The sequence below is a fragment of the Diorhabda carinulata genome, chromosome X (genome assembly GCF_026250575.1).
Source record: "Diorhabda carinulata isolate Delta chromosome X, icDioCari1.1, whole genome shotgun sequence".
NCBI lineage: Eukaryota > Metazoa > Arthropoda > Insecta > Coleoptera > Chrysomelidae > Diorhabda > Diorhabda carinulata.
The window spans coordinates 25,487,866-25,998,278 of record NC_079472.1 but is presented as its reverse complement, the minus strand read 5'-3'; the positions used below and the strand labels follow the sequence as shown (position 1 = coordinate 25,998,278).

At 31.1% G+C, this 510,413-nt stretch overlaps 5 protein-coding genes and 1 non-coding gene across 17 annotated transcripts; 3 read left to right on the top strand and 3 right to left on the bottom strand.

Annotated features, from left to right (window-relative positions):
- Positions 1-3,702: 3,702 nt before the first annotated feature.
- On the bottom strand, positions 3,703-166,894 carry LOC130901933 (class A basic helix-loop-helix protein 15-like). 5 transcript variants are annotated; one of them, XM_057813637.1, is made up of 7 exons: positions 153,986-154,176; positions 122,847-122,910; positions 67,788-67,811; positions 24,595-24,767; positions 23,906-24,051; positions 16,462-16,598; positions 3,703-15,434 (listed from the first exon to the last, which is right to left on the bottom strand). In XM_057813637.1, exons 4-7 carry the CDS (start codon positions 24,749-24,751, stop codon positions 15,287-15,289), a joined length of 588 nt encoding a protein of 195 aa, XP_057669620.1. In that variant the 5' UTR covers positions 24,752-24,767; positions 67,788-67,811; positions 122,847-122,910; positions 153,986-154,176; the 3' UTR covers positions 3,703-15,286. The 5 variants fall into 5 exon arrangements, with proteins under 5 accessions (XP_057669620.1, XP_057669619.1, XP_057669618.1 ...); XM_057813636.1 differs by lacking the exons at positions 67,788-67,811; positions 153,986-154,176 and adding an exon at positions 166,604-166,894; XM_057813635.1 differs by lacking the exon at positions 67,788-67,811 and having other exon boundaries at positions 153,986-154,197.
- On the bottom strand, positions 134,528-134,833 carry LOC130902410 (cytochrome c-like). Its single transcript, XM_057814545.1, has one exon. It carries the CDS (start codon positions 134,831-134,833, stop codon positions 134,528-134,530), a length of 306 nt encoding a protein of 101 aa, XP_057670528.1.
- LOC130902820 (U5 spliceosomal RNA) lies at positions 144,189-144,309 on the bottom strand. Its single transcript, XR_009060476.1, has one exon. It is a non-coding gene; the product is annotated as a U5 spliceosomal RNA (small nuclear RNA).
- On the top strand, positions 160,449-162,980 carry LOC130901929 (mucin-2-like). The gene is made up of 2 exons (XM_057813629.1): positions 160,449-161,284; positions 161,904-162,980. Exons 1-2 carry the CDS (start codon positions 160,493-160,495, stop codon positions 162,069-162,071), a joined length of 960 nt encoding a protein of 319 aa, XP_057669612.1. The 5' UTR covers positions 160,449-160,492; the 3' UTR covers positions 162,072-162,980.
- Positions 166,895-193,129: 26,235 nt separating the features above from the next.
- On the top strand, positions 193,130-479,462 carry LOC130901476 (potassium voltage-gated channel subfamily H member 6). Of its 7 annotated transcripts, none has more exons than XM_057812899.1 (25): positions 193,130-193,455; positions 200,648-200,848; positions 228,443-228,673; positions 283,275-283,424; positions 285,912-286,053; positions 286,738-286,986; positions 288,282-288,382; positions 293,261-293,400; positions 309,161-309,241; positions 402,660-402,903; positions 408,406-408,587; positions 421,794-421,814; positions 437,076-437,230; positions 440,854-441,095; positions 443,168-443,477; positions 446,176-446,318; positions 450,449-450,642; positions 450,736-450,898; positions 451,991-452,101; positions 457,458-457,526; positions 464,176-464,405; positions 465,609-465,857; positions 467,195-467,310; positions 469,381-469,528; positions 472,329-479,462. In XM_057812899.1, the coding sequence occupies exons 2-25, from the start codon at positions 200,773-200,775 to the stop codon at positions 472,365-472,367; spliced, it is 3,786 nt and encodes a 1,261-aa protein (XP_057668882.1). In that variant the 5' UTR covers positions 193,130-193,455; positions 200,648-200,772; the 3' UTR covers positions 472,368-479,462. The 7 variants fall into 7 exon arrangements, with proteins under 7 accessions (XP_057668882.1, XP_057668881.1, XP_057668886.1 ...); XM_057812898.1 differs by having other exon boundaries at positions 200,621-200,848; XM_057812903.1 differs by lacking the exon at positions 421,794-421,814.
- A 4,545-nt stretch (positions 479,463-484,007) lies between these two features.
- LOC130900504 (protein son of sevenless) lies at positions 484,008-508,101 on the top strand. 2 transcript variants are annotated; one of them, XM_057811190.1, is made up of 21 exons: positions 484,063-484,564; positions 486,748-486,867; positions 486,969-487,112; positions 487,435-487,599; positions 492,883-492,894; positions 494,935-495,098; positions 495,247-495,407; positions 495,498-495,806; positions 496,145-496,403; positions 497,421-497,636; positions 498,789-498,948; positions 499,007-499,269; positions 500,982-501,138; positions 501,599-501,859; positions 502,767-502,949; positions 503,038-503,319; positions 504,012-504,311; positions 504,405-504,568; positions 504,927-505,125; positions 505,234-505,517; positions 505,927-508,101. In XM_057811190.1, exons 1-21 carry the CDS (start codon positions 484,469-484,471, stop codon positions 506,084-506,086), a joined length of 4,059 nt encoding a protein of 1,352 aa, XP_057667173.1. In that variant the 5' UTR covers positions 484,063-484,468; the 3' UTR covers positions 506,087-508,101. The 2 variants fall into 2 exon arrangements, with proteins under 2 accessions (XP_057667174.1, XP_057667173.1); XM_057811191.1 differs by lacking the exon at positions 492,883-492,894 and having other exon boundaries at positions 484,008-484,564.
- Positions 508,102-510,413: the final 2,312 nt, after the last annotated feature.

The following is a 510,413-nucleotide window of genomic DNA, read 5'->3' as shown; positions in this document are numbered from 1 at the left end:
TGTATCTACATTACGTTAAAAAGCTAATACGAGGTCTAGCTATTAAATAACGGGACTGCGCGCCTAGAGGGCGCCCTAGACGGTTAGGGTAAAAAACGAGTAGTGCGTTGGGTATCCAGATATCTTGTCTATGCACATCCCAAAACATGTTTCCGTCACTATTATAGTATTTGTGCATTAGCGGATTTAAAAGAACGTGTTTTTTCTCGTGCCGAAAACTATTTGTGACGAAAAACAGAAGCAACGTATCAATCTCAAATTTCATTACATTGAAAAAAACTCCGACTGACTGCTATAAATTATTGCAATAGGCCTATGGGAACATTCTCTATCTCGTGCGCGTGTTTTTGTGTGGTGTAAGCGCTTTAGTGAAGGCCGAGAGACCACTGAAGATGACCAGCGTCCAGGTCGCCCTGTGACTGTTTCAATTTCGGAAACATTGACCAAAATCAACCAATTATGCATGCAGACCGTTGAATGACAAAAGTCTGTGCGAAGTTGGCCCCCAAAAATCTGACTCCTGACCAATAGCTCTTGCGTCAACGGGTCTGCTCAGATTTTCCAGATCTAACTACATCTTCAAACTATAACAAGTTAATGTATATGAATAAGTGTATACGACGTGTGGCCAAAAATACGGTGATAATTTTATTGAAAATAAGTAAAACAGGTAACGCGAACATTTAATTTCCTACAAACTAGGTTCTGTCCTTATTTAGCAATCGACACATCCTAACGTTGAATACAATATTTTTGCAAGGCTTTCGGAACGATTTTCATCTGTTTCATTTTGCACTTGATTTTCTTGAAAAGCCAGACATCAAATTGTGCTAATTCCCGATCATCCCGATCTTATTTCTTATGTGTGTGGCGAATACACATTTAGAGGAAACGGAAAACCTATATGGGACTATATTGGACCCAGTTGACTTAATATTTTCATTTCTTAAACTTTTTATTTAGACATTCTTGGTTGGTTATCTCAATAAATCGTCTTCATTTTAAATCCCCTACTATTTTATTGTATCTCGCCTATTTTGGCATTCGTTTGTGAAAGAAATCCATTCTTAAACATCCAGTTTAGAATAAGTGCCTCAATATAGAGTCGGTCTCGTGTACGCAACCGCGAACATTTGACTCAAAACCTTCACAAATGAATTAGTGCTGTGGTAGTCAATATGGATAGCGTTCGTCTGGTAAATCATCACTCATCATCATTAACTGCATTATGATATTATGTTTAGCCCCCCAAATGACCGGCTCATTTTCATGAAAACCGAGAAACTATAACCCAATATAATTCGTTTACTCCATTTCAATTGAAAAAACACAAACAGAATGTCTGTACGCTTCTGCTATATCTTTAAAATATTGATAAGTCGCAGTAAAAGCTAATTATTTGTGCATGTCAATAATCAATTTCCTACAAAGTAGGTTGTATCCTTATTTAGCAATCGATTTATCTAATATTTTTGCAAGGCTTTCAGAATGGTTTTCATCTGTTTTATTCTGAAGTTGATTTTCTTGAAAAGCCAGACATCACATTGTGCTAAATCTGGTGAATAAGGTGAATGCTAAGAACCATGAAGAGTTTTTGTGGCTGAAAATAATAATATTATATCATAATGAAGAGCGAGTAGTTGTTCACTTTTTAGATTTCTTTCTAAATATTTTAAGGACGAGGCGAGTCGATGGTTATCACTGAGAGCTCTGAATTTTGATCTCTGAATTAATGTTAAAAGGAATATCAATGTTTTAAACTTATTTTTCTTTTATTTTTTTTATAATTTAAATGTAATTATATGTTTGAAATATTCTCTTCTTCAGTTTGAAGAAATGTATTAGGTATAACATATTAAACATGAGCTTATTGTTTGTTTATTTGCGATTAAAAACAATTTTAACAGTGACGTATTTGTGGCATCTAAGAAATTATCTCAAGATGATGAATGTTTTATTTCTATGAACAGAATGATGACCCAAGCTTTCTCAATAAAGTCCTTACGTGAATATTCAGGTAGTGTGTAATTATATAGACACGGATGCTTTTCAATCTCAGCAATTTTAACATTCCGAATCTAGAGATATTATTTACCAATCGTGACGCTAGTGTAATAAAAATGTGTCTTCACTCTCAATGCCAATATGTCATTCGTCATCAATTTATGAATTCTCGCCATATACAGTCAGATTGTACTTTACATTAAGGAGAATTTGTTTTAGAGCCAGGTAGGAAGCATAGTCCTAGACAACGAATAATCTTAACAGCTAAGTATTCTTTTCTGTAATTTTCCATTGAATATTTCAGGATAGACTTGCAGGCAGGTGATAGAGTGAAGTATAGATGTAAATTTCCCGATAGACACTGATATGATTATCAAGGAGTATCAAGTTCGAGTGTTTATATCATAACATCTGGCAATTTACCTATAGAACCTTCGGAGTTTTCAAGTGAATTTTCAGATTCCATTGTTACATAGTTAATCAGTAGTTTTGACAAAGAAAAATCGAGTTTTTCTACTGGAACCAGCAATTTATTATCTAGGGAAATGCTTATATCAAGTTAATCGGAATACAATAGCCAAAATATCAAAATTGAAAAACAATAACAAGCAACAGTTAAAGACATTGCAGAAGATGTGTGAAATTGGAATATTTGAGTGTATACAAGAAAGTTTAGATAATGTAATGAAATAATTCATTTATTCACAATTGAGAAATATTTGTAGACAAGGTACAGGAAAAAAATAGACTATACAGTATAAATTTGTTGCTCTTTCTATGTACAGATGAAATCCTCGGTTGTATAGGTAGTTATCAAATTATTTTCAGTTGCTTTCAGTTTCAACACTGAAAGGAATGTTGTCAAGGATACCTTTTGAAACTGGTATCAATGGTACTATCATGGAACAATTGAAGTCTCATTTAATGGATGTAATCTGATGGAATTATGTGGGATGAAAATTTTCTGTTGTTTATTATAGAAGGCTGATTTATTTTACAATTTTATTTGTTTATGTCTACAGAGAGAATATTTATTTTTGTTTTTGAAAATTTTTATGTTCATTGTTCTTTAAAAGGCTGTATTATGTGTAGGTAATTGGTTTATTTTCTTGTTTTGATTTATTTTTACTTTGAGACTTTTGTTTGTATAGAATATGTTTTTAAATCCCAAAATTATAGTACTATATAATCGTAATGATATTATTTTACTCATTTATTTCTGGTTATTATTTATTTACTGATTACATTCTTCAATTTTTTTGTTAAAAAATTCTGTATCTTGTTAGTTATTATAAAACTGAAACTTTAATCATTTCTACTGATTTTACTTGTTTTAGTTGAAATATATCTAAACATTATTTTGTAAAAAACGTATCCCGGTTCTAGATAATTTTTATCGAGAATTCAGGGAACTGCGAAATCGGAACTGGATGAAAATGGATAACATAGAATACAGTGAATATTCGTTGTTGTAAATTTAAATTAACCCCGAAAATAGATTAGTTCTGCCTTCTACCATCGAGGGGAATCGTACCAAAAACGATCCTACGGACCAATCCGAATATCTCTATTTGATAATACTTTTTAATGAGGTAGCGACTTTAGTCTCGTAACAACTTTGAAAGCATCACTTCATAGTTCTACTTTCATATTTATTCTTGTGGATAATTCAAACTGGGAAGAAATGAAACACTTGAGTTTAATATGCTTCTTATTTTCTATATATATATTTTGATAGAACTTACAATTTAAATCTTTTCGATAAATTTCTGTTACAAGAATACACAATCGTTTATACATATACGTCATAAAATATATATAAAATATTTTATAAACTAAAAAACTTGTGCAAGTTTACTACTATCACAATTTGCGTTTTGGAACTTATATTTCCCAAAAAACGACTGATATATCTTCATTTAATTTGTGTGGTCGAGTTATATTGATTTATAATGTTACCAAAGATCAGAAAATACTGTACATCTGTATTTATACTTTGATTTTAAATATTTAGAACATTTTTATATAAAAAACCGTATGTGCCACAGTTTATCTGGACTATTATATATGAAATTGACACCTTTTGTAGCCTAAATCAATTATATTCTTGTTTCAGTGTTGAAGATAAACTATGTATACATAAAAAATATCTAATTAATTTTCCTTGTTTCTTTATTCTGTGTTTTAAATATAACATTACAACCATATTTTCAATTATTGGTATCATTTAATTAACTTTTCAATATAGGACATGTTTTTCTACTTATAGATGAATTATACAAAATCAGGATAAGATAATACTGAAAACTTTTGCACTTGTTCATTCATTATCTGAAAGTCATTGGTAATTTTTATGTAACATCTTAATTGGTACAAACAAATTTATATATCCAATAGTTTTTCTAGAAAATTTTTCCGCGGTAATTCTGCAACTGATTTTAAATAAAATACGTGGATGGTAAAATTACCGAAAGATTTACAAGTTAGTTGACTTTAGTTATGATACTAGTCAAAAATAGAGGAATATATCTTCAACGGCCAAAATAATGATTTCCTTTCATTATTATTATTAGGTTAACCCTTAACCCGATGTACTCAATCCCATGCTCTAAACTACTCATTATATTCTTGGAATTGCTTGTGACGATTAGACCCAGTTGACTTAGTATTTTAGTTTCTTAAACTTTTTATTTAGACATTCTTGGTTGGTTATCTCAATAAATCGTCTGCATTTTAAATCCCCTACTATTTTATTGTTTTCGCAACTGAAGTTGGATTATCATTTTTTTACACGTCGTTCCATATAGTATGAAAAAAATTGAACCAAAACAATGTCACCCACAAGTAGCCGCAGCTGTGTAGATCATTCCGAGATGATTTCACATGTGTGTGGCGAATACACATTGACAGAAAACGGAAAAACCTATATGGGTCGAAAAACATGTATTTCGCCTATTTTGGCATCCGTTTGTGAAAGAAATCCATTCTTAAACATCCAGTTCAGAATAAGTGCCTCAATATAGAGTCGGTCTCGTGTACGCAACCGCTCAAAACCTTCACAAATGAATTAGTGGTGGGGTAGTCAATATGGATAGCGTTCGTCTGGTAAATCATCATTCATCATCATTAACTGCAAAAAAAAATTGAGGCCGGTACTGAAGAAGGTATGGAGTGTAAATTGAATAAGATTGATAATTTGGTGATTAACATTATAGGGAAAGATAATTTAATTATGGAAAATCCTCCATTGAACGGAGCCTTAAACTTAAAATGTAATGGGAGATGCATACAAGTAACCTTCATTTAATACCTGGTAATAAATAGAGAGTTTTTTTTATCTAAAACATAAGTTAAACAGTTGACAGCATATGAAAAAATAAGGACGAAGAAGAAGAAGAAAGGAAAAAAGAAGTGATTCACGACCGTCAAGTTGAAATTTACGACATAAAAAGAAACAATAGAGTCAAATGGATAAATACTTATACAGATTCTAAAAGGAACTCTATAGTACATTGGGAGGAAATCATCATTATTTAGCAGTTTTTCTTAGTTTTGAGAAGATACAATAATATCGTTGGATGAAGTTCATATAATTTTATCCCAATCGGTAGTAGGTTTGAAGTAGATTTGATAACTTTCAATTGGAAACAACTGAACGATCTCATATAGTATTACACTGCCAAAATGATTTTTATAATACGCTCAGTTTTCATTTTTGTTTCTGTAAAGTTTATAAAGTCAAAAATACAGTTGACAAGACTAATCAATATACAAAGTATAGTAGGATGATGGTTTGTCTTCTAAGACTTGTCATAAACCACTTCGATCCGACTCCGGTCTGATATAGGCTTCCGAGTTCTTTCTGATTTCCAGCTCGAGCTCGTTACATTTGCTACTCTAGTCTATCTCTACATATCGATTCAATTAAAGTCGCGAAAGGTTCTGGGCGCAAAAAGTTCAAAAATTTCAGTAACTGCGATTCACTCACGATGGCAATATTATTACAGATTTCAACCGACAGGCCTCCTGCAGCAGTTAAACGAATAGACTTCACGATCGGATGCATGATTCGAGTCGTGTGAGAGTGGGATCGGGGAGGTGTGAGCTACGCTGTTCAAATTCTAGTATCATTTCCGAGATACTCGCCCTTCTGTATGATCGTAGCCAGATCGGAAGGATGCATGATAGGTGTGTCCTGGCCTTTACTGAGGCGGCCCGGTTTAGGTGTCCGTGTCCGGACTAGCCAACTACCGACAGTATAATGCAGGCAAAGCTTCTACACATGAACGTTCTGGTCCGACATTAAACTGTCCCTTATATTTATGGTAAATAGAAGTAAAACACAGGTGATATGTCCGATAATGGATATTATACAAGAAGAATAAGGAAAGTCCTTTGAAGCAGGCTTAAAAAAATATTCCAAAAAGGCTTAAGACGATTTTTCAATTTAGTTAACAATCACGAAATGGGGGTGGTAAAAAATTTAGTTGTTTTTTTGTACCAATAAGATGTTTTCTATTTCACATTTTATAATTTGGAGTTTAAACTAAAGAAATATGATGAACAATTTGAGAGAATATATATGAATTATATTTATTTGATAGTAGTAAATGGTTGGTTTTTATATAAAAATGTACCGTAATGAACCACTGAACATGTAAAATAATTAAAAATATAGATTGTAGCGAATCAGCCAGTTCATAGACATATACATTAGGGTATATACAATTTACAGAGTTTCTACATTTTAGTGATGTTATAATACTAATGTAGGTACAGTCTTAATAACGCAACATTTTCTTACCACTTTCAATCATTGTTTGTTTTCTTTACTTTGAGCATACATGAAAAGAGTATCTAATACTCCTCAATACGGTAACTTGTCCACAATAAGTTTACTTAACAATTAGTTTTATATATTAAACTTTATATGAAAACATGTATAATATATAATCTCTTTATAACCGTTTATAACATCTTATCACTTATAAGCTAATATAAAAATAAATTTTAGGAATAGATTATTATTTAATAAATAAATTTTAAGCGAAGAAGATGTACATTGTTTCCATGGTACTAAACTTATCAAAGAACCTCAATTATTATAGTTTGTTTTATACGTACAAATATTTGGGTTTAATATAAACAAATATTATTCGACATGCCTTTTAAGTACGCATTAATTAGGCAGATTCTTTTCCACTGTATTTTCTCAAAAATATCAATAGAAATTAAATAAATAAAAATGTTTAATTCTAAATTACGTTTGGTCAATTGTCATTTATTAAGACGATTTGACAGTTATTTTCAAAAAACATTAACTGATTTTGTTATACATGTACCAATGAATATCGCTTAAAAATTTAGACATGAGGCGGGAAAAATGTATGTTTCAAAATTACTGATTTTTTCATTTTCATTGTTCATTTAAAGAAAAAGAAGATTCTGGAGTTATATTTTTTTGTCATTGGTTTAAAATTAAGTAACTAGAAGAATGGAAGCACGAAGTATAGATGCAAGGGGTTGGAATGGTATTTGATATTTCACATTATTTATATACACTATGGAGGGTAGAGGTGAGAAGAACCATCTCGGTGTATCCAAAAGTGTCCAAAAGTGTGAAAGAAAAATGTCCGAGGTTTCAAAAATTTCCTTTTATTCAATTGCATGTTTCTACAAATATTTATTTTGGAGCTGTCAATAGCAAACGAGTACTCCTTAAAAAGTAGCGCACCCTACCGGCGAAATATCATTTTCCTAAATCGATGCATGCTTGAGAATGCGTAGAATCGAGCTGAAGCCTCAGAGGATAAAGAAATCGTTTTCATTCTGTCTTCCTTTGTCGGAACAGCTTTCACTTATAGAAACTGTCCATACTACTTATATGTCTAATGGTACGTACAAAATATAGTACAAAATAATAAATAAAATTCGTTTTGTGACTATATTATTACAATATTATTTAGTTGTTCTGTAGTTCTAATCCAAATCTACTGTTCTTATTCTATTTCTTATCGGCCACATCATATCGGTGATATTCTATATTATGCTTTGAAATATTCATTCAAATAATACGAATTAGATCAGTAAATTCACAAAGGCAGAATATTAGACGTTCCTTATGTCACCCACGTTTGGTCTTAATAACCACCCACCGTTTGTTCTCCATTTATAGAATATCGAACCCATCATATATTTATAAATATAATCTAAAATGCTTTGATATATTATTTGTATATATTTGGCAAGTGGGAAGAAAAAGATTAAACTATAAGATAGTATCATATACTTAAGAATTTGAAAATAACATGTAAAAAATCATATAATTTTATTCGACTCTTATTTGTTTCAAAGTCATTACTCAAAATTCATATCTTAAAATTGTGTTAATAGTAGTGTTCTTTTAATAACTCCACCCACACAGAGCGCTAGTTGCTGTGACAAGCTCTTCAAATCGTTTCGTTAATTTCACAAGATACCAGTAGTTCCATTTTCTATTAAAGAAATTAAAAGAACTACTACAGTTTGTTCCTATAAACAATAGAATACAAATGTACTCTTGACATGTTGGTGCTTCTACACCTATATTTGCTCGTCAGGTTTGTTTTTTCCAAGGCGTTGTATTGGTTGGAATGGTCCTATTAACTGGGATGGTCCTATTAATTTGAATCCAAGATTTAGATCTTATAACTATAGATCATTTTTTATGCATGTATGATGCGCACTAATTCGAAGTTTTCGAATTACTACAGCCGATATTCAACAAGGCAGAGGTTAGAAGCAGGCGCTCTTTTTGAAGACGCAGAAAATTTTTGAAGGCCAATGGATACATTTTTGATAATTTATTCAAAGAACAACAAATGTTTGTATATGATATTTTGTTTTACCTGAAATAAAATGAAAATTATATGAAAATATATGAATTGATTTACATTATTTATAGTTTGTTGTTTGGTCCATTCTTCTCCAACCACTCCGAATGTTGCCAAGAGGAAAACAAAACAATCAACATATGAATAATATCATGTGCTCAAAGAACACAAAATTTATTTGCTCTTCCTATTTGTTACGATCCCCTGAAGGCATTAGATATAATTGGTTCATGTAGAATGCAAGCTTCAACGGCGGACGCTATAGAAGTGACTTTATGAAAGCTTTGCTATAAGCATTTCAACGATGCTAGTAAAAGGTGATATTATAGTCAAAAGTTCCAGTTTTTAATAAAGTACGTGTGAATATTAAAATAATCATAAATCTATGTACCCATAAAAGGATAAGAGAGTAGAGAAAAGAAATAAAATCAGCATTCAATATGAATAAGTTATGAAAGAATTCGACTCTCAGCTATGAAGTACATATAGTAAAGGATTCTTTTGATTTTCTTTATATAAGAGCTGTAATCATTTAATAAATTTAATAAATCTATGTCGACAGATTTTCTGCTCAGTATTTCATGAAACTATAATTTTGAGTTAATATTTACCCAAATACCTCAACAAACTATCTCGTAAATTCTTTTACTATAACCTCGTTTTCTTAATTGAAATTATAACTTCAAACATTCGTTTTAAGTCGTTGATTGATAGAAGATATAAAAAAAACTCGGCGATAACAGTTAAATCCAGAGATGTATTCGTATGAATGTTTTGGTTTTCTTGTGTGAAACTATAAAGCTTCTCGCACACTGGTCACGTGTTTGTAGAAATAGTCCAATCCTGGGAAAACTTGGGATAAATTAGTTACATTTATTCTTCTTCTAAGGCGTAATCGTCTTCTTAAAAGAGGATTTTTTAACAAAAACAAAAAGTCTTGAGCTGCCACTATGTGTACGGTACTAAATTTTCGTACGTTTAGTTACCTAAATGTGGAATCACTCCCAGATAACCATGTACGGTTACCATATGTATTCGTATGTTTTTGCATAATAGGGCTTTTCATATGAACTTCAGAGGTCTTTTGTTGAATTTGGAAGAGGAATAATCTGATAAAGTGGTTCAAGGTTCTTTAGTATTTTTAGTATCACTTAGTGTACACACATGGAAATTTGAACTACTTATGTACAAAAACTATTTGACACTAACACATGGAAGCATAATAATCACAATTGCTTTAAACGTACCGTAAGAAAGCTTGTGCAGATGTTCGAATCATATTAAAATACAAGATATTCGATTAAGTACATTCTGTAACATGACAGAATTGACATAGTTGTTTCTATTCTATAAATATGCTAAATTGTATATGATTCAATAAAAACTGATTAAATCAAAATTGACGTTTTCCTCTAAGGAATAATTCTATAATTATGTAAAAATAATTAGTAATGAGCAAATAGTTGCATTATTTATATTGGTTTGAGTTAGTTATGAGCAATATTTGTTAACTAATTTCCACGAAGGTATTCGAAATTGATTGTATTAGAATAGATGATAGAAAGTAACAAACACCAAAAGCTTACAACATATACAAATTGATTATTCGAAATAATTCAAAATAATCCAAAAACCACTATGGACAGTGATTAAACAAAAACGGAATGAAATAACTTAACTTTAAGTATAAAAACAAATATTAGAAGAAAAATGAATAGACTATCTAACAGAGATGTTTAAAGAAGGTAATACTAAGAAAACCAAGTCTACTAAGCCTTGACGACCAAAAAAAATTTCCGGGACAGGATGGACTCCATAATGAACTACTTAAGTACCGTTGCCAATATCTCACATATGAACTCACAAATCTTACCCAAAAAATTCTACATTGTAAAATATCAGAGATGGCGAACTACTACAATTATACTCATATCTAAAAAGGAGATAAAGAAGATTCGGTTATCTACAGGGGAATAAATTTGCTAAATACAACATTGAAACTTGTTCCAAAAATTATCACTAACAAAATTGACTCGATCACAACACTAGAAGACGAACAGCAAGGATTCAGATCAGGAAGATTCTGTGTAGATACAGTATTCATCTTACGACAACTGAATTGAGAAATCCGTAGAATATAACAAACTTATGTTTCATTGCCTTCACAAAAGCATTTGATCTCATTAGTGGAATATGTTATTAATCTATTGTACAACAGAAGCCCACCTATCAATATTATCCATTCCATCAAAAACATATACTCAGAAAAGCAAGTTCAGGCTCGCATTAATGGTGAACAAACAAAACCCATACCAGTCAATAGCGGTATCAGAAAAGGAGACTCGATTAGCCTCAAGTTATTAAATATAATGGATAAAATCATAAAAAAGGGGCGGGTAGGCAAATGTTACTTAATGTGTGACAGAGAAAACAAAATCTTGTGCTATGCCGATGACTCGGAAGATTATTAAATATAATTAATCTCACAGGAAAATAGTATAATATGACTACCTCGACTGAAAGAACCATATGCATGAGAGTATTAAAAGAACCCATTAGATGCAAATTAGAGGTAGAAGGTCAAATACTACAAGAGAATGAGACACATGTACCTTGGAATTGACATAACCAGTTATGGGGACGTAAAAGTCGAGGTAAGAGGACAAGTAGCTAGAGCAAATAAGGTCGTGGGATGTTATCAGAACGTGTTCTAAAGCGAATATCGGGAAAAATACTATTAGACCGAGAATTAGACCGTATATAATATTAACGAATGGGTATCACAACGTAGAAAACAATGGAACCAACTTCCAAGTCTAATGAGAGACGATAAACTGGTAAAAATAGCAATAGATAAATCTCCTGTTGGAAGATGGAGTAGAGGTCGACCAGAAAGAGGTGGACTATTAATCTAGAACCAGGATGAGGAAAGAAATCAAAGAAGGCACAGGCGTAGACCTATTATGGAAGAAAAAAAATATTTAATTTATCCAGCACTGATTGTTTAAATACGACGACCACGTTACTTATAAATTATTAAGTTTTTCAAAGATATTAATCTGGACAGATGCAGTATTAAATAATAATTGGAAAGTTTGAGACTTTTCTGTCGACGATTATTCCCTGTTATAATTGTGGTCCTTTAATCGTCTCTAAGGGAAAATAATATTCTAATCTTTTGATAAAATATAGACTCTTCATCTTTATAAAAGACGTTTTTCATATCTGGACTTAAGCGGATTAATGATTCTATGTACACCACGAAAAATATTTAACAAAGAACTTTTTTTTTGTGAATGCTGTGTTCCAGTAAGTATTAGATTCTATATTGTAAAAGCTGATTTGTTAATTACGATCTTATAATAATTTGCTTATAAGAAATATTTAAATCTTGCACTGTCCTCATTGATATTTCACTTTAAGGATTCAATTTCAAGATTTTAATATTGTAGATCTAAATTAATTCAATTGCTGTTCATAAATCTTGATGCAGTAGGATAATTCTTTAATTAATACGCCGAAATCGGTAATTTGAAGTGATTTAAGCTAATTTCTAGGATACCTGTTTTTGTTAATCTTATTTGTAAAGAATTATGCATTCAGTTTACTAAATCAGTAGTATCTGTATTTTAAAATTACTTAGTACCCATTAATAATTAATAAATATATAATAAGATATATAAAGTTTCATTTATGTAAAAATTCAAACTCCTGCTGGGAAAAAACTTCGTCACCAATTCTTATCTTCAGGGTTACGTGAAACCAACAGAGAGAAAAATTTAATTCTTCATTCGCTTTCTTTTATTAGAATATATGATATAGAATAACATTTGGTTTCAAAGCTTTTTGGATGAAAGTTGTATATATTATTTGACATTTCTGTAGTTTTCTGTGATAAGTAGCTATGAAAATATTTTTGCACATTTATTTGCTAATGTATTTGGTTTTTAGATATCTCCATAGTTTGACGCTATTATTTGGCAGTTTTGTAATACGTCATTCGGTAATAATTAAATGCAATTACTATAATCGTTATAGATTAAATATTATTTTTGTTATTTCTGTAAAACTATGAACAAATTACTTTTTTTATGTATGACAATTATCTTTTATAGTTTCTCAGTATTGTGGTAGTAACAGGTTATAAGTGCATACTCGAATATAGGGTAATCTTAAAGTATTATTCGATTCTTGATTGAAAATTTGGGTAGAATTTATGTTTACTGAAAATCTATAATATTTAAGTACATGTATGTTATTGTTGTCCTTGAAATTTTGTTGTTTTTCCGTCAGTTTCGTAATTATATGTGTCGAATATCTATAATGGCAATATAATGGCAAAAATATTGGCGACAGAAATTTTGACGTCCACTTTTTTCCGTCAGATAGCTTTGTGAAAACCACACAAATAATATAGTCGGTGGAAATATTCTTCTCTACAACTAGGTTTAATCAATTTTTAGCAATTTATCCAAGATGTATGTGACCTGGTGTTGCAGTGCTGGAATACAAAGTGCTATTGACCAAATCAGATTGCTTCTTCGAAATTTTCTACTGTAATCTGATAAATCGTTTAAAGTATAGTACTAGATCAACTGTTTGACGAGGTTTCTGAATTTAAAGGTATCCCAGTCCCACTATAAATTGATGTTTGATGCTCAGTACATTAGAGAAGCTCAGATATGCATCTACTTAGACCAGTTACAAACTTTAATCGGCTTTTGCGATGAGAGATCGATCGGAGCAAAGAGAGTTCCCACTAAAATTTCAATATATCCTCTTCTATATTTGTTCTATAGTGAACAAATATCACATCATTTGAATAACAAAACTCTCTTCACAAAAATGTCACCTCAAATGTCATCTTGGAAACGTCCTTGATATAGCATAGAAGTCTTGGGACAGATTTTTGAAATTTTTTAGCTGTGTAAATTTACTTGCCATGTTTACCAATATTAAGTACATCGCTTCTTCATTCTGGCTCCGTTCCTCCCATTAAGACCTTGATAAGTTGCCACTCTTGCCAATTTCGTAATAATGGCAGCTTTCTGAATTTAATTTAACCGAGGAGGCATTAAATACACTTTTACTCAACTAAACTCAATTTAATTATTGAATTATCTCTCACTAACAATGACAGGGATATTGAGTAGTAACCCTGATTTATCTAGTGTATGCTTTTCCAGATAACAGAAGTGTACATCAAGTTGTTTCAAAAGGAAAAGAGGTTCTCAATATATCAACACTAATACCATATTCATTAAAACTCGAGATAATTTTTTTTAGATAACCTATCATATCAAACTCTACAACGGCCTTATTTGAACTATTTCAAAAACTTTCATCAACCTACTATTCGCTTCAAAAATCTTTCAGTAATTGAAGATAAACTTGTAATCACCCCCAATTTTCTTTTTGTATTGTAATTTATATAATAATGATATGTTTATGTTGACAATTGTATATATTTATAAATCTACTTCTTTAAAAATTGACCATAGAGAATGGAAACCACGGACTAAAACTGTTTATATTTTTATTTTACGGATAATAAAATTTGGATAAGTTGTCCTCATGAAATCATTAGATTTTGCCTTATTTCTGTTAAAATTTTTTATTTGTGACGTTGGGATCTATTGCAATGGGAAATAGCTTGGCCAGTTTAGTAACAATTTTTTTGCTTGTCAAATTTCTATCTATAAATACAGGTCAAATAATATCATAACTGATAATAACCACATATCCTTTTAAGGATATTAATTATAAGTCTTTAATATCCAGTGACTAATGATATAGTTTTGCTCTTTTATCTCAACTGTTCATTGTTACTGATTCATAAGAAAAAAGGAGTGCATTTATAGCTACTCCATTTCTGTTTATTCATCATTTTTTTGTAGAATTCTATTCTACAATTTGAATCGTCTTTGCATATAGCGCCGTTTCTTTTAGAGGTTTAAGAGGCCGGTGTTCTTTAAATGATTATGCATGAATATTGGGAGCAGAATTTTAGTGTTAGTCCAGTTTGTAATGCGTTAATAGTCTCACATATATGTTTTTTAATTTGATTTCATGAATCGTATTGTAAATTGAAAATATTATTTACTACTCCTATTATAAGCTACTGAGAAGGAATTAACTATTTGATGACGCCTTAAAATGACGGTTATGTATTGAAATTAATAAACATATAAAATGAAAACGTTTCCAGTAATTTGCAAGGTAGTTCACAAATTCAAACCTTCTGCACATGAATATTCTCTGTGATGAATATTAAGCTTTCTTACTCCTTACTGATTTTGTTAAACCTTAGGTGAACATTGTAGTTTGATTCAAACAAAGCAATAAATTTATCGCACTCAATCAGACAAATCCACAACCGGAATGTTTTTTCGCATTTTTTTTCCTATCATTTAACGATTGTTCAATATATGATTATCTGAAGTGGCCTCTAAATTTTGTTGGTATATGTTGTTGTTATTAGGCTCCGTACTCGACGTGTCATCTAAACCATTATTTAAATCCATTTCACCTCCATCGCTTTCCATATCTTGGACGAATCTGGAAGTAATTAAGATTTAATACACATTGCAACAAGCTCTTTTTATTTTGGGTAATAATAAAATAAATTTTTTATTGAAATCTGGGTTGGATTTATTGAAAAAATTATCATAAATAGAAATTAGATGAAAATCGAAACTTGACATCTATAAATGAGGGATCAGATATGTAAATCCAATACAAACATGACCTTGTTGGCCAAAAAGGATTTTCGCTTTTTTGTTCATTGTTTTGATTGAATTTTTCTTTCTAGTATATATGAGTGTAACCAAGCTCAATGGTTTGTCGATCGTAACATTAGATTACGTTTGAAGGTATCCAATTGCGGCAACAACATTGCGGATTGTAAGTCCAACACAACAGAAATAGTAGATAGAAAAATACAATGTCTTTATTACACACTGTTTGATAACTTGATATCAAATAGCGTGACAGTTTGTACCATTGTATAATTCTGTGATGATATAGTGGTAAGCACTGTATTCAATATTATGAACAAAGTAAAAAGGTAACATGAAATGTCTATAATTTCATGTTTTAGCTCATAAATAGATACTTCAATTTTCTGGTAGGCTTTCATTTGCACAAAATGTTCCACTTTTGCCATATTTTTTATTTTTAAAAAGATACAGAGCTAATATTTTGATAAATCTGGCGAGGAAGGTGAAACCGGATAACTTACAAACTCGCGTATCAGAAGTGAATTGTAGAAGCCTTTCAATATCCCCTGTTTTATCGTTTCGTCCAATACTTACACATTTTTACCCGGTTTTGAAAACATTTGTAAACAGTATATAATGTTACAAAGTATGGGTTATTTCTATTCATCAAGTTAATGAGTTTTCAAGATAATTCAAATATTATAAAAAAAGTATCAAATTTCCTCAAAAATAACTTCTAAACAACAAATCGACTAATAATAATCTTCCATTCATTTATCATAAATTGCTGTAATAATTTTTCTCAAGTTTCAGATATATTTTTAAATAATCCTCTTAATATAAAGAAAATACAAAAAGTAACTTACGTATAATGTTTCTCTTCTCCTCGCATGTCACAAATGACGTTAGTTAACGCCATTATATAATTTTTTGCTAACGTTAAAGTTTCTATTTTTGATAGTTTTCGTTCCATTTTAATGTGTGGAATGACTTCTCTGAGTTGCTGTAAATAATAATAAGATTTGAATCAGTGGTTTTTGTATAGTTTGTATAGTTCCGCAATCTTAGCACCTCATGTGCGAAATGTCGATTGGACAATTATATTAACTAAAAGGTCAGAAATTGCTCATAAAGGTCAGTTGGTTTTAGTTATTGGTCAGCGCTAGAAAATTTTAACGGCCGTTGAAAAATTTTAGCCTCTAATTCGCAAAAAAAAATAAATTCCACCTATGCGCTCTCGAGAAGAATTCGCTGATAATTAGTCAGCTTATATAAAATTTGGTCGGTTAAATTTTATATTGATAGTCTTATCATACTTGTGGTTTGCCAGCGGCTGCGAGACGGAGCGGGCGCGCAACGAAAGCGTCGCGAACACGCTGCAGTTGCGTCGCGAACACGCTGCAGTTGCGTCGCGAGGACGTAGCGGACGCGTCGCAGAAATGCAACGTTTTCGTCTCGTGTTTGTAGCGCAAAATACACTCGTTAACAAAATGGATATAAGTTGGTATGTACCAGGATTTAGATAATTACTTTTCAGAAAAATCGTTGCGCGCCGCTTTCAAGTCGCTCGCAATCCGCTAGGATGATAAGGCCCTAAGAAAATTAAATAAGTTGTCATTGTAGTGACGAGCATGCTTTGAACCGTTTTATGGAGAAAAAATTAGACATATAAATACTATTAAATATAAAGTAGTGGAAGAAACATTTAGTATATATTTTTTAAACTATGGGAATGTCAAAGTGCATGTATAGGATTTTGGGAATGATAGTTGACTAATTTATTTTACAATAATGTTATATAAATATACATATTTTAGATTAGAAATATTTTATTTACGTAAAAAATTACCATGAAAATTAATTTCTAAAATATATTTATCATAAAAGTTCTTCAACTCTAGCTTTCTATTTAAACTGTTGAACTCTAACTCTAACTCTTTTAATAATTCTCAAATAAAAGAGAGAAAATTAAAACAAAATGATGCAGAAGTTTCTCGTATAGTTCAAATATTATGATGAAAACGTTCATTCATATGACAATTGGCGAAATAGCGGAAAGAAAAGAAACAAGGAAACAAAAGCCAATTGTAGAAGAGACTTTGAAGGATGAAATAATAACTCAGCTTCCAAATAAAAAAATAGTCAAATATTGATCTGCAAATTGTCAGTATTCGAAAAGAATATTGAATTTTTGGCTAATAATAATACATTTGAGTATTTGTATTATTCTTTGAATGTAATCAATATAAACCATTTTTAAATATTAAACGAATGAGGTGCTAAAATTTCTTAAAGTCCTTGTGAAACTTTAACCCTAAATAAAAATTTTTCTAACGCTGACCAATTAATAAGATCAACAGACCTTTTATGACCAATTTCTGACCTTTCAGATGTAATTGGCAAATTGAAATTCCCTCCAGTGGGTGCAAAAATTGTGTAGCTTTAGTATAAAGCGGTGGAATGTTTCTTATTTCACAAGGAGATCAGTAAAATATTATATATATAATCGTCAACATTGCGAAATTATGTTGGCATTTATTTACGTTTGTTAATTACAAAAATAAAGGTCATTATAAGTGAGTGGAATTATTATTCATCCAGCTCATGGTGTAAAGCTGAAAATTATTAGGCCCCTATCGTTTTTTGTCATATAGGCAGATATTATGGTGGGTTCATACAGAAAAATATAAGAAAAGATAAGAGAAAATAGACATACGATAACATAAAATAAAAAAAGAGGGCGTTCACCCAATGAAATAACATAACCTTCACTAACCCTAAACCTAAAGTTTTGCACATACGAATGTATATTCCAAAATAATGTGTCACAAGTTATTTGTCAGCTGAGTTTGCAAGCTAGAGTAACTAATCCTGGTATAAATGAAAAATTGGTTTATGTCGTTTAGTTAGGCGTATATAACCATTTGTCCTACTACCCCTTTCATTCATAGAGTGAATTTTGATTCGCCTTTTTTGTTTGACTCCTACTAATCCTAGTCCAGGATTTGTATGGACATATAGCTACTAAAAATTGGTCTAATCCCTGAAAATACCTTCCCCTTAAGCCTACCCACGAAGTAAAATTCAGTAATGGGATTTGTATATACCCTTTCTTTTCCAAAAAAAATGCAAAGAAATGAGCTCATATTTATAAAGCATTTTTTGTTTTAAACTACGCACTAGTGTTGGCTTGAGATGTTGAAAAAAAATCTGTCGGCGTGATAACATAGAGACCATGCGAGGAATGGGTTTTCAGATAACATAAAATAGAATGATAAAAGTTGGTTATCTTCTTCTTATGTTATGATATCTTATTTTTATTCTGGTAAGAACAAAATTTGAATGTTTTAATTCTTTTAACAAACTCGAAGAGAATATAACAATTTTATTTGTATGGCTTATTACGAGAGCGATTGACGGAACAGATATTTTACAATGAAAAAGTTACTTCATTGTGAGAAAAGAAATTCATTTTTCATCATATCCTTTTAAATATACACATTCATTAGATGAAATCTCCTTTGTCAACTGTATCTTTGTTTCTGGGGTAAAACCCAAGTTCAATCTATTGTGGTATGTCGACGAGAAAATTCACTTGGAATACGTTGAAATATATCCAAAAATTGGTTTGAATTTTTAATAACACAGAGCTTCTGATTAGCATTAAGTAATATCAGCAGCAACATTGCAGATTGTAGCTTTTTCATATATAATCTTCATGCAAATCATTATATTATAGTTTGGTTAAACTATTTACATTATAAGCTATTTCATATAAGGACGCGGATTTCATGAAGCATTTCTGGAGTGTAATAGCATCATCCTTGTTCGTATTACCATTTTTAGAAGAACCATTTTCAATTCAATCTACGGAGCATTGTCAAGATAATATTTACTCAAGGAGAAAAAAGAGAAAAGTAGTCTGTTAAGTTAAGCTGATAAGATCATAGTAAGAAATCATGGATGCTCAAGGAAGAGTGCGCTACTTTCTAACTCCATAGGAAGCTCATGAAGAAAAAATAAAAATAAGCACATGAAGAGAAAATCAAAATATGTGCTATGAAGAATAGTTTCGTTTTCGATATACCGCACTTAAATATGGGAGAATATTTTTTTATTTCTAACTCTTTTATTTGAATGTTGTCTATTGGTTCTGATCCTAAGTAGATTTACGTTTATTAATTAAGAATATTAGCTTTATTATGAAAATTATTATCATTGTTGTGAAATATTACGTCATAACAGATATGAGATAACATTATGACTATTTTCCACATTTGATATTCTTCATTCCTTAATTATGGAAACTAATGTTTCGCTCAATCGGTTTATTTGAGCTATTTTGACTACCGTCGTTGTATTTCACACTGATGTGATTTATGTATATGAGGTTTTCACTTGTTTATATAAAATAAATCATTTAATTGCCTTTTTTTGAAAATATAATAAAAAACTTGGTGAATCTTAGGAAGCTACTTCATTGAATTTCCATTTTTATGTACAAATACAGGAGTAATTGAAAAATGAATACATAATAAGCGAAAATAATTTTTTGAACGACCTCGCTGCTTATTGACAAGACAGAATAATTCCAAATATGATGAATAAATAAATGTTATGGTATATTATTATTTACATAATATTTTAGTTGAGTAGCTGATTATATAATAATACACTCGAACGTATATTCAAACATACCAATTTCCATGTTCAAAACCTTCAGCGATAGAAATATAGTTACATGGCTGTTTAGAAATGAACACCTTAGTGACAACACTTTATTAATGCATTTTGGAGTTGATAAGTGAATGAAAGATGTTACTGTATCATATGCATTCAACTATCTCAATATTTTCACTGTAGCTTCCTCAACATAATCGACTTTTGTCCAGGTTCCCGTCTGCCAGTAGTGTGCTGTTTTAAACCAAGTGGTTTTTGGTTGTATTCCCCTGCTCCATTTTAAATATGGTCGTCTATTTTGTCTTTCCACACTTCTTGTACATCTCATTTCATGAATTAATTTCCTTGGTAAATGTCATTTATGCTCTATTAGGTGAAACCTGTTCACTTCAATAATATCTACATACGCTTTTCAGAAGGATAACACAATAGGTCAAAAATATTAAAGTATTCGCTAAGTGGGCGATACTTTATCGACCCCATAGTAATATCAAGCAAAGCAGTTATAATAGTGATACTGTTGTAGGGTCTATGTTGTTGGATGCAAACTGCAGAGATGGAAAGAAACATCTGGTATGAGACAATGAACAGAACACATTGATGGGTCTTCTGCCTCTTCCAATTAACTTCACCACACTTAAGCATGCGTAAAATTCGACTGGGAACTGAGACACAATGCTGAGTAGATGTACTAGACTGCTTCTAGCACAAGTATAGGGAAATCAATGAGTGCGAGAGAAACAGATAGCGATATCACTGAAAGCGAGAGAGAGCTATTTTTTTTTTTAAATAAAAATAATAGTTCAAAAGAGGAATGGAATCTCCGATCTCCGTGGTCAAAATCAACCACTTCGACTAATTGCGCTTTTAATATTTTATATCAACTAAATCGCGACATAGATATATAAGCGGCAAGGACATTATACGAGGGTCAAACTGATCATAGGCGTATAAAGAAAAAAATAGCTTCTTTTAATGTGAAATTAGGATAATTACTATTAATTTAGTTGATTGTTGGATGTTATTTTATCAGAATTTGTTTCGTTTATTTTTTAGAGAAAATTTATGATTTGTATATCATACAGGAAACATAGAGAGATTACAAAAGACGTCACTGTGACGTCACCCTCTCTCTTTCTCGCTCATAGACTTCGCTATCTGTCTGTCTCGAACTCATTGATTTCCTAATAATGATAGTCGTGGTGGCCTATTAGATCTACTATGCTGTAGGCATCATAGACGATTCGTAATGCCGTTGGAGGATATATCAGAATTAAACTGCAGATTACGTCATCGGCGAACGCCCAGAACTCACACGCGAGGTTTAAAGATTTGAACAAGCCTTATAAGTTCCCTAGGAGCGTTGATAGTTTTAACTGGGACACCAAGAGCACATATATAATTACTGAAAATTGATCACTTTTTTTGAAATTCCGTTTTTTGACACAACTGCTCTGTTTTAACGTGTTCAAAGAACTCCATTTTCTCAATTAAGTTTGAATGTATGAGTAAAACTATCTAATAAATGTACTGTTTCGTAATTTGTATTGATAATTTCGTGAGTGTCTTGAGATAGTTAGATCATGTTTACGCGGGATTCGATAATGTTGAAAAGCTGCCAAGATATAAAAAATTATATTATATCATTTTACTAAGAATGTGAAAAATCGATAATTTAATGTATCTATTATCTTTTAAAAGATGAAATTTCTACTTTGAGACATTTATTTTTCGATGATAGAAGACAAAACAGTATTTACAGCGTATATTGGAGTTGATCCCCGAAAGTAGTATTGTCGGCTTATTATTTGTATTTTTTAATATAAAAAATTCAAATCAGGGACAAACTTATACCATTTGCATGGTTTGAAATCGCTTAGACTAGGGATCAAGCTCACAGATTTTCCTATGCCTTCAGAGTGCCACGACATAAGCCTATTAGTGTAACAATTATCTACTCTAATTTGTTTCGTCATCAAAGTGTTTAAAATAGGACTTCAAATTTGTTCAATTATGAAAACTGTTCACTGAAGGCTTTATTGAGTTCAATGACTGAAGTATAGTTTAACAAAATATTTCAATGAAGTATAGTTTTCCAATTTCAAACTACGAAATGAATTTTTATGTTTTTATGTTGCGGTGTTCATCCAATACTCATATTTTTATTTTATTCTTACTAAGTGTACATAAAAAAATTTAAATAAGTAAATTTACATAATTATGAATACCGATTTTGTACAGAGAGTAAAATCACTTAACCTCTTGATAATATCAAAGTATTAATGGCCTCAATCTATTTCTAAATGCGAGTTAACATTTTTCATAAAATCGAACGTTTTATAATCTATAGTTAATAATAAGGAAGTTTGCATTCATCAAACCAATTATTAATCAGAATTGATCCTGGCTATCATTTATAGTTTAAATAAAAACACGCTAAGAGAATGAGGTTAGTTTTATCATGCAATCCTGTAGCAAAAATACACATTTTATTTCAGTAATGAAACGTCGTACAGATATCTTGCATTACTTAGTAATTCTTTCGATTCGTGACAATAAACCTCAGATTAACAGTTAGGTTTAAAATGACTGATTTTCAACTTTTTTGTTGTATTATGAGACGAATTTTGAATATTATTAGTATCTTATAAACGTTATTTCTAAGACAGATAGAAAATAACTGCCCATACCATCTGTAGCAAACTCTAGTTTTGCTTCTATTTTGTAATTTGTATTTCTTTATCATGCTGCTCTATTAGCTGATCGACATCAAAAATCGGATTAGGAATTGCTTCTAGAAAAACTTATATCGTTCATTAATTCCCAAAACCAAGGATTTGATAGTCATGAAGGCTTACAACGCTTTATAAATTTGCATTTGTCGAATTTGCAAACCTCCCTTCATCCTTATCGTGCGCTATTTTTTCTCAAATTTTCGGAGGTTGGGAGGTGTCTAACCAGCATTTTCACTTGGGCTTGATTCCAAACAGCAAGTTCTAGGTATAATTATCGCATTACTGAACAGTACCTTTGCAGATACTATGAAGTGAAGAATTCTCAGTAGTATATTCGCCGGACATATTAGAACCAATCCTTTTCTTTGACTGTCAAAGAAACGTCATTATAACTATTACCTTTGCAGCTATAGTCGCTAATATGACGACAATAGTTCTTTCAAGGACGTTGTCATTACTTAGGTATTTTATACCAGTCGTGACTGTAGCCTTTTCTTGAACAAAGGCGTATTGACATACCTGGAAGAACCTGATCGGTGTGTGAGCAAAACGTCAAAACCTCTAAATCCATCTAAAAAGGTGATACGTGTGATAATCCATACTTTGATTACACCTCTTATCCATACCACGACCATGTCTCTATCCCTATTTGTTCGATTCCAGCTCTTTTTTAATCTTCACTATAAATTTCCTGTTCCTTCTCAAAAACTACACAAATTATCAAACTTTCTATTTAGAATTTCAACATTCTTTATAATTCACATTTGTCAACAATGTTAACTTCCTTTCCCGAAAGGGGAAAGCCAAGTTACAATAAGGAAAGGGGAATAACCTATTTTTTATAATATTTATTATCGAGAATTTGAAGATGATTTAAATTTTCAATGATACTTACTTCAAACGCATCGTTTAGTGAATGCATCCTCATTCTCTCTCTTTCATTACTTTCCAGTCTTCTTAAATTTCTCTCTCTCGCACTGATGCACGTTTTCCGCCGTCGAATTGTGGTTCCACTTGAGGCACTGCCACTAGATGCGCTTCCTGGAAGACAGAAAGGAAATGTTAAACAGAAACCTAAAGTGAGTATCAAAATGCCACAAAGCAGATAATTCGTCAAACAGTAAAACCGTAATTAAAATTTTTATCAACTACCTTCTATTCAATGAAGATATTTCACATGCTAATGCCTCTAGTCTATATAAACTGATATTTTATTTACTAACCCAAGTGACTACCCTATTGGTTCGAAAGAGACGTAATGTGCTGCAGTTAGTTGAATTTTCATCCCTAGAAGTTCGGTTACCGGCGAATTGAACACGTCATTTTCTGGTTGAATGGATACAATGAAAAGTTTGGCCACAGATCTTAAACTATAAATACAAAGTTGTCTGACAATACTATTGGAAAATATTTTCTCAATATCCATTGTGACAGGTGATGAGACATGGATACGCCCGACACGAAAGAACCACAAAATTTGAATTAAAGCTATTCAAAACAAATGATTCCTATAATAACATCTGGATCAATGTTTGTTTATAACTGCTTGCTTTTGAGTGGAAGTAATCTAATACAAAATAATACCTCCATGTTTTCGTCTCTTTTTTTCAGTTGCTTCATCACTGCTTGATTCTGTGAGATCATCTCTTCCGTCATTTGGGTGCTTTCGGAGTTCCATGTCTTCAACTTCTACATCCTCATCTTCTTCATTCCATGACGCAGTCATTTCCAAAGATCGCATGGTCTTCTAGAAATCACTGAAACAAGGAAAAGATAGACTAAACTACGTGGTTTGTATTATTGAAAAGGTGGCAATATCGTAACTCTTTTCAAGGACAGTAATAGATTTGGAAACCTTTAAAATATATCTGTTTAATATATAATACTATTATGATGTCAAAAATACTTCAATAGCTTCTACATCAACTTCTACTACAACTTTTTATTCTCAATATATGGATATTATAAATTCTATAGTCTATTTTTATGTATGAGAGAGTAATAAAGTGATGAAGCGTTAGTAATTTTAGCTATTTCTGTTTTTTGCAAAGCCTGTGGTTATAAGAGACCAAAGAAGCCAAAAAACGTATTAGTCCACGTACATTGATTTAGTTAGATTTGTGAGATATCAATTGATCATGATGGAATACTTGAAAAGGAATTTCCATGGGAAATTAATGGATATGAAAATATTTCGAATGAAATGAGCTTAGAAATAAACCGGGCGTACACGAAGTCGAAAGCTTTTTGATTATGTAGAGTGCAAAGCAGTCCCTAGTCATATTAATCAATTTTAATTTAGCGTATTGTGTTGAGAACCGATAAATTTCCTTTTACATTTTTACTTTATCAAATATTTTGTCAATGTTTGAAAAACTGAAAGTCATATTTGAATGGTGCTAACTAGGATATAGAACATAATATACTATTGCTCAAGGCCAATTAGTTGGATTTCCCAGTGTATGTGATGTAAAGGCCGCGTATTGTATGTAGGTTGCAAAAAACCGTTATTCCCTTGAAATGAAATGCAGCTCGTACAATTTTGACAATTTTTTGCATTAACAGCGTCAATAATACGATAGTGAAAACTATAATAAGAGTAATATTACCTCAAATAGCATCTTTAACTTTTCTTCTCAGTTATTTTGTAGAATTTTGCAAGAGAAAACTTATTTGTTAACTATCTGTATCAGAGGTTCGATTTCATATATGTTACTTAGTATTAAATGATTGAACTTGTTCAAACAGGTCAAAATTTAACATATTGATTGAATTGTATTTAAAAAACTAGAACAAAAATAAATAATGGTATTTCTTTAAAAAGTTTATATTTTTAACTGTAGAATTCCGACAACGATTCATAATATGTTATGCTTTATCTCAGAATACTGATTATTACGTAAAATACTAATATATATTATTGAAACAATTTAATATAATTTGATAAAAAACAACAGCTAATATTTTATGTGACCCATATTGGCACATCACAGCTGCACATCTTTTTTGCTTGTTTTCAATCAAGTTGCCCAATTAATTTTGTCCAATTTCTACCCAACGCAACCGGAACTCGTTGAGGTATATCATTAGCACCTATAAACATGAATTAGCGGAATGAAATTGTAGCAATATGTTGGCCAGCCACCGCTTGATCCCTATTTACCGGTCCTGTGATGTTTTCATTAAATATAATCAACTTATTAGGTCATTAAAATGTTCCTGCCCACACCATAATTTCTTAGATAGGCCGTCTACTGTCTGAAAACAATCAATAGACACATCTGTGAAGATCGAATTCCTCCATTTATTACGCCAATGATGGTGTTCCAATGTCCAAGCTAATCTTTGTTCTAAGCGTAGGTGTTAATGGCATTCTCATTAAAAGTCGCTTAGATCTGAAATTAGCATCAATTTTGAAACTGATATAAGCACTAAAAAGTCTTCTTTCAAGGATTTTGTAGGTATTCATTTTTACGACCCCCTGGTAACGATCATTAATGGCGGGTTATACTCTGAGTCCTCCAATTCTCCTTCTTTGGACAACATATACAGTTGCCTGAAACCCATCAAGCATTCTCGATTTGCAACATCCGCTTCGAGTAATTCAATATTTCGAGAAGTAGCATTTTAGCATTATTAAAATTAACAAAACTCGTCAAAAAACGTATAGAAATGCAAATTGGGAATTTAAATTGCATATCGGAGATTCAAAGATAAAAACAAAAACGAAAAAAAAGGAACAACAGGTATTGTGCGAATCATTTACTTGTTATTTCAATATTATTTTTTATGTTTATGGAATATTTGTTGATCCCAAATATTATAGAATCAAGAACAATTTAAGTGCGTTTGATTAATCATACATAAATTTCTCGATATACGAACTTTAAAAATCATTATGATTTATTATATTAGTTCGTTCGACCTCAATGCATAAGTTAACTTGACATTTTAATGGTACCGAATCAGCTGGATTATTGTAATACCGATTCAACATAACTCTCATGAGAGAGTAGGTAATTATCAAAATTGAATTTATGATAATGATCAAGAACGTTAATGCTTTATGGCTCGCACATTTTAGAGATGTATTCCATTACAATTTCTAATTTTTTTCTACCATGAATTAGCAAGTTTTAATAAACATTCGATCTACTTTTATGTTGCTCAAAAAGTTGGCCATGTTCCAATTTAAAAAATGTTGGTCCAATATAAATTAAATTTTTATTTTGAAGGTAAAAGAATAATAGACGTAGGAATTAACAAAATGGAAGGAAAAAGAATAAAGTATCTATTAGCTGCTAGAACAAACTATATTATCATTCAAAATCGTTTTCAAGAAGAGACTAAAAATAAACATTCCTAATGAAGAAGAATGGATTGAGAAATCCATCTTAGAAGGAAAATAAATCTCAATCTTCACTGATGGCTCGATAATGAAAATTGGATCAGGAATGGTGTGTATTCAAAAAAATTGAACATGCAGAAGTAGTACAGTACTAGATATTGGGAGTCTTAGAAAGAATAGAAAAATGGCGTGAAAAACAACAAAATCAAAGTGGGAATGAGCTGTCGCCAGGCACTCTTCTGGATTTGTGCCACTAAAGTAAGTTTCTGCTGGGTACCTGGACACTATGAAGTGGAAGGAAACTGTGAAGCAAAGAGTGGAACTAGGAGAAGAGATGCTGAAAAACGGTTACAGTGCTAGTACTGATGGAATTGTTAATAAATGCTATTGACATAGGAATCAGTTCCAAGCATATATGGTAAAACAGAAGTGATTGAATGATCTCCAGAGCGAAAATAAAAAAGATAAAAAGTTTCATGAAACACATTGGAGAAATTACTTGATGATAGCTATTTAGATATACTGTTTTCCTTTTCTTTTCTTTTATGAGAGTACAGTTGACCTAAGTACAATTCTGTTGAATAAATATTTTTTCTGATCACTGGTTAACAATATTTTTGTTGTGAATTTTTTACTGGGCTTCAATCGAGATCGAATTATACCAGGAAATTGGTTCTCGAATACGAATATGACCTATAGCGAAATTATAGGTATAGATGTTAAATTATTTATCGTCATTGCATACAATATTTCAATATAAGCAAACAAATAAATAGTGGTAATAATTATTTCCATAATTGTATAGTTATTACAGGAATTGTATGTTGTTATTATCAATATTATTATCTTAATATTTCTGGCTGTCACGATTTTCAAAATCAAACAATCACTTCAATTTTTAAGTACTTTAAGACGTTTTTTTTGCAGAATGGCTTTCAGACGCATTAAGAACATGTAATAAGTATGAGATTATCAGTTTACAAATGTGTATTCCGCTCTTCTACACACACAGATATAAAAATATTTCATTAATAAATACTGTGAAAATACTATTTAAAGCAACGTGTTAAAACCTGAGAAAGTGCCTCGCAGTTGTGTCGTACAAAGTTTTATGTAAAACTTTCAAACACTCGAAATTTAAATAAAAAATTACGATTTCCACTAAAGCAACTAAAACTCTATTAAAATAAAGATAAACTGTTCATATCAGATATGACGTTTCTATAGGGGGAGAACTTATGCAGAGATTCAATCTGTCTTTTTGTCCGCATAATATTCACAGCTTAAGCTGCATAAAAACAAAATAGTAAGATATACAAAATAATTTTTGGTTCGTGACTCTTTCGTTTTCCGATTTCAACTTTTGACAGCTAATTACGGTAAAAACTGGAGACCTCATTCAAAAGGCTACTACATATAATGTCTTACGAAGCCATTAGAATGAAATTTCATTCTGATCTATTGTACATATGTTCAAATATATATAATATGAAAGTTGGAATCAATTTCGATGTTATAATCTTGAATTATTAACTTTCAAGCTTACTTCCATGGATTTTTTGTTATTCTTAATCAACGTTGATAAGTTCATCCAAAACGGTGCAACAAGATTGATATTAAAATTAGGAGAATCATAATTGAAAATTTAGAAAAAAGTGGGGAAAACATTATTTGAAGTATTACTACATAAGCGATCTCTACAATCTGATGATAAATAAGTACATTAAATTTGACTCTCCTTGTTTTCGTGCAGTTGAGTCATTGCAAGAGCATTTATTTCAATTTTTTCTGTTTTTATTTTACCGCCTTAGAGTATGTTCTTTCTCAGTTTTATATTGTTTTATTGTTCATGTGTTGTTGCTGCTTCTATTATACCTTGTTCCAGTTTCTACTTTGCTTATGAACCGCATTTATGCAGCATAGTTTTGATTGGCTACTTTTTAAACACATTCAGTGTATTTAAATTTATGCGACAAAATTCAGGAGTTGATTGTTCGTATAAAATTGAGATGGATCTTGCCTTTACCAAAAATTCCTCAGTCCACCCCTTTCCGAGATATCACCCTTGAAAGGTAGTGACTAAAAGTAGTGAAAAAAATCGTGGTTATTTTTTCGATATTCCTGTAAAATAACACGGGGGTGAAATAAGCAGCCCTTATTTTACTACATATCAAAATTTTTGTTTACGATAAAGCTTTATGAAATGAAATTATAACTTAAAATACTTATGTTATTCAAAAATATTTTTAATTCTTAATTTTTTATCCCAAAACCAATGGCTGCAGAGGCAAAAATTGTATTTCTTATGGTGTCTGTCACACGCTCTTTGAATACAATTCTTCAAATCGTGGATATCAACTATAGGTTTCGAGAAAACTGGTGCAAGAAATTCCATACAATAGCGTCAATACGTTCATTAAAAAACATTTTGAAAATGGTGTTCTATAATATCATGGGGGTTCTCGTCTGCCCATTGGTGATTTCTGTGAAAATTTATGATAGATACTCTTAAAAATATTTTGGATAGAGGTCGTTAGTTCCAGCATTTATTATTGATCGCATTATATTTTACATCTTCACTGTTTTCCACTCAATTTAGTAAAAAAAATTATAAATCATGGTGTTTATTATTTTTCTCTGCTGCTATTGATTTTGGGTAAAATACTTAAGAATAAAAAATATTTTCAAATAAAACGAGGATCTCAAGTTATAATTTTGTATAATAAAACTTCATCTCAAAAAAAGTTTTGATATGAATTAAAGAAATTGATGCTAAATTCTCTCTTCTATAATGTAACAGAAATATTGAAAAAATACTCGTGGTTAGTCCTTTGCGAGTGTATGAGTTTATAAATTTACTGAAATTTTAGAAAAAAAATAAAAATTCAATTTTACTCACAATCTTTTAAGGTTGATATCTCGGAAAGGAGTTGGTTGAGAAAATTTTGTTATAGGAAAGACCCATCTTAGTTTCATAACCTCCTAAATGTTTTCGCTTGAATTAAGAAATACCCTGTATATCGGTTTCATTTACTTTCGGCTTCTTTTCGTTTTGCAGCTGCTCTTTCAGTTAATTTCATGATATTTTCAAAATATTTCAATAAATTAATATTAAAATAAGTAATCTGTTAACAGCTCCCAAAAAGATTCATACTTTTTAATTCCATATCTGCGCCAAATAGAAATTTTATGTATCAAAAATCACTTCAATGTAAATTCAAACTGCCAACAATGTAATCATTGTTCAATAAGCGAAAATACCAAAATTATTTAGAGCTGAAGGTCACGTTTATTATTATTAAATTCAAAGTAAAAACCCACAATAATCAATATCAGGAAGTACCGCAAACCATTATCACTGTTTTTGAATGTGGTGGAGTCAAGGAATCAATATATACGTTTATTGATCTACACTATGTTAACATTTATATACAAAATTTGTATCTATTTTAAATAGATAGATAGTAAGATATAAGTATAGGGAATGTATAAGATAATGTATTCAATGACAATATGAATTTATTTAAATTCATGATCTATTTTTATAAATAACGTGTTTTTGACGTCAGCAACTTTATTCCAGTCTTTACAAAATATCACATGAGATTGATAACTCAAATATATGAATTAATAGATCCCCTAGTATATGAATGTCAAAAGCAATAATCAAGTCAAATCATTCACAGTGACATAAGAAAAGTTCTGAACTTTTTCAAATTGGTTAGGTAATTTTTTATGAATATAAAAATAATTCTATATTTGACTCTGTGTCAAGGTTTCATGAATTCATATAATTAAATGTTATTTTGCTATTTTATTGTTTGTTAATGCGCTGTTATTTTTATAACTCTTAATCTATTCCCTAAACCATAAGATGTCTGTTCTATGTGAACGTTATTACAATTATCACAAGCATTCTCATATTTTGTTTTTTTTTGGATGAAATATTTTGATAATGTATTATGTCCTTCATGAATCATTCATTCATAATCAATTTCATATTCACTGAAATAATTTGATATTAATAGAATAATTATATAAAAATAAGGATAACAAATATTATAAGCAATTATCGAACAAAACTAAATCAAACACCTATCCTTGTGATATCTTAAGGGCTCACACAGTAGCTATCAAAATATTTGCGTGAATATAAAATTAGAACTAGTCATAAAAAACATAATACATTATCAAAATATTTCTGTCGACTAAAATCTAGAACAGAAAACAAAAACAAATGTATATAGGAGGTTTTTTCTAATAATTATGATGCTGTTTAATCTCAATATTGAAAAGAAGTCATCAATAAATGCATGATCAAAGCATGAGCTAGTAAAAGTTCATGAATCATGGAAATAAAATTGAATACAGGCATTATACTTTTTGGAAAATATTTATATATATGAAAATGAGAAATCTAGCAATGATGTAAGAGACATTTTGACTTTGAATGCATTGAATTGCTAATTGCTCCTTTTAGGTGCAATCAAATTTAATTGTACCAATCAAGAACAGAACATTTTTATCCAGAGTGTCATTTTGTATTTTTGAATTCGCTATGAACAAAAGAATGTATTTAAGCAAACATTGAAATATAAAATGAAAAATCACTTTAAAAATAATATTGTTCAAGTGACCGCCCTAATTTCTCGAACCTTTCCCTATCTAATTGCCGTATGTATTTTCAAAACAATACGGGCCAATTATACCGTTTATATGTATTTCATCCCAATAGAAAATGTTATTGACGGTGCCAAAATACTCAAATAATTGATTGACGAAGATTTTATTTCAAATTATAAAATTTCCATCCAATTCTTAAATTAATGACGTATTTTTAAGTCCAACTCAAATATCTAACACAAAGTTGTTTGGAGATCGCCAAAGGATCTGAGCACTTGCGCGTAGATCATCTAAGACCACCGAATATAGATATTTACTTGCACCATGGTCGCTTTGCTTCTGCTCCGTAGACGCTTGGTAACTCTGATTAATGTTGTTATTTATGTTTTGGTGAATTTTTCATAAGTATAGTACCCTTACCCTTTGATATGGATTTTTACTTTTAAGGTACTAATTTATACATAAACTAGATACTCTTTTTTACTAAGAACATTGATGGTAAAATGCTTCGTTTCATAAATTAGCAGATTTCCAATTGTTCCTATTATTATGATGTAAAAGAACCAGTCGAAAAATATATGCAGAATTCAAACAATTTGCAAAACATTAACGAGCTCGAGATCAAGAACCCGTTCTTCATTAGCGAACTCAATATACGAAATATAATTAGTTCTGCTTCTGTACACTTATTTCAAGATACGGAGAATTCCAAATCTTAGAAATCTGACGTTAAAATTGTTTAATTGGTATATTCAGTGAATCGAATCAAGTACTTTGGTAAGTTTGAATAGGAGTGTATATAAAATAAAAATAAGTGGTTTACCTTACAGAGAAATAATGTAAATAATAGGAAATTTCTTGTGGCTAGTTACAAGTGATAAACGTGATGAATGAAGAATTATTGTCCTAGATTACAAACTACTTGGACTCACACAAATTTGTAATCATCATGGGAGGAGACATCGAAAAATTATTTAAATTGCCGAAATTCACATGGATGAAATAAAAATTTCTGTGTAAAAAAATTGTATTCGTATATCAAAAAATGATACATTCAATCATAATGAATTGACACCATCCTATGACTTAACATACTACATATAGGAATGTTATTAAGTGCTATCCGGAATATAAAAGAGTGTAAAATGAATATCCTTTCATTATCCATTCTGATCGATGATGTAGCTTTATAAAAAACTTTTGTAAAAAAGATCTAATCTGAACAAGAACGTAGTAAAAAGTTTTTGCTAGCTGTTAATTATAAATCAACGAACAAGTCATCAGATTTGCTCACGATAGGTAATAAAAATTTATGAGGAATATGTAAAAGTTCAGCGTAAGCTAATTACATAAAAATCGATATGAATAATTGAGTTATGGATCAGGTTTTTGGTATTTCATTTTGATCGTAAGATATTTTTAATAACAATTTCACAGTCCTTTCGATTAAGCAATGAGCAAATATTATCAGGAAGGCCAAAACGTAGATGAAACGTTTAGACTTTGGGGATGATGGGAATTTTGTACTACAGAAGTAGTGAATTGTAAATACGTCGAGTAAAATTTGAGCACTGACCCCCACAAAAGGGTCAAATCAGCGGTTTAAAATTTTAATTGGAATATAGGAATATATTGTTTTCTAGAATATTGGAAAGGACCTCAAAATATCCTTTCATGCCTCTTATTATGTGAGGAAATAAGTAAAATCCACATGAGGCAAAGTCAGAAGAGTAAGGTGCTTGAAACAGCGTAGCCATGCCATTTTTGATTAAACAAGGTTTGTCATCATGTAGCCATTTCTAAATTATGCCTTACCCTAAGTTTTTTCCATAACGTCATCCTTTTAAGCTGTTTTCTACATTGAAATAGTTTCCGTGGGATTTTTAACGAATTTAAAATAAAATTTCACATCTTCACATTGTTCACTCAAATGAAAATCTCAAAAAATTGATCAAGAGCAAAATAGAGCTACCAAAAACATAACTGCAGATGGCAGTGAGCTCGTAGTGGGTTGCGACATCTAACGTCTCGCCCACAACAATACTAATCTAAATATGATTGTATTCCACATTATTTAGTAAATTTGTACCAAATTTCTTCATTATAATTCTGTGTACTTTCTATCGAAAACAATTTTTATGTGAAACCCTCCATGAGTATTGTGGAAAAAAACTTCTGAAACTTCTTCTGCATTTTTTCTAGTATTTAGTGCTGATGCAAATGTCAGTAGATATTGGTCAATGGTGGACTGAGCTAAGAACTGGGTGAAAATTTATTGTTGATCATACAATGTGAAATTTAGAAAAATCTAGGAATCAAGAGATCGGTCACTTTTTTTGTGTCAAACACCTATCAATGCAACATGAATTTTCCGCTAAGAAATCGGCTATTGAACAATATAAAAATTGGACAATATTTTGTCGCTTTCAAATTTTTGCTTCACGATTAACTACTTAGACCTGAAGTTAACTACTACTATACCAATCGAATTATCTTCAAAAAAGTTTGGAAACTATTATATTTATATAATGTTTCCCATCTGATCAACCTGACGGGTGAGATAAAGTCAAAGACAACGTTTCTCTATCAACACACTTCACTAATTGATATTCTAAATACACTATTTACTAATTTATTGATGATTGCATATGGAATATATGGAATAATTATTTATTCTTGGGAAAAGTGTAAGCTATTCAGTCATATCTAGTGGCACTTAGACTAGATTTAGTAGAAACTAATACTGTGCATTTTCAATTCACCATATGTCTTATATAATCGGGGTTGCTATTGTGGACACTGAGAGATTCAACTATCACTTTTATTAATTTAAGTTTTGAGGAAGCAATAACACTTAACAACAAATAAGAAAGCTTTTTCAAAGCAAACTATTTCACGTTATACATTTATATTGAAATTATTTTTTCATTTTTTATTTAATTTTATTATTAATATTCTCTGGTTGGTATCTAACCAGTAGTAATCTGGCAGCATTGCAGAGCTGGCAGTCGACAATTGGCACAAATTAGATCCTGGATCATCTTGGTTGATCCAAGAAATTTTATGAAACCATTTAGAATTTGTAGAAAAAAATATAACAACATGAAAAAAGTTTAATATTCCAATTTGAAAAAAAAAATACTGAAGAAAATGTCTGTAAGGATACATTATAGAATTATTAGTTTTAAACATAAAGGATAACATTGACACATCAAAATACACCAATTCCCGTACTCTAATAAAACGTACATTCGATGTATTTATCTGAAAATATTTTTGATAGAAGTACCTGGAAATTTGAATGAAAGAAACATTCAAATGTTTCTGAGCTCAACAACAAAATCAGCTCCACAATTGTAGAGAGAAGCTAAAATCGTTCCTGACATTCGTACTTAATACTGCTACCAATACATCAAAACTGACAATTATATTGTTTAACGCGCGTTTCAATAATCAAGCTATCATCTTCAGAGACTGATGGATAGTGGATATCAAAAAACAATGAATAATTTGTTAAAGATTCCTTCATTGTTCTTATTAACGATAATTATTAATTGAATAATACTCATTTATAAGTATATATAAGTATATATTCTACAACATAATTACATAATCTTTGTAAAAAATAGTATTATAATTCCGAGATAAAAATGTTGTACACATTGTTTTAGTTTTATTAAACCGAGTGTTACCCAATTAAAATGAATGTGAGACGGTTGCAGACTGAAATGTGCAAAAGATGCTCAAAGAACGCTTACGCATTGCTAAACTTTATTGGTGCAAAATAAGGGGCGCTGGAAAATAAGGAAGATGAAATTGTTAGCTGCGTTCCGGAAAATATGTTGCTTACAAATATACGGCGTCTTCCCCCTTGTAAAGAAAAATCACCTCAGCATCTTTCAGCGCCACTGATTTTGTAGGGAGAAAGTTGCGTTTAGAAATGAGTAAGTATTAATTGAGCATCTTTTGCACATCTCAATCTAGAAAGCCTTTTATGTGCGAAGCTCTCAGGCTATATTCAACACGTCTCTGAGTAGAGAAATAGGTACAGTCGTTTATGTATTCAGATATTTACATTCTCATCTCATCTTTTATGCAGAAAATATTTTCTTTAGAAAAAAATGAATTTCTTATCTGATAATTTCCAATAAATATTCAACAGCTATGGTGGCTTACATAGGAAAATAACAGACAATTCATTTGATTTTTTTCACGATGTCGAAATCAGAATGTCGAACACAATGAGGCAACTTTCTTTATTATTTATAAGTGAATGCTCGGCTTCAGAATCGATATGAAAAAAGTACCTATCTAAACCGTTCGATGATTATTCATAGTACTAAGAGTTATTGCATAACCGGAGAAAAGATTAGTACTTTTATGATATAAAATATAATAGCTATACAATAGTAATCAATGCATTGAATATACAATAATTTTGGGACCAATGTTTATGTGGTTATTCAATCCAGTTTTATATTGTACTAATAAATTTTTGCTCATTCAGTAACTCATCTGATTCTGATTTTTTTCATAATATACTTCAGAGACGGTATAGAAGTAAAACGATCTATCTAAATATTATTTTCTCTGTCGCTAAAAATTGTTTTATATCCAAAATTTGAGAAAAATCCAGTGATTCATTGTGTAGTGGATTGAGATAAGAGATTTCCTCTTGAGATACGTAATGACAAGAACCTCGTACCTTATATGAAAGTGAAGCTAGCGTCCGTGGAAAGTGGAATAAATGAACGTGTATTGTGGATGACTTAGGGACAATCCAACAAATCAACCTGATTGTCATGAAAATTAGCCAACGAAATGAAAATGTGCATTATCTTTATTGAAAAGTGGACTGGACAGCGTCCGAATATACAGAGTATTTTCACCACTTGATATAATACAAATTGGTCATTCTTTTACTTGCCAAAACCGTTTTGACGGGTTGTTGTCTTTATACAGATTACGAAGCCATGTAAGCTATTGTTTTTCAAATATTATAATTACATGCTTTTCTATTGAATGATGAACAAAAAAATAACAAAAAAGAAATAAAAAAAACACAATAAAAAATATAAATACAAAAAATCACAAAGTATCTCCAAACCTGAAAAGAACAGTTTTCTTTCTTCTTTCTTCGGTTGGGTCGTTCATATTCTTTTTTTAGCCTGAAGCAGTAAAATGACAAACAAATCACCACAACCCCAACTCTACGCTATAAATAATTTCCCCATTCCACTTAAAATATCCAACGGATCTCGCTCTTTCTCCAATTATTCTAATGACTTCAAGTCTTCTGTTTGTTTCGTTTCTTTTTCAATCTTTTTTGGTGATAGCTCTTACTCTGCGTAGGTACTTCATTTCTGCTGCTTGACTTTTTCAGTTTTTAAGTACCCAGCTTTCACTACCATTGATGAGATAAGTCGAAATATTCATTTAGACACGAGCATTTTGGCGTTTTTTGTTATTTCATATAAATTTTAGTTATCGTGAAGATGTTTTTATTCACATCTGCTTCTTGATTTTTATCGCTCTGTGTGTCGGGCCTAAATATTTGGAACTCTTCACTTGTTCTAACTGTATTCTATTCCGTTATTAACACAGTTCAGCTTATTTCTTCAGTCAGTCGATCACTTCTGTGCCTAGAAATGAGAGGTAAGACAAACTATGGGCGGTAACTAGCTTCCCATACTTTGCAAATCATTGGTCCGCAAAACCAAAAATAAACTAAAAAAATGACAAAAATAACCCCAAAATTTGTAGAGAACCGTTTTTTGGACTAGAGCTTTCCTTTTTACTTCTTTCTTCAAACTCGGTTGGGTGTTTCAATTTATTTTTTCACCCTGAAGTAGTGCAATCACAAACAAATCATCACAACATCAACCTTGCAGTGGAGCATCTCTTATATTAGGGCCAATTCCGATGAATCCTCTTCAGTATTCAATTTCCTCCTTCCACCCAAAATATATCTAGCGAATCTTGTTCTTCATTCTATCACTTCTTCATCTTTCTATGGCCATAATACATGCCGAAATACAATCTGAATTCATCATTATTGATAATGATTCCGGTTCAAGCTCAGCCGTTTTTTTCACCAAGTCACTCGATCAACTCTGTGATTAGAAATGAGAGAAACTAGCTTCCCATACCTTTCAAACCATTGGTATAAGATGGTGATCTTGAAATGGTGTCGTTCTTCGTGTACGGTCTTTTTGATTTCATACCTTACAACAACTATTCTGCTACTTATCTAAAGGCTAAACCATCCTCGCGTAAATCCACTCTACGCCTGTCAAACTTGCTGAGCTATTGAAATTTTATCATCTTTTCATTTAGGTATGAACAAATTGAAGCAACTATCCACTTTGTATTATAAATACCAATTGAATACGATTATCATGTACTTTTTTTTTTTTAAATGTTAAAACCATTTTATAGATTTGGTTGGAATACTGAGTAGAAGAAATATGTACCAATGCCAAGATTTTTTTTTCATTAATATTGGATGTTGTTTAGGCCTTTCTTTGGAAAAAAATATTAAATTTGTTACTTGATTAAGTATTATTATTTATTTTTCGATAGAATAAACTCAATAAATTATTAACGATTTCGCATTCTGTTTATGAAAATTTGGAATTTCAGTTCTGGTCTATTATCAAAAGAGTTTTTTAAACACCAAGTTCGTTTATTTAGTTTTACGTTTTTACAAAGTTCGTACCTCGAGTTTAATTATTGTTTAACGAGACGTGTCTATATAAGCAGAATGGAACGTGCTGTCCGACTGAAAAAGTAACAGATATTTTCATAATTAGTGAAAGTGGAATCAATTTATATGCAGCAGACTGCATGCAATATGTCTTGACCATTAGTACCGAGGATTTATTCAAGAATTTTATAAATAAAATGAGTTATGACAAGAATAAAAATATAGTTATCTAAAATTAGTGATAAATTTAGTTCAAACTTTATTTTCAAGCCATTCAAAGTATTATTCACAAGATGGTTAGAAATTCTAACATAGAGCATAAGTTTTGTTTCCACGTAACATATTTTTTGAACAATGTATCCGATTTTCATATTATATAGAAAACAAAAAATTATGAGTTTCAAACAAAAATTTACAAACATACTTCAATTCAATTGAAATAATGGAAATTTTGAATTTTGAAAAAAGCTTTGTTTATTAGAAGCTTAAAATGAGCTCTATTGTTATAGTTTTTCCAATATCAATTGCAGAGGACAATATTTCATAAATACGCACGTCACTCCAAATTTATAAATGAAAAATTATGTTTACTCCCCGTATTAAATTTGGTAAACATCTAACAAACCGTCAGTCCACGTGGACTTATCATCTCAACTGTTTATTAATGAAAACATCGAATCGTAAACATAAATGCATTTCTATTGGCCGAAGCTGTACACAATTTATTCGAAATATTCCTGCCAGACATTGGCATTGCTTGGTGAGATTTATTTAATTCATAAATTTCTTTAAATCAATAGAAATATGGCGTTCTTTAGGCCATGGGCGAAAGAAGATAATGAAATTACACAGTGTAGTGAGAGTAAAGACTGGTATGAATTTAATAATAAAGATTTAGATAAACAAATATAGCAAGTCATTTTAAATATAATCGAATGTTTAAAAAAGAAAAGTATTCAGCAATCTGATAATGCAATCATAATAAGAATTGCTGAATTAACTAGAGTAAATAAATTTTCCATTTATCGAGTAGTCATGAAAGAGGTTGCTGAGGATCATTCACAGAATTGAAAAACATGTAAAGAAATCTGAAATCAGTTGACAAAACTACTCAAGATTTTATACTTAGAAATTAAGTATTTGAAAAAAAGAGTTAGTTATATTAGTTTGTCAAAATTGATATTATCCCGTAATATTTTTCACGAAAAAAGTTATTATAAAGCTTTAAACTGAAAGTACAAATAGTAAAGCGTAATTTAAGAACCACTCTGTTTGAATGAAATAAATTACACTGAGTTTAAAAAAGTATTTCCGTGGTTCCAGATAATGTCTAGGTAATAAAAAAGTCAAGGTTGTGTTATTTCTTATAAATATCTACGTGCATTAATATTTAAAAAACATCTTTACTTGTCTATTCTTGCGATTACAATTAACAACATGGCATCATTGGAATCACAATTACGTAACATTATTTGCATTTGGTTCCAATATAATCGTTACCAAGAAAATGAACCGTTAAACTATATCCGTTCCGTATAATGGTAGTTATAGAGTTACATATATCAGATCGTGATATTGTTTTTCAATAAGTAAAAAACCGCAAAAAATCGACGAAACCACAAGCTTTCTCCTTGCTCTCAATCAACCAGCAAAGTAAACAGTGGCAGCCGATTTATTTTATGAAATCAATTTATGGCGAAACTTCGACAGTTTGTATGAGATATTCACTCAAAGTTACATTTTAATTACTAACGATGCATTCGAAAAGAGTTTTAAACAATAAGAAAGAATTAAGCGATAAAGATATCAATGCAATTATTTAGACAAAAATTGATATTTTACTTCTAGATAAACATTTTTCGTTATGTACTGATTATAATTGATAAGTGGAAGGTTAAATAAGATATAACATAATTTATTGCTCGAATTTTCTCTAATTACCATCTAAAATTTTATTACCGCTGAATAATTTTTGTAAAACCGGTATAACATTGAGGTAACATGTAACGCTTCGGTTAATATCTCATCTTTCAAGATTTGTGACTATACAAGGGTTCCTACTAAATTTTTGGGATAGAAAAATAAAAACAAATTGGATATAGCTCTCAACATACTCTACATTAAAATTAATATACTTTGCGTGTGTTTGAATGAATGGTAGAAGCATTTTTTCCATTCCGATTGCGGTACCTCTAAAACATGTGATTTGAATGCATTAAAAGTTTCTTCAGCAGTTGGAAAACGTTGAACTCCCAATTTATTTTTGATCTGCGAGAATAAGTAGGAATCATTGGGTGCCAAATAAGGACTATACGGCGAATTATTCATAAATTCGATGTTTTGACTGTTTAAAAACGTTTTTGTTTGAACTGATGTGTGAGAGCTCCATTGTCATGGTGGAGAATGATTCGTCTTCTGCGATTGATTTTCCTAATTTTCTGGCAAACAAATGCTGGTATACCATTCAAAATTGACCATTCTACTCTGCTCTAATGACCAGATAAAACAGGCGAATATATGATTTGAAGTGCTCTGTGCGCGATTTTTGTTGGATTTGGCTCATCTGGATAGTCTCATACAGTAGATTGTTGTTTAGTTTCGGGTTCATTGCGTCAATCGAGACGATCTTTTTTAAGCGATTGTCAAATTATGCGGTCTCCTACGCGAACAGATATTTTTGACAGCCAAATTCTCATGCACTATTGAACGTATGCGATTGAACTAAGGCCCAAGTATACCTCAATCTCACGCTATGTAACATGACGATCTTGCAGTATAAGTTTACGCACAGAATCGATGTTTTCTCGCACAACAACCGATTTTGGACGTCATCGATTGAAAACCAGCGAAATACGGTGGCTTGAGATGGTGCTTCATGACTAAAAGTCGAAGCGAGTTGATCGGCACACTGCTGTTCATATTTCAAGTATCTGTAAACATGTCAAATTGAACTTTATGACAACTCGTTTTGAGTACGTTTACCATTAAATATGTCTCTATGATGGCAATGTCAGAACATCCGCGTTTCATGGAAGCAATCGACTTTGTCTAAAACACTCAATCTTTTCGAAAACTGAAGCATTCAGTTTGGATCATGACGGTTAATACGTGAAATTCATCTTTATATCATGATAAATGCCGCTACATTTGGCATGTAGCTTGATTGTCTCATGGTACTTGTTACTTGAGTGGAATTACACATTAACAATATTGTCTAGTTTTGAATACAAAATTAATTCAATCAAGATTATTTGTAGATGGTGAACTGTATTCAAAATGACGTTATACTTATGAACTAATACGACATCACTGGGTTGTTACAATTCGATCTTCCAACTTATCGACTCCAGCACGAGATTACCGACGCTTATTTACAATACAAATAAGGAAAGTTATGATTATACTACCCATATAATCTTCATTTTGTTGTGACAATGAAAAAAATTTATCTGCATATTCATATTCATTTCAATTATTATTTTATAATGACAAAAATATTCAATGCACAATGATTGTCCTTAATATTTTGTTCCTTTATCAATTACTGCATCTTAATGTTCTTGATTTTAGGTCTCTTCTGTTTTAAAATTAGTTTTTTTGATAATTTTTGGGAGAGATAAATTTTGATGTTTCGACTTTTCTTTATCAAAATATGATATTGACACTGACAATTTGCTTATTATATAAAAAAGATCTAAATAATTTAAGTGAAATTTATAGCTCTATTTTGTAAATTCTAATAGATTTAATTGATTACCGCTATATATTTGAGATGTGGGAACCAAAGAAAAAATTAATTTTTCTTATTGGTACAAAGTTCTAAGTTGATTTTATCCTTATTTTGATATTCATGGTGAAATTATAAATCAAATAAGCAAATTGTCAGTGTCAATTTCATATTTTGATAAAGACTTAAAGAAAGGTCGAAACGTCAAAATTGATCTTTCTTTTAAAAACTATCAAAAAAACTAAATTTAAAACAAAAGAGACCTAAAATCAAGAACATTTAGATGCATTAATATATCAAAAGGACTAAGAAATAAGAATATGAAGGAATTTATCAATTGCTTAACATTTCTTACATTACTATGTGTAAAAAATTGGAAATTGAAACCAATTATTATTTAATATTTATGAAAGTACGGAACTATTCAAAAGATTTATTTAATATATCTGCGCGGCCACTGCCTAACACAGAGGGAAGTAAGCAAGGCATATTTTGCTGTACAAAATGAAAAGTCGATGTTACGTAAGTCTGTTGCAGCAGGTCCTGGTCTCATATTGTGAAAGTTATACATAATTTTGTTCTAGTTGAATATATCTTTCACTTAGAAAGTAAATACTAACAGTGGAACAAATATCAGACGATAAAATCAGTGGTAACTCGTCTCAGTTCTCAAGAATGGAATTATAATTAACGTTTCTTCTTTTAATCAACATTCAGAATTGTTTATGTGACAATTTTTAGTTAATTACTACTTGAGAACTACTCATCAAATGTTTTTATTTATTAAAATGGAAATTGAAGACACTTATATTGTTGTAAATATATTTAATCATTATCTGATACTTAGGAAGAAAATAATCTTGACTATAATAGTACATCGATTGAAACGAATAGGTTTGTTGCAAAAATTGGTAGAAAAATATTTCCATTGATGTCCTTAGAATAGGTGAGCTAACAAATCTATAGCAATTTTATTATGATTGCTTGATATGTACTAAAAACTGCAATAGAAATCTGGACAAATATCCATGATGATGTATTTCATCACTGTACCTTGATAGTCTTTAAGTATATTTGAAAGATGATCTTGATATAGGTCTCTTCCAATTATTAATAGCTTGTTTGATAGATAATACCCTTGACGCTTCGACCTAACATCAGTACTTGTCAAAATATAGATTGACATTGGAATCTTATCAATCAATAGATTACCTACCACATGAGTATCGGAGGAAAATTTGTTTTTCATAATCAAAGTTTTTTATTCTCAGTTACATTGAAAGTTATAATATAGAATTTAAAGTTTTAATCAAATTGTGTATAAGAATTCTCTTTTTTTGTATTTGACTTTGTTTCAATGTAAACAGCATCACAAAGTTAGCACATAAAATTACTTCTTCCATTATTGGATGTGTATATTTCAGTATCGTTAAGAGTTTATTGAATAATTATGCCGAGAAAAATCATCACTACATACTTAAAAGAGCAAAACTAGTATTTCTGGATGGCTTTAATGTCAATTTGAATTAGAGATTATGAACGAAACGATGTAACATTGTTCTGGAGAGATACAGAGTTTAATGGGTCAACGAATTAAGTCCCTCTCCAAATTGTGAACTCGCAAAATTCCGATTTCGATAAAAGCGCCATGTTATGGAAGATATGATGCAAAGTGACATAAGTTAGAAAAGTGGTTTTTTGTTCTTTGTCGAAGAACGGTCATGCAATCCATCGAAATTATCAAATACAAAAACTAATGAGTTGTTTGACAACATATGACAAAAATTTACTATTGGTTTTTTTAAACAAGATATATGGAACAATTGCAATGCGCAAAATATTAGGCCCATTGAGAACGGCAAAATTTGACATTACAAATCGATGGTTATTGATTAATTGAACATATTATTGTAGAAACTTCTATGAAATTCAGTACTACTATGCAGCAGTAGATGTAACATATAACCTTTCAAGAATTGCAGAATAAAAATTATTCGAAAAGAATATAATTTCGTGATTATTTGAAATATAATTTGTATTAAGATAAATTGACCATGAATTATCACCACATTTGATTCGACTTACTCTGTTAGTTTATTTGGTTTGATGAAATTTTCTCAAACTTTCAATGAACTTATTGACTTGAAATGCTGTGTACTTTCTTATCTTTGGGGTAATACATGATACAGTAAAAATTGGTAGAAAAATCCTATTTCACTTGAAACAGAATATTCTATTTTGTATATCCGTTATTCTATAATAATATTCTTAACTGAATTAGTCTGGTTTCAAATCCTGTGATTTTATTTTGTAAATTATTTTGTAAAATTAATCATTTATCTGAGCCCTCAGACAAGTGAGGTTTCAAATCTAAATTACATTCGATAATTCAATGGTTCGTGAATGCGGCTTACAATTCTATAGTTAGTAGATCTAATCTCATTAGAGACAGAAATAAATTTGATTTCAACATGAACATAGTAACTTATACCATAAAGTATGGGCGTTTGATGTATAAATACAGACAGTTCGGGAATAGTCGGATAAAAGTTGAAACGCTCATACTTTATGGTATAACTAACTATTCATTAACTCTTTAATTTTTAATAATTACAATCAATCTCTTATTATTTTTTCTTACAACCACTTATCGATCATTTCAATTTGATCAATGTTCATATTATACGATTTTTTCAGATAATTATTAGAAAAAAGTATTTCCTCTAAATTTCTGTACATATAACGTATTACTCAATACGCCGTGTGACCATCTGACTGATTTTTTGCCGACACACGTTTTTATTCATCAATCTTCTTCTTTTGTCTCAAAATACACTTCAGTTTCAACAATTGCTTTTTCATTTAAGCTGAATTTCTTACCGGTTAGAATTTTTTTTGAATCAGCGAATAGCCAGTAATCACTGGAGGCCAGGTTTGAACAATACGGTGGATGAGGAAGCAAATTGTTCAATTTAACCACCGTTGCCATCGATTTGTGAATCGGTACATTGTTTTGGTGAAATAGTGTTTTCTTCTTCGACAATTCTATGTAGTATTCGCTATCGATTGTTTCTCTTTGAACTTGGTCCTGGTCAAATAATCATACATAATTGTAAACACACTGCCTTCTTATATTTTTACAGCCTCAGCTATCTCACGCAATTTCAATTTGTGATTAGATATTACCAATTTGTGGACTGTTTTTGATGTTTTCTGGAGTAACCACCTCAATTGTATGACTAGAACGTTCCCCATAATCGATGTATGTACGACCACGTCTAAATTTAGCAAACTGATAACCAATGGATCTTCCCGATAGAGCAGAGTCCGAATAACATTCTTGAAACCATTGCTTAGCTTGTACAGTATCTAAGTATCAGTATAACTTCGTCATTCTCATCGTCTATTATTCAGAATATTTATTAGTTTCGGCGCATTTGAAAGAAATTTTTCAATGTTTTTAGCTAATAAATGATTTCGGTCACATCTTTTGTTAAATACCTGTAATATAATATGTATTATATATAAATGTATTTTATTCAGTTTTTTTAAAAGTGTTTAAATGGGTTTTTATAAAACTTAATTACTGTTAAAACGCTATCTCATATCATATCGTATTTTTTGCTCGTGTTTTAGTAGAATTCGTTATATTAATGTTCATGCGATAATTGCAAATTTCACTTGTCTTAATATATACTATACAGTATAATGAACAAAACTTTTATATGTATTGTTCTCATCATCCTTTTAGCGAGTTTAATTAAGCTTTTATTCATACTATACAATAAATGTATTCAGAAAGGTTGCTGGCCGAAAATAATAATTTCTCCTGATTGAACCCGCTATTTTAATATTAGACAATTTTGTAGTATAATTTATCCTTCATCATATTACTGAGTTTACAATTTTTTATTATCTTGTTGGTTATATAGTGCTCCATGTCTTTCAATTTTCCCTTTCGTCGTATTCCTAAAGGTAGGTTTCCATCCAAACGGACTTGCGACTAGTTTTGATGTTTTGAAAGAAAATAGAAACAAAAACTTGTCTTTTTCCACTCGAAACTTGATTTCAATCAAACAGACTAAAACTAGTTCGAATTGCGTGTTTTTTATTTGATATTATTTTTTAGTTTCCACACGACGAATAGTTTTTGAAATAATAATAAAAAACTTGCCCACTGTCGATAACCCTGATTTATTCTAGGTATAGGGTATAGAATAATCCAAATGGACTACATAGTATAACTTTACTATTTGAGTACTTAGCACTGTAATTGAATACATAAATTCAGGTAGAGCATATAGAAAATCAAAGTAATACTGAATATTCACAGTGTTGCCTCTTTTAAGATGTCGCTTGTTCACTCAAATACAGACAAAACATCGAAACTATTTGATCTTTCCGCCGGCCGGGACATTCCATTGTTGACGAAAGCAGTCGCCGGCGAAAAGAAATCTCCGGAAAGTTTCTTATTTTCAAAACGACATAGTTGCGGTTTTCTCTGTTTGGTGGCTTTCCACCTTAATATTACTGTCTGTAACCTCGTAACATGCGCTATATAAAAATTGCGTTCCAACAATATCATATTTAAGTTATAAATAAAAAGTTTTACGTTCGAATAACAAATTGAACTTGTTCAGTTATAGTTCAAGACAAGCAGAAATATTATTATTAAATTTTGGGATATATATGGATCCGCGCATATCAACACAAATTTTAGATCGTGTATCGTGCTCCATCAGGTTAAAGTATTTAGTCGGTAGTGGAGAAGGACAGTTTACTGTATTAAAGGTGGTGTTCCAGCTACAATCGTTGGGTCCGTGCTTGTAATAGATTATAGTCAAGTATTGTCGTAGTGCACCAAAGTTCGGAATATGATCAGAGCATACTGCTATAAAAAATCAAATCTCTATAGGATGTTGATTTATGTCCAGCAAATCATATAAATATCACAGTATATCACTCAATTAACAAAACTCACCACTTTGGTGAAAGAAATATTGTGATTGTCTAAGTCTTTCACTGCTATTTCAATTGCAACTGACGATTTACTCTTAAAGTATTCAATGAACTCTATTTCACTATATTTTTGTTCAGATAGTCCTAATTTTTATTTTTCCCTTCGTTAAATCTTCGGATTAAGTCTTGAATGAAGAGCTCAGTCCATCGTTGGTAAAAATAATTCTAAACTATTATTTTTTTTCTGTTTCGATATTTAAAAGAGTATAAATATATTAGATATTTTCAACTCACTAGATTCAATGGAAATATTAGTTGTAACTGTAATACCTACATAAAGGAATCAAATCAGTAATAATTATAGATTTACACTAGCTCAAATCCCAAATCACGTTAACTTTCTAATTATTCTATAAATCCTCAAATTTTTCTAACTCAGAAAACGGTCTACAACAACTATATTTTGTTCTGCGAACGCTTGACTACTTATAAGCATTATATGTGTAGAGTTCCGAGCTGATCCGAATGCTATTCAATTAAAAAAACCGATTTTCAATACTATATAATAATCCTTTTAATTATGTTTTAAATGAATGGATTATTTATTTAACTAATTTTATTTCAATCAAGTTCCAAATAAAAAAATATAATTGAACAAATTGATATTTTTTTAAATTTGCTTGGGTTTTTGCGTAAGACCCCTGCAAGAGAGGGGCCCGGACACTTGCTGTGTTCGCCACTCCCTAAGGTCGCGCTGCATTGGACTATTATAAGTAGTCACATTTCTGTCAAGTCCGTACTTCCATTAATCCAAAGTCATAAATTACGTTAAAGTTTCCAGAAACACAGATTTCTGTGAATTCTTCTTTGTCTACTTTTGGGATGTACCGCTACGGTGGTTAGCTTGTGTTTTACGCAAGTTTCATTAGACTTTATCAACTAACCTAACAAATATCAAAACATCACAAAACGAAACCATCTTTTACTTCTTATCTAATTATTTTTCTTATCTTCATCCTGATTTATCTTGATAATATTGATTCACCCTATTGTCCCGATTATCTCAAATATAAAGATCATCCTGAATGAAGTTTTTATCTTAAGTATTATTATTATCTCAATTAATCTTACTATTGTTATACATAACAAATAATTATTTAGGAGCTTGACAAATGGATCATAAAAATAGAATTATAACTTGATTTGAATATCTAATACAGTTATTTTGCTCTTATCGGTAAATAAATAATGCTTTTAATAATCATTCAGTTGATTAAAACCTGCTTCCAAAGTCATATGAACTTTGTATGTATAACCATAGACCATTCGGACGTTAACCTGAAATTTGGAGTGTGATTTGGTTCCGAGGCAACAAATTAAGATGGGAAGAAGATTGTTCAAACAAAGATAAGACATATTAACTAAATTAACTTCCATTGTAGGGTCGGATAATAGTTTTCTTAATTACAACGTTGTTCAAAAGTTATGGAATCTCATATTGAACAAAGCAAAATGAACATTTGATAGTTATTGAGGGAATTTATTTGGGTTTATTTACTTTGAAAAGGGAAGCTGATATAATTTTTTTAATAATTCTATTGAAAAAAATCAGTTTCAAAGATAAATTGTTTGTATCAATTGGACTGAAAATAATAGAATTCAATATTTGATCAATATAAAAGTGAAATTTCTCATCAAAAGGAAAGTAATCCAATTATTTAACATTTTTTATCTCCTAATCAAATTGGATATTTAATACCTATTTGAGTTTGTAATAATAACACGGATCTGATCTTTCGAGTTTTCCTTTCTATAAAATAGACGTTGTCTTCAGCTTGGGTCTCATATATGTTATTTTCATTTTTTATTTGATAAACTTTTTTGTAACAAGAGACAATTCTCCTCATAATTAATATGAGTTGGACATAAATTGTGGATTTAATCTGTGGTAAGTTTATACAAGAACGGAGTTGCTTGCTTGCTGCCAAATCTCGTTATAGTTTCAAAAGAAATGATTCTGTTGATGTTTAAAACATGTCGCTCATGATCAATATTGTATGAATTCGAGTTTATTGAAATTGAATTGAACAATAATTCTGAGATGCGTTTCTATTACTTTTGGTAAACTATTGCCAAACTATTATTTAGGGTAAAGTAGAATATGCAGGAAATGTTTTAATGGGTTTCAGTCAGATTCTTGAAATTGTACAATTATGTATGTTTTTTTACAAGGAGGAGTTTATCTCGAATAAAAAATTATCTAATAAGAAGTTTAATTAGAGTGAAAGTTGGAACCTAAATATTAGAAATTGATTGTCATTCATCTTTGAAATTCTTGTGAAATTAATTTGAGCATATTTTTTGTTGACTGATATTCTCACTACGAATTTAAAAAAAAACTGATACGACGACCTTTTACTTTAACAGTAGCTTTTTAAAAACACGACAAGCTCTTATTAGGTATGACATCAAGGGTACTACCACAATTTAACGGAAAAAATGAGTTAATTTTGGATAAGAATTTCATTCACAATGCCAATTGGCCACTCCTAGTAGATCGAATCAAGTGGAGCAGAAAATTTTAGTGACGAAACCAAAAAAGGTAATAATAACAAGATCACGATTGTAAGTAAAACAAATTAACTGTGAACATATGATTTGCTTGTTTACTCAGAATAATTCCTGTTGGTTTTGATTTGTTTCATTTACAGAATCAACATTTTTATATTAATAATCAATTTTTTTATATTATTTTCTTGATTCTTTAGTCAAGTCGCTTTTTAAATTGAATAATTTCGTTAGCAGTAGAAACAGAACAAGATGAATTGTTCTATCCAAACTATGGTACCCGGTAATAAGTATTCTCGTATTCCATATAAAAATGACCAGTCTGTTTCGTTATTGCTGTTATTGATGCTTGCCGAAGCATCTAGCCAAAGTTCCTCGAACGAATCAGTACCGTTAATAGGCTGTACAAGAGCTCCACGCTTGCTCTAAAAAAATCCAAAATGTTTTGTTTGTTGTTCACTAAAAACTAACTTCAAATTTAATAACGACCCGCGAATATTAAATTTATTGCAGAATTTGTATTTTTAATAGAAATGAGAAAGCTTCTTTGTGTGCTATTATTGTTTATTATGAAGTTATTTTTCTTTTTATTTTTCTGAAGCAGGAGTACAGGATTCTATATATTTTTTTCAAAGCTAAATTGTGTTACGAGATTGTGGATCAATTCACAACGAGGCAAAGTGATTTCCACGGTCAAAGAAAGAAGTTAGTTTGTAAACAAGTAAATTTCATATAAATTTCTGCTAGTGACAAATATGACAAAAGTACCACTCTCATAAAGATAAAATGCGAATCTAGATAAGAAATCATTTCAAAATGTATTGTTATCTTGATATTTTACTAATTTTTGATGATGGTTTTTATAACAAACCCATTGACACTAATAAAAATAATAAATATAAATTAGAAACCTCTATAGTAATGTTTGTTAGAGGTAAATGTTAAACAGTTTGGAAAGGGTTATGTGAATGATTGGAGTATAATATGGAAGTTCACCTAAATTCTTATGAATCTTCTATGAATTAACAGGGGATGTGCAGCCTATCATACTTCAGATATACGAGGTCTGGCTATTAAATAACGAGAATGATTACTAAAAAGAGTTTTTTTATAAAAAAATATTCTGCATTCGAATTCTCCCCTTCAATATACTCCTACTACTCATACTATACTCATACTATTTAAAAGCCAGACCTCGTATTATACATTCACAATCCAACTTATCACTATCTATTAGCTGAACAGCGTGCATTAAGCACATATACTTCATTATTTTTACTAATATTTGTTACTAATACGTATAAACTTGCCTACTTTTGTTAATAATTGCCTTAGATAATGTTACAGAGACATGGTGGTTCACACTTTTAAAAGCGATAACTTTCAAGAATATATCGTTTGTTTTTATAGCGGACTGCATAAGTTTATATGTATTTTTCATAATATTGATGGTGGATTCGAAAATATGCACCTTCTTTCAAAAATCACTAGTAATTAGATCAATTTACTTCATACAGTTATACTGAGCTCTACTGAATGTATCCGAGGAGACAACACTGAATTTTCTAGGGATACGCCGTTTAAAGAAATGAGTACTCTTAGGAATAAAGTGATTTAAGATCTGTCCCTCTCGAAATATCTAAAGTCATAAGCTACTATTCCATTACATTTTGTCAACTTCGAATATCTACTACTGATCATTTCCATACAATATTTCACTACATAGCCTTGTGTAGAGTTCACTTAGTTCATAGGAAAGTAACTCTACAAGGTCCAACAAATTATTAATTTGAAATAAAATACGTCATTAAAGTATTATTTCCAAAGAACTAAATATATTTTCATCAAATTTCGATAAATGAAACAACTTAGATAACTACAGAATATGCTTTTTCAAGAGGCAAGTGACAAAGATAGAGAAAAACATGTGATCGATAAATGTTTAGTTTTTAAATTCGGAGAGACACCTTGTCTTTTCTCATCAAAATCGTTTAATCTGAATTGAATGAAATGAGATTAACCGAGATAGATATGTACGAGTAGTGTATTGAAATTTCTTTTTGAATTATCTGAATATAACGACCTTCATATGTGCTTGAAAATTAAATATAACTCAAAAATATATGCTCCTATAAGAGTGCACAACTTGAATTAACCTATCTAATACGAAGTAGATAAATTATATTGAGTATGGAATAGAATATGCATGCGGTATTCGTTAGGAACGTTAGGAACGCAGAACAACAAAAAGAACATAAATAAACTGTGGTTTATGATAAGAATGATAATTGAAAAGAAAACAGAATTAATCTTTAATAAAAGGAAATTCTAACACCAAAAAATGGTAATACGAGGATTCCCTGCTCAAACGCTGCTCAAACTTCCAATAAGTTATTTCCCGTTGAGTTGTAGTTACATAAATATGGATCTCGGCTAGTGTTAATTGTTAGTTATTATTTATTTCTTGCAGGCAGAAGAGAACAGTGAAGCGGAAACTCATCGGAGAATGTGTCGAGTGTATAGAGACACTTCTATGAGTAATGGCGTTGTTCGTGAATGGTGCCGAAAATTTAAACTATATATGTATGACATGTCTCAAATGTAGCAGGGATTCTAAGAATGGATGCATACAAATTTCTAACGAAAACCACAAAATTCAAACGAATCATAAAGAGTCGCGAGATTATGAAAACTGTTTTTTGGGACCATGGGTTTATTCAGCCTAGAACAACAATTAATGCAGATTCATATTATAATACTTAGCGAGACCTACGGAGAGCTAATGAAAACGAACAAAAATGCGTGCTAAATTCTGGAATTGTTTTGATGTACGAAAATTTCCGTTCCCAAAGCGTTCGTGCAACCCAGCGACTCCTTCAGCAATTTCAATGAGACATTTTCGAATATTCACCATATAGTCCCCGAACTGAAGTAGTGATCAAATAACTTGATCGTTAAAGAGAAATAAACTGTATTTTACCTTACCTTTGGCAATAAAAACTCTTATATATTCACCTGTCTATTTTTTATAGACCATTGGAAGTTGAGGATAAAACAGACCTCGTATATAAGAAAATTTTTGGAAATTTCATTATAAAGCAATTAATACTATTAGAAACAAGAAACAGCATTACATAAGAATAAAAAATGAAATAGATACATTCAAATATTACGATACAAATATTTCTGAAGCCGAAATAAATTAAATTTAAATATGATGTAATGGGACGGAATTCAATATTTCGATTTAGAGCCAGTTAGCCAAAAGCATAAATCAAAACTGATCAGATGATATGACTTTTTAAAGAAGAAGAAAGTTATGAGCATGCTTGTGCTATTTCATAAAATTCTGAAAAAAATTTCGCTCTATATCATCGATAACGCATTGGGTTTTGGTTTAGAGTCAAGAATAGTTTGTTATTTATATAGATCTAAGATTTCGAATACTCTCTGTTCTGGAACTTGTGAATACAGTATATCCTAGTATCGCAGACAAGACTTTCCTGCTAAAACCATATATATCTATTTGAATATTTTGGCATAATACATATTACAATGAAATCGTTACAATGAATATTATCCAACAGAACATTGGTGAATGGAATATTTTTCATGCGTAATATAAATGTTTTTTCATAAAAAATTACCTTTGACGTTTAAGCTCAATTTTGGCAATTATGAAAATATTTTGTAGGTTCAAGTGAATTATGTATAAGTTGATACCATCATTTTTGAGCTTGCGTAAAAGTTCATCTACCAAACAAAACGTTTATGTTGAATGAATGTATCAACAATGAGATAATGAAGTCTTGGTAAATAATAGAAAAGTTCAGTAAACAAGATTTGATTCAGAAATTAGTAAACTGACTTTGTAGTTTAAAACATTAACTTGCTAAGAAATTTTTTAACCTAGAATATATTTACTTCTTCGACGACGAGAAACAGATGCTATTATGGCGTATTTAGATATCTTCGTTAAAAATTATTTTCGAAACAAATTTAGTGTCAAATTTACAAAACACTCTACCTTCCAGCATTGTGTTATTTATTAAAGTTCTAGATGCTTAAAAAGAGTAATGGAAACTTTCTGCTCGCCTTCGAATAATCTTCGAGATAATTTTGAGATGGCATGAATGTTTGATGAACCGAATATCGTAGTAGAGGTAAACGTACAGACGTGGGCGCATGAAACATTATACAGCTTCTGCAAGATTATTCCGAAACGCACTTGGAAGCACACTAGAGATTGGCCAATTGACCAATTGGCATTGAAAACGATGCTGTTATTGCTTACGTAGACATCTTCGTTCAAAATTATCGAAACAAATTTAGTGTCAATTTTACAGAGTACTCATCCCTCCCGCCTTGTCATTGTCTTATGGATGAGAGCTTCAAAAGAGTGATGGAAACTTAATGCTCACCTTCTAATGTACCATCCTTGGCTCAAAACTAGAAGGTAAGAGATGAAAACGTGTAATATAGGATCCTCGAAGTCTCGGAATAAAAAATTGGCAAACGGTAGGTCGAGACAAAATATTGGAATCATATCTTTAAACAGTACATGTACATTCTACATGTAGACTTTATGTTTGAGATGTCCCCGCTTAAACATCAAGAGGCGTTAAGTCAGGGCTACGTGGGGGCCAAGGGATATCACCTCTTTTGGAAATTAGTCTTGCAGGAAACATCTCTCTCACAACCGCCATAGAGTTATTTGATGTGTGACAGGTCGCTCCGTCTTGTTGGAACCAAGTTTTCGTATTCGCTATTCTTGATCTCGCAAGTTCTGTAGTCAAAAATTCCTCTAACATCACAACATAGCGGTCGATGTTAAGAGAGGGGCCAATAATTCTTTTGCTTGAGATTGCTGCCCATAACGTTACTTTCGGTAAATATCTCTTCAGTAAATGCCAACCTTGCTCTAAAGTCGGTATCTTTTAATTCCTTTGATAACTGGAGCTTAAAAGGACGCAATTTAAGATCCAAAATTCGCTGTAAATTTCGTCGAGACAAGCTCAAAGCCACCGATCGCTTCCGAGTATACACATGCGGATTTTCTCGTACTGATTTACTGTGGTCCTAGACGTTCTTGGATGACCTTTTGCTGGTGGTTTAAACGTGGAACCGGTCTCTTCAAAACGCTTAACCCTTAACTTAACCCTAATTAAAGTTCCAATGGAACTTCATTGTCTTAATCCATATTATGAACGGGACAATCGCTTTGTCAAACGTGCGATCGCAAAAAGCGCGACGCTTTACGTGGAAGTGACTCATGGCTACTAAAACTCCATGAGTCACACAGCTGCAGACAAGCCAAAACCTTCATAGCTGAGACAAAAATTAGACAGCGGTGGAAAGAGTGCAGGCTAGTATGGAGGAAGTGAAATTTCTAGTAAGCCTTATTATAGGCTCACATTTTTACAGGCAGATTCTGTGGAATAGAGGTAAAAGGTACAATAACCTCCACCGTAACTGTTAAATTCCTTTTAGCACACGGAATTTGAACGAGAGGAAGGATGTTAAAAATAGTGATGCTCGAAGGATTTTCTGCATCTGTAGATCCTCCCTGATTCCAAGTGGATTACAAAGGGAGTACCCAAGGAAAAGTTTATCCATGCTGTCTAGAGTTCTTATTTTATTCTTACTATATCAATTGTTATTTATTGAAATTATAACTACGAATCGATAAAAACCCATTTTTTCAAAGTTTGGTAAAGTATAGTTCATTTGTCAATTATAAAGTTTATTCTCTATAAGACTTTTCGGAAACTATAACCAAGTTCGGGTAGATCACTTACAGCTGATTGCGGATCCTACTCAGAACGAGATTTAGATCACAGTTTCCGAACGTCGCGTTTCATAGAAATTTCAAATTTAAAATATAATCTACCAAAACTTTTGATTTTTCTCACTCTTTGTGTGTTAATTTTACCATGATATTTATTAAGTTGAATAATAAATTATAGTTATTTGATAATTGTTATTGATTATCAACGATTCCCCACCCTACACGGATTTTGCACCAAAGTTTAATTATAATAAGCTATTTTATGCTGAAACGCAACCATCAATTACGCTTACAAAAAATAATAGTGGAGTGCCATTTAAGGGTAATAAATAATTTTTACAGTTCAAAAAACCATAGACGAATGAAACAACCCGTCAGCCATTATTTATGTTGAGTACGCTTTTTAGCATGGAGTAGACAGTTCATTTCTCCATGTCTTTTTCAAAACAAAATTTATAATAATTAGGTATTTACTTGATTTCAAAATATTCATTAATCAAAATGGTGTGTTAGCTTTCGGTCAATAGGTTTGTATAGAGTTACCTTAATTTGGTTCGTAATTAATTTTAAGTATCTATATTTTTATAATTATTATAGTAAGTAATTAAAATAGTGATTTATCATAACTTAAAATATAATATATAGAAATTGATGTGTGAAATAATTATCCCACAATATTTAATTATTTCAAGTTATTGATTCAACTCAATTGTCAAATATAGCTGACATTTATCTAATCAACAACTTGAAGATTTATTTATAAAAATAAAATAATTCTTTTAATTTTTTACAATTCATACGTATTGTGTAGAAAAAATATCTTTCAATAAAACTTATAGAAATAATATACTATTTTGTATATATGTTTTATGTTTACTGACGTTATTGATCAACAATTTCCATGTATGCCTCTGATTAGATTATATTAATAACTCACCCAACAATTGTGGTCACCATAAAAAAATGTATATATTAACTGAGAGCACTTCTCTGTTGGATAATAACAAAAAAAATTTTTCTCGTTTTCATGTGAACGGAATTACGTGGTTACCTAATTTCAACGGTACTGTCCATCCACTCATCACTGTTTATAAGTTGTCTGTTTCAACAACACTATTATCTACATAGTGTTAGTGTAAATATAAAACCCATTGATGTAATATTACCAAGTAATCACGGTAACCACGAAATTTGTTATTGACGATACACAGCGTATTATTTGCCTGCACTCATGAACTCGTACCATAATAATTTTATCTATATAGGATTAAAAAAAGATCTAGATATTGTAAAATAGAATATTCAATGAAATGTTAATAGGGAGAAATACCATTGTTGCAAGCGGCAGTTTACAATTCGCTGAAATTTGTGAATTATTTTTAAAACGCATAGGTTAATCTCAACAAGCCCATTCAGATAAGATAATTCCAAAAATATTTCGGTTTCAGATAAAATGAATGAATTAAACCGAATTTATCACCTAATTAATATTTTATATTGAAATTTCACTTATATGAATAAAATTGTAAGTCGGTTTTAGATTCTGATTGAACTTTGTAATTTAGCCAATGTACCCTGGCACTATGGGAGGGACAATTTAAAGGTTAAATTATAGATTATAGAAACTACTGTCCTTTCTAGGATATCCTCTCAAATTCTCTGGTAAAAATCACAGTTGAACAATGTGGTTAACTTCTCTCCTATGTACCTTGGACATTAACCATTAAACATTGATCCGATGATCAACTTCAGCTGATTGATTTCGAGTCGGATCAGACTTTCTCTGAGTACTTGGTATGTTACATGTCGGTAGTTTCCAGCCACATATTCATAAATCTGTCTTCAGCTCTCCATTGGACCTTTAAGGAAATTTATCTGATTTTACGTTTTCTTTCATATCAAATGTGTCCACGGATTCATACAAGTTAGGCAAAGTTATTCATTGACTGTTTCTCAAGTGAAAGCTATACACAATTTATGAACGGGGACCTTAAGGTAAACCATATAAACTGAATCAATGTTTATATCCATATATATATATATATATATATATATATATATATATATATATATATATATATATATATATATATTTGAAATAAGAGAGAGTAAGTAGTAGTATAAATTTTTAAGTATTGTGGCATCTGACGGCGTCAATCATAACTTGATTTGTGAAAACTATGATATTTTCCATACTCACTTATTTTCAACGGTATATTTTTTTCTATTTCACATATATTGATTGAGGAATTTGACCTCTTGTTATATAACAAGAAAAACATTGTCAATTCCAATCAACGGATTTGGCAGCATTGTCTCCTAATATTAATTAAAATGTTTTTTTCATAGTTCCTCCCATTACTATTTTCCGCTTCTTTGCACAGAACACATTACGCAACCAGAGTATTGAATTTAACGAGGTTTTTAGATCTTTAACTTCCATTGTCTATTAACTCAGCGTAGTGAGCTAATTACTATTATGTTAGAAAGGAAAAAATATAATATTATAAAGCATATCGAGTAAGTCGAACAGTATTTTATTGATCATTTCCGGGCTATTGTCGGTTAAAAAATTTCCACAACAGCCATAGCAGCCATCTTCAATGTATTAACGCGCATAGTTTTGGCGAGCTTAGGCCTAGTACACGCTGCAATTTTTCACCGCGTGAATTTTATTCTCCTCGCGATTTATATTCCGTCGCCGGAGTGGCTTTTAATACGCACTGCGAATAAAATTTCGTCAGTTCGACATGATTCCCGACTGAGACGGACGTCTAAAATGGATAACAGAAAAATTTTGATTACCCTGATACAACGGCGGCGACGTAACATATGTATCAAAAGATGTCATGAACATTGGATTCATCCATTTACGGCCTTGGGATCAATTTACATAAAAATACAGTAAAAAGTTTTTCAGATATTACAGAATGAGTACTACATCATTCGATAATTTACTACGACTAGCTGGTCCGGCTATTACATATAAAGATTAAAATTGGATAAAGGCAATTTCAGCTAAAGAAAGTCTTTAAATAACTATAAGGTTGTCCATATCGTAGTCAGAGCACGATTACCGAGCAAAACGCGCGAATTATATTACGCTGTGCGGTCAGTCTCACACAACTTTATACTAGAGAAAAAATTCGCGCGGAAATAAATCCGCACCACATCGCGTTCAATTAGTATCAAGTTACAGATTTTTTTCCGCGCGAATTATTTACCGCTAGTGCGGTTACTCCTATAGTATTGAAAGTGTTACAAAATAGAGATAAAAATTCGCCGGGTGAAAAATCGCAGTGCGGACTGGGCCTTACTGATAGAATAAGTCTTGACATAGCTACTAATTCTATATTATGAATTTTTTCTTTTATTTTTTTCGGTGAAACTTTTTGGACATTTTTCAATTCATATGGAATTAGTAAGAGGAACATTATTATTTAGGAGCTAAAATTGGGTAAAAACGGCAATTATTTTGATATCAAGAAGGGTAACTTTATTTCTTCTTTATTGAGGTTTCAATTTTGTAGGGGAAGGGAAGTATTCTCAAAATGTTCAAACTTGGAGGACAGAAAGCTTTTGATATTAAAAACAAAAATTTATTGGAAACATTAGATAATGTTGTTTTTATATTGTACTTAAGTCTATTTATGGAAGAAAAATAGTAAACCAAAACAATGATCAATACGAGATTAGAACATGAACATTTCGGGCAAAGGCATCGCGGCACCACAAATAAAAAGCCGCGTGGGAGGGACGAGCGCCGCATCGTTGCTGAAGCCGTTAGATCAAATGTAGTACAGGGACGGCATCGTATTATCGTAATGCAGTGAGATTGTTTATATTTTTCTGCTACGTAACATATTATGAAATTGTTGACATTACCTATACTTTGCCTAAGAAGAGACATGAAAAGCTTCATTTTAACGCTAGCGAAAACAAATGATTGTAAACATTTATAAAGATGAAATGAAAAGAAGGTGACAAGTCTGTTGATGATGTTATTTCCAAAACGGCAAATTTTTCGGAAATATCTTCATCAAGTGTCCACCGAGTTGTTAGTGAGCTGATAATTCCGACCCAAAAAAGTATCTATGATGAAAAAAAATTAACAATTCAATTGATGATTTCGCCATTAGAAGAATTTCGCCCAATTTTTTCCTGCAGTGGATAAAGTTTTATGAGTAGATAACGAAGATAGAGACTTGCCGAATTTTAAATGATCAACATTTTATAATTTATTGAAAGAAATGGGATTTGAAAACAAAAAAAGAGGAAAGAATAAATTATTATTAGAAAAAGCAGAAATAATTGTGTGAGGGTAAGAATACCTTAGAAAAATTAAGAAAGTTTGTGAAGAAAATTTTACTACCTAGATGAAACATGGGTAAACGGTAGACATACTAAGGATAACGATTGGGTGGACTTGATAACATAATCTCAAGGCAACCATTCTTGGTGTTAGCAATAAGGTGCTATATACAATCATTGGAAAAACTATGACGCTTACATTGTATATTTTTGTAATAATAATTGTGTATAAATATTTATAATTCATATTATTAATGTGCTGTATGGAACCGCAACTATTTCTAAGTGCGAAGTGCGGTCCTGTTACTTGCACGGCTTTGACGTTTTCAACCCTGATATGCGTGAATATATTTTGGTTTCCTATTTTTTTTCCGATAAATAGACTTTGGTACTTTCTAGGATAAGAATATATAACTGACAATAATCAAATGGATACTTCCATATATAAAATTGAAATAGGAACGATCTATTCAATATATTTTGTTTCTTATGACATATTTTATATTTGTAGTTATTAGTACGGAAATATATGATTTAATATCAATACACATAAAAACTGCCTAAAAATTGTTATCTACATTGAACAAGCTTCTACGAAATTATTATATTTATTGTATACAGTTATATCGTACGGTGCTGGCTGACAATACAACAGCAAACACATAACCATAAAGCAATGAAGCGAGAGAATGTTGAACTACTAATTATCTTTTTTTTTTTCAAAATGTATTAATCTGGAATAAGTAACTGTAAATAACGATGGCGACGGAATAAGAAGTATAATTGTGAGAGAATTTTCAAGGTTGCTTTTATATGTAGCTAATTTCAATTTCTTTCTATCTAAAGGTCAGCTTGAGTAAAAATGTGTAGTTTTTAAACCAAACTAAGTAGTATTATCCGATAACCAGAGACGTAACCTTTTAGAATAACTTTCTTCATAATCATGCAAGTTGAAGATATTTCAATTATAACACTTTTATATCATATATTAACGATGCTTACATAGATAATTACAATGTGCTCAGCTGATATACAGTGATTCTTTATAATCTGTATAACAGTTTTCAATTTTTCATTTTTGAAAACAAACTATAATTATACGATCAAAGTTGTATTAGCCCTTGCTTTATTAAGGGTAAAACGCAACGTTGAATACCTATGGTCTACAATTGTAGACAAATAATAATAAAATAGAATTTGGTTCTGATATATCTTCATGTTGATGATTGTAATATACCGGGTGAAATAAATATAACTAAGGTTTTGGAATAATTAAAATAATTTTAAATTCCTTAACAACTACATTTTAAAAATTAAAGTAGAAAAAATTTAATCCAAAAAACTGAATACCAACGGTCTACAATTTAGTCATATAATAATTCGATTGAAGTGAAAAATCATTTCTGTACTAGGTTTTAAAATCCTTAGAGGTTCATTCTAATAATTCTTCATGTTGATGATAGTTAACATATAACTAAGGCTTTGGAATGATTTTAAATTCTGTAAGATCTATATTCAAACAAAATGGATTAGACGGAATTCTAAGAAAATAAATTATGTGAAACGCTCAGAGGAATCTCCATTTGCACTCCATCTAGAAGGCAATAAGTAGGACAGTATATCCAAATTGGAAATTTGCAAATAGTGCACAGCATTCACTCGTAGTATTGCTACGAACTGAACATTAATTGAGAACTGGTAATCTTAAGACGTTTCTTCCGCCATCTCCTATTGGACATCTTGAAGGACGAACATCTAGAATAACAGGAATAATAAGACAAATTGTCATACATTTTTATAGATCGGCGTTGAATTTGCTGGGATGATAATTGCTCGGAGAGTTCAAAAGAAAGTTCTATTTTTTGGGATTTGTTTCGAACTTGTTAGCCAGGATTATTCGACACATATACTCTGTAATAATTCAATGCTACAAGACCCAATATGAAATGAAAAAATTTAGTAGTCCATTTTATTGTTTGTCGGCTTGGTGCGTAAACGATGAGTCATTCGGTCAATAATATCGCTTCCTTAGTACCATGTGAATAAAACATTATTTCGACTTTAAATTTTGATCTGTGATTACCAGATATTGCGTTATAATGATGTTATGTTGATGTTAACAAAAATGGTTATATTCTCTTGGTAATGTAATTCACTAGGATGGTCCTGGAAGTACCTGGCCTTTCGTTATCAACAGTAAAATATTGGTTAGCAAAGTTTAAACGAGGCCGTATAACTTGCGAAGGCCAACATCGCAATGGTCGACCAAAATCAAGAAATCTGCAGACAAAGTTATGGCGTCGGTTTTTTGGGATGCGCGTAGGATAAATTTCATTGATTATCTTGAAAACAGAAAACTATCAATGCCGAGTATTTGGCTAAGAATAAAGTGTTGCTTTAACAAGGCGATGCAACAACTCACACATCCGTTAGTGCAATGGTCAACATTAATGAAAGTTTAACTTGCTACCTTACGCACCCTATTCGCCAGATTCAGCCTTCTCGGATTATTTTCTATTCTGAAAAAACGGCTCGGTGGTCAAAGACGTTTCAATAATGAAGAGGTGATGTCGGCAGTTAATGGATATTTTGAGGAGCTTGACGATTCTTACTCGTATTATAAAAAGAGTATCAAACTCATTGAATATCGCTGCGAAAAGAGAATTAGATTCCGTTATAAAGTAAATATATTTTTTTCAAAAATATTTGTATTTTCTTTGTTGGGCTGGGTACTTCTGGGATCCTCCTCGTACTATTGTTGTATCAGCCGAAAAGAGAAAATGCAATAAATTGATACATATCTTTATTTTTAGTATTTACAAATACCTTCGTGATTCCTTTTCTATTTTTTCTTATAGTATGAATATATGTAATACTTAGTTTTAACATTTCATCTATTAGAGTCTGTTGGGGCTTTTGTAGTATGCATTCAGAAAATCTAAGTCTAAAAAATCTAGGTGTCTAAGAGTAGATACAGATCTTGTCTGAGCTCGTTCACATCTAGCACTTGCTTTCAGGTGTCCAGTAGCCCGGTCGCTAGGGAGAAGCCCCGAATTGATATTTTATTTGACTTTTCTCTGAAGATCAGCCGCTCAATCAAGACACTATCCTTATTTGCTTCATAGTTTAGGTCATATTGCTCAAAATTAGAATGTAACTTCCAACTAAAGAAGGTATTCCAGATACCAAGATTTAAGATGAAAATATGGAATAATTAAATTTGCTTTGTAGTTTTTAATTATAATCCATATGGATACAAAACAATTCTATTTCTGTAAATTGTGAATTATGAAGGGATGTATAAGAATTTTAAGGTACGAATATTATTCTTGGGAACTTTCCTCTTTGAAGCATACTGTGTATATTTCAATTTATAAATCCAATCGTATTGAAATAGAAGAAATTTTGCGCAAAATGTTTGCTGTGAGACATTTTTCTGAAAGCAATAAAACAGTATGTTAAGGTTATATCTACAAACCCAATTAGTCTACAGTCTAGACTTCTTCAGTAAATCAGGTTATTCCATTATACGACTAAAGTTTCCTTTTACGTCGAGATTAAACGACTGCATATAATACAACTGATGAAAAATTCTTTGTTTACTAACGTTGGTTTGGTTGTAGAATTAATGAATAATTTCCAACATAAGTATTAGTTGTAGAAAAAGTTCATTAGAGTTTGAATGAAACGAATGTGAAATCTTTTTACGATGATTGTTAAAGAAGTGGCAACAAATTGTGATTCTAGTGTTCTCAAAGACTAATGAATAGTAAAATCTGATATTGATATCACGAAATTCTACATTTTTAATGTGGAAGAAGTTTCAAAATATATTAATAAGGAAATATTATTAATTAATATTATATAAAAATGTTTTCTACTTCTTGATGAATAGAAAACAATATTATTATGTAACTTTATAGCTTTATTTCATTATCTTGTTTATCAAAGCACAAGTACGTGATAGTAATATAACAAGATTTTAGACTTCTATGTAAATACTAAATGGTAAATGGTAAAAACAAGCATTTGTCTTAAACATTATAATCCTTTCAAGTTTCCAATAACTCTCTTAAAATGAATTCTCAAATTGACAATTTGCTTCATTTTCCTCCTCTGTCGACCATTACACATAAGGCTGTTGTAACTATTTACAGTACAAGATATATGATGGAATCAGGCTTTATACATTCTGACTATGAAAGTGATTGAATCATCGCTTTTGAAGGTTTCTTAGTTTTTCAATTTTTCGACGGTTATTTTACATGATTATATTTATTTCTAGAAACATTGAATTTTTTTTTATAAAATATTTATCCAATGTTATGAAGCGTAACGACCAAATCTGAATTAAAAAAAAAACAATATTTATTTCTTCTCGTCATATAATTTTTTCCAAAATAGAAACTACTTCCGAGCAAAGTGAAATAGTTTTTGCGGGATATAAATTTGCAAAAACACTTGTAGGTACATTCTGTGCAAATCGAAACTACTAAATTATGCCTACTTAAATTCGAGTTTAGGTTGTTTCATATCGAAAAATGTGAAGGTGATTTAATTTGCCTATATATGTGTTGAAGGGATTCACGTTCACATGGAATCATTATAATTTTTTCTCAATAAGTTCCTAAAGAATTGTTAAGACCGTGGTTTCTCAATTTGTATGGATGAATATTCTCTGTCAGATGTTACAGAGAAAAAATTTGATACGAGTTATGATTAACAAATACGGCGAATACATTAAGGCTTTTCGACAACTATGATTCTGGCTGAGGTACATCTATTAGCTGTTTGCGAAACTCAACCTCCAAAACCTTTACCATTCAGTTTCGTTTGTTAATTTATATATTGTTAGTATTTTGTGTTTCAGGACCTTTAGTCATATTTGTACCAGGTTTAAATTGTTTTAATAATTATTATAAAGTTATCAGTGATGTACCACCAAGCATATACTTGCTAACAATTTTCTTATCCCCATGAGCTAATTTACGTAGAAAACCTAACCTCGGGTGAAAACTATGAAGGGTGGAAAGAAGCAGAACAATCTATGTGCTTAAAAATATGTACATAGAGATGTGGTGCCACATTTGCATCAGGGTAAATTTTCATATATTATTTACGCCCTGGATAAGTTTTCACACTTTTGTACAACAAAATTATCAATAATGAACTGCATACTTGCTACTCTTAGACTACGAGTATACCCTCTATCTACACCAGCGCCATTCTGGAAGGTTTTTGAATTGTTATTAACAGTATACAGCTGGACACTTTATAACTTCTCTGCAATATGACATACTCATCCTTCTCTTTGTCCTCTATAGTAAAAACCCTTATTAGTATAGTAAAAACCCTAAACTGTCTTTTCAAAAATGCAAATGGGGTTTGTGAAATTATTTGCTAAGAAAGATTTCTGAAAAATTGGCCAACTGTTTTTCTTTCATCTCATTGAAAAGACTTTGTGAAATGCTTACAGCCATGGATTCAAAGTTGGCATCAGTGTATTTAAGGCAGCTTGACATATTACAATACAACGTGGAATGCAATGCAATACGCAATATTTCATGCAAAATCTCGTATTTGCAACATTATAGATTTGTTGCCATTTTATTAGGTGCGAATTTCAATTCTCTCTTGTTAATTTCACTTAGCTTTGTTATCTTCATCCAGTCATAAAATAGTATATAAAATTTGAAGTTAGGAATTTGTTTAATTTACTTATAGAAGTTTTGTTATTGCCAGCCAGTGGTAAAATACGAGTCAAGATTTTTGATATTGATATTTGAATTAAAATACCAAAAAATTATACAAGCTTTCGGTAAATGCAAATTGTGAATAGTTTATAAAATAAAGACATCTGTAACTATACTTTTAAAAAACCATTAGGTTTTCTCATATTATTAAGATTTGATTATAATTATTCATTAATTTCCTCATTGCTACGATCGTTTTTCAATAGTTAAATTCATTCATTATTGATAAAAACAAGTATGTGGTACATTTTGTTTACTCTTGTATGTTTATTTTCATTTATTGATAAAACGAAAACTTTTCAATGGGATACATCACAGTCATCAGAAAGTATAACAATGATCAGAAAATTCACTATCATTATAGCAATCACAATATGCTTTTTATACAGCATACATATCTCGTCAAATAATTATTCTGAAAACGAACCTTTAAACACACTCATATTTTCTAGAATGGAATGAAACAAAATTTCTATTCACTATCTTTCATTTCTTTTAATACATTTCATTCGTATGTTTGTGCATTACAAAGAAATAGAAAATTTTGTACTGAAAATGAGTGGATGGAAATTTTAATTTCTAATCGTTCATTTCAAAAAAATTCACTACCAAGTTTGACTTATCATTTCTGATAGACTGAATCGATCTGCTCTTGTAGCATAGTTTATTTATTTTCGTGGAACGCTATCATTAGCTCCAGATAAGTGATCGATGAATTGGGTTTTCCAAATATTGACCTGCCTACGTGCTGAATCAGATTATTATCCGGCGCTTTTTCTGTACAATCTTATCTTAGCATATTCGCTTCTTACGAACCTTTTTGTACCTTTCTTATACGCTTTGGTCAAGTATTATCCTCCTTAAAAATAAAACGCGTCCCAAGTTATTTATCGTATATTAAACAGTTGATCTGATTACATTAGGTGGTTATTTACTGTCCATGTCTGTGGTAAATCTAGCTTGAAGACTGTTGAAATATTTTGCTAAAAATTTCTGTTCTTATTTAAATCAAATGCACCTCCACTTCATGTGTTTTAAAGCCGTTATTACGCTTGTTGTCTAGTGAGTCAGGGTACTCTTAAAGGTTTTTTAGATCTTAAAATTGATGTAACAAGTCTTAGTCTTTAAAGAAATGCATATTCCATGAGGTCGTTTTAATTGTACTTTTAAGGCGAGACCAGTTATGTTGCAGTTGCGCTGGCCAAATTTACTACGTAGATATCTTTTTTTGCCTTTGATACTCTTGGACACACACTATCTTCTATTTACAGGAAGCAATTGTATTATTCTAATAACAAATGCTGTGGTTTACCCTGCAAGATTCTGTAATTTAACCAGAAAAGAAAGCAGAAATAACCGGTCCAGGTATCTTTCAGCGACTAAAATGGAATGTGATTTGTTACCAACAGACAGAGGTTGAGCTAATTGCAAACGATAACTCTTCTACAACTTTCCAACATTCCATAAAACTCTTCTCTGTTTTGGTATGGAAAAATAGTAAATTTTTGTTTTACGAGGATGATTCAAGAGTTTTGCCAGCGTGTTTATTAATTATTCTCGCATGTGTGGGGTAACAGTAAACATGTAAACAAATTGACAGGTGAAACAGTTTATCGTATTCATCCAAAGTATACAAAACTTGATTATATCTACCATGGAGCAACGTCTTTGTAAAATGATGGAGAAAGTTCTATATTTGAAGATGAGTGCGGTTTTCAATGCAAATATTCTCACCTGGTTTATTATGATATTAAAGCAGTTTATAAATTGAATAAATCAATTGGATGATATGAACACTTTTCAAAGACAAATAAACTATATTTTAATTCGGATTTGTAACTAAAAATGCTCAAATTTAAACAGTATTAAAGTTATTCCCAGGGTAAACACATTTGGGAATATTAAAGATTATCAGATAAGAGCTTCTACGAACCACAAAATTTGAGATAATTATTTTTTCAATTAGAATTAGAGGACGTTTTGAAATCACTTACTATTTTTGCACAAATTATTCTCACCTGAAACAAAAAAGATAAATATTATGGTGAATTTCATTTGAACATACTGTCATTGACGAAATGATTGAATATTTTCACAATGGCTTCATTATTCAGAACTTTGCATATGTGTTTTTTTATGAAATTAATCAATCTTCCAAAGAATACACACAACTGTTCATATAATTTCCATCATTCTCATCTCTTCATTTGTATATTCATTCTTTTAGTGTTTCTAGTTTATATATGGATTCTACAGCATGCAATATTACATATTACTCCATATTAAATTGAGATAAATTATTATTTTTATCTTGTAATATGAAGTATATGTATATCCTCATATATAAACATTTGAACTTACATAAACAAGTTCTTTAAAGTATGACTTCTGATTTTCTTTAAGAAATTCATTATTCATTTGAAAGCTTAGGTAATAAGTAACACTGGGATACATTGGAATAAGAATTTGAATTTTGGCATTAGTGAAAAATGTTTTTAATATGCCTTGTATTGGGATCACTTCACTTTTATTCGATTTGTATAAAATTGAAAAATGAATGAAGTTTCAAGAACCAATGGACTTTTCAGAAAAAACAGAATTAAGATGAACAATATTTAGTGCTAAATACAGTATTGCCACACATGGTGGTACGGAAGAAACAATGTCCATCATTTTTTTTTTAAAAATTGTAGTGCAATTAATATTGGATACAAATGAGCCTTGTATGTTTAATATTCCTAAATAAATACTAGAAGATCTTTTAATAGAATAGCAAACTGAAAATTTCTCTTCATTTTTTTCTAATCGTTTGATACTACTTTTAACTAATATATATGCAGCGGTGATGTCAAGTCTTTATATTTTTGGTGAAATTAAAAGAAAAATAAATATATAAGGGAGACAATCAACAAACAAAACTGTAATATTTATAACACATTATTCAGTATAGTAATTGAGGATTAGTAAAAGTAAAATAAATAAACTACATGTAAGACTGTATTACAAATTTTCTATAAGATGATTCTTATAAGAATAATTGGAAAATGATGATTTATTCGTCACGAAATCGAATTTAATTACACCCGACACTGCCTTGAACCTGTTATCGAATGGGGTCTTTGCTATATGTTTTTTTTTCACTCCTACAAAATGACAAAACGGAGAAAAAAAATTACCGGTTCTGATCGTAACCTTGCTAAAATACTTTCTCATAAATGTATAAGAATTGCAGTCAATTCAAGTGATTAACTCTGAAGAATACAAAATAAATTTGCTTATTTGCTAAATGAAGAGATTTCTCGATCTTTGGATTGTACTGTTATAAAGCTGGATTTTTAAGTATTGTCATCTTTCTGTTAATAACTGTTTTTATGGAAATAAACAGCATATACAGCAACAATTATGTAACAACATCTGAATCTGAAAAAGTGGATACTTCCAAATCAGGTAAAGATGTTATGAAGGAAAAACATTGGAGTTCTATGTCGTAAATCTTATATGGGTGATTCCGTTCTAACTGTGATTTTTTGTATTCAAAATTTCAAGATTTTAAAATTTAACTTTTCTAACTTTTTTATGCATATTATTCATCTATTTTACTGTAAAAATAAAACTCTAAGAGGAATTTACTACAACTTCAAAGTATCACGAGCAAGACACAAATGTCGGATTTTGAGTTCCACGGTACTGACTCATTTATCCACGGTACTGACATGGTAACTTAAGATATTAAACAACAAGTGCATCAATTTTCCTCAGTTTGATCATAAACATTAGAATTTATAAGGTAATTAGTTTAAATCATTTGTTACGACAAAAAAAATTAATAATTTATCGGTAAATTCTAGGAATGGACATGACACGGTACTGACATGGTAACTTAAGATATTAAACAACAAGTGCATCAATTTTCCTCAGTTTGATCATAAACATTAGAATTTATAAGGTAATTAGTTTAAATCATTTGTTACGACAAAAAAAATTAATAATTTATCGGTAAATTCTAGGAATGGACATGACACGGTACTGACATTCAAGTGATGTAGTATAAGTTTTCTTTAAGTGGCAAGTTATATTGTATAAAAATAATGTTTAAATATCTTAAGAATTATTCAATTAACACAAAATTTTTATTAATTGATTATTAATTAATGACTAGTACAAAAAAACAATACAGGACATTGAATATCACAGTTAGAACGGAATCACCCATATTCCATATTCAAAACAGTGAGTTCCAATGGAACGTTTTTTGCACTAACGAGTTGAAATTAATCAAAAATCAACATGATAGGTGATCTACAGCCTACACTGGTTTCTCGTTATAAATTATTCAAAAACATTCTGTAGTTTTTCAAAAGTAAGCCCAAACAAGTTTTATCAGATCTGTTCGAAGCTTTTATTTCAATATTTAAATAGACAGACTTGGTTGAAATACTAGCATGGGAACATTCGAAAGATCTTCAGGTAATTTGCTGGAGTCGTTTCCTATGATGCCATAAGGGATATAATAGAGTTCGAAAGACCTCATTGCAAGGGGGTGGATTTATCTACATAGGAGACAGCACATGATGACTATGTTTTTATCTTATTTATTTTATTAAAGTAGGGAGAAATAAGAGATGAATTTTAAAAATTGTTGCATAGAAATCACTTGAATATAATTGAAGAAAATTCTGAAATAAATAAAGCGTCATGATATGAATTACGATAGAAATATATCGAATTATTTAATTAAAAACGAAGTAAAAAAAGGTGACAAAATTTGAGCTTCCTCTGAAAAATACTGTTTCTGGCTAGCAACGTTGATAACTTGGCTGGGAGCATTTCTGAAAGTTTTTTTTTGGAATGTCTTTGTCGTGGTTCAATGATAGGAAATGTATCGAAACTGGAGGTGGATGAGGAAAGCCATCGCACTTGTGGTACGACGCGATTTTAAAATAAACGGGACAGCAGTTCGATTATTTTTCAAGTTTCTTTCTTTGCACATCGCTTCGTAATATTCCAATCAAGTCCTGAATTAACTCATTTGAATTTTCAAATAGACCGTGTTTCACTGTAAATAATGCAAGCACAATTTCACTCTAATGACAACCAAAACAGACTCAAACTAATTACGGCTTGTTCAGCAACATAAGCATCAGTAACTCTTCCTATAACAATTTGTGTTAAATGTAATAAGTAATTCGTATTAATCACAATTATAAATTTTTATTTTACCAGCAATCGATTTACTATGCAAGAGAGAAAGAGTTTTCCGGCATTTGGGAAAAAACGAGGAAACATAGTAGAGTATTTTTGCCTCGACCATATGCATAAATTTTCAAATGAAGATATATGAAAAATTTAGTTATCCTTATCAATAGATAGACTTAACGGGAAGTTAGTTTTTGAAGTCTACACTTGATAATCAATGTGATATTATGAGAATAGATATTTAGAGCAGGGTTGCCAGACGTTCCATATTTCAAGGGCCAGTCCCGTATTCCTCCAACTTGTACGGCGTCCTGGGACAAAGTGAAACGGGTGGCTGTTTCTCCCGTATTTTACTTTCACGAGTGTCAAAATTGAAAAAATTAAATGAAATTCATATAAAATATATACCACAATGTAAAGTTATATGACATTATTATTTTGTTATTTTCAATTATAAAGAAAAGAAAATGAGTAAAAGCTATTTTAATACACTTTCATTACTATCCGTTTTCATTATTTCATCTCATTACCGTACTTAAAGCAAATCATTAATTTTTAATAATCAAGTTGATTTAAACCAAACTTTAGTTCATTTATTGTAGTTAAAAAATTAATATAAATTATATTAATACTAAAGTCCAGATAATACGACTTACAAAAAATACTTTTTAAAGGTTATTTTTTTAACCTTATGTTTCTTCATTTCTATGAATATTTTCCCGCTCTTGCTTTTCAGGAGGGGGGATATTGTCCCGTATTCAGCAGCCAAGGTTCTGGTTACCCTGATGTACAGTCCAATGTATGTATACGTTTTCCATTTATTTTTTAAGTAATATAATTGTTTACTTGGCAAAAACTTAATAAAGAAAAATTATATATAAACAAGATTAGTTGAAAAAGCTTTGAGAAACAGTTTGTAGGTAATATCTAAATAAACTCTGCCAAAGATTAATTATAATAATAATAGCAATAGAAAGAGTATTATTGGAAGATAATAACATAAAAAATATGAATGATTTATAAATGTTTTGAGCACTTGGACATTTCCAATAACATTCCATATAATATGAAAGGTTGAAACTCTATAGTCAATCTGATATTGAAAAACGTTTGAATCGCGTATTTCAAACGAGATATACATGTTATTTCATTCAATAAATCTTCTATTGTTTTTTTAATAACGTGGAGTAGATTCCGATTGGATGGAAGTGATCAAATAATTGACTATTTGTTCATCTGAAACAAATATTGCAATATCAATTTTATTTGTAGGATCACTACAATCGAAAAAATCTAAAACAAACTGCTTCCAGTTAACTAGCAGCTTATTAAATTTTATATTCCTTTATAGTCCTCAAATATGAAATCGATAAACGCTTGAAGACGAATGATCAATATTGATAAACAAATTATTTTGTTATCGTCAAAATGACATTCAAATTTAATGATATATATTTAAAAATAACATGGTAACAGTGAACTGCAAAATTACTTCCGGAACCCATTCAGTAGATAAATGTGACAAAAAAATGATTCAAATAGATATGTAGTTTGAAATATTGCAGCAATATATACTGGCGTTAGGAACATCCGCATTCGTATCTACAGAAATTGAATTACGTTGATGATATCTGGAAAACCCCAGTACTTTACCGGATTAAATCATGTTATATTTGTGTTATTCTTTATTAACCAACTTTTGACTTGATTTATCAATAGTTTTGCTGTTATTACTAGTATTAAAGACCTCTTATCAGGCAGACATTTTTTGTTTTCCTAATTGTCAGCAACATGAGTGAAGATAATATCTAGTACTAGATAAATTCTTTCAATCATATTAAAAAGTGGAATCGATTAAATAAAATGTGCCAAAAAAAATTTGGAATAAATTGGAACCGTTGGGATATTCATGCTGAACACACTATTTCCACTACCATTACACCACTTACACTGTTTGTCGCGCATTTCGATAACCAAGTTATTGTCATCGGTCGTATTCAGTATAAATTTCTTATTAGTCATATTATTAACATCGAAAATTGTGATATCGAGAAATTGAGAAAGAAAATAGAATAGAGCTTGCAGTTAGTGCTTCTGTGTATAATTTTCTCCAAGTTTAAAGTTTACTTTTACAAGAATGTGAGAGCTGGATAAGATGATGGATCTAAAGAGGACGGTTGTCACAATTATTGAAGCTGTAGATCATGGCCTTCACATCAACATCAAAAAAACTAAACCCATGATTTTCCCCAACAATCCTCCCATGGGATCATCGAAAATGTCGAGAAATTTAAATATCTGGGGTGTAACAAAAGATATAGACCCAGATACAGGAATAAGATCACGCATCGAGCAAGCAAGAAATGTCTTTCTAAACATGAGACAATTGTTTACATCCCTAGTACTCGACCTTAAAATCCGGTACCGGATGGTGAATTGCTATGTATATAGCTGGATAGCTCATATCAGTAACAAAGAAGTAATGCAAAGAATAGGCACCGACGGGGAATTTATAGAATTTATAAAAACTCGAAAAACCTCGTATCTGGGACGCATATATAGAAATAACAGATACAGACTGTTGCAACTTCTGATCGAACGGAAAATCGAGGGAAAATGTGGTCCTGGCAGACGACAGGCTTCATGGCTGAAGAATATTCGCGAGTAGACCGGTTTAGACTCTCAGACGCTGATAAGAAGGGCCAGAAACAGAAATGACTTTGCTGGGATTATTGCCAACCTTTGTTAGAAGAGGGCACCCAAAGAAGAATAACATTTTGACCGTGAAGGAGGTACCGTTATTTACACAGCCCCCAATCAAAATTTTGATTTAATAAAAGAATAAGTTTGATAGGTCGTCGAAACACTGCTGAGGAATAATTTTTCCGTAAATCGATATTTGTTATTTTAATTTATATAATCGTAATAAAAATGCGGGTTGGTTCAATAATCTAATTTGTGACTATTATGTGTGTGATGGCTGATTTTTATTCACGTACATGAATATCACTTATTTCCTCTGTAGTTTCCAAAATGATCTATAGAATTTTTCAAGCAGCTCCGTAACGAAACGCGATTTCCTCCTCGACGATATATTTCACAAAATGTTTTCCAATAATTTATAATCTATTAACATAATAAATGCAACTCGATTATTTAGAATGAATAAATTTCTTGTATGAACTTAAGATGGGTCTTTCCTATAACAAAATTTCCTCAGTCCACCCCTTCCGTGTTATCACCCTTAAAAGGTGGTAACTAAATTGAGTTTTTCTCTCAAAGAACTATTCAAGGATATCTTCGAATATTCCTGTTATATTATACACTTTTTTCATAGATAAAGTTTTATGAAATAAAATTATAACTCAAAATCCTTGTTTTACTTAGAATATTTTTAATTTTAACGTTTTTCCAAAACCTGCAACTGAGAAAAAAAGATATATACCATTATTTATGATTTGAAGCAGTAAAGTTTAATATGATGTATAATAAATAAATACTGCAAATACCCATTTCTAACCAAAATTGTATATGAGCGTATCCTACGTGTCATGGATTGCCGTACACGTTCAAAAATTCTTCAAATTGTCGAAATCAACTATGAGTGTCGTGTAGACTAATTATTTGAGGCTACTAATTTCACCCTCGAATAATGTAGCAAAAATTCTCATAGTTAGTCCTTTACGATTGTACGAAAATACAGAATTTGAAATTATAAATCCTAGAATTATTTGGATAATATTTCCACACTTTTTCAATAAATATCACTCAACAACAACGAACTCTCTTATGGATTTTTTAAAATAAATTACTTACGTTGTCTTAATTTTTAGTATCATTATCTAAATTCAATCAATTAGGGTCTTCCTAAAGTCTTTACAACATATTTTGACTGAATTTTTAGTGTTTCCTCTTCTGATCTACTATGACGAGATATGCTGATAATAATTAATATATCCTAATCTGGTCCGTTTCAATATTCGATGCGTACCTGAACAACTTATTTTAATTTTACGTAATGCATCGTTTAACTCATTCTCCGGATTACTCAAAATAATGTTCATGCAGTTGTGCAGTTGTAATAGAATAAAATAACGTACAATTCTTAATATTTATCAACATTTGATATCAACATTTGATTATATTAATGTTAGCAAATATGGCATTATGTCCGAGTTTTTCATTTTCTTCTCCTAGAGTTTGTTCCTTTCTCTTATAACGTTTCGAGACCACAAGTTTGTAAATATCTAAAAGATGAACTTACGTTATAAAATTTAAAGATAATGGAACTTTCTATACGGCAATCCAAAAATATGTAATAATTTGTAATGAAAACCAATGACAATAATAAATATTGGTATTGAAATAAAAGTCGTTTTTAGAATAGAAGGCACTTTTCAGTAAATTTGCGTCCAAATTATTGCAAAATGCAGGAAAAGATGTTATAGATTTGATTCCAAATAGCAAATGATTGCACATTTTTTGCATTGTAAAGTATTGAGCCCCTAACTAACTCTAAAGGTGGAGTAGGGAGATAAAGGTCGTGCTCTGCGTTCCTAAGTGGATAGCTGTGCAATGATTTTTTTAAAACTATAAAAGCGTGTCTACTAATTAGTCGAACGGATTCAAAGATTAATAAGAGTCAACATTTTGAATATTCCCCGGCAATGAGCCCTGCTGTTTAGTCTGAGTAAATATCCAACAGCTCTCTTTTCTAGTCTGAAGATTCGCTCAAATTGAGTCGCATATTACCTACGTACCCCAGAAGGGGGTGCAGGTCTTTTATTTTTATTGTACTTCACATATAGTGAAAATCCACAGCTTCTGTATAATGTCTAATAAGTAATTTTATTGAGTGCCACACGTGTGACATATATGCAATTTTTTGATTTATCTCAGTCAACCATTTGATGAGTGTGTCAGGTGGTCCTCAAAGTTTGGAACTCGGTAGAGATTTTTAAAAATAATTCACATAATTTTTGTAATTCTAATTTTATTCTAAAATTGTGAAAAACTTTAGCTCTCAAAATAGTACATATGCATATATATGCGAGATGTTAGGAAAACGAAAAAATATAAAATTATGTTGGATGTCTCATTTGAAAACGTATAAAGGGTAATTAGTATATGAAGTGCCACCCAGTATATAATCATATATAATTTTGAAAAATATAACTCCTGATTCTTATACATTTCATCATAAATTGTTGTAACTGTATGATATTCTTTCCTTGAGCTTTCCAACCATTCCTAGGTCGAGAGAGTGAAATATTCCTTCTCCACGAGCTTCTGTTGTTGACAGCTTGTTATAACCAGATAACAATTTGACGGCGTACCAAAGTTGGGTAAAACGACTTCACCTAGGAACATAACGTCCATACGCCCACGAAAAGATCCATATTTGCACTAAAATAGAAAATGTTTTGTCGTCACAACGTCGCTTGCAGACTTTTAAAATATTAGCTTTGTTGGTAGGACCTATCGTAACAATTGTAGGCTCAGAAATATAAAAGCGCTTCGAAAAGTATGTAATTTCAGAAATTTTTGAAAAATAATGGGATCTTCTGATTTTAAAACCGTAAAATATTCCAAGATCATTGATCATTGATGAGTTATAAATTATGACTGATTTGTAGTGACAAACTAATAATATCTGTAGAAATTGTGCTGAAAGATTGGAAAATATCTCTTAATTAATAATTTGTGCGTAACAGCTGTCTAATATCTATTTGTAAAATAAAGTCATTGAGCAAATACAGAAAAAAACAAATCCTACAAATTTAAATAATCCATTACAAATAGGTAAGAAGTGGTAAGTAAGAAATCAGTACTATGAGTGGCATCAGTTGCACTAATGATTATTTGGTTACGAGTTGTACTGTCATGAGTCTGATATTTTATTGACAAATCACTGAAAGTTCCCTAACATTCATTTCATCAGCTTCTTTAATCACAAATTGATTCAACCTTTCAAAAAACTGATTTCCTTAAATATCTTCATTAAAGTTAACGAACACAATTATTTCGGAAAAGGTGATAGGTTCCATAATTCTGACGCTTATATTAGTCTTTGAAGGAGTATAAGTGTCGATGGGTTTATTCTCTGAAGATTCTAGTTATGATATCCTTTAAATGAGCATAGGAATTCAATAATAATGTACCACAGGTAGTGCTTACTGTTTATTTATTTTTTCTTCGACCACAACTCTCCAATTTTTCTGTCGATGTGAAGGTACAATGTTTAATGTTCAATGTGTATCAGACATCAGGTCATCAACGATATTGTGTTTTGACAAAACCTCAGAAAACCAATTGGAAGTCCACCCTACCAAATTTACACCAACTGAAGCATTGGTATCATTGATAGAGATTGTCATCATCAGTGATCTTTGACTTATTTAAAGCTGTAATTGCTCTCCTAATGTTTTATCATTATTGCAGAGTTATAAGGAAACAGAATAGAGATATTAATAGTGACGAAGGTATTAAAATCTGCATTGAAATTCATTAATTGTACTGATAGATATTCATTTACTGTTCAATTATATATTATTAATATTAGCATAGTCAACTGTGGTTATCAATTTTCATTTAACATATCATGTTTAATGAACATGAGTAATTATTAATTCTTATATTAATAATATTAATCGGCAATTTTTATATTGGAAATAAAACGTATATTAGTGTATGAATGAAAATATTTTGTCTTACGACAGAAATTATAAATTTAATTGTGTCAGCTACTTATGGATAATTTGCCGATAATTTTGTTGCTACACGATTTGTATAAGCATGTTGAATGTTTCATAACGATATAAATAAATGCCTGTACGCAAAATATGTTTTTCTCTTATTTCTAAGATGAAAGAATTAGAAATAGTTCATATACATAATCAAATAAAAAAAAACAATTTTGAATTTAAAAAACGTTTCTCCGGCTGTAGTTGGTACTAATTAAGAAATTGTGAATCTCGATAAAAACGAATGAATAAAACTTAAAGTGGTGGATATCCGAACAAAACGAGGTTTGTTGAATATTTTCTGGACGGCTGCAAAATTGAAATTTGATGTAAACCTACTACGTAATAGGTTGAAGAATATTTTACATGAAATTTATGCGATACGAACATTTGAATCAGTGAAACAGTTGCATACTAGTAAATAGACATGTGAGCTTCACATTGATTCATCCTAGCTTCCGTCAACTATTTTCACATTGATTACTTTTTGACAATGAGAATCACTTATCTTGTTAGGGCTGGACGCAATATATCTTAACCAGGGCATGTGTTAACTCATTCAAATGAAATTTTCATTGCTTGCAAGTTGTAATTCCAAAGAGAAACCTTTTCATTCAACAATCAACAAAGACAGAACAGTTGATTGATTGGGGCACTTTTGTATAACTCACTTTTTGGTTTTCTATAACAAATCTTGTCGTTGATTCGTGATTTTTTCTGCTGGTATTTATTTGTATGTTTTCCAGATCTTTACTCTTTAGTATTACCAAGAGTGGATATATTACCCTACAGAAAGCAAGTTGCGTAGATATTGACAATAAATATTCATTGTATGCAAAATTTTCAGCCTGCCCAAAATTCTATGTGCAGTTGGTGTCTCTCTTATATGAAATAGTGAATCATTCTCAAATTAATAATTGTGAAAATTTGATGGAATCAATATTTTAGCAAACAGATGCTCTCTAATGAGTCAAAGTCCCTCCGGAAAATATGTCACAATAAATGCTAACATCTTAGATCTGTATGATTCTATCATTTTACAAATGTAAATAATTGGGCGTAGAGGGCGTAGAGGTCTAAAATTAAATCTATTATTTTGTCGTACTGCACATTAGGATTAAAAGTTCACTTTTCAAATCTTCTGGTCATTCTATACCAAATCTTTTGTACAATTTTTCGCCAATTTTTCGAAGCTGCGATATAAATGCATTAATCGTACAGCAATACAAATACAAAAGTGTTCAGCAAATTACAAGCATAAATTTCTTGTATTCCGTTCCTGGAAAACCATTCGGTAAATAAATAGGAATATATCTCCCTTTTGAAATTCAGCATTTTCTCGATTGATTCCGTAGAGAATATTTGTTCAAATGATCAAATTCTGAAGCTTCCAGAATATGAGAAGTTTTCCTATCATTTTTCTTGGTAAATAAGGGGCACAAAGAAAAGAATCCACAGTTCTATGAACATTTTTTTGGCCACAAGTACAGCAACGTTTTAATTATTTTTCACCATCAGATTTATGATACTTGTATCGTGGGATTACCTTTCGTATCCTTAGGTTGTAGAACCGCCTGTGGATAGAACCTCAGGGAACAAGCAACACAATATCTGTGAAAAATAGCTGCTCATGGCTTACATGACTTTTTTTCACGCGTCAGCGCACAAGCTCGAAAAATAATTATTGATGAGGGAGGGTCGCCCACTTCACTCTCCATCACGGGTACGTTAAATTTATTAGGAAAATGCCGACATCAGTGATGCACCATCTGCTTTTTCATTATGTTCGGCCCATAGACCTGACAATGAATTTCGGTTGACATATTGACCGAACCTCGCAGGCAGCGGGAGAAGTGAAGCTGACAAAAAAATTAATCTTTAAATTAGATCAAAAAGGTTTAAAGTTTCATGGCATAATAAGGTAACAAAACTAATTTTGTAGTAAGTCAGGAAGTCTTGTTTGTATTCCTATATAGTTACCGGTTATAATAGCATCATTATAATAACATTAAACCGCAGAACTGATCAATATTTTACGTTCTTTTCCACTCATATCAATCTTTTAGCATATTGAATCATTTGTTGTGTAGGGAACAAATCTGGAATATAATCAAATATATTTCTCCGGGATTTGGCTACTTTGTATCTCATTAAGACTTTTTTATACGTTTAAGCTGTGAATACTACTCTGTATTCTTTGGATAATTTTGCTACTTATATTTTTAATTAAGCTACTTTATGCTTAGAGATGAATAATGTTTGGCGAGCAGAGAATTTGAATTTAAAGCCACCCACACTCTGTTGCAGAAAGATTTCGAATTAATTAAAAGTTTTTAGAGCAGGGAGTTAATATTTTCTAATCTCCAGTAAAATTGATAAACCCTGTAGATCACATTGATCTACATGATATAATAGTCTTATTGGTGTGAAACCAACACAGTGTTTACTCTACGTTCGTTTGATACCGAAGAACAGTATACCTAGTAGACAGTAAGTAAACACAACTTTGATTTAAAACATGGTCGTGGAGATATGTCGAGGTGTTTGCAACCTTTGAATTGACAGCTCAAGGCATGGGATCCAGTTTATTTCCCCTTATTTTCGGTATGGATTTATCTTGATGAACTCATTTCTGAAAAAATTGAGTGTGTACGTTCAAGAATAGCAACTAGAAAGCTTGTTATTACTGAGTACATTTTATTTTAACATATTTTCCGAATTAATTTTTGTTTGTAACTACATGATAATCGGTGTTTGTTGTGATTGCAATATTAGGATTTTGTAACAAAATTCAACATTCGTTGATAAATAATTGCAACCGTTCGTGAAATTCCTAAAAAATATCACGCTAATTTCAAAAATGATACAATTACTATAATTAATATAATAATTTGGTTGGCTAAGGGTGATAAAAGGTTATCAATAATAATCAGAAGTTATCTCTATATCGGATCAAGACGAATTCGAATATTGACTAACTTTAAACCATTATAAATAATATATTTATAAAAAATTTAAACTCACTAAAACTATAGTGAATTAGCAATTCTGTTTAGTTCAATTAGGATTCGTTCACCCGTCGTTCAACCATCACTGATACGTACTTGATTCACATAGGCACTCACGGAGACAGAGTACTATACATTTTAAAAAAGCTGAATAGATAATCGGAAAATAGAATTTACAGAAGCCTAGACCTCTATAAGGACAATTTGAATAAAAAAAAGTTTGTATAAGAAATTGAGCTGGACATGGAAGGAAAACACGGTCTACCAAAAGCCACTACAATTAATACCCTTGGAATTTGAAATTGTGAATTGATTGAATTGATAGCGGTAGATCGTGTGTGAAAATTGGAGCATTCCTGAGCTGTAGATCCAATTTGTTATCTGATCATTCTTATGCATTTCTTATTTTTGCATTCCTCTTTTCAGTTTGACTATGAATAAATGTTTCTCCAGCTCATAAGAATCAAGTTTCGTTACAATTTACCATTAACTCTTCACAAGATACACACTTGAACGGCTCTTCTGTCTTTGCTGAGTTGTTTCAATGCATTACTTCCAGGAAAAGCCTATTTAGGTAAGCAATAAAGCATATAGTTTTAAAAGACTTCAATTGAATATCTCCTACTTTAAATATATCGGAAATTTTATTTTAGACATAATGGATCGTTGTCACTTCTTCATTGGAACTGTAGACTCACCTTTTCATGGGTTGATCACAATTTCATAGAATCTAACAAACACTTAGATTTTAATGATATGAAAAAACACGAAAAACGTACACCCCTTATAGTTATAGGATAGTGGGCGGTCAAGGACCGATAAGGACATACGCCTCATGTACCACCCTCGAAGTTATCAAAGGCCAATGTCTTTGGAAAAGTCTATCAGGTGCTTTGGTTTGAGCGATTTGATGTCACTAGGTAAGCTGTAAAGCTTGCTCAAGTGACTGTTGGGCACTCATAGATGATGTGGTCTTCAGTTTTTTCCTCCTTAATGCCCCAGCGGGTCATAGTATGGAGATTAATTCTGAGATAATCGTGTCCGTTTTTTTGTGTTTATTTAAGAGAATTTCATATACTCCTCCAAATTATCTCACCATGAATCTATGTCTGAATCTAACTCTATTATATTGATGACCAATCATATCGGTGATATGGAATATCTTAAGTTTCTTCGACAGAATGTATCAATCAGTGAAAGGAGATCTCCTAGGCGATTCTATCAATTGTATTTTTCCCCCGGCTTAAAATATCAAAAAACTGATCTGAGGAGACACAAAGATGATTTCTTTTTCAAGATACGAGTAATAATATGGTTAATCCCTTTTTATTTTATACATTTGTCATTTTGTTATTATCACTTTCACTATGAAGTATCCACTTTTACCATATTAATACTTATTGATTAGATATTGAATGAGAATTCTGAGCAGTGCTTTAACATTTCGATCAACTTGTGCTATTGTGCCTAATTATGTTTATAGTTGCTATTGAAAACAAATTCACAAAACTTTGAACTAGCTAATAAAGAAAGAATAGAAGTAAACTGATGTATTTATTTATTCCATTTATTCGAAATAGCTTTTGTTTTATACAAACGTTAAAATATTTGAGGACAAACTTGTTGAAATATTGACCCAGATATTATCCTTGGACTTGAATATACATAAATCATATCGAAAACGTTTGAGTAATCCAAAGAATGTTGATTATAAATATAATGGGCAACACCTAAACAAAGTGAATTAGTAAACAAAATAAAAAACAATCATCAATTAAAGGACAACGTTCGTGAGGCTACTAGAATTCTACGTGCAAACCAACTGTAAATAATTGTTTCTCAAAGGCTATACGACATGAACATAGAAAATGGTACGTTTTGTTGAGAAGTCTCAACATTTAGTAATAAACACAACGTTTCAGCAATGATTGTTTTTCGTTATTTAATCATGTTCTCTAAGGTTAACGTATTCAAGTCATATTACGTGAATATAGGCAGTAAAAGCTTTTCATTGTAGACTACATACAGAGGAAAATTAATCAGAATAAACTTAATCTAATAAACAAAGAATGTTGCATCAAAATTCAATATTTGGTTTACGTATTTACAAAAAATTTACTATCATCCGGGCTTTCCGGAAACCATGTTAGGGATAATCTGATTATGATCTGAATGTTTGGAAATTAATCCGGATCACGTTTACTGACGTTAGGAAACTAAACAAAATGAACAGATTATAGCCATATGATACAATCCTTCCTACTTTCGAATACCAGTGGGTGGATGTAATCAAGGGACGCGTTGTTTCGTTTGTATTTGTTTTCTTTAACCTTGAAAGTTATCAATTTCCCGTATATGTTTATCTATTATCAATTTTTATTAGTAGCATAGATGCGATGGCTCTACGTTTTTGTACTTTTGTGCTTTCATAGATGACCAATAACTTGTTTGTACTAAAATTTGTCATTGAATCCCCGTATTTGATAAATGGAAAAATTAAATGCGGTTGGTTGAAGATTGTAATTTTTATCACGTTACTAGAGGATAAAGTAGAAATTTGTGAATTTCATAGATGTGAATAAATGTTGATAAAGACACGAGAAATCATGAAAAAATTATTACTCAGAACTAAATGGAAAATGAAATTAAATTTAAAAGTTTCACCTGAAACAAAACGCTACGTTCCAAAACTTTGCAGCCCAAGTGAAGTAATCAGCTGATAGCTGATCTATGGCTGAGGAGTACGGTTTTTAAAAAGCTTTATTAGTTTAAAGATTTATGTTACAATACGCAAACAATATTTATTAACAATTAACAAAACAGACATTTGTCAGGAATTAATTTGATTATGCTTCAACTACTTAAATCCTAATTTGAAAACGAGATCAATAAATAAATCTATGATAATTTACTATCAACACAAAAATATTGGATTTGAGAAAGAATAATTATCTGATGGGGGCAAATTAATGTTTGTAAGGTACACGTATCAATACTTTCTGGTGGTTTTTCTTAATCGTTCGCATGCTTCAATCGCATTATTATAGTGGATGAACTTACTAAAGTTTTGACTAGCTCATGATAAATAAACCTATCAAACACTAAGCCTCACCGGCTTTCGCGTCAATACATGCCTAGCAACTGTTTGTGAAGCTTCTACGGTCATCAATCACAATATTTTCCGCACTTAGTTTTTATACGTGATCGTAATATGTGTCTCCAAAATATTCATGTTAAATTTTATTGAGGATACACAAATGGAAAACAGGTCCAAAAAATTTTTCGACTTAATTAATGTGGGACCTAAGCAACGAAGTTTTTTTGGTATTTCATTTTTCATGGTGTTATGGTATCATGGTCTATGTTCAATTTTATAGCAAGATAAAATATATCAATCGGCCAGCCATTTCCTATGGCTGGCCGACAGAGAGAGATTCATCTTTAAGACCGAAATTGAGCAAATTAATTTCAACAGTAACGTTGATGTGATCACTTTACACAGTAATTTGTAAATTATTTTGTGTGACTAAAATTATCATTTATTTTTTTTTCTCAAACATTTAGATATTAGAATGAGAGAGAGAATGAGAATTCTAAATTTCTTGCAATAACACCGTCGTAGATGAATACATTAAATAAATTGTTCGCTGCTATGAGAAGTAGAAATCGATTTGAAAGTCAAACTTGTGATGTTATTGATAAAGTTGAAATATCTAAAATATTCCTTTTGTTGCAAAATGAAATATATAAACAATATGCATAGTTCTCAAGCAACTAACCAGGATGTTAAGAAATAATTCCGCTTTTACTATTATTGGAATTTGTACAATATATTTAGCCTTATATAGAAACCATTATATATATATATATATATATATATATATATATATATATATATATATATATATATATATATATATATATATATATATATATATATATCTATATATATATCTCTTTCTCTTCTTTTAATGCATTAGTTTCACATTCCGATATGTTAATAGCATCTAATGATATGCAAATTAATAGCATCTAAAATATCACATCTATTATTATATAAGACTTCTATTTCTGACTACTACGATGAGAAGATGAATTCTGCTCACTTCAAGTCAACGGAAGATGTTCAATTGTACATTATAACCATGAATCTGTATTCAGAAAAAGTTTTTGTTACATTTCTGTGATATTTGATAACTTTTAATCACCTGAATACATAACAAGGAGAAACAGAATAATGTTAATAGGTTTTTTATACTAGTCAATGAAATTTTTAGAATGAAAATTTAATGTTACCGCGACAAATTTTATATTGGAAGATTGACAGAATCTATGAAGTTTCGTTTTACCAGCTTCATATATACAACTAAATTCTATTTAAATTTTGTTTTCCTACATCCATCTCTTCAGTTATCTTTTGAAATACTAAGTATTCGTGCAGTGTGCATAGGTATATCTTCTTCTTGAGCCCATTCCTTATTTCGATTAATATTAATCAATATTTCTATCAATGTCAATTGGAATTTTGAAACCTTGAGAAAATTTTTAAAAGAATACGATTCAAAACCACCACAAATCTCAATTAATTATTTCCCAGACGATGAATACATAAGTATTAGAAAGCTCGGAAAATATATTAAAGTTAGTCCACTTTGGTGTTTTATTGCCAGTTCCCAATAAGAAACAGCTCATAATATAGCTTTTGACATGTTTATGATTCTAAATGTTCTTGATTTTAGGTGTCTTCTGTTTCAAAATTTATTTCTTAAATAATTTTTAAAAGAAAGATAAAATTTGACGTTTCGACTTTTTCTAAGTCTTTATAAAAATATTTTAATAAATACTTAATGAAAAACGAAACGAAAAAAGAGAAACTGATAAATTTTAGTACTAAATATTCAAAAATTACTACAATTATAGAAATGAATCCTGTATTTGTTGAGAAAACAGATCTCCTTAGTTCATTACTACAAGTCTAAATTAAAATAGTTTCGTAAACAAATGATTCAATTGTACATCGTTAAAATATTCGCTTCTGAAACAAAAATAATTTAAAAATTTAATGACACTGACTTACAAAAATGGTGAAAACCGTTATTCTAGATTTCGTATTCAATTCACGAAAACTGCATTCTTTCGATTTTATTATAGTACGGGATATTATACTCACAGACATGTATCTATGCCCATTACTGTTATACGTAGTAAATTGGAATTTTCACACACAAGTGCACAAAACTAGAATTATATCTGTTATTTTACGTACAATACAATAAATCTTTGGAAAATTTATAACACGATTAATCTGAAAGCCACTTTTGATATAATTATCTAATTTTATTTTTCTCGCTAACACAACTTTTTATCCATATGAAATTTGAGCGTCATCATTTAATGTCTTTCTACATCATTTTTATAATTGCAATTTTTACAATGGAAGCTTCGTGGAATGGAAGTTCTACGAAAACACCGAAAGTGCTACATACTTAACGTTGAATTGAGAATATAATTAGCATAAGAGTGCTTAGAGAAGCGATGGAGAAATAATTTGGCTTATTCTGGTCGTTCAACACCATCTTCAATTGACTTGAAATCACTCTTGTGGAGGATATAATCACTGCAAATTTTTGTTTAGAACATAAATGAAAGATTAACTTTTCATTCTTCTCAATTAGAAAATTAAAAATATCACTTCCTAACTTGTTAACAATTACTTGTTTATTTGATTTTAACTATCATCATATTAAAAATCAATTTTTTATAATGAAACATTATGAACTAAAATTACATTGACTAATGGATTCTTATCGACCTTGGTAATGAGAACACAATTGACAATATTATGGAATATTTAATTTTATGGATATCCATGGGTGTCACATAATCTAACTTTTAATTTCTACTTAAGTTTGATTTTTGCACAAAAGTACAAATAACACAAGTTTAGTGCAATACTTGATCAATAATATTAATTATTAGCTTCTTGTATTTTCAACAGATAACCTCTCTTCTGCAGGTTATTTTCACTTGTATATCGTCTAATTATATTCAAATGTGATATTAACTAAACTTCTTGAAAATTTTCTCAATTGACAATCACACTCTCTGCATTTAAATCAGGATTACACCACTTTCCAGATATAATAATCTCCTCAAAAATTCAAGAAAGAAACAATTGAATTATTTAAAGACAATTTCCAGTTTTCAACCACGCAACTTGAACATAAATTGATTTACCTTATCTTTGTTTCCTTACTGAATTATGTATTATTCGAATTTCTAAAATTTTGTGAAGCAAATCGCCATCTTCTCTCATTTCTCAAACCTGTGTCTCAATATATTCTTACTATAACATTGGACACTTTCTGTTACTGGCATGGGATATATACCAATTATTTAATTTATTGTTCAGTTTTGGAAGCTACATAACCTAAAACCACGATTCCTAAAACTATAGAAGGACTCTTTAACAATAGAAATATAGGCTGACGCATTTCCAAGTACAAGTAAATTTTGTACAAGCTCTAGACATATAAATAGGTTGTGTGAACACTATGTTGTCTGTAGTCTTTACAGAAAATAACCCAAACACACTATCAACAACATTTAGTGCATTTTAGAAATGGTAAAAAAAGTTTTTGTGTTTTATAATTGAATGACATGATTGACACACCATGATTCTGAATGACAAGGTTCTAAGGAGAGGTGCGAAACAGGTTTCGGGATTCAAGGAGAGTTCAAAAATCTAGCAAGAAGATATTATCATCAGATTTTTTTACTGGAATAGATTAGCTGGATCTGAAGATCCATTGAAGAGGACCCGATTTTGGTTACTTTTGTATCCCAATAAATCATATATAGAAAAAGATTCGCATCGAACGATGAGGTTACAGCAGCACAATCTCACTTCTGGTTTAGTTTGATTATGTTGAATATTGAAATCTCTTTGAAACTATAGAATTGTGTTTTCTTCTATTAAAACCTAATTATTAGGTATGATCACCAGAATTGCAAAAACTTATATATAATTGAAAAAATTGTACAATTTCAAATATGACTTTTCGATACTTATAAAAAATAAGTTGCTCTGCTTAATTATAGTTTTGTTTAGTCAGTCAGGGGCGATCATGGAAGAAGAAGTGTAAGAATTCGTTAATAATTAGTTTGAAAAGGAAGTCGTCACATATTCATAATATTTGCTTCGAAATATCTCAATGTGATGTTTTCCGTTCCTAATAATTTGATTAATTTATTCTACAAATGGCTGTAGGCTAAAACAGCGTGAAGCAACATGTCGATTGAAAGGTCAACGAATTACTCGAAACGGTAGGCAATATTGAAGAATCGATTTTTTAAATATTTGTTTACAACGAAAACTGTGTTTTCATGTATATTTTGTTTTATTTAAGCAGCCAAGGACAAACTCAGATAATTTCATTACTAAAAATACTTTAAATAAAAAAAAATGGTATGAAACTTATCTTTCAAAATAATTTCCGGGTTCCCATAGAATCACTCACTTTTAAAATGTGTACGTGTATATAATTTCATCTATCATATATTTTTATCATGTTTCCAAAAATATTTACTCTCAACGAGTAAATATATTGAAGAATTTCTCTCTTTTCCATAAAATTTTGAGAAAACAATCTGTTTTTTTCCACATTTAATGAATAATAATTTGTTTACCACATTCATTATAATACAAAAATTGCGCGTTAATCTTAGTTATTAATTTTTCATTACATAATTTAGTTTCAATCTTCTTATATCCATAAATAAGAATAACTAGAATATGATGTTTTATTTTTGTCAATTCAAGACATGAAAAGTACCAATATCCTGTAGAGCTGCATCTATATTCTTCGTTCTTTTTTCTAGATAGTTCTCCAACTAATGTACATTGTATACCACCAAAAGTAACATAAAAGATGATTGGCATATAAAAAGGAGATAAGATAATGAAAATTTAAGCATTAATTTCACGAAAATAATGAGAGCCGATGGAACAGGATTGTGAACGTTATTATTGTCTACATAACCTTATCAATAAACATCTAAAACTTCATGTGCATTTCATGAAAATCAAAGCTTCAAGATATATTTTCATCAGAGAGAATTAGAGTTACAGATATGATTGAAAATAAAACAGGTTATTTTGTTTATTAACTATCATATTCTTAAGGGTATATTTATTATTAGTCTAAGCAAACTAAAATAATGCGATACATGGTCTATTCCTAATTGAGTACTCAATACTTCTAAAAAGTAGGTGATATTCTACAATAGAACTTCTGCAGGTACTGTAATTTTTGTCGATATATTTGTATCAACCGTAGTTCAAATTGGATATAAAAGTTAAATGTCATCGTCTAATTTACGGGATAAATTATTATTATAGAAAAAATTATAATACCAAATCATGTGCAGACGACATATTTGTCACGGCAAGAAATAACAGCTATAGAAGAATTGACAAAGGATAAATAAAAAAAAAAGACAAAATAGATAGGACCAAGATAAAAATAGAAAAGTACAGGTTTGTAGAAGAGTTTCAAAAACTTAGGCAATAATATAAATGAATGAGATAACAGATCAAAAAAGATGAAGGACCACATAAATTCAGGAATTCATTTATCATTTTAGAAAAGTTAGAAAAACCTGGAAAAGAAAATATTGAAAATAATATAGATGAGAATAAATATTGAAAATTAGGGAATGAGGAACTAAAAAAGATGATGTAAAGATAAAACTAGTTAAATTCATAAAACTTCAGATGTTGAGATAATATGGATAAGACGGTAGCTCAATTTATGAATGGAAAGGGTAAAAGATTAGAGACGAATGGAAGGTAGGCCAAGAAGACGATTCCTTGGAAGATTAAGAAGAATAACGGAAGAGGCCGAAAGCTACAAATCTGCGTAGAAAGATGATGATGGAACTATAAGAAGTCATGCGAACTGCGAAGTATCGTAAGGAGCGGCCAAATTCTCGTGGAATGTTCCGCCTTATATATTTATGCTAGATATGAATCTCAACCTTGTATGAATTAAATGTTTGTTGGTATTTTTGTTTGTGAATAAATGATACATTGGAGTAAATTAGCCATAAATGTCGTTTGTTATGAAATATTTCATTTGTAACTAACATCAATGATTTTATAAATCTAATCATCTAATAATAAAAAATGTGTATTTTTGAACCGTTCCAAACTAAAATAAATTTAGTTTGTAATTTTTTGTCATAGAATTATCGGTTTTGTACCACTCTACCATCCAGTAGATAACGCCAGATATAATAATTCTCAAATCCAAATTGTTTCAATACAAAGATTACTATATAAGCTTTAGATACGTCATCATTATCATTATTTTTCGAGAAATATCTCCAATTTGTGAATTAAATTGTCCCAATTTTTCTCGATATATCTCATTCGGCTTTGATTAAGTTCACTTTAACTTACATTGAATGAGTTATGCGTGTTGTTATATTGTGGTTCATCAGAATAACATACATTAGACACTTAGTACAGTGATTAACCATTCTAATTACATGAAATACTAACAAGTACTTAATAAAAAACAAGAGTGTTTGGAAGGAAATTTGATTGACGATAAGAACAATTATAAATGCAAATTAATTTTATTCTACTTATAGTTTTACATTGGAGTATCTATAAATTTGAGAATTTAAAAATTCAGTCTACGCTTACCTGAAAAGAATACATCCGTAACTTATATGACACTATTAAAAATTATAACTATAAAACCAACAATTCAGTTTAAATTCTTGACCTAAGATTGGTATTATCCGTTAGTTAATGTTCGGTCGTTCGCGGCCTCGAGTTACCTGAGTCTTCGCGAGATACCAGTGAAACTGAATTAACTAAATTACAAATAAGCTTTCCCGTTAACCGGTGAATGGTGATGTAAAAATCTAGGTCGAGTCTATCGCAGTTTGGCAGCCGGGTATACCGTGAGGTTCCCCCCGCGACCCCCTCCAGTAATTCCCTCTGAAAGGTTCATTATCAATTTTTAGTTTTATTCAATTTTTAATTTTTTTAGCACCTCCAAAAAATGTTAACTGTGCTTTCGATGGATGCTATGTACGGCTGTTTTTTTCTATAAATTAGGCTTAAAAATTGCTTTTTATAAAATTGATCAAAATCGAAGTGTGATTTTTTTCATTTATATGTTTGATTCAAACTTTTGTAGTATTTTTAGAGAAAGTTGAAAGTTTTCTATTCTTAATTAATTTCTTTGCAATTTGAACCTTCTGATTTGATTTTTTGAAATTAATTAAATTTTTTGAGTCTCTTGCAAGGATTAATGGTCAACGAAGGCTCAGCTAGTCTTCTTTTCAATGAAAAATCATAAAAATATAACTTAATTGTACCAAACAAACAATTGACATCTCATCAATCGCAGTATTTTCAACATTTTCAAAAATGTCTAGGGTGTTTGTGTTGTATTAGCATCTATGACATTTAATCCTACAAAAACCATCCAGGACCAATTTCCACTTAATTCCGGGCCTCCTTCAACTCAACATACTTCAATTTGCTTCACGTTTACTGCCCCATCAGTTTATGTACATTCCAATTTCTTCAGCGCATTACTACTCTTTCGCTATTCTATTATTTAATCTATTTTTCACTTAACGTTTGATTCACTTATCTTTATCACGTCTCAAGATATTATTTCTTTTGTTATACTTACTCTCATTTAGACCTTACAGAGTAATTTCCTTCCCACCGAAAAAAAAGTAAGAATACCTTCTATTAGGACTGAAGTCAACCAGAGGTGATTATCAATGCCTTCAAGCTGGGAATTAAATTTTTCAAAAATTGATTACAATTTATGCATTCTTACTTCATTTCTGTTTCTTTTAGAATCAGAATTGTTTTTAATTCTTGTAAAATAATGAAAAACTGAAAACGCTTTTCTATATTTTTCGAATCATTGTGAGCAGCCAAGGGAATATAGTATGATTTTTTTGACGTAGATCAGTTTTGATGTTTCGTCACTTTCTCGAAGTTTTCTTTAAATGTTCGTTTGATTCTATCTGATGCGTGAGGTACTATATTTCTCCTGCTGCCGATAATATCAGTTATTAATGATGTATTTCTTCGTAACATAATTAATCGAGCTACCCTATTATTGGTGATAATTCAGTCTAAAAAGACTAAAAGAGATTCATCGTTTTGAATAAGTTCTTTGCGATCCTATTGAATTGCTTATTGAGACGCGAAAGAAAATCTGCAAGAGACTTTGACGAAAAAAGAATGAATTTATTTTATATCCATGATTAGTCCATGTGTTCAGGAAGTTGCGTGTAGAAACACGATGTTATTGAAATGAGATAAAAATTATTCAATACCTCCTAAAAAATCGATGTTATTTATGAAAGGAACTTTATTCACTGTAAACTGAAATAAGGCCATATAATTATATTTTACAATCCGTAGATAATTATGATATGGTTATATTTATTAGAACTTAATTTAAATCAACAACTACAGCTCATTATCATAAACGAGGTGTGGTTAAAAATTATATGAAATATTTTTTTAAAAATAGAGTAAACTAATATAAAATTTGAATTTATATCCCTCAAAGTACTTCTCCCGGTGCCATGTACCTATCCCAACGTTAAATTTATGCTGAACACAATATTTAGGGTACCACCAAAACAACACTGTCTGACGCGTTGACTGGAGATAAACTGAATAAAAAATCTCTCTGAAAAGGGTAACTTAGTTATTGAAACGCGCGTCACATTATAATTGTGTTTATGTAGTGGTAGCTGAAATAGTTTGGTATTAAAATCACCAAAGGTCTAGGAATTCCAACTTAGTTGAATCTTTGACAAGAAGCAAAAACTCCCGAAACAGAAGCAACTATTATGCTTTGAATGTGCTAATATGATCCACAAAAATTTTCCTCAATTTCTTTGAAAATAATTAGTATATAGAAACATTGGGCTTTTAGTTAGCTACTTCCAGTATATTCTTTACTCATCCATAAAAAGCTGTAGTTTTTATATTTTGTCAACATCACTGGAATAGGGATTGCCATAATTTGAAAAAATATGTTTACACGTTTTTAGAATACTGATAAAACCTTTTTCGTGGTAGTTGATCACATACATTCTAAATAGGGATTGCTAATGTCCATTTTACTCTTTCTTAGTGACTTTTCCCTCTTTCATAATGTTAACAAAAGTTGAAATAATTCTGTTTTACTCAGTTACTCGGAATAATCTGCTAATATCTCCTTAAAAAGCTTCTTTCCTTTTATTAACATATTGCTTAGATTTTTTTATTACTTTTTTGTTCTTTATCTAAGTTATGGGTTTCTATTGGCATTATTTTTTGAACACTTTCTTCTAGTTGGCTACGTTAATCCATCTTTTTACTGTCAGATGAGACTAGTTTTGCTTGCGTATCATACTCTTCATCGGCTAAATCGTTAAAATCGGTCGGTTCAACATATATAGTTTCAGTATTGAGATACTCTTCCTTTCAAGACCTTCTTGTAATGTTAAACCTCGTCTGTGAAGAAAAAAATCGAAAGAAAAAAAGAAAGAAACTCTTCATTGGAATTTAGTAATATAATTGTTTTTAGGGCAAAAGTAAAATACTATTTTAAATACATTAGAATTAGATACTTTCATTTGTCAGGAACTAATACAAAAACATCTGGAGCCATAAAGAATAAATAAATAAATGATTTGATACTTATTTCTCTCAGGAAAACTCTGCTGCACAAATGAATAGACGAGAAGCACTGTTCCATTTCTTTAGTCATCCCTTTATTGTAAGTTGGCGCAATATCTTTATCGATGGCTAAATAAAACTATTTTATATGAATTTGTGAAACATATATCAACCCAGGTTTGATATGGGTTATTGATCAACTTTGATTGATCGGTCTTTTAAGGGGAACTGAAACTCTGTTTTTCTATTGTTAAATTGATTTGTCTTAGAATCATCGCAATAGAAACCAATTTCACTTACAGTAACAACTATCATCTGCATGAAGACAACCTTTCACTTTTATGTAAATTGAAATACGATTTTTTGGCATCAATCTTTGATATTTTTTGTATTATTTCTGACCGAAAAACGTCATAATCGTTCTTCGTTCTCAATGACTGTCCACTTATAAAACTTTTCAATATTATTACGTAATACCATGGACATATTTCAACATTTCGAGATCCTATTTGGTACTTTCTACATAGTATTGTGTTACTAGTAGCATACTGTCAACCGTAACTGGAAAAAACTTTTCACTACTTATCTCCATATATAAGGGCATGAAGATTCTAGTTGAAATAGATACATCTTAATTGTTGCTATAAAATTCATCTGCTATATCAATGATCACACCCCGTACATTTATTAATGATAAATTAAATCAAACTTCTAATTTAGTTGTCGGGTACTTGTAAACTTAAGAATTAATTTTGTTGTTACGATATGTGAAATGTAATTGGTACATTTCACTTCTACATGGCTATTTACCACAGCTCTCATTACCAATAAAATAAAAATGAAGTATGTGAAATTCAGACCTAACGGAGATTACAATATTTACACACCTACTATCAATTAATTACATTATCCGAGATACGGCAATTCTAGCGAGTGGATTAAGAGTTATGTAAGAAACAAGATCTCTGAGAATAGTTGTGAACGACATTAATAAAAAAAATCTTATCTGTATACTGTATACAAGAAATTAGCACAAGAAGTGATCTTTCGATAATTAAATGCGAATTTTCAATGTTTAAATTACAGATTTCTTCATTACAAGTTTTTTTGAAACAGCGTGAGTTCTGTTTTTGCATGATGGATCCACGAGTCAACAATGATTACTAATATTTGAAAGAAATCTTTCGCTTGTCTATACTACGTTGATAGATCACTGCCAAGCGCGGATCCAGGGGGGTCATGACCCCCCGCCTAAACCCGGATTAATTAACTTCGTTTTTTGTTTCTTACAAAAGGGCGTAAGTAGCAATATGTAAAAGTAGGAATTATATGATTATATATGAATCAAAGTCGATGAGTAATTGACGTTTAAAGTAAAAATTGCGTAAAATTCGTCATTATACTCTCAAAAACAACGTAATTTACTTATATTTTGTCTTTGGGGGAGGACTCGTCCTAATACTAATGACCCCCCCTTTTGTCAATACCCTGGATCCGCCCTTGATCACTACAAATATCTTTTCCAATTTGCTTTTATGCATCTGCTTTATTTTTTAATGCCCATCTTGCAGAAAAACTCACATCATGAATAGATTATAATTGTTTTCGTTTATGAATGGATCAGAAAAACAAGTAAAGGGATCAGAATAGTACCCACAGTATCGTTTTTTCACTTGAAAAACATCGCAATTGTGTTTAAAAGCCACGTTGAACATCCCTTCTGATAGCTGTTAAATAAATTTGTAACAATAAAAATAAGATTAGCCCTTCATATTGGGTTTTAAGGGAGGAAATAGTGTAAGAGGGTTAGAAATATTTCATAAAACTTAGTAGAAATATTGAAAAATATGTTGCTTGAATTTTAAATGCACATTTCAGCTCTTTCTATTTTTATGAAGGTTGCTACTTCAGTTTTGAGAAAGACAAATAAAAACAAGTATTCGTAATTGAAAATGGTTGTATTGTTTTCCAAAATATTCTTCATCAAGAACAATACACTTTTGAATGCGTTCGAAACATTTTTGCTATTCCGATTATGGTACCTCCAAAATATATAATTTGAACGCATCAACCGCTTCTTCAGGTATAGAAAAACGTTGAACTCACAATTTATTTTTGATCTGCGGGAAGAAAATATTAAGTGCCCGTTCCAAAACGCTTTTTTGATGTGTGAGACTTCCTTTGTAGTGATGGAGATAATTCGTCTCCTGGTATTTGGTTTCCCTGATTTATTCGAACACTTCTGGCAAACGAATGCTGGTGTACCATTCAGAATTGATCATTCTACGTCGACCTAATGAAATGGTGGCGATATGACTAGGTATCAACACGGCCTTTTTTTTGAAATTATACGGTATCCAATGCGAAATATTTTTGACAGACTTATTTTCATACAATATTAGATGTTTGCGATTTGATCCCATTTTTTGACCAAGATGATTGTTTAAAGTATCTGTAAACAACTCAAATAGGTCTCGTATGACCACACAGTCTGGGTACGTTCATCATTAAAAATGCCAAACTTTATGATAGCAATGTTAGAATTGACATATTCACATCAGTGTTGTCATATCTTAAAACTTCGTATAAGCCAATAATGTAACTCTCATTTAGACCTCAAGTACCCCACGGGTATAACCGAGCGGTCATCTCTTACTACTTTGCTTTTAACCTGAAAAGACGAGGTACGAGCTCAAAATAACTTGAGTTTCTTGACTTCGTTTTTCTTGGTACGCGTTTTTTTCCAGTTTTCAGTTATTTTTTTCATAGTATCGCCTCCTGTTTGAACCTCAAATCGAAAAACTCTCATTTTTTTGCGAAAAAAATCTATTGTAAAAAATCATGCTGTTTTGTTTTGACTCCAACGGAAAATGCAAGCTTCATTTTTTATAGCATTTAGGTTCATATAGAAAGAGGTATAAATCAAAATAAATGTCATTTTAAGTTTTAATAGATTATACTCACTTTCCATATAAATTTGTACAATTAGCTATAATATTGCAAAATGGTTAGCAGTTAATATTTGCAGATGGTAATAATTTGTATTATAGTGAATATTGAAGCATATTCAAAGTTCTATATTGTTGGTTATTAATTTTTAAGTAGCTACGAGTCAAAATGAGTGACTTCTGGATATCTGAGCGACATCTAAGCTCTGCTTTTAAATCTAACTACGCGCATTTTTCGAAAAGTGACAAATCATTTGCCATAATTATGAAAGCAGATTTTCTAATTTATTCACGTCGACTATGATATATAATACATTGAGATGGATATCATAACTCCAGTTTGGATTTTTATTACACTGCATATTGTATGAATTTACACTGTTTCCTGTCATCATTTATTTCAAATTGAAGAATTTTAGTCAGGAAATTATTAAATTTCATTGGTGAAATTTGATAGAAAACCGACAAATAAGAATTAATACCAGTGTAATAGCGTCCTTGCACAATTTTAGGACACAAATTTTTTTCTTCAATATTTAAGCGTGTTTAAGTATCATTTTACTGCTTTTTATGTTTTCAATTTCCTAGAGACATGTTCAAACAAAGCCATGGGCATTTTGTTAAGTAAAACGCAATAATAACTGGCAGCGAAAATAAACATGAGCTATAAAACAAATGGTAAATGATAACTCGTATATTTTACAATTATCCATATCCTATAAAAAGTGTTTCTTCTTTCAATGATATCTGAAATAAAATACATCAAGGCGATATTCTGAGCTCGAACTAAAATATCTGTATCCGGCTGACGAAAGTGTATAAAAAACATAGAAATTCATATTAAGTGGTCAATATTGGATTAGACTGGTTTATTTTTATATTAAATTTAATCTCGTAAAAAATTAATTTCACTGGGTGACATTGACTCAGCGAATATTTAATAGAGGCCACAACGTTTGTAGTACAGTTAATTTAAAATGAGAAATTAAACAAACAAAACTAATGAGATTTCTCGAATAATATGATCATTGTTAATATGGGTTTTATATAACATGGTCAAAAACCGGAAAATATTGGTAGTAATTAAGAGATATACCCAAGATACTTTATCACAATTGTTGGTATAATAATAAAGAAGGTATAGTTGTATTCGAATAACAAAAAAATCCCTTACAATTTTAATTAAATATTCACCTATTCATATGAATATTTAAATTGAATTACATTGAAAGCGGAAAAATCAGCAGAAGAAGCTGGTACTAATCATGGGATGAATTTGGGAAAAAGATGCAGCCGGCAATACAAAAATGCAATTTCACATATTGAGATCAATCAGTAGAGGGGAAAAATCCAAGAAGCAATTCAAAAACTACAAACTGAAATATTATAACTGAAGAAATCGCAATATTAGACAGAATGATGGAACACATCCAAGAGCTAGAAACAGCTGAAGAGATAAATAACAAATAAGAAGAAAACGTGGCGATATAACATGAACAAGTACAATACGAGAAAAGCCAGAATTAAAGAAGATAGATAAAGAAAACCACAAATAGGGAAAGCACCGGAAATGGATGAAATATAGATGGAAATGATAGATGATTAGAACATGAGGGTATGGAATTATACCAAAGAATATTAGTAGTAGACTGGGATACTCAAACCATTCCAGAAGAGTGAAAAATAGCAATATTAGCACCATCCACAAAAAACGATTACAAAAATTATGCAAGTATATCGCTACTTTGTAATATAATTTAAGATAGACTTAGACAAGGGGAAGACAACAATTAAACGATATACAGGTTGGATATTCACTTTGTATAATAGAAAAAATAACAGACACAGGCAATAGAATTGACGTTCAAGTATATGATTTAGGAAAAGCATTTGACAGTATAAACAGAGAAAAAATATGGAAAATTATTGGGAATGGTTAACTTAGTTGCCAATTGATAAATAGAGTAGTTGAAAAAATATATAAGAAAATAGAAAATGTTGGTAGCGAGAAAAATACAAGTAGATTTATAACTGACAGAAGAGTGAGACAAGGAAGCGTTTTAAGCTTTTTATTGTTCCTATTAATCATAGACGAAATAGCTGCAGAAATCAGCAAAGAAGGAAAACACACATAGGTGGTATTCTGTGGGTAACATTGCAGGATGCTTCATTAAAACAATTATTTATTGACCAGTATACATTTAAAAATAGAATATCGATAATTACCAAGGTAAAATCCAATTGAACTTACTTAATTTACTTAAGCACCCAAATATATGAATAACTGAACTTTCTTATGGGAATTGTAGTTACATACGATGATGTTTTATATCAATGTATTTTTCCAGGGGGATCAGTCTATTGTAGCCTTTTCTTGTTTATCTAAACTCACACTAAACTCTGCATACAAATACAGAATAGCTTCAAAAAATATCTATATATGTTTTTTTGACTTCTTAATACCGATTGATCGAGTCAAAAATACAAAACTTTTTCAATGTCCTTTTTCAATATCTGAAATCACATAATATAGACTATCATGATACGCGCCTATTGTTAAATCAGATGACATCCTTACAAATGAAATAGTAACTGAGTAAAACGGGTTCCTATCACCCATGATGTTCAATTTCAAATACTGCCATCTTCGCAGTAAATATCCAAATGATAGGACATTCAGCAAATTAATATCAACACTCACTAATAGAAACTTAACAGTTCACATCCGGTTAAGAACACTCTGCGTAAGGAGCATTTTTTTGCACGGATCTGAGGCATGGACGCTTAAAGCTAACATCATAAATAAAATAGAAGCGTTCCAGATGAGAGAATCATGTAGATGCCGTGAACTGTGAAGGTACTCAGACAGCTGAATAAGAATCATGAACCCCTGAATATCATAAAAACAATAAAGGTCGGTTATTTCGGGCATATAATGAGAGGTACCAAATATTACATCCCTCGCCTGATCATTCAGAAAAAAGTTGAGGACAGAAGATGAATAGATAGGTCGCAAAAAGCTATAGTGACTACGAAATATTGGATCGGACTCGGAGTAAAACAACTATTTCGAGTAGCGACAGATAAAGACCAATTTAACCGAGTTACCATAGAGGTAGGTCACGGTTGATGACAGACACGGCACTTAAAGACTAAGAAGAGGAATTTTTTCCACATCTTCTGTCCGTAATGTTACTTTATCTTCCCCATTGCTTTTGCTGACAGTTTAACCATTCCTTTCTCAATTCTTGCGTTGTGAATTTTACTCCCGCATAGCCTTAATTTATTTTTGGTATATTTGTTCCCCTCCATCTTCTATTTTGTTTCATCACCTATCGATTGAAATTCAAATATCAAAGTAATATTGATACCATTGATACCATGAGTATTATATAAGTTGTCTCATTCTGACAAAATATCTCTAATATGATATTGAATAGCATTTATCCAGAATATGGACATCATTTGTGCTCTCCATATTCTATATCATCGTTCTAATCATTCATTCTCTTGAAACTACTTCTTTCTGTCAATTTAACTTGACTGTATTTTGCCACAATATCGATTGAATCTGATTCAAATTTTGGATAAATTTATCTTCAAAAACGCTGAGAATTAAACAAATCATTCCAGGTAAATCCTAATAATTATGAATAAGTATAGTGGATTGAAAGTTGGCTCAAATTTAAGGCTGAATTCACTTAAAACTGGTTAGTTTATGCAACCGGAATAAATTCGGGATCAAAGAATTAGCGTCAGATTGCGAAAAAGGTAGTTGCATTAATCTATAGAATCAGTGGGGTATGGAATCCATTATTGATATCACCTTCGTTTCACGTTTCGTGTATTCTGTTTTTAATTTAGTTATGTTAGACCCAATATTTCTCGAGGTTTAATTTGAATCATCAAGGATAGTTCTGACGTCGTCGATACGGTTTGTTATAAGTTCAAGGTCCTTTGTAATCAAATTCAATTTTTGAGAAGTTTTTGTTTGTTTTCACACTGCAAGCCTCCATTATCAGAAAATCTGATAATGGAGCCTCGACAAAATTCTAATAATAATCGCACTTTACTCCGATGCGGAACATGCACAAGGTGTACTCGTAGAATTGGAATTGATGCAAGCACTAGCAAGAGAGGCAAGACTGAAAGTTAGATTACAGGAGTTGGTTTCTACTTTGGAACAGATTACAAAAAACGCTGAAGCAAGATTCTTTGAAGGAAGAGAGACAGTACAAGACTTAAATCAAACAAATAGGTGAATATTATTATTAACTTGGAATATCTACTCAATTATTTTCACATTTAAATAATATCACTACCTCTTGGTTTCAAATTAGAAGATTTGTACTATTCAAAAGCTGTTTATTGTCTTTCGATTGATTATACAACGCGACCAAAAAATAAGAGATAAAAATATTATTAGCAATAAAAAGTAAATTATAAAAAAATTATTTTTGATAACCCGTTTGATAAATATACCGATTATAGCTTAAATTTGACTATCTTATGCTCTGCAGTGTTTAGTTGTTCACAAAATATAACAGATATAAAATCGAGTTTTGTGAAACAGCTTGTTGCAAAAATTAAATAGATAAAATGAATAAAAATACCCCGTATACTGAGGCGAAACAATAAAACTATTCGTGTTCTGCCTTCAAGTGATATATGGAAAACCTTCAAAAGTAGCCATGGATTTAGACTGTTTTATATCATCGTAGATTATCAGTAGCCCAATGAATAAATCAACCTTAAAATGCCAAAGTATATGCGATATAGTCTAACAAATATCAGAGTTCATGCTCTTTGAAAAACGAGATTTTATTTGCTGTTCAACAATCGCATCGAAAGAATGGTTTTGTCACGTCCTACGAAATATTTAAAGAAATTGCGGCTTAATGTCATTTATACATTCATAATAACTAAAGAGGATGTAAAAATATATTATTAATTATAAAGCTTGGTGTATGTATTTTCTAAGCTTTTCATATAGTTTCACACATAATACGCCTTTTTGATTGGAGAATTTAGATTTTTTTACACAAATTTCTAGTGTACTTCTAAGATAAATTATGGTAACATAGATCCTCATAGCTCAGCACTTATCAATGTTAAAATTCTGCACTTGTAGGTTGTTTGTGATAAGTAGTTTACGATAGAAAAATATGAAAAAAGGTTTTTTACTTTCTAAGATGAAGGAAACAAAAATAAAACGATTATCATCAAAGCAACCCAAGAGTATTTAATCAATTAATTTCAATAAACTTCGCAAATCTAGGTTATGTTTGTCTAGTTTACATTTTGTTTTCAAGTAGTTTTTATTATAATATCATGAAGTATTCATGAACTTAGATTGTTAAGAATAAAAATGGTATTTAAATTTTTTTTATTTTTGGAACCATATGGTTTCGAGTTCTTGTATTTAAACAAAAAATTTTACTTTTGTATGAATATCAAGCTTAACAAAACGCACAAGTTCATAATAATTCAGTTACTCAAAATAGCTATTAACTCCCGACAACACCTCTTCATTATTGGAAAATCCATGACCACCATGAGGTAGCAATTCAAACTTTAATCCATTAATTTTAGTCATTTCAAACAACGGATGTGTAACTGACGCATTGTCTTGATGGAACAACACTTTTTTCATGTCAAATGCGTCCGTTTTTGCTTGATTTCTTCGCCCAAACGTTGCAATAAATTCGCATAATACTCTCCGTTGATAGTTTTTTCAATTTCAAAATAGTCAATAAAAATTATCCCACTCGTATTCCAAAAATCGACGCCTTGCCTGGAGATAGATCCGGTTGTCTCTTATCACTCCATTTTTTTATTGTTCTTTTGTTTTGGGGTGTGAAGTGATGGACCTACGTTCCAACCATGGTTATGAGTCGGCGCAAAAATTCGGCTTTATTTCTGTGGAACATTGCTAAACGCTCGATGGAAATATTTTCACGACGCTGTTTTTATTGCATTGTGAGTAAACGCGTCATCCATATTGCGCTCAGCTTTCTCAAGTCCAAATTTTTAGTAGTCATGCAATATACTGCACTTTTTAAAATGCCTACTATGTCTGCTAGCTCTAGAATTTTCAATCGACGATCATCCAGTACCGCTTTGAGGATTTTCTTCAACATTTCTGGAGTCGTTACCTCATTTGGACGACCACTGCGATGCTGGTCTTTGCATTGTCGTACGGCGTCGTTTAAACTCTGCTACCGAATATTTTACTGTTATCGAAGAAGCACTCTCACCCAGAGTAGAATATAATTCAGATTTTATATTGTTTGGGCTAAGGCCTTTCGAATAAAAGTATTGTATCTCATAACGATGACCAATTTTCTCATGTTTAAAAATTCACTGAAAACGTTCACTATTGATGGCTGCCAAATAAATACTAAACAACGTGGCGTCTTCAACTTGAAACATATTCTATATAGATTAATTATTTTATAATACAGTGGTATTTTACAAGTAACTACCGCCATCTCTAGGTCATCATCATCATCCTTTTTTTTAATTTGATAAAGTGAATTATATTGAATGAAAATCATTAATCATAACAGAATAATCAAAACACAGTCGTATTTATCATATCATGAAGCTATATATACTCACCCAAACACGTAAATCTACCTAAATGTAATTACTAAAAAAAATACACAAAGAAAAAATCACAACAATAGAAACCTAAATGTATTTATTGATAGGAAACCTAGGAAAATGCTCGGCGTGTAGCACAAGAAATACCACTAAAACAAAATAACCTGCATCTCTACATTGGGACAAGCAAACATAACCTAGAAATGCAAAATGTGCCTATGTTTTAAGTACTTCTAAATCATTCGATTTCATTGGAAAATAATAAATTAACTATATACATACCATGAAAACTATAATATAGATTTAAACAGAATTGGACACCATAACAATGGTGAATATTGAGGAAATTAAAAGACAAAGTTGATGAATTGAACTAAGTAACTGAAGTTGTATGGAAGAACTCAGAACTTTTACCAAAAATTTTGAAGTTTACGGATTAGATGGAAAACTGATGATTATGTTATGAAGAAGTTAGTTATCATTGGTGTGTACTCGATAACCTAACAATCCAATAATCTACCATTGGAATGGGGCTTAATAAGATATCAAGCTCGATACAACTATTATAAACTCATTATTTGAGTCTGAGCTGGATAACCGCTCGAATATTGGTATGGTGTTATTACACCATTTCAAAGAAATACTAAAATCTTAAATTATTACAAAAGTTTTTAAAAGAAATCCAATTGTGGTCACCAAAAATAGCTCATAAAATCCAAAATAATAATTGATGTTCAATGAATCATTGGAAATTTAAATATGAAGAGCCCCTTGTTGTGTTCGTCTAATTAAAATTGTATTATGAGAATCTACAACGACGAAGAACATTTATTTATATTTCCAAATAAATTATTATGATTGTGGACTGTACACTCTACAGACAAACGAATTCATAATTAACAAGAATCTCAATACATTCATACAATTTGTTCCTGTCATCCATCTTCTCTAAATTATGAAATTAATTGATTCCTAAGGTTTAATCAACGAGCACTTGTCTTGTACTATTTCATATTTCTAATAGAATTACAACCTTAATATAATTAAAAAAATCTATTATCACTGAGTTCAGGTATCCTTGGGCCAGCCTGAGACTGCTTTCTTTACGGGCGTTGCCTATTTTTTAACTCGCAGTTAGATAGATACACATTTGCATTGTACAGTGTGAACTAGTTTGTTGTATGACGCAAGGTAAAATTTTTTATTAATTATGTTTGTTATAGAACACTCTACTTATAGATTGGTATCTATAAAAAACAATACAGCAATAAACACGGTCGTGTGGTAAGAATATATTAAATGCATATTGTACTTGATTCGAATGATTCCAAATTGTATGATGTAATTTTTAAAATATTATTTATTTCCATTTGTCACTATACTTTTAGGAAAAAGATTTGACTTATGTTCAAAGTGATCACCACCTACACATTTTGAAATGTTCTCAAAAAATTTATGAAATACTTCATCTCCCTCATCCTCAGTCTTGAAACATCATCCAAGTAAATTTGTCTTTAGATTTAAGAATAACCAGAAATCACAAAATGTCACATCCACAATAGGGTGGATGTTGATGACTTTATTAATCATTTCAGGTAAAAAATTCTGCTGTGCAAATATTAACAGACTCAAGAACTGCATCACTTTTTGTGGTTTTAGTGGTGGGTATTAAAAATTTGAAAACAGTGTTTAAATTTGGTCTAAATTTTCAACAAACCAAGAAGATTAAAAAAGACTCTAAGAAAAAGATAAAAGAACGCCTTATGTACATAAGGAAAAAAGAAACTAGTAAACTTGTTGAGAATATGACTCCACGAAAACACCGACATGCAAAGAAGTGGAAAGAGCATTGCACCAAGTATCATAATAAGAAAAAAGTTTAGCAAATGTTACCAACAATTTATTAAAAAAATGCATATACAACAAGAAATTTCAATTACAATTTCAATTCTAAAAAAAATATATTTCCTTTGAAAATTATCAAAAAAAACTAATTTTGAAACAGAAGAGACTTGAAATCAAGAACATTTAGTAGCATTAATATATCAAAAGGTTTAAGAAATAAGAAAGTAATGAAATTATATATATACAACATACTAAATTTCCTTAACGATACAATTACCAATGTTCTTCAGTAGAAAATTGCTTTTCACAATTGTTGGTGTTAATGTATCATATAATGTATAAAATTGTATGTATGTATGTTCTATCAGCTGTTAGATATGATAAAGTGAAAGTGAACTTACTCTTGCTGATCCAACATCAAGATTTGCCTAAATTTATGGATAGGTGCATCATGAATTTAGTTCAATTATATGCCCAGCTCTGTCTTTTTACAAAATTAAGTGAAGAGAAGGGTCTCCCAGCACACACCTCATCACCAAGCGACATTCGGCCTCTTTTAAATTCCCTATACCACTTTAACACATTTGCTTGTGAAGGATTCTCATCATCAAATACGCGCTCTAATCGTTCATTTGAACCGTCGTTGATATCATAGTAAATCATAACGCGCATGTGTTCTTGAAAAATTAATATTTTATCACAGTCCTCTAGTTTCTTAGTATCTTAAAATATATAATTCATTTTTTATATTTGCTTCGGCTAGGATCTTCTCTTCAAATGTACTCAAAGGGTTAATATGGTTTCTGCGTTATCTGTTTCATAGAAAATTTGTACGCTATTTTCAGTTCTAATTCGACTTTGAGCCTCGTGGAATATATTTTGTTTAAATATCTATATTTTCGTTATTTTTTCATAAATTTTAATGTGTTATCAAGGAGTGATATTCCTCTATAATGATTGCGCTCTCTCATATCTCCTTTATTCTCATATAGCAGTACTACTGAAAATTTTTCCAATATTCCGATGCTTCTTTTCTTCTCATGTTTTGTGTAGGTATGAAACATCAATTCTCCTTCGTTTTTTCTCTATATTTTCATTATCAACTGTTATTTCCTCACAATTTAATTCTCTTTTATTTTTCAACTTTTAAAGTGATTAATCCCATTTTGCTATTAATTTTGCTCTGATATATATTTTTTCCACGACGTATTTACGTTTGTCACAATATCTATTATTATATTTTCAATGTCATTCCCTTGATTTATGAACTTACTTTCCCCATATTTTGTTGTTATTCTATGTTTCTATATACATAGAGATTCTCTTTTTATTTGTAGTACTTATTGTGTGTTGTTATGTTTTTTCCTTTAGTAACTACTTTGCTTTTCACCTTTGATACATACAAATAGTGAACACTACCAATCTCTGGTCTTCTACGTATTCTTGCGTCTTAAATTAATTTCCTTTGATTATTGTGAATGTATTATAATTATTATTTCTGTTTCTACTATCACTTAATCACAAAACTTGATTTTATCACAACAATACTTCCACATTTTCTTATTATTATTGTTTTCATTACAATATTCAATTAAATAATCAATTTGTGGTGTAGTTTTGAAAACAATTTCCGTAAATATTCGCACACATCCAATCACTTGATGTGCTTTCTTGTTTGAATATTTCTATTCCACAAATCATAACTAGCTATATTACTGCCGAGAGACGGCAGCTATTTAGTAATTGGATCTTGCTCAACTGCGCGTTGAGTTTCAATTGCCGTTTCAAATTTCTCTTCGTGATAATTTTCTATGATGGAAATATCAGTGGAATTGAAAAATATTTATACCCTCTACATTTCCGGGAATGATGGTTTAGTATCATGCAAATTCAAATTATTTAGACTTCATTTTCATTAAAAACACAACTCTTCAATAAAACTTTAGATAATCCTTATCAGCATCAAGAATAATTCCTACCAAACAGATAATCAATGTGAGACTTGAAATTACCAAAATATAGATGATTACGTAACTGTCGATACTGTTGATATTATCATTTATACATTCGAAATAAAATATCGCTATGTAAATGATCCACAATGTCACAATGACTTTAACTTAGACTCTCAGGTTACAGATGTATCAAATAGACTGACTCAGGTGAGTCGCCCGCCTCCTACCGGGGTAACTTAATCTACGTAAATTCATTAAAGTGTTATTTAGTATTCATAAAAAAACGGATATTTGTGAAAAGGTTCGATACCAATACTTAGAAGCTCTCAATAAATTTTGATTCTGTATTCTCTACTACTACTGGTGTTTATTATAGTACTCAGTATTCCTACTATCGTTTTGTCCCATGTTCGGTTTGTTCTTTACGGTTAATTATCCTATTTTATTGTTTTGCAATGATATTTCTTCTGTCACGTGTTTTTGATTCTCTTTCCAAATGTATTCTTATTTCTACATTCCTAATTTTATCTATCTTAGTTGTTCCATAAACTCTTATTGAATACTTCATTTTAGAATAGAATTTAATATTCATAGAAATATATATGAAGTTTCAGGTCGACACTGAAAGTTTGAAATTCATAATAAATCGCAGATCAGAGTAATTTTATGAGAAATATCGTTAGTAATAAGACATTCAATATGGCAATATGGTAATATACTCCATGTAATATATTCTAAACGTTAGAGAATTTTCATAAATTTTTTGTAGAGTTCATAAACAAATCCAATAGAATCATTGGTGTAGTAAACGAAAATTGTGACATTAGTTATCCCTATATTTTGTACGAATATCTACAGTAAATAGTGTATCTTATGAAAAAGTGGTCAACCATCGCTTTAATTATGAAAATGATGTTGTTTAAGAGAAATTGTGCGATGGTTCAAGGCCCCAAAAGCGTTGCAAAATGTAGTAACTAATCCTAACAAACATTCGTTAAATTCAAACCCTTATATACGGCAAATTTGATTTTATAGACAAAAGCAGAAACAAATTCAGATGATTCATCATATCATTGTATTAATCTTGTGATGTGAGCTCCAATAAAAAAGAATAATTATATAGAGTATGTTTCAGAAATATTGTCGCGTCCGAATGTTCACTTTGCTTACCATCAAAAGAAAACCTTAAGTATGGCTCAGTGTATTTTATAGTTTCAACCCAACGTGCAGCAAGCTCTTTAAGACATTAGTAAAACCATTTCTAGATGTAGCATTGCATTCTAAAAATCTAATTTGGATGCAGAATTATTACCATTCAAGATTCTACGTGTAAATAATTGACCACCAAGTTATTTGATCTTATTCCGCGTAAATTTTGAAGTATGTGGCTTAATGTTGTTTTCTTGTAAGAGAAGCCTCTTTCGGTTAACTAACCATAAAACTTCTTACATTCGTATCATCTGTCCACAATGTACCTCGACATTGATAGGACTTCACAATTCCTACAGACACACAACAAGGCTTACCAGTCAAATCGAATCACTTTGCGACAGGCTCTGGTAATTGTTCTTTATCAAATCACTATTTTTTCGTGTTTGTTATGTAAATAAATTCATTTTGCATCATGACATTATTTATGAGGCACCCTCTATATAACGGTCAACAGAAAGTTTACATGACTGTTGGGCTACATTTGCATTGTTTATTCTAGTATTCATAATCATGTCTACAAATTTGCAAAATTATACTCGTATACTTATATATCTTTTGTTTCGCGCTTTCTATATCTCTTTCTCTCATATTTCTAATGATTTCTATAATTTGTCAGAACTAAATGCATGGATACACATGTAGCACCAAATTATGAAATTTGATCGGTCATAAATTTTCCCAGATGCTCATGGATTCAACCACAACAAACCTCAAATATAATTGTTTTAATCTTGTGGCTGTTCTTTTGACAGGTCACTGCCCCACAAACTCCAGGTGAATTAGAATTTATTTTATTTATAACTTATGTTACATTCAGATCAATTTCTTTGCATATTGCATACCAATATTTAACAGTAATCTGGTTAAAACTTATTCTTACTTTCCTGAACTTCTTAAACTAAAAATTCAATAAATATGCATTTCTAGTGTTATATCTATATCACATGTCAAGGAGTCTAGATAGGGGATAGATCAGGAATGCTAAAAAGATAACAGCAATGTCCATTTTCTGCAAACAAAATGTTACAGGTTTCTTCATATGCCATCTTATTGAGACCTACTCGTAAATTGAATTTCATCAATAAATCGCAAGTTTGTCTTGTGATGAAAAATACTTTTCTATACATTAGCATTGATAATTAAAAATTAAAAACAGCAACCCTTGCTTAGATACACAGATTTAGACCATTATATATACCTTCCATTTTGGTATATTTTAATAACTAGTGAGTGTAGACGATAAACATCAAGTTTAGATTTTTCATATCAGATATCTGAATCAAATTAAGTTTGAACCCGTTTCTTTTGTTTATAAAAATCAGTTTCTTTATCTTTGTGAATAGGGGTCTTTTTCCTATAATTTATATTCTCCTCCTCAATTCTCCTCAAACAAACTTGTTTCTAAAAATTGGTTCAATAATTGCATGGGCACAATCATCGTCAATAATTATCGAATAAGAGCCTACTAATCTTGTTTTACACTTATAAAAAATATAATTGAAGCGCGCCTAGTGTTAATGTCTGTATCAAAATTCCCAATATTATAATTTCTTCAAAAATAATATTTCTCATAGTTTTTGGGGAAATACTTGAGTTTTGATCAATTTTATATCCATAAAATTTATTTTTACATGTATTACATGAGATAAAAGTGATAATATTTTCTTCGAGTATAGAAGACTATATAAAACTAATAAAATAATATGATTTTCAGCACATGGCCTCCATGGCTTGTAAATGGAAAAATCTAGACTAAAAGCACTTTCACAAACTTCCTGCAGTTGTGCAAGTTTTTTGTTTTATACTTGTGACTTTCCAATTCCCCAGAGGAAATAATATAATGGTGTGTCAAATCGCATGAATGAAGTGATGTTTACTGGACCATTTAGTGAAATAATTCATTTGTCAAATGCTTTTTACAGTAAGCAAATCTTTAACTTGAACGAAGTGTATATTGGCACCCTCCACGGAAAAATCCGTGACACTAATTTCCACCATAGAGACACGTACATTTTTAAAGAAATTAGCCGAATGAAGCTTTATCCGTGTCTCTAGTTTCAGCCGTCAATGTTACTACAATAATAAGCTTTAACTCACGGATGAATACTGTACACGGATAAATACAATCCACGCACAAATATCATCATCGGATAAATACCACCTACAGATGAAATCTTCTGACATATATGTTATTTCTAATCCCAATATATTTTTTCATCAATTTATTCTCTGATTCTTATTCTAAGCTTGCTGATAGAGCACGTTACACGATTGACTAATATCCGGGGCAATTGGATACGAATGATTACATTATGTTAGGTTAAGTTAGGTTAGGTTGAGTTGGGTTAGGTTAGGTTAGGTTAGGTTAGGTTAGATTAGGTTAGGTTAGTTTAGTTTTAAAATTTCCGTGTTTCTAAGATTAAAATTAAATCACAGTTTTTTCCGTGGAGGGTGGTGATTTTGGATCATATGGTAAGATTTAAAGACACGGAAAGAAGCTTCAATCTGACGCATTTCTATAAAACATCACGGTAAGACTAAGAGCCGCAGAATTTTCCGTGGAGGGTGCCAATAGCACCAACTTCAAACCAAAACACAAAAAGTTGGTTATTATGTCTCTACGAGTATATCAGCTATCATTTACCGTTACGTTTTGATCATCATTGTTATTTCTTCGCCCACTCTGTTGACAAGCTGAATTTTATATTCACGCAAATTCAGATCTTTGCACACTATTCATCATAACGTACTTGGACACAAGTTCACTTAATCAGCACTTTTGAATCAGCGCAGTACACTGAGCAACAGTGTACGATCTGTCTCTTATGTTTTCTTATTAATCCTTGTCAAGAACAGTGTTACCAAATTTAATTTCTCTGTGACAATAATTTCAAAGTTTTAAATAAAATACTGAAATCAACTCTTATTCACATTTTGTTATATATTTATTTTGGTCTTCTCCACATGTATCGGAACTCGTATAGTGTAGCAATAATACTGTGACTGACCCTATATTTTACTTCTCTTTTCTGTTTGTTGTCAAATTTCTCAATATATCTTTTTTATTGTGTATAGTTTGAGATATAATGAGTGAGTATAAATTCATAAGTGATTTAATGATGTTATATTTTATGAAAATATTTTTTGCCAATTATTTCTTTAATAAGTAAAAGTTGGACTTTTTTACCCAATTTAAGAAGGTATTTAAATCATATTTAAAACTGTAATAAAGAAACAATCAACGTAAGTGACCGGACAGGTTTTTTATGTCCAATTTATCGTTTCTTTAAGGCCGGAATATGGGAATTAAATGGTTCGAGAGAAAGAAAAGCAAACTTGAAACTTGTATTTTAATTATTATCACAGTTAATGATTATTGTTTTAAGTTTACTGGATGATTTTTAGTAACATGGCAGATTTTGTAATTGCTAAACTTGATCCACTTTGATTTTTATTAAGAAGCATATTAAAAACAACTTTTAGTGAGCTTCTAAAATACAAGTTTGAGACGAAAAAGGGACAATAAGCAAAGTTACGAACAAAAACTTCTTTCATCAGTTAAAAATTTCGCATACTAAGGTCAAAAAAAAAATCTTGTTCTTATACTAAAACTGCTATATAAGAGATAAGATTGAAAACGGCGTAAAGAATATGAATTATTTAGTCAAACTTGAGACAATACGTTTGCTCTAACCGTTGCAATTATCACGAATCGATTCATTACCTGCTTCCACTTTTTTGTGTACACGGACACACGGATGATGGACAAGTTTCCAAACCAACGTTTTTAAAGCTATTGTTTACAAAATACCAAGTCTCAATAAAATGGTTCTCTAATTCTCTAAAATTGGAAATATAATTTATAGAATGAATATAACTTCTGTTTTTGTGATCCAATTCAAGCTCTACCATATACCAAAATTGTCCTCCAGAAACTGTTCGCAAACACTCACAAATAACGAGAAGATAGGAAGCATTCAGATCGTTTGGAACACCCATTTAGTGGATACTGTTTCGATGAAGTTGTAACAAAATTAATATCGAAAATTTAACCTAAATGATGGTTATCATAGGAAATAAGCATATTCGAAATGATTTACGTATAAATAAAATAAATATGTTGATCCACTGATCATCAAGAAATTACTAGTATTAGTTATATATTAGTTCCAGTTTTCAGTACGTAAATGACTCAAATACTTTTTCGTATTTCGTATTTAGCGTTCTCAGCACAGTCCGCGAAATATAATTTGCTATGGGTAACGACCGCGAAACCAAACGTCACTTCCAAATTTGAATATTACTTCCAAATTTTACATTTCTAAAATACTACAAAGAGAAAGATCATTTTTGATTGAATACCAACAAATACATAACTACTTATATTATTTAGAATGAATATTAACATTAATTATACAGTTTGTATTACTACTTATATTTACTCTAGACGTTGAAGCAAGTATATCTAGTGTTTCTCAATAATGGTTATTGCCTACATTCAAACCAGATACTATATCGCCAGCAATTGAATTGGAAATTTGCTTCTTATTTTCGATAGAGACTATCCTTCATCTACTGTCAAAAATGGACGTTCGTTTATTAACAAACTACTTTTATTATTTTTGTCCACAGGACCCGACGTTATTCAAGTTTACAAACCATCCAGAAAAATAACGAGATGGAACGTTTTTTAAGGCAATTGTTCAGTTCTCGATAAAAGTAGAAACATTGAATACATCAGATGTTCGGAATTTTTCTCTAAATTCTAAAATATTTTCAAAATACCGCGTCTCAATACAATGGTTCTCTTTCTCTAAAATTGGAAATAAAATTTATAGGATGAATACAACTGTTACCTATGTTATCTAATTCCAGTTCAAAATCATTCAAATTGTCTTTTTAAAACCGTTGGTAAAAGGACACAAAATGAGGTAGAACGCAGTCACTCCTCTTGGAACAACTTTTTAGTAGATACTACGCATGGGAGTAACTGTTTCGTTAAAGAACAAAAATTATATGGACCGATCCATCTAAATAATCATTATCATAGCAAGCAAACTTCAAATAACATATCCCAAATATCTCAGAAACAAAATGAGTTTACATAAGTACTTTGATAGATATGTGCAGAAATTTTTAGATAAATGTATTAAAGTTATGATCATCAAAAAATTATTGTACACCTCACATAAGTAAATTGAAAAAAACCTTTCGATCTACGATACGAGGTCTAGTTATTGAATAACGAGACCGGTTACGAAAAAGGTTTTATTATAAAAATTATTTTATATTCGAATGCTCCCTTTCAATACACCCCCCTCCCCTTTCCATACGTTTTTTCCATTTTTTTGCATTAGCGCTTCTATTAACTCAAATCGGGTCCCTTTTAAAGTAGATCTTTTTCTAACCTTTTTAACCTTTCAAGGAAATCTGAGCAGTCCCGTTGACGTAAGAGCTTTTGGTCAGGAGTCATATTTTTTGGCACCAGCACCGCACAGACTTTTGTCATGAGTAATTCCTCGTGTAAAATTTTTTCAACCATTTCTTTATCGGCGTTTACAGCCTCGACAATCACCCGGATGCTCAGGATCTGCATGTACAATTTGGTTGATTTTGGTCACTGTTTTTGTAGTTGACACAGTTACAGGGTGACCTCGGGGCTGGTCATCTTCAGTGCTCTCTCGGTCATCACTAAAGCGCTTATACTACTCAAAAATGAGTGCACGAGATAGAGATAGAGAACGTGAATGACTGTCAAGTACTTTTTTGTTATTGTACAAAAAATTCCTTTCTCCTTCTCATAAATGATTTGAATGTTTGAAAAAATATTATAATATAGACGATAAAATTTCTCACAAAAATGTGCAAAAAATCATTGTTTTCACTGGATTCGTTTCACGTATCCAAAATTAAGAGAAATCTATTCTGAATATACAGTAAAAGTTAGTCATACATCCAATTTCTTAAAAAAATTATCTTCTCGTTGTGAATTTGAATCTTGTATCAACCCGACTAATTATTACGTGTCATTAGAGTCTTTAGAGTTTTCCGCTTGCAGTAATAATTATATTGTCCTAGAGTAATTATAACTCTGCGATTTATACATATCTAGTTCGTAATAGAATTTTTTATTCAGAAAGGCCTTGTGCCGCGATTCTAGATCCGTATATTTATTATAGGTAATCAGTATATTGCTGTCACGCTTAAATTGGAGTACGTACGAAGAGCTTTTAAATTTTTTTTCGATGAATTGCATAAGAAGTGAGGAATTCCATGTTTGATCTTATTAAAAATTATTTTTAAATAATATTGAAATATAACTACTTCTTTTATTTCTGATTTTAGAAAACATAGTTGTCATTAATTGCAGCACTAAACAAGCAGATTACTGGCTACCGTCAGAAGAAGTACGCCGCACAAACTCAAATTTTTTAGTAGTAATTCACTTTGATGAGAGCATGGGCTGAGTCGTCTAAGGAAGGATAGAGACGCTTACAAGCTCTCTATTTCTAACCCTCCTATTCCTTCAACTCATCTCCTTCTATCGTTAGTAGAGCACTGTACATCTCTCCTAGCAGCAACTTAATAGTTACGAAAAAATCAAGAAAGCGTTGCCTTATTGGGAGAAAACATTATTTTAACCTGGCTCACCGAATATACTTCGAAAGAATGCGTCACATATTGTTAACATTTTTCTTTTTTCTGCAATAATGATTGTGATGAATATTGAGAAAACCTAAGTTAGCTCTTTATTGTTCAAAGCACGATATGTTACTGTATCCAAATTAGGTTATTAGTTTCAATTTATATTAGTTGCAAATGTTTCTTGTCTAATTTCCTTATCTTTTTTCATTTTATTTATTTCCTCTAGTAAAAATTTCAATTGCTAATTAAGTGGCTTTAGGCAAAACTTAGTGCCAATTTTATATCAAATTATTTGATTTAATATGGATGGGTGGGTAATTCCCATTGCAAAGAAAATATTCAATTCTAGGTTAAGTTCCTTATCAATAGTATTAACATTCATGGTTCTAAGGAAGGTTAACTTTCAAGAGTTTTATAGACTTAATGAACTAAATGGTTTTATGTACTGTTCAACTTTCTAATGATTTTTATATAATTTGCAATATTGTTCATTTGAGCTGTCAACACAATTTCACTTTGAAAAAAAATGATTAATTCTGTATTATTTTTTTCAATTATCTCCTATATAAAATGCATGTGTTGAATGTACCTTGAAACGGTGGGATTAGATGGGATTAGAGAAGACACAAAACAGAAGATACAAATAAATTATACTTATTGGCTTTCAAAGTAATCGCCATTGTACACAACACACTTTTGACAAAATCCATTAAGCTCCTGTAAACTGTCAGAAAACACCTCTTTTAGAATAGATCGCAGAATGGATGTCACACATCGATAAATAATCGACAAGCCGGTAAAATGTGCACCCGGGCAAACAGAAATAAGGCATAAGTGCCAGGCTATGGGAGAACAGGTGATTATCAAATTACGTCACGCTAAGCTAAGACCTGGCGTACGTGAATTAAAGAATAAGCAGGTAAGTATCATGTAGTTGAGCACAGTCCAGTCCTGCTCAATTATAGGCAAATACATCGGATGTGTAAAAGTAATCGTTTCAAAACTTCCATCATTGTCGAAGAAGATGATCAACAATGTCTCAACCATGGAGGAGGAAAGACGATGAGCACCATCCCATCGCCTGCCGTTTGAAATCGGTTCAAACTGGTAGCATTCCCTGTGAAGATGGTGCGTGGTAAGGATGGAATCCGATCACACGTTGTGATAAAGTGTCAAACGGCTTCAATCCGTTTTGCTTCCTGATCGTCTGATAGCATGGGTGGCACAGATCTTCCTCTTAATAAAATATTTGCGGACTCTGATGCTTGCTGATGTTCAATTTTTCCGCCATCAATTGTAGAGTCAGTCATTGATCTCTTCACTGTCCGCTGGAAACCTAAGGCTCTGGCTAGCTTACAGCGAAGACGATTGTGGTTCCCAAAAAATTATTCATTAAAATACTTTAATTTCGGGCCCCATCTGAAAATATAGGCCTACCTCAAGAAAAAAACTGTATTTTGATGTAATAAAATAAATCTAAAAAAAGAGTAAATACAATAAATACCTACAAAAAGTATTAATGAAATAAAAAAACTACGGAAAAAATTAAGAGTAGTCTTGAAGGAAAAACTTGCATAGTTCTTAAAACAAATAACATAATAATAATAAAAAAACTTCAGTCAGAACGATTGTGTAAAAAAGGTTAGTTTATATGATACAATTTGGAATGTGTGAGAAATGTAAAGTATTTTATTGTGAAAGATTTGATATTTTCATTTTAGATAATATATAAAATTAACTTGGTAATGTCTATATGGCAACGGCGGCATCCAGCGATGAAAGAAAAGGAAGATCATTTCCTGCAACTGATGTTTTATGGCGGCGGAAAAGAAGTATCGAAATTCAAAAAATTCCTATAGTTGTTCCTGGTCTATTTCCTTTCTAGGGATAGTTTAAAATAACTTCTTCGAACAACGCCACAATGCCCACTCACTCTCATAACCTTCTTCTATGGAAAAATGTCAATTCCATTACCAACAATAATTATTTCGCTTGATCTTTCTCATAACTATTACGCAGGGTTACCTATAATTAGGACCAAAAATACTTCTACTTGCATTCCAAGTTGCCAAACAACGAAAACGGAGAGTAACAATGTCCGCTTGTCGACAGCCGATTTGATCGTGGCTCAATCGTTTCCTTGCCGTCACTAAAACGTTCGAACCAGAACTTGCTCCCTTGAAACTTGAAAGTATCTCACACTGACTATATTCGACAGTCCGTAGCGGATTTTCCCTTATATTTTCTCCTATAGAAAATATTTTATTCGCAAAATATGGATGAATGGATATGTAGAAGGTACTTGAAGTCTATATTTATGCCTCGTATCTTTCGGAAGAAGAAGAGTCAACGAATCCATTTCCTCGTGGAATGTGTAGTCTAACTCTAAGTAAAAGGTAATTATGGATTTTCTGACAAAAATCGAAAGGAATTAACAAAATTGATAATTGGATCATTTCTTTTTTATCATTTTTACAATTTACACACTTTCAAGCACTTTCAAGGAAAAACAATAACATGTTAAGTTCGAAGAAGATACTTTTGTCTCATGTCTATTTGCCGGACTTGCACAATATACTTTTTTGATTTAATTATTTAATACGTTGTCAGTTAACTATTGGTCCAATGCTTTTTCAAGTATATAGCTCTTTGTGATATTATTGTCTAATTATATGTTTTTGTGAATGTTTCTAGGAAGACTAAACTTTAAACAGGTTTTTCCAGATTTATGAAACTGGAGTTCTTCTTTATATTTATCACTTACATTACATGCTACATACAAAAATACAATTCATAATAACAATCGAATAATGTTCTATTGGAGATGTTTTTAGGTACGCAATGTATCGAATGAAATAGTACGTTTCTAATTAACCTTGTATAACAGTTGTTTATAAAACAATTACCATTCTTCATAGCAAAACGTTGCGTTAGCTGACATATCTTCGAATTTCTATAGAATGAATAATTGGACGCATTTATGCAGAAACGCACCAACCCACATTTTGTAAGTGTATAAACAAAATTGTTGCTTTTCAAAAAGTAGACTAGTCAGTCAGTCACCTTGATTGATTGTGACCTTAGGGCACAATGGAATGTTCGTTCTTACTCAAGTTATTTCTTTAAGATTATTTTGGACAAGAAAAAAATTCTAAAAAAAGAAATGTATAATTATTATACCGTCTGAATGTTGTATGTTGGAATTCATCGACCTAATTTTTATCATACTAAAGTTAAAACTATAATAACGAAATTATAAAAAACAAGGTGATTTATAACGTACAAGTGCTATTCAGAGAGTAAGATTTTTAATTCAAAAAATGAAGTAGAAGAGAAAAATATATTATTTGCATCTAAAGGGCGACCCAAAAACTGTCCAAATGAAACGATATTAACTTGTTAATAGAAGTAGAAAGATTTATAAAAAACTAATCATAAAATATTGGCTATGTTATCAAATATACTATCACTAAATCTTCACGCGATTTCTCTGGTAATTATGAAATGTAATTATAATTATCTAACCATGTTCAAATACCATAGCATAACATTTCTGAAATTTGAAATTGGAAATATTAAAACAATATATAATTGACACAATAATACAAAAATCATAAGGTTAAGAGGGGTACAAATGTACCCCAAGTGAAGATTTTTGTGGTATTTTTTGTGAAAAAATTGTTTATGGTGATGTGGGTCTCGTAATATGTAACTCACTTTATCTCATACTTGTACCTTTTCCAAGGATTTTTACGTTAATTGTTTACGATAAAAACTTTGTTACCCCACATAGCCTGGAATACACTTCATATAAATCCGCGTATTATTTCATAAGATTGTAGATTGAAGTATGAAGAATTTTTAGGTCCAGGAGAGGCGTGTGATTTGAGTCTGTAGACCATCTATCTGATGATAAACAAATGGATACATGATTACTGGTAGCAATGAAGTGGGATAAATTATTGAAGATGAAGTTCAGTCAATAGTTTTTCACCAGATAACCCCTACTATGTATTTGAAGACGAAACTTTGGTTGTTGGTTAAATGTACTGTTCGAGAGTGTAGCAAATAGAAGGCAATAAGTCATAAAAGATATCCTTAATAAGAAAATGACTGCATATCAAGTTGCAACACGTACTCATAGCTTAAAGGCTAGTTTTTTGGCTTAGCTTTATAAGCGCTACCAATATCGAATACGTAGGAAGTCCAATAATGCCACGACGTAAGTACAGAATATCATTCCATTCCATTTGTTCGGAAACGATGAAAAAAAAAGAGGTAAAGCCATCAAACCTGTTAGATAAACGCGATTGTTCAGTTTCTCCCGAGTATGAACGTTTCTAAACGGTTTTCAATAAAGTTAAATCGAAGTAACATCTAAAAACTTTGTATTAATTTTTTATAGAATTCTGGCATCTCATAGAATCACTGTTATACACCTGCACCTCTTCGTGCTATGTTGCTAGGCAGCTGGACGTTAATTTTCTTCTGCACTTATTTAGGAGCGTTCTCCTAAATAAGCGCAGAAAAGTAAAGTTTGGCAGTATGTACAATGTTCCCCAAAATCTTTATTGGTGACATAGCTTTCGAATATTTTCTTGGCCGAATTTGTGTGCCTCCACTCCACGGATCCTAATGACGTATCTCATCCACGTCACTATTTACGATTCGATCTAGTAATGAAACACCATGTCTGCTATAATTGTCTAAACTCTTTCTATTTTTTCACATTTATTGTGATCTATAAGCATGTTTGGCATTTATCACAAAATTTGTGATCCACATTTTTATGTGAAAAATAGACAAGAGCAACGTTATTCTAAAACACTGATTTTCACGGAACTTTTCATGAATTTAACTAAATGCCCCATTTCTGGAAGGAAATTCATTTATTGCATCATTCTCTTCCAATTCGCATACTTATCGAAAAATACAAAACAAAATCGGTATCGTAAATCGCACCTGATCACCGGCGGGATTTTTAAGAATGGTTTATTTGTGATATGAATGGTGACATTATTCATGTGAGGGAAGGAATATATTAGGTTTGGCCCTAATACAGGAAAGATTCATTTGCAAGGCAGGTGAGATTTTCGATTGCATCGCATTTCATATTGGAATATCCACAAAAAAATGGTCAACATGAGAATATTTTCTGTATTATGGTTGGAAGTCGACTGCGATGCCGCGCAGATAGACACCAAGATAAAATAATCGTACTTAGCGGTGGCAAACAAAACATTTATTTTGAGAATAAATCTCGTATTAAAAAGTTTTTAGTGGGGTTTTGTTGAAATATAACTGAGGCACAAACACATTTCGAAATAAAATATTTCTGCAAAATTAGCGCTAAATTGAAGAGATGGTGTCAAAGGTTATTTTATATATGTATTGGTAATAGCTAAGACCTTGGATAGACTTCCTAAATTCTTATTAATAAAACACTGAATTTCTTACCGACGAACTTTATTTTGAGATCAGCGAATAGCCGGTAGCACCTGGGGGCCAGGTCTGCACTATACGGTGGATGAAGAAGCAATTCGAAGTGTAATTCGTTAAATTTAATCATCTTTGCCATCGACTTGTGAACCAGTGCATTGTCTTGATGAAACAGTGGTTTTTCTTCGGCATGTAGGCCGTTTTTCCTTGATTCTTGCAATCAAACGATCCAACAACCCTATGTAGTATTCGCTATTGATTATCTCTTCCTTTTGGAAGTCGCTTTATGAACAATATTCAATGCGCATCACAAAATACTGAAACCATAACATTCTCAGGTGACAGTTGTGCTATTGGACGCTTTGGACGTGGCTAACCGGCTGCAATCCACCCAAATGATGATCGTTTTGATGCCGGAGTGAAGTAATGGATCCATGTTCATCCATTGTCATGTTTAAATTCAGCAAACCAATAACAAATGGTTCTTTTCAATGGAGCGGTGCCCGGATAACATTTTTGCAGCCATAACTGAGCTTGTACAGTATTTTTTTATCAAGAAGCAATGATAAATTATCTCATGAAATTGTTTTGAAAATAATAAAAGAAAGATTACTTCAATGGTTGTCACTTTTTTCTGACTAATCGAAATGTCATGAAATTTTACATATAGTCCTCTGAAAGGTGATACTTTATAAACCCATCAAAAAACGGAATAATTTGTCTTTGAAAAAAATAAAATATTAATAATACAATATGAAAATGAATGTTTGAACAATATTTGTTTCTCTTCAAACGTCAAATGTAAGAGCTTAAATTGAAACTTAAAAGTGTCCTTTTTTTAATCAAAATAGAATATTATAAACAAAAATTCATTTATTTTAAATAAATGTTTTAAGAATTAAATGAAATAAATTGAAGAAAGTAATAATAATAACACTTTTATTCAAAGATATTTTGATCAACCCTTTTTTTCATTCTTAATGGCTTCTGAAACCGACTCTGCTACAATAGAATTGGGAAGAGTACACACATCTAGGTTAAACATATTATTTTCTGATAGAAGTTGATTAGATTCGATGATGTAATTTTGGAGAGCTATGTTTATTATTGACTTTCAATTTTATCTTTTTTCCGTAATGTATATCTACCTCAGTTGGAACGGATTATTTTATCGATAAAACATATTAAACTTTTATGGAAAATAATAACGTCGAGTATATTAATACTCATTCAATGTGTTAAAAATAATAACATGAATATGCATAAAACTAAATATGAAAAGTAGATATTGTAATTGATTTGTATCTGAAAATAAATAAGAATGTAATTCCATCCAGCATATATTTTCACATATAGTTTTTCTATAATTTAGTATATGTGTGTGATATTTACAAGCTTCTGCTATTTAAACAGTTAACCGCTAGTTGCAGTTCGCTGACCCATGCAGAATCGCGGAGTCCTAGTGTCAGTTGCATTTTTTTGTATTTATCGATTTGTAATTAATATTCGACACAGTAAATTTTATTATCAAGAAGTGTAGTAATTACTGTTCCAATCCAGTAGCTCTTAAGAAATAACTTCAGAGGTTGTGAAATTCAATTGGCGCAGTCAGCAGGATATAAACCTTTCTTCCCTTACAAAGTGTTATCAATGGACTTATAGTTTGCACACTTATCTCATTGTTCTGTAGAATTACAAAGTTCTAATTTTATTCGTACATATTTTTGATAATTAACAACAATTTGTCATTATTATTGGAAACGGTGAATCTTGTTCTTGTTATGAATCAGGGAGAGTGGCTTATATGTGATAACCATTGATTTGTATAGTCAGTAGGATATGAACCTAACCATGAGTTTTGTTCGTTTCTTACAAAGCTTTATTCATCTTTGAAGGAGATACACCATTTCACCAACCCATTAAACGCGCGTCAGACAGTGTAATTGTGAGTGTTGGTGTAGTGGTGGTGTTAACAGTGTATTCAATATGCCAAGTTATAATTGCGTTTATTATCAATATACAAGATCAATTTGTTATTTATATAGTATATAGAGATTTTTGATAATGAAAAGTATATTAGTAGTTGTTTCTATTACTCCGTAACTCTTCCCGTTTTTTTCCACGATATTTTCCCCAAAAGAAATCAAAAAATGGCTAGAAATCTTATAATATTACTTTGTTACACCAAGGCTTTAGTTAGCTTCAAGTGGCCGACCTAGAAATAGAGGAAAAATATTCACAGCAGCAGCGCAAAACCGTGAGATAACAAGAATAGCTCAATGTTATGTTGACCAGCGAACTTCCTAGCTATAGGTGTCTTACAGAATGTCTGGGACCTCTTCTTCTCTAAAAACTAAGATAAAGAGCTTAGGAAGTATGAGAAAGAGATAAAAAACATTACAAATCGCTTACAGGATTGATGATTGATGCCACTGAAGGATTGATATTAACAATTTTTATGTTTTTTTTTCCTCAGATAATGTTTGAATCGAATTTCGTAGTGAAGGAATGATATATTTTGCCACAACCACTTTAACTAAATTATTTGTGTATTTATAGACTCGCTTACAAAATATCATTGTTGTCATTATGGAAACGCTATCTGTGTATATAATACACAACTATTAAAATTTTCACAAGTCCATATTTATTCTGTTCCATCATATTTTTTTCCTATTTTTTGTACATTTTAACGTGAAAGTATAGTATGTATGTACGTATAATAATTATATTCTGACCTTATTTCAATATGAGGTGTGATACACCTCTTCTGCTTTGGTTGCCACCAATGTCCGCTATTTTCTGAAACAAAGGGTACCATATTAGATTACACTGCTAGCCTCCTTCAACAGATGATATACGAAATAGGATATAATTGTAACATTCAATAAGATTAACATCTGTTTTTTGCAAGGTATTCAGGACTAAAAACTTCTAAGATAATATTTTCGATTACAAAAAAAGTGTCAATAACAAATTAATGGTTCTGGATCTGCAGCCTTATTATACTAAATTTACATATTAATAAGAAGTATGAAAATTTCACATACATTATTGTTGGTATTTTTATCAAAACTAATGAAGGTTTTTTTCACAATCTGTATTAACGCTATCTTAAAATTTTTATCACTGTAAAAAAATTCGAAAGAACTGGAAAATATTGGAAGAATGTCAAATATTTGTGTTGTATAATAAAAAAAGGTTATTTATGATCACTGCACAAACAGGAGTCATAAGTATAAACTAACAAAAAAATAATACTTAGATCAATGATTTCCTGAATGAATTAAGTCTACTTTCTCATGGTTGTGAAAACCACTTCAATTTCTGAATCGACTTTGTTAGTTAGCACAACCAAGTGGTATTATTTTTACAACTTTTTGTATGTAAGAAAAATATGCAGATATTCTCTTGCAACATTTTCAACTTGTACAGCCCTTTCTAACTTTCCAAATCAATATGCCATTGGTCGTATATTATTTTTTTTAATGTAAATTATCCAGAAACGCATACTTGCAATCATAATTCAAAGACCTCCAAAGATTTTCGTGTGATTCCACCTCTTTCCCAAAATCTATATTGCACGATGGATTAGTATGCCCAGATTTTCTTTATTCAAAGTTTTATTTGATACTATTAACATACTTGCACCCATCATTCGGAGTTGTGCAGTTTTTAGGTAGATACCGTGACATTTACATCCAGCCGCTGTGTACATTATGCTTAGAAGTAGGATCACCTTATATCAAGATATAAATCATGAAAATCGAGCATTAATGAAACGAATATTAGAAGGTTTTTAGTATAAAAGAGCGAAAACTTTCTCTAGCGAAGATATCAATAACTTTTCAACCAAAGCATCTAATAATAAATACCAAGCAACAAAGGTAAAATATTAAGTAAATATTTTACTTAGTTATTTCATTAGATTCTGTAATTTATTTTTGCTATTAGTTTAAATAAAAATATTTAGTAATCGTGTATAAAGTATAGTATTATACTTGCAAATAATGAGTTATTGAGTCTATTGGCACGAGCGCTAGCAAGTGGAATAAGACACCTTCATTATACACTCGTGAGTAATATATTACAAAATACTTTTCATGGTTAATGTGAAATTTTACATCACTATTAATAAAATATCACCTCAAAAACTATGAATGAACAAATTTCTCACAGAAACATCAACATATCAACAACTTCTTGCCAACATTTTACTCTTTTCAGCCCTTAATTTTCCAATCCATTTATGATTAATGGATAGAAGATATTGAAGATAATTTGCGATATGTTAATTTAGGAAGAAGATACATAAATCATTCGATTGAATATTCCCTCAATTCAAAAGAAATTGTTAAGTTTGGTAGGATTCAGATATCATTTGGTTAGTTTATTTGGAATCTGTTACTACTCAGATTTTTCACGAACTTAAATTAGCAAAATATAAAACAACATTCATCTTGTATAGACTTAATATTAAAAAATTACTTCGTTAACACGGCAAAAGTTAACTAAATGTATGTAACAGCGAACTGTAATGACGTGGTTTCTCGTTAAAATGATAACACTATCATTTTTATGGATATATGCACATATTAATTACACAAAAATAATTTCATATATACGCTGTTCGTCCCGTAGGAATAATATTTTTCATTCGTTACTCTTATAGAAAATCAATAGCAATAACCAGAGTCTCCAGGAACTATTAAGAGTGTCTAGAGCTTGGTTTATTCATCTAAATTAAAATTAACATTAAACGAAACTTTCTCGTTGGTAATTTTCTGGTTTAAGCAGTAAATCAAGGACATTTGTAAATTACTACCTAATCCAATAGAAATTCTCTTAAACCAATAGAAATTCTCTGTATGGATCCATTGTATCATACAAATGTGGAAAGATCTTAACACTGTCTATCAGTGTTTTATCGTCTAAAGGACATTGTTGACTTTCAGACATTGCTTCTCCCTATTTCTTTGATATCAGTTTTAAAAATAAAACACCACGGAGGAAATCGGTGCAATAATGCGAATTATACTCGTATTTTCATAACCAACGAACAAGGATGTTGGGAACAAAACATTACCACCGATACAGACGAATTTTGTGCACATAACCTCTTAAAATTAAAGAATTAAACATTTAATTTTAATTTCAAATTACTGTTAATTAATTACATTCAAAAGTTCTTTCTAATAGATGTATAGCCGTTCGAGTCGTCAGATCGATAAGTTTTTTGATCTTATCGTAAAAAAATTCTCTTTCTACAAACTTCAAATTTGTTACTTGTACAAACTATTAAGGATAAATTTTTCGTCATCAGTTTTTTTGACGAATTTTTTAGTAGTAGATTTGAAAGCTGAGATTTTTACCAAAAAAAACCAAAATTTCGAAATCGTTCTTGTTTTCTGACAAAATGAGATAAAAATGCGACATTAATTCAATTGCTTTTTAAAGGTTATTCAATTCTTGAAAACATTCAGGGATTATTTTCAGTTTAATCACATTAGTCCCGCATTACTAAAGTAATGATTTTGACTAATCCCTAATGGTGATTAATTTGTTCGCAAAACAATGCGTAGAATTATTCAAATAGGCACAGATTTCTTTTTTGTTTACAATAAAATATTTATCCCTTCAGTTTTATTTGTTTAGATAGAGGAATTTGAGATATTCATGGAAAACCATCTAAACAGGACGTGTTAAAGGCGCTAGCTAAGTTTGAATCAAATTTTGGATATAGGGTGAACGCATATCTAGTCCACGTAGTTCAAATTTTACAGCATTTCCTGAAGATCCTGTATTTAGAAGAAGGATTAATTGATATTTATATACACACTAGTTTTTGTCACGCAATCATTATTTGAATTAACTGCGTGATTAGATATCGGAAAAGTATTATTCCGGTTACCAAAGTTTCTAACTATATTATTCTCGATATAGACCAGCGTAAATTTAGGAGTTTACATATATATAAATCGATAACTTTTGAACAAAATTACAAACGGAGCAGAAATTTTTATACTGAAGAAAATTATATGAAATATGTTTCTATATCTATATTTGATCAGTGTGCGTGGAAGTTACAAAACAAAAAAACGTTTTTGTGATCTTTGTAGCTTTATGCCGGTTTTATATTTTGCAAATACAGTGGGAAGATCAAATATCGAGGAAAATCATGATAAAGGAATAAAATGAATACATTTCAAAAACATTTACTGAGAGATTCAATCAGGTATGATATCAATATATAGGGTAAAAAATATACAACTTCGACAAATGCAATATAATATATCCTTTTTTCATCGATTCATTATCAAAACAGAGCTTGCTAATATTTATAGTATTATGCGTAATTATTGTAATGAACACATAAGGATAAATCTATTTGAAAAACTTCCTCTGTCATAAACCACTGAAATAACTTTGATTTTGTTCAATATTTTTCTAAATAGGCTTTGTTTCTATATTACAAAGTTACAAAGCTCATGATTTTGCATTTATTTGTAGTATATCTTGGACGATGGAAACATCACAACAAATATTCATTAAAACATATCTTCATTGATTTCTCATCAACTATATTTTAATGTGGGTATTTCTAGAATATTATATACCTCATCATCTCCTCATTAGTTTCTGAATTTCTTAATTATAGAAAAAGCTCTGATACGAGGGTTGTTACTTAAGTTTTGAGAGAGAAAAATAAAAACAAATATTTATAATTGGATATGACTCAACATAATAGGTAACAATGTGAATGATGATTATTGTTTTGGTTTATAAATGGATCAGAAGAAAAGTGAAGGCACCAGCATATATATATCAATATCGTTTTTGTGTCGCTAAAGTGAATTTAGAATTCTCATATAGCTCAGAGTTAATAAGTCACATTGCACATCCCTTCTAATAACTGTTAATTGAATATGTGTTGTCCATTTAACTGTAACGATAAAAATAAGTATAAAGAGATTTCGGACCTACATGTTGGGTTTTAAGGGGGAAAATAGTGTAAGAGATCATAAAATTTAGTTAAACTATTGAAAAATATGTTTTAACTGCAAATTTCAGCTGATTCTATTGTCACGAGGGTTGCTACTAAAGTTTTGAGATAAACAAATAAAAACAAACCGTTTCTTCAGTGCAACGTCGTCCTCGTAGAAGAATTCATTAGATGCCAAACAAGGACTGTTCGGTGGAAGACTGATTCATCTTCTGGCAAACAAATGCTTATGTACCATTCAGAATTGACCGTCTATGCTGTTCTAATAAAATGGTCCGATATATCTAGCTAGAAATAATACGCGACCATTTTCTGCTAAGTGGTTCATGTGTGAACAATTTTAGTGGGATTTGACTCGTCTTCAAAGACGTATACAGTCGATTGTTGTTTAGCTTCGGGTTGATATACATAGATTTATGAGTCGCTGCCTCGCCGTATTATCCAACGCGAACAAATATTTTTGTCAGCCAAATTTTTAACCAATATTGATTGAAACTAATGCCCAAGTATGCCTTAATCTCACGGTATGTCACATCTTGTAATATCAGTTTCCGGTGCCACAGCTGATTTGGAAAGACTTTCTTGACATTCTTCCTCTAGCGAAGTGCGACCACGATTGAATGTTTCAAATATCTGTAAACAATTCGAATAACATTCTTATGATAACACGTTCTTAGTATGTTCACGTGTCAAGTTTTATTATGGGAGTGTCACATTTGACATAATCAGATCAGTGTTGCCATATCCCAAAATTTTAGTAGCAACTCTAGTATCTCTAAATTTCTTCATTATGCTCTCTAATTTATTGACTTAACTATTAATTTCACTCACCTCTTCACAAATATTCCTCAATACAAAATTTAATTTTGAATTTACCAAACGTATATTATTTGATCCCTAGTATACCATTGTTATACAGAGTCGCATTGAACAACAAGCGTATATATTTAAAATATTGTTATAAATTCAATTGAAAAAATCTCCAAGTTTTTATCTGGCCGATGGTTACCTCAATAACCTTCATAATGTATTGATAAACTGTTATCAGTTTTTGATAGTAATAATAGTCGCTCAAAACACTGAATGATAAATTCTTTATTGAAATATACGAGTAGAAAGTTATATTCTTCGATTTAGTAAAGCAAAAACTATTTTCTTAACTCAACTAATATCATTTTGGAAAAATATGAGATTGTATCCGATATGTGATTCTTATCATCTTCATCTGTTGTTTGATTAACTATCTTAGTCCTCCCATCAATTCACATGTGCTCAAGGTTGAATTTCCAGGTAAACCTTCTTGATAACGTTCTACCCTGATTATGAGAAACACAATTGACTGAACCTATGTCGCAACATTGTTCTATCTTATTTACCTTTCGCCAATGCCACACGGACCCGAGTTCAAAGCGCTTGAAAATTCCAGATAATTTGAAATTTCTCCATTACCATATTCGTCTCAGTAATCATCAAGCGGCATTCTGCCAACGTTAGAGTAACGCTGGGTACGAATAGCGAGGCTTTTGTGTGACAATCCGCGGCTGTTATGCATTCTAATTGGAATATTCAGTTTTTTAGTTATGTTTCTGAGTAGAAGATGACATTTCAGTGTTTTGTTGCTTTAAAGTGTTTCCGATTTATAAGTCGAAACTCCGTTGTTCTTTCTCACTTCACTTGCGATGGAAGACACAAAGGATGTAAATTGGTCCCAATAAGTTAAATATATTTGTTTCTTTTTTGGACGTTGGAAAATGAATATCCTGACGTTAAATAAATCGACAGAAATTCATTTGCTGGACAAGTTTTGAAGTAACAACGCTTGCACTTTTGAAGCACTTTTAAAGACTTGTCTACATTCCTTCTTCCCTTTGTTTTTAGTTCATGAATTTTATGTTTTTAAAGTATTTTTCTCCATCATTTAACATAAATATATACCAATAGTTTTTGTGTTTTTGATAAAAGAATATACCAAATAATTAACTTATGGCTACGAGGCCTCTTGTGGACTTTCAATCCGACGGCAGTATCAAAATAGTCACATTACCGAAAGGGTAATGAAAATTATATAGATGTTATGACTGTGATAACATCTATATACTCATATTATATGGCAATAATAATAAATTATTTCAATTTACATCATTTGATCTAAATAATGAATTAACATTATTGCCGGAAAATATATTTACTATAGTAAATTTATTATGACATGTACCACCTTGGATTCATTTAGAAAATATAATTTTGTAGCAAACCATTTTTTTAAATTTGAAACATTATTTTAGTGAGTAAAACATTGCGTAAAACTTTATGTTTATATTTGTCGATAAAGTAGAGCATATGGAAGCAAGCATACCTATACTTCAATTTAAAAACACGTAAAACTTTTACGTCCGAAATTAAATGTACAATATTTCGAAATGAAAAATGTGATGAAGTAACAGATACAGCATGTCAACGATCAGATTATGTAAATGTAATTAAAAGTTAGTATCAAAGGTTGTGATTGGACGTAGTTCTACAGAGACTTATCAACTCACAGCTTCCAAAAAATGTTTAATAAGGTGATGAAACACGAATGGATCTTTCCGTAATAATGGAAAGTTGACTTATGTTTCAATACAACTGAAACCAACTAATTTCAACGAAAATACGAGATGCGAAAAGTGTGTTAATCACTAATTTACAATGAACGTAACTTTATAAAAAGATTCTGCAAATGCTACAAAGAGCAGTCATATTTTACGTTGGATTTATAAACAATTACAAACAAATTTTTTCCTGCAAGAGCTTTCTCCTTAGTATAGACTAAATATTCTGTATATATTTCGTGGTGGAGGAAGGTGCGAGGCAAGGCGACGTTTATCTTCATAACTGGAATGTATTTTTAGAAGTCTATTTAGAGAATTCTATGACCAATACAATATAATAGGCACCACAAAATGACATGAATGACAAAGGTATAGAGGATATGATGAGAAATATAGAAATCTAAAAACATAATCTATTAATTCTATATCAAAATAATCTTTCCATCAAGCCATTTTGAGTAGAGAGAGTAACGAGAGTTAATATGACGGATGAGGCAATAAATTGTAACGCAGTTGCGTAAATTTTTCTGTAACAAGAGCGGACGAATCGGCAGGTGCATTTTCGTGATAAAACAAAACTCTTTCTACAACAAACGATTATGTTTTTTCTTTAGTAAGGTATTAAAACGTGTCAGCAATATTGCCATTCTCTTTTCTCCCAAATAATCGATAAAGATTACAGTTAAAGAATTTTAAGCCACTGCGGCCACGATCTTATTAGATGAAAAAAATCTTTTTCTTTCTTAAATCGCGCTTCTTTCTGGAGTACAATGATATACAAAAGACCTACCCTGATATATCGACGGAAAAACTCCCTTGCATCACGTTTGAGGATATCCAAACTTCGTTTGAATTTTGAATGTTTGTGAACTTTTGATTAATATTAAGTAATCGCAGCACCTATCATGCATAGAGCTTTGTTATATGTAACCTATGCATAATATTTCATGCCCGTTCAGTTGAAATATTCACTTAGTTGTCTCACGACGTTTTTGAAATAGTTGAAATAAATAACGGTCCATAACATTCAACATCATCCGTCTTCATTTGGATACTTTTAAAAGCAGTGAACCACTTACAAATTATTCTATGGAACGCAGCACACACACTATAATATTTACGTAACTTTTCTTGGCTTCTCCAATAGTTTTTTAACGCGAAAATAATCTTTAATTATCACCCAATCACACATTTTTTTTCTTCACTCAACAACGTAAACAGTTTTCTTCATGTGAGTATTGGAACTAGTCTATTTATCAGATTCATACAAAATTTTGACAGATTGTATCAGAAATATGGCGGAGGGTAACTCCCTATAACAAAATTTGTATTCTATTCCTAACTTCCATATTTCACCATTTTGTTATGTTTTACACTTTGGTTTCCACATTCGGTCTTACTCAAAGATTTTGATAGATTTGAAGATAAGATTTTGTTTTGTTAAAGTATCAGTCATAAGATTTTAGGAAATTACTTTCGACAGTATTTAGTTTATTACGTTGATTTGAAATGATCTTGTTGGAACATCACTTTCGGAAGATTATTCTGTACTTTTGACGCAGATATTCTCTTGGTCATGGTCAAGGATAATGTAAGAAAATATTAAAACGCGTAATGTTCTGTACCTGTGACACACTTGCTATGAGAATAAATATTTTATACCAAAGTATTGCAAAAACATTTCAGTAAAACTAACCAAAAATGTTTGTAAACAACTACTAATATGTTGAATCGTATGCAAGACTCCAAACCGATAAAAGAAATTTCTACTTTTTATTCATATCCGTATTGGGACCTTCGAAATGTAAAGTAAGAAATATAAAAGTGCGTCACAGTTAACATAGACCTGCTACGAATTGTCACTCCTAAAAGAAAAGAATACCTAGAATATTATGCGTTTTAATATTTCCCCACAGTATCCTTGACAGTGACTTAGAAAATATCTACGTCAAACAAGATTAAGAAAAATCTTTTGCATTAAGTAACATTTTAAATCTACGTCTAATAAAGTCTACAGATGCCCAATAAGCGCACTCATTCTAATATGGACACCTGTGGGTTACTGTCTTACTTGCTCTCGCAAGGACACGTTTTTCGCTCTGACAGACTGACAGACTAGTGATGAAATTTCGTTCTGGCATTGTATAGTTTATTGTTTATTTATTTTATTTATTCTGTTGAAATTTGAAGACTCACGAAATGACAAAAATTGATTTTTTCATAAATATTTATATCGTAACAATTAGGAGAGATGTAAATGCTCTAGAAAAAATTCCATAAAGTCAAAATACTGTCGAAAGTAATTTCCTGAAATTTTATGACTGATACTTTAACTAAAATACATCTCATTTCTCATCCTCCTTGAAATTTTAGGGTAGTCCAGCCACACAGGTCTGCCAGTAGTCGCTTTTAATTTTCAGTAGGTATAGAGGATTTACTCTAGAAGTTTCGTGACTTTTGAAGTGACCACCTGAAATTAGTCACTGGCTCTTCCTCTATAAGTATCATATTCAAATGCCGTATGAATATAAATTTGTAACTATAGTCTTATACGCAGATCAAAGTCATTGTATCAACTAACCAAACACTTTTCTCAGTGTAAATGAATAAATACCGTATATCTTATCTCATTCGATATAAATTCGAAATTTTCACGCAGGGATAGTTATGCAGTAAAAATTATTATCAATTATCTATTGTTCGTCTATTCTCCGACTACAAGATAATTGGGTTACATTGAAAACAATATTTTCTGTAATTTAACGACACTAAAATGTCACAGTCATGTGGAAGATGTTTTGTGCGTTAATTGGAATCGCATATTCATACAAACATTCTCAAATATGCTTAAGGTAACTGAGTTACTATATTACTGATTATTTTGGAATAATATACAGGGTGTTTCTATAGTCGACCGACTACGGTCTACCACAGAAATATTTCTATAAACGATTCATTTTGATAAGGGATTGAATGATTCCTGCAGCAGATGGAATTCTAGCTATCAGATCTTATTCAGATTCGATTGTTTCGTACACTAAGGACTTCATATAGCCCCATATAAAAAAATCAAAAGGATTTAAGCCAGATGATCTGAGAGGCCAACAATTGGGTCCACCCCGACCAATCCACTTTTCTCTAGAACGTCTGTTTAAGTAATTTCTTTCCGATGCCGCTTTAGCAAAATGAGCAAATGCCCTATCGTGTTGAAGAGGGAATATTGAATAATATTTTTGAAAGCCCATCTTTAAGTACTCGAACTGTAGGTCGAGCTTTAAGAGTAGACTATTCTATTGTACGGAAAGTTTTGAAAGAACAAGTGTTACATCCATACAAATTGTTAAGTGTTCAAGCATTAGAACCTAGAGATTTTCAGGTGTGTATGGAATTTTCAAACTGGTATTCACAAAAGTGTCTTGACAATCGAAATTTTCCAAAATATGTATACCGACGAGGCTAGATTTACTAAAGAAGGAATTTTCAACTCTAGAAATGGTCACGTTTGTGATGAAGGAAATCCGTGAAATGAGATTTCAGCATAAATATTCGGTTAATGTGTGGGTGGGTATGGTTGGAGATTGTTGGATTAATTGTTGGAGAATGGATCGTTAAATATTAGACAACAAATGTGGTATCTGTTTATTTTGCTGCAAGAAATTACTAAAACAGACGTCTTAGAGAAAAATAGATTGGTCGGGGTGGATTCAATTGTTGGCCTCCAAGCTCACCTGACATAAATCCTAGCGATTTTTTATGGGGTTATATGAAGTCTTTAGTGTACGAAACAATCATCGAATCTGAATAAGATCTAATAGCTAGAATTCCAGCTGAGTCTGAAATCATTCAATCCCATCCTGATTTATTCTCAAAGACACGTACAAAACGGTGTAATAAGTGTATTTTCATTGCGAATTTTCTTATTATTGTAATACATTTTTGTTTGAAATTGAGATTATGAATAATTTTTTTTTGTTTTGAACTACTTACGCTTAATTATTATTCGAAATGAATAATTAATTTGTAAATTACTACATTTTAGCTCCATAAAAGGTTATTAGTATTTTAACTAAAAACAATCAGGCAATTTGGAACAATTAAAAAAAGAATTTGCTCCAGTGACGCAAAAAATAGGGGGATAAAAGTGAAAACTAGCCCTGACAGCGCACTACTGGTTAAATGTTTCCAAAGTTTGTTTATGTCAAAGTATTACTTTATTAAGGAGCATATTGGTCACCAAATTTGAAAAAAAATATCGAAAGGCGTTCTTAATTAATGGAAAATATTTGATTTAAAATTTTGAACACCCTATATCTCAGTAACTAGGCCCCGTAAGGGTTCGTATTGCTATATCACAATGAATCATTTATTGAGATATCTCTGTGGTAGTCCGTTGTCGGGCGAATATAGAAAACCCAAAATACTAGAAATACAAAGAAAGTTTCATGACTTTGATCATTCTGGCACAATAATTGTAGATATTTTGTTAATAATTGGTTAATTATTTCCATAGCTCGGATATGAATTCTGACTGCATCTGTGATTAAATATTTTCGTATCCAAATTTCTATTACCAAAGCATTCCGAAGAGAAAGTAACTTTCCATATTATGACATAACTGCAATTGTACCATTTTAAAAGGCAAATATAATGCTGAGACGTATTTGTAATTTTATCTTCTAGTTCATTTTTATTTGATCTTCATAAAAAATTGACAGAAGAATGATACTCTCACATTTCTTCAGAAAACAACATTTGACGTGACATTATTTCATAAGAACTTGAGATTAACTCAAACTATAATATTGGGAAGTTCAACAATTACATTTTACATGGCTGCCTTGAGGTAAGCAATTAAATCTTTACGGTCACTCGCACTTTTTATACCTGGAAATAACATAGTTGTGCCTGGCATGAACTTCTTAGGATTTTCTAGGAACTGATCTATTTTTGCTTCTGACCATACGCCAATTTCTTTATTCGCTTTTGAAAATTTGAATCCTGGTTTTTGTCCCCCTTCTTTTCCAATTAAACCATGTAAATTTGGCCCATTCTTATGTTTTCCACCTTCTTCTAGGGTATGACACATTGCACATCTTTGTATAAACAGCTTTTTGCCATTTTCTACTGACATTTTAGTTCACAAAAAATTTTGAGGGATTGGATACCAAGAAGTTTGTTTACTGTTTATTAAACTAATTTTGGATAGACATGACAAATAATTTTTTGACAATAGTAATTGTCTTATAGACGTTTACAAATCATCCATGAGAAATTCCATTTTTAACATATTGGTTCAAGAAGATAAGTTGTTTTTAGGTGATAAATTTGCCAAATTGAAATATGTACATTTGTTTATAATTATAATAGAAATATAATAGAAAGAATTGAAAGTAGTTAGTGGTATTTTGTACTGCTTTTTTCAGATAGCATCAAGGAGTAAGCAAAGGCGCGGCGTGCGTTTACTGTTGACACATATCTTCCTAATGGTTGTTCAACGATCGCCACGTAATCTTTTCAGTATATTCTTCATTGTTTCTCGTTTCCATATTATTTCGTTTATTATTGGAGCACTATTGTTTTATATTCACTATCAATATCCAAAAGAACTTAATTGATCGATTTACCAGAAAAACTGGTTCTATTTAAGTAGCAGAACTCAATTTCCACTGTTTCACTACCTTCCAGGAGAAAGAATAATTCGAATGAATTTGTGATGATATTCGCTAACGCCAAATACTACTTTCTAGCTGGTAATATAGAAACTACACGCTGCGTTTTTGAACATAATGATATCTCTAAAACTTCATAATTGGAAGGCACCCCTCAGTACTCCATCCTTGTGTGGGTCTTGTCTTCCTCAACAATGCATTTCGTCAGTTTTTAATTGGCATAGCTCAGATATCATCTATGAAATTTTTCATTCATTTCATTTCATTCATTCATTTTGGCCTCGTTTTTCTCTTCGTGTTGTGCACACTAACATTCAGGACTTTTTTGAACATTTGGAAGTATACCATACGGTGAATGTCAAAACCATTGATTTCTTCGAGCTTTAATGGAACGAACAATGTCTTGGGTTGGTAGAATATCGCTTATCTCAGAATAAATATCGGATTGTCCATTCATCTTTCATGTTACATTTTCCTGATGACTTTTCTCTCCAATCTTCTTAATCTTTTTCTGGCATAATCGCTGCTATTTGATTCACGGAAATAAACACTTTTAGCACCACCTCACTCTCAATTGCGAACCATGAATCGGTTATTTCTAGTTGTAGTTACGGACGATATAGCACAAAATTTTTTGTATTACACGATGTGTGTCCAAGAAAATGAAATATGTTTCCTCCAATCTAACGACTGAGAAAATGTTGGACCTTCTGATGAGATGCAACAATATTTAAAACAATGAGTGGATTACACCTTTCCTCCTTGCAGTTGCGAGCCATAATAGTTTAAGATATCTATAAATGGATTGATCGTGATCGCATTCTACGGAGAAGATGTTATTCAATATTAGTCACTGAATAATATATATTTCAATACATTGGATGCACCGAAACGAAAGTATTAGTAATTTTTCCAATGATTACTCGCAACTTATTCTCTAATTTTCTCAGAAACTGAAAGTTCTCGCTTGGGGATTCTATTTTCGCATTATTCCAAGAGAAAACTTATCAGTAACCTAATAATATTCTGTCTGCTAGTCACTGGAGCGAATGATAAAAGGTCTTTTACTGTAGAAGAGCAAATATAAAAGAAAAATGGGTTGGAAGGGCGTTTGATGGGAAATATACTACCCAAATAAACAGTATGTCAATTTCATGATATTACTTAAATAGAATTTGTGACAAGGTGTATTTGGAATATAAAACTTGTTGATAAAATCATGCTGGGGTATAGAAAGTGATATATATATATACTATTTACGTAATTTGTTCAGCCATTCAATTTAGAGAGAGAGAAAGAATTGCTTTATTGTCAAAAAATTGGTACAATTTATAGACAAAAGCTTGTAAAAACTAAAAAACAAACATAAAAATAACTAAATAAAGAAAGCAACACAATGAAATTTCAATATACAGAAGAAAACCACAATGAGTAACAAAATTATAGGTAAAAGTATTAGGTAATAATTAGTGTATAAGTCCATAGCAAAATTAAAACAGTATGCAGCATATCCGGAATTAAATATTATTATAAGAATAAAAATCATTTACAGAGAAGGAGGCACTTTCCAGTAAATATGCTTTGAAATTATTGCGAAATGATTTCAACTGGCAAGTGATTGTGTATTATTTTGCATTGTAAAATATTGAGCCCTTAACTAATTCTGAACGCGAAGGTAGGTAAAGGTCGTGCTTCGCGTTCCTAAGTGGATAGCCTCGGAACGACCTTTCTGAAATTGGAGAAACGTACTTACGAATTAGGCAAACGGATTCAAACATGAATAAGGAAGGAAGAGTAAGAATTTCTAATCTTTTAAAGAAGTCCCTACAGTGAGCCCTGTTGTTAAGTCCGAGTAAATATCTAACAGCTCTCTTGTGTAATTTGAAGATTCGCTCAAATTGAGTTGCACCACACGTACCCCAGAAAGTAAGGGCATATGGAAGATGTGACTCAATAAGGGCATAATAAACTGTTGAGGAGGTTAATAAGCTTAATTCTTTGGAAACGGATCTCAGCCCAAAGCAGAAGGAACTTAATTTCTTAGACAAATCGGCAATATGTAATCCCATTTCAAGGAATTTTACAACAAGGTTATAATAGAAATCTCAAACTGGAACAATTAATAATATGAATAATTACAGAAAAACGTAGACATTCGTTGAATTTGCACAACTCTTGGATGGAGACAACGAAGATTCAAACTTTCATGTAACAGGTCGATTGTAAATTTATAACATGCGTTATGTGTTTTGAAGACAACGACTGAGATCAATTTTATTGACAGAAACATTTAATTCCACCCTACTCACCTTAAAATGAAATAAACACTTTTGTCTAGACTTAAAACTACCTACATCTTTGGAAATGGTACAAAATCTACAAAGTAGTCATCAGTTTCAGGAGAACAAATGGTTGAGCGAATCTGAAAATTATTCGCGAAAACTATTCATTTCCTATGTAACACGAATAATACTGATACACCATTATTTTATAGAGCTGAATAATAGACTAAATGATCTAAGTAATCCATTTTTGTATGCCGATTATTATCTAAAACACAGTTAACTTTATCACTTGTTTACTATTATAAGAAAATATCAAAAATATTCGTAATATACTGAAGTGAGACACAATATCCAATCTGGCCTCAATAATCTTCAGCGTTCATGATAGGCAAATTTTTTAATCTGTGCTGAAATCAACTCAACTATAGCAAACTTGAATCAGTGTTATTTGCAATTTTATATAAATATATTTGGGTCATATCTTGTGATGTAAACCAGGTGTTGAAGATTCATGAGTCGACTATATTTTGTAACAGTTATTTTAATTTCCGTATCACTTATAATGATACACATACCTTCGATTCGAAGGAACTAAATGAAAATGATATTTCTCGTACCAAAACATATATATATATATATATATATATATATATATATATATATATATAGGACAAACTAAATGATTGATTTTATGATGACTATAACTACGAATAATGAAAAATAAATTTTAGGAGAATAACGAATAACACATTTGTAACAAACATTTTAGTTTACCTAATAAAAAAATAGATGAAGATCGTTAAATTCATGAAATAGTAACAAGTCTATGGGAACAGACTGATAATTCCTCTCTTGACTAATTTCGCTTAAATTGATCCTAATTGTTAACAAATCATTCAAGTTAATTAATTTTTTTTATATTGGTACACTCAACAATTGGCAATCCATATGTTGAGCTTGAAGATAGTGTGTGAATTTGAGATTTTCTGATATAGCACATATATTTACAACAATTTCTAACGGAAGCTTTCAATTCAATTTGATATCCACTTGACTGAAAGTATAGAAAAAGATTTGTTACTAAGAAGTCAGTCCATCAGTTTATTGAAACATTTGTAACAACAATTTTCATATCATGTTTCAACACTCAACAAAGTTCAATACGAAGCAACCAATCATGATTCTAATGAAACTAGTGTTCCATATGGCAAATGTCAAAGTTGTTTTTTTGACTCAATCAAATGCGGTTATAGCTGAATTGAGAACTTGTGACCACAAGTAGCAAAATTTTTTTTTTGGAAGGGAAGACCGTTTTTCATAAAGTAACTATAGTTGACTGACTATCACAATTATCACCGTATACTTTTATTATTTCATAGAATAATAGTTATGAAATTTTGAATTCAAGTGTGGTACACTGCGATAGAATTAAAAATAGAGGTTAGTTCCTACAACAAAACAAGCAAACTTCAACGCAAAGTTTTATTATTCAAAGTTTCAAAATAGTTTGTGTGCATAAAACATAAGTTAACTACTCCAAAATGAGTAGTTATCTTGTGAATTTAGAGGCAGGCATCCTGGAAGTTGCGATTAGATTCCCATAGATAGACCTTAGAACAATATACTCTAGTTCAGTTTTAGTAATTCAGACTCAAATAAAAATTATTTATTTTTTATTATTAACCAAAACTAAACATACCGAAAGTATATAGAACTGTTATAAAAACTCGGAATACTTTCCTAAAATTGAGAGCCTCTACTCAAGAGTGGAAACCTCCTAGAAAAGTTCCTTTTGTTGCCAACTTTGAATGCTGTAGGATATCAAGGAAAACTGTGCAACCTGCCTAAAAAATTCGCTAGGTATGCTACAACGAAATGTTTATATCTAAATTTAACTAATCTCTTATATCTATAGTAGATACATGCTCCACATGTAATTAATCGGTGAATAGAAGCTACTACAGAAGCAATGACACCAAAAATGCACGTACAAGGAATATTGTGTTATTTCCTTCAATATGTAGTAGAAGACGTAATTGCAATCAACCCACTAAGAAATGTACTATAAACAACATATTTCATTATGTAGAAAAAGCATTCATGTGTTAATCAGCTGAATTTTGAAGAAGGTGGTTTTTGGAAATTACATTTTACTTACTTAATTAAGGAACTTGGCAACTACAGGGAGGAAAAGCTTAGTTTTTGGCTGGACAAAAGAAAAATCATTTCATGATCGCCATTTATATCACTGTGTTGAACAATAGTATTGATGAAACTTCTCAAAAATTTCACATAAAAGTAAACACTTTCCTTAGTTTCGAAAGGGAATACTTTGCTACAAATTATAAAACTATCGCCTTAAAAAAATTAAAAAAACTCATCGGCGATGTAGTTTTTTAGTATTTTGGAAAGCAAAGAGTGGGTATTGGAAAAATGTTTTCATATGTCTAAAGGAAAGTTCAAAGGAAAATTCAAGAAAAAATGGGTACCGCATGTCAAGCTTTTGCTATAAAAAACAATGCTCAAAAATTTGGACCTACTACGTTTTAACTTAAAAGCCTGTTGGCATTTACAAATCTTTTCTAATAAGGTTGTTATCATAAGAAATGAAAACGTTCATTACAACATTATTTTTTACCTCTACTAAAATTTGGCACTCGCATTATATAAATGCACGCTTCCCATATATATAACAAAAACAAAGTGAAGATATATAATCAACATTAGATTTCGTGACGAAAATGATGGAGTTTCAAAACAATATGTTTAATGATGATAAATCATCTTATTGTTAGTGAAAATAGAAAGATCAACATCCATTCATCAATCGAAGGATGATGCAATTGAATGAAAAATCGTAAAACTTTTCTCAAAGTACAAATATGGAACAGATGAGTGGAAATATAATTTATAGATATTTATAGAATCGTAATTGTATGGATGAATATCCACCTCTACACTATACGGTTATACCATGTTTATTTTGTCGGGCACTAAAAAGTTGTTGAACTAATTTTTATAGTCGTTAATTATTATGAAACAATCCGCCCGGCTCTTTGAAAATTCAATGAGATAGGCACTTTGCCAGGTGCTCTTTGTCTTAAATTAATTGGCTTCAGTAGCGTATCAATCTATTTAAACCTTATTTATGTATAATACTCTCTAGGGAATTATTCGCACCAGTTCGTGTGTTACGACAGTAAAATAGTAATTTCGTTATTGATGCTAATGTAATTTGTCTCAACTCACAGGTAAAAGATGAGGATAGAAGAATACTTCAGAATATTTAACTGTAGTTCTGCAAAGGAAAATAATATGGTAACACGGGAGTAATTTAACTGTTTACGTATCATTTTCTATTGTAGATTCTCCAAATCAACTCGTTTTCTCACCACTACTTAGTGATAACCAGCAGTTGTAAAAGCTGTTGATTATTCATCTTGTTTAGATTTTGTTACTTTGTTTCAACCATCCAAGTAATATTTTAGTTAGTGTACGCACTAGAAAAGTAAATTTTTATCGAAATATACCGAATGAAACCTCCTCGGACTATTATCTTTGAATCTCACTTTCACATCAGATGCTTGTACAGATTCCATTGAAATGCCTAAAAATTCCCAGAAGAAATCGAACCGTGTTAAGATTTTTTCACATTGATGGAGATATTTAAACCAATTTCACATAATCTCTTTTCATCGGTAACAGATAATAAGAAAAAACTGTGAAATTTTTAAAATGACATTCTCAATAGAAGCAATTACAAATATGTGAGTAATGAAAGAAAAAGTTTAGTATTCTTATTATCATATTCATAACATTGAAAATGAGAAATGCTAGAAAAAGTGCTCATTAGGTTTTTATAAAACTACTTTCAAGTCACTACGACTTTAAAACGAATACAGTTAGCGCTATGCGGTCGCCAAGGTTATATATTTAATTTATGAGACTATAAAAATTCTAGAATTATGTAAAAATTATTGAAAATATGAACTTTTACATTGTATTTTGAATAAAATATAATCGTTGGTAATAGCTTACATACAAATTGTCGATTATCTCTCTCTATAACATACAATATATATTAAGTGACAAATGTGAAAACCTCTATAAGTAGCCTCAAAACTATATATTGTACAAACAATATTCAGTCTTACCTATTTATATCTGATATTGATGTGTTTCTCTTAAAATATGAATAAAAAATGTATTGCTAGGTTGCGGATTGACTAACAAAGTGAGAAAAAGGAGGTAATAATGAAACTGATCATTGTATGGTATGAGATTAACATTAAGTTCAGAACTAGTACCAAGAAGATCAAAAAATATTGAAATAGGTATATGACAACAATATAGTAACTTTGAAGAATGTTTACTTATAGTATTATTGATTTAAAAGTGGAAATGAGGCGACCAATGTATCCGTCAGATAAAGATCATTATAATACGCTTTACCACAAGTTGCTTATGATCCGCAAGGTTTTGGCTGTATGGTGATCAAATGTTGTATTATCTAACTGCTGACGCTTGTCTCTAATAGAAAAGGAATAAAAAGAAGAAGCTTCAGCACATGATAGTCACGGCAGAACAGTTGGAAGTTATTAAGAAGCCTGGAATACGTGCATTTCTAGTACTAGTACTATTATGCACTACATAGTACTACTATGATGGAAATAACTTCAAGGGGTAGTCGCATCTCCCACTTAGTAGTATATCTTGTTCTGTGATCTAGTTCAAAGAGGACTTAACTATACAAAAATGTGGTGTCGATCGGTAGGGTTGAAACGTCCACTCGAATAAGACCTATTCGAGTGGACCTATTCGAATTTCCTTTACTAGGAAGAAAAACTCAATCTCAATTCCATCAAGCTAGACGGGCAAATCATTTAGTAAGATACAGAGGTAAAATATCTAGCACTCACACTAGATAGTAAACTTCTCTGGAACAAACACGAAAAGGAGATAATCACTAAAGCTACAAAAGCCTTGATGGTGTGCAGAAACTTCGCAAGAGGGAAATGGGGTTGTTACGGTGGAAAAACTTGTGTATTACAACAGATGGAGGCAAAAACATGAGTGGGAAATATAAAGGAGTGGTCGCTCTTGTGTCAACGGCTGTAGAAAATGACGGTGGTCCAAAACCATAGTACATTGTATCATTCATCGACAGTCTTTGTGCGGAAAATGTTTGCATATGTCTGAAATTCTGAAACCAGTCATATCAACTGTTAATTTTATCAGATCTTTTGGGCTTAATCACCGACAATTTATTGAAGAGATTGGAGAAAATGACTTAAATTATCATACTACCGTAGGTTGGCTTAGTTGTGGGAAAGTCCTTCAGCGCTTTTTTGAACTTCGAGCAGTGATCGAAATTTTTCTGAATGAAAAGCATCGCCCTCTTACTGAATTACAAAACAACGCATGGCTGTGAAAGTTAGCATTCTATGTTGATTTGACAAAACATTTGAACGAACTGAATTGAGATTGCAAGGAAAAAAACACAGCATCTTCTTGATTTATACACTAATATCAAACTATTCCGGAAGAAATTGATACTTTTTTAATTACGAAATAAATGTTTTTCACATTTTAAAAAATGTGAAATATTCAGCCACACTACTGAGACTGATTATTTTCAGTGGAAAATCTCAATTACATAAATCTCATTAGTATTTGTTAGTTATTATATACTGAAGTTAAATTTTCTGCATATTACACATGTCTACTCGTCTGTGTTTCTTTATCCAACTTATCACAAAAACAATAACAATAAGACTACAACAATGTTATGAGTAGTTAGCCCATGACCATATCAATATAGATGTCATATTAATAATTATTCAACATAAAATTAGAATACTTCAGTAAACTAAATTTAATTTGCTATAAAAAATATGTTCTCTAACAAGAGTTTTCAAGTATGTTAGCTCTCCGCGGGCCGAACAAAACTGTTCGCGGGCCGGATGTGGCCCTCGGGCCCTAGTTTGGAGACCCCTGCTCTAGAGGCAAAAGCAAGCATGATGAAACTTCCCTAATTTATGAGCTCCATTGTTCAATCCTTTTTATTTTTTACACAATTTTTGCGAAAAAATAGTATTGATACGTTGGTATACGAGATATTTATTTTATAAACGAAATTAATTAGGTTGAGCAAAGAGGAAACATCAGGAACATTTATTTCTGGAAAATCTATTCTTCTAGTGCTCTATTGATATATATCGATGTAATCAATAATTATTGGTGATTAAAATCCGATTTTCGTCGACTATTGGCTCTAAACTTTTAAATGCCTCCTATATTATAAACTTACATGTCATAAAAACATTTCAATTTAATGTATATGAATTATGATAAAAAATTCTATTTTATATACATACGTATATGGTAAAAAATTATCAATACCTACATTAATTCAGAAACCCTAACCTCCACAAAACATACAATTTCCACATTCCACAGAATTTTGGGAAATGGAGTCCACATCCCATAAATACCAGTACCTATATATTATTTATGTTTTTATTTTTTAACATGCCCAACTTCAAAGTTGGGCTTCAAAAAAATTTTTATAGACTCATTTGAGATGCTCCTTCCCACGGAAATCTTTAGTAAAAGGCGAAAGATTTATTCGCTCTGAGAAGAAGCCAGAGTAATTTGGATTGACATCTATGCTGTACTTTATATATATTCCAACTTGACCACGAGAACGGCGTAAGGTCCGCCACCTATCAGCGAGAGTCCCAACGAGTTAATGTAACGAAAACTGTAAATGTAACTAGTTTTCAACATTTCACTTAGTTCACACTTAGTTCTCACATTTCACATAGTCTGTAACCACGGACATGCCTCAGGATGATAAATTTGATGAAAAATTTAACTCACTTCTAAGCTGTAGACGTGAGGGAGATCTAAACACCATACAAGATATGAACAGAAATATTATATGGACGGATCTGAAGCAGCAGAGAGAATTGGAATAGGAGAGTATGGGCTCAGAACCAAACTCTGAAAGCTTGGGCAATACACCAAGCATTTTTTAAGCAGAAATTTTTGCAATTGAAAAATCTTTCCAAATCAACCTATCACAAACTGGAGATCCTCATTCTGTCCGATAGCCAAGCAGCCATTAAAGCTTTGAGCTCCAACATAATAAAATCCACATACGTTTGGGATGGCCTAGAAAACTTGAGCAAACTGGGAAATGTCTGGCAGAATTTCTAAAAAGAGTGAGATTAACAGGTTCCCCAGTATCGCAGCATAATAGATCCTTTGAGCTGCAGTGTATATGATATCTCAAAATCTAGATACTTATAATATTTAGTATTAGAACGGTTTAAACAATTATCAAATATCTGTCATAACTGATCTGTATTTTTGCAAACCCTGCTTCTCTTTATCTTCTCAAATTGAATATTACTCAGTGATAGTGAAATTTTGGAGTCAATTATTTTTCATTAGATTATTGAAGATGGCATGTTACACATACTTATATTAAGAAGTCCTGTCACAATAAGATAAACGAGTCCTAATGAGTATTAAGATTTTTTTCTGCTTCACGCAATATTTAATTCAAATGTTTTAACATGATCTGGAAAAATATGATATTCATGTACAAAATCAATTATTTGAAGTGAATACACTGAATTTAAAAAGCTGATAGGTGCATATTTAGAGCACTTAATTCATCATTTGTAAACTAATCTGAGATGCATTATTTTCACTTCACAGTTGACAAACTTTCAGATTAAGGACAAAATTTGTAAAGAATTCAAATGAAAAATAAATATAAACAGAAATAGTGAACTATTTCCACGCCTCTGATCAATTTAGTTGACGAAGAAGTCGGTCACTTAATTGATCAAGAATGAGATCAATTAATCGTAAAGTTCGCTAGTGAGTGCTGCATAGCTCGCTTTTTCATCACAATATTATCATCAATATAAAAACTGCCAACGGTCAAATAAACTGGCAATCATTTCACAACGTTAATCTCTCTCTTTTTTTGCCAATGCAATCGGACCGGAACATACAAGGAGAATTCATTTGTAATTTCCATATCTTGTCTCATCGTCAACTTTTTTATTTATATCAGAAATGTTTCCCTATTTCAGGATTAACACAGGTATAAATTAGGAAAAGTCTAGTTTTGAATGAATCTTGGGCATTCCTCTTCATATTTTCGATTTCTATTAACTCATCTCATAAAATAATCTGGTCGACTCTTGAAACTAGTTTTTAGATTCGAATAGTTTTGGATTTATATAGAATTTATAGAAGGCTCGATGAATTATATATTTATACTATATTTTTCTCATATTTTTTAACGTAATCTTTTCATAAATGCAGTGGTATCACTGTCTTAGACAACCCGAAAAATGTGTTTATACAATAACAAACTTATTCTTAAATTTACTTATATTAATCTACTTTTTATTTTTGAGAATTGGTTTTGCATATAAATAAGCATCATATTTTTTAAATAATCAAATATTTACTAGAATCTTTTAGAACGTCAACAAATAATGCATTGTTATAGAGAGATTAAACAATGGGAGCGTGTGAATAACAAGGATATTAAAAATGAAAAATTGGAGAAAAATATGCAGTACATAAATATAACTTTATTTTGATTATTATTCGAAATGATTGTAATAGTTTCATTTTTCATACTCCGCTATTCATATGTCATTGGCATTATTATGATAGTTAGCCAAAAATCAGAGAAATCAGCATTTGGAAAGAGTTAAGAGTCTTATTCGTTATATGATTGTTCTAAAAAGCGTTATTTGAATAAAATAGATGTTTTTATCGGAACAATTGTTTACTAAAAATTGAACTAGTTTTATGAAGTTTTTAAACGCCAATATAAGATTTTGAAACAAGCATTAAGACTGATTATTCTCTATCTTTTGGTGTTAGTTGTTATTAACAATCCATTTTCAGTTAAAATTCAACACAAACCGAATCGAAGAATAAACTATCTACTTAGAATCAATATTTACGCTCGGATGTTTCTGAATTCTTGCGATAAAATTCAAGAGGTGATTGTTTATATGAAATTAATATGGGTCTTTCTTATAACAAATTTTTTTCAACCCAAGATATCACTTTTAAAAGGTGGTGACTTAAACTCTGTTTTTATTTTTTTTTTCTTTAATTTTCGTGCACTCGAAAAGGACTAACTACGGATATTTTTCCAAAATTTTTGTTATATTATACGGGGGTGAAATTATGATCCTTATTTTATTTGAAAATATTTTTCATCAGAGGAAAAAAACATAAACACTATAATTTATATATTTTTTTGTTATGTTTTTTTGAAAATTTAGTGAAAACAGTAAAATATAATAAGATTAATAATAAATGCTGGAAATATAAAAATATTGTGGTTAGGTTAGTACTAAACTTACGAAATTTCAAGTTTCTTGGTTCACTAAAATTTTAGAAAAAAACTCAATGCTAGTCAATACCTTTTAATGATGATATCTCGGAAAGAGGTGGATCAAGGAAATTTTGGGAAAGATTCATCTTAATTTCATACGAGCAATTGCATCCTGAATTTTGTAGCATGAATGTAGAAGTACCCTGTATTTCTAATCGAAAATTAGATTGAATTGACCATATTTTACATAAATTATAAATTGCTTAGATCTACAACTATGGTAGAAGAGGTTGCTTATATGTAATTATTTCTATTATAAAATTAAAACCAAATTATTCCTATATTTAAATTTTGAAAATAATAAACTCTTGATTTTTTATGTCGTTCCTTTTGGTCTATTGCATTGCTACTTTCTAGTTATGCTCTTCTTTTACTTTTGCGATACTTTAAAACCGACTCTTACAGCCCAAACTTCAACTCTTAAATGTAACTTTTCATTTACATTTTTTCTCTCATAAAATCTTCCCAGATTGTTCTCTATAACTCTTCTAAGCAACTTCTTCTTCTTTATATTTTATAAATAAAATTTCAACCACTATCCTCAAAATGTCTTTTCATATATACTCATATGAACTCTCGATTTATAAATTCTTATCAACTGGAAAATTTAATCTTTTAAGTAAATCTCATAATTACAACATAGTTCTTCCAAACTTCCTTTATTCGTATTATCTACTTAAATATATTTCTATCTGACGGTGCTAGCTCCGGACTAAATGATCAGCTTTCTACTACCTTAACATTGATAGCTCGACCATCTGAATGATTTCGAAGTACATTAAACCTTCTTTATTCCACCAGGCGTACAACAATACTTTCCGATCGAATCGACTTCTCTTTGCAACGGGTTCTGACAATTGTCCTTTTTCTAACAACTGATTTTGCCATTTATCATAGCAAATAACAATGCGTCTAATAAAACGATCATCTTTCTGCATGACAAAGAGCATGACGCACCTTCGCTTGAATCTCGTTTAATTCATGTGACACTATTGAATAAATTTTGTAAATCTTCCTAGTACAGAGGTGGTTTTTAACCTGTAAAATCTTCACTATTAAAACAATGAAACTAACGCTGTACCGGTCGTTCATCTATTATGCCTACCCCTTAAATTTCACATATTACGTACTGCGTCGTCAATAAAGAAAGTGAAAATGAGAATGCGAAACTAGTCTCAACTTAAGACATGTTTAAAATGAAATGTGGCAATTTTCAAACATGTAAACAGACTACTTATGAGACACATATTAGGTATGTAAATAATTCACTCAACAAAAATCTAAAACACTAAAAAATAAAAAAAGTAAATATGTATATGTGAGGTTCATGCATTCATGATTATGACACTGTTCACATAGGACAGACATCTCAATATTCAGATAATATACTCGTATTTAAAGGTCAACAGTACGATGAGAAAATTTAACTTCATCAACAAACCATGAATTATTAAAAAAACTTAATTTCAATTATAAAAACTTGAAAATTTTTGGAAACAAGAGTTTTTGGAAATAGTAGAAACGAGAATGCTTATAATAATAGAAAAGAACATCTGAAAAAATTGTAAATTCATTTTATGAACTTGATTCTGCTACTTTTTTGTGATATGACATATCAGAATAGAAAAATTTTACTATAGTCAAAATGATTTTGAAATTAGAGTTTTCGATGTATATTAATTGACCATGAGAAAATATTTTAATGAATTTAGTTTGGAACAGCGTGGTCAGTAATGTTTGGTACGAATGTATGGTACTTATCACAATAGTACTTAAGTTTAGTTTTTGAGAAATATCTTATCAAAAGAATGCACTCAATACATTTGTGCGCTAAAACCTCACTATGTTGATTGATGTATAAGTTGTTTAGTCAATATACGAGGTCTATTGAATAACGAGACTGTGCGCCTAGAGGGCGCCCTAGATGGGTGGGGTAAAAAACGTATCTTGTCTATGCACGTCCCAAAACACGTTTTCGTCACTATTATAGTATTTGGGCAGTAGCGGTTTGAAACTAACGTGTTTTTTTCTCGTGTCGAAAACCATGTGTGACGAAAAACAAGAGCAACGTATTTCTCGTTTAATCGAAAAAAACTTCCACTGAGTCCACTATAAATTGTTGCAAGAGGCTATGGGGACAATTCTCTATCTCGTGCGCGTGTTTTTGAGTGGTGTAAGAGCTTTAGTGAGGGTCGAAAGAGGAAATCAAAATTCAAGGCAATGTGGATTATTTCTTTCGACATTAACGGTACCGTGATGACTGAATGGGCTCCAGAGGGTCAACCAGACTATTTGTCAGTTTTGGTAACACTGCGAGAAGGAGTTCGTAAAAATAGGCCCGATTTTGCACCAGGACAACGCACCTGCCCATGAGGCGCTATCTGTGAGCCAGTATTAAGCCACTAAGCGCATTCTAATGCTTGAACATCCGCCGTACTCACCAGATTTGGCACCGTGCGACTTTTTTTTGTTTCTGACGAAAAAATCTAAAATCGAATGTAGAATAATTTTTAAAGTAAAGCCCTTTTTCGTAACCAATCTTTTTATTTAATGGCCAGACCTCGTAACATTAAAATCCAGTATAGTTAGGTCGAAACATCAAGGGTACTATCTATTAAAGAGCCAGTAACAATTAAATTCATCTAAAATCAAGAAGATGTATAATATGTTACCAGATGATCAATATTAAGTTCTTCTTAATTGAAAAATTACGTGAAAACAGGTTTGAATCAAGTTCAAGGATACAACCTTATCATATAAAATATCACGATATCCATACGTTAAAATTAAATATAGAATTGTTAATTGAAATTGATATATTATTATATTAATTACGTTACAGAATAAAATGATAAAAATATTATCCGACACGTTGTTTTGGAATGATTAAAAAACTTTATTTCATAAATATTTTACAATGTACAAGAATTAATACGATTCAAAACCACCGAAAATCTGAATTAATTATTTTAAGTAAAATTTTATTCTTGTTATACATTTATACAAATTCTTTATATCGTATTTGACCATAATTTCAGTCCCAAACGATGAATATATAAGTATTCGAAAGCTCGGAAACGTTATGAAATGAAAGAATCATTATGAAATATTTCATAACTAAAGAACAGAAAAACAAACCAATTTATCATTTTCATAGGTGGTAGTAGGAAAAATTTTATTTAAGTAACTTAAGATTTTGAGAGAAATTAACCTCACCTAACCTATGGAATCCAACTTCAACCATAACGACCTAACTTATAAAATTTAATTTATCATATAATCTAACCAATGAAAATTCGAAACGATTTCTATAACAACCATAATTATTTGAATATTGATTCATTAAATCAATGTACTTTATATTTTTTAAAATAGAAAATACAATTTAAAACCGACTCATATCGTAACTAAGTATTCGATAGCTCGAAATGTAATAGAGTTTGTAGGATAGTCAATTTAGAGTGTTATTTATTTTTTTGTATTTATATTCATTATGTCACTATTCAAATAAAAAATAAGGGTGTGAGAATAAAGTCATAACATCAGCCGCAATCATTGTTTTCTGAGGTTGGTTTCCGTATATCTGAAATATTCATAGTTGTTTTTATACGAGATATAATAAGCAATCAAACTAAGTAACATGAAAAAATTACAGAATCAAACCTCTTTAGAGCTCAACATAAAACAAGCTCATAGCGAATATTGTCTGCTCTGGCGTTTATTACTGCTTCACAACTAGGTGCCAAACGTGTTCTCTTGTGTCGAGGTCGGCAACCCAAGCCGTGGCAGAAATTCTAACCTGGATTCTTTTGTAAACTTTTCCTATCTTCCAATTTCAAACAATAGCAGAAATCTACTCCTCAACTTTTACTTCTGAGGTACTATGAAAGGAGATGTTGCATTCTGTTGAAGTTAGGCATCAAATAATATAATGATATATTTTTGCTTTTAAACGTAAAATAATGTTCGTACGACAAGAAAATATTGTATTCATTAAATGTTCATCACACATTGAAAAACACGCTGAACATTTACAGCCAGTAAGCCGGCCTCCACCATTAGTCGGCAACGAATGACTTTGATCGACTTTGATTTGATCGACAGTTTGTAAGTCTAGCTAACATCTTTTATAGCTATGCAACCCGAATGCCAAATTACAGTTTCACGGTATGAAACTTCAGTCCTTTTATTTCCTGTGAAATATAAGCTTGTTTATATGTTGAAACTCGTTTTCGAAATCGGCGCAAAATTGTGCTATTGACAATGCAAAGGTAAGTAAAATTTTACTTGCCCAAATTATATGTGCTCGAATGTATTCTGGTTGTGAATTGAATGTTTGAATATCATATTATTTGGTCAGAACTGCATATTTTTGCAAGCTAACCTCAAAATGAAGGGGGCCAGTTACTGTTTACAGTTTACTTTTACTAGATTAGTAGATGGTCGGCCAGGGCGGCCAACGAAGATATAGATGGATAAGGGCATGTAAGTGCACCTAAAACGCACAGAACTGGCAGTGCACACTTATGAAGATGCTATGCATTAGGAGTTTTACAGCAATTTATTCTCTTTATCCAGACCGAAAGTAACGTCTTTTTAATACTACAAATATTGTGAAATCAAAATCACAATTTGGTTTCGTTATTTAAAATGTAAGTGAAGTAAGTAAACTCATTTTTTTTATTTTACCTACCTTGTAACATTTGAAAATAAATGAATTGGGTACGTACGGGTGTAATGCATAGTGACAGGGCTGACAATTGGTACAGGCATTTCCGGTTACTAATATATGAGTGGCCGACTAATAGCAAAAATACTATTTTTCAGAAAAATAGAAAATAGTAGAAGTCCATTCATTTGTGGGTTGTTTCAATCTCCCTCAAGTAAAAGCTAAATGCGTCCGTTAGACGCTCCTCGTGGAAGAATACATAACCTAACTTTCTGTAGTATCATGTTATTAAAACGCACATCCAAAGATCCCTGAAAAAAATGCCGACTATAGGCGGCGAAACAACCCTATGGGGTTGCAGAATATGTTGTTCAATTCATAACTCACCGTTTGGTTGCACCCTGTATATATCTTATACACTCCACTCAAGATTTTATTTCAAACCATTCAGACGATACTTCATATTAATTGTATTCAAAAAAGAATATTCGTGCGTAATCAACATTTCAGTGAGAACACACGGTAATCAATAAAAGTACTTCATGTTTTCTGATAAGGAAATCCACAGATAAGGAATAAAAACCAGTGAAATTGATTTGATAGGACACAAAAATTGTTTGGATTTCATTCACCAAAAATGGATAAACAAATTAGAACAAAACAAAAAACAACATGACCATGAAGGGGTGTAAAAACTGATCCTGATTGGATCGATTATAATGTAACATTTCCATTATTTTTAATCCGTTGAGATAAGGATGTGCCAACTCGGGACGGGGATATTTCAGGTAAACGAAAAGGTAGTCTGAGTACATAATACACTTCATGATGAATTTATTAACAGTATTACCCGGAATTTATTATCAAATCTACTCTGTAAAGTTGGAAAACTAAAAAATTAAAACCTTGACTTCCTTAAACTTGCATTTTAATATTAGTTATGTACTAGAAAATGTATGATAGAGAAATTAATTTTTAAAATTTGCGTAAGCCGTAATTTGTAAAATTCCATATAACATAATAATGCTCGCTCGCAATCGGTTGAAATTCCATCCCCAATATTGCCCCTACCCTTAAGTTAGTTTAGATTGGATTAGGTTGCATAATCTTCCATCACGAGTTGTCTAATCTTCATGAAAACCACAATCACGAGTTGGCACATTCTCACAGAAGTTTTTTTAGGCGGGTATTGAAATTATGATTTAACACACGCCCGTTTACAAATATTATTTTCCTTTGGACTAACAGTATGACTTTATAGAAATGTTTTTATACTGTTTTTGTTCTAAAAATTGATGAGAGGCTAATACATTATCGACATCTTTTATTTTCCCTCTATCTCATGGATAATAATCAATTTTTTATCACCAGTTAATACTTTAGCAGTTATTTTTTATATTTTCCTGATTTCCAAGTTCACGAAACTGCTTTCTCGTGCAACTAAGTGTTCCAAAGAGAGCAAATGATCTCGTACAAAAAAATAATTAACTTTTATTCATGTCCGAGTGCTATGGCCTTAGCTGATGATTTGTAATGTTGCTTCAACCCTTGTTTTGTTATGAATAAATCACTGACAGATACAGTCATGAACAATTTGTTATTAACTGAGTGCAAAAATAGAAGAAACAGCTTATTTTCATTTCTTACTGAGTGGTAGTGTTTTAGCCAGAAACAAATATTATATCGATCCTAATAGTTTGGCTACTTCGTGACCACATTTAGAGCAGGTTATGATGAAAATGTTAATTGGAATAGGGAATATATTGAATATTTTTCGATTGACATAATCAAAATAATAATTTTGATATTATTTCCAATAAGCGCATTAAGCAACAAAATATATCAATGTGTTAATTTTTATCTATAGTCCACATATAGTGGGAGAACTGATTTAAGACTTCTTATAGTATACATACAATGTAAAAGTTTTGGTTCCAGTTTAATTACAATACAATTACAATTACAATAACGTACGATTTGAAGAATGCCTTTTCGCATCTATATCAAGTTCTATTACATCTTAATTCATATATTGAATAGGATTGATAATTGAAGACTATACATGAATTGTGAAGCAGGAGGATAAACCTAACCTAACTCCATGTATATCTCGTTATGAATACACTGACATAATTTATGTTAGTGAATAAAATAAATAAAATAAAATAAAATAAAAGCATGGTATATTCAATTAAGATTATAAAAAAAACAATTGTACCCGTGTTTGAAATATCCGGTTCCAGACGCAGCGTTCTACCTTTCGAGACACAAAGTCACCACAAATTGAAAAAAAAAATATTAATTTATTTTATCACTTATCGCAAGTTCGAAATTAGTTTGCGTAGGTACCACTAAGTTACCAGCTATAGTAACTACACCGTAAGGCTCGACTACGAATAATCAACTAAATAATGTATAATTGTGAAAAACCATTAACTGGTTAGTTATCGTTGGTTATAAATGTTTTTATGTTTATATTTTCTTATCTTAAAAATAGAGATTAAGAGTATTATCTGCGTTTTTATAATTGAGTAAGTATTACACGGCAGCTGTTATAAAGGAATCTCTGCATTTTTATTATATATATATATATATATATATATATATATATATATATATATATATATATATATATATATATATATATAAAGCTACGAATTATAAAAAAGATCTAAGTAATTTAAGTAAAATTTATAGCTCTATTTTGTAAATTCTAATAAAACTACAAATAATTTAATTGATTACTGATATATATTTGAGATATAGGAACCAAGCAAAAATTAATTTTTCTTATTAGAACAAAGTTCTGAATTGATTTCATCCCTATTTTGATATTCATGATGAAGGTAATTTATAAATCAATATATATAAGGAAATTGTCAGTGTCAATAGCATATTTTGATAAAGACTTAAAGAAAAGTCGAAAAGTCAAAATTTATCTTTCTTTTAAAAATTATCAAAAAAAACTAATTTTAAAACAGAGAACTAAAATCAAGAACATTTAGATGCATTGATATATCAAAAGGTCTAAGAAATAAGAAATTAAAGAAATATATATATATATATATATATATATATATATATATATATATATATATATATATATGTATGTGGTGCCTTGTACTAAGTGCGACGCTGTCTATATAGGGCAGACATCTCAGTATTCAGAAAACTGACTAAGAGGTCATCAATACGATAAAAAAATAGAACTGTATTAACGAACCATGAAATATTAGAAAAACTTAAACTCAATTATATTGATTAAAATATTCTTGAAACGGAATCTAATACACGCAAGAAAATCTAGTATAGGACAGAGAATTATTAGAAATGGTTCACGTTCATAAGAACGAAAAAGCTATAAATGATAAATTTAGATGTAAGGACTAAGGAAAAATTAATTTTTTCTGTGAAATGGCGATTTTTTGAAAATAATTTTAGTATCTTAGTTTTGCGATCGAAGTTATTTGATATTTTTCAGTTTTCCAAGTAAGAATATAAATAGTATATTAAGTATATTTTGTGAATAATTTTCCATAGAAATGATACAGAAATCAATATTTCAATAATTGCAGCAACGAATTTGTATTAATCAAATTCATATACAATTATAAGGAGTATAAGGCAAGTAACAGGTCATAAAACATTTTTATTGTAGTTGAAATTGTTTTTGCGTGTTGGGTATAATACAGTTTTAAATTGAATCTAGGTTGCATTGAATTTTCTTATCACTGGACGATAAATTAAATTAAAAAAAGTATACCTACAGGATTATTTGGTCATATCATCATAAAACGTCTATTCTGTACGAGGGTTTTTAAGATTGCATAATCGTACATCAAAAACACCACCAATTAAAATGCTTGTTTAATTATACTTGTATTTATAGTCTCCAGATTTTACAGCAAGTTTTATAAAATTTTCGAAAGAAGGTAACTAAGTGGTGTCACGAAATTCAACACAATAACATCTTCGTCGTTTACTCATTTGGATGAATGGATAAATCAAAGGTTATCTTTGATTTGATAGGGCGAAATCAGCTTATGTCAGAATCCATCGAACTGTACTTTTCACTGTTAATTGGTTCTTTGCTATAAAATTTGGAAGAAAATAAGTGAAAAAATATTGCTACTAATTATAAATACTATTTTATGATGTGCTGTATACACAATTTAAGTAGGGAATTTTTTATTTCCAAAACTTAAACTAATCATTTATTTAATTTTGAACGCCACTGACAAAAAAGCTTTTTGGACAAGTACTGGTACAGTAAGTTTATGATACTAAGAAAATGTTACAATAAATTGCTGTTTATATTCTTTATTGTCTATAAAAATGTACAGAACTGAAGCGACACGCTGTTTTTATTGAAGACTAATATGGATATATGGGATTATTTTTAAAGGCGAATCGTTCTGTTAATAGACTATACTGAAATAAATGATTAACTGCTCAGACATCCCGTCCTCTTAATGAGGTCTCATTATTACTCTTTGAAATAGTTCATGCCATCTTCAAAAACAAATTAGATGCAATAGTGAAATGAATAATAATGGTAAAACAATTCAACAGCTCTCAAAAATTTTTGTGATGGTACTGAGAGATAACCACAACTAACTAATTTATGTTGATCATATTCAAAACGCTTTTGTGCACATATGACTGCTGCGTATTTTGTAGAAAAATACCAAGCTTCATTCTGCAAGGAACGAAGCGTTTATGGTGAACTGTCTCTATTAATGATAATAAACTAATATGGTATCAAATTATAAATCTAAATATGATCTCAATACTATGTACACACGATCTCATAGAAATGATGATAACTCCTAGAATTAGCGATTGACTTCTCTGGGGATGATTCACTTTCGTATTCCTGTCATTACAATATTTGTAGGGAAAGTTACAAAAGTACTGTACCAAAACGAAAAAACTAATATAATCATTACTTAGTTTAACTCTCAAATAAGTATGAATAGTGTTATGAGAGGTTTATTGTTTACACACACTTGAAAACTTATATCTACATAATCCACAAATATCAAATGAGTTACCAACAGAGCAACTGTGTATTATAAGAAGTCATTTTAATGTTTTGTTTTCCAATTATTTTATTGACATGAATTACTTACCAGCATAGCAATTTCTAATTATGTTAATGATACAAATTACATGTATGTATGTATAGCTCAGGACATCATATACAATGTGACCCAAAAAATCTAATGTGACCCTTGTCTTTTTGTGGCACTGAGAAAATTAAGTGATTACAGCTGATCGAATAATCTCACTTCTATCAGAATGTTCAGGATGTGAAATGGCTCTAACTGTTAAAGATCTTCATAGTTTATTTCATACGACCCCAGATGTAGTGCCTTGGAACTCCGTAATTTCTCACAATTCGGGAGAATTTGAATGCAGGTTTCCTCCTCTTCGTAGCAGAATTTTCACGTTGTATCCTCTGCCAAGTGTATTGGGCACTGCCTCATCAACGTACAAGAGTAAGTGTGCCTCTCTAGACTCATGTAGATTATTCCAGTAACTGATTCGTCCCTAACTACTTCTTTTTCTCTATAGTGTTATGGCTCGCTCTAATCCAGTATGTCTCGGAACACTTGGAGGGTAACCCTATTTGCTTATTTGTGTGTTCAATATTTCCGATTTCAATATGACTTTTCTTTTCCTCTTATCGAATTTTGAATCGTTATATATTGATACATGTTTACCAAACATAAAAATATAGTTTGAAAAAAGTGAAAAACACGCTTTTGAAGCTCATCAAACTAAAATGCTGAAAATAATTTACAAAATAAGTTTCAAACCATAATTGATGGAAAATACTAGTATTATTGTGAAAAAAGCGTCGGGCGCCCGATGGACGAGAAATATGAAATAAAGCGCCCCATGCTTTTTTCACTATAATACTAGTATTTCTTATTCAATATTTTTAAATTTCTATTTTGATGTACTTTATAGTTTTTTTTTAAATCATATACTTTTTTTCATTTGTTAGTTTTATATATTATGAAAGCTTTTTTTTGGTTTTCTTGAACTACATTTTTTCAATTAATACTACTAATGGCTTCGCTGCTTATAACAGGATATATTGAAAAATTCTTAGCCTTCTATAGAACCAAACAAAATTTCAATGTCAAAATATTTTATTACTCAACATATTTTCCTCTTAATTTAGTTTCTTCTTGCTCTGCAAACAGACATTTCAAACTTTTTTTCAGTTGAGAAAAAAGATGATAGTCGGACGGAGCCAAGTCTGGTGAATAAAGAGGGTGTTCTAGTAATTCAAACCCTAAATCACGAATTTTTTGCATGGCAAGATTTCTATGCAGGGGCGTTGTCCTGTAAAAACAAAACACCTTTGGATAACGCGTCTTTTCTCTTCAATTTTTTCCCGTAGAGTGGTCATGTCGAATAGTAATCTCCAGTTATTGTTCGACCCTTATCCAAAAAATCAATCTGAAAACTGAAGCAAGAACTTTTCCAGCAGATTTTTGGACACGAAACTTCATAGGTCTTGGAGAATCAGAGTGTCGCCCCATAGAGGTGAAGCTGATATGAGCGTGTTAACAATATCGCTAATCATATGCTTACTACTGTTAATAAAAAACCAATCTCAAAATCAATCTATCAAGTCTAAAAACTTTTGAATATAAACGTCTAATCAAGATATTGATGCTGGACAATTGAATAATGAAAAAGTGAGCATCAAGATCCACATTTTTTTAATATGTATTTCAATCATTTGCATATAAAAGAGTATTCAATGATCCCAGTAGTCCCATCATAAAAGAATACACCTTGTCTAATTTCATTTTTCTTTAAGCTTTGAATGTGTATTCTTGACGCATACCAAAAATTGTAGCATTCGTGAAACAGAATGCTGAAGAGAAAACAACGATTATTAAAACAGTTGTACATTCTGCAAAGGGATTTGTAATATTTAATTTATGTTGAACATAAGATTTTGTATGCAGAATGTATTTGAATTTATGCCGTTATTTCGTTTGAAGCACAACGGAGTGAGACGTTAATATCTTTAGCAAAATACAAAGGATTGAACAAGTAATTAGCTTGTGCAGAGAGAAAAATATTCTCAATCACTAAGCAAACACATTAAAGAGAGCGAAGTTTTATTATTCAATACCAACACATTAAATATGTATGTATGTATGGATTTGGAGTCTCGTATATACTGCCACCCAAAGGATATATTGTGTCCCCCTTTCTTGCTGCGATACTAGAGAGCTCTATGAATACAGCTGATCCATCCCACTCCTTTTTAAAAGTCTACAAAGTGGAATGGTTGCAATTGCCAGAAATCTTCGTCTTATATTTCATACGCTTCCAGATGTAGTACTCTGGAGTTTAGTATTTCCTCACACTTCGAGAGAATGTGGCTACAGGTTTCGTCCTCTGTGCAACAAAACCTGCACGCCGCATTATCTGCTAGGTCTAGCGTCTTCAGGTGCTTGTTGAGATGACAGAACTCCTGTTAGTATTCGTAGATTGTTCCCTTCAAGGGTTGAGACAGGTTTTGCTCTTAACTACCTTATTTTCCAGTGATATTTCCATTGTTCTGTAGCTGATACCACAGAAGGGTTCGAATCCAATGAAGGGCTTGTCTGCCCCCACTTTAGCGATCTTATCAGCTACTTTATTTCCCTTCGCTCTGGTGTGTCCCGGAATTCATTGTAGGGTAATCTTATTTCTCTTGCCTAGCTCATTTGATTTTTCCCCCAAAAGAGTTTAGATTTTATGATAATGGAGCTTATAGCTCTAATTGCTGCTTGACTATCGGACAGAATGATGATCTCCTGTTTGGGATAATTCTTCTCTAGATTGAGCCGAACACATTTTTTAATTGCGTAAATTTCTGCTAAATGCGCTGCCCAGACTTTCAGGGTGTTTGGTTCTGGCCCCTTACACTCCTATTTCAGTTCCGTTTGCCGCATTTCTGCTCATTTCTTGTATGGTGTTTTGACCCCATTTGCTTTTACAGTTTATTATTGAGGTGAATTTCCTCTCAAAGCTAAACTTTTTCAATGTAACGTCCTGAGGCAAGTCCCAGGGTTGGTAACACATTAAATAAGAAACGACAGAAATGCGGATATTGGTGAAGCGTTATTTACAGAATTATATAAGATTGGTATGTGCAAGAACAAAAAAGCGTCATTTCTTAGACTATAAAACTGTTAAAAGACTTGAAGTTCGGCGGTCATAAATACCATTTGTCTAAAACAATTCGTAATATAGGTTTTCGATGGATCGAAATAGAAACTAACCCTCAATATACTGATGGAATGACGTAAAATTAGCAAATTTATGAGAATGGTTTTACGAGAAATACAACAATATCGTAAGGAGCTGACCCTTTATTACTATGTAGGAAACATACATCCATTCTTGTCACACAAAAATATTGATAACAGTAATGAAGAGCCGAAAACTAGTAGAGAGTGCGTAAATATTCATACAGAATTGAATAATGGTTTATAAGTTGTAATAAAAAGCAGTCAAACATGTATCACCTCATACATTTCGTGTCTTTTTCAAATTCAAACTCCACGTATTTTATTTATAATAAGAGTGATCATTTCCATCTGATCTATAGATATAATGAAATTTATAATGTTGAACAACGATTGATGAAAACTGTCAAATTATTGACATGACGTATTCATCTTGAACGATATAATTTATATAAGGTATGTGTGAAGTATTCCCCAATCGCATGATGAATAACATATTAAAATTAAAGTTAAAAAGCTTCATCTACTACTCAGATATCAGCAGGTATATATTTAATGGAATTAACACTAATAGTCACACCATAAGCTCATTTTCTGGAGTTTGTACGCACAAGAAGGCAGATGAAAACTCCAAGAAAAGCGCATCTAATATCTCAAGTTCAAATTCAAGTATGAATAGAATTAATGGAAATAGAAAGTCTACAGGGACAAGATCTACTACATCTGCAGAAAATGAAAAAGATAAAAATTGTAAACACTCAACTGTATCAAAAAATACCCGAAATATCAATGAAGATCGTATTGGAAAATCGGCTGCCAAGACTAAAAATGTAATTCCTTTTATTAAAGTAATAAGACATGAGCAAATATCGAAATCAACTCCTTTCACCAACTCTCCTTCTACAATAGAAACTAAGATCAAAGAAGATGTAACAACAACATCAGCTTCGACAAAAACTACAGTTTCCGAAGATTCAGAATCAACTGAAATAGAGGTGAAGGTACCCCTAGACACTTCTCAAAAAGTATCTTCTACTATGCCGTTGCCAACTCCAATTATTTTTTCGGAAATTCAAAGAAAAAAATCAACAGATACGTCTTCGCCCTCTCAAGATGAAACTTCTGATTCTGAATCTAAACATGAAGATTGTAATGCCAATGAAACATCTCCAGATTCTGAAAACTCTCCGACAGCACCTGCAGTAAACTCTATCTCAGAAGTTCCAGGGTTGTCAGCTAATGTTGTGAAGGTGAGTAATCGTGTGAAATATTGTTCCCTCTTTGTTTAATCATGATGTCTCATTGATAATAGGACCTATTTGATAATCGCTACTTATTTGATCCAAGACACGTCTATGTTATTTTATTATTTTCACAAACTCTCACCAACTGGACTAGTTCCATTCGTATATATATTGATTTTTGTTTATTATATTAACGAATGATGAGTATTCACTAAACATTAAACTCTAAATTGTAACAAGCTCATAGACTTTATGTTAGGAGTAGTCGCTGAGAATTTAAAATCTAATAGTACACCAGAATTTTCATTGAAATCTCACATATCAATAATGCGTCTGTTGACTGCTTCAGTGATCCAACAGTCGAGAAATCAGCTTATTCTTTAGTTTATGCTCCATTAAATTGCTCTTTGTTCTGGATAAGCAAGCTAGAACCTACATGAGGTTCATCTAGCTCCTCCATGAATCTTTTACTTTGTATGTACTTTGGCTTCAGGTAACTTTCAACTCACTCAAGCTGTTGATCGATAAAATTTCTTACCTCCTATCGATTTATCATATAATGTTAACTAAATTGAACTAAAAATCAATAAGTAGCCTTCTAAGTAGCCTTTTGTTCCAATTCTAGGTTCCTGATCATCCTGTTGGACCCAAGGCAGCAAAAAATTCAACCTATAAAAATCCTGAATATTTTTGTTATCAAAAATACAGTTTCAATGATGCATTAGTTGAGTTATCAAAATTCAGGTTACCTCAACCATCCATCCACGAGCAATACTATCACGAATGCAAATAAAGATATCAAAAAAAAAAACATTAAAACAATAGATTTAATTTATTTCGTATTAAATAAGTACTCTCTCCATTTCTCTGAATGAAATATATAGATGTGGTGGATGTACATAATTTTCTGAAGATATATTACTAGTATTAATAGTGAAAAATCAATTCAATTATCACAAACAACAGATTTCTGGATATAAATAAGATCGCGTGTGGTTGGTTTCTTATCAAAGTGTCAAAATTATCCCTTTTTATAGCTTTCTGGACTTCCTTTCGGAAAATTGTTATTTTGAATGGAAACTAAGAAGATAGTTAGCTGGTATTATGGTATCAACTAACATTGGTCCACGAAGTTTGGTGTTTTGTGTAAAACTCAACTGCAATCCTGATAACAAAGTTAGCAAAAGAAAAACATTTTGGTGAATACCGGAGAAATGTTCCTTTCGAAGATGTGATATTCGAGACAGAAGAACGACTTGTGATAAATAAGAAACAAATGTTCCAAGTTATGAAGGTAAATAGGAACATCACTGAAACGCAGTAAATACAATTAGAAATTTAACAAATAAAACAACAACAAAATAAAACAACTCTTATTCAAAGAGATCGTAAAAACAGAAGGGGAAAGAGTGAAGTTTCTGGAACTAACTTGAAAAAGGAGAAAATAGGCTTCAATCAAACTTATGGGAGAAGAATGGAGAACTAATAGTAAAGAGAGAGAAAGACTACATTGGATGAGATGAGGAGGTGTGATAGAAAGGGGCCGTTATGGACCAGGTTTTCATGACTTTAAAATTACTTCAAGTAAAAGAAACAACGATCTACTCATTCCCTATCATTTATTGTAACTATTATTTTTGGTTAAGTATATTAAATTGAATGGCAATTAAATAGATTGATGGACTCAATGTTATCAATTCTCTCGAAAGTTTTGGACCTTTCACTTTATTATGGTGTAATAAAATTAAATATATCTCATAAATCTTCTTAATTCCATCCCTAAACTGATTTACTTAAAAAAAGTCAATTGACTTATAGCGAAAATTCAATCGCTAGAGGTATTACTATTGATTATTTTTGATTTCTATAATAAATTCGATGCAAAATATGAAAGAAGTTGAGAAACTATTTCTCGCATCTTTTACTATTTAGAACGTGCTAATACAACGGACGTGTTTTCCTAAATAACTTCTAACGAAACTATACGATTTTGCACGATATAGAAGTCATTAAATGAAGCCAAACGACTAACTTTGATAAATTGAAAATACGAATAAAGACTAAACGCATGTTATTTGCAGAAATATAGAGGTTATCTCATAAATAATGTTTGTTTCCAATGTTCACTTTGCTTTTTAAATAATCATACAAAAATAGAGCCTAGCCCATCGTATTCTACGGTTAACCGTACGCCAAGCAATCTTTAGTAGTAAAACCATTCTTCGGACTTGATGTAAAAAGTTATAACACTTCTTTTTATTCAGATCTTTCAGACACTGCAATTTCGATCATGGAGTTGAAATAAGTGGCAATCTGACGGTGCAAGGTCCGGACTAAATGCTGGATGTGGTAGGAGTTCAATACAACCAAGCTCTTTGAATTTATTACACGTAAATTCCACAGCATCTAATTTAGCATTATCTTCTTCTGCATATAACACGGTGGGATATTTCTCTAATAAAACCTCGTACATTAGCGTGAATAAACCTTTATAATTTCCACCAGATACACAACAATATTTTCCGCCTGAATCGACCTCTCTTTGCAACTGGCTCTGATAATTGTCCTTTATCAAACCACTGATTGTCTGTATTCGGATGTTTCCCTTGAATCTCAGTTAATTCGTGTACCACTATTCAACAACTTTTATAGATCTTACCTAATTATTTCTAGTGATGTTTGGTATTTCTAAAAAGTCCAAGCGAGTTCAATAAATTGGCTATTCCTGGTATTCGTTAGGTTTCTACTGCTTTCTCGATATCCCACGCAGGTGCATAGCGTGGAAACGAACGATCTTCAAGGGTCAAATCTCCACTATTAAAACGATTAAACTTACGTTGTGCCGTTCGCTCATTAACTGGGTATTTCTCTCCACTTCTACATATTATCCTATGAACTGTTCTTTCCAAAATCTCAACAATACATGAATTTCATACTTATCCCACTCCATACTATTTATTATAAAAACGTACTGCGTTGTCAATGAACAAAGGGATGGGGATTTAAAAAAAGTGAAGCAATTGTTCTCTTCATAGAATTAGATAACAGTCTTAACTACTTATGACATGTATAAGTTGAGATGTAGGAATTTTCAGATATGAAAACCAACATTACTTAAGAGACACTCTCATACGTGCGACGAAATCAAAGTTTATCACATTAATATATAGTAGCAATAAAAATAATATCCCAGAATCAAGTAATTTTAACAAAAGAGCAACATATTTCTCAGTTGGCTGAAGAAAATAGTCATATTCTGAAATATTGGTAATCCATGAAATAGAAATCATATCAAATGGAACTTAAACGCAATAAGTATTGCGGATAATTGTCTTCCTTCTGCAGATTAAAATATATCATACATTGTGTATTTTTTAGTACTATACCTTAATGGCATCACAAAGTTGACATTCAAATACATAGTCATACAACACAGATATAGAAATGGTTGCAAATATATACGAGGATATATTGAAAAATTCTTAGCCTACTATAGAACCAAACAAAATTTCAATGTCAAAATATTTTATTACTCAATATATTCTCCTCTTAATTGGATACATTCATGACAGCGAACTAGTGACGTCTCTAGACCTTTCAAAAGAATGTTTCTTCTTGTTATGCACACCAGACCTCCACAGCTTTTATTACCTCCTCGTTGGAAGAAAATTTAAGAACTTTTGAATTTTTTTCAGTTGAGGAAAGAGATGATATTCGGACGGAGCCACATCTGGTGAATAAGGGAGGTGTTCTAGTAATTTAAACCCTAAATCACGCATTTTTTGCATGGCTGCATGAGATTTGTTTGCAGAGGGCGTTGTCCTGCAAAAACAGAACAACTTTGGATAGCTTTCCGCCTCTTTTCTCTCTAATTTTTTCCCGTAGAGTGATCAGTAATGTCGAATAGTAATCTCCAGTTACTCCAGTAACTTTTCTAGCAGATTTTTGGACACAAAACTTCTTAGGTCTTGGAGAACCAGAGTGTCGCCATTCCATCGATTGTTGCTTTGTTTCTGGGTCGTAGAAATGTACCCAAGTCTCATCCATAGTAATAATTCGGTTTAAGAAGTCTACATCGTTTTCAAATCGAGCACAGATCGACCGCGATGCTTCTACCCTTGCACACTTTTGGTGAACATTCAAACATTTGGGGATCCATTTTACATCCATGACACAAAAACTGGCCTTCCCGATCGGCCATCATCTTCAATGGAAAGTTTACCTCTTGTGAAACTTGTATTCCAATTTTTCACGGTCGCATACAAAGGACATTGATCATCAAGGGTATTAAGGGTATTAAGCATATCGTAAATTTTCCGATTTTCACAATTTCGGTGGACATCTCTTTTTTAATTTATTGCGTAACTCTGGTTTACTTTTTTGACGACGAACTTTACACTGACACTTCTAATAAGTTATTGTTCGTTGCTATGGTAACGCAATATTTTGTTTATGCATGGAACTGGTCTAGGCTAAGTAGATATCAATACATCCTTGTAGAGAAATTTTTTAATAAAAGATATTTGTGTATATTTTCTTCAATAAATTCAGAGTATATTCCATAAAAATGTGATACAAGTGTATTTATGTTGAAAATTACATTTCATATTTAGTCGTAATAGTGAACCAACTTCGTTAACTATGAACAGCGTAATTCTAACTCTGGCAAACCAAATCCAATATATAAAATACATCTTTCAAAAGCCAGATGATTGAATTTCAACCTCGGAGCAATATGGAATGATGATGAAAGTCTAGAAACATCAATTCCGCGCTTTAGATAAGAAATTCAAGAAGCTCTTTAATATGTATACGTGCTGTAGATTCACGTCTTCATGCTCATCAAGTTATATTTATACAAGACTGAGGAATACTGAGCAAGCATAGCAAAGAAGTTACATGAAATAGATTGTTGAATATCAACAAGTGGATTGAATTTTCTCATTTTTATCGATAATGGATATTTCCGTCTTAATTGTTAAATGATGTTATCGCTGTTACTTATCGAACTTAATTTGGAAAAAATTCCAGTAATTTTCCAATTAAAACGTTGAAGTTTTTGAATATTCCACAGAATATTCAAGAAATAAAGTTACTATTTAGTTTATAACAAAAACTGAAAATACAGAAGGAGCATTGAATTAAAAAAAGGGAAAAATATGAATATTTATGAAATTTCTCATAGAAGGTTCACATTATTCTAAGTATTTAACAGAGTAATTATGATTTGTTATCAGGAAAAACCAAAATTTTGAATATATCCTACTCCACAACACAATGTAAATAAACTCGTTGTTAAAGCAGAATCAACTCTTTTAAACTCACCAGTTAGACGATCTGGTGTAAATCGTAATCCTTCACACTTTTTCACTCTCGCAGGACTAAACGTTAGTGAATACCAAAATCGCGTTAAGGACTAGCAAAACGCTTTGTTGATAATACAGGACGGAATCGACGACGGAGGCGGCACGGAAAGTGCACGCAAGCGTCAATCTTATGTTACTCCGCCAACGTCAGATTCCACGTGGTGATGAAGATGCCACGACGCCCACGACACAATTTTAGATAGAAGAGTCACTAATTGTTAGTAATTCAGCAAGCGGAACAGAGAAGGGCTCAACACTAAAATATTTCATTTGATGACGGAATTACACATTTAGCTTTATTAGAAAAACTAAATTGAGTTTTATATATATCAAGTAGGCAAATGAAATTTTGGAATTCGTTATCACCAATTGACTGTATTGATATTACTGAACAATGCATAATCTAATTATTGCGATCAATCCATAAATCAACGCACAATGTTTTATTGAAATTGTACAAAATTTGATCAATATTGGTAATGATAAGGCTACTTTAATAATAATAATAATAATACTTTAATTTAAGAATTTTTCATATTCATTTTGGAATCATTATCTTCTACTAGTAGATATGTTTGGGATCACAACAATTTAGTCTAGCTCATGATTTCAATTTTTTATTGTAGCTTTTATGATGATGCGAAGAACACTCCACGAAAGTTTGGAATTATAGTTTGATAAGGAGCTCTCATTTCCAAATTTACTGCAATCCTCAGTGCTCTGGTTCTTATTCTAACTAGTCAGCTAAGACTACCTCACTTGTTATATATGTATAAATATCCGCTCTATATCGTTTTACACCTTGCAGCCTCAATTTCCATTTCTCTCGGTCCTTCCAGTACCTAGTCTGAGATCTCTTGTCGCCATTGCCTTGCTCACTTCTTTTACCCAGGTCATTTTCGTTTGTTCTTGTTTACTTGTTTACTCGTCCTCTACTTTCCTACTATTTTGATAGCAAGTTACTCTTTAAAAGACTTAAAAAAGATTTACAAATTCCACTAGATTATATTTTTTCTATATGCCACCAGATAATTGTATGTAAATACATTAACCTACCTCGCAGGAAAACTTCATTGATATACTGATGAAACCAATTACTAATCACATAGAGGTTGAACATAATAAAAATAAAAAGACTTCAAGATTTACTAAAATTATTTTCCAATGAAAATAGATCTGATCCTGTGTAGTTTAGAAACCTCATATTTTGAGATGGACCTTTTAAGTGGATTAAAAAAGAAAATCAGTTTCTAACATAATTGTTTGCACACACTATTACTTGTGGATGCTCTTCAGGAAGTAGTTTGTAATAGATTCTCAATATTTGTTTACATCTGTTGTTGCTGCAAGTATAATTAGACATTATTCTTAGAGTATTGTCGATGTTAGAGCTTTTAACTTTAGTGCCTTCCAGAAAAATTAAATTTTGTCACGCACACGTCAGAGTGATGTCGAATCTAGTTATTTTGGACTGAAATCAATTATATAACCAAGGTTTTGATTACAAAACAGTATTTGATGTATTTTTTGAATTTACTTGATATAACCTGGTATAACTTATTATTATTATGATGTCGATTTTTGAATAAAATAATAATATCGTATCAAATTTTTGTACTTGAAAAAATTCTAAGTTTAGGATAACATTAAAAGCTGAATTTTTCTTAAAATTGAAGAAAATGATTTTTCAACCACAACAAATTCCACCGTTACATAATTGCGTCGGGAGATTACTTATATTGAGTTACCACTAATACTTTAAAAGGTGGAAAATAAATTTGGTGCTGTGATTCGATTTGGAGGAGCGCATTTCTGAAATTTGAGTCAGTCCTTTCCTGTTAATAATTATGAGTAAAAACGACATCGTGGCGACAAATTCGGGCGGAGACGAAACGCTCTACTTGAAAGAGTTCTCTAATGATGATGCTGATAATGTGTAGTTAGACGCAAACAAGGGAACAAGATTAGAGATTGAGCGATGAAGTGTCGAGGATGCTGATATACTGTTTGGCTTTAGTCTGTTACGTTTCTATTGTAATGAAAATAAGGACGTACGAAAATGATTCCGCCATTGAATAATATTGTTTGATAATACTAAGTATTTATTCTTGTCTTTCATATCCTATAATTATATCGAGGTTATAATATGTTATGATGATTTGTTCGTTATTTTTGAAAAAAAAATTCCTCAAAATCTTAGTGGATTAATTTACAAAGTTTGACCGGAGAATTTTCTCATTTATTTAAACTACTATCCCAGCTCAAATTATTCAATACTTTTGAGTAATCTCACATTTTTACGTTTGTACAAAAGCTGGATAACTTCGAAACAAAACGTCAATTTTAAATTCCAAGTCTTTCTGCCGTGGTTTCCTACAATACAACGACTATTTAAAATACTCCCCCATAATCTTTGTATTATTTCAATATTACTTGATTATGTACACTATATTTTCACAAATACTCCAGAGTCTGTTTAAAAATCATAGGTTTGTTACGAATTGCTGGTTTCTAACTAAATTCCTAACCTCAAATTTGATCTAATATTTTGAACCTAGTTTAATAATGAAGATAACGAAGCTAAGTTTTACGAAAGTCAGCTGATGTGCGCATGCTTTTGATAAAAAATATTGCGTCTTGCATTGCATTGCACGTTGAATTGGATCATGTCAAGTGGCCTTAATAATTTTCTATATTTGAGATACAGCAACTCTCTGTCCTTCCTTGTCCTGTTAGTTCAACATGTTCATACAGTATTGTAGTACAGTACAGTACAGTACATATTACATGAAAAATATATTTTCATTAAGTCTAAAGCGCTTTTTGTTAAGTAATTTACATAATTTATTGGTAATTGTTGTTCAATATCAGCGTTTTGTTCTGTTCTACTTGCTAGTACACATGTGTCATCTACAAATGTGGTTATTAATGGTATATAAGAAGCATATATAAGAAATATAGCGCTGGGTCCAGAATACTGTCTTGAAATCTGAATTACGCTTCTTCACTAATATATGAATTCAACAATGAGATCTGTTGTTCTGATAAATGTTGATTGAGATATTATGTATGAATCTTTTAGGGGCATGTCTTCTTTGTTATATGATCTCTAAATTTCTTATCATTAACCAGTTCTCAATATTTGGTAATCATGATGATTTCTACTAGTTCTCATCAAGTAGGCATTTAATAAATGTATTAGTTTGATTATTGTTTCTCTTAGAAGACAACCAGGAATTTTACCTGTTGTTAGGTTATAATTAGATGCTTTTATTTGAATTAATATTCACTTTCATTTCTCCTGCCAATTATTTTCGTATTACTAGCTGTATTTATCCAGTAGATGATCAATTTATTTTATTTCAGTTGGTTGAAATATATTTTCTGAATGAATCGAAAATTCTACTTCTACTTTTCCCGTTAGAATTTCCGTTTTCCCGTTTTACCCATCTAATTTTCTCAATCATGAATGATTGTCTTTTCATCCCTTAAATAGCCTTCTACAAGTATTGATTATCATCTTTTTCTTACGCAAGTATCAGGAGGTAGGAATTTATTGTTTCACAACTTTATTTCCTCATTTTTTGGAGAAGTTGTGTATTTTGCTTAGTATTCTATTACGTTGCCATTATTTTTACAGCTTCTACATTTTCAAGCTGCAGGTGGATAATTAGTATTAGTATTTTAGGTGGATAATTAGTATAAACCAATTATTTCACTTTCACTTGTATGCACTTCACATGTTGCATTTATTTGGATAGTTATTGGTTCAAATTTTCCCTTTGTTTTCTCTTTTACTTTGAAATAACTAATTATATTTCTTCAATGCATGATTCAATTGTTTCTGGTGAAATTTCATTTGTTTTTATTGCAGTTACTTGAAATATATTTTTATAATGATGTGAAAACTCTAGTGCTTTTCCCTGCTTGATTCTTCTCCATCTCATAATTTTCTTTTCCCAATGATGTATTGTTGTCCTTTGACTCTTTTCATAGTTTATGTTTATTAATATTCTATTTCGGTACTATTATCTTCAAAGTTTCTCCATGTTCCAGCTACCAGACCAGATTTCATAATTTTTCCATTAGACTAACAAAGAAACTGCACATGTTCTTGATATAATGTGAAATACCGCACAAGTCATTATTGAATTCTAATGGACTGCATTGAAACTTCCGTTTTGAGATTTTCTAGATGCTTTGGATGTCGATTTAACTGAAATTATGCAGCCGTGCTTCATCCATTGGTACATAATATCGACGCAAAAACTCCGTTTTATTGAGATTCGTTGTTGTTTTTGGTCTATTGTAAGCTCACGCATCACTTACTTTGAACAGAGCTTTTGCATATCAAAACATTTATTCACTATACATCCAGCAAGTTCCTTTGATATCTTTAGAGTGACAGATATCTCAATTAGCTGCACTTTACTGTTGTTCAAAATTCTTTTGTAGACTTTTTTTTTCTGTTTTCGTCGGTGACAGACTCTTTGATGCATTCTCCGTGTGCAACGTCTTCGGATCTCATTTCGCATTGCTTAAACTTAGGCAACAGCATCTCAACGGTTGGTTTTTCTGGGTCATAGTCGGAATATTGTTGATCAAGCCAAGCCTTAGCTCCAATAGTATTTTTTTACCAAAAAGCAATGCGTCATTAATACTATTTATAACTGTTCTCATGATACGAAATTTATTTCCAATAATTTCAAGGCTGGATGCAGCTCTGCAACTACAAGATGCGTTCAACATTTTCACCTTCCAACGTTGATTGGACATTTAATGAAGGCTAGAACGTAGCCAAAATTTATCTAAAGAAATGAAAACGTAGCAAAAAAGTGATGAAAAGCATATAACCGATATGAATTATTTTAAAATAAACTGTCAACTTTGGTTTTTCATGGGTACTCCTTTTAAGTGGGTCAAAACTTTCGACCCTCCATGGCCAATGCTCAATGCTAAAGTTGAAAGTAAAATATTCGTCGAATGATATGCGCCCTACAACTAAACGATGTATCCAATGATACCAACGTCCAGCGTTGAAAGCATTGGACCCATCGTGTATAGCATTGATGGTAACAACTCGAAAAAATAATGTTACTTTTTGCTGTTCAATCATATATTTTTTAATAATCAATTATTAAAATGAAACTATTTCTGAATCTTTGAGTTGGTTGTAATTATTTAAAACGAATATAGGAATTCACCTTACAATTTTAAAAGTATCACTTTAAAGATCTGTTTCAGAATAATATCATAAAAATGAACTGTTTTGCTGAATAATCAATTTTATTATAATTATTTGAACAAATATAAATATTAATTCATTTCTTAATTTGAAAACCGAGAAGACTCTCTTAATAACATTTTTGTACCCCGAAGGAATATTAGATCTATATTCTGATTATGATATTGTAGATAAATATGATTGGAATAATCCCCTACTTGTATATTTGATTATAAACGAAAAAAATTTTTGGTTGCTCCAATTTTCTTATTTATATTATTACTAATATAGCCTCCGACAAATGTCGGACTCTACAGACACACGTGTCGTTTAAATTGTAGGATATTACTTCCAGTACAGTTGCCAATAGTCATAAGCCAACGTATTTAATGTAACATCTTAAATGTAACATTTTAAACTGGGCATGATTACTAAAAAAAAGAGATTCTCTACACAAATTTTCAATAATTAGAACAACCTATAATAAACAAAGTCAAGATATAATATAATTTTTTGTAGATAATGTCGTTTTTAATATCAAAGTAACGATTTTAGTATCTTATATTATTCTGAAAAACAGCAAATATGTTTTCTTGACTATTCGCATATTTTCAGCTTACGCTTCATTTTCTGAAACGAAGTTTAAAATCGCCGCTTTCGCAATACTTTTTATTTCTGAAAGTGCTCATATACATTTTGTCTCAATAATATATTTTCTACAATTTTACATATACAAACTTCAAAATCCGTCAGTTTGAATATATTGCTTTTATTGTATGAATTCACCAATTGCCGCAGACGAATTTACCAAACTTTAATGTTCTAGATAATAAATTGATAGTACTCAGTAAACGTTAGATTTATGTGTCAGACATCTGCAAAAGAGCTCTTTCCATCCTTTTTAAATTATTTTAGAAAAAGATAATTATTTCTATTATAACTATCTGCATTATTTCGGATAGAGATGGTTAGAAATGAGGAGGAAAACCAAGAATGGAGCAATAATCTCGGTACATCAAGAAAACCCTTCTGAGCTAACAGATATATTTAAACGGAGTACACCTATTTTTATCCATACTTACTTATGTAAATACCAACCAGCAATAATTGTTTTGGGTATCAAGTTACATAGAAAGCAATGGATCACTTATTCATAAGTTCTATGGTTAAAAACTACCCCTAGAATCCTTCATAAACGTTCTTACTAGTTCTAGTAAGTAAAATATCACTTGTATATGATGACGTAGCTGTTAAATGCTAATGAGAGAAAGAGAGGGGGTAGACCCTTTAATTTAAATTATGTAGAATATACAATTTGACTAAGCCCTGTAAGATTAACTGTGGAAAATAGGAATGCGCGATTTTCCACAATTACCAATTCATATTAGGTCAGATTGAGTACCAGAGAAAACAAATATTGGGAGCAATTGTAAAGGATTTTACGTTGAATGAAAAATTGTACAACTTTGCGGAATAGTTATTTGTTTTTATGGATTAAATTAAGATAACGCCATATTACTTTCACCGTATATAAATTAAATTTGTGAATAACAACATGAGATAAATATTTAAGCTTCCTAAAAAAAGGTCCAATTTTCATAAATCGACAATAGCTAATCCATTACCTACTTTATAAAATGATATTATTAATATATAACCTCATGTCTCTGATCTACGATATAGTTATTCGCAAGTTTTGATTACGTGCACATTAATATTGTTAATTAGAAAAAAAAGTACTTATATAAGTGAACATATAAGAAGAATTTCTCCAAACATAAATCAATATAATACTAATAAATTTTTTAGTCGGATCACAGTCCCAAACACCTTTTACGACATTATTCAATATCTTACTCGTACATTGATGTAAATTTTCATATAATTTGTTGATAAATATTCTCTCCTATGTCTCAGCAGCATCTATGATATCAGTGACTCTTTTATTTCATACTTATTTCCAAGGTCATTTGAAATGTTATTATAAACCGTTTTATCTATTATGTCAATAGTACCATTCTCTTGTGTCAAATAAATATTCCCTTTGTTCATTAAAATGTTGGAATTTAAAGGATTTTTGGATATTATGCGATGGGACACCTAAATAAAGCAGATTGTTAGAAGCCGCATTTATAATAAAAACAAGAATCTGTTTTCATTCTTCTCTTTGAGTCAATTGCTTGCTCAATTGATGGATGAATACCTTGGCATGATTTCGAATTACCATTTCAACCTTCCGTCTAATACAGCCAATTCCTCACGTCATCAAGTATGTTAAATACAACAATAAGATTTTAGGTCACTACTATACCCACTTTCTAGTAGATTTTTATGTCTATTATCTATATATTTAGGTAGTTCACGGTTAAATCGTCTACAAACAAGCATTTGATGTGATAAAGTCGAAGAAAAATAGTAAACCAAAACAATGATCAGTCCGTGATCAGCACCTGATCAACTTGGATGTTGACGCGGCGCGTATCGTCCAAATCAGTGACACCATAATATACCACTAGCGTCGTATCGCTGAATAAGCCGTTAGATCAGGTGTAGTACAGGGACGGCATCGTATTATCGTACTGCAGTGATATTGTTTATATTTTTCTGTTGAATAACATGTCTGACACGAAGACAGATGATAAAGTTGTTGACATTAGATCTACTCCGCCTAAGAAAAGGACTAAAAAGCTTCATTTCCACTCTAGCGAAAAACAAAGATTATAAATATTTATAAAAATGAAATGCAAGAAAATTATGACAAGATTGTTACCTCATTTCTAAAACGGTAAATTTTTTGGGAGTATATTCTTCAAGTATCTACCGAAATAGAACATTTCAATTTTCTGACGTTAAAAATATGTTACATGAAGCTTATAAAGGATTACACCTGATAAGTGGTGAAAAAAGTGTATTTATTCATCATGCCCAGGAAAAGGTTGAAACCAAAATGTGGAGTATAGGTCAATGTTATCTGATGGAGGATAAGAAAATGTGTTCTCATTGTAATTTTTTGTAATAATAGTTGTGCATAATTATTTATAAATTACATTATTAATCTGTTGTTTGAAACCAAAAATTGACAATGTTTTGGTTTACTATTTTTATTCGATAAATTGAGTTTAGATAAACGTCGTTTTTTTGCTGGTATTTTACTGAGCGTGCTAAAAAATATAATAGGCTCGAAGATGTTCCAGATTCAAAACTATTCTATCGGAAGTAATTTGTATAATTTAGAAAATATGACTACATGTGAAAAAAACACTTAAGATATTAGTGGATAATAAAGAGCCCTGCTGAAGATTTTGCCATTGAACGATTATATAGAAACTGAAAAAGAAGATTTCAAAATCGAACAAGAGCATCCAGATAAGTCTAGTGTAAAAATTAATTTGGAATACGTTAATAAGAGGGGGCATAATAAAAGATGCAAGAATGTTAAAATTGAAATATCCCTTGATTACTTGAATGAATAATCAAATTAATTGAAATGATGATAAAAAATACGATAGGTTACGCGATGCCGAGATATAGTTTTCACAGGTCTTTTCTCTTTATCAGGAGTATTTAAAGGTGAGAATCCAACCTAGAAGCTAATATTAAATCTCATTATTTTTTATGAAATTTCTATATTCAAACAATAACATATTGAGTGAATAGAATGTTTTTTCTCATATTATAACAATAATAAAGAAGCAAAATACTTACTACTTATAGACGCAATATTGCAATGTTCAGATATTCTACAAATGTATGTGTCCTTTTTCTAAATATCTCAACAAATAGAACTGCAATAAGCTTCCGTATGTTTCTGTATCACTAGTTTCAAATTTTGCTGCACTTGATGCTTCATTTTTACAAAAAAATGTGTCTATGAATGCTGCAAACTTTCAATCTGAAGTTTATTACAATTGATCGACCATATCGAATCTCCTCTAACTGGTTAATTTAATTTGCAACTTCTTGTGATGATGAAATGAGTCACTGCTGGTCAGTTTAATATTTGTCTAGAACTTCTGGCAAATGAATCTACAAAAAGAACTATCCTCATTCTCCGAATTGATTGTAACAGATGCTGATGTATGTACATTTCTATTCCAAGCATTATGATTGTAAGCTTCTATACTCCCAAAAGATATGTTTCTAGAAGCCCTGGAAGAATAAATTATCAACAATTTTTATTTTATTTTTTATCTAAATTTTTCGTTTTTATTTTTTTATTTCACAAGATGATTATGTAAAAATCATATTTTGGAGGAGAATTAAAATATTTTCGATGCAGGATAAGCGAATTATCTGGTGTTTCAATGACCGAATTATCTGGTATTTCAACTTTAGGTGAATGTTTTTCATTTATTTATAATATCAATTAAATCTTTGTATGGAAAATTGCGAACTAATTTAAAATACCACGAAGGAAATGCTACTACAAATTTTTCCCATGATAGTACTTCATTATTAACATAGTTTAGCAAGAAAAACTTCAGGGGAGCATTTAAATATGATTTATTCAGATAATTCGAATCCCAAGGTTCATATTTCGGAAATTACTTTGAATCTATCATGAATTCAATTAATTGATCCTACTTTATCAATTTAACGTATTCAAATCGCATATATCACATAAGGGATCTATATCGAATTCAATAATATTTAAAAAATAATTCAATGAATAATTTCTAGTGTAGTTGATAATATAACTATAGTATAAGCTATCCTATGAAACTAAAAAAAAGCCAAATGTCGTCAATGATATTTGTTTTGCCACAATACAGTGAGTTTCATCAGTCATATTATTTTTGGAAGAATGTTGACGGAGATACTGAAGATAATAAATATGATAGAAACGAAAAGCGACCCTCTAATCAAATATTAACTTCGTTAACTAATCTTTAGATAGATAAAGCAAAAAAAATATAGCTGGAATCATTGTTCGAATCTGAGAGGTATTGTTGCTGAAATTTATTTGTATGGAAAATGAAACATAATAATCATATCTCAGGGTTCTTATTGTGACCAATTATACTAATACCAATAATGGGAAGGTGTTGTTACTAGCAGCGATTACAATTTTTTATATTATTCCATTCTATCTTCTGTCCAATTGAAAAAAATTACAGACTCTCGATTTTAATTATAATCAAAATGTTTTAATCAATTAGAAAACTTGAATCTATTATGTTACGTTCAAATTAATTAAAGGGGAAACTTTGAGAAAAACTTTTAGTACTGACAAATTGAAATACCGAAAATTGAGAATGAAATTGTTAAGAGAATTTGATAATTTGATCAGTGCAACCCTTCTTGCATGACCGACATTAATTAGAAACCAAATAGTAATTATTGCTTTATTGTCTGACACTTTGTGTTTAGTTATATCAATTATCGAGTTCACTGGACTCTCAAGTGGAATTCCAATTCCAAAAGTACGTAATTTATACAAGCTAATTAAGTAAACCACTACAAGAAAATATAAGGTACACTAATAAGAAAAATTCTGAACTTAAAAAGTATTAGTCATTTTTCGTATGTATATATTATAATATATTTTGATAAAGACTCAAACAAAAGTCGAAACGTCAAAATTTATCTTTCTTTTAAAAATGATCAAAAAAACATATTTCGAAACATAAGAGAACTAAAATCCGGAACATTTAGATGCATTTAGAAGGTCTAAGAAATAAGAAATTGAAGAAACTTCAATCCCTTCCAGGTCCTTGAGGGTTTTCCTTGTCTTCTTTTTTTCTGCGGTTGATATATAAATCCTTCTTCGGCCTCCTGTTCAGCTCCATCCTCATCACATGTCCATACCAGTACAATTGTTTAATCTAAATCCTCTCTGAAGTCGTGTAAACTCGACCTGTTTTTCGTAGTATATCTTCAGTTCATATATGCTTTGCTCTGAATATTCTGGACGATTATCTCAAGCAGTCCATTTTCACATTGTTTTCGCCTATCTACCCGTTGCCAGCACACTAATCCATCCACTATGACTTTATATATTTTGATTTTTGTGTAAATTTTTTATGACCAAAGCTTGAATTTGTGTAGCTTTTCTCCCTTGTTGCACCCTTTTTCTCATATCTTCTTTAGTTTTTCCATCTTCCGAAATTATGCCTCTTAGCAATTTGAATTGTCTAGATCTTCTAACATATTCATATTCAAATCCCATTTTACATGTTCGTCGACGAATTATCTCAGCATATAATCAGCATCGTCCTCGACGTAAGTTATAAAAACTTGGTCGTCTGCGAAAAATAGAGTTGTTAGGCACTTATTCTCTATCTCAATTCTCATTCTGGAAATTTTGGTTCTCAAACTACTTAGTTTTGGTGACAAATTGCACCCTTGGCTCATCCTTTCGAATGCGAGAATGGTTTCGATATGCTACTTCGTTGCTTGACTACAACTTTTGACTTTACTTATATCGAATGAATGCAATAATTCTTCGTATTCAGTTAAAAAATTACTTCAAATGAAGTTAACACTACTGAACTATAAAATTAGACGATAACCGCTCAATTTTCAACAGATCTGACATCTCACATAACACTGAAATAATATATAACCACATAAATAGACTTCAAAATAAATTGAAACTTTTAGAATCTTCGAACATGGTTGAAGGATATGTGGAATTCATAATACAATTCAAATATTAAATAAGTTTTAGATTGTAAAATATCAGGATCAAATTCAATCACTTCTCACAGCACTTCCGCTATGTCCAAAATGAAAAATCTTTAACCCTCAAAATCAAATTATCAGAAGCAGAATTCAAATTATATAGTTTAGAAATAAATATTGCTCTTGCTTTGGCTTCAATGAGGTATTGTGGAATTTTGGTACTAATTGATATTGTTATTAATCCTAGATAAAACCGTTTTATACAAGTTTTGGAGAAAATTCTGAAGAATAAAAGAATACCTTGATAAAGTTGCAGAAAAATTCCGAAATTGATAGAACGACTTAAAAAATTTGAAGTTAGGCCGGTCCTAGACACTAAAATAACATTGTACAATATATTTTATTATACAATAAGATTGAAAGGTGCTCAGAATCAGTTTTCACTTATTCTCTTACAACTTTACTTGATAATATAAGGAGAACATACCGAAATGATAACACAAATGCTTTTTTTGTATAGCATATGGCATTTCAAAGTTCAACAGCTCTAAACAATGAATATCAAAAGTATTAACTAAATCAAAAGTACAATTTTAACTAATATTGCGGTTATAAAATCAACAATTAAAATCGAGAAATTGCTAGAAAAAATAGGCGAAAGTAAAAAATTGTGAGTACGAATATCGAAACCATGTACAGAAACAACTAGAAATAAAGATGTGTGAAGCATCTGCTTTGAAAATTATTGTCATTCCCAATAAAAATAATGAAATATCATCATTTCTAGTAGATGAAAGTTGATCCTTTTGTACAATTTGAAAATACTGTTTATTACATGTTTTACAATTTCAACCACATTGGAATTATCAATGATAATGTACTTTCAACTTTTTACTTAATATTTATAACATATCTTCTACTTTCTATAAATATATTACATGCTCTCAATATAAAAAATGTGATTACTTCCTTTGTAACAGGTTCCATTCAAATCATTTCTGTATAATCAATATTAATAGGATATAATTGTTTATCATTATTTGTGCAATGGAGAACACTTATGAATAATAATCATTTATCAAATGACAAATTTAATTGTACTACAACAGAGTACAGTTACCGAGTCAAATCCTGTTTTATCGCATAAAGCAGGTCAAATCTCTTCAAGCATGAATAATTCGCGGTATCTAGAGTTAGTCTAATTTGTAAGATGTAGGAGACTGCGAGTAAGGGTGTGTTAATATCAACAATAATACTCATTGCGTCAATTCCGTTTATTTATAAATTACAAATAAGTAAAGTGGAATTTCAGTCTTGGCACCCTCCTGGTTATTTAATAAAAAATATTTTTAAATTTATAAAAGTGCTCAATCTTATTCTTTAGTGAAATAACAATATATGTGAAGCAAAAAAAAATCAAATTTAGGTAACCAGGAATATACAGTGTACCAAGTAACGAAAAATGTACAAAATATTGTGTGAAAGTGTGAAAATTTGCATTTTGAGAAAAAAGCTATAATGCAATAAAAAAAACGAATTAATCGTTCGTATGAACTCCTGTTCTTGCAATCAATTGGCCAACGCGTCTCGGCATCACGCGAATCAAGTTATCGATAATACGGTCAGCCATTTTGTTCCACTCTTCTTGAACGGAAGCAGTCAGGTCTTGAAGGGTTACAGATGGGTTTTCTCGATTGGATATTGCTCTGCCAATATAATCTTATACATGTTCAATGAAATTCATGTTCGAAGAATTTGCTGGCCAATCCATTCTTTGGATATCTCCTTTATCTAGGATATGTTCCGCGCGATGTGGTCTGGCAATATCATCTTGAAAAATTATATTTTCTCCATATTCATTGCGCAAGGTATGAACTATCAGTCTTATAATGTTTTCAGCGTATATGGTACTTCTCGAAACTGCCCTTTGGTATGACTTCGAACGATCGTTACCGTTATAAATCGGTTTTTTCGGATGAAATTAGCTATGGGGGAGCTTTGGGGAGACCCGTTACCGGTTTTCACGCAACAATACCAGTTTCCCGGAAAAAGGGCCACTATTCGCCTGACCGAACTCTGTGACAAATTCATACCGAGGTCAATGTAGTGATTAGATAAACCTTCTGGATTTGAGACCACTATTCTTGCTCGATCAAATTCAGATATCATATTATCCGGCATTTTCATTAGATTTTCTAGACGACGCCATCTGAAAGTTGTTCGTTCTGTATTCATTTACATACTGAAAGTTGCGTTTTGAGTGTTCCATGTAGTGAAAGTGATAGTTCCGTACTGCAAAACACTTTCGGGACTCAATAACAAACAAGATTGAAATTGCTAACAGAATACGAATCAATCAACATCCATCCATATTCCATCTGCATCCAATCCAATAAATATTAATAATTGTCCTGGAGGTACAATCAACATTACTTTTTGGAAATAAATAAATCAATTAATTAATATTCATATTGCATATATCATTAAGTGCATTATATTGTTCAATGAATAAAATGTTTATAATTATCTATTATTTATTTTCTTTCCTTAGTGTAATTGAAAAGTTTTGGACCTTATGCGTCGTCTAAAAAATATTGTGTACGTTGCGGCTGAAAAACCACTTTGTTGGACTCAGTATTTTTATTGCGTATACATATATTGCTAAACACATATATTGATTCAGTCTCCAATTTTCTATTATATTCAATGTTATCAGGCACACAACCCGTACACTAGAAAACTGTCGTAGAGTTTTTGAGAACTTTTCATATTTGTAGTTTGGTACAAGTGTGAGTAGATGAATTATAAACTTACTCTTCCATATAATACTATTGTGATCACAACACCATTAACATTTTGTTATTCTTAGAAGCATGTATTAGAACTGGCCTGACATTTATTTATTAAATTATATCTTGTTGGAAATAGCACATTATGTGCACATGGGGTTCATCTTAAAACAAGATACGATTTATTTCCCGATATGAAGTAATTCTTAAAAGATGGTTGAATATAAATTCCAATGTAGTTATTATCTAATAATCTTTCCAAATTTGTTTCAACTGAAAGACAAAATATTTCACTAACGCAACGAGTTCTTAACAACTGATTAATTCTATTGGAATTTCATCAAAATTGCTCAGTTTTTCTCATCACATAATTTCAATTTTCAATCAGTGAAACGAAAGTAATGTTTTAATTACATTTCGTAGAAAACACATTTTTGTCATTACGTATTCATGAAATCAATACTGTCGCTAGAAAATCCACTCTTGTTCTGCATTTTATCTACGTTATATTTACTACAATAAATTTTCTTTCGTCGTCTCATTCGGTATTCCGGTTGCAATTTTACACGTGAAACGACTGTTCAATTTAAAAAACACTTACGTAGTGACGAACAGACACTTTATTTCCATTTATTGGATTATTATTCTAGTTTGATTTGACTAAAATTGGAAACATACATCCCATTTACAAATATAAAAATTGATATTCTGTACAACCACAATTCAATTCAACGAGAGGTAGTTATAATCCTTCAGTAGTGAAGATAACGATATGTAGAAAGTTCAATTGTACATGAAGAATAGTAATTTCAGCAAATGATCAGTTCTCACATCGACCAAAAATGTTTGTTCTGAGTAGTTTGATTGATAAAATAGTGCACTTGATGCTTTAATTTGAATTCATGTGGAGATTAATTGTAACAACTTAATGAAAAACGTTCATAAGTTAGAGAAAGAGCTTAGTATGTGCACTGCAAATACTATGGGTAATAAGAGAAGAGCTAAATTACAAGGAAGAACTCATGAGATAACACTGGCAGGGCTACTGATACGAACTGTCTGTTCTGTGGAATAGAGGAGAAAACTAAAATACAGATCCACTGGAAATCTCAACTTCTTATTAACACAAGAAAGGAAATCGTGGAATTTAGTGTAGCGAAAGATTTTTTTAAGAAGAAGACAAAGCCTTCTCATTATTAGTATTAGTAACAAAAAGTTTCTATGTGACTGTTTTTTTAATTGGACATTTCCATCTGCAAAGTTCATAATCTAGGAAAATAAGTGTTTAACTGCCTAATCGAAACGAACGAAAATATAAGTGATGCTTGCGTACAATATGCTAAAACTTGTTTTTGTTTCTTAATCAAATAATCCAGCTAACATTTCTGTTACAATTGATGATTGAAACGATATTTAGTTCTCTGATACATGGGTTACTATTTAAGTTTTGAGATAGAAAAATGGAAAAAAATATTTAGATTTGGATATGGCTTTATTATTTTTCAAAATATTCTCCATTAAAATCAATACACTTTTGCATGCATGTAAACCAATGGTTTACGTTCTACGTTCTGATTCTGGTTGTATTTTGCTCTAATGGAACGATGGTGACTTGTCCAGTTATACCGCAAAAACAGGCAACCATTTGCTACGAGATACTTCGTATACGAACAATTTTTGTTGGATTTGTTTCGTTTTGAAGACGCATTCAGTCGATTATTATACAGTTTCTGGTTCATATGCATAGATCATGATCTTATAGTAATCTTTTAAAGCACTGCGATTCAATTTTTTTAACATTTCTTTGTAATATCAGTTTACGCACAGCATCCAGCGTCGATGTTTTCTGGCACAACAGTCGATTTTAGATGAAGTTCACGAAATTCATCCTATAGAGAAGTGGGACCACGATTAAATACAAAAAAACCAGCAAATCGCGGTGGCCCGAAATGGAGCTTCATCACTAAAAGTGGAAGCGATTGGCACACTGCTGTTGGCTTAATATACGTCGAAATTCATAGAAAATCATCGCATGAAAACGTTCGCGATATAATTCCATTTTTTTAACTAAAGGACTTTTCGGGACTCTAACCCGTTTTCAGATAGGTCACATATTAGCTGATTGGGTATCCTACCCCAGAACTAGATTTAATTCACAGTTTCCGAACGTCACGTTCAATTTTCGGTGGAAATTTCAGATGAATGATCCGCAAGAACTTTAATAATAATAAGGGATTTTTATGCTAAAATACGAAAGTAAAAAACTGCAGTTCTCAGTGACATATCAATGACGCTGCTCCTGAGAATTAATAGTAGACAGCTATTTAAGAAAATAAATAACTTTTAAAAGTTCAAAAAATCAAAGACAAATGGAACAACCCTTCAGCTAGTCGCAAGTCGCATTTACCCACAGGTCTACCAGGAAAGTAGGGTAGCATATGACTACGACCTGATTAACTCCATCAGCTTCCGAACAACAATAAACGTGTTCCTAACGTTTCCGAACATTCAGATCATGATAAGGTTAACCAGATCATAGTTTCCGAAAAGTCCTCAAGATGAATGTGTCAAATATCTGTAAACAACTCAAATATTACTTGTATGGCAACACGTTATGAGGATGTTTACCATTAAAAACATCAACCTTTGTGATGGCAATGTCAGATTTGACATATGCACATCAGTGTTGCCATATTTCGTAACTCAAGTATCAACCCTCGTACAGCTTTAAACCTAGGCTGAGTAACTCTCAGGACAGATACCATAGGAAGGTTATGATAGTAGTTAACAACTAATTTCATTCAAAGTTTTTTGAAGAATGCTATGAAGTTCGAGATTTTCATATACTCGAAATACATTTGCGTTATTTACATGGTTATAGCAAATTGGATAATCATTTTATCTGGAATAAAACGTATTTATATCCTGAAAATTTCGGAATCTCATATATCAGAACATGTGCTGGTAGGAGGAAAACACTCACATAATAATTTATGATTTGTTCATAAAGTAAAAGTGAAATTTTTTATCGTTTACGATGCTATAATACAACAATAGAATTTAATAAGTATTACAAGGGGATGATTATAGGTACATATAATCTATTACAAAGTACCATGGACGACTAACAAATGAAGAGATTCTAAGATATTTTAACAAGCAACGAGACACTGAAATTATAAAAAGTGTAAAGCAGCAACTGAATGCATATAATTCAAAATAAGAAATGTCAACTGTTGATTGAGGGAAAGATCGAAGGCCGAAGAGGAATCGGAAGAAAAAAATGTTTCATTCAAGCTCAGTTAACATTCAAAAGTTAATTTCTCGGAGTGAATTGGGGGCACATAATTTTAAATTAAAAAACCGTGAGTGTATCATAAGTATAATTAACGACACCCTAATCAGAAATATGTGCCTGTAATTGAAAACTGGCAAATATTATTAAACCCTTATGCTTCAAAATGACTAGGTGTCAATGGGTATTTACTTTCCTACCTTGATCATTCCAATTAAATTCGACTGATATGGGTAGATGTCTAGATAATACCATTACTTGTCAGAAATATTGCTTGAGGATAATTATTAAGATGGAAAACGTAGCAGAATTTCAGTGTCGACGCTTCCTTCAGTGTTGGTGTAATGGTAGTATAAACGGTGTATTCAGTATTCCGAAAATGTTGATTATGGTTACAGAACTGTGCAAATAACTCCATTATCTTTTTATAAGTAATAATTTTAACGTATGATCTCGCTTGATTACTGAAATAAATATTTTTGGAATTTTGACAATTTGAAAAATCTTCTATTTTCATCCTTAAATTTATTTTGTATTCCGAACTTCCCCGATATAAAGGAACCTTAAGGGAGAAAAACTAATTCAACAATAGTATTGAATGAGCGTTCAAAACACTTGTTGCTCTCTGTGCATTGATATATACGATAAACGTAAGCCCCATTGTGGCGCTGGTTATATTGATTTTCCTGTGGGTGTCAATCGGAGGGATTACTCGTTTACTTCACTTGTTAATCTTGATTGTGAAACGCTATTAGAATAGCAAATTTTGGTTTGAAGCCCTCAAGGCAAATTCCAAAGTGTCCTTGTTTACTTGCTTTGGTTCCACTGCTCTTAATATTTCTTAAACCTAAATACAAACCTTATACAAGTATTAATTTGTTAATAGAAGTGATTATGCGAAAATGTGTACCACATTCTCCATTTTAGTATAATTTATAAGATCGTTACCATCATTTGAAGAAACTAACTGACAAATTTTATGGCTGTAGGTGTACATTGTGTCGATTTTTAAAATTATATGTTGATAAAACAGTAAGCAATAAACAAAAGCTAAAATAACAAACGTTACAAAGTATTACGTAACTACGTACGTAACGAATTCACTAATCAGGAAAATATGAAATGAATGTAAATTGAAATATATCTATCATGGAAATAATACTATGACATTGAAAAATTATAATATGACGTTGAAGCATAACTTGAGCATACGAAAAGATATAGCTAAATTATGTGACTTGGTATTAGTTTTAATTTAATAGAAATGTATTTCGTCCTGTAATAAAACGTATTATTTCTCTAATGTCCTTAGAGGTTTTGAGAGATGAGATAGATTTGATGTTTGGGTGGAAATAATTCTTAAAGTTTTTTTTCTATCCCACATACAATGGAATTTCTTACAAATTCAGAAGACGTAGGCGTTATGGTTAGAATACAAATCTCGGAGATGGTCTCTAATCTGTGTAATAATGAAGATGGATTTTAAAAAGGAAAGCAGTCAAAATTGTTTTCCTCATTAAATAAACTCGTAGCATATTTAATGTTGGTTCAGATGACTGAATTATGCTATAAATTATTTTAAAACTACACTTTTGTCAATAATTTGAATCGATTGTTTCCTATACCTGCGCTCAAGCTCGTCTAATTCTTTAACTCTCTCAAATTTTGGTTCTTAAATTAATGATAATTTGACAAAGAATGGAAATGGTATGATTTCTCTTTAATAGCAATCTATTTAATGGATTATTTCACGATAACCAAAATAATAAAATGCTCGTATAACACATTTTGGAATGAGACATTAGATATTGTGATGTTTTTCTTATTTATTTACACTTTCTATTCGTGGGATGAATTTAAAAACACTGTCTCTTACGTTCTTAATTTATTTAAATATTTTTCACTACACTTAACCAACTTATAATAATTAACTAATACCTAATACTAAACTAATTTATATAATTTATTTAAATTCTTCGGCTACTTTTCTATTCCGTTCCGCTCACCAGCACTATTTAATTTAAATTAACTAACTCAAAGAAGAGAGAGAGATTCGTTGGTTAACGTTTGGTAGGGTAAGGAGGATTTTTGTAGGGAAGGTGGTTTCTTTGAGTAGGTCCTGATATAGGAATAGCTCCTCAGCAGTGCATCTAACTCAGATAAAAATATACCCAAAAATAAATTCTCCGACCAAGACCGGCTTCATGTCGGGGACGATTTAGTAACAATATTGGTGTGAATTGATCATTTAATAATTCTTTTTCGGCATTTGGGTTTACTATGGAGTGTATTCATTTCGATAAACGGTGTCCCGAGCGAAGAATTCATTCTCTAAAGCAAATGGTTGATGATTTGTCCAGTTGAGACGAGGCCAGGTATGAGCGAGCTGTGCGAAGGCATGGGTTCTCGCGCCTCCCGGGACCCTTCAGGCGCTATCAATCTGTCAGTATTTTTAAAAAGCTGTGAGGGTTTTATCTAACATTCACCCTATGCTGAGATTATTTTGATGTTATACTTAAAAGTAAATATTATGTTTACGCTTCTAAATAGTCTTGATTAAATAAAGGAATTAAATAAATCTGTAGGTATCTACATATTGTCTACACGGTTTTAATATTTAAAAGTATGGTGCCCCGCAAGTTTTGAAGTATGGATTTAAACTATTAAATCTGGAAACTGCTATGCTACTCGACAGATAGACATCTAGAAGTAATTTGGGGCTTTTCAAGAAATATCTTTAGCATTTATAGTATTTGAGTATTTGATTCCTGGGTGACGGAGTGCATACAGCGAATTTCGCAATTTTCTATATAGTGCTAATTAATCGGTGTATTTCAATTTTCACTATATTTTGTGGCAGTTTCAAAATTCTTATAACAATTTTTACTTTTGAACTGTGAATATAATATTAACATCTGTTTTTTTCATATTATACTTTCTAATATCTGTCTTATTTGTCCATCCATCCCTCATTATTTAAGTCATTTCAAAAAAGGTATTGTAATATTTAATATAAAATATGTAAATAAAATAAAATAGATATTTCAAAATTTGCAGCACTCTGTTGTAATTATCATAAGTACTACAAAAACAGATCAAAATTGCAAAGGCAATATGTTCATACTATGTTAATATTCAATTTAATATTTAAATTGAGGTGTCTTCACGGCCGAACATAACAAGTTGATCACCCAGTAGTCAAGGGTATCAAAACATTTAATAATACAGAAAGTAGAAAACTGATTAGATAAGTAAAGTGAAATCCATAAATAATAACTACGCTCTGAACAATATAAAGAGATATGGGAATATAGATATAAAACACGAACAAAAAGTACTCTAGCCTAACTTTTATTAATGAATATTCAAAATTTTTCAGGGGGGCTTCCTAATAGCACCTCCTACAGGTCACTGCGGTGGCTAGCACCGCCACTGTAAAGAGCCGAAGTATTGATGACCTTTGTTAAAATAAAAATATGTTTGTATAGTTATATGAAATATTTTTTCTTATAAATGTTTCGTGATATTGAATATTTTATTAATAAAATTCAAATAAACTTGATTCAAAGTATTGTCAAAGGGACATGTAGACAGACAGAAAATTGTCAGTGGCCAAAAAAAGCGAATATCTAGCAAATTGCGTTGTCATGTTGATAAAGAAATCAGATCTCACTAAAACAATTATACAGACGCTCAAGCCATAGCGGGTTTAACCTTTCATTATAAAAATTCACTAAATCGCCTCTGTTTAATTTCCACACCATCATTACATCACTAGTTCCAGCAATATACTCATAATTGCCCAAGTAACACACCGCGTAAGCTGCGTTATAAACGTTTATTCTACCTGATTCCCAAACTTTCATGCCCCTTTTAGCACATTTTTTTTTCATTTTAAAGGAAAGTCAGCTTCACGTGGTGTGGAATCTAGCGAGTAAGAGAGATGTACTCAGACAGAAATTTGTCAGTGGCAAAAAAGTTGTGAATCTAAAGTAAATTACGTTGTCATGTTGAAAAAGGAATCAGATCTCACTAAAACAGTTAACCTTCATTCAGTTAAACGTTTCATTATAAAAATCAGCTTCAATGTTGTTTTTTAGGAGCTTCAAGAAAAACGTTAGTCATTTGAAAGATCCTCAAGTACCGTTGTCACAGAAGCTGCTTTCTGTTAAAGATATCTATAAGAAGTTTTATATCGTCTATACAACTAATCTTATAACCTAAGATTCGTGGGAATAGATTAATTAACGTAGTTACTGAAATTTGTTAATATAGCATTTCAGCTTTATTATATCTGTAGGGTGACGCTTCCATATATTTAATTCATACGAACGACCGTATCAGAAAAAGAAATAAGTGATATTGTCATTTGAGTCTTCTTGCCAAACTGTTAACTGAGAAAGTTACTAGGAATAAAATAATAATGGGCTCGCATTAAGTCATTCACGTTGTTCTCTCTACCTCTTGATAGAGGTAGAAAACAAAACTTATACATCATATTCTTTAACTGCAAAGTAACTCTAAAAGATGGTACAAGTAATAATTTTGGTTGATAATCATATTATTTGTCATTGATGCTGAAAAAAATTATCAACGGCATTAAAATTTTATTTTTGAGAAGAATTATATGAATAGTTGAATTTGCTTTTTTAGAATTATCTTAGACAAGTTTCACAGCAAAGTTGATTTTTTTGAAAAATATTGGTGAAAGAATGATACTGATATAATGTTATCACTTTTTAGTATCTTATGAGAATCAGAAAATACATAGAGTTCACTTTTGGTTCTACATTAGCTCTATATTGTTGTTTTGTTGTGCATATTTTAACCCCTTCAATAAAACGGTCGAGGAAAATGGACCTCTTCAGATGTATACGCGATATTTGAATAATGTTTAAACGTGTTTCCAACTATTTTGAGCACCATTTAGCTTTGGAAAATTGTGATGTGAACGGTTATTTTTCGTTAATAAAACTAGTTGTGCTACCTGGGTAATTTATTTCACCCTGATTTTTTGTTTCTGAAACAAGTAAATATAATGTTTCTTTCTTATTTGACTGCTTAAGCGTTGTTGTTAATTATCACACAAAAATAATTCGATTTCTTATAAACTAATGGAAAGCAAGTGTGATTTAGTAATAAAATTTACTTTTTATCCAAATTAAGACGTTAACTTATTTTGGAATATCGTTTCGGAATATCTCCAGAAGTAAATTTTGCTTCCAATTTAAATAAATTGATAGACTCATCAAATTTCAAGATATTTCATAGAAAGAATCAGCTTCGTTTACTAAATTTATAGTTGTAGGTCTCAGGCGCATAATATTTCTTGAACGATCACATACTTGAAATAATTAGTATATATTATTTACTTTGCTTTCTCAAATACGATCCTTTTAATAAGCCTGCAATTAAATGAAAATGTTCAGCTTTATAAAAAATGAGTTTAAATTCTAGTTTTAGGTATATTCCAATCTTTGCACAAAAGCTTTTTTATGCTACATTAATGTCTGCTTCAAATATTCTTCCTATATCTCACTTATTTGTTTTATTACCTTTTTGTGTTTTTCTTAGTATTTATCGAAGATATGACCCCTTAAGCTACAGCTCGATTTTTCAAAATCGACTTTTAGATTACATCACATCAACGTGTTAGACTGTAACGTCATGAGTTTAGAAAGAAAAAAATGTACGGTCAATAATGGGGCCAATACGAATAGTCATCTATAAAATCTTTCTCGTGAAAATTTGTTCACTCTTTTGGTATTGTTAGGTAATGCTTCATCGTGTGGTATTTTGCTTTGGGACTTTCTGCACTAATATTGACAATTCTTGAACACAAATTAGCTCGTGACGGTTACAGATACTGGAAAAAATTCCTTGATTTTGCCGTTCCCGATATTTTGAAACCTGTGTTTTCATTAGCATAAAGTTAATTGCTTCTGAATTAGAAAGATTAAATCTTCTAACGCAGCCAACGGTGATTAAACAGCGCTATATCTTTTATCATTTAAAATAAGATTTTAATTACATTTTTACCGCATTCATCTAATGTTTCAGAGGTTCCGTTGTTGTTAGCCAGTCATTATTATAAACGAAGACGTTCATTGAAAAATTTATTTGAAACTATAATAATTGAACGATTGTTTTAAATTCATTGTTCCAGTCTTTGTTAACTCGTTTTCTGTAATATTCGAACAAAAATACTGGAAATTGTGCCGCTATGAATCTGCATCATTTCTTCTAATTGATCATTCTAATTTTGTTGGACTAGACTTTACTTATTCATAATATCATGAAGATGCACTTAAATAATGACATATATGGAGTGACGAATCATTTATATTTCAACCGACTCTCATTGTAAAAACTTGACATATATAGACAATAATAAACGTCCTGAAATTAGAGCATATTTTGACAACGAAACAGGACTATTTACAAACAATGTAGTATATGTAAACAATAAGGTATGTGTCTATATTTTTTTTTGTAATCTGGTATCGAACAAAGAAAAAAAGTTAAAGGTTTGCAGTACTATGAATACTGACGAAGCCCACGATCTCCGTACCTTATAATGAAGATTTTCTAGTGCTAAATCCGAAGAAATAGCACTTCTCAAATGTAGATGCGGGTTATCACTCGGATCAGTATCTATTGAATAACATCTCAATCATTTACTTAAATCTACTTGGATTTAAAGCATAAATATTAACTTTACGGTTATAATAGTGAAATTTGCCCTATGAATCAGAATCCTCCGTGTTCATTCTGAGTGTAGTATCCACGTCATTATCAAATACACATGTGAGATTTTGATCTTTTTTTATTTAGTGTACCAATTCAAAAAATCAATTTATAGACTGATATTTTATATCACAATATATCACTGTTTAGCTCTGTTGAAATATTTTCGAACTATTTGGATGGTTAGCATTCAAACAAAAATTTATAATTTCCGATTGCTTTTTCTACTCAAATCTAGATGGCAGAACAATGCTAAATTCAAATAGAAATAAGGAATAGTGATATTAAGATGATTTAATGTTAATAGATATTATAAATAAGTAGAAGAAAAATAAAATAGATTATTTGAGGATGGAGATTTTTTTCAGGATTTTATAAGCAAAAAAAATTATGTGTCTGATAAAATTTTGTATAGAAAATCTGACGATTTTGATATAAATACTGGCACCGTCGTGCTGAAACTAACGATCCAGTTTCTAATAGAATTTGGTCAATCTCCAGTTTACATTTGGGTAGCACAATTGGCCCAAGCCGCAGGGTGAACCACAATCAACCTAATTTCAGGTGGTAAACTCTTTTGATCGAGTGTTGATGTTTTGCGATTTTAGCAAAGCTTTGCCCTTGAATAGCGCATGTACTTTTTGCAATGTTCAATCCAGTAGCTTAATAAACAAAGTAAAATATTGAAGAACTGCCCTTGGCTAAATATGCACTTTCTGCAATGTTGAATTCAGTCGAACTGATTTATCTGTTACCTTGAGGTTCTTTCTGTGTCAAGAGGGTTATTAAAACATTTCCCTCCAAATATCATTTTCGAGGAGAGCGAGAAATCACAAGGTATTAAAAATGCTGAGTAAGGTAGATGTAGACAGACATAACGGACATAAAGTAGCCAGACAGTCCCAAATCAGAAGAAACTTTTTGCATGAGGCGTTGTTAAAGAACAAAGAAGCCTCAGGCCCATTTTAAAGTTTTCTTCCGCGTATATCGTTTTGTAAACGTCCCAGTACTCCCTTACAGTTGTTTCTCTTACAACGAACGTGACATTAGACTTTGATGGACAAATTATTTTAGAGTGAAGTGAATGGCTTCACATTTAAAACTCTGATTTCTTCAGAGCGGTTAACCGAGGATCCAACTTTAATCTTCAGTGACAATTGTTAGTACAATCTGGATCTGCATAGAGACGATCTTTCAATTCCATGTAAATTCAAAACGGTTTTCTATTTGTTCATTAATTAAAGTTAGTAACCATTGATTATTCTTGAGTCATTTAAAAGTATGTAATTGTATGTATTGTAAACTTGATTTGATTTAGAAATGTAGTCCCTTTTTCACAAACTATGAAGTATTTGAAGCCTTAATATCAGTAAAGATAGATCTCATTATTTTGCGAGCTTTTTTTTTTCGAAATTTTGAAGTAGAAGTTAATGCGTTGCTCAAGATCTATATCACGACAGAAATTGCAAAAATAATCTCAGTAAATCGGCTATTGTATCAAACTAAAAAACCGCAACTGATAAAAATTAACCACTGCTTCTCTCATTACATGAAGCTATCAGACATACTTGTAATAAATGTTATTATGTTATCAAACTTTTCGAGTTTTTGATTCAATTTTTAGAACTTAATATACACACAATTATTTGATTATTTAATATTGTGGGAATGAAAGAAATTATTTCCGAGAATTTTTGTTTAATTTAAATCTAAGCTCTTATACTAAATCGCAGCGCGCGCATATTTCCAAACGAGGGTGTAATTTTGCAGGCCGACAATCGAGCCACCGCTGAAAGCTATGGATCGGCACGCGTTCAGATGTTTTACACCGACTAGTTTCCACAACCTACTGTGATAATGAGATAAACACGGCTTAAAGCAACGAAAAACTAAATTATTATCGTGTAAATCATAAATTTGAAGTGACAGTGGCCGCTTATATGCAAAAATAAGATTAAATGCCGCTAATTTTGCCTTAATAATGCCTTATTTTTGTTTTCAATGAAAAGTTTTCATCGCCTAGCTAAATTTTTACATTGCTTACATCAGTGTGTATTGTTATAAATATATGGGTCAGTCTTGAAAAGTGCCATTTTTGGATTTTAAAAATATGAAATGATTCAATTTTATTGGTATGTACCTATATGTATATAGTAAACACTAACAGTTGTTTTGGTATTAACTTACCAAAATACGTATACTTGCCATCAGTAAAAGTACCATTTCAACATTCTAGAAAACTGATTATTTCATTCACACGTTCTGAATGAAATAAACAGTTATTTGAAACAATTATTTTTATTTTAATTAGAAAGTGAAGATTATTCGTATCATATGTCGTATCATATGTTCAAATTTTTTATTTTCTACAGCGAAATGAATGTTACTAACAATTCAATTCTTAATCCATTCAATATATTTCCTTTGTGAGAGTTTCGTATACATATGCGCAAAAAAGTTTTACTAAAGGTCAAGTAGGTCGCAAATCTCACAGGGTGTTATGGTATAACCATAATATTAAGTAACATATATTTAGCTGTGAGTAAAGAGAATATCTACGACACCTTATATTAAAAAAAAAACAATTTTCCAATTAATTAGTGGTGCATTATATTATTATTTATTTATTGAAAAAGTACGGTTAACAAAAGCCTAATTTTTTACTTACAAATTACTTCTACTATCACCTTTATCTCAAGTATTTTTTGTCAGCAAATACCTTTCAAAAGTATCGAAATTTAATATATAGAATGAGTTTTGCTTTATTCCAATACTCACTAAAATAGGATCATTATAGAAAAATTAAGCTTCTATCATTTTAGGCCCAAGCTTATTTTGTCCGGACAACTGATTTTCTTGAATGGTTAATCTATTTAGCTGTTGTGATTGTGAATGAAATATGTGGGGTAAACTAGAAGGTCTGTTGATGTTTAGTTTTATGAGCACATAGCTCATTGAAAACATGGACGTGGAGAAAAATCGGATATTGTCGAGCACGCTGTCGATCATAGTCATGTTATAATTATAAATAATGTGAAAGTGTTGAACCATGTATCTAATGATAGATTGTTGTATGCATCCGATTATTGAGATTTGGTAGGACAGATTGATTAAGTTTTGAATCATCTTTGCTCTTTTGAGACGACAACTTGCAATTAATATTTTGTTGTCAAAATTAATTCTTAAAAAAGTCAAAAAAATTTCGAAAAGTCTGTTGGCACGTTTTGACTAACTGAAATTTCGAGGATTGTCAATCGCGTGAAGGTACTTGGATGAATTGGACGATGACGACAGCAATAAAGTGAAAATTGGTTTTTGAAAGTAGGGTTCTAAAGTAAATATGTGACCAATGCATGATACGTCATAATCAAGAATTTTTCAACTTGTACCAGATCCAATACATAGATAGGCTACAGTGGGTTGGTAGCGTCGTGTTTTTAATGAAGAGTCAATTCAGAAAACGATCTTCTGTGCCAAACGAACCGGAAGAAAAGGTCGGGATTCTTGAAAGAGGTGATTTTTGGGTAGCTTAGGTCCAGTTATGGTTTGTTATGCTAAAGATGGTGATGATGATCAATGAACAACTATCCTGGAGTCTTATAAGATTACTGTTTCCAAATGTATACTTAATATTCGCTCATGATAACACGTATAGGAATAATAAATCTTTTGAATTATTATATACGAATGAATCTCTTTCTCATTCTATAGTATATTCGATTACCTAACGGTTCATATTTCAAAACCAGCTCTAAATGTCGATTACCTTTATTGAACTATAATTGAATCCATATCGAAAGGAAAATAAAGAATTAACTCAAAAGATTCACAATAGATTTTCCATGTTATTGTTTTATTATAGAAGCAGCTGTCTCGTATATTAAATTCCATTACTTCAAATTGATTTGCTCGTAATCTGCTTGTGTACACATCTAAACCATAATGAGCAAATTAATATGTGGAACTTAGTGTTTATGTCATTTGTATTGCTTTTCTATTATCCACTTGATAATTCATCCACTTACTGTGTATTTATTTGAAATTAAGTTGTTTCTACTACCAACTGCTATTCAATAATTCATTATTTATTATTTTATCATTATCATTTATTTTCTTTTCCAACTCAGTTAATATGATGCTTTTTTCATTTCAATTTATTCGTTGTTTAGTAGCTCTAAGTTAACATATGCTATCTATATACTAAATTTCGATGTATCGCATTTGTCATTTATAGGCACTACCGTTAAAATTGAGAAATTTTGAACAAAAAAATTGACGCCACGATTTATGCCTCAATCTTATGTCTTATTTTGAGGTCTTATACTTGGACAAATCTGATATTCATTATCAGCATTTAAGATAATGCTAAGATAATAATAATCCAGTTTGATGGAACCATATTATATTAATTGGATCAGAACAATTGACTTAGAGGCGGATTCAGAGAGGGGCTAGGGGGGCTATGCCTCACCCCTTTGGTATCTAATTTACACTAGATCACTGGATAAAATGGGTAATTTGTTTTGTTCGGCTGCCGAACATGAGAGAAATCCGTGCGCTACGGCACTGATCCCATCATCCTACCACTACAAGATCATTCACCTCCCAGCTCCCACTCATCTAGTGACAATGCTGTGATTTAATTCCGTAAATGGATTTTCACATCTGGAGGGACTAATTCCATCTAACTTTTCCACACCACGTAGTTGATGAAGTGTTAGAAGCTGCTAATATCTACTGTGAGGACATTTCTGCTTTATCATTAGAGTTATTCGCAGAAATTGGACTTTGGCGGGAACATTGAAAATCGCTAATCCCCAAAGATCTTCTACGAAGCTGTGAAATTGCTTGGTCAAAGTGTAATAGAGATATTTTTTCAAATGTAGCAATTGTAATGCAGGTATTCGCTACGTTATCGGTCACAACTGCCCCGACCGAGCTTAGTTTTGCTTCACCGAGAAGAATCAAAACTTATCTCAGGTCAACCATGATAGAAGTCAGATTGAACGGGATTGTAATGACTCATATTCAGATGGGCAGGGAAATTGATGAAAATAAAGTCTTACATCATTTCAGTCAGTTAGAACCAAGATGAATGTATTTATCAAATTAGACCATTGACTAACTCATTCATAGCATCGTACTCTAAAAAAATTGTAACATCAAAGTTTCTTTTTTAATACGTTGTTTCACATTATTACTGACCTTTGAAACAGTTATATTATTTCTTTGTTTTGAATAATTTGAACTTTTACCCTTTAAATTCAGATAATAGTAAACTAAAACTACTACTTCTGCTTTAGCCCTTTTATAATAAGGAATAATAAGTAATGCATTATAGAAACTTACCTCATTCTAAACATTTCCATGTATGTTGAGCTGAGCGCCCCCTTACATACAACCTGAATCCGCCAGTGAATTGAATCAATACATAAATTGCTATAATCAATAGGTATTCAATCCAATTGAAGTAAATATTTTTATTGGATAGAAGATCACCATTGTACCACTCATTCCCAACCATTCTCTTCTTCTACTTCTCTACTACGACAACTCTTGTCCATTTGCTTTTTCCTCTTATTGATTTTATTTCCAAGGCCTCTTGAACTCTTTCAACAGTTCTTTCAATTCCAACATTTTTCAGTTTTTTGTCTGTGGTATAAAATGTTTTCCACTATGATCAAATCACTTTCAGCTTGTCAACCATGAACGTTTTCAAGCAAAGTGATTTTGTTGATTTCCCTTTCTTAATTTCTTTGATATTTTGCAACTATTATTATTATCTCGAACATTGAATAGCTGATGTGTGAATATTTATGCAATTTGAATTTAGAGAATGTTTGATTATATAAAACAAGTAATAACACAAAGCAACATCCTGTTACGCAGTAAAATACTGTCGTCAAAGGAAAAGATGCTTTTATTACGTCACGATTTTCATCATTTGACTAACAAAAAGGCATTTGTTCGATGAATGAGTGAATTACGTTCAACGCTACGACTTCTTGAATTACTTGAAGTACATGATTCAAACGAAAGATTCCATCCAATTTTCTGTCATTATTGCTTTTGGAAATAATTTCGTGATTTGCCCTACATATTCACGAAATTGCTTCTCAATTATACTAATGGTTCTTTGGGTTATAAGTGATAGAGCATCCTTGTACTATGCGAGAGATTTCGATTTCTGTTTATTCTTCATTTTCGTCAGCAATTTGCAAAGTGTTATTCAGCAAAGTGCATTTATATTGAAGGGAATCGTTTCGACCAACAATTGCAATGTTATGATTTCTGTTCATCACTCCAACATTGTTGAGTAGCTGGAATTTTAAAATGTGTATTTTTCAAATCATTTAGAATGACAATTTTTTTTATTGCTACTATAAAATCAAATAGTTTCTTATACAAGGTGGCAATAAATATCATGAATTCCACATTCTAATCTAGATATGTTGGTTGAGATTAGGCCGCAAACCAATTACTTTTATTTAAGCTTAATTGATTCCGAAGCCAACCGCGTTTCTCGATGTGATTATACAGAAATGAGAAATTCAAACAACGTGTCGTTATTGATCAGAAACAAGTTTATAGTTCTCAGTTACTTAATCATGAGTTATGAAAATTGTAAAGCAGATATCTTTTTACTATGAATTTATACAGAAATTAGTCCTGCCCAACTAATCTAGATTTTTTATGTTATTAACCTAAATACAATGAGTTACTAAGTTCCCAGTAGATATTTCTTTTTTAAATTAGACACACATCATTTTTATAACGCATCAGGCTTATTTCGTTAGGGTTATACCGGGTCAGATGATTTTCTCTTCAGTGGCCTGCCTTTATTTACTGCATCACTGAAGCTCCTCGGGATCGGCATGTTCATGCACCTTTTTCTCTAGCCTTTCAGCTACTATTTTGATTTTTTCTGTCATAGTAAGGACTTAATATAATAACTTTGTGAATGTCACTGTTTAAAATATATATTATTTTAATCGGAATATAGTTCATTTTTATGCTACTAAACTCTAAATCAATTCAATTTTTCTTCTGATATACACCGCAATAATAGCAGTCTCGTCTGCTTATGGGATGTTAAGAGTATAGATAAAGTGAAGTAGAGTCCCTTAACGTTACTATTTGATTTCGAATATCCTTCCTCCGGAATAGTCTTCCAGATAAGTGAGATCCTATTTAGTCGACAATTTTTCCAAAGTGTTACTTGAATTGTGAAGATCATCCCAGAATGTCAAACTTTCCGAAATTCCTGGGCTATATCTGAAAATACGGTTAAACATATCATCTTCAAAATATCTTTTGGTTATTCCTGATATTCTACGTGTCTGTGTTTAAATCATAATTAAGGGTCTCGAATTATAAGCTTTTCTTTTAAATCTGGTTGATTCGTGAAATATTTGGAAATAATGTATGACGTCAATTAGTTTCTTGATTTCCCTAGTTTAGGAACCTTAATCACTTCCATACATATACAAGTATTAGTTTTATCCCTACATTTATCACGGGTTCCAGCTTTTGTATATCATTTAGTTTATGAGGAATTATTTCTGATATTAGGTCATCACTTGTTAGTTTTTTGGAAATTATATTTATATAATATATTCTTGCTCTATACCTGCTTAATTTTGAATAAATCAGACTAATTCTTTTATTTAACTTTCCAATTCTGGGTCATGTGATTTAACAAATTTTTTTCTTGACCTTCCTGTTTTTCAGTTATCTAAAGATACATATTGAACCCTATAATTCTTCATTGAGCTAATCATTCATCAAGTTAAAAAATGATCGTATATAATGTTGAGAACAATATTATTCTACGGTAAAAGAAATGAATTTGGTGATTATTTGAAATTACCGGTGATTATACATAATCACCACCGAATTTCGTAAATATGATAAATTATTTCATATTTATCAAATATATCGGTTAGTTTATAAAATTACCAAATCGTTATGGAGAATGTGATAAAAGTCTCTAGTACGAAAATTCGTTATTCAGAATAATGGCTGGTATGCTTGAGAGTTTTCATTCCAAATTACTTAATATTATGGATACTAAAAAACAAACAGTGGTTAGGTTAGGTTAATTAGTAACTACTGAAAAAACCTGCACTCTATTCAACTGGCTCAATAAGCACTGGTTTCTTGATTTAAATCTGATGCTAAATCTGATCATCCTTCAGTGTTGAAAATGATGTTATACTTATAAAAAGCGTAGCTTCTGACATGAAATTTACTTCAATTATATTTTATGACGCTGCTTAAGATCTATATTACTTTTATAAATATAAAGTAAATAATAACTATACATTTGAAGACTTGCCAAAAATCCGATTTAAATAAAAAAAAAATCACGAACCTTGCTAAAAAGTCGTGATATTTATCACATTCCCCATTTCTATTTAAGGAATGTGATGAATATAGAAATATAACTAACCGGTAAATTTGATAAATATGAGAAAATTTATCATTTTTACCACATTTAGGGGATATTATGTATAATCACCGGTAATTTTATATAATCATCGATTTATCATCACCTATTCATTCAGAACTACAAATTACACACAGAGAATACGATCTATTGAACTTATAGAAAGAAGTAGAAGTAACTTTAAGGAAAACTCATTGTGACATTTCTGATAAAAATACTTGCATAGTTGTTCGTAATTTTGAAAATTATATTCAGGGTAAAATATGAAATGATATTTAAGAATATAAGGAATACTAAGTAACTTTAAAAAACTGTCGAAACATTTCTTCCACCTACTAAACAAAATAAATCAATTTCAAATTACTTTGATCAATATAACATTAATTTTAAATGAAAACTTTTAGTTTAGTTTAGTTTTTCTTTTAGTGAGCTTCGAGGTATTTTTGAAATCTTGATGTTCTTTAATTTGCATAAAAAGAAACAAAACAGAATATTTTTATTTAGAATAAAGGGTCGTTCCAAAATAATATGAAATAGTGATATTTTGAATCGTTCACTCAATCGTGCTATAAAAATTTTTATTGTTGCCGTTGTTGAGAATGACCTTCAACTGAGAGCGGAATTAATTTAGGTAATAATTTTTGTATTACTTTTGTATTATTAATATTTGTAAACATAATTGATATGATGAAAACATATAACGCATTGTACCTTATTAATAACATCAAACACGTTCTGCAGTGTGTAATGTTAAAATGATATTCTAGATTATTTTTGATTTACTCTGTCAATCATAAGATTTATTCAAGTTTTCATATCATAAATAATTTGATTCGCCATTCTTCTAGACTGACCCATACTTACTACAATATAAGTAGTGGAACAACGATATAAAAACCTGAAAACAGTGGATTTTTTAAAATATATATGTAGGTGTGCAATAATGGAGAACCCGCAACAATTTTGTAATTCCTCATGATTTTTTATAAAGTTTGTTGATATGCCAGTTAGAAGAGGGTTGGTAGCACCTAGAACTACACTTATTGAAACAATCATAAGAAAGTTTGATACTGACAGTAAGTATAATTTTTACTTAAACTAATATTTTATTTACATATTTACAAGTATGCATTTTATTGTAAAAATACCAATTCTTCAGACTGATTCTAATAAATAGGGAACTTCTAGAAATTGTTCATATGGAGACATTATTTTCCTTTTATTTTTGATACGAAGCTTGTAAGTTGTAATATTCATACTGAAAACTCGGTTTACACTACACCCCACACACCACACGATTCGATAATCAAGTTGTCGTATCCAATTATTGCACTATCCAGTCCATCCGAACGTCACATCGCTCCAGGAAGCTCTTGTTGTACTGTATACTGGTTACAGTCTTGCTATTAGGAAGTGCTGCTATGTTGCTGCGCTACTATTAGCTATCACAAGGCCAACTATTATTTTCATTCACATTATGCTTGAATAATGTGAACACACACACCACACGATTCGATAAACAAGTTGTCGTATCCAATTATTGCACTATCTAGTCCATCCGAACGTCACATCGCTCCAGGAAGCTCTTGTTGTACTGTATACTGGTTACAGTCTTGCTATTAGGAAGTGCTGCTATGTTGCTGCGCTACTATTAGCTATCACAAGGCCAACTATTATTTTCATTCACATTATGCTTGAATAATGTGAACACACACACCACACGACTCGATAATCAAGTTGTCGTATCCAATTATTGCACTATCCAGTCCATCCGAACGTCACATCGCTCCAGGAAGCTCTTGTTGTACTGTATACTGGTTACAGTCTTGCTATTAGGAAGTGCTGCTATGTTGCTGCGCTACTATTAGCTATCACAAGGCCAACTATTATTTTCATTCACATTATGCTTGAATAATGTGAACACACACACCACACGACTCGATAATCAAGTTGTCGTATCCAATTATTGCACTATCCAGTCCATCCGAACGTCACATCGCTCCAGGAAGCTCTTGTTGTACTATATACTGGTTACAGTCTTGCTATTAGGAAGTGCTGCTATGTTGCTGCGCTACTATTAGCTATCACAAGGCCAACTATTATTTTTTTTATTCACATTATGCTTGAATAATGTGAACACACACACCACACGATTCGATAAACAAGTTGTCGTATCCAATTATTGCACTATCTAGTCCATCCGAACGTCACATCGCTCCAGGAAGCTCTTGTTGTACTATATACTGGTTACAGTCTTGCTATTAGGAAGTGCTGCTATGTTGCTGCGCTACTATTAGCTATCACAAGGCCAACTATTATTTTTCATTTACATTATGCTTGCAGAACTTTTACATGACACATAAAAGCTTGCGATCGCTTCACGTATCCAAAAGAAAATAAAGTTGCCGTGACTTATAACCCAATTTCGAATATGTTTAGATGAAGTAGTTTATTTTTTTTTCTATATATTTTCTCAATATATATTGATATTTTGATCCATTTCGCTAATATTGTCAGGCATCGTCATTTATGATAATTTCATTCAACATATAACAATTTTAGGAAAACTTTTACCGTACATATGAATTTAAATGGCAACTCTCTAATCAACTTACTTCCATATCAAGGTAAATTTCAATAAAACGTTGCGATGAAGTTTCAATAGATTCTCGTTTATAGTATTCTCCGTATTCTAATTGAAATCTATCATTAAGAAGCAGTTACCGTAATGACGGTAACTACTATTTCGAATATTTCCCCAATGCAGGATGAAATTTTGTGGAATAGTGATGGTCAATCGAATCCAAAACTCTCATGTGACTCAAAAAGTTGATCTCGCAATGATTTATGTTCTGCGATTAGTTTACCTGTTTCTCTCAAAACAAATGATAGTGTACCATTCAGAATTGACCGTTCTACGTTCCTCTAATGGAATGGTGGCGACATGTCCAAGTGCTTCGTGCGCAAACAATTCTTGTTGGATTTGGCTTCTCTTGAAAGACTCATACAGTCGATTGTTGCACAGTTTCCTAGCTTTTTAGAGCGATTGTCAAATTATGCGGTATTCAGCGCGAATAAATGCTTCAATCTCACGATACGGCACATGATGATCTTGCAATACTAGTTAACTGACAGCATCGATGTGTTCTGGAACAACATCTAATTTTGGACAACATTCACGAAATTTATCTTGTAGCGAATTGCTAACACGATTGAATTCGGAAAACCAGTGGAACATGGTGGTGCGAGATGTTGATTCGTTACCAAAAGTAGAAGCGAGTTCATCGGTACACTGCTATTGGTTTAATCTACGTCGAAAGTCATAGAAAATCATCGCACGAAAATGTTTAATTTAATTTCATTTTTTGTCCAAGATGAATGTTTCAAGTATCTGTAAACAACTTACATCAGTATTGCCATATTTCAGAACTTAAGTAGCAACCCCCGTATTTAGTATATTATCTATAATATTTAATGATATATTGACGTTTGGATGAAAAATGGGTTATTTTATAGGTTACTACTGAACTAAAGGACATTTAACAGGAAATAAATATTTGGAATTTATACTAAATCATATAATACTGCGTGTTAATTTTGAAGGAACTTGTTCCAAGCAAGACGGCTGTTCTACTCGAAATAAACGTGAAGTTTGAAATTATTTTTTTTATATTGTTTACTGATGATGCATTTTTTGCGCCCTTATAACACTAAGATAATTGTTTTTTTTCCAACATCATTTCCATTTTTTTTCAAATTATCTGTCTAGTTTCGGAAAATCTTTTTTTTTAGCATCTACCATGTTTATCCACTATGATACATTATTTTTAACATGTTCAGACACAGATTGAAAATCTCATTTTTATGAATCTACCTGCTATCTTTTTGATACCGACTAATCTCAATTCTAATTAATAGGTTATACAGAGATTGAAATGAGAATCCAGATATAGAATGAAGTTTTTATTATAATTGATTGTGATATCGTCCCATCCTAATTTATGATGGTTGATCGGTTTCGTAAAATATTTATAATACACAAAAAATATTAAGTTATCTTATTGAACATCAAAACAAGATAAATCAAAAGGATCAAAACTGAACCATTTCTGATAGTCTAATAATTATAACAGTTACATGTGTGTCATATAGTGCATTTCGTTTTTTCACCTGTCTTCATATTCTCTCATACTAAAATACACATTACAAAACTACCTGTTTCCGTTTTTTCATAGTTGGTAGTTTCGTGTGTGTTTGTTATTTTAATTTATAATTATATCTTCTATTCCAGTTGGTATTGTACTATTAAATTTTTAACATTATCATGTTTTTAGTAGTATTTTCGTAAGTCTGATGCGCCTTCTTTTCATCATATCAATCCTCAATGAGATTTGGTATCAAATTATAACATGGCATTTTTGAATTTACTTCTTTGTTTTCGTTTGTTCATGTATACATACATATCTTATATTGAATGACAAACATAACATATTAAAAATCACTTCTTTACAGATTTATTTTCTAGTTTATAATTTCATATTGTTCATACCCTCATTAAAGCACAATTGCCTCACTTGATATAAAGATATGAGAAGCTCTCGGTGACAGTTTTCATCGACCGAAAAATTTACATTATTACTATCATGATTGACTCGCATGCAGTCAACAAAAATATTATTAAGTAGGTCACGCCACCTACCATTTTTTTTTTCAATAAAATTGTATCCAGTGGAAGTAAAGTCGAAATAGGATGTGAAACTAGTAATTTCAACTCATTTAAGAGGCCATATTATACCTGACTATTCTAAAAAATACAGAATGGCAACTGGATGTATTCAACATATTAAGCATCAAGTTTTCATATATGTCAGCTCCTTTACGTCGATAGATAATAATGAAGTCTTCAATTTAGTCATTATGCTGAGAAAAACTATTCTTTGGTATACTCTACTTTTAATATTTCGAATATATACTCAATTTTGTTGATAATGAATTTCTGCAATTTGTTATTCATATCGGCGAGCATACAGTAATATGTTGAGTAGATCTCATTGAAGTGTAACAAACTAAAAATGAAATTATGAGTGATACACAAAAACATTAAGTTTCATCGTCAGCGGCGGAAAGGGGACTATTAATGTACGAGGATATATTGAAAAATTCTTAGCCTACTATACAACCAAACAAAATTTCAATTTCAAAATATTTTATCACTCAACATATTCTCTTCTTCATTGGATGCATTTATTACAGCGAACCTGCAACGTCTCTAGACCTTAAAAAAAAAGAGATGATAATCGGACGAAGCCAAATCTAATGAATAAAGGGGGGTGTTCTTGTAATTCAAACCCTAAATCACAAATTTTTTGCAGGACAACATGAGATTTGTGTGCAGGGGCGTTGTCCTGCAAAACAAAACACCTTTGGATGGCTTTACGCGCCTTTCCTCTGTCCCGTAGAGTGGTCAGTAATGTCGTATACTGTTCTATTTACCTTTAATCGAAAAATCATTATACCATGGCAATCCCAAAAAATTGAAACAAGAATTTTTCCAGCAGATTTTTGGACACGAAACTTCTTAGGTTTTGGAGAATGAGAGTGTCGCCATTCCATCGATTGATGCTTTGTTTCTGGATCGTAGAAATGTACCTTAGTCTCGTCCATAGTAAAAATTCGATTTAAGAAGTCTACATCGTTTTCAAACTGAGCACAGATCGAACGCGATGCTTCTAACCTTGCACGTTTTTGGTCAACATTCAAACATTTGAGGATCCATTATGCAGAAATTTTTCTCACGTCCAAATTGACGTGAACTTATATGATGAACGATTTCGTATGAAATATTCAGTGCTTAAGATATCCGTTTTAGCACAATTTGTCGGTCTGATAAAATCATGATGAGCTGCATCGATATTTTCAGGGACTGACACAGAAACTGGCCTTCCCAATCGGTCATTATCTTTAATGGAAAATTTACCTCTTTTGATTTACACAATTTCGATGGACATCTTTCTTCTTCTAATTTATTGCGTAGCTCTGGCTTACTATTTTGACGTCAAACTTTACACTGACACTTCTAATAAGTTATTGTTCGTTGCTATGGCAACCCAATATTTTGCTTATGCATGGAACTGGTCTAGATTAACTAGATAGATAAAAAGTACTGCTTTGTTCTCATCGGTCGCACTAGTATTTGAATATATATTTCTGTTCCTCACTCAAAAAATTTCAAGTTTGGTAAAAATATTGAAGAAATAATATATCACCAACGTGAATATTATTATCAACAGGGGGATATTGAAATCCCAATCCAGTACAAGCAGTAACGATGAAAATAAAAAGTCCATCTACTACAGACTCATTTAGGTACGTAGAAAACCAGAGGGCTATTAGGAGGAGGGGACAAAATTTTAACGAAAATACTCCGGTAGTCATTAAGATATATGCTGCAATTAGAGACAAAGGCGTGAAGTTCCAAATTTAGCAAATACGAAAATTTTTTTTTACGCAAAGCGACGAAACTACCTTCGTAAAATTGCAGAATTTCGCAAACAAAATCAAGTATTTTATCATTTAAGGCAGTTTATTATAATGCAAGACAACGTGCAATACAATGCAAGATTCATGCCGGTCTCGCACTTTATCGATTAGGTGCCATTTTTATTTAAGTTTCTATTTTAGAGAGAAATGACTTTACTGCTTATATTACATTTCAATTTCCTCATGAAGTTTTCAAATGTTTCTTCATTCATGTTCAATTCTCTAACTAAAATATAAATCAGACTTCAAAAGCAAGGCAGAGGCAGATATTGCCTGTGTTTGAGGTTATGTAATTGTTTACTTTTACTTTTGGAATTTTGATTAGTGGCTACCATTATGCAATGGTAATGCATAATTTCTGTATGTGAAATTTTGATTTTGCAAGGAATTGCATGTAATTTCTTGCTTGTTGTCTTGCATCATGTCAACATAGATAAGTGATAGATGAAGTTTGACACAGTTTGGGTGGACACAACCATCACAAGCGGTTTATAGACAGGTTTTCAAGCCCCAACAGCTTAAGGACTGTGATGTATAGCTACTAGAATAAAAGTGGCAGTGAGGATTTCTGGATGAAAGTATCATTACCTTTGTATCAACAAAATCTGGCGACTATCACGAAGACATAAATTTTAGTTTGATACCAAATCGTCGAAAAGTTGATTACGTTACAAGAGAATTGAATACAGCGTTATTGCAATTAGAGTTATTGGCAACTTCATACTACATGTTGCTACTTACATTCTACACACTGTCGATGTCATGCCTCAATGTAACAAATAAATTGCAGATATTGAGGATCTGCAACGTACTGCAATCTATGCAAGTTTTTGTATTGACAGGAGAAATGCTTTAAAGCACTATGAAATCTCATGTAGCAATTAGATTTTTTAGTGACAGTTCTATATCAATGGATGAATAAACTTATTGTTTTCAAGACGGTATTTCGTCTACTTGATCACAATACTAAAAAATTTTGTATCCATCAAATTTCTAACAGTATTGATGTATAAAACCAAGCAGAATCAATTTTTGATGTTATAATGATATTCGAATATTATCCACCAATTAATTAGAATGTTCTGTGTACCCATATTGTATTGATATATTTATTTGGGAGTCACTGTATCATTATATCATCATAAGTCAATCAGTTTGTCTGTGTAAGTGGTTTTGAACTGGAATTGCAATATTTGGGGGACATATTTGTGGCATTCCGTCAACATATGTTTCATCGTCAAATTGGAGCTACAGCTGGTGCAAATTGGTCAGGCTGTAGAACACATTGAATAATTATGGGTCTTGAGTGGCCGACTCTTATTAAACTTACAATTGTTAAGTCTTGTCTGGAAAAGCCTGCAAACTTACTTGGTTGAGGGTGATGTATAGAGTGTAAGGAAATGTTTTGATGCCACGTTATTCTGGTTTTCTTTTGAAAGTGAGATTTTAAGTTCTATGGTATGAGTTCAAGCACTTCTGCTTCTTGGTCTGCTAATTCGTTACTTACGATTCCAATGTGGGAAGGTAACTAGATGATAATAAATGTTATTTTTTGGGATGTGAGAGAGTAGGCCTGTATATATTGAACAATAGGGTGAATGGAAAAATATTTCCAATAATATTGGAGCGAGTGAGTCTGTACAAATTGCAATCTGCGTAAAAAAAGGGGTGATGAAATCGATGAATTGTAGAATGCTAAATAGTTTACCTGTATGAACGCTGCAAGTGGTGGAATTAGAGATGGTTTGATTGGGAATTGTGACGTTGTACCCTACTCCTGTTTCATTCTAGGAAGCATAGGTGTATGGAATTAGATCATATTTGCTACAAGTTATTTCTTCGGAAACATTTTCTTTCGATTTCTTGTTTGGATGTTGAATGTTTGTCGTACCTCGAAAGGGATGTATTGAATTTAGGAAGATCAATGGTCCATGGTGGGGTAGAAAGAATAGGAAAGTGTTTCGGCCGGGACGAGTTTTCAATTGATATGAGATAAATATATGAATTTGCAAGTATTTTGAAACTGCTGTCAGTTGAGGCTTTATCGTCATAACGTTTTCGAAATAAAAGGTTCAACGTATTTTCTGTATAAAACTATATAGTTATCATTCACCATGTATATCATCGACAAAAAATTTCCGTTAATGTTGGTAAAAATGCTTTAATTTTGTAATTTGTGTACGTCGTGGTCGATAATTTCACTATTAGGAAGCTATGATTTATGATATCCACTTTTAATTTATAAAACAATAAATTATATCGGGTATTTAAAATGTCAATACAATTTTATTAAGTGTTTAGCTAAAATACATTTGTGTTGAAAAAATAATTTCTGTGGAATTATAAAGCAATGCTACTGTTTTCTATTTTTCCAGATAGTTTATTTAAAAAGCAGTTACTCATCGAAAACCAAATACAAATTCTGTGCTTACCACCGAAATAATGTTATTTGCATTAAAACGAAACTTAATGATTGATATGATATGATTTTATGACGCTTTAGGTTTTTAAATCAGATGTCAAAAAAATCTTCAGACTAGGTACATCTATCAGGAACAAATTCAATGAATGAATGAAGTCAAATGCAAGAAATATATATTGCAAATCACATTGAATCTTTCCGAAATCAATAACGGATTTAAAAGTAGACTTAAGGATTAATAGTGAAAAAGTATCTTGAATTCTCATGCTTCATCTAATTTTCCCACAAATTTCATTGTTTTCCTGCGTTTATTTATTTGACTAGAATTCTACTTGCCATCTATTCTTAAGCCGTTTCACATTTTTTGTTTTCACTCACTCATTTCATGATTATGATTTTTTTAATATTCACTCTGTTATTATTATCTTCGTTATAAATTTATAAGCAAGTGATTTCGGTGGAATTTGAAAGAGATGCTACTCTTTACATTATAACGAAACTTAATGATTGATATGATATGATATATGTATTATTTTATTGCGCTTTAGGTTTTTAAATCAGATAAACCAGATAAAATTTGCAAACTAGGTACACAATCAGGAACAAATTGGTAAATTCGATAAAAGAATGAAGTCAAATGCAAGAATTATAAACAGCAAATCACATTCAATCTTTCCGAAATCAATATCGGATTTTTTTCTGAAACATACCTCAGCTTTCAAATTTACTGATATACAAAAAATCACATATTAAACGGTTTTTATGGGTTAATAGTGGGTTGCAGGCTTATCTAATATAATAAGCTTACAGTTTATAGGAAGCGTGTTTATGATATAGGTATATTTGAAAAACGAAAGCGTCCTCTTTGGAGTGTACTGGTTTCTAATAACTTTTATCCAACCACCCTTTTGTGAAATCACTTCTATGTAAATATGGCATCATTGGGTTAAGGATGAATAGGGAAAAAATTCTCTTCAATTGTTAATCGTTTTTTGCTTCATTCTTATTGTGATAATTTTGAAATTTATAAGCAAGTGATTTCTTTTCATCTATCATTTGTTTTTCTATTTTTTTGCTTTCCATGTACATTTTTGTAGGCGCATATTTTCTCTATCTTCTATGATATACTTTTCTGTGAATATTTCATATTCTTCTAGATTTTGTTTCTATATAATATTTATTAGATCCAAAACCCAGCTGAAACCAACTATTTATTTCAAACGTGAACAACTTCTATATTTTTTAATCATAATTATCCTAATTTTACTTGCTCAATAATAAATTCTCTGTTCCTATAATATAAGAAGATTTATTGATGATAATTGTGTTTTGGGTGGCTTCAGTTATTTTATCTTTTCTATACTTGGTTAAACATTCTTATCATAACATTTTCTGAGACTGAATAACTAAGCAAAAGTTTTTTCTACTATAAAAATCTACGATATGTTCAACGTTATCATATGTCATAATATCAATCGAAACTGAAACTAAAAAACACATATAAATCGAAGTCTCGAAATTTTACAATTAATAATATGTATATTATGTATAATAATTTAAAAAATTATTATACATAAGTATTCAAAAGCTCGGAAAATATATTAGTTAGTCTACTTTGGTGTTTAATTGCCACATTCCCAATAAGAAACCGCTTATATATATATATATATATATATATATATATATATATATATATATATATATATATATATATATATATTGAGCTAGCAACATCCTGAATTTTTCCAGTTACATCTTATCATATTTAAGACTTCTCTAGAATTTCAGCTCAATTCTGCAATTACTTTTGTAGATATGATTTAAAGAGAAATCAAAACGTCAAATTTATCTTTCTTTTAAAAAATATCAAAAAAAACTATATATAAATTCTTTATGTCTTAGATTAGATGTCTTGATTTTAGGTCTCTTCTGTTTAAAAATCAGTTTTTTTAAATAATTTTTGTAGCAATGATAAAAAATTGACGTGTCCACTTCAGTCTTTATCAAAATTTAGATGCTTAGCTGTTTAAAAAGCAAAAAATGTATTGAAAGAAAACAATTATGCGTAAAAAATAATAAATATCATATTCAAATAAAGGATTATCAGATACTACAATCAATTAAAAAAGAAACAGAAACGAAACATCAAAACATAAAACCTTTTTACTTACCATATGTACCATGACTTTCCCAACAGCTATGAAATTATTTTAATAAAATGATATTAGTATAAGTCATAAAAGACATAATACGCTATCCTAATATTTCACTAAATTAAAATCTAAAACACAAAAAAATAAAAGAAGTAATATTATATATCAACTGCCTTGTACTAATTGTGACGCTATCTACATAGGGCAGACATCCCAGTATTTATAAAATTGATTAAAAGGACAAGAAAAAGAAAATTTTTAGAAATGGTTCACATTCATAAGAACGAAAAATAAAAAAAATAAAAAAGACCTAAATAATTTAAGTAAAATTTATACCTCTATTTTGTAAAACTACAAATAATTTAATTGATTAAGTACTGTTACATATTTGATGATGTAAGGATTTAGGAAAAATTATTTTTTTCTTATTGGAACAAACTTCTATTTTTTTCTTAATGTTATTTTGATGTTGATGATCTTTTGATTAATATAAATACCCAAATTGTCAGTGTCAATATCATATTTTGATGAAGACTGAAGTTAGGTCGAAATGTCAATTTTTTATCAATTTCTCAAACAAAAATTATTATCACGTTCCCAATAAGAAAACGCTCTATATATATATATATATATATATATATATATATATATATATATATATATATATATATATATATATATATATTTGTTGGAGAATTCTAAACAACAATAGAAACAACATTTTGCGATAAACTAAATTGTAAGCTCAAAACTTATTAACTAACTAGTAGTAATTTATCATCACAATGGTTCTAAGGTTGTTATTATAAAACCATTCAAACTTTCAATGGTATCAAAGGCACATTATACTATTTAATAGGTTTTTTATTCATTTATATATTATATAGCGATAGAAAGGGCTATCCTACGTCTACGTCGTTTACAAAGAAGATACTGCTTTGAAGTTTATTTCGTTTTCGCTTCCAAATAAATTCTTGAATGGATACTCTAGTATCCCAGTGAAACCTGTCTCTTTTTTTAATGTTTATTGGATGAAATCATGATAGTTGCTTGAAGAAAATATATGAGTACATATAACGTTGATATTGCATGAAAAATATTTTCTACCGTGCATAAAGAACGTACTATATGCACACTTTAGACTGCGTAAATGGAGTGTAGGACACTCTTATCGAAACTTTGTCTTTCCCGAATCAATAACGTTTATATCAAATAAAACATTCTTTATGATGAAGTAAGGGAGTTCCTACTTCAACTTTGAAGAAATAAAGTCAAATGATGCTATCAGCATGTAAACCGCACCAATGGCAATATTGCTCATTAACAAAACCGTGAAGCTTGCAATAACCTGATTGGTTAACACAATACCAGCTGTTGTAGAGCACAATCGGCAAAAAACAGAACGGTAATGATTCTTGATAAGTTTCACGTAGTGGACGGACAGAACATCAATTTCTGTAACCAAGACAAAATTGATAAATTCGGATATTTTTACTTATTCTTGATTATAGTTTTCACTACGCATATTCCTTCGAGGTATAAGAGTTAATGGAACTTGTAAAGAGTGTATGACATTTCATAGAAAGCCAGTGCAGTATGGGAGTTAACCTTTTCGTAAGCTTCGTAGGGCTTACGAAACACTCGGTATGATTTCAACATCGGATCCCTAATTAAAATAAAATTATGGAATTAACACTAAAAATAATTATTATGATTTAAGAATATATAAATGTAGTATAAAATGATTCAAAGATTCATAACATAACCTGAAATTTATTAAATTTCAACAAATAAGTTTTATTCCAATTAAATCTAAGTTTATTTCTTCTAATCGCATTATACTTTGAATACAATATCTTGCTATTAAATTTGCTTATACGCGGACTGGATTGATTAAATAGACAATGCAATTCTGAATTTATTCAAATAAAACTACACCAGTCATTTGTATCATTACCATACAACCAGAATTGCCGCAAATACAATTGTTAACTAATTTGTTGAAAATTCAAAGAATTCTAATTGATTTTCTGATAATATATACTATGAATTGGATTTGATGGGTATTATTCCCTGAATACAAAAATATGTTTGTTGTAATCTCATTATGAACATCTAAATAGTCCCAATAGATTGAGATTTTCTAGTAGGGTGCTGAACTTTCAAGTTACCTTCTCTCTAATCAGAATGGCAAATATATGTGCAGAGACAATATCACACAAAGAAATTTATTCTAACTGACTGAAGCTCACGGGTTATTCTACTTGCGATATCAACTTAAAAAATAATGGAAAGTTAATACTGAAGTAGGAACTAAATGTAACGACTGAGAAACTGGAGCAGAATTGAATAGAATAGAACAATAGCGCTTAAAACTTACCCTAGTATTTAATAAAAAAAACTAAGTTCGTTCCAACAGCGTAGGCTTAGTTCGAATGAATTTTTAATTCTTATGGCACTAGCATCAAATTGGATTTGCATTTTTTATATTGATTATACAGCTTTCCACCATCGTGAGAAGCGAGAAAAATCTGATTTTTATGTTTCGGATTTGAGTAGTGCCAATGCAAAAAGTTAATTTTTCAAATATCTTTCGTCTGCTTAATTATAGACAAGCCATAAACTAGAGCAAAATAATAAAAAACAGGGCTAAATATAGAATCCCATAAACGTTGTCAAAAAAATGGGTTTTTGTAGATCATTTTTGCATATTTCCATGAAAAAAAAAGTATTTTTATACTTGTATAAAATATTCATCGTATTTTTGTAACTAAAAGTATATAAGAATTAGTATTGTGAAATTACTTTATAGAAAAAACTTTTTACTATAAACACAAAAATGTTTTTCTAGAATCTTTGATAATCACACTGAATATAGGTATGTTTACATCAGATTGGAATAAGTGAATTCTCATTTTAAGATTTTTAAGACTTTCCTTCATTGATAGTCCAGTATACTAAATAATCAAATTTAACCTAGATTATATATTTCTATAGGCACATTTATTCATCAGTTAATTCTATATAATAATAATACACAACGTTAATATTTCAACTTGTCATTCATATGACACAATAAATCAGTCTTCAGTTGAAAAAAAAAATGCCAACGTCTAGATCAAACGCTTTAATGAAACGAATTCACTTTCTCTATTATTTGCTATATATCATGGAAACATTTTGTCGAAATTGGTTTTTGATTATGTGTTCGGTTTGCTTTGAATATCATCAAGAGTCTGACATCAAGCTATTTCTTTGCCTCAAATTCGATATATAATATATTTCGATACGTTTGAATCATCTACGAAAACTATCGGAAAAATATATCAGACTAGCTACTACAAGAACTAATTATTTGTGTTTTCTATTTAAATTGAAATTAGATTATCCAAATATCCTAAAATTATACAGGTAACGGGAAAATCACAGACACAAAAGTAACGGACAACTGATAAATGAAACTTCGAAAACTTGTTTTCTTATTGAGGTTATTATGGCTATTGCTACTGATCACAAACCAATAATCACGATCCTTCTTCATGGTAACATTTGATTATACTCCGTGCGTGCTGTCTCACATTTTAGCGATTCTCTTGTACGCCCAACACTGCTAATATGGAAATTATCTCCACATTCGACACAGTTTTGAAATTTCATTCCGAAGCCCTGTTATTGGTAAAATTAATTAAGCAAGTTGAATCTTCAACTATAATTCCATGACATTTAGATACCCTAGATACCCTGTATACTTTAACATATACGTGCGTTGTATGAATATTTATAATATAGAGCTTATGAGTTAAGCAGTTATTTATAAGACCTTCCATAAAAATAGTCCAAATAAGTGACGAGATTGCTGCCTCTCATTGTTTAATATATTCCTCTAGCTATTACTGAAGGTTTTGGAGAATGTATGAAGGACAATTATTGGTTAGTTTATGTGAGGTTAACTGTTCCACATAGACAATCATTACACACTACGCTTCATGGAAGACCAACTAGTTACATTGCAAGACTATGGAATATATTTTCAGAAAACTCATAGAGCAATGTGAAAAGTTAATCTGGATAAAACCATGTACATATTTATACAGAAGAACAAAAAGATCTTTCACTAAATAGTGGAGAGAAAAAACAAAGAGTATGTTAGCTACGAATATCTGGGAATGAAACTATTAAGCAGCGTAAATATTTAATATAGAGAGTATCAGAATTATCAATACTCAAATATATACTAGTGAAAGATATCAGAGATAAACCATGGTATTAATATTATAAAATTACCGGAAATAATAGAAAATGCGCAGATTTGAAAAAACTGAAAATAAAATAATAATATAATCATACACGTATTTTCCTGTCAATATTTTTTTCATTGTATAAGCCGAAATTCCCACGGAAGCTTTCTCTTGACCGCACTGTGAACCTGAAAAAGATAAACAAATCTCGTAAGTTTAAAAATAGTTCACCAGATCCCGTTATTTATATCACTTTGGAGTTTGTTAGGATCAGTTAAATCGCGGACACCGTAGTTTGCTGAAAAATTTCACCATTCGCGAAAATCTCATCACGAAAATCGTCGCGTTTATCGATAAAATCACAGGAAAGGTTTACGAAGAAGACATTTTTTCAGAATATGTAATCGTGTGTCATCTAATTGTTGTGAGTGAACTGATTGCAATCAGATGCGTTATTTATGGTGTTGTGGCTTTATACATAGAGTGTTGTTGTTCATAGTTACAAGAACTCTCTTCTTAGTCAGATGTTTGGGTAACGCTGTTGCCTATTTTTTGATCATGAATAATATTGCTCATAGTGAAATAGTTAAAATTATTGCCAAACTAGAGAAGAAGTCCGTCGTAAATGGTCCAGGTTATATAATTTTTATATCTACTTAATGTTTATGTATACATATAGCAACCATACTAAATGGACAATGTATGTTTGATGTATATTTCAATTTTACAATAAGTGTAATGCTTTGGATGCAAATCTGGAGATGTTTAATTCCGATGTATGCGAATAGAAGAAAAAACAAGAGTGTCAACTATTACATACTATATTCACTTGCTGTCCCATTATGTGTATCAAAGGTTAAAGATATTTTTTGTGAGCAATTAAGTGAATGTATATCTTACTTTTTTACCAAAAAAAATTTACCATAATTACTTTACTATACGTTCATATTGATTCATAATTATGTTATCTCATTATGGAATAAAAATAAGAATAGTGTCACTTGATTTCAAACTTTGTTACCCGTTCTCACTTATTAATAAGGTTTAGGATGTTTAATGTTCCTATCAATGTCATTGGTGATGTGAATTAACTAATAAGAAGTTCTCAGATAATACTAAGCTTCGCATTTCTAGTTTACGTCTTGTGGATCCTACTCTATTTACATTTTCTTTCTTGTTACTTTTCAAAAATAAAATATAGAAAATCTGTTTTTATTCCTATTGTTCATTTATTGATAAGAATGTTGAAAAGATGTTACTAAAAATATCAAAAATTGCGAAAAATAGAGAAAGTATATTAATTAACTATTAATTTTGTTATTGATGAACCGTTTTGATTTTAGGTCTCTTCTTATTGAAAATTAGTTTGTGAAAATTTTTTGTCGTACTTCGGTCTTTATCAAATATAACTAAATTCAAGAAGAATCATCAACAAATATATATAGAAAAGTCTAAGAGTAAAAAGTATCAACTTTTAATTTCAATTTTTAGATTAGATGCATTATTACCCCATTTTTCAACTTTTTTTTGATAATTTTTCAACTTCGGTCTTGTTTAATAATCAATCCCTCGTACAGAAGAATGAAATCAAATACCAAATGAAATGTTGACTTGGAGAACCTATATATTTTAGAAAAGAAAACAGTTAGGAATAAAACTAAGGCAGTATGATTAGTTAATTGGGAGACAATGCCCACTAAATCTGGAAAATAAACTGTGGGGTACAGTACAGTATCACAAAATCATAACCATTATAGTGAGAGTTATGAAATCAGAAACAGTGCCTACAGTAATGTGTTTACTCCTAAATTATCAAATTCAGAAAACGAGGTACCGCGTTTGAAATCGACGCACTTTGGACGAAACACCAAAATATTGGGCATTATAGTTTTATGGCCGAACAAAAAAATTAAACGTCAAATCCCATTATTTCTTAAAGAGAGATTGATTTCTGTGTTAAAATTTCCAGCAAATTTTAGGATACTTTTTTTGATAAAATCAACAGTTTAAAAAGGGAGTTTTCGGCAAACCAGAACCCTTAGTGGAGTAGGTATCATTCAATTCACAAGTATTTCGCGCAAAGAAACTAGCAACTAAGAAAAGACTCATTTTTTCCACACAATTTAGATACAGTTGATCAGATGGTGAAGATGGGGGGGGGGGAAAAATACAGAAAGAACCTCATTTAAACTCATTAAAAACGAGCTTCAACTGTGAAATAACTTAATTCAGATTCAGTCTTCAAATTTAACAGTAAATATATCAATCTAGCAGAATTTGAAATTTAATTCCAAATTATTAATAAAAGTGTTCTATACTTATAGTATTTCTTCACTAAAAGTATAAATATAAATAATTCCAATAACTTTTTTGCATGCTAATTCATATTCAGATAAAATTTAATTAAATAGCGGGAATGAGAACCACCTAAAGAATTTGAAAAATTTCTATGATCCAATACATGGGAAACTAGGTTTTTATCGACATACAATCGTATAAAGAGATACGAACCATTTTCATTTTATTAAAAAATTCCAATATTGCATAACTATGTAAATGTTCCATTATAAATTGTTTCAATAGTCAGTTTGAAACGTTTTATTGTGAGATGTAGGATTCAACTTAGACAAACTATAAATGTTGTTGGATATCTTGGATTTAGGATCAGGTTAAACGGGGATTTAGAACAGATGAAAATAAATATTATTGTTTCTACTCATCCTTCAGCAAATGGGTTCTATTTTATATTCTAAATCGAAGTAGCTATGGGAGAATCGGTTATTTTGTATCGTTTCTTGTAGTGCGTGTGCCTACTGGTGATTTCTATATAGCATTAAAACCTGATTGAATATTAGAAACCAAAAAATATTAATCGAGTAATTATAAAAACAACTCCACTTGGAATGTAAATGTTTGCTATATCAGTTACTTAAAAATTTCTAAATCGTCATTTTGAGTGAATTGTACAGAAACCAAATAACATGAAAAGTTTGAAACTCTGGCGCCACTTAGAAATTATTATATATAAAGACCGATGATTAACAACGTCTGGTGCACTTCTAAGTTAAATATTCCTAGTTACGTTGCAAATACAAATTATTAGCGTTATTGACCAACAGTGTTTAATATTTGCAAGTTTGATATAGGCAGTATAAACACAAGTTTGAATTACTATAAACATAAATGAAGGTGGTTTTTTTAAACTGTTTTGATTTTTATAATATATGGCGGTAATTCAATTTTCCTTCCACGAACAATATGACTGATAAAGAAACTTATTTACAAAAAAAAAACAAATAAAGCGTTCAGCTTTTCCAATAAATTTTATAAATTCCATCTCACTTAAATTTTTATTCAACGTGAAATCATCTCGATATAATTGAAGCAATTTTTACATGTGATGGATTAAATTGCAACAAAAAATAAACCAGTTGCTTTCGCAGACATAATCATGGTTAATATCTGAATGTATTCATTAGGTTTTTCTGCAAGAAAAAATTGTGAGTATTTTAAGTTCAATATAGATGATAATCAAAAGTTCATATCCTGACACAGAAAAGGAAAAGAGACAAGTTTGAAAGAAATGGAGTGTAATTCAATGAGACTTACTGTCAGTAAGCCTGGTTCTAAAATTCATTTTAGTAAAAATAGAATAGGATAGCATAAAGTGTATTAGTTACATAAAATAGGAAAATAATAGAACAAGCATAGGGAGATATTGAGCAAAATTGCAATAAAGAGGAAAGGACAACGTAGATCGAAGGAAAAATAATGTTAACAGACCGATTGCACCAAATAAATCGAGATTCATGGAAAAGCTAGATATTGACTAAGAAAAGAAGATGACATGTTACAGAACAATAACAAAGTATGCATCCGCAATAATCATTATGGCGAAAAAGAAAGAAAAGAAGAATAAAGACCGAAAAATAATGATAGGAACTATGGAGTAAAGATCAGAGACCAAGATTGCCAGGAAAAAACAATTTAGGAATATTGATAAAAATGAAAAAGGAATTTAAATCTCAAGAATCTACAGGACCGCTCAGAGAAAAACAAATATATGTCCACTGCTAGTAGAGTCCTCATATACAAAACAATCGTAACACCTATACTAACATATGAAGGGTAAACTCGAGCGGACAAAATAAAAAAGAGGAACATGATGAGAGCTGTAGAAATGAAAACATTGAAAGCTATTAAAGTAGTAAGCCTTAGAGATCAAATAAAAAAATATAGCTAAGCTATAAGAGAAGATCTTATAATTCAAGATATAGTACGATTCACGAAATCAAGACAATGATATTGGAGAGACAGAAACGACAAAATTATGAAAGAGCGATGGGCTAAATGGGCAAAGGATGAAAAATCAAAACCTCTGAAGAGAAGACACGAAAGTCTCAAGAGGCTGAATAGAAAAAAGACTGAGTCTTAATTAAAGAGGAAGAAAAAGAAGGGACATATAGTGAAAAACATTAAAGGTCGATCAATCAACTAGCTGGAGCATGTATGATATCCTATAGTAATAAAAGTTATGCTACAATGGCAATAAGGAGAATTAAATGGCTAGGAAGAGCTACTTGTGAGACAAGTAGAACTAGATGCCTATAGAGGACAGTAGTTACGAGATAAAATGATAAAACGATCAGAGGAAATAATCGTGCAAATCAACGAACAAGTATAGTGATGCTCTATAGATAAAAATATAATTTATTGAACTGCATTTCACGTGAATGAATTTTGTAATACCATGAAGAGAGTCCAAGATAATATTTTACTATAATTCCATCGATTAATACAATGAAGAATAGTAGCTAATGCTTCTGCAATATCCTTTGGAGACGTCACTCTTCTAGTAGCTATTGGATCACGAAAAAGAATTATCGTTAGATAGAAACTTCTGAAAGGAGTCGATGACCAGAACCAGTCTAACCAAAAAATAGATTGGTTTGTGAACCAAAACCATTCATTCACTCTATAATAGCTAATACCGGTATCCATATTTATTTGTATATGTATCTGTTTTTGGTACATGTAGGATTAAAAATAATCGTTATGATGGATTAGATTAATTTCAACTAAAAGATGAGTAATTAACTGTGATGCATATAGATAACTGTTGAAACATTTCAACATTTCTATATTCCAAAATTAGTAGATTAAAATTAAATATCAAAATTCTCGTTCTTATTTTGAGAACTAATTTAACGAAGAAAAACAAACAAATCACACTAGGTGATGAAAATATGTGTACATATTTGAGACTTATTTGACGTTTATATCAAGAAATATAATTGGTTGAATCGCAAAATAAATTTTTGATTCTATTTGGAGGAATATTTATCACATCACTCAATTGTGTAAATCAACATTGTGGACAGTTACCAGATAAGTTCATATCCAATAGCTGAACAAATTCATTGTAACGTTTTTTGTATTTATTTACACTCTTTCTATTCGTGGGGTGAACTAATGTACACTGGTTTTTATGTTTACTGTTTTTTTTAATTTATTTACACACTATTCAATACACTCAACTTACTTAAATAATTTCTGCGATCAGTTTTACTAATTAATTTCTACTTATTTTCACTACGACTTTTTATTTAAAATTGACTAACTGCACTACATAAACTTATTTATAAACCTCAAATAGAATTCTACAAAGTTCTAGAACAAAAAGAAACACAAGAAATAAATAAATCGAATTTCCTAGAAATTATTTAAAAGAAATACTGTAATAAACCGCCTTATATAATAAAAAGTTCATCAAAGACGCGTCCGCTATTTATAAAAAACAGATTAAAGGCGCCGCGCAAACTTAAAATCGTAGCTAGACAGGGCTGGATAAGGAACCATTTCGCGAGCTTGTTCGTAACAGTATTTTCCGAAATATCTATGGAAATTTCAGAATATGTGGTATCAATTGTTACTGAAACCACAAAAGAAGAATCTTAATTGCATCTGAAAACATCCATCTGTTCCGAAATATGATATTAAAATTTAAAAAAAAAACTGTTAAGATCATTTTAATAAGCTAGATACGATTATATTTAATAAAAAATTGCTTTGGATGTCAAAATCAATGGATTGTTTATATAACAAGTATTAGTGTTCTTGGCATTTACGTCATTACTAATAAATGTAATGACTTTGCAAATAATCTACGAGGTATCTCTAAAATGTTTGTAGAAAGCTAAACTGTTAACGATTTTGATAACTAGTACGTTGGGTTAAAATAAGTTATTTTTTATTACCAACATTTTAAAGATAGATATAATAGTTCATTTAGTCAAAAACATTTGATATTGATCCACAAATACTTTCATAATAGAATGAATGCTAACCTATTCAATTTGATTTGTGTTATATTGATAATAAAGTTTAGAGATAGACGAATAAAAATTTTTATAATTGGATATGCTTTTTTGTTTTTCAAAATATTCCCCATTTACTGTACGACTGATGACCCATCATGTTGACTGTTTTTGTTTGAACTGATGTGTGAGAATTCGTATTGTCGTGGTGGAGAATGATTCGTCATCTGCAATTGGTTTTTCTTAGTTTTTCGAACACTTTTCGCAAACTGCTGGTGTACCATTCAGAATTGACCGTTACTCTATTGGAACGGTGGCGACATGTCCAGTTATTCCGAAAAAACAGGCGATCATTTGTTTCGAAGTGCTTCGTGTTGTTGGGTCTTGAAAAACCCATGAAGTCAATACCTCAGTTTCGGGCATATGCATAGATTCGTTATTCATCACGATCTTATAGATGTCTTTTGAAGCACCACTATTGAGTTTTTTCAGCTTTTTTTGCAATCGACACGAGCTTTTTGAGCGATTTTCAAATTTTACGGTATCCAATGCGTGCAAATCTTTTTGATAGTCTAATGTTCAAGCAATATTGAATTTATGCGGAGGGAAATAATTCCCAAGTCTGCTTCGATATCACGGTATGTCACATGACGATCTGACAATATCAATTTACGCATCTATGTTTTCTGACACCATAAAATTTATCCTGTAGCGAAGAACGATCACGATAGGATTAACAAAACCAGCGAAACTCGAGATGGTGCTTCATCACCAAAAGTCGAGGTGTGCAGATCAGCACACTGGTGTTGGCTTAATCATCGTCGAAAGTCATAGAAAAATGTACTGGTAGTGTAAACAGAGTATTTCAACAACATAGTGATGTCTGGAAAATACTGATTTAGATCAATGGTAATGTTTTTTAAAAACCATCAGTTCAACACATTAATACTCAACTCTTAATTGTCTGATGTGATCTGTTCATAGTAATTTCTCTACGTTATGAATATTTTACCTTGTAATGTGAACAATAATGTCGGTGTTACTTCGTCTGAACCGGAGTGTGTTTATAATCCTGAAATTTTTTAAAAATATTTTCATTCCTATCAATATCACAAGCGTTTAAGTACTGTATAAATCATTAGACATTAATGCAACTATATCATTTTGGGTCACACCATAGCTTTTTTTGAAAATAGTATAATTATTGTCAGGTTATTTCATTGCTCACTTTCCATTTATTTAATATTTTCACTAGACGATGGATCCATATAAAACTTTTGCTTATAGTGTCGAATATTCTTTTTCTCTGCTCTTTTTTGCTTAGGAAAATAATTTTTATCTTCAATCAATTTTACTGGAATCTTCGACTATTTTAAGATTTATTGATAAGGAAATAATTTGATATTTGTAAATTTTGAACCCTTCTTTGATTCATCCTTGTGAATTTTAACTCATGTGAATTCTCTGCTGCTCACCTAATTTGGGCTTATCGTGGTGACTGCAAATGTGACTTAGTGATTATTAATATCCAGTTCTCAAAAACGTTCTCAACACGTTTTTTCTATTTTGAAATTAGTGAATTCTTTTGTGCCAACAAAAATTTTTAAATAACGTGAAATTTATGTAGACTTTTTCAGTTACTTTAGGGTTGTGTATCGCTAAAAGAAATATCCAAATGAACAGTACTAGACTGTACCATCAATATAGATCACACATTGAGACTTCTTGCAACTCCAGAAAATAATTACTATTTGGAAGATATTCTTACAGTATATAGTTTTTTTCTACCGACGTTCTGGGTGCTGTCTTTTATATCATCGCAACTATGTGCAATAGAGTCTAGAGTCAAGAGATCTCCAGGTACGAATCCCACTTTAGTCTGAAGATTCAGGATATAAAAGATGTAGGAATTTCTTTTAGTTGCCTTTAACTGTATATTTCTCAAAACCAGTGTAACTCTAAGTTGGAATTTTTGGAACTGTTTGTGTTATTCGTATTGAACACACTGTTTACACCGTCTCTACACATACACTTACAATTAAGCTTCCTCACACGTGTTTCGAAAACCAAGTTATCGTCTTTAGCAACAGTGTAATTGTGAGTGTTGGTGTAGTGGTAGTGTAAACAGTAATAGAGTTCTTTTCATGTTTATTCATCATTTTACATCTAAAAAATTGATTGAACAAACTACTTTAAAATAGTAGGTTTTATTAACATTTGTTCCGAAAATTTATCACATTGTATATATATGACAATTAACAAATATACTTATTATATACTGATTAACTTGTTTTTCCAACATTCGATGTGGTGAAACCAAATTTGAAATTCACATGTCTGATATTCTAGCCTATTTTGATTTTTATCTCCATTCATATTTTATTCATGGTCAATTATCTTCAACCAATATCAATAAAAAATCATACTAATGAAAATCACGTTCAAGTCAATGTGTGTTCTTTGTTCTATGAAGTTAAAACAAAAATATGGACAAAAAACATCAATATTCCGAAAAAAAAATCTTGTAAATTAAGTAAAATAAAGATGTGATGGAATGTTCGAGAACGATAATAGTTTCGTAGAAAAACCTTCAATGACATACATATGCATGGTTTTATTATCCTGGAAACAGAATTAATTTACCCCAATGTGAAGATCACTTGTACTACGAGTACAGGTCGGAGCTTTGATATTGATTAAAAAAAAACATGGGCGCTCATCCGGCTTTATGCAGCACTTGATCTTGATATGAAATTCATCTGGTTGAATATATTGAACATTTCAATAAAAACCATCGACCCTTTATTGGCTTTATTGTGCCCACTATTAGAACTACGTTCACACTTCAGCAACGACAAAACCTCTAGATTATATAGCATATTCTCGTTTCACCAAAAGATTCCAGAAAATAGACGACGTTTGTGCTTCTATGATGATTCTGTAGATCTCTTGATCCTTCTATAACTCTTTGTGCTTCTATAGCTACGCAATGGAATAAACTGATATTCTACATTGCTCTTCAGGTTCATACCCACACTTATTTTGATTTGCGTTTTTGTGCTTTCAAGATAATAAGAGCCTGGCGATGTTGAGTATTTAGTACTAGCCAAATACTCTAACGACTGCTCATGTGATTGTTTATGAACCAATCATAGACCATTTAATATAGTATTTCTACCAAAATTTGAGTTTTGTGTGGCTTTTCCAGTCTTCTGTCTCACATAGAGATGCTCATTTGCTTTATAATTTTGTCACTGAACAGATTCGCTGATCAGTTGTACTTGGTTAGGAAGGACCAGGTTCTTGCTACTCTCTTGTCATCATCTTCCCTGGATAATATTCTCATTAACTGATTTACAGATGAAGAGGAAAGCTCAAATGTAGTCGTTAGAACTCCCGTTCCGCTCATTTTCGTATTTCCGATTTTCGAATAATAAAGGGGGGATCATTATAAAATTATGAATAATTTATGAATTATTACTAAAGCAATAGTTCAGTTGTTATCCAAAATTATCGTGAAAATGATAAATTGTTTTATGGAATGTTTAACTTAATTACATTGGCAATCATACAATTGTGATTCTAAAATCAGCTGGATTTCGCGGCTGAGTGGTATAAATTTTAAAATGAACGTTTTGAAGCAAGTTTCGAAACTATGTCCTCTGTTTTTTAGGAAATTGGAATGTAATTGCGCCTTTTCTAAACTGAGATTAATATTTATTCCCAATTCGTATAAAAACGTATCTAATTAAAATTATTACAATTGAAATACTGCTGTTGATTATTGTTAAGCCTCAATTATCATTAAATCTCATGCACATACAAACTAATTAATTTATAAATATTTTCATCTATCTCAGCGGCCGCCTATGGCAAAAGCATATTTTCACCCCCAAAGTAGAAAATATGGTGCAAGATAATCAATATTTCAACCCAATCCTAGAGTTTAGACACAAATACAGCAGTTAGAATTTTCTATTTTTATCATAAATTGCTAAGTGATTGTGAGAAATGGAACATGAAATTTGAAGAAGAAAACGCGAAGTTCATTGTATCTATAAGTTTGTTTTTGGTTTTCAATCAATAATATTTGTTACACACCAGGGTTTCAACTTTTTATTAATCGAAATCAGCAAAAGAAATCAAGGTTTATAATTTTTATGTTTAAATTTTGACGTATTTATAAAATAATCTCCCTTCTATCGTGCATTATTTATATTTTTGCTTCATTTGGCTTCGTTATTTGTTTGTGAATGAATTAGTAATCTTGCGAAATAATTCTATACGCTCCTGAAATTATTTTCCAATTTGAACCACTCAATTGAATTGGATTTTTTTTGTTCTCAATATATTTGAATTAAAAAAGCTCACTTCAGCCACAATAATCAATTGAAATAACCGTTATCATTTCAACGTGATAATGAATATTTTTTGCACAAATACATATTTTTGAGGTGTGATATGACATTTTTCATTTTTATATTAATTATATTTAATCAAATTGAATTAATTTTCTTTTGATGAATCGAAAGAGACTTAGAATGTTTATAACAAATGTGCAATTGAGTTGTATATAATTACATACTTATTACCTGATATTTTGATTTAGATGAGGTACAAGATAAGAATGTGAAATGCGAAATTAATTGGCTGAACAAGAAAGAATATTTATCAATTAATTTTATATGGTGTTATTTTATAGCAAATTCTTCTCGAATTTCGTAACATTACAGATTTCCAATATCTTCGTCATAATATATGTTAAGGCCAAGTTATAGGGGAATATAAAATAAACTCCACTTGAACATTCTATTTAATATAAACTGGAAACTGCTTCTTAATATAATTTTCTTCTAATGGACATCCTCGACAGTATTTTTTTTTATTCAATCTATTGGTATCATTATCACAAACAGCTGAGAAAATAAACTTTTTTATTCAATCATATCAACGAACAATGAGAAAGAAAATTATAAAGGTAAAAGAGAAATGGCTCAATAAAAAATGTGAAGAGATAGAAGAAATAGAACGAAAATATGAAAATTTCAACATTTATAAGAAAGTTGGAGAAATAGTAGGAAACAGAAAGCAAAGACCGAGTAGCTTATTAGTGGATAAAGATGGTAAAATAATCATAGACACTCAAAGGAAATTAGAAAGATGAACAGAATATATACAACAAGTTTTTGATGATAATGGAATAGTAAGATCGTCATCATAAACAAGAAATTTTGAAAGTGGATTAGATAACATTAGAATAAATCAAACATGCACTCAAAAATATGAAGAATAACAAGGCACCTGGACCTGACGAACTACTTAATTTGTTTGATGAAAACCAATTACAAATACTGGCAAATATTCTTAATTCTAATTATGAATTATCAGTTTGGCTAACATCCTTTTTCATAACAATCCCCAAGAAGACAAATGCCCAAAAATGCAAAGAATATCAGACTATATCACTAATGAATCACACGCTCAAGACATTCTTGTAAACAATAGAATATATCGAGAACTGGAGGAGTGTATGAGTGACACTCAATTTGGTTTTAGAAGTCGACTTTGTACTCGGAATACCCTTTCCAGTTTTAATGTCTTAATCCAATGCTGCCTTGATGTAAATAGAGAAGTTCATAGTTAACTGATTACGAGAAGGCTTCTCATACGAGTCCGACGTGAAGAATTGATACAGATACTAAAAAAAACAAATAGATTACAGAGACCTCAAAATCAAAGAATCACTTTACCATAACTAGACAGCCAAGATGAATGTAGAGGGAGAACTAACAGAAGAAATACATGTAAAACGTGGAGTAAGACAGGGTTGCATATTAACATCAATACTTCTTAATATATAATTATAGGTAAGCACTTGCAGAAGAGGAAGCGTATATTGAAGTAAACGAAGTAAATAACATTAGATATGCTGATGACATTGTCTCAATAGCGGAGAATATAGAAGAACTTCAAAGAATTACAGAAAAGGTAAGGAGAGTCAGCGAACAGTACCTATAGGCTACACATGAATTTAAATAAAACTAAATATTTGCACTTATTTATAATGCAAGATCAGAATTCACAGTTAAAAATTGGAAATAATTGCTTTTAAAAAGTACAGAAATACAAATATCTAGAGACTTGAATTAATGCGAGAAATGAAGGCACTGAAGAGATTGAAGTAAGAATCGAAATTGCTCGCGGTGCATTTTATGAAATGAAAAACTTCTTTCGATGTAAAAACTTGAATAACGATTTGAAAACGAGAATGAAAAAATAGAATCGAAAATGAAGTTTTACGCAAAATGGCGACACAAAGAGAATTATTGACTACTATAAAAGTTCGCAAATTAGAGTACTTTGGTCATGTAATGAGGGGACAACGATACGAATTCCAAAGATTGATTGTGCAGAGAAAGATAGATTGAAAGAAAGGTATGGGACGACGAAAAATATCATGGCTGCGAAACTTAAGGTAGTGGTTTAACTGCACCTCAAACCAATTGTTGCTGTGAATAAAATACAAATAGTCAAGATGGTCACCAACTTTCGTCCAAAGATAACACTTTAAGAAGAACATCCAATCATATAACACAAGATACCTACTTTGACTTTCCAAGCTACCCTTTAACTATTCTGTTTGTAGTAGAGTGTCTTTGATATGATGTGATTGATAAGGCTCAACGTTCACTAATGACTTTTATTTTAAATGTAACAAATTGTAGAGAACAAATCCTCCATTTTGATAAATTATATGCTTTCAATAGTTAGTTTGGTTCGGATGAAAATGTAGCTTATATGACTTTCACTTTCAATATTTTATGTCTTCCAATTAGATGGACGTCTGAAATCTAGAAGAAAACTCAAATAATACGAGTAGATGAATCGTTTGTGGGCTAATACAGCATGGCGTATTGTGAAGTTTCATTATATTTTTCTAGAGATATGTTATTGCAACTATACATTGTAATAACTCCAATTTCTTTTGTTTCCTTTACAGATCGTTCATTTTTGGTAGCTAACAGCAGAGAAGGACAATGTCACATAATATATTGTTCAGACGGCTTTTGTCGATTGACGGGATATTCCAGAGCAGAAGTGATGCAGCGTCCGGCTTCATGCGAATTTCTCTGCGGTCCTCTAACATCACAACAGGCCGTCTCGAATCTCAGGGAGGCCCTACAAGATGGCGTCGAAAAACACGCGGAGATATTATATTATCGGAAAGATGGTAAGTCGATATATAACTATATTGTGAGTGGATTTAAATTTTCAACAGTAACCACTTGTATCGAAGTAGTGAAACTGAACTCATTTTCTTCCAATAATTTATAAGGTAGAGTTCATTTGATACGAAAGAAAACATTTAGCTAGATTCAAAATGTTACTACCTCTTTGAAAATACATTTCTTAGTTACGAAAAATCTACCTTATGCTACCAACATGATATAAACTACAATTCAACTAAACAGCTACATCATAAAGAATGAGAATCAGACTAATACACAATTTAACGCATTGAACAATTAACTTCAATTCCATACTCTACCATTTATAGATCATATACCTAAAAATGAACCGAAAACTGATGAAAGCTATCGATGTTTTTCGACCAATACTGCGTCAGTACGCTGATTAAAAGTATAAATTTTCAAATACACTATGGTGTGTTTCAATAGAGTGTGGTTTTAAACATAAAACAATTCGACAACTGAGTGGTTACTTTGGAATCGACGAGAATATTCACGAAGTATCAAGACACACCGAGAGTCAAACAGAAATATATTGTATTTGGATGAAACCTGTTTTCATACATGTGACGCCGACGGAGTTAAAAATAGCTGGGTCGATGATTCTGGAAATTCTGTCTTAAATACTTATTACTCAAGTTGAGGACGAGTAATTATTCTTTAATAATAGTATATTAAACAACGTCCGATAACGAGAGCAAAAAAAGTTAAAAAAAAACAAAAAAATATATTTCAAATTATAAATCCAAATTAATGACAATAAATAAATTATAAATAAATAAAATAATCAATACATGAAATTGAACAGTTAAATATTATCAAATCATTCTTTTGGAATTTGATTCAATTTTAGTAGTTTACAAAGTCAATTTACATGTGACTAGGATAGCTTTCAAGTGCTAAGTGGAATTTGCGTGCGCATAATAAACTTATCGCGCTCAAATAACAGTTTCATTGACGAAAAAACTATTAAATGGACAATTACCTTTTATTCATAGCAACAGTGAGCATTAAGATATTAATTATCCAGTATCCAGTAATAATAAAAGTTATAATTTGAAAAACAGAAATTTATATAGCAATTGCAAGACTCATGGTAACACCTTACTATGACTGCAGCTATATCTCAGCTCAAAAAGAAAACAAAGCAAATATAATCATCCACCTACTTTAAATACGTATACCCAAAGTTATATCAGAAGTTGACATTGATGTATAGAAAAGTTGTGTTGAACACGTAATAAAGAGAAACAAATCACCCGTAACGTCAATAGTCTTGACGAATCCATTCCAGACTAATGAGTGCGTTTGCTATTTTTCTTAATATTCTATATCATATAGATCAATACATCAGATTTGATTGTAGAGAATGAGAATAATTTAAATTCTATATTTCCCCATCCAAGAAAGGTTGTCATTCGGCTTGTTACACTTTTCTTCAACCATTTTGAATATTCCTTCCACATCGGATTTATTTATTCTAACAGTTTTTAGTGAATTTACTTTGATAGGTGTGGTCGACAAAAAAAAACAATCAATTTTCTGAGTAATTCTATAATTTTTTCATATAGAACAATATAAAAATTCTATTATTATCTATTATAATACAACTCAGTTATTTTAATAAAAGTTCGCCATTAAAGATGGCAGAATCCTTTGTTATTTTTTCTTCTACCGAATTGTGTGTTCTTTCAAGTAATAATTCGACCTTAGATAGAATACGAGGATAGTTCCAGATGTACCTGTCCCAATAAAGAAAACACAAAAAAATTGAAAAAAAATTTTTTTTCAACGTAATCTCCTTTTAGTTCAATACCCTTTTTATGAAAAAAACCGTCAAGCTCCTCAAAATAGCCATCAATTGCTGACATCACCTCTTCATTGTTGGAAAATTTTTGTTTTTTCGGTTTGGCCACCGAGCCATTTTTCCAAATCTGGGAACAAAAAATAATCTAGGGAGGCTAAATCTAGCGAATAGGGTGTATGAGGTAGCAATTCAAACTTTAATTCGTTAATTTTGGCAAATGCAATAACTTATGTGTTTGTCTTGATTAAATAACACGTTCTTCTTAGTCAAAACGGCCGTTTTAGTTTGATTCCTTGGTTCAAACGTTGCAACAAGTTTTTAGAATACTGGCTGTTGATAGTTTCTCTTTTCCAAGTTATTCAATGAAAATTATCCCACGCGGATCCCAAAATAGCCACGCCATGACCTCGCCTACGGTCTTTGCCTTCTTTGGAGCTGGTTCTCCCTTTTCAGTCTATTGTTTTGATTGTTCTTTTGTTTCGGATATGAATTTATGGATCCACGTTTCATCCATTTTTCAGTTAATATCCGATGCACCTCACTTTTTGAAATGCTTACTATGTGTGCTAACTCGGACACTTTTAGTCGACGATTATCTGGTACAGCTTTGTGGATTTTTTTAACATTTCTGGAGTCGTCACTTCATTTGGTCGGCCACTGCGATGTTGATCTCTGAAAACGTTCACTATTGATGGCTACCAAACAAATACTAAATAACGTGGCGTCTTCAAACTTCGAACATATGTTGTTTAGATTATGTACTTTCTAATACAATGATATTTTTGAACTATCGCTATCCTTAAGTCGGGCCAGGTACTTCTGCGATCATCCTCTTTGATTTCAAGGACACTTGAACAAACTGTTTCTGTATGAGAATTTAATACAGGTACATACATTTCACTTGCCGTTTTGTTATAAGTGATAGGATATTATCAAAGTCAAATTTATGACTCCAAAATCAGTTATTTGAATAGATAATAATCAACCATATATAAGAATCGTGACATCAATGATAAATGCGTATTCTGCCCAATTAACAGATCGGTAAATTTTTGTTATGAACCTACTAAAATATAAATATTTTGTGTTCTACCACTATAGTCATTCGAGAAAATTATGTAGGACCTACTTTTACATTTAGGGAGCTCTGAAACTAATTCGAAAGGTTCGGACATATAGTTCTGTTGATTTCTTTCTTTAAGGTGTGTTAATAAATATGGTGTTATTCCTTTCCGTGTATGTAACTTGTAAAAAGAAAAACTTAGATATAAACACCAAGAGTTACTTAATCTTACTTCAATTCAAAACATGACGGGAAACTACACAAAATCTATAGAATACCAGAGTATTAAGATACTTCATAATGGAATTCAGTAAACGTTGTTTACTTGTTTCTTATTATAATATACCATTATAAATGCTATGGTTTCGATTTAAACGTATCAAAATAGCACGTTCTATGATGCTATGCCATTTAGATAAAATAATTACAATTTGGAAATGATCAATTTATTTGCATATATTTCTTTAAAAATATCTTGTATTATCTAAAGAATTAAGTTAGTTCTGCTTTGCGCTGAGATCATTTTCCAAAGAACTGAACTTATCCACCCCCTTAACAGTTTATTATGCCCTTATTGAGTCGGATCTCAAATATGCTCTTCCCTTTTGGGGTGCGTGTGGTACGAATCAATTTGAGCGAATCTTCAAACTACAAAATATAGCTGTTAGATATTTATTCGGAGTAAACAGCAGGGCTCAATGCAATAACTTCTTTAAAAGATTAAAAATTCTCTATTCCTTCCCTATTCATCTTTCAATTTGTTTTCCCAATTCGTAAGCACGCTTCTCCAATTTCGGAAAGGTGGATGCACGGCTATTCAATTAGGAACGCGGAGCACGACCTTTACATACCTAATCCACGTTCAAAATTAGTTAAGTGCTCAATATTTTACAATGCAAAAAAATGCACAATCACTCGTCAATTGAAATCAATTGTTTGTTCTTTAGTTTTTACAAGCTTTTGTCTACAAATTGTATTCAAAGGAAGACGTGATCAAGTGCACGATGAAGAACGATGTAGACGTACGTTTTGGTTACTGATGAACTGGTTAATGCATTTAAAGATAATGCTAAGCAAAACCATAAATTCAAATTTAGTGCTCTTGCTATAGAGTTTCCGCAACTCTCACGATCACTAATTCATGATCACTCAAAGACGGAGTTTCTGAAAACTGTACTCACTTTGGGAACCCAAAATTCTTACTGTCATCTTATGACATCCCAGAAACTAAACAGCAATCAATGGAATCGGGCACACTTATTGAGACAGAAAAAGCAATGTGCAGATTGATTCCTTTCCACAAGGCCAAACATAAGTACACATGTTGACTGCAAGATCATTAAGAAATTGCACTACGCAATACAAAATAAGTGTGCTAAGGATTAATGTCAATTGTGTTGTTTTTTCCATGATAATGCCGGATATCATACTGCGTGATGTCATTTTCGGGTTCTGATCTAAATAAACTCAGACCGACATGATTTATGGTTTTATGGAGTTTAAATTACTAGTGAAAGTGAGATAACGTAAGTCAAGATGACAGCACAGAACAACACATGCACGATACATGCACCGCAGTTTTTGTACATAGCCGCCACAAAAATAACCGTAGAAACACTACGAATTTGATGAAAAAACTCCAACAGAAATTTGGCTGAGACAGGTTTGAGCATCCTTCGTACAGACCCGACCTCACTTCTAGCGACTTTCATGTTTTCTTACATTTTTACGTATTTTTTTGGTGGCCAACACTCTAATGATGGTGACAAGCTAAAAGAATATGTTACCATGTGGCTGAAAACACAGGCGCCAACCTTCTATGAAAAAGGCATATTAAAACTTGTGTCACTCTGTGACAAGTTCCTTCAGAATTTTAGAAGCTATGCTAAGAATTAGTTTAATTGTTGAAAATTTATGTATAATTTGATCTGTACATGTTTTTTTATATAACCGAAGTTACTTCGTATTATTTCTAAGATGAGCAATTAGGGTGAAAAATCAATTAGTACGGGCCATTGAAATACACATTCACTGAATATTATAACGTTGATACTGATATTAGTAGATATCAAATAAACAACCGGCTTAAAATATTGGTGAGAATGTTGAATTGATAGTAATGGTATGAGGTGTAATGAAAAAAACACGGTGAATAATTTCATTCAAAATGAAGGAAAAAGGTAACACGGAATTCGGATTTTCTCAAGGTACTGCTAATAGACTAGGATTGCAATGATAGGGTGGCATTTACAATGTCAGTAATACTCTTCCTTTTCTACCATATTTTATATTTTTAAACAGAGCTGTAAATGGCCGAATCTAGTGATTATTAAAATTTATGTCATAAATGAAAAATTGTAGAAAATGTAGTTGAAGTTGCCAGATGTAAGAGTAGGGACAAAGGGCCAATTCCTTACAGCCCACTCTATAGTTTAGTAGACAAGGAATGAATGTGAAGATTCCCGCCGAAGAATTTTTCCCGCTAGAAATAATTTTCGCGGGAGAAGGTTTATTGGAGGGAAAACTTAGTATAAAAAAGGTCATTAGATTTTAGTTTTCCTTCAATCACTGAAGACGATCACTTGATTGAAACGCGCGTCGGACAGTGTATTGATGAGTGTTGGTGTAAACAGTTTATTCAGTGTGAATCTCACCAACGGTTCCAGAAATTCCAACTTAGATGTGCTATGATGACAAAGATGGAAGCCTATTTTCTTTCGCCATTTCTCACCATATCGTTTTTGTCAACTTTAAACTATTAACTTGAGCCACGTTCTCAAAAATCCATGTGTTTTTTAGGTCTTAGTTAATCTACACCATTCCTGGTCATTAACAGATTGACTTTTACTCCTAAATTATTCATACCGCTTGTAAACAGTTATCACCAAATACAAATTTCAATATTCCATGAAATTATTTTTTTTTAACTGAAGCAATACTATTAATGTGTTGGTCAAGACCCATATTTCATTATCGACGTAGTCAACATGATCTTACAAGCAGCTATAACAGAGGAATGACAAGTCAGAACAGTATAAAACACATGAGTGTATGTAATGTAATACTCAAACAAATGCGGTGTATGCACTGTATGTTATGACATGTCGTAAATTTATAGCAGTTTTCACCTCACTTTCCATCGCTAGATTTGGAATATATATACATATATATACGTTAAAAAATATAGGCAGTAAAAGGATTCCTTTAAATTGAATAATAGACTTATATATATAAAATTAAAAATAGGTGCCTAGGCCATGTGTAGAGAGAGCATTTGAAAGTGGTTCAGATCGTATAAAATTTGTCACCTTCTGGTTGAAAAGTGGAAATTATCGTCCAGTTATGAAGAAAAATTTCTTTATATCAAAATTACTTCTTGTGGTCTCTGACTACAGTACGTAGTAGAAATAAAAGGGAAGAGAATAAAAAAGCCACACTGTTACAATAAACTCTAGATTTCTGTTAAGATTCTGTGCGATATAATAGTGATGCACAGAATAGTACGCTAAGTAATAGCTCAACCTATAACAGAATAAAAATAAATTTAGTATTTACCAAACTCAAATAAACAATGTTTATATGATCAATAAAATAGTCGTTTGTGTGTGAATTTTCTAATAAACAGTTTATATATGACTTGAACTACCGGATTGAATTATTCCTGCCAATCATAACTAACAGAATTCGATATCCGCAAACAATTATTTTTCAATAGACCAAACATGAATCAATATTAGTCTCGTTACTTTTGTGATATTGTATACGTGGTCCATTTTTTATTCTTATTCTTATTATATATTCTAATAAAAAAATTGCTATATATAACATGAAAAGAATTTAACAATCTGAATTAGATCAATCAATACTTTGTAAATAATGGCTTACCATATAGAATCAGCCATCATTCGACCCAGTAGAAAAATTACAGTTTGCGAAGCAAGGAAATTTATTGTTTTTTCCTCAATTATCTGTTGACAACCAAAAACTCATTTTAATTATCATACCCCAACTGTAGATTATTTTTGGGAGTCGTTTTGGCTTTACAGCCTCTCTGCACTAAACCTAGAATATATTTTGTACAAGACTCTAAATCGTACTGTGGCAAGACTCCATGTGATTCTTTAGATATTCATTCAGTTCGTCATTAATGTGGAATCTCGTGAAGCCACAATAGAGCTCTGGTGCAAGATATGGAGTAGTTGCCCCTTTTTAGCAAGGCTATCCGCTTTCTCATTTCTTTGTTCGTGTTAGCTAGTCTTATTAGGGTTGAGCACATTTGCTTATTGCTAGTAACTCTACCTGGAAAATTATGAGTGATTTTCCTAGAGTTATGAACAACTTGAATTTTGGTTCAGGAATGCCTAGTCCACTTCCTTGCGCTATCTTCGAACAGTCTGTGTACCAAAGAGATACATTCCAGGCTTGTGGAAAATTTTTTTTAACCTTGATTGGGGATCGTTAATTACCACTTCAAATAGGATATCTTTGTCCGACAATATATGCATTTGGTCCATTTGTTTGAAACATATGTCTAGCTGCATTAGCTCTAGAATCTTAAAATAACCTAGCAAATATTCCGGCTTAAGTTTTGCTGTCTGGATTAGCCTGTACGTGTCGATAAATATTTCTTTATTTATTTCCCTGTAAAACCTAGACAGATTAGCCTCCGAATCTTAATTAGTTTGTTTTGAACTGTTGTTTGTTCAGTTTTCAACCACCAAACATATGTGACCATAGGTTTGATGGTTGTTTGGTACATGCAGAATACCATTTCAGGCCTTAGTACTTAAGTCTTGCCGACAAACTTGTCCTTGTAGTCGCAGTGGCTTTTGCAAATACCTCATTGAGGTGATTGTTCCAAGTAAGTATTTAATCCAGGATGTCTCAGATATTTAGCTTCATTAGAGAGTATTAATTTAGTTCCATTAAGAATAGTTCTTTGTAAATGGGATTAGTGATATTTTAATGGCGTTGATCGAGAGTTGCTCTTCATCAGCCTAGTTTTGTGATGTGATATTTTATTAAAAGGTTGTTCTATATCGATATTTTTTTTGTCAAGAGCCTTACTCAAGATACTGCCTTACTTATTCGAAAAAAGGACAGTTGTTTCTAGCTCTAAACTGTTAACGTCAGTTGGAAGTGATTTAGCTATTTATGGTAAAGTATCAGCATCCTTTGAGATTTTTTAGCCGTGACCTAATATTTTTTTTGCCTCAACCTTGCAGCTGCAGAGTCGCGAGTATAATATCATGTCAATTGTATTAAGAGTATTTTAAAATTATTACCTCAGGCTGGCGTAGTAGTGACTTCTACGCCACAATAACTAATTAACGAAATTGGAAAAATATTTGACGACAAACTATAAAGAAGTTGCAAACTTGATTCTAATCAACCGAACACTGAAAAATGGCAGAAGAAACAATAAACAGTAAAACAGGCATTTATATTTGTAAAATCTTGCATTTAAATTATTTCGGTATATTCTGGAGCTACATAACCTAATTTTAAAAGTTATTTTTGGTTGATGTAGCATTTGGAAATTTTGTCACTTATTTTATGAAACAATTCATTAAATCAATATAAAATATCAGCTTTATTTCGATTTCATTAGGCCAATATATAGAAAATAAATTACCTTAAGTGATTGTCAGAATATTGGGATAAAATTTAAACCTGGAGTGTGCATTTTTGTGAAACGAGGATTGTTTGAAAAGTTTTCGAATAAACAAACAAATTTTTTCCATAATCATTTATCAGCATAGTCTCATTTTCTTACGCTGAAACCTTTTTAAACCTTCCAAATATTATTTGTTCTCGCTATCACTTTTTAAACCGATGAAATCGTCCTTGCCATTTTCGGAGTAGGTTCACCAGTTACAATCCACTGTGTTGATATTTATTTTGTTTTAGGAGTATTGTTTATACTTAGTCAATAAGGCATGTTCATTTGAATGCGGTTTTGGTCCAAAGTAATCAATTGTGCAGAAACTTATGCATGCACAATTGTTTAGTCAGTAAATAGAAAATGTATTCTCTTGATATGCTGATAGAATTTTCTATCTCTGTAGACCAGTACCATTTGGTGAACTGTTTTGGTGATATCCTTGGTTGTCGTAGTTGTCACCAGTCAAATTGATACAGCCACGTTTGAAGTTAGCAGCCCAAATTTTAACGGTCGTAGATAATGGTGCAGAGTGTCCGTTCATAGTGCCTTACTCTTATTTCAGGTACTTAAGAATATTGCTTTCAAAAAAAATTTAATTATATCTTAATCTTCTACATTTTCAAAAAAATCCTCACAATGAATGTCAAACAGAAACTAAGCGTCAAAAATATTGATTAGTGCTAATATCTTCATGTTGAGGTCGGAAACTTTTTAGACAACACTCGTACTGTATACGTGCATTCCTATTAGTCTTCTTATTTATCTGCTTGGTTATTTAAACGTATTTTTATATTTTTTGATATATTTTGCCAGATTTCCATCAAAATTCCAAATTTGAATTATTTGGTGCTTTTATCTTTTTATATCAAATCCATTTAGATACTATAAATCAAACTTCCTATGCGGGCATTTCAAATTTAATGTATTTAATTTATTAAAATAGTAACTACTCCATGAATTATTATTCTACGTTGTTTACAATGACAAATACATAAAATAGTATTTTTGTATTGGAATCTAATCATAAAACATAAAAATTGACTCGGATATTAATTACCTCAAACACATCCACATTTTCAGTCTCCTAACTTTTCTCCATCTCTACTGAGTTGATTAGCTTAAACTAATTTCATTTGTAAATCAATTGCCAAAAAACAAATGTTATTATCGAGAATGTTATTATCAAAATTTTTCGGTTTTTCGGTTAAACAAAACTTCTACACAGAATGAGTTTGTGCCATATATTACAAAAATAGAGTGGCGACACATGCCACAAACTGTTTTTTTTTTATTTGTTTGGTAACAAAAATTTCTTACTGAATGTCCCTCTGCTTGGCCTAAAACGCCATATGTTGGTTGTTTGTCATCTGTTTGCTCATTTTGATGCACTGAAATTATTAGACGATTTTTACTAGCGAGATTATTATTAATGTTGGTTGCGGCACTAATTAATTTGTGTCTTATGATTAATTTTATAGAATTATATTTATAAATTTGTTTGTAAATAAGTGAAATTTACCAATTTACCAACAAAAACAGTATAATGCATTAGAAGCTAGAATATATCAAAGGAGTTTCCAAGTAATTGCTGTTTACACCAACTAGATAATCTGCAGAAGACCTATTCAATCCGCAGGCTAAGACCATATATATGTTTACTCCATAAAACAGGTTTTAATATATTTTATTACGTTGTAGGTAATTATTTAATATAATCTCTGATTCTTATAATCATGGTATCAGAAAATCTGCAGATTACCTAATTAATGTGCACATTAACGTATTCTGCATTCTAACAGTAACATATATAATATTTTGATAATGTATAATAGGCTTCAAAATATTTAAACTTTAGACAATTCGTATACGTTTATGCCTAAGATTAATGGATATCATAGATTTATTCAACTATCATATTCAACAAAAACTTTGTCAAAAGATAACAATAATATATAGATAAATATTATGAATATCAAAATTAACTTCTCAGTAAGTATGGAATTATTTTAGTAAGACTGCAAAATAGGACTAAAATACGATTAAATCATGAATGACATATTACACGATCATAATTATTCAGTAGTCTAAAGTTGGTAAAACCAGGAAATGAAAGTCATTTTTAATATGGTATCAATTGAAATACAATATTTATATAGCAAAAAAAATATAATAATGTTTGTATTCAATATATTTGTAACAAAATAAGCTAGTAACAAATAAAATAATTTGAGTATCACAATCGCTTACAACAGTATGCATCTACAAACTACATGTTGGTTCCCAACTCGAAATTGTGAACTTTGGAATTTGGAAATAGTTTCAAGTGGAAAGTATATTCCTGTAAATATAGCAATTTTTCAAGAATTACGTGGTAAAACAATTTTGTTCAATTTCAACATTAATTATTCTACTAAAAATAATTCTGAGGCTGTTACCAAAAATCAAATGTATTTTGTAGAAACATATAACGTGTAAACTATGCTTTTTATTTATTTCTATATTTCTATACTATGAAAAATTTGTATTTAGTCCTTTCCAGCCACAATAGCGAAAATATGCGTCTGATAAAAATAATTGTATGTTTCTCGAAATCATCCCACTAGATATAAATAAACTCAATTCTCACAATAAAAACATCTGTTTTAAAGTAAATTCGTAGACCTACATTATTTGAAACAGGTGTTTTTTTGTTTTATGATTATATTTTATATCTTATTATTATATTATCTTATTACATCTTTATTGTTTATTGGTATCTATTTATTACAAAATGGTTATATTTACAAAATATTATTATATCTGGATGAAATTTGATCAGTTCAATATACTCAAATATCGTCTATGCTTTCCATATTAATCGTTCAACACTCAACTAAAACCACAAATTCCCCGAAGTCCAGCCCTCGCTGTAATTATCAGGAATGCCAATGAAATGAAGAGACAGTAAAATGTTGATTACGATCAATTAACAAACGGTAAACATCGCATCGGTTGGTCTTGCTTTTGGATCGTATTAATAGGATGAACTCCTGTGGGAACACCAGTGGCGCGATAAATATGAAGATGGGAAATAATATTTACCAGCACGGGTTAATCCATACTTTTTTCTTATCTACGATAGGATTGCTACTTAAGTTTTGGGAAAGACAAATAGAAACAAATATTTATAATTGGATATGACTTTATTGTTTTTATAAATAACCTCTATCAAAATCAATACACTTTCGCATGCATTTTGTTGATTCCCATTGAGGTGTGGAAAAGTGTTGTCCTCGCAATTTATTTTTAATATACAGGAATAAAAAGGAATCATTGCTTGTCAATCAAAAACTGTAAGGCTCATCGTTTCCATTTTTTGACTGTTCAAAAACGTTTTTGGTTGAACTGATGAGTGAGAGCTTGCATTGTTCGCAGTGGAGAGTGATTCTTCTTCTGCAAATGGTTTTCCTGATTTAATCGAATAGTTCCGGCAAACTAATACTTATGTACCATTCAGAATTGACTGTTCTACGTTGCCCTTATGAGACGGTGGCGACATATCCAGTTATTAAGAAAAAACCGGCGACCATTTGCTTCGATTATTAAATTGTGCCGTATCCAACGTGAAATCTTTTTCACAACAAAATGTTCATGCAATATTGGATGTATGCGAGTGGTACTAATCCTCAAGTATGCCTGAATCTCACGGTCTTGCAATTTACTGGTACAACAGCCGATTTTGAACGTCATGAAATTAATCCTTTAGTGGGGTGCCACCACGATTGAATTCGGTGCTTCAACAACAAAATTCGAAGCGAGTTGATTGGCACAATGCTGTTGGTTTAATCTACGTCGAAAATCGTAAAAAATTCATCACATGATAATGTTTGACCAAGTTGAATATTTCAACTATCTGTGAACTCAAATCGAACTCGTATGATGATATGTTCTGAGTGCGTTCACCATGAAAAATTTCAAACTTTATGATGGCAATGGCACATCTCAAAACTAAAGTAACTACCCTCGTATACAGTGACTAGATCTGATAATATCATTCACCAATTACTGAAATATTTTTACATTTTTATGTATATGTTATCTATCATTATACGTAATAAAAATTAAAATTAACAATAGATAAATTGTCTCCAAGAAGATGGCTTGTTACCTACTCCACTGCAATCATTTGCAATCAATTATGCTCCTCTATATGTAACTCACATTCTCCTACCTTATTCACATGAATTTTATCATCTTGGAGACTGTACCTTTTTCTTGTCCCTTGTCAGTATTTCCTATACCTAACATCGAGAACAACACGTTTTTCAAATTTTCGCAGGGTCATCAAATATAAAATATACTCCTCAGGTTTTTTCCCTTACTGCCTTAACTAACTTGCAATCGATGTGGTCTTGGACCAAGTGGATTTCCTAAAACGTAGATAATCAAACCATTTTCTACGCATGCTTGGAATATTCTTTTTTAAATGCCGCAAAAACATTTCGGGCCAATGAATGGCATTAAGAATTCATTAGAAGCTATTACCTTTGTGCCTGGTACTTCACTAGGATTACCTAGCGTGCTTAGAATACACACAATCCGATGCTAACTTAAAATAGGTTTACAGAATTCAGTGCATTTACTCTTTCTTTGCCGTTTATGATGATTGCAAATGAACGATATATTCTTTCCTATTAGATGATTTATTCCATAGAGTAGCGAATCTTCATTATTTCTTCATAGAGAATTCGTACTTAATTCGGATTCCTGGGAATGCTTTTTCTAGTATTCGTAGCTTCCAATGTCTTTGAATCCTTCCTATGAGTGGCTTTTTCCACTTGTAAGCCAGCATCTTCGTTTCAGTCTTATCTACATCTTATAGTTTTTTTTCATTTTGTTGTTGGAGCTATATCTAATGATTGTTACATATTGTACACTTTTAGACTACGATATCTGCTTCTGTATTCTTAATTATGTATCAATCTGTAGATTACAGATTTAAAATTGCTTGATAGTAACGTGTGTAGATATGAAAGCTTGAGCAATACTTTAATTACAGCTGTGGCTACCATGGCATAATGCAAGCTTTTCTTTGTATGTTATCTTCGTAATCCTCATGTACTTAGCTTATCACCGATACGAAGGTTATTGCTCTAACTACAGATCTGTAAAGCTATGGAGTTGTTTGAGGATTGAGTCTTCAGTTCTTGTATATCTTTTTGCATATGGTCAATTATGTGGCATATTTATGGATGGTTTTCAATACGTATTAATGAATGCAGAATTCAATAAAATATTTTGAATCGCAATTAGATATAAACTTTCTAATCAGAAATGTAGCATCTCCCATAGCTCAGTATTTCGGGTTTTGTTATATTGTTAGATGGATTTGAATACTTTCAATAAAACATTTATTCCATTCATTTAACGTTTTGTTTCCTATTACTTTTTCAAACAATTTGTTCTTATTATTTAGTTACTCATAATTCTTTCCTACTTATCTAAATATCTACTGAATTAACAGAATAATTACTAGTAAACATGCACGTGAACAATATTGTGAATAATTTATCGAAAATTATATCTTCACAATGACGTTAAGAAGTAGTCGATAGTGATCAAATCTTAAAGTCAATTTTATATTATATCTACAAGGCTATATATTCTATTGAGGATTGTATACGTTCAAATTGAGCTCTTTTGACCCTGTTTTTTTTTGTGGGTGGTTAGCCCACATTTTATCCGTATTTAATTACAGCTTATCACATATTTTCGAAGCATCGACTATTGTTCTCCATTTCTGCATCTGTTTGTACTCCCAGATTTTGCATATCTAGAAGAATTTGATCTTCTCATCTATTTTTTGGTCTACCAGGCAGTATGTTATCCTTCGGTCTCCATTCAGTATTTTTCCTTCTACCCTGCCGTTTTTCTATTCTTTTAATGTATCCGTACCATTTCATTCTTTTTGCTGTAATTATATTTACTATATCCTCATTTTCTAATTATTCCCAATTTAATAGTTCATCATCAGTACTCTATACTCATTACATTACAGCATACAACGGTCAATGAATTTTCCTAACTATTCTCCTCTCATATATCCTTAGTTGTTTCTCGTCCATATTTGTTAATCTGATTGTTTCAGCGGCGTATCTAAGTGCTGGTTTTATTCCAGTATTATATACTCTTAATTTGGTTCTCTTGCACTGCATTATATTTTTGTACTCATTATTTGCCCTATATCCGGCAAGAATTCTTCGATTTATCTTATTTTTGAGTCACTTTTGTTGCTTATCATTGTTTCTTAGTACTTAAAGGTGTCGACTACTTCGAAGATGAGGTCATTTATTTTTACTGTTTATTGTTTGTGGGCTTCCTTCTTTCTTCCATATATTTTGTCTTTTTCTGATTTATTTGCAATCCTCTTCTTCCTGCCTCTCTTACTATTTTTTCTAATGTGCTCTCAAGACTCTTTCGGTCCCTTGCAAGTAAAAATTCCGGTAATTTTATCAAATCATGTGTTTGTTGTATGTAATATACTGGCAAAAATGAGAGCTTGTTTTTTTTATTATTCCTTGTGTTCCTATTACGAATCTCCTCAACCACATATTGATAGATTATAGATTATATAATTTCAGTTCAAGTTTCTTCAACAAATTAACAAAAAAACGAATAAAATTTAAGATATCTAGACTCAATCTCTCTGGAAAAGCGAGGACCAAGGAAAGATAATAATAGTTCATAGGCTTATTGATTTGAAATTACAGATCATTTTCAATATCAAATATGCAATTCTAAATACAAACACTGAACTGTCCAAAAAAGCTATGGTTATTTCCTGTTCTATCGTTTTTTCTCATATTTTGCTTCTATTTTCTATTTGACATTTAAAATCTTATTCCATATATTGCTCACAAAAAAAACCTTTCAGTCTTCCATTTAATCCGCAAGTAATCCAGTGCGCTATTTGATAAATATTGATTTCAAACTATAGTTGTGCCAAACTTTAGCCACAGAATTAATGTCATTGGGATTTGACCCTCTTAAAGTATATGTTCCGCATGAAGTGTTCTAAATTATTTTCTGTTTCTGGCACGTGAGTCCTTGTACGTATTCTCCTTTATCTCGCACAGGTTTTGTATTTGTAGCTTCCGTTGTCACTACATTGCCAGGCACAATGATTAATCGTGTATAAAATTGTACTTAACACGAACAAGAAAGAATAATAGGATTAACTAAATAGCTGAGAGCTGAAAAGTAGAATTCTATAGCAATTAAGTACACTGACATTTTTTCAGATAATTCATTACGGTTGTAATTATCATTTTTAAATATTTCTTGTATCAATATTCAAATAATTCAATTCCTGTTTTGTCATTTCAATGTACATAACTTGTGAATTTCACACTTTTTATTCTATTTCCCAAGATATATACAGTGTGTGCTAATATTTCGATTGAAATAATATTAAATAAAAGGTTTTATGGCATCAGCATAATTCTACATTTCGTCACCTCAAGTAAATCTGTTAACTCACTTCAAGGTGTTTTTACAGGAAAAAGAAAAAACTCCATGACATTTTCGATTGTTACTTAGGACAAGAAACAAAAAATTAGTTGGTTGGCAAAATTTTAAATAAAAATCTACAAATTAAGGAAGACAACTTTCTCCTGTTTTATTTAGGTGTTTTTGACATATATTGTGTACAATAATGGACTAAGCATAAATTTTAAGAGTGGTTTTGGGAAATGAAGAGCCAGGGAATTCTAGTAAATAATTCGAGTAAACAATTATCAAATCTCTTACGAAAAAAATCCATGGACTTTTGATTTCTTTTACTTAAAAAGGCTAAGTAAAAGTAAAGAGAGACTAGCTAAGTCCCACAAATGTTGAAAATAGTTTGGAGAAAGTCTACTAAGTTCCAGAATAACAAAGTTTCAAGGTTATAATGATTTCAAATTACATTTTCCTACGACCATTTATGAAAATTACAGATTGCACACTCATTTTTACCTAAGAAAGTAGCTTTCACACATGTACTGAGAAATAACAAAACATACATATATTGAAATATAGGGGATTTGGGTACAGATGCTGTGATGGTGTCCAGAAAATTCGCAATTACTGTACAGTTTCATAATATACTTAAAAAATATACCAATTTTAGGCCTCCAGCCACTCAACTTAGGTTTTTTCTCAATGATAAAAATGAAAAATGCATGCAGCAAGTAGTGAGTATAAACAAAGTAGGCAGAGTCCTTAAAGATAGTGGCAAAGTTTTTAAATCTTCCGAATCCAGAACAATATACTGGCCACAACTTTAGGCGTTCTTTTGCAACAATTTTGGTAGTTGTAGGAGCAAATTTTACTGCATTAAAAAGCCACAGAGAATGGAAAATCTCTACCGGCCCGGCTAAGCTTTACATGTATGACTCTGCAACCTGCAACTAACAGATTCATTACTGCTAATAAAATAATGAATGCAAGCACATTAAATAAAGAAGTTGCAAATAGAAACATTGAACATAATGTCATCTCTTCAATTACAAAATAAAAAATACTTTGTAAGATTTTTATGTTTATATACTATTCAACACATGAGTCGAAATACTTTTTAACACATGTGTGATATTGTTTAATTGACTTTCTTATTTAAAAAATACGTTTTTTTGACGAATTTTTTACGTGGTTGTAGGAAAAATAGTGTACACAACTCGTTGGAAAGTGTATCTCGCACTCGTTAGGTTTCAGAACTCGCCGCTACGTGGCTCGTGCAAAACAGTAACTAGTGCGAAATGTATCATTTTTCAAACTCCTTATGTAATATACTATTTTTACTTTAATATAGATAAGTCTCATAAAAATAAAACGACACTGATATTAAAAGTACTTTGTTTAATAATTCTTACGAGTTATTTAAACAACTCGAAATAAATCGAAAAACCGTTTATTCTTGAGAGCAATAAGTGCCAGCAACAAAGAAAAAGTACAAAATAATGGTGATGCTGGATTTGGCCGCGTCTCTTTTTCTCTCAAATAATATTCATAAGTCATTTGAGGCCAAATATGGTTAATCCAGGTTTACTCTTTTAAGGCGACGATTTGATAGTTTTCAAGTTACAGTTGGAATTGAAATGAATTCACATCTTCACAATCCACAATTTCATGAATTATTTTTTGAAAATTATTGTTTGTACAAGTAGTCAATTTGAACGAACCACATTATTTAAACTTGTTAAGAAATTATATATTTGGTTTCAGTAGGATGATACATCATCACACTCCATTGTTGCAGTTCTGCATTACTTGAAGGAAAAATATAAATAGAGTGACCAGATATATCACTTTAAGACTATTTTCTGGGACATTAAACTACTGATAATAGCCTACCAAGAAACAAATAAGATCACTAAAAACAATTGGAAGTTTGGAATTATATTGTGCCTAGTATAGAAGCTTAAGATTCTGTGCTTGATCGAATTTTCAGATTTCCGCCTTAAACAGAAAATGTGTTGTGGCAACTATCATCCTACTTGAGATTATCGGTCCGGTATAGCTGCATCAGAAAACGGACCTGAAAAATTTTTAGATTAGAACTCTGACTAACAACGTAACAACAGCGAACTTTCAATTTCAAATGTAATTTTTGAATTTTATTGATAATTCATAACACGGGTGCCAAGTTAGCTAGTTGATGTAAAGCTCAGTCCGTTGTTTATAATTTTGTTGCCAAACGTGTCACCAACAGCGTAATGATTCAATATTAATCCAATGATTTTCATGCAATGAGAAAAATATATTTTATTGATCTTGCACTTTCTTAACATCCTGCTCAATCCCTCATAAAATAAACAGCTTGAGTGTGTCAAAGTTAGTATAACTAGACTAATTTTGAATAAAATTATTATTAAGTTTAACCTCCAGAACAGAATTGATCGATTCAATATACATGTCACCGAGCTAGTAAGAGATTTGTTAAAAACCGCTTCGAATTCTTGACAAAGTTCAATCCAACTTCGTTCATATATCCGTCTCACCAGTCTCACGTATGATCAGGTATTTACGGGAAGTTTCATGAGATAGTTAAGAGAATAGTTAAGAATTGGAGCATTCAGGATCCTATTTCAACAAAAATGATCGCTTTTTATGATAAAGTTATGGGAAATGTTGGAAATAATATTTTGTTATCAGCTTACTCAATTATTGTTGTTGCCTTTCAAAAAACGCGTTAGTATTTATATTAGTATTTTTTCTCATTTTCTATGTTGTTCATAATTGTGCATAGTTGAGTTTCGAATCGATATAAGACATTATATTCTTGAATTAGAAATTCGACATCAGATGATTTCCCTAGACTTCGTTTCAATATTTAATAATTTAACATTTCTTGTAAATACAAATATTTATGCTTTTAAATATTTTTGATTTCAGGGTTCTTCTGTTTTAAAATTAGTTTTTTTTCAAATAATTTTTGAAAGAGATAAAAATTGACATATTTTTCAAAATATTTTGATAATTTGTTTAACTTGGAGCACCCTATTTTTCTTCTTAGATGGCAAATTCATCAATATTTGTACCAAAATTTTTAGTTTTTAGTGCATTTTATATGAATGAGATTCGAACTACCTACTATAGGGTTATAAACCGTGTCCACAAACTATTGAGCTATCGAAACTATTTTACATTGGAAACAGGCTCATATAAATTATTTATTTCACAGAAATCGTTGTAAAATTAGTAGAATCAAGTTAATTCAATGAAAAATACTATTATTAAATGAGAGAAATGCAAAAATTTCCCAGCCATTCTTTAACCCACGGCCATTTGAATGCAAGGCGATGACCTAACCATGCGACCGTCAACGCAACATAGTACCAAATTTTACAGTAAACACAAAAAAGTTAACGATGAATCAAATTGAATGAAGAATTGACCTGTTTTTTAATAAAGGATATAAATAGTGATAGATATCAAATTTCAAAAAAATAATTGAAGAAAGTACAGTACAGGTGAAGTAATATATATTGCGGTTAGCTTAAAACAAAATGGGGGTCTGAAGTGGTGTTCTATTTAGACTTTCAAATAGTAACGGATTCTTTTGAACTTATCCAAATTTTCCTGTTAAATGCATTCAGAAATTATCTATCTAATGGTATCAAAATGATGATATAAGAAAAAAAACGGAGTTACGTAATTTACGACATCGTCAATTTGACAATTATATTCAGTAAATAAAATTTCAAATCTAGATAATATTAATAATATATTCAATATGTTTTTCTATAGTAATCCATTCCTTTGAAAGTAATATCTAGATACATGTTTTTGTTGAGAATTGTGAATCTTCCTAGTCTCTCGTAGTGTCACATCTTGTTTGTGTGTGTCACATATGAAATTATAAGGTTTGATCTAAAACTTAAATAACATTTCGTTTCATGCAGAAACTAAATCAAGCAATTCACGATGGTATTGAAAATATCACAATCTTTCATTCAATTATTTATTGTTATCAACATTTTGAATGTATACGAAACTACGAAGTCAATAGGTTGATTGAAAGTTAGTGAAAACTAGATTATAAAACTTCTAAACAGAAAAATTAACAGACAGTGGTGAAACCGTTTTTAATTAAAATGAGTGAACTGCAGATTGTGACTTTTTGATTGCGTTTAATTCTTATGGATATCCCTTTTGGACCTAATGGAGTAACTGCACTCATGGCGAACTGTATTCTGTCAATATCATTATACTCGATCTTGTTATTTCGTGATTCCTAATTAATTCACAAGAACACTGAACATAAACTAAATGGTTACCTCACCTGCTAGATTCTCTTTTTGCTTTAAATCAAAACTACCTAATTTTCTTCCTTTTCATACAAGACTATATTTGACTTAATAACGAATAATACGATTAGCTATTCCATAGATTAAATTAGCAAAATCCTACTTTCATAGATCATCAATTTTCACACTCCCATCGGTCGAGTTCGTATTAATAAATATTAAGCATGACTTCCATATCACGTGACCGTATTATGAAATTAATTAGATTAAAGTATAAAAAGGGTAGTTTTTTTAATGGTATATGTACAGTATAATTGAAATTGCACAATAGAGATGAATTTATGGGTTACTTAATGTTTATTGTGATATAATCACAATATTAGAAACATTTTCGCTCTAAACGACTAATTTTATTATTAGATGTAATATTCACTTAATAAGGGTCTAACTTTATTTTCAGTAATAGTATTGTAACTGGTTATTGATATTTTTGTCGAAGCAGTTGGCGAATATGAATAGCCTTAGAAATGTTTATAATGTAAATGAACTTCATGCTAAAGAGCTTCAAGGCTAGTTTATTTTCATCTTTCTATTTCCACTCGTATGTTCTGTGTATTCCAAGCAGATCCAATTAGTTTATAAGATAAATATATACCAGATACCTAAAAACCTTTTTCCATCACGACATTTGATTGAAGCTGAATGTTGTTTTATCTGGAAGAAAAATTAATTCATTCCATTAACACCGACGACGTTTATTGGAATTGATTCAAAACTTTTTCAATCATATAATTTTACAAATGAAGATGGTGTCTCATGAGTAATCTCGTTTTTTATATGTGAAAATTCCTACTTCTCAATATACACATGTCATAAATAATTTCTAGTTCTATGAAGAGTAAAATTATTTTACTAGATTAGATTAGATTACTAGACGTAAGATCTATGAAAGATTTCCGATAGTGCCACAAAAATTAAACGAGATCCAAGCGTAATATCGAGTAGAGGTATGTAAATGGCTTCTGGCCTGCCGTAAGATGATCATTATATTAGACTAGACACATCGTTACTCTACTACATAGGGATTTATCTAAATAACACGAATATGAAAAATCAGTGATTAACAAAGGGCAATGACCAAAATTATGAAGGATTGAAGTACTTCGAAATAATTCCAGGTTGAGCTATCAATGTTGAGATATAAGGTGTAATTGAAGAAATATCCGGAAATATTAGTAAACTGATAGTGGTTTTTCTTACAAGACAATGCTTAACCATATACTGAGAAAATTATGCGAAATAACATTGATGAACTTTGCACCGTCAAATTACTTTTTATTCAGATCTATGGCTAAGTTTTTTCATTAGTAAAATTTGAATCCAAAGGAGATATTGAAAATGTAGTGCGACAATTTTGTGCATCTAAACTCAAACAATAGTTTTACTAAGGTTTTAATAAGTTTGCAGGTAGTTGTGTTAAAAGCATAGAATAATTTGGACTTTACTTCGAATAACAAGGTTTTCTTTTTGTATGATTATTCAATAAACAAAGTAAATATTGAGAACGGTCATTATTTGTGAAACATCCTTTATATTATGAACAAATCGCTAACTGATATTGTAGCGTTCATATTTCAATTTGATTCATAGCAAGAATTCAGTTTTTGTTAACTAAAGCCGGTATTGTTTGTAATTCAAATGAGACATGTATAAATGTAATGTGCTGTAGATTATTTGATTTAATCAGAAAAACAAAGCATTAATGCGGTTGAATACTGCAGTCGTGTTTTTCTGTGCCCTAATCTTTCGGTTTATACACACCTTTATTTTCAAGAGAGAATCGACTAGAAATATTGTTTATATTCAATAATTTTTCAAAATAATATAGTTTCAATAGAGCTAAGATAATAATCTCTTTCTGCAAAGGATTATTGATTGTTTTACACCAGGAGTTATTTTTTATAATAATTCGCTTATTTTAAATATTAAGTTTTTAGGTCAAAACATATCATATATTTGCGGAATTTTAATTAGTAATAGGTAATAAAAATATACTTATATAATATTTAATATAATCAAAGTTATTCCTGATTCACATATTTACTTTAAAATTTCTATATTTCATATATACTTTGTTTTTAAAGATGACACAATTGTATAAATTAGAAAGCAAGCAAACTTTTAAATTCTTAACAAACAATCAAGCTAATTTTATCTCAAGGTACATCGATTTGTTTGTTTGTAATTACTTCGACTCCTAGAACATATAACCATTTAACCAACCTGGATATCGATCATTGACATAATCCTGTCTCATAAGGAAGATTTTATGTTTGTAATAATAGTGCTACCGTGCTAAATGCTATAAATCTTTTGAATGAATGTTCAGAGCTTTTAAAGGAGAATTTTCTAAATAACAGGAATGTTGATTTCGGTGTATCTCACCATAATATTGTATGTTGAGAAAAATCCCTTTTGTATTTTAAAAATACATACTATATATATGCTTTTATGCCGACCGTTTAGTTCCATAGCCTTATAATTTTTCTCCACATCTTTCTGTCTCTTGCTTTTTCTCTCCAGCTCTGGATGTTTTTCTCTCTAAGGTCTTCTTCCACTATTTCCCTCCACCGTTTTTTTGGTCTACCTCTTTTCCTCTGCCCTCTGGTATCTTCCATGCAACTCGTTTCGCGAGTCTGACTTCGTCCATTTCTTCTAAGTGACCCCTAGTCATTATATCTTTCTTGTCCTTATAAACGCGCTTATTGGTCTGATTGAGAAATGTGTAAATTTCATGGTTTGATCCTAACTCTGTCTGCTTTTCTCAAAAGGTTCTTAGTATTTTTCTCTCGCAGATTTCCAATTTCTGTTTAGTTTATTCATCATTATCCAGGTTTCACAGGCGTATGTCAGGGTGGGTCTCAAAGAAGAAATTTTCTACTTGCTCGAATTCTATTATCGTCACATCATGTTTATGTGGTTTAAAATTGTTTTTTATCTTGCTTCCACATTTATTCTTCATTTCCATAAACTTTCTTTTGTCATCATTGAAGTGTAGGCCTATCTCTTTTGCTGCTGTTATTAGTTGTTTTCTGGTTTCTTCAAGCTTTCTTCTGTTTCTTGCTATAAACATAACATCATCAACATAAGCTAAGCATTAATGACTTTTGTTAAATGTCATGCTCTGTTGATACTTCCAAAAAACATACTGTGACACTTGAATTTGCTAAAATTGATAATAAAGCATTACACGAGTAAATCTCGTGTATTTTCGTATGGAATAACATTTGTTCATAAATAATCCCTCATATGTTCACATAATTAACCTACTCATAACTTCTAAATAACTGACGGTAAAACGCAGTAGAGCCTTGATAACGTAAACCTCAATAATAACCTCTATAAATTAAGAAAATGTTGTGTTCCGTTCACATTGAAATCTGAAACCTCTTCTACTCAAAATACGAACCCTCAATAATTCAAAGTTGTAACGACTTTTTTATGTAGAATAAAATGAACGGTGCAGAATTATTGAAGGAACAAGAATCAGAAGAAAGACCTCTATGAATATCTATCAACGACGCAAGGAAAGTTGTAAACATTTTACGATCTTTTGTAGAGATATGCAATATTACAAATTTTCTCCTCTTTATTTAAGATGGTAAATAAAATTGATTAGGAAGTGTGAATAGTTTGAAACAATAAAAAATAACCGACTTTTTCTGTAGAATAAAATAAACTTCAATAAATTTTTTTTGAAACTTCTCTCTTAAACTGTATCCCCACAAGTTCAGAGGTATGATGGTTATCTCGTCATGAAACGAACACTAAAAATGTAGATCTTTTCTCATATATCTTTTTTTGGTTTTTCTGTAGTCCTTAAGTGATTTTTTTCCATATTACAATATCACTTATTTTGATCAAAATGGACTCTCCAGCGAAAATCTATTTGTTTCAAAAGTTTCTATAGTGTACTTCGAAGCATTCCATTTTTATCACATCAAAATGTGGAAGAACTTTGTTTACTATCGAAAAATTTTTTTCTAGACAAGAACGCCTGCATTTTTCTTCGAAGTAAATATTTTTGTCGATATGTTGATGCGATACATTATTATACCCCAAAATAAAAAATTTGTCGAAATAATGTACTTAATCCAAAAATCTGCTTTCAAGAAAGCAAAATTTGTTTTCGTTTTGGTCCAAAAGGACATTACTTTAATGTTTTCAGATTCGAATGGTCTAATCTTCATTAAGTGAATTGTTTCAATTCCAAAATTCTAAAAGCGAAAACTGCGTTCCAATTTATTGCCTCAGCCGCCATATTTACCGGATTTGGTTACCTCCCATTATTATCTGTTTCCAAGTTTGCTATAGATAGCTTGGCGAAAAGAGATTACGGTTGTTCAAAATAAGATATTTTCCACGGTGAAGTAGGTAACTTTTTTATTTTTCTGTCAAATCGTCATCGTGAATCTCAACCAAAATTTGTAACGTGTCCTTTATAGCGTGTCCTCTTTACTATCAATTTAGTAGAAAACACTTCTGATTAAATTTTCCAACAAATCGTTCGACACAAAACGCTCAAATCTCAACGTAAGACACTGTGACCTTTTATACAATATTAATAATATTGTGTTGATTTTTTTCCCATTTCTATTCCTACTGAACCATATTTCGAATGAAATATTCTTCTGATTCCCCATCTTAATTCTTTCGTTTGATTGTTTGATCGTATGAATGTCTCACACAATAATTCCTCTCAGAATATTGATTATTGTTTAACCGATGTTGAGAGAAATCCTAATGTGTTGGGTTCATAACGAACATCAAAGTTGTAATGTTCACAATCTGGTGCCCTACCAATAAACGTAATGAGATGGACTAGTCCATGTCACTTTCGAATATAGTTCTGGATAGTTATCTACTCAGTTCACCGGAGTTAGTCACGCATTTCTCTTATTGAACCATTCATTATCGGAGTAGAGCGATCTTAATCGTTATTTTCTATTTGGACTGACGCAGTTTGAATCTATTCCAAATTTAATTATGTCACTGTTCCACAAATATACGTATATTTCAATTATTTGAACATATAGAATTACAAATTTTGGAAAAATATATATGTTTAACTTCGTTACCAGCATTTCGAATCGATGCAATTTATAGATGAGGCTCTATTCAACGATTAAGCCTGTTTCCCGGTAACATTTCTGGATCATATATAGTTTTGAAGAAGATAGAATCACAAACTACGTACTACTATCATCATTAAGTGCTTAGTATGTCATTATTCTTCCTGTCATGGAAAATATGGTTTGTAAAATTATAAGAATGGTAAAGATAAATAACAATAATTTCAAATCTATCGTTTTCAATTCTACATAAAAACCCAAATCAGCTAACAAGAATTTGCAATTTTCTTTATCTAAAGTAGATCGAAAAATTGAGATAGCAACAATAATTAACTTTTTATTTCCATTGATATATGGCTGACATACAGAATGAGCTTTATGTATGAAATGCCTCAATTATTTCGGAAACGGCTTGTACGATTTTCATAAGGGTCTTGTGATTTTATGGTGGTATTTACAATGTTGTCAGATTTTTCCTATTTTTGGAAAAATAATGAACTTTGTCACGTTTATCTGACAAAGAACGAATTGATATTTTGATGATATTAGGATATAGCGTAGAAGTAACAAGAAACGTGTAATATCTTTAATAATTTATATCCTAACTGAAATCCCGTAACAGGATCTACTGTCAGTAAATTAGTAAAAACGAACTGGTTCAGTAAAAGATTTATCCAAATCAGGACGCAGAAAATCTGCAACAGCTGAAAATAAATGTTTAGATGTTTATAACCTTTTGGGAAACGATCCAATTCCATTCATACAAATTAACGTTGGTCTAAGAGTTGTGAGATGACGATTTTGATAGACGTGAAGAGTTTGCAGACCTAGGGAAGAAAAAATGTTACAATCAAAACGATCCAAATTTTCTAAGTGATGTTATGTTTTGCGATATGAGGCCACTTTTTATATTAATGGCATCGGCATAATTACAGATACTGGTCACGTAACAATCCTCGTTGGCTGCATGAATCCCACTCTCAATATCCCGAAAAACTGAATGTATGTGCTGGAATGATAGGCGACAAAATAATCGGTCCCTTTTTTATTGAGGGTAAATTAAATGGTCCGGCGTATTTGGATTTATTGGAAAATAGTATTTATTATACCTGAGTTGGCTCAAATATTTCCAAATCCAAGTATTTTTAATTACATTTTAAAAAAACTTCATTATTAGAAATTTTCAGAAAATAGCCCAAACCTCACTCTACGTGTGGTGAGGCAATACCTAAATAATGAGTTTTCCAGAAGATGGATTTGAAGGCGTGGTTTTATCAAATTGCTCTCGCGATCATCCGACATGAATCCTTCAGACTATTTTCTCTGAGGTCACTTAAACTAAATCATTTATAAAACAAAACCCGCAACTATTCAGGAATTAAAAGATAAGAAGAATTGGGCAGTCAGGGATGTTACAAAATGTATTTCAAAGTTTTAAAAATCGCATAGCTTGTTGTATTGAAGTAAATGGACAACATTTTGAGCATCTGCTGTCATCGTATTTACTGTATGTTTTCTGAAATTCGTAATTTTTCTACTTCACAAATGTGAATCTACTTCTAGCATGATACAAACATTTGAAGATTTGTCTTTAGTTGTTGTAGGTTTTCTGCACCATGAATTGGATAAATATTTTACTGCACCAGTTTCGTTAAACTTTTCACTAACTTACTGACACTAGACCTTGGTACAGTTTATTAAATTGTAGCCATTGTAGCCAACTGTACAATATTTATATATAACTCCGCTATTATGGCATTTGGGTATAGAGAATATTACATGAAAAATATTCAGTATTTCTCAAGAATTTTTAAAAAATACAAAGTATTCAGGATGCTCTATTTGAAATAATAAAGTTCATTATTTTTCCAAAAAAGAAAAGATCTGACAACAATGTAGATACCACCATAATACCGACCGTATTACAAGACCCTTGCGCACAAAAACTTCGTACAAGCCATTTCAGAGATAATTGAAAAGTTCCATATGTAAAACTCACTCTGTATATCACGATAAAAGAGGTTGGATAATTACAAATTTTCTATATAGTAATATCTCAATATTCTACGATCTTGACCTAAAAAACTCATGTGCCTACTCATCGTATGTATTCTGTTATCCATTTAATATTAACACACAACATACAAATTTCCACCGACCTCATACTCTGACTTTTTCAACGCGTTTTGTGCTATTTTTAATCAAGAAATCCAACAACGTTTCTCCGACCTTTTGCTAACTTTTAATGCAGTCTAAAGTGTGAGAGCACTGAATAGGAATGACGTCACTGTTAATGGCCGCAGAAACGTCACAGGATTGTGGAAGGTGCCAATGACGCTATTTTTGTATGTACTATTAGTGTTATGACTTGGACTATTTAGTAACTTGTGGTTTTGTTAGTATGTTCTATAATTCAACAAAGAAATAGAGTCGAAATTTGAAATCACTCGACTAATTAATTAATTTGTAGTGTGGGAAAGCAAATTATTTAATTATTCACTGGAGAAATCTGGATTCAAAGGAGAGAAAGATTAATTAGATATTCAGAGACCATCAAAAGGGATTGAAAATTAGGGATTTTGTACAAACAGCATAAATACATTCTCCATTAGACTGAGACTTATATATGAACTTATTGAAAGTATAGAGAACCACCAAATAAGGTAAAATTTTGTTCAAACTTGAAATGTTTTCAGTGCAATCCTTAGCCTTGTCTTTACCACGAAAGTTTCTCTATTCCTGGTTGATATCCAAATTCTGAGAATCATCTGCTAAAACACTGTTATTTCCATAAATTTTGTCTTCCTAAATCCAATATGCTGAAGCTAAAAATCCCGAATTTCAATATATGCAAAGAGATAAACATTAAAAGGAATACCAGTAAAAAGTTTTATTTTATCAAGATCATTTTTATCAAAATCTTAAAATCGTTTAGCAAATTCTCCATTCAGTGTCATATAGCTCAACATTTTCCGTTAATGCAGCATTGTCACTGTTAAGGTTAGATAAATATGTTTTCAAATTCGGGAAATATTTATATATATTCAAGGTAAGGTAGCGAATAAATATTTTCATTTCAAAGAATCATACAAATCTAGAACAGTTTCATCTGAACCTAACAACTTAAGGTTTATTTCACCGAGAAGATTCCTAATATCAATTAGGAGCATCAACTCACCAATCCATTCTTTACTATCCAGTTCAAGAAATACTTGAGCTCACTTTTTCACAACCAAAACGACATAATTTCTTCCAAACATTCTACAGATCTAGAAGTACTTTACGGCGTATATTGCTGTGCATTTGAATGATGAAATGATGAAAAATGATTTCAATTTATTTTGATTTAATAAGGAGGGACCAGTATGACAGCATCTTGACGGATTTCAATTTTCTCTCGAAATCTGTACGTATAAACTTTTTACTGAATAATGCTATAGAAATTCAAAAGTGGTCGACCAATGCATGCAATTAGAAAAGGTACAAATCCCTGATATGTCCTGATCTCCTTCTAAAATTTCTTCGAATTGAAGCAGATAGATCAGCTTTCCATACAAACAGTTATTGTTAAAATTGCGCACAACTAGTACCAACTGAGAAATGTTATTAATTGCAATACTTTCATCCAACGGAATACAATATTTGATATTCCATTTATTGGTTCCAATGTGTTGTTTCCGTACATTTTCCGCCATTTTAGTGATTCAATATTGCTCTTTCATTAGACAAATCATCAAACCCTACATAAGCAATTCCCCTAAAAGTTCTCTTCATAATTCCGCATCAGAGAAAGATCTTTCCTGCCAAAGATTGTGCATTCAGTTGCTTGATCTTTCCCTCAACAAATTTTTGTGATGAATGTCACCTTTGTACAATAAGCAATTGGTCTTAGGATTGACTCCGTATAGCAACATTAACCTTAAACTCCGATTTAAATGCAAGACGTGCCAAGTGTGGTACGCGTGTCGTAGGTTCTCGTCCCTGGTCTATAATATCACTTTTAACCTTCAAAATTCACTATTTTTTATTTAAAAACTCGACATATCCTCATACTTTAGGTGGTTGAAATATCGATTGATTTGCCTTTGAAGGCTCTGTTCCCAATTCCACTTTAATAGGTCCTTATTTTACTACTAAAAGTAGAGATCATATTAAAATATCATCATGTATCAGAGCACAAATATGGAATTACACTTTGAATAATGAAGGAAATCGTACAAACTATGGGTTCACTTACAGCATTAGAACGTTTCGAAAATATGCTTTGAAACTGATTTGCGAATTTATATCTGGTTTGAATCTGTTGGATTTGTCTGAATAGTTTTGTTAAACAACAAACACGTGTAAAAATCAATTAAACTACTTGAAATGAAAATAGAACAATCCACAGTAAAATTGCTAATAAAGTTTGTAACCAAATTTCCGGAATTTCCAATTTTCCTGATGTATGTTCGATTGATATTTTTTAATAATTACTTCACCAGCCCACATAATGATGCAAATAGTACTTACAGTGGTTTCGTATGTTTCAGTGAAATAGTTTTCGTTTATTCCTTTAAAAAAAAATATGGGATTTCTTAAAAACGTATAACTAAATAAGACGAAAAAAGAAATTGAATCAATAAATTGTTCAGCAAATTAAAAATACAAAAAATCCTTCCATTCCTACATTTTCTAGCAATAAGTTGTAATGTAACCATATTCCTGGAATATGTTATTATACATTTATTTATTTCATCTATTACGTTTTTTTTTTGAGATAAGTTCAATAAAATTTATATTAGGGCGCGGGACAAATAATTGTAAATATTGGTCAGAAGATAATAGGAAGTAGTAATACTACACAGCAAAAAGCAGAATACTGAGAATGTTTTTCTCTATAAAAGTATTCTACTTAACAAAGAAGACAAAGAAGTTTAGTAATATTCTTTTTCTCGACCAAGCATAGAAAAATTAATATAATGGCAAGGAGACGGGTCGCACCGCTTCTGTTCAACCTTTCTCTAGAAAAAGCAACTGAAACTATCCCAAAAGGAGCAAATATTGGAAGAAATATAAATATTTTAGCTTATGCTGATGATGTAGCTTTAACAGTAAGAGTAACCTGATAATTATGGCACAAGTATTCTTAGAAGAAGCACGAAATTGCTTGGAGGTGAATGAAGATAAGACTGAATTCAACGCTGGACGTTATGGAATGTAGCTTTAAAATTACTGAAGAATTTAAGTACCTAGGATTTACTATGAACAACAATAATAAAATAGAAGAAGAAATACAGATGAGGTTAAATGCAGCCAGTAGATGTTTTTGGAGCCTATCGAAATTAAGTAGAAGTAACCTGCTGTCAAAAAAGATAAAAATAAGAATATACACAGTCATGATACAGCCAGTTTTATTGTTTGGAGCTGAGGTGTGACACTAACAAAACACACCCAGAAAGGGTGTGTTATGGCCAGTTTTCGAAGGAGGAGTATGGAGAATACTATAGAACAGAACTCAGGGACAGGTATAGACGACCAGGTATTGTGACTGTCATAAGAAGTAGAAGGATTAGGTGGCTGGACCATGTGAGAAGGAGGGATGAAGAGACAACAATAAGAAGAGTGTAGAGAAGTCAACCGGAAGGGAGGCGCCTACTGGTAACATCAAGAGCAAGATGGATTGACCAAGTGGGTGAAGATGTAAGGAGATTTAATCGTGAAGTAGATATGGCTGAGGATAGAAAATTACGGAGGCAACTTGTTGGCAATGCCAAAAATCAACTTGGAATTTGAGTGTCCACAGTAGTAGTAGTATTGTTTAAAGTTATAGATAACGAAAGGAATGGTATTATTTTTTGTAGACACTTAGTATCTTTAATCGGATTTGAGAAAACTCTAATCTTTATTTCTTTAAAGCGTTGTTGTTAGACTTATGAAATGTAAATATAAATTTTTTTCATATTATGAGTTCGTTATCTTCAATTTTCATGAAATGCAACTCGTTCTTGTTGTAGGCTCCCCTCACACCAATGATTTCAACCTATTTAAAACATCGATGAAAAATTTTATAATGTTGATTTCCTTCGGTCAGAAAAATGTATGATTTGGTGCTTTTTTGGGAAACTTATTCAGTTTATTTGGTGTAAAAGGCTTTTGGTCGATGTTCTTCGAACTGGCTTGTTGAGAACGCTTGTAATTTGATATTATTTCCAGTAAGGATGAAGAATATTTATGGTACTTTCCAGCATCAAATAGAAAGGGAATAGTGAATACTACTTGTTCTCTTTATTTAATTCAACAAATTACACAAGTAGCACATTTTCAGGATAAGAATATTTCTTATGTTGACTGCAAAACCCAACTTTCTTATACTGAGGGGAATAGCCAAATGAAATAAATTCGGTTATAAATAAATGGGGGGTTTTGGAGAAAACGCTAAACACGTGATTTTCTTTTTCTAGATTTCCCTTATTTTACAAAAAAATATTATACAGGATGTGTACACTGGCCAATACCAACTTTTCTATTTTAAATGCAACTCTGTATATTTATTAAAATGTTCACCGCGAACATCTTGGCAACATGGTATAGAAAAGTTAATAATAATGTTACTTAACATCTCAATAATGACTGTGATCTAAGTTGAGGGGTTTAGTTTTGTATACAATATTCTCGACATATCCACACAAAAAGTAGTCTAATGATGTCAGATCAATTGATCGTGCTGGCTATTCTATCTAACCGCGCCTCCTTATCCACCAATTTGGAAACATTTTGTGATGGTACTGCTGAATGATTTGGTAATAGGTCGTTGCTCCATTTTTCTAAAAGATATTATATTCGCAAGAGCTTGTAGGTTTGCTTAATCAAGATAGAAGTTTGTCAAAGTGGGCACTACACTATTTTGGAGCACTTCTAAATATTTATCACCATTAAAGTGGCTATCTGTGAAAAAAGGGACCTACGTTACCAAATTTGTGATAAACGCACCTTGCTCTTTTGACGTCTTATGTAGTTAAACAAAGAATTGGAAAACTAAAAGTTTTGAAGAATATCGATTTTTTCCGAAGGGAATACCTCATTTTCTGCAGAAAAGTAGAACTCCTCTTCCACAGTCATGCGTGAAATTGGTGCCGCCAGTGTTGTCAGAGTTAAAAGCTACTTCTAATGGATTGTAATATTTTCATGAATAAATATTTTTTTTAAATCAATCCTGCAACTTCCAGAACAGACCCGCTATCTTTTCAAATAACCTATCTAATTTGAAAAAACTTATTGTGAAAACTAGAATTATATGATAAATATAAATATTTCTCTGTAAACAATTTTTTTGGATAATTTCCATAATACCGGGGCTACCGACCGTGTCACAAAAAAAACTTACGTTGTATATAAATATAGATCTCCAACATTAACTATCTCATCTCTGAAATCTAGTTTTGGATAGATTTTTACTGCATTTTTCTGATACATAAACATAATCTGTGTCATATTTACCATACTGAAATATCGAATAGAAGCTAGAGAAATAAAATATTCTGCACAAACCTGATTCTCTTTTCACTATTTTAGAATATAAAACTCGAACAAGAACACTAACATTTATGGTAACAATAAAATTAACGCTCTGTAGTGAATATAAATCACTCTCTTTATAGTTGTAGTAAATGTCATGAGAAAACTAATGATAACTCTTATTGTCTGGGTCAGGTTTTTAATTCCATTGCCAAAATTTTAATAAAGAAAACAATAAATTGAAACGTGTATCACGTTCCTGATGTCATTGTTAAAAATATTATGTACTCTCTTGACACTGACCAAAATAAATCAACTTGATTCTGGCTAAATTAATATTTCATTCAAACATCGTACTTAGGTTAAAAACCAACCGGCGCCTAGTGAAAAATATTATTTAGGTGAACAAAATTCTGAAAATTGTCCATATTCAAGCTTTTGGGTCCCCGATTACGGATTTTTTTTTTCTCATAGGTCTGGCTAGCGCACAGTGGTCAAAAATCAAGTCAAAATCAAATATAATAGAAATAGTATAATAATATAATATTGGATATGATTTATTATGTGACAAGTCATCATTCGTTTTCTCGAGACTTAAGTTTTATAAGGATAATTATTCTATCCGATCTAATAGTTTAGTAAATATAGAACATCTGAATCTAAAGGTGTTTTTTTGACAGGTTGCTGTAGTGATGGACAATAGGCACGAGTAAAACTGATAGCATTCTCAAAAAATATTTTTTATTTTCGTAATTCGTACACTAAAACGTCGAAGCTTTTTATTTCTGGCTTCCTGGCTTGTCTAACTGGAACACATCGATTTTCAATAATCTGAACGTTACAGTTGAAGATTTTATGAATCATGGGTGTCACACCGCACAAGGAATACAAATCAAAGTAGATCCGTTTACTTTCAGACGTGTATTAGTTGGCATCGATTTTTTATCCTGATGGAAGTCATTGAAGAACAATCATGAATCGTTTTATGAGAGCTTCATATAACCTTCAATAAGTCGCCGACTTTTCTTCTTTTGTTTCCTCACTAAAACGTTCGTAACATTGTACTGGTGATTAACAAGTAGGTTGTACAGCTGAAATACGTAATAAAATCAAGTCATCTAAATCAACCAACTCGAGTATTCATTTCTTCCAGTTTTCTGTGATATTTGTTCCACTTTTCCAAAACTCTCTTATGTTCAAACAAAACCAATCTCTTGATTTTTTTTGAGATACTTCACCCAATTTTCCAAAGATTTCCTCCTAGTAATTCTGTGTCTGAAAAAAATGATATATATAATAACTCAAAACGCAAAAATTCTTTGCAACCTTTAAAGACTAGGAACATTGCTGAAACATATCGTATAAACAAATCCTAGGGGTAACTTGGGGTTTATATAGTTTTCATTATTGATTAGAGGCGTACATTAGCAAATTGTAAATCATCTATACAGATAGATTGTGTTTTCAATAACGAATGTGGTGATATCATGTCTCACATACTATCATTGCCATGTAAACAGAAATTATTAACTCATTTACTATTTATTTATAAACATGGTATGGTGAGAAATATTAGTATAATAAAAAGGTAAAAAATTCAGAAAATCGTTTTGACTCGACTTTTGTTTACCTAATCAGTCATATTTTCCACTGTGTGGCGCGACACATTGTCGCATATTTCTTTGATTAGAAAAAAGTAAAGTTCAATATTTTGTTAATTAATGATTCAATTCTAAAAACTCCTATTATGATAGGAGTCTATACATTAGTTTACCCATTTATTGTCTTTTGCAGTTCTTACTAACACGTTATAATAAAACTTTCGTTGTGATTTAGAATCAGAAGTGTCAGATTAATGATTTAATTTGAATGGACATGAGTAATTGAAAAAATATACTTATTCTTATTTTGGATGAGATTATAAGACTAATGATTTAATTTCATCAAATGTGTGAACATTTCTACTTGTTTTTTTGATAATTTTGTTTTTCTTAACTCGAAACTTGAAGCCAATAACATATTATATAATAAGTAGGTTATGTCACCTTAACAAACAATCTTTTGCTAAATTTAGAGTTGAAGAATTTTTACTGCTTCAATAAAATTATGCAAACAACCTTCCAACATATTTTTCAATGCATGGTAATCAAAAATAAAGAAAAATATGTTGGTTAGTAGTTATTTTTTACAATTGAACACGCTTAAAATTATATTCTGTATTTTGCAATATTTGCAACTGTGGTCAAGTGAAACGCCATGAAATTTGATGGAGTCGGCGTCTGCAACGTCGTCGTTGTATCCCCTAATTTTATACATGACCCAGTTCTCCAAAGGTATCAGGGTCGTATTGTGTTCAATTTGAGAGTTAAAATATCTGATGAGCCTTTTTATTTTGTATACAGATACAAGGTTCATAACATAGTCATGGTTATTACAATTACAAGAAAAACGGTTGGTACGAGGTAACCTAAAATTATGAATTAAATTTGGGTAAAATTTAGAAGTGGATCTCCACCCAAATTTTTTGCTGCACTTCAGATCCTTAAACGGGAAAATTAAATTATGTAAAGGTATAGGAAAGATTTTTTAAGGAGTGATCGGAGAAAAATTAATTTTTAATTTTTAACATAATTTTAGTTTACTGTTGCATAATTTCTTTATACATCAATAAAAAGTTATTATATTTCTTACTATGGATTATCAACAATTACAAAATAATAAAAAATTAAATTTAATATGAAAATCGCGAATTGTTATAACCAACGAATGCCAGCGATCAGTCAGTGTGGTTAGCATAACTGCGTCTAAACAGAAATTCCGCGATGTAACCATCCATGTCATAATCCGGAGGACATACTTTGACATATTATCACGTGCATCATGCCACAGTCGCTCCATGTTTTGGGTGTATGTACCGGAAGCAGGATACACCTATAATATTAAATTAAAAGAAATACACACAGAGAAGAGAAGGCTTATAATATACAATGGGGGCTGTGTCCTCAGACTCATTGGGGGTTAGGCCCTACGCAGTCTACCCCCTCTTTTTTTGTTAGTGACGAATCACCAAAAAATTCTCAGCAGAACTACCAGCTCAAAATTTGACACAATAGAAGAAGTGAAGGGAAAAAGAGGTTGAATAGGTCAGGTGAGGCTAGGTTAGATTATGTTAGGTTAGGTTATGTTAGGCTAGGCTAGGCTAAGCTAGGATAGGTCAGGTGAGGTTAGATTAGGTTAGGATAGGTTAGGTTAGGTTAGGTTCAAATCTTTGTTTTTAAACCACATGTGGCATCGCTGTAGATGCCCGCCTATTCCGATATGATTGGATAATTATTAACATTCAATATTCATAAGGTCATTAGTATTATGTGTCTTTCCCACCTTGAAAGTACTTTCGGAGCACTAAAAAACAACCCTTTGTACGCGATAAAATTTCTTCCATAAATATTTACCGTAATTTGCCCGAATAATCACCTAAATAAGTAGTTATTCATACTACAAGAGATGTAAGTAACATTTACCAGCTGAGAACAATTTTGCGCCCGATCGATAGCGAAAACTGGTATATCTACTCACATCACGTGCAATATATAAGATTTTTTTCTTTTTTCTCCATAATTAATTTCTCGATTTCTATTAATTTAATTTGATACTTTTCATATGAAATTTTGAACAGCTTTGACCAGTTTATACAACATCATCAGCATTTTTATTTTATCAACAAAGTCAGGATGGAAGTTCACTATCAGAAGTTGAGAGAAATTGAAATTGGATAATAGCTTATTGGATAAATGAATATTTCTTGTCTGTCGCTGAAGACGTCAAGACCAAACAGACTGATCCTGTAGTTTAGAAACCTGACTTTTGGCGTACTTTTACCAAAAATCTGCTATATTAAATATTTTGTTCTCAATATTTCATACTGAACTCCACCATTTTAATAGAGGAAAACATAGCTATTCCCAAGTATCCTGAAATTAGAGCATTTAAAAAAAGGCTGATTCAATCCTAATCGTTGGAAAATGGAAATTAAGTATATACATACATGCTTCCAATGTACCTAAAGACGACTTTACAGTACTAATTTAAGTCCAGAAAATGGCACTTTACGGTATCATTGTAGTTTAGAGTACTCTTAAATTGTCCCAATTAAATTCAATATGTCTGCCTTTGATTACAATGTTACCTTAGTGACTTCTGTTAATTTTTATTTTTTTAAATGATAAGAGAATAATCATATTCGATATTTGAATATAATTTTGATTTTTATTTAAAACCGAAAACAGTATGGAAAAAACATATTACGGTATACATTCGTGAAGTTATTATTACGGTACTCGATTAGATATTCTTGACTTGGCTCCTTCGTCGCCTCGTCATAAACAACTTTGTCCAATCTCCTGTAAATTTGCATTTACGTCACTGTTCTTCTGGAAAGGCAATGTGTTTTACGAGTGATATGCTTTTGCTAACTTGCATCAATTATTATTATTGTTTATTGCGTAAGTTCGGAACTGATTAATCAATCTATAGTCATCACTTGTGTGTATATACCTTTGCCTTCTCAATTTTGACGTAACGAAGTCATTCAAAGGACGTTTTCTGACGGTATACTGTGAATGAACGACAGTTTCGAGCTAACGTTACCAATCGGTGATGTGACCTTCGTGAAATGCGATTCGACCTTAAGAGAACTAATGTGCTGAACGATATATATGATTGATAAATGAGATCAAATCTAATTATAAAATCACAGGTGTTTTACATTATAACAGAATTTTTTGTTTTCTAACAAGATTGAATGAGGTGATTGATAAAATCCTTACCGATATAATGGATTTAACATCAGTAGATTCATAATTTTACCGATAATATTTAAATATAGTGCGGTTACTTGAATAATTGAGAAAAATTAATTATAAAACAGTTGTTTATTCATTTCTTTTCAACTTATTCCATCCTTCAGCTTAATTTTCCATTCCTCTTTTCTTGTTTCATGTTTCTGTCACATTTTACTGTTTATTTTCTATATCCAGTAACGAGTAAATATCTTTTCCAATTTACCAGGATCCCTAATTCTTTTTTCTGTCTATAGGCTGTCACTATTTAATTCTCTATATTCATTCTATGATTCCTTCCTATCCTACTATTGTTCTTTATTAATATTCCATCTCTTAACTTTAAGTTCCATTCCTTTTTTCTCATTAAACGTTTTTTATATTATACCATTTATTTCCAGTTTCCTATAATTAATTTTGTTTTGTACATTCTAAATATCTCTTTATACGTCATTCTTATAACTTTTTTATCTTCCAATAATCTTAGTTTATTTTTTGCTTTTTATCCCAGTTCATGCACACATAAAATGCATTAACACCAGAAGTGCACTTATCAAGAGCTCAATTTTGGCAACCAGTGCATTGTACCCACTTTTCTCCTGGGAGACTAACTGAATTTGAGTTAGCGCATTCTTAATATATTGACCTTACATAGCTTATAAAGTGCTAGATAAAATAAAAAACTCGTCCTCATTAACCCAATCACGGCGTCCCATACATTCAGGTGGTCCATTCGCGATAAATACTATTTAAACTTCTTCCGAGGAAATATAAACATCACAGGAACTGACTTTCCAGTTGCTGACTTTACAGAACCAGCAGTATGCTCTCCTTTAGCTAATATTATTTTACTTAGTTTCAACAATGTTAGAAGCTGGGGATTGATACTTGTTCTTAACAGACAAAGTACAAATCTGTCCATTTTGTTATCTTTAGCAGTTTTATGGAAGCTTGAACATTTATGGACTTCATCTACAGCTTTTTCTATCGATTTTTCACTGATATTAGTACGTTCCGTTTTTTTTTGTAGTTTCTGATCCTAAAATTGGAGTAACATTAATATAGAAACATCCAAGAATAGCGTGACTAAATATTAGGGCTCAATTGAACATGACTCAATTGACCTCGAATGACCCTTTTCCCGAATTCCTCTTAATATGTTGGATAATTAAAAATTCATTAAATATAATTTATTTATGAAACTAGAAACATTAACAATATTATATTTTAAAAGTCAAATACACTTCATAATCGTATTATAATATTTGTGGCTTTTCAACCAACTTTCAATGGATCGATATTTTTTTACTTTTAGCACTAAACTTCCAACATCACGTGCTGTCTTTCAGAAAAAAAAAACGACGGCTGGTAATATAACAGTGGCGCGACTTCCTCAACCCCTCACTTCGTGTTATACAATCAGCTCTGTGTATCACAAACCATGTGCGAGATACTATGGGTGTAAAACACTAGACCCCAAGGTCCAACAGACTCCGCTCTTCTCTAGATGTGGTCCAAAATGGCTATTAATAATTGAGATGAAAATATTGTGTGCTCAGAAATGATTCTGATATTCTCGTATGAGGAATAATATATTATTTTACAAATAATAACGAATGTCATAACTCACGCAGATTAAGTTTGTAGCACGAGCAGCAGACAACACTGTAAGTCATTAAGTGAGTTATGATCTATATTAATACAAGTTGAATACTATACTTTATCTACGACTATAACAAAAAATACTAAAAGACAAGTTCAAAGAAAGAACATTATTCAAAAATTTTAATAGTTACCTACAACATAACGATGCATCGATAGGACGAAGATTTGATTATGTTTGAAAAAAAAAAATTATTGACCATGAATCTTGTATCCCTAACACTGGCAATAGAAAAAAAGAATCATGATCTAAATATGATATCTGCAATTGTAATTGTGTGGCACGAGAAGCACCCATATTGCCCATTATTAAAGCAATCCAAAATAAATTGAATTTAATTGAATAGAAGATGAAAACGATTAGAATATTGTGAGATTTACCACGATCAGTTGGTTCGTTTATGAAAGTTTTTATGCCATTTTTCCTTCTAGATACATGTTTGTGTAAATTGATTAAGTTGATTCCATTATCGAAATTCCTTTTATTAAGAACAAAATTTATTTTTTATATATTTATATATTATTCAGGTATCAACCTAATTTGGAAACGTCATAATTTTCCAAGTGAAAATACTCCCATCAAAACTAATGATGGATGTTCCCTTTCCATAAATCTACAGAAGTACAGGGCCACATTGGTATCCGCTATTCCAATAATCTTTCTTGATTCATAATAGTGGACTATCTAGTTATTGTAACTAAAGTCTTTTTCTATCTATATATACTATCAGCTCAAAAGGAATTGAATAATTGATATAAAAATTAATAGGACTAGACAAAGGAGATAATAACTTTCTATAATCAAAGTTATAATAACAAAAATCAAGTTGTGACTTTTGACGTCCATGTATAAGAAGACTATTAGATAAAAATGAATAATTAATATCACCAACAAATCAGGCAATGTACCCAAACACTGAAAAACCATAAACAAATAGAGTAAATTTTGGTTATAAATTAAAAAATGAATAACCAATGTGGAGAAATCATCAAGTCGTAAATAAAGAAAAGACTGGTCCAAAAAAAATTTTGAAATAGATACTAAGGTTATTTCCAATTATCTATCAATGTTTCGATGTATTCAAACATTTTCTTTTCTATAGCTTAAACTTAGAAATTTCTCTATCGTTATTCTCTTCCTTTTGACTATTCTTGTTCAATCACGTCATAACATTCATTCAAATGTACTCTTTAAAATGATCCCTCCAGTAAATTTATTTCTCAACACTTCTAGATATCTCTTCATCATATTACATCATATTTTAATGATCCCCCATTACGGTCCTGCCGCCTATTACCATAGTAGTTCACCGTAAATTCAAATAACCTAATTTTCTCAAATGAGCCCTAAGATTTCACCCGTTAGACACCCAGTGATCGATTAGGATGGTAGTTTTCGTCTTGAGGGCATAGCCTCCTGTAAGAAACGACTTTTGCGTATATCGAAGTGCCTATCAGGCAAAACTGAATAGTTGTTCGAAGTTCGTTTTTTTACAAGAAAATAGTGATTTGAAAATACGTGAGACTCTTCTTTGTTTTTGTCGGTGTATTGATTTTTCTCTGTGTGATAGGTATGTATGGGCTACGAAGGTGAATAGAGGAATTTATCACGAGATTGTTTTAACAAGCCTAGTTTATACGATTACATGAAAATTTTAGAGATGTAAGTGGCTGTTTTATCATAAAATGTTTGTGCGAAATCTTAAAATGTAACAGATTGTTTAAGTTTCAGCTTCTGGTAAGCATAAAATTCCAGTGCAGTGCGAAGCACACCTTTTCAAATAAATTATGTTGAAGTTTTAACCATTAAATGGAAGGATATAAAACTAAACAATAAGAGTGGAACAATGAGGATGAAATATCCAAAATCACAGAGATATATGAATTAAGAAACGTGAAGATAAGACAAGCATTAGATATTGAAACAGTAACACAATGTATATTAAAAAAATAAATGGCGATGCGCTTCATATGAATGGAAAATACGTAAAATACTAAAACAATATGGACAGCAAAAATAATAATTAATAAACGAGAGGTGACAACATAGAATAAGACAATAGCAGGGGTACGAAAAACAGAAATTGGAACGGAGCAAATATTATGCTGAAGAGTTGAAAAAAAAAAGGAAATTTAGTGATTGTTCATTTAGCCAATGCAACAAGATCATAAGATTTTGGGACAGGAAAATAATACATTAGTTTCGTGAGCCCCCTCTTGAAGCTTATTTTCAACGTAATTTACAGGAGAATTTACAAATTATTTCAGCCTAGACAATTCGGAATGCAAATGATGTTGCTGTTTTGCCATTTATCCATTTACTCTATCAAGCAAAGATGCATAATAGTCTCCTGTTATTGTTTTACCTTTTTGAATATATTCAATGAACATAATCCCATGATTATCCTAAAAAACATGCCGATGAAATTGTCTTTGCCTTTCTCGGAGCAAATTCGCTATTTACAATCGACTGTCATTGAGTGATATTTATTTGAGGAGTGCAGTGATAGATCCAGTTATGAATCGAAGCATTTTACTCAAAGAGCATCAATAAGGCCTGGGAAATGTTTATTCGAAGTGGTCCAAAATGAGCAAACCTAGCAACCAAAGGTCCGATAGCTGATGCATATATAATTCTTTTGGCAATATATAGAAAATGCCTTTTTTAATATGCTTCTTCTATTTCTCTAACCTTAATCTGTCAATCGTCGATTATATCGCTGGTTGTCTCACTTTTTGACCCTCTCGAATGCAGTCAAGTTGGTACAGCCACGTTTGAATTCAGATTATCAAAATTGACGGTCGTACATGATAATACAATGTCAAACATGAACTAACCGTTCAAAATGGTACAATCTATGATAACATGAACAAATATATTATTTACATTGATAAATACTGACATCTTCAGGTTAAGGTTGTCCACTCAAAATTCTATCCATTGATAATAAAGCTATTCTCCAATGTAAATATAGATTCCAAATGATTATTCATTTAATACGAATATTGTTAAAAATAAATAATAAGAATAATTTATGGTAAAAGGAATCCATTTTTCGAATGACTATATATCTTAAACTGAACTATGAATATCTATAAGTTCTATTTTATTACAATCCTGAAAAGGACGTTATTAGAGATTCAAAAAAAAAGCTACTTAACATAATTTCTTGGAATATTGAGTTCTCTTCCGAATATGAGTATAAAGTAAAATATTTTTAAACTCAAGAACTATGATATCGGAATGAATACTATTCACAAAAGGTCTTAGATTCATATATAGTTAATTATATATATATATATATATATATATATATATATATATATATATATATATATATATTTTATCACTTTGCAATAAGGTATGAAAGAGAAGATAATAAACAAATTGAAGAAAACACTAAGACACTCTTTCTTTCACAAACCTCGACACTCTTTCTTTCACAAACCTCACATATAATATTTTATTTCTTAATACGTTAGTCTCATTAATTCTCAGATGATAATTATATGTAGAGATTTGTAATTTTAATTACAGTAACTATACAAGAATATTGGAAAATAACAACAAAAGTCTAGAAATAAATTTTTTTACCGCCCTCTTTTATATATAAAATCTAATAAAAAAAGAACTGCCATATAGCCGTATCAAATTATAGTGTGGAAAGTTTTGTGTGGAACTGGATATTGCGTGAACATAAGTTGTGAAATTAGTTTTGCAGTAATTTTGAAACTCCAACGATATTACAGTAAAAACGACATGTATCTAGACCCCACGAAATTTTTTGTTTAGAATGTGGTTTTTTGTAAATTGAGTTTGGCCATAATTCACGGTTTTCATTAACATTCACACAATGGTACATGCAAAATTAACCCATTTGCGTCCATGTCATCAACGATGAGAACGTAATGAACTGGGCGCTTCAATGTTACCACTCGTAACCGATACAATATTGGAAACAGGAAACAGGAAATGAGAAAACATTTTTTCAAAAAACACTTTATTGAAAATGTACGTGAATGTTGGTATAATTTAAGAATGATTGAAATAATAATTGCTGATGATGAAAAAGTAAAGGTATATGATGTATACAGTGGAGTTTGTGTGCAGTGTGACAAATTTATATAGTAATAGAAAAATATATGTTCTCATTAATGGGACTCATATTGTTCCATGTTATAAAGCATAGAAACATATGAAGATTATTCAATTAATTCAATTTTAGAAACCCATAATGTGTTCAATCAACGTATCTGTCTTGGCTTGAAAGTTCGCGAATAGAGAAGCGCAAAACGAATAGACATTGTAAAAACTGTTTTCCATGACCGACCAGAAAACATACACTTTCTAAATAAAGTTTCCGTCAGGAAATAATAACTTTCAGATTATTATCATTAATCAATGTTTGGGAAAGTATATAGAAAAACTTTTTGAAGACCGTAGACCCCCAGTTGATACCATTATCTCTCTAAATGGTCCACCGATCACTAAAGGGGACATTGAAAAAGTTATACTAAATAACAAAGTGCTGGTCCGGATGAAATTCCTTCAGAAATACTGGTTGATGAGAAAGGCATAGTAGCACTGCATAAGGTGTTTAACATCATATATGTGACAGATCACTACCTCAGGCAATGGTTAAGCTCTAGTTTTATCCCCTTATTCAAGAAGACAAATGTAAGAAGATGCGAAGACCATGGCCATGCCGTAAAAATATTTCTTAAAATCATACACCAAAGAATATTCCGAAAGTGTGAAAGTGACATAAGCAACTCACAATTTGGGCTTAGGCAAGGGCTAGGCATATGACGAGAGAAAGGACGTTTGCCTAGATTGTGGAAAGGCATTCGATCGCGTACAGCACCACAAATTAAAACAGCTCCTCAAAAGGCTCGATATAGATCAGAAAGATATCCGATGCATTGAATACCTATACTAGAACCAAACAGCGCAAATAAAACTAGACAATTATATGTCCGACAACATTCAGATCAAAAGGGGGGTGCGACAAGGATGCGTGTTGTCTCCACTCTTATTCAATTTATATTCCGAAGAAATTTTACAAGAGACACTAGAAGCTATAGAAATGGGAATCAAAATTAATGGGACGTGGATTAACAATATCCGTTATGCGGGCGATACCATCCTAATCACTGATAATATGCACGACCTACGTCAATAAGATGGAGGAAGAAGGAAGAAGATGGTGGAAGGAGAACAGACCAAATCAATGGGCCTAAAAATCAATACAAAAAACATAATTTATGATTATTTCAATGAACATAAGTATCTTTCAAAACGCCACCATAATATTTAACGCAATGCACTTAGAGAGGGTGGATAAATTGAAATATCTGGGAAACAGGCTCCTTGAAGACTGGGCATCAGACAAAGAAATAAAATGTTCAATTGAACAAGCCCGACAGGAGGTTTCGGAGAGTGTTTACTTCTCCCGATTTTGCTCTTAACCTTCGACTAAGGTTCGTGAAGTGCTACGTTTTGGTCGATGCTTCTCTACTTGGAGGCTTTCGAGATATGGCTGTACCGCAAAATCCTTAAGTTGCCTTGGACGGCTGGATTGAAAAACGAATAAATTCTGAGACGCATTGGCAAACAACGTGAATTTTTTGAATTAATCAAGAATAGAAAAACGGCGTACCTAGGACACATTATGCGAAACAAGAAATATCAATTTTTGCACCTACTGATCGAAGGTAAAATTAAAGGAAAGAGAGGGATCGGAAGGAAGAAAATATATGGTCTGCGATACATCGGTCAGTGGACAAGACTACACGATATACAACAATCCTTAATACACACCGCAAGAAATAGAGAAGCGATGGGAAATGTTATCGCAAACATTCATTGAAAGAAGAAGATTATTCATAATTGAGACCTAATGACAGGGATCGGCAGAAGATTCTTGCAGCCATTGTTTAATAATAGAATTTTCGTTACTATGACAACACGGTTGTGGGTACTAATGGCTACCGACTTTGAATTTGCCCCTAGAGGCATTGATTGGGGATTAAATGCGTGGTTACTTACTCATTTTCGTAATATCCAATTAATTATAACAAAGTTTCTGTAGTTGTTTGTTTCTTGAAATATTTTTTACGCAAATTTTTTAAACGGATCTAAATGTGCCTGATAATCTCTAATAATCACAGTTCTAAGAAAGTTTTGTCAATCGGAAATGTATGTTCTTATTTATCAAACAAAGCGGATCTTAGCAACACTGAGGGAAGTTCGATATTTTCTCCAATTGCTTTTCAACTTTAATTAGAAATAATTTATATATAACATTTGTTTTTATACGTGTTATAACATATTTTGACTATAACTATATACCAGGCCATTACTCGCTGATGGCGCTTACGTCAAACTGGTTTCACGAGTTTCATTTGTTATCAGTTATCAGTTGAATGGAAAGTGCGCTACGAAAAATTTGTATCGAGGATAAACATTATATATACAATTAAACATCTTTTGTTATATTTTGATTAAAAATCCCATTGACTGACTTCGACATTGCTATTGAACATTCATAGTTGTACATTTAACATAAATATTGCATTATTATGTTTATTCTTAGTTTATGTATCCCATATATAGTTTTAATAATCATTCAGCATCTCATAACAATAAGTAAAATAAATAATTAACCTACTTATTTCCATCTTCGAATCATTATTTCTCAGTTTTCAATGGTAAATTACTATGATTCGAACAAGAGATGATACAAAATGTATGATATATTTGTAGTATTTGATTCTTATATACTCATCATCAATCTCTCACTCCTTTTATCACCCATGATCCTTACTCTGATTAAAAATCTTGCTCCTGAAATAACTTTCCGATTGTGTGGAAATTAGATCTCATGTCATGCTAAGAAATGCTATTGTGAATTTGAACGAACTTGCTCATACTTGCTCTAGAAGTAAATGCCAGATTTATTGTCCGTAATTAATAGATAGAAATTAAAGAAAAAATCTTCCAATCTTTCAAGTTAGTCCAAAATTGCTATCAAAATATTTATCAAATGCTAGGAGAATTCTGCCATACTTTTGTACTTCTGAGTAGTAAACTATTTTTTGTAACATAATATTCATTATAATAGGATTGATTTATTTTCAAGGTACTCGAAAGAAGGTATTATTTAAAACCATGAGTTATTAGTTCCATCTATTGGAACAATTAAAATATTATTCGTATGGAACCACATTCATTTATAAATCAATTTATACATTCAATTAAAATTTTCGTTATCTGCCAAATTACTATGAAGTTCTATAAACTCGCCTGATATGCTTATTAAATTTGTATGTATAATTATTAAATGTTCGTGATATGCCTTCTATGTCAATTATTATGCAGAGATTTGATACTAAAAATAGATAGAATGATAATTCCGATAAATTGGATTAAAACTTTTACACAAAGTTACAGGTATGTGACTGAATTATATTATATTAACCATATAGGTTAATACTATTTATTTTTTGAAATAAGTTTTTCGGTAAAAAAGTGTGAATGTTAATTTTCGATTCTAATAAAGTATATTACAAAATAGTGTAGTTCAAATTGCATTTTTATTTAATATATGACTCATACCTAAAAAAAATACACCAAGTAGTTGGGAGAATTCTCATAATTTTTGATAGTTGAATAATGAAAAAAAAATTGTGAATTACTCTGACTGGTCATTAGTATGTTCACCAGAAGCTATCATCTTTAGAGTGACGATTTGAAACTGGTGTGAACAAAAAGAGTAGCATTAGTTGTTCTAGAAAGTCTTATTTGAAGTATTTTTTACATCAAATTCAACTCTGGCTTCGCAATTGATCTATTTCATTAAATGTATGAAATACCTGACGGTATGTATTGAAAGACTGTATTTTTTTGTTAGTTTTAAAGTATCGTTCAGGGAACAAAATATTTTGCGGTTTTCTCCTCAGTTTTTTATTCCGTACTCCTTTCACTCGTTAATTCGATAGTTTCAAATCACACGAGTGGCTTGAGTCATACCTTACCAACAGAAGTCAGCTTGTAAGGGTTGATACAACAAAGTCAATAGAATGTGGAGAGCCCCAAGGCTCAGTACTAGGCCCTACTTTGTTTTTTCTGTTTATAAACGACATCGCCTATCTATACATCAGTGGTAAAATATGTCTATTTGCAGACGATTCTCTTGGAGCAAACCTGATCTCACGGCATTTCATAGGATCATATCTAGCGTGCTAATCACCCTTAAATCATGGTGCCATTCTAATCTTATCTGTCTCAACGTTTCTAAAACCAAAGTTATATACTATAGAAGTACATTGCACCCTTTTTTATTAAATAACACCACCAATGACGTCGTTGAATCTGTCAAATTCTTAGGGCTTGTTGTGTTGTGTATGTAAAATGTATGTAAAAAAGACAGAGTGTATAAGATGGAGACTACTAATAGAACGAGAAAGGAATAAGTGACAAAATATTGTAATGTAAAAGAATGAAAGTATATCTACCTAAAATATTGGAGATTGAATCTGTTATTCACTTCTCTGAATCAATGTTATTTTCAATCACTGAGTTTAATATTTCCAACATTTTTATTTTCGATTTTGTGTAATACCGGTTCTATTTAATGCACCCAACGCCTGGTTTACGTTGTTTAGAAGTGTCAAATATTGTAATAAATTTAAAATGATTTTGAAAACATGCCTTGTTCACCTACATATTAGTATGATCGATGAGGCTTAAATACGTTACGTAAACTATTAAAACCACATTATTTGTTTGCCATTTCCGCTAAATATACTTTTAATTTAGTTTATTCGTCGAAAAATAACAGAGAATTGAAAATTACGTTTACTAATTTATGTGAAAAATTCGTACCGTGCTGATAAATCGAATTAACGGAATTGATTTTGTTTCAATATACATAGTTGTCTCTGGAGAATATGGATGATTGGGTTTGATGTGAAAATGGACGCGAACATGCGAAGTCAAACCATATTATAAATAAAAAAAACAACAAAAGTACACACTGACAAAATAAATATATTGTACTTATTGGTGAATACTACATCTCCTATAATATTTATGATCGTATGCAAATTAGAAGTCTCCGGTATCAGTTGATCAACACATTTTTCAATAATATAATAACACAACAAATCTTGTTAGTCAAAATATTCCACTCATATCAAAATTTTCACTCTATCTGAACAATTAGAAACGAAAGTCTGATAGTATTATAATAAAAACACCAGCTGTCTTTAAATCATGATTCGTTTGGTGTTTTCAACGAAGTAACCAAGGAAACGCATGGCTTGGGAAAGTAATAATTTATAATAATATTGATGACTATTTCCTTCGAAAAATTTAAGCCAACCAAAAAGCTGTAATATTTTATGTTTACCTAGCAACGATCAAATTTCAGCGATAATACTGCACTAGTGCAAATTATCGATAATTTGCACTAGTGCCAAATTTTCGTCTAGGATTAATAAACATCATTTTGTTTTAATTTTATATTTTAAGAAAAGGAACAATTATTGAAAATGCAATTAGAATATACAACTTTACTGGAGGCCGACGATGGTGTTTCTATGCTGCTTCCACCACTTATTATAATTTAAAGAATAACAAATTTTAAACACAGAATTAAGTTTATTTTAAATTAAATTTTTCTCAGGAAATAGTCTGCCAAATGCCCTCTCGTGCATGTCAAATTGTCTCATAATTTCCTCTCGTGCGCATTCGCGCACTCGAGAAAATTAAATTATCGACAATTTGACATGCACTCGGGACATTAATATTGAAAATATACCAAGTAATACAGAAAATACAACGTTCTGTGTAGAATACAGCTAGAAACAGTGCAGATAATAACAACAAAAGCTAGCATTCATCTGGAAGACTAAATATGTAAGAGGAGTATTAAGGTATATTGATGCAAATATATAATATTCAAAACGGCAAGAGCAGTTCGTGGTAGTAAAAGAAAATTGTTCATAAAAATATGTCTTTATAAAACAATATTTCTCAAATAGTAACAGTATAAGTGTGAATATAACAAAATTGCGGTTTTACACGGAATAATTTGACAATTGTTAAACCAACTCAATTGCATTTAATCGAATAACCAAAACCCGCTATTATGGTAATAAAACTGTGATAGTTAAAACGATTGGTATAAACAGTAATAAAAGTGAAAATAACAAATCAATCGAGATATGCCATTTCAGTTACTAAAATTAGCGCCAGCCAGATGAAATTTGATAGACATTTAAATTGAGCACCTATCAACCGTATTTACATCATAGTACCAATATTATCAAAATAGTCAGAGTTCCTACCTAATTATACCGTCATTGCCAGTCACAGATAATTCAATAATTAATTTGAGCTTAGTAGAAGTAAAAGATAAGAGCATGACATGATAATCGCAAATACATGGCTTAAACTACACGAAAGACGATTGTATACATGGCAGGGACCAGTAGATAACCCACCTCAAATAATTAGATATATATATATAACAAGACATTCAAAACATTCAACAAGATATTCAAAAATGGTGTCGGAAAAGTAACAACATATCAGAGGATTGCTCTGATAGGCGATATCAAGCTCAAAAAAGTCCAAAAGAATTCAATAAAACTGAAACTGGATATCACAGAGAACAACAAAACACAAATTAAAAAAGATATTAACAGCCAACTGGCGCCAAAGAGCGGCCGTTCGAATAATCGAAAAATCGACAGAAAAATTCAAAATCTTAAGGGAAGTCAGACATGGTTGCATACTCTCACCACTTCTGTTTAATTCGTATTTAGATAAGATCTTTAAGCAGGCTAGACACAACTTATGGAGTAAAAATTAACAGTAAACTTATAAATGCAATCAAATTCGCAGATGATACAGTTGACCAGTGTGACGACTTCAGAATGGACTGCAATGCCGTTTAAACGCCATTGACAGAGTGGGAAGAGAGATAGGTCTGAATATTAAGTGTTCTAAAACAAAATATATGGTATTTAGCTAAATGTAAACGGTCAAACAATTCAAAGATTATCCAGTTTCAAATATCTTGGTTGCTACATTACTGATCAACTGGATCCCGATAAGAAAATAATATGTAGAATTGAGGTAGCTCGTATAATATTTTTTAAAATGAGATCACTCTTCTCTAATGATAATTTGAAATTTCAACTCCGGAAACTGATGATCAATAGTTAGTTCTCTTATATGGTGTAGAAGCACGGACCTTAAAAATATCTACCATTAATCGCTTAGAGGCTTTTGAAATGTGGTTATATAGACGCATGCTCAAGATACCGTGCTATGCAAATAAACGATGCAGTCCTCAACAGAGCAAATACGGTTCGTGAGCTGATGGATAACATTAAATGCAGGAAAATAGCTTATTTGGCACACATCATGCGTGGTAGCTGGTTTAATATCCTCCAATTGATTATGATGGGTAAAGTTGAAGGTCGTAGAGGAATTGGAAGAAAACAAGCCTCTTGGTTGAAGAATCTTAGGAAATGAACTATGATAAGAGAAGCAGGACAGTCATTTAAAATAGCTGAAGATAGAGAGAGTTTTGCACTGCTGATCGCCAACGTCAAGGGGACTTGATACAGCACGTTAAGAAGAAGTAAAAGTGAACTTAAGGGGGTATTCTTGTCTAGAAGCCTCAAGAATATCAAAAAAACTGATGAAAAAGCGGAAATTATGATTACAAGAAATAATTACAGGCCGGATTCCAGTCCTTGATGTGGAACAGGAGAATTAGAAACAAATTTAATCTGTATAGATGTCGCTATCGCATTGACCTTAACCAAAAAAAATTCATAAAATATCAATTTTTGCCCCTTTTTATGAGCTTTTAAAATTTCTTAAGAATACTCTAAATTGAACACATTCTTAAGGGTCTAAGCCTTGAAAATATGCCAAAAAATAGATTTTTCCTAATTTATTCACCAGAATACCCCTCCTCATTTACAAGGATACCTTGTAACGAACAGATGAGTTTGAATGGTAAAGATTCATTCGAGTCGGCTAGACTGAAATTGTTAATAATTATGGTATAGAGAAAAGTTTTTTGTTTGTGTTTACTTGTTAAATTGATATTGGTAGACATAGTAACAAATATCAAGTGAATTTACAAATCTAAAAAATTTCAAAAATCTGCCCCAAAACTTATATGTTATTTCAATGAACAGAAATGTGTATCAAGTAATATCAACATAATTTACATAATTGTCAAACTTAAAATGAAATCGAAATAACTCAAAATACCTATAGCGAAAATTCAATAATTAGTAGTAGCAACATAAAAAATACCAGTTATGTCAATTTGTATCGTTATTATATCCCTAGAGCTATAATATTAGTTGTTAATAAATTTTACGGCACTTTTCCAATGTTTTATGGATAATCGTTATAAGGATTCACCACTTGCTTCCAAAACCTCTAGAATAAAGAGGTATTTTTTCATAAATCTTAAAATGAAACCTGTCTACCCTTTGTCAACCGGCGTTTTCTCTTTTTTACGCTTCCAAAACGTGCCTGAAATACGAAACTGCGATATACACTCAAAAATAAGCATTGTGGGCAACTTTTGTGTCTTATTCGAGTAGACAATTATTGAAAAAATAAACTTGATAACAAAGAAGTTATTGGTGCACAAAATTTTTGCATTCCTTTTTTCTAAATACGAGTATGTATGTATCAATGTATTAAAATTTTCTATTGACGAAATTGAACATTCATTTTGAGGTTAGAAATCAGTTATTCAATCTTATTGTTCTCAAAACAAACTCGAAGTTGATGCGGGTAATTTATAATAAAGAAGGATTTCATTTCTACGAATGAAAAATAAGGATAAAACTTAAAATATACTTTGGCTTACCGACCAGCCACGTGGTAAATTATTATGACCTGGAATCATCACATGATCAAAATTTCCTAACAAGGTTGATAAAGAATACCACTTATCATGCCTCACTTAAATTTTTATTACAACAAAATGATTCCAATGGAAACAATTAATCAACCAGTACAATTCTAATACAGAAGACTTATAACTCAACTGGTATGTTCCATGGATAAAAACCTAAGAAAAAATTTAATCAAGGTTTATTGTCGGATGATCCAAATTCGCTGTAATCCTCAAAAGATTCATCTACTCTAATGCAAATTTCTCGTTTTTTCTGTGGAGCAATGAAAATACGACTACCCATAATATATGAATGAATCGCATAGCTGAACACGATACGAATATATGTCGATTTTGCTTATATACTTGTTTGATATCTTAATGTTTGATATCAAGATTTGTATACATGTTACGTTACGTTTCACAAACTAATCAGAATCGTAGCACCCAAATGACGTATGTATTTGCATCATAAGTGATTTTCATGTATTTGGCTCCTTCATGATGAAACATTTCACCGCATTGATCATTTTTTAATATCAGCATATTTGAATGTCCATGTGTCCAAAGATATCGAATAAGTTCCAAAGAAACCAAATAGTTGTTTTCGAATACCTTAGCATTATATATAGGTGCTTAACGCAGGCTTTTTAGGCGATAGCGTAGAATTGATTCCCTTCCACTCTTTCCTATTTTTTGCTTCCGTTTTGCAGCCCTAAAGTCCTCTCTCTCCGATATCTTTTATCACCTCTGCATACAGTATTTTACTTGGGCTTTTTTTGTTCCTCTTCATTCTATGTCCATCATTTTTTTGGTGCTCTAAAATCTGGCATTCTCTGTTTGTGACCCAGACACTCTATTATTTTGGATATTATTATTTTGCTTAATTCTGCTTTTTTAAATAGATTCCTTAATTCATTATTTGTTCTATTCAGCCATAAATCTCCCTTTTTTTACCGCCTGGTATCCTTACTAAGTTTACTTCCCCTCGTCATCCTCGCTCCCAGATTTATTTCCCTCAACACCGTTGCCCTTGATAACCACCCCAAGCTATACATAAATTGAACTTTTTCTTTCTTTTCTTCGTTCAGTTGTAATGACAAATTTCTTATTGCTCTTTTCCTTTGTGGTGTTGTTATTAACATGAACTTCAATTTATCTTCGTTGACTCGTAGATTCATTGTCTCTGCAATTTCTATGAAGGCTCTACCGATTTCCTTGAACTTCTTTTCCGTAGTGTCCCTGTTCTGTGCAAACCAATTTCACTTACTATCCATTCTAATATTATATAGAACAGCGTAGTGGATAAAGTATCTCCCTGCTTTAGTCCTTTGTTGGTTTAGAAACATTTTGATATTCTTTGATTTACCTTTACTCTACCAGATCCAAATCCACATTGGTAGTCTTCAGAAAAGTTTTCACCATATACACTCAAACTTTCATCTATGGTATTAGTCAAAACCTTAGCATTAATAACAAAAAAATAGCGTAACCTTCCGCAAATATTTTACTTCATCAACCCTTCCAAAAATATATAGTTCAGAAAACATTACATTGAGTTTCTCAAAATAGAGAAATCTTACTAACCAAGATCTATTACGTGTTAGCAATACAATCTCAGTATATAGAGAGTAGTGAAAAATTTTAACACGTTCACTGCATAACCGGTATACACACACTACGTCACGTGAAGACACGTTTAGTGCAACTTTTCATTGTACCCAGTATTAGAGCGTCAACTACTTCCAACGTTTGAAAAGGCTTATAGATTAGCTAATAATATAATAACTTCAATATGTGTATTATAATCATCGATTTTTTCGTCTTCATTTATAACATCCACAATACTTTTTTCTCAGTGTAAATAAAAGTACGTTAATCTTCAACCATTAAACCACTTGGCGAAGCTCGATGATTTATTATTCTTTAATAGTATCGTATCTTTCTTATTTCTTGTCTTTTCCACGTAAAAAAAACATTTCCGCAGAGTGGGTCAATGAATCTCGTGTTCAATAGGGAAATATAATAATTCGCGAAGATTTATCAATATAATACTTCTCCCAATAAACACTCGATTAAAAAACACATAGTCAAAAAATGGTAAATATTTCATTGTGGATATTGTGCAATCGGATATTATAATTTAATTCTCAAATTAAATATTTAACATAAAACATGAATGAAATTAATCACAGATTTGTTTTTACAGGGACCAAGTTCCTATGTTCAGAAGTGATAGCTCCTATAAGAAGCGAGGTGGATGACATAAGTCTCATAATAATAAATTTCGAAGATTTAACCACGGTGCCAGCCTCGTCCTTAGAAAATAGTCCCATAGGGAAAAATAGGTTAAGTAAATGTAAGTATTTCAAGAGAAATTCCATATGAAGTGATCATTAGAACATTTCTCAAGGGAACTTCATATCTTTCCAAGTAGCAAACAATATCAAAGCTTTCAAATTGATGCGATTGTGATTTTATACGAGAAAAAACAAAACTGAAAAGCCGCCTAAATTTGAACTTGTCATTCCAAGCATATACTTCACACAATTTTCTCATCATCATTTATTATTATTTATTATTATCTATCAAATATTGTATATAGATAAATAGCTGTGATATTATCCCAACAGCATTGGAGTTCAAATTTATTCTTTTATGTCTTGGAGTAGCTACGTATATTGTGAATCTAAGGATGGAAAAATATGAAATAGTATTATTTTTAATGAACAATTCAATAAAACAAGCATTACACTCCCTTTGTGGAGTCCATTATATAGCAACCGTAGAAAAATAAGTCTCACAAAGACTCTTTGTTATTTATATTTCACATAAAAAAATATATTATCTCAAACTGACTTATAATATCATGAATAATTTTGTGGGCTACTATTATATATCCGTGAGCTTTAGCTAGAATTTGTGAATAACTATAAAGAAATTATGAGGATGTAGTATATTTTTCGAATTTCATAACTAGCAGCATAAGGCGGATACAGTCTAAACTGACAGTTAAACTGGATGTTATGACCAAAGCAAATTCATTTACAAAAGAATCATCCTTAACCCAAGTGCTTCAAGCCAGTCTGTTGAAATGTACTTATAGATAAATTCCTTCATCTATTTCATCATCTGCCATTAAACATCGACCACGTCAATATTTCTTTATAAATAGACAGATATCACATATTTCTCGTGAAAATTCAACTGTCTGTCTTATTTGATTGATGCAAAAATAATCGTGAACATTCACTGACTTAAGAACTGCAAGTAAACATTTTGGGACTGTACGTTTATCTTCAAACTTAATTGCTCACACTAATCCTGTACTACAAAGAAAAAATTTTCGCCACTGTTGGTGTAAGTCCTTGTTCGTTAATCTACAAACTTCTCTTCTGGTGGGTAGATATATCATATAATAATAAGGAGGTATCTTACCATTTGACACAAAATACGTCTATTAAACATATTAAACATATGTAGCTCCCAGCGAAGAACAATTTTTTTACATGAAGATAATCATGTAAAATTGAATTTACTGTTGCGAATACCACAACAAGAGTTGCCTCAATTGCTTCTAAGGTGTAACTTGGATCTTCCTTGATAATATATTAATTTCTTTCTAATAAAAAAAGATCCTACCAGCATGTACCTCACTAGAAAGCGATATCCGTGCTCTTTCAAATTCCTATACCAGCGAAATACAGTGACTAGTGAAGGTCTTTCATTACCAATGCGCATGAAGTTAGAGATTTGTTGTTTACATATACATATGTTCGCTATATACTAGACAAACAAATGTTTCGATAACAAATCGTATGTACCACTATATACTTTGTAATAGCAACGATTCAACTGCAGTCAGAGATTACTACTTGAGGATTGTGTTACTTTATATTGCTGTGTTGCTTGCTCCGGGTCCTCTATTCTCGTGGCATCCCAAAATATACAAAGTGACCTTCGCACTAACTCCATTATAATACATCTTTACTTAAACAGACACTTTATTGGGAAAAATATGGGATCAAATTAATTATAAACATCTCACAAGATCTTCCCCTAAAAATCAGATGAAATCTTATTTATGAAGGGGTCACTTTTTGCAAGCTTTTTAAATGTTTGATGTTGTGGCATTTGAGAATTAAGTTTCACAGTTGCTATTTAACAATAAAATTATTCATTATTCTTCTACAAGAGTCAAGGAGATATGAATTATACTTTGTAACGCTGTCAATCAAAGCATAAACATTTTATCAAATTAGTATTGCTTTGAAGATATACTTTTTGAAAAATAATCGTTCTTCAAAGAATATTAAACTTTTTACTGACAAAAAAGTTTCATCCAGAATATTATTGTATTATCATTGAAATTTTAGGTATTTCTGAACTTACTATATTTTGAAGTTTGGCAATCAATCTGCAGACATTGGAAAAGAGTTAATTATGAAAATTTTCGATAAGTAGCGTAGGTAAACAACGAAATTAGGCCGGGGGTCAACTTTTGTTTCGCATATCTTGACTTGTCACGAAGTTATGACAGAATTATAGTTTGACATCAGATTTTCCAGGTTTCTCGACAATTTTGTTCTGGAAGTACCTACTAATTTCCAACCACGCGCATTTGTCTTTTTTACAAGTTTTCAATACCATAAATTGCATAAATCGCCTGTTAGGGCATCCCCTAATTCCTGTCATTTGCATTCATTCACAAATTATTTCCATTTGTTTGAACTTACGCCACAAATTACCTTTAGAAAACTGTTTTCAATCTTTTGAGTATTAGATAATGTTGAGTTCTAATACTACTCCATTATATAAAGAATGCTCAACTTGTCTTATTTTTCAGTCGGAAGAGCCCGAGCTTCATTTCGTCAAAGCTTGAGGCTAGGATCAAACATTCGAGGTAGGGGATTAAGACTTGCAGGCTATCTAACTCCACCCAGTGACGTCACTGCCGCCGAAGAGGAAGAAGACAGGTTGGAGCAATGGTGAGCGTTGAAATATGCTATCCATTCACAAGAAAATTTCATTTCATCGAGAACTAGCAATTTGTGATAAATTTCAAATATTTGTTGCCTATATATGCATAATCCTCCTTGTTAGTATTTATGATTCTTATCATATCAAAAGTGTTCCATGTTACGTTTTTAGTTAAATTTGTTTCTTATTTTATTAGTTAATCCTTGTGGCGCAGTAGTCATGGAGCCATTTCCAATATCAATCAATCAATAATTTCTTATTTCTTAAACATTTCGTTTATGTATTTATGCTTCTAAATTTTCTAGATTTCAGATCTCTTTGATTTAAAATTAGTCTTAAGCCTTACGAGTTATTTCAGTCTTTATCAAAATATTATATTAACACTGACAATTCGCGTATTTTTATTAATAAATAGATCACAAAATCAAAATAAGAATAAAATAAAAATTTGTTCTAATTAGAAAAATTAATTTTTCCTTAGTCCTCACATCTCAAGTATGTATCAGTGATCAACTAAATTATTTGTAGTTTTATTAGAATTCACAATACAATCATTTGATAAAAGTTCGCCATTCTTATCAAATAATATGTACACTAGGATATTTTCAACTACCACACTACAAGCAGTAGTTTGAGCATTATTCCCATATTCAATAAAAATTATTATTGAATCTATAAAATTATGTTTACAGTCCTTTGACGTCAAGTGCTCCAGTACCAATCTTAGAACAGACATGGGTTTCGAAAACAGATGTGCCCACGATCCCTTTATCAACTACCATCCCTTCAACAGCTCAAATAAAAGACTATACATCATTGACGATATCACATAGCGCCCCAGCTAGTCATCAGGCTTCCTTCGAGAGAGGGGAGAGTATCGAAAGGACTAGACCCCATCACTCCATGAATACTAGTAACAATAACAGTAGTAGTAGTAATAGGTAGGCAAAAATAATTGTTACGTAGGCGTACTGAATATACTGATTACACCAACACTCAAAATTACACTGTCTGACACGATAACCATGTTATCGTCTTCAGAGACTGAAGGTACACTTGACTTGACTTACCTGTTTTATACTAAATTTTCCCACCAATAAACTTTCTCCCCTTGGCAGGAATCTTCTCATTTATTGCTTGACTACTAAACTATAAAGTGTGATGTGAGGAATTGGCCCCTATGTCCCTATTTAAGCTACTCTTACATCTAGTAATTTCAATGCTTTTGAATGCATCCAACAATTAATGATTCGATACATTTTTTATCAATTTTACATTATTAATATTTATGTTATGATTGTGAATGGCAGCATGATCGGCAATACCTGATTTACGGTCCGTCCAAATTTCAAATAAACTATGTGCTCTTTAAACCGGACAATAACAGATATCTGCCCAATACTTACGGTCATGATCACCACGGTTATTTTTATATATACCACACTATTCCAAATTTGGTATTTTATCCTTAGATTACCCAACAATTGTTTTAATATATTGTTGGATTTATAAACCAATTTAAAATCTACTCTGCTAAATATTCCTTCCAATCCTTTTGTATAAAGAAGTTGAAAGGTATCAGAGCAAATTTTTTTTGTTTGTCATTTTGGTCTCACATAAAGATTTCTTAGCGGTATTTTTTTCTAAAGTATCTAAAAATGGTAACTGTCCATTATTTTCCAGTTTAAAGGTTATATTTTGAGTCTACGTTTGCCTTCTTCTCATTGAATGTGGCGAAAATATCATTCATCCACATACCTGTACCATACTCTGGGAAAATATTGAAACTCTTGACTGATTTGCTTTTCAAAATGACTCATGAACAGTTTAACCATAAACGTTGATAGGTTTCCCATTGCTGTTGCTTCGTCTTGCTCGTAGAATTCGTTGTTGTACTGGAAATAGTTTTGTTCAATATATATATTTTTGTTAACTGTAAATATTCTTCTATTACATCAGCTCCCAAATTATTAGATCTTCAATTTCTGTAGTCTTCACTTTGTCACGTAGACTATAAAAACTAAATTTTTTGTCAAATTTTATCGACATGAAAACTTTATAATTGAACAAACCAACTTTGTAGACGGATTGGAAAGTTCTTAAGCCAACAAACACTAATTAGAAAAAATTCTTACTCATGAATTAATGATAGTTATGGAATGTTGATATTTTCAATGCGCCTTAAGAGCTAGATTTATGTATAGTAATCTATTTTCTATTATTTCTATTATTTTAGGCAACATCACATCATACAGAACAAAGTATCGCATGCTACCAGTTTAGATGCCATAGCTAGAAGACAGTGCTTTAAAACTGGATACCCTACAGTTAGCATTTGTAAGTTCTAGAAAATTCCCATGCCTTTATTTAGTATCAGTTCTTACAAAAATATAAATATCTTAATTTAGTAGCGACACTTTCATATGATTAGAAAATTTAGAACATTGTGAAAATTATTTTCAAATGCATAAGAGCAATAAATAAAATTGTACAAGTATATTGTATTGATCTCTGATGAAAATATTTGGCCGTCATCATTCGATTTTCAATAAAATTCAGTTAAATCAAACCAGATAATTTAGTAACTTCTTGCTTCTCCATTCAGTTGAAGATAGTTTTCAAATATAAATTTATATATTTATTCTCAATCAGTAGGTGCGGCATCACTTAGGTGTACTAAACATTAAATTTTGGTAGTGAACTTAATTTCTACTGAACGCGATCTTATCTCAAATATGTAGAACTCCTGACGAGGCGCATATAGGAAGATTGATTTGGACTTCTTATAAGTACTGTAGCTCAACAGCTGTATGAGGAATAGTATCAACTTGCTGAAAAATTACATTATTCCATGTACATAACTAAAGTAGCGCATTGGTTTCGAGACATTATCAAAGTAGTTATGTATACTAGAGAACTTTCACTACCTACCGATAGAACACCAAACTGTCCCCCTTTTGGTAAGAACGATGCAAGATTTTCATGACTCCTCAAACAAAATTTAGCCTATTACATTAGTTCATTGCATCATTTTAGCCTGCCTTAAGATATAATTTAACTTTGATGATAAGATTGCTGACAAAAAGATCTAGCTTGGTGGTACAATGAATGTATTCTAAGAATATGTACAATTTCAACCATAGAAAAATTTTTTCATTCACCTTGTGCTAGTTATCTTAACCATTGCATACCGTATATATTCTTCTTCAGGTTCATCTAGACAAAGTTATTCTATATTGAGAGCATTTCACTGTCTAAAAAAAGAATGTCTTCTCCAATCTTGAGATAGAACTGACTTCTGCTGATCGACAACAATTGAACTCTATCAAATTTGCTTAATTGAGAGACCAAGGTTTTTCCGAGCTCTGGATTGTGAAGTACTACCACCAAATGAAATAAATAACAACTGAGAGAATGCAATCAAAATGAAAATCCTATTATTCAGAAGATCGACGAATAATAGTATCCAGCATGTTTGATTCAACTCCAAAAGGAAATTTTTTGCCCAGAAGAAAATTCAACTAATACACACATGCTATGCATTCTTACAGGTATTTGCGGTCAGAAAATATGGAAAATATTAGAATGCATTTGCAATTCTATTTTGTAGCATACGATTTCAAGAACATAATAAATCTCTGATTGAATTTATAACAAAATTTCTTCACCTCAAAGCCCTAAAGATTGATAATATAGCTTGAAGCTTATTCATATACTCACTTTTTTATTAGTCATTGGAGTAGCTTCTCATTTTTTAAACGTCTGTTAATCATAGTAAATAGTGAGGTGTATGAAAAATGTCCACTAAAGTTTGTAGAATATTGGAAAACTGTTTATTATTAATTAGTTATTTTTTTTTTCGAGAAATATTTGATATAAAATATGGAATGTAGTCAACACATGTACTTATTTCCGATTATAAACATATTCCAAATATTGTCTCGCTTCACGGTCAATGTTTTATGAAATGGTACACCATCCTACAATTGCAATACGAATCAATAATGTGCATGTAGAGGTTGGTCGCAAAGAAAAGTTTGTGAAAATTTGGATATTGTTCTTTGGTTAAGTATTTTCGAGAAATAAACTGTTGGGTTAATCGGATCCTGTGAATTCCAGAAGAAATAATTTTCTCGAACTAATATTTTTTATTAATTTGAATGGTGAAACTGTTGTCGATAGTTTTCAAAACTCACACTCACAGGATTACTTATTTTGGTTGAGAGATAAATGTTAGTCCTTTACAATAGCTCTAATTCCGTATCAATAGGTTTAATAGCAACAATATCTTCTCGCTCTAAGTATTCATGAGTCCCTCACCTCACTAGCCACGTGTTTGCTATTGAATTTATTATTAACATTTCGGTACACTCTCATTACTTTTTTATCGCGTTTATTTATTCCTGGATATTCTTTTACATTTTGTTCTTCTACATCTTTTTCTTCACTTCACCTCATTGTTTGAAAACATTTTAAAATAATTGTATCTTTCCAATAGGAAATTAATAAAAAGATTTATGGGAAATTATTTTAAAGGTACCACTGGTTCAATACATTTTTACATTTTTTCTTCACTTCGTTTAGATTTTTTATTTGTGATTGACTCCTCGCAGTCTCAAACTTAATTTGAATTTTGATGTGCTTTTTCAAACTTGAAATTCACCAATTCACTTATTTTTTCCTAATGTGAAAATTATTTAAAAAAAGCTTTCCAATTTTTTGTACAAATATATATTTTTGAGACTCGATATTAAGCTTTTTACATTTGATACTCGGTATATCATATGTTTAAACTCAATTTTACATATATCTCCTCCACTGAATTCGATAGACTTTCTTTTGACCAAGAATAAAATGTACCATAATAAACAATAATAGTATAAATGGAGCTTTCATTTATCTAACTGTCAAAAATTTTAATATTTCCAATATTCTCGGTTAGTTTTTGAATTTAAATTCACCGAAGTAAATCAGCTAAATACTTAGACAGGCATCAATAAAGGCGTCCTCTTAACTCAGTACCACTGATACTTTTTTTCAGCTAGATCAAAAATTTAAATAAGCATTTATCATTACAGTGCAGTAGACGATGAAAAAATGTGAAAAACCATTGTTTCAAACATGTTGTAGACGTGAGATAGTTCACAGTTTTCAATAAATTTTCTTGATAACAATTTTTGATAATATAAATAATGAAGGTACTTAAATTATAATTAAAATTTATATGTTTCTCAACATAAATTGTATGAGTCTGACAATTTTTCATATCCATATGATGCTTACAAATTACCTTCCACATTATGCAGTATATTTTTTCCCCGTAATATTATCGATAGAATAGTTTTCCTTAAGCTACTAACTTAATTGGGTACATTATACATATATCATCTTAGATAATAGTGATAGAGGATTTTTTTATTAGATTTACAATTTTTTTTATTGTAGTACTTTTTAAATTTAAATCATTCTCACGCTTTGCTCCAAAGATTAATGTCTGTTTGCATTTTCGAGTGACATGAAATTGTAACAAAACTATATAACCTTTCATAATACAATGTGGTCGATATGTATGTAATAAATTCAATTTTAGCGTTATTATGTACTATGTGGAAAAAACCTGGAACAGGTCGATTTTTATTCTAAAATTGACAATTTACAGTATGAAAATATTATACTCCTCTGAATTATTTTAAATAAAATATATAAAATAATTATTTTAAATTAAATAAAATTTTAAATAAGAAAGGGGATTCTGTGGCACCTTGTTGGAATGGGATTTTAATCCTCTGAGGAAATTAATTTTTAAGATGTCAAATTTTAATAATGTAACCTTGGTTATTGTGAAAAAGTGAATGGTGGTCATTATCAACATTTAATTTGTTTGTAAAGAATGTTGATATTATGAGATATTATTTACTTCATTCTACGTAAAGTTTTGTAATACATTATCAAAATTTTACATCTTAAAAATTAATTTTCTCATTTATGATTGCATCAAATTTAAAAAACTTGATATTGCCGAAGAAAGGACTAAAATCCCTTTTCAACAAGGTGCCACAAGACTTCCTTTTTTATTGAAAATTTTTGAGAGGGTGCTTATATTCCAGAGGGGGATGATATTTTCATACTGTAAATTGTTGATTTAACAATAAAGATCGATCCTTTTCAGGTATTTTCGACATAGTACATAAAAACGCTAAAATTGAATTTATTTCATACATACGGAACGCATTTTATGTATCTCGGATAAGGAAGGGAAAATATTATATCATTTGAATCATTATTTTTGAAGGTTATTGGAAATTGCAGAGTTTCAATGAAGTCTTGTTAATTAAACTGATTCTACATGTTTTATTCATATCGAAATGGTTTAATACAAGATTGAGAAGACTAAAACTCTAAAACTGAATGAATAAAATTATATTTTCCGAAATAAGCTTGCCACATAAAATATCAAATCACTAGTCGTGACTAGACGATAGAAAACCAATGTTAGAAGTAGTTTTCTATAGTATACAAATGATTGTTACTATAAACGTAGAATATATAGACTGTATATTATCAGTTACCTTTATACGAACAATTCTATTTCGTGTTCTAACCATTCCCGGGACGGTCTTTTCAATAATTAGTTGAAAGCAAATAGTGTTATAAGAACCGTGCATAGCCAGAGATTACGCAGAAAATATCATTTAAATACTCCAATAACCGTTCCAAGAACGGTTCAAACTAGCAGGTTAAAACAAACCAATCAAAAATATCTTATGATTCTTGATATGACTAAATTTCTGAGCTGTTTTTTTTTTGAATGGAGAAAGTCTATAAAATATATCATTAATGTACATTGGATTCCCAATTTTCCATTTCACTTTCAAAATAGAGAGAATGATTAAAGTTTATTTGTTATTCTGATAAATTGTATATTATCTTTTGGACATCTTTGGTTCATTACTTGTGGTAAATACTTCACATCTATTCTACAAGATTCACGTTAAAAATGGTAATCAATCATTTGACTTCGGAATGTAGTCGTTTATTATTAAATCTGTCAAATCCGCCATCGTCTTTTCTCTTAGAATATTCATTATTAACTTCCTACTTTCAGTAGAAACTAAGTTTTGGGTAAAACGGATTTCTCCCAACAATTCTTTATTAATTAAGGCTCTATACAACATAATAAATGATAATAATCAGATTGTCCGTTACTTTTTTCAGCAAATAAACCTCAATTAAGTAAGCAATTTCCCAACGTTTCTTCAGAAAGTGATCTTCAAAGATACAGAACACATGGTGATAGGAAAAGTCCAAGTTTATCAAACCCTACGGAGTCCATGAAGCAGAAGGTTTGTCCACAAGTACGTTCAACTTTTAACAAATATTTATTAGTAGTTGTATACTAACAAAAAAATTATGTATCACTTTTTATTCCGTTTATTACGCTCATCGAAATTACGATATTAAAAAATATTTTTATTAAGTCACACATTTGTATATACCCCAAAATCGCCCCTTCCAATTTTGGCGAATCTGTGTGATTCCCAAAATGAAACTTTCGAAATAAATACAAGAGGATTAAAGAGTCCCGTTCAAATATACTTATCAGTATTTCAAATAGTGGTGGAAACTGTGTCTCAAATGGAGATTAGTAAATTAGTGAATAGTGCCTTAGCAATAGTGTAGTGTATAAATGAATTAGAGGTTACTATATACCGTGAGTTTGATTGCTTATGTAAATATAACTAAATAAAAGGATATTTGTAATATACGAAAATGTTTCAGGATTGCAATGTATTAAACGAAGATGTTCTCTAATACGCGATGATACCACGTAATACGTTTGGTTTTGTTACTAAGAACTAGAACACTATAAGTCAACTACATATATCATGATTATTTTTTGCTTATTATATAATTGTTTCCACATATTTGTTAGATTTTTGGCACTATTATGCCTGACTCCAGATGCACACGTAATGACCGTTACACAATGCGATCTTAAAACAAATTAATGAGATCAAACATCACAAGTTGCCATATTTAGAAAATCAAATTTTATACAAGAAAATTTCGAACACTACTCCTTAGATATTTAAAAATGAAAAATAATGGTCCTGTTTATATTTATGAATTCAACCATAAAAGTATTTGTTCACATTTTGCGCAGCACTATGACCTTTCTGCACTTCAAGTTACACTGTTTTTAATTTCTTCAATTTGGCACTCAACGAAATTGCTTTACATGATTTGAATGTGAATCTATTATTCATGTTTCTTAATTAAAATTACTAAATCCATCATATCTCAGTACTTATCATTCATTACTTTTGTTCTACAATTTTTTTATATAAATTAACTTATGAGGACTTTGAAGTCCGTTTTAAAAACAAAAATTCATTAATTTCCAATCAAAACTTTACAAACTTAACATGTTGAGCCCCAATAAATGGATAAACTTTCCCCAGGGGCCAACAATTTGTGTTTTTATACACCATATAGGGTGTGGATTCAAAAATAAACAGAGAAAAAATTTTCTCGAAATAAAAAATGCGAAAAAATTATGTTTTTGTGTGCAGTCTATAGGGCCTGTCTGAGTCTGAGGAAAAGTTCACCGCTGAAACTTTTTCCAAGGCCCGGAGCGTGATATGTTGATGCTTTCTACAAAGCATGCTGATGAAAGCATCGAAAGACAATCAGGAGTGATTGTAAAGCCTCAAGCCGAGGGCAAATCTTCTATACATCTATATGATGACAGTGACAACACTTCTTTTAGAAAGACGTTGCTATTGATGAATTTATATGTTTTATGAAAGAATATAAAGGAAATATAGCAATAACTGATTTTCAAATCAGTGTAGCAAAAGAGTTACTGAAAAGAAACTAACAATGTTGCTCATCAAGACCCCAAAACCAAAAAAAACCATTGACTAGTGAAGAAAGATGGTCAATTCGCAAGGTGAGAAGAGATTGCGTGGGGTACAGTGAAAAAAAAACTTATAGTAAAAGTGATTACTTTTTGCGATGTTTGTTTTGAAAAACTACATTGTTTTATTCCGGTTTGTTCAGAAAAACAATAATAATTGTGATTCTAACAATTATTTGTTGTTGTATCTATATTGTAATATGTTTTTATTCATGTTTTTATACTCTTAAAAACAAAAACAAAAAAATAGGTTCAGGTAATGTAAAAGTAGCACAAATTAAAAATTTTAGTCAAATATTATTCGAATTAAAATATATGAAAACTAAAGCGAAATCAAATAGATCAAGTTTAAGGTTATGTTCGAAGGACTCATGACTGTCCAATCAAACTTAAAACACTTTCAAATACCAATTTTTTGGCTGCGGTGAAGGCTTGAAATAAAATATGTCGTAGGATCTCTCTAGGCTATAGGGAAAGTTCAAAAGCGGGCCTTTAGACAGCACTAGGGCTCAACATGTTAATGCTACAACTTAACTCTAAAACGGAATGAACAATAATGAATTCCAAAGGACCGAATCTTTTGAACAATAGTCTTTTTATACAATGATAATTCATCACAAATACACACTCTATTCCATTCGAGTAGAAATTCTTTTATAGTGATTTTGTTAGATATTATCATTAATACATTCCCATTTTTTTCCAATTGTATTGTCACGCTAATTTATTCAAACGTTCCAGTATCGGTCATAAGCCGGAATTACACAATTTAGAATATTTCATGATTAAATTTCATTTCTTCATCTGTAAGCTCATCGTAAGTGACATTACGGTTTCTTCAAAATTTGAAGTTATGATTGATGACTGAAATGAAATGAACGATCTAAGATAGGACTTAAAAAATCACGAATTTGAGAACATTCAAATAAAGAGTGAATTAGAAAAGACTAGAAAGTGACAACTTGAATCCATAATTTGAATTTCATAAAGGATGGAGCTTCTTTCTGTAGGGCCTTCTCAAGAGCTGTGTTTTTGATGAGTACCACGAACCCTTCCCGACCTCTGAATTGTATTTGAAGAAGAAATTGAAACTCTTCGCGGACAGCTTGAGCACTTACAGGAACACTTTAGTCAAATTCTTTTCGTAATTTCTTTTTATAAATTCATTTTTACGCTGCATTTTTTTCTCTTAATGCAAATTGCTAGTCTAACTTATACTCACCTCTTCCTCTTAATATGGACTTAACTATAAAGTTACAATGCTGCTAATATAACAAGAAGATAACAACAATTTTCACTAAAATTTCTACAGATATCTTATAAATAGAATTTGACATTGCAACCAACGTCGAAAATGTTTGCTCGTATGATATTAAAATGAGTATTTCCTATAACACCGCTTTCCGAAATATCGGAATTAAAATTGGGCGGCTAAAATTTTTTTCTCTAAAATTTTAGTAATGCTAGAAACTTGGAATTCTGATATTTTCGAATTCGCAAAGGACTAACTAAGGGTATTTTCATATATTCCAGTTTTCCACTCAATTTATTAAAAGAATTTTACATTACGGTTTTGGGAAAAAAATTTGACAATGAAAAATATGTTTTAACAAAACAAGTATATTGAGTTACAGTTTTATTTCTATAATTTACCCGTGGTTAGTTCTTTGCGAGTACATGAAACTTGGAGAATTTCAAGATTCTAGCATTACTAAAATTTAAAAAAAAATTTAAACTCAATTTTAGTCACCAGCCTATATGTATTCACCCTATACGTATTTCATTCAACCTACTATCGAATATGTCTGTCTGTTATTTCCAGAAAATGAATTATTTTTGAACAATTTTATTATGTATAATCTGCTTCCGGTCTCTTTGCAAAACGAATTTATCCGCCAATCGATTCATAACCACGTGTGTCATCTAGTATCGAAAACTTGCAAACCATTATTTTTACAGTTTCCTTTCTCCGTATCACCTGTTGAGTAATGTAGTTAGAATGGAAAATCCAATCAATTTTCTTTGTTTACATCATTATTTTTTTCTAACGTATAAACAACATTATTTAAATATACTTTTTAGACTATGAGAAGTTAACCGAGTGTTAATAAATCTTAGTTTGAATATAAGCATAGTATTAATGTCATAATAAACGAAACATGTATAATACATTCACCAGGAAAATTATCTTTGTTTCACTCAATTTTGACACATGTTGTGTTTATTTTAAAGAGAAACTCATCATTTCAGGTGTTTGTTTATTTTTCTTTTTATCTTATTTGGTACATTGTTGTGTATACATTATAATTGAAATTCTTTAACTTCCATTCCAATTTTATTTCTATTTAGTCATATATAGTAAATACTAAATTTGTTTTGTTTCTTTAAAAAAAGTGGATTTTCGAATACTTGAAGGTATTTCAGCGATTAAGTTTCTAGGTGTAAAAATCATAGATATCCCAAATATATTATAAATTATTGGCACATATCGGAGTTGTTTTCCATACCAATTGAGGTACCTCCAAATCATGTACTTTGAACGCATCAACCGCTTTTTCAGGTGAAGTAAAATGTTCATGTCGCAATTTACTTTTAATCTGTGGGAATAACAAGAAACCATTGGGGGCCAAACAAGGACTCTACGTTGTAGGACCAATCAATTGGATGTTTTCACTGATCAAAACGTTGTTGTTTGAAATTATGTGTAGGAGTTGGCATTGTCGTGGAAGAGAATGATTCGTCTGCAATTGGTTTCTCTAATTTTTTAAGACATTATCAAGCGAATTATATTGATGATGTATTTCAAAATAATATTAAACCCTCCGCGAAGTAGTTGTATCACTTCGGTGGGTCCAGCAATGTGTGTTGCGATACTAATCAGCCTCAAAATTTCCTTACAAAACATCTTAAAATTGTAATAGGGATTTAGAAATAAGAAGTCTCTGAACCTGCTTAGCACGCAGAAATGCGTTTAGAAGCGGTTTTTGATATCCTGCGAAAAGCGGAAATTCATTATTCGAGGTCTGGCTATTAAATGAAGAGACTGGTTTGAATGCTCTCCTCCAATATACTCCCCTCGCCACACACCTTTCCATATGTTTTATCCATTCATCGAAGCAGTTCTGGAAGTCTTCTTTGGTGAGTGCCTTCAGGAGCTCCGCCGTTTTTAGATTTACCGCTTCCATCGACTCAAATCGGGTTACTTTCAAAGCAGATTTTATCTTCGGAAGCCAAAACAAAAGTCGCACGGTGCCAAATCTGATTATTACGGCGGATGTTCCAGCACTGGAGTGCGCTTACTCGCCAATTACTGCTTCACAGATAGCGCTTTATGTGGTGCGTTATCCTGGTGCAAAATCCACGAGTTGTTCTTCCACAATTCGGGCCATTTTTTACGAACTCGTTCTCTCAGTGTTGCCAAAACTGACAAATAGTAAGTCTGGTTGACAGTCTGACCCTCTGGAACCCATTCAGTCATCGCTAAAGCGCTTACACCATTCAAAAACATGCGCACGAGATAGAGAATTGTCCCCATAGGCCTCTTGCAACAATTTATAGCACAATTTGAGATTGATACGTTCTCCTCCGAGAAACAAACACATTCGTTTTAAACCACTACTGCACAAATACTATAATAGTGACGTAAACGTGTTTTGGGACGTGCATAAACAAGATATCTAGATACCCAATGCATTACTCGTTTTTAGCCCCACCCGTCTAGGTGCGCAGTCTCGTTATTTAATAGCCAGACCTCATATAATCGTGGGGAAAACCAATCGAGCAGTCGAATATTATAAATAAATATTGTTACAATCTCGTCCACTGGTATAGACTGTGAATCCGGTCCTGTTCTAATATGTTGATCGAAGCTAAAGTTTGCTGGATGTGCCGGTTATTCGTTTTCTGCTACGACTATTTGTATTTTTTGTAACCTATTTACACGCTTATGTTCTTGTGATCTTTTCTCACTGAGACAAACTATAAGAGGCCTTTTTGTTTGTTTACGGCAAATTAGTGATTCTACAATTTGATGATAGTAGCCACAAGCAGCCGGAGGGAGTTAAAGTCATAGTGAACGCATCGGAATAGTGACAAATAAACTAAATAGTGTATTTAACTAAATCATATATTAAGTATTAGTGAATAGTTGGTATGAATATATTACGGTTTGTGATTGAAAACTGTTGGAATAAATAAAAACATATATACTATACAATATATTTGAAATTTTCCATGAGGTTTTCAAGAACATGGTACTATTATCAATATTTGCTCCAAGCAGCAATAACAGTTGGAGAAAGCAGAATGCGAGCATATCTCTATTATTTTGGTACATTGCATATGCTGAATTTTTTCCAAATTAATACATACCAACTTTGTTTTGCAGTTTATATAGTAATTATGAATATAAAAATAGGATTGTAGGAAATAATAATTGAATTTCGTTTATTCCAAGAAATTTTTTTTATTTTTTATGTTCTAAATAATAAAATCATGTATCAACATATATGTCCTGAAGTCATTCCTCCTTCTAACTACCTATGTTATTTCTAAAACATCAATTTATCAATAATTATCAAGTGAACATTATATCTGGTGATCCATTCTTATACTTATGTGTTCAACATTCGCAACAAAACATTTAAGAATAAAATGAGAAATGAGTTCCGGTATTAACGTCGAAATTTAGCATTGTTTATTTGATACATATTACGTGTCCAGATCACAGATCCCAATATAGCTGCCACCTACTGCAGAATACAGAGTCGGCCTTTTATTTTTAGCTAAACTTTGATGAGGACATTGTCCTCGAGATCCGATTGTTTATTTTCAAAACTTACTTACATAATATGCGTTACCGATTTGAAACATTTGCAACTGATATTCTCATTCTTCGATGTGATAAAATGTAATGCACCAAAAGAAATTTGGAAACAAATATAAATAAATTGAATTACAGTGACATTAAAAAATATTGTTACTACAAAAATTATATACGTTTCTCGTATTTGGAATCAAACCTATTTTGTCAAAGAAATTGTCAATTTAATTTGTAAACAAACGCAGCTTCTATAAAAGAAGCTGCTTGATCAAGAGTATAACTAGAGACACTTCATATGATAACAAAGGAGATAGAAGAATCAAGTCTTGACTTATAAGAATTAACATATACGAAAATTTCTTAACAATTTGAAGACAGTTAAACGAGTACCTGCCGACGACAGCCAATAATTTGTCGATGTTTTTGCTTAGATATTTGCAAGTAACTCCACCAAGGCCTTATTCACAGATCTAAACGTTTCATAATTTGGACGCATTGAAATAATTTTTCTTGCCAATAATTCAACTATTACTATAAATGGAGAATTGAAAAACTTGTACAGATAATGTGAGAAGAAACTAGTCCAAAAATCGAATATATTAGCCATTAGACTACAACAATGAATAATTAGTTAATAACAAACTGAATATGAAAATTAATAGTAACATAGAAATTCAGTTAATAGCGAAGTCTTCAAGTATTAAATTTGAAAAATATGATGTAGTTATCAAATCACACATTCGTGTAATCCTGGAAGTCGACCTTGACTAAAAGACATCGAGACTTTTCATATTTTGGCGAAGGCGAGGGTTGTTCATGATAGAGCTGAGAGGTCAAATTCAATTTTGCAGAGGGCCTTACATCAAATTTTGAATTCATAGGTGAGCCAGATTGAAAATAAAAAAAAATGAACTATAACATTTTATTTATTAAATTATATAAGTATATAAAATACTTATAAAATGCAATAATAAAACTTTTTTGCTTGATGTATTAGCTTTAGTAAACACAGTAGTTTACCTTTCCATTCTATGAAAAAATATGCAATTTTCCATTTCCCATAAACGTTTGTGTTCATTATGTTAAAATCGTAACAATTAAGGGACTCGACCCAACAATTATAGATATCATACGCTCACGACACAAACAAATGCACAGTACCTTTACAATCACTACTTCGCAGTACAATTAAAATCCTTCTCCAACACTCACTTCGCGCCGACGCACTCGTTTTATATGGTTTAGGAAGGTTCTAGTTTAGACTCGAAGCGCGTGGAAAATTCTATCGTTCTTGACAAAACTAATAGGACATTTCCGCTTGCTGCTAAGAGATGGCGATACTGTCTTTCTCTCTCGCTTGTCTAGACACGCGTCGCCCTTGAAAATTACTCATAAACATCCGTAGAGAGTAGAGAGCACGATTATTTGAAACATCCGTAGAGGACTCGAATGAAGTCTAAAAGCTCTAAAAAACATGATTCTTTTTTCTGTGACACATTGCGATCGCGGGCCGTATTGATACGGCCCAGGGACCGGAAGTCAAAAGCCGTATCTTTGATATGGCTGGGATACAGGAACCGTCCAGAAAAACTTCATGATACAAATATTCGGCAACTCGACAATCAAAACATTGTAATGTATGAATTACAAATTGATTATGATGATGACATATTTTAGATGTCAATTAAATACCTTGAAAATGAGTGAAGAAATTAGGAAAAGAAAACATTAAAACACAAATGAGAATAATTGATATAAATGATGCTTACATTGCACTAATTAAAAATAATTGGATGGTTATTTTCAACTACAAAAAAAGAATAACGCACACAATTGAAGATTTTAAACCAGAAATTGATAATTCAAGTAGGATATCTCACCAGTAGATATCGTTATAAATATGAGTTGTAAGAACTTTTGTTCTAGATCAAGAAAATCTACCATGAACCGTAGTTTGCAGAATATGAAGAACATATTTTAATGCAGGCTTCTATGTTGATAATGCGATTACATATTCAAAAAATTATTAACGATATCTTTTATAATAAAAACTGCACAGAATGATCTATATCAAGAGATAAAAACCCTATCATTTAAATTCTATAGATGAAAGTTGAAAACTTATTCAGGAACAGAAAGATCATGTTAACTGGGCAAGAATACGATCCTCTCGTCGTCTACACAACAAAGTATGAAGAAATAAATATGTATGTGCTGAGATAGACATAGGGAGGTTTGTCATTATGATCAATCAATCATAAAACAGAATAAACATGTAAACAATAAAAACTAATGTGATAACCAGTATGTCTGTCGACACTGGAATGGAATCAAAGTTAATGTAAATGGTCAACTTCTACTTATAATTAATTGAAAATGAACGAAGAGGATTATTAAAGCAGTATAGAGGCCAGTTATGGCCACTAAATATGCTCAGTAGCATAGGAGTCCGAAAACACAATGAAAATCATTTTATTTCGTCAATATTTGGGATACAAATCGGAAAGTATGTACTATGTGAATACTTTCTTAACCTTCTACCGAAAATGTTTCGCATATGTTAAATTGGGGATAATCCGGGGGTCTTAAGAATATTAACGTGTGCCTTGAAGAATTATATCAAGGTTTGTCTGGCTACACATTGCCGAGCATTAACTCTTGAATTTACGGATGGGTAATGATGAGCACTCACAATGATCTAAAGTTCTAAGACATAATTATAACCATGCGATGTACATGATGCTCGAGCAAAACTTGAGGATAACGTCATTCGTTTCGCCCTCCCACACACAATTGAACAACCATGGTTCCACAAATCGATTTATTCAATATTATTGATGACACCAACTATGGTCACCACATAAAAAATATTCTTTCGCGTACTGCAAACCACCGAGTTGTTTTGACGTTGTCATTGAAGAACTATGAGTTTTAACTCTTAGCCCCAATCTTGAATCACTATTACAGTGCTCTTTCGTCTTATGAGCCTGCCCTTTGTATTCCGCTACCTTGGTACCATGCTTAAAAATATATACTAGCAGAGTCAACATGCTTGTATTACGAGTCATGTTAAACAAAATAATCTTTACTGGATATTCCTGTTACTGTCACAGAGTATATGAGAAAAAAAGGATGTTACCTTGAATTTGATCATTTTACTTAACCATTATTACACCAAAATTCTGTTACAAATGGACTTTAGGATTCTCCTGTTACCGTTGATCTTTACGGGAATGCTATCGAAAATCTAAGAAAACTCAAATGAAATATAAGCAATGATAAGATATATGGATGGTCGTGAAAAAATTATACAGACAGAATCAGGATTCAGCTTAACACCAATAAAGGGAAAATTATTTGTAATTGTAATATTACCAACCATTATGTACTCATATTCTAATATTTTCTACATGTATATTCACAATATTCAGTGAATTGTGAAGCCTATTTGTTTCGAGTACATATATTCACTGACCTCTTTACCAACTAAAAATCAATATTATGAAAAATGACTTTAAAAAGCGATAAATCGTAACCGTATTGTAGAAGCTCGAGATTTATTATTCATAAGCAGGCGACTAATATCCAAATTATGAATTATGTATACGTTATAATGACGCCATGTTTATTTTCCTTGAAATTTTTCCATTAAACAAATGATATATAATACTCCAGTAAAACAGATACGAAACAGCCGGCCCTGGAAACGAGAAATAATAAAAAGTACATTCAAAGATCTCATGTGTTATATTCTCGATTATCTCTTGTAAATTCTCGATGAAAATAGCCTTTGCAGCTTTTATAACCTATTTATATAGATGGCCGTGTTTCCATAGGCGCCTGCATGGCGAACTTTTCAGACTATCCATCTCACTGCTCAGTTTTTCCGGATCACGTCACTTGTCGATATCGAGAGTGTTTTGTGAATAGTTTTTGTGTTATTGTTTACTAACGATCTGACAGATATTTTTCTCATGTTTTTCATTTGATAATCTCCGAATTGAATTATTAAGTGTTTTGTGATTAAACATCACTTAGAAGTGGTTTTCAACTGTTTTAATTTATGTAAATTTGGAGAAAGTGAATGTAATTTAAACAAAAATGTATCTACTTGCATTAAGTTTATTTCAAATAGGGTGTTACTAATAATTTTGAATTCAATTTTTAATTTCCTAGTCATTGTTCGGATAGGAAAATATTTTTCTATACTTTTCAAAAAACAGTCTTCGCTCAACTTTTATTTTGATAAAATGTTTTAATGATAATATAAACCTATTTTTTTAAAACTAATTTTCCAATCAATTTTTAACAGCTTCTTTTTATTTACAATTTGCATGATTCACAATAGGAAAAATGTTGATAGCAAATTAACTTATACGAAAATTATCTCCTTTCATTTGAAAAAGATTTAATTTGATCACGAACAGCTACACATACACTATGTCGAACATGTCACACTTTTGATGCATTCTCATCCTTTGCTGGGTGCAAATTTTCATTAGATATTGAAGTAATGCGTTTGAGATGAACATTCTGGGAAAAGTAGGATATTTCTAGAACTGACTTCTGATTCTGAATTCTGATTGAAATCATTCTGTTTAAATATATTAACTAGTAAAGTTTAGGTAGCTTAAGTCCCGCCAGTGTGATGTCCAGGCTAGTCTTCGGTACAAATGAATTATTTTTCCTGCAAAAGATGCCCGTTTAAAACCGCTGTTGGTCAGGTCTATCTCCGTCGAATGTAGGTGACATGAATATATTTAATTTCATCTACTCAAATTCTCCAAACTATTAGTTACGAGTTAATTGTGTCTAAACATTTTGGGAAGCAATGATAATGAGATAGTAGCGCTGCACTGTCATCTGCATGTGTTACGCATTAGTTACGTTGTTGTGTATAGGAATATTACCTGTGTACCTGAGATAGGTATTGGTTGCCGATTTTTGATGTAATTCTGAACTTTGACTTGAAAGTATCTGTTTTGCAGGTGAGATTTTAGAATTCTGAGAAGGTTTTTCTGAAAGTTTTTGCTAATTTTCTAGTCCTTCGTTCCAAGCTGCGTCAAATGCCTATCTGAGAATATAGCCGAACAGCTCTCTCCATCCTCAAAGAATTTGCAATTCTTTTCGTGATTTTATAAACTTGCTTCCTTGTTTGTTATTCCTACACTCACCAAAAATGAATAAATTCTGTTCAGTTTCTTCATTTGATGACAATAATTGATTCCTTGATTTTTCAAAACTTTCTGAAACTATGAAATTTTACAAGCTCCTGTATATCTCTGTACATTAAAAACGAGAAAAGAAATGTGCCCAATCTCACAGTCTCAAAAATAAGACCCTTCTCTAATAAATCCAATTTTATGATAGAGACTTGATGCCAACTGGAAAGATGTTGTTGGGGAGATTATGCTCTAAACCTTTGAAAGACAAATTTCTTCATTACTACATCCATTTGTAATGATTCAGTTTTGGTTAATATTGTCTTGAAAAACTAGAAACCATTAACTTACGTAGACGAGGAAGCCTCGTATCAAAGATAATGCTATCCAATATGTTCTTTGCTTAATTCCATAGTACAACAAAATTTGAGTCAGTTCAATTTAATAGGTAGGAGTTGAGCTCCTGAGAACTATGATCTTTGTGTTTTGAAATTTTCTCCGAAACTTCTGAAAGTCTTGTCCGCGTCATAAGATATACAATTCAAAAGTTATCTAAATCAGATTTTTTGTGAATATCTCATTTAATATAGCGAAGATGCTATTTATATTCATTTTTAATATTGTAAGTAGTACAATTTTCTACAACTTTTGCTTGACATATTCATATATATAAAATTATTTCTGAGTCAGATGACAAACAACTTGCATATTTACACAGTGACTAGCAACAAGATGAGGAACGTCTTAGTTTTCTACTGCGTCAATTGATGAATGTTGTATTAGTTATTCATCTGAGGCATGTTATAATATTGGATGAATGGATGGATGGATAAAGAATAGTCAAGGCAAAATCGTAAATAATTCTATCATCTACAATATTTATAATGAATAGTTATAGCATTGAAGTTATAAAAACCGAGAAATTCACAAAAAAACAATTTTTTTTCACATACATTTGAATATTATAACACGCATACACGATATATCATGAGGTAGGAAACTTGTAGAATGAAGTTTCAATCCATACTCCAAAAATGATTTTAAACCTTATGATTGGTCTTATTACAAAACTTGGAGAATTCAAAATTTGACCTATAACTCTGATAGAAGTATTATTGCCATTAAAACTCTCGAGCTGATAAGAATTTACGTAGGTTTGACTCTGGTAATAATGATGAAAATCCCAGAGAACACTACGGAAGAATATCCTCAAATAAAAATCATGAAATTCATAAATTTTTGTTTTGTTTTGTTGGCATTGAAACTGAAATGAATAATAAATGATTGAGAAATATACAGCATGAATATTTATTTGAAACTTCTGGTGGTACTTGATGGAAAATTCATTTTATTATTATTAGACTGTTTTATGCTTGAATTACGAAAAGGGCCAGTTCCTTTTCATTCTGCTACCTATCTAAATGAATTTATATCAAATTACTCATAAATTGTTGAAGCATCGTTGGAATGCTTTCAATAAAATTCCTCCCGGCGATTGAAGTAGATTGCTTAATATAATTTATATCTATGAATCATGATGTTCAAAACATACCTCATATCCATATCAGAATGGATTTTCATAGGTACATTCATTCGTTGGAGGTGAAAATTAATACACAATTCAAGTTAGATATAGCCGGGTAGTCTCTAACTAACGGTCCAAAATTAAATTGAATACTTCCATTCTGAAATAATATTATGATCAAAAATAATGATTATGGATTGTACATACAGTTGAAATAATGTGAGAAATATTAAATCGCAATAGATTTTATACATATCATTGGTTACTTGTTTCTGAGATATCAAAGTTTTAAGAAACTTTACATAATTTTCATTTATTCATAATCACAAACATTTACTTGGCTCTGATGTCAGAAAATTTCTTTTCAAATATTAACGTAGCATATACATATTCAAAAGTATTGCATATAGAAAATTGTATGTTACTTTTCTATAAAATTAAGAAACACATTGTCGAGCATAAAGTTAGGGTCATTTCGTAATTACAGGTTATTTGAGAAATTTTCATGTTTATCTAATTTTTTCCAGTTGTAACATATTTTACCAATTGTTTACTTTAATAAAAATGAAGTTTCTGAAGTTTATTTAAAATGATGGAAATTGATAATTCAAATTTCAAGTAGTGAAAATTAACAATTTTACTTTGCTATGATTTTTGTTAAAACATTAAATTTTAACGCACTCAGTAGCGGGTATTTCGTTATCTGGCAATGATAACAGCTTACAAATGACGGATTTTGGTCCCCTTCCGGCACCAGTATCTCGTGAAGCTCTCTACAATTTCTAAGGACCGCCATAATATGTCACTAGAAATGTCTTCTCATCTCACACAAATGAGATTTGAGTCTGGATTGCGAGCAAAACAAACAAATTGCGCGATTCAAACCTCGTCAAGATACCCGGTAACTAACAATGTGGGGCCGTGCATTAGCATGCATAATGGTTGCGTGTCTCCAAGGTTAACCATGAATGGTATAACATGGTCTTCTAGAAAGTACCTGTGTACAGTCAACGTTCCGTTCTCGATAAGGACAAACTCCAAGCGAGCGTCAAAAGATATGCCTTTCCATACCATAACTGATCCTCCACCAAAAAGAAGTCGTTTAGCAATACACCCTTGAGCATACCCCTCGCCTCTTACATGTCAATCTGACAATAGGCGACTCCAATACACTATTATCCAAGCAAGGTGTTCTTCTGCAAAATTTTGGCAATCTGGTGTTCAAGTGAAAACGACTGTCCAATAGCTCTAGTCAGAAAAGATAATACAGCAGCATGAAGTCTCCTCCTAACAGTCCACTTATGCTCACATTTCTCACTTCTTGATGATTTCGAAGGGAAACTACTGTAATCGTTCGGTTTCTTGAAGTAATAGAAACGAGAAAGCGGTCATCTTCAGCTGTTGTAGTCCTGCCTCGTTCTGCACCTGCTGTTTGCGTGAGCAAACCAGTCTCTTCTAACCGCTGCCATACTCGTTGCACTTCGATAGCAGCCTCAATTCGTGCCGTAATAACGGATTGAATGTTCATATTGCAATACACTACAAAAACAATTTGCAAGAGACTGATAAAACAACAGAAACAAAAAATATGCTGATAATTGTTTCTAGGAATTTAGGTGAGGTATCTTTATTTTTTTTTTTGTTTTATCAAAACAACAAAAACTTTTTGTTTCTTCAATTAGGTACGACCGAACAAAATACTAGGAAAATTCAAATTTCCAAAATTAATTCAAATTACGGGTTGATCCAAATTTCATGCTCACACTGTAACAAGATGATGCACATAAATTAATCAATAGAATAATGTTCACAGATATAGCGACATTTTTTAGTGCTATAATTTCTAATTAAGTAAAAAATAATCATTTTCATCACGTTTAAACACCTGAGAAATAAAAGAACGAAATTTTTAACACGGATTCGACATAGACGTTTAGTGCGTGGCTAGCGAATATTTTTTAGGATTTCAAAATATAACATTTTAGAAAACTAGAAAATAAATCTATTGAAAGAATGGATAATTCGGTTATAGATTTGTGACCTGAAACATGAAGTTCTGATAGTGAACTTTTGGTCGAAGTGAATTCCTTAAAAGTGTATTGTATATGACAATGATACAAGTATCGATATTGTGTGAAAGAAACTCCGGTGGGACGAAAAGCTCCAGGAGTTCATTGCGAAGAAGTATGAAGAAATTACCAGAGGTCAGTTTTGTTTGTGTTATATTAATTAATAAGAATAATAATAAGAATTACATTAGTGTTATGAATAATAATTACTCACTGATCTACAAAGTAGCTTCAATTGATGCTGCAGATGATTCCAAAGAATTATGAGATTCACGATTATGAATATTGGTGTTTGGAATCATAAAGAGGATCTACTAATATTTGTAATAGCTGGCTTACAATACATTATGAAGTGTGCTGTAAAAGATTTGATGATTCGGATAATAAATATGACTAGTGCTAGAAACTGCTCCTATTAATAACTTCAAGGCTTTTATTGAATATATTTTATCTGAAGAAATGATTTTCTGACTATTTCCATCTATTCTAGAATGATTTTTATCAATTTAAAATACGACTCATAAAATATACAGAAAAACAAAAACAAACCTTATGTTATTTTTGCAAGAAGTAAACGTATATATGAGATATTCACAGCTTTTTACTTTTTGTTTCAGTTCTCTTTTCAAGATAATGGCTCAGCGAAATATTTTCAAAGTGGAATTCATACTCCAAAAATGGGTGAGAAAGTAGCTCAGGTCAGTAAAAGCATGCTGAATTTGTTGTTGATGAAACTATTCTAAAATTGAAGACACCATAATATATTAAGTAACTTGCACTCATATTATTTATTTGCAAAATGAGGATAAGTAATAAGTTGAACATAGTGTTAATAAACTTGTATTAAGAATATTTGTTATTTTCATATGATTAAAAATATGTTATATCTTAAGTTATTAGACAAACTTTCAAATTGTTCTAGTAAATAACTGATCTGATCTAATGTCTCTTTGGATAAATAATAGAAAATATTTTTGACATTTTAATCTTCTCAAATTATTGCAGAAACATCAGTTTTTGAGTGTAGTACATCTATTTATATTATTGACCACTACTGCAATTTAACAGTTCGGAAGTTACATTTTGGATTTACTCCTCCAAATTTTATTTATACGGTCTTTGTACAATACTAGATAATAGTTCTTGAGGCTCTCAATTATGATACCTCAAAATATTACTCTTTCAACACGCTTACTTAATGTTTAGAAAATTTCTTCAAACGATATTTGGGTGAGGAGTGTTTATTTGAGGTAACTTATGGTGTTTAAACTTCATATTATCACTCAGCACTACGAAAGCCTTTTTATTGTTTGCTCTATTGTTAACCAAAGTGAAATAGCTGCACATGATTGAACCTATACAAACAATGTTCTCATTTGCGAGGTTGAAACAAATACAATAATACAAAAATATGTGAAAACGGTGCCGTTACTAGTATCCTTAGTATGGAAAAAAAATTACCCGAGGTGGCTAAATCTGGTGAAAAGGGTGCATTGCAATAACGAATGTGTGAGCTGGTTGTCCTAATAAAACAACACTTTCTTTTTAGCCCAATGCGGCCGTTTTTACTTGATTTCTTCGCTCAAACTTTGTAATAAGTTCGCATAATACTCGCCGTTATGACATTGCCTGCAAATGGAAAGGTCTCCGCCTTCTTTGGAGCCGGTTCAATCCATTGTTTTGATTGTTCTTTTGTTTCGGATGTAAAGTGATGGATCTACGTTTCATCCACAATTATGGAACAGCGCAAAAATTCTGCTTTATTTCTGTGAAACACTGCCAAATACTCAATGGAAACATCTTATCGACGTTGTTTTTACTCCATAGTGAACAAACTCGGCACTTAACTTGCGTCTAGTTTCCTCGTGCCCAAATTTTTATTTAATATATGATGTAGCGCACTTTTTGAAATGCCTACTATGTCTGCTAGGTCGCACGTTCAGTCGACGATCATCCTTTGTGGATTTCCTTCAACATGTCTGGAGTCTACACCTCATTTAGCCGACTATTGCGATGCTGGTCTTCAGCATTTATATTGGTTGGTCAGGGGTCTTTCAAATAAAAGTATTGTATCATATAACGATAACCAATATTTCTCCATATTTCATGTTTTCAAATTCTCATTTTAAATTCATCGAAAACGTTCGCTATTGATGTCTGCCAAACAAATACTAAACAACGAGGTGTTCTTAAAACTCAATTTTTATGGAATTATTAAAATAACAATAATTCTTTGTTATTGTTATTTTCAACCATTGATGGGGTATATTAATGAGGTTAGTAATCATATGTAAATATGAAATATATTCTAAGAATTTCCAGTATTTTTGAATAATGTACCAAAGATCACATTAGAATATAGAGATAAATGCAAAAAACTCCACTGAATTCTAATTTCAGGATCTTATGTTCTTCGTAATTTTACTTATCGAATTCAGAAAATTTGACTCAAATAGTTCGTTTCTAGTATGTATTCAAACAGAACTGTTTGATGTACGATGAATTTTCCGATAATTTAGAAGTTTGGTACATAGAAGTTAAGCTCTTGATAAATAACAAAAGAAAATAGGAAATTCAATTTCTAGATGAAACCTACAAGGGAACTAACTTTCCTCAAAGCTCCTTCGAAGTTCTGAAGAAAGCTATTGAATTTTTAATGTTTTATAGTCTTTCTTCCAGTTCGATATATTTCAGAATAATGCAAAAAAATCATTTTCAGCTTCAGATTATCTTTCCACATTCAATTCAATGGAAATAATTATACTCATATTGGTGACTATATATGAGGAACTTTTTGTTTCAAATCGTTCCATATATACCTGTTCAATATTATTTGACATATTTCAGAATATTCAAATCTACTCAGATTTATTATTGGTGTAATAAAGAATGATTTCATCCTAATAAATTCAACTATTATGAAACATTTTAATTAATTATGAGGCGGACGAGAACCTTTACCTAATGTTACTAATTTAATTGAAATATAAGAACCAATCAATAGCTCTATCAATAAATAGCCTGATTGAGTTCTAACTACCAATAATAATCAAGTTTTTAATTAAATGAAAAATTATCGTGAAGAAGGAATTACGTTTACTCTTCATTGGTATCGATAATTTATTTCAATATTGTTTCCATTAATGATGCTCAAAAACCTCAGAATCATCTTCGTTTTTTATATTACTAAAAACTGGAAACCTTTTTCAATGAAGACGGAATATTGTTGATTATGGTGAACAATATTTATGAAGAAACATTTTACGTCAAATATTGTTAACGATAAAAGATATAATCATATTTTATTTTATTACTTTTGAAAATAACTGTCAATTATATATTAATATAACTCGAACTAGCTCCCCACAAAACTGAGGCAAAGCTGATAAGAGGAGGCCAAAACAGAGCCTATATTAGCTTCAGACTGAAAAGAATTACAATAGTCCTTACTAATAATATCATCAAATACGTAGGAATCCTAGGTGATAACCGGCTGAGCTTTCAAAAATACATCGAGTATATAGCACATAAGGTAGAGGTGAAAATGTCGAAACTAATAAGGATACACCAGAAGGTGGGTAGACCAAGCAACTGCAAAAGGATGGTGGTTTCCATTTCTTTCCACAATATGCTTTTGTACGGGACCCTAATTTTGAAGAAGGCTAACGTCACTAGAAGAAACCATACTTTTGCGGATAGCGTCAGCATTCAGAAAAACCTCGGGACTTTCACTACAGATAATAACGGGAACCACAACAATAGATACGATGATTCCCGAAAGGAGCTACATTCATGAGAACACTGAGAACAAACATAAAAAAAGGATAGCCAGAGAAAAACCTTTAAGAACGTGGCAAGTGAGATGGGGACACGAGACAACGAAAGCACAGTGGAAAAACAGTTAAAAGATAATATCTGAGAATAGGTAAATGCGTACATCGCACAACTGACTAAGCCAATAGTACTTGTTATATATAAGATTATATATTAATATGCTCACAATTGATATACAATTAACTTTGAGTTGTTATTTTGGAACAGGAGATGAAGTTAATTTATAGGAATTAATATTGGGTCATTTGGAATGCTGCACAATATTGAAAACAAGATGTTTGGCGTAAACCTTCGTATGATTGATCTTTAAAAATTCAAATATTTTTTTTCGGTGAAGGAAGTGCAATTACGCACAAAATGTCGGACTTGGAATGTCACTACTTTTCATACCAACTAAAACTCCAACCTAGAATTGTTTAACACATTACTTCATCTAGGTTCCTTCTTTCACCCTTTGGGATCACTCCTTTCTTTCTCTTGCTTAAATAGATGTTCGATCTAGGTAATCCTTTTTGACACACAGAGCCTCTTAATTCTATACCAGATACTAGTGTTTTACTATCTTAAAATCTTTATCATAATAGTGTCTACCGACAGCTTGTCGATGTGCGATTTACATTCTTCTCTGTTCACCGTCCATCGTTCACAACAGAATCTCCATCGCAGTAGTGGCAAACAGGCGATTCCCTCTTTCCCATCATGTGCAAATAAGCGTGCAAAATACCTATACCTGGATAGAAATTGTATAAAGTGATACCCAAATTCGCTATAGTGCCTTTCTATCCTTAATCTTGGATATCGCTTTTATGAATTTTTTCATTCATCTATCCTTTTATTCATCTTCACCTTCGAATACCTGTGTATTTTTTTTTTCAAGGAGAAATTCAAATAGCATATCGATACCAAAATTTAAGGTGGTCATATGAAAGCTGTTACTTTCTTAAAATTAGCTGTAAAACTAGTTTTAAAGAATATTGAGGAACAATGCAATGGAATATTATTTTCAACAAATTGATGTAGAGTGTGAAAAATAGTTGAATAGTTTGGGCGCTTGATGCTTATTATAACTTTGGAAGCAGTATGATAAAATTTGAAACGTTAATTGACTCTTTTTTGTTTCCCATATCACAACCATTTTTTTATAAATTTCACTCTATCAAATTGTACATTAGTATGTATGACACTGAATTTCAACTTCATTCTCAGTTTTAACTAATAATAATTCCTATATGACAAACTTGCCTGTACATTTCTGTACCAATATGTTTCAACTTCAATGCGTTACTAAAATCTCATCTATTAGCCAGAGATCTCCTATTACGTCGGCGTTTCAAAGCCAGGATGTAGATTATTAGATTATGCAGGAACTTTCCAGAACGAACTGTATATATTCATGATATGAATGAATACTCAAGATATCTAATCATAAAAGTATTTTATCCAAAAATCTTGATGCACCTCCTAGAAAAAAGAATGCAGATCAGCTAACTCTCGTAAAACTTGACTTCGTTATTTTCATTGCTAAACTATGTACAAAATATTAGGAAAAATTTGAGGGTAGGAATTTGGTTTCTCGTACTGTTTACAGAGAGCATGCAATTTCTTGCACGTTATATTATATTAAGTCAAGCGGACTTAATACCACGTAAGTCTAAAAAATGCCTTTCTGATTATTGAATATCATTCGATAGAGACAAATTTTGAAATCTATCTATATTTATGAATTGTTAAAAAATATATATAAATAAGCACAGTTTTTTTGCTCTTCTGAAAACTTGTCATTTTTAACTTTTAACTAACGCGGATTTTGTTTTTCAAGAAAGATTAAATCTATTAAACTTTCTCAACGAAATTGATAAGAGAAACGAAAACGAATAGTAACCTCATACTTTTTATTTAAGTGAAGTTGGTAGTTTAGCCATAAACAAAAATTACAGAAGCATTAAACGTAGCACAAATACCTTGAATAAGAAATGGGGATCAGTATAACGATTTAGTAGTGTGACGATAGTAGATTTTCTGATTTTTACAAAGGTCTATGAAAAGATATAATCAAAATAGAATTTTTTTCCGATAAATATAGATATAGTGAGGGCGGTTTCTTTAAAAAAATTAATTATTTTGTAGAGAATAATGATTTTATTTTCCGGAGATACTTAACATGTATCGACATTATATTTTCCAAAATACTGAGTGAAAAAGCAAAGTCGCTAGATATATTTATATCTCACATTCTTATCTCTGTATCGAAAGAGATATTTGAGAGGTTACTAGACAGGGTGAAGAGAAATAATCCAGAAGCGATTTTGTGGCACTCCAAATCCAAACAAAGCTGAGAATTAATAACAATTTAAAACGTTCTATATTTAGCAAAACATATTACTTCTATTTTGAGAGATAAAAATGAATGTAAATGAAATCCAATTTTATATAATAGAAAATGAATTTAATTGTACATCAGAACAAAATTATCCATATTGATTTATTTGAATAACTTGAAATGAGTGATGAAGTTCTTATAAATAATATGTCGTTCAACACATATTTTAAACTTTTGAGGTGGAATAAATAAGTGCTGAGAAGATGTCATAGAATGCTGTTAATTTTCATTTATTTCCAACATATAAAGCACAAAATAAAAATATAATATCTGAAAACACTCCTTAATTTTTAATTGATATTATTCTTATTCCTAATATAACCAATAAACTATTGCTGTATACTGTGATATTGATTGTCATTTTTCTGACTTCATCCTATCCAATCTTCATAATTTCAATTATATCATAATCAGAAGCATAGCAAAAAAATCTGTATGCCATGTTCAATATTATGAAATATTTCTTAAATAATCAAGTATCATCAACGTTTCTCTCTTTTTAGAAATAAATGACAGAGTTATATTAGATTCCAATTCAGTATGGAGAAAATTTTAATCTCTTTTTCCATAATTACAAATGTTTTATTGTTTTCCAGAAAAAAATGATACAAATGGAATTCAATTTTCCACTATTGTTTCATCATGTGAAAATTCCTACGAAGTAATAAACTTCGAATTTTTTATTTTGAGCAAAAAAAACATGTTTAGCGACTCGAAATTTTCTGTCTGCTTATTTTCCATATATAAAGAGTTATATTTTATTGAATATAAAATTCATTTCGTTTGTTCACTACCGTCCTCAAACAAATAAATAAAGAAGTTATAGATTCTCCAATTATCTACAACTTCCACATCAATTATCTACAAATTTGAACTACTACTTCAATTCTTATGAAGGAGAGAGAGAGAGAGAGAGAGAGAGAGAGAGAGAGAGTGAGAAGTGCTTTATTGTCAAAAAATGAATATGAATTTCAATATACAGAAAAAAACCACAATGGGTAACAAAATTATAGGTAATAGTATAAGGTAATAATCCATAGCAAAACTAAACCTGTATGTCTCGTAGAATGCCCGAAATTAAATATTATTATTAGAATAGAAGTTGTTTACAGAGTAGAAGGCGGTAAAAGATGATATCGATTTGATTTCAATTAACAAGTGATTGTGCACTAAATACTTATCTGTGTCGTCGAACGAAACAAAATAAAACCCGTGACAATTATGACAGTCTACCTTCATTAGTTACGCGAATTGAAAAAGTGCCATTTATAGAAATTTGGACAAATCAAGATGTGACATGTGAGATAAGAGGTTCGTTCCAACACATCAAAAAGCCGTCCTTGGTACCTTGACGATTCTGCGCGAATGATTCTGTTTTGCGTTCCAACCGACTTAGATATCGTTTGTTCACCGTTTCCAGAACGGTCTTTTCGATACTTGGTTGATAGCAAGTTCTTTTACAAGAACCGTGCATAGCCGGAGATTGCGCCGAAAATATCTATAAACGCTTCTGATAACCGTTCCAAGTACGGTCCCGACTAGCAGGTTGTAACAAACCTAAGGTGATAGCGTTGGGTTATGTTATAGCATAAAAATATCTTACATCTTGAAATAGATACAGAAGAGGTTCGTTAAATGGCGCTTACAATATTAAAACTGCAATTATGGCTAAAATCATTTTTTGATTCATTAATTTTTCCATGGCAACGCATAATATCGAATACATTCTAGGTACTTACTACATGTTACCCAAATTACACCGAAGGCAGCCGCGAAGCGAAGTGTCAAACAAATTTGGTAAACAAGTATACTAATTCCACTGTTTAAAAAAGGTGACAGAAAAGAACCGGAAAACTATAGAAGAATCAATCTTTTAAACACTACTCACAACCAAAATTTTAATCCAACTAATAAATCAAAGAATATCTTTTAAGGACGAACAACAAGGTTTTAGAAGTGGGAGATCATGCACAGACGCAGTATTGGTAACTAGACAAATCAGAGAGAAAGCTCTCGAATATAATCGACCGACGTTCATTTGCTTAATTGATTTGACAAAAGCCTTCGACAGAGTTGATTAAAAAACGTGGTTCATCTTTCATACAATAGACAAATACCGTTAAACATCATCAAAACAATCGAAGACATATATAAGGACAACAAAATATAGGCTGGAATAGACAGACAACTCACAGAAGAAATAAACATAGACACAGGGAGATTTCTTAAGCTCCCTACTTTTTAATCTCATAATGGATGAAATAATAGAGGCAGTGATAGAGAGGAAAGGTTATGAGATAGAAAATACAGAAATAAAAATTCTCTGCTAGCAGAAAGTGAAGATTACCTATAGAGATTGGTCCACAAGTTTAACATAGTAGCAAAGAAGCTAAACATGGTAATTTCATCTCAAAAAACAAAAACACTGGTCATTAACCGATTAGACGTAAGATAAAAATTGATGGTACCAACATTGAACAGATTATGAAAACTAACTACTTAGGCATCACACTATGAAGCTATGGAGATGTAGAATCAGAAGTAAAAAAACAATTACAGAAAGCCAATAGAGCAGCAGTATGCCTCAATAATACAATATGGAGAAACAAATATATTAGAACGGAAGCTAAGACTAGAATTTATAAAGTTGTTATAAGACCAATAATCTCATACACAGACGAAACGCGACCGGACACGTCCAAAACACAAAGAATGCTGGAAATACCTGAGATGAGAATACTGAGGAGAATCACGGAAAACACACTGAGAGATTGAGTAAGTAGCGACTATATTAGAACAACATGTAATGTGGAGAAGATTAACGAGTGGTTATTGAATAGAAAAAAAGAATGGAACAACCATATAAGTAGAATGATAAATGATAGGGTAGTAAAGATCGCAAGAGACAAATCGCCGGCCGGGAGGAGAAGTGTCGGTCGACCCCGAAAAAGATGGAGCGATAATATAACTTAAAAGCACAGAATAACTTAAAAGAAAGAAACAGGCAGAATTGCCTATTGAAAAGATAGAAGAAGAAGAAGAATTTTAATCAAATATAATCTAAATGTTGATCTAGACTAAGTTGATGAAATTTTATGAAAATCCGTCCAGTAATTTCAGAGATTACCTTGTACAAACACACAAACAGACAGGCAGAGATACGGATATTTTTCTCCAAACTTGTATTTTCGTGTTTAGCTACACTTCCTTTATCACCTACAATCATTTTTATGAAAAGCAAACCAATCGACAGACACGCCGATTCTTCAGTTTTATTATAGTATAGATAGAAGAAGATTAAAGTCCTCTAAAAATATATTCTGCAGGAAAGAGAAAAAACTTCATAAAGTTTAGAAGATGTAAGTATATTTACTAGTCTCGAACTTTATTGCCAACCCTTGTTATAGTTCGGGCACAAAATCTTTCTCGATTACTGAATATTACTTACACGCCCTGTATTAAAAATAACTATTATTATATGAGTTTTTCTTCTATATAAACCTGAATAATATGAAAAATTGTAAAAATAAAGTTTTTTATTTTTTACCATTTTGTTAACCCTTTTTAGAAAAAAATTGGAAATTAAATTTCTGATTTTAGTTTCATATTATTCAAGTATAGTGAGAAATAGAGATTTCTCCTTTAATATCACTGCGCCATACGGCTGTAACAGTGATGCCGTTTCCACGAAACGGTTCAAGTTCCTTCAAGGGTACAATATCTCTCCGCCCATGAATACTTCCGCTACCGAATCCGTTTTCCATAGTTTCAGGCAGAGTCAGTCAGTCTGTTAAGATTTTTGCAGCGATCGTGTCGTCGTGTTCCTCACTGCAGTAAAAATATTTTGTCAATATTTACGTCCTCCAAAAATGCTTAGAGAACACCAAGTGTCTTTACGTGTAAAATTAACAGGAGAAAATATTATTACTGCTCACGAGATTTTGCTTTTTTAATTATTTTTTTTAATTCAAATTTAAATGTGTGTGAGTATTTTGTTGAATAAAGGTTATTCATTGCGATTCGCTATTTTTTTTTGTATTGTGCACTGACGAAAGTAACAAGCTTTATGCGAAAAAATTCATTTGAAAAAAAGCTTTTGGCTGCTCTAATAAATAGGCTTTGTACAAATTTGAAGCTTTTTGCAATATGTTCCAAAATTAAATAAGTAGCGGCTTGTAGGGCTTACTTACATTACCACACTTATTAAATAAGAAAATTGATAAAATAGTGACTTACAAGGCATTTTGATAGATTTTGATAATGAATTCTGTACATGTAATCTGGGGGTGTATGATAATAAATTTTTTAATCATTTTTAGAAGTCTCATGGAAAAAATATATTTTATATACTATATACTATTTTATCTCGATAGATAACAGGAACCAACTAAGTCAAAATGTCCCATTATAGTTTGTGTCATTTGGTTTTACAATATTATCTTTTAATTACTACATAATCTTTTTAGAGAGTTCTAAAATTTGATAAACTGATGGACGTTCACTTTCCACTCAACTATACGTGTGGGCAAAATATAATACACCAACAATATTTTAATTATTCCAATGTATTTCTATTTATAAATATGTTTGAATTAGAATCAATGATGAAGTTTCATCATCAGCATATTAAATGACAGATACCTTTCTACATATTTTTTTGTTAAAATGGAAGGATGGCATCGAAGGATACAAATCTTAACGCATAACGACTTATACATATAACAAATTATTGATGCCTCCGAGACAATGGGTCAGATAGTTTATTTATGTATATCTTGAAATGGAATTTCAATTTTGCAAGATGTCATATTAATTTGTATTACTACAAATGAGAAAAACACACAAAGACGGAGAACCAAAACAAACCATTAATTTTCCTATCTATCTTAACGGAAACCATAATCGTACATAATTAGGAAGAAAAACACATTTACGAGGGTTACGATTGATTATAAGAAGAATCTTGTTTGGTTATAATTGTTATTCTTTGAAATAATTTCGAAGATAATAGACGAGAAATTAAGTATATTTGTTTAAAAGCTTTCATTACTTCTTATTGAGTTACAATTAGTCTTGTCACTATTCCACCAATATATTTTTGGTTTATTAGATGTTGGATATTTTGAAAAAGAGCGAAAATAACCTTCATTGAAAAGGGATGGTATAAAAGAAGATAATTATAAAAAAATATAATGCACGATTCGGGTAGTATTGAAAGGATTAAGACCAAATACAATAATTGAGAAAGATAATTATTATTTTTGTAATAATTTTCAAGGCAATGCAATACGATGGAATTATGCAAAAATTGTTATTCCGAAATATTGTGAATCTAACTTTAATGGATACCACAGACTAACGGAACTATTTCAGATACTACTTCTACTTCTTTGTATTTCACGCCATTCAATATTACTTAATATATAATATTACTCGATAAGTCGTGTGACTGTCATAAGATGAAGCTACCATTGTCAAATCCATATAGCATGCATGAAGTTAGAAAAAAGAGACAGCCATTTACGTGAAGCTACTTTTGTTATTTCAGAAACAATGGTTTCAAAACAATTTTGTATTTAAATTTATTATTGCTTCTTGATGAAAAAACATACTGTTCAAGCTCAGCAATTGTTTCAAAAGTGTCAAATTGAGATGGTTACTCCAGAAAACATCAAGTCCACAAAATAGTTATGTATAATCGTAAATTGAAATTGCGTGAGATAGCTGAAGACATTTTGATGGTTCAGATCAGTGTTTGGCCAAGCTTACACGTGATAAATCAGATTTTCTGCGTCGATATGTGACAATAGATAAAAGATCACTTCACTTCGGAATCAAAGCGATCAACATCTTAGGAGCTGGTAAACCACGTCCTAAGCGTCCAAAGGCATAACAGTCAGCTGGGAAGGTTATAGCTTCAGTATTTTGGGATGTGCATGGAATATTAATCATCGGCTAGCTCCAAAAGGATAAGACAATCAATATGTCGAAGAAAAACCACTGTTTCATCAAGACAAAGCTCCGAAAAATGCTCGCCGGTAAGAAATTTGGCTAAAATTAAGATGCAATTGCTGAAAATAGAGCATATTTTGAGACAAAAGACAAATCCTTTTACAAGAACAACGTCGAGAAGTTTTTATTATTGAATTGCTCTTGAAGGAGATGTAATTGATAAATAAAATCGATTTTTGCCAAAAATGTGTTTTTTTAGTTACTCACACGACTTATTGAGTAACGTTATTTCTAGTAGTTAGTGAGACACCAGAAATCTCTCACTTAAGTACAGAAATATATTATCCCTGTATATTCAACTGAGTACATATAACATGGTGTTCTTCTACTCACCATCTGCTGGTCACATACCTATGGGCATACGCGTGCGTGAAATATCCCGTCTCTCTAAGCATCCACCCCTGGATAAATCCATGGACGGATGCGAAGAAGGATATTCCACCACCACCTGTCTTTCCGACAGATTTTCATCCTCGTTCGCGTCGCAGTACGTAGACTCTTTCCTCTCCCCTGAGTTCTATGGGAGATTCGGGAAGTCTTATGTTAGTTAAGAGTTAGCTTGTTGGTTACACATTCTTCTCTTCCTGGTTGTCTGAATGTCTTAACCCTTTCCAATCTTCTTCGACGAAGAAGGATCTAATCCGAGTGGTCCTTCGCCTTTTTTCTCAGCAGCTAGTGCGTAGCTATCTTCCGACTTTGTAGTTATTGTGGCTGGTTTTTTTGTTTCTGTCTTGTTTTTCGGTTCGCCAGATGCTCTCTTCCACAGTTTTTGCATTTTGGCTTATCAGATTCACTGACGATGTAGTCCACCCGTGCGCTTCCACGCCTTTTATGCATTACACATTCATGCTGCACGTACTTTGTCAGTGGCACCTGTAGCATTGTACAGGTCCGTCGGGGTTTTCTTGTTGAACCAGACTTATCTTTTTGGACATAGGTATCTCAGGTTTTCATAGAACTGCTACTCATTATAACTATGAATATTGGTAGTAATTTTCGGTTGTTCTCAGCGTTCTTCTGTGTACGGCTCGTCAGTTGCCATACTTGCTTCCGTCTTAGTCCATTTTCCCTAAGCTCTATTTCGACGTTTTAGCCAGTCCTTTTACGATTAGCTTCCTTTCTTTCTTTTTATATATCTTACTGCTGACGTGCCTCTATCTTAGGGTTTTTTCCTATTTTCAGGCTCCATGCCTGTAACTCCTGTGAATTTTGGTTTCCCTATCTTTATCTAACATACCTAATTACCTAAAAATAAAATATTAAGCCGTACTGAGAAGTACGACTAATTCGTAAAATGGATAATCTCGGCACAATCAAATTTGCTTTGACAAACACAATTCTTTCATGCGAAGGTATTTGAATTCATAAAAACATAAAAAGCTGTGCCTGTCCCTTGTCATAGTATTATCTGACTACCTGGGTCCGCTTTCACTGCACTTAAACACGTGTTCACTCGTCGAAGACACTAAGTCAACTTGGTACCTATGAGTATACACATATGGTAACATACAAGTATAATGGTTAAAGATTATTGGTTATAAATTATTCAAGTATTGCTTTTTCTATATAGTCTTTTTATGACTGTGATGTTAATTAAAATGGTTATTCTTCCATTTATGCTCAATCACAAATTGCCTATATTGTTAAATCACCTTCAATTAAGAACTTGATGATTTTATCACAAGTACCCATTAAATATTAAGATGTTTCAAATTACTTTTGATGTCACAAGTAATTCAGTTTAGTGCTCTAATTGAAAAAGTAAAAGTTCTCATTATCTTAGACTAATAAAAATAATGTCATAATCAAAATAATGATTATTTCTCTAATCTATACGCTATTCGTGGATAGTTTCTTGTTTTCAATTAACATTAGCACCTACCAATTCAATTCGTTCATTTTCCTCAGCTGATGTTAACTTTGAAGCCACATCACCCTACACCCAATAATTTAATCTAATTGCAAGCGATTTGATAATTAACACGTAGGTAATGGAAAACCCATTAGAGTTTCCAGAAATTTTTTATTTGTGATGTAATTTTGGATCGATTATAAACTTATTTTTTCATACCATTATCCGATTGAGAAAAATTTAGGATTTAGGATGTCTCATAAAGGTCGTTTCGTTTTCACTTTGTTTATTAAATAATCATACAAAAAAAGCGTTAATATTTGAAGTATAGCTCAACGTATTATGGTTTTAATCCAACGTTTAAGCAAGCTCTTTGTGACTTTGGTAAAACCATTCCTCGGGCTTAAATAGATAGAATGAATACTAATCTATTGGTATCCTAACTAAATTTTAGATGTGAGTTCAATGCATTCAACATTCTGGAATTGGGTGGAAGTAGTCTTATTGAGTTTAATCCAGCAAAGACCTAGGCTGTTGTTCATAGAAAGTAGGTTGGCACTGCGGTTCAGGATTTGGTCCTTTTTGGACATGAAATATCCCCAGCTCCACAAATCTTCTACCAGACCCAGGTTCGTCTATCTTTGGAATATTAATTACACATTTGAAGCTCGGTTCTCAGGCATACCCTAACGATACTCGATTCAATACAGAAGAGAGTAATTCGACTTATAGACGATCCAAAGTTGACCAGAAACTTGAACCGCTTAGAGCAAAGAAGAAAGGTCGCTGATCTCACTCTGTTTTACCGATACTACCATGGCAAATTCATGATATAACCTAGAGCAGTATTTGCAAGATCTACGCGACAGACAGACGTTTAAGATCAATATCCACAGGCTCTTTCACGCAGCAGGCACCAGTCGAACGACTCTAGTGCAATAGGGTTTATCCTATTGTGCTTGCCTAAAAAACTATTATGGTTTTGTACAGTTTCCTTTGTAAACTCAATATCCCATGCATGCAGACACCTAAGCGCGAGCGACCTTCAAAATTCAAATCTCCACTAGTAAAACGTTCAAACCAACCTCTCATTAACAGTATTTTCTCCTTCAATTTCACATATTTTTCTTGTTGCCATGGCTGCTCTAAACTGTTATTTGTAATGATGTCTTAACAATACCGGAATTGAATATTTTCCGCACTCCATACTATTTATAATAAAGCGTTGTCAATAAACCAAAATAGGATGATTGAAAGAAAGTAAAGCAAAAATAGAATTAGAGACTGGTCTTAACAACTACATATTTAAATTGAGGCGTAGTAATATTTATATATGAAAACCGACATTACTTATGATACACACTCTTTATATTGTCTTTAATATACATTTTAGATAGGAATATAATTTTTATGAAGTGATCCCATACCAAATTGAGTGAGTTTTATAAAACACTATCTAGCTTTAAGAATGGGTTGTTTATGTATTTTTTCTCGTGAGTGTTGCTAGTATTAATAGAATATACAGTATTTGTCCATATGATGGTGTCTGTTCTAAAGTATATAACCAGAAGTTCTATGAAAAGTATTTTAAACTGACATGTTAATTTTAAATAAAACCCAATACAATATTCCATCATTCTTTCTAATGAATTATGTCATAATAAATAGAAAGTAGTGCCCATTTACTATATTCAAAACATATAACTTATGCAATTCCTACTGGAATTTTAGAAATTCTAGACAAATAATCAATTTAAGTATACCATGGGATAATAATTTTTTTAAATAAATGTGTTGCTACGATATCATTATATTACAAAGTTTTAACTGTAGTAATTCGTTTCCGAAGCATTCCGTTAAAGATATTCAGTACCAAACCGTTGCTATAGGCCAAATATTTCAAAGACGTCAAAGCTACGTTTAATTAACTATTAGAACAAAATCGTTATGAGCAAACTAAGTGAGCAGAACGAAATGTTAATGAGCTGCCAATTATGCCATCTTATATCTTCATTTATACAAAATTGATACGTAAGTGATCTATGGAACCTCTTCAACCACAAACTTACAAATTAAAATCATCTCACAAAATAGAGTTCAGCTTTAATAGGGGAATTGATTGACGTGAAATCATAAATTACAAAAACAGTTGTGATTTCTGTTAATTAAACTAGAAAAACCGACTTTGGAAATAATATGATTTAAAAAATTAGCATTAAGTTGAATAGCCGGAAACACGATTATAATATACAAGTTATTAGTTTCTGCACGAATGTTCTAATTTTTTATTATTTTATTATCAGAAAATTAGATAGATATTAGAAGGTTCCAAAAGTGTCATCAAGACCCCAACTGTATCAATTGTAGTGGAAAGCTAATAACAATTTTATATGTTAATTATTTATTTCTCAGTTTTTAGAATTCCGTCCTGTGAAGCTTGTTTTGAAGAGAGGTATTAAAAATATGAGAATAATAGGTATAACAACATATTGCTCTTGTTCCATTAGTAATTGGATATTTAATTAAAAAAAAGAGTAATTATTACGAATTACAAACATTAATTAGACATATAAAACCACAGAAATTGTTCTTTGTAAGTGAATACCGCGAACTGTAGCATAAATGAGAAAACTGATTGAAGAGAACATTAGATTAAATATCAGTCAAGGTGCATGAAGTATAGAAAAAGGTTCAAATGGAAACACCTTACGTATTTCACAATTTTCTCGTTACTTAAAGATTGGTTCCCAATTTACGATTACGATTACAGCGCCTCAAATTGCATTCCTAAATCTTATCGAGAAATTCCTTGAACATTTTTATAGTCTATTATCAACTATATAGAAACAATTTAAACTAAGTTCCAACAGGAAAGCACTTATATTGTTATTATTGAACCTATTAACTAGTATTTGATTCGTATCTATAAAAACAATTATTCTTCTAATAACAGGTGGAAAAAATAATTCAAATTAATTTTATTCGGAATACTGCCTACAACTATCATTACACAATTCTAACGTTGAATCCATGATTAAATGTTTTTCTAGAAGCCTTCTCTCGGAATGGCCTCCATCTGCTCCGTCGTATCGTCGCCTTTCCAATATTAAAAATGGTATCAAAAACTATTAACACATTTCTCGTAAAAGCCTGAAGCAGATTAATGTTCCAAAACTGATGAATAAGGCAAATGTGGACAGATATGAGGACTTTTAGTGGCCAAAATGGCGAATCAAAAGTGAATTATGGCACGGTGTGTTGTCATGCTCCATTTTAATGGTCGCTCTATATCTTCACAATCAAAGAAAACAAGGACATGCGTTTTCAGGAGAAAGTAATATATCAGTTATCTTTTGAGAACTTACTTTATGTAACAAGAACTTGCTACAATGGACTTTTAAGTATATCAAAACGTCAGACGTCAAATTCATTTAAATTGACCACTCCTCACCAAGAAAGCATGTGACTTACACTTTTTAATTTCAAACGATCAGATAGATTTAAATTTTTGCACACTTGTTAACGCCTGATCGCAATATACTAAATCAATCATTTTGTCCCATTGTTCTCTTATCAGGGTTATCAGCCTGAACTATTTTCTTCCAGAGACAGAGCCTGAGAAAGTCTTTTACGAGAATGTAGACTAGACCAGTTCCATGCATAAACAAAATATTGCGTGACCATAGCAACGAACAATAACTTATTAGAAGTGTCAGTGTAAAGTTTGAAGTCAAAAAAATAAATCAGAGCTAAGTAATAAATTAAAAGAAAAAAGATGTCCATCGAAATTGTGAAATTGAAGTATCGAGCCAAGTACCTGTATGTATAATAGTTAAGAGGTAAGCATATTTAAGAACATATGCGTAATACCCTTGGTGATCAATGTCCTTCGTATGCGACCGTGAAAAATTGGTCTGCAAGCTTCAAAAGAGGTAAATTTTCCATTGAAGATGATGAACAATCGGGAAGGTCAGTTTCTGGGCCAGTCCCCGAAAATATCGATATATTTAGAGTTTGAATTACTAGAACACCCTCCTTATTCACCAAATTTGGCTCCGTCCGACTATCATCTTTATCCTCAACTGAACAAAAGTTTAAAAGGTTGCAAATTTTATTCCAACGAGGAGGTAATAAAAGCTGTGGAGGTCTGGTTGGCAGAACAGGAAGAAACATTTTTTTTAAAGGTCTAGAAACGTTGCAGGTTCGCTCTTATAAATTTATCCAATTAAGAGGAGAATACGTTGAGTAATAAAATATTTTGGCATTGAAATTTTATTTGGTTCTACAGTAGGCTAAGAATTTTTCTATATATCCTCTTATATCAATGTCGCAAAGAAATTAGTAACTTATTAATAGTAATTAATATTCTCTACTAGAAGATAGCATTAAATGAATATAAACGTTTACTGATTTAACATTATTATTTTAAGTCGGGCATGGATCGTTGACAGGATGCTAGGATGTACGTTTGATCATACTGTCTTTTATCTAAGACCTCTGATGTTTATTACTAGACAAGTTTATGTAGTAGCACTCATTCGTATATGATATTCAGATGGTATATTTACCGGTGGAGTGTTAGATTTAATGATTAGATTCAAATGATTTATAAGACGAGCTGGTAGTCAAGTCATATACTTTCATGATTCTCTAATAAAATGTCATTGTTGTAAAATCCTAGGGTGCTCTATATAACATTTTTTCAAACTAACTATAATGTTTTTCTTTCAAATTATTTATACGGTGGTGTGAAATTATACACAATGTTTCTATCTCAATTACTTAATTTATTTATACAATAATCCTAAATTCATTAAATTGTTCACTATACACTAATCTATGTTCTAAGACGCATTTCGGTATAAAACTAGTAAGAAATTATAGAGGCCAATATTGAGCTCCATATGATTATGAATCAGTGACATCAATTGTCTTGTCAGCCAATTAAAATTCATTTCTCATTTTTTAGTTTCACAAACAATATAAGCGTGTTTTACATATACATCTTTCAAAATATAATTAACAAAGTCATATCCATAGACATATCTGTGAATTGAACACTTTTTTCAGCTTGATACAAAACAATCCATTTTTTGAGATAAATATTCCAGTAACTCCGTGTCTCCTCACGTTAAATTTTTTTAATGGGGTATACATACTGTAAGGTTTTTCCGAGTAGTGTTAAGAACTCTTCTCGTTCTTCTATAAGAGTAATACTGTCTAAAAATCTTCAGCAACAGCCGATCTCATACTTGAGTTGATTGTTTATTGGTACACCGCTTGTCTAGTCATTTTCTTCCTTTTTTGTGGGCATTATTTCATTATACGTTCGCCACATCATTTGTCTCCAATATCATGTTTTGCTTTGTCAGTGTTGTTTTTATCCTCAGTACAGTACCCTGTACTGTATCTGTATCCCGCAATTGTCTGAGTCCAAAAGTAGTCTAGTCTACGACGTAGACATTTTATCCATGCTTCTATTTTACAGATCAGCTCTTTGGTCCGTATCCCCTCGATCCCCTACTATTATTGATTGCCATGGTGCCAGAGTTGTCTGTCTTGCAATAGACAATAACCTCTGCTTGATCATCGGATTTTTCGATGTGAGCTGCTCTTCGACAATGAGATCAATGGGGGAAGGATCCAGATAGGACTTGGATTGCTACTGATGAAACTGTTCAGTTACCGTTGGATAGGCAGAGTAGGGCTTTTCTTTGGAGTCTTTCAGTTATTTGTTAGTATATTTTTTATTTGCAGCTGCTTTCCCCAAATCGATGATCATACAATAGTGCAGATACATCAGCCGTACTAGTTGCTATAGATGTAGAGGGAATAAGTGGTAGCATAAAAATTAATTCCTCGTATTCTTTGAACTCACCTCATATGTTGAGCTATGAAACCATTTTCAAATGATGATAAAGTCACGTAGAAACTTTCAATTAATTCATTCGAGCCTATGTATTTAGATAAGAGCTATTACACATTGTTTATATCAATTCTTATGACCACACTATATTCAAATGTGAATCAAAAATCTCTCATTACGTTCTCATTTTTAAGAGAATCTAGCACCAAATCAAAATTTCCTGGAATCGCGTTTGATATGAATCTTTGATATTAATAATTTATATTTACATAGTAACCATACGTCAAATGTACGCTTTCAAAAAACAATTAGAGGAACAAACAAGAAAATCGTAAATGAACTAAGCAAATATATTTTGTTGCAATGCAGAAACTTTCTAAGACCGTGTATTAAAAATGTTCCGTATACACGCAATAATTTTTCCAGGTTAAGGTCGCTTTACTGGCTCTTGAATGGCACTCCGAGGTTTAGAGGTGAGAGTGAGAGGACTTCAACAACTGTGGTAATTAATCAATATTGTGACCTACGATAATCGACGCCACAGATACATAGGAAATTGGAATCAGGCCTAAAATTGAAACCGGACAATGACGTTCGTGACATATTCGATTATAAAAACGTTGTCGCTAATTGAAACATGTTGAAAGTTTTTGTTATGTATTAGATCTGTTAATTTGGATGTATACCGCATATAACGGAAAAATTCAGGTGCTGTCTAGTTTTAATTTATGAATTTTTGTTGAAACAAAAACATTCATCTACAAAAAAACATTTCCTAATATTTCTATCGTTATTGATTTATTATCAAATAGTATCATTGTTGTTATCAACAGCTCATCCCATTTTGAAATACAAATGATTTATTGCTTAACCTCCAATTACCAACAGAAATTCTAAATTTTAAAGTTTACTACTATAATTGGGAAATTAACCAGTTTTCTGTCCCATGAATTGTTTACAATCCTTGTGTCTATAATATTTTATTACATTCAATTTCATCAAAACTGAAATATTTAGAACATCATTATTTATTCGTTTGATAGCTATCACATTTCCAGATATTTCTTTTTGTGGGAACACTTGCTTTTGATCTTTTTCTTTATAAGAAATGTATGTTCCCACATTTTTATCTATCTGATTCCTATATTCAATGTATTCTATATATCTTATTTTTAATACAGTTCACAATAAAGCTTTACTGAATGTTCGAACTGATAAAATGACATTGGATTAGAAAAAAAAAACAAGGATTTATGATCTTTTTCGAGGTATTCTCCATGGAGACTGATTAGTCTTGTCATTCGTTCCAACAAATTTTCAAAATACTCCTTCCCTTTCCCATTTCCCATAATAATGTAGTTCTAAATATTCATGTTGAAAGCGAAAACAGGTGTTTTTGATGTTGAATGCTAAATCAGAAATATGTGACAAATGATTCAACAATTCGATCTTCTGATTGGTTATAAATCCACTTTTTTACATATCGGCTCAAGAGCTTGTAATGTTATGATAGAGATTGACTTCCCTCCTCTTCACGATTTTCTGAATTACTTCTGGCAAACAAATGATTGTATACAATTTGGAACTGACAGTTAATCTTACTTCAGTGTTGTCATTTTATTAGTAATGCCAAAAGTCTACTTAGAAACTTTGTGGGATTATTCGGAATTCAATTCTCTTTTTTACGGTATATCCCATGATGATCTTGTTCAAGCACATTAATGTTTGCAATGAGAACGATATATTTTGATCAGCATTCACGTATTTCGTTCTTTACTTCACCAATTAAAGTGCTGTAAAATAGGATATACCTATAATATGTATTGATGGACTCTCGTGGTGTTAATACAAATCTACGTTTATTAAAAATGAATGTAGAAACACTCAGTGTAGTATAGTGTAGTGAAAAATACACTAGCACTCTCGAATTTTTATAATATGAACTGAATAGGATGTTCACTGCCAATAGTAGTTTGTGAAAAGGTCGTGTAACAACTTGATTCTTTGTATACATTGCTACTTTAAATTTTTGTCTATGCTTTAGTTCAAAATGTAATTTTTGTACATATTTATTCCTTGATCTTCAAGTATATATTTCAATATTTCACGTTCATTCCCTATATTCTAGCTCTTACTCACTAAAATCTGTAAACCTATTGGGACGTGAAGCAATCTTACCGAGAACTTCTGGGATGATTAGATTTAGTTTGTCGATAACTCAACATTGAGGTGGTCTCGAGCTAGAATTTTTTTTAAATAAAGTAATAGGATAATAAAAAAATATGTGATGAGTATTTTTATTGGTTCTAGAAAGTTTTTCTGATTATGTGATAAATTGTGATGAAAATTGTGTCTAGTTGAGTTTAGAGAATGTAAAATGTACTTTAAACCACAGTGGGAGTAAAACTTTCTCATAAACACTTTTCTATGAACGCAATAAAGAGTGAATTATTCATAGCTATCTATAGAACAAATAAAAAATATATTTAGAGATGTAACATACAAACATACTATTCGTTAAATGTTTGATGATCAACTATCAATAAATAGAGAATATTTATTACTACTACTACTTCTATTATCCATGTTCATAATTATTACAAATTATTTTTTCCGTGAGATTATATCCTATAACAGAACATATAAAAATACAGAATTTAATTGTGAATGAATATATAACATAAAAATGGTTGATGCTTCTATATGTTCTTGATTTTAGGTCTCTTCTGTTTTGAAATTACTTTTCTCAATAATTTTTGATAGATTGATAAAAATTGAAGTTTCGATTGCGTTCAGTCTTTATCAAAATATGATATTGACACTGACCATTTGCATATTTATATTAATCAATAGATCACCTACATCATGAACATCAAAATAAGAATAAAATCAAAATAGAAATTTGTTTTAATAAGAAAAATTATTTTCTCTCAGTTCTCGCCTCTCAAATATGTACCTAGCAGAACTTGATTAATTAAATTATTTGTAGTTTCATTAGAATGTACAAAATAGAGTTATAAATTTTATTTAAATTATTCAAGTCTTTTCTATCGTTTATAGCTTTTTTCTTCTTATGAACGTGAACCATTTCTAAAAATTCTCTTTTTCGTGTATTAGATTCTGTTCCAAGAATTTTTAATCTTTATAATTGAATTTATGTCTTTTTGATATTTCATGGTTCGTTAATGCGGTTCTATTGATGGTTGATGACCTTAATCTATTTTATAAATACTGAGATGTCTGTCCTATGTAGACAGCGTCATAATTAGTACAAAGCACTTGATATATAATATTACTTCTTTTGTAAGAACATTTAGAAGCATTAATTTATCAAAAGGTGTAAGAAATAAGAAATTAAAGAAATAAAAATAGTTTATATACAATATATATTAGAGTCCATGGTAAACATTTCCTTTCAATTGTTGAGCTTAATTCCAATTAAAAGGAAATTCACACAACATATTCACCATTCGACTACCAAGCATAACGATAAAAGGTTGAGTAGTCTCCAACAACAAGCATCATCAAATGAAAAATCATTGCGCACTACATACTTGTTAATCACTCTTCCTTTGTTATCTATATGACAAAATGACTCTCCATCAAAAGAAAACGCTTCTATTTATTCCAAGACCGATAAAAATAACACCGATGTACAAAATTTAACCTTAAACATTCATTACGCCGGATTTGATTACGAAATAATAATTCTTCATACTATCTCTTTTAAAAAATCTGAAACGCATTAAGTTAAAACATGTCTTCATATATTTAAATATAAATAAATAAATACTCATTCAGTTTTAATTCTAAAATTATGACATTAACCAATCAAAAATAACGAAAAACCAAATATGTAATCATTGACCAAACTATAAAAAAAATAATCAATATTTATCATCAAATTGATGATCATCAGCTGGTAATGCTTATATATTTAAATTTTGATGATATTGGCAGTTTATTAGAATGAAATTGGTTGCAGACATCCTATTTAGTCTTGAGTATTTGCAAATCTCTTGATTTTTCATTCAAGTAGAATCTGGAATGTATATCTCGGGGGTCTACAGCCAAGGTATCACCAGCTCATCGTTTAGAATAAGTCTCTTATAAATACATGTAAAACTGTCTAAATAAACCAACCCATTTAAATATGTCGTCTATAGGTATAACCCATATTAGTTGTATTCGGCTTGTATAACCTCATGAAGGTTTCTGCGTCCTTCCTTTGTAGAAGTATCCCACATTTCTCGTTTTCGCGAGTTCACGTTCCATATTTCTTGGACACACTCAGAATGTCATTAGAGAGAATCACGCAAAAATACTTTCATTTAATTTTTATAAGAGACTAGCAGCATTTTTATAATTTTTTTTCTACTGTTCAGATTGAATATATTGGTAGTATTTTTTTTGTAGAAAATATTTCTTAATTTGGAAGATATTTCCATCCATTTGATTTAATCCCTACATTAAGATCCGAAATTCGTAAGAATGTTAGGAAGTTTTGTTCTTATTCTTTTAATGTGAAATAACGAAACTTAATAACTGGTACAGAAATATGAAATTCAACTTATGTGTGAAGTAGATTCTCAAAACATTGAAAAGATCTTTTCTGGAATGTACTACTCATTTAATTCAATTAATCCAATTAATGCTGCTAAACTAGAGCTGTATAACTGGATAATCAAAGTAGATTAAAGAAAATATCGGTCACCACTGTATCGATAGTGAAGGTATACAATTATATTTGTGTTATACCCCGATTTTTTTTTTTATTTTTGTATTGGCTTGAATATACGAGCAATCTTGCATATATTAAGTTGCAACTGTAGTTTGGATTATTTTGCTTCGCTTAAAATATTTAGATTAATATTTTTTTCTCTTTACTTTATGAGAAATAAATCTTGAGTTTTGAGAAAGAAAGAAGTGTATGCATTTCCCATCAGACCTCTATGTAGTTCAAAAACTGTAGAACATTGAAAATAGTAATCAGAACACGCTATTAGATGCTCTCAAAACATACGAAGAAGATTTATAAAATTTTTTATTATATTTTCGAACCTCAAAATTCTATTAACTGGACATGTCCATCCTAATCGGATAAATTAAAATTTTTTATTGAACACACCATTAATTACTACAACCAACAACGACATTCTTTGAATCAAACGTAGTAGTCAGTAAATAGTGTGTTCAGGATGAATATAGCCATCGGTTCCAGGTAAAACTTAATAATACAGTCGATATTTTGAATTTATTGAATTTCTAGAAGTTGTTTGCTATTTGTTTTGACTAAATATTACATGTCTCTTTAAAACGTTATTTCTTCTCAATTTGTTTCTACCTATTAAAAAATTCCATCTTGAAAACTTCTACGCTCTTCATTTTACTAAAAAGATGAATGAAAAAAAGAAAATCTCCTAGGTAAATCGATTTTTTCACAGTAACATCCATACAAATGTTATTTATGTTTGTAAAAGATGCGATAAAGTTAAAACTGCTGAAATATTCATTTTATTGTAAATTTGATTTTTCGTTTGATTGTGATAAATGGGTGCGTATATCGTTTAGCACATAATCTACATTCTTGTTAACATTTCACAACTACCATGAATAATAAACAAATTTCAAAATCCTTCATCTTTATAATTCATTCTTGACATGCTTGGTATTCAACAATATTCTAACTCATGTTACTAAAATTGATACTGAGCTATGTATTAGTAATTTTATGAGTATAATATCTTCTAAAGCCCCCAATGAAATGAATGTGTTAATAAAACATATTACCAAGGAAAAGGATCCGGGAATCGAAACTGCTATGAAAATAATTAAACTATGATCACATCAAAACCAATAAATATCTTAAAATAATCAATAAATAAATCAAAATACTTTTACTTAGAATATTTGAAAATAATAGCTCATTGCAATTGGAGCTATGGATTTATGGACAATATATTACCCCCAGCAGTACCCTAAGACATCCAGAATATAAAAAGCTAATGATTATATAGGACAGATTTACTGGTAATATTGGTTGCGTGATAAAGTGAGCAGACACACTATCAAAAACTGCATTTCTGTTCGATTTTTTAAGGTACTTTTCGATAGTAATTAAGTCTACAGGTTGTAGAAGTAATAGAATGATACAAAAAAAAAGAGATAGTGGGGCCGATGGGCTTATATTAACAATGTTTTCGAGTCTGCCTAAATGCATATTGAATCACCTTAACACTTATATAATAATAATTATACCTCAGCATAAAGGCGGAGATAAAGATCAAGCATCGATCTATCGTCCAATTGCACTCCTTCCATTGTTATCTAAGATCATTGAAAGATTGGTCAAAAAGGGCCATAAATTTGGATTTTTAAGTAAAAAAGCACAAATAATGTTATATTCCCCCTACTAATAATGTGTAGTCCAGCATAAATGAACCATCACAAAACAAAATGCAGTACTGCGGTTTCAGGGTTTTTCCTAACCACCTCTCGCATGGTTTAAGTCATACCTTACAGCCTGTAAGTCAGCTTGTAAGGGTTGACACAACGATGTGCAAGAAGCAAGACAAAAGAATGTGGAGTGCCTCAGTACTAGGCCCAATTTTGTTTTTTCTGTTTATGAACGACATTGCCTATCAACCCTTAAATCATGGTGCGATTCTAAACTTCTGTGTCTGAACGTTCTTAAAATTAAAGTTTTATCATACATTGCAACCTTTTGTACTAAATAACACCACCATTGAAGTCGTTGTAAAATTCTTAGGGCTTGTTGTAAGCAAATCTTTGAAATGTTAGACACCGCCCCTTTGTATAAAAAATTAAGTTCTGTCTGTTTTGCGCTAAGATCAGTTTCCAAGGAATTGAACTTATCCACATCGATAACAGTTTATTATTCCCTGATGGCGTCGCATTTTCGATATGTCATTTCCTTCTGGGGTACCTATGGTAAACTCAATTCAAACTACAGATTAGAGCTGTTAGATATTTACTCAGACTTACTGCCGGGACTTATTTGATTCAAAATATTGACTCTTTTATTCTTATACATCTTTGAATCCGTAAGCGGGCTTCTTCAATTTTAGATCATTGTACAACTAACCACTTAGGAACGCGGAGCACGACCTTTTTCTTCCTAGATATGTTAAAAAACCTTTTTAATAATGATTACCTAAAAAATCGATTATTTCCTCTTTGACAGGTGTGAGTAACGTCTAATGGCTGATCGTTTCGTAAACAGACTATCACCATAGAATATGATGTTATTTTCTATATTCGTAATCTTCCGTATATATTAATTCAATTAAAATACTTATTTCTATGGAATTTGTTTAAAAATTTATCATCTGTGCTATATGAATATTTACTTTTGTAGTTTTCGGAAATTGGAAATTCTGCATTTCATCAGTATTGTGAAATGTCCCATACTCTGTGGATCAATTTTCAAGTTAATGTACTTGTAAATTGGAAAAATAGATATTCTTTTTGAACTTCGAACTTTTTCAATAACTAAATTTCAAGTGTAGGTGGAACTTTTGAATAGACAGTTATGGTTTTTGAGGTGAATATTTGAGCCTGCTTCTCTTACTGGCTAGGGTTTTATGAAACGGTAGTTTCAAAAAAATTCATAATTCATAGTATACGAGAATAGTCCCATAAGAAACTGGCCTAATAATGAAAACACAAAAATTTTGGAAAAAAATTGTTTTTTTCAACTTCATCTCCTTTTAGCTTCATATACTTTTCCTAGCGATGTTCAATAAGTCCGCTACTCTTTTTATAATAAGAATCGTCGAACTCCTCATAATAACCATTAACTGTCGACCTCTCCTGTTCATTGTTGGAAACTCTTTGACCACCAGATAATCCGAGGAGGCTAAATCTGGCGAATGAGTTGCATGATTTCTTGATTTCTTCGTTCAAACGTTGAAACAAGTTTTTACTTTTTCAAGTTAGTCAATGAAAATCATCCCAAGCGTATCCCAAAAAAACGAAGGTTCGACCTTACCTGCTGATTGAATGGTCTTTGCTTTCTCTGAAGCTGGTTCTCCCTTTTTCGTCTATTGTTTTGATTGCTTTTTTGTTTCATCCATGGTTATGAAACGGCGTAAAAATCTGCTTTATTTCTGTGAAACATCTTCACGACGCTGCTTATGTTCCATAGTGAACAAAATCGGCAAACATCTTCCGCCTAGCTTTCTCGTATCTAAATTTTAAATGCCTACTATGTCTGCTAGCTCGCGCACTTTCAATCGGTGATCATTCAGTACCGCTTTCTGGAGTCGTTACCTCTTTTGGTCGACCACTGCTATGCTGTTCTTCGCAGATCATACGTTCTCGTTTAAACTCTGCTACTGAATATTTTACTGTTGATAACGAAAGAGCAGTCTCGCCCAAAATAAAATCTAATTCAGCTTTTATATTAATAGGCCTTTTAAATAAAATTATTGTATCACATAACGATGATCAATTTTTCCATGTTTACAAATTAACTGTTATGATATTGATGGCTATTGATGAACAACGCGAAGTCCTGAAATTTGAAACATACGGTGTATAGTTCGTGAGCTTTCTAATACAGTGGTATTTTTCAAGCATCTACTGCCGTCGCTAAGTCAGGCCAAGTACTTCTGGCACCATCCCCGTAAAGAATCAATAGATGAAATATCTATCTGTCAATAGCCAATGTTTGCTTTAAATATTGAGCAGACTAAAAACTACTTTGTACTTCTCAATACCTCAGTCCATACCATATACCTTTCTGTAATAGAATATACTAAGTATGCATAGTATCTCGTAACTATTAGTCCTATGATACTTTGGGTTATACAATCTGAATGAACTTATTTAATGTTTGTTAGGTCTGCTTTCTCAAAACTCATGAATTATGAATTAGATTGAAAATGAATACCAGCAAAAAATATACAACTGAAAGTCTACGTATAATTTAAACATGTTAATTAAGTCTCATTTGATGGATACGTCGAAAAATATGAATCACGTAAATCAGGACATCAATATCATCAAAAAAATTATTGATGATTTCGAAACAAACGACAGTTTGAAACATCAGAAAAGACGTCGTAGTAAAATAAAGAAAATTAGTAGCAGTGATTCATTCATTCACAAATACAAAAAATCACAAATTTCTCCGAAAACTACGTATTCCTTGGACGGAGTAAGGAAGAAAACAAAGCCGTCCGGTAGTATCGAACAATTTATAAAAAACGAACATAACGATGTATATATAAATTTTATGGAAAACTGTGATACCGAAAATGCGGACGCTAACGTATTCCGAAGATTCAAACAAAAAAAAAGTATTTTTCGAAACAGTGTAAGTGCCAAAGGCGGTGACAGTTTCATCGATGAAATTCGAGCCCTTCAAGGAACTAGAAGGCATCAAGAGAGAGTTAGAACAAACGTAAATGAGGTAAGTTATTATGTGATATTTTGATACAATTTGCATTTGTTCATTATTTCAGTTTTATATGCTTCAAATTTGTAATAGTTACGGAAGTCACGCCATATGAAATATTTAAATAGAAATTAGAAAATTATTTTGATTTAGTTCAAAATAAAATCAACGAAACGAAACTCTAATATATAAAAAATCAGTTTCCGTGTGTATGTTCCGAATGAACTCAAAAACGAGTCATCTGATATTCATGAAAGTTGGCGTATATATGTATTTTTTCCAACTTAAATGATAGGATAGCTATTATTTAATTTAATGGTCTCAATAATTAATAATAAACTTATCATCAACGTTGATTGTTGTTATTAATCGTGGTTTCCATAAGTCTGGAACAGATGGCGCCTTGAGCGAATTTCTTTACAGAGAAGTATGAAATTTTGTCCTTTGCACCTCATAGATGGCGCTACACTTTACTATTTTTAGTAAAATGCCACCCAAAAATCCAACCTTCAATGCCCGTAGCAAGAAGACTCGATGTGCACGTGTTAAAAGAGCTCATGAATCAGTCGAACAGAGAGCAGAAAGAAATGCAGCTCAAAGAACCAGGGTGGCACGTCAAAACACATAGATTCATATAGAGAACAAAACCGAGAAAATCATTGAACCAACCGCGCAGTAACACGTGGATGATTTGTTCGTCTTGCATTTAATTATGAACCAGACATTAATTACTCGGCTAATTCCAAAGTTACTATTGGTGCGATTGACAAAATATGCAATTATTGTCAGGCGTTAAAATTTCGCAATGAAACACCCAAGAAGTTGTATTGTTACAACTCCCTACCCCACCTGAACCTTTGAAATCTTTCCTTTCTGGCATTTCAAATGAATCAAAAATATTTTTGCGTAAGACACGAAAATTTGATTCTTGCTTCCTAATGACGTCGTTTGGAGCATCCAAAGTTTGTGATTTGTCATCTGATGGTCGAAATTTTGAGACAACATTCAAAATTCAAGGCCAGGTATATCATAAAATTGGATCATTGATGCCAATGCCAAATGAAGATCCAAAATTTCTTCAGATCTATTTTATGGGCAATTGTGAAGAACGTGTAACAACTGGATGCCAGTATAATTTCATTGAACAAGCAGAAGAGAGAGCATTGTATTGTCATTAGAATTATTTCAAATCAAATCACTCAGCCAAAGCAACGCGTATAGAAATAGTAAAAGCATGTAGAAGTTAAAATTAAAATTGAAGTATAGTACATCAATTATTTTACAATTGCTAGTTTGAGACTTTCACAAAAATTTTTGAATTAAACTTTTGTGCTACAAGCGCATAGTGTATAAACGCTGCATTTTTCAATCCTAATCCAATAAAAAATTTTTAACACTTCGAAGACGTCATATTGATAAACAAATCCCGCTATTTTACATTATAATCTCCACGGTATTGGGTGACCCATATATTTATAGTATAGCAACTGTTCCATCATTTCAGTACGGAAGTCGATGAAATTAATTAAAAATTGACGACAAACATCTTACAAAGTGATTTTTTCAAAATATTGCAGGTTACCTATAATTTTTCACAATTAACCACTACTATATAGTTCAGCCATTCAGTATTATGGATATAAAATACCATCGTTGATATGACACTTGTGCAGGTGATTAGTTGAAGGTATTATCTGATGAATCCAAATTTTTTCATGTAAAATCACGTACTATGTGGTAGGAAGAAGATGGATTCTTACTTAACAACATAGAAGTAATTATTCCAGACATTAGAGAAAATCTCAACTTTCCTTTTTTTCCGATAATTTTGTGTATTACTAATCGAATAAAAATTGGTTTTTTAAGTTAATAACGAAAAAGTAGATAATTTAATATGAGGAATGGTGAAGTTAAGAATCTAAACTTAATAAAAACGGAACGAAATTTAAAAAATTTCAATAACGAGTATTCCCTCAATTCGATTTTTAATTACTAAATTACTCGTGTCACTTGCTAATTACTCGGTAACTGTTCATGAGTATTACAATGAAAGAGCAATCTCCTGTGAGTATACATTGTACCATCAAGAAACTATCATATACTACTTGAATCGCCACAACTGGTGGCGGGCGGTGCCTTAATAAAAATATTCTCTTTTGAAATTACTAATGATTGCACCACCCTGCAGCAAAATCTTTGACGAATTCACGATTCTCGTGTGAAGCTAGGATCTATATGTACAACGTCGGCCTGTAACTTGTTTCCCTCGTTAGTCGGCACCTTATTGACGAGCGACAAATTCCATCCAATCATACATCAACTGCAGATAAATTTTTTGGAAGTTGCCGAAAACAAATGCCGTATACGATAGCGAGTTAATTCGTCAATCTATAGTCACCCAGTTCATATCTTGTTCTGCTTCCGATAACTGGGAAAATAGTGTCGATACAAAATGAGCGATTCGAAACGGAAGTGTTGGAATAGTACTGATGTGTTTTGTTATATTTGTGGTAATTTTACAGTAGCGAAACGGAGGAGTGACATTGATGGGATAGTGAAGAAACTGCATTTTGTCTATTTCAACTTAAAACTTAGAGATAAAGACAAATCATATAGTGTGTCACACATGTAGAGAAGGATTGCGTCTTTGGAAGACAGGGGAAAAAAGCAAATACCCTTTTGTATTCCTATGGTATAACGAAAACCGCAAAATCATTTAAACGACTGCTATTTTTTTTTATTAAGACTAGTGGATGCAGTTCCAGAAATAAAAAGAGCTCAGTACAATATTCCCTCAGCAATACGACCTGTGCCTTATGGAGCAGATCTACGGATTTCATCTGCACCCGATATTATGATCGATTTACCAGTTAAATCTGAGAGTGATGTCAATTAATCAAGGATGAATTTACTCCAGGAAGACGCAATGAATCACAGCTGCTTACCCAATCAGAATTAAATGATTTGGTTAGACAGTTAAACTCCTCGAAAAAGGAATCTGGAGCTCTAAGTTAAAACTGAAATCATAAAATATCTTAGGCCCAGGTATCGCTATAGAAAATGGGATTTACTATTTTGGAATCACTTACTAAAATTCAGAGTAGAGACTTTTTATTGATTTCTCTCAAAGTTGTTTTATAGAAGATCTTCTACGTAATGGCAATAAATATGCCTCGATTTTTTGATAATTCTGTTCACTTGAAAGAAACATATGAAAATTCAGGACCCCCTCGGGCAAAATCAAATATGGGGAGCACCAATGGCTTATGTGTAACGAATTATATGCTTTCTCATAAGTCAACAGCTGGGTTGTACAGAATGGCGTGCTTTTCATGTGAATTGTGGTCTAAACGACAAAATTATCTACCTTGTATGACAAACAATGATCCTGAATAGATTTTGCTACCACCACTGCACTTAGAGCTCGATTTGATAAAGCAATTTGTAACTTCAGAAAAAATCAAGGCGAGAGTTTTCGTGGGAGACGTGAATAATAAGGATCTCTGGTACAAAAACCTGATAGAAATAATGTTACTTTATTTTAAAAAACTTGAATGCAGCATGAACGTGAAAGTGCACTTCTTACATTCGCACTTTAACTATTTTCTTGAGAACCTAGGGGATTACAGTGACGAGCAAGTTGAAGGGTTCCACGAAGACATAAAAGAAATAGAAAAACATTACCGAGGTATGTGTTACTAGATATAAGACAGCTGAATGCTGCTGGAATTTCAAAAGGGATTAACAATACTCCAAAGAGTTGTACAGAAAATAAAAAAAAACCTGTTCGAAAGCTGAAAAATAACTTTTACGTTATTATCTTTTACATTCATGATTTTTTAAATTATCTGAATATTCGTACTTTGTCAACTATTCATTTTCATTCATACATCTCTAATATTGACAAAAAAATTTCTATTGTTAATATGCGAAAAAATACATTTTTTATACTGATATCAAGCAGTCAAGTAAATGATTAATTTTTCAGTGAAATAATCAGTTATTCCATACTCTGCAGTGTACTGAAAATTAACCTCAATTCTTTCCTTAAAACCATGTTAATAGAGCACATTAATGGGCGAAAAATAGAGAGAATAAATTAAATCAACAGTGTGAGGTATATAAAAACAAGTTGGAAACACCACCTGTGAATAAAAATGAAGGTGAATTATGTAGTTATGAAAGTTTTGTAAATACGGTCGGTATAACTAACTAATTCATTTAAATTGTTAGGTTAATAACGCCATGAGCAATTGACGCAGTGTTCATTTTAATTAAAAAAGAAAGAATGTCGAGAATATGGTAAATAATTTAACAACAGCAGTGCAGAACTTTCTACTTATAATACATTCATCGGAATGTTTAATTTTATCGTTATTAGAAGAAGATTATAACGAAAGTATTGTTGAAGACAATTGAATGAGTGTTGTAAGATTAATTCATAGAGGTAATTTAAACCAGAAATTTTTTGATCGTTGAGATTTTTATTTATGCAAAGAAAACATTGAGTCTTATTGGAATAATACCAATAGAATAATTTATTTTAATCTATCTTAGTAATAAAGGGGTCAACGAAGATTTCAAATCTACAATACGCTCCCTCGTAATTATTGATTGATCAGATTAAGCTGTAAGCCTATGCAACGCAGTATTTTCTACACTATCTTGGCAGTATAAACTAAACATCATGTGATGATAAAGCCTTCTATTATTTTATCACGTCACCAGCAAATTCTCGGAATGTTATCCGAAGTATACTGAGATCAATACGGTAATTTGGAGCATTTGGAGACGGTAGAGAGGGAGTATTGACTTTTTTTGGACACATTTGAAAATTTTCCAAAAATATTGTAAGCTGTGCTTATATGATAGTATTGTCCATATTCTACATTTATCTTAAGCTTACAACTTATAATTTATTATATCAATTGTGATTGTTGATATTTGCTTTGATCTAAACAAATGTGGGAGAATCAAACTTCAGGAGTTTAATCAGGATATACAGTGCAGCCTCGATAATATAACAAATCGGAAGGGAACAAGTAAATATTCGTTATATCAAGTAATTCGTTGAACTGAGGTTTGTTATTTTGAGATTAGGTTGGTCTAAAATTCGTTATAAAGAGGAAAAAAATAGTTTTATTCGCCTTAACATTACGTACTTATCTTGTATTTTTGTCAACATAGTGAATGATGTTTCGCTTTTCTGTGACCGATAACGAAGACCTTTTACGTTTCTGACCCATTTCAACTTGAATCTTTAACAATAGTAACGAGCAGTAGTGTTTATATTACTTTCCATCAAACAACACTGATTGTTTTACGAACAAAAACGTGTCGAAACCTGACGCGACATGAATCTCATACTATGAGATTAAGAGTTATACATTGACGGGAACTTTATATAAAGGTTTTGGGTTGACAAAATTCGTTAATTAGAGGTATTTATACTTTTTCTTGATAGTTGAAAATTCGTTATAAAGAGGTTGTTCTCAAAAAATGTTCGTAACGTAAAGGTATATTTTACATTGACTCTTATGGACAATTCAAGGGGATTACGAAGAATTTGTTAAATCGAGGAAGTCGTTATATTGAGGTACCTTATATTAAGGTTGCACTGTATCACGAGAGATCTAGCAATGACTCCTAACTTCAATATATCTTGTGTTTCTAAAAATTCTGCATATCAATCTCTATTAAACCCGACTACCGTTAGTTTGTATAAGCTAATAATTACAGCTTTTTCGTTACGTTAAATTTGGTGTGTACTAAATGACATTATCAATTCATATACCTTGATAAACATTCAATAGCTACATATTCTATAAATAAAAATATAAATTAGCATTATTAATTACTAATTATATTTTTTTATATTTATTTTGAATGGATATTATTGAAAAAGAAATTAAATTGATATAAGTTTGTTGAAATGAAAAATGTTCTTCTCTTCGCATAAAAATTTCAAGCAGACTATTTGAAAAAAATTATCTCTATAGCAGCAAAATAAAAAATGATCAAGAGATACTTGTTTTCCATTTAAATATGGAAAGGTTTCCAAAGATAAATATGCTAGTCATAAAGAGAGAAACTCAAAGCAAAAAACGCAAATTGAATTAAAAGGGAAAATAAAAATGGCGATTGTCTGTTTTGACGATTAATCTCCAGACAGTGAAGTTTTGTCCCTGCAATTTTTGTTATTTGGTTGGCAAAAATCTGAAAAATAGAAGCTGCGATAGTTGTTCTATCAAGCCATTTAACTTGAAGTAATAATTTTTCAGAAATATTCAAATAAAATGTGCCTCTGTTCAAAATTTTATTGAACGACAATTAAAAATAAATGAATTTACTCATGCAGCCTTATGTATATGTTACACAATAAACAAGGATATAACCTTTCTTTTCATTATTCAAATGTATGATACACGACCATCCGCTCTAATAAATTAATATTAGATCCGGTAATTGCAAAAAATATTATTCTCTTCATTAGCTGTCAGTCATCCGGTCCTGTATATAGGGCTCTCCTAATTTTTTCAGCCTTAATCTGTCTTGTGTTATTTGCATCTAGTGCCTGGATGTTACTACTCTTTCTAATCCAGCTCTTTTCTTCCTATTTCTCTCGGTCACATGTTGTGATTTTTATAGCCCATCTTTCTTTGTTTTGTCAACATGAGCTAACCATTTCCATTTCAACTTAGATATACGCTTCATGATATCTGTGACACGGATACGTCTTCAGATTTCCTCATTCAGGATCCTATCTCTGACAATTACTAGCATGGCTCTCTCTATTGCCCTTTGTTTTGTTTTAAATCGATTTACGTTTTTTTCTCTGTCATTCGAAGTCGTAAGTCGCTACGGGAAGTTATACATATATGGAATATATTCATGGTTACTGCAATTGGTTTTTCTTCGCGTAGTTTTATATTGTGACTCAGATCATAGCTGAAATTTTCAAAAATATAATCTTTGATGATTCTACGTGTTGTTGTGTAACTCAGTACCTTTGTTTTGCTTACATTCATGGTTAATCTAACATTCTTTGTAGACCTGTTAATTTTTTTCACCATATTTTTGAGTAATATGACTCTAAATTACACATATATCTTCTACAAAGCGCAGTTGTTTAGGTAGAATGCGCCCACTCTCAATATCTTTTGTTTCCATGATTGTTCTTTGAATACGACTCTTTGTTGTATTTTGATTTCGATTTTTGTTGTTCTTCGTCAATCCTAACATGAAGTATATATCCAATATCTATTGGTATATCTTGAACTATTTTTGACTGATTCATAGCTTTTAGAAATGGTCGTGTTTATATAGAATCAAATGCTTTTTGGAGAGTTAGATATAGGAAAATGTTTTATCCTGTGGTTTTTATAAATAATAATCTAAAGTTTGTGTTTGCTCCACAGTGCTATATCCTTTTTGAAACCCAGCTTCTTTTAGGAGTTCATAGGAGTCAAGTTTGTTAGCCTACTTGTTACTATAGTGAAAAGTTTATGTCTATGACAGTATTATTTCCTGTTTTGAACAGTTATGTACTTATTTGTGCTATTGACATATCTGGCTTAATCTTATCAATATTTTTGAATACTCGTAATGTGTGTTTTATGTAGGTAGAGTTTGACATATATAGTCAACCTCCGATAGGCTATAAATAAAAGATAAGTTCATATAAAACAATAATTTTATTACCAAAAGATTGGTCCTCTTGCGGTTATTTTTTGACATAATCACCGAAGAGATTGAGATATTTGTCATATCTGTGGACAAGCTTTTCAATACACTCCTCATTGAAAGTTGCCAGCCAATGAATTCAAGTAGAGTACAAAACAGACCTTTAAACTTCTGGAAATGCCCTAAAAAAAGCAGTAATGTTGAATCTGCAGATTTCTTTAACTATTCTGTCAACTCGTTGAACTAGGTCATCTGAAACGACAGATTTGCATCCTTGGTCCCCTTCATCATGCACATTATTATGGCCATCTTTAAACTTTCGACACCATTCACGCACAACACCATCATTCATTAAGTTTTCCCCATACACACGACTTATTCTCCGATAGATTTTTATTTACGTGGCTCTAGCACAACGCCGACTAACGCCTTAATGTTAAGTGGGAGAGCTTTGCAGTTGCCTACAGCGCATGTACGCTTTCTTCTGTGAGCGTAGCGTCTGCACGGAACGATCGGAGGTTGGAAAAAAAACGGCCCTCGTATATCTTCTTTATTCGAGACCACAATATTTAAATAATTAGTACTTTTCCTGTTGTTTGGATTTTAAAACTTTTATGTTTACATTGTCGTCCATGGACTCTTTTATTGAGATATTCTCATATCTTATATCTTCCCTATAGGATGCTTTTATGTTGTGTTTCATATTGTTTTTTTTTTTCAATTTTTTATGGTTTTAGCAAGTATTCTCGTTCCTTAGTCCGGTTGTGCAATAATTCAATAACTAATTTTTGTGCTTTTATTTTGCAGAGTTTGAAAAGTTAAACTCAGTTTTTTTGATAATCGTTTTGGTTTCCATCTTGTCCTTATATGTGAGCTTGTTTAATTCTGAAGATTCCCATGCATCTTTAGGTGTTAATCATTCATTTAGTTCCTTTTGATATCCTTCTAGTTACAAGTATTCCATCACTTGGAAGCCCTTACTTTTCTACCAGTTTATTACTTTTTTACCTATTATTCGTAATTATTTTGTCGCTGGTAAATCTTTAATCACTTTCTATGTCTAAACTTTTAAGAATTTTCATCAACTTTTTATTCCTTAGATCTTCTGAGAATAGTGACTTCCCTGCAAATGCGTTTATATAAAATATTCAGAAGAAAAAATTACAGTGAATGGTTATAATGACAATTTCATTGACATTGCAATTTCAGAGTATATTTTCGTTTTGAATGCGAATAAGACTTAAAAAGAAATCATCGTCTAATTTTGAATAGTATAGAACCTCAAGACAATTTGAAAAACATATGTAATTTCGTTTACTTCACACAATACAACAAAAATGAATATTAATTTGATAGTAGAAGATCATTTAACTTAATTATTGTTGGATAAATTTCTCCTATATTTAATAGTTGAAAAAGTTTTTGTTACATTAAGAAAAAAATTTTTGTCGAAGTTTCGATATTGATTACTATTAATTAGTAGCATTTCTTTTTCTCTTTCTTTTATTAAACACTTTTTCATTTCTCCTGAAAACACATTTAAACTGAGACTGGAGATATCGCAAGATCGTCCACAAAATTTGATGTTAATAAATCAATCGTACTACAAATTTTCTGAAAGACAAATAATTAGACAACAGTGAGTAATTTCATTCTTTCAAAAAAATAACGTATTACACTAGTGTCTAGAAGTAAAATGGCCAACTGAGATAAATTAACATACAGGCATATAGTAAGAGTAATTATATATCAACTATATATTAATAGCAACAAATCAGAAGGCCAGGGGCAGCTTGTGTCCAATGGTTAACAATCCGTAACTTTTACAGAGACAACCTGTACAATATACATGAATATTTCTATCGATTTTTCAACAAAAAAGTACTCTTTGTTCAACTCGATAAAATATATGGTTTAGGAGATATGTAGAATTTTAGATCGTTGTACTGTTCGAAATAAAGAGATATTCTGAAGAAAATTATCATAAATTGTTATTATTTATTGAAAAAACTTACAGAGGGCATTAAAACACAATCAAATATTTCTAATTGAAGTGCATACTGTGGTTCATCGTGTTAATCTCATAAGTAAAAATTCAAATGTCGAAAAATTTTGTTGGTTAGTTTAGAACTAAATTTTTCGACTTACAAATAAAAAAAAGCTATATAAATGTTCGAAGTGGACACCTTGAACTTGAACACATTTCCGGAGTCTACGGAAGATATTTCTATCGATCATTTCGTTCATTGTATTTACTGGTGTTGTATATACCAAGCTGTTAGGATATCCCCCAAAAAATGAATCCATGGTATTCTTTAGGAATTGCATCGTGCATGTCTCTGCGAAAGTTTAGAGGAATATCAACCTAACATGGGTGGAAATCATCAGTAGCCTACTATAAATCTCTTTCAAGTTTTTCTTTATGCCAGTAATTTGGTCTTCGATATATGTAGTACAAATGTCAATTTATGTCTCTTTGTGGCGAACGGCTTGCTTGGCACGTACAACGATCTAAAGATCTACATATCTCCTAAACCATAATTTCTATCGAGTTGAACAAAGAGTATATTTTTGTTAAGAAATCGATTGAAAAACTCATTTCTGCTATCTTTAGATTGTACAGGCTTTCTCTGTAAAGTATGTACAACTCTGGCACTAGCTTGAAAGCCATTATTGGCCCAGACTTGGTAGGACTCTGGGATGATAACAATGTCCCTTGGTTTGCAAGCCTGGACCAGGCCTGGTTGTCTAGATAAATCCAAGACTGGTCTGCAGTCCTGGGCCGGGCTGATTACTTATAAAAATAGATTTTCAATATATTGTTAATAAAATTGACAATTTCCTAATAATGCATTTTACTAATTAATCTACATAAAAATATTAGCTAAATAATTACACATATAAAGAAATGATATTATTTTTTATTATCTTTTATGAATTATATTCATAAGAAATTATTACTTTATCTATTATGGATAAAATATTAGAACAAAACTTTATATATTTATTCATAGTTCTGCCAAGCCTGACTGACTATAGGATGGCCGAAGTTGGATTACTCAGAGTTCAGAAAGGCTTGGGCAATTATTGGTTTGCCAGCGTTGGCCTAAGCTAAGCCCCGTCGTTCAAGTCTGGGGGCTTCGAAATGGGACATTTACATACTTAGTCATCGATACGTAGTCATCCATTAAAAATTCATAATGTTCAAATGTATAATTATACTTAAATATAAGCTCTGATTTCGAAACGCATATAACTTTAAAACGACGGGTACTAGCAGAAATGTTTTATGTCACATTATTTTCACGTCTTCTACTCACTTCAGAATTTTTCGCATCAAGTCCCGGAACACCCTGTATAATGAACATATATATGGTATTCATTACAAATTGTTGTATCCATATTTCACGATAAAAATATCTTGACTTACTTCAAACAAGGAATAGTCCAATAATTACAATTACAAGTGATATTCTAAGACCATCCACTAATCCGTTCTTACTATTTGTCGAGACCAAATAAACGGAGCGCTAGTCCTCCTACGCCAATGCTAAAAACTCAGTAAATCAATAGGGCGTAGAAGTATGCGCATGCACTTCTGAATTTGTACCTGTCGCCACTCTAAAATGTATATTCAAAGTATATAATGTTTCATAAGTATGCTCAAAGAATGCATTATTTCAATAAAAATTGTGTGAATGGAATTCATTTTGCGGTTTTTATTAAAACGTTTGTTTCGGGAATGTGAAATTCCATAGCCAAACTGATTTTGACATAAAGGTTATCCATTATTTGCTTCTAAATGTCATCGAAAAAATTCAGTGAATTTACTTACGTTAGGAAAAATATTATGGAAGGAATCTGATTTTAGCATTAAAAGTTGGTGGTTTGGAATTGTTTTGCTTTCATGAATGTCATCCAATAAAAATAATATATCTATAGAATAAAAAATGACATACTAGAAATGTTCTATATGCTAATAAGAAGTAAATATATTGTACCTATTTCTATTGTAAGTGTGTATTTGATATACAACATTCTCTTTATTACCTCTAATTCATTAACTCTCCGTATCATCCCATTTCCTGTCATAGTTGTTCCTCTTTCATTACTCTTCTTTTGGTTATTCAGATATTTGTCATTTTTCTACGCAGATTAGAATACATTATGTCTTTATTTATTCATTGTTGTAAATATATATTATTTCTTTAATTTCTTATTCTGATTTAAAATTTGTTTCTTATATATTTTTTTAAAGATAGATTTTGAGATGTTGGTTTTAGATATATTTTGAGGTTTGATATTGCTCTGTTGTGTTTTGTTTTTTAATTTATTTTTAAAATTAGTGATATTACCAGATCTTATTTTATTTTGAATTTCGTTATTTAGATGATCGGTGTTGTATTCAATATTACATAGATATTTGTTACAGGTGATTTTTTGTTAATAAAAATATTTTGTGCAAGTTGAGACCTAAAGATAAAACTTCTTTCACTACATCTGGTATGTCAGTATCAGTTGAATTTTCGATCCATTTTGATTTTATTTCATGTTTATTTTTATTAATAGGTCGTTGTTTCATATTAGGTTATCAATTTTCTCAACAATTTTTTCCTTGCAATTATTAAAAAGTGATTTGACTCTTTCTCGACATTTGTTGTCACATTTTTGTAAAATATTAATAGGAATTGCTTCATCTCTTCTAATTGTTATGTTCTTTGAGTGATTGTTCAATATTTCTCATTAGAGTAGTTGATTCGGTAATAGATAGTTGCATGACTTGGAATATAAATCTAGATAAAACGTGATTTTTATATTCATGTTGCAGGGGAATATTTGTAAATTTCATATGGTATAATTTTAAATTTAGAAATATAGGTATCAAATTATCTTTTTCGCATCTGAGTAGAAAAATTCTTTGATTTTTCTGTTTTGCAATTTTGTGGAGAATATTTTAGTAGGTAATTTTTCAGGTTCTGGTCGGTTTCAGTTCCATATGCAAGTTCATTGTTATGTTATGTTAGTAGGTAGCATCATTTCATACATGCCGGTATAAATTTCTTTAATTTCTTATATGTTTTTTTTGATATGTTTCTAAATGTTCTTGAGTTTAGGTTTCTTCTGATTTGAAATTTGTTTGTTTTATAAATTTTCAAAGACAGATGGAAATCGACTTCTTTTACTCTTTATCAAAATATGATATTGACACTGACAATTTGCTTATTCATATTTCATATATACGGGACATAAAACATCCAAATATTTCACTAAACTAAAATCTAGAACCCAAAAAAAGAAATAAAGTAATATAATATAATATCAAGTACATTGTACTAAATGTCACGCTGTCTACATAAGGGCAGACATCTCAGTATTTAGAACATAGACTAAGAGGTCATCAATACGATGAAAAAATAGAACCGCATTAAAGAAGCATGAAATATTAAAAAAATAGCAAATCAATTATAAGGATCAAAAAATCTTGGATGGGAATCTAATACACGGAAAAGAAAATTTTTAGTAATGATTAACATTCACAGGAACGAAAAAGATATAAAAAACTAAATAATTTGAGTGAAAATTATAGCTGTCTTTTGTCAATTCTCATACAACAACAAATAATTTAATTGATGACTGCTACGTATTTGATATTCATGATGTGGGTGATCTATTGATTAATAAAAATACGAAAATTGTCAGTGTCAATATCATATTTTGATAAAGACTAAAAGAAGTAGAAACATGAAATTTTCACCTGTCTTCAAAAAATTATAAAAAAAAACAAATTTGAGGTCAGAAGAGACTTGAAATTAGTCTTTTTCAAAATATTTTGATAAAGACTGAAGTAAGTTGAAACGTTGATTTTTATGAATATAAATGAATACGTATGTTTGTGTAAACATCAAATCCAAACTAAAACCTTCCCAGTGACGTTGAAAATTTGATGCGGTACTTCTGGGAAATGGTTTCATCACAGATTGAAGCTAATTTGCTAGTTGATGGCAGTTTACAACGATTTCATATAGAGAATTCATCTAGAAAGTCACAGAAAGTGACAAATTGTAAAATTCAACAAATATATGTTAATTAATTGAAACCAATAATCACTTTTCTATATCAGTTGTTATGTACAAAAGTTCATCGAAATATGGAAATTAGTTGATACAAATCTCTCGTGTCTTATTACTGGTATATAAATTCTTGTGATGCTTTAGTGACTTATGAGAATTCCAACAGTTCTGTAACAATAATCTGTTAGTAATCGCTTTAATTTTGGATTAAGGGATACAAAACGAATGGATCTAAAAGATTAAAGGATCAAGATGTCACCAATATATTAACATTGTTTTGACATAATTGAACTTTATTTGGGCTCTCACTTTAATCTAGCTAAGTTTCGCTCAAGTTATCAATCAATATTAATATCTAGAATATTATTGTCGGTCGAACTAATATGGAATTATTAATTTTATTTACTTTAGGAAATATAAATACATTTTTTATCCCTATTTTTAGTATATAAAGTGAATTTTATATAGTGATTAAATTTCAACTAACTATAAATAATAAGTGTGGGTATGTGATGTTTGTTCATACCACAATATTACGGAGTTTACATCTAGCGAAGCTAATGTTGGTTTAATTTTGATATTCGAGTAAGTCGAAAGCCAGTCTATCATATTACTTTGTGATGGTTTTTTTTTTTGGAGAATTCTTGTGTTTCTTGACATATAAAATTTTTTCAACGTCTTTTACCTCTTACCAAAACTGAAAACTGAGAATATAGACTATAGATGATGTTCTATCAATACAACTGTAATATTCCAGTCAAAGCTTACAGTTGAACAGTGAATTGGAAAAAAGTATATAATTTTTATTTGCTACGAATATTGAGGGACCGGAAACAGATGTTTCTGCTATTGTGACTTGTTAACTTACGTCCGGGATATTTAGTTCTAATTAATTCAATTCATTAGATGTTTCCAGTTTTAACATCGTTCTTTCAAAAGCTTATGGCATCCTATTTAATATTAATTGTTAACCCCATACCTCTTCCCGAGGAGAGTGGGTGAAGTAAAAGTACAAGTTCCGCAAGGGAAGTAACGCAACAGCTTCGATGTTTTGACAGTTCAAAAACATTTTTCTTTGAACTGATGCGTGTCATAGTGGAGACTGATTCGTCTTCTGCAATAGGTTTTTTTCAAACAATTCTAATAAACAAATGCTGGTGTACCATTCAGAATTGATTGTTCTACGCTGCCCTAATGGAACAGTGGAGACATCTCCAGTTATTCCGAAAAAAAAACAGGCGACCATTTCCTTCAAGTATGAACAACTTTTGTTAGATTTGGCTAGTCTTGAAAAACCTATACAGTCGAATGTTGTTTAACGATCTTATTTACCGTGATTTAATTTTTCCAGCATTACTTTGCACCAATCAGTTCTAGCTATTTTTGAGCGAAAAAATCTTTTTAAGAGACAACTGTTCATGCAATATTGAATGTATGCTAGTAACTCGAGTAACAACCCAATATATGTGGAGTCAATGTTTTATATATAAAATTTATTCTCGTTTTTTTGGAATTTGATATCGCTCATTAAGAACTCAATCTCTCCCTCAAATGTTCTAAATTCTCTTGATATAATGTGAAGCTTTTCGTTTCCATTTCTTCGAGCTATGTTTTTGCGCCTACACTTGTAAACAGCCAAGAATTAAGCACAAATAAAGTTATCCTACCTATCCAGCCTTTCCTAATTCCCAACTGAATATTCTGAATATCTTACCAAAACACTGATAATCATTTGTACGATTACTGCATCGTGTATCCATTCAACGACAATTATCTAATATAAACAGGTCGAACATTCATTATATTTTTCAGATTTGTCATCAAGCGATTACCAGCTATTACCAAATCTCAAACACTTGCGAGGTAAACATCAAATGTGCAGTAAATCATTCGTTTTTAGAACTTGAACAATATTTCTTCAGAAACTCAAACGCATTATATTGAACGATAAAAAGAATATCTTCATTGTAACTGGCCAGGGGCTATACAGATGGAGCAGCCCTGGTATTACTTTATTTTTCAAAATCATCTACAATGTTGTGGTAAAAAAAACTTTAGCATTCCATTTTTTCTCTATATATTTTGAAATAGTAATAGTAATCTTGTTTTCCAATGGTTTTTTATAATATGCAATATTTTTCACCTGACCACCATACAATGCAAATTTAATAAAAATAAAGAGCGAAATCATATGTATTGAACAAATACGAGAAAGATATCCAAGCTCTCGATTACAAGTCAGATCAAAACAGAATGATGGTTATATGTATCTAAAGCTAAGCAGTCTCGCAGTTACTCATTAATCTAAAAAATGTCGCTAACAATTGAATAAATTTAGGTGTTTCGATAGAAAATCCAAAGTTATCGGCAACAAAAGAAAATACAGTGATAAAACATTAAGTAATTCACATTAGCTACTACCACAAGAAAATGAAAGCATAACAGAAAACCAGTTTCATGGTAGTAAATGTCTATTAATGACTGTTTATATTTGAAATTTATAATTAAGACATTGTTCTTACGTCAAGCTATTAATCGCTTAGTGACGATTCAAAAACCATAAACTTCAAGTTGTATTTTTAGAAAACTTATTCATAACAATTCCACATTGATTTATCTCTGATAGAAATTATAAGTTTAAAATGTTAGTTGTACCCACGATATACGTGTTATTTGTCTTGAAACATCTAAAAAAACTTTTTGTAGTCAGATAACAACGTTTTCAGTCGAATTTTGTCAAATTGAATGTGTAGGATTGTACCCTACATTAAAAGATAAATCATGACTTCCCATACAGCCAAAACAACGTGAGGCTTCTACATTATTCAAGTCGCAGCTGGGGTTTGAGAGATGGACAATAATACTGAAATAAATGAACAAAATAAAATCAATCCTTTGTGTCATAGAAATGTGCAAAGAAAAGTCAGAAAAATAATGTATAATACTCGAAAATTCATAATATGTTAATTTAAATGTAGGGTATTCTTTGACTGCGAAATCATATTTATATTTGATAGTCTTATACAGATTCAATTATTTTTTTCTAGAAGATTCGAGTATGGAAGTTTCATTTGTAAGATAAAAGTCTTGATGAATTTATAGAAGTTTCTATTAATCCACGATGTAAAGATGTAACTGAATGACAGTCAACATTCGATTAATGATTATTGGATTCTCATTGTTATAACTTGTAACATTTAACTAAATAGTTTATTATGTGATAGGTAATGATGCTAATACTCTTTACAGAGCAAAAACATCGATTCAAATCAACATTCATCTCACAACATGTTTCGTGGCCTGACCTTTTGAATTACTTACACTTTTACTATATCACTTTTTTCTAAAGAATCGATTCGCGACAAATAGAATCATTTCATTCCAAAACGATTGGTATTGAGCTAGAAAAATTTTCATTCATGAGTTTACCAATACAAGTAATCGAATAACTTCATCAATGTTTCAATCAATATTTGCTAGATAATTATTAGAAATTGGTAGATGTTCATATCCACCTAAACAGTGGATAGAACTATAATGTTCGATATTCCTTCTTCATCATCTTCTTCTATGACTAGTTTATTATTACTTTCCGAAACTCAATTCAAGAGAAGATTTTTATCTTGAAAATGTTGAAAACTCAATTTTAACCAATTTTTTTCCTCTTTCAAAAATGAATTTCTACAAAGAAACGTGATCTTAAGCTTCGTTGAGGACATACATATATTTGGCTCGATATTCAAGTACTTTTCGTCCGTAGGTCTTTGGAATGAGGTTTCGTTCTAATAGTATAGTACCTATTATCAGAATGTGAACTGAAAATAAACCACCATGCACTTCACGAGAGCTATTGACCATTAAGAAATGACAAACAATACTACACTCGCGAGCTTTTAGTGTCTCAAAGCAATCAGCCTTAGGAATTTTAAAAAATGAAGAAGGGTTATAATTAACAGTGTCGAAAGTACAAGCTTAAATTTGATTCCACCCTCTGACCCTATTTACTGCTTCCAATCGCTATTTTATGGATCAAATAAGTTTATTTACTAGATCTCGTTCTTTGCTAGCCAATTCTCAAGTTAGCGCTGTTAGTCCGAACTTTTCCCTGAAGTTCCTCCTATAAATTCTCGATAGGATTTCATTCCAGGTTATGCGCTGGTCAATCCAAATCGGCAATTTCGTCATCTTATTAATACTGTCGTGGACATGCATTAGGATGAAATTTTTGCGTATGAAACTGGCGTAGAGAACGACATAATCCCCTCAATTTTTTTCTATATCGGATCATCGTTAACGTCAGTTTCGATAAAAACCATCTGTTTCTGCTTCCATTTTGCTTCTATCGCTACCATGCTGGCATACTCTGCTTTCGTTTGAGAAGAGAACAGAGCCCCATTGTTCGCCAGTTCAATTAATATGTTCTGTGTCAAATCGTAAACGGGTTGATAGGTGGGCTGGTGTTAATTTGGGGTCAGTAGCTTGACTTTTCAACTGCCTTATGTCTTTCTCTGACTGTCGAGCCACTCATAGCGTTAGTCTGAGTGAGCTCTCATTGAACTTTAACACCAGTGACAGCCCGATTTCTTATACAGTACTGACAATTAATCTAGGATGTCTATCGTTTTCTTCCGAAACCGCGTCTCAGATAAGTTACTAGACTCTTGATAACGACGGAAAACTCTGGAAACAGCAGATCATATTCAGCTAACTGGCTATTTCTCCCTGACTTTGGCCTTGACGCAATAGGGTGACGGCTTGAGCAGCTTTATCATTTATTGTGTCCATTTACAGGTAGGATTATTGTTTGTTATTAATGGAGATGTGTATCGGTTGACGTTTGATGGCTAAGTGAACTGTACCCCTGACTAGAACTATTGCAAACAAGCACAAAAAAGGTGATTACCGATCATAACATTTCTTGGACTATAGATTAAGAAACATAATATTTTATATCATTTTGGAGTTAAAACTATTAGCTTTGAGATTTTACTAACAAAAATACAATTTCGTGTTCAGTTTTTTGTCAGTGAATTGCGATTACTGGGGTGTCGACTATTTTGCTCCTGAGTGTATATCATACTTTGCATGATATTATAATATATCGGTACTTTTAAATAACGATATTGATCTTATTCTCATGATAATATGGAAACAAAAAATGGCCGCTATATTCAAACAGTCAGAACTTTGCAAACGATTGAAGTAATTCTTTTAAACCGGAAACAAAAAGTTTACCGCCCGACCATCAGAAGAACTGTCGAGGGACTTAAGAGTCTCTATTGCTATTATCATTTTCATGCTTCTCATGATAACATAGAATTTAAAAATAGTGAAATAAGGAAACTTAGCTAAAATGAAAGAAAGCTTGACTTTTTTCTAATGAGTTCAAGTTCATGATAATCCCCTTTTCAGTAAGATTTGAAGCGTACATAAAACTGAAAGACGCATCAAGGTTAAAATCCTATTTAACGGTACCCAGTAACTGACAGCTTTAAAATAATTGTTTTTTCTTAAAAAAGGTGGAGATTTTCCAGACTTATATAGCTTTGAAATTTCAACGTCAGTAAAAGTCATTCATGCTGCTCAGTTTCTATGAGTAAAGGTTAAGGGGAAGGACAAAATTTATTCGATCTTTTTAATTATATATTATTATTGGTACTGAGTTAAAGTATAGAGTGTATTGATAATTAAAAAAAATTAGCTTGTTAATGACCTGACGTACACTTATTTTTTCTTTGTCTAAATCATCTTTTCATACCTTTGTCTTCATCTCTCCATATCTGAGACCTTTTATCGGTACTTTTTGCTAATTATCTGTTTTCTGGGGGGCTAGCCTGGCCCCTCAACCTTCCTCATTTTTTCGGGCTAGGAAAAATACTACTAGATTAGTCAATTCACCTAGAAGCACTGCAAGCAGACTATAACTATCTCGACAGGTAAAACAATATGCATGACAACATCAAAAGGGCACTTTGGGTGGAAATTAGAACTAGAAGGTCAAATAATAGAACAGACAATGAAATACAAGTACCTTGGAATCAACATAACCAGTTAGGGAGACGTCGAAGACGAGGTAACAGGACATGTAGTTAGAGCAAATAAGCGGGATGTGTTTAGAACGTAGTATGGCAACATAACAAAAAACAAAAACAACATTCAAACCTATTATAACCTATATATCAGAAACAAAACCAGAAACATCAATAATGAAACAACTCTTGGAGACCACAGAAATAAACATTCTTAGGCGGAACCAGAGAAAACAACCATTAAGTCGAATGACAGACTGGTAAAAATAGCATGGAATAAATCTCCAATTGGAACACGGAGTAGAAATCGACCACGAACGAGGTGGAGTGACAATCTATTGAAAGGATGAGAGAAGATATCAAAGAAGAAACAGGCGTTAGACCTATCATGGAAGAAAAAAAATGAGAGATAAGAATGACATAAATGGTTCATATAAATTAATTATCGGCTCAGTTTTTCATAATTTTTTTTCCGAGTATTGCATAAAAAATGTGGGTTATTAGCGATAGATTTAGTAATATAATGATAACTTTTTAATTGAAAATGTATTTAGCAGATACTTATGGATATTATCCTCGTTGCAATTATTTCCTAATAGGATTTTCATATAATTTGCTTTCGAGTCTAATATTTCAGGTTTCACTTCATTATTAGAAGAGTTAGTTTCGACTTCTTCTCCCATAGAACTAGATTTACATGATAAATAAGGAAATATTTTCTATAATGTAATATTTGAAAATTGTTATTGAAGCATTAACAATAATTATACTTTATCATACTTCACCAATTTTCTTTGAAGAAACCTTTCTCAGTTATTAAACAGGAATAATATTATTAATAATATTATATTCAATATTTCGGCACCAACTATTAATCTTGGTTCTAAATGTCAAAATTTAAATGAAATTCATAATACTTAAAAAGAGACCACATTGGTTTTGTTCATTTTTTTGATAAGCTTACCACAAAGACAACAAAATAAGCCAGAAAAATCAATACTAATAGGCAGCTTTGTTGTAATTTAATTTTTTTGATGACTTTTATACACATCAATGATATATTTTTATAGGTATTCTCAACCTGAAGTAAACTAAGTGAAATTTCTGTTATTTATATTTTGAGACGTGATATTGCATATAAGACAGTAGTCTAAGAAGGCCTGTTATTTCACTAATAAGGTTATAGTCATTATTACTGGTTACTCGTAATGACTACAGAAGCAGTTTAAACGTTAATGTTAAAATCTGTCCATTGTGATAACGGAGTAACTCTAAGGATTGTTCTATAGGTATGTGATTTTTAAATCTGAGAAACAAATGAAAAAGTGCATAAGTTGCTTGTACGAGTTTGAACTGGTTTAAGTCTTCTTACCTGTACCATCTAACATACCAGATTTAGATTTAGTACCATAATATATTTGAGTGTACCGGAAAATAAGAAATAAGTTAAGAAAATTGTACTAGCTTAGGATATTGATTTGATTTTCATCATACCTCGTATATTTATTCGTCGTTCATAGTTGAAAAACATACCACAAGCTGCTTTCCAAAGTTTTGTCACAAACGTTCTCCGAATATGGCGCCACAATCTAGTTTTCAAAACAATTCGTTGACGGTAACGACAAAAACTTCCTCTCATCTTGTCGATAAAATTCCAATTTCCGCTTTATATCACGTGATAGAAGAAATAAATTTCATTTGAACCATGTAGACCGGGTATTATTGTTATGAGTTAAATGTGAATTTGATAAGTTTGAGGAATACGTACTTTACTGTTAATAACCGTAAGGCAGGTCCCGTTGGTTATTTAAATAGAATAGAAACATTCGTGGACGCGCCGGATACAAACTTACTGGAATAAAAACGGATACCTTTGAAATTATTATTTTTATGACTTATTCACAGCTGCGATTTTTTTATATTGTTTTCATGGAATCAATTTCTAAAAGACCTTCTAATTTGTTCAGTTACTTTCTGGGGACGAATTATCAAGAAATTCTTTTTGTATAAATGCTAGCTTGTTTATCAGAAAGGATGCCCGTAAATAATTGAATGTCATAGTGAAAGTAATCGGGGGATTTTAATAAACTGTATAAGTTATAAGAAAAAAAAACATTACAATATATTTAACTCCAAATTTATCAGTTGAAATAGTCTATAGTAACTTCGAAGAATTCAAATAAAATTCGTGCAATCCTATAAACAGAAATTTCAGCAGCTTCGCTCATTTTCTTGAAATCTGTTTTTATCATTAGAAAACATTTTGAATTAAAATATCATTTGGCTAAGTTTAAATCAAATTTCTTATTATTAGACAAACTACTTTATATCATATTCTAATGATCCTACGAAAATACAATACATTTTTTTATACAATAATAATTTATTTGTGAATAGAGAAAAGGAAAACATCGTATAAACTTGAAAGTAAATGTTTTCCAAATTATCACCATTTTCCTGTTGAGAAAGTTACTTAAAGTCTTTAATTATATGGAAAACATACATAAACTGACAGTAGATGAGTTTCTACTCCAAAGAATCTATTATTGTTTTTGACATTAAACGTATTGTTTCTCTTTCGTTAATATGAATTTAAATTCCATACTAACAATTGTCTTTTCTCACACCAAGAGATAATATATTCAACATGGAGTGTTCTCCATTTCAATAAATCTCGAAACTTATTTCAAGTTTTTTCTGCCTTTAATTATTTGAAAAAAATTTTATCAGTAGAATTGTTCGTTTCTAATCTTCATTTCATCCACTATCTGATATTGTTCTGCTCTTCATTTTTGTTTGGATATTCTGAAACAATCAATTCCTGTCGATTTTCCCTCTCTGAACACTCTTCAAATCCTCTTCAGACGAACCATATTGTTTTCATTAGCAGTGGGTGTCTCCTATTTTAATATATTTTGAATCGAATCACTTGCAATCATAAAACATTAATGAAAGAAGTGACTATATAAGCTACTTGCGATTGTCAAATGTCCTCTATTAATTAACTTTATTGATAACTCATCACAGTAAAGGTATATACGATAAAAATGAATTCAGATTTTTAGATTCTACATACATTTCCACTTTAAGCTTATAAAAATTAATTATCTATCGTGGAATTTCCAGAATTATTAACTCCTCTCTTTTCATTTGAGTTCTTTATTCATAGTATTTAACTCTAATACAAAGCCTAGTGATGAAATTTTGTTTATTTTTTCTACTGAAAATAAACAATTCCCAATTTTCTTCAACGAGATGAATTTCTTTTTTCCATTAGTTGATCGCTCAAAGTTTTGTTGATAGCTGTAATCCGTAAAATAATTTGTTACGTATTTTTCTACAATTCTCATAACGTACCAATCTCTTAGAGCGCAATACAATTTTTAGAATTTATTCGATATTGCCGTACCCTCTAAGTAAACGTAGTACATCTCTTTACTCCTCTCTAATTGCTTCTCACGTTTTGCTATTCCTAGATTGAATCGAAAACAGAATTTATTTCCGATGAAAATACGCATACACACTCGATTACGATATTGGAGCTTACTGCAGTGAAGTGGACTGAATAGAGCCAAATGCGTATCATATGGTGGTTTGCTTACCTTAACTGGTTATAGTCCAGGGGTGGTTAGTGCGTAAGAGCTGCAGTATTGCAGATCTCTCTGCAAAAATTAAGAACCAAAAAAATTATGATTACATAATTTTAATAATAATTATTCAAACTAATGCAACATTTTCTAATATATTATTTCCGAAAGAGATACTTCATAGTAGCGTTTTAATATGAGGACGAACTGCGTTCAAAAGAAAGGACCGTTTGGATACTCCGCCCACCTTCTGATTCACGATATTGTAATATTATTATACAGAGTGAGTTTTATGTATGGAACGCTTCAATTATCTCGGAAACGGCTCCTACGATTTTTATAAATTTTTGTGTATAAGGGTCTTATGATACGTCCGGTATTATGGTGGTGTTTACATTATTATCAAACCTTTCCTTTTTCAGAAAAATCAGAAACTCGATTATTTCAAATGGATCATCCTGTATATTTTCTGCTTTTCGAAATCCTTGAGAAATACCTATTATTTTTCATCTAATGTTCCCTATACCTAAATGCCATAATTTCGGAGTTATAACAACTTTTACAATATCTCCACCAAAGTTACAATAAATATTATACATTTAGATGGTTACGATTGAATCAATTTGAATATTCTCTAATAATTTATGCTAATATAAATCTCGTATCAAGGTATAATGTCAGTAAGTAAGTAAAAAGTTTAAGGAAATATTTATCCAAATCATGGCACAGAAAAACTACAACAACTGAAGACAAATCTTCAAATATTTGTGTCATGCTAGAAGTAGATCCACATTTGTGAAGGAAAAAATTACTAATTTTAAAAAACATACATCGAAGGCGATTACAGCAGATTCTTAAAATGTTGTCCATTTACTTCAATACAAGCCATGCGATTTTTAAAACTTTGCAATCTATTTTGCAACATCCCAGACTGATCAACTCTTCTTATCTCTGTGGTAATCCTATCATTTAAATCCTGAACATTGGCAGGTTTTGTTTTATAAAAGATTTTTTTAATGGATTCACAGGAAGATTTGACAACAATGTAAACACCACCATAATACCGGACGTATCATAAGACCCTTATACACAAAAATTTATAAAAATCGTATGAGCCGTTTCCGAGATAATTGATGCGTTCCATACATAAAATTCACTCTGTCTTCCTGGCTATATCATTGATAAGTACTACCATATATCCAAAGTAATACTTTGGATATATGGTTGAAACACAAAAGATATATAGTTTTTACTGCTTTTTAGTGGCACTACTGTAGTAGTCATCCTCAACTAAACTTGAAATAGGGAGATAATGAATAATCATTCAAGTCTGAGTGTCCCACAAATCATACTATACAATTTATTAAAATAATGCATTATTGCACATGGATATTACTGTGCAGCACTCAAATTATTATTCATATTTGATTAATAGAAGAGAAAAAAATTTTGGGTGTACAGATCGATTCCTGAAACCCCTAACTACAAAGGCTACAAATCCATTCATAAAATGTTAACAATATCGCTTAAACTCTGTTAACGTCACTAGATACAGAGGCAAAGATATCTCGCACATTATAAAGATAATTTCTTAATTAATGGGGATTGAGAGTAGGGATACTTTTCAATTGATATTAAGATTAAGCCCCCTGATTTTACAACAAACCAAAAAAAAAAGGACAGAAAATAGGAACATAACAAATATATTTGTTTATGCTTCAAAGAGAACAGAAAAATATATAATATTTCAATCATCTTTTTGTCCGCGCATCTATGAGTAATCTATTTAAATAAAATGTTTTTTTTTCATCTTTCATAAACAATTGCCATAGTTACCATAAAAAATGATTTCAAGAATAAAAGACGGAAGATATCGAAATGTTTATTTGATAATTTATCAGAGTATGACATAATTTCTGACCCCAACTAAACAAAAAAACAAAACAAAACTTGTTTTAAAATGTTGAAAAAGGAAGCAGGAATACTATTGGCTAAATACCGTAAATATCTATTGATCTGTATGACACATGGTTAAAATTTGAAATTCATAAAATTAGAGATAATAGCAGCATGATTCCTATTTCTACCTCTTCCGCTTACAACTGCAGCAGATACAATAAGTTTTCCTAAATTAAAATGTATAAAAAATTATCTAGGTACCTCGATGAGATAAATTTCCCCATTATTTGATGAACATCTGGAACAATTGAAATCGTCTTCTGCTATCATTAATAGAATTGCTGAAAAAAGGCAATTGGAGTGATTATTTGATTTCAGTTGTCATTTTAAATAGCATTTATGGTAATTTAATAGGTGATACTCAATAAATATTTTTATATTATTCAGTACCAGTATTTTTGTTTCTTAGTGGAAAATCCTACCCTCCTTTTGGGCTTCTCTCCAGTTAGAATGAAAAGCACCTCAATAAATTTTGATATAGGGTCCATAGAGGGCAAGCTACGCCCTTGGTGTATGTTATTATTTTAGTCAATTCACTTGAGATTGATTGTATGATAGATTGTATGATAAATAATATTTATTTTGATGTATAGAACAGATTTTTGAGATTTTACATAGTAATATTATTACTATTTTGACATTAAATTTAAATATTAGTATAATAATGGTAAAAACCAATATGAGTTTTACTTTTATCGACTGTTACATAACAGACCTTCTACTCCTGTATTTTTCTATGTATGAACACCTTAGTCGTAGCCCTCGATCTTTAGAAACCTTTTGACATTCAGGATGCGCGATACGCTTTCTCCTTGATCCTCAACACAAAGCTACGGGTCCAGCACTCTCCTATTAAAATGTGAAGCAGTTCGTATCGAATTCCGCCATGAAGCGTTCATTCGGTGGTTCGAAAGTTGAAAAAACAACAATAAAGTTTATGATATACTCACTTTTGAGTGACCGTATTTATATAATTAATGACAATATTAGTGAGATGTAATTTGTGGAGGTGTATTCATTCTCCAAAAAAGGATTTTTTTGAAAATTTGTACTAATGAGCGAGCTTGAATTGGTAGGGAATGAACTCATTTATTTTTAATTAGTGGGATAGAGTACAGAAAGGATTGTTTTTTTTGTTTTATTTAGCTATACTCTTGGAATGATTGCTGTTTTTTTATTCTATTAACTTCAGTAGTTGAACATACATTGTATAAAATTAATGAAAATAGGGTCATTCGTTTCCAGTATTGTTCATTGATTGAGAAATAAATTTTTATCAGATTTTTCATCTATTATATAGAAGAAACGAGCTAATTTGTTACTATGAATTGATTTTCAGTTTATAGCAACTACAAATTGTATAAAGTTCTTTACAATATTATTACATAATATGTATAAGAATTACAGTTGGATATATTTTATTATTCCATGAAGATTTTATGGGTAATACTACATTATACGAGTGATATTCTTGGCCAGCTCCCAACTGGAGAGATTATTGTTGAATTGATATCTATTATTGAACTTGTCAAACATGTCGATAGCACTTCATTATTGTTTGGATTTTCCCACAAATGTAGAATATAGTCTCAGTAGAATGGAAGATTTATCAATGTAATAGAAATACAATTAATTATATCAACCTTCTGAGATACCATAAATTATGATATACTATAAAGATATTTTCTCTATAACTAAAAATAGGTAAAAATGGGGCATTGTGTTCTCAAATAATTTCCAGCAAAGTAAAAGAAAATAGTATGACTTCATAAACAATATCACAACTTCCTTTTTGTACATCGCTTATATTTAGTCATATCTAATCCATCCAACGCTATGAGTTATGGAAAAAAATCCAAGTACACAGGCATAGATTTCGATTGAATGAATTAAATGATTGAATGAAGTATTATAATAACCGTTTTCCTACACATAAACAAATTTATGGTTTAACAATATCTACTACAACTCGAATTATGTTGCTTTACAATCACTTGCCTCTAGCAAACTTTTCAGTTTCATTTATTTTTCATCTATTGCTTGGTCTTTTCTATCTGTTTTTTCACTTTGATCTGCCAATAAAACATTTATAATGGAAATTTATTTTTCTTTCTACAGCAATGAAACTGTCGATTTTGTTACAATGAATAATCGTGGAAAAATAATATCAGTTTTCTTTTAATGTCAATTTCTAGACTCCCTTCTATTCTTTGAAGTCTTTTGACTAAACCATACTGTCATTATTCTCCAGAATCCAAACTGAATTAAATCACTAAGAATATAGGATAAGAGTTTTAGATTTTTTATACCATTATATCAGAACAATTGCATGGACTCGTACTATTCAATAAAGATGATTTGCATCCCTGTATAACTAACTCGACTCTTCAAAATTCATCAACACAAACAAAGTTGGAATGTGTGTTTCGATACATGTATTTCCCTTAGCATGTCAGGTCTAGTTTGGAAGCGATATCTTTTATTTTGATAAATGATAGCTATTTTGTGTAGTATTGACCAATATCCGATACGTTTTACTCAATGTAGTATGTTTCAATTTGTCTGTTCCACAACATTCTCTTAAAAAGAGTTTTATTTTTCAACTTCCCCTTTATGAAAATATCGCTGCAAAGTGGACAAAAATTGGAAAATATATCGCAGCCGTCTTCTGTTGTATTTGAGTTCAAAACACTCAAAAATGTTCAAGCTCAAGCAACAAGGTCAAACATAGTTGACTATGGGAAATCTATACATTTGCTAGAAAATTTTTAATCACAATATTTCCTAATAAAATCAAGACATTCAATACACTTTAAAATTATTATTTACCAAACTATTCAGCATTGAATTTTTGATTTTTTTTCTGAATTTCTCCGAATCCAAATCTCACGAACGTATTTTTAATATCTTCCCCATGATCTACCTAGAACTAGAAATTTACTTCTTCATCGTACGTTAGTATTTAGTCCTGTGTTTGCATCAATAGTTGCCTAGCTGCAGCTGGGATCATAAAGACCAGTTTTCCTACCTGTAGGGGGTCGCCCTGGGGGTCGAGATGTATCCGGTTTTTCCTCATTTGCAATATTTGCTAACCTGTCATCTGATATTTTGCCTACGTGGTTTCTCCATTTCCTTCTCCGATCTCTCGCCCATCTCACTATATCCAGGATGTCACATATTTCCCTTATTTCATTATTTCTTTTGTGATCAAATAATGTGTGTCGCGCTATTGACCTCAGCGTTCGCATTTTAGTAGTTTTTAAAATCCGCTTAGTTATGGTGTTCTCTGCTCTGGTCTCTATCGCATATGTCATTACGGCTCTCACACAGGTCTTGTATATTCTGACTTTGCTCCTGGGTGCACATTTACATTTGAACTATAACTACTATAACTACTATAACAATTTCAATGATTGATTCAAACTATTCTTTTCATTTGAAACTTTACTAATTCAATTATATATCTCTTATGACATAAGTTCAATTGTCAAATTTACAATGTGTATGTATTACGGCCTTTTTTCTTAATACTGCTTTACTATTTTCTGCGATGACGTTAAAGATGTTAAGTCGATGTTGATGGCATACCTTCTACTTTTTCATAAAGTAACATTACTATGAGTAATGTATGTTTTTTTATTCAAGAAATATACGTTTATGTACATTTCCGTTACTGTGACTGAATGATATTTCCACTTTTGAAATTCGAAAATCAATACTCTTGTATCAAGAATATATTTCATGAAATAAAACTTACAGCAACGAAATTCAAAGTAACTTGTAATGTTATATTTAATATCTATCTATTGGTTTTAAGATTCAGTTGTCCATAGAATTGGAGGCTTGATTTTACTCTACATTTCTCACATTCAATCAGCAACGATCTTTTTTGATGCCATAGACCAATTCATAAGCTTTTTATAAAAACATATTTCACTTTTTCATTTTATTAGATACATATCCATTTTCCGAATTGTGCAGGAAATAGATGATGTGTAGTGTAACAAAAATAAATTCAATTCTTTAGAGGAGAGTTCTTTAAAATCATCAATAGAAAAGTACTGCGTCCTTCTAAGTATCATCGAAACATAAATCGTATTTTTCATCTATTCATTATCCATGCTGTTATTTGTTCCATTTTTGTGTAATTATGATGACATGACAAATATTGAGCCATTAATAACTTGCATTGGGGTTTAATACGAATAGATTTTCCATCAAAGCCGCAAAAGTACAGACCATCAGTTTTGTGAACAACTTTCAGTTTTTTAGTCGAACAATATTTCGCTTTTTATTGATCCATCTCCATGAATTATAAGTTTGTGAATAACCACTAGTCTATAAATTCTTAGAAACCGAGAATATTCAATAAGCTTTTAAATTATTCAGAAATAGATCGAAATCGAACAAATAGACATAGATAGAGGAAAACTTTATCTTTGACATGAACGGGGTTTTCATTTTTATAGTTTCCCCTAGCTATAAGAATATAGAGTAATTTGGCTTAAATTAGTTGTTGAAAAATTAATAATAAGAGAGTGGTCACTAATCTATACAAAATATGTCAATTAGTGTTCGCCTTCCAACTTTTCTAGTACATTAATTTCAATTATATCAGTTTTTATTCAATTCAAATGGTTTGTTTAAAATTTCCTTTCTTGTTTTAAGAATAATTTTGTTATAATATAACTCATTTTCATTGAAATTTACATAAAAACACTGTTCTTCATTTTATTTAAAAATCATTTTATGGTGTACTAGAGATTTACTCAAATTTCTCACTTTCTTCTATAATATGAAATTGAAGAATGAATTTTCCATGATTCCAATCAATGCAACAAAATCTCTCCATGGACTCCACTGTTCTTTAATCGAAAACTCTCGCTAATCATTTACTTACTAGTTAGCAGTCACTTTTTTAAGAAATGTTCATTCAATATTCTCACTTTCTTTTGTAATATGAATCTTTATTGAATAAATTCATCATTACGCCAATTAATCTCATACAAATCTCTTGGTGTCGCTGTTCTTTGTTTTAATCGAAGCCGTTGCTATATATTTTGTTGTATAGTAGTCGATAGTCACAGTTCTTTGGAAGATTCTCTTAAATTTCTCTCTTTCTTCGGCAATATGAATTTTTCATGGATAAATTCGTCATAATTCCAGTCAATCTCATGCAAATTAGTTTATAAACGCCATTCTTCAATTTGATCGAAAACTCTCGCTACCCAAGTTCCTTAATTTTGTTTTTCTTTTAATCTATTCAAAGAATTTCTGACGATGGGGTGAATTTATACACAATGCTGCTCACTTTCTTACTTAATTTGTTTATACGTTTACTTCAAGTTCCCTACACCATTCACTAAGATTATCACTAACACTTGAAATAATCAAACCGGTTCATGTCGTGGATGAGTTCGTAACATTCTAATAAAAAACTCTCGATACCCATTTCGTAGGTCAGAAGTCACTGTTTTTGAAAGGTTTGATCAAAATTCACATGCTCCCTTCTTTGAAGAATGAGTTTGTCTTAATCACTGGCATGCTAGAAATTTCCGCATTTTCCCGTAATATAAATGAATTTCTAGCAACTTATATATTCCAATCATTAAGTGAAATCGATTTGTCAAAAGTTATAGTATATTGTTGAGAAACCATGATTGTAAATCAAACAGCATTATTTCTATTTCATAATAATAACATATAAGAGTTTAATATTAAATTTTCAGCTCTATAATTATTAAGTTCTTCCGACACATGATATCTTACTGTTTTCATTATTTTTCTAGATATTTTTACATATTCAAATAGGTACATTCAATTTCGGAATAGTTTTTTAATAAATAAAAGTTTCTTCATAAACCACCCAAAATGTAAATTAGAAATTAATGAAATCGCTAAGAAAATTACACATTCGACTAGTAAGCCTAACCATATTCATCTTAACACCACCAAATTGAAATTTTAATTTTGTAGTTAATATTAACAATGTTACCCTGTAGCGTACGTGGACTGTAATTGACAAGTTTTTAATTTGTAAATTGATTGGAATGTCAGACTTATCAAGACTGAAAATGCACTAAAAGAACTGCGTTACCTATTTTTCATTAATTCTCCGTTATCAACATTATTAGATTGAAACAAAACCGAAAAGGTTCACCAGATAGATTTGATTTATTATTTTTGCTACAAAGCGTCATTACAAGTATCCATCCTCCTATGTTTTCACGCCATGATCAAATGAATCACAAATGCGTGAATAATATCTGTGGGTATTGAAGAATAACAGTTATAAGAGGGTTGCTACTCAAGTTTTGAGATATAAAAACTAATATTTATAATTGGTTATAGCTTTATTGTTTTTCAAAAAATATTATTCATTAACATCAATAGACGTACCGTTATCCGTTGTGTTGTCAGGAATTGGAGATGGGTGCTAATACTCATCCGGAATCGTGGACAAATCCTATCGTTGCTCTGTTTTCCCATACTTACATATGCATCAATAAATTTCAGGCCAGACATATTAAAATTGAAGTAAACGTTTGAAAAATATTTATGCATAGATATGTACCCGATAGCTTTATCTGCTGGAGATATTAGAAAGTTATAGCAAGGATGTGGTTATTATCAGTCGGCAAATGAGGGTTTTATGTTTTATGCAGCTGTAGCTCTTTTTTCGATATAATTAAATCTTATTCTGAAATACTAGATTATTCGATATGTACTCCACATTTTATGTGTATAAAATTAGTCTTACTTTGATTTAAAATCATTCACCTTCAATACTCTCTTTCAAATATTTCATGCATTGTTCTCTTTATGGTGTTTATTGTTCATTTCATGTTTTCAATTTTATCGTTTTTCATTAAATGTGGAATGTATATTTCGTGTTCGTTCTTCATCCTTCTAATTAATCCATTGTAAACCATTTATTAATAGGCTTGGTTTTCATGTAGGGACAGAAATGTTATTTCTGATCACTTCAGTCATTCAATAACTCCTCATCTGCTCGGTTAAGAATCGTAATCAAGACACGATTATTTGGAGTTTCCAAGGTCGCGGATGCAGGAAATTTCATCAATAATTGGATAGATTTACTTCCGTTTCGTCTTTTTGAAATGAATTTATGATAAACACTAAACGGCTCTTCCTGTTAACGATAAAAATATGCCTTATTTGAGATAACTTAATTTAAGATAAAATGAACTTAATCTAACCTAATCAGAAAATAGCTATATGGGCGATTTAGTCGAGGAAAGCAATGATAAAAGTTCGATTAACTATTTAAGCTAACTATATACTCGTATACATTACTAACAAAACAATATACTCAAAAATATATACTAAAAGTAAAATTAAACTTAGTCGCGCGTGCCAAATGTATAGGAGCAGCGTAGTTCCGCTAATATTGTTTGAGATCTGCTCTCGTCGCTGTATAGATAAAGAGTGAACTTCTCTTCGATTGAAACCGTCGTGTAAATGAGTAGTAGAAGGAGCGCCATGAAACAACGTAGAAAGTAAAAGGAGGTAGGTTGAATGATTTTTCCTAAAACGTGTACGAGGTATACCGAAGAGGATTAAGTTAATTACATGCTATTAGAAAATTAACAAAGTGATCAAAGAAATGTAACTTGGAATTTCCAAACTGGGACAACCTGGGAAAGACGTCGATCAGTTAGAAGTCCAAGGATTATTATTTTATTGAGAAAGTTGTTTAGGAAAACGTTCGTGTGCCTGCATTTTTTTTTAATATGGTGGCCCCAGAAACGTTTCTCGGTCTACTTAAAAGCATCAAGAAAGTTGAATAAATAAAACATGAACAATAATTTGACTTTTTTTGGGGGGTACGCTTTTCTCCTCCTCGGCCAAAATAAGATATACTCTTCAATTCACAAACTTAGTCAATCAATACAATTATGAATGAAACCGGGCAGATACGGAAGTATAGATAATAATAGAACAGTTTGTACTACAACTATTTATTAGCAATATTCATGAGCAGTACTCCATTACTGACATTTAGGCCATTATTAAATCTGTTGATGGAAATATCAGTTTTGTCTTATATAATTGAATATCTTCTTAAATAAATTATTTCTCCCACAATCATATAATATTGAAGTTTCATTTACATATATGGATCATATAAACTACCAATCTATCCAGTAATGGTATGAAAGAAGATTTTAGTAGTGGAATAATGGAAAATATTCAAATGGGTTTCTTATTTCCTAATTTATCCAACCTATTCTTCAACTGTGGGTTAAATTATCTGTATTACTTAACGATATCAATATCTAGATCAATTTGCGTGATACATTTTCTTTTCAATTACAATGACCGACATCCAATTACCAACAAAATCCTAACCGTTTCAATACCAATTCACAAAGTTTTTCTTACATCTGTCAACATCGTTGATAGAAAATCAATATTCGGGAATTCTTTGAAATATAATTCGTTACCACACTCTTCACAGTTTTCAACATGTTTTAGTTGGAAGGAAATATGTTAGTGAGATATGTTTCCATCAGACAGGGATTTCTTGGAAATGGACCTGGCAAAACATTGGGGAGTTGACGGTTATATTATACTACCACCACCCACACTGAACTTTTCCATGCGGCAATGGTATCGGAGTATGCGCTTTAATATCATAGATTTCAATAATCGCCTTTCTGTTATAAAATATAAAACTAGGTGTACTCAACGAGTATATTGAATATATGTTTTCCTTTATCTTATAGTTTTGAATTATCTATATAGTACGAGGGTTGTTAATTAAATTTTGAGGTATGCCAACACTGATGTGAATATGTCAAATCTGACTTCTTCTTCGTCAAATCTAATTTCTTCTTATTCCCATAGCAAATAGGAGGTTGATGCATTCAAGTCACATGTTTTGGAAGTTTTCACCTCAATGGGAATCGAAAAAATGCTCCGATAATTAGTTCAAACGTATGCAAAAGTGTACTGATCTTAACGAAGAATATTTTGAAGAACAATAAAACCATATCTAATTATAAATATTTGTTTTTATCTGACTATCTCAAAACTTAAGTGGCAACCCTCGTATTAAAATTATAAATTGGAGCTCTTCATACTCAACCCAAATTGGTAGAATAGTTTACTTAGATCTTTTGAACGGTTCCAGTTGTTTTAAATTCTGCTATTTTTCATATAAAATTTTATCTCGCAATCTAAATAATTTTTCCCGAAGTAAACTTTGCCTGTGATAAGATTAAAATCAAGTGTCTAATAAAGTTTTTTAGTTTTTCTTGTTTCCCATAACAGAGATACTCACGAACTTGATATTTTAACTCATTTTAACTCATAAATTGATATTTAATTAGATATTGGAATTCCAATTAAGTTTTCTACTTCTTCTTATGTAGAAATAATACAAAACTTGAGAAACATATAGCGACAAATTAAGAAAAGTTAAAATCAAACTCAATCGGTTGAAAATCAAAGAATTATCATTAAAGGAAGGGTTATGAACAATGTAGTTAAGTTATCTATGATAGATAAAAACTTGAGGTGGTAATATCCGAAAAATTTCGTTTGTGGTGGTTATTCTGAGGTCAGATGAAACTTGAGCAAGTGGTAGTAATAAAATGTCTGACATCACGTTAAGTACTAGAAAAAATTTCAACATGCATGCATGATTAAACATATTTTCATTCTATAGGAGAAACGAATCAACGGATGGTTTATTTTAAGGCAACACAATCCGTTCTTTTGTAAAGTATATATCAAATCCAAATTACCTAGTAAATTTCTGTCCCGAAAATATGATTTGAGAGAGAGAGAGAGAGAAATGCTTTATTGTCAAAAATTGTAACAATTTGTACAAAAAAGCTTGTAAAAACTAAAAAACAAACATAAAAATAACCAAATAAAGATACAAATAACATAAAATTCCAATATACAGAAGAAAAACACAATGAGTAACAAAATTATAGGTAATAGTAATAGATGATAATTAGTATATGAGTCCATAGTAAAAATTCAACCAGGATGCAGCAGGTCCGAAATTAAATATTATTAGAATAGAAGTCGTTTACAGAGTAGAAGGTACTTCCAATAAATATTCCCTCAAATTTGTGCATTTTTTAATTCTGAAATATTGAGCCCTTAACTAATTCTAAATGTGCGAGTAGATAGGTAAAGGTCGTGCTCCGCGATCCTAAGAGGAGACCGGGCAACGATCGTTCTGAAATTGGGGATGCGTGCTTACGAATTAGGCAAACGGATTCAAAGGTGAATAAGGAAGAAAAAGTCAGAATCTTTAATCTTTTACAGAAATCCCTGCATTGAGCCCTGCTATTTAGTCCGAGTAAATATCTACTAGCTCTCTTTTGTAGTTTGAAGACTCGCTCAAATAGAGTCATACCCCAGAAAGGAAGAGCATATCGGAGAGCATAATAGACTATTAGAAGGTGGATAAGCTCAGTTCGTTGGAAACTGATCTCAGCACAAAGCGGAAGGAACTTAATTTCTTAGATAAGGCGGTATATTTGAACTCAAATTCGTCCTTCCAGTTAAACTTTGTCAAATACTCATGAAACTGATATTTCTATAGTAATAGTTTTTAAAAATTGTTTTATAATAATAATTTTACATAATCGAGATAGATGGTTCAACTCACAATATTCCATAAAGCTTTATGTTTGAACATTTGTCAATTAGTTTGTAACAACCAATTCTTACTTTCAATTATAACCAAGGAAATGGTGGCCAAAAATATCGGCGCGTCCACCATATATTCAAATGTATCCTGCTGCCACGTTGATATTATATTGTGCATCCACCAATATTTGACCTGTATTACTAGGCAGCATCGATAAGCATTAATTAATTCCATTATAAAACTAGTTTTAAAAGGAATCTCTTGAAAGGAGAAGACATTTGGTATGAAACGTCATTTAGCTCACAGTTTTACATTTTTGTAATTTTGAATGCTAGGCATTACTTCATTATAATAAACTAGGCATTACTTCATTATAATAAACTAGGCATTGTGTCAAACCACTATTTTTCAATTTATACACGGAACATATATTCCGAGAGAACTTCGGTGAAGATGTTGAAGAAGGTATAAAAATAAATGGTGTGACCGTAAACAAGTTCCGGCATGCCGATGATACTGTCCTCGTAGCTGACTCAATAGAAGGCTTAGAAACGTTATTAGATCAAATGGTTGAGAAATGTCAGGAATATGGAAGGAAACTTGATACCAAAATGACTATGTACATTATCATCAGCAAAAATCCAGTGGCGATGGTGACAATGAACCATTAAAACGAACGGAAAAGATTGACTATTTGGGAACACTATGACAATGGGGTCACTCAACAGAAATAAAATGTCGCATTGAGAAAACTTGAACAGCATCCGTTACACTGAAAAACATCTTGTGTTGTCACGATCTAAGTTTACAGCTTCGCGTCAGGGTATTAAGATGTTAGGTGTTTTCTATTCTTTTGTATGGTATAGAAGCAGGGACACTGTCGGAAACTAGACTTAAAAAGCTCGAAGCTTTTGAAATGTGGGCATATAGGCGTATGCTCCGAATCAGCTGGCAGGATAGAGTGTGTAATGACGACGTTATGGTACAAATGAGAAAAGATCTGCTAAGACCAGAAAATTATCTTACTTCGCACATGTAATGCGCAATCCTGACACTTATAGTGTATCATCCAGGAAAAAATAGAGGGAAAACAGAGTTCTGGAAGAACAAGAACACCATGGATGAAAAATTTTCGTCAGTGGTTCAGTCAGATAACTAATTTACTCTTCCGAGGCTATAGTGAACAAAATTAACATGGCCAACATGATCGGGAACGTCCGATAAAGGATTCGGCACTATACGAAGAAGAAGTCATTGTGAATAATAAAATAGCAACGTCTCCATATTGGTTTTTCTGAGAATAAGTAATCAAACAATTATATACGTTTCACACACGAGGTGTTTTGATACACATGCCAAATAATTAATTTTCAGATGTAAATACAAGGGATAATAATCCAAAATAAATTTATAAATGGAATCGATTATACGAGAGCTGCAACTTGAGTTTTGAGAAATGACAACGTTGTTGTGACTATATAAAATACGTCGTTGCCATCATAAAGTTCGAAATCATCAATGGTGAACTTACTCATAACGTGTTGTCATACGAGTGCTCTTTGATTTGTTCACATATACTTGAAACATTCATCTTGGTAAACAAATAGATTTGAATCGCCAACATTTTCGTTCAATGATTTTCTAAAGAACAATCGTCTATATAGGTCTTTCAAAACAAGCTGAATTTAACAAAAGTTCGCATGAAAGCAAATGGTTTTTGGAATAACTGGACATGTCATCACCGTTCCATTAGAGCAACGTAGAATGGTCGATTCTTAATGGTACATCAGCATTTATTCGACATTCGAGAGAATTGTTAGACAAAACCAATCAGAAATCATTCTCCATCACGACAATATAGAGCTCTCATACATCAATTAAAACAAAAACATTTTTAAATTGTAAAAACATCGAATTGATTTCTTCTTCTTATGCCCGCAGTTCCAAAATAAATTACGAGCTCAACGTGTTTCTACACCTGAAAAAGCGGGTGATGCTTTCAAATCACATGTTAATTCAAACGCATTTACAAGTGTATTAATCTCAATAGAGGATATTTTCAAAAACAGTTAAGCTATATCCGAAACTCAAAAATTAAGTAGTAAATCACGTATACCATTACAGCATTATAGAAATGTCGAGCAATGCGCGTATTTTTGCTCAAAAGATTTGACTGCAATATAAATTCATTTATACTTCGTATTGTGTACACTTATCAGACCAATAAAGACGATTTATAATTATTATTATTATAATATACTTAACCCAAATTAAGAAGAGTTTTGTTAGACATGAGGGCATCATCGATATTAATGCTATCTAACTATTCTTCTTCTTAATCGTACGTTAGGACTTAGTTCTGTATTTGCATCAATGGTTGCCTAGCTTCAGCTGGGATGATGAAGATCAACTTTCATACCATCTTGTAGGTGGTCGGGATGTATTCGGTTTTTCTTCCTTTGCAATCTTTGCCAACCTGTCATCTGACATTCTGTCCACGTGGTCTCTCCATTCCCTCCGCCGATGTAGCTATTATAGTGAATAATTCAATGCTTCCAGCACTTTTACGGAGAGCATAACTAATCAACTACAGTAACAACATATCTGAGTAGAGAAAATGAGTATAGTCACACCTAAATGGAGTTTCTCTAAAGATAATTTTTAAGTTTCTTGCGCAAAAAAGCATCATTGAAAAGTATAGGAAAATAAGGTTCACTTCTACTTATTAGAAACATAGATACTAAGAAAGATAGTTGGGATCCAGATCTATTCACTTATACGCACTAAGATTTTCGATGTATATAACCATTGAAACAGAGCAAGTACGTTACTTCATTTGATCAGCAGTTTTTTATGTAAGATACCGTTAACGATAAAGATGACGAAAATATTGTTGAAGAAGAGATTATAGTAAAGGCTTTGATGAAAACTTATTTTCATATTTTCTCTCCCACAATTTGATATTGTTCACGCCGATAAGTTCAGTTTTTCCTCAAGAATTTTCAGTCTTAAAGATGAAGCTGACAAAAATATTACTATGGAAGCCGTGATTGTAAAGACTATAGTTAATTATTTCATCGATGAATTCAGTTTTTTGTAATGAATTTCTAGACTTTATAATAGATTTATTTAGTGATGCTTCTACCTGAAACGTACACCAGCATACTTAGTATTCATTTGGAAGAAAATGTTGCTATAGTTTATAGTTTAGAATTTTTTCTAGAGTAATACTTAGATTGAATAATAATATTTAGAGTAGTTTTTATGAGCATCACTACTGGTTATTTCGTCATATCACAACTTTATTTCTCGTATTTCACAACATACGGGATCTGACAAAAGCAGTAAGTACTTGTACAGTCACCATTTCGTATTGATTCAATCATAATACGGTATTTATTCACACAAAAAAATTGTCATTAATCTTGGATATCACGTTCGAAATCATATGCAGAAAATGGACAATGTTTCAACATTATCTTTATAAATTCGGTGGTGAATAACATATAGATTGCAGGAACTGTAAAAAATTTTTTGTCAAATGAACTGCTCCTGCGGTTTACAGAATAATTCATTTCCTGAGCTCAAATTTCATTTTAACGTAGTTTCTACTAGGAAATGGAAAGTTTCATGTTTTGATTATAGGCTTATCAAAATGGATTGCTAAAAGGAGGACGCTAATTTATCCAACCATATTGATTACTAGATTGTTCCAGTCTATATATGGAAGATTCGCTCCTGATTTAACAGTATAACTGTGTCAATCTTCGAAATATTAACTTCTCAGTATTTTGTTGCATTACACATTTAATGATTGTTTCATTATCTAATATGTAATCATTTTTATTCATCTATTTATTAATGAATTATTGTAGAAAGAATAGGAGATGCTCTTATGATAGCTGACAATTATTAAAATGTGTACTCCTCATAATACTTTTTAACACTGTCAAACGAACATTTTGTTAACGTATTCAGAGACTAAAATTGGAATAATTGTACCTAAATATTTCTAATAACTGATTATCTCTGATGTGAGTTAATTGTCAATTTGCAGCTTAAAGTACAAACCAAAAATATACATTTATGCAATCTTGTGACACTTATTCATAGATATGCAAATATGCTATTGAAAGGAGGAATATAAATAACGTGAAAAGTATTTATATCTTAGTGCACAACTTATGTTCAATTCCAGGAATATTGTCTATTATATAGAATATTCCACCTACAACATTTCTTTAGAAATTTGAGTAATTGGTTTCAGTATAATTCTCTTCATAAGATGATTACTTGCTGTTTATAAGAAAAGGGTAATCCTTCAGATTTCAAAGAACTTGGGACTACTCGAGTATCGGTTTTCCGTCTAGAACATCAATTATTGCTTCGTTGATGTCAAAATCATTACTTTTTTCACACTCAGAATTTTTTTATTTTCTTATTTCTGCAAAGTAAATCTATGTACAACGTTGATAACTTTCTAAGGTCATTCTTAAGGTGAGAAGTTAGTATAAAATCAATCTAAAAGTATGCTTCCATGCTGTGTGAGAATGAAAGAGGTTTCATAATAACATACAGTTTGTTTTAAGATATCGAGGTAAAGGATTGGGTATTTTGGACAGAAATGCTCTCCACACCATTGAGAAAAGAACTATTTTAGCATATGTGCTTTAGAGTTTGTATAGACACCTCGCGCTTTAGAGTTTGTATAGACACCTCGCGAGAAATCATATATACATTATTTCCGACAGTTACGCAGCCCTGAATTCATACTTATAACTATATAAGCCAAAATGTCTGAGGAACTTCCCTAAAGAAATAGACAATAAACTGTCCAGTTTCTGGCAGGTTTCTGTCCCGTGAAATAATACAATCAGAGAATAGGTATGGCAGAGGATAATAATTGCAGATCTGCGAGCAAGCCATAGAGACAGTAGGGCATCGACTTTGAGAATATGCTGAGCATTCTAGGAGGAATGCTACGTGATTTGGATGCAAAACAATGAACTGCAAAGTAATGCATAAAACACTATTTTAAGTTAGGCACAGAGCAGCTGGAGTTTGAAAAAACTGAAACACAAACATAAAAATAACTGAATAAAGATACAAATAAAATAAAATTTCAGTATACAGAAGAGAATCTCAAGGAGTAACAAAATTATAGGTGATAATTAGTATATAGTCCATAGCAAAAATTAAACCAGTATGCAGCAGGACCATCGAAGTCTTTTACAGAGTTGAAAGTACTTTTCAGTAAATATACCCTCAAATTATTGCGGAATGCAGGAAAAGATGATATCGATTTGATTTCAATTGGCAAGTGATTGTGGATTTTTTTGCATTGTAAATTATTGAGCCCTTGACTAAATCTGAACGTGGAGTAGGTAGGTAAAGGTCGTGCTCCACGTTTCTAAGTAGAAAGCTGTGTAACGATTTTTCTGAAGTTGGAGAAGTGTGCTTACGAATTGGGTAAACGGATTCAAAGATGAATAATGACGGAAGAGTCAGAATTTTATCTGCTTTTAAAGAAGTCCCTTCAGTGAGCAATGCTGTTTACTCCGAGCAGCTCTCTTTTGTAGTTTGAAGATTGGCTCAAATTGAGACGCACCACACGTCCCCAAGAAAGGAAGGTAATATTGGATATGCAAGTCAATTAAGAGCATAATAAACTGTAATGGATGTGGATAAGTTCAATTTTAGAAATGTTAAAACAGAGAAGATTAGAATCGCACAATGATTTAAGGGTGATTAGATCACTAGTTATGGTTGTATGAAGTACCGTGAGATCAGGGTTGCTCCAAGAGAAACTAGTGTGGTCTGCACCTAGACATATTTAACTCTGATGTCTACATAGGCGATGTCGATTATCAACAGAAGAAACAAAATAGGGCCTAGTTCTAAGCCTTGAGGCACTCCACATTTTATTGGTTGCAAGAAGACATCGTTGATTCAACCTTTACAAGCTGACTTCTATTAGTAAGGTATGACTTGAACCATGCGTGAGGTGTTTCCCTAAAACCGTACTACTGCATTTTGTTAATTAAAATATTATGATTAACACAATCGAAAAATCGCAAAAAGTTGTTGCAGTACAGTGATGGTTGGATAGGCTAGAGTAGATATTATTTAGGAGGGAGAATATAACATCATTAGTGCATTTGTTACTTAAAAACCCATATTGATGAGTACTGATAAGTAATAATAAGTATTTTATATGTAAAGACATATGATGAAAGCCTCTTCTTGACCAATATTTCTATGAGCATAAAACACTATTTTAACTATAGGGATAGAGCAGCTGCAAGCCAGAACGACTACCCAAACTATATTTTCTTACTTTGAATAGAAATAAGAGCATAAATTCATGCTATACCCTCTACACCTATATTGAATGAACAATTAGGATTTATCAAAATCCACGGCTGGTGGAATCAAATAAATATTTGATTAATTACATTTTCCAATTATTCTCAGAAAGCTGGGATTAATAAAAAATAATAATATGGAGATGTTGAAATTGTGGCCTTTTAGCTTGACGTCCAGAAAATTCAGTAGGTTCAGTAATACTACAAATGTTACATATTTGAAGTCATCTCAATATTTCTCCATACAACTTGATCACGAATGATTGTGTTACAGTTATTTTTGAGAATGATTGTGAAGATTGTGTTATAGCAACGAACAATAAATTATTAGTCAGTGTAAATTTTGACGTCAAAAAAGATGTCCATCGAAATCGTGAAAATCGAAAAATTGGAGTATCGAGTCATCATCAAGTACCTGTATTTAAAAGGGTTAAGAGGTAAGCAGATTTAGATAACAGCTATGCTTAATACCCTTGGTGATCAATGTCCTTCGTATCCGTGAAAAATTAGACTGCAAGCTTCAAAAGAGGTAAATTTTCCGTTGATGATGACTGATCGGGAAGGCCAATTTCAGTCCCCGAAAATACCGAATTGCAGTTCATCACATGATTTTATCAGACCATCGAATTGGGCTAAAACGGATATCTGAAGCACTGAATATTTCATACGAACCCGTTTATCATTTAATTCACGTCAATTTGGACATGAGAAAAATTGCTGCAAAATGGATCCCCAAATGTTTGAATGTTGACCAAATGCGTTCAAGGGTAGAAGCATTGCTTTCGATCTGTGCTCGATTTGAAGACAATGTAGACTTCTTAAACCGAATAGTTAGTATGGATAAGACTTGGGTACGTTTCCACGATCCAGAAACAAAGCAACAATCGATGGAATGGCGACACTCTGGTTCTCCAAGACCAAGATTTTTTGGTTAAGGGTAGAACAATAACTGGAGATTGCTATTCGATATTACTGACTACTCTACGGGAGAAAATTGAAGAGAAAATACACAGTTATTTTTTTATCAATTATAAGTCTGAATAATAAAGAGCTGAATTAATCTTATTTTCTTCCTTGTGGTTTTTGTTCTGTTTTGTCCCTAGGCAATATGATTCTATTCAATTTGTTTCAACTCAGTCGGTAACTTTTGTAGAATAAGCATGATATTCCGTTTAATTATTTTATTCAGGTTCACGAAATAATAAATTAGAGCTCATGTCGTATCCAAGCGAGTTGATCACGAACCTAAATATTTCCATATTTATAAATAATGTGTTTATACAACTATCAAATTCTAGAAGCAAATAAAGAAATTTTATCAAGATTTTTATGAATAATATTTTGAATAATTCATATCATTCTGATTATCATTCATTTGATATAGAGAATTACTATTTTTTTGAACGTTTTACAAAGTGGCCGATAGTCATTTATCTCTATTTTGGAATACATCAAATAAGTCTCTAATGACATCCATTCCAACTCAAAGCAATTAATCTGTCTTTTTATTTATCAATTATTACAATGGTTACAAAAGTGTCCTTTAATGCCTTTATATTTCACCCAAGATAATAAGAAAAAAATATTCATAGACTCGAAGTTGTTCTAATCATTCATCAATGCTGATTGTTGATCATCCAAATCCTTGTTGATAAAAAATGCATTGAAAATATTAGAAAAAGTGTTCGTCGTCAACGGAATATACAAGCATTATCTCTTCCAAACAATTCAAGTGATTAGAATTGTTTGTATAATTTCCACAAAACTTTTTATCAGAATATAGAGAAAGGACAAATATAAAAATTTTCACTGTATGAAACATTAATAGTATTACATTGAAAAATCTCTAGATATATAGAATAGTAGAACAGAAAATTTAGATTTAATTTACATATATATACTTACAAAGGAGTTAGTATCGATATTTGCTCAAAACATTTGTTACATCATAAGGGTATGAACTTAGCATCCCTCTCTTTTTTCTTTCACTTATACACCGAGGCAACGCTTATATATTATATAAACAGAGTTCAACGCACAATAATTTTTCGCATGTGAAATTTCACTTGTTATGTTAGTCAGCACAATGTAGATTATTTTGCACAATAAATTCACCAATAATTTTAGTCAAAGCCGCTGCATAGCTTCGGTAAGATATTGAAATGGAAGCACGTAGCCTGAGTAACATTACTTTATAATGTTCTTTCATTGGTATGATAACATCAGAAATAAAAGTACTACAAAAGTTTTTACACCTCCAGACCACATATCTGAATATGTTTCTTCACAGAAATGATAAAATGAGCTATTTCACTAAAATCAAGAGCTGTTTAGCTTCAGGGATGAAATCGAAGATGAAATTTTTTTCACCACGTTCTAAATCAACGGAAAAATGAGGCTAATATAAATAGATGCTTTGAAAACCTTTTACTGAACCGGAATCCTTTTCTGCCATAAAAGAATCTAATAGAAAGTGTTTCAAGGGAATGAAGAATCTAGAAGACGCTCTCATGATTTTACCAGTGTTGTTAAATCTAATAAATATGTTGCTTCTCCAGACTTGCTGCTGTCTAATGAAGTAGGTGATGAATCTAACAGAAATTGACAAGTACAGATTATATGGGGAAGAGAAGAAATGTAGTTACGGAATGTCCTTTCTCTTAAAACCAACAAAGAGAATAATTGAGAGGGTAAATGTTCAGAGTAATCTTATTGATGTCAGCCCAGATATTAGTGTTCATGAGGACTCTGGAACTTGGCCGTAAGCTGTGAATCATCTTCGGCCAAAGAAGCTTTGATAATGAGACGACCCTGAATTCACAGTTTAATATCACCCTTTATACAATCTATTATCCAATTAAAAATAGATATAGTGTAAGGTCGGGAAATCCCTCAGGGCTTAATTCGAATTTTACACTTTCCTGCGCATATTAAATTTTTGGTTTGAGCAACAACCAACATTTCATGAATTGTGGATACTACATTTAGTTAAAAATACATATGCAATTGCTTATCAAGAGATTATACATTACATCTCTTAAATGGGTTTCAGAAGAATTAATCGAAGGATGATCATGCTGCAATTATTTGTTAATAGATAATGGAGGTGAATGTAGATGAATCAGTAAATACATTTTTTCAAGAAATGTCTATCACTTAAGAAATACTTTATTACCTTCCTTCTATCTACTTGAAATCTTCTGGTGTATAGATCTTAACATTGTAACTAATGGAATTTTATCTTTTCAATTTATCATTATTATGAATATCTGGATATATTTGATTAGATTGAGTATTGTGAAGAATTTCAATAGCATCCATTAAGAAAATCATCTATTGCAGCAGCTGTTTTATCAAGGTAAAAAGGTTGGAGGTGTCTCAAGAGACAGTAATTTGATCATTTTGTTTATTTCTCCTGAAATCATTGGGATTGTAATTCTGAAGTGAATTAATTATACTGCAAAAAACTGAGATAAATGATATTCAACTATTTAATTGAAAAAACTGGTTAAGATCAAAATAATAAAACAGTTAATACTATGAACCTTGTCTTAAAAAAGAAAATGTGGAATAGGTTTCATCTCGAATGCAAGACTGTGATTGATAATAATAATGAAATACAAATAAGAAATTTTATTCCTTTGAAATGACGTCAAGTCAGAAAAAATCGTAACACATGTTTCTAGGAGAAAATATAGTGCACAAAACCGACAGTATTTTCAATTTCAAACCACTAGTATCAATTAGAATTAATTGATTTGCGTGACCGTAGGTAACCAATTCGCGCTAGAACTGATAAAGTGATTAACACTAACGAGTGGATAACTGGTTAAATCTACTGATTAGACACATAATCGGAGGTGACAAGAAGGAATAACCATTTCTTGTAATACATTTCAAAAATCTATGCAATTCATTTATTCTATTCAAATATAGTTAATAAGAAAATAACCTACATACTTGTATGTATGATAAACAGGTATTTTTGATAAATCCGCCACCAAATCTATTCTTGGATCTGTATCCGATCTCGGAAAACAAGTTACATCGTACAAAGTAACATCCTTTTGCCACTACAGTAAAAAGTTTACATCTACTCGTTACAAGTTGCCTCTAAAAAAAAGTTACATCTACTATGTACAGCCTGTCCTAATTAACAGAGTAAAGCTCAGATAGTTACATGTAAAACAGTTGAGCTTCTAAGCATTAATCAGTCAGCTTGAAAAGATCCAAAATGAATGATTAAAGAAACGTATATGGAAATGAAAGCTGTGTCTAAGGTAACAAACGATCTAAAAATGTAACTGTAAACTGGAACTTACAATCTGTAGAATACATTGAGCTATGTCTTCTGAGCGACTGGTTCTACTATAAGGATGAGTTGATCAATTCAACCGCAACTAAAACACACACATCTTTAATTTATTTCCAAATTGTTTCGTTTTCTTATCCTTCATCAACTCACACATTACGGTATGGCTGAACCTTGTAAAATAAGCCGAATCACTAAATTGATTGAGCTTTCCAAATACTCGTACTTAAAACTGCATTTGTTTAGATGAACTTTGCTTTTCAAATATTTTCCTTCAATACTCTACGCTTAAATATACAAAAAATATCTCTCCGTCGGATTGTATAAACAACATCTTGAAGGAATCGAATTACAGTTTGAAATTGTTTTTCATACTGTGGATATGTTATGAACTAATCATTAACCTTTTAAGGGTATTCTCCTCTGAACCATTGAGGATTTTCCTTTGACTAGTAGCAGCAATTTTGCCGATTAATATGACATAACATTAAGTAAAAAAATATATTCATCAGAAAACAATAACCTCTGCTAATTGGATAATATTTTATCCACCATGTCCCTCATTCACTCACACCAATATATTCTCCTAGCAAAATCGTTTTCCATGAGCTCCTGAGTAAGTATCATTTTATTGGGATGCATTGGATTTTCTTCTAATATCGATGAATAGCTAACAATGAATGTAGTAGATGCCTTTCTAATCGATAAATGTGGGCTTTCCTCAAACTCAAACATCAAATGTTTCATTTCATTACTCACCGCATCGACAGCTACTTTTTTCGTCTAATTTACATGACCAAACTCGCAAAACTGATTCTCCACTATACTCAGTGCTCCTCAGGATACAGAAAGCTTCTCATAGAGTTAGCGAGATACTTCTTGTTAAGTTCGATTATTATCTCTGTAACCAATCATTGGTTAAACCAAACCAAAATTACGATATTGATAACTTTCTAACAATATTTCAGAAACCTTATCACCCCGGTTAGAAAATTAGAGACTTTATCTGTTATTCGAAAGAGGTTTGTCGTAAATATTCCATTCCACTTCTACTCATAAATTACGTACATAATATAGAAAAAAAATTTACCTAAAATGTTGAGGTGTAATATTTTTATTCCTTTATAAATTTTGACTATTTTTGTGCTATATTTTTGCTTTATTATTTATCTTATTTCTTCTCGTTGGATTTTACAACATGTTTTCTCCATACATTGTTTTCCTCCTTATTCTTAGCTTTGTATTTCTACCCTTCAATTATTCTATTTTCTCTTATCAATAATTTAAGCAATATTATTTGATTCGAACTCACTAATAGAATATAGGTTGAAATTTATAATGAACTTTAATAGTATATATATTTTTCATCAGTTAAAGTTTTTCATCGAAAGAGAACTGATAATAAATAAGAATGAAGATCTTCGCTATTTGATATAAAGCCGTTATTACAACATGTCTTGAACATTTCTAATGTTTTGTTTCTAACATAGAACAGTGGTAAATTCTAAGTATAAGGCTAGCTTCAATTTTTCACATTATATTCAGCTTGGAATATTATGAATGATGACGGGAAATAAATTGAATTTAATGACATGTTTGATTCATTTTACAATATAAATGTCCTATGAAACATGGCATACTTTACGTTAAAAAGTTTAAGTTTCTTTCAATTCTTCATTATTCTACTCTTTATATTTGTTGTACCTGTGTTGTCGTCTTCTTAATGAACTCCAAATTGCTTGAGTCAGCATTTTGCCTCTTTACCACCTTTGATTCATATTGTAATGGTTTTCTTATTTATTTATACTATTTCTTTCGCTGGGGTGAATTATTAGACACTGTCTTTTACTCAATAATTTATTTGAGTACTTACACTAGACTCAACTAACTTATTTAAATTCACCGGTTGGTTTTCTATTTCTTTTCGTTCACTATAACTATTTCTCAAAAATTCTAGAAAATAAACAAATCAAACAAATAAATAGGGAGTCCTAGAAATTAGTTCAAAAGAAACAATGTAAACAAATCGCCGTTATTATGAAATTATATATAAAAAAACGAATTCCCCTTTCTCCAAATTTTAGGCTTTCATTAAAACAACTTTTTTCACGGTCCAAGTCGAGAACGAGTTCATAACAATATCTTAGTATAGTCTATGTGTATTTTAATTTCTCTTTTTCTTGATATTTTTGTCGTGTTACTTCTATCTTTTGGTCTAAGTTACTTTTACGTTTGATTAAGCATATCATCTTCCAGTAACATTCAGTTTCTCGGTATCGGAACGTTAAATTTCATCATTAATTATGATATAGATTACCTGAAAACTATTACCTATTACCTCCATAAACGGTAACTTTCTCCGCTAATTAGATAGAAATACACGAAACGTTGCTAAAGCGAAATGGTAAAGTTTCAACATCAACGCCAAATGTATTCATTTGGTTCAATACAAACAAAAAATAGCAGAAACATTTATTAATCTGATAATTATCTATAAAATAATTCCAAACGACATAAAGTTAATGATGTCAATTTTTTTTATGCACTTTATGAAGACTGAATTTGGATAAAATAATTCCCTATCATCGTGAAAATACAGTTTGAGCATACCGAGTGTTTTGGTAGGAGGACATGAATTTACAAAAGCTAAAACAACCATACCTTCTCGAAAGATTCGTGATAATCCTGATAAATATTTCAAACCTTGACGATTATGCCTTATGCCAGCAGTAATTATTCAGTTATGATATCACAAGAGGTTCGAAAATAATCGATTATTTTACAACTAATAAGACATAATTTTCTATAAATTACCTCGCATTACGATTAAGAAATTATAATAGATTATTATTGATAGTATTTGCTGGTATTCGTTAAAATCTTATTACTATTATCGCTCTTCAAAGAATCCCACGTCCAAAGGTGTGAAATAGCCAATTGCTTTATTTAATTCTAAGCTAAAAGCTATTCCGAAGTATTGAGACTTTTGTTGCATTTTTGAGAACCTTCAGAAGGTGGTTATTACAACAATAAAAATTGTTGGACTCATAAAAAAACGGAAATAATAAACCATGTCGCCAAACGTATAACTGCTTCTCAATATGCCGCAACTATGATCAAATTTTAATTTCTATTGCCTCATTTTATCATGAATCGTATAATCACGGATAAACATATACAGGGTGTTTCTAAATTCATGTGACACAATTCAGGAGGTGATTGCGCGTGTGAAATTAATATGGGTCATTCCTATAATAAAATTTCCTCAGCCCACCCCTTTCCGAGTTATCACCCTTTAAAGGTGGTGACTATGATTGTGTTTTTATTTTATATTTTTTTTTCTAATTGTGTACGCCAATCCATCACACGTAAGTTACATTTATGTATCTTGACTAGAGGTGGTTACTTCCAGCATTTATTATGGATCGTATTACATTTAACATCTTCATTGTTTTCAATTTTTTCAAAAACCTATTAATTAAGGTGTTTGTTTTTTTATCCCTTCAGATATTGGTTTTCGTAGAAAAATTTAACAACAGAAAATATTTTGAAATAAAACAAGAATTTCAAGTTATAATTTTATTTTACAAAACTTCAAAGAAAATTTTTGATATGAGATAAAGTAAGGGTTGCTAATTCCACCCACGCACAATGTAATACAACATAACAACATAAACTCAATTTTATTCACCGCTTTTTAAGGAATGGGTTGAGAAAATTTTGTTACAAAAAAGACTCCCATCTTAATATCATGCGAGCAATTACCTCCTGAATTTTTTCGCATGAATTTAAAAACCCCTCATATAAAAGCTTCCATATAAGTAATAAAATTCGCCATGTAATGTACTTTTACAATTTCTTGATTTAGCTCACACCCTTACGCTGGTTATTCATCAACCATTGTTTTATGAACTTAATGTGTAATCAATATATTTATATTGGTTATTTTGAATTCCTTCTTTCTGTTTTTACATATTTCGAATTTTCATTTTATTATCTTCAATTTGCACGTATTTATAAATTAGAATAACTGATTCGATGTAATCCAAATCATATTAAAAAAGAAGTGAATTGCGTCACACTAATCAATTTGATCCAATTTCCTATTGCTTTTGAAGCCGCTAATGCATGAATTGCGTATTGAAATACGTCGCGTCATTTGTATGATTTAATTGGTAAATCTAATATATACAATTTGAATACCTAACTACCACTAAAACGTGTTCTTATCTCTGAGTATGAATATGGTTCTATGCGAACTAAATTATGTTAAGCTGTTCATTGAAACCTTTATAGAAATTGCTCACATTCAGTTTTATGTCAAAATCACTACCCCAATACAACAAAGGTGTGTTAAAATAATAGAGACGCGTATTATAAAATGCATACTAGTATAGATAAAATGAAAATACAATAGATTTGCTAAGTTCAATTGAGTTTTACCCACTATAACTTCGCCTAACTAGAAATATTCTCTCCAGGAGAAACAGAAATGTTCTTGTCTATCGTCAGGAATCACAGTTGATATTTACCAATTAAATTAGGAAAGATGATTAAAATCATTTTAGGAATCATTCCCTTTCTTTTGTTCCTCGGTGATATTCAAAATATAGGAGAAATAATAGTAACCATATTCGTAGATTACAATGCACTGCTAATTGTAACCACGAAACTATAAAATACTACCAAACGAACCGAAATCTGTACATTTAGATTTCACGCATATAAGATTAACTAACCTAGAGGTATCAAACATTAATAAAAAAATTTCACTAAAGAGAAGAATTCTATATAATATGTTTTTAGATGTTAAACTTAGACAGATAAAGCATTCTAAAAAACAATGAAACAACTAAGATTAAAATCTAGTCATTGTCACTGGTTATTAGTCCGACGATCTGAGTTATTGTCATACAAGCTTTGAGATATGGCAACACTGATGTGAATATGTCGATCTAACATTGCCATCAAGTATGACATTTTTAATGGTAAACGTAATCAAACCGTGCTGTCACACGATTGCTATTTGAGTTGCTTACAGATATTTGAAACATTCATTTTAGTTAAATAATGAGATTAAATCAGTAGTTTGTCAATAAACTCGCTTCGGCTTTTGATGATGAAGCACCATCTGGAGCCTCTGTGTTTCGCTGGTTTTCGAATTAAATCGTGTTCACACCTCGCTACAAAATGAATTTTGTGAGGATCGTCCAAAATCGACTATTGTGTCAGAAAACATCGCTCCTGTGCATAAACTGATATTGCAAAATAGTCATGTGACATACCGTGAGGTTGAGGCATACTTGGGCTTCAGTTCTAGTCGAATACATTCAATATTGCATGAGCATTTGACTGTCAAGAAGATTTGTTCGCGTTGGATACCGCATAATTTAATAGTCGCTCAAAAAAAGTTCGCGTTGATTGGTGCTAAGAAATACTGAAAAAATTCAATCGCGGTGCTTCAAAACATGTCTATGAGACCGGTGAAACCGAAATTAATCAACAATTAACTGCATGGGACTTTCAAGACGAGCCAAATCCAACAAAAGTTGTTCGCGCACGAAGCACTTCGAAGCAAATGGACACCTGTTCTTTCGGACATGTCGCAACCATTCCACTAGAGCAATGGTCAATTCCGAATGGTACACTAGCATTTGTTTGCCATAAGTTCGCAGAATACGAATCATTCTCCACCACGACAATCTAGCAACTGGGGACATCAATATAAAGAGAAATCAAACTTCCCAAAACAAAGTATTACGCAGGTATTACGTATCCCAGTAGTTAAATAAGAATTAGAAAGATTTGTTGGTAATCAAAATAATCCTGAAACCCAGCAACTGTCAGACGATCACCAACCAGTACAAATTTTGTAAAAAACTAAGCCATTAGACCTTGTATGATATAGCTGAGCACAGTCCATAAATGGAATACGTAATCGTTAGAGTCAATTAGAAGATATCAGAGGATGGACTCCAAAATTCAAGCACTTAGTTTGTAGGATTTCCTAGATTGAAATTAATAGGGGGTGTGCAAAAGCGAATAAGCAGGAAAAAAAAGATATCGAATCAATAGTTTTCAGAATTACTAGCAGCACATCACCCTGTATTGTTAATATATCTTCTCGTGACAACAGAATATCAATGTTTCCCTCACTATTGTTAACATAAATTTAAAATTTAATCCGAGAATTAATTACCGCGGAGAAGGTGCAGTATTATCGCTTTTTTCGTCGAACCAACTCTACTGTTATAGTTCCAACCTTTTTTTCTTGTAAAAGGACTCCAGCTATGAGGTTCAACAGTAACTTACATACAGGCTATATATTATTATCGTAACTTTCTCAGAGATTCTCTTGTAATTACGTTCAATAATAATTTAAAATCCATTATTATGTGTCATTAATTACTATTCAATTTGTATAGTGAAACCTACTTCTTCCCTATATATTTTCAAATATCAAGAAGCTTTTGTATGTGTTTTAATTTATAATCACTTTCTTGTGCTCCTCAAATCTAAGCATCATTTGAATGAATTTTAACTATCATTTATTTGTTAGTATTGCATTTGTCTATCATTTTTTTTTTATTTCTCATACCCATTGTTGTTTTACTATTTTCAAATTTTGCTTAACATATCAACTACTAGTACATACTATTTTTTAACCATTGTACGTCTTAGTTATTAATAGATATTAAACAGTAACTCAGCGTGTTTCCTGGCACTTGATGTGGACTAATTACGTGCGAATGTAAAGAAAAAAGCCAGTATTACTATGAAAAAATGCTCTAACAAATAATTAAAAATACAATTACATCTACTTTTCACGAAACAACTCTTTCTGTACTCTCTCACTGAATCAACCTGTCTCATTTAACAATTAAAATACATGTTCAGGTTTAAATATGACTAACATAGCAATTAGGGCAGAAATCTAGAACGTCCATTACCTAAGACATATCAAAGTCGTTAATTAAGTATGTCTCAATAATTTGAATAAAAGAAAAGTCTGTAAATAAGAAAAAAACACCAATTCGAAAAGTAATGACTAGTGACCCCATTTAATAATTTCTTTGCGCCGCAAAATGGGCGATAATCTTATGCCGACAGACATCCCTCTAATCATAACATCAACAACGTCCACACCTGAACCTTCCAGACGCAAGAGGTCTTCTAAAAAAAGATTCACAAGAAAATCTAGTAGACCTGAGAGTCGTAAAACAAGCGAAAGTAAATCTCCTGAAGGTGAAACGCGCAGAAAAAGCCGAACCATCGGCGGTAGTCTAAAATACGAGATAGGCCGAAATCAATCGGCCGCAACTTTACTCAATTTTCCCGTAAAATGGTCGAGTGTTCGTATAAAAGGTCCGGGCTTCGAAGATTCTAGGAAAAGTATCGTTAAAGTCGAACCGTGCAATGGTATGCCCAATATGAATTTGGATTTTCAATCGCTCAAAAGTCCTACGCAAGGAAATATCAAGAATAACATTAGCAATGTAAGTTTAATGTATTTAATTAGACGCTATAACGTTTGCATGAATTTGGTCGTCAATAGTTTGTGTATAGTATTGCTGACATGTTGTTCTAATCACTTCAAACCATTATCTGCTCTGCAATTTACTCGAGTAACATCAAACAACTCAAATTGAAATGTTCTGTTCTATTTTTCCATTAGTTTATTGTATGATGCAATCTGATAGATAAATACAATATTATTATCATAACTAGTTAACCCGAAACGTTGTTTTGTCTTTCAAATTATAAATCTATAGTGCAATATTGAATATGGAACTGTTGCTGTTGTTATGTGTCGCAAATCTAGGAATGTTGGGAACCAGGATGAAGCAGTACCGCCCCGGTTACATAAATACGACGAAATTAATCACAATTTATTCTCCGTTAAGTTCACCCTTCGAAAAATATCAAATGGATTTTGGAGATGAAATCTATGACAAAAAAAATGGGGAGCTCTAGATATAGACCGCCGAAAGATATAATTTATGAGTATAATTAACAATTAATTGCATGATCTTTTAAAAGTGAAATGCAAAATAAAACAAAAAGATCACAATTTATTCGCGCTCTTCTAATGAATATCAAATGAATTTTTGAGATGAAATCTATGACAAAAAAATAAATGCGGCAGTTTAGATAAAGACCGCCGATAAAAAACACACCCACAATTGAATGTGACGGACAATTCATTGCTTGACTCTTTGAAAGTAACATACATAAGAGAGATACATTTTTTTGATAAGGAGAAAGATCAATTAGAGACAATCAATATTAATTTTGAAATAATTGAGTGTTCGAAGCTTTTGCCAGTTCGTCTGGCACAAATTTCAGTGTGAAAATCATGATCTCAGCACCAAATGGGCATCTTTTAACCTTGCGGTTATTATATAGACGCGTTGAATTCAGTTACCAACTCTGTGGGAGTTTTTTATAGGATATTCTGTGCCCGTAGCACTAATCAGCATTTGCAGATAAGTACACATAATGGTAGACGAAGGTAAGAAGCGGAAGTAAATGCTTCATATACTTGTTCGCGTTGTAAACTATTTACTCTAAGTGTTCATAGCAACCTAGCGCCCTTGTTTTCATTCCAATTGTCAAGTTGTTTCAGCTCGTATCTCCTATGTTTTAAATGCACGCAATTGCGATATGGATTATTCAACTTGTTTATCGCTTTATTCGTTCGACAGCTTAAATGGCTTTCTTTGGGTGGTGCTGACATTGTTTACTTTAACATATGGTATGCAGATAATGTATTTGCTCTTTTAATATACCAATTTTCACAGTTACAAAATACATAATAAATACAAAATAGAATGCTGAAGTCCAGCGATATGTCATTGGATTTACTTCAGTAGGTGACGAGTAAATAACTTATATTAATCATAGAAAAAAAAATTGACATTCAAAATGGTGTGGAATAACAAATATTTGAAAAAATTTTAAAAAATTTGTCGAGTCGTTAAGGAAACACCGTGATAGTGTAGCCACCTCGTTATCAATACAGTTTTCAAAAATAATCAATAATTCTAAAATGTCAGAAAAGAACGTATTAGTCAACTTCACATTTACGTTCAGAATTTGAAATAAAACAAAAATTGATTGATTGATTGATTGAAACGCATTTTTATTCCAATGCTCTCTCACGCTTTTTTATAAAGATTCTCTATAAATTGTGTATTAAATTTTCGAAGAAGGAAATTCCATCAGAAAATCGAAAACATAAATTCTTTTTCTTGACCATTAAGTACCTAATTTTGTTGTGAGGATAAAATCTTAAAATAAATATACAATCAGACGATTTCACCCCATAGAATACTTGAATTCATACATCTTAGCGAAAATATTACTGGTTGTATGGGTGAATCAGAAAAATCCCACTTTAAAAAATTCAATTTATTATAAATGCACCGATTATCAAACGTTTTCTCTTCGTTTAAGAAGAAATGTGTTCAAACATAAATAAATCTCTATGAATCATATACAGAGCATCCAAAAACTACCAAAAATAAACTAAATATAATATATGTGATTGTCAATATAACCTTATTCAACTTTATTTAAAAGCTAGTGCAAATTATTTTAACTATAATTATTCCAATATATTTTCAAACTAGTATATATTAAGGGAACAAAATAATTTAATCATGGATGGTCTCTATTCCAAAATTCTTGTGATTTCAATAAAAAAAATCGAACTAATCGAATTGAACCAAGTCAAGAATTTAACAAGAACCTAATTAATAGTGATAAGATAGGGAAAAATGCATGCCACAAATATTACAATTACGTAAAATTACGTATGCAACTTAAGCTTTAGCGTGTACCTCACACTTCGCTTTCATGCAATCATTGTCAAATAACATAATACACCTATTTTTCATATTTGCTAAAATTTACTCTAATAAGGAATCGGTTTCAGCCATAGAGTATCGAAATGCAGATATGCTCTTATCTTTTGGGCTTTACTAAGTGACTATATTTAATTGATAATAATTTTTTGTGAACAGTTTAAAACTGTCGCATAATTTTTTTTACTTTGTTCGACGATTTCTCACCAATTTAAACGACATTGATTATTATGAACTATAAACTTTGTTTTTATATAAAAATTATGTAAGCTTACAATGAAACTGGAGCTTTTCATTACTATCAACGTTGGATGAATGAAGAACACGAGGATATATTGAAAAATCTTAGCCTACTATAGAACCAAACGAAATTTCAGTGTCAAAATATTTTATTACTCATCACATTCTCCTCTTAATTGGATACATTTATTACAGCGAACTAGTAACGTCTCTAGACCTTTCAAAAAAAAATATTTCTTCTTGCTCTGCAAACCACACCTCCATATCTTTTATTACCTCCTCGTTGGAAGAAAATTTACGACCTTTTGAACTTTTTTCAGTTGAAGAAAGAGATGATAGTCGGACGGAGCCAAATCTGGTGAATAAGGAGGGTATTCTAGTGATTCAAACCTTCCGTAGAGTGGTCAGTAATGTCGAATAGTAATCTCCAGTTATTGTTCTACCCTTATCCAAAAAATCCATCATAATTACTCCATGGCAATTCCAAAAAAAGTGAAGCAAGAACTTTTCCACCAGATTTTTGGACACGAAACTTCTTAGGTCTTGGTAAACCAGAGTGTCGCCATTCTATCGATTGTTGCTTTGTTTCTGGATCGTAGAAATGTACCCAAGTCTCATCCATAGTAACCATTCGGTTTAAGTAATATATCAATATATCCTCGTATATAATTGAATGGGCCCATCATAACATGGCAAAATTTTCGGTTCATACAGGATAATTGCTTTTTAAATTAGTTGGAAAGTTTCTCATTTATAACACTACGTTTGGAAACAGTTAAAATGGACGGATAAACATGCAAGCGATTTTTGTCTTCTAGGTTACTTAAAAAATTGGTTTATACTATTCCAATAATCTTATAATTCTGTGGAAAAGTATAGAGGGTGCATGTATTGAATTTGCATTTCATATGTTCGAAGAAATAACTAAACAACATCATTTTTAAAGCAGGAAATTTTAGATAAACTAAGTAAGATGTACAAAAAATCCACACAAGTGGTCGTGAGTGACGTTTGGCTGGACACCATTATTATTCATCACAAGAAGTACCTTTGAATCCACACTTTGAAAACGTAAAATTGTCGAAAAGAAAAACAATTTTGTTTGTGAAAGTGTGTGCATATCAATATATTCTTTAAAACCTAATTATCAAAATTTCCATCAACCATTCAATCCAATGACTTTTCTGTCAATAACAGAGAACTTGATTGAAAATAGATTCAATTTATGTACTCTATTTCCCTAAAACAAACACATTCCTTTCACATTCGCCCAGAAATGTTTTCCATCAAATCTACTATTCTAGATTTTTATTTAACTGCTAATTTAAGCTTTGATATTTAATCAATTTAATTTGATTTATTTTATTTAGTTACATGTTTTTAATTGTAGTTGTTTCTGTCAGATCTATTTGTGTAAATTCAGTATTTCACATCGTTTAAAAATTTGTGTTTCATTTACGTTTATACCCAATCAATATCTATGGAACCCGGAGTTTAATAAAAATAATGCTCACGAAAATAAAAATATTAAGTTTATATTATTTTTATATTTATAGATACCTCACATTTCACTCCTGTGTTCTATCAATAATACAAAATATATCAGAAAAAATAGGTAAAATTTGAATTGTATAAATACTATTAATACAAAAGTATCCATACTCCTATATCGGCTCATGTTATGTTTTGACTCTTGATACTAAAGCGTAAATATTCAGATATCGTATCATAACATTTTAAATATATTCCAATTAGTTCAAATTATATGCTGTTTCCAAAATGGGATCAATCGAAGACAAGATTTGGAATCTAACAGAGTCTTTGCTGCAATTATGTCATTAGGCCATTGGTGGGTACTCGAAACTGGCGATCATACTGGTAATCTTTGTTTCTGAACGAAGATAAGAAGCTCTCAGATAACCTAACACTGAAATACAAATTTTAGACAAACTAAAGAATATCAGATACTATCAGGACAAAGTACGGCTAAGTGGTTCCTATGCTACTTCTACTCTAGACAAGCTGAAATAACGAAACAATTTAGAACTAAAGAAAATTGATGAAACATTTCGTGTCGATTTATCAGCTACATAACTTGGGAAAGTTCCTAATGATACCTGTCAAGATTGTTAAGAAGCCTCTGAGACAATTGAACACCAGCTTTAACATTATGAAGCCGTTCGTAGGAAAACGCTGTGATACGTTGGCTTGTGCTTCTGAGAACCGGAACGAGTACACACAAGAAGGTGGTCGGTTTTATTGGAATTTATATTCAGACCTTGCTATCCGAATCACAAACAGTGCGGGGCTGCACATTAGATCTTTGGGTCAAGATGTCCACGAGGTTTACATAGCAATAACTCCAAGTAATCAAGAGAAATGAAGTTAGTTTAACGGATTGCATAACGGAGTGGAAGGCAAGCCGCGTCTACACATGTTTCTTCGATCAGATTACTAGAGTAACCAAGAAATAAATATAAGAAAAGTTATTTTAAGCAATAAATATTTATAATTAATAAGTTTCATACTTGTATTACATGCGTACTGAACTACGAGCGTAAACGATAGGGTAATTATGTTGTTTTAATTAAAGGGGTAACGATTTAAGAGTGAAATCAGATACCTTTGTGGAAGTTTGCAGAACCCTTATTGCGCTTCACATCAATACACATCCAACGTTCAAAGCACTTTAACTATAAGAATGCAACGTGTTTTCTCAATTTCTATGTGCAATTAAAAAAGGTGTTTTTTATGCTGATTAATTTTAGGATAGCACAATCAAACACAGGGATGTAACCATTTTACACTAGTAAATTACTACATTTTGCGGGATACTTTGACTGACCACTTGCCTGGCTTTAGGAAGCGGAGATGAGCCTCAATTTGAAAAAAAGTTATTGAGACTTTTTTTCAATATGAAGTGCACACCAATTGCAAAATATCTCAAACAACCTCAACTTTAACTTAAAAGAAATAAATAGTTCAATGGATTTGCATTCTTATCTATTGAACTGTGAGATTTTAAAATAACCAGTAGTTTAATTTGAGCGTTTAATTTGTTTCATATTTCTCATTGATAAATTCGTGAAGAGTAGGAAGCTTGTTAAAATTATAAGTTATTAAACTATAATCAGTGGCGTATTTTAAAACTATCTTAGGTAGATTTATCCATTAATCTAACCCAGTCTTCATCTTATTCAATCTAATTGTCTGTACAATTCTCTGTAGCCCTTTGAAGTTTACTTCAATTACATTCCGTAATTATTAACTACTATCAACTAATTAACTGATCAACACAATTGTTATGGCAACAGTAATCTCAAGATAATTTTGTAGAAACCAATAATTAGCTTTTGTGTACGGGTTTTGAGTAACTTCATTGGCGATCAATAATAAACCCCATTGTTCTCCTCGGGTATATTGATCCTAACTACATATATTATCCTCCAGCTTGAAGTTACCTGTGGCGAGCTTGTCATACCTAGGAAGCTCCCAATTACATTACTAATAACTATAAGGCTGTCGTCGAAAATAACTATTGCTACCTGACGTTTCGCCAAATCTTGTGGTTGGCATCTTAAGAAATTGTTGGCTACTCCCATTAATTTTAACTGTAAATAAAAGTTTATTTAATTCATGTTAAAATAATTATGAATTTATCATATCTAAAAATGTGTGTCCCATAACAAGAAAATGAGAGAAACGCAAACGTGCACTACTAATATATAAATTCATCATTGTGTATCAAAATCACCTAAAACAAATCGTGCAGCTGCTGTCTTTAGAAAGCAAAGGAGCAGAAGAGATGGCGTATCATTTACTTGACATTATACAATGTTCGGAGCGCCTAATATCTTGTGAAAGGATAATGGAAGGAAACTTTGTTAACAAAGTGGTCAATGATAACTGGGCACTATGGTCAGAATTAAAAATCGTAGATGGTAAGCCCCGACCCAATCTCAAGAGCCAACTATGACATAGTGAAGATGCTTTATACTTAGTTGGAATCTAACAAGACGACGAAATGATCTGAAGAATCACATTTTATTCTATTTATGAAGAAAGAAGCGTATCATGCAGGGATAAATCGTAGCCTTTACGAAGCAATGTTTGACTGTAAAAGGAAGAATCTCAAATCAGTTATATAAGAAGAGGAGAATCGAGCCCAATATTACCAACCCCGTGTATAATGGAGACAACCAAGACTGCAGGTCAATCTGTGAAAAAGCAGATAATATTTTACCTCTCTTTGCTAAAATATCCTGTTGCTAATACAGGTGATAATATTGTGGTCAGAATTCCTGATGTAGACCGTGCCAAAGCCGATAACATTATGGCTATTATAATTTCTCAGGAGACAGAAGGAATGTATGATTTAGGCACTTAGCATAGGGTACAAAACAGTTGACTATCCTCAAGAAACGTTTATTACACATGATATTATTGCCCAACACGAAATCACCATGACAAATCATGCAAAAAAAGAGTCACATCTTGACGGCCAAGAATTCAGCATTCTGTCTGTACTGGAGAATTAATTTCAAATAGGTGTAAATGTAAAAAATCAAACCTCGTGAAACTCAAAATGTCACTAAATTATTATATATTGTTAATTCATGTCAGTTAATTCCAAATATTTAATTTATTCGTCTTTAAAGAGTGATACCAAATACTTGGACTAATCTCTAGTTGAGTTTTGTTCTATGACTAGGCAACTTTAAATTTACCATATAAAGTTAAATTACTTCATTTGACAATGTTCGTTTAAGTAAAAATTCTATGAATGACAATGTTATTATCATTCTTATTTTAAACATTATAATTATTAGTACGTAAAGGCAGATTAAAATACAATTTTATATTCTTCACATGTACCTACTTGTTTTATTACTTCACCCAAGTCTTCAAAGACATTATATAAAATTGCTGGTTATTGTGATTAATTCTGTGTCATTATGTGTCTAAATTGAGTGGACGTTAGAAATAATGACTGGATAGTATATATAATATCCAGATATACTATGCCGTCCGAATATGCTAGACATTGATATTTATCTAGAAGAAATGAACTTGCTGATCAACTCACAAAAGAAGCAATTGGAAAAAACAATATAGAAAAATTTTACAACACCCAAACATACTACCAATTTTTAAAGAAGAGCTGAATAATAACTGGCATACTCAAAGGAAAATATATCCAGAGCTCAACTAACCACTACACTTTTTTAAATAAAGAACTAAGTACATACTTCAAAATATTTCCAATATATTCAAATATAGTGTCAGTAAAAAATATTCTACCAGAATGAGGCTCAATCACGGTATATTTCCAGCACATCTGAATAAAATAGCTTTACTGGACAATGCTAAAAAAATGCTCATGTACATCTACTGCTGATTTAAATCACCTAATATTTTGTTGTAAAAATCATGCCACACAAATTATCCAATTCATAGATATACTTACTCAACAATATTATTTTTTCTATAAATTTAACGTATTTATTAAGCTTAGAAAACAAAGTGATTTTAGACTCATTAATTCAGTTAGTTTGTAGTGCTAATATCATAATATAAAATTATATGGTTGTAATTATCGATTTTCTTTTCAAACGGATGATTCCTGAAGGCAAATATCAACATACACAGGAATTCGCATTGATTTTCCTTATCTAAATTTTTTTGATAACAGATATAATCTATATACGAAACTAACCATTTTCAGACTTTATAGAAGTTTGTCGATATAACAAATTAAATCGTTCATAACACATATATAAGAGAAATTTTTCCGTACTTTCATATGTTAAAACATCTAATAATAAAATTGGGTCCAGCGTGTTAATTAAATTGAAGGTTGAATAATCTTTCTAACGAATCATTCATTTGTGAATTGAAGACGAAAAAATTGCTATAAACGCTTTTTATCATGATATTTAGAACTATATTTGTTATAATGAATAAATATACAAACATACATGCCATCGAAACACGAATAAATTGACGCTTGAACAACGATACCGATTAATTTTAGGTGGATTGAAAAGTTCGTAGGCTAACACATGATTTTCAATTAGCCCTGTGTAGACATGTGTTTAAATTTAACAATTGACAATGTTGTATAATGTTCGACGGCTATGAAATATGGAATATGGAACATCGATAATTCACACTAGTGGTATCTAGAAAACAAACGTAATGATATTAATTAAAAATTCAAAGCGTGTTTAAAATTGAACAAAGTGGATATTCTCGAAGATAAATTATGTTTAGAAATGTCTGAACTTAAAATATTCAGCCTGCTATCTTTCCAGCTAACCTTAAGCCACTTAAAATCCTAAACACCCTATAAAGGAAATCTGACAACTTTCTTCCCACACGTTGTGATTTCTATTAGGTCGTAGGAACTGAAAGGTCTTTCATTTGATTGAAAACTTTGTTCTTTTTACAATGGGTCCCTTATAAATAACTTTAAAAAAGCCATTCCAAAGCGTGGTCCACACAGGAAGAAATCACTGCTTATCCATTCTCCAAAATGAACATTAAGGTACTCTAGCACACATAACGTCTAATGCGGTGGAGCTCCGTCTTGAAATGGGATCGTTGTCCATTTACCCACTAAAATATTCGACCATTTCCGTCACGTGACCCTCAAAAAAGTACCCACGAGACCTGTCCTCACAAACACCTCAGGCAAGTTTAATTCTTCTTCAACGAAGACCGTTCAGACTGAAGGTACCACTGGCAAAATTCCAATCTGCAATCGAAATTATACTCTTGAAGTGCTTGGAGAAGATGCAGGCGGAAATCTGGATAGTGCATGCATTTGTCGTAAAGAATGATAGCCGCACTGCAGATTGATTTGGCTGCTCAAGTAACGCCAGCACAACTGTTTCCATATTTTCGTTAGCTGTTACAGATACCTGTCGTCCGGAACGCGGCGCGTCGACAACAGGGCCCAAGTTTAAGAACTTCTGGTACATCTTCCACACTGTTAAATGATTTAGTAGCGGCGAGTTTGAAAATTGTTACTGAAATTCAGTAAACATAGTTTAGTAATCCGTGTTCGTACGCAGATACGACGCAACAAAAAGAACCCTTTCTTGAATCGTGAATTTTTGACTTATGCGGATTTTTCGAGAGCGTTGCCTGCTATTGCTCACCTCTGTATAATAAATGTAACCCATAAATTTGTATTTTTCCATTTTAATGTTATCTAGTTTATGACTACATTACAGCCTTGATTTCTTCTATATATAATATTTATTTTGGACAATTTTCATTCTTTATCAATGAGTAAACGACATATTGAAATTGGGATATATTAAATTTGAAAAAGGCAAGACAATACAATTTTGAAAGTTACCATTCGGCAATTCCAATGGGTGAATGTCATATCAATCGTTTAACTCTTTCCAATATTTTTATAGCATATTTTTTCCACCGAATCTATTGGTTATAGAAAAGAAACTAATGATAAGAAATATTTCAGAAAAATTAATAATCTTTTGTAACATTTTTTTCTCTAAACTAAACTAAATCTTCCATTAAAAATCTATCTTAAACAAGGTAAGGGATGCTAGTTCCACTATCTGAGCAGTCATTAGTTAGTTCATTCACAGTACAAGCAAAATACAAGATTTCACTTAACTTTTGACAATTAAATTAAAAATACTAATACTATTCCACCCACCACCATAGAGAAGATATTTTGGAATGAGAAAATATTTATTCTATTATTCAAATAATGTCAATTTGTGAAAATGTATGAAAAATGAATTATAATGAAACTTTATCTAATTCCGTCACGGAAATTCAATTTAATGCTAATCGTGGCATTTATCTCGCGGAGATTATTGATTGAACTAACAACTTACTTTCATCCATCGATTTCTTTTTACTTTTCCTATGAGCATTATTAATCGAGTTTGGAATATTCTTTTCATATAACGTACTGTATTATTATGGTATACATTTTTTATCAAACCTGTTTTTTGTTTCAGGTACTTTCTTTGGGCGCTGATGTCCTTCCTGAATACAAACTTCAGAATCCCAGAATACACAACTATACTATCCTCCACTATTCTCCTTTTAAAGCTGTTTGGGACTGGATTATACTCATTTTGGTAATCTATACCGCAATTTTTACTCCATACGTCGCTGCTTTTTTATTAGGAGAACCGGATTTTAATAATAGAAAAAACAAGAAGTACAGCGAAGATCCTATTGTTATTATTGATCTCATTGGTAAGTATAGAAACGAATTTTGAAGATAGTTCTACATATATACATATATATAGAAAAACACTTACTATTTTCACCCTGTTTCATATTTGCTAATGGCTCTCTGTGGGTTTCATATTATTATCATATTAATGAGACAGCTAGGGCTTATGCTACTCCCAGAAGGATAGAAACAACAGCATACAATATTCACAAACATTGTTGACAACTGCAATAAATGAGAGAAATTCAAATAAAATCAATCAGCTAATATTTTCTCTATATAACACACTAATGGTGCCACTAATACAAAAGTAGTTAGTCAGTATTAACTCTCAAGAGATAATATTCTTCATACGATCTATTCAAAAGTTAAAGTGCTTTTTAAAAACAAGTTTTAATAAATTGAGCATGAAAATAATAGTACAAGACAAAGTCACAACAAAGTAAAAATTAGTTGTTGTGGTTAAAACAGATTTTGATTCTTATTTTGATATATGTTTCAGGTGATCTATTGATTAATATATTTATACAAATTGTCAATATCAAGTCATATTTTGATATGACCGAAATTGGTCGAAACTAAAATTTACACCTGTTTTTTGAAACTAATTTTCTATCAAGAGAGATCTAAAATCCAGACGATTTATACAGAAAAACTCATAAAAAGGTCTAAGAAATAAAAAGTTGAAGAAATCGATGACTTGCCAAACACCATTCCAAGAACTTTCATATTCACTGGATTATACGTTTCCTATGCGGCTAAAAAAATATTTTATGGTTAATTTATCATGAATTATTGTAATGTTGTGGTATTGTAATTCTCTGCTAAAAACTGGACCCCACCTCACCTGAAATTGTAAATTCTGCATGCTACCTGTTGGATATTGAAGGCAATTGACCAACTCAATAATATCTAGAAAGGCATAGACGTCCAGCAGTTAAATTAGACCCTACTATCTGCATTAATGGAGTGTAAAGCCTACGCCTGCATGTCACAAGAAGAAGAAGAAAGACATATATTCACAATTATCGCTTCGGCTTTTGAAATTTAATTATTGGCGGGTACCAAATAAAATTGGTGATTGATGAGATTCTTATAAATCCTAGAATGTATATGAAATAAAATCCGCCGAATACCAGTCTGTTAATTGTGTAAAAATAATGAATTTATTTCTCGCTACAGAGGGCTGTTGACTTTAATTATTATAAAAAAACAATATTAAATCAGAGATTAATTTCGAGAAAATAACTATATGGATGCTATTATAAAGTTACTGAAGATACTGTTCACACTACCACTGCACTTCGATATCCAAATTAACTGTTCATCTTCAGTCTGTAATTGTGAGTTTTGATGTAGTAATAGAGTAAATAATCTATTTCAGTGTAATTATCATCGATGGTTTCAGAAATTTCAATTTAACTATCATAAAGGTTTTATTGAAATACCACATGGTAAGATATTTTATTACTTCTCTCTAAATTCTTAATATCATGCTTTTGCAGACTTAATAATTTTTCTTTTGTCTTCTTGTTTAAGTCTTCTCCATGACAAAATAGCCCTTTGTTGCTCAATATAGACAACTTCAAATATAGCAGCTTAATTAATAATAGATTTTGAGATGAGTAATGAGACATTTCAAAAGTGAGATTCTTACAAAAAACAAAGAGTGTCGCACTTGAAAGAGCGGCATATTTTTGTGACACAATAGAATATCAATGTATTCTTAATTATTTTTAAGACTTATTGTGATTAATTATAGTCTCAGATAACTTAAATTCCTCATATAACAAGTTTGGGGACCCTTTTCAGAAAATATTATATGTATTCTATTCAGATACTTCTAATAAAACTTAATAAACACAAAGGCTTTCATTTCTAATTTTTTTTCTATATATCATCTCAGCTCTAGAAAGAAGAGTGATTTAGAGAATAAATTTAGTAGAAGCAATCCGTTCGAGTTATCTTTCTACTCATTCTCGTAAAATTTATTATTTTATACAATCCATAGTATTGAAGTTTATAAATTTTTTTTCAAATCTTTTTGTGTGGTATCTAATCTTTGTAATAAAAATCTCCTTCTCAGTGTTACAAATGGAAGAATGCTCTTATTTTTCAATATCAGCTAACTGTATTGCTCGAATCAATTGCAGAAAACGTTTTAGGTTATTATTGCTGCTGATGATCCAACCGGTTATATCTGTATAGAGTATTTAGCAGAATTGACTTTGAATACTAAAAACTTATTTTAGGGTCTCATTAGCTCAATTGTAATTGTATCTGCGTATCGTGTTATCTTTTCTTATTTGAATATGGGTATTTTTCCTAAGCAAGACTCGCTATAAAAATTGCTATTAATATTTAGAAATTAGAAATATAACTACAGCAGGTTAAGTGTTTGAGAAATTTTGATTTTTCGGTTCATTGTCTCCAAAAAGAAAAGGAGAATGTGAGGCAAATACAAAACAATTCCAAAAGCTGATATTATTATTATAAGGAATAACAAACTAAAACGAAAAAAGAAAATCAAAAACTTGGAACAGATTTGCTGGATTCATATGTATGGTACGAAAGCAATTTTTAATTATGGCAAAACGTTAAGTTTGTACTAATAATTACCGCTCATGGACTATTGATGACTCAAAAATAATGGACGATTTTTATGGACGAAATTATATCTTGCAAACTGTTAAGCACTCCGTTACAGATTTTTGTTTACAACAAATAGCACTGGAAACCTTTCTTCCTATTGAAGTCATTACGAATTTCATCAAATTAGTTGAAATACTATGCAGAAGAATTGTTGGATTCGAGGAAATATTTGGTGGTATTATTCAACACGAAAATGTATTTGAGTGGTATGTTAATTCACCAAACCTAAGTCCAATTGCTAACTTTCGGTATATTCTTAAGAAACGTTTAGCTAAGATAAATTGCACGAGAAAATAAAATGATTCCTGGAAAAGAGTAACTCCACAATACTCAAATTAAGCATTTGTGCGCTAAATTAGTGCCAAGACGTGTTGTGGTCATTTATGTCAAAAAGGAGCAAACTCCTACTAATAGCCTCAATTTATTTCAATAATAAAGTAACATTTTGTATTCAAAGGACTAATACTTACAATCATATAGTTGAGTCTTATAAATCTAGGCATTACTAACTCCTCAATTAGGCGTCTGCCTTGTGTTGTACAGATATTGAATAATAAATTAAATTATTATATTTGAATAGTAGTCTTCTGATATTTGACTTAATTGGGATTACCTAACAAAGTTATTTGAAGAAGAAGGTAATACTAAGAAAAACAACATACCGGATATTAGGAATAACGTGGAAGTCATCAATCAAGAAGTCGACCAAGCCCTGATGACCTTAAAAAAAGAAAATTTCCAGGGTAGGATGAAGTCCATGATGTACGATGGCCAAAAATCTCACATAAGAACTTACAAATCTTACCCAAAAATTCGTATACATTGTAAAATATCAGACAGATGGCGAACCAGTACAATTATACTCATATCTAAAAAAAAAAGAAGAAAAAGGAAGAACCGGCTAACTACTAGATACAACATTGAAGCTTGTTACAAAAATTATCACCAATAAAATTAACTTACAGCACTAGAAAACGAGAAGCAAGGATTCGGATCAGGAAGATGTAGTATCTACCTACGACAACTGGTTGAGAAATCCATAAAATATAGCAAACCAGAATTCATATGCTTCATTCACTTCACAAAAGCCTTTGACCGTATTAAAGTGGAGGATGTTATGTGAAACATACCTATCAATACAATCCAGATCATCGTAAAAATATACTCAGACAACAAAGTTCAGGCTCGCATTAATAAACAAACAAAAACCAAACCAGTTAATAGCGGTATCAGACAAGGAGAATCGCTTAACCCCATGTTATCCGACATAATAATAGATGCAATCATAAAAAAGGTTAGGTTAGGCAAAGGGTACGGAATAGATGACAGATAAATCAAAATCCTGTGTTATGCCAATGACACCATGATATGTGCCGATAATGAAAATGATTTTCAAAGATTATTAAATATCTTTAGTCAAACAGGAAATCAGTATAATATGACTATCTCAACTGAAAAACCTATTTGCATGACAAAAGAATCCATTAGATGCAAAATAGAACTAGAAAGTCAAATAATACAAAAGAGACTGAAGTAACTTGGAATTTACATAACCAGTTATGGAGACCTAGAAGACGAGGTAAGAGGACAGGCGGGATGTCTTTGTAACGTAGTATGGTGGAACAAACACTTAATATGAGAAACAAAGGCAGGAATTTACAAAGCGACAAACAGACCTATATTGACCTATACATCAGAAACAAAACCAGAAACATCAAAAATCAAAGAACTCTTGGAGGCGACAGAAATAGAAATTCTCAGCCTGATCTTGGGAAAAACACTATTAAACAAAGAAAGAAACGAAAACATCAGACGATTATATGATGTAGATAACATTAAGGAAGGGGTACCACAGCGTAAAAAACAATGGAACCAACATATAAGTCGAATTACAGACGATATGATATGAATAAGAAAAACGATAAATGAGAGCGAGTCGAGTAATGAGACATAGAAAACCAAAATAATGAAACCATTGAGTACAGCTGTTAATGTCACTCTGGACGGACATCATGTGGCTACAAAAAAGGGTCAAATCCTCTTCTTAAAGTAGTAGTAGATTTTTTGTAAGAAAATGTCCCTGAGAACATGAAATCTACTCATTCAGACTCAGATATTTTATTATGGAGACTTTATTTATTTATTCGAATTTACATTCTATTCTTTGACATGCTTTGATATGTAGTCTAAAGTCAAATTATCAGATTGCTCATTTCAGTTTTAATTTTAATACGTTTAAGCTTAGTAGATTATTATTTAGCAAATAAACTTATATGTCGCAAAGTTGTTTCTGCGGTAAGTTCCTTATCCCAATCTTTACCAGAGAAAATAATAGCTGTATTTTTCGCTTAGCATATACTTTTACTAGGGAAATCCGATATTCATGTAATTTTATTTATAAAAATTAGAAACATAATTGAACCTTATACTATTCCTTGTGGAACACCTATCTTAAGTATAGAGTTGGAGCTTTTCGCATCACCACACATTGGTTTCTGTTTGGTAAATAATCTTTTCAGAGCTCTAAAGCTACAACTCTTAAAAAATTGTTACTTAGCTTGTCAAGTGCAATGATGTGAAAGACGGTATCAAATTTTTGATCATGTCAAGAAATAATGAAACAAATTTGAATGATTTATCTAATTGAATTTGAATAAAATATATGAATTAATCAATCTATTTATAGTAAATAATGAATAGGAAGGTTTCCGAGAAAAAGTTAAATAATTTTCCATCTCAATCAATTCAAACTGTATATAAGAACGTAATTCATTACTTCGTGATGTACAAGGATTGAATACTGAAATACCAACTTTTCATGTGAAATAAAATTTGTAGCTATATACTGGATTTACTTATCTTGGTTTCAGTTGATGTAACGTTTATAGTGGACATTTTAATAAATTTTCGCACAACCTACGTAACGGGAAATGATGAAGTTGTATCAGATCCAGTGAAAATAGCTTTCCACTATTTGAAAGGATGGTTTCTTATAGATCTTGTAGCGGCAGTTCCTTTCGACCTCTTGTTTTTCGGCTCCAATACAGATGAAGTGAGTACAAATGAAGTATGTATAACACTCGGCATATCTTATTTGGAATGTCCTGATTGGTTTTTCGTGAATCTTTGAATGTCAATGTCATAAATTCTACCACAGAAAATATTGATTTTATAGAAACGTATCACTTGAATTTGATTACTATCGAAGTTTGAAATTGATTGTTAACTGTTAAATTAACATACAGTTTCAAAAGGTGAATGTCTATGTAATAAGAGTGTAGTGGGCTAAGTAGTAAAACTATTGTTGTGCTTAATCGCACAAATAATCATTGCTGTATACAAAAGCTGTGAACAATCATTGAATACACACTTACACTGTTTTATCCTTAAATGATTATGAATTTCAACATTATACAAAAAGCTTCCAAATGAAGATTTTAACAATTATTGAATTTATTTTTATAATTAAAGTCTGTCTAATTAAATCACTAGAATCTCTTTGACATGCGATATGATACGCTTATCCTAAACTGTGGTCTCGATATTTTCCGACCTAACAAAGGAAACACAATCTTCTCTCTAATCCCTATATGCTATATCAGGTATATGCTATTTTCCAAACGAGTTTAATGAGATCGAAATTCTTTATATAGAAAAACTTCATTGTTCATAAAAATAATTTTTAACTGGGGATAACACAATTATTTTCAGATAATATTTGACCACTGAGCCATTTTTCCAGTAATAGAAAACAATCTATGTGGGCGGAATCGGGCGAGTAGTGTGTGTGTATGAGTAACAATCCAAATTTCAATATAATTACAACAATTTTGCTAGAATGCCGTTTTAACTTAAACTTTATTATAACTTGGCATAATACTCGCCGTTGACAATGTTTCCCGTTTCAGTACTCAGTCTTCGCCCTCTTTGGAGCCAATTCTTTCTTCATATTCCATTGTTTTAATTTTTATTGTCTCGTATGTTAAAAAATGGATAAAAGTTTAATCCGTGATTATAGAAATAAGCAAAACCACTGCTTTTTGTTGTAAAGCTTCGCTAAATTTAATTGAAACACTTTTAATACCGTTTTTGATAGAGTTCCACTAGTATATCCACTACTTGCCGCATTTCCAGTCGACATTATAGTAGCGCTTCGTAGATCTTTTTCAGTTTAGTAAACCACGAACATGCTCGCCCTGGTAGCTCATACGACCTGTGTTACCTAATAATCGATTTTTTCAAGAATGAAACTTGAATCTTGAGTAGATCATAGTTCATTTATCGTATTTACTGGAAAAATTCACTATTAATAGCTTCCAAACAAATACTAAACAACGTGGTCTGTGTTCAAACTTGAAATAAGCGCTTCTTAGGTTATATACTTTATAATCAAATGGTATTCTTCAAACAACTATCAACTACCCCAATCCCCAAGTGTCTAAACGGCTACTCAGGTAATAATATTTTGATCCATTCAATTTGGGTGAAAGAATTTTTGCAATATGTATGTTCAATACATTCATAAGTGTAACTATAATTGTCAATATATTGTATTCATCCGATTGGTGTGAATTAATTAGTAAACTTCAGAGAGGGATTAATTTGTATTGATTATGGTGGTAGTATTAGACAAACGCTATGCTGTTCGCCTCAAGCTTTTGTTGCCATTGTTATAATTTGTAGTAAATCTATCAGGACTGACCAAATTTGATAAACTTATTGAAAAAAAATCGATGTTAAATGTTGCATTTTTGAGATGTGGAACATTTGAATGCTCTCAGTTTAGTCTACTGACTTTCGTTTCCACCAGGGCCGGACTGGAAAAAAACAAATCAACGAAACACTTTATTTAATACAAAAAACTAGAAATGAATTATCAAGTCTCGCAATTGTAGTTAGTTGTTTATTTAAGTGGTAATAGATACAAATTACAATCACTTCCTTTACCATCAAATTATGAAATTAATTAAGTTCTAAAATGCCCATTACTTCTTATAAATAAGTGATTCTGCATACCTAATGAATGATAAATTTGGAAATGATATAAACAATAATTAATTGTTTACGATAATAATGGAAAAATTACTGTTCATGTTCCCTTTATCATCATTGTCATCTTTCTCCATAATAAATATGTTTCAACAATTCACAAGAAACGCTATTTGAATAATAATTTGCAGCTATCGAATTATTTTGTTACATGGAAAATTACAGTTGAAAAACTTGAATATACGTTTTTCTAGCTACCGGAATTACAAAGTATAAAATTATATAGAGAAACGCTCTAGAAAATCGGGCCACGCTCATAAGTCTGTCGAAAAATGTTAAAACGAAGCATCTTCGTGCTTCAGACAGTTCTGTCTGTCTCATCGTAACACATGTTCATCGAGTAACCTGCCTGGGGTGTGTGTGTGGGCAGGTCTCCATGCGGGAGGTCTCGTGGGCCCATACTTTTTTAAGGGTGACGAGTTGTGGGGCCAAAGTTATCTAGAAATGCTCGAAGATTTACATTGTCAAATGGACAAAGATCCAGCAATCGCGAACATCCGCAGGTTAAAGCTTAGCCGCACTACGCGTTATGGAGAATTCAAGAATGGATGGGCAGAATTCTTTGAGTGGCCTGCACTGTCATGTGATCTGAAATCCTTTGGTTTCTTTCTGTAGGGTTTTTTCAAGGACCGCGCTTTTGCAATAGGATCACGCACCCTCCCGTACTCCAAACTGAAGAATTTTAAACTCTTCGTGGACAGCTTGACATAGTTCGCTGGATCTACCTCTCCGATGAGAATAATTGCCACGAATACATTAATTAAGATTGACATTAATTTGAACACTTATGGTAACCCTCCTTCGAATCTTCCAATAAATTTATTTTGGCACTGCATTTTTTCTTATAAGAATGAAAAAACTAAAATTCAGAATCACTTTTATCAAATTCATAAAGTACCCCAAATACAAACATTTTTAGATTGTCATGAAATGTGTTGTTATGACTAAAATAAGGCTGCTTCAGAATAAACTCATACTGCAAAAGTTCGACCGGCATCTGTAGTACCTCTCGGATTCGTATGAGGTGCGTCTTAAAATTATGACTCATTGCGCAGTGTGAAACAATCTATCTTCTTCACCAGATCTTGTGCTATGAGATTTGAGTCATTTGAAGCTATGAAATGACAGCAACGCGCGTCTTGAAAAACATTACACAAGACGTTCGGTACTATTTGAAAGAATGGAAAGTTCGCATCCGTTTTAGGAATAGATGAGTATGTAAGAAAAAAAATGAGGCCACGCGTTGTATCCTTAAATCAGGATGAATGGTAATCGTAGATATGCATATTTCTGACTTATAAACTAATTTTTATTATCAACGCACTGATGAAGGCAATTGAGCAATTACTTTTTATTCTAGGTATATTGGTGATCATTCACTTCTGTAACGTGCACATATAATATCTTTTTTACTATATATTAGGTATTAGGATGTTAGTAGTAATAAACTGCAGTCGCCGTTTTGATCGGTCTCTGCTTCCAATTAACCTTTTCACTATGACGCCCATTTTAATAGGGCTAGACGAATGTTCTGCGCTTGTGGACCATCCCTATAGTCAGCCGCGAGATTTTCAACATTTGACTGCAAATGACTAAACTAGTCCCATAAACGCATTCTAATGGATTTCAAAAATTATTGATATAGTAATACTAGCAGTGAGAAGGTTAAGTCTTCCTAAAAGATCTTCATTAAGTTTATTTTTGGTAGCTCATGAAAATTTTCTTTTTCTATCTATTTAGATAAGATCCTTTTCTGCATTAGATTATCTTCACGCGTATTTCCATAGTTCGCTTAAAATATATTCGAGATTATTTAATGGATATGATACACAAGTATTTCTTTTTTGTTTTTTTTTACTCTCTATACCTGCTTCTCCTCGTATTCTAGTTTATCGTTTAATTTCATTTTATTTATTTCATCTTTTCTTCCAAACTATCATACATTTCTCATAAAATCATAGCTCATATTAACTTTTTTTATATTATTTAGGTTTTCCGACGCCCAATTTAAGGCCGCTTGACATAATGCAATACAACCTGCAGTGCAATGCAAGACACAATATTTCTTGATCAAAACCATGCCCAGATGAAGTTCAGTTGACATTGACAAGTTGCAATCTAGTTACTTTTGGCTTAACAGATCGGCTGACTTTCGTAAAACTTTACTTTGTTTTCATTGTTAAACTAGGTACCTACAAAATATTAGATAAAATTTGAGGTTAGGAATTTGTTTACTTTTACTGTTTACAGAGACTTGCATGCTATTTCTTGCATGTTATATTGCATTATGTCAAGCGGTCTTAATTTGACATGCAATTCTCTTGCCATTTCATCATAATTATCACTAATCCAAATTTCATAAGCGAAAGTAAACAATTTCCTAACCTTAAATGTCATTTAATATTGTGTTATCGGTTTAAAACTTAAAAATGAAACTAACAAAGCTCGGTGGGATTAGAAACAAGTAGTCAGTGCATCACTGAAAGTAATTATATCTACTGCTTCCTTACTTTTGGAATCTGATGGACAGAAAAGAACATGCGATGGTGGGCCAGGCCATAGCTAGATAGAACAAGGGGAAACATGAGTTTAGTTACAGAATTAGACTTGAAAACATACAAAAATTATTTGAGAATGGATGAAGAAACATTTGAAAAACTCCAGAAGAACATAAAACATAAGTTAACTGAGATATCCTTGAAATGAAATAATTAAATGAAAATGGCACCGAACTCATAATGTTGCAAGTGCGAGATCTTGCATGAAACAATCAGCTGAACTTCATCTGAGCATGCTTTTGATCAAGAAACATTGCGTCTTGCATTATAATTGCAATATAATTTGCTCATTATGTTTTCTGTTTTAATCTATCATTATATCCTCTAAAGCTTTTTCATTATCAATTTAAGTTTTATTATTTTATTTCTTTATAGTAGAAGTCACGTTCCTTAATAAAATTCTTTTCCTCTGATCTATTTAGGCAATATTCCTTATCAATAACTACATGACTATCAGAATTGTCACATCTTTTTTCTCATGATCAAAAAGTAGAGCGCATTGCATAAAATGAATACATTATATAATTATTCGAAGCATGCAGTGGAAATGAGCAGAAAGCCAGTTAGAAACTTCAAAGGCCTGTACCGACTATAGATAAAACGTGACGAATTGGCTGTGCTGTTAAATGGAACGTATTTGAATTCTTGTCGATTTTTAATAAAATAACCTTTGTTTACACCTCACACACTTCATTTAGTTTTTATCTGTTTCAAAATCCGTGACTCTCCTAGTTTCGCATAAACTTCATTGTCGTTTAGCAAATATACCTCTTTGCTAATAAGGAGTCTTCAAAAAATTAATTTTTTGGACGTGTGGGAGAACAAGGTTTTATATAGAACTATTTACAGTATATTATATTTAAGTTGAAGGCTACTGCATAATTTTGTTATAATAGCTAATACAAATTCGAATTTCTACACAACCCAATTTACAAATATAGTCAAGTGAAATTCGAAATGAATATTCTATATAGTACATTATAGATGTATAATCATGCTTGTAGCAGCTTTAGGGTTCAACTTGAGTACTCCCAACATTTTCCCGTCATCTATGAAAAAGCAGCTGTAATAATTATTCAAAGAAACTGATAATTCCTTTAAATACTCAATCTCATCGAATACACCCCATATCTTTATAATAACGATAGCTGAACTACTTTTCCACCAGTTTTCACAATCATCTGAACTCAAAAATATCAAGAATAAAATAAAAAAATAATCAATACATAGAATTTGATCACATCAAGAAAATATAATGATAATGTATTTGAAATTAAATTCCTTTATTATTTGCCAACAAAAATGTTCGGAATTTTTTTTATTTTAAATAGAATTTAAATCACTAAATTGAATCAATGAACATTTTGGTGAGTAGCGTTGAACTTTTGTTTTATTATTGTTAATTTCCTCACGAAAATATTCATTTTCCGTTCCGTTGTGAAGAAAATATCTCATTAGAACGTAATTCTCATCCAATTTAACTGTTTATTTAATTTCAAGGGTTTGTTGTTATTTCGAACGAACATTCAGGGTCCCGCAGGTAACGGGAGTATGACTGCAATTGAAAAAGAGTAATAAAACGCATAATTATTTTTCTGTTTGAATCTATCCCATGGTTTGGAATCCAATAGTAGAGTTAACGTGGCTTGATTTTTGAATTACCCCGGGGATGTGATAGGATAATAATACAAATATTTGAGTTAATAATACAAGACCAAATTATGTTTTCATTTAGTTTCTGTTCTTGTTGTAATATCTTGGAGAATGTTGTTGAGAAAATCTTTTGAAATTAGAAAAGATCTCATTCATTGGCAAGCAAACTGCAGTGTTGTAGTTCTTTATTCTAAAAAAGCAAATACAAGAGGGTAAACACTATTATAATCGAGTAGTGTCTCTCGTGTGGAGATGCCTGTTGTTATTCATCTTGAACTTATGTAGGTTGTAGTTCAGGAAAGACGCAGGCTTGCACTTCTACAAAGAAATGAATCTCCATAAATTAACGTCTATTAATCGTTGTTAATGAACTTCATCTACCTGTGGAGAAGGTTTTGCAAATACTACTCTAGGTGGGATTATGTCGAATAGCTCGGCAGAGCATCTACCGTGGTAGTATTGTATGAAACAGAGTGGTCTTTCTTCTATGCACTAAGCTGTTCAAGTTTCTGATCAACTCTGGATCGCCTATAAATCTAAATGCTCTTTTCTGTATTGAGTCGAGCATCTTCATGGTATGCTTGCGAGCCGAGCTCCAAATGTGCGAACAATATTCCAAATACAGACGAATCTAGGACTTGTAAAGAATTCCAAGCTGTTGCGTAGTATATAGCTTTTTGGTTTTAAAAAAGAAGTTTTTATGAAGCTGCCTTTGCTAAATCGGCCACGAGACTTTGGCATTATACTCAATCAGATTCCTTGCACCCCACTCCAGAATATTTTCAAGGTCGATATTGGTGGTGGTTAGTTGGTGATCTGTTTTTGCCTACGGATTGGTGTGTTCGCCCGGTTCATTTGAGTGGTTGATTTTAACGACGACACCAGTGTGCTATCGTCGGCGAGCTTTAGATCGGGTTTGCAGGTGAAAGAGAGTAGGTGACAAGATGATGCATCTCTGGGGTATACCAGCGTTGATCTCAAACATTTCTGAGGTGTCTCCATTTATATTGACCTGGAGTGATCGGTATTTGAGAAAGTTACCAAGCCAGTCGATAAGTGAGGACGACAAGCCGTACGACCACTTTCTCCATGACCTTCGCAACGGCTGGAACTAAAGCAGTCGGACGGTAGTTACTGGGAACCGTTTTTTTCCTTTTTTGGTATGGGTTGAGCCCGAGCAATTTTCAAATATACAGGGAAAAGACCTTTTTTATGTGATAGAGAAAAGAGTTTGAATAGGGTACTTGTTGGTACAGCAACGCATTTCTTCAATAAGATTGGTGCTATTTCATCTGGACCAGCAGCTTTAATGATGCTCAAGCATTTGAGAAGTTTTACCATATCTGGGTGTCGTAATTTGACAACAGCTAAATATACGAAGGGTGATAGAGAAATACAACAAATGTCTTTTTCATCATTATCTACTTACACTGTATCTATTTCCAATAGTGAGTCTCAAACTCACATGTGTTGAGATAAGCAATTGAACTTGTTTTGACTTGTCAGGGTACTACTAGATATGGTGGAATCCTGTTTGCATTGTTTATGCTGAATGGAATTAAAAAACGCTTAAACGGCTTGAGAGATTTAAAAGTGGAAATAATACACTTTGGACTTCAGAAACAGATAAACATGTACAGAAAGTGGATAAACTTATTTGCAACAAGAAATTGACCGTGCTACTTCTAATTCTTCTTGAAAATAGAAAATGTGCTAATAAACATTGACTCCTTTCCTTACATTGGAAAAACTGATAAAAAGGAAATGAAAGTTATTACAAAAAAAGCCTTTTGGAAATGTTTACAGGTTTATCGATACAATGGGTGTATCAATAGCAAATGACACTGTGAAGAAATCTAAATATGATGCCTCCTTTTCAACTGTGTTTTTAATAAAATAATTCAGAGTTTTCCATCACTTCTCGTACCATAAAAATTATTACTATTATGTCAAATGAAATATATACAATTATTTTCTGTCAGTAAACCACCTCAAATGACTTGCAAATTAGTTTTAAACCAGAACATTGTTCAACGCTACTTTTGAAACACAAGAAAACAAACCAGAAGAAAAAAGGTCCTACTACAATTAATTTAAAACAACTGCAAATAACTTAAAATGTTTATAAACGACTTTCTACAACGAAACAATTTCAATTAATGAAATTCAACAAAAAAGTTGTTTGCTGTACAATTAAGCAGAAAAAAATTCTTAATAGCCGTTATAAATACGTTCACGAGTTCCATTATTCATTTAAAATAAAAATTTGTTCATTTACTTATAATCTGAAAAGTTTAATATGTGAAAGGAAATTTTCAGTAAATAATGACAAAAGAAACAAACTTGCTTCTTACTAGTCTGAAGATGAGTTTTCCTAGAGGGTACGGAAAGTTTTCCACTTATATGTTCTTCGAAAGAAATTCAAGGTCCTTTGACCTTTCTTTGTTTGTGAACAAAAAATATTCCCAGGGTCAAATTTTTCGAATAGATTGCATGAGATTAAACTTCAATTCAATAATGAATCCAACCAAATGTAATTGTTTCGCTTGATATCTCTATTCGTTCTCATAATATCGGTAATAAAACCTTTTTGAAGGTAAGCAATGAAAATCATATCACGTACACCCTAAAAAACCGACCCCATAACCTACTGCAGATGAGATGATCTCGTTCTTTTTTGAGGCCGATTCTACCCATTTCAACCAACTGTCGGTGGTGATAAACTCATCGCCAAAATTATCAGTTTTGGACTTTTCTTTGACTAGCTTATTATTCAAAAGTAACTTTGTATTTTTACATGCACTTCAATTTGACATTAATTTGATTCAACTTTCAAGGAACACAAATATCGAGGAATATGTTGCGTAAATAGAATTAAATTATACAATTCGTTTAGGTTCATCGGTCCTTGTCCGAGACAAAGTTTCGGTTCTGTGAGCTTTTTGCTGTTTTTTGTTTACCTTGGGCAGAGAGCTGGTCTGACCCATGAACCCTCCTCCTTTTTCCGGGCTTGGGTCCAGCAAAAAAATCATAGGGCTACTCAATTTACCCGCGATCATGCAGGCGTAGTTAACTTTCCTGAGTGATACAATCTTCCGAAACAAATCTCGAATCTACAAGGCCATCCGGCCTATATTAACATACACAGCGGAAACCAGACCAGATACATCGAACACAAAGAGAAACTACCGAAATGAAAATAGTGCGCAGGATGGCTGGAAAAACACTTTTTGACGGGGAGAGAAGTGAGGACATTAAAAGAACATGTAAGATTGAAAACTTAAGCGAACGGATATTGCGAAGAAAGAGAGAATGTAACGAGCACATAGATCGAATGAAAGAAGAATGGTCAAAATAACTAGAGACAAGTCGCCCTTAGAGTACCGAATCGTTGAAAGACCCAGCAATATATGCAGCGACAACCTCTCTAATAATTAAACGACAAAGGATACGAGGAAAACAAGCATTTTGCTTACGTTAAAGAAAGAAGAAGATAATGAAACGATTCGCAACAATTAGTCGTTCTTGTAACCGAGGCACCTTCTTCCACCCACATAGTAGGAGGAGAGTTTTTACTTTCCGGTTTAGACTACATTAAATCGAAGACGAAATAATCCTCAATTCCATTTGGATTCAAATAAGTCAGCATGAGAGTGTTTTCCAGCCAAATTCCTTTTTCGGTTTTTGCTTCACAATCAGAACTTAATCCGATTGACTGAATCTTTCGATACCATGCTTGATGAAGATGGGATCAGCAACCACTTACTTTTATATCCGGTCACACCCATCTTTTGGCTATGTGGATGGCCTTTCTAAAATCACGATTTGCCACGGATAAAAAGTAGCTCCATAATTTCCATATATCTTATATTCTAGTAAACTTAAGCATGTTTCTTAGCAGTCTGCATTGATAGCAAACAAATGACTTTGCGCAAAATGAGAAATTTCTATATTATTAATAAACAAAAATTCTGTTTGCCTATATTCGTAAACAGCGTTTCGCTGTTGATAGCTCCATGCACTTCTTCTAGGTTTTTAGGAATCTAGCTTGGAAGAATTTTGCAACGACTGTTATAGATGTTTCTTCTGATGCAGTCAACATGAATGCCTACTAATATCTTCTCTTACTTTCCTTTTGAATCCACTTGAAATAGCTTTCCTGCTCATTTTATTTTCGAATGATCCGTGATTGGGCGCATATTTTCTCTTGAGATCAGGTTCTCCGTTCCATTTGAGTGAAGCCTTATAGCTTTCTTTGGTAACAACTCAATCATGTTTCTCCACTGTTCAAGAACTTGTCTTTGGAAAACGTAAAATTTCCATAAACAAATTTCTCCAACGTTCACTTTCAATAAATGCCTTTTTTCATTATGACTGACGTCGCTCTAAGTTAGTAAAAGCAATTAGTGAAAGCCAGTTGAGAAGAAACTGTTTACATCAGATTTGAATTTGGAATGCAGATGAAGGAATTACCTTGGCAAACAATATACACCTGTCCACCATTGCTCTGATTCATTTTTTGTCTCGGGTCCGAAGTGATGAACGCATGATTCAATCATGCTCATGAGAAGCTGCAAAAATTTAGCTATGTTGTTCTAAAATATCGATAAGCACTTCCGATAGTGTCTATAGTGTGAGCAAACGCTGTACACATTTTGTACTCCTACTTTTGAACTTCACCGATTGGTCGATAACTGCGATGTTCGCATAATTTAACTGTTTGAAATTGGAACACCTGGAGTAAATGCCAGTCCATATTCACTATTTAAAAAAACCAAATACTAAACAACGTGGCTTCTTCAAACTTTAAACGTATATTTCATAGATTATGTACTTTATAATAAAATAATATTTTCTAAGTAAGGACTTGTATTTATGGAACTAACCCGGTACTATGATATTTAAAACTTCATGTAACTAAACTAAACAAGAAAAGATAAAATTGATTTAGATAATTAATAACTGATTATGAAGATTATTTTTTTGTTCCTTTGTCTCAAACTGATAATGTAAAAAATTCATTTCTAGTTCACGGTTCACAATATAGAGTACCATAATTCCAGTCTGGTTCTGATCTCCACTGTCTATTCGTTGTTTGATTTTTGAGGAATTTTTGAAAGAACGAAATTTTAGTAGTTAGACATGTTATCATAAGATAAAGAAGTACGCAAAACATGTGTGTTTTGAAAACGATACACGTAAAAATTGTCATCAACTTCATTAAAAGTTATTCTATTATTATTGGTTTCGGAATTTTAGGTAGTAACTCAAAATTGGACTATTTAATCAATAATGTACTGGATGGACAGCCTAGAACGGCTGTCGGTCTTATCGCAGGAATAGATTTTATTGCAACCCCGAAAAACACTTGGAAATTATTTTCAGAAGTTTAAGTCTACCACTAGAGGTCGTATTTGAAAATATAAAATTGAAAAAGCAAAATTTTTTGAAATTTACTTAATTAAATGACACTTTATTTACAATAATAAGATTCTCAAACAAATTCTGTGCATTTTTCAGTACGCAAGATTCAGTCTATCTCTTCAAATAAGAGATGGGGGAGATTAGGCACCTTGTTATGAAAAAATGCCTATCTGATTTTTGTAAACTTGATGTTTTTTGGAAAAACTTTTGTCCAGCAATAGAAATTAGAAATTTAATCAGCAACTAGAGGGTATTGTTTGTCTTTTAGAAGTAGGATACAGGATATCCTGTAAATCTCTAAATGTGTAGTGAAGGATTCTAGACGGACAATGAATTGTCACGTCTTTTAGAAGACATACCTTTAGCCATAAATGTTTTTACAGCATAATGGTTGCACGGCACATTATTCCATTTATATTCGTCACTTTTTAGATCAAATGTACCCTGGTAGGTGAATAGGACTTGAAGTTTATTTATTTGACCACTCAGATCTCCAAGCCTAACTTAGTAAAATTCTTATTTGTGAGGCCGAATTGAAGATCTCGTTTACACCAATAGACCCACTATAAGAGATTATATTATTGGATGAATACGGCAGGCAATACGAAGTATTTCAATGGCAGAAATTGAAAATGCTCTTTACCGATGGGCGACATGTTGAGCACCTTGGGTGCCACCAATTACGTAGTTAGTTATCTAAGTTGTAATTGTTTGATTTGTTACATGGTATACATTTAAATAACCCCATCAAGCTCTAATAATAGATTATTGTAATCAGTTTTAATTATTGCAGATAGAACATTCTATCTAGAATAAATTTTCAAGTTCTGTGTGGGCACAAAATATATATCGACATGCAGTTTGCGCTATTTGAATGTTAATTCATATATATTATTTATTCACTTTTCAAATAAAAAATGCGCAGAATAAGTTGAGGAATTAGATTAGGGTACATTTCAAAAAATTTTGCTTTTACAATTTTATATTTTCAAATACGCCCTCTAGTGGTGGATCTGACATTCTGAAAATAATTTCCACGTATTTCTCGAGGTCAATTTTGTTATATTTCTCCCATCTGAAGCTGTAATATAATCCGTTCCTGAGATATGGCAGACCGTCGTTATTAATTGCCTATCTGATACGTGTGAGCATTAACGTGATATACGCAATGTCTGATTCAATTCGTTGATCAGGAAAATTTTTATTGATCAAAAGAATATCCATGAATTATGTTGAGTGGTACATTGCGTATAGCGTTTTAACAAGAACTTAATTCTAGTAGATTGAGTCTTTACCACAAAAACCTCTTTAACAAGCTCTTATTTAATTTATTGAGTCTTTAATTCCGAACGTCAAATTAACGTTTATTTCAAGTTGATTAATAATTGAAAATTAATTATAAAATTAAGACTTATCTCCTTTTATCGATTTATAAAACACACAAGTTTTTGTCAATTATTTTTGGCAGAAAAACTTCACTACACCAGTCATATTTCCGCAATATTCAAAGATTCTTTTGCAAGATTTTTTCGTGAAAGATGATTTTTAAATGAACTTTTAATTCTTTTCTATAGTTGGGCTTGGATAAAGACGAGGTAGTCTATGATAGTTTGATGCTTTAAACCAGATAGAAGTCTATGTAATTTTTAATGTTGATTATATACATAAAATAATGGTTCACACTTTCAAATTTATGCATTAATGATAATTATTTTTATAATAATAATAAATATAGTAAGTGATAGTAATTATATATCAATAATAATATGTATAATGATAAATAAACTTCTTATATCACTAAATAAGTCCCAAATACTGAAAACAAAGTGATAACTCTCAAAAACCTACTCTGGATTTAGAATTATTCGGAATCAATTTTTAGTAAGTAGATAGTTGATAAATTAACTCATAAAAATAAGTTTCTTCCCTCCCTTAAAATCATCGTCATGATGCAAATTAGTCATTTTCAGTACTAATAAATTCAAGGTATAACGTACTTCGTCCAACTTTATAAAGATTTTACTGAATGAATAATGAATCAATTACTAGCTCCTGATATTTTATAATAAATATCATAGTGTTCCCAAAACAATTCTTAGATCAATAAAAGAGCGTCCTTTATTTGCAACCTAAAAGTTAAACATGGTCTGTTATAAAAATTTAAGAATACCAATAATGATGACTACATTAAAATTAGTAATGTGAGAGCCAAAATTAAAAAAGATTTACGTCGAAGTCATTATAACTAGATGGGAAACGAAGGACAACAGCTAGCAGTTGATTCTAAGAAGTTTTGGTCCTATCTGGAAACCAATAAGAAAATTACCAACCGACTTACATATTCTATAGAAGCGAACCTCTTGACAAATTTAATTCTAATACAAATACGTGTTAACCTTCTTTTACAAAATCTGAAGTTTTAACTAGCATCTAAAAATTAAAACTATACATCTAGTCGTGCATGTCTACTACGAGACAGTGCGTCAGCTCTGGCAATACCATTGGATTAATTATTCAATTTCTCGTTAAAATCTGGTGATTTCTGTTTTCTATTCCATACGCTTCTAGATGTAGTGCTCAGTATTCCCTTCACGTCGAGAGAATGTAGATTGAGATTTCTTCTCCTGTGCAACAAAATCTGACAGGATGATTATCTTCTATTTGCGATAGTTCCTCTGTAATATGGACAAGACATATTTTTAATTGCATAAATGTCTGCTTTAAAAATGCTTGATGTGTTGCCCAGGCTTTCAGAGTATTTAGTTCTGGTCCTGTACAATCCTATTCCAGTTCTGTCGCCTGCTGCTTTATATCTGTCTATCACCATTCAATGGCATTTCTGCTCATATCTTGTATGGTGTTTTGATCATACTCACTTCTACAATTTAGAATTGAGGCCAGTTTTCTGTAGAAACTAAACTTTTTCGATGCATCAGGTTTGGGAATTGTTTAGAGACGATTTTTAGTTGGTGATTCCGTCTCTGAACATTCTATCACTAGTTTAGCTGTGATTTTATGGCTCCGGTGGCACATATGAAAGTCAATCTTTGTACTTTTAATAAGTTGTTCCTCGTGGTATTCAGACTAACTCTAGTACCTCAATCTACTACTCCATATGGGATGATTGGTCTCACAATTGCCGTGTACATCCACAGTAGGATCTTTGATTACAACCCCATTTCCTCCTTGCGAAGCTTCTTCACACCATCAGAGCTTTGGTGGTTTTATTGATTATCTCCTTTTCGTGTTTGGCAGCACAATTAGCTAACGTATTGGAGTTGATTACATCTAGGTAGAGTTGGCCAAGGCTTTCTAACGGTTATATCATAGTATCACAAATTTGAGGCCATAACTGATGATAGAAAACTTACATTCTAATGTATATATGCATATGATATAAAACTACATATATAAGTCTAACAATTGGTGATTATCATTTACTTCAATCTGACAAAATATGATACCTTATCTTTCACTAGGAAACTCAATCCTATTCAATTCAATCATCGCATTTCTATTAATGACCTTAAAAGATCTGCAGGAATCAAAAATCTTGTCATATTTGATGGTTAATTAAACCCTGTTGAGCATATAGATATTATTCCTTTAGTGGAACCTTTAGGAACTTTAGTTTCATACTGAGAAACTCTAAGCAATACGGAGACTGAGTTCTGACTTGAAACAGCTTGTAACATAGGTACGATAGATTTCCACAACTACAATAATGACAGACTGATTCAAAGAGAAGCAAAAACTGTTTTAAAAACTCTTAAAGAAATCAACAGATCATTCAAATTCAAGCCATAAATATCAGATACTACAAAAGAAAAATAAGCAGAAAACTGATGCTTAAAATGTTGTATCCTCACGGTTACTCATAGAGCAGATCCCAAGTAATGACTTAAAAGGAAATTTTGAGATATCGTTTTGGAACATGATGTCTTTATTAGTGTAGATAACCGCAAAAAATGGTGTGAAAAATAATAAGAAATAATGATTAACAATGAGTAGTAGGCAAAACTGTTTATTTCTGCATTAAGAAAAAACACAAAATAGTTGATATCAATATATCTCATTCCAAATACTCAAATACTCGTAAGCTTTTGTTAAACCTTTACTAATCATCTCAAACATGACCAATCCCACCGTTATTCATTTTCTTATCCAACTTTAGTAGAGATACTATCCGTAAGAAGGAATTTATTGAAATCAAATCTGGAAATCGAGCTGGAAATTCAATCGATTCTCACTTTATCACATTTACCGAGCTGGAAATATTCGGCCGAGGAACATTGTTTAGGTGGGAATGCCGAAACTATATCTTATTTACTAGAGACGTGGCTAAGTGAAATTAAACCCATAATAAACAAACAAATACTAATAACGTTCATTTGCATCTATTGTTCTCAATATAATATTTCATGCATTTCTATTGAATGAACCATGAAAAGTTTTCTGGCGAGTATTGGGAAAAGTAGAGCAACTCAGTGAATAGAGTTTGCTATAGACTTGTTTCTATTTCAATCTCACATGGGACTAAGTAACTCTAGTCTACTGCTCCTTTTACTTCGAAGCACTCGTCTTACCTCTGCGTATAGATATCTCATTCAGTCGAGTTGAATAGTTCAAACTAAATCAATTTTACTATTCGGTTATGAAATGTAAATATTCCCTCAAATTATTGTGGAATGCGGGAAAAGATGATATCTATTTGCTTTCAATTGGCAAGTGAGGCAAACGGATTCAAAGATGAATAAGGAAGGAAGAGTCTGAATGTTTAATCTTTCAAAGAAGTCTCTGCATTGAGCCCTGCTGTTTAGTCCGAGTAAATAACTAACAGCTCTCTTTTCTAGTTTGAAGATTCGCTCAAATTGAGTCGTACTCAATAAGGGCATAATAAACTGTTATTGAGGTGGATAAGTTGAGTTCTTTGGAAACTGATCTCAGCGCAAAGCAGGAGGAGCTTAATTTTCCAGATAAAGTGGCAATAAGCTTTAAGAATTTCACAGATTCAACGATGTCAATGGATTTAATGAAAAAGGCTGCAATATATTTTTATGCGATAAAACTTTGATTTTAGAAACGTTGAGACAGCGAAGATTAGAATCGCACCATGATGTTTATGTAGCAGCATGCAATACAGAAATAAAACATGAGATGGCAACGAAAGAAAAAATTGTAAAACATTGCTCTGATCTGAGTAATTAAGACAAAAAATTTCAAACTTACAATGTACCTACAACCAACACCGACAACTACAGATACTATCCGCTCTGCAATAACTGATTTTATAGAAAACTAATTGTTTTATACTGCAAAGTGAGACAATTTGCAAAGTACTATCGATGTAATCAATTCGTTACCTTTGGTCGATACACAATGGATAAATATTTATTACAAATTTTTGAATAAGAATGTTTCCAGCTGTTAGATTTCTAGACAACAAAAGGATTCCAAAATAAATGCAATTTCTACTTCAAGACTATAAAGAAACTCATTCACACACTACCAAGACATGTGTTTCCCATTGTGAGATTCCCATGAGATCATGCCACACGGTGAAAAAGTGGAAAGAGCTGAATGAAAATCAATAGGTGAACTAGTATTTTTATTAGCAATAAAGAATTTTCTGAAACTAACAAGTTGAAAAAACAATACTATTTTCTTTTCGGCATTTTCTCTAAATGAAAATTGTATTATTATGGTTAATGCTCAATTTATACAGAAGGTATGATTATAAAAGTCGTTGAATTATTTAACTTAAAACAAAACGAAAAAGATAACGGAAAATTTAAATTGATGTATTCCAAAGTACGGCCTTCAGTTAGCAACTTAATCCAACGTTAAATTCCATGATTAATTACCATTTCGAATATTTTCTTCGGATTTATCGTCGGCCGTTTAGTATTAAGATCGATCACAAAACTTTTCTCTTACAGCATATTTTTTTATTTTCGAAAAAGCCAGCAGTCATTTGGTACCGTATCTGGTAGATAAGTTGACGGGGAGACTTTGAAGCAGGCGAAACTTGGAACAAAAACAACTTGTAGTATGTCGTATTGACATGTATGATAAAAATCCATTGGCTCAATTGTCAGGTCTCTTCCTTCGCACTCTCTTTCACCCAGTATGTTATACTGAAGATCCTTCTTCGTTTAAGTTTAGTTTTGGTTTCGTTTTGCTTTGGTTTTGTTTTTAGTGTTGTTCTCTGTGTTGTCTATTTTACTCTTTCAACTTTTTCTTCAACTACTCAATATCCACCTCAGATTATAATAAGACTATAAATTTAATTCTAACATTTTCTAACTAGATAACAGCTAGCATAGGAAAAAGGTTATCCAACATTCCTTTTGGGGTCTCCTCATCAGTTTCATCTGTAGTTCATGTATTACATTTCCCACTATTTTAGCCAAGGCTAAAAGTTTTAATAGCCTTTTTCCACTGATGTAATATTAATTAGTTTTGCTACCTTTCATAGTTAGTATATGCCCAAGTTTGTTGTTTAATTGCAGCCCAGTTGTCGCTAAATTTTCGACACAAAAACTTCTTGCAATAAGTTAAAATATTGTACACTATCTTCTTGTTGAAATACTGACATAGCTTCAGTTATTTAGCTAGCTTGTGTAGGGATAGAAGATCGTTGAAAAGTGATCTGACGTCACCATCGGTACTGAATTATTTATTGATATTCAGTTGGCGTATAATCCTGAGTGTTTTAGACTGTTAATTGCGTGCAATAATTTAATTTATTTCGACAAGTAAGTTTGTTATGCAAAGCTGAATTCATTTAGATTTGATACCGGAGATGTCGACAAATTGTCCAATAAAATTAAAGGAAAAAAAAGAAGTCATGCCACTTAAAATAATGTTATATTATTACAAGTAGCAACATAAGAATAAACATCCACAACCATCAAGCTCAAAAAAATAGAAATCTGAAAAGAAAAATCAGTGATAATCGTGAAAAGAGTAAATCAAAGAACTTGAAAAAATTGTTAAATGAAGAATGACGTCTTAAAATATTCTACAATTTTATATTAGTACTCGTATGTAAGTACAGACAATACGAATGCTTGTTATTATTATTGGTATTTTTAGGTTTAAATTATTTCACAAGTAAGCATTTAAAATATTGCTGGCTATTCTAATTATGATTTTTAATATGTTTTTTAATAAATGAATTAACAACCAATTCCTCCATGTCTCCATTTCATTTATAAAAATAATTTCTTGGTTTGAAGTTGTTGGAAACACATTTAAACCTCAATTCCAACTTCAAGCTCATAATTACAATATATTTATTTATATAACTAAAATAATAAATATACTTATACTTATACTCAATTTGCATGAACAAAATAGCTCTAAAATCTCAAGAATTACAATATAAGGCATAAGGCATGGGCGCATTCTCTGCCGAGCACTTATGGTGACGTAACATTCGATTTGATCTTGTAAAGGATTTGGAGAACTGAGCAATGTTTTGTGTCTATAATCATTGCTCTTACCGCACTCAGTATTCATCCTTTGGTCCAACTACATCGAGTTGATCTCTTCTTACATCATAAAGAAAACAACAAATGTTCACTATTTATACCGCATGCATGTTAGGTTATATTGTTTGTATATGTGATGACCGCATAACACAAAACAACAACAGAGAAATGTATGAGACTTAGCCAAAGTTCGCATAGAGCTGAAAATTGGCAGAGACGTAGAATACATCATTATAAATGAAATGTCAAAAATCCCCTTCTACAAGTACAAAACTAGGGTTTTTCCATTTTTCTCGAAAACGGTAAGTATTATCGTGAAAATAGATAAAACAAAAGTTGTAGATCATATAATTATCTACAAAAATTGTCCAGTCACTTTTCTCTTACGACTCATTCGACCATTCATGAGATATCGCGGTTTTAATCACTAGAAAATTTATATTTTACATAATATGCACATATTTCCGAACCGCCAATGAGGTAATGTGCTTTAGGTATTTTTTTAACGTGGCTTCCCCAGTAGATATCCTCCACGATCTATTGTAATAAAGAAAGTTTGATCAGATCATATCCTATTGATTGAAAGAATGGTAATATTGCTAAAGATCAAAGTGGAATAGGTTGTTTTCTTCTTCATGTTATTATATTAGATAATTGTCTAATTCTACTTCGACAATTATTTCTTCGTCTTCATTTTCTTCTTCTTGTACACTTTCTGTTCGCTGTTTTAAGAAAAAGGATGCTTCAATTGTCTCTTCATTAATATCATAAATATCTTCATCTGTTGTATTTGTTTCAATATTGCAGCAAGTGTGACCCCGACAATTGATGCATACTGGTGGACAAAATAATCCCACTTTTTAACAGCCACTATTGTTAGTACAATTCGTCTTGTATTTACAAAAAATAGTATTAAGCATTTTTTCTCGAGCATGCGGGAGAAAAGTTTGATTGGTTCCAAATAATTATTTGTTAATTTCCAACCCCATCCTTTAGTGTTTAGCTCATTGCATAGCCACACTTGAACTTGATGATACACACGATACAAATGAAGGTTGAAAGGCAGAAGCAGACATTGGAGGCAGTCAAGACAACTGTACTGTTTTATTGTTCCGTGCAGATTTTACAAATCTCAAATATCTATATTTGTCTATGGAATCATTTTTTTGAAGTTGCAAGAAGGAAACAAATTCCATTTGTTACGATCTTTGTAAATACTTTTGCGCAATCAATTAAATTATTAAGTTTATCGAACAATTTAAATACTGATATTTTACCTCTTTTAAAAATTGCATGTATAATGACAGTTGAATTTAAACTAGGGAATTAGGGACCGACAGTATAGTCTTATTTCTAAATCACGTATTCAATTTACACAAGTTTTATGGTTTAAGTAACACAAACCGATAGTTTCTTAGTTTCATTTATATTGAACGTCCGATGACGTGTACGCATTTTAGTGCGAATTATGTATTTTATGAATTTTCTAATGATTAACACCGCGATATCTCACGAATGGTGAGTCGTAATAGAAAAAGTGTCTGAACAATTTTTGTAGAGAATTGTCTAAGCTATTTTCACGATAATACTTACAGTTTTCAAGAAAAATAGAAAATACCTTTATTTTGTTTTTTTTGACCTTGAATAAAATTTTTTGCAGAAGTAGAGTCAAAGGAGATTTTTGACATTTCATTTATAATAATGTATTCAACGTTTCTACCAATGTTCAGCTCTATGCGAATTTTGACTAAGTTATTATTTATTTTTGTCTATTTTTACTGGATATTATATATTATAAGAATTTCTAGGGTATTGATTGATAATTTCTCAATTTACATATGTATCAACCAAAATACTGGTTGTATTTACGTAGAAGTAACACTTCTGTTGCAAGCCAACCAATCTATGACAAACTGCGCGATATTTATTTACAACGATTAAAACTGTTCACCATCTAACCCTATTCACCATCTCACTCGGAGTCATCTTACATCTTCATTTATCGAAACTTACGACATTTCTGTTAATTCTCTGTTTTTTTCTTTCAGATTTGATATTTTCTAATTATTACTTTGCAGTAAGCTTTTCACTGATGGATTACTTTCGAAGGCATTAACATAATTATGTTCAAAAGATTATTCTCAAAATTTCAACGAAACATGTTATTACAAATTTAGAAATTATTTTTAGGAACATTTTGCATGAATAAATTCAATTCGGCTGAAAATAAACACCTCTGAGCCTACATCTATTTCATACAGATTAAAATTAATTAATTACGAAAGTTATGACACGCTAAATACCGTCAACATCGGATAATATGTATCACGACACGTTTATTAATAATTATATTGTATACCACAAAAATTTTATATTATTAATGCTGAAGGGCCTATAATACAAAAGTTTAGAGAGTATCTTAAGCCAGTCTATACTTTTTCGCTACTGATTTATGTACTAATTGTCCTGGAGGAATCGGCGCATGAATTTTTTCATGCCATCCTTTACAAATTGATGATATGATTGCCTGTTGCCATGGGGTAACCCGTACCATATGGTTTAAACCAAATTTGATTAATCAATTGAAAGAAATTGTTATTTTTCAACTGGAAAATTTTTTTTATATTTTCTATACAAATTCAAATAAGAAAGGTTCTATAACTATGAGTTGATATTTTCAAAAATATTAATTTTTAAAAGTTGGAAATATCTCGATTTTGGGTACTTTTGATCTATGAAAAATATATTAAAAAAAATAAAATAGTAATAAAACTCCTTTTCTGAATTTTTTATATTATAGTTTATAATATTTCTAATAAGTATTAAAAAAATTCATTGCTTATACTTATACTTATTGCTTTTTAATTGTTAATTTCATGCGCTCAGAAGCACACCTAACCAAATATAACCTTTAAATATCACTGTCTCTCTGTGATTCATGCGCTGAATCGGCATCTCTGTATCCTGAATCATTATTTATGATTTATCTTTGAAACTATTAACTTTATCAGAATTGTTAGAGGGTACAATGTTATTAATAATTAAATTGTCTATAATTTGTTTTTGATAAATTTTTTTCTGGAATCAATTTTACAAAAGTTATTTACGCATGAATTGGAATATGTGATTAAAAATACTTTTTCATTAGTTTATCACAAATATATAAAATAATAAAAGGTCAAGATCATGATCAGACTTGAAATTGCTTCAAAGGGAATTAACTAATCCTCAATGTTTGCAAACAGAAATTTAAACCCCCACGTCAGATTAGAATTCATGGAATGTTATGTGTCGTCGGTACTGCTGTACGGAGTGGAAACTTGCACCTTGAAAGCTCAAATAATCAAAAAACTTGAGGTATTTGAGATGTGACTAAGACGCATTGGTCGCAAAAGAAAGCTGCTGACAATTATTAAGATAAGAAAAACATCTTACGCAACGACAAATATCTACTTCTACAGAACGAACATAATGCAGGGCAGAGTAAAGGAAAAGAAAGGCATCGGCAGGCAGAAGAAATCCTGGCTCTGTGACATAAGAAAATGGACAAATCTCAGCGTCAGAGAATTAATTCATTTTGCGAGGGACGGAGACGGATTTAAAAAAGTGGTCGCCAACCTTCAACTAGAAGACGACATGAGAAGAAGAAGCATAAAAGGTAAACGATGTACACCTCTAAGCGCGAAATTAACAATTAAAAAAAAGGTCTAAACAATGAAATTTTTTTGAATCAATATTAGGAATATCATCAACTATTTATTAAGATTGAAAAAAAATATTTCTATTAAATATATTTTTCATAGGTCAAAAGTACCCAAATTCGAGATTTTTCGAACCGTGAAAAGTCATCAAAGTCAAAATCAATCATATATCATCAATTTGAAGAGGATCGCATAAAAAAATTGAGGTGAAATAGTTTTCGGTACTCATGCGCCGATTCCTCCTGGACTATTTTTCAATAAATATCTTCCCCAAAACAAAATTTTAATCATAGTTATATTAAGAAGATAGAATGATGAAACGATAGATGAGTGACAAACTACATTAATTTGATTCAAGAAGATATTGCGACAAAACTATTAAAGAAAAGTATTGCTTATTGATATGTGTTTTGTTGATTAATAACGATATCGAGAATCTTTTATCAAATATGAAAGAACGATTAATGGTAGTGTATAAATCCACGTCTAATTTCAATTATGTATATTTATAATAAGGAAGTATGAATCATATCAAATATTTATAGATTTCTATCGGGATGATTGAGGAGATTTTTTTACCAAATGTCACCAATATGCTTGTTTTTTTATATATAATCGTTTTTTGTCGAAGCACGCTTTCGTTCGCATGACATATTGCTTGTGAGTAGCTAGTCACGAATAATTATTATCAACAAATATACCTAACAATTATCAATTATTAAAGGATATAACGGATTTAGATTTGAATAGAACAATAATTTTTTCAACTAATTATCCATTCAATTCATGATATAAATAAGCGTTTATGATTGAGCTTTAATATTTAGTGTCTAATTAATATTAAAGAGGACGAAGTCACCAAAACAATTCATATTTATTGAATGACTTATAATATATACTTAAAAATAAAAAAACAAATTGAAATAACGCCTTGTCTAACATTAATTTAACTGATTGCAAAAATATATCTAAAATTTCAAAAACAAACTTGGTACCTTCAAGCAATAATAATTAAATCAATCAATTGATTGTTCTATGTAGAATTGAAGGACCTTCAATGATTTTAATTTAATTTTATTCGTAAATTAACAGTATCAAAAATACATTCAATTAAACAAATCCATGTATTATTAATATCAAATTTTTATATTGAAATATATTTGTCTATCTATCATATTAATATATAGTTTAGGGATGTCTCCTCGAAAACGTTTTATCAAAGTTATCAAATGTCTTCAATATTAAATTTGAATACGAGTAGTATCCAAATCGCCCTAATAAAATAATAAAAGTTACTAGCTATCCTGTCAAATTTAATGGTACGCTCTTCTTGTAAATTCTTAATCTTTTCAATCTTCCAAATAGAAAAATCCACTTCCATGGAATTTCATTTTGAGAGAGCGTTGAAGACAGGCAGAACTGATGAAAAATCTATAACGTCGGGCTTAAACTAAATGTCGAATGGCAGTTATGTTCATATTATCTATCTATGGAATATTAGAATAGATTTTTGAGAATATAATTTTTAAGAAGAGTATTTTGTAATAATTGACTCCAAATTAGTTTACAGAATCTCATAAAATACCCTTTTCAATCTGTTCAAAAATTATCGAATTCTTAAAAATGCAATGCATATATTCCATTGGTTAAATCCAAGACTTGATGCTTTTTTGAAAGAGCTTCTCGCAAGTTTTCTCAATGACAATATGATGTTAAAATGTTTACCCTATATGACGTCTTTTAGTTTCACTAGAAACCACATTGTGTTTAATGTGGCTATTGAAGCTGATGTGAATAGATATGTGGCGAAAAAATCTCATGAATTAAAAGCGTTTTGTGTCACCGTGCATTATTAAAATAAAGAAGGACACCATTGGTCCATTTAACAGATTATTTAACCGATTATAATGAACCTATTTGTCCACTTTTTCCACATCTGTTTCTTTTATATTGTTCTTTTTATCAACTGATTGATTTCTACTTTCAAGGCTTAAACTGCTCAGCTTCCAGCCTCTATGATGAGTCTACGTTAGTCTTACGAAATTTTTTTCCCATCCTGTTCGATTTATAATTATTAATCTCCCTATTAACTTATAAACATTAACAATTCGATTCCTTAATTGATCGCAACTTTCACTTAAAAACTGAGCTAATGTGATTATTGTGACAAGAAGTATGTTGTAAATAGTTGATGGTATAGAGTATAGAATGAATTTAATAAAGATAAAAAACCAGTTTCGCGCTCTCTACTATGTAATTCTTTGGATGAAGAGTAAAAGAAAATTGTTCCGCCAGAGCCAGTTCTATATGGATTCCATCCCTCATTGTTATTCCATTTTTTGCGAAGACTTGCTTAGCGTTATAGAAAATACCGGCAAACTTAGAACTAAATTCTTCAACTATAGCAAAAAATGAATCTTTAGAATCGTAACAAATAAATCCAGTTGAAATGATTGCTAAATCCAATTTTGTATTTAAAAAAATTATTGTTCTATTCTGCAAATTATACTTTTCAATATTTTTCAATTTTTTACAAATTTCAGAAAATGCACAGGTACTGTATTTAAATACACAATCAAAGAAATTTTTTGGATTGGTTAGCTGGATTTTTATTAAAATAGCTGATTATCACTTCACAGGTATGACCAAAGATGATTTGAATACAACAAAAATGCGCAGTCGCAAACTTTAAAATGCAGTTTATAAAGAAATGGGGAATTTAGATATTCGAAAAAACTGTTTGTATTACTGGAAACATGTGACTGAACATAACTGCGTTAGCTAATCTCTTATTCTCTAATCTGAAGAGAATTTGTATTTACTCTTTTTTAATTTTCAATATGAACTTAACTATACTACTAACAATAGTTACATATTAATTATTATAGCTCTATTACTACTGGTGCTACTATACCCATGAATATTGCTCTCAATTATAAATAAGAATAAATAATGGGCAGATGTATAATTTCTTATAGTCTTCATTGGAGTTTGTATCTCTAAAGAAATGTTGTTCAACCTCTGCAAACTACTGAATAGTTGAAATGAAATGACAGACATCTGTCAATGTTCGTGTAAAATTATCTCAACCATTCCATCTGATTGTAGATGTAATGATGTCGTCGTCCTGGTCTTTTTCATCCCCAGCTGGTCACAGATTTCCTGAAACACATAGTTCTCGAAGTTTCTTCCTTGATCGCTGTGGACTTCCAAGGACACACCATATCGGCTGATGAATTCTTTTACTAACAGTTGTGGCCTCTTGATTCGAGATCCAGTCCATCGCGACTAGGATATATTTACCACCAAAGCGATATCCAAAGCGATCCTCTCGAAAAGACTTCCAACATTATATTGTTTCATGGGTGCCTTTTTTTACGATGTGGTCCATTACTCGTAGCGCAAGTCGTACATTTTTTACACCAGTCCTTCACATCATCGGAGATGTTTATCAAATAAAACCTTTCACGGACTCGCTTAAGAGTTTTCATCACAACCAGATGACCTCCCGATGGACCGTCGTGTAACTTCTTCAGTACCTCAGCTATTCTCGTTCTCGGAACCATCATCATTATTTTTAAAAGGCCCTCTTCCAGGACAAGGGATTCCCTTTGAGCACAATATTCTGTTAGTAGCGGTGAAAATTTTGACACTTCTTGCTAGGTAGGTCGCTGATTTTCCTCCTTCTATTGCCGAGACTCTTTTAGGTAAGGATCATTCTCTTGATCTTCTTTGATCCTCCTGGGTGACTATTCTTCGTTGACCAATGTAGTTCTTGAATCTACGGCTTCATTCGGTTCGGCTTTGTTGCAGTAAAGTAGTCTGCTTGGCACGGTCATCTAGATAGAGAGTCGGCATTTCGATGGCTGACACCTGCTCGATGTTGGATATCAAAGTTGTATTCTTGAAGAAGTCAATCTATCTGGCGATCTGGCCCTCGAGATTCTTGAACTCTATCAACCACTTGAGTGCTACATGATCAGTCTAGATAAGTAACTTCCTCCCATTAATATTCTGGTAAAAGTGTTCCACGGACTTCACTATCACCAGATGTTTTCTTCTCGTGATGCAGTAATTCTGTTCTGGTTTCGAGAGAACTTTACCAAAGTATCCCAGGACTCTTTCTTGCCCTCCTTAGATCAGTGTGAGCACTTCTCCAATCCCACTTCTGACACCAATGTAACGCTTTCTATTTTCAGGGGTTTTCTGAAATGCTTCCGATTTTAATCTCAGCCAGTTTGTATCATTAATTTATGTCTGATGGACATATAAGTGAGTATATGTGAAGATTTTTTTAAAAATGAAACATTTAAGTATCGAGCTTAAATTTTTTGAACTAGACATTGTATACGGGGATTCTCCACCATCATTTTCGACCGTAACATTTTGGGCAGATAATTCAAATGTGGCTGTATCATTATCTGACAAGCAAAAACGACCGAAAATTGCTACAACCAACGATATCATTCAAAAAGTTATATACTGGAATACAAAACGCGAATCAGCCAAGTCTGAAAAAGTTATGATAACCGTTGTTTGCGATAGTCACATGATTTTCAAAAATCTAAAACAATACAGTATTATGCATCATTGCTTATTAAGCTAAAAAAGGGGACCGCCTTCGAAGAAAAAAATCTTTGTTCGCCAGGAAATTGTTATAATACAAAGTTCATTAATAAATTCTAACAATAAAAGCTACAGAAGTAAATTTGATTAATCAACAGATTTGTGTCCAGTGGATTATGTATAAGAAAAACTGTTAACTAAGTGACAAATTTTCGAATTCTTGACACTTGAACATAACGATGTAAACGAGGGTAATAACAATATTATCCTCAATAGTTTTTCGAAAAATTTCTTAAAACCAAAATAAATATTATAAATATTACCCAATGGATCGGTAATATAAGCTGATTTAATTCTATTTTTGAAAGAGCAATTAGAATCTGAAAGGCATATGATGCAATATAGTCATTAAAGAGAAAGTAATGGTACCAATAATCCCATAGGGAGTGAAGTGTCAATTCAAAGTGACTTTTTTCTGTTCATTACAATATAGTATACCGAAACTAGCACTAATTGAAGAAATTATGGAAATAATAATGCCTTTGGTGAACAATTTTGTTATAACCAAACACACAAACCTTATGTTTGTATGTAATGTAATTTGAAGTAATTTAAACCTCTTAAAGTACATAGTATATCTGCAACTATGTGTAATCTTCCTTACGAGCGAATTTCTGCTACTTTTTGTAGAAATTATTTCTTATTTGAAACTAATATTTGGAAAAAAACTTTTTCTAAACCAAGTCTGTAATATGAAATTAGTCTAACGGAAAGGCTATAAATCATTGCCTTGTCATTATCGAATCAAGCTGATTTATGAACTCCACTCTAAAGTAAATTGTTTTTAAAATATTTTCGTGCTATGAAGATGTTGCGAGAGAGGAATATTATCGAATGATAAATTAACAACTAATCTCCTATAAAGCCAGCTAACCAATCTAGCATAACTAACCTAACTAACTGAAGGTGAATAAAGGTAAATCAAACCAGAAGGAATCAAATACTTTAAATTTGCTTTGTTATATTTTCATACGTTGCCGCTTTATCGAGTTTTATTACGATCCTTAAGAGGGATTTATTTTCCATTTTACAGACAACCACATTAATTGGACTGTTGAAAACTGCTCGACTTTTGAGATTGGTCAGAGTTGCTAGAAAAATCGATAGGTATTCAGAATATGGAGCTGCGGTTCTTCTACTCCTTATGGCTACGTTTGCGCTCATAGCACACTGGATGGCATGTATTTGGTAAGAAATATACTATCAATATACATATTTGATAAATCTATTTTATTCACAAATATATACAGGGTGGCTCGATAACAAACAACTATGTGAAATATGAAATTTAAAACTAACGTCTAATACCAACTATCACAACACATCTTGTTAGAATATGGTACCGCATATGTCGTTTATCGTAAAATTGGAAATAATTCAAAAAATTAACACACTACTTAACTATCGATAGGGAGCAAAGTAATGTTCTCCATTGTTGTAAAAATAAAATAAATTCAAATATTTGGTTCTATATGGGCACTGTTGTTATATAATAATTTTTTTTGTTTTTATGACATTTAGCAAGTTGAAAATCGAGCTCTGATATTATATTCCTTTGTTTTGATTGATTTATTGTAAAAAGTAGTGGATCCGTTAGTTATCATTGTAAAATATGTCTCGAGACATTACAATCCACCCATAGGCTTCAAATACAGTGCAGATCATCAGGATCATGGTGGAGAGCGACTCAAACTGAGGACCGTCACCTGCGTATTACTTAAGGAGGAGCCCAACAAACTGTACTAATAAAAGTAATAACGAGTACAGCACATCCACTGAGATGGGAATGAACTAAGAAACTGTACACTAACGAATGGAATAATTGTTTATCCACGTTTGAATCCTGGACTTTTGAATTACTGCGATGGAAGTATTTTGTTATTTAAAGAACAAGACTAAAAATATAATGAACAATATAAAACTCTGAGGATTGTTTTTGGTAGAAGTTATATCAGCTTTTCTATGTATGTATGTATGTATGAATATAGGTATCTATTTACAGCTGATCCATCAATTCCACTTCTTTTACAAACTCTAGAATGTGGGATGGCTTTGATTGCCAGAGATCTTCATACGCACCCAGGTGTAGTACTCTGGAGTTCTTTAATGTTTCAAAATGTCGATAGACATTGAGACCCACAAAATCTGCACGCCGCATTATCTGCTAGGCCTAGCGTCTTCAGGTGTTTGATGAGGCGACAGCACTCCGATACAACTCCTGTTAGTATTCGTAGATTGTACTATATAATTAGTTTTAATGGCCGCGTAGACTTACTAGTATTAATCAATACTCCATTGACTACTCAAAGATATAGCCACATGGCTATTGAGCCAATTATTTTGCCATCTGTAGGCGCCTTTGACAAAAATTTCATTTCAACTGATGCCAACCGATGCTAATATTGTGAGAAAGATTAGAGCTTCACGATATTTGTAAAATGGAGTGGTCAGCAAACATGAACTGAATAGAATATTTCTGGATAGCAATGTCCATACAATTGAGTATCTTAGAGCATCCAATCAATGTACTCGATAGAAATTTGAACAATATTTTCTCAAAATAATATAATTCTTCAATCCAAAATAATAAAGGTAAAAGCCTCGATCGTGCTAGCGGTGAACCGACAAGATATTAAATTTCTATTTATAAAATTACTAATTTCAATTTTTCATTTGCTATCGATTGTTTATTCTTTAGAGAACTTAGTAATTTGAGTTTGGTTGTATTCTAATACATTCTTTTCTTCTTTTCTTCGTTGTTTGTTTTTAAGTGTATCCGCAATCTCGCAATTTTGATTTGCATTTTGAGGTATTTATATACTTATTAAAGAAGAAAGAAATGAATTGTAAAAGTAAATTTGAGAAGATGTAAAAAATACTAATGATACGTAGGAATTGTTAAACATTGTATATTCTTCAACTTTCTCCTTAATTACAAGAAAGCTTTGCGCAAAGGACATTGTATTTTCTCTCAAGTCTATCAGATTTTCGTTTCAGAAATTCCGCAGCTTGAAACGTTTCTCATACTTCTGTCCTCCTTGAAATATCAAAAAAATGACCAATTTAAAATATAATGAATGGGCAATAAGCACAATAGCAGTTATATTTATTCGTTTCGTTATATGCAAAGTCACTTTTTTCCTCTGAATTTCTCACAAATAATTTTACGGCTTTACATCCGTAGCTTTCCTCATAAAAGCATAAGAATCAGTCCGTGAATATTTGAATTCCTCGCTCTTCAAGTGAGAAAGAAACACTTATCCTATCGACAGATATATTTCGTTTCACTTATGGAGTGTAAGTGAGGAGAACCGTTTTGAATGGGAGAAAAGCTGAAAAATGTCCCTTTGTAAATAGCCAATTATTGTTCGAATATTCACCAGTATATGAATGATATGCATTTAGTAGTTAGTAGTGATGTATGCTAGACTGAGGTTGTAGATGTTACTGTTTATTACTTTGCATATATTATAATATATTTTATGTACAATTTTCAAATAGATTTGTATATGAATAGTTTTGTTAAAATGGTTATAATTCTCAAAAAATTCAATTTACTATCCTACTCTAATAATTTCTGGTACTGTTTTTAGAATCTTTTCATTTGCTACTAAAGCGCCAACTTAATTTTCTCCATTTCAACACTTTTTTGATTCACTGAGATGGCTATTCTTACCTCTATACTCCATATTTTGACAGCCATTGATATCTGACTACCGCGTGATTTGAAGAAAAAATAAGAATTTCATATCCTCTTTGAACATCACCTTTTTCGATAATAATCATCAATGAAACCATTTATCTACAAAATCAATTTCAGAGGTAAAAAATTGGTTTATTTAATTTTAATGTGGCTTGGGAATAAAATCGTGAGTTTTTGTCGGAAAATCGGCCAAGCTGGATTCATTAGCCAATAGAATCATGGCCGTTTTGGTATGCAAGTATTATTACCCTCTTTGATAACTCCAATTTGACCGATAAAAAATATTTTCTATTTAGCCGCCTCCCATTTCTGTCAGTGGAAAATAAACATCGATATTTTTTTACATTGAAACTCAACAAATATTAACTAGAGGATACAAGTGCATAAATACTATGTCTCATGCATGAAAATATCAGTGACCCAACTCAGTGGTAAATTATTGATATTAATCGATAGAAAGTAGTGAATTAGAAAAAAGGATGGTGTATATACACGACTATACAGTTATTCATATTTTATTTAGGGCCTCATCTTGACCGTATATCTTGTGAGAATTCAAATTTTTTTTGCTATTTATTCACAATTATTTACAGTTTTGATAATTGTTCTTAATTTCTATCTTTTATTATTTGTTTCGATTGATTGATTATATTTATATTTATATTATAATTATATTTATATTAATAACATGCTATCTCTTGCAATAATTCCAACAATTGTCTCAAATTACTGAAATGGTCATTTTTTATGTCATTACTGTTGCCTTATAACCATTCATCGTCATTTCCTGGATTTTCAATTATTTAATTGATAATTTGTATGACACCTGCTGTTAATTTTCTTTGTCGTATATTTTTGATAATTCTCAATTCCTGATACCGTAATATCTTTTAGCTTTTCGTTTATTTACGGTTTATATATGGTAATGAGTAAACTAATTTGTCTATAATTGCCGCATCAGCAAAATCATTTAAGTCTTTTTTTTACAATTTCTTCGACTTTGTATAATAACTAACATAATCATACATATAACTATTCAAAAGCCACCATGTATATCGATGCCGAGTATTTATTTTTTACATTGAAATTATCGATATTATTGTTGCAGGTATGCTATTGGAAATGCAGAGAGACCTATGTTGCCTGCAAGAATCGGTTGGTTGGATATTTTGGCCAACGATACTCAACAGTATTATTTACCTAATAACACTGGAGGTCCTAGTATACGAAGCAGATACGTAACAGCACTATATTTCACTTTCACTTCACTTACAAGTGTGGGGTTTGGAAACGTAGCTCCAAACACAGATGCTGAAAAAATTTTTACTATTTGTGTGATGTTAGCAGGATGTAAGTAAAAAGGATAATTTTATCTGATCAATAATTAGATCATATTTATCCAAAAAACTATCTAAACAGGTAGATATTGACATGTGAAAACTATCCAATTGGAAGAAGATTAAAGAAAGCGAGATATTTAAGAAGAATCATCATCTTCAATAAGATATTATTCCAGCCACTTGGACTACGTTTTTAACAAATTTAATCACTCGTGGTCAAAAATAATGCACAACCCCGATTTCTGAAAATATTTTTTTGTTTAATAAATTCAAATTAATATTGCTGTTATTTAACTGCTTTTCAATCACTTTGACACATTAATAAAAAATGTGTAGTAATTTTGAGTCATTTTTAATGAGTGAAAAAATAAAAATAAAAACATTGCAATAAAACCAAATTTTCTTAAAAATAAAACTTGCATTCTAAGCAATAATGTTCTCTTTTTAAACGCTTGTAGCGCGTACTTTCGCCTCTGGATGTAATTGTTGCTAACATTCTCCTGAGTGCTTTCAATTAGGTGTTGTATGACTTCTTGAGGTAAGTTCTCCCAACGAGGGGGTTTTCAAGAATGTCAGTTATGTATCTTAGTGTGTTGAGGGCGGATCTAGGAAGAGACACTAATTCTGTGCGGGCATCAAAACAAATTCCTCCCTGAAACATGATAGACTCTCCTTGGAAGGGCTCCCTGGGAATGATACAAGACTGCGCAAATCTTTCTCGTCGCTGTCTTCGAATTTGATTACGTCTATCTGGACCTTTTAAAACTGATTCTTGTATCATCAGTAAATAAAACTTGGCACCAATTTTCTATATTCCAATCTAAATACCTTGCAAATCTTAGTCTAGCAACACTATGCTGCCTGGTTAGCAAAAGAGCCTGGAAAGCTGTAGACCAGCATTCTGAAGGTGTCGTCTTATTGATCTATAAGAGATATTTACATTTTGGACTTCTCGTAAAAGGCTGTTGAGCTCGACACTTGTCGATTTCTTAATGAATTTAATTGCAAAGAACGGTCATCTCGAGAAGTTAAAACTGAATGACTTCCTTTTCCAGGCCTCCTAGAATGTGAACCGGTCTCTCGAAATCTTTGCATCAATCTACCAATGGTTGTGTGGTGTACACCAAAGAGATTTGGCACTTCACGAAAACGTTGTCTCTATCTAACCAACTCGGCTATTCTTCCAACTTCGCGTTCACTCTATTCATTTTTTGTTTAACTATTCTCGACTTCAACACAGCTTGATTGACTTAAATTACTGCAGATGGTACAAAAATAGAATGAAAGAAACATCAAAATATGCATAAAAGTAAAATTTTAAAAAACCACAAAAACTGTTATATGCTGATAAGAAATTCCAATAAATTTTATCGCTAAAATTTAAGATACTTCAACTTTTTGTGATAGAAAAAAAAAGAAACCTGAAAGATTAACATTTTAGGTTTTTATATTGATATAAAGGATGATGCGTTATTATAGCCACAAGTTAATATTAGTTAAACTCAAGCATAAGTAAAAACCTGGATAAAACACTAGATTTGATTGAATCTTGTAATTCAAATGAAGTAACAGGATATATCTATAAGCAACGTGAAGCAATACCAACCGCATTATGGGAAAGCTAAAGATCATAACTAATCCAATAACAAGTGAAGGACTATAGAGGAGAAGAACTAACGAAGAAATGAAAAAAAACATACAAGCCCAAAGAGCAAGATGGTTGGAACTTACTGAAAGTGTACCCGAGAAAAGATTTGCGAACAGAGCCATTGAAGAAGGAGGAGGCAATACTAGAAGGAAGGGGAGACCGAAGAAAAAATGGTTGGATGTAGTTTTGAAAGATATTAGTAGAAAGTTAGAACTGAATTGGAGCGCAAAAGTAGAGAATCGCAATCTGTGAAGAATAATTGTGAAATCATTTGAAGAAAAGAAAAAAAGTCATCCAACACATCCTAAAATTGCATATCACCCGTTATTGAAGTTTGCAATGGCATATGCACAAAAAACTATTTCTTTTTCCAAATTAATGCAATGTTACCGTTTTTATGAAGTTGAGCATAGCCTGATTATACCTATTTTCAGCTCTAATGTATGCCAGCATCTTCGGAAACGTTTCGGCAATCATTCAACGTTTATATTCAGGTACAGCGAGATATCATACTCAGATGTTAAGAGTAAGAGAGTTTATTCGATTTCATCAAATCCCGAATCCCCTCCGGCAACGCTTAGAAGAATATTTCCAACATGCCTGGACGTATACGAATGGAATTGACATGAACTCTGTATTAAAAGGCTTTCCAGAGTGTCTACAAGCTGATATTTGTTTACATTTGAATAGAAATTTGTTACAGAATTGTAGTGTCTTCGATGGAGCAAGTCCAGGCTGTTTGAGGTTAGTTGTCATTAACATTATAGATAAGGTTATGTCAGATGCCACAAAAATCATAACAGTCTTCCATGTTTCATAAGATATTCCACATAAAAGAATGTTTATCTCAAATGGTTTGATTGAAATGGTCCAATATAAATGATTAATAAATAAATAGCGTGATATAGAGAATAGAGATAGTACTTGGTCTAAGCTTTGAAATTGAAGATTAGACATTGAATGGAATGACGTTATTAGAGAACAAACTTCTGAATATCTTGTGGCTTCTTTACACAATCGAAAACGCAATTTTTTGAACAAAATATAATATATACGATGTCAGAAGACAAAAATTCAAAAACGTACGTGAAAAAAAAATATAAAGGGATTTTTACTTTAATCTAACCCCCTTTCCACTTTATTCCAAATTGAAATGAATAAAATTCTATATAAAATTTGCTCTAAACTAACATTTGTTCGAAATAAATCTACAAAATGAAATGTATATATGCAGAGTAAACAACATATAGTTACAACAGTGGTTTCCAATCTTTTTGTACCTGCGCCCCTCTTATGTAAAAATATACGTAAAACATAATTATTTATTACAAAAAATAATAATTTTAAACGTAATAAAAACGAATCTTATAAAAATATAACATTATAAAAATTTAATGCGACGTTTGAGCTTGTTTTTCAGCACAAACTTTCTCAAACCTTAGTATCATTGAAAAAATCGCGGCTCACAGTTCCTTTTAAAGACAGTACTGTAGCAAAACCAGTTTCATATAGATCAGAGGCTACAAATGGCAATAAAATTTCTGAAGTTTTTTTTTCAGAGTAAGAAAACTGTCCTTTACTCGTAGCCAAAACGTAACAATATTATTTTCGTCTTGAAAATCTACTTTAATGTGCTATCACTAGATAAGTCAATAATCATTTCCTGCTCTGCTGTCGTAAGGCCAAAATTATCATAACTTTAAGTCACAAACGGGTTTCTAATCCATTCATATTTGGACATGTCAAGATCTTTAAAATGAAACCAGAATTGCTTCCATAGACTGGTCAAATGATTATTAATAAGAACTTCACTTTCTTCTATTTCATCAGCAAGACAGGTAATTTTAAAAATGAGAAACATGTGATAGTTATTAATTTTCTAAATTATTATCCACAGTTCTAGCTTTTTCATAAATGCAGTAATCTTGTCATTCTGCGTAAAAGCACGAATTTAATATCAGTGAGAGATGTTTTCGTTACAGCAAGAGTATGGATGGATGTTTCAGCATTTGCACCCGAAAGATTCGCGGCGAAAATTGTGGATTCCTTATACCTATTTTGATTCATTTTTTGACACCTATTCGACTTTTTTGGTTTGTATTCGAAAATGATATTTTGGAAACGGCGTAGTGGGACGCACTCCACAGGTTGGAAACTACTGAGCTACAGCTTAACATTTTTGAAATAATTTATATTTCATATGATTTTCTCTTTACCTCATCTTTTAAAACAATAAGAAATAAAATGATGTCAACTCTCGATATTTATCTTCTTTCTCTTAAAATTACCACACAAAATATTCAGAAATGTATTTTGACTCAAAGATTGAGGATGTGTGGAGTAGCTGGTTTTTTGTTTTATAGAAAATTAATTTCAAACGCGTTTTCAAATCCAGATTGTTGATTTGTAATAGCTTACCCCCTGACAACTGATTACTAAACTTGTCAGAGTGTTTTTGAAATTTAAAACTCTGTAGTTTTGAAAATGAGTGAGATAGACTAAGATACGCAAATATATTCCAGATCAGTGAAAAATATAAAAAGTGTCTCAATTGAAAAAATGACGATTCATTTGATATATTATCTATTTTGTATACAGCAAGTTTTGTGAAATATTTGTGAATAAAATGAGTAGCTTTAGTATAACTTTTGTACAAATCTGTAGCCACAAAAAAGTACAAAATCAGAAACTTGGTTCTAAAATATTTTCCAAGAGTCATTGAATTCAATGAACAAATTCCATGAATGGGAGTTGAAATAGATTAAATAAATCCATATGCTTCATAAGGCTCCAGCTAAATATTTCCATAAAGGGGTATATGCTCCTTTGTCTTCTACAGGATGTTTTTATTTTCGACCGACAACGCTCTACCACAGAGGGATCTCAATAAATGATTCATTTTGATATAAATATTTAACCAGTGTCAGTGTTAGTTAGGTTAGGTTAGGTTAGGTTAGGTTACTTTTATTACCCTATTTTTTACGCCTCTGCAGCAAATTCTTTTTTAATTTTGTTTTAAATTGCCCGATTATTTTTAGTTAACAAACAAATAACCTTTTATAGAGATAAAATGAACGGCAAATTTTTTCAAAGTTTGTTTATGTCAAAATATTACTTTATTAAGGAGCATATTGGTCACCAAATTTGAAAAAAAATTTGAAGACGTTCTCGATTTATGGCAAATTTTTGATTTTGATTTAAAATTTTGGACACCATATATCTCAGCTAGTCCCCTTAAAGGTTCGTATTCCTGTATCAAAATGAATCATTTATTGAGATCTCTCTGTGGTAGAGCGTTGTCGGTCGAATATAGAGACACCCTGTATATGTTGTAATTACTTCCAAGAAATATCTGATAATGATTCAGTAGACGTATTATAGTAGTATTTTTATATAGTGAAAAACAATATTTACATTGTATTAACTTTTTTTTCATTTGTAGAGCTCTTTCTTTGAAGTTCAAAACTACACATGCCCCACCGGGGGACACATTGGTACATCGCGGCGATGTTCTTACGTCGCTTTATTTCATATCAAGAGGTTCAATAGAAATATTAAAAGATGATATTGTTATGGCAATTTTAGGTAAGTTTGCCAGAAACCATTATTTTTCCTCAAACTATCTTAAGCCACGCTATTTTTACCTATCAAAAAAAGGGAAATATGTCATTTCCAAAAGTTAATTTGAAAATAAATGATGTTTGCCTTGAATAGTTACAACAATATCTTATCAAATATATATTTAAATGCTTAAGCTTTTTTTACCTGCAAGTATATAATTTAAAACAAATTAAATTTGTATAGTATCTAATGTCAATACGTAAGTTTGTCCCAAAAGTATCGAGACCACCTTTATATAAGGTTGGCAACTAATTACATTCTCTTTTTACTGATAGAGAGCGTTGCTTTATTTTTTAAATAACTTATGTTAGTGCTGTACTTTGCCGTTTGTCATGTATTACTGGTTACATTAACATAACTTTGGAAGCAAGTACTGCATGTTTTTTATTAAAGCTATTAATTGTGAGTTAATTTTAGATAGATTGCAGAAACAGACATTTTCGGCATATTTTACTTTTTTATTTCCGTAAAGGAAAGATGCAGCTCACAAAGAAATATCTGAAGTTTATAGTGCTGATTACTTAACAGGGCATACTTATCAGAATTGGTATAAACTCCGTTCTTGAGATTTTTCCCTCAAAAATGAGCAACGTTCTGGTCGACATACTAAATTTGATGATGACCAAATCAAAGACATAATTGAAGACGATCAACAACAATTGAAAAACACTTAAAATGTCTTAGTGTAAGAAATTCATTTAACAACAAGAATCAACATTTGCGATATGCACCTCAATCGAAATTAAACCAACCCTTTCTTGAAAAGAATCATCCCTGGTGATGGACAATAGGTCCTGTACAGTAACATAGTTCGAAAACAATTATGAAGCAAACATGATGAACTAAAACAAACCAAATGGAAAGCTGAAAAAAAACCAAAGAAGCTCATGCTGTCAGTTTAGTTGGATTACAAAGATTTTGTGTTTTTCGAGCTGCTTCCAGGAACCAATCGATCAATTCTGATGTTTACTATCAACAACTAATGAAACTGGATGAAGCAATCAAAGAAAAACGTCTAGAATTGTCAAATCGGAAAGCTTTAGTGCTCCACCATGATAATGCAAGGTCTCACACGTCTATGACAACTCGTGGGAAACTCTTAGAGCTTAGCTGGAAAGTGATGCCACACCCCTCATACAGCCCTAATCTGGCATCATCTGATTATCATTTATTTTAAGTATTCAGAATTTTTTGAAAGGTCAAACTTTCACAAATGACCATGACCTTCAATCGCACCTGGTTCAGTTTTTAGCTGATAAGAACTAGAAATTATAAGAACGCGAAAGCATAAAGCTGAAAGAAATATGGCAAAAGGTCATTGAGCAAAAAATATATAATTGATTAAAAACTATTATATGTTAAAAAAGTATTTTATTTTATACCACAAAACAAATTACTTTGTCGCCAACCAATAATAATATCTTCACGTCAAAACTCCCCAGTGACCTCTGTGAGGCATAGACGTCAGTGACAAGTCTTTACTAGTTCCTTGATGTAAGCAGTTATAGTCTGGACGGTGTGAGTTTGTTTACAGACTCTTTTTTCAATTGTACAAATTTGTATCAAGTATAATCTCAAATAAACTATCTAGATTATAACTGGTTTACAACTAAGTTCTAAAAAAAGCGTGAATGTTGACAGTGAAATTGCCAAGGACAAAAAAAGCGTCAAAACCGAAGGTAAATACTGTTTTCTATTATGAAGATGAAGTACATAACGAATATGCTTGGAGATGTCACATAAACTAAAGATTGATTACTATATTGAAGTATTGGAAAGATTACCATTACACCATTACAATTCCTTAGTGCATTCATCCAATCTTGAGTAATATATAAAAAAGTATTAAGTTACGGAACAGCTCTCTCCAACTTTCCCCAGATAATAAAATCCGCTCAAACGACACCGGTTCGATCACAAAATGCTCTTGAATCTAATGAGACAAATATAATACTAGCAATTACGAAAACTCACTAGCAACTTCTTTGTAGGCTATCACATACGGAATAATTAGTAAGGTCGATACATTGGGAATTAACCTCATATTTATTTATATATAAGCTTCACTGCATCGAATACTTTATTTTCCATTTTTCGTGAAACTACACTAGCAAAATTGTTCTGCTCAAATGGGTAGTTTTTGTGGACACATTATATACTAAATTAGGTAGATACGTATGCGGTTCATAAATTCTGAATCTCATGTAATAAATAGAATGTATTTGCAAAATCTTTATGCGTGCGTTATTGACAAGTCCCAACAACCTTTTCGCAATATTGGAACTTGCGGCTTCGATCCATTTTATTATAGTAGAGCTCAAACCATCACTCAACCAAGTTGTCATGAAAAATATTTCAAATTGAATTTTGCGCTGTTATAAGACTTGATTGATTGAAGAATGATTAACGTCAACACAAATCAGAAACAGAATGAAGATTGTTAACGGTAACTTGTGTCCATCAACAATTGAAAATTCGCTGGGGATGAAAATCATTAGAAGATAAGCCACGTGAGGGAGGTTCTCTAATAGTGACTCATGCAAAAACATGAGCATTAAAATATGACAAAAATTAGTGCAGCGCAGTGCAAAAGCAACGTCGAGTAGAATGTTGTGAGCGATATTTAGAACTTTGCGCGAGTACCAAGAAAGTTTAACCCGACAAATTTTAACAAAGTATTAAACTATGATCTTTCACTATGATCGGACATCCAAAAGAGTGGCAACTGAAAGGAGAGCTCAAGCTAAAAAAGGCGAACTTTAAGAAATTTAATACTACCATGAACGCGGCATGTTACTCTGACTTACCAAGGCAGTTGTATCGAAAAAAGGCGCGGCAAAATCAGCCAGAATGTGCGCTAGCTTCATGGCAATGTTCCAGTCCCCACTGCTTCGCTTTTCAAGACTCTTGTACATGAAAGTGTCTTCACAGAAGTTGGATATCCACCATATAGCATTGATCTGGCCAGCCTCGCCCGACTTTTGGATGTGATATTTTTAAAGTGGTAAGAAGCTTCAGTCAGACGTCCAAAAAAGTTTGAAAAAATAAAGGGATAATATATGGAAAAATAATCACAGTTTTTGTTTATTTATGACCTTTCTTTGTTAGATTAAGAGGTCATGGGCCATGCAATGTATATGACGAATAATAGCTGCTCTTCGACTTCTACTAGGTCTAGGAATAATTATTGTAAATTAATCAGATTCTGTCACATCTTTAATATAGCTTCGTTTGTCATTCATTGCAATGTATATATTCTACTTTGAAAATTTCTTTTCGAGAAGAACAACGATCATCATTTTCCACTTTGTTAAGAACCAAATCACGTAACATGGTATGAAATATTATTATTTTATTCAAAATTGAAAAATCTTGTGTCAAAAATATTGTGAAAAGCTTCATTTTTTGTAGCATACTCGTTACGGAAACAATGATGCTTTTTCCAGTTGGTTTCACAAATAATAATTCAGGTTCGTTCTAAGGCTAACGCTAAAGATTATAATTTTTGCCTTCTTCTTTACAATACACTTTCACTCCACTATAAAATTAATTATAAGAATCCGGATCTTCCCTATATATAATAGATTTCAATTTCATAAAAAAACAAATATTGATAAAATAGTAAGTAATTGTTTAAAAAAAAATGAAGTAAGGCAAATAATAACCTAACAGAAACAAAAAATAGAAAAATTGAATAAGGAAATATTAAAAACGTTCGATTATTTTCGGTAATTGTAAGAAACGCCAGGACTTTCTGGATATACATATATGGGGTAGTTGAGAGTTTTCTTGTGGTTAGAGCTTAAATTACTTGATGTGCTCGATGGAATTGAATCATATACTTTCACAAAACTTCCGATTCCAGCGATCGACGAGCTGCGATACAACTTGTTGACTTTTTGAATACTATGATCATGGATCAAAAAGACCAGTTAGTCAAGGATCCTAGCATAGGAAGAAATTTTTATGTGAAAATCGCGTTTCTTAGATTTCTATTACTTCAATTTCAATCGTTAATGTTCCCATTATATTTCATATTCATATCTCTATCGATCCAATGGATCTACATTAAAATAAAAATACTTTTCTTTCAGGTAAATTTGATATTTTTGGAGAAAATCCTTGTTTACATCCCACATTGGGAAAGTCTGAATGCAACGTTCGAGCCCTGACCTACTGTGATCTACATAAAATCCATAGGGACGATCTGTTAGACGTTTTAGAACTCTATCCGGAGTTCTATACTCATTTTTTGAATAATTTAGAAATAACTTTTAATTTAAGAGATGTAAGTATTCAAAACATTCGGTTACATAAACATATTATGAAATTATAGCATTAAGTCAGTTTAGAATAAACAGTTTATCTTGTCTTGTTACAGGATGATCAAGCTGGAGTTGTTCCTAGGAGATCATTTTATCCTAAAGACAAAGAGAATCGCTATTTTCGTGGGGTTCCCTCTGCCAGATCTAACGGACTTTCAAGTCGTGGAAACTCAATGAATGGGAGGCAAGAATCCCAATATAGTGATGAGTCTGAATCAGGTGAGTGGACAATAAATTTCAATGCTACATTTGTTTGTTACAAATTTGTAAATAAAAAACTACTACTAATAAATGTTAGAAATTCACCTTAGCTACGCTTTGGGCAGCCCCTCTGAAGTTCTTATAGAGTTACAATAAAGATCAATCCATTGAGCAGAATAATATATTGCAAATACCGTGGACAATCATAGGGCCAAGAATAAAACAGCAGTATTCTTATGTCTTTGCTTGTCTCATCCCCTGTAGGCTGTCGGTTTTGCTCCTATCTGCCTTCTACTCTAGGGCTTTTACTATTGTTTTGTAGCTGATACCACAGAAGGCATCAGATCCCATGAAGTACATGTCTGTCCCCGTTTTAGCGAGCTTATCACACTATTTCCCTTCGCTCCTGTGTGTCCTGAAATCCATTGTAAGGTAATTTTATTTTTCTTGCCTAGCTCGTTTAATTTTTCTAGGCCATCCCAAACTAATTTGGATTTTATATTTTTATCAGATAGAATGATGATCTCCTGTTTGCGATCATTCCTCTCTAGATTGAACCGAACAAATTTTTCAATTGCATAAATTTCTGCTTGAAAAATGCTTGATGCGCTGCCCAGAATTTCAGAGTGTTTGGTTCTGGGCCCGTACACTCCTATTCCAGTTCCATTCTACTGCTTTGATCCATCCGTTTACCATTTAATGGCATTTCTATTCATTTCTTGTCTGGTGTTATCGTACCATTTACTTTTACAGTTTATTATTGAGGTAAAGTTTTTCTCAATGATAAACTTTTTTGATGCAACGTCCTGAGGCATGTCCCAGTATAAACGGAAATGGTAGTAATGATTGCGGATATAATAATTTTTTATTGACATACCATTTGAACAGTAAAATATTTTCATCATTTTGATCCAAAATCAATCACATTTTCCCATAAACTTAAGTATTTTAATTAAATAATTGAATATAGAACCACATTTTCACGTAACTGATAAATTCAGACCTCAACACACAGAAAAACCATACATGAAGTCATTCAAAGCAATATACCAACTTAAAACGAAATATTCTCTAGTTATATAATAGTAATAGTATATTCATATTTTGTAGGGCACGGTATTCTAGAATTTTCCACAGATAAAGCGGGCCAGGACGTAACTCCATTAAACTTAGACTTTGGAGAAGAGAAGAGAAGATCATCAACTTTAAATTCAATAACAGGTATAGTTATGTCAAAAGCTTTAACTACTTGACTTGTATGTTTTTCGAAAACATGTCAATACAATACATCTAAACGCAACGGCGTAACTAACTCCATCCACGCTTTATTTACTTCAACATAATAGAATAAAATGATACTAGTTATTTACGCCATTGTATGTATGGAAATGTGATGTAGGCGTTACGTGCATTGCTTAAAAATAGATGAAGAACTCCAAAAACTACTCATAAAATTCAAATATAGAGTTGGAATCAGATGCAGAAACTTCAGAAATAGTATTTTTATTTCATCATAATTTTATACGTGATCAATATTCAAAGTTTTTACTATTTTTTTTTTCTGATTGCTTAGAGACCAATTTTGACAAATATATTCTAGAAGAACACAATAATTTTGATTAGAAAACTCTACCCAGCAAGTTTTGTAATGTTTTTGTTTTCGAATATCATCGTAACTTAGTGTGAATGCAGTGAAATTTTGATAATATTTCAACATCTACATATACCACTCTTATTAGAATATCATGGACGGCTTCCTGCTATTCGAGAAATGAAGTTGTGGTTGCAAAATTACAATATATTTAGACTTAAGTTTCACTTGCATACTGGTTTAATCCAGATGTCAATTCTTCAAGGTACTGTACCTTTTTATGGATGAGTATAATATTTGTATATCTTCTGCTTAGAAAAACACTATAGAACTATAGAAATAGTTATTTACGTTATAAGTCCCGGAAATGATTTAGTACGGTACGAGATAGATGTTTATGGAAGAGGCGACGAAGAAGCCGAGTCAAGAATATCTAATCGAGTACCTTAATAATAACTTCACAGACATGTATCGTAAAATGTTTTTTTGGTTTTAAATAAAAAGCAAAAATATGGAATGTTATATTTGAAAATTTTACTGAAAAATAGGATATTTGATTATTCTCCTATTATTTAAAAAAATAAAAATAAACAGGTTACTAAGATAATATTGTAAACAAAGGCATACATATTGAATTTTTGGAAATACAAAAAATAGTATACGAAAGAATGGCTAATAATTCAAATAAAATTGCTGAGAAAAGTGTTGTTTTTTAGAAGCATTCTTTTCAAACCTCAAATTTTCAGTCATAAACATCAAATAGCTCTTCACTATAATTTAAATACTTGATGGGCAAATTAATGATTATGGTTAATGAGAATTTCAACATTTCCCGATACTCTAAGTTAATAGCTTTATTAAAAACAAAGTGTAGACTACCATCCAAACCAGTCGAAGGTGCTAACAAAGGAAGAAGTTGAAACATTTATGAGGGAAACCCCAGATAACGACTTATTACTGGTGAAAGTTATCGCATTAGTTTTATACACATTTTATACATTTATAATTTATTTTTATAAGTAGACGATGTAGAGAATACTGGTTCTCAGTAAGTGGTTCGTATTAACTACACAAAAACACATGTTCGACGGGTTTTTACTGTGATCAACAGTAAAGCGGTGCAATAAATGCATAGAAACCTTCCACTAAAAGCACTTTTGATAGGCTACAGACAAGGAAAATGCGTAGGTCAAAGAGGTGGAATACACACTGTTGGTACAATGATACAAAGAAGTGAAACTTTTGTATAGATTTTAAACTAAAACCACACATAAAAAAGTACATCCAAAAATTCCTATAATAAATGTTTTTGGTAACAGTAGTTGCACCATTACTGATAACATTCAAAAATTATAATAAATGTTTAGTTATTCATGTTGATTGATTTCTTATTTCTAACTATTTTAAACGGGTTTGGGAGAATTTTAGAGTACTCTAAAGTACAAGGATACCATAAAGTGCCATTTTTCGGACTCAAATTAGTACTTCACATTACAGTATGGAAAAAAAGACAATAATGGAAATTTGAATAATTCAATTCGACTGCAGTACAGTAATTAAAAACTGGTTCGAATTGGTTATGGACAAATCATTAGCTTTCTCCATTAATAGATTACTATAACCAGCAGCAGCTTCTAAATAAGTTCACATGTGCACTTAAACCACCCAAAAAAAAACTAATTGGAGTCTGTCATTATTTCAACAATTATTTTCATTTAAAATGTAATCAACTATTTCATGCCCCTCGGAATATTCAAAATGATTCCTCAAACCCCAACCTCTTTCACCATCGCAATTTAGAACGACGTCTTAAGAAGCCTATTAAGAAGCAAATGATTTAATAGATACCAAATTTTAATGAATTGGTTATTGAAGAATTTATCCCGAGAAAAGACAGATATATTTATTTTCAATTCCAAACCTATTTGTAAAGTATATAGTATATATAAAATATATAAAGTGTTTCATTTTTTCAAAATATCCTACAAGTTACTATCGCAGAGTGACAGTGCAAAAAATACACGGGTGACCGCTCACTATAACATAAAATACTGCATATTAACCTCTTTATATTTTCAGTTGTATTCATCTTTTTTATGAAACATTTATAACATCTTGAGCCAAACATTAAATGAGTTGTGATGTAAATTCTTTTCAGAATATAATTCTGACAGACGGGTGAAAATTATAGCGACCTGAATAGACAATCTAAATTGCTTGCTGTATGAGAATCAACACCATATTTGGTTCGAAATTCACGTAGCATGAAAATCACAGTCTCACATCTTGCTAAATATATAACACAAATTACTGATCTGGGCAATGACAGAAGCCGCTACTGCTATTTACCGAAAATCATATCAAACTCCAGAGTTTTCTCTTTCTAACATAATATTGTTCAGTCAAATTGTATTAATAGATGAATAGTTGAGAGTTTTTATACAGAAATCATTTTAGGAAGCATTTTTTATGAATAACGTAAAATATAATCACTAAATTTTTAGCTCATGAGTGTAAAAAAAATACCGATTTGTAGAGATGTTGATTGGATAGCAAAGCACTTTATGACTTTATCAAACTAATGAAAGCTTTCTTCTTAGAAAACTAATTGTTTTCTTACCTTATTTAAATATTTAGACTGATGTTCATATTAATATTTTATGAGTGGTTTTATTCTTCACATTTTTATAACTATCCCTGTTACATTACGACCCTTTTCAGTTTTAATATCTCAAACCATTTTATTTAATATCATTTATATGTTCTTATTAAGATTTATAGTACAGATATAAAAATAATTCAATTTGTTTCAGCATACCTACTTACTGAGAATGCTTGGGGGTTGCAAAAATTAAATAAAAATAAATAATAAAAATAATTATATATCAGAAAAAACAGGTGTGTGCTTCCAAATCGATATTTAAACAGCATATATAGGTACAAATTTTACTTGTCAATTTTATTACTAGATATCTACAATTAGTCAAAGTTTGCAACCCCTAAACATTATTAGCCTATATATGCCTAATAGGCCCTTATTCTAGAATCACTGGGTCGTTAGTTAAAAAAATAAACTATTCGTAATAATTGTTATCATCATTTTTTATATATACATTTCAATCGAATCTATAAATTTGCTTTGTTTCATCTATCCAAAGTTAAATCGATTGTCATTCAAGCTGAAACTTATTTAACCTGTTAGTTGTTCACCTTAGACTTACCAACCATCAAGAGCAAACTGAAGTCTTCACTTTCACAGACGATAAAGCGATACAATCATCTCGCCACAACCCAAAAACAGCAAGAGATAACAATAAAAAATAATTCATAGGAAGTAAAAGCCAACAAATTTGAATATCAACATATTATTGTACACTGAGAAGAGACCAGTGAATAATTACCAACCCAAAATGAAATTATCCAACAAGAGAAAGTAATCCAAAATATCTACTAGGTGATTGGTAGAAAATCACAGCTATCATTGGCAAATCAAATTCCAATATATAAAACTATTATGAAGCCCATTTGGATACAAGACATTCATTTATGGGGATCGACCTCCAAATATAGTTCAGAAATCAAACAAAGATTCCATAATAAAGAGAATGTTAGGCAATACCTCATTCCATCATAGAAAGAGACCTACACATTAAAAGTGGAGTACAGCCCTGTAGTGAAAGATATCATATATGTAATACTTCTATATAGACAATTTCTATAAGTGGAAGCTGTTCCAACTAAGGAAGACAGAATGGCAATGATTTCTCTATTCTCCAAGACTCCAGCTCAGTTCTGCGCATTCTCAAGCATGCGCAGTATACATAAAGTGTCTCGAACGAGGGAGAAAATGAATACTGTCAGCACCGTAACGTTAAGAAGTTTTTTCCCATATCAACTGTCCAAATAGGAGTATAACATATATGAAAGTTATAGAGACGGGGTTAAATTACAACCCAATAATAGAAATCGACAGACCTTCAATGTAGCCAAAACAGAAGAATAACTTTAGAAAAGAGATATTTTAATGAAAACATCTCCTACATATCAAAATTTAATTAGAAAATTGTAGTTTCTACTTACAAATGTTAAACAGATTGTAAATTCTACGGAATTATCAAAAAATATCGATAAGTTATACCTTTCGATTAAACTTCGATTTAGAAAGTACTTCCATATTATTCAAACTAGTACAACAATTCAGCAAATTAAGTAACTTTACTCCTGCAGTGAAACAATAAAAAGATGTCCCCATACCGTCAATTCTAGGACGAAAAATTCCATGTATTGGTAACATAACATTTTGAAAAATTGATATATTATAGCAGAATAACTGGCCTTTCAAACGTTTTCCATCTTTAAATGTATTTTACTGTAGATGGCGCTAAAACTTCGTCGTCTTCATTGTTCGGCTTCTGCCGTCTAATCTCAACGAGTTTTTCATGGTTATTTTCTGGTACATAAGCATATTTCACATCAATTGAATTGGATATTTGTCGGCGATTTCTCAGTGTGATCGGATTCTGCTACTAATGTTTTTTGGCTCATTTTTTTATACAGTTTTTGTATAGTTTTCCTGGCGGTAGTAAGTAGCAGCACTGATGATTGAAACTGAATAAAACTAAATAGAAAATCTTAAAGTCTTACACGTAATAGTTTCCAATTAAAAATAATTATAAAAAATTTTCTTGATATGATGATTATTTTTCGTAAGCATATCAACTTGTTGGGTTATCGCCACGAAGGGAGCTTAATTTAATTATATAATGAGATTAATTACGATAAACGCAACTTTCATTCAATTGTAGAAGAATAAATCCTTGTTGCTAGTTTTCCAAAAGAGTTGAAAACACTAATAAAAAATGATGAATACGCATTTATTACTGAAAATAAAGGGAAGCAAATTAAATGAAACATTAAATTAATAATATCAGTGATTAAGACTGAAAATCTGTGCTATAAAATAAACTTTAATCATAATGTGTTTAGGCATGCTATCTCAACTTAAAAGAAGTATTCCAGATCTAAGGTTACACAAAACACACCAGCCACTAATAGGTAAGTTTTACGTTGACGGACTGTGAACAATCTGATACTAGCACTATTTCTCCTAAATGTTGTCTACACACATTAGAATAGCGAAGAGGTACATATCCTGGAAAATGTCTTTTTTACATATCGAAAAAAAAAAGACATTTCAAATGTTTCTTCTTCTCATTGATTAGTTATCAGTTTTCATAAGCAAAAAATACTGAAACCGTATAGATAAAATTATCAACATAATCAAGTAAATGCAAATTAATGACTTTTCCTCTTTGTATTTCGATTGTTTACATTCGCAATTAATAGACATTCCTTTCTTTTCACTTGCCAGCTCGTTATTCTAAATCATCTCTGTACTAAATTTTTTTTTCTCAACTGAGTTGTTTCGTCCACTTTTTCACTCCACAGTTTTGTTTGTGATCCATTTTAGCTAAAGATCTAGGGAGATCAAACCAGACGGCATATTCAAATAAGGGTAGCAAACTACTTAGTTGTTCTCCATCATTATTTGTTGTTTCGAACAATAAATTTTTGTTTATTATGAAATCTGTAATATTATCTTCTCAATCTAATGTACTTAGAATGAACACTGTGTTATTATAACCAAGCTCATTCTTACTACTTAATTGCAAAAAATTTAAAACCAGGCGTGAATTTTCATATCATTTACTTGTTTATTGACTCGCTTGCAAATTGACTCCGTTTAAAACTATTTTTTCCCGGTTTATCGCAATTAAGAAATGTCATACAAGAATTGCTACTCAAGTTTTGGGATATGGCAACACTGATGAGAATATATCAAATCTGACATTGCCATTATAAAGTTTTACATGACATTTTTATGGTGAACGTATAGAACGTGTTGACAAATGAGTGTTATTTGAGTTATATACAGATACTTGGGACATTCATCTTGATCAAATAATGGATTTAAATTAAATTTTTGTGCTGATATTTTCTTTGAGTTCGGACATTGATTAAACCAACAGCAGTTTTCGTGATGGAGCACCATCTCGAGCCACTGTGTTTCACTGGTTTTCCACATTCAATCATGGTCTTATTTTGCTAAAAGTTGTTCGCGTAGCAAATAATCTCCTGTTTTTTCGGAGTAATCGGACATGTCGCCATCACTCCATTAATCATAAGATTTTGCAAAAATCAAAGAAACCACGAATAATTCTCCACCACGATACAGCGAACACTCACACCTCGGTTCATACAAAAACGTTTTCGAACAGTCAAAACATCGAATTGATAGGCCATCCGCCCTACAGTCCTTTTTTGTCACCCGATCATTTCTTCTTATTCCCCCAGATCAAAAATAAATTACGAGGTCAACGTTTTTCTACACCTGAGAAGCAGTTGATGCGTTCAAATCATATGATTTGGAGGTTAGGTTGGTTCAAACGCATGCAAAATTCTATTGATCCAAATGGAGAATATTTTTTAAAAAACAATAAAGCCATATCCAATTATAAATATCTGTTTTTATTTGTCTATCTCAAAACCCTAGTATGTAAATAACAGAGCTGTCGCTTAGAAAGTATTATTCTCTCATTTAACACTTTATTCACTATAGATGCAATACTATGAGTTTTCATATTCAAGCTAATATGAAACTCTCGGATTTTCCATCTTAAGTCAAAATTTTACAATATTGCTTGCCAACAGCCAAACACGTATATCTGTATATAAAATAACTCCCTTCATTTTAGTCCCTTCATCTTCACCCAAAAAGCTGTTTATCTATGAACCTCATTTATCATTATTATATTAAATATTTATTATTAAAGAAAATTCATTATTTTCATATTGATCCTGATAAATCGATTTGGAAAATAAAAGCATACGTAATATTTCGATGTTGTAATAGTTCTAATTTCATTATTCAAGATTTTTGTAATAATGTATAGAATTTATTAAACACAAGCATGTATCATTTAAGTCCTCAAGTGACAATTCGAAATTTATAATCTGTTAAACGTAAATTTTAAATAGAAAATAATTTTAAAATTATTCATATACACCAAACATACTCGTAGATAAAACTGAAGGGTTAAGTAGTAGCTAGTATGTAACATCCTGTATATCAAAATAAAACATCATGATTATCATTAAATATGAAAATTTAGTATATTTTATACAGCTATTTCCAGAATCATATCGGAATGGTCAGCTATTAAATCTAATTATAAAAATTCTCTAATATTCCAAATTTTTTTAAAACCCTTTTTTTATTTGCAATCTGTAAAATTTATTTTGAGCAAATGGTTAATTGCAAGTTATCTTGTATGATGATTGACAACTGGCAATTTACTTTCGCTTCAAAAAATATAGTTTCATTGACATATCACTATGACACTAAAATCTGTCAGGCAGATCACATGGAAGATGCCTTCGAAGATGAGTTTCGAAGCAGTGAGAATATTTAACTGGCTCAATTTGAAGGTCATAAGCTGTAACGTTATTGGATACATTCTATGGAGCATTTACAAAAATGACTTTTGACTGAAATCTTTCTAGAATTTCTATATTTGAGTTGAATGCAGTGTCCCATAGCCGAATACCATAACTCCAGATTGGTTTCAGTGTGACTTTGTACATTAGCAGCTTTTTGATTGTTAGTTGGGATCTTCGACAGTTTACTGGTTTTAGACCAAATAGCTTTCTTTTCATTACTATGTGTGTCCTCATCATCATCGATCAGATGAATTTCAAGGTATGTTGCACTTTCTTTTTGCTACAGAAGATGCCCGCTTAATATCACGGTTTGACAGGTCCCTCTCCGTTGAGTGTAGGTAGAATGAACAGATTTACTTTAATTCAGTTTTTTTCCCAAGTGTCTTCTGTATATGTTACGTGAAAGTGTGAGAATATCGGTTATGTACATAAGATAGAGATCGAACCAACTGCACTCCCCTGTGGAACACCAAAATTGGATGAATGGTTTTTAATTTTGACTTGAAAGTCTTGCAGTTAGGGGATTTTAGGATTAGGAAAAGGTATTATGGGAGGTTTTCTTTTACTTTTTATAGGAGTCCGTCGTGCCAGACCTTGTCGAATGTCTCAGAGATATCTAAAAAAGGAAATAATATTTTTTATCTTTAAAAGATTGGTACACTTTTTTGTAACTCGATGGACTTGTTCTATGGGGGCATGTTGCTCTCTAAATCCAAATTGATGGTTAGGTATTGTCTGCGGGAATCTAAAATCGGTTCTATTTTTTCTATCAGTAATTTTTATAGAATTTTTGACATAGCAGGTAATAGACTAATTGGTCTTTGTAGAATTCCCTATTACTATGATTTGGTTAGGGAAATAACTCATTCTCAATACTGCAGTTGAGTTAGATATTTAAATCACTTATTCGATAGTTTGATTTTTTGACCTAGGTTGTGATAAATTTTTCTAGGGGAAGCTTCAGTTGATTTGTTGAAGTTGTTCTCTAATGACTTGGGCTTGAAGACTTTTTCTTAGTATTTGGCAAACACATTGGCTTTATCTTGGCAGCTTTTCACCTATTAACCTTTAGGATTGCGGATAGGAGGATTATTGAGCACATATATGAAAAATGGCATGAATGATTTTTTTTCATTATCTTATAGGAGACTTGATGTTTATTCCATAAAAGAAACTATAAGAAAATTAGTCAAAATAACTGAGGAATGAAATTGTGTTTCCTAACCAAATGTTCCTACATCGACATAAAATTTAAACGTCTTGTTTTGCTTTGTTTGCAGTACTCTATTTTGTCTTTACACTTCAAGTAAAAAAGGTAACAAAGATTTACGCTGAACTTGAGGTGACCTAATATATGAAATATCGGTTTAGATGTCTTGACCAATATTTCAAACAAACCTAACCTAACCTAACCAAAAATTCGTCAAATATTTCTATTCACAATTTAGGAGTACCCTTTTTCATTTGATAGGTGATGAATTCATGCATTTAGAAATATTGAAGGAACAAGGGACAATAGCTCTGTACCAAGGAGTTTTATTTGAGATAATTTCACTACTAACTCTGCATTTTGTTTAAAAATTGTGTCGGTAGCAAGCAAAAACAAATTCAATCCGTATCAGTCAAAATACTCCACTATTTATACGCAAAAGGAAACTGGAATTATTTCGTTAAATAGAAAAACAAAGATAAATTTCCTTCTTCTTCCTCTTGTCTTATCCGTATGCCTAATCAGGCTTCCAATTCCATGAATGTTTCAAATGATTCTTTGATCCTAGCAAATACTTTCATTTCCTTTCTTCCGTCCTTTTTCCTCTTTATTTCTTCCCATTTCCTCTCACTGGCCAATCCATTATTTTCTTTGTCTTTCTCTTTGATAGAGAAAAACAGCATAATTTCATATAATGCTTTGATCTACCAATTAACTTCACCGCGGACTTTGTACATTCGTAATGTCACGTTTTTATATGAAACTAATTTGAAACTAATGTTTTTATACTTGTACGGTATACGACTTACATTAACAAACAATAACCCATTCCGTTTATGCATTGAAAATATCGATACGAATGAAATATTCTCAGATATTTTTTAACAACTTGTAGAAATATTCTTCTAATCATAATATACAGGATGTTTGTTATGTGTAACAATTAAAAACAACTTTGTTTCAATAGTGAATTATCGAAGTTGTTTTTAATAATCTTAGTTAGGCATCTGGTTCCTCTGTCAAAAATCTTACGTCATTGTTAACTCTGCTGTTATATATGTATGTATGTATCTGCAATTTGCGACTAACTCGATTGTTTTTTTAGATGTTAGCATGTTACCCATTGGGCATGTCGCCTAACAGACACTCAATCTAATATTTTGTTATGTTAGTGTTGTTTTTCATTTTAATCCAAAAATTTAAGTGCATGTTATGGAACCTACAAATTGAGTTATGTTTTGAGAGAATGGTTTATAATTTAAAATAATTCGAATATTTTTTCCAAATAAACGCTTAAGGGATCCTTGAACATCTCTAAGGACTTTAATATCATGATATTGAGTCTAAATTATTTGAGGAAGCTTTCAATGTCAGAAAATTGTATCACCCAGGAACCATTTTGGGTATATTGCACTTAACATTGGCGATTGCAGCATCCCCCGCCGTTATAATTCCCGTTCTAAGAACCTAACAAAACTGTGGGCGTCGTAGGTTTACAACGGATCCTCTTCAATCTATTTCGCTGCAATGTCATTTTCGGGATTATAAAAACTTGCTTTTGTTTGAATTTCAGCTAAGTTTTGATGAAAATTCACACTGGAACGTTAATAATTGATGAACAAAGTGGGCGATTATGCACACCAACGTCCTAAATGATATCGAGCAATAATGGACTGATTCAGAAGGTGTTAATTGTAGGTGTTAAATGGAGCTCACCTATTTTGTGTAATAGAATGCTACAATTATAACCACTATATAACTCAACAGGTTTTCGGCTAGTCAGAAATGTTATAGCATCCTGTTTTATTATGTTATTGAATTGAAAAACATGTATTACATCTACTTGTGACAATATAAAGAGGCTAGGAAATTATGAGGCTATAGGTAGAAAGCTTAAAAATAAATGAAATTCTACCCATATTTTAGTATTACGTTGGAGCGACTCGATACATTATAAATCTTTGTGGAGCCTCCTTTTTCTTGCATGATACAGTCACATACTCTAATGGAAAATATCATAACTGGAAGAAAAAGTCTTGATATTATAGCTTATTTTCAACTCATCTGAAAATTAATATAATACAAAAAAGAATAGATTGTGTGTATATTAGAAAGAAGGACATTTTTGGTTTTTATAACAACCAAACTTTTTATATGAACAAAACATCTCCATTAAAAATAAGTAACCTCGACATTATCGTAAAAAATGACTACAAAGAATTTTCTGAGCAAACCTCACATATATTTCTTTATTCCACCCTTTGATGGAAACCGTATTGCAGTAGATTACGTTTATATGTTTAAATAATGTAATGTCGCTTTTATTAATCTTCTCGTCAATATTGGCCGAAATATCATTTTTCCTAGTTGAAAGATCGTTCTTCATTTCAGAAATTGACGATATTAAAGTGGAAGACTCGTCTTTGAATAGATAAGTTTCTCGATCACGACTATTTATTATGAATTGCGCTACATAAACTCCTTATATATCTCAAAGTAATTTTCGAAAGATCTAAAAAAATAAAAAACAAAACAAATAAATAAATAGACCTTCCTAGAAGTTAATCAAAAGAAACGATGTAAATAAACCGCTTGCTATAAAAGCAAAGAGCAGACGAATTCCGGGTATTTCATCAAAAGCAGCGCTTTCGCCGCTTTCAGAATTCCACCATATCCAAGCAGGACCGTCTCCAGGGTGGATATGAATACCCATCTGAAAATTTCAAAAATTACGCATCTTACTATTTCTTAATAATCCCAATTTCTTATGCAGTCAATGTAAAAAATCCTATCTACTTCTTCTTTTATATTTCATCATATAACTGTTGTGTATACTTGAGTAATTGTTAATGATTTGCAGTACTCTCTATACTGTACATTATTCAATTCATTTCCTCAACTTTCAACAGTGAGAAAAGGGATCATAAATAAAAAAATACTTGAAAAGGGAAGATTGATTTCAAGTTTATTTATCCCTGTTCTTGTACATTCCAGCACAGTCCACTCCTCCCTCCAGCCATAGGATACGCACAATACGAAGACAGTCATCTATAGGAGCGTACCATCATCAAGAGCCCACGATTACCACGACACACCATCAAAATGCTCCACAACAGTCGCAACACATTTCTGGGCCTCTATCTAGCAGTACTAGTTATTATACAAATAGTCCTAGCCCGCCACATGTGACTGATGCGAATGGAAAAAATGTCCAAGAAACACTGGTAAGTGTTCATCATGAATTGGAAAAAAAAATTTCCAATAAAAACTTATCGCTTTATCTTGGAAATCTATTATATTTAACAAAATTCAATATTCATAAATTCAATGTTCAAACTTCGAAGCTTCCATGAGAGTTGACTTTTCCTCACTAAAAGTAGCATTATACAGGATGCCCCGCATAAAAACCGACAAGGGTAGCACAAGGTATAGAGGAGCCCAAAATATGACGTTTTTGGCACAATTTACCTCTGTACCAAGCTGCATCCTTGAGTCTCAAACTAGGGTAAATGATTTAAAAAAAAGAATTCATTTGTAATCATTTAACTTAAAAATCCCAAATTTGATATGAGACTGTTAAAGGCATTAAGTGAGTAATTAAGTTAATTAACCTCAAAACTCCACAGAAATTTTTCATCGGTTGATTTAAAAGAAATTATTTTCGTACCATGAATAACTTGATTCTGATTTTTTTTTATTCTTGTTATTTTAGTTGATTTGAAAAAATATTATTTGCACTTTGCGTTGGGTATGAATTTCATTTCAGATTTAACAAAATTGAAATAAGAACAATTGATTGGAAAAAAAATAATCACATTTTTCTCTTAGACAAAAAAATTAGACAAAGATTGAAGTCGACTGTAGCCAGTAGCTGAAAATCATTTTTTATTACATTGCATTAATTGCATTGATCCACTTATTTGGATATTGGCGGTTGAGAACGTCACTTACTTTGACACTAAAATGAGGTGGTACTCCTTCATGCATTAACTAAAGTTACAATCTCAATTTTAATGGCAAATTGTTAAATAAATCTGGAAGAAAATTTTGGAGAAATTCTGGTCCAATAAAATAATGATCGATAAGACAGACCAAACTTAAACTCACGTTGTAAATGTCGATGAGGTTTTATCTGAAGCATCATGATAGTTATGCATAAATAGTTGAACCCCGTATTTCAAATTAAAGGTCTACGAAGAAATTAATTTCTTTCGAAATATTGTGCCCAACTTTGAGCCCTATAACTCCTCAGGGATTTAGCTTGGTATAGAGGTAAATTGTCCCAATCATCATATTTTGGGCTCCTCTATACCTCTCTGCTCGAGAGTCGATTATCTTGCGGGACGTCCTCTGCAAAGATATATCCGGAACAGGTAGATTTGTTACTAGTCTATTAGATTTGGTTTTTAGATTCCTTATATTTCTAGATACCGTTAGAGTCAACAACAACCTCCATACATCTTCAACAACATTCCACTGTAGAAACATTAACGTATTCGGATAATTTAGTTATAAGCAGGAGTCTTCTCGAGCATATCAACAACAAATTAGATCACCTCACAAAACGCGTTAATTCATTGGAAACGACACTAGGAGCCGATATGAAAATGATATTGTCACTGTTGGAGACTAAACAGCAGCCTAGTAGTAGCGAAGATTCGACTGTTAAACAAGAGGTGAGTAATGGCAAGTACAGAAATCTATGTGGGCATAAATTACATATTATTACCCGCGGGCATTAAACACACACTATTTACACTACCACTACACCAACACTCACAATTATACAGTCTGTCGTGCGTTTTGATAACCAATTTATAGTCTTCAGAGACTGAAGGTAAATTAAAAACTATTAACTTCACCTACCTGTTTATTCTAAATTTGTCCTCCAATAAACTTCCTCCCGTGAAAAACAAATCATATCCGCGGAAAATTCAACATGCATTCCTCAACAACTAAACTGCAGAGTGGTCTGTAAGAAATAAGCCTCTTGTTCCTATTTAAACTGTTCTTACATTTAAATATCTCAATTCTTTGGATAAATTTTTTAATAATTTAATTAATTCTTTTCAATCCTTTTGTATAAACAGGATTGAAAGATACATGAGCAAGTTTTCCTTGTTTTTCATTTTGATTTTGGAAAGAAGTAATTTCACGTAAAGATTTCTTAAACCCATGACTGTTAATTAACCTATCTACAGTTCTTTTATCATTTGGGTACAGTTATATCCTCAATAAAAGTCCTTTTCGTTAGCAAATGCACACTGGCCATCGTATGTTGGACACAATGGAAATAACCGTCCAGTGAACATCATGGCTACACATTTTGAAATGAGTATCCAAATTAAATCTTCTATTTTTTTTAATTTTCATGTTTAACATACCGTAAATATGATCAACAACCCTATTCCAAACCATGCGAAAATACTGAAGCTATTGACTAATCTGGTTTTCAAAGTGACTCACGAATACCTTTGCCATAAACGGAGATAGGCAATTCGTTTTTGTACTGGAAATAGCTCTGCTTCATACATACGTCCTCAATGTACTCCAAGGTCTGCAAGATTGACACGCTTGGAAATAATGTACTTACATCAAAGGAGATTGAAATTTCTCCATATTCATTTTCTGTATTCTTCACTTTGTTAATAAAGTCTAAAGAATTCTTCACTGCAATAGGAAGTTCATTGGAAGTAAAATTAAGTATAATTAGGTAGATCAAGTTAATAGGTTTTAGTTTATCTTCAGCCTCTGAAGACGATTACTGTGGTAGTGTAAACACTGTGTTCGGTATATAGTAAGATAATAATACAAATTTTTGTCATGTAAATCGGTATACGGGGCTAAAATACTATTCTGAATAGCATTTTCCTAATAAACTTGCGAAGAAAAACGTCGATAATCGGAAATTTTTGTTACTACTATTAATAGGCAAGGGAAAACATCTGTACGAAAATCCGCAGGTGTCTGCAAAACAAATGTATTATCTCCTCTATTCTTTTATCTATTACAGATGCCTGAATATGAAAACGTAGCAATAGATCCCAGTAGAACTAGATATACATTTCAAAGATCAGTTAGTGAACCAAAGCCAATATCAAAAAATCATCATTCCCAAGCTCTTCATAGGTAAGTTACAGAAAGATGCCGTCTTGCAAAAGCATAATATTTATCTACCACAATCAACACTCAATTATTTACAATCCCTTGGGAAAATAACTACTTCTTGAAAATATAAAATAAAAATTACATTTGAACAAATTTTTAAAAAATTCTATACTCATATAATTTGAATAAAAGTGATTTTACTTCAATCAAATACAGTGGAAGCTCGATTAACCGGATTAATTGTTGTCGTTAAGGATTTGGATAATCGAAAATCCGGATAATCGAATGTATGAAGAAAAGCGGGTTTTGTGAAATAAAATAAGCTTAATTATAATAATATTTATTAATAAATAATTCTCTTCATTGTTGCTATATCACGAATTGGTTTCAGCTGTAGTGAATTCACAGTATCACTCTCTGTTTGTTTTTCAAACTATTTCAGAACTGTTTCCAGAGCTTAAAGTGCTTCATCATGAGATGGTCCTACATCATTTTCCACGTCTATATTTTCTTCTGTTTCATCTTCTTATGACCGGTTTCTCCTTTTTTTAATAAATCAAAGAATGAATGACTCGTTCGTACTTGCATAAATTCGAGTTTTAGTACATATGTTAAGGCCGCTTGATATGATGCAATACAACGTGCAATGCAATGCAAGACACAATATTTCTTGATCAAAAGCTTGCGCAGATGAAGTTCAGTTGATTGTTTCATGCAAGATCTTGACATTACCGATTTTGTGCCATTTTTATTACGTGCAAGTTGCAATCTGGTTACTTTTGGCTAAACAGAACAGCTGACTTTCGTAAAATTTAGCTCTGTTATTTTCATTGTGAAACTAGGCACAAAATATTAGATAAAATTTGAGGAGAAGAATTTTAGTTAATGGCAGTCATAATGCAATTGCCTGAGACTTGCATGCAATTTCTTGCACGTTGTATTGCATTATGACAAGCGGCTTTTAAACATTTTCTGATTTGGCTCAATATTACTTAATTATTTAATTGGTCGCAGTTCATAGTCCGGATTATGGAGGGTAGAGGTAAGTGCTACAGAAAGTGTCCATCAAATTCTTTACGTTAGGGAGGCGCTACTATCGCATGAGTGTAAATTTTAAATAAAGCGCTAGAAATTTAAAAATAAGGACTGAGAAAGAAAGTAGTGATAATTGACACTTTCTTTCTTACAAATTCACAATAATTAATTAGTATTCAGCGTTATCTCACAGTAGTTTTTCTAGGTTATACTTACAAAATTATTTTGTACTACATGAAAAGTTTAGATTTTCCATACCAATATTTAATTAACGACTCTAGTTATTTGAAAATTTTTAATACTGTTTACTTCATTCCATCTAAAATAACTAAGTTCATATGATATCTCGTCAGACAGGAGCGCCATTCTGGTCAAATTTTAAATTATAATTTACCGTCTACAAGCGGACAGTATTTAAGCTAAGCCCCCATATGAAAGGGTCCTCCTTACCTCTACCCTTCATAGTCCAAATTTGTATAAGCTGCAATCAAAATTTACTAGTGCTTCGTTTATACTAGTATCTATTAAAAATTGGCAGTTTCTGAGTAGTATACAAAATTTAAGTTAATACGAGATGAGGTTTATTTATCAATTATTTTTTATTCCAAAAATTATAAACATTATTCAAAATTATTTTATCAAATGAAACAACGTCCTGCATGAAATAAACAACAAGTAAAATTGTTGGTAGACATTAGTGATGAATGGGACTTGTCTTTATTATGTTATCTTGGTCAGCTTTAGGTTCGCAAAACCAAGACCAAAACCAATTATGCAAGACTTAAAAATGGCTCTCACTTCTCAAAGAATCTCTTAAAATACTTTGTAAGTTTATCAGCTCTTCTAAGTAAACAATGAAAATGCCAAAACACAATTATTCTTAGAACTATTAGACCAATATTGAAATAAACATTTTTATCGATATATAAAATAGCAATCAGAGTTTAGAAATGTTATGCCTACCTTTTCCAACCCAATAAACCAAATAGAACCCTATAATTGACACAAACAATATCGATTAATAAAAATGTGTTTATTCTTGTAATTATCTTTTAGGTTTGCATCATTTAATAAAGCTTTTGATTTCGAAAAAGGACCTGAGCCTTGTTGGGCGGAATGTCTAATATCAAAAGATAAAGAAAAAGAAAAAGAGGACAAACCCGCTCCAATAGCTAAATTGGAATCTTTGGACGAATTAGATCTGGTAAGTTATATTACAGATAAAAAATCTGATCAATATGATCGAATCATACTGTAAATTCCAATTTAATTGATCTCCTTCGAGCTCGGCTCGGCTATCAATCCATCAATCTCAACGTTGAATTTATGGCTAGAAGCATTTGTGGATACTTCTTTTGGAATAAGTTCTATTCAACTTGTCATTCAAACTTGACCGCATCAGATTGACTGACAACAAACGTTTTAGACGGCCAAAAACCATGACAACCAGTGATATCATTGAGAAAATTCACCAAATGGTTCAAAAAGATCGTCGATTCAATATTAGAGAGATAGAAAAGGCCATCAGTATATCAATAGAAGGCATTTGCCATATACTAACTGACGAATTATGCATGCGTGAGCTATACGACCGTTGGGTGCCGTATTTTCTCACTTTTGGTCAAAAGAGGAATCGAATGAACATTTTCCAGGCCTTACTAATGCGGTTTAAGCAAAATGAGTCGGATTTTTTGGATCGATCTACAACTTTAAATGAAACCTGGATCCAGCACTACACTACTGAAACGAAAAAAAAGCCAAGATAGTAAATTGCTAGGGGTAAACCTGTTCCGGAAAATCCAAAGACGGTTTCATCGACCGGAAAAGTGATACGACTGTTTTTGGGAAAGGTAAACCAGTAACAAGAGATTATTAAGCATAATTGCTTAATAAGGTAAAGAGAGAAATTGCAAGAAAGAGTCCGCAATGGAAGAAAAAGAAATAGTGAAATTAAGTTAAAATACAAATATTTCATACCTTTCGCAAATCTATTATTAACACGTACACTTCTGTTCCCTAAAAAAGCATTCACTTACATTTTGCCTGCGTAAATCAGAGACCCTACCTAAAGTCTTTGTTATTGTTAGTTACAGATCATTCAATAATTGATTTCAGTTGTAGTGTACTTAATGCCTCCTTAATTAACTGAATTTCAGAAAGCTACCAATATTGCGAAATCAAAAAAGAGAGGATTATAAGACAGGCAACTCATATAGGTCTGAATGCGAGTACCGTAGCCAGAGTGAAAGAGTAATAGGAACAAGAAGGGACTTTGAGCCGAAAAGTTGAGACTGGAGGAAAGGAAATTTCAAATGACGCAGAAGATGTTGCACTGAAAGTATTGTATAAAGTATACCCATTAGCAAGTGCATAATCTATACAACAAGCTTTGATGACGCCACGTTGTTTAATATTTGTTTTACAGACATCAATAGTGAACATTTTCAGTGAATTTGTAAACATAGAAAAAATTGATCGTCGTTATATGATATAATCCTTTCATGTAAAAAACATTACCCTAACAAAAATAAGAGCTGAACTAGATTCTACTCAGTAAAATATTGGTAAGCAGAGTTTAAACGAGGCCGTACGACCTGCTAAGATCAGCAGTGGTCGACTAAATGAGGTGACCACTCCAGAAATGTTGAAGAAAATCCATAAAGCAGTACTGGATGATCGTCGACTGAAAATACGCGAGCTAGCTATTAACTGAAAATTTGGACATCAGATAGATGGGCGCAAGATGGATGTCTCGTTTGCTGTTTGCTGACAATGGAACGAAAACAACGTCGTGAAGATATTTCCATCGAGTATTTGGCGTTGTTTCATAGAAATAAAGCCGAATTTCTGAGCAGGTCCATAATCATGGATAAAACGTGGGCTCATCACTTCACACCCGAAACAAAAGAACATTCAAAGCAATGGACCGAAAAGGGAGATCTAACTCTAAGGAAGGGAAAGACCGTTCTATCTTCAGGCAACTTCATGGCGTCGGTTTTTTGGAATGCGCGTGAGATAATTTTCATTGACTGTATTGAAAAAGTAAAAACCATCAACAGCGAGTATTATGCGAACTTATTGCAACGTTTAGCAGGTGCAAGACAATGCAACAGCTCACAAAATTTTTGAATTAAAGTTTGAATTGTTAACTCATGCACCCTATTATCCAGATTTAGTCCCCTCCGACTAGTTTTCTGCTTCCAGACTTGAAAAAATAGCTCGTTGGTCGAAGGTTTATGGCTAATTTAAAGACCGTGACGATTCTTATTATTGAGCAACGCTGGGAAAAGTATATAGAGCCAAAAGGAGATACGTTGAAAACTAAATATATTTTTTCCCAAAATTCTTGTATTTCCTTTTTTGGGCCAGGTAGTTCTGGGACCATCCTCGTAGTATGAACTAACACGACTTTCAATATTCTCATTCTGTTGCTCTGTTTGGTGATAACATCGAAAGACATTATCGTTTTACCTTATTTGTTCCGTTGTAGATCACTATGAATATTTTTTCTAATGTCAAAGGAGCACAGTTTTTGACCAGGTGTGTATATCAACTCAATTTCTTCCAGTTTGATGCCGAAAGATGAAATAAAAGGAGTATTTCTTGTTATAGATACAACGGCAAAAAGAGATTTTTTAGTATAAGTGAGTGATGGACTTATTGCGCTTTAATACTCTCCAGAAAAAAAAAGATACTCAAGCATACCTTTTAACGAACAAATCTGCTGGATTGGTAAAGATTTACCAGAGTCGGCTGGACTGAAAGTGTTAATAATTATAGTAAAATGAATTTTTTTTGTAAATACTCACCTGATAAATTGATATTGGTGAACATGGCAACAAATGTCAAATAAATTTACACAGTTGAAAAATTGCAAAAATCTGTTTCAAGATTTGTATGCTATTTCAATAAACAGAAGTGTATGCTTTTAATATTCAAAATTTTTGATACACGTGTAATGAATCTCAGTTCTTCAATTGACTTTATTGTAATTTTTGTTTCAGGAATCTCCTCTGGACAGTCCAAAAAAACCAAAAAAATAGCCTAGTTGTTTCTAAACTATATTGTTTTTTTTTAAATTGATGAATATACATATTATACATATGGATTAAAACATGTTGTCGGAAATGGTCGAGTTATATTCAAACTGATATGTTTCCAATATTTGGAACGAGCTTTTATAGACTGTTGATTAATATATTGTTGTACATTAATGAAAACAGTGAGATATATAATAAATAATTTCCCGTATATTTAAGGACAAACACGAACTTTGTTTATTAATACAAAAAATTATAAATATTTTCAATATAATCAGGTTTGTTATCAAATTTAAAAAAATTAACTGACCTTGGTATATATTTTTAATTGAAATTGCTTTTACAAAAGCTTATGGTGAATCTATTATCGAAATCAGTAAGAATATGGTCGAAAATCAATGGAATGCAATGGAATTTCGTCAATTCTGAAATAAAGAAAACTGAGATGATTATTTAGACACTACGATCGTTCACCATCTCACCACAAAATTATTATCGTGGTAAAAATCCTATGGAAAACCCGTAATGTACTATAAAAACAGACAAAAAACTGAAGGAATAGTTATAATTATTATTAATGTTGCTATTAACTCCCTAATTTTTCAAAATCTGTAGATACTAGTAGTAGTTAGATTATGTTTATAAATCATCTTGATTTTAGCCGTCTTCTGATTTAAAATTAGTTTTTTTTCATAATTTTTTAAAAACATATAATCAGAATAAAATGTATATTTAGTCATATAATAAATATATTTTATTTTGATAATGTTAAGAAAAGCTCGTGAAATGGGTCCTTATGATGGCCCTGTCCAGCTACAAGGGAATTTTTGAAATTTGGTTAATTCGCGTTGCCTGTTTCATATGTTTTTTCTATAAATGACGGACGAGCCTTTGATGAACTTTTTATTATAGAAGTTGTTTTATTACAGAATTTCTTTAAAATAATTTCTAGAAAAGTCTATTTATTTAGTTTCTTTTTGCTCTATAACTTTGTAGAATTCTATTTGTGGCAGTTTATGTAGCGCAGTAATTGATCCCACTTCTAATGGAATGGTTTTCGTATTTATCAATACTATTTCTATTCGTGGGGTGAATTAATAAACACTGTTTCTTACATTCTTTATTTATTTACACGCTACACGAGTACAGTACACTCAACTTATAATAATTTACTTATTAATATCACTTAAATAATTTCTGCGATCACTTTTACTAATTTGTTATTCTCACTCCGATTATTTATTGAAAACTAACCACCTGCGCTACATAAACTACTAAAAATAGAATTCTATAAAGTTCCAGAACAAAAAGAAACACAAGAAATAAATAACTATACTTTCCTAGAAATTATTTAAAAGAAATACTATAATAAACCTCCTTCTATAATAAAAACTTCATCAAAGGCGCGTCCGACATTTATAAAAAAATAGATCAAAGGCGCCGCGCGATTACGCCGATTAAAATCCCATTGTATTTGGACAGGGTCACCCTAAAGACCCATTTCGCAAGCTTGTTCGTAACAATAAAAACTGAAAGTAGTCAAAACGTAAAATTTTTTTTGTCTCAAAAATTATAGAAAAAAAACTGATATTAAGAAAAAAGATCTAAAATCAAGACGATTTAGGAACATAAACATATATAAAAGATCTAAGAAATTAAAATAGTAGTTAGTTATATATATATATAGCTTATAACCTTATACCCTAGGCTGGAAATTCTTTCTCATGAAGTAGTATTTGGCCTCAGTTAAAGTATATACAACTGATACTCAGCTGAAATAAACAATTAATATTTAAATTTACCTTTATACGAATCGATAATTAAAAATGGAGAACAAGGTGAACAACTTGTACTAAATTGTAGAAAATTAACAAACATAATCCTAAAAATCAATATAAATCAATATAAATCAATAAAAAAAGTCTTGGCAATAAAATATTTATCAAAAAATCGCACTCACTGCATATTTAGAATCAAGCAGTTAGATGGTATGAACAGTAAGCTTATATATATTATGCTAAATATAAAAAACGGAAAATTAGTCAGAGAAGGCTGAGTTGCTACTTTCAGCTATGTTGTAGCCAATGGTTATTGGTCCAGTGGTTGGTAGTCTAGCAGCGACTTGCATTGCCGATGTATGTGTGACCCAGCAGCTGCAGTGATGTGGTAAAAATACAATAAGAATCGAGAATACGGGGTGAATAAAAAAAGGAAGGGTCAGATGAAATAGATCTAGATACATGATAAGTAGAGTTATATTATAAAAACATAACTTACCAGAGAAGAGGAATCTTAAAATAAAATTCTTCTACTTACATAGATTCAATTGAAGTGGAAAATCAAGGAATTACTTTGTTATGGAAGTGACTATACAACAAAAGTGACTACCAGTACAATAACTATTAATTAATGTAATAGAAATAATATTAAGGATTAAACGCAACTCACATGAAAAATCATACAAATTAACATGTTCGTCATACAGTAAACTTATAATAGATTGGAAATCTAATGATGGATATCAGCTGTCTTACCTCCCTTTATGTTAACCCTAGTAATTGGAAATTATTTAGACAAATTTAATAAGTAATGCACTAATATTTCTCACTAAATCATTATTTTTACTTAGGATTTACCTTCATTCTAGTTTAATTCAACAACTTGTTCACTTGTATCAACGAAATGTTACAAGACCAGCTTAATTTGGGAAAATTTAGTACTACAGCAGCATTTCAACCATACTGTACTATTTAAACTTTGATGGAGATATTGGGAGAACTATAACATATAACATTTTTTAAGGATTTAAAAAAAAAGTATCAAATTTGATCAATTTCATAACAAAGTTCATTATATTTCTTGAAAAATGAAATACCTATAATATAAAATCAGTAGCAAAGAAAAATCTATGGAAATTGGGGGAAGCCGTTTCAGAAATAATTGATAAAACTAATAGTTATTATTAATATTAAAAAATATTGTTAAAATTTCGATGCATTACAGCTTACGTTAATGAGGAAATGTTATAAATATTATACCAAGGTCAAACAGTTCATCTTATTTTATATAAAAATAGTATTATAAATATAATATTTCAACATTCCATTACTATAAAATGTGATATTTTCAACTAACATACTTATTAAAATGCATGTATATATAATCAAATCAATTGCAGTTAAAAATCACAATGTAAAGATTATCTTTCAGTCGGAATTACGGGATAAAGATAATAAACACAAGAGACGTCCACTGAAATTTCATTTACATAAATCTGCCTACTTCAAAACTTCTAATTGTCAAATTTTCAATCATACTCAACATAGGCCCATCCATCATTGTTTTGTAAAGAGAAATCAAAATATCTCAAAAAATAATAATTTTAGACATATGATATGCTCGAAAAAAAGTTTGCTAGTGATAATTTTCGATACTCATTTGAAAAAAGAAAAAGAAAATAATGTATTAGTATTTCGATTCACCCTGTATTAGGTTTAATGAATATTAACGAAATAAATAATTTTCCAAAATTTTTACTACTATGGCCGCAACAAATCTTGATTCTCTAATTTTTCTTACATTTTACAGGGCTTTGAACTTGTTGCGATTTTTATGGAAAATTGGTCATAACATTCTAGATACTCCGTAGAGCACATCACAACTCTATATTATTGTATTGGGAAAGTCAAGCTGATTCGGAAGATGCATTAAAATATAGGGTGTTTAATTTTTAAAGAATGTAAATTTGATATTGCACAGTATTCTGGAACAGATTGAAAATTATTTTAAAAAGTTGAGACTCTTGATTGCTATAATCCCTTAAATTTCCAAATTGATGTCTCAAAGGACAAAGAAGGTACTAAAATTAATCAAACTAATCAATCACCCTGTATAACCAACTAATACGAATATTTTCAAATATTACCATTATTTTTAAATGCTTCATGCATTGTGGAACTGAGCTTTGCTTAATAATTTAAATGGAAAATATTAAGCATGAAATTATGAAAAAACAATATTTCAAGTTCAATTGTTTAATTTTAAATAAACATATTGGAGTGAAATTTCATGAAGACAACAAATGTTGCATGAAATAATTGATAAGTTTTCTGTAAGCTCCGGAGAAATGGTTATATACTGGACTAATAATAATCTTAAAATTAAATCAAGATAACAACAGAAGGGGGACAGTAGAGACACTTCCCTCCTCAAACATTAAAACTTTAATCATGAATTTTTTCAAGTTTTCGTTTATACCTAATTTTAATAAGAGATAAATAGGTCGTTAAACATGGTAGTACGTAAATGTAACAGTCTCTGACATGGATCCCTTTAATTGTCTCTAGCACTTTAACGTAATAGCTATGTTGTTTGAATTATTATTTTCTAAATTCATAATAACACTAACTAGTCAGGCATTCACTTATTTTTCTTTTAGACGTATTAAAAATAAGCAAAATAAACCCTGGTCCACTGAAGGTTTACGTATATCTGCAAAGAACATGTGATCCTTATCTCACCTCGGATAGTGTCTTTAAAAATTACTTTAAACTATACAGAATATCATAATAGCAATAAAAACTACCAAGGATATTTATCAGGATATTGTTCTGGATTGTTCGACAGGAACTGTACTCAACCTCTTTTACATGACAGCTTTCAGCATCTGATACTGAGAATATATAGTTAAACGTAGATAAATGTAATTTGAAAAAACCAAAAACACGCTTTCAAAACACATCAAAATAAAAAATTGAAAATATTTTTAAAAAATAAGCTTAAAACAATATGAACGGAAAATATTATATTTTTCACAATAATACTTGAATTTTAGAGGAAAATTATTAACGTTTTTTAAATTTTATCTATTGTTAAAAATAAATCTGTTCTTTAAACTCTAGTCATTAGTATACTAATATAGCGTTACTAACCTAAGTTTTCCGTAACCTTTATATACTCCCCATTTAAGCTCTTTAAGGGGTTTATACGAGTAACAGAAATATTACGGTTACTATCATATATACATTTAAGTTATTTAATGAATTTACCGCAACTGTTATATAACAAAAAATGTTTATTGGGATTATAAATCTCTAACAGAGGGCAGACAATTGTGAAATTTGTTTCGATATAAGAAGAAAATTCGCAGTGTTAGTTTCTAAAACATATTTGCCGAAAAAGAAACTTTTTTTCACAGAGTGAACAGGATTTAACCTACGATCGGCGAATTCGAAAGTTGACGCGTAATTCCGCTCGGCAGACGAACGAAATTAAAGAGGTGGGATATACTAACAGTAATAATTTCTAAGGAGAATTACAAACAATCAAAAAAGCTCACAAACCTACATACAGGTGAAGCTAATATAAGCGTCTTAAAAATTTTCGTTATTTCAGATAGTTATGGTAAGCATGAAAATAGAGTAAAATTTATTATATTATTCTCAGTATAAATTCGCCAACGCAAAAATATTTTCCAGCTGTCAAGTTTCTCTCTTTCAATAAAGAAGTAATAAGATGGTTATTTATGATACCTGTTGAAACCTTTTTGAGATAACTGCGTGTCTATGTTCAATCAATGAATTTTTATTTATAAGCGGGGATAATAAAAAGGGATATGTGATGTGAATGATGAATTAATAGACAAAGATCCGATTATATGTAAAACTACATAATACAAGAAAGAATGAAATTCAACTACCTTGAAGTAGCAAGGAGAATTTAACAGGGGAAACATGAACTCAAGCATTAAAAGATCAAGGTTCAATAAATATTTGAAAGAAATAATATAGAAGAAAACTTTATGATGAGTACACAAAGAAAATTGACAAGCTATTAAACATGCATTTTCTATTCTCACTTATGCAACGGAAACAAGATATTAGAGAACTTAAAAACAGAAACCAAATACACGGAGACCACTAGACATAGCACCAAAAATATGGTATGAAAGCTGGAGCTTAACGTCTAAAGAAGAACTTATGATGCTAAATATTCGGAGTTAAGCAGCACATATTCCTGTTGAAAGAAGAAGAAGTCCCAGTCCTTGAAAACCTGTGAATAACTTTTTAATAACAGCTTCCCAAGGGCTTAAATGGTTTCATCGCCAGATATTCATTTCCTGTGTTTCTATAAATACCGATTTTTTGCAATACTTTATAGAGGTAACGTTGAGTTTGTGCATTTGTCTGAGCATGATTAATTATATCGCTGTCTTTGAATGCAGAAATTATCTTGTTGATAGTTGGAATTTGTAAATTTATCCAATTTAATTACGTTTTTTGCAGCCTACAATTCTATAAACAAAGGACTAGGACAGTCCTGTCATACTTTTATGCCTACTTGGTGCTTTCGCTTGTGAAAATATCTTTCTTTACACACTCTCTGTTTGTATTGGAATCCTAATTGTTTAAGACCACATTTCAATGCATTTTCATCGTGCCTGCTTAGATGTCCATCTTTATTGGATAGGTCCTGAGAAATATTCACCACAATCACATTGTAAAAGTAAAAATATAATTGTTTGTCCTATTTTTGCAATATTTGAAAAATACCTGAAATGTGTAATAAGAAAAAACACAAACAGATATAAAAATTTCAATAAATCATAAGAAAATCTATGTTTTATATGGCTATAGAATAGTTAACTAATTTTTTGACATTTTTAGTTTGTTAGAGTTTAATTATATTTGTACTATAAGTATGGCAATGGTGGTAATAAGAAGACATTGAGAGATTGGGGATTTTTAACTGCAGATGTTTGCTATAATTGTTATCATTATTAATAAACAGAGTTTGTAGAGAAGAAATCCGTCTCATAAGATTTATACAAGATGTAAATTGAAAAAAATAATAATAAAGACAAAACATGACTTATTACCTACTCATTAATAATTTGTTAAAATTATTTGTTACAGCTTGTTTTCGGCATTCAATCGCTTTAAAGGTACATTTTTGTAAGCACAAATTATATGTTTATACACAATTTTATCATATTTTTAATAATATGTAATATTGAATACTCAATAAACGGCAATTTGCTGCTAAAATACGCTGTTTTACTATCCTTAAAAACGTACATTTTGGTAATACGGTTATCGATAAAATATTTCATAACCTAATTGTAATTGCGGTATTGGTTAATAAATGCCTTCTATTAATACGATCTCATCAGTTATAGTTTCAGTTTTTAATTGTGGTATGAAACAGAAAAACTACTGATTATGTCTATATCTCCTTTCAGCTCCATACATACGTCTTCTATGTCTGCTAACTCGTATACTTTCAGTCGACGATCATCCAGTACCACTTTGTGGATTTTCTGGGGTCGTCACCTCATTTGGCCTACCATAGCGGTGCTGGTCTTCGCAGGTCGTACGGCCTCATTTAAACTCTTCTACCCAATATTTTACTGTTGATAACGAAGGAGCAGTCTCCCCCAGAGTATTATCTTTCAAATAAAAGTATTGTATCACATAACGATGTCCAATTCCTTCCATGTTTACAAATTCACTGAAAACGTTCACTATTGATGGCTGCCAAAAAATACTTATCAACGTGGTGTCTTTTAACTTGTAAAATATGTTACATAGATTGTCTGGTACTTCTCGGACCATTCTCATATGTAAATCATTGTGTAATTTTTTTTCATACTTTAAACAAAGAAATCATACTGTCGACGTTTACTTTATTCTAGTGCAATTAAATCCACAAGATTTATTTTTTTGCAACGAAGCCACAGATCATGACAATATTATTTGTCATTGACTTATTAAAGGTTATGGACCAGCCCAATCGATTTTAAATCGATTCCAACTCAGTGCAAGTGAGATAACATAAGAAGGATAGAGCTAAAGAAGGCAAAATAAAAAGAATTTATATCTAGAGTCTGGTCTTCCGAACGAAATAAAACGTAAGAGATTGGTTGAACAGGCTAGCAATTTAAACAAAAATGTAACAGGCATAAATGTTGTGATCGGGGGTCGTGGTTAGTAACAATGTTGCCAGAGTACACATAATATCAGATTTTAACATTTTTTTTCGTTCCTGATGAATAAAAGGTTAACATAATTTGATAATTTCAACATTATTCCAAAATCTTTATGCAATATTTTAATCTCTTCAAATAAAATCGCATTTCTGCTTTACGCTATCTAGTCTTGTTATGTGTTTGATACAGCTATGGAAAGACTAGTAGACATTCTTTGGTGATTCACACGAATAACTCATTAGCACTTAATACTTCCTGACAAATATAATGGATTTATATCAAGCCACTTTACTAGAAAAGGTTTTGCGAATATAATTTACGATTTTATAATAAGCGTTATTATATGAATAACAAATCCTAAATTAGACAAGTTTGGGTTGAACATGGCGGCTACTCTCATTTCTCTATCAAGCCACTGTACTAGAAAATAGTTTGTAGTGCCATCTAGTATAGTCCGGCAGAAGTCTAACAAATATGGTAAGTTTTATTACTGAATCTCCTGAAATACTTTCTTAAAACAGTTACGAGGTTACGAAAGCGCCTGCAGTTAAACAACACGACTCTACCTTATGGTGAAAAATAAATGTTTCCATTGACAACCTAATTATTGTAGGATCTAGTTTATAAAAAATATATGGGTAAACAGATACTAGGTGTTGCTTCTTCTTATCTTACATATTCTGTCTTCTTCTTCCTGCTGTGTATAGGCATCATTACCTGTTTTTCTTCACATCATTGCCTCTGCTCAGTCACCTGGGAGGTTGTCACTCAATCTTTTCCTAGGTCTTCCAAGGCTTCTTTGTTCTGCTGGTGATTTGTCCCTTGATATTTTCACAATTCGTTCTTCCGTTATGCGGTCAATGTGCTCATTCTATTTTATCTTTCTCTGCAGTACCCAGTCATTAATATTATCTATCTCGCACGTTCGTCTTATGTTTTCACTTCTTTTTCTATCCGTTAGTGTTTTCCCGCTATTCTTCGAACTATTTTCATTTCTGTAGTCTCCAATATCCGTTTCGTTTATTCTGTGTCAATTGTATAAAATTAAACAAAAAGAGATTCCATTCGAAATAGAAAACCGGTTATCTTCTCAACCCAATTTTTTATTATTTTATCGTTTTTTCCCTCATAATATGGATGATGAGGATAAGTTACAACTGATATGCTGCCGTTACGAGGATTGCCTACTCAAGTTGAGAGATATAGCAACACTGATGTGAATATGTCAAACCTGACATTGCTTTCATAGTTTGACATTTTTAATGGTGAATGTGTCATCATACGAGTGCTATTTGAGTTGTTTACAGATACAAGAAACATTCATTTTGGTTAAAAAATGGAAAAATTCGCGAACGTTTTCGTGCGATGACATTCTATGACGTGAATTAAACCAACAGCAGTGTGCCGATCTTTTCGAATTTAATCGTAGTGGCACTTCGCTGTAGGATGAATTTCGTGAAGATCGTCTAAAGTCGGCAGTTGTGCCGGAAAACATCGATGCTGTACGTAATTACGTAAATTGATATTGCAAGATCGTCATGTGACATATCGTAAGATTGAGGCCAACATGGGCATTAGTTCTACTCACATACCGTCAATATTGAATGAACATTTGTCTGTCAAAAATATTTGTTCACGTTGGATACCGCATGACAATCGCTCAAAAAAACCTCGTGCTGATTGTTAAAGTGGTATTTTTCACGTAACTAACACTATTTCTAGGTCAGGCCAAGTACTACTGGGACCCTCCTCGCATGTAAAGCTTTTTTCACCTGTAGCGCCTATATGAAAATGTTTCTTCATACTTTAAATAAAAAAATCGTATTGTCGACGTGTACTTTATACTATTGAAATTGAATCCACAAGATTTCTTTTTTTGTAACAAAACCACAACTATAGAGGGTTCACGATAATGTTATTTGTTCATTGACTTATTAAAAGATTATGGACCAGCCCAAACAATTTTAAATCGATGTCAACGCAGTACAAGAGAGACAACATAAGAAGGATAAATCTACAGAGGGCTAACTAAAAAGAATTTATATCTGAAGTTCATTTCTTTTGCTCTTGGTTAATTACGATACCTCATCTTAGAGTTCCTGAAGGATCTTTAAATGCCTTTGTCCGTTAGTGTCTCATCAACTGCCACTCATTCTATTTTGTGATATTTATGATTATAGTGACATTTTGAATGTTTTTTGAGAAATATTTTATTTGTTCAAGTTCATGTTTGTGGTTTAAGGTTGGTTCTATATTATTGTATTGGGATAGTCAAACTGATTCTGGGGTGCACAGTATTCTGTAAGAGACTGAAAATTATTTTAAAATGTTATGACTAATAATTGCAATAATCCCTTCAATTTCCAAATTGATGTCTGATCATTTTTTAAGTTCATGTTTGTGGTTTAAGGTTGGATCAATCATGTTATGTCATAAATGGCTAGAAAGAAAACAGGTGGAGATAAAAATTAAGATTTTTGAGATAAGAATGTTAACGTCAGTAATAATTATTTTCCTCTAAATAGAAAATAAACTTTTCTAATCATTGCAATTAAAAGTAATTATGTAGTTATATTTTGAATTCCCAAAAGACTCCGACTTCAGGAATGAATGGCTAGTGGCTAAAAAATTCAAAAGCGGTGCTTCAACATCATGACAGGGGATATATCATGGATCTATACATATGGACCCGAAACTAAACAACAATAGATTGTATGGGTCTTTCAAGACGAGCCAAATCATACAAAAGTTGTTCCGGCTTGAAGCAACTCGAAGCAAATGGTCGCCGATTTCTTCAGAATAATAATTGGACATATCGCAACTGTTCCATTAGAGCAACGTAAAACGGTCAATTCTGAATGGTACACCAGCATTTGTTTGCCATAAGTGTTTGAAAACATGAGGGGAACTAATGGCAGAAGACGAATCATTCTCCACCACAACAATGCGAGCTGTCACATATCAGTTTGAACAAAAACGTTTTTGGACAATCAAAACATCGAATTGATGGGTTATCCGCCGTACAGTTCTTGTTTGGCACCCAATGGTTTCTTCTTATTCCCGCATATCAAAAATAAATTACGAGGTCAACGTTTTTCTACATTTGAGGAAGCGGTCGTTGCGCTCAAATCACATGTTTTGAAGGTACCTCAATCGGTATGACAAAAATGCTTCGACGATAAGTTCAAACATATGCAAAAGTGTATTGATCTTAAAGCATAATATTTTGATAAACAATAAAACCATATCTAATTAAAAATATTTGTTTTCATTTTTCTATCTCAAAACTTGGTTAGTAACCCTCGTACTTATCTTTTTTCATGGTAGTTTTTTGCTACTAGCGATATTCATAGGAGCGATTAAATCACGGACTAGTGCGATCATCATCAAATTTCATTTCATGATTTTTTTTTAATCTGACTTCTATTTAGCTATAATCTTCACTCATACTCCAATTTATTACATAAATAACTTAAATTAAATCATTCTGATTTAATGTTACATTTTCTGATATTTATTTTACAAATACATACGTGTCATATTCCTCTAGAATATACGGAAGATCTTTCTCATACTTATGTTCATTAAGTTATTATAAATAATAATATAATGTATTTTGATATGTTCTATATTTTCTTTCAAAATTTTAAGATTAGTCGACTCATATCGATTAGGACCAATACGCATACATGAAAAAGGAATTTCCATTACTATTTACGCATCTCCAGGAAAAGAAGAGCAGCGAATACTGCCGACAGCGAGCAAGGAAAAGACAAAAGAGAACTGTGTTATGCGCAGTGGTTGCTTTGTGTTCTTCAGAAAAAGAAAGATAGATATGAGTATATTTAATTCGAGGGAGACAAAATATGACCTGAAGTAGAAAACTAAAATGGCGAGAATCAAGTGATTGTATTTTGTCCACTTTCGGTAAAAAGTTAGAATTTTTCATTCAAACAACAAAGATAATGGTGCATAAGTGCGACTGGACGTAAACATAAACTAATTAAATTATTTTTGTTCTGTAATTTTGAGTTGCAATCAATTGAGGACTATGTGTATCTTGAGTGGCCCTTAGTAGAAGTGTTCCCAGTTTTTTCAGTCCTTCCTTTTAGAAAATATGAATACTGGCGTCGCAGCAGATAATATTTACGACTTTAATTCGGAAGAAAATGCTGCAAAATGGAAAGGGCTCCTAACCTCAGCTTTAAAAAAAGTAAGCATTGATTTGTTACATTTTTTACTATGGAGATTTTAACATAATAATTTTCAATTCCATAATATTAGTTTAATATGTTTTTATTCTTGTGATCCCTTGCATAATCTTTCACATATCATTGCCAAAACTATTAGATATTTGCTAATAGATTTTTTATTATATTATTAATAACATCAGTTTTCTTTTTCAAATACCATACAGTTGGTTAATTTGTCTGTCGTTCAATTAAAATAATTAAAACACGTAGGTAATTTAAGCAGTAACATGTACTACTTCATTTTTATAATGTATGTATTGATACTTGCATCTTTATGTTTTGCATAAAGTTATTGTATTATTGTTCCATTTAAAGTAAAATTAAATCATACGCTGTAAACATATTTGTCACTGGTGAATACTGACGATAAACAAGCAAAAACTTTTTTTTATTTAATTAAACAATACTATTCACATACCTGCCCATTTTACTTATATTTTGCTGAGAACATGATGTTATACAGCAAATTCAACTAACACACAGTTAATATTTAAATATACAAGTATTAATAAAACAGTAAGTAGTATATTTAATGTTTAAATCTTGCTCCTGCTCTTTGCATTGTAATGCTTATATCTTATTCTTACAGTGAGGCCAAAATTAAGACCAGAAAATGATTTTTCTAATAAAAACTTTTTAATTATTTAATTGGATCTAAAATTGACTGTTTTAGAATTTGTTCTAGAGATATCAGCTTCAAAAAATGTAAACTAAAAGTATGTAAGAGCAGTCTTAAGACAAGTATTGATTTAATAAAAACGGAAAGTAACAAAGAAATAAAAAAATTAATAATCCATACACTGATTTGACTTGAAGTAATAATATACAAATAGATTAGAAGATTCACAAGAACTAGCAAACAATAATATGCCACTTAAATAAAATTAAAAATAGCCAAAAAGTTTCTGCAAATAAATAAAACAGAAATTTACTGCATAGAAAACACCAAAGCTAGAGGTTCATTTTAATTTTTACATCTTCCAGTTTGGCTGAAATATTTTAATACATCATGTTGTTTTATCAATCTGTATAGTCAATAAAATATGTTATTGATTATCCTATATACACACAAACTATCTTAATAGATGCATCAAATAATTTTAATATATGAGTCATAAATCCTAGAATGGACATTTGTTTTTAAATTGCAGTAATTTTTATCTTTGTTAAATTGTCTGTGTTAAACAAATCATGAAGTTCAAATGATTTTACCACTTCAACATTTGTAATAAATAATAAATTGATATGTGAATAATTTTTGGCAATGAATGTATATACCTACTAAATGAATAATAATATTAATTCGAGATCCGACTTTGGTTTTTTGGGATAATTAGAAAGTTAATCTTTGTATTTTTATTAATTTATTTTGTATAATAGAATAAAATACACTCGTATTCCTCCTTCTTTCTTAGTGTGATGATAATGAGTAGGGGATTACCTGTCTGAAACGAATATTATTAGTAAACCAAATTGATGAAGACCAAGAACTGATAACTAACTTGAAATAGGAAGCATTGCAATACACAGATTGAAGTAAATCAGTTACAATATTTCTGTATGAAAAGGGGGTTAAAAACCATAGGGATACTTTTGTAAAAAAATCGTGTGAAGTAAACTGGATTATTTACAACAAACCACAATACCCAAGAGAATATATCCACAATTTATTTGGTAAATATTGTAAAAGAATTGCACATATACTAGAAAAGATGTTTAACTTAGTAAAAGATTGGAAACAAGAAGTAAGCAGAGCAGACCTTCCAAAGTAAATTATCTATGGACGAATGTGTAGTAGTGAAGTAATTAAATCCAAAAAAAAATTCCTAATACTTGGAGACAAACAGTATGAATCATAAAAGTGTCTCAAGATTGAATAAAAAAGATTATTACTAGAAACTAAGAAAAATATAGGTACAGGAATGACTTGATTGTAGTAATAATGGGCAAAATAAGAAATTAAGGCAGGCAAGTCACGATCAATAATCAACAAAACATGCAACTTTCTGAAATATAAAATCTGCTATCTCATTGTTTTATTCCATTTTGTTCATAATAACATGAAATTTCCTCAATATTAATTTGCAAATCAATTGAATTTTGAAGTTGTATGTATATTCTCATAATTTTTTAAATATTTTAGGTGCTAGAACAAGTCCATCCTTCATTATGTGCAAGAGATGATGCATTAGAATATATTGAGAGTCTTTGTTTACGTCTTCTTGCTATGCTTTGTGCCAAACCAAGTCCTCATACTGTACAAGTAAGTAATATTTAGTTATTATTTTTTCATAGACACATATTAGTTTTTTCTTATTTCGTTTGATCCTAAACAAGCTGAAATTAATTCATTTGTTTTTATAGGATGTTGAAGAAAGGGTAATAAGTACATTTCCTACACCAATTGATAAATGGGCACTAAAAGAAGCGCAAGAAGCCATCGATAGAGGTAAAAAAAAATCGGTGCTGCAACTACCTGTTGATAAAATTCATTCTTTACTGCAAAAAGTGAGTACAGTATTAAATGTAATCTGTGAATTATTCTTTTGAACCTAATTATGTTTCATAATATAGTACTTTTAAAAGAAATGTACTACTGAATAGTAAATATTTTGAATATGAGTGAAACAGTTGACAATACTTTGAATCAATTCAATTCACAACAAACTTGAGATTAGTATAAATAATAGTATTTCTATATTTTCTATTGCTTGTCTAGTATTTACTAGTATATAAATTCATTATGACCTTGAGAATATTTCAATTTGTAAGGCATTTGAAGTATTTTTACTTTTATCTTTTATTTTCTTTTTTAATGTTCACATTTTAGGAACTTTTGTTATACAAAATTGACTCAACTGTATCTCTATTCTTGGTCGCCGTTTTAGAGTATATATCTGCTGATATTTTAAAATTAGTTGGAAATTATGCTAAGAATATAAAGCATATGGAAATCACCTACCAGGATGTACAAATTTCAATGAAAGTCGATAAAGTAAGTAATTGATATTTTTATACAATGTGTTAGTGCTAGGAATTTGTGGGAAATTATGCAAGGGCAACATTATTAATATAGTATATAATTATAAGTTGGTATTAGATATGTGTCATTGTTATTATTGTCCTTTCTAGTATGTAATTTCAAATGCTGTTGCTGGTTGAGGACTCAAAATAAAACTCTCCAAGAGTTTTTTAAAATGCCAAAGTTTCTATATTTTATTACATCTTCGTCAAGGCTAAAAATATATGGAAATACTTTATCAACATTTGAGTTATAATGTACCATATATTTTTAACCACGGTAAAGATCAAATAAAAGATGGAAATGTTGGCATTTAAAAAAAACTCGTGAACAATTTTATTTTGAGTTCTCAATTCGCAGCATCATTTAAAATTAGATATGTGGTAATTTTTGAAATTACTAACCAAGCAGCTATTAAGGTAATTAAGTATTGAGGCAAGTACTATATATAGAAACAACAACCAACTAGGGATTATTAAAGTGGTTAAAAAGAAAAATATTTTTTGACCATTTAGGAGTTGGTATAAATCAAATCGCAGTTTGAAGAAATATGAAGAGTAATACTTATTTCTCTCTCAAACGTTTTTTAAAATTTTCAATTTACAAACAGTATTGAAAAAAATTTTTTAAAACATATAATAATAAATATCAATGTAAAACCAACTTCTATTTTACCAGTATAAATTTCAATAGAACTGTTAAATTATACTGGATTCACTTTTCCAGAGTGTAGTGGGAATGTGTGAGTGAGGAATTGTCTTGGCTAGTATTTATTTTCTAAACTAAATGCAGTAAGACCTCACTTAACTCGTTGGATACATTTCATCAAAGTAGAGAATAATGCAAAACAGTACTAAACAAGGCTATCTTAACATGTAAATAATGGGATTAGTTGGAGATTAACAGAAAATTGGTTAGGTATTGAATTTAAAAATTGTTTTTTTTTTATAAAAATAAAAAGAAGCATTTATTTCTTTACAAAAATGAAAATAATATAAACAAATAAAATTCTAAGTGTTTCCAATTTTCTACCTTTCTGTCAAGAAGGTCTCTAATGTAGTATGCAATTTCCTTTTGCATTCTGTTGTTGATAAGTGGATGAAGTATCTATAACAATGCTTTTGAACATTGGACCATAATTCCAGTTATAGTGGTCAAACTCCTTTTTATAAAAAATTCTTTTTGCTTTTCTTTGAAACCACTATAATCAATGTTTTTGCTTTCTTCTTGGTCAGTTAATTCCTTGAGCTCATCATTAGAAAAATTAGCTGCTGTTTATTGAATTATTTCTTCGGCATATACCTCATCTAAACCGGTTTATTTTGCTAATTCCATTATAAACTCCTTATCGACAGATGACTAATGTCTTTTCCCTTAATTTAAACTGACCAAATGCTCTTCCATTTTCGTTTTGAAGATCTTTCTGTTATCTCATTCCAAGAAAGGCTTATGTTTTCTACAGCATTCATGCTATTGTAGTGTTTCCAAAATTCTCTTATTGATTGCTTCTCTTCTCCGTCTGTTTTTTTTTTTCAAGACAATATTATTGCCATTAATTTCATCGTCAATCCATACAGACAAACGTTTTTCCATTTCCTCTAAAATGTTGCAGTTACCAATAACAGTATTTTTTCTTTATTCTTAAATTTTTGTTCAAATTGTCAAATTTAAAGCAGCACTAATTTGAGATTGACTTTCACCAGTATCCAATCTGCTAATTAATTGCATTGTAGTTTCCAGGGAAATGCTTTTTTTGGTAGCTTTCTTTTCTTGTTTTCCATTATCGCCTATGATAAATACTAAAGATTATAATATTTGTCTCTGTATTAATCATTATAGTATTAACATTCACTTACAATATATACAATGCGTTTGTATTGCACCGCACCAAACTTGAAACACAGCTACATTGTTTCGGATATGTTATGTATAAATTTAGAAAACAAGCGCTGCACATAATTTCGGGAAAATTGGTGTTTCCCAAAGACAATATCAAAAAGTTTTTTAAAAACGGGAAGTTGAAAGTTATTTAGGAAATAATTTTAATAATAACAATAATAATTTTTTTCATATGGTGTGGTCGAGTGGGCTTAAAAATACAAAAATTATCTCCCAATGACTTTAGGGTTCTTTAAGTATTTCAAATTTATAAACTTATCTTTTTGAATTTCCTTTGAATTTTTTTTAAATCTACTGAACAAACTTTTTACACAAACTGACCGATTTCGTTGCTAATAAAATAGAGTTATTCAAAGAGTGGAGAAGGATTCGACTGGACCATTCGTTTCTTACAATTTATCGCGTCTTTTATTGAAGTTTACACTGGTAGATTTGAAATGAGTTGGTACAATATATTATTCATATATTTTCACAATTTATATTGAAATACTTTATACTCAAAATATGGAAATAAATTAGTCCATTGAGCTAATTAATAATTTTTTGTTTTTTTGTAACACAGAATATGTTATCACAGCCGCACATTGTTTTGCTTTTACACGCAATATTACACTATCTCAAATGGCTTTATCTTCTTCAGGTACAGTGTTGATAGTCGTCTACCATTTGAAAGATTAGTGCATTCTCATATAAACTCCTGGAAAAAATTAATGCACCATTTATATTTTTCTCAATATTCTTTATTTCTTAATAACTTACTGTACGACAAGTCGGCCATGGACCTTGTTTGACATTGACAGTTGTTATTTTAGTTAACTATAATACCATATAATCTTGTTTTATCATTAATTCGTATTAAACCTCGTTTTAGACTAAAATTGTGTTGAAATTTTCTTGCCAAGTACTGATAAAGCAAAGTTTCTGTTAGATGCAAGCTAAACCGCCAAAGAAATTTTCAAATGGAGGAAGCAGTGCGAGCATCGACTCTCCACGAATGAAGGATATTCAATGATGGTTTCTTAGGAAGACATCATTCCAGCGTCAGTAGTATAGTGAGGCGACATAATGAAACGAATTAGTACCATCGAAGACTAGGACAATGGCGAAAACGTTGCACTAATCAAATTGATGGTCGTTTTTTGAGACAACGTGCTCTCAGAAACGGGAGAGTCACAAAAATTAATTATCAGATGTTCGAAATATCGATATGTCGTCTCGAACGGTTAGAAGACGTTTACATGAAGCAGGATAACCAACAGAAGACCAGCCAAAAACCCTTGTTTACCAGAGAACACAAAATTCAGAGATTAAATTTTGCAAGACTACATCAGAATTGGACCATCAATGATTGAAGCAAGTTCTGTTCTCCAATTAAATTAGAGTTAACCTTAAGGTCTAGGTGGACGTGAGCGTGTCTGGTGAAGGCAAGAAGAAAGGTTTGCCAGCTATAATATCTCTTCTAAAGTGCCTTTTGGTGGTGACTAAAATGTATTATTGTCGAACATGTAATGCCTTTTGCTCTGTTTGTTGGGCCTAATTTTTTATTCATGCAGGATAACGCTTGTCTACATGTAGCTAGACCTGTTATTGGCTACTTACATGATGTCAATATCCCTTTATTAGAGAGGCCACATAACAGTCTGGATTTGAATTCTATAGAACATCTATGGGACTATTTTAAAAAGAGGATTAGAAGTCATAGTCCCTCTGTTTCTAATCACAACCATCTCGTAGAGATCACTATTGAAGAATGGGAGAATATACCGCAAGCTTTTACTGAACATTTGATATCAAGCATGCCGCGACACATGAATGCAGTGATAAGAAGTAGAGGAGGTCCTACGCAGTATTAGCGTTGACCAAAATGCATTAATTCTCTTTTACTAATTTTTTTTTCAGCTTGGAGGTATGAGATCTTATCTATGCATTTACAGCAAAAACAAACTTATATGCAAAAAATAAGGCAAATTATGTTAAGATCATATTCGACTAATTTGTATGTATTCATTATTATTTCAATGTAACCATGTAAGTTTTATTTTGTATTTATATTGTAAACATTAAGATTATTTAAAGTGGTCCGTTAATTTTGTCCAGGAGTTTATATCAGTTTTTTTATAAAAGTCTTTTTTTAGCAAAGTTCTTTCCACAAGAACCATGGAACAACTATAATAAATGTAGAACTCAATTTGTAAATTTTGATATTATTTTAATATGATTTTATTTTGTACGTTTCCATAATTCTATACTGTACAATCATATAGGTTTAGGAAAGTCAAACAAATGATCAGATATTAAATAAGCTCAATATTTTGAATAATTTAGGCACAGTTTGCAGGAGTGGAGTAAGTCTATATGATTTAATTTTATAATGATTTATATATTATATTATATATAATTTATAATGTTGATGATTTCAATGATATAAGTTTATGTTTGTAAGGCTGTATTGTCAGCTGCTTAAATATTTGCCCTGTAGATTTTACAATTCTGATTTGGTTTAATGTATTAAAAATAAACGTAATCGACAGTAGTTTTGTTTGTCTGTTAAAATCCCAATTGATTGTCTAGTATTATCTCCAAAGTTCGCACCAATTTCACATAATTTAACTGTAGAGTAGTATTGAGATGGATTTTGACATTGAAATTATTTTTGTGCCCTTGCATAATTTTCCTACCAAAAGTTTTAAATAAAATTGTTTGGTAAAAAGCAGCTGAATCAATTGATAGTTGTTTTGTTTTTGCATTTATCTGGATTTTTAGTGACTGTGGAAAGTGTATAAATGTTTTTGAGTTATTAAGTGAAATAATTTATATACAATAAAAAAATTAAAACCTGATTGATAGTAGTTATCAATAATTACCATATTCTGTACTAGAAGTATATAGTGTATCTGAAGATTTTCCGTTGATATAAAAATTTAATACAAAATTAATTGATAAAGGTAAATAGTATTTGAAAGGTGAAAGATAATTTTATATTCCCCATTACTCAATGACCACTCAGCAAATATCAAAAGTAAATCTGCATAAATATTTGTTATATGGGAATCATAATCAAAATATCTTGGAAAATGAAAAAGGTTGAAGATCTCAAAAAAAGTAATAAGTATAAGCATGCACCTAACATCCTTAATGCCATCTATAAACGTCAAATCAATTTTAACAAAATATGTTTTCAAATTATTTCGATATGTATTTACCCAATATGTTGAAATTAATAATAAAATTTTTTATGCACAAAAAAAATTTATCAGTATTTTTATTAAAATTTTCTTTGTACAAAATATGGTAACTTTTGTAGATTATAGCTTTTTATTAAAAAAAATGCTTTTTGCTTTCCACGCCGCACTTCAGCCCACATCCATGGTACGTAGTATTAATTTTTTTGATTTTTTGGAAACTAAAAAAATAGTATCATTTACTTTATGTTCTAATTATATGCACTCCAATACTTGCTGCAAGCTTAATCGAATGATAACTATATCATACTGTTTCTTATCATCATTATTTTCAAGAAAATTGCGCTTATCCAACTCATGCTGGTAATATTCAGCCATCTTCAATCTAAACGCAGATAAAATTAAGCTCAACAATAATTAGTCAGTCCTACAAACTTCTAGGGATAAGATCTGTAGATGCTGCGATAATTGGTACCCTCGAAACTTTCTGTGATATCTGCTGTATGAATTACTCCAATACCAATATCACTGCTACTTCTAATTATCTCAAATTTAATTATTATCATTCTGTCAACTTTTCTTATAGACTGTATACAATGAATGAACATATCATTTAATTAATGTTTCTGGTACCTTCTACGATGAACTTTGAGAATATTTGATTTTGGAATTTTTATTAACTGATCCTTTATCATTCCATCATCTATCTGTGGGAAGCAATGTAGCACAGAGAATGATGATAAAATAGAAAAATGTTAAGAAGTAGCTGTGAAAATGCAAGATATTGGGTGGTAGCAGTTTTTCTTTTTTGTCACAGGACATGTTGCTGTTTAAGGTCCTCCATATTTGTTTTGAACCAGTTTAAGTTCCCAAAATGTATAAATGAATAAATTGCAAACACTAGGTAGTTTATTTATTCACTATCACAATATCTATCTGGTTAATTATCATCTACCTATGTAATATTGCTGATGAAAAGAAAACAGTTGGTTGGATCCTATAAATATGATCTAATTGTTCTGAGTGGCAGTGGTCAACAATTAATATTTACAAACACAACTTTATGTTGATCTTATATCCTTTCCTGAAAACTTTACTACAGTCATTCAAAATGTATACCCAAAAAACAATGGCTACAGCTTTTTTTGCTCGTCAGAGGTAATTATGAGCTATTAAAAATTATGCTTGTTTCTGATCTAGCGAAACATTTAACTCTACTTGATAAGAAGATGTATTGAAATCTTATTTTATGAATAAAGAATTGTAGCTTCATACTTTTGTTCAATCTCTGGTAATGATATTTTATTCCACATTACTGTTACTAGCTACTTAATTTTTTCTACTTCTAATTTTTTTTCTTGTGGTACACCTTAGAGCTTTTATTGTGTTGCAAGCTGCCTATTTTTTTATGTTGGCCTAGTTAGATGCACCCTTCTAGTGTTTAGTATGCACCATTTTTCTGTGTATTTATGTAATGTAATTTTTTATCATACTAAATATAAAACGCATTTTTATTACGTTATTTATATATATTACATTGCAGGTATAATAGCTGTTTATTTAACATGAAATAATAATTACTAAGTAGTTCCTAGTCATATTAAAAAAAGATAAAAAGAAAGGAATTCAACAATAGCCTTTTACAGGAAAAGCAATTTATTCCTTTGCATTATAAAGTTTAACAAAACAAAGTTAAATTTACGTTTTTTATAGTGATCTAAAATGTTTAAATACTAATGTTCTTTATTTATATGTGAATATAAATATTACATTGGTTATAAGTGGTGTAATAAATGTAGAGAAATATTGTTTTAATCACCAACTAATACTTTTTTCTTATATGAACAATCTGTACTGCACTTATTGTTTGAAAAATACGGGTGTGTCATTATACCATTTTTCATCTTCCGTAAATAAAATCATTCTATTCCTAAGATAATCAAATTTAGGTGCATACTCATACATACTTGATACTGAAAAACAATTCTCTTTTTCTTCCCTTCCCCTCGAAATTAATCCTTGTAAACTTACGACAATTACCACATTTTTTGACTGGTTTCTTAACATTCATAATCTAACAATGCAACATTTCAATGCCTGTATAATAATTTGTTGATTGAAAATTAAAGATAATGGAGATTTGTCAATAGTTAATCAAATATTAAAATTAATTTAAGGAAATAGATGATACAGGCAAATCTTTAAATTAAAAATTGTTTGCTTTTAGGCACTTATGGACATGTTCTATCAAGATGAAGGTGGAGGTAGCAATATAATCGAAAATCCTGTCATGGTATCTACAACATTAAATTATGAAGAAACTGTCAGAGAACTTATAGCTTCTGAAAAAGCTTATTTAAAAGAATTGCATATGTTGATTAAAGTATTTAGGTAAGATGATATATTAAATCTGCTGTTCTGCTTCACATTCATATCTACCGTTGATTTTATTTTCAAGAAATAAAATCATAGCAAATATTTCAATTCTTTTAGTAATTTTTTACTGTTGAAAAAATAATGAATTCGTAATATTTTTTAGGGAAGAAATTATAAAATTAAATCCAAGTCCACAAGATATAGAAAAAATATTTTCGAATATCATGGATATTTATGAATTAACGTACACTCTATCAGGCAGTTTGGAAGATGTACGAGAAATGGCACAAGAGAAAATGGCTTACATTGGTTGTTGTTTTGAAGGTAATACACATAATGACACAAACATTTATATACTAGGTGCCTCACAAAAAATATTAGTAAAATTAAATTAAATTTTAAATTTATCATTAGAACTAGCGGAGGCGGCAGAGTTCGACGTGTATATAAAATACGCCGCAGACGTAACGTCATCTTCATGCCGAGAAACTTTGAACAATTTACTCAATCGTCCAGACGTCCAAAGCTCTCTAAACACAGCTGGTCAAGGAATGCCTCTAGCTTTAAGATATTATCTCCCCTCTTTACTCATGGGACCTATTTGGCATTGTTTTTCATATTTGGAGTACATTCCAACATTGAGAAGATTGTCGACTTCCAGTGAGGATCAAGAAACTTTGGCGCAAGTTGAGGGATTGCTAAAACCATTACAAATAGCTCTGGGTAAAGTATATTGCTTAAATCTATAAATGTTTGAAATCCAATTTAATGGAGCTTCATAATTTCAAATTAGGTAGAAATAGTTGTAACTGAAATAATACAGTATGCTTTTTCACTAAATCAATTCGTAATATTTTATATGAACAACATATTAAAATTACCTAATTAGGGCAACGTGTAAACACTGTAAAAATAAATCACCTATTTTTCATAAGTATCAAGATATTTATATCAAAATCTTTCATCCATTTTCAAATTTCAAACATTATTCCAATTATAAATTTATTAATACTTTGATGAAAATAAATCTCTGTTTTTAATTTGCTTTATTCTCTTTTCAGCAAGTTGTGTTCCCAGCCAAAGTATACCGCGAAATCCGGGACCATCACTACAAGGAAAAAATAGAAGACAAACAGCTATATTGAAAATCCAAGAACTTCAAAAAATTGTAGAAAACTGGGATTCCAAAGATTTGGGACAATGCTGTAATGAATTCATTCGAGAGGATACTTTAACAAAAGTTAGTAATAATAAAAGACTGACCGAAAGGAGGGTTTTCCTTTTTGACGGCTTGATGATACTCTGTAAACCAAACTCAAGGTAATTTTCTAAAAACTGAGCATTTTTATAGGCTTTTAAATATACTATATAATAAATTTATTTTTTTGAATGAATTGAAACATGTATACATAGTAAAATAATTGTTACTGCTGCTTTAAACAACAAACAATTCAGGAACTAGTCCCTAATCAAAATCAAAATTAAAGTGTTTTTAAAAATTATTAGAAAAATAAATCATTTATTAATAGAATTATATCACACGCTGAGAAGAAGTAGCCTTTCATGTCACATATTTATCTCCAAGAAATTTTTTTTTGGGTTTATTGAAAAAAAAATGTTATCGGCACCGGTTTGAAAGAGCGACAAATTTTATTGAATTAAAGGAAACAATAACTCAACTTAGTGATAAAATTACAACTGAACAGCTGAGAGATAACACATCACTCAATAATTCATGTAGCTAACTAAGAAAAACACATTTTTTCCAAAATTTCCAATCGATTTTATTTATCAATGTAATCTACTTCAATAGCAATACATTCATTTCAACGCTTCTTTAACTTTTCGATGTTTGTAGAAGGATTTGTCTTCTGCCTCAAAATAGGCAGTTTCAGCAATTCTTCATTTGAACATTTTTTGAGATCAATGAATAGTCAGTAGTCACTGGGAGCCAGATCTGAACTATACGGTGGATGAGGAAGCTATTCGAAGTGTAATTAGTTCAACTTAACCATTGTTGCCATCGATTTGTGAATTGATGCATTGTCTTGGTGGAACAGTGATTTTTTCTTCAACATATGAGACCGTTTTTACTTGATTTTTGCATTCAAACGATCCAACAACTCTATGTAGTATTCGCTATTGATTGTCTTAATTATATATTTAAATAGAATTCCTAATTGGTCTCTTTTGTTCAATATTTCATGACAGACCATATTATTATTAAAATTAGAAACAGGAAAGGTAATTAGAAAATCGTGATTTGGCACTAATCTTTCATTTCCCAATTGAACACTTAAGAATATCATGTTTTTCATAATCGCCTTTCTGTTTTAGAAGACAAAGCTCGGTGCATCACCAGAACCATCCCGAATGTAAGCTCAAAGAAAGATTTTTTATAAGAAAAGTTGAAATTATAGATCATCAAGATACTGATGAATTAAAACACGCTTTTGAAATATCTCCTAGACAAACTCCGTCTGTTATTCTATGTGCCAAGACTGGAGAAGATAAAAATTCTTGGATGGCTGATTTAGTTATGTTGAATAATAGGTTAGTAGACTATAATTATTTATTTCCTTTTTTGTCAACAATACAGAAAGAAATATTCCTAGTATTTATTGCTATAAAATCAGCCACAGCTGATGGACAATACTAGAGGAAATGAAAAATCCTAGAGGACAAATACAGTTAGGTAAATGGTATAAATTGTAATAGAAGTGAACAATTTAAGCCTAGTACTTTTTATACTTATCATATGCAAGATAGTCTAAAGCAGAGAGACGATGTCAACACCTGTATACAACAAATGGATTATAGGAATATGTAACCTGTAAAAATGAGTAAATGGTTTTTTTTTGCAGACAATGTGGTCTTAATAGTAGCAAACTCTAAATAAAATCCAAGAGCTAGTGAACATCTAGTCAACATAAGTAAAACTAAAATAATAATAATAATAATAAGTGAGAATCAAAACAACTGATTTAATAAGTAAATAAAATACCACGTCAGAGCTTTAGAAACCGTAAATACATACTGAAAGACAGAATTAATGCAGAAATAGCTAGAAAAATTGACTATTCAATTTACAACAATACTGGAATACAGAAAATATATATGAATGGAAAAATGAAAATAAATGATGCGAGATAAATACACAATATAAAATTAGTTACAAAAGCCACAAAACTATAATCAATAAGAAAAACAATAAACAAAAAATAGCTGAATTAATCTAGTCATAGCATTAGAATAATGACAAACAATTAGAGGCTGGATATACCCTTAAAATCGAGAGAGTGCAAGAAAGAAATGCATACATTGATCAAATAAAGGAGTTGGGGTCAAAATGAGAAAAATATGGAAGAACTGGGGATAATGATAAAAGATCAAAGATGGTGGAAGAAATGAGTACAAGAGAAACTGGAACCATGATCTGACACCTGTAAAGGTGATAGTAAAAGAAAAGAAGATATGCTATAATTATATAAACAAAAGGTGATTCACAATCATATCAGAAAGAGATATAAAAAACGGGGCTACTTGAAGTCGAAAAATTGTTTACTTATAACTTATTGATAGAGTGATGTACCCTAGAAAAATAAAATACATAAGGGTCGAAACAATAATAGGAGAATTATTTAAATAAATTTTGATAGGAAATATATAAACAAACAACTATTTATGATGCCATATTTTTTTTAGATCTATGTTAGAAAGAGTATTGGATAGTATCCTATCAGATATTGAGAGAAAACATCCATTGAAACTGCCTCCTCCAGAGTTGTATAAATTCGCCGAGCCTGATTCTAAAGATAACATTATACTCGAACAAAGAGAAAATGGTGGAGTTCCTCTTATTAAAGTAAGGGCCTACCCCAAACTACGATTTTCTCACAATTTATTTCACTAATAATTTTTAGGGTGCAACTTTATACAAACTCGTTGAAAGACTGACTTATCATATTTATGCCGATCCCAAATTTGTTAGAACCTTTTTGACAACATATAGAAGTTTCTGTTCCCCCATGGAACTTCTTGAACTGTTAATAGAACGATTTCAAATACCTGACCCATCTCTAGTTTACGATCAAGACTGTTGTGATACTGATAAAATGCAGAAGAGTAATCAGAGGGAGGATTGGAAGAAATATAGAAAGGAATATTGCCAACCTGTACAATTCAGGTATGACATTGCTGTTTCAATTTATCATCAAAGGGCTATTAGCAATTAATGATTTTTAAAAATATTTCTTTATTGGCTTAATTTGCAAATTTACGGTGTACATTAATAACACTTGTCAACACAAAATAGTTTTATAAATTACACAAAAAAAATTATATAACATAGAATAGTTTGCTTTTGTATTCAAACAACCGGCTAAACGATATTTCTCAAAATTTGTGGTTTTAATATGAAGATAGAACCATACATATGTTTATAAATATGTTTATAATTTGTATCAAGCTTTACTACAAAAAAGTGAAAAATACTTTAAAAATGTACACTCTTACTTTTTCTTTTATGTCCATAAGTACTTTCTCTCTATAAACTCCAGACATAGTCTCCCATCATGATTTCTTTATATTGGCCTTGATAACGGTGTTCGAAGTTCATAGTGTCCTTATGAAAACTACTTGCTCTTCTGAATACGCTCCCATATCATTTTTATTTATCTAAATTGATATGGAGCATATGAACTTTCAATGACATCCTGCAGCCCCCGTAGCATTAAAATTTTTTAGTATATCTTCAACTAACTTTTATTCATTTTCAGCTTTGTTTTGCAGTATTTTGAAATATATAACCTAACCAATTGAAATTTATGAAAAAAAATTAAAATTAGTATTGTTTCTATAACTATCACAAAAACAAACTTTATACCAAAAAAAATATTTTCTTTTCGATTTGTGTATAATTGACTGAAAGATTATAATATAAACTTTAGGACAAAAAACAAAAAAATTTTTGTTGAGTTGGGTAATAAATAAAGTAATCAGTGAATCTAATAATTACGTTAACTACAGAATCTTCTATTATTATTTGCAGTTCATACATATTTTTGCCCAAATTCTTTGTGAGTTTTTTCTTCTAGTTTTATACATATTGCTGATTGAATAATTCTGTTATTTGTCATGTATGAATGTCGTTAAATTCGAGTGGTTTAGTACTACATATTATAAAACAAAATCCTCCTGCTCATCTCTTCACGTTAAACTATTTATTGGATTTTCAAGTGGTTTAATTAGAATGTTTTATAAGAAAGTTTTTGATGTATAATTTGTCAACGTTTTGGTTAAATTGGTTAAAATATGAAGACAATTATTGGAGGTATCAAAACAATGCTGTTAAGAATTAAAAAAATAAATGATGCGATATTTTTTTTTCTATAGATCTATAAAAAAACTATGATAGTATATATCGCATCTTTCAATTGAAAAGCTATTTAGATGTTATTCACCTTAAGCATTTCATGAACATTATCCCAAAAAAAATTCATGTGAACATATTTCAATTTTTTTCATGTTTTCAATACCTATACAGTAGAATAAAATGTTCCAAATTTGGTTAGGTTTGATCTTACAATATACAAAACAAGAACTGCGAAAAGGAGAATGTTCACTCTGCCCACATAATTCTTGCCTATATTTCTACTGAAAAGTTATAGTTTTATTATTCATTATATTTTAGGATAAAGGGTAATTTTTGTCTGTTAATCTATCAATCAATACATAATTTCAATATTTAAATTCAAAGCTTCCTTTTTACTTTGAGTTCCTTAATTTTTTATCCAAATGAATGTATGGGAGACTTACTTTAAGGTAAATACAATTGTACATTATTGGTATTTACGTTATAATTTCACATTCTTAAATGTAAATGTTTCTGTATTTAAGGGTACTAAATGTGTTACGACATTGGGTAGATCATCACTTTTACGACTTCGAAAGGGATCCTATTCTTCTGGTCAAATTACAAGCTTTTTTAGATTCAGTGAATGGAAAAAGTATGCGAAAATGGGTAGACAGTGTCATCAAAATAGTTCAAAGGAAGGTATGTAATGTATACCACTTGTTTTATATGTCATTAATTAAAATACTAGAGAATAATATATGTAACAGCTTATCGGTGTGGTTTCTTGTCACTAAAACAGAGGGTTTGGGCATCAAGATTTGTAGTATGGCTCATTAAGTAGTATCATGAGATAGAAAAGCTTATTGATATGCTGTCAAATCAGTTGATGAGTCAATTTGGAAGAGAGACAGTGAACAAATTGATTTTGATGATGTGTGTAATTTTAAATATTGTTAATTTTCTATCGAGATGAATTCACTTCTTGATTCTATATCTCAAAAACTAAATCAATCTATAGAATCTAGAAGAGATTTTCTACTTTTGTTTATTATTAAAGCTGTAATTAATATGAGAGATGGATATATTTTCCATTTAACAGTCAAAAACAAAAAATATGTTACAAGAATTGAATTCGTTATAACATTGGATCACTTTTCAGTTGGAAAACGACAACCAAAGACTTATAAAATTTGCATTTGATGATCCTCCTCCACCTATAGAAAGACATATCAATTGTTCAGAAGAGGAATATGGTATACTTACTCTACATCCTGTGGAAATAGCTAGGCAACTCACAATTCTTGAATTTGATCTCTATCGAACCATCAAACCTTCTGAGTTAGTGGGTACTGTGTGGACAAAAAAAGAGAAAGAAATTACTAGTCCCAATTTGTTGAAGATGATTAAACATACAACAAATGTAAGTATTTCTTATTCTTTGACTTCTACTATTTTTTTCTTGAGTATATAAAACTTCACAACTGTTAATATTTGTATCCTATTTGATAAGAATTTCCTGTAAATTATATATACAGTAATTTTAGGAGAAAATAGCAAATAGAAAACTGACATATAGTAGCTCAAAAAATTAAATAAAGTTTATTTTTAACTAAAAAAATCGAAAACTATTTTTTTTATCTGAAAACTTAACAATATTATTTGTAAACTTAAGTATTTGGTTATGAATTTTTTTAAATTTATTTTTATATTCTGTTGAAGTTATTAAACTTTATAATTGTTTGTGTAATTTACAATATTTTTGTTTAAGTATATCCAGTTTTATTTAGATACCTCTACCTAATTAATATTGATATAATTTTTCAAATAATTGTGGTTAATATCAAACTATACCAATGTGAATTTAAATATCAATAAAATATAAACCAAGTAACAAAATTGGATGGTACCTTGTATTCTCTTGTTATAGATAACCTATCTTATATAAAAAAATCCATATACCTCCATTATTGTTGAATTGAAATTTCTAGAATCGTTGGCTATATTCATACTGAATACACTGTCTACAACAAACTCTCGCAATTACACTGTCTGACGCGCGTTTTGATAACCAACATATAGTCTTTAGAGACTGAAGGTAAACAGTGTATTCAGTATGTATTGTTGCTTTTTTCTTACTTATTAACAATTTCTAAATAATAACAGTCCAGAATTGTATGGGATTAAAAATGAAATATTTAGTCTCTATGTAATAATGTCCTTGTGTATGGCAAGTAAACTAGTTTACAATATGTATTTGGTTAAAGAAAGGTATGATTTGCGCTTGTATGCGCCGATTTAACGTTTTTATTTTCTGTCTTTATGTTTAGTTCACAAGATGGTTGGAAAAGAATATAGTAGAAGCAGAAAATTTGGAAGAAAGGGTTGCTGTAATGAACAGGATCATAGAGATTATGATATGTTTGAATGAAATTAACAATTTTAATGGAGTTTTGGCAATAGTGTCTGCCTTGGGATCTGCATCTGTATATAGGTTGAACTTCACGTTTGCTGTAAGTATAACATAACTTATCTCAAAAGCATATACTTATAATGAAACATTTCATAAGAAATAGTAATTTCTTCTTTAATTTTTACTAGGCACTGACTCAACAAAATCGGAAAGCTCTTGAAGACAGCCGCAAAAGTGATGATAGATTTAAGAAGTATCAAGAAAAATTGAGATCAATCAACCCACCATGCGTGCCCTTTTTGGGCATGTACCTCACTAACATTCTTCACATAGAAGAGGGTAATCCCGACTTCCTTCCAAACACGCAGTTGATAAATTTTTTTAAACGTAGAAAAGTTGCTGAAATTACTGGTGAAATACAACAATATCAAAATCAACCATACTGTTTTAGCGTAGAGCCAAGTATTAGGGTGAGTTTTAGTATTTACACTGGTCCACACCTCATCTATTCCAATATAATTACTATACTTATCTCAACGTTCGTTCCACAGAGTTAATACACAACTGTTTTGCAGGAGTCTTAAAGTTTGTTAGTGATGTCTATAGGGAAAAGGTGCTTAATACTCTTATCTCAATATAAACAATTAATTGTTCATTATATAAATTGTATTTATATGCTGAAACATGTAAATTTTATGTTAAATGATTTTTAATCATAATCTCACAAGACTCCATTCATTTGATTGTGTCCTCAAGAAATAGTTCCTAGATTGTCTACATTTTAAAACAACAGTTACTATTTTTCTACACTTTCTATACATACAACATACTATATAACTAATTAATCAGTTGTTAAAATTTTTCCAATACTGTATACTGGGAAGCGTAAATTAAATTTACTCAGTAAAAATCGTGATGTTTGGTCCTTAATTTTTGTTCTGGGCGCTCTAATTAATGAGATTTGAGTAAATAATTGAAAGAAAGAATTTATTTGCTTTTCTACATTATTACATTATTTAATTTAATAATTTTAGGTAATTATTGAAACACCCTCTTCAATATTTGTTAGTTAACTATGAATTTTTTTTTGTTAGGGGAAGCGAACAGTGTTAAAGTATTATACAAAAATCACTTAAGAGTTCTAATAAAAGTATTATTGCAGCATTTTCTCGAAAATTTAAATCCATTTGGCGAAATGAACGATACGGAAATCAGTAACTACTTATATCAAAAGTCTTTGGAAATCGAACCAAGGGGTAGTAAGGTACTGTCAAAATTTCCAAGAAAATGGCCGCACCTGAATTTAAAAAGTCCTGGTATTAAAGCCATTAAGACTGTGAAGAGTGTATCTGGTGCCCTCGCTAATACTGTAAATCAAACTCTAAATTCTACAATGAAAAGTGATGACTCTAAGAGCGAGGATTCTTCCAGATCCGACAATGATTTCAGTGTATTTGCATCTGTAAGTATTTTTCTTCTCTATATAATAAGATCAATACAGCAGCTTCACATTTATAATTCTGTTATAAATTTTTATGCTATAATGTTTGTTTAGGTACAATTGGGTACCAGTCAGAATAGTCCAACTTTGAGCCCAGTCTCTCCTGCTGCATCTAATCCAATTATCAGTTGGTTCCATCACACGAGAAGTCCCAGCGTTAGCTCAATCATGTCAACATCTTTCAAACCATCTAGGGTTGAACAAACACCACCAACAATGTAAGTATAGAAAATTTAGTTATGTAACTACTGGTTTTGAACATATATGTCACCAAATCAATAATTTGAATTATTCGATTTTTTGGAAGCAACATTCAAGTTATTGACTCTTTAGAAGAAACTTGGTTTAATCATAGCAGCCATACATATCTTAACCTTTCATAGCAAAAAATTACTATAATCAGTCATTGAACTAAATTCGTTGAAAGTTCAGAAAGCTTTGACACATTTTTAACTGATTAAACTAATTCAGATCTAATATTCCTCAAAGATGACATTTTTGTGAGACATAAATAAAAAAATAAATAATGAAAATTTCATTCAATTATTTAAAGGAATAATTCTTTCTTTTCTATAGACCTCAAAGATTCAGCCACAACAGCCAAAGCTCTACAGGTGGTCCCAATAGTCCAGGACCGCATAGTCCCATTTCACCTGGTCCTCACCTTCCTACTGAACCCATAAGTCCTCGATTACCGCCTACACCACCTCCTCCGCCTCCACCATTACCCCCTAGAAGAAGAAGGGATAGTCCCGAAATAAGTTCACCACAACAAGTAAGCTACATTTGATAACAAGATGGTTTATAAAAATTGAATTAATTTGATAATCATTTTTAAAATATATATAATTTACTCTAATTCAATTATATGCATTTGTTTTAGATGAGACAGGCGCCAGACGCCCCTATTCTTCCACCACGTGACAACTCTATACCCCGTGATTGTTCACCTCCTCCTTTGCCGCCTAGAAGAGAACCAGGTTCCTCTCCTAGCTCTCACTCTCATTCCCATTCTTATCCTCACCATTTCAACCCACTTCCCAATTTGGGAGGACACAGTACCTTACCGAGATTGAATCCGACTCATACTTCTCAACTTCATATGAGGAGGCACGCTACCTTACATCCGCATCCACAACATACTTTGACGAATAATGGAGGGACCAGGTAAGATTTATGTAACTGTATTAATGCATCATAATTGGTTCTCTGCTTATATTATGAAATTTGTTCATTTAACTATTATTAATTATAAGAAAATGAATATGCCTAAACCTGAACTTTACAGAATTCGCTTATCTGTTTTCACACTCTTTCTTCATTGTAGGCCTGGTTGCTTCTCCCTTGTTCATAATATAATTTTTCCATTAACTATGATGTTATCGCTATACTCGTGGTTTTCTTACTTTCCCATTTACTATTCATTCTTGATGCATTTAGTCAATTTGTGCAGTCCTTTCGCATTTTCTATTTATTGTACCAATCGACAACAAATAATTATTGGAATTTGACATTTATAAAAAAAGGTATTACAAACAAATAAGGTAGAATAAAATAACATTGTTTTTTATTTCAGTATGATAGTCCCAGCACCACCACCAAGCATCTCGCCAAGGTATACTAGAGAGGTTAATTCTGGCCAAATAACCCCCCAGTTACCTCCTCGACCAACGGTCAGATCGGCGGGACTAACATGTGGCACCATGTTCCAGTATCCGACGACTACCACCACTTAAATTCTAAACGAAGGAAACATTTTCTTAGTTGTAATGAATTACAAACATTACGCTTATACCAATCAGGTTGCTTCGCTTCACCATAGATTGAAAAATTTGGAAAAATTCTAAGAACGACGCTGATACGAATTAAAAGTATTTTGAATTTGAAATGTCTGATTTTTGTCACACAATCTATAACACTATATTCAGAATTTTTACAAGATTACCAACTTTATATCACTCCCATCTCATACACACTACTTGTTATATAGTAGTTTTTCCATAATATTGTTTTTAAATGCACTATTGAAATGAAGTGTATTGGGAAATTATAAGAAGAAAAAGTACATGATAACCAATTATAAATTTTTATTTCTAATAATTTCAAGTAAGATGTCAAAATCTGCTACGTAAAATTATTTTAGAGAAACCAAAATAAACTTGATATCTTCTAAAATTCATAAAATCTGTTGACTACAGTAAATTTAGTTGAAACGTGAAAAATATTTGCTTATTTATGTGCTTACAGGAATGTTCATTTTAAATATAATAAATGTCCTGTATCTTTTATTAATGTAAACATGAATTAATTATTTCCTGTCATACATACTGTAAGGGATGTATTTTATAATTCTTTATGATAATACAATTACACATCCATTCAGCACATTTGAAGATTATTGAAATGTTCACATTTGTAATAATATTTGAATGGTGAAATGAATTACCTAAATATATCATTTTCTAAAATCCTTTAATCCAAGTATTAATTATTACTTGTTTCTACTTCACTTTATCAATTGTAAAACAGATGAGCAATGAAAGTGTATCAATACAACAAAGTAAATTTATTTTTCGTTACATATGTTCTTTTTCGTGAAACTATGTTTATTAACGCCTTGAATTTTTAGAAAAAAAAAACAATTGCTGAGTTTGTCCAATGAATTATTCAAGCCAAATCAAAAATGTTTTCATTTACAACAAATTTCGGTAATAAACATAATAAAATTTTAGACATTTTTTTATTCAAAATATATTTAAAAAAGTACATTTTGTCATTTCGCAAGTAGTTTGAATTTAACCGATGCGCTGTAACAGACAATAGCTAAATATCTTTTATTTGTATATATTCTACTTTGTTACCCTAAACGAGAAAAAAAATGTATATTAAGTTGTTGTTCGGATACAGATTTGGAAATAGTGTTATCATATGAAATACATACAACTAATCTTGTACTAGTACTTACGTACAGTTTGGTTTTCAAAGGAGATCAAAGTTATTGACCATATTTATTTACTTTGTGTTTTATACAAAACTCTCCTTATATTACCTTTACTACGTTGTTTATTGGGTTGTAGCCCCTTTAACACTGTCAGCTAATAATAGGTGTTGTTTTTTTGCTTCTTTTTGAAGAACCGTTATTTTTGTCCATTTCATCATTCTTGGGAACTCCCATGTCAGTTTTAAAAACAAGACAGCTCAGTTTTTTAATAGCCGCTTGATTTTTAGAGAGTATTTCTAGAACTTTACATTCTAGATATATTTCCATAGTTCTATCAATTAAAACTTTATTGTCAAATATTATAGCATACAATTTTGGTTTTTATTTACCTATATTATTATTATCAAATACTTTTCCAAATCTGTAATGTTACCGAAACTCATTGTTAAATGTAATTACCTTGAGGGCCATTATCTCACTATAATACTGCATACATTTTATCTTTTAAAAGTTTTATTAAAATGACAATATACTAACCAGTAAAATCATAGAAATATGAAATACTGTAACAAATTATAACCATAGTAAATGATATTTTTAGTGAGATAATCCCTCAAGTTTCAAGCAAGCAATAAGAAGTAACGAAATGCCTAACTAATATTTTTGAAACATCCCTAGCATCGGCAGTAAAATATTTTAGAATTTTTTTGAAATATTCCATCAGATCAGTACAAATAACAGAGCACATATTCATTGTTATCCTAAATATTGATTAAAATCATTTACGTTATTTCAGATAAAAAAAATAAAGTAATTTGTATTTGACCGAAATTTCCTCAACAGTTATACATTTAACATCGTTTACCTCTTATATCACTAACTTAATATAATAAAAATAACTGGAATAGATTTTAATCTTTGAAGTGATCATAATTGTTATTTCTATAAATACTTGCTATTTGATTCATTAAGATTGATTAGGTTAATAGACGAAATGAAAAACTACAAAATTTTGGAGTTGAAGATTTTTACAAAAAATTTATATAATTATCTTAATTATTACATTTTACAAATGAATTTTATTTTGTTCGGGTATTTGTATTTGTATCTACTATACAAAAAAATAAATCCCGCCTATATTTCTAACTATTGTTAGTTTCATATAAAACCAGCTCTGGTGAATAACAATTTTTGAATTACTGAACCTGTTGGAGACATTCGTGCTAAGTACACTATTTACTTTACCACTACACCAACACCGAGCGCATTTCATTAACCAGGTTATTATCTTTACAGACTGAAATAAACTGTTTATGAAGACAATAACTTGAGTTAATGTGAGTGTTGATGTAATTGTATTTACAGTTCAATATAAAATTATCAGACAAACGGTAGAAATGAGACAAATCGAAAATTTTCTAACCCACCCAGTAGATCATTTAGTACTGTACTATACCGTAAGTTTTTAAGGAAACAGAACATAGGAAACACTGTGCTGCAATTCAAATTCTATGTTAAATTTGGGTCAGCTACCCGCGCTCGACCCTATTCGGACCTTCCGAATATTACTAGACAATCGTAAATTTAACAAAAAATTAAAATAAAGTGCTCCGATTTTCGTCATTCAAATACGTATTTCCTTGTTTTTTTTTAATAAGTACTTGTTTACTATTGTAATCATTTAAAATTGTTAAAAAAAAATGTAATAGTAATAAAAACAGGTACACAGAAGGTCTGTTAAAGGTCGAGCGGTGGGGGGCGCTCGGGGTTCACCAGCGCAGGTACATGACCCAAATTTAATATAGAGTTTAGATGATAGCACAGCGTTTCCTATGTTCGGTTTCCTCAAAAACTTATGGTAGAAAGTTCGACATATTTTGTAAATATAGTGCCAAGCCAATGTATGTTACAGAGGACATATTTTTTTACAGAATTAGTTTAATTTATAAATTATCCAATCTGCTTTAAAGCAACAGTGTTAATATTACTGTTGTACTGTAAAGGTTAAGATTTTCAAATAATCTCACTGCTCTTGAATTTTTCATTGCGGCAATTAGCATACTTTCACGGCAAAGATAAATAATGTTACTAAAGTAGATACGTTCATTAAACTCGTTTTCTCTAATTGTATATAGCATAGCAATTTTATTTTAATCGACATTGTACGTATCATTAACAAAGTTATTCGAAAAAAAGTATGTCCTACCCAAATTGGCTTTACATTTTATTCGTTTAAAAATATTGATGTTTTAAAAACGCCTTCTTTTAATATTACTCTTTCAAAATAATCACAATATGTATATTAAGTATAGAAAAACATGATTTCTGAATAGTAGAAAGGAAGGTGCTTCATAGTGCGTTGAAAACACATTTTGAACCAATACGCTTATGTTGAATTAAAAATAAAACGTTTTCTAAAAAACATTCTCACAAAAAAATGTATATCGAATATTATAAAATTTTAAATATCACAATATCACTTGTCTTTTGTCGACATTTTACAGTTAATTTTGAATCAACAGCCTGTCATTATTACTTTCCATTTGTATTTTGTTAAGTTAGAAGCAAATAGCAACAGGTTTCTGGTTACGAAAAATATTCACAATATATTTATTTTGACTCCATACTTCAACATATAATAAATAGAAAATATAATTCTAATTAAAAAAATTTTTAGATATCTGACTTTGTGGAATAAAATTAGAATTAACTGCAAAATATATTCTAGTCTAAAATTATTTCTCTTCAAGAAATTATTTAAATTTGTTGATATTAGATTGTTCTAGATGTCCTCCAAGGTTACCTCCCATTTAACGCCCGTGGCCGCTGAAATTCTCGTCCTATTAATGTAGGCGAAAGTTTCAGGTGGAACGCACATCTTGAGCTCTATTGTTTGAGTTGTCGCCACGCCTTAATGAAAACCTGCATAGATTCACTAATATTTTATGAACGAAGTTAACGAGATGCGTTGACGTCAAACGATTGTTCGTATCTTCCTCGGGCCTGAGGTGAAATGATACAAAATGTGGGCGTTATGTGGAATGTACTCTAAGTGTCACCCTTCAGCAGAAACCATCATCGAAAAGTTTTACCTGTTGAAATTTTTTGTATATATATTGTTT

Bases quoted from the DNA above. Each gene is read 5' to 3' on its own strand.
- LOC130902410 (XM_057814545.1), bottom strand. From the start codon at position 134,833: ATGTCAGTAGAAAATGGCAAAAAGCTGTTTATACAAAGATGTGCAATG.
- LOC130901933 (XM_057813636.1), bottom strand. From the start codon at position 24,751: ATGCGATCTTTGGAAATGACTGCGTCATGGAATGAAGAAGATGAGGAT. The intron at 24,052-24,594 runs GTATTATTTTGT...TCTGTCTTCCAG, and splicing joins AAAGAGACGAAAACATGGAG to GAAGCGCATCTAGTGGCAGT. The intron at 15,435-16,461 runs GTAAGTTACTTT...AATTACTTCCAG, and splicing joins GGAGAAGAGAAACATTATAC to ATTCGTCCAAGATATGGAAA.
- LOC130901476 (XM_057812899.1), top strand. From the start codon at position 200,773: ATGCCAGTTAGAAGAGGGTTGGTAGCACCTAGAACTACACTTATTGAA. The intron at 421,815-437,075 runs GTAGTCTATGAT...TCCATTTTACAG, and splicing joins TGGGCTTGGATAAAGACGAG to ACAACCACATTAATTGGACT. The intron at 450,899-451,990 runs GTGAGTGGACAA...CATATTTTGTAG, and splicing joins TAGTGATGAGTCTGAATCAG to GGCACGGTATTCTAGAATTT.
- LOC130901929 (XM_057813629.1), top strand. From the start codon at position 160,493: ATGTGTGAAGTATTCCCCAATCGCATGATGAATAACATATTAAAATTA. The intron at 161,285-161,903 runs GTGAGTAATCGT...TTCCAATTCTAG, and splicing joins TGTCAGCTAATGTTGTGAAG to GTTCCTGATCATCCTGTTGG.
- LOC130900504 (XM_057811190.1), top strand. From the start codon at position 484,469: ATGAATACTGGCGTCGCAGCAGATAATATTTACGACTTTAATTCGGAA. The intron at 501,139-501,598 runs GTATGTAATGTA...ATCACTTTTCAG, and splicing joins TCAAAATAGTTCAAAGGAAG to TTGGAAAACGACAACCAAAG. The intron at 502,950-503,037 runs GTAAGTATAACA...AATTTTTACTAG, and splicing joins GGTTGAACTTCACGTTTGCT to GCACTGACTCAACAAAATCG.